The sequence below is a fragment of the Pan paniscus genome, chromosome 1 (assembly GCF_029289425.2).
Source record: "Pan paniscus chromosome 1, NHGRI_mPanPan1-v2.0_pri, whole genome shotgun sequence".
Classification (NCBI taxonomy): domain Eukaryota; kingdom Metazoa; phylum Chordata; class Mammalia; order Primates; family Hominidae; genus Pan; species Pan paniscus.
This window is the reverse complement of record NC_073249.2, coordinates 72436399-72858428: the sequence shown is the minus strand read 5'-3', so window position 1 is coordinate 72858428 and position 422030 is coordinate 72436399. Positions and strand designations below refer to the sequence as shown.

The following is a 422030-nucleotide window of genomic DNA, read 5'->3' as shown; positions in this document are numbered from 1 at the left end:
ATAGGATGCCACGTTCTCTGATAGAGAACAAGCCTGTACCCTCTGCATCATTTGTAGTGTTTAGAATATAGCAGCTGTGCAACAAATACATTTCACCGGCTACTTATTTGGAGAAGGTTGTAGAGAGAAGATGGGACTCACTACTATTATTTAATGATAAGTTTATAATTTGCTATGAAATATTTGATTCTTTTTTTTCCAGTTAGAATGATGACTATAAGGCCCATTATGTCTGGAATCTGAAGTGTAACCTTTAAAACCTTAACAAGTTCCCTGATGAGTCTAACCAGTTCACTCAGATTACTGAAAGACACAACATCCACATACCCAATGCTTACTAATAGCTTTGTTTTATTATTCAGTTAATTATTTCATCTTTTATAATCATACAATAATTCTCTTTTAAACAACACTGTTATACCTGAAGATGGTCATATTATATTCTTTCTTCCTTCTACAGTAGTAAAGTGTTTTTCTTCATACTCAGTTTTTTTAATAGAACATTTGAATATCAAGAAGTGTAGTTAACTAAAAAATAATGAACGGACCAAACTCCATGGAAAACGATTGCACACTCAATTAAAAGTCTAATGCTATTACAGTGGTTCATGTACATTCAAGAGGAAACTCCAGAGGTCTTGGGGACATGGGAGCTGGGAGAGTGTTGGTGGGATATAAGTACCTCCCTTAAGACCTGTTTGGCAGCTTGAAAACTCGAGATTGAATACCGGTCCAGTACCATCACCCTTTCTAGCCAGGATGGGTTCCTTCAGGTAAGCATTGGGAAAAGTCAGCAGGTTGAGATCAATAGTGTCTTCCAAGGGGAAAAAATCCTCCAGTCAATTGTACAACCATCCTAAGATTTTCCCCTGCCCTGTTCATATCAGCCTTTTTAACTTGAATGTATGTAGGAGCCAGTCATAGGAGTTGTGTGCATTGTGTGTGCACACGTGTGTGTGTGCGCACATACATACACACATTCAGTGGGGAGAACTCAACGGGAAACAGGAGGAAGAAAGTCTTGGGGAAAGAGGTGGCCAAAAAAGGAGGGTCACAGAAAGAAGAAGTAAAAGACAAAGATAAAGAGGTAGAGGAACTTGGGAGATTGAGGGAAAGATAGGAGAGAGGAAGATAGTGTGCCTAAAATTAAAACAGAAGGAGAGGGTACAGAGGAGTGACTCTGATACCTGCTTCACCCTCTCCCTGGCCTGTCAACTCCCACATCATCCACTTCTGGGCAGGAAGGCATCGGCAGCCTCACCCTCCTTTCACTCAAGCTTAAAACACCGTGTTCTGCACAGATATGAATAGAAGGATGGCAAAACAGTAGCAGCAAAGAGATGCTCTGGGCCCTGTCTGATTGGCCTGTCACATCTTCTCTGGCAATGGTGAAATATTTGCCCCTTGAGGCACTTTAACTGAGGCTCCAGCATTTGCCACAGGTGGGACAGCCAATTTTTCTGCTGATCTTTGCTTTGAAAGTAGGGGAATCTCTGAGGCAGGTGCATTAGAGAGTTTGAAATAAATCCTTCAGTGTTTGGAAAGAAGGAGAGAGGAAAGTGAAACCACCCTGTGCTTTATCTCAGCCTCATCACAGGCTTCCTTCCCAGTCATGAGGGTGGGGAGGAGGGCCATGTGCAGTGAAACTAGGGGTCCCAAGGGTGCTCTAGCTCCAAAGGCTAAGGGCGCACTTTCACCCCTCCTCCTTCCACTGCACAGAGGACATGTCCATGCCACAGATGCTTGGGAAAAGTAAAGCTCTCTGGGCAGGTTCCCTGTGGGGCTGAGAGCTTGGATACTTGTGTGCCAGATGATACTGAAAACAGAACTGGGTATCCCAGAGTAGCTAAGATCCTGTGCCCTGGAAACCAACAGCCTGAAATCACACTGAAACTCAGTGTGAGTTACAGTGCACAAGGGATTTGGGGCAAGTTGTATAACCTCTCTTTGCCTCATTTTCCTCAACACTAAAATGGAGACAAGAATAGCACTTTCCTCAGGAGTTGCTGTGAGAATTCAATGATACCTAAAGTGCTTACATCAGCGCCTGGCATACAGCAAGCACTCAATAAATGTTATCTGTCACTACTACTATTTAGAAAAAAAACAAATATAGCTCAATGACTAGCCTTATAGGTCTTGCATCTGTTTCCTGACCTTTCTCATATGTTTCCAAATGAGGAGCCCTGGTCAAAGGCATGGTGGCTGAAGGTGTGTGTTCAGACCACTGAGTTGTGTGGGACAGCTAAGGCCATTGCTAGTCAACAGGGCCTTGCCAGGCTCTTTCTGAAAGGCTGGGCTTCCTGTTGACTGGGCCACCATTCGTGACCATGCCAATGCTTGGGCGGTGGGATGGAAACAGCACTCTAGATGTTAACTGCAATCAGTGGTGCTTCCCTACACAGAATCCCAGTGACTGGATGGGCAGTGACCATGGTGGAATCCTGCTTATGGTCATCAGAGAAACGATTTGCAAAACTAGCAACACAAGCAAATTTAGCAAGGTGGGGATGAACAGAAGTTTTTTGTGATCAATAATAGCTTTAGTTCACTGTAACACTGATATGAAATTGTTGACCCCTCCTGGACCCAATCAGACATCGGCCAAGCCTTACCTGTCCAAGGTAAGAGGTGTGGGGGTTAAAGATAATCCAGGCACATGGATATATATTGGTAGGCTGGAGAAGTCTATCCAAAGGAAGCATGGTTTTTTTAAAAAACAATAAACTCCAAGTCTTTTCTTGTATGTGGACTGCTAACTAGCCTCCCAGGTAGACTTTTCTGAAGTTGCAGTTGACAGATGGCATCTTGTTCCCTCTCAAAGATCATGTTGTTCAGAGGAAGGGACAGAGATCTGACAGAGGGAGATTTAATCCCAGTCCTGGCTTAAAATAAGGAAGGATCTCAAAATCCAAGTGGCCCACTGGGGCCTATAATGAAAGCTGGTTTCACCTTTCGGGTATGGAAATAGTGATAGCAAGGCCTAGGAAGAAAACCAGGAGGCACAGACAAGGGCCACCTTCCCCAATTTTCTAATTGTCTCTCTCTGTGAGCAGGGCCAAGGCTCCCAGAGTGAGATGCTTCCTGAGGAATGCTTGAGGGTGGGGCCTGCGGCAGGCCTAACAACTTTCTGGCCTCACCTCTGCTCCCAGTTGCAATGGATTTAGGAACTGAGTGAGCACAGGGTGCCTACTTAATAGACTTTTCATGGGGAGCACGGCAGAGCTCTTGAGCATTTTGGTAAACTTCTCGGGGAAAAAAATGAATGGAACAAATTAATGGCAAAGCAAACCCCAAAGTAATCCTCTAAAGAAATATGGCACTGCATGAAGCCACTGGCTGGCAGATTTCCCAATCATGCAGATGGAGAACATCATACTGAAGAAGTTCTGCAGGGAGCAAGGATCACTTTCTCCCTGGTTTCGATGTTGCTGTGGAGGTTTTCATGTTCCATTAAAAAATATTAAAAATCCACAGACCAACCCAGATGGATCCCTCCTCTTTCCTACTTCATTCTGGCAGCAGCTCCCTGGCCTTATGGTGCTAGATCTCTTTGCTGTCCCCATAGTCGTTGTAGGGGATACTCAGGGTCTGCTCCTCACACGTCTTCCTGAGGTCCCGGCTGAGCTCCGCCCAGTCAAGTCCGTAGGGTTTGATCTCGCTGTAGCGGCACCCCAGGTACTTGAGTGAGCTGCGCCGCAAGCTTATCTTGGGTTCCTGAAGGAGTCCATTGCACCAACTGCTGAGGTCCCCAAGCTGGGAAAGGATGAGACCAGCTTTCCTATGGATCAAGCACAGAGGATACTTAAGTTAGAAAGAAGAGAGGGTCTGGATGAGCACAGCTACTGTTAGTGTGAGACTCTAAACTTCAAGAGGGAAGAGTGTGGTGTGTTTTGCTCCCTATTTTATCTTTGGCACTTGGAACAGTGAGTCCTCCAAAAATATCTGTCAAGCAAATGAATGAATAAATGAATGAATGAATGAATTGGATAAATGTTCAAAGTGAGCAAGCACCAAAAAGAAACAGACAAAATGCATAATATTTTAGTGGAAATGCATGCCTTTTAAAAATCATAGAGTTGGCAGGTTTGAAAGACAAATCAAATCAAGTTTCTTTAAAGCTAGTCATTTATCATCACTAAATGACAAATAATATGATTGACTGGATATTTCCCTTTCCAATGCCGCTTCTGAACTGGTAGAAGCAGCCGTTATGTTGAACTGAAAAGGATATTAGATGTGACCAATTATGCCTGAGTGGAAGTAGCCATAGTGTAATAAAGGCAAGGACAATAATGCCCTCAGTTCATGTTGACACAGGATTAGCCTTTGGGAATATGCAGACTGTCAGTTGCACACATCACTTAATTAACCTCCAGGTGAGCTCATGCTCCATTTCTCCACCTCCCTCAGAAAGTCAGGAGGCCATTATCATTGTCACTTAGCCCCAGTCAAAGGAGAGGGAAAACAGAGAAGGTGATGAAGGTCACCTGAGCCATTGCAGATTCCTGAGAGAGAAGGGAGAGAGGAGAGCAAGCTGCCCCAAGTTGTACACACTGGAAAGGAGTGAACCCCCTGGGCCAGAGTGTGAGAGCCTCTGGCATCTAGCTTGGGGGAAAGGACTGGCAACACCATGTCACTGGTGCAGACCAGTGGCACTCACTTCTGGTGTCATAGATAAAGAAAGCGTAGAGCCAGTTCTTAGACCTACTGGATTTGACTCTGAATATAGGAAGAGTAAAAGATCAGGATCCCCTCACTCAGTTGTGTTTTTCTTATTCTTTAAAAATGCAAGTAACCAGAGACCCATGAAGGAAGACACTCTCATTTGAACAAGGTCTTGTGACTTGGAAAACTCAATGAAGACTACTGACTTGGAAACCTCAATAAACACTATTCTTTGCAGCATTTATTGACTGCTAGTCTAACTCATGGGCAGAACCACTCTTTTCTAGTTCCATCAACAATTTGTATTAGTCCGTTTTCATGCTGCTGAGAAAGACATACCTGAGACTGGGCAATTTACAAAAGAAAGGTTTAATTGGATTTACAGTTCCACATGGCTGGGGAAGCCTCACAATCATGGTGGAAGATGAAAGGTACATCTCACATGGCAGCAGACAACAGAAGAGAGCTTTTGCAAGGAGACTCCCATTTTTAAAACCATCAGATCTCATGAGACTTATTCACTATCACAAGGATAGCATTGAAAAGACCTGCCCCCATGATTCAATTACCTCCCCCGAGGTCCCTCCCACAACATGTGAGAATTCAAGATGAGATTTGGGTGGGGACACAGCCAAACCATATCACAATTCCTTCCAGAAACTGAAATTGTATTCACCTTATTCAGAGGGAGGTTTCAAAGAACAATAGCCACATTCCTTTCATTTCTCTTCTACTGTTCTGGCAGAGAGCATCACCAAGGGATGACCTCCCTGCATTTCTAAAGGGTGAGCTGGGAGAAGGGCAGAGATTGCCACTGGAGGAAGGATTTGAGCTTCAGCAGCAAAGTCAAGGGCTAAGAGTAAAGTGAGGTCATGGGAGGGATAGTCATATTTTCTCCAACTTCAATGGTGGGTCAGAAGAAATCAAACAAACACTCTGCCTGCTGACTAAATCATCTTGGGCAGATGATCTGTACTTTCCCTAAGAGCCTCTGCAGTTTGGCCAAGCAGGTTTTCCAAAAGTTGTCATCAACAAGAACTCTGGTGTCCCTTCCTCTCAGTCTGTCCTACTGTATGCCATTAGTTGTTGACAAGTTCATGGGAGGTGAAGAAAGAGGGAGTGGCAGAAGAGGGAGGGACAACATCAGCATCATCTTCAAGAAATGAACAAAGAACTCACATCATCCTTCCAAAAGAATGAATTAAATTAGTCCACACAGCCTTTGTTGCTGCTTTCAGTGCTCACTTTAAATAATAATAATAATAATAATTAATTTGGGATTGCCAAATTAATTTTGGAGCCTGTGGCTTCCTTTCTAATTAGTGGTGCAACCAATGTTTTTCTCAAACTATTTTCAACCCTCAGCTCAATCTGGAGGCCTCATCAAGTTTTAATGAAATTGGGTTGTGGTGAACTGAGGGAATCCTCTGTTTGCTCAGAGGAAGTAAGTAGCCATAGACCCTTTTCTACTCATCTTCACAATTAACCCCAAAGTGGGTTGATGCATTTCAAAACAGAGGATTTTTCCTTTCCTGTGGTTCTCTCTGAGATCCATGACACTAAACAGCCAAATTTTATTTCCTGCAGACTAATGAAACTACACAATGTTTTCTAATATATAGCCATGAAAGACTAGTATTACACATGAAGGAACCTCCTGGGAGGAGAGTGTGCAGTCAGCGGTGGCCTTACTTTACAACAAGATCTACATTTCTTCCCCTGCTCACTTTCTTCATTAACCAATTTTCCTTCTGACTCTTGAGTCACAAAAGAGAAATTTTAAAAGCACTCCAAATGCCCTTAGAAATCAAGATGATATATGCAATGTTAGTGCCTTTCAAATTGTGACATTTATGTTCCCTGAAAAAGAACGGTATATATACACTCAATAAATGTCAGAAGAGAGAAGGGAAGGGAGAAGAAGAGGGGAGAGGGGAGCAGAGAGGAAAGGAGGGGGTGGAGAGGGAGGTAGAAGGGAGTGGAGAGGAGAGGACAGTTAGAGAATGGAGTTGATATTAGGGATGAGTAAGAATAAGATAAAGATAGAGTATGAAGTGAAGACAATATTTCTTAACATGTATCTACTTTCTAACTCTGGGTTTGTCTCTTATCAAAACTGAGACAAAACAAATTAAAAATCCCTTACATTTTTCTCTCTGGTCTGTAGTGGTGGCTCTCTTTGTCCAAGAACTATCACCCTTTATAAACAGGAAATTATTTATGGATTGTAGAAAAACCCTGCCAGATCTTACACATAAAATCATTTTATTTCAGGAGATAAACCTAATTTTCCTCTTTCCTTCAAAAGTAAGAAAATAGAATGTCCTCAATGATGGTCTTCTGGGAAAGTTTATAACTGCAAGTCACAGCAGGCCAAATGAGGATGATTCTCTCTCCAGTTTGGTCAGAGGTCAGATGGATGGGATGACTTTTGTGTGGTACTTTCATTCTGCCCTGTTGGCTGGAGTGAAAGAATTCTTTAAGGGACAGAGGATTCTATAGTGTTGATTTTCTTCATTTCCTTCCTTCCTTCCTTCCTTCCTTCCTTCCTTGCTTGCTTCCTTCTTTCCTTCCTTCCTTTTAAATTTTTTCCTTCCTTCTTCATTTTCTTTCTCATTCATTCTTTTTTCTATTCTCACAGCTCTTCCTCTATTTTTATTTTTTCTTCATGAGCACCTAAATAATTTGGGGACATATAGGTACCAACATTCCATATGAAAATCCTTTTTATCATATCTATCCAAAAGTTTCAGTCTTTCCAGGGAAGTCTGTTTTCTCAAAGCAGCAATATACAGTTATGATTAACAGAACAAAAGAAAAGTGATACATCTGCAGATTCTTCTCATTTCTTACTTTCCAAGCACTCTAATCTGTCTGTGCAACCTAAAAGCAGTGGGTGTGGGTATTAGGCAGTCATGGCCCCTGGGGCCAAGAGAAGTTAGCACACACTATGCGACCCTAGCTCCGGCCAAGATTGATGTCAAGATGGGTCTTTGGCTACTCTCATGTTGCATTTCAAGAGATGTGGAATTTAATTCAAAACAAGTATTTACAATGGATGTAACATATGAAAAACCTAAATGCAAAAAAAATTTTTAGATATCCTCTTTAATAAAATTCCAAATTTCCTTTCACAAGACCATGCTTTTGACTCTTTGAGTTTTAGGGTTTGGAATGCAATGTCAACACGATAAAAAAGGAGGGCAAAATAGGTCAAGAGCAAAATTTTTTTTCAGAGTTCAGGAAAAGCATTCATGGCTGGACTGCTTAAATAGAGCTTATCCAAAACTAATCTGCATGGACTGAACTGTCTTAAATCAGAGGACTGACTTCTCTGATTGCCTAAGCTCATCCAGGAAATCTCTACAACTTCAGGGATGCAGTATTACAGCACAAGAGGTACAAAATTTCAGGAAGTCTTTAAAAGGGTTGACTTAGTTTATTGATTACCTGGGACCTAACTCATCCTCACATCGCCAGGTGAATTCCCCAAAACTCTCATAGTGCTGGTTATAGTGGTAGAGGACCCGGTGTAAGGTGGGGGAACCCAGATCCAGGAGGGTGTTGTAGGCAGTCTGCTGCTCCTTCCCACTAGTGTAGCCATTGAAGAGATTGTAGATCTTGTCTGCTATTTCTGAGGAAGGAGGAAAAGGAAAATAAGTTCATATTTACATATATATAATAATGTATATATACACACACATTATATATGATCTATATCATATAGACATATCACATATAAACATATGTAGATCATTTATAATGTATATATAATATGCATATATATCATATAGTATATACATACACATATATGTGTGTATGTCAATGTGTATGTATATATATATATGCATGTTTACTTATGTGTGTGTGAGTATGCTGTTACTGAAAGAGCATTGAACCCAAGGCCTGAAGAAAGTGATTTGAGTAATTCACTTTGTGTCTGCCCCACCAGGCTTAAGTTTTCTATTCTATAAAATAAAAGGCTTTGACTAGACTCTCTCTAAGGTCTGTTTCAGTTACAATATTCTTTCTTTTACTCAGGTTTTCTAAAAAGACCTAGCTTGAGGAAAAAGCTCATATATTAACACTTTTTTGGAAAGTGCAATCCCAGAGAAGCAGGAGCGAAGATAAAGGGAAATGAAGCAAGAAAGAAGAGAAAGTAAATATAAGGGAGAGCATGAAGGAGCTGGCCATGCCTTCCTGATGAGCTGACTGCTACATTTTGCAGGAGAGGATGTATGAACCGCTGGATCTCCACTGGGTCATTCAGGGGTAGAAGGAAAGAATTTATCTCCAGCTTCCATCCATGATTGGGCTGAGTGTGTTCCCATGGGGCATTAACAACCCTGCACTTCTAGGTGGCATGTGCTTGAATACCAGGGTTCCTGCCAAAGTAGCAGGGCAGCCCTGGCAGTGGGTGGTGCACATTCGGCTCAGGGATGAAGTGAGGCACTGTCAGGCAGTGCTTGCGAGTGATGTGAAGAGTCTGGAGTGGCCTCAAGACTGTGGGAAAGCAGAACCCTTGTTAGGACCACCTAGACCAGGTGCAAAGGCAGATCTGTGGAGACCCAGAAATGGAATCTAGTGTAAATGAGTAATCTTTCCATTTAATTTATGTCTCTGATATTTCTTCCTCAAAGGCATAAATTACTAAGTCTGAAGTTGGTGATGTGGCAAAGTGGAAATGATTTTGTATAGACTTGGCATTTTTTTCTTACAGAGCTCAAAGTAGTTCATCATTAAATATTTTCTCTTTTAATTTGTCCAAAAGGAGATGTATTTACATTTTTCTCTCTAAACAGCTTGGAAACTAAGATCTGGAGAGCAACGTTTTGTCTTGGATGCAGTGTTAATTCTGGGCATGAAGAAATGAAGTCCACAGGTTCCTAAGCCACAACTTGGCCAATGTGACCATCTGTTAGCTCGCAGCCATGGTAGCTTGATTCCTGGTCAAACTTCCAAGTGACTTCAGCACTGCTGGTCATGACAAAGTCATCCCTGTAGCAGTTTCCAGAGTTGGAATGAATAAAGTTTCTACCTCTATCCTGCCCAGACACTGCAATTATTTCTTTACTTTTTTGTCTTACCTGTTGCCTATGAGGACAGGAGCCAGATTGTATGCCCTTACTATCCTGAGTGGCTAGCACAAGGCCAGACAATCTAGTAGATCCAAAAATGTTACCTGAATGAATAGAACTTAAACCTTTGGAAACAATTTAAATTTACTTTGGGGAAGAGTTTCTCACTGATATCTCTTGATACCAGGTGACACCAATCCTGTAGCAACCAAACTTGCAGCCAGCATATTTAGCTGCATTGCAAATAACTTTAGCATAGAAGTCCACTTAGATTTTCAGGTTGTTAAAATTCTCATATTGTTAAAAATGGAATTAAGAAATAAAGAAGATAGTGATTTAGAAAATAAATATCTATGGTATCTCCAGTTGTTTATCAAAGGCCTATGATTGCCAAGAACTTTGCACATGTGATTCCCAATCCTTACACTACCACTGAAAGATGAATACGAATGTGCCTGTTTTATAAATGAGAAGATTTGGGAAAAGGCCAAGTTACCTACCTGCCCAAGGTCACACTGCCAGGGTGAGATGGAGTCAAAACTGAAAACTATGACTATCTGCCGTTGCTATTGTGTACTGATGTGTGGGAATAGATGACGTATAATCAATTTAAGGTACAGGAGGCAGAGTCATGGGATGGAAAAACTGGGATGACTCTCTCTAGTCATGAGCATTGCACTGATTGGGCCCCAGATGCCAAGAAAGAGGGAATCCTAGTAGCTGTGCAGGGGGTCTGTCATTTCTGAAGTTGAGATAAGAAGAGGCCAAGGGACTCTTCCAAGAGCTGTGTTGTATTCCATGGGAAGCAAGGAGTGCTTGCTGAGAGAAGAATGACCAGGGGGAGGAAAAATGCTGGTGATAAGACCAGAGCTGAGATAGGCAGATCTGGACTTCCTCTCCCACCCCTGCACTGGTGCCAATCTGTGCCTACTTCTTGTGATAAGAAAGAACAGTCCACACGCCAGGCCCTGGTTGTGGTAGTCTTTGCGGAGGAGCAGTGATGGCTGAGGAGGTGCCTATCATTCTCATAACATAGTAGTCATATCCAGCTAGGGAAGACTAAGGGCTCCCAGCTTTTGCAGCACGTGGGATGAGACCAGTTTCCACCACCAATCTCCTAAAACCACGATATTCTAGCTCTTGGGTGTGCTTAAGAGCCCACATCAGTAAGTCAGACGCTGTCTTCAGAAAGATCTATGCTCCAGGCTACTAGAGCATGAATATTTCTGGCTCCTCCTATTTCCACAGAAAGAATTGAGAGAATTTATTTTGTTAGTCTTCATAGCATCTCAAGAATTCACTAACTTAAACAATGGAAAATAGTATAGGTATTTTTAGTTATAATTTTACTCAATTGCAGGTTCACAGAAACCTTGAGTTATTCAAGACAGATACCTGTCTTCTCTCTCTTTAACATTCATGATGTTCAGAAATAGATAAGACGCAGGTGAAAATATGGCAAAGAGCCTGTCTACACAGCCTCATCATAAAAAACATGATTAGAAAAGAACTGAGATCTCTCAGGCAGCAGGGTAAATTGGCTGAGACTGAGGCTGTCAGACCCAGACACCATGGCATCAAATGGAGTTGGGCCACACCAGCTGTGTGGCCTGGGACAAGTTACTTAACCTCTCTGGGTGTTAGTTTCCATGTCTGTTCAATGATGGTTAATAATACATACCCTCCAAGATTCTTGTGAGAATAAAAGCTATATTAAATGTCAAACCTTTTTTTTTTTTAAAAAAAAAAAGCACAATGTTTGGACATAGTAAGCTTGTATTTATTGATTTATCAACTAAAATTGTTTTCGAGTGCTTACTATGTGCCTGACAGTTTTCTATGTACGTGCACTAAGTTGGACAAAAATCCTCACCCTTATGGCACTTACAGTCTGGTGGTAGGAGACAGTCAGGTCAGGTAAGCAATAAACATAGTAAATAAGTAAAATATAGTGTGTTCAAAAGTGGGGAAAAATAAAACAAGATGAAGTTCCTCCTTTCACAGCCTCTATATTTCTGTGAAATCTATTCTCCAATAATGAAAAGGAGAACCGAAAGGATTTGCCAATGGGTTGGATGTAGAGCATGAGAGCAGGCAGGGGCCACTTCACAGTCCATCATGTCAGCCCCTTGCTCACAGTCCTCCAGGGCTTCCCATTCCAATCCCAGGCAGAGTACAGTGCCCTATTTTGATGACCAGGCCCTGTGGAATCTTCCCCACACTCTTGGAGCTCCTCTCCTGCTCTTCTCCCTCCCACTGTTCCTCCTTCCTCTTCTTCAAACATGAGCCAAGAATCTCTGTACCGCTGCTCCCTGATCTGGAAAGATCTTCCCCTAGATTTCTGCACGACTTTCTCCCTCACCTTCTTCCCAAGCCACTCCAGTTAAAATTCTACCCTCTGCACCTCCTATCCCACAGCCCTCCTTATGTATCTCCATAACACGTATCGCCATCTGAAATATTATACACATTACTGTTTTGCTGTTGTTGGTCATCCTTACTAAGATATAAGCTCCATGAGACAGGAGGTTTGGCTCCTACTGCCTAGAACAGGTATTTAGTAAGGGCTTAATGTGTATTGAATGACATAATGAATTCATGAAATAGGATTATAAAATTCTTGAAAACAGATTTTGATTCTAATTGCTTTTGTGTGTAGCATCTAATAGCAGGGTTCGATAAATGGCTGTGGAAGGAGCAAATAAAGGGATGGATAAACATTTATGTCTGCATCAGGAAGACAGAACAGGCATCAGGGAGGGGTGGATGAGAACTAGCCTTCCCTGGATGAAGCTTCATGAAGAACTCTCGGAAGGCCATGGCCTGACCTAGAGTCTAGCCAAGAGGGTTGATCTCATTACTCACATGAGCTTGAACCTACTGGGGGAAGGCTGGTTTCAGCAAAACATCGGTAGAAACTTATTTCCACAGTGGCTTTAGTGTCATGATGCAGGAAAATTCCTCAGAGAAAGTATCTAGTTTAGGATAAATCTTCACATAAGGGATGAAGTCTGGCTTTTAGGTAGATAATGAGGAGCTGAAGTCATGCTCCAGGTCACTTAAAAGGTAATTCCCATTTGTTATTGGATTTAAACTCAGACCTGAGTGCTGCGAGATCATATTTATGATCACCATCTGGGTGTGAGGAAGACAAAGCATATGGTATTTTGGTAGAACTGCTAGAACTGTATTAATTAGCAAGGATACCCTCAATTAGTCTAAGTCATTAATTCTGGATTTACCTGCACAGGACACCTTCCTGGCTGAAGGATAACAGGCCCTGGGAGTGTTATTTCACTGTCTCAACACTAAATTGGCTCTTCTGCTCCCAGCTCGTCTGCTGGGATTTCAGAAACTCCCTTTATTAAGAAGCACAAGCAGGCAGAGCACATCTTGATGTACTCTGGAGGGCTTGGGTTGACCCGAAGGAGCCCCGCATGGAAAACTGTGTAGTTGTCTGCTCCCAGCAAACTTCCCTATATGGGCCACTCTTTATTCTAGAATTACTTTCTACCTATCCATCCCTGTAGGTAGCATCATGCTGCATCCCCTCCACCTGCTAATCACCTCCCTGATGTCCCACCACCCGCTGCCTACTCCCTGATTTCCCACTACTCACTGCAGGCTGTACTACCTGCAAGGACACCAGCAAATGCTCCAACACAGGAATAGCGGAGGCACCTTCTCGCTACCTGCCTCTCTCTGGCTTAGAGGAAGAAATCAGCAGACAATGAAATAAGGGTGTCATGGGTCCTCTGCAGACAGTCTCTCATCTGGGAGTTTTCAATGCCAGTTTTCCTCATCAGGGAATTGCAGAGACCTTGGAAAGTCATTCAGTCTATACCCTATAAGCCAGCAGCACTCACTCCAGAGGGTCTAAAAAGGGAGAGTTTCGGTATGTAACTTAAACAGTCTTTTAAAATGTGAGCCTTTTCTTCTTCACCAGTATTTAAAGACAAGGGGAAGGGCTTCAGTCTTTGACATAATAATTCTCTAACCATTTTTTGGTAACATGGACAAAATGGGAATTGGGTAAAATAACAAGTGTGAGTGCTGGTTCTGCCAGATGCTTTGTGATCTTTATCACTTTACTTACTCCACTCTGAATCTCAATTGCTGCATCTATAACATGGGGGTATTGTGCCATTCCTTCAGTAAATACTTATTGACTTCCTAGTAGACAGCAAGCTCTATGGTTGGTTACTGATAATAATGGCAGCTAACTTTTACTGTATATTATTATATGCCAGGCACTGGGTGTTTTTTTTCTATTTTAAATTAATTAAGTCATTCAATTTTCACTAGAACTTCATTAGCTAGGGTACTATCTCCCTCATCCCCAGTTTACCGATAAGTAAACTGAGGCACGGGGTGAAGTAACCTGTTGAAGATCAAGCAGTTAGATGCGAGGCAGGCATTTGAATTTGGGATGTTGATTCCAGGTTCTCTGCAATGAGTTGGTCAACCATGCTGCCTCCCAGGTGTTAGTGACCTAACAGTGGACAAAAACAGACTGGGATCCTGCTCTCATGGAGCTCACTGTCTAGTGAGGTAGACAGGCATTGAACATATCATTATAATAATAAATATGATGAATGTTCTGAAGAATAAAACATGGTACTGTGAGGATACCTTATTATGGCTCCTGGCCCTTTCTGCCCTGAGGAAGGAACACTTGATCTGAGATTTGCAGAATAAGAGGTGTTCATCAGTTGACAGGGTAAGAGAATTCTAGGTAATGGGACCAATGTGTGCAAAGGCCTCATGGTAGAATGAAAACGGTTTTGGAAGAACTGAGGAAGGCAGTGAGGCTGGAATGCAGAAATTGGCTAAGGGAGGGGGCTGAAGTGCTGGGGAAGTGGGCTGGGGCCACTCCATTTAGGTCCTAATTTACCTGTTTAATATTTTTGTCACAAGAGGAATGGCAATACATGAAAGAGTTTTAAGAAGGGCCCTGATACGATCAGGTGTCTGTGTTGGAAATAACCCTACCTTTAACATGCTCTGCAGATTAAAGATGAAAATCTTTTCAGATGTTGCATAGTGCTACAATATTAGTGGTTTTAATTAATGGGAATCTAGGTCACTCTTTCCCCTGTGATTTTGCGTCATCACAGTGTCACCCCTTGGACATTCTGGGATTATGTCCCTCCTGTCAATCTAATACACCTGGAGTCAGGAGCCATATATAAGGTGTTTTAAGGGATGTCAGCAAATCAGACTGGACACAATATTTCTCTTACTGAAACTTGCACAACCTAAAACTTTCAGCATCAATGTCTTTGTTAATATGCAAATACTATCCGTTCAATACTACCACATTAGTGGTTGATAAGATTACTTAAATTAGTGCTGGAGCCCTGTAGAAGTGGTGACCAGGATGATTAAAATTCTGGTTATAAATAAGGTGTAAAAACCTTAGAACAGGGGATGATGTCAAGACCAGCCCGGTATTGTCATGAGGAAAACGTAAGCTTTGTGCAATGGATGTTGACTGAAGTCAAGTTTTTCTTAATTAACAGGGGCTGATCCTGCAGGGGAGTTTGTACTGAAGACAGTCAGTTATTTATCAAAGAACTGGCCCACAACTTCAAAATATACAATTAAAAATTTTGATGCATTTTTGCCAGGGATGGGAGGATTTAGCAATTAACTGCAAATCTGCAGCCTTGCTGTATATGTTAATTCAAAATAATCTTTCAGATGTACAAAAACCTATAAACAGAGTGAGTGACCCTATCAGTATCCTGAGGGCAGAGATCACAGGTACTTCACTACATACGTCAGCACCTGGCATACAATCGTGTATGCTAGGGGGCTTCATCAGTGTCTCCTATGGGCTCCCTGACTTAATGACTGTGTGGAGTAATGCAATACGATGAGGACTTTTGCCAGCGGCTGAGTATTATTTCTGGAAAGGCAATACTCCTGTACTGGGCCTTGAATTCTCCTTCCCTGCTGAACTCCAGGTTGTTCTATTCAACTCTCTTGGTCCTTCTGTCCTCATAGCAAGGGGGGGGTACCTGGGGCATCCCTTCAGAAACCCTGCTAACTTCAATGCCTCTTACCTTGAGCTTTGACATCATCCACCACGGGACATGGGGTCTTCACGATCACGTCACTTGGCCTGGAGCGCCGTCCTGTGTTGTCCACTCCCCACAGCGTGAACCTGGCAGGGAGTGGGAGGGCATGGTTAGCAGAAACAGTGTGGCTGGAGGCTAGATCTCTGTGGCCCTAGCTCATGGCCCAGCTCTGCCTGAATGGGTGGCTATGGACCAAGATACTCTCGTCATCCTGGGTCACGTTTACTGCCACCATCCCAGGCAGAAAGATGAAGCCTAGAGCCTCTCACTGCTTCCTAGTGGGTCTTGGGTTGTAATTTGCTGTCTTGGGTATATTTTTTGGCAGAAAGCATCATGGCATCAGGCACCGGTTCTCAAAGTGGGGCCCCCAGACCAGCAGGACCAGCATTACCTGGGAACCTGGGAGCAGCAGACCCTAGCCCAGACCCACTGAATTAGAAACTCTAGGGATGGGAACCAGACCTCTGTGCTTTCCCGGGTGTTCCAGGTGACTCTGGTGCCTGTTAAACTTTGACAACCACTCAGGGGAACAGTTTATATCTTTGGAAACAGACAGTCAGAACTTGGATCTGAAGCCACATAGTTATAGTGAATGCCTGTGAAATGGAGATGATAATAAGACTACTTGTAAGCCACTGTGAGAACGAAATGAGACAGCAATGTACAGAAATACCTGAAAGATAATATGGTTCATGACATTGCATATATCACACTAGTTCTCTTCAGTTCCTTCCCATGTGCAGTCAACACCTCTATGCAAAGGACCAGGGACAGCTTCCCTCTTTAAAGTGAGAAGCAAAACAGGCCTAGTGGAGAGTCTCTTGGCTTGCCTGTGGCTAGACTCTTCATTCCCCACATACAGCTCACTCTGTTCCTCTGAGATACTGCCCACTGTGGACCAGGAATCCAGAGTGGAAACATCGCAGTCTCCATGACAATGTGAAGACATGATTCTAAGGAGCCCCTTCCTAGAAGAAAATGAAAACCTGGCTATTAAAGGCTGAAAGTAAAATTTCCCCTTGGGTGATGGAGCTAGATGGAGAGGAAGAAGAGGAATTCTAGGTTCTGCCACTGAAAAGGGAATCTGAACACAACCATGGCAATCAGCTCTGGTGTCTGTGCCAAGGGCCTCTAATAACCAACCCAGTCGGTCTAAAGAAAATCATTAATGTCGCCTTTCTTGTCACTTTACTTTCTGCTGTGTCACCACAGGAGGCTGCATTTATTGGCAATTATTTTGTTTTCTTTTGGCACAGTTACAGGGAGGGAGAGAGGTGAAAAGGAGAGAGAGGCCCCAAGACACAGTGGTCCAGTTAAATGTCAGCTGGGCATGGAACAGACGTGCTGGTGAAGTAGAAAAGATATAGATAATTGCCTAATGATTCTGGCAAGAAATATGCATTTCTCTCAACAGAGAAAAGACAATCATGGCCCACCACTCCCTCCCCACAAAGACATCCACAGAATGGTCAGTGTGAGAGCCTGTGTGCCCCAATACTCCATTTGCCTCCCCTCTACCTTCTCCAAATTATCATGCTGAATTACGGGGGCCTCACACAGGCAGCCCCCATACCACCTGAACACTGGTCTGCTGGGACTCAGAATGTGACGATCTGCCTAGATTCAGGACACAGCAGGTTGGGCCACACCTGCTGGCCTCCTGCAGGACTCCTGCCCCTCCTTGCTGTCAGACCAGGACCAAGTGTGCAGCCCTTCACTCCTGTCTGCAACACGGTGGCTCAATCCACTTCACTGGCCTCTGCCTCATCCCCTGTTTCTGAGTTCTTATAAATGGTCTTACCTTGTACTCAACCCCAGCCTGACCCTGATTCCAAACTCAAGGTCTTCTCACCCTTGTCTCCTTGCCATTCCTCTCCTCTAAGCTCAAAGGGAAGCCCCTACAGCTTCTCGGTGGCAATGCTAGGCTGCCTGGACCCCTAGCAGTGGCAGTCATGAAATTTTCCATCATTTGGCCCCACATGCCACATGCTGATATTTCATCAGCTTCTGGTACTGTTTCTAGAATTGTGAATGTGGCCACCAAACCCAGCAGCTGGTGTATCTGACCAGCCCTGTGTAGAACTAGCTCTGTTCCTGGTTCAATCCCACAATCCAGTCTCAGATCAGCACTAACTCCCTCCTCTGCCCACCTGCTCTAGACCATCTTGACCTCCCCTTTCAAGAAGGCGCCCAAAGGTACCACTCTGCAGATTTCAGACTTGTACCTAGTAGTCTGGGACTCCCACAAGGTGAAGTTCCCCCTCATACCCGTGTTTCCTCCATAAAGTAGCAAGTGAGAAAGCCCCAGGATTAACAGTGTCATACAAACCTCGGTAGCACTGCCCTCTAGGGGCCCGAGTGAGCCCCCTTCTCCCACAGAAATCCTGACACCAGGGCCCTTGTGCGTAGGAAGTCCGTCGTCTGCCCAGAGGTGGAGTGGCTTTATCCTTGTTGCAGACTGTGCCCTAAGCCCAGTTCTGGCTATCAGTTCTCATCAGTGTCAGGAGACAGGAAGTCCTGTTCTCTCCCAGGCTGATGCTCTCAGGCCAGCATGGTCACGGGGCTGGGGCATGGGCCTGACCCGGTCCTCTGGTCCTCGCAGTTCACTCTCCCTCTTCCTACAGGGCCTGCACCCCTGACTGTGTGTCTGAGTCCCTAAGTCTAGGCCCCTGCTCTGGTTTCCATTGCTGAGGTCCTGCCTGCCTAGTGCCCCATCCCCTGTCATTCTGGCCCTGCTCTGCCTGTTCCTGCCTGACTTCCAGAGCCCTGGGCATGACCTTGGAACTCAGGTCAGGGCTGCAGTCTGGCTATGTGCAGCTCTGGGCCACATGATGCTGCCTGCAATATGTTAAAATGTCACCTGCCCTAGACCGTCTATGGCTGCATTCCAGCCACCTTTTGTAGCCCACCATTCCTTAACCCTGGACCCTTAATTTCTAAGTGTCCTTAGACTATAATGAGAAACATCCTACTTTGTTGTCAGATGGACCCCTTCTCTCTCAGTCAATCCCCACCTCTCCATGCCCCACCCCCAAGCTTGCCCAAGCTCTGCCCTGCGGCCTGTCTTGCTGTAAGTTCCAGCTAAACTGTGTTGGATGCTGACCTAGGATGAAAATACCTGTCCTCACATTAATTCTCACATTACCCCAATGGGGCAATCAGTGCAAAATTTAAGTTCTCCAGCTCTTTCCACTTTTAGTAGTGTATTTTATTTTTAACATGAAGCAGGTATTAGAAAAGGAGATGCTTCACTTAACCTTCTGAGGAGAGTCCAGGCTTGACCTAAGCGCCATTCCTCAGTAGTCCCAAATCCCTCAGTTTTGGAGGGCCCACTGAAAGAGCAGTCAGTTTATTTCATCATCATGGCTGGGGGAGCACTTTACACATTTCATGTGGAAATGCCATGTGCGGTAATTTCAGAAAGGCCTCGGCTTACCATTAGTGTTATCGTTTCTACCACTGAACACTCAGCACCCTCAGAGGGTTAGATGGGATTACTGGGCAGAAGAGATAAGCCCTGCTCCCAGTCGGAAGGCTCATGTGTTAGCATATTTACTGCTTTGTCCAAAACTCCTGCTTCTTCCACTGCTGCCTGGCTGGGATTGTTCAGCCCACAGCTAGAGACTTGGTGATGACCCCGACGGAGGCCCGTGTGAGTGTGCACCGACACAGAACAGCTCTGCTTCCAAAGGTGGGTCTTAAAGGCCTGAAACTTGATGTGAGTGGAGGACTCGTAAGCCCCCTGCTAAGGACTGGCTGTCTTGTCTGCTACTTTCCCACTTTCCTTCTCCAGGCATGGTGGTTTCTGCCCATCCCTCCGATCTGCCTCCCTTTTTTCTGAATTATCTGTCTGCTGTCACACGTCTAGAAAGAGAGCAGCTCTCCTGTGAGCATGCATTGTGATGATGGGGCAGTAGGTTGAAAGGCCCGTGAGTCACCTCCCTACCCTGGCCTCAGTTTCTTCATCTGTAAAATGAAGAATGCTGGACCAGACATACTTTAAGGTCTCTTTCAAGTAGGAGTTCTTCACTGTTTTGGGGCCATGGATCCTTCTCAGAATAATGTTTTAAAAAGCATTAAATAAAATATATAAAGTGACAAAGGAAGCCAGCTAAGCAGAAATGCTGTTCCACCTCTGTGGATCCCAGGTGCAGAGCCAGCTCTCTGCTTTAATATGAGGTAATGAGGTCATGCTCTGAGATTCTCACAGTAACCTAGAGCAGCAGGGAGTTAAGATGCAAGGCTTGCATACCCGAAGCAACTAGCTGTGTGATTCTGGGGCGGTTACTCCGTTTTCTTGCACCTGTTTCCTCAGTTAAAAAATGGAAACAATACCCCTAATCTCACAGAGTCAGAGGGGATTCTCAGAGTCAGCACTCCATTAATGAAGGCCGCCCTCCTCCCAGTTTATAGAAAGAAAACTTAGTTGGAGAAAGTTTCAGTGTCTTGCTTACAGCCATTTAGTGGTTAGGAACAAAAAACCAGGCTTGCAGCCCATGTATTCTCAACTCTTAATCTAGGGCTCTGTCCCTATCCCAAGGGCTGAAGCGCAGCTCTCCTGGATCCTTCCGGGAGAGGAATGTCACTCCTGGCCTCCCACACGGCCCTCTTCTTGTGATCTGCAGCGCCACCTGGTGGAGATTTGCTGTTTCTTCCTTAGCCCCCTGCATTGGCTCCAACTTCTCAATAATCAGCATTCACAGTTCGCATTTTATAAGATGTAGGAGGTACATAATGGGAGATCAGCAAAGACAGCTGGAGTGAGAGACGGTATTGGCCTCGGTCTCTGATCAGAAACGCAGCCAATCAGGCCAACATGAGGAGGGTCGCAGTGTGGGTAATGGCTGCACTCCTAATACCACTTCTTGTACATTGGAACTTTGGAATTCCTAAGTAACAGTGTGATTTAGTCACAACTGAAGGACTACTGAGCCTTTACTATAAATGATAATTCAAGTTTCACTGAGTTTGAGATGCCTTACAGCAGGTTAGGTGGTCTGCACTCCCAAATCCTTGTTCCTTTCACCCGCTCCCCTCCAATAAAGGGCCACAACTGCCCCCCATCAAAAGAGCCAACGAGAATCATGGCATTGGTGGAATCACCCAAAAAGTGGACCAACATGGTCTTAGTATTCTCATCTGTGTCTATATATACTGTCGAAATCCTCTAGAATGTCACTTGTGTTTATGTACTTTACTTTCATCATGCATGGCCCATAGCAACATCCCTTTTTCCTATATTGAAGACATTCAGCCTGAGCACTGAAGTTCATCTTGCAATCAATGCCACTCAAATTTCTAGTGCTTTTCATCTCTGAACTCTTTAACTGTGGAAATAGAAATGATTTATTCTGGAAACCTTGACTCTATTCTCGTGATCTCCTCTGCAAACTGTTAAATGTTTTTCATACTGATGGGGTCACGAAGTCCTACAACGACATCACTATGAATTCTGCCTTAGCACCCAAATTTTTCCATCATGATTTAGATTCTATCATTATCGCTCCTTTTCTGGCATCTTTTACATCTCTGCGTCACAAACATTTTACAATTGTTTCCAGAGCACAGGGAGAAATGGGGAAGAGTTCACAGAAAGAATAGGGTCATTCCAAGGGCCATGATATAGTTCGCTGCATTTCTTTGAAGAAAAGTGCTGCCCATTTCTAACATTTCTAAATTACTTCAATGCCATTGGAGCTAGCTAGTTTTCTAAAGCAGAGTTCTTGGTATTCTATGCCTTTCCTCAAAAATGACTCCTTGGACTTATAGCATTCTATACTTCCAGTCTCACTTTCTTCCTTTCCCTTTTACTCACCGTCTGCCTCTGCCCTACTAGACTACTTGCTGCTCACCTTCATGCTTCTTCACCTTTGCCTTTGCAGCTTCCTGAGCCTAGTATTCCTTTTCCAACATGACTGTTGGTTGAAATTCTACACAACACAGTTTAGATGACATCCACTCTAGTTAGAATTAATCACTTCTTTCTTCTCTTTTACAATTTTTTTTCATTTTTTGCTTTTCTATCTACATTTATTTAATTCTGCCTTAAGTTAAAGTTAGTTTTTTATATCTTTCCCCTCTATGTTGCAAACTCCTCAAGGGACAGGACCATATTATCTTTCTAGATCCCCCCATTCCAGTGCCTAAGTACTCGAGAAGATTCTCTATAATGCCACCTGGGATAAGACTTCAGAGACTCAACATGTTTTGCTGAGTCTCTAAAGGAACTCAAGTAGCAAGAAGAAACCGGTAAGAAGCCTTGGGACTGTCAGGGTAAGAAGTCACTAGGTAGGTGTGTGTTACTCACATGTAAATGGTGTCAGGTTCCAGGCATCGTATGATCAGAGAGATGGTGGTGAGCTGCTTGTCCGGCACCTGAGATGGCATTGCACAAGGAGACTTTGCTCCAGAGATGATGTCGTCCACAAAGCTCAGCACTGTTTCTGCCCAGAGGAGAAGGAATGGAAAAAGCATGAGAAACAATGATGGCCAAGCAATGAGGAGATGGAGTCAACTCAATGAGAACTTAACATGACAATGATTTGGTCCTCAATGCCTAGAGTAGAGAAGGAGACTTAGAAGGAATGGCCTTTTCTATTTCATATTTAACCACTCAGAGCTGTCTAGAGTTAGTTCAGACACAACTAGGGCAAGAGATACACATCACACCTGAGAGCTTCTTTTTTTTTTTTTTTTTTTTTTTTGAGACAGAGTCTAGCTCTGTCGCCCAGGCTAGAGTGCAGTGGCGCGATCTTGTCTCACTGCAACCTCCGCCTCCCGGGTTCAAGCAATTCCCCTGCCTCAGCCTCTCAAGTAGCTGAGATTACAGGCACATGCCGGGGTTTCACCATGTTGGTCAGGATGGTCTCGAAATCCTGACCTCGTGATCCGCCCACCTCGGCCTCCCAAAGTGCTGGGAATACAGGCGTGAGGCACAACGCCCGGCCTGGGCACTCCTTTATAAAATGTTCTTGGCATGGACAGAGATAGCATTCTGGTCAGTGGTCCCTGCCATACCTCAGCAATACCTGTGCACATCAGGCAAAGGGCCTTGGAAGAAGCGGTAGGCAGCTCTCTATGCCTGAAGCAGCAGCTGCGTATGTGTCTCTAACCCTCAGTGGCAGGCTCACCAGTAGCTGTTTATTTTGAATTAGATTGTTGGTGCCATCACCCTGCTGGTGACCACATCCCATGCATAAGTTTTTGGGATTATGAATGTTGACCTTTCACTGTGTGCAGGTAGTGAAATATTAACGCAAGGAACATTTTTCATGGGGTGTTTCCATTCCGTTAAGGCTTCCCTCTTACTAGTTGGACCTGAGAAAAGCAGTTTGCTTCAGGAAAAGACATGGGCCAAACACATCTGTTTGCACATGCTTTTGCCTGGAGGGGGGTTATTAGCAAAGGAATCTTTTTTCTGTAATCATGGCAGTGGTTAGCAGAGAATTGTTTCCTAATTGTGGGCTAGGATAACTAGTGTATTGTATTGTTGTTTCTTTGTGAGTGTGCCTAGAGGCAATGAAATGGACACCTCTTTTATAAACAAAAACAAAATCAAAACAAGGCTTTGTCAGATGCTCACCAGGCAAAAACTCTTAAATGGACAAGATGGCTGCTGCTTGGAAGAACAGCTGCTTCTTAGAGAAGAAGAACAGCTTCTTCTTCTCCCTGCTCCTCCTGCATTGCCCTGGGATACTGGGGACCTGGAGCAAAGCCATGAGGCAGGGCATTTTTCTTTGTTTTAGTTTTATCACCTTGGATCAAGACAAGCCCATGAAGTAGAAGGTGCTCACCTGTCTCCACTTTGGAGTGGTCCATCCTGTCAGTGACTTTCTCTTGACGGAGGAGGTAATCTACAATCTGCACCCCGATTGGTGGCTCTGAGTGTTCCCACTCCAGGACCACAAGAGTGCTGCTGGGCTCGTGAACCGTGGAGAGTCTCAGCCTGTGTGCAGACAGGAAGGAACATGGAACAGGGATACAACTGTGACTCACTTTGGGCACTGACTACCTCAATTGTGATACTGTAAGCTTTTCTTTCCCAACCAACTACAAAAATGATCTCTTTGAGGGCCTGTCTCTTTCAAAAGATAGTAATGTTTTTGAGGACTCTTGAGATCTATGTTTTATGTATTAAATGCCTGTTACATATTATAAACTCAGCCAATAAGTGTAAATAAATAAATCAGTAGGTGAGTCAAAGATTAATGAATGTCTGCATATTACATGGGTCAGAGGATAGGGCTTTTGGAGTAGTACTATTTTATATGGCTGGAAAATATCATAATTTCTAGATTTTCTCTTGAAAAATATCAAGAGAGTGTGTGTATACTGCTCATATGAAGACTTATTGAAGGTGATGTCCAGAATCTCAAATTAATAAGGCCACAGTGGGTTTGGCTTCCATAACCTTATCAGGATCTGCCCTGCTGATGGGGGAAACCCCAGCTTCCCTTCTTGCTATGGGAACTAACCTATCCTTTTCTCCAGGCTATCTGCTAGCTGGACCTTGGAACAGGTTCAGTTTGGAAGTAATATTCATAGGGGGCTTTACTGGACAAGAGAAAGTTGGCCACATGTCAAGTTCTCCTTGGAGTGATGTCCTCTGCCTGCTTGCCCAGATTCTGATTTCAGTTTCTTTCTTTGCTCTTGGGTTTATATGGATATCCTGGTTCCTGATTCCAGCCTTTCCTTGCTTTTCTCACTTCATACTCTCCTTATTCTTTACAAGTTGTCCACATTTACCACTGTCTTGCCTTGCCAGCTCATACCTCTCTGTACCTCGCAGAAACTTAATAATCCTTGTTGGCATTCACTGGTATGGATCTCTTAATTGTCCACGTGGTTTCAATTCACAGCCGCCTTCTGATTTCTTGTATGTGCCTCAGGTTTCCCCTCTTTCTTCCAATTCTGTGTTTCTTTCAAGACGACTGGATTCTGGGAATGTTCCCCATTCCTGCTCACTCCAGCCTCCCTCCCTTACAAGTATCCCTGCCATTTATCTCATCCTTGGTTCCCAGATATCATGATCACTCATATTCCTGGCCCTCCTTTTCTCTGCTTGGCTCACAGGTGCCTGTTGGTCGTCTCAAGGATCACTGTGCAAGGTACTAAGAATGAATGACACCAAACCATCTGCAATCTTCAATTTCAATTCAACAGATATTTGTGAAGCATCCATTTGCTACTGGGGATGCAGTGGTGCACAAGCCCATCCCAGTCCCTTCTTTAAAGGAGCTTAGTGAGCAATAGAAGCATATAATTATACATGTGATTATAATAATATGTGATAAGAGTTTCAAAAATAAATTATAGTAGACTGTGGGCACAAAAGTAAGGAATTCAACTAGTGGGAAAATAATACAAAACACATGCTCTTCTGTTAGTGAAGGAGTGCATAGTTTGCATATGACATTGAAGATGGAATAGACCCAAAACTGTGCAGATATTGACAAATTCATTAATTAGAGTCATATGCAGAGTGCTGTTTTGAAAAAAAAAGCATTAGGAACACAAATTCTGTGAAAATATGGACTAAACCCGGCCTCTTCTGAGAAATAGAAGTGTATATGATTTACACAGACTTGTGTAAAACTAAAGTATATTTTCATTTCCCACTGAAACTAAGGTTTGCTACTGAAGGAGGTGATCAGTTGTCAAGAAAAGGAAAGTCCTTAATGGACATTTACTGTTTATGAAAATTTAGCCCAATTTAATCTCTTGCAATAAGATTTAGTAAACACAGGTTTAAAAACAAAATAAGCCCTAGGACATTATGGCTGGATCTTGTGTCCACCTGATAACATGTGGTAGCTTCAGTATTGTTTCAGAGGTAGCTCTCTTACCTGGTGAATTAGTCTAACAGCAGCAGTTCTCCTAGTGGCTCCCTTTATACTAAATGAAATAACTTTTATAATAATGAGCTTGATTCTCTTTTAACTCAAGAAGTCCAATCATGACTATGAAGAACAGGAAGCCAAAGGCTAGTGTATCTACAGCCAAAGGCTGTAGGTATCTAAAACCACCTACAGAGAGAAGACAGACTGTGGACAAGAGAAGAAATTGGCTTGTAATGACCCTCTAGTGCTGCATTCTCCTCTTTCCTCTGATTTCTTCTTGCTCTGTCCTGGCCCTTTAGTGCCTACCCGCACCTGCATGAAACAGGCCAGAGGGCAGCCTCTCAACTGCTGCTTTCCTAAGCGGTCTGTTGCTCCTGCCTACTCAGCCTTTCACTTTTGCAGGCCCTAATCTTTACTTCAGGATTTCTTTGCCTTACCAGCCCCTGGGGTCACTCTCTTCCAGCTTGTCATGCCAGCACTCTTTATTAGATACAATATTCCTGTGACTTCAGTCCCATGGCAGATGCCATATTAGAGGCTACAAGGGATTCTTGTCTCAGGTCCTGGCCCTCAGCTTGGCCAGTTCTGTTTCGTCTTCCATTGAGGGGAAGGAAATTGGGCTTGTCCATTCTCAGACACCTTTGTAGCACTTCATCCTCTTCACCCCTCAAATGCAGACTCTCCTATTGTTCATCCCCAGCCCGCTGCTCTTCCCACTTGATTATTGTTCTGGAGCACTCTTTCTAATAGCTGTGGTTTCATCTCCCATTTCTCTGGGGTTGACTGAAATCTCATCTCTAGTATTTACTTTTTTGCAGAGCTCCATCTTTCTTTTCTGCACACTGAACATCCCCACACACTCAACTACCCCATGACAGCTCCAAGGCAAGCCCAAATGAAACTGGCTTCCTCCTCAAACCTGCCTATCCTTTGATTCTTCTTTGCTCACTGGTGGCCTATTCATCTTCCCAGCCACCAGGGTCAGAAGTCTTAAGTTCACTTTCCACTTCTCCTTTCTCCTCACCACTACTTCAATCAGTCACCAAGCCCTGTTGGTTCTGCTCCAGATCATCTCTCAATTTTATCCTCTCTGTACTATAATGGCCAAGAACATGCCTCTTAACCAATTCTACTTCCTGCTCTACCACTTTGGAAAAATCATTCAATCCATTTGAATGCATTTTTTTTTTTTTTGTCTATTAAATGAGCAGTATCTAACTGCTCCATACAATGCCTGTCACCCAGTAAGTGTTCAATGAGTGGTTACGTTGTTGGTCTAGTTAAGCTCTCAGTGTAGATCTCTAACTTCTTCCATTACAATGGCACTTTTCTCCCCATTGTCTTCTAGTTATGCTGTCCTACTTTCTCCACCTTCAAGGAGAAGTTCAAGCGCCACCTCCTCCACAGAGCCTTCACCATGGCGTCAGTTCAGACTTGACCATTCCCTCTTCACACTTTCTTTAAATGCCTCTTGTTAACACTTGTCACACCCTTTCTCTACTAAAACCATCTGTGCTGCCTCCCTTGGTAGATTGAAAGCTCTCTAAAGGCAGGTATTGTGTCATATTTTTCTTTGTTTCCCAGTACCCAGCCTATTTCTTTGCAAATAGTAGACACTCATTATCTGTTTCCAGAGTAATGCTGAAAGAGAGAAAGAGAACCATACACAGGCTGTGGGAGAGGCGCACAGGTGGGGAGTCCATCAGCTCCAAAAGCAGTGGAGTCACATCGACACCAGTCCTCGATGACATCTCCAGTCCCTGAGCACCAGAGAGAGCTCATGGTGGCCTCCTGCAAGAGCTGCATGAGAGAACAGGGAAAAGATTGAGTGTTGAGAAGCCAGGGCTAGGCCATCAGAATCAAGAGGCAGAGTGTCAAGGATCTGCATGGCCCTAAATTACTTCCAGCAGCAGGTTGTGTCACCACTTTATCATTGTCTCAAATTCTGATTCCAGGAGATTGTTTCTGGGAAGCCTCAGCCTCTTAGAACCTCTAGGGTGTCCGTCTCCCTTTACTGTAACAGTTCCTCCTTGTGGTAACGGGCTGCCACTTTGGCAGCAAGTCATATTCCGCCCTCCATCTGTCTCATATACCACTCCATCATTCCACAACTTAGGCTCTAGAAAAAAGATTACTCCTCTACCACACATCTTCTGGGTGGCTACTCTTCCCTCTGCCCAGAGGCATTTGCCTTTTCCCAAATGCTTCTCTGTGCATCCTTATCTACCTGCCCCAGTATTCCCTTTGCATTCCTTCAGCATGCTTTCTAACCTGCTTGCAATATTTTTGCAATGCTGCCTTGGATTGTGATTTGGCATTAGGCATTTCTTTCTTAGTAAATCATGAACAGGAGAAGCAATGTGGCACACACGCTAAGAGCTGGGCTCTGGAGCTGTCAGCCCTGAGTGAGAACTCCCGCTTTGCCAATCACTGCCATGTGACCTTGGGCAAGTTACATAAGCTCAGTTTCCTCAATAATAAAATGGGATAAAAATAGCACTTTCCTAATAGGCTTGCTGTGATAATTAAATCTAATAATATATGCCAAATGAAATAATGTATGCATAGTACCTGGAACACATTAGTCACGAATAAATGCCAGCAATTATTATTGTCTTTGAATAACAGGGTTGAGTCTTAGATAGAAATTTGTAACCATCACAGAACCTAGCAGAATTCTTTACATGCAGAGGGTTCATAGAGATATTTACTATTAAGTAAAAGGACAGAAGAATAAAATTAGACCAGTGAAGTAACAGAACCCGTAATAGGGCCAGTCCCTGGTGGCGACGTGGATCCTGATGGAGTACTGACCCTTCAGTGGGGCGCTGCTGCCTCAGCCCCATCCCAAGGGGAGGGAGAGGGTGGGACTGGCTGCAGGGAGCATGGCTGGTCCAAGCTAGCCAAGTCAGGACTTTCTCTCTGGGTGAGCTCAACATCTGCAGCTTTGGCTGTTTCTTATGATTCTCTTCTCTTTGTTTCATTCTCACCACATTCACACCTAATCAGTAAATTAGAAAAGTGAAACCTGGCTATCCTTGAAAAATTTAGACCAAAGAATTCAAAAGAAAAAAGAAAAAAGAAAAGAAAAAGAGACAAACGGAAAACAGGAGATAACTCTCCAAAAATCAGAATGTCTAAACCTAAAGCCAGCAGCCTATGTTCCATTCTTTCAGAACTTTACATTGGCCACCTTAGGTTAGAATAGTTAGACTAAGGGTCCATCCTGCCCCCTCCCCAGATTGGAAGCCTCTAGGAAACAGAAACCAATGAATGATTATAACTATCATTTGTGCAGAGATTTATAATTTACAAGGCCCTTTTTGATGCTAACACTTTGATGAATGGTTATCATGATTTACAGTGGAGAAGACTGAGAGTCAAAGAGATGAGGTGACTTGCCCAGGGTCATAGGCTGGTGAAAAGGGCAGTGCCAGAACCTGAGTTCAACATGACTCACTGGACAACTCAGGCTCCCAGCATGAAGCCTGGTGCATAAGTGCCCACTTTATGCTTTGCCTGACTGATCCAAACTCAAAATTAAAAGGTGCATTGCTTAAAACTAGGAAAACAGACGTCCTTTGAGATAGGTAGAATAAAGGCAACATTGTGACTACTGCCTTGCAGAGCCTTCAATCAACAATTATTTGCTAAGCACCTGCAAGGGGCCATTTTCTACGTGGAGCATTAAGGATACGAGGATGCACAAGACACCTGTGGCCCCTGTCTGCATAAATCTTAAAATCAGATGACAAACAAACAAGCAAAGTTACAATAACCAAATCACCACACCTGTGGTTAGAACCTCAAAGGAAAAGGTTGAGCTGCCATGAATGCGTATGGTGGCAAGAGAGACAAGGAAGGGTAGATAAGCTCACAGAAGGGTACGCAGAGGCCTCTATGAGGATGCAACTTTTTATCTGAGCTCTGAGGGCTGGATCAAAAGTTATTTACTCATGAAAGTTGAAGTAGTGTTCCAGGTTGAAAAAACAATGTCAACAAGACCAGCCTGGATGGAACTTGACTTCTAAAATCAATGGAAAAAAAGGTGGGTCTGTCTGTAAAAGACAGCCTGAGGGAGAAAAGACATTCTCAGCAAGTGGGAGGGAGACAGGGCTGAAACACAGAAGCCTTGTGGGTTATGGTGAGGCAGGGGGCCACATTTCAAGAGCACTGGTAAGTAATTGCAGTATTTAAAACAGTGGAGCAACATGATCAGATTTTCAATCCAAAAGAGAAAGGACAAATACCTGTGATGACAAATAAGCTAAATGTCATTTTGCAAAAAGCTGTCACTTTCCATCTTCAATTCACACCACTCCATAAGAGTTCCTACTCTGGGCAGGGTATGGTGGCTCATGCCTGTAATCCCAGCACTTTGAGCGGCCGAGGCAGGAGGATCACCTGAGTTCAGAAGTTCGAGACCAGCCCGGCCAATGTGGCAAAACCTCGTCTCTACTAAAACTACAAAAAGTAAGCTGGCCATGGTGGCGGGCGCCTGTAATCCCAGCTACTCAGGAGGCTGAGGCAGGAGAATCTCCTGACCCTGGTAGGCAGAGGTTGCAGTGAGCTGAGATCATACCACTGTACTCCGGCCTGGGCAACAGAGCAAGACCTGTCTCAAAAAAACAAAAATTAAAATTAAAAAAAAAAAGAGTTCCTACTCTCTGAATCCTGGGCTGCAGGTAACTGCAAACTGTTGGATGAGGATAGAAGAGAGGAATTAAGAAGGAGCCCATTTGGAAAGAAAAAGAAAGGGAAATTACATTTGTCTGAGTATCTACAATGTACCCAGCATTGCATAGGGAATCCACATTTGTTATCAGATTTAATTCTTATTCCAGGAAAGAAATAAAATTTTCCAATTTTTGTTATTGTTGTCTCTAAGGAGAGTGGTTGAGCTTCAAGCTAAATTCATCTATCCATTCATTTATCTATTTATGCATCGATTCATTCATTTATTTAGCAGAAAACGAACTATGCATCAGCCACTTGCTAGGCACTGGGATTCTGGAGAAGAAAAACATCCTCATAGTCTAGAGGGGAGGAAACAACTATGTCAACAGCTGCGATAATAGGTGATGCATGCTATAAAAGATGTAGATACAAGCCGGGCACGGTGGCTCATGCCTGTAATCCCAACACTTTGGGAGGTCGAGGCTGGCGGATCACCTGAGGTCGGGAGTTCGAGACCAGCCTGACCAACATGGAGAAACCCCATCTCTACCAAAAATACAAAATTAGCTGAGCATGGTGGCACATGCCTGTAATCCCAGCTACTCGGGAGGCTGAGGCAGGAGAATTGCTTGAACCCGGGAAGAGGAGGTTGCAGTGAGCCAAGAACATGCCATTGCACTCCAGCCTGGGCAACAAGAGCAAAACTCCGTCTCAAAAAAGAAACCCAGAAAAACAAAAACAAACAACAACAATAAAAAAAACAAAAAGATGTAGATACACACACAATGGGAATTACATGAAGGGATACGTGGGTTGGCCTAGGAGTGTAAGGAAGGGCTCTTGGCAGCTGGTGATGTTTGAGCTGAAACTGAAGTAACAGCAGGACTTTTCCAGTGGTAGAAATGTGGGCAAGAACATTCTTGGGACAGAGAGTTTGAAGTCTCAAGGGCCATAAGCATGAGAAAAAATGTGTTTGAGGGGGTAGAAAGAGTTAAATTTTGGAGTGCAGAGTATAAGATATAGAGTGGTAACAACCTAAGTAAGTGAAGACAAAATTGGATCATGAGCTGCCTTATAATGATGTTCTGAGGACATTAGATTGTATTCAATAGATTCTGTGGAGCCATTAAATTACTTTGATGCCAAATTATCTGAAGTTCATATTAGATATATAATTCTGGGTGGTCTGTTAGGGAGACCAGTGAGAATATTACTTTAATGGGATAGTAGCCTGATATCACAAAGGATGCCGGAAATAGGTTGCGATGGGGGTATCATAAAAAGAGAATGAATTCTAGAGGTATTTGTGGCTCTTGGTGATAAAATGGATGTTGGGAATGATGAGGAAATTCTAGGAAGTGGCCCTAGTCTCCAGTTCAGGCAACTTAGTGGAATATAGTGCCATTCACTGGCATGGCCACACAACAGGTATGAGTTTGTGCTGGAAGATGATGAGTTCAAATGTGTTGGGTTTGAGATATCTGGTTCATTATACGGTTTGACCTACTTGTTTGTTTCCTTATGATATTCACAGATTAGACTGAAATATAGCATCAGAGATTATTTAGTCCGACAGGAGGACAATGAGACCAACAAAGGTCAGAAAATGGACCCAGTGATATGCCAGAGGTAGAAATAAAAACACACATTGAATTATATTCTAATGTTATGATTTGGCACTCCTCTACTTCTTAGCTTCTTCACTCGTCATCTCCATTCTTTAGGAAAGGGCAAAATTAGAAAGAAAAACAGAACAGCGGATGGCAAAGACAAAGTATGTCTAAGGAAGAAACATGTGACAGTGACTGAACTCCAGCTAGGGCCACTTGTCTATGTGTTTAGAAATTAAAGAGTTCAAAAGATGGCCAGATGGAAAGCATTTCTCAACCCATCTCTTAAAACTGGTGCAGGGAGAAAGGGAAGGGGCTGGGGTTGGGCCAAGTACGGGATCCAGAAAGGGAGTTGCCAAGGACAAACTTCCTTCAGCTTCCTCATTTTGCTTGCAATCATACAAAGAAAGCACGATGTACTCTCTCATCTCCAAGCATGCTTTCTCCATTCTGGAGCTCTGCACGCCCTGTTGCAAGGATGGTTTTGCATGAACTCTCTGATCCCACTGCTCCCAGGCAAGTGGCCCGGGAGCTCTTAGGGTATCAGCAGCAGCAGCCTTGAGACAAAGAGGGGCAGGTAAGGGAAGAAGAAGAGGGCTGGGCATTGGCTTAAAGACACTGCAGCTCTGGGTCTCTATGGTGACCCAAGCCCTCTGCCTTTCCTTTAACCTTTCAGACCCATCCTTCCGAAGGTCTCTTTTCTCCCACTCCTCTTCCCGTAGCCACCTTTATCAGATTGAAGACAAATGTGTAGGCCACGAGAACAATTTATCTTTTTGCTCCTATGAAAAACCTTATTTTCAAACACTCGGTGAAATATCTGTGGCTGAGGCAGGTAGGCGAGAGAAACACACACACCTACAAAATCCCTCCTGTTGGTCTGGGCATTACCTATGAAACAAACACCAGGTGTTCCTTAAGGAGAAAACAGAAAGCAATTATCACCCCACCTGGATGGGCACACCTCTCAGGCAGGTAAGCAGCTCACTGCTGCGACTCCTGCTGCCTTGTCCCCAAGGCTGCCTTTGCCATAGTTCCAGAAGTCCCACACCCGGCGTCTCCTTGTTTTTACTTTTGTTGTTGTTGCTGTTGCTACTGCTTTGTGTTTGGACTCATTCTAATCTCTATGTCCTTGAGGACGTTGGAGAGCTAGGAAAGGGGCTGAGCTATGGCTTCTGACACAGTTCTCCAGCCCTTCTTTTTGGTTCCATCCATTTTCTCCTGGCATCTTTGGAAAGGGAGAGGCAGAGGCAAAGGAGGAGTGGTTGGGAAATGTCATGGCCCAGTAGCATAATAGAAAGGCAAAAAGATCTGCCTGGATGTGGCGTTTTGTTCTTAGAGCCAGAGTGATAGGCAGGAAACCAACCCCTTCCAGGCCGAGGCTGCCAGATCCTTCCCTTTGCAACCTGTGCCTGATATACTCCTTCTAGTCCAGCTGCAGCTAGGCCAGGCTAAGGGATCAGCGAGGGAAGCTGGCCCACCTCCCAAGCCAACCAAGTGAGGCAGAACTGAGCATCCTCCCCACAACTGTCCCCAAGGCACGAGGGTTCTCTGAACAATGATTTTGATGATGGCAAATGTTGTGCCTCCCTACTTGCTTTCTTCCAGCCCTACACAGGTGCTCAGTTGTGACTCCTGAATCATATTATCGTGGGTGTCGTAGATGCAATGATTTGAATTAATATGCAAGCATGCAAATTTAAGCAAATTAGGTGCCCAGATTAGCTAAACAAAAAGCCTCACTATCCATATTCTAGCACGGCCCTCAACCACACCCTGTCACTTCCTCACACCATTTGGAAAGCCTTCTGTTGTGGTTGACGCCTCCCAGAGCCAAGAGTCCCAGGCCTCTTACCCTCTGGGTCTGGTTGTTGGTCACTAGTTCATAGATGGGGGCTGCTTTGGTCACCTCCAGCAGAACCGGCTCAGCAGGGGTGTCAGGGCTGGATGTCACATGACACAGGGGGCAGGACGAGGGGCATCGTCCCTTGCTCTGGCACTCCATGCGGACTCCAGCCGCCATGCGCTTGGTGCCGGAGTCTGACAAGCTGGCGATGTATTCTGGGAATGTCAGCACTTTGGGGTCTCTTTCCCGCTCCTCAGACTCATCTGATGGGGAGTTGCCTGCAGACACAAAATGGAAAGAAACAGTGAAGGAGTCAAAAAAGTAAGGACTATCATGACCTCGTGGCCCCTGAGTGCTGGGGTCCAATCTTTGGGATCAGAAACAGCCACTGAAGGGGTAAGAATGTGATTCTGCCATCCCACTTAATTTGGGGCACCCAACCTCCCAGTGACATACAGAGTTGGAAATGGCCCTTTTCAGTGAGAATCTAGGTTGTTCCTTTTCTGAGAATCATCAGCTCCACTGAATCTCTAGAGGGATCGGGCTCCATGCTGATGACCCTCAGCAAGAATACAAACCATAACAGTGATTGTTCTATGACTCAATTTCTTCATCTATGAAGTAAAGATACGAATAGTACCTATGTCTAGCATTGGGTAATGAATGAATGGCAATTCCTTTTATAAAGCACATAACACAATGGCTAGCACATGGCAAACCATCATCATAATAGTTTTAATTATAAATATAGCTAAGATTTAGGAAGCCTGTACTATAAAAGTGAGATCCGTTCAAGGTCTACTTTAACCTTTATGATAACTCTCTGCATGGAGTTCTATCATTATACTCAGTTTATAGATGAGGAAAATGAGGCCAAGAGCTTCAAGGTCCCACAGCTAGCAGATTGTGAGAGCTGGGATTTGAATCCACTTTTGTCTGATTCTTAAGTCTTTTAGGTCAGAGAGGAAGAAGAATAGAACTCTGCTTCATTATTAATCAATGTATTGAAGATGGGAAGGGAATTTTGACTTTTTCAAAAAGATTTGCACTCCAAAACTTGAGAGATGGGTCCACATCAATTTTGTTTGTTGAGTAAAGGATAGTTAAAGAATCTTTTGGTCTACTTTTGGTGACAAACATAGGAATTGCCTACCAGAGAATAATGGTTTGTTCTTTATACAAGAAAGCACTGCTTGGCATTTCTCTTCCCAGTCCTCATGATTCTCCATTTAACTTATCAATTCTAAAGGAAGATTGAAGTAGTGTTTGCTGACAAAAAAGCACTGGGTTTCTGAGATTCATCACTCCTTTTTGCACAGTTGTAGTCCTGAACGTGAAACAGCTTCAGAGAGACCACTAAGCTTTTGGACATCCTGGATATATACAGGACATTCATTCTGGCCCTCTCAGACTCATGAAGAATGCAATGGACAATGGGCTGGACCTTTGGAGCCACTGGTGGGAAGGATTTTTAAAGTGGTTCCCGAAGGTGATTGTAGATATGACTCATCGACTTTATAAAAGAGTTCTCTCTTATGGGGTCCAGGGAGCTCTTTGTGATTCCCTTCTTGTTTGCTATGTAATATGAGCCCATTTAGAAACATCCCGAGGCATTTCAGCATTGTTGTTTCCCAGAGGAAACAATGAGGAAGTTTTACCTAGCACGTTAAGGCAAAGGACTCTATGACTATAAATATGGCATATAATTCATCGCATACTTGCATTTTGTTTAATAATTGACCCAGAGCCGAGCTCAAACCCTTCCTAGATTATAAGAGAACTGTATAACTACTCAAACCAAAAATAAGAATGATGGCTTCAAATAGAACTAGCCCTCAAATCACTTCACCCATGGCTAAATTTTCACTGACAGGGAGGCTTACGCAACCCAGTCAACTGTGTGGCTACGGGTATTTGCAAAGTGGCCACAAGCTGACCCAAGACTCCATCCTCCGGCCCCTCGCCAGGCCCCCAATCTTTTTCAATATACTGTACGGATTGGGCGGAGCGAGTGCGGGTGGGGTGAGGTCTTTGATCCTTGGTGTGATTTCTGGGCAAACAGCCCTTCATTAATGCCTCATGGCATTTCTAAATGGGCTCATATTACATAGCAATCAAGAACAGAATAGCAGAGAGCTCTCTGCACCCCATAAGAGAGAACTCTTTTTATGAAGTCGATGAGTTGTAGCTCATAATCACCTTCTGGAACCACTTTGCAAATCCTTACAACCAGTGCCTCCAAAGATCCAGCCTATCAAGCATCACATTCTGATGAGTCTGAGAGGAACAGAATGAGTGTTCTGTGTGTGTCCATCATTCCCCAAAGCCCAGTGGTCTCTCTGAAGCTGTTTCATGCAATGTATGGAAAAGGGCTCAAGCATTTCAGAAACCCAGTGCTTTTTTGTCAGCAAACTCTACTTCATTAAGAAAGTAAGTAAAGGGCGGACGTGGTGGCTCACTCTTGTAATCCCAGCACTTTGGGAGGCCAAGGCAGGTGGATCACGAAGTCAAGAGTTCGAGACCAGCCTGGCCAACATGGTGAAACCCCGTCTCTACTAAAAGTACAAAAATTAGCTCGGCATGGTGGCGCACGCCTGTAATCCCAGCTACTCGGGAGGCTGAGGCAAGAGAATCGCTTGAACTCGGCAGGTGGAGGTTTCAGTGAGCCGAGATCACGCCACTGCATTCCAGCCTGGGCTACAGAGCAAGACTCCGTCTCAAAAAAAAAAAAAAAAAAAAAAAGGCAGTAAGTAAAATCCCGGCCCCCCCCCGCCAAAAAAAATCAGTAAAGATACAGTTTCTTTTCAAAAAAGATTATTGAAATTTCGCCATGCAAGTCTTGCCAGAGGGCTTGAGGGTCTCCTGGTTGGCTCTTACCCACCTTCTAATCATACGCATTTCCTTACTGACCCGCAGCGCTCCTTGTTGAGAATTTGTTCGAGTCTGGGAAAAGAATTTCCACGAAATGACCGCTAGATGGTGATATAAGTCTAAAATGACTTTCGTGAGCGGGAGGAAAAAAATGGATAAATCTCACTTTGGCACTGTAGAAAATAAACTATGTAAAAGTAACACACGGCTACTTTAAAAAAAATGTTGTGGAGGTACAATTTTTCTTTAACCGGAGAATAAAAAATTAGAGACTAAAACAATTCCGTAGCATTTACCCGAAAGAGAAAAATATAGAGGGGCATAGATGATGACAGGATAATTAAAGGAAAATTAAATTCCGAAGGGAAAATAACCCCTATCCCCAATATCCTTAACATGGAGTAAACACTACTTCAAAGGGGAAGTAATATGCCACCAGTGCCTTTTCTCGCACCTTAAATCCCCAAATACCCAGGCATGCTCCCCACGCCCCCTCCCCTCATTACTAAGCGTGTACCGTGCTCATGACAAATGCGGCCACTAGAGGGCGCTGCGACCACAAACACTCCGGAGCTGAGGGTCCCAGGGCCTTCCTGCCCTCCAGCTGGCCATCACTGGGTCCTGTCATAGCTGTAAACATCTGAGGGGTTGCTCGCCTTGCTACTGTTTTCTGGCGATCCCAATTAAAATCAAGATGCAGCGAATCCCCCTCAAAGCCCTTCAGTTCTAGATACCTAGCAAGATTAGGGAGTAGAGAGGAATGGGAAATATGTAGAAATCCGTGGAGGGAACCCACCAAACTCTTGTTTTAATTCAGAATCATATTTTCTGTCTCCGGAAAACCTTCAGGTCCATATAAAAAGAGCCCCGCCGGAGGCCAAGACCCACTGCCTTCTGGTCCCCTCGCCATGCAGGATGGGGCTGTCTGGAGAGGAGCTGGATTTGCACAGGAGTGATGAGCAGCGAGCTCCCAAAAGCTATCTATTCAGTTTCCAGCAAAGAATAGAGATGTGTGTGTGAGGGAGATTTTTCAAAGAAGAAATGCATTTCCTATGTTCAGTTAAAGATACAATTGGGAAGTACTCTTTAAAATGATGGAGTCCAATGGTGAAAGCCCAGATAAATCTCCCTTAGCCCAAAGAGAGCACCTATAACCATCATGTCTGTGGTAAGTGAGAGTCGTTCAGGTCCTAAAAGTTTCAGGAGAGGCTGATCTTTGACCGTTGCTTTTAACTCCTCCTGCGTGGGAGTGAACAGTGGGGGAGGTTTGTGCGTGGAGTGTTGCAGAAGAAGACCCCGCCTTACTTCCTTGTGAATCAATGGCTCACCCCCTCCACTGCCCACACCTATTACAGTTCTTTGGGGCATCTTTCCTCTTCTACCCTCTAGAGTCTGAGTAGAACTGCTCTAGAGGTTGGAGACACTATGCTGTCTTTTAGCAAAATAAATATTCTAGTCCAATAAATACACTGTCTCTCTGGACGGAAGAAATAAGCTACAATTAAGGTCTCAAAATCTTATAATTGACAAAGGTGCCTTTTGATAAAGAATACCCAGGCGTGGCTCCCTCCCACCTCTGTTTGCAGAATTCACTCCACTGTTGTCAGGGAAGGTTCCGGAGTCCAGTCAGGACACTTCAGTTTCTTACAAATAGAAGAACATCCAACCTGGAATGTAGTTAACAATCCTAAAACTGCAAAGCATTTTGCAAATACAGCTTGCTATAAATAAATGCCATTTGCTTTAGGCTAAATCTGTATCCTACAGCATACAGTGGATGAGTTTCCCCAATAGAATATTGTGGTATGAGAATATCGCGTCCTTAAAGCTCAATATGTCATTGTGGATGTGCACATGGCCTTAGGCATGTACATAGTGGCCCACCTAGATTCAGGAGCACATGAGGGTGACAAAAGTGACCGGCCCATTCTCATGCAGGGTCTGCTCTTCTGGTGGTAACTGACAGGCCATGAGGTGAATTAGTTGTTAGGAAGTAAATTGGTACAATTCCTATAGGATTCTGAGGCTGCTTAAGAATCTCTCTCCTGAGTTGCTGCCCAAGGCAATGAGATGCTAATGACATCACAGCTAGAATGACAGAAGCAGTTCATTAGGCAGCAAAGAAATCAAATGCAAGCTAATCAAATCCCAGCTTTTGGAGACAGCTTAGGATCTACAGGAAAGAAGGCTTGATGTGGGGCAAATGAAGCACAGCCACCCTGAAGCCCACCAAAACCCTGCATTCCAGGATCTACCCCAACCCCCACCCCAGTCTACTGCTCAAGCCAGATGTCCTCGAGTCATCAAAATTCACACAGAAGTCTATCCACCCAGTCTCTAATCAGTCTCTTGGGATGTTCAATCATGTCTTTGGACAGAGAGATCACTATGGACTTAAAATGAACTGCTAGACCTGCCATGATGACATACTCTCTGAGCTCAAATAAAACACAATGCAATGGATTAATAATTAGGGAAAAGAAGATAGGACATAAACTGACCATCTTTTTCTCCACTTCTACATGAAATAATAAGTGCCTTGGGGTCAGGAACTATGTCTTTTTTATCTTTGAAACGTCTTTGCCTAGTTTAGTTCTACATATCTATCTCCATATATCCATGAACATATTGGAGTGAATATATTAAGTCATGATCTTAGGTTCACATTTTTACAAAAAGTCAAACACAAAGAAGAAAACCAAACCATTTGTAAACAGTTCTCTAGTCCTTTACTAACACATCAAACAGTAAAGAAGAAAGGAGAAAGCATTATTCTGATGACAGCCAAGTCTATATACCTGGCCAGGATCTCTCCCACAAGTAACAAAACCTCAATATGCTTGCTTGGACATCTACTTATATGTCCTACAGGCACCTCAAACTCAACATCTCCCAAACTGTGGTCGTCATTTCCTCCGTACTCTCCTCAGCAGCTATTCCTCGTCGTGCAGGTCCTAGCTCAGCAAAACGCACTGCTAACTTCCTAGTTGCTCAAGTCAGAAATTACAGCTTCCTTGCTGGTGTGTTTCTCTCTCTCTCTCTCTCTCTCTCCCCACCCCATCGACTAATCTTATGAAATTTACATTCATTTTAGCCCCACACCATCCACTTCTCTTGCTCCATGCCCACGGCCACTCAAGGGCTATGTAAAGTGTGTGGCCTGAGGCAGACTGCCTGGGTTTGATCTCTGACCTTACCAGTTGCTAACTGTGTAATTTGGGGTGAATTTCTTAATCTTCCTGTGTTTGAACTTTCTCATACATAAACTGGAGATAATAACTGAACTGATTTAGTAAAAGTGTAGGAAAGGCTAACTAATATAATTCGCAAAGACAGTTTAGAACCGAGCCTGGGATATATTGAGTGCTTTCTAAATTTACTTATTCTCTCAATGCCTGTTCACTTACCTGCCCTGCTCACCACCAACACCATCGGATGGCAGGTGCCTTGAAGGACAAAATTATGCCTTGTTCTCCACTATAATATCCCACATGCCTAATATGTAATACACACTAATGTATTTAACAATTCATTAAACAAATATTCATTAAATGACTACAAGTGTTTGTTGACTTAATAAATCATGTCTAAAGACTTGCATACAAAATGACTACACTATATATTCTGCAGGTACAAACTAGATAGGATGGGTTTAAATTCATCTGGGGCATTGCTGTTCTGGGTTCTTTTGAGATGCTCTGGGTTCTTTTAAGAAGAGGGGCATCAATCCAGAGTGGGTTCTACTACTTTTGGGTGCAAATAGGAATTCTTCAAAGATAACCTAGTTGCAGAGATTTGGGGAAAGACTGCAAAAAGTTCATTTTGCAAATTTTGTAAAACATACAAACACATCTCAAAGATCATTAATTCCCTTGGGATGTGAGCACTTAAGCTTAAGAAAGGGAGCAGCCAGGTCTTGTGCTGAAGGGCAGACAGTGTGGTTCAATATGGTGAGAAAATCTGGGAAACTTGTAGCCAATAATGTCACAAAGTGGCAAAAGGGTATATCTGGTGTCCTGGATCAGTGAAACCACGGGTACCAAAGAGCAGCTGGGGTGAAACGTAAACTTCTCCCTGTGGGAGCAGTTGGATGTAGCTCTGGGAGGAACAGTACTTGCAGTCATACTGGGATTTGGCATATATGCTCTCCATCACCAGCAAAAAAGGCAGTGGCTGTGGTAGCAAGAGAGTGCCAATCTGAACCCAAGGATGGTCATGTGATGGAGCACGAAACCCTGCATCTTCTGCAGTTTTGCTATGCTGCCCAGTCTCAGTCTGCACACAAGGAGCCCTTCCCAGTCTCCAGCCTCACATTCAGCTACTCATCAACTCAGAGTAAACACACCTTTCTTTGGGATTAAATAATGGAAAAACTAGTGGTTCACAACTGTCCAACACATCCAGAAATAGTCCCGAATCCAAAGGGTTTATGTTCTTGTCCCTTCTCACAAATGAATTTGCACAAGTTGAAAACAAATCTTTTGTCAGAATGTACCAGTACTTTTTGTTCCAAAATTAAGGTTACTATATGCTTCAGACCCTGTTCTTTGGTAATTGTTCAAGAAGTTTCTGGAACTAGCAAGAAGTCTTTGTCATAATCATGCCCTGCAGCCGGTCCCTCAAGAGCAGTATCTATAGGTACTGTAAGGTCCACTGAGATAATTAGCAGCCATCAGATACCCACAGGGCACCTCCGCAAAATGTCATTAACTGGGATGTTCGAGAAAAGATGTCTTTCGGAAAAATGAATTTTTTGTTTAATTGATACTTACCCAGAAAATGCTTACGTTCCCTCCAATCCCTGTTGACATTTTTCTTTTCTAAAAATGCAGTTTTCCAATTTCCTGCCTGCCTCATGAAGCGTTGCCTACCAAACAGCATTAAACCTTTCCCCAGGGAGCCTCCAGGTGATGGTTTTATTCATCAATTATGACTATGCGGATTTGGAAGCTGTAGGAAAAATGGTATCTATACCCCGAACAGCTTTTTAAAAATTGATCGATAACATACGGTGGTATTTTCTGAAGATTTTCCCTTCTTAATAGGCATGTTGTCAAACAAATAACGGTCTGGTTGAGGTTCCCGGCTAATTAGGTTTATGTTAAACAGGTTTTGGTGTAGATGCCGTGGTTTGCCTTTGCCAAAAGGTGTTAGTCAGCATTGGCATGGAAACAGTGAATTTAATAACGAATTGACTAAACAGCCTCCCGTATGCTTCTTTCTGCTCAGTAATGGTCAGTTCCATTTGGAATGAGAGGTTGGGTCAAAGAAATGATGGGATAGTAGAATCTTCTAAGAGATTAATAAAACACAAAAACAGCCTTTGAAACTTAGCTGTGACCCCAATTGCATCCCTTTATGAATCACAAACTTAGTGTAAAAAATAAAGAACAAATTGCTCAGCGAGGCAGACACCTCTGTAAGGATTCCTGAGATCCAGCTCTACACAGCCCATGCATCTTAAGAGGAACAAGAATTAAATCCAAGAACTGCTGGGAAGCCCTAAAGCTTTCACTCCTCAAAGGAAGTCTTCTAATCAGCCAGACTGTTAGTTCCCAGTGGGCAAGAAGCTGCCTTATGCTTGAGTTGCCACGGCTCTCACCCAGTGCTTTACACTTGGAAGCATTCAAGAAATACATCAGGATGGAGAGAAGCACAGGGGATTTAGCCTAAAATTCCTCAAATGACAACCCAAAGCCTCATGACGACTCACCATAGGCAAGGCTGGGAATGTAAGGCACCTCCGTGGGATTTTCCTAAAGCATCTGCTAAGCGCATATACGTAGGGGAGTATGGGAGACCAAGCTGACACCATAGCTGCCTCCACCTTTGCACACCCTATAAAGTGTTTCCTTCTCTCTCTCTCTCTCTCCCCCTTTCTTCCCATATATTTTTTGAGAGCTACTCTGCTCCCATCATTCCTTGCAGAACTAATTCTACTGGTACTTTGTGCCTGAGTCCAGAGGAGCCCGGACCTCGCTGTGCCAGTGCTTGGCTTTATGGCCTCTGTCCCACTCACTCCCAGGGCGAAGTGAGGACGTACCCCTCTGCATGTCCTTAGAGCCTAGCACTCGGTACTCTGCAGGAGCTCCCTCTGTCTCAGCTGAATTGTAGTAAATTTGTGTGTGCATTATCTTATACCTACATTTTGAAACCTTTCGTATGGCAATTTTAAGTGTACTTGATTCCGTTTTTTCATTTGCCTCCTACACTCCTCCTTTTTGATTCACCAGATGCCTTTCTTGTGACTCAGAGCTAATCACCAAGGCTCTTGTTCTTATCAAATCCCTTCCTCTTAGTTTCCTAGGGCTGCTATAACAAACCATCAGCAATTGAGGCGCTTAAAACAACAGCATGCATTCCCTTCCAGTTCTGGAGTCTTCAAGTTCAAAATCAAGGTGTGGTCAGGGCCATGCCCCCTTTGAAAACTCTAGGGAAATATCCTTCTTTGTGTCTTCCCAGCTTCTGGTGGCTCCCAGCTGTCCTTGGCACTCCTTGGCTTATAGCTGCCTCACACTAATCTTGGCCTCAGTTATCACGCGGCTTTCATTTCTGTGTGTCTGTGTCCAAATCTCCCCCTCATTTCTCTTATAAAGACACTAGTCATTGAAGGTAGTCTAGGATCACCTCATCTTAATGTAATTACATTTGCAAAAACAGGTCACATTCTGAGGTTCCGGGCAGGCATGAATTTGGAAGGACACTGTTCCAGCCACGACAGTGTCCATAGCCTTTAACATTGTGGCACTGGCGGGGGAGCCCTTCCCTGACCCACAGCCTGTGAGGATTCACTTATCGGCCATGTAGGGGCTTGCAGTCCATCCCCTCAGCTTCCTCCCAGGGCTTAAGGGCAGTGGGAAGTGAAAAGAAGTTCCCGGCTCCATCGGCGTCCTGCTGCCGAGCAGCAGCTGTGTGCAGCTTCTTGTCAAAGTCAAAATAAACCTGACATAGAGATTCGGAGTCACAGCTCCGGGATGTGGAGATCTGTGCTGGATTATCCCTGCTGTGTCGCCACAGACAGAGCAGCATGGGGAGAGGGAGTGCGGGGAGAGGACGACACTGAGAGAGAGGCGAAAATGAGGAACACCTGCGGGATTTGCTATTTCCAAATCTCCATTAGCAGAAAGACAACGTGAATGAGTGGGCATGCTCAGCACGCTGCCAGGAAAGAGGCTCCCGTGCACTTGTCTGGAGATTAAGGCTTCCTCCGCACCCCCAGCCTTGTGCCTGCTTGGGAGGCTGAGCTGAGAAGCCAAGTTTGCATCCCCAGACCACTCAGGAGCAAATGCTTCCCATCTTTCCTGGTCCTCCCAAAGAAGGAGCCTGGAAAGCTCTCAGGAATAGCCCAGGACACGGCAACTGTGGCAGAGCAAGACCGAGGCAGACAGCGTGCTGAGGAAGGGACGTCCAGCATCAGCCTGGACCTCGGCGGACGTTGAAGGCCCCACTGAGCTACAGAGTGGAATTAGTGCTGCTTTTCTCTATCTACCCTGCGGCATTTATTTCTCCAATAGGGAGTGCACATGAGTCCCTTGAGTTTGGGCAGAACCATCAGCCCAGCAATGCTCTCTTTATGACTCCATTTACCCCTCAGAGCACCCCTGCGTGCTTATCTGTTCTCCACCTCTCCTTCCCTATAAGATCCAGCTCCTGCCTCAACATCTCTCTTTTCTTCCTACCTTCAAATCTGGACAAGAAGAGCACAGGGCAGGGAACCTGGATAGTTCTACAAAGGGTAAAACTGACAAACTGCCATTACTTGCCCCAGCTCCACAGTACAAACACTCAGCTGAATGTTACAATATGACCTGTGTCTGTGTGAGGGTGCCTGATATGAGTCTATGCAGGCGGGTGTCTCTCACAGCTTAGGCAGCACCATAGCGGAAAATTCAATGCCTTGCTGAGACGCTGCAAAGGCTGGCTCATAAATATCTTTAACTACCAAATGGTCTAGAAATTTTTAATAAAAACATTATTCAATAATAATACTACTCCAACCGGCAAGGGAATGTTGTAAGAGTCTCCATTTTCCTCTGGACACTCATCTGGCTTCTTTTTTTAAAATGGATTTGGATGTTAAATCCTCTTGCTGCCCTGACCAATTTATTCTGCAAATTAACTATATTTGACAGAACTTAAAGTCCGTTACCATTTAGCTTTGCCTCACTGAAATTTATGCTGCTTCCCTGCCTGCTGGAGCCACAGGCCCAAATAGACATGGCTCTTGGTGGCGATTTGGGATTCTGCACGGTTCTCTCACCGCTTAGTCCTCATCTCTTGAGTTTTAAAATGTGCTGAGTGGATCAGGCTCTTTTCACCTCTCGATGACCTGTGCCCTCTGTTTTAAAATACTGTGTTCGCTACAGCTGCCTCTCCCAGCCTTAATGAAGCTTTCATTACGAGATGTGGTTTCACCCAGAGCTGCAACCCAAACTGGTTGGTGAGGGAGATTCATGTGGCTCTGACTGGGTTGCAGTACCATTCGCAAATGGTACAGACAGCTGGACATGGGAGAAAACAAAGGGGACAAAAGCAAGAGACCAGTGATGTGAGGGCCATGGCCGCTAGGCCGAGGGATGGATCTCAGATTGAATTAAAAGAGCCTCGTGACTAAGGTGACACAGAGAAATGGTGCTGTGGCAAGCCATATACCAGTAGTTGGTTTACCTCTGGGTGCCTCAAGCTGAGAGTGACTCTGGCAGTGAGGATTGTGGGGCATCTGGAGCCAGTGCCATATGAACAATGGCTGAAGGAACTGGGGGAGTTTAGAATGGATACAAGGAGACTTGGAGACAGACTTAGCAGCTGTCTGTTTAAATATTTGAAGGGTTGTCACATGGAGACAGGACCACATGAATTCTGTGTATTTTCAGAGAGCAGAATTAGGATCCAAAGAGAGAAACGATGAGAAGAGTTTACTGAGCCACAGGTTTTCACTGAGTGCCAACATGTGTCAGAAACAGTGCTCAGTGCTCCATAAGGAAAGTACTCTGATAAATAAGAAATAATGCTCATTTTCCAGTTTGCAAGGGGTGGGGCAGACAGAAGAGTAGACAATGATATGAAAAGAGGTGTTATTAGTGGCATGGGACAGGGGATTTTGCTTACACAGGAGGAAGTATTAAAATCTACTTTGGGATGGGCCTCGTGGTTCATGCCTGTAATCCTAGCACTTTAGGAGGCTGAGGTGGGCAGATTGTTTGAGGTCAGGAGTTCAAGACCAGCCTGGCCGACAAGGTAAAACCCCGTCTCTACAAAATATATGAAAATTAGCCAGGCGTGGTGGTGCGTGCCTATAATCCCAGCTATTCGGGAGGCTGAGGCAGGAGAGTCACTTGAACCTGAGAGGCGGAGATTGCAGTTGTGCCACTACGCTCCAGCCTGGGTGACAGAGTGAGACTCTCTCTCAAAAAAAAAAAAAAAAAGAAAAAAATATTCTACTTTGGTGGGGGAGGTAGGCTAAAGGAAGATGTGTGATTTCTTTCAGGATAATTTTTGTGATAGTTTATAGCTGGTATAAATTAGGAGAGATGCCTTAGAGATGGTGAGCCCTTGACTAGCACAAGTATTCATGCAGAAGCATTCATATAGAAACCAGTCAATCACTTGCCAGGGATGCCAGAGCAGAGGGAACATTCCAGAGAATGAGTTCTATTTTCCTTTTAACAGCCAAATGTTAAAGTTCTATTATTGTATGACCTGATCTGCTCAGTATTTCCCTAAATCCATGGAGCTGGAGAATCTGCATTTTATCAGGCACTCCAAGTGATTCTGACTTAGGCCATCTTCAGATAACGTGTTGAGATCCACCACCCTGGACAAAGGTAATTTATTAAATATGGTCAGAACGCTTTTTATAAATCTTATAAATAACCCCAATATGTAAGAGAGATAAAGGGGGGAATATACTCCTTAGGCATTTAATATCATTACTGTTTGGTAAAAAGAAACAACTCCATTGTTGATGCAGCTATTCCAGCATCTACTCAAATCCCCAGGGTACAAGTGGCCTGAGCTGAAAACTACTGACGTTCATCTGAACTGTCCTAGAAGTAACCAAAAGTACTACTTCACAAGCACTTTGCTTCTTGAATTTTGCTAGACAAAAAGCACTGTTCAGTCAGTCCTGCTTTAGGGGGAAACAATGCAAGTCAGAAAACTTTTATATACTTGACCAAAGAATAGATCTACATAATCATGCAAGTTCACCTCCTTGTCAAGAAGGGACTTCCTGCAGAAGTTAGAGAAGAAGGCAACACCCCTGTAGACAGCCCCATTCAATGGGATGAACCCCGACAACACAGAACACAGGGAGGGGCAGACAGAGAAGCCAGATCTAATGCTCTCCTCCAGACAATGGCTGGAAAGGCATGTATGAGTTAAGAGATTACAGTATCAACTCCTCCCATTCCAATGCCAGGAAGAAAATTTTATCATTATGTCCAAAAGAAGGTGCTGTGGTTTTAGGTCACCTTCCTGCACTTTTAACAACAGTAGATATTAAAACAATTACAAACTTAAAACAGCATAACTGCATGGTCCCTTTACAGGCCCCTACTGAGGAAGGTGGAAGCTGTTATGATCATAGCAGGGCCCACTTGGCAGTTACGATCACCAGTAAAGATGGCTATCTTGTTACTTTGCCCTCTAAAGCTTCTGCCACCAGGACTTCCTTTAATATCTAACTCTCTTATGCAACACACACACACACACACACAGAGTTAGCTTTTTAATTAAAGAAATTACTGGATGAAGGTTGACTAAGGAGCAACAGCAGCAGCCATAGCAGCAAACAGACAGACAGCCAGACATACAGACCTGGCCCTGCTCAGCCAATGTGCCAGCAGAGGCTCACACACCCACTGTCATATGAGGACATGGTCTATAAGAAGACCAAGTCTCTGAGACCCCTGAGTCTGGACAGCAGGTGAAATCAGGAAAGCAGACCCACATCTGGCCCTAGAAAGAAAGGAGAAGGCAGGAGAGAGATGCAGCAGCCCCGTCATGTCTGAGTAAGCAGCCAAGGCAGAGGCTATAGCATATCATATCCCAGGCCAACCCCTCAGCTGGCAAAGATGTCTTCACCTGGAATTCCTTATCTCATGGCACAAGGCACAAGTCAGCCTTGGGTTCACATTCAAAGCTCTGAGACATCATAAGATGCTTAATCTCTTTGGCCTTCAGTTGCCATATCTGTAGAATGGGTTAATAACAGAACTCATCTCACAGTGTTATTCTGAAGGTTAAATGGGATAATACATGCCAAGCCCTTAGCATGGCTTCTGGTATGTAAGCTCTTGATGGTAGGAGCCATTCTTCACCATTTTATCCTTATCATCTAGTACAGTCTTGGCAACCAGAAGGTATAAACGTGTGATGAATAAAAAAAAATAGCAATGCTCAGAAAGAAAACAACAATCTCTATACACTAGACACTGAACAAGAACATTTAGTAGTAAATAAAGGCTAAATTTGTAGGCTTCACGTCTGCAAGAATGGAGCCCACCAAGGTGGCTGTGAGGCCAGTTCCTGCATAATAAAGGGGCCAGAAGTCTCTTACAGGGGTGGCAAACCAAAGCCAAGCCCAGAGGGTGAAAGTAGGATTAGGAAAGTCTCCACCACTTGCCCCCCAAAATGTGGCTGAAGAAGCCTTCACCCAGTCCAGGTCTCTGACAGCATCGAGTTGGGTGCCTGTGCTGGCAGGAGGGAGCAGACTATGGGCCCAGATGAACTCTGCTTCAGGCCTGGAGCCACACAGTCCCCGACAGCCTCACAGGCTGAGAAAGAGGGAAGGAAAAGATGATGTTAAATGCATAACTAGTTGGTGACAATGGGCTTCCATGTAAAGTTTTGATGCATGAGATCTATCAGAAGATGTGGCTATTTTGCATAATGGTGGCATCTCAGACATTCTCATTGTTGCAGGCATGCTTGTTTAGAATGACATGATGCCTGTGGTTCCAAAGGGACCCTCAAGGCTGGCAACCATTCCCTCTAGGAGTTGGGTGATCCCTTAATTCATATTAAGGGGAAAATGGGTAAAAAAGGTGCTGCTGATCATCCTGAGCTTTAGCTCCTTCAAATACAAATGCAACACTAGCAGAACAGAATTAAATTTTGGTCCCCCAAGCCAACCTTTTTTGTTACAAAAGATTTCTCCCTGAAATGTAACACTAGTTGGATGGTGCTCGCATGGAGTGAATAGTATATAAATGACAGCCTCTGAAGACCTCCATCCTAAATCTTGAATAACTATTCATGATACTTAGCTGTTAGTACTAACAGAGTGCCAAGATTTCTAGATTCTTTTTAATTTTCACAGCGAAGAGAAAAAGCCTATCCCTCCTTGGTATCGGTAAGACCCTGGGCGTATCTTTTCACTATCTAAGTCTGGAATCACAAACCCACAGAAAAATACAGAAAATAAGCCACTCAGCTACATTATGTCATGAACTCTATTTCCAAGGCTTGTAGCAATATAGGATTTTGTATTTAATTTTTCATTCCTACAGTAACAAGCCTACTAAAGCCTAGTCTAGAGTCAAACAAACCACACAATGGAACGCCTGCCTCTGCATGTATGTTTGTGCATGCAACCATCCCCCAACAAAACACCCCCAATTCCAGGAAATTAAATGACGCCGTGAAAACTGAGAGAACAAAACCCTTCTAAATGGTTGATAAGAAAATTCACTGCTATATTTCCAAATTTCTGAGTTGCATCTAACATTTTATTTTCAGAAGCAGTAAGAAGCGAATGTTATCAAGAAGCAACCAATGCTGGAATTTTGCACGTATCCTGGTAAGCACCTATCTCAAGCTTGTTACTATTATTTCTGTTTTTGAGTGCACATCTTTTTAGGCCTTTCTTGTGCTTCCGTCCTCAGTCTCCCAGGGCTTTGTTTCCATCAAAAAGTTTGTTGACAGCAGTGAAAAGTCAGAAGACCCTAACAAACCCCACTCAATTGGGTAGAGCAAATACAAAGTTATTGAATGTCCACTCACAAGATACGATGCTGGTCTTCCAAATATGCCAATATGAATTATGTGTAATCTCTACATTCAATGGATGTAATATCTTGTTGAAGAGATAAGACAGACACTCAGAATATAAGCACAGTCACACATTGCTTAATGACAGGGACACATTCTGATAAATGCATCATTAAGTGAGTTCATCATCAATGCGTACATCACAGAGTGTCTTCACACAAACCTAGATGGTATAGCCTGCCACACACCTAGGTATATGGTGTAGCACAGGGGTCCCCAACCCCCAGGCCATGACTGGTACCAGTCCATGGACTGTTAGGAACTGAGCTGCACAGCAGGAAGTGAGCGGTGGGTGAGGGAGCATGAACACCTGAGCTCCACCTCCTGTCACATCAGCGGTGGCATTAGATTCTCATAGAAATGCAAACTCTATTGTGAACTGCACATGCAAGGGATCTAGTTGTGTGCTTCTTATGGGAATCTAATGATAAATGTAATGCTCTTGAATCATCCCCAAACCATCCCCTCTGACCTGTCCATGGAAAAATTGTCTTCTATAAAACCCGTCCCTGGTGCCAAAAAGGTGGGGGATCACTGGTGTAGCATATTGTTCCTAGGCTATAAACCTGTACAACATGTTACTGTACTGAATCCTGTAGGCAATTGTAACACACGTATTTGTATGTCTAAACATAGAAAAGGTACTGTAATAACATGGTATAAAAAGATAAAAAATGGTCCACCTGTAAAGGGCACTTACCATGATTGGAGCTTCCAGGACTGGAAGCTGCCCTGGGTGAGTCAGTGGGTGAGTGGTGAGTGAATGTGAAGGCCTAGGGCATTACAGTACACTCCTGCAGACTTTAGAAACACTGGACACTTAGGCTACACTAAATTTACTTTTGTTTTTCTTTCTGCAACAATAAATTAACTTTAGCTTACTATAAGTTTTTTACTTCATAAACTTTTTAATATTTTAAATGTGTTCACTCTTTTGTAATAACACTGAGCTTAAAACACAAATTGCACAGCCATATGAAAATATTTTTTCTTTATACACTATTGTATATGCTTTTCTCTATTTTTTAAATTTTTATTTTTTTATTTTTTTTACTTTGTAAACTTTTTTGTTAAAAACGAAGACACAAACACATACATTAGCATTGTTTTCCACCTCCATATCTTGTCCCACTGGCAGGTCTCTAGGGGCAGTAAGATGCTTGGAGCTGTCATCTCCTGAAATAACAATGCCATCTTCTGAACTACCTCCTGGAAGACCTGCCTGAGGCTGTCTTACAGTTAACCTTTAAAAAATGAGTACACTCTAAAATAATGATAAAAAGCATAGTATCAGAAATATGTAAACCAGTAACTGCCATTTATTATCAGGTATTACATACTGTACATAATTGTGTGTGCTAGACTTTTATACAACTGGCAGCGCAGTAGTTTTATTTATACCAACATTACCACAGACATGAGAGTGACGCATGATGCTGTAACATTACAATGGCTACGTCACTCAGTGGCAGGAATTTTTCAGCTACATTACGATCTTATGGGACCACTGTCATATATGTGGGTTTGCATTGACCAAAATGTTGTTATGTGACAAATGATGGTGCTCTTTAATAAAATATCAAATAAGGACCAGATTATATCAGGAGACGTATGCAAGGGAAGAATCATTGAGAAGGAAGCTTTTGGGATAGGCTCAAGGATACAGGCATCTTTAATAACAAGAGCTACCATCTATGGTGGAAGTCAGCAAACTTTTTCTGTAAAGAATCAGATAGGAAATATTTTTGGCCATGCAGTCTCTGTTGCAACTACTCAACTGTGCCTTTGTAGTGCAAACACAGCTATGGGTATTATATAAACAAATGCACATGGCTCTGCTTCAATAAAACATTATTTATGGATGGTAAAATTTATTTATGATGTTCATGGCACATAATATTGTTTTTCTTTCTTAGTTTTATTTTTCAATCATTTAAAAAGGTAGAACCCATTCTTAGCTTGAGGGCCATATAAAAACAGGTAGCAGACCAGATTTGCCTGCAGGTCATAATTTGCTGACCCCTGACTGTTCATTAAAAATAAATGCTTTAGTATACCCATTCTCATTGAATTCTTAGACCTGCTCTTTGAGGCAGGTATACTCATTTCCATTTTCTAGATATCCAAGATGAAGTTTAGAGAACTTAGGTCATACAGATTTCAAAGGCCTTTCTTTTAACCACTAAGCTATACTACCTCCCATAATGGTAAGGAACACAGGGGGATGGTGGAATGAGTAGGTTTTCTTTAGCCAAAGGAATTTAAAAATCTAAAAGTAGTTTTAACAAAGAATATGAGGCTTGCTATCATGGCTTTCTCATAGCAAGCTCATTTCAGATCTCTGCGATTACTACATTCTCTGTTTTCACAAGTCAAGCACAGGAAAGATATAATGTTAATAAACTCTACTTTTCAGAATATAATATTCCCCCATATTTGAAGAAAAAAGAACAGCCTTCTAGCATTTGTTCCAACTTCTCTCCACCATCCATGATCCCACGGAAGGTCGTGCCCACCCCTGCAGGTAACAGGTATGCTTGCAGATCTTGCTCTCCCCTGCTGGAAGATCAAATTCTATCAAAGTTGCCCATTTCTCTCTTTCCTTCTCCCACTGATTTAAGCAACAATTCTCTCTTACTTGGCTTCTTTGCTTTCTTCTTGTTTAAAGGTAATTTTATGTGTCAGAGAGAATGGAAGGAAGACAGGGGTTGCCATGTTCTCTCCATTACCTATTAAGATTACAGGAGGTGGTGATTTCAGTTCTTCTTTGGTCATCTTCTTTCTCTAAACACAGCTAAAATGTCCTTTATACTGTCTGTGGGTTTTTTCACAAATGTAGGATCACATTGGGTTGTTGGCTTTCTGATGCTATTGATAGGTTCATCAGTCAGTGCATGTCCATGAATGCATGTGCCCAGCATTGGGCTAGGTACTGTGGGAGCTGTAAAGGTAGGATTTACAATCTATGTGGGATACAAGACTAACAAACATGTGATAATAGTAATAATAACAGCTGCTCACTATTAAAACATTTTCTATGCCCTGGCACTCTGCTAAACACTTTGCATGTATTCTGTCAAATAAAAAACAAACTTGGATTTAGAAGAATTTTATTCTAAGCGATTATTGCTGGGGCAGGGTAGGGAAGCCATTGAATTTGGAAGAATGCTCTGATAAAGTCTGCAAGCATCTCTAGAGTTGAATGAAAAGTTTTTAACTTTTATAGACAGAAGTGAACAAGGCTACAAAGAATCTGGTGTGGAGAAGCATCATGATTGGATAGTAGATAAGAGAATGTTTTACCCTGAAACCAGCCTACATTCAGAAGTCACTATACACAGCTCAGGCTAAGGGTGAGCCGAAGCTCAAGGGCTTGGGGGGAAGAAGAAAAGTTTAACCAACATTTGGTTCACAAGCATTTTGTTGTGATTGATTAGAAGAGACAAACAATTTAGCTAATGACTTATAAGGCAAACAATGGGAATTTGAAGAGTGTATCTGGCTATATTTTAGGTAAACATGGGGGGCATCATGAGTCTTATCTAAGTCTCATGGGGAAGGGTGAAATTCAACATTGTCAGTTCTCTATATGAACCTCAGTGGTAGGTGCTAAAATAGTTCCTATTTCAGAGATGACAAAACCGGGCAACAGAGAGGTTTATTACTTTGTCCAAGGTCACAGAATTATCAGTAGAAAAGTTGGAGCTTATATTCAGATCTGTCTGACTCCAGGGTAGTCAATCAGTCCTAAATTCTATGGTAAAGACTATAAGTGTCACAGGACTTTGGAGGAGAGAGGACATGAGTGAGGCCCAGGGGAGTCGCCAAAGGCCTCATGGAGGAATACGTTCTGAAGAATGGGCAGGTTTCGCTGACTAGGTAGTTAGAAACAGTGTAAATTATTCAGGGCAGAGACAATAAGGTCAAAGAAACAGAGGTGAAGGAGGCCACAGAGGTCATTACAAAGCTTAACTCTGTGTTATGGAGGTTTTAACTGGATAAAGAATAAGCATTAATTTACATAAATAGGCTAGGGTCATACCGCATGGGGTCCTGAAGAACCAGTCCAGGAATTTTGAGCCTGAAGCAAGTTAGGAAGCAAGCAGTGCCTTGCCTTGGTCAGAAGCTACACAGGAATGGCACTAAACCGAGTTAAACTGAGTCAGGCAGTGAAATGACTTACAACAAATGAAAATTTGAATGAATCATAGACCGGAGGGAAAAATAGCCAAAAGGCTGTAACAACAATGCGACCTTGGAGGTCTGGGAGTCAGACTGGGGTAGCAACCGTGTACAGAGAATGAGGGACAATCCAGGGGGTATTTTAGAAGAAATGAAAGGATTTGGTGCCAGATATGGATAGAGGAGGTTAAAGAGAAAACTTTCCTCTTATTAGAAGATGCATAATAATAAAAACTCAGAATCTTTCTAAGTAGGTTTGTAGAACTTTTGTCTTTTAGGGTCCTTTAGTATCATTACTCAAAATCACAAATAGACAAAAAAATTTTCATGCTCTGATGTAATGGGAAAATCTAAGTTAAAATTAGCAGGTTTCCTGTCAACCGTTGAAAACCATTAAAATTCTAATATTTATTACAAGTATCCAAGGAAAAAATATAGCATACAGTGTTGGTCAAAAATAATTTGAACATAAAAATCACTTCTTGCAGATCATTTCATTGAATTAGCGTGCTACCGAGCCCACTTTGGGAAATACCCTAATAGTTACATTACTGAGGACCTACCATGGGCCAGGTGTTCTACCCGCCTTATGACTCTTAGTCCTTACAATATTCTCATTAACTTGTTTTGCAGATGAAGAAACTAAGGCTTGGAGGCTTTAAGTCATCTGTTTGATGATCAGGCAAGCACTGAGTATCTAACTTCCAAACCCTCCTCCCCTCCTTGCATCAAGCCTCCTTCCACATTACAGATGTACAAGATCTTCAAAAGCAGACTTTCCCAGCAACCTCCAGAACACTTGATTATTGGATTTTTCACAGTGGTTTTCAACAGTTTCTGAAATCCTTTCCTGGATGCAGGATATCATGCATCCTGGGCCTGCTGACACCAGCTTCCAATCTATTGGCATTCACCTGCTGTCGTACACAGCTTCCGGTGGTATCATTCGGATTTTAGATTACTCCTCTCCCTTTGTTCCCCAGAACCCAACATCTATAAACATGAAAACACAGGCAGGAAAGGGTACAATGAGCAATCTCCAGCTTCTTAATGCAGGCGGTGTGATGCGGGGAGGAGAGGGAGGGCACGATAAGGTCCCGATGTCTCACATGTCCCTGGAATTGACATGCACCAGGCTAGTGCTTGCAGTCACTACCATCATAGACCGTTTAGTGTTAAATTTAGAATTAAAACCAATTAAAAGATAACAAGAAAACATATGCTTGGAATGGCAAGAATCAAACATGACTGCTAGCTACTGCAGGGAGGTATTAGAATGTTTTACAAACCCGAAACTTCCCTTGCCCATTCTCAGTCTTTCACCCATGTCCCTGGTTTATCTCCACCCAAATGGCTTTCAATGGAAAAATCACTGGGATCTTTACTACAGTGAATCTGAAAACTGGAGTTAGAAAAGACTCACCATTGACCCTTTCTCTTGTGCTAGGCCAGATGACTGAGTCCATCTGGATTCAAGGTTGTGTTCGAATAATGGCTGGGGCTAGGATTGAGGTGCTTCTCCTTGGGGTCATGGTCAAACACAGGTTATTTGTGAGATAAGGATGCAGATGAGTATGTAGGTTCCCCATTCCTCCCTTATATCTCAGGAAGGTAGGTGTGCCTGCAGCTTCAGAGTTGGGGGTAGACACCCCAGAAAGGTGAGTGCTGCCTTTGGCATCCCCAGACATGTCAGCATCCAGAAACAAATTGTACTGTCAAAAAAGGCAGTAATTCTGCTGCTCAGTAATCCAAGTCAGCCAGTTTAATGTCTGGGTGAAAGATCTCTACATTCTTACTTTGCCATCATTGAGGGGGGGTCCCCGCAGAGCCCACAGGTTTTCCATGTATGTCTCCCTAGGAGATTTCCATGAGTGTGCACTGCTATGGCTCAACACACCCTCACCCTCCACATCCAAAGAGTCACCTATTGGCAGTATTTCCTAAATTAACGTCATATCAACTTTCCACTAGACATTTCTTCCCTCTTCATCCAGACCCTCAGCAGCTCCCACCTGGTTTACTCCAAAATTTTCCTGACTGGTACACTTCCCTCTCATTTTCACATCTCCCAAGCATCCTCCACGCTGTCATTACATGTATGTTTCTAAAGCACAATCAGAAGATGTCTTTTCCTGCTGAAATCCTTTAGTAGCTCTCAAGGGACTTGAAGGTAAAATCAGGCAAGAGGGCATGGCAGGCTGGCCCTTTGAACCTGCGCCTCCCCACCCCGCCCACAACCAGCCTCTCTCCAGCCTCACTTCCCCTACTTACCCCACATTAGCCAGGTGGACAGCACTTTCTCACAACCCAGGGTTGTGCTTTTTTCCTTTTTAGAACTCCTTTTTCCCAGAGTCAGCCTGAGGTTCCCTCACCCTCCTTCATTCAGTGCGGTAGCACTCCTGCTAGGAAGGTTCTCTTCAGTCCTGCCCCATCCAGATCTGGAGCCTCCTCTTTGGTGCTTCCTTTCCTCAGGTCTCTGGTAGCCCCTGTCATACCTCATTGTAATTTCTGGTTTCCTAGACTCTTCCCAGAGACCTAATGAACAACTTGAGGGCAGGCATAGTTCTTATTCATCAATGTATTCCTAATGCTTTCCATAGGGCCTGGCACTCAATCACACGTAGCTGTAGGTATGTGTGGAATGGAACGCTTCCCAGGGTGGGGTGGCACGGTGAGAACTGGGCAAAGTAAGGATTTTCTTTCATTTGCTATCATGTTAATATTGACTAGTAATAATAAAACTGTTCTGTGGATGACCACGCTTCATCTGGCACCCCCGTGGGAAGACGTGCTTATCCTGGGGAAGCAGTGTGGGCAGATCCAGAAGCCAAAGAGATGCCCGGGCAGTGGGACAAGCCTCTGGAGTTCTCCTGGTTTTTAGCAGAAGGGAAAACAAATGCATTGCTTTGGGAGGGAAGGATGATGAATTATGAAGCCTTGGGTTCCAGTTTCAGTTCTGCCCTGTGGAGTAAGGGGTGCTGGGCTACCAGCAGATGACAGAGAGGGCCGCAGTGCAAGGACACAGGGTCTGTGGACAGATGTCCTGTGTGCAGACTGGTCCTACTGCCAGCATCCTCACATCTGGGACAGCACACTCACCTTGGAGACACCTCAAGGGACAAAGCTCTGTTCTGCAAGGTGCCCTTCAGGACTGGGCACAACTCACCACGTGCCTTCACCAAACACAGTCATAAATTGTAACCTACCTTCTCACTTCACAGGGTGGCGAGAAAAACCGTATATGTCAAAAATACTAATAATTTTAAACTCCTGCATATCTATTTCCATCATCATTATTTCTCAGAGCTTTTGCAGTTATAATACTTTATTATTCTCTAAGTGAACTTGGCAATAATTAGTAGGCTTGACCTACTAATCTCACTCTGCCTCTCAGCCACACAACACACAGCTACTCACTCCTTTTGTCACTGCAGCCCTCCTGTGATCCTCCTAACTCCTGACTGTTTCTTCGTAGTCTTCTTTGCGGCACCCCCTACCCCAACCTTTCCTCTGTCTTACTTCTTACAGTGGGAACAACTCAGGGCTAGGTCCTGAGCCTACTTCTCTTCTCTGTCTTCCTCCTTAGGTAAGCTCATCTATCCCCAGGGATTTAGGTACTAGTTGAATTCACCAGAACTCACAGATTTGCATCTCCAGCTCTGACTTCTCCTCTGAGCTCCAGACTTGCAAATCCAATGGCCTCCTTGACTTTTCCCCTTAGATATCTCTATGGCAGCTCAAAATTGACAGGCCTACATGAAGCTCTTTACTGCTCACCCCCCCGCAACATGTTCCATCTCATTGGCTCTGAAATTATTATAGTAACTGGCACTTCTACATCATCAACTACTCAAGCAAATATCTAGGAACTCTTTGGTTCCTCTTCCTCTGCTCTTCCCTCCCCAAGCCCCACTCTATTGCCAAGTTTATCTATCCCCTAAACAAACCTAGATCTGTTCTTTCTTCTCTGTGTCCTTTCCTTTCCATTGCCCAGATTACTGCTTTAGGTCAATAAATGGTGTCCCTGTGTCCACTCTGGCTTCCCCTGAAGCCATTTTCCATCCAGTGCAGGAGGGATTCAAAGAACAAAAATCTAAGTGGTGCATTCCTCTTGGTGGCTTCCTACCCAGTAGCCTAGCTGGGGTCTGTGTAGCCCTGCATGGCCAATCTCAGCCTTCCCAGCCTCCAGCCAGGCCCCTGTTCCCTCACTTGTCCTGCCCCAACCCCACCAGCCTTCTCCACCACAGGTTTCTACACTGGCCATTTCCTCTTCCTGAGACACCTGTCCTCTGGCTCACCATCCACATCTTGGCATAAGTGCTACTCAGCCAAGTTTTACTGACCACCCTCTTTAAAGGGGGCCACTGCCCCTGTTACCCATCCTAGCATCCTATTCATTACCCTCATAGCCCATCCAACACTCATAATATTTTGTGGATTCTTTATTTTCTTTTTAATATTCTGTCTCCTTCACACCCACTATAACAAAGCAGGGATTATGGCTCTCATGCGGTGTTGTTTGCCCCAAACCTGCACACATTAGATACTCAGTACATGTTCACTAAATGACTAATAAATAAGTATAAGCATTTTAAGAAAGAATAACTTATTGAATTACAAAAGAGATTTTCTTCAGTTTCATTCTGCCTTTATGTTTAACTGTAGATCATCAATGATCTCTACCAGCCCAAAGAATGCAGGACACGTGCTCAATACAGATCCCAACATATTAATTACCCCCGAAGAAAGAGTGGTGTGGGAATTTTGAAGGAATCACACTTCTTTTTTCTACTCTACCGTGTAAAAGAATTCAAAGACCAGTAAAGGTTGGGAGCTGGAATTTCCTGATTCTCCTCATCCACCTTACCATGGTCAGTGTTGAATATGAACCCACTGTGAGTAGAATCTATCACAATACCCAGAAGGAGTTGTAAACAAGTAGAGACAGAGTCCCTGCTCTCTAAGGGAAGAGGCAAAACAGACCAAATAAAAATACAAAAAGCTGAAAATGCCCCCCAAACATATCAATATATATAGAACCAATTACCACAGTAATCGACGAGGTTTATAATAAACTGACAGGAGGGACCAGGGCAGCCTGCATGGGCAATGGAGGCACATATAAAGAGTGACTTTATAAGCCGCCTCTGCGGAATAAACCTGACTGAAGAAAAACCCCAAGGACAGAGAAGAATGTCAGGGGAGTGCCAGCTGTGGTTTTACCCTATTATGCTGGTTTCCCCTGGTACTGGCTCTCACATTTCACCTACAAAGCACATATTTTAACTGGCAGATTTATCGAGAAATTGAGCTGGAGAAATGCTTCTTTCTACTTTTCTTTTTCTTTCTTTCTTTTTAATAGGCAAAAGCAAAAACACTTTAAGGCTCGCTTGAACCTGCTTAGTTTTTGCAATTGCTCTAAACTGAGGGCTTTTGTAGTATTTAATTCTAAATGAGTGGAATGGTGCTCTCCCTTGCCAGACTTAAACACGCTGATGGGCTTTGTATGGTTATGACTTAGTGGAACCATCTCCTGCTTTCTAATTATGGTGGGCTTTAGGAGGAGATAAGGGTGACTGCTTTCTCAGCCCCAGGGTATGAACTCTGTTTAGACAGGTACTGTCCTTGCTCCAGCCTCAGTGGGCAGCCAATGGACCTCTAGCAATCTATGAACAACCCTTCACAAAACTGCAAGGGAGTGGTCCGGGCATCCCATATGACCCGGGGATGGCCTAATCTAGCTGGACAAATCCTGTCCCCAGAAATGCTTTATGTTGCAAGTTCTTTCATTCAAAGTTCCCCATACCTCCCCACTTGTTTCCCCTTACAGTGCCTTTCGGGGTCCCTCTGAGGGCAGCTGCCTTTGGTATAGGCACTTTGGTACTTGAAAACCAAATCTTGCCCCGGAAAAACTTCCCAAGAAATGGGATGAACTATGAAAGTGGGGAGTGTGTTCTGAGTCTTACAACAGTTTTTCCTGCTTCTCCCATGGGTTCCGCTGAGGGCTCAGCCACACTGTCCTATGGACACTGGCTTGCAAGCTGTCAGCTTTGCCCTCAACATCTAAAATTCCACAGTGGGTTGCAAGTCTTCTTTTATTAACCACTGCATTCCTAGTACCTAACACTGTGCCTGATCTATATATAATAAGCACTCAATACACCTTTTTGAATGAATGCATATACATCATTATTGCAAAGGAATTCATAGATTTCCCTCAAGGTGCTGCTAATTGAGGCCTACGTACCAGTGACTCTGCAGACAGCAATATGTCAACAATAAAGACAAAGTTCATCTGGAAATTTCCAAGAGAGAGAAGTTAATCAGATTGGAAAACTGTCTACTTATCAGTAACAGAGACTGAAATGACGTATTTTGGGACCTTTGACTAGTGTAGCGTTAATCACCTTCATTTCGTAGAGTAGATGGCCATTAGGGCCACATTTGAAAATGATGTCACTGCCCTCATTTTCAAAAAATGAGTTACTTACCTGATTCATTTCTTGCTGATTTCCTTAACATTAGATTTTTCTTATATATTTGTATTTTTCCTTTAACTTATATCTTCTATTAATTGAACCAACTTTCAAAGAGTTCCATGAGATTCAGGGAAACCTTGTCTCTGACAACAGAGGAATGTAAACTAGAAATGGAAAGAAAATGGCTAGTGGCCAAATGAACAAGAGCTTAGTTGAAAGGGGTTCCATTATTTGTTGGTTTAGGTCAAAGTATTTTCGTGCCTTTTGTTTCAGTTTAAACACAGGTTGCATGTTATACCTAATACATACTCCCTCACCTTCTGCAAAGAAAACTTTCCTACTCACTCTGTAAAAGAAAGGAAAATACAAAAAAGGTAGTAAAAGAAAGACTATTGTTGACTCCTACAACATTAACTGGTAGCTGGAAACTTACAATAACAATCACTAATTGGAGGTACACAAATGCATCTAACCCAGGTCCTAATAATTAATTCTGGTCTCACCTTGTGTTTAATCACTTGGTTTTTATGTCCAGCCTGTTCTTTTAATGCCAAATTCCCAGACATCACATTATCTATCTCCCAACCCCAACCTCACCTCACACATACAAAACAGCAAACATGGAGATATGAAAGGAGGGATGAGAAGCTGGAACAAGACTGCCTTCAGCATGATAAAAGGGTGAACTGGTGCCAGGAGGTTGGAGGGGAGGGTGTTTGGGGAGACACTCTCTTAAACAATATGCTATCATTTCTAGGAAAGGGAAGAAGAAGAGAAAAAATATGACATTCACTCATTTATTCAAAAAATATTAACTGACTGCTTGCTAGATGCTGTACATGGTAAAATGCATTGCAGAAGATGGGGTAGGAGTAGGAAGAGAATTCAGAGATTTGTGAACATGGCCCCGACCTTTCAACAATTGTTGACCCCCTTATGCCTCGGAGAATATAAAAATGTTTCTCTAAAGCAGGATTGTTCATGAAAATCAGGACAATAAACAAGCCTAACAAAAACACAAAACTACTAATGTTATCTCTCAGCCCCCATTTGCACTTCTGTTGAAACTGGGTTGTTAATGGAGCCGGAGTCCCCCTTGTGAGGAACCAGAGTTATCTGCACCTGCATTTGTATGCAGCCCGTGGAACCAGCCGTGCAGGCTTTGAATCGTAGGTCACAGGGAAGCTGACACAGCTGGGCACTTTTATTTTTCCCACCTCTGGAGGATGTGCCTGACAGCTCCTTTGCACTTAAAAGGGAGTAACCCCCAGGCTGCTTATCAAAAAGCTTCCCCAGGGAGGCTGAGATGGGAGGATCCTGAGGCCAGGAGTTTGAGGCCAGCCTGGGATTCTTTTCCACAGACAGCACATTCTTACAGTGTCCACTCCAGCCCCCACTGCCAAAAAAAAAAAAAAAAAATTCTCACATGGGTGGGAGAAGTGGTATTTGTTTCCTGATCTTTTCCAATAAAACTGGCTACGACAAGGTCTGAACATGGTTGGCAAAGGAGGTGATCCTGATCCTAATTTTTGGAATGGAGGTTTGACCCTGCTGTTCCACTAACCACAAGTTAGTAGACGATTTGTGACTTCTGAAATATACATCAGTGTTGTACAAACAGTGAATTTTACCCAGGGCAAGTTTTACTAACATCCTTTTTAAATTTTTATCATTGCTGTTTTGTTCAAAAATAGGGAGATGAGCTTCAAATTTCATTCAAATAATGCTAATAATAATAGTAATGTAGTAATAATAATATGAGTCCCAATGCACTGAACACTTAAAAAATACTAGATATTGCGCTTTATGTATAAACCTTGTATCCAATCCTGGTACAACCTTTTAATATAAGTATTGCTAGCCCCATTTTACAGACATGGAAACTGAGGTTCACAGCCATTAAGTAAATTTCTCAAGAACCACATCTAATAAAAATTTTGATGCAATTCTGTCTAATACTAAACCCTTGCTACAAACAACTACAGTCAACTACTTCCATTGCAATATCAACCGAGTTAACCTATTTAACCTTGAGTCAGGCATTATTAAGTGGTTGCATTCCCTTATCAGAAGTAGAAATCATTTGCTGAGTTTATAGAGTCACAGAACATTAGAACTAGAAGAAACTCTAAGTATAATCTAAGTTCATTATTATACAGATAAGAAAATTATTTTGAAGAGGGTTAATAATTTACCCTAGGTCAGCTGACTGGCTACTGGCTCAACTGAAACAAAGAACCCAGTTCTCCCAGATCCCAATCCAGTATTCTTTCCCTCAACATGTTGCCTTAGAGTAGAATGGGCAATACAGCAGGCCCCCATCATCATCAGTTTTGTTTTCTGCCACTTCAGCTAATTATAGTCAACTCCAGTCCAGAAATAAGTACAATAAGACATTTTGAGAGAGAGAAACCACATTCATCTAACTTTTATTACAGTATAATTATCCTGTTTTATTATCAGTTACTGTTGTTAATCTCCTACCGATTTATAAATTAAACTTTGTCATAGGTATGTAGGTACAGAAAAAAAAAACCTAGTATATGTAGGGTTCAGTACTATTCAAGGTTCCAGGCATCCACTGGGGTCTTGGAAAAGATTCCCTGCAAATAAAGATGACTACTGTATAGACATTTTATTGCTTAGGACATGAAGTACTCACCCCAAAAGATGTGAAAACTCCAATGATGTCAAGTTCAGATTCTCACATCTGATGTAGAATCTTCCCTTCCCTTATCCTTTATCTTGTGATTTTTTTTTCCTCAACACATTTCCTGCAGAGATAATTAGTGGTGGACTGGAGCCTATAACTTAATCAAGATAAAATGCCTGGTAAATATATGTCTTATACTATTTAGCCTCTAGCCATATGCTTACTTCTCCTGGGTCTGAATTTCCATGGCCAGCCCAGTTGCACATTGAGCTACATGTTGGATAAAAGAAAATGCGCTAAACAAATTGGCCCCATTTTAGCTTGGCCATAAATAGAATTTCTTCTCTACATACCCCATCCAGGGATCTAGGCTTCTCTTTTTTCCACAGTCATGTTGGTTATCATTCTGATATTTAGCAATTATCTCCTATAGGTCCTACATTATTCTAGGAGCTATGGGAATTCAGAAAACAATTGTCAGGGTTTTGTGTTTGCTATTTCATCTGCCTGGATTGTTCTGTTTCCCATCTTTGCATGACCAGCTCCTTATCTTTCAAGTCTCAGCTCAAAATCACCGTCACTGAGGCCTTCTCTGTGCTGGCCATCTAGATTTACTTCAATCCTTCAGCCAACCTCTGGTACATCAACTGGCTTCAGTTTCCTCAAAGCATCTATCAGTATCAGAAATTATTGCCTTCATTTTTTTGTTACTTGACATTTTCTCTCTCTTCTCACTAGGATATGAGCTCCAGAAAAGCAGGAAAATTTTTTGCATCATTCATTATCATATCCCCAGAGCCTAGTCCAATGACTAGATATAGAAGGTGTTAAATAAATGAACAGCCCATCCCAGGAAGCAATCAATCGAGTTCTGAAGACAAAGTTTACATATCTGGAGTAGTTGGGAATAGTCCAGAATATGATAAAATTAACTACTAAATTGTATGGTAGAGACAATATGTTACTATTGTCAGGCTCATAATTATATGAAAGGAGCTTTCATCAGCACTAGAATTTTCCCATCAACCAAAATACTATCCAGGTTAGGACGCAAAACTCTTCAAAAACTTTCTAGAGGGAAAAATGAGGGCCTCATCTGAATACTGTTTTAAGCAACCTAGACAGAGCTTTCCTGAGATAGTAAGATTAGGAAAATGTTGCCTAGAGTAGTACAAAGCTATTAAATAAAAAAGTCAGCTTATTGCCTTTAATACTGATTCTTGGTATGGTTCCAATTCCTTTCAGTGCCTGAGGGCTTTAGATAGTTCAATTCTTCAATTCTGCACACAAACTATTTTCTGCACATAAGCCTAGTGATCAATGGCCTAATCAAAGAAAAGCCTTGGTCCAAAGTGAAAACCACTCAGGATAGGCCTCCTGCCTGACACTCCTCTGTGGAGTTGACATCAGGACATAACCCCGGAGATCACCGTGCCATGGCTCCAGCGTCGAAGTTTCTGTATTAGACAGGATGTGAAAAGACAGTAAGAGAACACACAGCCTGCAGGTCTTCAAGATAAATATATAGACTTGTTATACAAAATGTGGTCTTGGAACTAACAGCTTTGGCATCATCTGGGAGCTTGTTAGAAACGCAGAATTTCAGGCCCCACCCAGACTTACTGAATTAGAATCTCCATTTTAACAAGATCTTAGGTGATACATATGCGTATTACATTTTAAGAAGCACTGTTGGATAAGAGACAAAAACTGTTCCAACAACTGTGTCGTCATTATGGATCATGGCCAAAATAAATCCCACAACACTCAAAAATACAAAAAACTAAGAGTTAATGGCAGTGGATCACCATGAAATCTACCCAGGGTTGATTTCTGGTCCGTGGTGGGTTTACCTTAGACCAGTTTCCTGGCTTCAATTGTTTCTTATTCTACGTCATTTTGTCCACGAACTTTTCTACTTTGATCTGTTCTTGTGCAATTGGCAGGCTAAAAGGCAAGAAGTGATTTCTAGTTCATCTCAGTAGGTAAAGGCATTCTTTTTTTTTTTTTTTTTTTGAGGAGTCTCGCTCTGTCACCCAGGCTGGAGTGCAGTGGCACAATCTCGGCTCACTGTAAGCTCTGCCTCCCGGGTTCATGCCATTCTCTTGCCTCAGCCTCCCGAGTAGCTGGGACTACAGGTGCCCGGCACCACGCCCAGCTAATTTTTTTGTATTTTTTAGTAGAGACGGGGTTTCACCGTGTTAGCCAGGATGGTCTCGATCTTCTGACCTCCTGATCTGTCCACCTTGGCCTCCCAGAGTGCTGGGATTACAGGCGTGAGCCACCGCGCCCGGCCAAGGCATTCTTTTTAATCCTGACCCTATTACTTACTATTTCTGTGACCACAGGCAAATCATTTAAGCTCTCATTATTATTATTTTGTTATCTATAAAATGGGGAGGGTAAGACTTAAATGATATGTATGTTTGAAGATTAAATGAAAAAGGCGATATAACATGCTTAGCAAAGTGCCTGCTCAAAAAAAAAAAAAAAAGGTAGCTATTTGGTAATATTATTCTTAGTAACTTTCTCCCTCAACCTACATATCTAGTTTACTCTGGACTCATTGCATCAGAGCCTAGGGACCCGGAGACTCAAATTAAATCCTCACACATATGTTTAGGAAAGCTTTAGAGTGTCTTAGGGAGGCTCTGTCTATGACACCAGTGGGCTTCTCTGTGGCAGCACCTTCATCAGGCCTGTCTGCCTGTGAATGTTGTGGAACAGCTGCCTTCTCTAAATCCCCTCTCTGCTCACTACAGGGCTTTGCATGTAACAGGCCCTCAGCAAACATTTGTTGAATGAATGAATGAATTAATCATTTAGAGAAAATAACTGTATGCCATAATTGCTTTTCTACTTGAGTGCTAACTTTGTTGTTGTAAATGCATATAGAAAGATCCTTTGGAGCTAGTTTGCAACCTTGGGGTTGTAAAACATAAAGCCTTATAGAAATTTGTTATGACTCTTCATTGGATTTCTATAAATTTGTGTCATTTTTATGCCATATGTTACAATGAAGCAAGTTAGCCTAAGAACTACATCAGCCTGAAATACACAAGGACAGGTCTAGGCTGACCGCATTCACAGAGCAGGATTAGAAGGCTGATTGCTGATTCAGCTGTTGTTTTTGGTTCAGCCAAAGCAGAGGTCTGTTTACTATCCTGGGAGAGGAACCAATTTAGTCTTCCTGGGCTTTATCCACATAAAAACGTGGAAGACATGACATCTTGTGTGCTGGAAATACAATGCCATGTAGGTGGTGTACTCCTTTCTTTGACTCTGATTTACCGCTGCTTAGAGCCTGAGCGTCACCTTAGAGGATGAACTCTCAGCTTGTGCCTCAGAGGGACAGCAAGTCATTCTTCTCAGCTTTCCCGACGGGAAGGAAGCAACTGGCCAGGAAAAAAAGGTGGATTATGTAGAAAAAAAATGTGGATTACGAACGAGAATGTGCAGTGGAAAGGAAGAGCTTGCTTATTACAATTTGTCCACCCAGATAACCCCGCTGATATGCACCAAAAGCAATAGCAAGAAAAGGCGTTGGCAAAGGTCAGATCTAAAGCAACAATGAAAGTGATATTGGAAAAGGAAGGGAAGAAAGACCCAAGGAAATCCACTCCTGAATGAAGTATAAAGAAAAACAATGTACTGTGCTTAGTGCATCAGGTGAGGGTTACAATTAAACCCCTGAAAGTTCTAATTTAAAATCGGTTTCCTTTTTTCTTGGTTATTTCTCTGGGATATATAGATCTATATCTTTTTACTGGCTTCTTATGAAGTAAGAAAATATAAAGGATCCATTCCTTTAACAAAATGTGGATGTTAATTACATGCCAGGCACTGTGTCAGGGATGAAGACTCAAAGATTAACAAGACGTGGTCATATCACTTTGTAATTCCTCCCAGACTTTGGTCCAAAGCTCAGCTTTCTGCAGATAAAAAGTATGTTTTCCTTTGTTGTCAGTTACCTCAGTGATACAGTTAACTCAGGATAACATAAACTTTTCAGAATATTCTTTTCATTCTTTTAAAAGAGTTTTATTATAACAGTGGCAGATGCTTGTGGGAAAAGCAATTTGGAAGTTTTCAGTCCAAAAACTAAAAGTCCCTCATCCATATCTCTAATCTTGGAGCAAACAGATAATTTATTTTGAGATTACATGTACATGTTTCTCTATAAATATGCATGTTTGTATGTATGTGTATATTATATATACACACAAACTCATATACATATATAATATATATTACATATAAATATCTATATTTTGAGAGAAAGGATAAAATAATTAAATATATATGTATTCATAATTTTACAGAAAGACTAGACCCTAGAATATCTATTCTTCTAAAGCTTGCTTTGTTCACTTCCATTGGCTAGGAATAGACTATCTCTGGATGGATAGACAATAAACTGGTAGCAGTGGTTGCCCAATTGCCTCTAGGGAGTGGAACTGGATTACTGGGAAATAAGAGTGGGAAGAAGATTTACTTTTCATTTTATTCTGTTTTCTGCATTTTGATTACTTTAAATAAACTTTTGAAATTAAAAAAAGAAGAGAAATATGGTAAATACTGTCAAGTCTATTATTATGGAAGACAGTTATGCAGGAAAATGACAATCCAGGGAAATGTGGAGAGTGCTGCCAAAGGATCCATATAAAGAGCTGTGAGAGCATAAAATAGGCAGCAGAGAACCCTGTCTGAGTGTCAGGGGAGGCTTGGTGGGAGTGATGTTGGAGCTAGCTCTTGCAGAGTAGGAAGGAGGAGATGGTAGAATGGAGGGCAATTTAGATAGATTGAGAATCACATGCCCCAAGGCTTGGAAGTGTGAAAAATCTTGATGCCCTCTTTCAAACTAGGGAAGTCTTAGTCCTGGACCCATGCTGGGGCCTGACACTTGGCAGGGTATTATTTAATTATTTAAGGTCTAGCAATTTATAGACCTTTAGGAGGCAATGCAAAAATGCAAGCAAGAAACATAAATCATAGCCAGGAAGACTAATGTGTTGATCGTCAGGGCCTGGAAAGAGAGATAGATGCCTCCAGGAATTAGGCAACAGAACAGACACAAAGGGACAAGAGAGTTTCAAGTGGAGGACAAGAGAAGCATTCAAGAGAGAAAATTTCTGAGTAAGACAGAGTAGTGGTGGAGACTTTAGAGAGCAAATCTCTGACCTTGGACTGAAACAGGAAGGAAGTCTCTAGGGACCTAAACTGTGCAAAAGCAAATGAAAAGGTTTTGGATTGACAGAAGATAACCTTATGTCATCAGAGTGGAGGGTACTCGGGGTAGGTAGCAGTCAGTGATGCAGTGGCTGGAGAGGTGAGACGGGGTGGTAGGCTGAAAAATGGTTCCCATAGTCCTAATCTCTAGAACCTGTGAATGGCAAAGGAGAGCTTGCAAATGTGATTGAATTAAAGTTCTTGAAATGGGGAGATTATCTTGAATTATCTGGGTGGACCCAATGCAATCAAAAGGGTGTTTATAAAAGGGATGCAGGAGGAGTCAAAGTCATAGAGAAGGCTATGTGGCTCAGAGACTGGAGTGATGCACTCTAAAGATGGAGGAAGAGGCTGCTTGCTAAGGAATGCAGGTGGCCTCTAGAAGCTGGAAAGGACAAGGCAAGGGATTCTTCCCTAGAGCTTAAAGAAGGAACCAGCCCTGGTGATGCCTTGACTTTAGTCCAGCGAAACTGAGTTTGGACTTCTGGCCCCCAGAACTCTAAGAAACATAAATATGTGCTTTTTTAAGCCACCAAGTGTGTGGTAATTTGTTACAGCAGCCACAGAAAACTAATACAGGGAGTGCAGTCAGCTGTTCGTGCTGAGAAGGCAGAAAGGAGTTACTGAAGGATTTAAAGCCGAGGAGTGATATCATTAGATAGCATTTAAAAATGATAACAGACCGGGCACGGTGGCTCACGCCAGTAATCCCAGCACTTTGGGAGGCCGAGGCAGGCGGATCATGAGGTCAGGAGATCAAGACCATCCTGGCTAACACTGTGAAACCCCATCTCTACTAAAAATACAAAAAATTAGCCAGGCGTGGTGGCAGGTGCCTGTAGTCCCAGCTACTCGGGAGGCTGAGGCAGGAGAATGGCGTGAACCCAGGAGGCGGAGCTTGCAGTGAGCCAAGATCGCACCACTGCACTCCAGCCTGGGCAACAGAGCAAGACTCTGTCTCAAAAAAACAAAAGGATAACAGATGGTGAGTTGTAGAATGGAGTGGAGCGGCAGGAAACGGAAGAGGAAGAGATACACACGAGGGAGCGATTGCAATAGTTTTTGAAAACCTTGAAGAAATGGAGAAGAGGAGACCCTGTTGAAGACATACTTAGGTGGTGAAAAGGACTTTGTAATGGTTGAATGTGGAGAGTAAAGAGGAGGATCAAGAAGGAATCCTCACTCCACACTGTGACCCATCAATGGAGTTCACAAATCTACCACAGTGTAGTACTTACGGGGAAGAGAAAAGAAAGCATCCATCATTGAGGTGCCTGGAGAATTTCCTGGTAGAAATGCTAAACACTCAAGAGCAAAGGAGGTTTCAAGCCTCAGAAAAAAGGAGAGAATTAGGAGCAACAGCAGAGGTAGCCGCAAAAGGACAGCGCCCAGCAGTAGGAGGGAGAGACTCACTAAGGACAAAACCCCATGAAATGACCAAGATGTACATGGTTTCTTTAGAGGAGTATGGGCAAAAAAGAATGAGAAATAAAGGCTAAAGATTTATGAAAAGAATCTGGACAGAATTACATCTGGGGCATCAAAAGAAGAGAGGATTTTCAAGAAAGCTGCCCTGGTCAAGATGGACACAGTCTTCTGCTGAGATACATAGGATGGTCACAGGATTGACATCAGGGAATCTCTAATTAAGAAGCTGTAGGGTAGGCTTCCTTCTCCAGCGCTGTTTTTGTAGAGCAAAACAGCTGAAAGTGATAATTTGAAGAGTGAACTGGAGGTGAGGAAGTAGAGAAAAGAGGTATAAACTACCCTTGTAAGAATGAGGTGCTAATACATTGAAAAGGTACAGCGGTAAAGAGGGGCGTGTGTTTATAAAAGGATTATTTTTTAGGAAGATACAAGTTTGGAGAAGAGAGAGTTCAGTGACTGAAGAGGTTGTGAAGATTAAAATGGAGGAGGGTAATGAAGGAGCGAGGTCTAGAGGAAGCAGGGAGGGATGGGCACCGGCACGCAGGTGGAGAAGTTAGTCTGGAAACGAAGAACCTCACGACCTTTTCTGAGGCATGTGGGCAAAGAACGATGGGAGAAGATATGAATAAGGTTAGACATGGGGACAGGGGAGGTTGAAAATTTCATTTCTGAAATGTTTTACTTGCTCTGTAAAAACAAATTAAGAAAGAAGCTGGGCACGGTGGCTCACGCCTGTAATCCCAGCACTTTGGGAGGCTGAGGTGGGCAGATCACCTGAGGTCGGGAGTTCGAGACCAGTCTGATCAACACGGAGAAACCCCATCTCTACTTAAATACAAAAATTGGCCAGGCATAGTGTTGCATGCCTGTAATCCCAGCTACTCTGGAGGCTGAGGCAGGAGAATCTCTTGAACCTAGGAGGCGGAGGTTGCAGTGAGCCGAGATCATGCCATTGCACTACAGCCTGGGTAACAAGAGCGAAACTCTGTCTTTGAAAAAATAAATAAATAAATAAATAAATAAATAAAAAGGCTTCATCAGACTTACCTTGAGCAAGATGATCCTCAATGTTGGTATGGCAAACCACATAGTGTTAGCATGATAAATAAGTGCCTGTTAAATGGGAGGCTGCCTTCTGAAGATCTGGCCCAAAACACTCATCTCTGAATTTTCCTCAGTCAGGCATAACTAAAGCAAGTTACGTATCTGCAATAAAACCCCCATGGAAGTCACCACCTCAGGGGGGCTTTTACACCATTACTACCACCATCACCACTGTCCGTGACAACAAAGCAACAGCAACAGCAAACACCTTGAGTGCTTACCATGTGCTTGGCTCTGTGGCTCTTGGAATTTAAAGTTGAATAAGGCAAAGAACCTACTCATGAGAATTCTATGACTTTGTAGAGAGAAGGGGAGACTTTTACCAAATACCTAACCTGAGAATACATCCTATGTAAAGGAAGATTCATAAGGATTCCTAAACTGTCGGGGCTGGAGAACTAAAGAGGGCATTACAGATGAGGTCCAGATAAGTGATTGACTAAAGCAATATCACCTGGATGACTCTAGACTTCCATCCTTAAGTCCTGTGCTTTTTCCATTTCATTTCACACTGGTAAACTTCCTTTCCTATTCAATCCATACGTAATTTTAGGTATCTAGTCATAGGTACAGAAATAAGAAACAGAGAAACTCATTTTACTAGAAGGGTTTTCAAGTCAGAGTAGGCAATAACATATAATCAAAGGACTCAAATCCAAAAATAGTGTCCCTTGCATGTCACAGAAGGTATAGCCCTTGCAGCACACTTGTCACTCCCAGGGTAAAGTTCCGTTCTGTATCAGCCCTCTCAGAGAGCAGGACAGAAGAATATCTCCCTTTGTCTTACGCACATAGCATTCTTTATCAGTGACATTCCCTTTTGCTGCATTTTGGAATGAAAGGAAATTGATACCTAAGGAGGAGAAATATATTTAAAGAACCAGACTAAAGAAGAGAACACATAAACCCTATAACTTAGAGGTAAGTTTTAGGAATTAACGTGGTAAATAGAGATTGACGTAGACCTACTAAAATATTTGAATGCCTTTTAAGATTAGTAACAAGCAAGGAGCTTAATATAAACCATATTTCAGAGAACCAAAGTCAACACTTAGACTGTGGCAAAACTAGCCCCTGATTGGCAAGAAAGGCTTGCAATCAAGATGAGTAGGGCATAATGCCAAGACCGTGGACAGAATTCCCTCTTGGATTCAGTATTTAACCTTAAGGACACTGCATTGCTTGGGAGAGAGGCAAGGCCTAGAACTAGGAGCTCTTGGTAGGGTCAGACTTTTATCTCCCAGAAATCTGAGACCCTGGCAATCCTTGAACCACTGGCAAACAGAAATAGAAGAGGATTCAGCCCTCTGGTTCAGTCCTCAGGCTCTGGCATGAAAACATAAGAAAGCTTTGCCAGCTGGAACTGGTAGTATCTACATTTGCTTATATTACATTGCTCTCTTGGCAAATTGGAATCAGAACAATGTTAAGATCCTAAAGTTTGAAGAGATAGCAGAAGCCTGTGGTTTTGTTTCTGAGTTCACAGGAATCAAGGCTTGAGGGGAATGAAGGACTGCAGCCACTGTAGCCCAGACACAGATCTCTTGTTTCTTCTGGGAGAAAGTGCCCAGCCAGAGGAGAGGCCATCATAGCTCTGCTACCTCTTCAGCAAGGCAAAACAGGAATTTGTGTGGAGCTCAGAGAACCAACAGCACCTCAGTCACAGAGACATACTTGCCCCTGTGGCAGTCCTGCTGACAACAGAGGTCCCTTGTCTCAGAGGAGACCTTCCTTGGTCATTGAGTCTTAAGATGACCCATTTCTTGAGTTTTTATTGTGCTCATTCATCACTTGCCCTTTAGCAAGTCCCATATCCACAACTTGGCCTCATCCGAATGCCATGTGGATAAACTCAAGAGAAATTCCATGAATGGCAATTCTAAAGCAGTCTTGGTTGATCAGATACAAATATACTGGCCACTATGCCTGCTATACCAGAGGGTGAATCAAGAAGGTATAAAAAATTCCAATTTCTTATACTTACTTGAACTGAATACTAACTTGCTGTCAAGACAGTAGACAAAGATTTATTTGTGAGGCTGTTATTCAGAGCTATATAAACACTTGGCCAATAGAGATTCCCTCATAACACAAATCAGTCGGAAAAATGAGCCTATGCAGAGGGCAGGATGAAGCAAGAAGGGGTTTACTATGTATGTAGCTGCTATAAAGGGATTCCAGGCAGAGTTGGGTGTGACTCCTGGAGACTGAACCACGCTCACTGCTGCTTCTCTCCTACTTTATACAAGCAGTCTGATACTTTGTCCTCCCTAGGGTAGCAAAATGGATGGTGGCTGGCAAGAACCTTTAGAGGACTCTGTCTGTGATAACTAACATAGTAAGCTTACAGTGTTGACCCCATTCTGCATCTAAAATTCCCTAAACATTTTGATTTTGAGATCTGGTTTTTGCAACCAAACCTTGGAAATGTTACAGATGGGCACAGAGCATTGGGGGAAAATCTGATTGAGTCGTTACTACAGACTCCTTAAAATGGGTCTTATAGATTGTATGCAGGTAGCCAGTACTGGCATGAGGTATGGAATTTGCCAACAAGCATGCCACTCACCTTTACTGATGTCTTCATACTCCAGCCAGAGTCGCCGCTGGACCTGCTTGTTTGGGTACCAGATAGAACAGGACTCCTCAAAGCCGTAGATAGCTTCCTGGATGTAATGGTTGCCGAACTGGTCCAACAGCGCCACAAAATCTGCACGAGATGTAGCCCCATCCAGCGAGTGGAGAGCATTGCTGAGGGCTATGGAGAGGCATCACCCAAGGGTAAGAATGAGGGCTCAGATTTTGGGTATACGGATTCCCAGGCAATTCAGTCCCAAACATGGAAGTGCCTGTGTGGCTCAAAGTGATGTGGGAGAGCTAGCTAGAAGTGTCTGGTGAATGTTTCCATTTAGCTAAATGAGACATTTCAGTTCCTAAGTGAGTATCTTTTAAGCCAGTTGGTTGTATTAACTTTGTGCCAAGTTAAGCAAAACATTGCCAAACCTCTACTCCTGCCCCCTTTAAATCAATGTTTTTTTTTTTAAATCACAGGTCATGACATTAAATCAATTTAGTGAGTTCAAATAATAGCATTTGAAAAAAGCAGAAACAATTAGCATAGTCTAAAATAGAAACACAAATACCAGCCGAGAACATTTCACATCGTGAAGATAAGTATCGCTTCATGAAACTTCTGTTGTGTGCATGTGGGAGTATGTGTACGCACAAGGTCACGATACAAAATGTATTCTAACTGTGGGTAGTGATCAAAAAAGGCAATTGCAAAATACTGCCTTCAGACGTAGACATGGGCAATAAGAAGACAATGACAGAAGAAAGGAGAGAAAAGTCACTAATACACTCCTATTTTATTGCAGAAATTCTAAAATAAAAGGACTGGGAAATGACAAATGGAAGGGAAAACTTGTTGGCCTCCTCTCCCCCAACCCTGCAGGCAAATCTTCTTGGATTTGCTGTCTCTCTTTAAGAGAATTACTGTATATCTGTCTGAAAGATGGCCTATGGTAAATTTTCCAAATCCAATACCTTTTGGATCTAGCTAGCTTTTCACGGTCTCCTTTTTTATGTACCTGTCTCCTATCAAGGCAAACTAAAGTCTAGCTCAGCTTGAGACCTCAAGTGCTGAGATCCACATCACAGCGACACCATTGTGTGACTTTGGACGGCATGTGGCAACAGCGATATTTGATTGTTAACTCCTGATATGCACAGCATCTGTGCTGGGTGCACATTGACTATGTAAATGGAGTAAAGTCTCTAATATCGTATTTTCCTAGAATGAAAAGTAGCTTAGTTCTTTCTAAATGTGCTGCACCAGAAGAGTTTCTGTCAGTGAGGTCCCCATCCCAATCACGTCTTGCCAAGAACTCTTTTGTGTTAAAAAAGAAAAAGTTCTGGGTCCCCTGTGTCCTATGAAAATGTGCTATATCCTTAATGCATTAAGGATATAGCACAAAACTTAATGCACAAAACTTTACCCTTTGTGAGTTTCTGCCTCACTTAACTTCATAACTTTTCTATTTGTCCTCTACCATTTATCTTCCTCCCATTGGCCCTAAGGCTCTACCTCCCTATTGCTGACTCTGAAACCCTAAGTAAGTTTAGAACTCACTGCTGCTTAACTTACTAGCTATAAAGAGAGGGCTAATATCTATTTCTCTCTCTCTCTTTCTCTCAATCTCTCAGTCTCTTTATTTCACTCACTTGCTGTTTAGGAGCGTTAAGCTGCTTTCTGGTTTTCCTTCCCCCCTCTTTCTTGCTCTCTTTTTTTAGTTCATTGTATGGAGTCTCTAAATTATGCTCTTTGCATTTGGAATGCTTAATTCTGTCAATTGTAAAAAGTCTGCTTTTATGTATCCTCTCCACATACTGGATGAGCCCAGGAAAAATGATACCTTCAATGGCTCCAGTCTTGCCCTTTCCCTCTCTTCTGTAGTCCAAGATAACACGTGCAATGTAATCTCTACTTAGAAAAGAATTCGATTCTAGCCATCTGCTCTTCTGGATAAATCTGAGTAAATAGCTCACACACCTCATGCAATAGCTACATTTTAGGCTGCATCTTCAACAGTGGGACCAAAGGCTTCTCCCCTTGGAAAGGACTTCTAAGTTCCAGGGAAGGTGGGCAGGATAGCCCGCAGCAGTGCTCACCCTGAGAGATGGCCACTTGGTTGAGTTTGATGTGGTACATCACAGACCGGACCTTCCAGTGCTGCAGCACAGGGTACCCAGACACTTCACTGAAGTTCACCATCCCTAAGGACAGAAGAGATGTAAGCTGAGTTCTGAGACTGATTCATAAGTTCCAAATCAAAAAGCATGACCCACCTCTATGAGGCGAAGTGTTGTAATTGTGAGAAAATGATTAAATGTTCTTTGATGAAGAGAATTTCTGGAACCATAGTAACAACAGTTATCATTTATTGAACCCTTACTCCATGCCAGGCATTTTGCTAAGCACTTTGCATACATATATTAAGCCATTTGATCCTCATGGGACAGTTGTTATTATTTGAATTTTATAAATGAGAAAATCGAGGCTCTAAGGCTGGCTATGTTACTGTAGTAAGTAGTTTCAGAATGATAGTCACTTTCACACGCAATAACTTCTTGTTCTCAAAACCTGACTACACTCTCTCTGGCTACCTGGCAAATAGATTTTTGGTGCCCAGTCATTTTGTCTGTAAAGCAAGAGGCTTAACTGAGATGACCTCTTGCTTCCTTTTCAATTCGGATTTCTACCAGCTGTATGGTTTTGGGCCATGCAACTCATTTGTTCGCATTTTGATATCTGAAAAGTGGGGATAATGGTATTCATCCTATCTAATTTACAGGCAGGTTGTGAGAACAAATAAAATTGGGGGCGTAAAAGTACTTCAAAAAAAGATAAGGTCCCTAAGACACCAGGTAAGCCAGGATGGGGCTCCAGACGAGTCTGAGGCCAGGCGGCAGTTCTTACTCATTCTGCTATAATATCCCCATAGCAAATTTATATTAAACTCTAGGCTTACTGTAATACACCTGATTTTTACTCTCTTTAATGGTTGCAGTAATTGACTCAGCTCACATACCTGATAACATTGATTTTTCTGTCTCATTTAACTGATTTGTGTTCAGTATTTAAGTTTTAATTACTCTCAGGCGGATAATGCTTATTTCTTCTTTACCAGAAGGAACAGTATCAGGGTGACTAAATCATTAAGGGGCAGGAACAGCCAAATATTGAGTGCCATCTCTGTGCCAGACATTGTGATAGTCGTGTGCTGTCTCCTTCTTACTAATGGAAAAACTGAGGCTCTGAGAAGTTAAGTTAGTTGTCCAAGGTCACTCTCAATAAACACAACCTTACAGCCTCTTAGTGATGTTATTAATGGGCTATTCTTCCTTGAGTACCTTGAAGAAAGAGCGTCACCCTGTTTGAATTCTAGCCATTACTATAAATATAAATGCTACCGAAACAAAATAATTAGGCCATAGGAAAAAAAATTGCCTTGCTAAGTTTAGAAAACCAATTTTAGCTTTATTTCTATGCTTAATCTTTGCTATATGTGTAAGTTATAGGAATATATACACACACTTGCATATGTGTGTACATATTTATATATATACAAATATAAGGGCAATATATAGTAAATTTATATATATTATGCATAGAATGTGTGGTGTGTGCACATGTCTACAAATATAATGGCAATAATACATATGTAGTGAATTATCCTGCCATTTCGACCCATGTTTCTTTCAGGCTAAATCAACTAATTTAATGCTTAAACTGGATGAAGAGTAGGTAGGATTAATTAGCTGCTTGTCAACCCTGATCAAATTAGGTGAGTAATTGCCAAATTTTCATTTCTGTGTGAATCATATGGGAATAATTTTTGGTAAGGCAAAAAGAAAAAGGGTCAGGAAAGGTGCTTAGTGAATCAATTGCTTAAATTTTATCTTGGGCGATCAAAGGTAAGCTACCTGAAACTAAGAGAAGGTTTTTAGTATTCTTTTCTTTCAAATATTCTTTCAGGGCATTAATCTTTGTGACTACCAACAGTCATACTATTACATACTTTGGCTTTTAACTTCTACGTTAACTTCAAAAGCATACAAATGGAATTCTAACTTTACAAGTTTAAGACTTCAGTCACATGCTTTAAAGGTATATTTTATTAGAGCATAAGATGTGCAACTATTTAATAACAAGTATTGTCTAGTTAGATCAGCTCAACAGCTTTGCTTTTAGTTTGAAAAGTTTATTTATAAAAAAAAAACAAGCCCACTAAATAAAAATTTTTCAAATTATTAGGCAAAGCCACCTTTAATTGAATGATTTCCTAGGGGAAAAAGAAACAGGAAAGGAATCACAAAGCCTGAGCTCTAAGGCTGGCTGTGTTGCTGCAGTAGGCAGTTTCAAAATGACAGTCACTTTCATACCCATAACTTCTTGTTCTCGCAACCTAACTATCCTCTCTGGCTACCTGGCTCAGGGATCTTTCAGTTCCCAGTTGTTTCATCTGTAAGGTGAGAGTTTTAGGTGAGATGATCTCTTGCTTTCTTTTCAGTTTGGATTCCTACCAGTCATATGACTTTAGGGAGGCCACTCATTTACTTGTGTTTTCATATATGAAAAGTGTAAATAATAGTATTCATCCTATCTGCCTTATAGGCAGGTTGTGAGAACAAAATAAAATTATGGGCATAAAAGTTCTTTGAGAAAGCTGGGCGTGGTGGCTCATGCCTATAATCCCAGTACTTTGGGAGGCCGAGGCAGGCAGATCACTTGAGGTCAGGAGTTTGGGACCAGCCTGGCCAACATGGTGAAACCCCATCTCTACTTAAAAAAAAACAAAAAACAAAAAACAGCTGGGTGTGGTAGTGTGTGCCTGTAGTGCCAGCTACTAGGGAGGCTGAGGCAGAAAAATTGCTTGAACCCAGGGGGCGGAGGTTGCAGTGGGCTGAGCTCACGCCATTGCACTCCAGCATGGGTGACAGAGCAGGACACCATCTCAAAAAAAAAAAAAAAAAGTTCTTTGAGAAAAGAGAAAGTATCATAGTATCATACACATACATGGCCTCCACAATGTTATCATCATCACCCTCCTTACCTCTCTCTCATCATACCTAACTGCGTAAACTTGGCATTTCTTAATTGGTGCTTTTGTTATAACTTCCTCGGCTTTTAAGTCCAGAACAACAGAGGGAAGATAAAATAAAGAAACAAGCACAGATGTTGGGTGGGGAAGAGGGGAGGGATAACAGTGTTCCATATCCATCCAGAATGGGCCAAACAACTGAACTCCATTACTTAGCTGATCAACATTTCTCCTGGATGCATTTATGCCACACCATAGTCAGGGAACACTTACATAACTGTTAATGCTTAGAAGTGTTTTTCCATGCCTACGTACAGATAATAATTCCATTAGTTAAAAAGAAAGGGGTATTTTAAAAGATACATATTTTCTAGGTGAGCCATATGACATACTTTCTCAAGGTGCCCTTGACAGGCAGTCAGGTTCAATTTTTTAAAAAATTTTTATTATTTTGGGACACATTTCTGCTGAATGACTTTTTTCAAGCAGTATCTCTGACTATGTTTTTTCAAGAAAAAACATTAATTTTTCCTACCTATGCTTGAAAAAAGAATGACTGAACAGACTTTACGGGCAATATTCAAAGCAAGAAAAAGAAAGAATGAGGAAGAAGGAAGAAAGGAAGGAAGGAAGGACAGAAGAAAGGAAGGAAGGAAAGAAGGAAGGAAGGGAGGGAGGGAGGGAGGGAGGGACGGAGGAAGGGAAGGAAGGAAGGAGGGAAGGATGGAGGGAGGACACTAGCTTTTTCTTGTTATTTTATCTGAAATGTCAGGGATATATGTATATTGCCCCAAAGTTCTAAAGCCAAGAGTCCATCCCCTTTGGATGAACTTTAAAAAATTCTGAAGAGCCCAGAGGTCTAAACCTTCACACAGATTTAATGACTGTGTCACCCAACAGGCCTATGAATGCAGCCAGCAGCCTCCTCTACCTCCTCTGGACTTCCTTCTCTTTCTCAGCTGAAAGACTGAATATACAAATGGACAATGGCCAGATTATACATAAAAATAGAACTCTGACTCACAATCCGCAGCAACCAGCTCAGAAAACCAACCCATTATCTAGAGTAACCAGCCTAGGAAGCCAGTCTACTATCTGTAAGTCAGACTTATAGGAAGTCAGACCACTATCCATAACAAACAGCCCAAGAAGCCAAAAAATAACCACTATAACAGTTGACACCAAACAACCCGGACTTGATTAATAGCTGACAACTTCCCTATTTTTTTCCCAGTTCCACTTAAGTCCAACCAGAGAAAGTACAATATGCACCCCTAACTAATCACATAGGATGCTCACTTCTAGTTAAGCCACCTACAACTTTCTCAACCGACAGCCTCCAATATGGGCATACTTGAGGCCTTTCCTTTTTTCTCTCTAAAGCTTTTCCACTCCTCTGCCTGCCTTTGAGTCTCTGCCAAAAGACAAGTGATGACGGCTATAGCAAACCTCCAAATAAATAGCCTTTGCCTGTTCTTATTTGCTTGGTCTTTGTTTATTTCTATACAACATATAACACCAAAAAGTCCTGTTATTTTGATGAAGAGGGAAGCCAGCAGCAAGATAAGACATGTAGTTCAGTATTTTCCAGTGTGTTCTTCAAACTGATAATTCTGCAAGATAGAAATAGGTGTTATGTGTGAAAATGATTCTCTAGTTAAATAGACTCGGGAATTGCTGGCTTAAAGTGAAAAGGATTTCTTTACTGCAGGGCTTCTAGGAAACTTCTCTAATGTCGAGGTGTTGCCTATTGCTGAGAGGAGGAGACTCTTTCCAAACATCTTTGAAGGCAGAACCTGTTTATGAATGGAGCTCTGACTTTTCATAAGAAAAACAACAAATAAAAACAAATGCTTGGAAATGATGATATAGAAGATTCTTAAGATCACTTTAGCTCTAAAATCCTCTAAGCTAAATTTATGGGAATTATGACCTATAATAGTAGATACAGTGAAATGATATAAGATTCCCTATGTAAGTCTAGGAAAGATATAATTAAAATGTTCCCAGAACTAGAGTTAACATGGGGAAGATTTGGCCAAGTATCTCTTTAATAGATTCCTCCAGTTATTCTCAGCTTTAGAACAAACCCAATCCCTGCTTACATCAAAGGAAATATGTGACCTTGGCTTAACTGGTACCACTTCTTAACAAAAATAGGTTAAAAACAAAGGCAAGGTAGAAAAGTAGCCAGGTCAAGATTCCCATAGTTTTAGCTTAGAGGCTTTTAGAGCTAAAGTCATCTGAAGCTTAAATTTGACTGCCTCGGGATCATCAAAATAAAAGTGTCCCATCTGGGCATCCTTCTATTCCTTTTGCCTCCAATGGGCCAAATTAGGAGGTCCAATGGCATGTGCAGGAAGTACTTTCTATCGTGAATGAGGACCAGGTTTGGATCTTTCCTTGTTCCCACAGAAGGGGAGTCAACCACATGTTTTTCTGATGTTTCTCAGCTTTATCCAACCTCTCCTCCCCAAAAGCTTCAGGTAACATCCAGGACTTTTCTGGCTATCTCATAACTGAAGTAAAATCTCTTCTCTCCACCATAAGTTATATTATGAGAGAGGTGTCCTGCAGATCTTTAAACAGAGCCACGTATCTTATTACCGGTGTGGTACCTACGCTATTTGTATGTGCCACCTCGTACGTCTTCAAGGCATTTTACACACACATGTGGAATGTGTCTGCCCAAACGGTGTGGCAACAAGGAAACTAGATTCCCTAATGCCAGAGATGCAGGCTTTAGGGATATGTCCGGAAGCTGCAAGTTAATTTCTTCAGGTGTGTGTATGTGTGCATGTGCGCGTGTGCATGTAATATTTCATAGGGCAACTGATTTTGAAGAGATTTATTGCTGGTCCAGAATATATTTAATTGTTTTTTCTCTTGCTCTTTCTTTTCTGTAAGGTAGATATTACTTCATAGTTTTCATACTATTTTCCTTTTTCTTTTAAATATTTATTTATTCAACACACATAGATCTCACTATGGGTCAGGAACTGTTCTAAAAACTTTACAAATATGAATTTATTTATTCCTCATATCAATCCTATGAGGAAGATAGTATTAGAATGCCCATTTTTACAGGTACAAGAAATTGAGGCACAGAGAAGTTAAGTAATGTGTCTAGATCACACAGCCAGTGAGGAGCTAAGCCCTGCTGCCAGGCTCCAGAGCTGAGGCTGTTAATCACTATGCTATATTATATCAGACAGACCTACATCTCTTCCCATTCAGGTCTAAACTCACATTTTTAACATAACTTGATGTCTGGAAGAGACCTACCGTTAGCTGAACTCATTCTTTAGAAAAGGAGGAAAAAAGGAGAGGAAGGTGTGAAAGGAAAATATCTTGGGCCCCCCAAATCACTAAGCGAAAGGGAAAAGTCAAGCTGGGAACTGCTTAAGGCAAACCTGCCTCCCATTCTATTCAAAGTCACCCCACTGCTCACTGAGATAATTGCATATCTGATTGCCTCCTTTGAAAAGGCTAATCAGAAACTCAAAAGAATGCAACCATTTGTTTCTCACCTATCTGTGACCTGGAAGCCCCCTCACCTCTTAGAGTCTTCCTGCCTTTGCTTCCAGTTGTCCCACCTTTCCAGACCAAATCAATGTACTTCGTGTATATGTATATATATTGATTGATGTCTCATGTCTCCTTAAAATGCATAAAACCAAGCTGTGCCCTTACCACCTTGGGCACATTGTTGTCAGGACTTCCTGAGGCTGTGTCACAGGTGCACGTCCTCAACCTTGGCAAAATAAACTTTCTAAATTAACTGAGACCTGTCTCAGACTTTCTGGGTCTACAAAGGTATTGAATAAGGAAGACAGAATGAATAGGGAGAAGTGTAACAGAGAAACGTACAAAGCAATCAGTGGAATTGAGCTCATGTCTAGTCTTCTAGCAAGTGTTGCCAAATCTCAGTCAGCCGCCTCTCATTAGTCCATGGGACACCTTGAAGTCTCTTCCTTGGTCCGGGAGGTGCCAGCTGGGGGTCTTCAGAGACACAGGCAAGCATACCCAGAGATTCCTGCCTCTTCTAATTAATCTGTGTGTTTGTTCCACAATGAGTCTGAAGGAAGAATACTGCTGGGCTCAAAACAATACTGAGGGGCAGGCATTATTATCCCCATCTTATGATGGGGGACCATGAGGCCACGTGAGACTCTATTGTCTAATGGCACACAGCTAGAAAGTAGCAGAGATGCAAACCCAGGGTCATGTGACAACAAAACTGTCATTTTCTATTTCCTCATGATGCTCGGTAAATACTTGCCAGGAAACCCAACAGTAACAATGATGGGTATTTAGGTGAGAGTAGCAATCTAGCTTCTCTCTCTGCCTCTGTGACCTGGTCACTTCCTCTAATCCCCCAAGAACTCTAAGCAACCATTATCTTATTTGTTTTCAATGCATCTCTGTGAAACTAACAAGAAAATACACTATTAGGACCACTTTGCAGGAGATTCTATGATAATATCAACAATTTTATTGAAAAATAATCCTACTAGCATTCAGTTTTATGGCTGAGCTTTTATTGTGTATGAAGGAAATCACTGGCTTAGAAACCAAAATAAGTGAGGTCAAATCTTAATTTTATGAAACTGCAGGGAGCTGCCTGTTTGTGCCAGTTGAATAAGGTTGAGAAGGCCCACTCACCAGTCAGGAAGTCAGGGTCAGGGGTGGGCTCCGAGGTCTCCTCTAGGCATTGATTCTCCAGGGGCACAGTGGCCACCACAAGACCATCTGGCAGTTGCTGGTCTAAACCACGAGCAAAGTTGTTTTGCCTAGAAAGAGGGTAGACCTTCATTTCTGAGTGTTCAGGTGAACCTGACTCCTTACTGAGCATTTTTTTTTTTTGAGACAGAGTTTCACTCTTGTTGCCCAGGCTGGAGTACAATGGCAGGATCTCAGCTCACTGCAACCTCTGCCTCCTGGGTTCAAGCAATTCTCCTGCCTCAGCCTCCCGAGTGCTGGGATTACAGGCATGTGCCACCACGCCCGGCAAATTTCAACCCACAATGTAAAATTATTATTTTTGTTGGGACATTGTCTCACTCTGTCACCCAGGTTGGAGTGCAGTGGCACAATCATAGCTCACTACAGCCTTGACCTCCTGGGCTCAGGTGATCCTCCCACCTCAGCCTCCCAGGTAACTGAAACTACAGGCATGTGCCACCAGACCTGGCTAATTTTTTGTATTTTTTGTAGAGATGGGGTTTCACCATGTTGCCAAGACTGGTCTCAAACTCCTGAGCTCAAGCGAACCACCCACCACCTTGGCCTCCCAAAGTGCTGAGATTATAGGCGTGAGCCACAGTAAATGGCCTCCCAATGTAAAATTCTTTCTGAACCAAGAAGTTCCCCTCACCCTGAACCGCATTGTAAATACATGTCGGAGTAAGACGTAATGGGTATGATTGGTGGGGTGAGGGCTGCGGAAATGGGAAATAAACCAGCTGAAAAGATCTACCAAAAGGGTAAAGAATATGCTTCCCTCTTTCCCAATTCAGTCCCTACTTCCTGACCTCCTCTCGACAAGATCTAGGCAGAGTCAGTCTCATTTCTAGACTACAGTGAAGACTTCAGCCACCACTAGATTAGTGATGACACCTCACTTCTTGCCTTTGGCAAACCAATTCCCAGGCTAAAAGGGGAAATGTTAGTAATGTCTCCTGTCTACAACAGAAAAAGCAGCTGATTCCAAAAACTGTCTTGAAAATTGACTATCAGTTTGCTCATGAGGGTCTAGGCCCAGGTTGCTGTCAACTGCTGGTCCATATCATAATACTGACATCCTCCTCCTCCTCCTCCTCTTCCTCCTCATCATCTCCCAGAAAATATTTTCCCATGGGTTCTAAGAAGATGTATTTAAATAGTCCAAGGCAGAACAGGGACAGGCATTGAATGGAGAACCACCTAGAAATATTCTAAATCAATGGTTTGAAACATTTTATTCTCAGGATTCATTTACACTCTTAAAAATAATTGAAAGCCCCAAGTAGCTTTATTATATTTATATAAAAAGGCCCAATTATGTCTATCAATATGTACAATATTAGAAATTAAAATAGAAATTTTAAAAATTTAATTCACATAAAAACAATGAATTCATTCAATATTAACATATTTTATAAAACATGAGAGAAGTAATATTTTATATTTTTTGCAAATTTAAAAAATATCTAACAATTGAAGATAGCTGGATTCTCATATCTGAATTCAATTTACGGTAATATCTTGTTTGGGAAGAAAATTCAGCTTTTCTGTAGTTGGAAAAGGCAGGACCTTGGATATGCCCTGAGAGGGTTCCTGGGACCCTTAGGTATCCTTGGATGACACTGTGAAGACTGCTGTTCTAGACTGACTCACACACTGATTCTTCCATTCATAGGGAAATGGAGCTTGAGCATTTTCGTGTGGGCTTCCATGCAAAATCTTCCAGTCCCTGCCTGGGCAAAGTAAAATCTCATTTAACACTCTACTGTTAAACCAAACTAAGCATGGTTCTTGGATTCTGGAAGAAGGAATGTAGACTTGGAGAAGACCAAGGGTAAGAATGTAGTCTATCCCTTTAGACATATCATATTTACCCTGCTCCAAGATATAAAGCTTTATGCTAGTGCAAACTCTTTAGAGAAAGTCCACCAACAGCCTTGAACAATCAGTTCTATGTATATGAGGTTTACCTGAATGTTCCTTTCAGCACCTGTCCGGCAGCCACTTCCTTGGAATGGTTGTTGTAACCAAAGAACATCTCCCCAAAGAGGGTCTGGTTCATGGGAAGCTCCCTGCTTTCCCCACAGTCACTTCCCTCTGGACAGGTCTCCGTGATGAGTTGGCAAGAGCGTCCATCCACACCAAGCTTGTAGTCCTCGATGCACCTAGCACAGAGGAGAGCTCAATATAAGAAGTTATTCCATCAATGACCCATGCAGGCAAGTCAACCCCGTATATTGGGAGGAAATGCCTTTGACAGCATGTTGGATCACCAAAGATTAGATTTCCAAGTTATATTCCAATTTGATTTTCACTCATTGTTTTTTTAAGCCTGTAAACTGAGGCTCCTTTCATCATGTGATCAGACTAAATCTCTCACCTTTGCTGTGCAGAGAAGTGCTGTCAGAACTTTAGAGTAGCCTCTCCTCTAATAACTGTACAGTTACCCAAATAGGTCAGGGTAAGAATCACTGAAGATAAGCTTGCAAATGAGTTAGCACATTTAAATCCAAGATATTCTAGAGCTTTTCTTAAGAACCATCTACATGGTCAGACCCTGCATTTGTTTGAAGGGTAATAAGGCAGCAAAAGGAATGACACCGTGCTAAAGAAATTAATAACTTTATAATCTGGTCCTATGATAAGTCAACTAAGAAATTAGAAAGATTTATCATCTCCTGGCACTGTTCTGTTTGAATGTATCCAAACACAATATCAACCCATAAAAACTCCTCCTCCATTAGGAGTAGCCTTCCTGAACTAAATAGACCCTAGGGCACACAGTGTGAATGCCATGTGCACCATTAACCAACAACTGCTTCCTTGGCATCCTCCTCATTAGGATGGAAAAGCAATATCAATGTTAGTAAATATGGGTCAGCAACTCATAAGTCATTAATTGGACCTTATTTGTAGTTATAGTGAGAAGAATTTACATTTTTTAGCTAAAGTAAGAACTTTTTTCATAAGGCTGTCATTAAAAAAGAATATTGATTTAATCTGGGTCTCTCATTGGACATAAACCAAATTTAGAATTTAAAGATGCTCATGATATTAAAGCACATCATTTTATTCCTATCCACAGTCATTGTTATAATAAGATAAAGAACTCTGTCTTATGTAGAAGAACAAGGAATAATATAGCGAGAAGCAATATTGTAACAGCAGTGACTTTGTCCTTTACAGGGAAACCTTGGGCCAGCTGATTAACCTCTCTGAGCTTCAGTTTCCAAAACTGTAGAAAGGGGAAAAAAGTAGCTGCTTCACTGGGTTGTTGAGAAGATCGAGAGACTGCATGTAATGAGCTGATGCAGTGCCTAACACATAGCTAGTGTTCATTAAATATTATTATTTGTAGAAGTAGAGGTGCAAATGAGGCCCATGTTCATACACCTTTAACTGCTTTTTCCATTTACCATTTATATATTTGTGTGAACAGGTGTGATTAGAGCTCTTTAATTATAAATGTATGTGATTTGGTCTTTATATAAGAATCTCAAATCAAGGACTTCTTCGGCAGGCTATATATAGTACCTTGGATAGTGCTAAACACACATGTGTCTGATTCTTACTGAAACAGGGAAGAAATCCAGTCCAGGTCCTACTACATTAGTCCAGGAAATAGATGTGACTCAAGATTCCCAGAGGATTCCATGGCACCAGCTTAGGTCTGGGACAAGATAGTGAAGTGGTTCCTTCCTTGAGCAATAGCACAGTGTTTCTAAGAAGAATTCTGAAGCTGGCTGGTTCCCTCTCAGTCCACCTTGAACATCTGGACAGCTTCCCCTTTCACACTGCCTCATCTTCCTCATTCTCCTGACCATGTGTCCCACTGTAAACTCCTTTGAGGGGAAAGATCAGGTCGGGTATCCTGTTCTTTTTCCAACACCTGACACCCAAGGTTCTCTGTGCAAAGTAGGTGCTCAAATATATGTTTATTAAATAAATACATTTATATAACTTTGGCTGAATTGACCTCTATTAATTGAAATGGGTCAACCCTAATGATAACGTTACAGAGAATATTAAGATATAGAGCAAGCTTCCATTTGTGGTATGAGAGTTTACAAGAAACTGAATGTGAAAATGGCTCAATTACAAAGAAATAAAACGAAACACAATAAAATAACATTACATGATTATTCAGCAGGCACTGGCTTTGGGCAACAATCCAGCCTAGTTTTATGACTATAAACATTGATTATCATTGCAAGCCTATCAGACTGTGAGATCCTTGAGGGCAAGAACTATATGTTATTTATCTTTGCAGCTCAGTGGTCGGCACAGTTTGTGGCATAAAGTAAGTTCTGTCCTTAGCAGGTCGGAAGAGAGAGGGGAGGGGAGGGAGAGGGGGGAGAATGGAGAGTGGGGGAAGGATAGACAAGCTAACTATGGCTGTAGAAGAATAGCTGAATCTTTGTTTACTTTATAAATATAGCATAAAATGTCTTTAAATATAATTCCAGTCAGCAGTATAAATTTAAATTTCCAGAGAACCACAGAACTTTTGAAAAATCAGGGAGGGCCTGAATCTAGTCCTAATCTTCTCACTCACCATCTTCCCAGCTTTGAGGGAGTCACTTAACCTCACTGTGCATTAGTTTTTCCATCTGTAAAATGGGTTTGCATTGCTTGCCCTGCTCCCTCACAGAGTGATCCCGAGAAGAGATGAACTGAGGTGGGTGGGAGAGCCTGCCTGCAAGAAAGGGCTCTTCACACGGAGGAATCACTGTGCCTCAGGAGGAGTGGCTGCACACAGTGCTGGGACTTTGGGGGCAGAATTTAGAAAAGTTTCCATTTATCCAAAGACCACCCCCCTTTGTTGAGAATTGACTAGTTTTGCACACTCTTTCCCGAGTTTTAAACAATAAAAACCTTTTGTCACAAAACACTTAATTAACATAGCCTTTCAAAACACAACTTGGAAAATGCTGGTTTAATTGGAGAATGATTTAAGTAAACCATGTAGTTAACTTCCCCTTGCAGGTAAATTCCCCAGACTCAGTTTCCCCATCTATAGGGGCTGGACTAGACTTAGGTCCCACCCAACTTTAAAATGTTCCCCCTCGACTTTAAAAATGTTCCCCCCCAAGTCCTAGAGTCTCTTTCCTCAGAGACTAAGGGATGGCCTAGGGTGACCTATTCACTCACATTTCCTGGATTTAGCATTGAAAGTCCTGCGTCCTGGGACAGATGGACGCCAGGTGGCCTCGCTGGCAGCTCAACTCACCCACAGAACATGAGGATGTTATACAAGGTGGAGTCGTCCGGGAAGGGCGCCATCTGCTGGAGGCACAGCTGCTCACAGCCGCCGTTGAAGCCGTCGGAACAGTCCACCCCGATGTGGCGGTCATAGCAGCCAGAGCTGTCCTTCATGGGACTGAGTCCAGATGGGCACTGGCACAATCAGAAAGCATCCACATACGTGCGTGAATCGGGGAACTGAGTTCTCTGGGAACTGAGTGTAACCACTGACACCAATTCGTAGCACTCAGCCTTGAAACTATTAACATTCGCAAGTAATCCATGAATTTCCTACCACAGCAGACTTCTTTTAAAAACAAGTGACCTTTTTTGACGTCTTGCTTCTTCTCTCTAGACACTGATCACACACATTTGCATTAAAGACACTTCCTCCAAAAAGGCTGGAAGAGAGCACTGTAGCAAGACACAGCCGAGGTGTAGTGGCCTCCCAAATGGGCCTCTGGCTGGCAGGAGAGTGGAAGTGATGGGCCAGAATGAAAATGCATTTGCAAAGATTCCACTGGGCTACGGGAAGGAAGTGCTGCTCTTTGGCCTTGGTGGTACTATGAGTTTTTTAAGTGTCTAAAGCCCTTTGTCAACAATGGTACCAAACAGCAGTGTTGGGGGGAATGGACTGAGCCAGGGCTTCCAGCCTGAAGGAGGAAGTGAACATTCCCTGTAAGCTTAGAGGGGGGTTGCTCTCATAGTGGGAGTAGCTGTGTCATCACCTCCCTGTGTCAGGGATGCTCTTTGGAAGACACCTAAGACACAAGGGTACCTACTATATGGTCACCCACAGGTGCTGCACTTGGATTTGGCTGGATGCTTTTAATGCAAAATATTTAGCTTTTCAGCACTACCTTGTCCTCAGTAATATACTCCCCAAGAATTATAGCAAAGAGAATATCTAAGAAGGGATGTCTTTTCCCAGGAGAAGACAAAAGGACTTGGTGAGCAATTACGGCACTTACCCATCACCTATTATATGCCAGGCCGTGGTCTAAGGTGCTCACTAACTCATGTGATCCTCACAACACCCCCAGGAGGTAAGCAGTATGATCATCCCCATTTTGCATATGAGGCAACTGAGGCACAGAGAGTTGCACTTTCTTAAAGTCACACAGCTGCTCCTGGCAGAACCATGCTTGAACCCTTTGTAGGTTGGCTGTGGAGTCCGTAACTTAGCTGCTTCATCATTAGCACACACCACACTTAACCGTTTACACAGTAGTCACCGTTTACTGAACACTTATGAGGAGCTTGGCACTATGCTTAAGTACTTTAGGTATTTTATCTCACAATACCCTATATTATCCCTATTTAGAGGTAAGGACACCATTAACATTGCCAGTTAATTCACAAACTCTTCTCACTGCACTGGGCTCTGTTTCAAAGTCAATGACTTTTTTTCCCCATCCTGCACCTTCTCCTTGTGCAACAGATTCTGTACATTTGCATTAGAGCCAATCCTTTCTAATAGGCTGGAAGCAGGTAAATAACTTGCACAAGGTCAAGCAGCAGGAGTCGGGCAGAACTGGGGGTCTGTCCAGATCTGACTCCAATGCTGGGGCTTTTAATGACTATGCTGTATACATACCGCCAACAAGTTAACACACTCCTCCAAAACCAACACCAAACTAAAGCAAAACTTTCTAAACTCAATGAAACACAGTGTTAAACATCTCCCCTCCCTCCCTACTGCCTGGTTTGCACTTTCTCTTTGCTGCCAAGCACCTTGTCTTAGTAGCCCATAGCTGCTGCAGGTGTGCCTCTGAAAACTCACCTCTCCTTCCTCCTCTTTCTTAGTTGAAGATCATCACCAGGCAGGATATGCACTGTTTGCTAACACTAATTCTGTAACTTCCCAAACAAATGGCCCCCTGTGGGCCTGCCAGACTCCCAGCCTGGTCCATCTCCCTTTCTCCCCATGAAGGCAGCTTGAGTGCTGGAAGGTGACAGCATTTAAAGAAGTTTCCAAGGGCTGCCTCGTGCTGTGCAAACCCAGCTGTTCCAGATGATGGTAAACAAGCAAATGAGGCAGCTGAGGATTGCCCCCCATGTTTTGCTAGCCTCCCACTAATCATATTCCTTGGCCACACAGCTGTTAGGCCAGATGTGCCACCAGAAGGGAGCTGGCTTCAGCACTGTGCGGCTGCCCAGGCATGGATGCAGAATAGAAACCTGGAAGACATGGAAGTTTGATTGGAATTGAATGGGCTGCACTGGTTGCCATGAGTTTGGTTTATTTTTCCCTCCTTCTAGACAGCTTGCTAGACGCCATTAAGCAGATAAAGTCAGTCCTTCTTTTATTCCCACCTCATATGGTTTCAGCCCTTGTACCACCTAGCTACCTCAGTCACTAGCCAGTAGTTTCCATCTTTCCAACCACCCGCTTTTTTCAGAGTTCTCCTTCAAGCATGATTTTTGACAAAGACTTTGTTGAATGAAACATGAGCAGGCTTTGTTTCAGAATTCCAAAACCACATCTTGCCTGGCTTTAACGTCTAGATGACCACTGCTATCCCAAATTGGACCAGCTGAAATTCATACTCTCTTAGGAAACTTGCAGAAAAGACAGTTAGCTGTCTTGTCCAGGTTTTTTATTTTTTTACTTATCAATAAAGCCAAAAATAGTATTAACAGCTAACAGAAATTAAGCAATTCTTTGTGTAGAATGGTCTACATATGTTATCTTCAACCCAATAACACAGGTACATTTCATCTTCTACAATTTAAAGATGAGGAAAATTAGACTCAGAAAGATGAGGTAACTTGTCTAGGGTCCCAGTGGTGGAAAATGGCATGATCAGACTTCGGGCCTAGATTGTCTGTCCTGAAAGCGTGTGTGTTTTCCATCTACTCTGCCATGCTGCTTCTCTAGTATGATAAAATCTGGATTCATGAGAATCCCTAAAGAAACAAAGTCAATGTGTCAACAAAGCAAAGCAATCCTGTAGATTTGGTGATTGCTTTAAGGAATTCCCAGAGTGTGCTCTGGGGTCAATTACGGATTTGTAGATTCAGCCTAGTATTTTCTTTCTTTCTTTTTTTTTCTCTCTCTCTTTTCAAACACACACACACACACACACACACACACACACACACACGCACATGCATGCATACACACACATGAAGTACCAAAATACTGAGTGTAAATATTTTAGGACAAAACATTATAAAGTGTCCAGAGTGACGACCTTGATGGCGAGTCAAGATCCTCAATCACTGAAAAAGATGCAATTATCCCTACTGCACTGGAACTTCCTTAGGTTGCAGTTCAGTGTAAAACATGTTAGAAAGATTTCCAGAAAAAAAAAAGGCTAAAACCCAAAATAATTTTCTTCTTAACCTTTGGGAACCCGAACACACATTCTTTAAGGAGTTTCCTAAGGTATAAATTTGTTTTGTTTTTTGCCTGAATCTTCTTTCTGCTGTTGCATCCACACTCTGGATTCCCTCAAAATCTATAGCTAAGTACAAAGAAACCAGAGTCTCCAAACCATGCCCTTCATCCTAGAAGTGTTTGTTGCCAGAGTCCTGTTCTCAGAAAGAAATCCTGCCTCCAGGAGAAGCATGCATTTTCTGTTTGCAAGGGCTGGATATTCTTTTCTCCTGGCTCTGGACAATGCCTCCACTTATTCCTTGAAAGAGAACTGTTTGATCAGGAGAGACCCCCAAGGTCATATATTAACCCTTCTTTGCATAGGTTATATTTAGCATTCCTAGGGACTTTATAAACTACAGGCTTAAGAAGAAAACTCCATTTATTATGGCAACAGCCCTCCCCTAACAAAAAGGTTGAGCAAATGAGCTCATATTTCAGTGACCCCTAAAATACACAAGGTTAATCATCTTTCGTGAGATGCTCATGGCTTCTTGACTTATTAGTGGTATAAGGCATAATTCGCTAATGAGATTAAAATGATTTTTCCCATTCAACTCCTTTTCTTTGTCATCTTTCCCCTCTTTTCCTACCAGTGATTTTTAGTTGATTAATTACTTAGGAGGCTGGTCAAATCTCACGAAGACTCACTAAGATGCATACTTCCGTTCCAGATTATGAAGTGGGTGCTCTGTTGGGAAATGAGTATGAGAGATAAATACATGAACATATTCAGGGCCTCTGGGAGAAAAGTGATAGATTCTTGCAGCTGATCCTGCCTCACCTTATCTTAGATGATTCATAAGACATGCAACTATAATTCCTATTAGAAATGGGTTCTCTTTTACTAAATGGCAACCTCACTTCTTTTACAAATAATGATTCCCAAACTTTTTGATGGGCTCTGACATGCAGGCTCAAGCCATGCAGGACTTCTCCCAAGGGGAAAAGTTTGATGGAGTTAAATTTATATTTCAGCAGTGATAGCTTCCTCCCTCCATTTCTCTGGAAGCCTCTGAGGCACACTCTTCTGCTTACTGTCCTACAGAGAGAGAGATGGTAATCTGTGATGGTCTCCGCACATCTGTGCTCCAGTAGAGGTGAAATGACACATTTCATGGGAAACCATTGTAGATAGCATGTGGAGGGAAGGGCGGCAGGGTCATTGGGTAATTCAAAGCTCATTAGAGCATAATGCTCTGGCAAGGAAGGTCGTGTGTTCAATACATGAGAAAGTGGGCACCCGATTTCTTCCCTTCCATGGCACAGGCTGCTCACCTGTGTACATTCTTACGTCTTACAGAGCTAAGGCATTTTTTGGCCACTTTCATAATGAGTGTGAAGTTAAAGAAGGAGCATTAGAGCATGGGTTTTCCTCCTTTTCATTGCATTGGAAATCATTTTCAAAGATTCAAACAAAATTTTATATGAAACCTCAATAGATAGACTTGATAAGGGTGAAGATATCCTGGCTAAAGCTCAGAGCAGGGTGGCTGAAGTCCTGTCAGCCAAGCCTGCTCCAATCCCCGCTGCCATCTCCCATGGCTGCTCCCTCCAATGATGTCCCTGGCATAATCCTAGAAACCTGTGAAGATATCACCTCACATGGCAAAAGCGACTTTGCAGATGTGATTAAATTAAGGATCTTGAAATGGAGACATTATCCTGGATTATCTAGGTGGGCTCAATGTAATCACAAGAGTCCTTGAAAGCAGAAAGAGGAGGCAGAATTGGAGAGAGAGGGGGATGTGCTACAGAAAAATGGTCAGAAAAATGCACTGTTGCTGGCTTTAAATATGGGGAACAGTCATGTGCCAAGAAATCTAGGTGGACTCTAGAATCTGCAAAAGGCAAGGGAATGGATTCCCCCTAGAGCCTCCAGAAAGAATTTCAGTCCTGGTGGCATTTTGATTTTAGCCCAGTGGGACCCATGTTGAATTCTCATCTATAGAGTTGTAAGTCAATAAATATGTGTAACTTACAGCCACTACATGTGTGGTAGTTTGTTACAGAGGCACTAAGATTATAAGTACTCTTGAAAGACCCTATAGGGCTCACTCAATAGACCAGAGAACTGCTGCTCTTGTACATCACCAGTAAGGAACACAGCTCTTACCTTGCACACTAAGAACAATGAGTAAGAGCTGGTCATCAGCAGTGGGTAGCTGACCATGATGCTTGGAACCCTCATGAAATTTCAGCAATCCGTGGCTACTGGAGGGCAGTCTGGCTTGGAATGGTGTGACTGTGGTTTGTACAGGTCTGTGCCTTTCACGGATATTTGTTTCCCGTCCTCAGAGACTATATGAACAATAGGGCAATTAACTGTGTAGCAATTAACCCTGTGGGAGTCCATGCATAACTGAGAAACATGTCCTGCTTCCTAGAAAGAATGAAGGTTGAGCAGCCTATGCGGACCAAACAAGAATCCCACCTGTCAGGTTTGAATTCAGCCAGGAAAATATAAGGGTATATGCTCTGCCTCTGCCCACATCTCTTCTCCTTCCTTGGGTTCCTTAAGAGTCAGCGTGTTCTGAGTTTCTTATCTCTCTCCTTTCATAAAAATAGGCCTTTCTTGGGAAGCCTTTCAGTTCAGCACCCAGAGGACTAAAGGTAAACTTTACGTGGAGAGGAGGAAGGTGGGCCAATGCTCTGCAAACTGCAGGTGGTTCAGCTGATACATTTGTCCCTGGTCCACTTCCAGATGACAAGGGACCACTCTGCTGATATATCAGAGCTTTAGGACAGCATCGATGCTCACTGGAGATGGGTCAGGCTCAAGGTCAAGTTTCTGACCTTCTCAGTGGAGTCACAAGTGTCATGATGGGAATCAGCTCTCACCCATCCATCCTCCTGCCTCAGGAAGCCTATGCTTCACCAGCCAATGAGAAAAAGGAAATCGAGTGTGTCTGCCAATCCGCCTGCCCCTCCTTCTCCAGAAGCCACGTGGTCCAGTGGCTTCAAAGTGTTATGCTAATACCAAGTACTGGTATAACTGGGTGACTTTCTGCAGTGGCTCCAATTCTAAAATGCAGCAGCCTTATTGCAAATGCATATTCATCAGAACTATTCCTGCTAGCTCTGTCTCACAGATCAGTGTTAAAAGTACAAAAATCCATCAGCATAGCTACGTGCCAAGTAAAAGGGGCTAGGATCACCAACAGCAGGCATCTGACAGGCAGACCCTGAGGGGCTCAGGAAGGGACACAGAAGTGGCAAAGGAGGGAGAGCCTAACCCTCTGTTTGTCTGCTAATGCATGTGCATGCTCAAACCCATACTGCAGTGGCTACAGAGACTAGGGAAGGAGGTGCACATATGAACACACAGTGTTTCAGCACTTAGAATGACGCCAGACAGTAATAAGAAATGAAAGGCTCAAATCTGGATGAAGAAATATAAGCTGAATAGCTTTTTTTTAAAAGTGTCTCAGCTGGGAGCTCCATTAGATAGTGAAATTGTCTCCTGAGGATCCCAGCTGGGAGCACATTGCTTAAGACATGTGAGAATGGACCAGCCAAAGGGAGGGTGGCACTGTGGGACATCAACTTCCCCCTTGGCTGCCTTTGGGAGACCTGACCTAAAGAGCACTGTTCTTTGCATTTTCCTGACAGTCCTTCCTGTTCTTCTTTCCCCTCCTTATCATGGACCCACAGGTTCTCCTCCTACCTGCCCCTCAGTGCTCTCTCTCTCTCCCTTTCTTTTTCTTCATTTTCTCTTCCTTCTCAGATGAATCAGCCTCCTGTCAACTGCTGCCTCATAGGTAAAAGTCTGGGGAGGCCTTAGGGCTGGCAGCACTCCACCCTGTACCAGGCACATATCCGTCTTTGATTGAGAGCAGCTCCCTGAACAGAACAGGTGCTCAGTGATGGGGAAGAGGGGAGAGGAAAGATGGCATCAGCGCAGCATCCTCACAGCTTGTCCCTGCTCTGGGTCCTCTCACAAAGCACAGCTGTCAGACTGGAAAGAGAGATGGGGCACCATATCCTCCCCAGAGCTGGAAGCTCCTGCTCCAACCGCCAATCCAGTAGAGCTACCAGTGAATCATCTCTTCCTCTCCTCTGCTGTCAATCTGAATGGCTTTCCTCCCTGCCTCCTCTGACCCATTCCCTCTCCTCTCTTGAGGACTACATCATTCTGCCTTCGAAGAAGGGAGGGATGGAAACAGACAATAGTGCTATGGGTATAAGAATGGCCCACACAAAGGAGCCAGCAGCTAAAGGCTTCATCTGCTCCTGCCTCCATTTCCCTGCATGGCACAGTTCAGTCTTCACATCCATGATGTGGGAGATAGCTCAGTCTACTGTAGCCCAAATTGTCTTACTAGTTAATAGTATCACATTTTTTTTAAGAGACAGGGTCTCACTCTGTTGCCCAGGTTGAAGTGCAGTGGCAAGATCATAGCTCATTGCAGCCTTGAACTCCTGGGCTCAAGGAATCCTTCTGCCTCAGCCTCCAGAGTAGGTAAGACTATCAGCATACACTGCCATGCCCAGCAAATTTATTCCATTTTTTTTTGTAGAGAAGAGGGTCTCACTATGTTGCCCAGGCTGGTCTCAAACTCCTGGATGCAAGTGACTCTCTCATCTCGGCCTCCCAAAGTACTGGGATTACAGGTGTGAGTCAGCCACCATAAACAGAGTCCATAGGGCGGATAACGAAGTACTTTAGGAGCCCAGCTTTGAAGAAGCAGGTGCTCATTGCTGTGGTCACAGAGGGGACAAAGTTTTTTTTTTAATTTTTATTTTTTCACTACCATTCCTGGCATAACTTACTTCTTTCATCACTCTAGCTTTAGGTAGGTTTCTCCTAAAATTTTCTATTACATTTAGAATCAATGTCGTACAATTAAGCAATTATTTAGTTCTTATCAACTAATTTTTTCTTGAATAGTTATAGTGCACATAGTAGGTACTCCATAACAACTTCTCGACTAACTGATTCATGATTACCTTCTCATCCTTATCAAGAGAAAATCCCTAATTTACACTAAATGGTGTTTACAACTGGGGATCACAGCACATTTTTCCCTATGTATCTGTATTGTGTCTTCCCCCGTGCCTTTCCTCCCCATCCTCAAACAGAAACTACTAGCTTGCAGGGCAGACCTACCACGCAACCAGTGGAGTCCAGCTTGCGATCTGAAATACAGCGGAAATTCTTACTGCAGCCCCCGTTATCTTTGCTGCAGTCGCGCACCGGCCCAAAGGAATCTAAGAGAACCTCCAGGCTGTCGAAGGAGGATGAAGTCATCAGCTCCTCTCTGTGGGGAGAAAGAGTGGGAAGCAGGGAGGAGTCAAGGAGATTCCAGATGCAACAAGTGGCATTACATTCCATGCTCCTATCTAGTCAACTGAATTGGATCTCACTCTCTCTTATAAAAATTGAAGATCAACTATACTCCAAGCCTTGAACTAACAAATGATGGGCATTCTCCGTATCTAGGAAATGAGCCAAGGCTATAACGCCTGGTCAAAGAAAGAGGACTAAACTCGGGCAAGGAAATTAACATTTTATTGCTTGTCAGTCCTTAGCGTATGTGAGAAGTGCTTACAAACTCTAATTTTATGTCTTCTTCCAGTGAATGAGCCTTGGGATGTGCAATATTGACCCAGATAAAAAGCAGATCCTGGCACAACATAGGGGGAATTTGCAGGCTGCCTGCCAATTTTTCCTTTTAGCTTGTTGTGACTCCTTCCCCAGCACCTAAAACCTACAGGTAGCTTCTCATTCTGCTTCCCAAGCCAATTGCAGGCCTCAGTCCTGAAGCCAGACTCACCTGACCTCCACAGCATCCTCCATCACGGTCATGTCCGTCTTGCACTTTGCTGATGGATTGATGGCCAGTTCGGCTGGTGGAATCACAAAGCTCTTGCTGAGGGGCAACCACATGCCCTCCCCAAGAGTGTAGGTGAATCTGCAGGGACACCCATTGCCAGGTGGTCATGACTGGGGGCATAACCACTCACCACTGGGGGATCTAGCATTCCATTACCAGTGCTTTCTTCTCACCCTTTGTAGTCCTTTTCAGAAAGACTGCCTTTTTATGGGTGCAATGACTAAGTTCTAAGGAGGCAGAGAGGCCAACCCTTGCTCACATGGCCAGGCAGCTGGAGAACTGATTATGGTGCCTACTCAGTAGTTGTTAGAAGTAGTTTTTATCAAGTCATAAAAAGCAAGTTCCAGCTTTCTTCAGATTTGAAGCTGGGCTTCCCCTGTCTTGAGTCAGATATAATTGGAAGCATTTTAATTGAATAGAGATGCCAACCTCCCACCGTCCCCATCCCATGGCTGCACACCCACAGTGGTGGCAATGGCATCTCTCTGTGACTGGAGGAACCCTAACAAAGAAAAGAAAGAAAGAAAGCACCCCTTTACAGCTTCTGTGTGATGGGAACAGAAATGACTGAAGCCAAGAGCCTCCAGGGAGGAGAGAAGAGCAGATGAACAAATGAACAAAACAGGCCCAGATTTATTCTCTGCACTCCTACCCACACCATTGGCTAAAGGTGCTAACCCTTGGGATACAGGGAAGATTTTTTTTATTCTTACAACAAGGGCTAAAAGGAATAAAAGAATCAATCGGCATTTCAAGGGAGAGCTTAAGAAAACCATGAGAGATTATTTGTTTATTTATTCATTCATTTCATTTCAAAGGCATTCAAATGCTCTGTGTTCATAGTCAAAAATAGTCTGTGGGATGAAAGCCAGTGTGGATGGGATATGAGGAGGCTGTGGCAGTCTGGCATCCCCTCCCCACTTAATGTGCAGGGAGGAACAATGGAAGGATGCTTACAATTAAACAGAACCAAGCGCTGGCTCCATTAGCATGCTGCTCGTACAGCACCATTTCAGAATCCTGCTCCTTTCTCTTCCCATACACAACCCTCTCCCCTCCCCAGGTTGCCTGAAATTCTAGGAAACCAGATTGATGACTTCAGATCTTTTATTTAAAAAAAAAAAAATGTAGCCCTCTCCAGTAAGCTGGCCACAGAGCAGACCCATTGACTAGGACTCATGAGTTAGAGAACAGCCAAGCCACATGATTTCTGCCTACACCCTGAAAGAGAGTCCTGGGCCCTAGAGCAGCTGGAGGGGTGTGGGACATGTGCCAGCTTAACGCAGGGGATTTCCAGGGGCCAGGCAGAGCCACTGGTAGGAGGGAAGTGGCCAGGATATGGGGGATTTTCTCCCATTTCCACCCTGACTCTTGGGCACCTACTTCTCTGACCAGTTGGTGAACCTCTGCATTAAGCAGCATTGAAATGTCAGAGATGCTTCTGACTCTGAAAGTCACTCAATTCTCCCCACTCACAGGAGTATCAAGCAGTAGGTCTGTGCAGGGAGGTGCCTGCACCAGGGGAGGAAAGCTTGTTACTTAGGGGACAATAGAAGATCATCACTTCATTCTTCTGTGAAGCAGTTAGCAAAATTGGAAGCATGACAGCCCCTTCACTCACACACACATACACACACACACTCACAAACACAAACACAAACACACAGTCACACACTTCATCTGGTAAGATTAAGGAGCCCATTCAGGGCTGATTGCCTCAAGGTACCTGGAATCCGGGACTTAAGGATAATGTAGGTTGAAGAAAACAACCTCCAAGAATTTGTATAATTTCACTTTGCATTTCATAATGGACATCCTTGAGTTAGAAACATCATTGTAACAGGCAGGCTGGAGTGGGGGCACCTCTGCTATTATACCATTTTAGAGAGAATGTCTACAAGTAGTTTGAATGGTACCAAGGAGGAGGCAGCTTATTGAACATAGAAATAAAATTTTGTTTTCTATTTTGATTTCAAAATTACAATATTTGCATTGATGCAGAGCAACAAATCTGTGACCTGTGGTTTATAATTTATGTAACTGATTTTAGGAAGCCGTTGGCAGTTCTGATACATTTCTGATGGTTAATTTTTCTTTTGAAAGAGGAGGCTCCATGCCCATCCATCTCACAGTTTTCTCTTCCTCTTCTGAATACATTAATATTTCTAAGAGAAAAGCAAATCACATCTTCCACCAACTTAAACTGTTTATGGCACCCTGTACCTACAGAATAAAGTCCCAGCCTCCAAAGAGGTCATCCCTGATAGCTGATAGCTTCTTCAGCTTCTTTTTTCACCAAACCCTGGGTCACCCTCTGCCCTTACAATGAGACCTGACCATAGTTCCTAAAGTTGTCCCGATTTTCTCACCTCTTTGCTTTTGCTCCTAATAGTCCTTCTTTCTGGATTTTCTTCCCTCTCTTCTTTGCCTGACTTCTAATCATTTGCAGACTCAGGTAAGATCCTACCCCTTCCAGAAAGGTCCCCAGGGCCTTCACCCTCTACCCTCAGGCTGAACAAGGGGCTGAGCCTGTGCACCTGACTCAGAGCCCCTTGTTGCTCCTGAAATGATGAGTTGTGCCTGTCTCTTCATGTATCCATCACCACTCAGAAGAATGTGCTCTCTTGGATGGCAGAGGACAGTTCTTGTCATTTTTGTATCCCCACTGCCTCACACAATTTCTGCCCCAAAGACGTCACTCAATAAATATTTATTGACCGATAAATAACGATATTTCATTAGGTTCTTTAGTTTGCACAAGTTTCTGGGGAACATAATCTCAATGTTCAAATTTAAAGGTGGAAGCAAAGGTGAAGATTATCCTCATGTAGAGCAGGCTATAGGTTAAACTCTGGGTTTAAACGGATTTAAAGGTTAAGGTGGAAATGAATTTGATATTGTGAGAAACCTCCTATGTGCAGAGCAGCTCCTGAGACACTGCACTGGACCATGTTAATAAGAAAAGCAGCCTCTGGTAAGATCAAGGTGAAACCCTGTAGGGGAAGCAAAGTCAGGTGTTGGGTGAGACTAACCTTTGCAGAGAACTGCAAAGGGGCAGGTGCTCTGTAGCGTGGCCTCATTTATCCTTACAACAGTCCTCTGAAGCTGGTCATCTGGCCCCATTTTACTGATGTATCAACTAATTTTTAAGGCTAGTAACCTCTCCAAAGTCACCCTCTGTAAATGGGAAAATTGGGATTGGTCTGATTCTCAGGTATGGATCCCAGCAGCTTTCTAGTTCATGCTGGCTCAGGCCTATGGAATTCTAAAGTTTTCTTTCATCTGCAAAATCTACTGAGTAACTCCAAAAACCAAATATAGAACAAACTGTCAGAGAAAAGCTGTGTCCTAAAATCTCATCTGTCCCTCATTCATGCAGATTTGGCAGGAACAACTTCAAAAAGCTACCCAAGAGAAGCTGGGTGAGCATCTAGAATGCTTTCCCAACTCAGGCCTTCTCTGGAGACAGCTGGTGCTGACCAGTGCAGTTGATGGCTCAGCTGTGCACTGAGTCCTGCACACAGCCCTGTGTTCAACTAGAGCTAGAAATTCCTGTCCAGAGGCAAACACTCACCAGAGAGTGCTCTCACAGAACAAGGCTGTGGTCTCACCATGGCTTGCCATTAAATGGAATGTGAGGAAACGGATCAATTGCTCTTGACCTGGCATCTCCACGCTTCCTCAGAGCAGGCTATTCCAGGACAAGGAATTGTTCCAAAGGATGCAGGCACTCACTTTGAGGGAAGGTCTCTGTGGGATCAATTTGGTCTGTACCAATCCCTACCCCCATAGTCTAGTGGAAAGGAGTGATCCTAGCCACAGTGGAAAGGACTTCTTGGACACTGGAATGGGTTTGGTGGGAAGATTCAGTCAGTAGGTTCAGGGTCCTCTTAGATCCTTTGAGTCTAGCTTGGGCCCTTCCCAAGTTATTTGGGATTGCAGATTATCAAGGTTAGGTTGAACATCAAGGTCTTTTCTTACTCTGGGTTCAAGTTTTTAGGAAATGCCTGAAATGATTATCTACATATATCTATTGAAGGCGCTGTGTTCAAAATTGTATGTTGGATGTTAAATATTTAAAGTGATATAAGACACCACTCCTTCCCTCAAGAAGAACATCATTTCATTGGGGAAAAATAGGCAGTTGAAAAATAAATATTAAACAAAATAATTGACAAATACATATTAAAATCAGTATATTATAGGCATTTGCAGGGGTAAAGTCATTGCGGATTGGTACAGTGGATTGGAGACATTTTAGAGCAACATTCTTCAACCTGGCTTCAGGTTAGAATCACCATGGTGCTTTTAAAAAACACTCATGCCCTCGCCACACCTTCCAGAACTTATGAATTAATTAGTTTGCTCTGGGTATGATCATCGGTCATTTTTAAAGCACACTGGGGACTCTCATAGACAGCCAGGGTTGGAGACTGCTTTTTGGATGAGACTGTAAATGCTTGAAGTCAGAGACTATCTTGGTCATATTTGTTTGGTTATATCTGTAGCATCTGAAACAGTACCTTGAAATAGTAGGTGTTCAATAGATGCTGAGTTTGGTGGAGACTTGATTTGGACCATAAAAACTGGTAGCATTTATATTACGAGAAAAATGTGCATTCTTGCTAGAGGAAAGGGTATGAGCAAATGAGCAGAGTGGGAGATATTCAATTTATTGCAGATATTGGATCACTTAGAAAACAGATTCAACTAAGAACAAAAGGTTCTCTAGAAGAAGAGTGGCTCATTTAGAGGAAATTGTATGTTGGCATTCAATAGTAAAAAGATTTAAATGGCGGAATTTAAACTCTATTTCAGAGTCTAGAGAGATATTCAGGAGCTTGGAATTCAACAGGACACTAAATCATGAGTGAGCATAGTAGCAAATAAGTAGCCAATTACAGTCATTGACCAGGTCATAGAATTTTTTAGAGTGGTCGTTGGTAGGTGGTTTACTCAGATGCCAGAGTGGTTTCTATTAAAGTTCCTGGTACCTAAAATAAACAGATTGTGACCCATTGCTTTCATTTGAGAGGCTAGTTATTTCCATGTTAGGGATAAAAATTCTTAATCACTTATTGATTAACCCACTGGCTCCTGAGATATCTGACCTCATGGGTCAAACCACACAATTGGCCCCCACTATAGTGCTTGGATAAAACATCTGGTTGGCAGCCAGCAACTTTGAAAACAACATAAATGGTGCTTGTGGGGATAGAAACAGTTTTTGTGCAGGTTTTGCTTGAATAGCAATTTTATTAAGGCCCTTGTTTTTCAAACTGTTAGTTTCTGACTTTTAGGGAATGGGGAACTTATCCATGTCAATCAGCCAGATTCCACTAGGCTCCTCATCTGCCTTATCTTTATCACGTTTTGAAGTCCTGGAAGACCAGCAATAGGAAAAAGAGAAAAAGTCAGCCGAATGATAAATCCTTGTTGGAAAGTTTAATGCCCATGTCACAGTCCAAGGAATGGAGCTGACATCTCTTGCAGCACAAATCCTCAAAAGCGGCCTGTAGCCAATGCCATTAGCTTCCCTGGGACAGACACTCAGGAGAGAAAAGGACAAGGGAAAGTCCTTTGAGGAAGTGGTTCTGTGAATCTGCACTCTAGCTAGGAGCATGCCTAATAGAACACTGCTATGGCTAAGCTGAGTCCACCCCGAGCTACAGGAGGAGCAGTAGAAGCTTTGCAAAAGAGTGAGCTCTAGGAGGCAAATGCAGGAGCAAAAATTAACACCTAAGCCAGGAATGGCTGACAGGGATGGTCTAGGAAGGGGCTTGGAAAGGTGGCAGTGAAGAAGTGAGACTCAGCAAACTGTATGGATACAAGTCTTCCATTTGTCCTACGCTGCTCACCATTTGTCCAGAAAAGGCATGCAGTAGCTGAATTCATCAGCCGCTCAGGACTACTCACTTCCTCTACTAGAGGACTTACTCAAGGAGGGACATGTATTCATGCCCATACTGTCAAGCCAAGCACTTAGAAGGAACTCAGCAAATGTATGTTAAGTGAATGACAGACTGACAAAATGAATGGATGGTAAGATCTTATTTTGGAAATAAACTGTTTCAGCTAAGGCCTAATATGAATTAAACTTTATGATAATTGAATCCTTCCTGGCTGGCACTCAAATTATTCCTCTGCTGTGGGCCTTTCTAATACGTGCTATTCCCAGGTATGTAGGTAGAAATTTGGGAGGGAGTAGAAGCATCCAATTTGATCAGCAAAGTAGTAGGTAAAAGCAAATAATAATGAGGTAGAGTTTAGAAAAGGGGAAGGCAGGGGCGGGAGAGATTCATTTTGAACAACTTAAGACTCTATGAGGAAGGTGCAAATTAGATGCAAAATGGAGAGGCAGAAACTGACATTAATTGCCTACTCTGTGCCAGTTTCTGTGCCAGGGACTTTCCCTGCATTATCTCATATATCCCTCACAATAACCCAGCCAGGCATGTAATATAGCCCCATTTAACAAATGCAGAGTCTGGTGGCTTCAAGAGGTTGAGTAAATTAGTGAGGTTCCCAGAGCTGGCAAAGAAGGAAGCCAGGGCCCAAACAGAATCTGTCTGACCTCCAAGTCCTCCATATTGTCCCTGGGCATGACTGGGGGCAAACACTTTTGTTAGCAGGTGGCCGTGACAACTCAAGGTGTTTCCCATTTTATACTTTACCACTAGGAAAGTAAGTTCGGGGGAAGCGGAACACAGGGTTTGCAGACATACATAAGCAAGTCCCTAGGCAATCACTTACCTAAATATTTTATCAGAGGGCTGCTCTCCCAAAACCAGGTCAAAGCCTCGCTGAAATATTGTGTAAGGCCATGGCCTAAAAGAAGAAACATCATTCAATTAAATTCAACTCAACAAATACTCACTGAACACCCACTTCGTATCAGGCACAGTGCTAGGTGGCAGACACCCAGCCATCCAGGGCATAGCCTCTGCCCTCAAGAAGCTCACTAATATGAGCTCACACATGACCTTGAATCCTGGGACCTGACGAAGAACACGATAAATGTAAAAATCACTGAACTACTAGGAAAATGGAATTTAATAGCCATGACAATTGGAACTACATATAGAGTAAAACTATATGAAGATAGATGTCACATATTCGTAATTCATGGTCCTTTAGATGTAGATTCACAGAAACCTAGCTTGGGCTCCCTTAAGAAGAGCAGTGTGATTTCTTGGGAATCAGACAGTTCTGGATTCAAACCTCATTCTCACATTGAACCAACTGTCTGACCATGGACCGATAATTTGCTTGCCAGTCCTAATTTCCTATAGGGTCAATAAATGATAGCTACCTAACAGACCATTGTGAAGATTAAGCAGACCTCTTAGGCCAAACACTACAGCTCATACAGGATATTAAACATGTTTTCTTTTCTTATTCAAAATGACAAGAGGATTCTGGGTCTTTGATAGGTTTCAGACATCTTCAAACGTTTTAATGTCACTCACTCAAACAGAAACAATTGAAATCGTGTTTGCAAATATTTCTTAACTGTAATTCCTTCTAGTGAACATCTAGGTATTGTCACATGTATTAGAAAGTAACAAGACTATTTCTTTTAAATAGTCTATATCTTTTCACTAACCCAGATCTCTAAGCCCATTATTTAATTATTAAAGCAAGACTTAGCAAAGACCAGATCTTGTGAGTACTGAGCTATTGCACACACTAGGTGGATTTAGCCCTTACACTTGTGCAACTTACAGTCTCATAATGAACCCAATTATTGACAATTTTACTGTAGACATTCCTTTTGTTTTCAAGGACTACAAAAAGTCAGGAGAATAAATTACAATTATTATTTGGGACTAATTCTAATACTAGGAGTTAATCTAGTGGTTTTCAATGCAGAGGGTATCACCCCATAGAGGGCATTTTGATAAATGTATGGCAGTTGTTCTTCAATGACACAATGACTGAAGGTCATTATTGCCCTTTAGAAGGTGGGGCTAGGATGGCTAAAATAGTGCATTGCTCAGGACAGTTCTGCAGAACAAAAATTTCCCCATGTCCTACAAGCTTTTGAATGTCATGCAAGACATTTATTTAAGTTTTGAAAACCTGCTTCTAATGGTTTGAGCATAGATGCTAATTCCATTGACATATAAGCACAAAGTACAGTTTCAATACACAGTGAATTTTCTAGGTCCATAACTACTTTATAATTTGAGGGGAGGTTACACATTGTATAATCACTTTGAATCACCAATACAGCACATGTGTATCAGTCTGTATTGCTCTCACGCATATCATAATACAGTATTGCATATTATATTATATATTATATTATGGTGAATCTGTACTAGGTACAAATGTCTATAAAATTTATTATTTATTTTATTGTAATGGAGCATTAAAATATTTATTGTAATTAGCATAGGAAGATATAATTATTAAATATTAACAGTTATATCATTATAAATTTTTCTTATTTCTCCCTTAATTAATATTGAGACACTATATTTGTTAAAATTTTGTATATACAGGTTTTATTATGTATAAATTTTATTTATACATAATAAAAGGGGTTAAAAATATTTGTTACAAAATACTGATAGTGTTGGAAATCACCAACTTAACCCAACAAGCTAACAAATTAATTACCCAGAGTCTTTATTTGTTGCTAGGGAAAGCCATTGGAACTATATAAGGAAGTGGCTAGGATGAATGTGTTCATTATTTAAGCTTACTATTCATAAATGCATTATTCCTGGGATTTAATTTGGAAATACCTAGAGGCAAGAATTGGCTCCATAAAGTATCCAAACAATGTACTGTGAATAACTCTTGCATCAAATAAAAGGCCCCTCCCCAGGTGTTTTTTATGTTTGTTCATCATTGTAGGTGAACCCACAGAGTAGGGTTTGAATCTGATTCTTTTTTGCTGAACAGAAAAAGGTGGTTTATGCACAGCTAAAAATATCTGTTAATTCAAGAAAAAGTCTAGAAATCACGAGAAAAAAATATTCCCTATAATCCCAGACACCTAGAAAGGGCAATAAAAAAAGAGGGACGTGCAATTTTATTTATCTCTATTTTGGGTAGGATCATATTTTATTTACTGTCAGTTTAACATTTTAAATAACATACATTTTGCCTTCCAGCCATTTCTAGCACTCAAAACTGATACAATGTGTAATTATAGTTAATTGTTGGCATAGTTTCTAGGTTGTTTGAAAATATATTTTCAGGAGCCAAATGACTGGCATTAAATACTGTGTGAACAATTAGCTATGCAGAATGACACAAATAAATCTGTATTCAAGCCAAAGCCAAAGTTAAGGAAGCAATGAGCTTGGACATATTTATTAAGCACACATCCACTGTTGCTAAGTAGTTTAGGTCAAGGAGACCTCCTGCTCTTGAGGGGCCTGAAAATTAAGAATATCAACTCAAATTGGAAGGATGTAGAGGAGTGCAGCGTAGACCCCACCCTGATCACATTTAGAGGCAGGAGTGCAGTGTAGACCCCACCCTGATCACATTTAGAGGCAGGAGTGTGGTGTAGACCCCATCCTGATCACATTTAGAGGCAGGAGTGTAGTGTAGACCCCATCCTGATCACATTTAAAGGCAGCAGGGCACAGTGGTTTCAGGACATGGATTCTGGAGTTAGCCTGCCTATTTCAAATGCCAGCTTAGCCACCAATCACTGTGTGACTTTGGGCAAGTTCCTTCATCATTCTGTAACCCCATATCCTCATCTGTAAAATGAGGCTGGTGGTAACAACTGTATTTATTTGACAAAGTTGTTATGAGGAGGAACTAGCTAATGTAATTAAAGTGCCTAGAACAGTGCGTGGCATTTAGTGAGTGCCACACATAGAATCATTTGTTAAATAAGTTAAATTGATCAATTACATGCATTAAATATAAATACTATAAGGAGTAGTTCCCAAATTTCAATAGTGGAAGATGTGTCTTGCCCTAAGGTGCAAATGTAATGCCAACGCCAGGCTTTAACTCAGATTATAGATGTCTTCACATAGGCTGGAGAGGAGGCAACGTGAGTATGGAAAGGCCAAAGCCCCGACACCCCACCTCCCACCTCCCACCTCCCACTTCCCACCCAGTGGTCACTTCACTGGGCAACTCACTCTACAGCATTGACATTAAACACAAAGAGCAGGGAAGAGCATATTGTGAAATGGCAAGAGAAGTCAGCGAGTAGCAAATTGCACCAGCAAAGGAATAAAGGGGAATTTACTTAATTTCTTCCCTCTAGTCCGGAATGATCTGTCAGAGAGATGAGAAATCTTACTTGATTTATTTAGCAAATATTTGTGGAGGCCTATTGTGTGTGAACTGTGATATTAGGCAACAGGAATTGGGATAAAGAGATTCTTGCCCTCAAAGGAATCTAAGGTCTTCGTGAAGAAACACATATAGACCCAGACAAACCACTGAGAATGTTAAAAGGGAAGAGGAAGGGCTTTTTAGGAAATAAGCTAAGTGGTAATGGCTGGTGATAGAGTTGCCATCCTGGGTGCAGGGAAGGCTGGTGTTGGCAGTGCATGGAATGACAGTGGAGGGTCTGGCAGGGGAGCTTGGTGCACACAAGTAGAAAGCCACAGATGGCCATACAGGAAAAGGCGGGGCAAAGTAATGAAGAGCTGGACGTAAAAGCACTCATAACGCTTTGAAACGGACTTACTTGAGACCCACTGAAAGAGGAAAGGCCTCTGTATTTGGGCTTTTTGAGTGCAAGTGAAAGTAAGAAACCTCCCCCGCCAAAAAAAGCCTATCATGAAGTCTTGTACCCAGGTTTAAATGGAAGTTGCCTCTGAGATGCCTGTAAGCAGGGTCTAAAGGCCCTTCTATGTGTCTCTCGCCTCCCTTTGCTCTGTTTCTCAGACTATGGACTTCATTCCAAACAGCTAAGACACATGGTGGAGATGGCCCCTAGCCATATGGGCCACAGAGGAAACACTTTGTCTCCTCATTAGGAAAAAAAATAATCTGTGGGAGAACTGCCTGACATATTCTGAGTCAGATGAGCAACCTGGACCAATCTCTCGGCCGGGTAAGCAGAGGCTTCTAAAGAGACAGCAACTCCTATCTGGTTTTCTGGGCTGGAGCTAGAAAGGAGAGTGAGTGGCAAGCCTCAGCTTCTGTCTGCTTGTAATGGTAAGAGTGTTGCCTCAATTAGAAGTGAGCAGCATTATTGAGCAGACTGTGCCAATATTCATTTTGTGGAAAGGGCACTAGGCCATCGAGGAGCCCATGGATGGTGTCAGGTCAGATGTGGGGCAGGAAGTTGAACCCTGCCATCGGAAGGAACTTTCAGTCTCTCGTATCCACTTTGATATGTGGCCTCCAATATTCTCTCAATGCAGGGCAAACCACTCACATCTTTTTAGTCAGAATAGAGCATTTTTGTTTGTTTGTTTGTTTGTTTAGATCTTCATTCTAACAAATAAAGACCCTGAAGATTGTCATCCCATGTGGGCAGCTACAGGTGGCTTCCATTCAGGCACATCACAGGGAGCACCGCAGACCCATGCCCATGCAGGAACATAGCCTGTGCCACAGAGGAGCCCATTGTAACGGATGCACAGCAGCCAGCAGGCACACATGGAAATGCGTATGCTGAGAACTAGTGGTAATCTTTTATTTGCCTTTTCTTTCTTCCTCCTGTCTCACACAATACCCACAGTCTATTCAGAGTCTTCTCTAAGCACTGGCAATTTTCAAGCTTTTGGTTTCTCTCCCAATTCTCTCTCCTCCCCTTTAGGACATATCCACTTTTGCAGGGATTTTTCCCTTAGTCTAGGTGATGTGTTGGGCCAGAGGTTGGCTGTGGCCTTGATTTGACTTGATGCTTGTCCTTCATGCTGATAGCTTGGGCATTTCTTTCACTCTGTAACCTAGTGAGTGAGTAAAGACCCTGCGTGACCAGCCTGACTGGATGCTCCCTTCATATGGGCTACCTCAGTGCAGCAAGGGTCCTTTAAATTCACTTTTTGATTAAGTGCTAGTCCCAGCTTTCCACCTAACTCTGGCACTTGGAAACAGAGCTCAGAAGCTGTTGGCCAGCATGTCTGGTGATAGGCTTCCTTGTATAAGACTTGCCATCCAGGGAAAGGGAGAAGAAATAGAGATAGGTAGGTAGGTAGGTAGGTAGATAGATAGATAGATAGATAGATAGATAGATAGATAGATAGACAGACAGATAGATAAAAGAAAGCAAGAAAGAAGGAAAGTAGGGGGATAAGCAGAGTGAGAGAGAATATATGTATGTATATATGTATCTGTGTATATATGAATGTGGGTATGGGGGGCGTGTGTGTGTGTGTGTGTATTCTCTTTGATACAGTCCAGCATAGAAGGGATATTTCATTCAGAAGCAGTGATGAGGAGGGCATTTCATTAAGGGCTTTGAGAAACTATGAGCTTTTTCCGGACTTACATATTATTCTACCTGTCATAAAAGGAACATTTTACAAATGGAAATATTTGTCCACAGTTAAATGAAAGCACATCCTTTCAAGCCTGCTTCTGGCCCACATTCAGCTGAGTTTCTGGTAGAAGCATGGTTTCCAAAGTTTCTGACCAGCTACTCACAGCACTTTGGGGTCCCAGTATGGGATATTATATTTATATGTAATGTGAGAACATTTAAACAAATATTCCTTTTCTAAACTAGGTAAATAAATTGCAAGAAGGGTGTAGTGAAACAGAGAGAATAGAAGCTCATTATAAAAGTGCTTCTGGAGAAAGGCAGTTTGCAATATATACAGGAGAAGGGTGAAGAGAAAAATGGCAAAAATGAATTTTTCTGCTATGCAATTGGCTGAACCATCACATGCCTCAATTTATCCTAATGATAAGATGGGGAGATTATTACATGTCACTATCTTCACAATCATTACTAGTTCTGGGAAAAATAAGTACTTGGAATGACCAATCCCTAGATTATCTGGTAAACCTGTGGCTTTATCAGAAGTTAGTAAGAATAATGATGAATAATGATGCCTAAAGTTTACAAAGGATGCTATAGGGCCTTGAGGCCTTTGCAGATGTTGTTTCTCTACCTGGAATACCACCCCCGACATATCCCCTGTCCCTCAACTGCTATTTACTTGGAAAACTTATACTATTCTTAAAGTCTAACTTAAAAATGACTTCCTAAAATAGGCCTTCCCTGGCACTCCTAGACTAGGTTATATTTCCTTGTTATATTCTCTCATGGCACCCTGCACTTTCCTTTATATATAGTGACTATTTTCTGCTCACCAGATATAAAGGACCTTGACATCATGACTACTATACCCACAGTGCGCACAGTAGTATCATTACATAGCAGGTGCTCAAGAAAGAGCTCCACTGTACTGCAAATGAGGTTGAGGGTTAGACAGAGCTGAATTTAAGCCCTGGATGAGGCAATCATTGAATTATATGACCTCAGATAAGTCCTTTGATTTCCCTAACCTCAGTACAATCATGAGTTGCTCAATGATGAGGATACATTCTGAGAAATGCATCATTAAGTGATTTTGTCATTGTGTAATTATAGCGCATTTACACAAACCTAGATAGTATAGCTTACTAGACACCTAGGCTATATAGTATAACCTATTGCTCCTAGGCTATGAACTTGTACAATATGTTACTATACTGAATACTATAGGTAATTATAATACAATGGTAAATATTTATCATCTAAACATAGAAAAGATACAGTAAAAATATAGTTTTACAATTTCATGGGAACACTGTTGTACATGTGGTCCATTGTTGACTAAAATGTCATTATGTGGTACATGACTGTACTTTCATCTGTAAAATGCAGATAAAATGGTGCCTCGAGTTATTACATGTTGATCAGCCAGCAGTATTCAGAGCCCACATGAGGTTAGCGGTCAGGGATATTAAATGAGACCGATCAGTGTGGTGGCCAGCTGCAGTCATTTGTGCAAACACAGATATGGAGCCACAGGGTTGTTGAGTTTAACCAGTGTTGAAGTGTTTCAATGAATAAAATAAAATGGTGATAGAAGAGTGCCTACAGTTGCTAAATGAACTACTACTTTTTTTTAATTTTTAATTTTTTTAGAGACAGGATCTCACTCTGTCACCCATGCCAAAATGCACTGGTGCAATTATAGTTCACTGTAGCCTCTAATTCCTAGACTCAAGCAATCCTCCTGCCTGTGCTCTCCAAAGTGCTGGGATTACAGCTGTGAGCCACCATGCTTGGCCTCAAACTCATATTATTTTTTACCATATAAATCTCATGCAAAGAAAAATTAAATATTGATATGACTGTACTATTTAATGTCTATTAGTAGAAAACAAACTTATTTATAATTTTTTTATACAGAAAAATAACACACTTGTCAGTAATTAGAAGAGTAGTTCGTGTAAGTGCAGGAGTCAGACTGAGTAGGTTTAAAACCTGGCTCTATCACTATCTCTGTGACCTTGGACAAGTTCATTAATTCATGCCATGAGAGTGCCCTATCCACTTCCCTCCTTGCTACAGTCATACCTATACTGCTCTGCCCCCATCTTCCCTCCTCATTTCAGATCCTGGATCACTGTCCTCTCCCAACACTTCTCCATAATTTTTGGTGACTTAAATATTCACTAAGATCAAGTCACTCAGCTCTTTAACCTTTCTCCTCTAATGATCCTATCTCTACCCTCCTTTTCCCATGGTCATGTCCTAGGTAACCAATATCTGCAACCCCTCCCTGGTCTCAATTTCAAGAATCCCAATATCTAAGCATCATCTCCTACTTTCCCAACTTATTGTTTCTAATGCCACAACAATTTTCTACCTCCTGGATGCTTAGAATTTATTCATTCTACCACTGTTTTCCTGACCTTCACCCACCTCATGTATGTTCTTCCTTCTTTTTTCACATTAAATTATGTCATCCATTATTGTAATCATTCCCTTTCATGTAACCTCAGCTCCCACGCTCCTCCATCACTTCATCATACTTGTCTGAAACACTCCAACACTGGTTAAACTCAATGACCCTGTGGCTCCATTTCTGCGTTTGCACAGATGAATGCAATTGGCCACCACACTGATTAGTTTCATTTAAAATCCCTGACCGCTAACCTCAAGTGGGCTCTTGAATACTGCCCAGTGATCAAACTACATTTTCCTCGTTCATTCACTCTCCCTTTCTCCAGATCACCTTTTCATACCTTCTTTCTCTCAAACCTCTGACACCTCCTCCCCCATCTTCTCCCTCAGCACATGATGTGCTTCCTCAATAACTGAGAAAACAGAGGTAATCAAGATGCAAAGCCTTCACCACCACATCCACCTGCCTGCCTGTCCATGCCTATTACTCAGGCCTCCTTCCAGTAATTAGGCATGAACAGTTTCCACTCCTGACTGGAGTGCTGCCATCCCAGCCCACTCCTGGCATTTCATAGGCAATGGGATATAAGAAGGGCCCTCCATGGAAGTTACCAGTGCAAACTCCCCTTTGCTCCTATGTCCTCAGGCAAATAAGAGCACCACAGATCCTCAACTTCTTCACATGTAAAATGGGAATCCTGAAGTACAGTATACGCCACAAAAACATGATATTGTTGAACACTGTGTATAAATAAATTTCAAATTCTTGATAATCTTTGGTTATTAATTTTTAATCATTATTTTGGGTAACTTTCATTCTATATTTTATGTATATGTGCACACAGGTGCTTTATATAAATTATATCATTTAAAGATAGAGCAATAAAAAACTGACATGATCCCTTCCTTCTGTGGCTCGATTTTCTCAACTATAAATTAGGGATAATAATATTATCTACCTCATCAACTGCATAGGGTTGAATACTTTTTTAATATGTGCAAATAACTTTCAATAACCTTGGGATGCAGTCAATTTTTAATAAATATTAACTGTTATTATACACACATTAATAGGAATTTTGATTCTAAATGTTGAAAAGAATTTTTTTTTTTTTTGAGATGGAGTCTCGCTCTGTTGCCCAGGCTGGACTGCAGTGTCACGATCTCGACTCACTACAACCTCCACCTCCCGGGTTCAAGCAATTCTCCTGCCTCAGCCTCCCAAGTAGCTGGGATTACAGGTGCCCGCCACCAGGCCCGGCTAATTTTTGTACTTTTTAGTAGAGACAGGGTTTCACCATATTGGCCAGGTTGGTCTCGAACTCCTGACCTTGTGATCCACCTGCCTTGGCCTCCCAAAGTGCTGGGATTACAGGTGTGAGCCACCGCACCCAGCCTGAAAAGAAATTTTATAGATATATCAAATGATTTTGAAACTGGTAATAGTGAACAAAATGTTGTACCTTTTCTTCTAGATTTGGAAACTCAAGGGTACAATCTTGCCCCAAAACATGGCGATAAAGACAAATACACATATACACACATGTAAACATAAATGTAGTGTTCACACTTGAACTTTTTGTCATCACACTCGGCCTTTTAGCCAACAAAGAGCAAGTCAGAGAATAAGAAAGTGAGGGGCACTGTCATGGGCCCCAGTTATTCAGGAGGCATTCATACCTTGACTCCCAGCACCTGACTTAGAGGGAGAAGGGCTAGCTGCTCCTTTGATTTAAGGGTCATCATAGAAGGCAGAGGCAGAGTTCATCTGTCCCCACATGGGGGAAGCTTAGCCCAGAGAACTGTAGTTTCCCTGTATATTTTGGGATCAAGAATTGTATAAGGCAAAGGGAAGAAATCTTGAGTGGGTCAGAAAAAGCTGGTAATAGCAGCTGCCATTTATTGTGCATTTCCACAAGCCAGGCAGGTACTCTGCTTGGTGCTATCCATGTGTCATTTCACAGCTACCTACAGAACTCTACAGCTGTGTTATTATCCCCAGGTGGCAAAGGTGAACAAGGGTTCAGCAAGGTCACATTAGTTGCCCAAGGTCACACTGCTAGTAAGGGGCAGAGGGGAGGATTGTCAAGGAGCACTATCCTGGGATTTCTCCCACACCTTGCTCTGCTCTTTTCCCCATCATGGGCATAAAGCTGTTGGAGAGAATATACAAAGGCAGCATTGAGTCTACATACAGGGCTGTTGGTTGGGCATCAGCTTAGCTTGTCCATCACTGGCCTCCGGGTATAAAGTAGTGGGTGGAGCAGAAGTTATCTGTAGTGCATAGAAATAATTACCTGTCCCCTTGCCTGTGTTTTCATGGGGCAATATTAGCATACACAGTGTTGTATTAGAGTCACTTACCTGTCTTCCTTTATAAATATTCTCTCATTAAAATAGCTGCTGAGTCTCATTTACCATGGCATCTCTCATAAGCAGAATTGTTCTCAAACTTTGGTATATCAGATTCACCCAACATATGGGTAAACTGGTCCTCAAATTTTGATGGCTCTCATTTCACCAATCTAGGGTTGGGTCAAAGATCAGTATTTTTAAAATATTAGGTGGATGATTCTAAAGCACACAGTAGGTTGGGAATTGCTGACCTAACATGTATACATTCACACCTTAGCTAGATGAGTTTGGCATTCTGTATAATATAATTGCCATAGAAACAGAAATTGCAATCCAGCCTAAGAATTCACTGGAACCCATTTTTTAAATTTCTGGATAATGAGAGGTGAAGCAAATTGAGTTCCTTCCCGTCCCCTTTATTGATGAATTAAGATATCCCAAATCTCATTACAATTATATGAGATGCATATTCATTTTTGAAAAACTGTCAATCATTTCTATTTCTGAGGATCAACAGTTCCATGAAAACAGTACTATGCAGCATTGAGATTTTCCTACATTCAGAAATGCATCTACAGGTACAGATGCCCCCACCTATGCACACATACACACATGTGGTCGTGCACATGTGACACACACTGACAAACACACGTCACAGCTGCAGAATTTTCTTTGTGGGTAGGGAGTCACATGGCTGGTGAGACTCACGACTGCTCTCTTCCTCCTCTCTCACCCTGCTAGCAGCTGCTGCAGACACTGAAAGCAGTCAGGCAGAAAGAGCATGCTGACAGCAGGGTCCTTCGCTGACCAACACTGACCCTGCAGTCTCCCACACAAATCACCCCAAGACAGTCTCACCATGGCTCGGGTTTTGTGGGTTAGCTCTGAAGTCAGATAGATCTCCATTCAAGTCCAAGTTCTGGATTCAAGTCTCTTGCTAACTTCGTGCAACTGATACAGCTAAAGATATTTGACCTTTCCAAGCTTCAGTTTCCTTTTTCTGTAAAATGGTGATAATAGTAACTACTGTCTTCCTTCCTCCACTTCTCTCTGGTTCTACAGCCAAGGTCTCAAGTTCAGTGGTCCTGAAAGCTTGTTCAGCTCGCTTACTCCCGTCCATGGGCACAGTCTGCCATGTGTCCCCGGACACCCATCTTTGCTCACAAATGAACAGGACAAGAGCTTGGCAATGGATCTGTGCAAATCCATCCCTGTACAAGAAAAACAGTTTAACACATATTCACGACTGAATGTTACATCCCTGTACTAAGTACGGTGCAAACCTGGGGCCTCCTCCTCCACCACAGACGCTCACATTAAATTCCAGTGACAAGGTAGGAGAATGAACAGTACTAGCACAAGATACAGTGAATAATAAGGGACAGGATGTACAATAGAAAACATAGCTTCCTACATTTCTGTGATTTTATGCCAGGAAAAATTGACAAAATAAGGAAACCAGGGAAGAATAAAATATCCATCAAGGAACTATATTTAGTATAGAGCTTTTATCCTTTTCCCAAAGTCTTTTTCTATCTACTAATCTGTTTAAATTCAACATATATTTAGCAAGTTTCACTATTAATTCAATCACTCATTCATTTCTTCATTTATCTGTTTACTTAAAAAATATTATCCAGTTGCCATATAAAAAACATTTGGCTAAATACAGTCAAGGGACACAGAAATGATTAATACACATTTTCTGCTATGAAGAATGTCATTAACGCACTGATTCATTCCTCAAGTGTTTATCACACACCTCTGATGAGACAGGTGCTACGGAGAGCACTGGGCTACACAGATAAAAGGCCGGGTCCTTGTCCTGGATCAGGAGCCGATGAAACAAGGATGGCAAGTAAAGAAACTATGGCATTTATTTTGTCAATTTTGATGATTGAACAAGTAAAAGCTATTACTTTTTATGCATTTATACTAGTCAGTGAGCCAAGTACTTTTTTTCACTTAATTCTCATAAGACCCTCTGAGGCACAGCTGTTATATTAGTCTTATTTAACAGGTGGGGAAAGTGAGGCCTAGAGAAATTAAATAACATAAGCCAAAGTCTCATAGCTAACAAGCAGCAGAGCCAGGGCTCAAGCCCAGAGCTCTCAGACACCAGAGCCCTGGCAAAGACGTCTGTGAGTTATCAGCACCCGCTTCTGCAGGAGAACTAAGGAGAGTCACTGGGCTGCACTGGCTGAAGGCTAATGACTTGGGGTGACATCCTCATTTCCAGGCAGGGTGGAAGAGATTGCAAGTGAAATGGGAGTGAGTGGGTTCAGAGGAAGAAGAAATCACATCCTGTTCAAGGGTCATGGAAAAGGCTCAGTCAGGAAGAGCTATTTTAGATAAGCTTTAAGCTTCGAAGGATGCACTGAGTCTAGGCATTGAAGGTGCAGAAGGAAGGGAGGTTTGCTGCAGAAATAATAGTATGACCAAAGGCATGGAGGTGGGTGGATGTGATGGAACATTACAAACAGCAAAGGTACCAGTTCATCTGAAATGTGGGATACACAGAGATGGAAAAAATAAATTAAAGCCATAACATGATGGTACCTGAAAGCAAATCTATATTTGGGTAGCGAATGGGGAGCCACTGATGGGTTTTGAACACAGGAAGATAGCACCAAGATTTTGCTTCTGTGAAAGCAGGATAAATGGGAAAGAGAAATCCAGAGGGAGAGGAACCAGTAGAGAAGCCTTTTGCAATCAAGGTAAAATGAGTACTTAGGATCTGAATTCAGTGGGAAGATGTGGATTTGGAAGAGAAGGGCAATTCTTAGGCAGAATTTCTTGGAAGATATTTTAAGCAGTGGTTGAGGAAGAGGAAATAGTGTAAGATGGCCTCAGAGTTTTGAGCTAGAAGGACTAGGAGAATGATTTTGCCATGAATAGAAACAAGTAGTTCCAGAGGATGATTTTATGTGTGTGGGGGTAAGGGGAGGGTCTAGTGGGGCAAGAAATGATAAGGTTGAACTGAAAAGGCTGAGTGTTACCTGTGAACGTCTGGCAAGGTGTGCGGCAGGTAGCTAGCTAAGCAGAGCTGACATTTAGAAGAGAGGCAAGTACAAAGATAAAGACTGGGAGTCAACATAAAGGACACAGAAACAGAAGACAGTAAAAACAAGTCCAATGACTGATCACTTAATATTCCTATTGTATAGATAAACTCACTGAGGCTCAGAGAGGCTGAATTGCCAAAAATCATACCTAAGAGAAATGAGGAAATATTCACTCATTTGTTCAGAAAATATGCATTCAGCAGCTGGCATGGCCAAGCTCTGTACTCTGGGGATACAGAGGTGAACAGAAGCAAAACTGATGGGGGTCTGTTAAAGGGAGTTTCGTGAATATATAACCACATGTTGAGGAAAGTGCTCTGAAGAAGGGAAACAGTCCTGGAGCATGTATGGTGAAGGGGAGCCTCTCTGAGAAAGTGAGGGTTAAGCCCTGGGCTATAGGGGGATCATGCCACTTCCATGCTTTAAATCCTCACCCTGGTCATCAAGACTCCTGCATGCTCTAGCCCTTGCCTACCACACCAACCTTGCCCATTGCCTCTCTCTCCCTGTTATGATGATGTAGCAATGGTGGCTATCATCTATGATGATAAGAGCAATGGTGGCTGACAGTCCCTAGAAGGGGCCTGGCTTTCTCCCATTCCAGGGCCATCCAGGGTGCCCTAGGCCTGGAAAGCTCTTTCCCTCCCTTCTGACCTGGTTGGTCCTTTCTCATCTTTCAGTGTCAACTTAAACACACTGCCTCAGAGAGGCCCCGGTTCCCCCATGTCAGGTTAGTCCACTCCTCCCTGTCTTTTTACCCCCTTGTATTTTTCACAATCTGTAAGTACTTGTGATGTATTTATTTAGTTGTTTGTTTCAGTGACTCCCTTGCCAGAGCGTTAGTCCCTCGAGGGCAGGGACCCTGTAAGCCTTCCTGTCACTGTATTAGCAGCATGTGGCAGAGTTCAAAACACAGCAAAGCCCTCAGGAAAACAAAACAAAACAAAACAAAACAACAAAGCCAAACTGTTTAATGAATGATTCTGGTGATTATAAGTTAGCAGAAGTGTGTGATATTAGAAAAATTTCCATGAATGTGCTGTTTGTATGTGTGTGTATGAGAGTTTGTGTGTGTAAGGAAGATGAAAAGAGGAAGAGGAAGAGAGGGAGAGATTGCCAAATTGAGTCTAAACTTTCAAGGTGATAATTATAACATCAGCATCAACAATCTTTAAGAAATTAACTGGTGATAAAATTAAAGACAGTAAGTATATGTGTTTTTCTTAGGAAGTACAGGCAGTGAAAATAACTGAGAAAAACCACGTGGAGAGTTAAAGGGTCAAGGGATCACTTGACATTTGAATAAGGGATAGAGGGTGTGTAGATATGATCATAAAAGCAAGAAGTGGCTGACTGGGGGGCAAAGATTGGAGAAATTGAGGAGTTGAAACAACAATTTAGGGTGGAGAATTTAGCTGTGACATGAGAACACATCCACTTCAAAGAAAGGAGTGAGAGGGGGTGAACAAGAGGAGAGGTGACAGGGAGTAAGATGACAGGAAGGTGAGGGAGCCAGGTTCCCATTTCACTAAGTTAGATCTGAGGTTTGAGGCTGACAGGGAGGGTCTGGGAAAGAGCTGAGGCCTGAGGACAGTGGACAGGTTTTTGGCACATGACGAGAAATGAGTAAGAAGAGTTCGATGCTGCTGGAGTCCATGGCTGGTTTTACAGAATGCCTACCCACAGCCCGTTTCTATGAGACTCTCCCAAACTCTAGGAAGCTCCAGAGCAGCAGAGACACACACAGAAAACCAATGCAAGGCTGAGGTTGGGCCAGGCAGGGTGGCAGAAAATAAAAGGGACAGGGATTTCGGGGTGAGATCTAGGTTGAGTGGGGAGGAAATGAAGCCAGAAATGTGCCAATGGACTTGATGACACTGGGAAATAAGATCAAAGAGAGGAGTTTTGGGCGGGATGGAATGGGGCAAGGAGAAGCTGAGAGACTAGGGAACTTCAGGTTCAAATGCTAAAAGGTGGGATGCTTTTAGGAACATGACAGCCTTGGTAACTACCTAAAATAAAGAAGAATTTGAAGATATTGAAAAACTGAGAAATCTGTTAAAAGGGTAATTAACATGTATGCTTCTCCTTTCATTCAATCAGCAAACAATTACTGAGGGTTTATTATGCACCAGATACCACAGTAAGCACCAAGGAAATAGGCTGGGAATGCTGGCTCATATCTGTAATCTCAGCACTTTGGGAGGCTGTGGTGGGTGGATCACCTCAGCTCAGGAGTTTGAGACCAGCCTGGCCAACATGGTGAAACCCCATTTCTACTAAAAATACAAAAATTAGCTGGGCGTGGTACCAGGTGCCTGTAATCCCAGCTACTAGGGAGGCTGAGGCAGGAGAATCACTTGAACTCAGGAGGCAGAGACTGCAGTGAGCCAAGATTGCACCACTCAACTCCAGCCTGGGTGACAGAAGGAGACTCTGTCTCAAAAAAAAAAAAAAAAAAAAAAAAAAAAAAAAAAAAAAGGAAGCACAAAGAAAATGAAGTCAAATAAGATATGGTAACTCTCCTTCAGGACCTACAGCTTAAGGAAAGAAACAAGCAGATGATTATTACAGCTGGCGACATGAGTTGAATTTTGTCCCCCCCAAAAGATATGTTGAAATTCTAACCCCTAGTACTTCTAAATGTTACCTTATTTGGAAATAGGGTCTTTGAAGGTGTAATTAGTTAAGATGAGGTCAGCCTGGAGTAGGGGGTGCCAAAATCCAATATGACTGGTGTCCTTTTAAGAGGATGGCCACGTGAGACACAGACACACACAGGGAGAATGCCACAAGAAGACGGAGGCGGAGACTGAAGTGATGCATCTCCAAGCCAAGGAATGCCTGTAGCAATCAGAGCTGGAGAGCTCCAAGTGATATTGAGGGAGTAGAGCAATCATGATGTGGTGATTGATTGGATGTGACGATGAAGGAGAGAGAGGAGTCTGGCATGATTCTCATAGTTCGGCTTGAATACCAGGTGGTGGTGGCTCTATTCAGTTCACTGTGCTAGGGAAGGGAGGAAAACATTTGAACTAAGAGTTTCACTTGTTTTAATGAGGCAGCATAGTTAATGTATGTATCAAATTTGAAGTGAAGATAACATTTCTATATGAGAAAGGTTATCAAGTTTTGGATTGTTATGCTGGGTAGGAATTAGCTTCATGAGAGGCAACGAGGTGAAGATTGGTGCCTGTTACATTGTGCCAAATAAAAAAAGGCTTGAGAAGTCAACAGGAGGTAACTAACTGGAAGGGGAGGTCAGCAGGAAGACAGAAGAGTCTTAAGCATGCAGAATTCAGTCAGTAAAGGGGCTTTTACAACTAAATGTGCCCAAAGCTTCCAGCTGCAGAATAAGCAGGAGGCTGTGTCTCTGCAAATTTCCTTCTCCAGGGGACTGGCCAACCTGAAGAAAAGTCCTGTGAGTTATAGGGTTTGTTATTAATTGATTCCTGTGGGAAAGAAATAGGGGGAAGACAGAGAATCAGATTCCAAAGCCATGGCCTTAGCAACTGCATTTATCCTGGGAAGTAATGAGGGCTATGCAAACCGAGGGGCCGGTAACTCAGGATGAAGGGAATGCCTTTATGGTCCAATTCAGGGATGGCTTATTGGACGCCTTTGCTAGAGCAGCCATTCGCAAACCTCGGCGTGCATCACCTGGAGGGCTTATTAAAATGTGAATTTCTGGGCCCCACCTCAAGAATGTCTGATTCAGCAGGTCTGGGGTGGGCTGGAGAATTTGCATTTATGACAGGTTCTCAGGTATACAACCTACCACCCTGAACGTGCTCTATCTCACCTGATCTAACAAGTTCTCCGGTGATGACATGCTGCTGGACTGTGAATCAGACCTTAAGAACAGCCATACTATCACTGGGCACCAGAATCACCTGGAGAACTTCTGACCTTCAGAAATTTCTGATTTAGTATGTCTGATATGGGGCATGGCCATGGGTATGTTTTAATATACCCAAAGAGATTCTAATGTGCAGCATAGAGAGAGAACAATTGCTTTACTTTGTGCCTGCCCCTGTGATAGACAACCCAGGAACACAGAGTGAAAAGACCTAGCATGAGCCTTCAGGAGTTCATGGTCTAGCAGGGACAATTATATGTCTGCACATGTTTATGTAAGGTAAGGAAGGTAAGGAATAGAGGGATGGAAAAGGGCAGTGTGAAACTAAGAGGAGGCAGGGAAATCCACAGATGATGATTGAGGGGGGATTTGCAAAAGGACACTGGAAGACAGAAAAGGTCTGATGTTTCCAGGTATGCACATGAGTAGGAGAGCAGCTATGATGTTAGGGTGGGTGAAATTCAATGATCAAAGAGGGAGGGTCCAGTCCAGGAAGGGGAGAGCTGAAGAATGTGTGAGAACATGGTTTGTTTGGATAATGTAAGTGGTTCAATGTGGCAGATGCACCAGGGTCGTGGAAGGCAGAGGCCTGGGATGCGGCTGGACAGGTTGGCAGGTTGATCTGGGCCATCTAGGGAGTCATGACAAGCCCCTGGAGATCTCTCCACACTGTCTCCAGCACTCCCACTGGACTCCCTTCCCTGCCTCGCAGCCACAGCCTCCCCCTGAAAATTATCACAAGTTTCTCAATTTTCTTGTTATTTTCCACGTAAAAGACAGATAGGAAAAAGCAATTCAGCACCTTGGTCTTGTTAGACTCGCAGTAGATTTCAATCCTCTTTACTTATTTATGGACCTATTTTCCCCAAATGCTTCTTTTCCCTGGTATATTTGTAAACACCATTTTTATTCCACTTAATCCTTTTGGCAGCATTAACTCATTCTGCACTCACTTCCCTTATCTTTCCTAGGGAAAATATTCACAGACATAGTTAAAATTCACAGGGTTGTTTTCTGTTCTCTTCCCAAACTTGTTCTGATTTGGGGTGTGAGGATGTTTCCTTGCGTGGGCCATTTTTTGCTGAAGGCAACTCACTCATCAGCTCAAAATGTTTTCTGCTTTTTGCATCTCAGTGCCCCTGTACTGTGCATACCAGCCTCTTTCTCTCTCTCAAGCCTAGAATGTATTCGCGCTGACCTTGGACTTGGGCACAGTGGTCGGGCAGCCTCAGGCCTCTGCACTAACAAAAGATTTCTGATTCCCATGGCTGATCCTCATGCATCTCCCACCAGCCTCAATCCACTCATACAAATGACAGATGCTGGGCCTGCCACTGTTTAATTGTGCTGCTGTAGAATGATCCAGCCAGAGCCTAATCCATTCTGTCAAGCCGACTGCAAGAGGAGACTTCAGGAAGTCCAGTGATTGTAACAGCCCAGCCAGAGGCAGGGAAGAGAAAGAGACAGCAGCAGAGGCTGTCCTCCATACCTCATCGATACCGTGAATGCTTTGCAATTTCTTGGGCCTCTTAGCATTCTGCAAGATGGGGCCTTTATTCTCTCTCCACACCGCTGGTGCAGCAGCCAGCAACAAAACGCTGAGGTTCAGTAATTGTTCAGTACAGACAGCAAGAAGAATGGAGTGCTGGAAAGTGCCATTCTGCAGTGCATGGCTTTTGATTTCCTCTTTCTCCAATTTAAGTGATGGGGGATGGTAAGCATTATTCTGGGGAAAAGGAAGTGGAAGGACTTTACCTCTGTTAGAACCATCTAAAAACAAAAATCAGTGCCTTGTAGGGTAGTGAGGTTGCCATCGCACTGAAAGCTCACAGGCTGGACCCTTTTGCTTGTGGAAATGCTGTTGAGATGATTACAGCCTCCAGGGAAAGACTAGACTGGAGGAGATTATAAAATCAAAGGACTTAGCAGCTACAACCCTCACTGCAAACCTACTGCCATGTGTCCACCGAACAGTCATGAGCCTCAGTCCCCACATTTCTTCTTCTAGGGAAGACCATTCTATTTTGAAATGGTGATAAGCAATCAATGTTTTTCTGATTTGAGCTAAAATCTGCTTCTCTCTAACTTATACTTCTTATTTTCCGGTCTGCCTTTCTGGGACAAAACAGGGCAAGCATAACTTCCTTGCTACAGTTATTAGCATGTCCTCCCTTCATTTCTTGTCCATAATAAACATCCCCTGGTGCTTTACTCATTCCTGCCAAATGACTGAGCCATCTCTGCTCACACTTGCCTGAATGTTCTCCAGTTGTCACTGAACTGCCTGGACTTAAACCTTGAACTCTGAGTGATCAGAACAACATGCCATAGAGCAACTATGAGCTACTACCTGTACCCACAAACCTCTCCCTCCCCACAGGACTCAAGCCCAGCTTCTAAGCAGTGGTGGGAAAGCAACTTTGTGCCTTCATGTCCCATAAGTTCTCTTCTTCTTCAAATGCAGGGACTTTTACCCTCCGAATACCAGTCTGCCTTGTGGGGAGAAGTCACCTGTTCCATGTGCACTGAAGGCCCTCTGTCACTTTCATCTGCCAGGGGTAAAACAAAGCATAGATAACATGAAAAGTCTTTTCCTGTGGCAAGGAATTATCAGTGAGGAAGACCCAGAGTTTCTTCTCCATTGACCTGTGCAGGACTCAGTCTCCACCCTCACCTCTGTGGTCTTTGAGTCCTCCCCCAGCACTGCCCCACTGCCCATGCATTGACACTCTCCTCTCCTCTCTCCCCCGCTTGTCTCCCCTCTTCCCAGTCCTCAAGGTTTTTGGAGCTTCTTCTGTTCTTTGTCCCTGCTCTTGGCTGTCACTGCACCCCTCACACTCTTTGCAACTTAAAAAAAATGGGGCCAATCAAACAAAGACTCCAGGCTAAATCAAGTGGATCAGAGTGCCTGAATGGCAGGGTTCTGCTTTCATTATTCCCCTTTGCTGTTTGCTGCTACCTGGTGGCTCCCTGGTACCAGCTCAAAGCCAAGGAAGCGGGTCTGTGGGTGCAGATCCCTCGCTGCACCTCATTCCTCTGCCCAAAGCTCCAGTCCCAGATGCTAAAAGCCCCTCTACCTGGACAGGCATTGACCACTCCATCCTGTCCTTCTGAGGTATAGGTATTGAACCCTGTTCTCTATTAAGTAGGATTTTTATTTTATTTTCAAACTGTCATCTTTAGTCCTAGCTATTTTATTGGTTCTCTCTCTCTCTCTCTCTCTCTACACACACACACACACACACACACACACACACAGCCTTTTCCTCCCATCTAGGGTATTTTCTGAGGTGGCCAGCGCCAGCATTCAGGCTGAAACCCTGATACACTCAGGTGGCCGGTGAGCAGGGTGAACTGGATGACAGGCTTCCAGAGGGCGCAGCTGAGAACTACCTCCTGCGCCCGCCTCTGAAGCTGCTTCTCCAGCCTGCTCTTTTGTCCCTAGAAGCATTGTCTCCCTTTATGGACACCTTCCAGCTTACTTCATTTTTTCAGACTCATCTTCAGCCCATTTCTCTTCACAACATTTGCACTCTTTGTGGACAGAAAAACCAGGAAGATGACAGAGCTATTGCTAGGTCTAAATAAGAAATAACCGCAGAAAAGGGGTTCTGATCACTCCAGAGGTGGGAATAAGAAATCACTACTTTAAAAATGTTGTAGAGAGGTAATAATTATTAACATCAAGAGAAAAGCAACCATCTTGAGCATCCAAAATACAGGTGCATTATGCCTGATTGACGTACATTTCTGCAAGGAGGTACATGTGGCTAAGGAGTATGAGGGTAGTTGGATGTAACACCTTACAGGTACAAAGGGATATGAAAAGATTATGTGGGTGTTTGTGTTTAAAGGGAAGTAAAAGTGATTTGGAAGTGGGGGGAAGGAGATAACTCAAAATGTCTATTTTTTACTACTCTCATATTCATTAAGCCACCAAGACACAGCAGTTCCTTTTTCTTGTCTCTCAGTATAGTCTCACGGTTAAGCATGTGAATTCAGGAGCCAGATGATCTGAGTTCAAAGCCTGAATTTGACACTTATGAGCTGAGAAATCTTAAGTAAATCTTCTCTCTGTGTCTCATTTCCTCCCATGTAGAACAACGATAATAATGCCATTCACCTTATTGGATACTAATAAGAAAATAATAGTCACCTTATAGAATTCTTAAAAAGATGAAGAGAATTAATACGTGTTAAGTGCTTATAGTGGCAGGCACATGTTAAGTACTATATAAGTACCTGTTGTTATTATTCTCATCATCATTACCTGTTGCAACTGTCCCCTAAATGATCTAATCTCACTATAATCAAATGCAGTGGTTTACAATGGGGGCAAGCGTGGATTTTGACCCCCCTCTTAACTAGGCAATATCTGGAGACACTTCTGGTTGTTACAACTGGAGGGTGGGGTGCTACATGTACACAGTTGAGGGAGTCAGGGACACTGCCAAACACCTATAATGCACAGGACAGCCTCTCACAACAAGCAATTACCAACCCCAAATGTCCATAGTGCTGAGGTTGAGAAACCCTGATCTAATGCAGGAATCATGATACTTTTTTGGTAAGTGGCCAGACAATAAATATTTTTGGCATTGCAAGCCAAACAGTCTCTGTTGCAACTACGTAACTCTGCTGCTGTAGCACAAAAGCAGCCATGGCCAATATATATATGAACAGGTATCACTGTGTTCCAATAGAACTTTATTTACAAAAACAGGTGACAGGTCATATTTGACCTGAGGGCAGTAGTTAGCAGAACCCTGATCTAATGCCTCCTGTGCTTTCCTATAATACCGTATTCATCATCCCCTCTCCTGCTTAAAATATACTCTATAGCTTCCCATTTCCTACTAGGTAAAATCCAAGCTTCTCATTTGAAGTTCAAAGCCTTCTGGCCACTGCCTATATTTCTACCCTCACCCTCTCTGCCTCTCCTGTCAGGATCCATTGCCCTGTCATGCCCACTATTCCCTGAATAAGCTATGTGCATTTCTTCTTCTCCCCTTGTACTCTGCTCATGGTAACTTTCCTATCAGGCATATCTTCCAATTAATTCCCAGGCTCTTTCTTTCTTTTCTTCCCTTCCATCTTTCATTTCAACAGATGTGCCTAATGGTACTGAGAGCAGTTAGGAAGATGTTATCAAATTTTAAAGGCAATGGATTGTCCTAGAGTTAGAATAGCTTTGGGAATAGCAAGAAGCAGCTAGGTTTGAGAGACACATCTGAGGTGAACAAAGAGGATTTGGCAACTAACAGGATATGTGTGAACTCTGGACAGAGGATAGGGTAATTTGGGGGCAATTATGGAGAATAACCCCAAAGTTTCTCATCTGGAAAATGGAGTGGCTATTGATGCTATTTATACAGGTCAAGAATGATGGGAGTTAGAGCAGGCATCAGGGTGGGAACAGGTCTCATGTTCAATTTTGAACAAGTTAATTTGAGATACTTGAAGGAAATTCATGAACAAATATCCAAGAGGTAGTTGAAAATGGAGCCCTGAAACCAAGAAAAGAGATTAGGACTGGAGATAAAAATTTGGCAACATAATCATAGAGATCTGGGAGATGGGGAGGTCACCCAGGGGAAATGTGTTGTCTACTAAAGAAGGGAACAAAGGACCCTGCCAAAACTCCAGGAAGAGGTAGAAATTGCAGAGGATGCTATTGGGGAAAAAAAAAAAAAAAAAAAAAAACCTTTCCTTTTAGATCCCCAAATGTTTGAACTTTGTCCAGGACAGTTTTATTATGAGAAAAGCTGAAGGCCAAGGTCTCACTTTGGGTTATTTGCAAATTAATAGACATGAGGAAAAAATGAACTCTTATCCCTAGTTATAGTAACAAAGCAATTTCCAAATGAGTTTCTGACTCCTTCAAAAGAACTTGGCTCTGGGTCTAAACCTACATTCTATCCAAACATAAATGTGTTTGAGAGTCTCCAACTGATGTTAATTCTACCCTTGAATATGAAGCTCGGAGGCAGCATTTATTCCTTGAAAGAAACTAAGAAATACAAACCCATTTGCCTTTCTCCACTCTTCAAAGGGATTTTGGTTTAAAGATCTTGGAAACTTTTCAGAGCTGCGTTTAATAATTTTATGTGTATTCATATGCCTGGCATCTGGTACCAGGTCATGGCTATAAGTACAGGGGAAAGAGAAATAACTCACTAATGAAGGAAACCAAGATTCAGCATTAAGATGCATAGCCTAGATATAATTTAATGTTTCTACATATATACACCTCCTGTCTATTCAGATGAGGCTAAAATGATTGATTGTAAGTATAAGGAATATTGGGCTGCAATTGTCACCCATTTGTTAAAATTGAAAGGCTTTAAACAATGGAATTAGTATCAAGTCTAAATTTATGAACTGTTGACAATTATCCAGGTTGATACTTCACAAATGGAGAGGTCTTAAGTAATTAATAGGCTGAAACCCAGGAGTAAAAAGGGGCATTTCCCAACTTTGACTTAGCCCTAGATCTCTATAAAATTGGATTCGGGGAAGTAAAGTAGATTTGCCACTGTGTTACTCACATGTGATTATAAGTGTGATGGGGAAAGAATTCTGACAGGATGATTCATTTTGGTGTTTGGGATTTGTGTTAACTTGTGACTGACTCCAGGTTTAGGCATTCAATTTATTCTTATTTAGCAACTTTTTATCCAGCTGTCAAAGGCATTAGATCTAATCACTGCCATTTTCTTTAGAGAACAGTAACCTCTGCAAGGAGATATTTTTTCTTCTTTTCAGTGATAGGAAAAGAGCCAATTAAGCTTCGTCCTGCAGAGGTACAATGGCCTAACAAACAAAACATAAACCTGGCAACTCCATTAAACTTTTGCATTCGTATCCCTAGAAAAACAAAATAGGGAAAAATGATGTCAGCCACTTCAGGTCCCAGAGGTTCACTTTCTTTTTTTAAATGAAGAGTATGTGGGGCCCCCTTTATTTCTTCTCCCTTCCTATAGAGCTTTATTTCTTTAGTTATTCTCCCTTCCTACAGAGCTCAGAGAGAAGACGAAGAAGAGAAGAGAAAATAAAAGAAAAGAAGGGGTCCGGCAGGGCCATGACATTTTGCTGATAATGGACGAATAATGGCTCATTCCAGGAAGACAGAGAAAATGGGCTAAATTAGAAAACATTTCATAATGTTGAGCTTCAGTATCAAGTTGAGCCAAACTCAATCCAGCACAGCAATTTCCCACCTCCCAACTGTTTCTGCTTGTGCTCAAAGCTCCAATTATCCAGCCTGAATGCTTCTTGTAAGACTACTACTCTTGTCCGCCCTCCCCCTGCCCCCATCTTGAGCTCTTTCTGGCTCCAAAAGGGAGTTCTGACTCTCAGTGGATTTGGGTTCCCTCCCCTCCTTCAGCTTTCTTGGACTGCCTGTCTTTTCTCCAGTGTCCTTTATTAAAAATGCTAATACTACCATTTTCGGCCTGGATTTCCAACAAATGCAGTAAAAAGGAGCATTGCTGAGGATGGGAGGGAACATGAGAGCTTGAGATGATCTGAACCAAGGAGCGGCTTTTTATCTGGCTGTCCCTCAACTGATGTTCACAGCCCAGAAAGCAGTGAAAGCACAGCAGGGGTGGGGGGGTGGGTGGGGAGAAGAGGCTGGATTTTTTTTTCCTTTTAAAATTAAAACCCCTAAAAAGAGAAAATGCTGTCCTTGTAACTTTGGCAGGGACTTTTAGCTTTTGTTCTCTTTGTCAGAGTGGCAAAATTCATCTTCTATTTTGGAAGAAGAAGGAAGAAGTGCAATGGCCTGGAAACCTGGAATATACCAGGTCCTAGAGAAAGACAAGGAGGAAGATGAGAATGGGGGAGAATAAGTAGAGAAAAAAAGAAATCAAGAACGAGTGTGAGGCAGTGGGGGCAAAAGGAAGTAAGAGGGGAAAAAAGGAAGGAAGAGGCTGGCTGGATATAAATGAGCAGGAAGTGAAAATAATGGAAAGGGTAAGTAACACAGTAGAAGATGAAAGAGAAAATATGGCTGTTAAAGGACTCTAAAAATCACAAATAGGAGAACCTAGGTAATCCCCCCAGAGATTGGCGTAGTCTCCCCCCAGATATTTCCCAGGGTGCTTTCTCCAATCCAACTTTACATAAATCAGGCAAGGCAAAGCCTTCCACTGTCCCCATCCTTCTCACGCCCATCTAATAAATATCAACATCACATTATCAGCCTAAACGTTTCTTTCTTCTTCTTATCCCACTTCCTGGTTATATTCTCTAAACAACCTCTCTTCCCTGGTCTATGACTTTTTATCATTTAGATATTAAAGGTGATGGCCACATCTCATTTAAGTATGTTTAATCCAAATTATACATTGCATGTTTGTTCTTTTCATCTCTCCCTGTAAGCCAATCCCTTTGCCCTCATAATTAGCCTCGCTGCTCTTCCCCAAAGTCCCTCATTTCTCTGTACTTCAGCTAATAAAACATCTTCAACATTTAACCATAAAAATTATAGAGTCGGCCGGGTGCAGTGGCTCATGCCTGTAATCCCAGCACTTTGGGAGGCTGAGGCAGGCAGATCACCTGAGGTAGGAAGTTCAAGTTCAAGACCAGCCTGGCCAACATGGAGAAACCCCGTCTCTACTAAAAATACAAAAGTAGCCTGGCATGGTGGCACATGACTGTAATCCCAGCTACTCAGGAGGCTGAGGCGGGAGAATCGCTTGAACCTGGGAGGCGAAGGTTGCAGTGAGCCGAGATCATGCCATTGCACTCCAGCCTGGGCAACAAGCGCTAAACTCTGTCTCAAAAAAAAAAAAAAACAAAAACAAAAACAAAAAACCAACAACAAAACAAAAAGAAACGCTATAGAGCCATAATGAGTGGCTGTCCAAAGCTGGAAAGAAAGAGAATTAAAACGGAGATGAAGTGATGTAGAACCAGGAGCCAGGCGACCTGATCCCTCGATAATTCGAACACTAACTAGCTGTGTGACTGGGCTAGATTGTGAGCTGGGCTCGATTACTGCTGAAGCCTGCTTTGGCTCTGACAGTCTAAGATCTAATCTTCATAACCCTGCAGAAGGGCAACATTTTAGAAGAATAGGTTTCAGAGACTGACTGTCTTGGGTTCAAATCTTGGCTCCACCACTTAGAAGCCATTTAACCATGTAGTCATTTATTTGACCCTCTGGTCCTTGGTATCCTCAGAGGTAAACTTCAGAAAATGATGTCAATCTTATTGAGGACATTAGACAAAGAGAGGTTCTCAAACTTCTTGGATCATAGTATTCAAAGTGACTCACTAATTTTCACAGCTCCCCTAGGCCAAAATAAGTATCTACTAGTTTTATGTATTAAATAGTTATGTCTGAACAATGTAATAAGTCTTTACATCTGAAAATGTATTAGTAGATAATAGAAAAAATATAATAAGTACAAATTCAAAGTCGTTAGTATGGTATCTGACTGATATTGCCATTTCTGTTGACAATTCAAAATATCTCACAGTGCCCCTGTAAGATTGCTGCCGTCCCCCAAGTCCCTCAATGCATAGTTGGGAACCATGGAAATAAAGTGTAAGTAAAGTTCTTGGTAAGCAAAAAGCAGGGACCCAACAAATGGCAGCTATTTCTGCTACCAATAGGAACATTTCCCTGGCATCCAACACAGGACCTAAATAAATAAATTGAAGTTATTTATCTGGATTCATTTACTTCTCCACAGTGTTAATTCAAGTCTGGAGGAGATGAACGAATATTGAAGTGACCTTCTGGGTTGGATACTGCCCTTAAGAAAAAAAAAATTTGCCTTGAACGTTGTAAAAAAAAAAAATGAGTTGAGAGACAATGAGAATTCTGCTTCTAAACTCATTAAGGACCCCCAATTGGGCCCTTGTGTCCACTGACGTGAAGAAGCAAGCTAGATGAGGATTAGAAAGCATTCTCAAGTCTAAACTGAAATAGCAAAAGAAGCTCTTGTCTCCCTTCCTTTCTTTCCAAAACGACTTGGCATCTCTTCTAAGATGATTTTTATTGCAAAATCTCTCATTAGCTATTACTTGGTGGAGAATACAGGAGTACACAGAGACTCAAAAGGGCAAGAAAAATTCATTACTCTTCCCTCTCAGAAAGTGACTCCAGTGGACCCATCAATCATCTAGCACTATTTGGTCATTGATTCTATCACTGATTTAGTGTTTATTGAACAGTGCTGTGGGTTGAATTGTCACCCCTGAAACTCCACCCAAATTCCTATGTTGAAGACCCAAGTCCCTATGTGACTCTATAGGAGCTAGGGCCTTTAAAAATGTCATTATGGAAAATCAGGTTATAAGAGCAGAGCTCTAATCCAATAGGATTGGCTTCATTACGAGAAGAGGAATAGACAACGCCAGAGCTCCCTCTCTGCCATGTAGGAACCTGGCAAGAAGGCTGCCATCTGCAAACCAGGAAGAGAACCCTCAAAAGAACCCAGCAGTGCTAGTGCCCTGATCTCGACTTCCTGCTTCCAAAGCTGTGAGAACATAATGTCTGTTGTTTAAGCCACTCAGTCTATGGTATTTTGTTATGGGCAGGCTGAGCTGACTAGTACAAACAGCTACTGTATGACTTAGAGAGTAAGGTATCACAAACACAAAGCCAGAGAAGGTATAGTCCATGTCCTTAAGGAGTTTAGTCAAGTGGGAAAACAGACAGAACACCAATAGTTATACTGTCTTGAATTTTCTTATTTGGCTATATGTGGGTGCTATGGAACTCCAGGGAGAATCTTTTAAATTGTGACAGCAAAAACAAGGAGCAGAACAGAAGCAAGTGTTCTGGGAAGGCTTTCTGGAATAGGAGTTAGAGTCAAATGGGAGCAGGAAGACATTTATCCTTAATCCCTCAACTCCCTTACCTCTACAAATCTAGTATCTCTCCCAAGAACATCCTCCTTTCAGAAAAACACCTGCTATAAAGTCTAGCTGCATTCATCTCGCTAATAGACACTTGAGTCGCCTAATCAATGTCAGTGGAGACTCTATTAGCTTGTCATTTTGCCATTGAGATACTCATTGCCCCATATGCATTAGTACTCTGGTAATCTATGCGGTAATTTCAGGACTATTCTATTTTCTTCTACTATGTATATCTAAATCTCTCTTTAGGATGCTCCCTCCTCATTCATTTATTCATCCCAACTCATTCATTCATTCACTCATTCATTCAGTAGACATTCACAGTCAGCTTTCAACTTTCTTATATTTGACTCTCTTGTAGCCTACACTTTCTGCACTTTATACATTGATCTATGTCAAATGTGAATTTTTCATTATAGTTCCGATGGAGATTCCTCACTTCCTCAATTGAGGTTGATCCATATCAGTGACTCATTTGGATGTGAGAACTGTGTGTGTACGTGTGTGTGTGTGTGTGTGTGTATGTGTGTGTGAATGTGGTGAATAGCCTCCGCTTCGTTCATTCTGACATTATGGAAGTACTTGAAAGTTTTCACCCCACCCCCCCGCCACCCACCAATGAGAACTAAGAGACTGGAAAGAAAATAGCAGGTAAATTCCTCTCCCTTCCTGCCTAACCTTCACTTTCTATGGACTGTTTAGTGGTAAAAGTTGCTATAAGGCCTGTTTATAGTACATCCTGTGGATCTCAAATAGTCTTCTTGTAAAGCTATGGTCAGCTTCCTAATGCAACACCCTGCATTTACTTTTCCTCTTTCCTGTCTCAATTATCTTTTCCCCTCACTCTTGCTGACTTGGAATTATACTTTTTTTTTTGAGCTGTTTCCCAGACTGGAGTGCAGTAGCATGATCTCAGCTCACTGCAACCTCGCCAGGCTCAAGAGATTCTCCTGCCTCAGCCTCCCAAGTAGTTGGAACTACAGGCTTGTGCCACCACACTGGCTAATTTTAGCATTTTTAGTAGAGATGGGGTTTCATCATGTTGGCCAGGCTGGTCTCGAACTCCTGATCTTAAGTGATTCGCCTGCCTTGGCCTCCCAAAGTGCTGGGATTACAGGTGTGAGCCACCCTGCCCTGTCAAGGATTTTGCCTTCTTATAAATCATTAGCCATAACCTTTGTTTCTAGAGTACTTCAGCTAAAACGGCGTTTGTGCTTCAATTTCTTCACCTATAAAGTGGAGATGGATAATGATAGTTCATATTCATAAGGTTGTAGTGAAGATTAAATGGGTTAATACTAGATGCTTTGAACAGTGTGTAGCATGTAATAAGCCCTAAATGATTGTTGGCTATTATTACTCATCTTTTTTTTCCAGGTACCTAACACAATCCCTGAGACACAGAAAGTCATCAATAAATGTTTATTAAATGAATAAATGATGGATGTATTCTACTACAGTAGTAGGTGGAACACAGATGATTTACCTCAGTAAAGAACACCATGCCAAATGTTAAATATAAAAATCTGATTTCTCTTTTGTGGGTTGAGAGACCTAAGCACTGGGGAATGCACTGAGAAAGTCAAGCAGAGATTTGATAGAACTTGCACACATAACCTTATATGCAACCATTCACTGATTCATTCAATGAACATTTATTCAGTGCTTAATAATGAATGTGACAGGAAATAACATAGGGTTACAAAGATAAATAAGACACAGCCCTGAACTTGCAGCTTGGGATAGTATGGGCAGGGGCAGACCAGTGAACAGATGATTATAGTTATCAGATCATTATAATCACAGTTTGAATACAATGGCAGAGATATGCAAGGATGTCACAGGATCACAGAAGAGGGCCACTTTATTAAGACTCGATAGCATCAGATGGGTATCTCAGATGAGACTATCTGCATGCAGATTTTAACAGTAAGTAGAAAGTAATCAGATAAGCCTGGGATGGCAGAGGGAGCAGAGTAGGAAAAGCCATTCTAGGCACAGCACACTCCTGAGCAAATGCACTGAAATGTAGGATAGCACGGCACACACAAGGGCTCTGCAAGAGATTCAATGTCATTGCAACATAAAATTTCAGGCAGGGAGGGATTGGAGATGGGGCAGAGAGGGTTGGCAGGAACCAGGTCAGGAAGCACTTGTAGTTCATCTTAGGAAACTCCAAATTTATTTTCTGTAGGGCCATATGGGTCATTGGTGGATTAGGGGCAGAGGGTAAAATGGACATAAATTTTAGATAGATCTTTTGGTGGCTAGAGAGGAAGGACTTGGGGATAAATCAGGGGGCAGGAAGCCAGATGAGAAGGCCATCATGGTGGTAGAAGTGAGAGATAAAATGCCAGCCCGAGAGCAGTGGTGATGGCAGGTGAGTCTGTGTACATGTGTAAGGGCAAATGTTGCAGTGATGAAGAGGAGATGCTCCATGCTGGACCCTGGCAAGGGCCCCTGAGATCTGGATTCAATGCTGTCCCCCAACTTAAGAATTCCATAATAGAACTCCACCAACTGGCCTTCCAAAAATAGAACAGGTTAGGTTAGTCTGGTCCTTGGACTTCAGTGCTGGCATCAAAAACCTAGGTTCATGCAGAAATTTAAAATCTGGGTCTAAGTAATGGCTTTGTTAAAAATTATTTCATTCACAATAGCCACAGAGCTTCAAAGGGACCAAGAAACTGAAAGTCAGGACAAAAGGAGGCTCCCCAGTTCCCAAGGTAAATGGCAAGTAAGAGACAGAGTCATATATCCTCTCTCTCTCTCTCTCTCTCTCTCTCACACACACACACACACACACACACAGAGAGAGAGAGAGACAGAGACAGAGAAAGAGAAAGAGATTTCTAACTTTATAGCAGATTCCTCACAGTAATTATCAAGTATATTCCCAGTATCCAGAACTTCCCAGGCAGTTTCTTTCCCTTCCCAACCCCCATCCCATGGTGCCTTAGATTACCAACTGTAACCTCACTATGCCCTACATTCTGTACTGCTGGCCCTAGGAAGTTTAATTGCTAAATTGGTTGAAGACTGAAAGAATGGGGAGAGGTTTTGTGATAGCATCACCAGCCCTCTCTCTGGGCTTCAGTTCAAAGGAATTGCAGTTCAGGGCCAGAGGAGAGAACAGCAGACTTAATACACGTGTAGGCTCGCCTCTTCCTCCCTCTGCAATCCTCTGGTGCACAAGGGCACAGCAGGGGTTGCTGGGAAACAGAGTCTTTGATGATGTGCTCTCCCTGCTGTGAAGACTAATGACTTCAAAGAGGGCATCCTGCTACGCTAGGGGCTCCCATGGAAAATCTGACTGCAGTGTAATTAGGCAAGAGGCTGGAGTTCAGGTTAGTGTGTCCAACACCACCCTCCCCTGCCCCATGGAAAATGCAATTTGAGGAAGGGAGACACAAAGCTTTAGAAGAGCAGAAGTGTGTATTTGATGCAGGCAGAGAAAATGAGAAAAGTTAAAACCAAACCAATTCAAACAAAAAACAGCCTACCCAGGGACTGTTGGCCAGTGGTCAGCTGAAAGGTTTTAAATAATGCATGCAGGACTTCCCTCCTGAAAACCAATTCCCTGACAGGGGTTACAATGCATGATGCTGAATTTCTTGATTCTTACAGAAATAATCATCTGATCGCATTGCCATCTGGTATTACCAAGCACCCTCCACAAGCCAGGCACTCTCACTTTCCATAATTCTTTCGTTTACTCCTCACTGCAATCCAATGAAGCAGGTACTATTGTGATCCCTAGTTCACAGGGGAGGATGTTAAGGCACAGAGAACTTATGTAATTTGTTCCCAGCAAAGTGAGTAGTTAGTAAGAGGTACAGCCAGGATTTGGACCCAGGTGGTCTTCTTATAGAGTTTTAACCCTTGTGTTCTGCTGGCTTGGTTCCCTTCAGATTCAAGTTTCGCATCTCAAAAATGGATAAGACCCTAGAGGACTATTGTGAGGATCAAATAGGGTGTCTGACACAGAGGATATCCTCAGAGGAGGTGATGGGTTGTGAGGATATCCTGTGAGGATATCCTCAGAGAAGGACACATCACATCACAGAGGAGGTGATGTGATGTGTCCCTGTGAGTCCATTTCTCATGACACTAGAAATCTCACCAGTAGCAATTATTCTATTTTTATTGAGCACCTACTATATGTACTTGAGAATGAGACTCAAAAATAAGCCCTTGCTCCAAAGTTATGGTCTAGCACAGGTCAAGACAAGGGATAGAAATAAGACAAGGCACACTGGGGCGATTGCCACAATAGATAGTCACAGGCCTGAGGCATCCCAAAGGAGGAAGAGAGGGCTTCCAATTGGGGAGTTGGAAAAGGCTTTATGATGGAGCAGGTATTTGGGCTGGGTCTTGGAGAATGAACAGAATTAACCAGGTAGGGTATTAAAGGGAAGGAACTGGAGAGAAATAAATGACCTGAGCAAAAGTGGGGAGGGGGTAAAGTAAAAGGCAAGTGTGATCAAGAACAAGCAGTTCAATCGGGCTTTGAAACAAATGCTGGGTCTGTCTTGCTAGGAGTCTTGAGTGCCAGAAGGAGTCTATCCTAATAGCTCACATGGTTGCCATACTTGTCTTCATACATCATGCTGAGAGCCAGGATTTGGAGCCAGACTATTAGGGTCACTCTATCTCCTTCTATTCCTACTGTGACTCTCAAGCCAGTTATTGCACCCCTCTGTACCACAGCTTCCTCATCTGTAAAATGTGAGGATCAAATAATATGAATACTCATAAAGCATTTACAAATAATGCTTGTCACATGGAAAGCACTCAATAAATATTACCTAGTATTATGTAAATGAGGCAACAAATTTAAAGCACCCAGAAGAGTGTCTGACTCATAAAAGAAGCTTATGGTATATTCATCTCCCTCCTGCTCTTATACAGACCATGAGGCACCCCAAATATTTTTCCAAATGGACTTCACTGATGCCTGAACCAGTTCATTCCTCTGGGGTAAGCTCTACTTATCTTCGGGCTTCTTTCCAAGGGCAAAATCTCCTGGGACCTGGGTGGGGAGGTGGGGGTGGGGAGCTCATTAAGTCACTGACAGTGGAGAGAAGATCATTACACAACCTCTCAAAGAAGAAAAATCAGAACACCAGGTGGAGGGCAATCCTCTAGTGGGAACTTCACCCACCCGACCGCTGTGCACACAGTGAGCTCAGCTGTCTGACTCACATTACCCCGCATTTCAAAGGAGGATGTGAGAGGGAGAGCAACACATAAAATGGAGGCCTCTTGTCACCCACAAAACTGCTTATCCATAGAGTGTACTGCCTTCTGTGCCAGGCAGCACCATGAGGGTTTTAGTGCATGGACTCCAGTCAGAATGCCTAGGCTTGAATCCCAAATGATGCCACTTTCTCTGGGTGTAACCTTTGGGCAAGGTACCAAACTTCCTTGTGCCTTAGTTTCCTACCTATAAAGAGGGATAGCCTCACATAGTTGTGGTTAGATTAAAATATGTAGAACTCTTAGAAGTGTGCTAGGCACAGAGTAAACTGACAGTAAATTATTACCTATTATTATTATCTTCACCTTCACTTATCAAATAAAAAACCATTGAGGGTCCTGCCATCAGAACTCCTTTTAAAGCAAGACTCTAAATGACATAAAACTACATGGCTTAGAGAAAGACAAGGACTAAGAGACACATGGAGACTGTGGAGGCAAAATCTCAACAGCTTTGCACTCTCCAGAGAAAGAGGATGGATCAATTCTTTAAAACAATAAAGAATCCAAAGATGTCTAGGAGCTACAATCGATTCACTAACAAGACAAAATCCCAAGCTAGGGCCATGGCCATTTATGGAGACTTCTCCAGGTTGGCACTGACGTCATCTTTGATTTTTAGAAAAGCATGCACTAACTGGTTTAGAAAATGTATTAAATGCCCCTTCTGGTCCAGACAGGATGAAATCTTTGAAATGGACTAGATGGAAATATGTTCAATGATCATCAGTATATTTGATGAATTCATGTGGAATTGAACAAGCATAGCCAAGAAGTTTTTTTTTTTCTTTTTATTTATTTATTTATTTTTTTTAATTATACTTTAAGTTTTAGGGTACATGTGCACACTGTGCAGGCCAGTCACATATGTATACATGTGCCATGCTGGTGCGCTGCACCCACCAACTCGTCATCTAGCATTAGGTATATCTCCCAATGCTATCCCTCCCCCCTCCCCCCTCCCCACCACAGTCCCCAGAGTATGATATTCCCCTTCCTGTGTCCATGTGATCCCACTGTTCAATTCCCACCTATGAGTGAGAACATGCGGTGTTTGGTTTTTTGTTCTTGCGATAGTTTACTGAGAATGATGGTTTCCAATTTCATCCATGTCCCTACAAAGGATATGAACTCATCATTTTTTATGGCTGCATAGTATTCCCAAGAAGTTTTGAGTAAGGGGTTAAGTTCAACCTTCAGGAAGATCTCTAAGTGAAGCAGGGCTTGATCTTGCTTTCTTTAACAATTTTGTCAGTGACTTTGAGGTGACTGAAGGTGATATGGTTTGGCTGTGTCCCCACCCAAATGTCATCTTGTAATTCCCAAAATACACACGTCAGTATGGGGAGGGACCCGGTGGGAGGTAATTGAATCATGGGGGCAGTTTCCCCATATTGTTCTCGGGATAGTGAGTGGGTTCTCACAAGATTTGATGGTTTTATGTGTCTGGCATTTCCCCTGCTGGCACTTATTCTCTCTCCTGCCACTGTAAAGAGGTGCCATCCACCATGTTTGTAAGATTCCTGAGGCCTCCCCAGCCATGTGGAACTGTGAGTCAATTAAACCTCTTTTTTGTATAAATTACCCATGCTCAGGTATTTCTTTACAGCAGCAAGAGAATGGAGTAATACGAATGTATGTTAATTAAACTGGCAAATTACGTAAAGAAGAAGGGATAGCTAATACATGGGATCACAAAGTCAAGATTCAAAGGATTTCAATGGGATAAAGCTAAAATTTAATATGATTTTATATAAGACCTATACCTAGGTTAAGAAGACAATTGACTTCAGTCTTGAATACACTTTGCCTTTTTGACAACAGTTCCTGCAGGAAAGATCTTTAATTGACCACAAACTTACTATAAGCAAACGTCATGACTTTTCTTAAAGATCCTAGCACAAGCTTAGCTTAGAATTCACTAATAGAAAATACAGGGGAAGAAACAGGCATGCCATATTTTACATAGTGATTTGAACAGTCCTGGGCAACATAGTCTAAAAGGCATAATGACAAACTAGGGACATGCAAAAGACAGCTAGTAGGATCTTTAAGAGACTCATAAAACTTATGATCTAAAGAATAGTTGAAGGAACAAGCTCTATTTAGAAGAGAAGAGCCAGCAGAGACATCATCCTATACACAATTATCTGAGACATTAACATGTAGCCAGCCTGTATATAGTGGTCCTATTTGCTCACAGACATCTATCCCACACTTTACAGTAGATGAGTATATTTTTCTAATGCACACAAAGGTACTATATATGGCAGCAGTCCTGAGCGTAGAAGTAGGAAATCAGCATATTCTTTATTGCTCCAAAGGACGGAGCTGACCAAACAAATGGAAGTTAAAGGAAAACATATTTTTGCTCAGCCTAAAGAACTGTCTAAGAATCTGCATTACAATGATGGAATGAGTTGCCTCTTCAAATAATGTAGCCCACATTACCAAGAGTGTTCAAACAGTGGTTGGGCAGCCATCTGATGAAATGGCTGTAGGAGGGATTTCTACGATGGGTGGCAGATTGGATATTATGACCTTGAGGTGGGCTTCCACCTCTATGTGTCTAGAATTGTCAGCGATTCAGCTGGTATTCCTACTCTTACTTCCTGAAATTAGGGAGGTGATTCACCACTCCATGAGATAATTTAAAGATCCAATTAGGTTCCGAAAACAGAGGTCTGTGGATGTTCTGCCCAAACCACCCCCAGACTTGGTAATACTTGAAAGGTGGTAGCTACTATTATTCTTAGGTATTGCTTATGAAAGACCATGGGAAGACAAACACATTTCTTATTTAGCAAGTACTTCTGGAACATCCACTATGTTCCAGACAGTGTATTAAGGTATGACAGTGCAATTTTACATAAGAGACATTGTTTCTGCCTTCATGGAATTTACATTCTAGAAGTAGGTTACTCTAAACTCAAATGCCAAATTGACATTAAGGTTGACATCATTTGGTGAAAGTTCAAAGAACACAAATGAGGCTGTGACCAATGCAAAGCATCATCAATGTGAACAGGCCATCACTTATTGAGTACCTACATACTTCATGTAATATTATTGAGCACAACTCATCTCATTTAGGTTTTTAAAATAATCTTTATAACAAGTCTATGAAGTAGATACTATTATTCTCATTTTTAAGAAATAAGGCTCATAAAGGTTATGAGGCTAGCCAAAAACACAGGGCTTTTAAGAAGATGAAATGAGATTTGAATCCAAGTCCATCTGATTCCAAGGTTGTGTTCTTCCCATTACGTTCTGCTGCCTCTCTTAAAGATACAAATGTGAGCAGGTGAACGTTAACCCTCTTAGAAGTGAGGTGTATGCAATCTCTTGAATAAGATGAAATAGGTGGTTACTCCCACACCTGCAGGGCAGAGTGTAGGGGGTGCTATAATAATACCAGGCATGCAAAGTACAATGGCTCACTGGCATTGATGTTAATTCAACTCCTCATAGGTTTTTCCTAGTGTAGAATATGTTTCCACTTGTGACCATCCAACAATGGTGAGCACTTGTTCCTTTCAAAGTCAGCCTTCTTTTGTGGTTATACACAAGGGAGTCTCTGTTCTATGTCAGAATGGAAGACCACGCTTAGAACTGTGGTCTGGACAGCCCCATGAGAGAATTTCACCTATAGTGCTAATTGAGTTAATGCAGTCTTAGGGCCTTGAACAACTATTTACAGACTCACAGAAGTCTAGGGACCCTCTGACATCCAAGAGTCTTAAATCTAAAGGCCAACCCCAATTGGCAACTCTGGTGTTGCCTATATTTCTTCAAAATAACAATGCTAGTCTCAGTGTGGAAAACCACACAGAAAGGTTAATAAACTTGTTGAGAAGGGCCATAAAGGAAGGAAAAAGTCACCCCAATTGTTGAAGTTCATTGTGGTTTAATGAAAAAAGCCTAAATGTTGACATCAGACCGTTCTGTTCACTAACTGTGATTCTGGTCAATGTACTACCGACCCTTAAATAATAAAATGTGCCTTACACACACACACACACACACACACACACGAACAAATCAAGAGACAGAACAATACAATGTTATTTTGTTAACAAAAGTATTATATCTAAACAAATAAAACCAGAAGTATGAGTACTCTCTAGGGGATGGTACTTTGGGTGGCTTGGATTTTTTTCTTTTTGCTGTTTTGTTTTTTTCTAGATTTTTTATCACATGCATTCCTTTTGTTAAAAAAATAGATAAAGTAGAAAACAAGATATGCAGTGGCAAAATGTTTGCTCTTAATTTTTGAAATTACATAACGTTTAAAACTTAGGAAAAATGATTATAGTATGAGTGTTTGAACAAGAATCCATTGTACTGGCATAGGAAGAATAAACCTTAATATTATTTTTATTAGCATTGTTTTTGCAGAAATTGTAGGTGAAATAAATATAATTAATTACTCACCTTTTTTAAAATATCCAGTTTGACCTCTATTCACACAAACTAGAAAATCTAGAGGAAATAGATTCCCGAAGACATACAACTCCTTTAGCTTGAATCAAGAAGGAATAGAAACCCTGAACAGACCAATAATAAGCAGTGAGATTAATCGGTAATAAAAAAAGACCAAAACAAACAAACAAACAAAAAAAGCCCAGGGGCAGATACAAACATATTTACAGCCAAATTCTACCAAATATGCAAAGTAGAATTGGTACCAATTCTACTGAAACTATTCCAAAAGACTGAGAAGGCGAGAATCCTCTCTAACTCATTCTATGAAGCCAGTATTACCTTGATGCCAAAGCCAGGAAGGGACATAACACACACACACAAAAACTGCAGACCGATATCCTTACTGAAAATAGACGCAAAAACTCCAACAAAATACTAGCAAACCAAATCCAACAACACATTAAAAAAAAAAATCACCATAGTCGAATGAGTTGCATCCTAGAGATGCAGAAATTGTTCAACATATGCAAGTCAATAAATGTGATTCATCCCATAAACCGCATTTAAAAACAAAAGCCATATGAGCATCTCAATAGATGCAGAAAAAGTTTGATAAAATTCAGCAACTCTTTATGATAAAAACTCTGAAGAAAATAGGCATAGAAGAAACATAGCTCAAAATAATAAAAGCCATATATGAAAACCCACAGCCAGGCCAGGTGCAGTGGCTCACGCCTATAATCCCAGCACCTTGGGAGGCCAAGACAGGAGGATTACCTGAAGTTGGAAGTTCGAGACCAGCCTGACCAACATGGTGAAACCCTGTCTCTACTAAAAATACAAAAAATTAGCTGGGTGTGGTGGCAGATACCTGTACTCCCAGCTACTCGGGAGGCTGAGGCAGGAGAATCGCTTGAACTTGCGAGGCGGAGGTTGCAGTGAGCCGAGATTGCCCCACTGCACTCCAGCCTGGGCAACAAGAGCAAGACTCTGTCTAAAAAAAAAAAAAGAAAGAAAGAAAAGAAAGGAAAACCCACAACCAACATCATACTGAAAAGGGAAAAGTTGAAAGCATTATGCCTAAGAACTGGAACAAGACAAGTATTCCCACTTTCCCCACTTCCATTCAACATAGTATTAGAAGTCCTATCCAGAGCAATCTGGCAAGACAAAGAAAAAAAGGGCATCCAAATTAATTGGAAAAAAAGAAGTCAAACTCTCTCTGTTTGCTGATGATATTATCTTATATCTAGAAAACCCTAAAACTTCCTCCAAGAGTCCTAGATTTGATACACGAATTCAGTAAAGTCTAGGTTACACAATGTATACAAATTATTGGCACTGCTATAAACCAACAATGACCCAGCTGAGAATAAAATCAAGAACTCAATCTCTTTTACAATAGCGACAAAAAAAAAATACCTAGGAAAATACTTAACCAAGGAGGTGAAAGATCTCTACAGGGAGAACTCTGCAAAACACTGCTAAAAGAAATCATACAAGACACAAGCAAATGGGAACACCTGCCATGCTCATCAATTGGAAGAACCAATATCATGAAAATGACCATACTGCCCAAAGCAACCTACAGATTCAATGAAATTCTGTCAAAATATCAAGATCTTTTTTCACAGAATTAGAAAAAACAATTCTAAAATTCATATGGAACAACAACAACAAAAGCCCGAATAGCCAAAGCAATCCTAAGTAAAAATAACAAATCTTGATGCATCATATTACCTGATCTCAAATTATACAAGACTATCATAACCGAAATAGCATGGTACTGGTATAAAAGTAGATATACAGGCCAAAGGAACAGAATACAGAACCCAGAAATAAAGCCAAATACTTACAACCATATGATCTTTGACAAAACACACAAAAACAAAAACCAAGGAAAGGACACCCTATTCAATAAATGGTGCTGAGAAAGCTGGATAGCCACATGCAGAGGAATTAAACGGGATCCCTATCTCTCACCACACATAAAAATTAACTTAAGATAGATTAAAGGCTTAAATCTAAGATCTGAAACCATAAAAATTCTAGCAGAAAACCTAGGGAAAACCATCTGGACATTGGCCTAGGCAAATAATTTATGACTAAGACCCCAAAAGTAAATGCAAAAAAACCAAAAACAAATCAATGGTACTTAACTAAACTAAAAAGCTTCTGCACAGCAAAAGAAACAACCATCTTATTTCATAATCAAGAGTAAACAGACAACCTAGAGAATGGGAGAAAATATTTGCAAAACATGCATCTGCAAAGGACTAATATCCAAAATCTACAAGGAATTCATATAGATCAGCAAGAAAAGAAATCCCATTAAAAAATAGGCAAAGGACATGAATTGACATATTAAAAAAAATACAAATGGCCAAAGAAACATGTAAAAATGCTCAACATTATGAATCATCGGGGAAATGTAAATTAAAAAATGAGATACCATTTTACCCCAACAAGAATGGCCATTATCAAAAAGTCAAAAAACAACAGATGTTGGCATGGATGTGGTGAAAAAGGAATGCTTATACACTGCTAGTGGGAATGTAAATTGTAACAACCTCTATGGAAAGCAGCATGGAAATTTATCAAAGAATTAAAAGTAGACCTAACATTTGATCCAGCAATCCCACTATTGGGTATCTATCCAAAGGAAAACTAGTCACTATATCAAAAAGACACCTGCATGTATATGTTTATCATAGCACAATTCACAATTGCAAAGATATGGAATTAATCTAAGTGCTCATCAACTGATGAGTGAATAAAGAAAATGTTTTTAATATATATAATACATATTCATATATACAATGTGTGTACACATATATATATAAAATGTGTGTGTGTGTATAGTAGTGTTCCATGGTGTGTATGTGTATGTGTGTGAGTGCTGGGATTACAGGCGCCCGCCACCATGGCACCCGCCACCACGCCCAGCTAATTTTCTGTATTTTTAGTAGAGATGGGGTTTCACCATGTTGACCAGGCTAGTCCCAAACTCCTGACGTCAGGTGTTCCACTTGCCTTGACCTCCCAAAGCGCTGGGATTACAAGCGTGAGCCACCGTGCCCTGCCTAATGACAGCAATTAATTAGCATTATGTGAGGGATTACTCCAAGTGTTCAGTGACATTTAAGTTGTAATGCATTAAATATGGTGTTGAATGTGCAGGATGCTAGATGGTGTTCCTACAACCTCTTATTATACACAGACTTACAGAGATGTTTATATTAAAGGAGTTTCACCTGAATGCTAGGCCCTGGGCTGCTGTCTTCTTTCCTCTAAAAATAGCTTAAAATTGAAGGTTTTAACTTTGGCATTAAGAATAACACCCTCAAGGAAAAAGTTTTGAGAAAAATAATGTATCACAAACATACTTTTAATGCTTCTTTCTTTATACGTTACCCTATTTTGTGATTATGAGAGAGAACAAAAATATATACAGAATTGAGGTGGGGGGTAGTAAAAAGCAAGCATTTGATGTATAGAAACAGAAATTGGGAAGAAACATGCCAAAATATTAATGGCAGTTTTCTCTACACTCATGGGATAATGAATGTATTTTTTTCTATTGATTAAAAAAAAAGATAAATAGCCAAAATCTCCAAAGCCAGGAAAAATAACAGCACTCTGAAACCTAGTATTTTTAGACTGAAACCCAAAATGAAAGTCTAGGGAGCATTCCTAGTGGAATGCCCATGCATGCAGTAGAATATACAAATGCAGGACACTATCTGGAAAGCATAGGCAAGACATAAAACATTCATTTCTATAAAATTGAAACAATTTATCTTCCATTCTTGAGCAGATGAGAGGGTAAATTGAGGTTGATTTTTTTTCACCCTGGTGGACATGTTGGAGGAAATATGAGTGTTCCCGCCTCTGGCACTGTTTAAAATAAGTCTCTTGGTGCCGTGACTGGACTAGTCAGAGACAACAGCTGACAGAGCCTCCCCCCTCCTCTGGGGGTAGACAGCACTGTAGGTGGACTCTCGTCACCACAGGGAGGAGGTGGGATGAAGATGTATCCCTCAGTCTTGGGAAAGCGGGATGCAGAGAAGCAGGCTGTCAACCATAGATTGTCCATCTCCCATCTACAGCTGATCCCTGACTTTCAGAGTATTATATGCTCTTCACATTGCTCTCTCTTTTAAATCTTTATTTAACCAACTGACTTGTCTCCAACACCCAGCAGTTACTATGAAGCTTGACTACCAGCTATGTGACCTTGGGCAAGTTACTTCACCTCTCTGGCTCTCCCTTTCCCAATTAATAAAAGGTGCCAGGTGCGGTGGTTCACGCTTGTAATCTCAGCCACTTTGGGAGGCTGAGGCGGGTGGATCACCTGAGGTCGGGAGTTTAAGACCAGCCTGACCAACATGGAGAAACCCTGTCTCTACTAAAAATACAAAATGAGCCGGGCGTGATGGCACATGCCTTAATCTCAGCTACTCAGGAGGCTGAGGCAGGAGAATCCCTTGAACCTGGGAGGTGAAGGTTGCGTGAGCCAAGATAGCACCATTGCACTCCAGCCTGGGCAACAAGAGTGAAATGCCGTCTCAAAAAAAAAAAATTAATAAAATGCAAGGATCTTTAAAGCTGCACTCAGCCACTCGTCTACAAGCTCATTCTTATTTTCATTGGAAAAAGTTAGTTAACTGATAAAAGGATGCCTTCTCGAGGCGTCTGGAGACTCCATGTCTTGCTTAAGAAGTGTTCTTAAGTCTGGCTGTGCTTCAGAAACATCTGTGGGAGCTTGTCAAATGTACAGATTCTGGGCCCTCTCCCAGACTTGTGAAATTTAAATCTCTGGGGTTAGACGTCTGAAATCAGAAGATACTTAGGTAGCTGCTCTATGAACCGGCATGCACGAGTCACTCATTAGGGCACATTTTGTTCTTTTATCATCCTGAGTAACCAAGGTTACAATTGCCTCTAAGAGGGGAGCAAAGGGCATCATTCAAAATGACCACAGTTCAGCACTAGTTCTTCAAAGGCCTTTGTGTAAATTAGAAAAAAGTACCCATCTGGACAGATGTGCCCTTTCTCTCAGAGTTGGCTTGTCTTAGCAAGCATGGGTTGGGTTTTAGCCTTCCATTGCTGGAGAGATGTCCTCTTAGCCTGATGTCCTCTACAAAGAACAGTGTATCACTGTATTCAGCTGACTGACCACAAGGGTTTTATGAAAAATCGGTCAAGTTATATGTTTTCGCTTGAGAAAATCCCTGAGAAGGAGGTGCAGAGTTTCCCAAGCCAACTGGAGGGGACGATTCTGTTAAGTCTGTCTGTGGAGGAAATCCTGGTAGATGGAGATTTACTTTCAAGCACTCAGTTCCTGCCTGCTCACCCAAGGAAGGGTTTTTTTGTTTTTTTCCTTTTAAGGGACAATGTTTCTGCTAGAATCAGGTTTCAGCAGGGCACCTCTAGAGAGAAGAAACAGAACTTTAGGTTTAATTCCAAGAGCCCCTTTGGTCTGTTGGACACAGAAAAACGTAAGAGAAAAGGTAGTGGCATTTTCATTGACTCCTAGGGGAAGAGGAGAAGATAAAAGTAAGAGAGAGAGAAAGAGAGGAAGAGAGAGAGAGAGGAGAGGAAGGGGGGGTGGAGAGGAAGACAGAGAGGAAGAGGGAGAGGGAGAGGAAGAGAGAGAGGGAGAGGAAGAGCAAGAGAGGGAGGAAGAGAGAGAAAGAAGGAGGAGGAAGAGAAGAAGAAGGAGGAGGAGGAAGAGGAGAAGGAGGATGAATAAAATAAACTGCTGAATGAATATGCTGGAAACCCTTGTTAGCAATAAGTGATAATGATGAGAGAGAAAGAGAGAGAGAGGAAGAAGAATTAAAAGAGAGCTAATGGGAAGATAATCCCATTTGTGGATGGCAAAGCAATGACAGAAGCTGGGCACAGACAATGAAGTCTGGGCTGGAGGGCAGGAAACGAGGGCACCCAGAGATAAAGAAACAGCCACAGTCTGGCCAGCAAATCTTGTTTGAGGGGTCGGATGAAGGTGAACGGGACAGCAGTGACATGGAAACCAGCAAAGGGATGGGAGAAGTAACAGCCAGATGATGAGCTAGAAATAGGCAAAGAGTCAGAAATTTCCTATGTCACAGCAGACTGTCTGACCCCACCTGAGTCACCTCAGAGAAGACTTTGGGCTGGTCAAAGAAACAAGACATGGCCTAAGACCTGGGCTTGGAATCACAGCTACAGCTCAACATGCCAGTCACTGCCCTAAGATGGTCTAAGCATTTACACTTTGATGACAGCTGAGAGGAGGTTCTTGCTCAGTTTTAGGTGGACAGGAGAAGTCGGGATTGATTTTGGATCTTTTTGAATAATTAGTGAAGGCTGGTCTCACCTCATCCTAGAACTCAGAGGCAAAGGTATCCTCTCCACCAGATGTGGTCTTTGTCCTTTTAGTGGTCTCTAAGGAACTGTTAAGAATGACATCCTTCAGGCAGGACAAAATAAAAACACCTCCTGTCAATGACATGTTTTGAGCAAGACAGAGTTGCTGAGGCCAGTCATGATGAACACAGTCCTCATTCTTGGCTTCAAGTGGGAACTGGCTCCTATGGTTTGGGACATTTGCTCCTTATAAAGATATAGATTCCCTAAGCAGTCACTCCTGAGCGGGTGAGAAGTAGGAAGAAGTTGCAGAAATAGAAGGGAAGACAGTACGCACCTGGGACAATGAGAATGACATATTAAGGCAGCATGGGCCATGTATGAGTAAGTGAATGTGTGTGTGCCTGTGTGCACCTACTTGGCATGTCATGGTAAGTGCATTGCCTCCAGAGCAGGCAGTGTAAGGAAGAAGTACTCTGATGGGCAGGACCATTCCTGACAACAGCTTCTAACACCTTGGAGAAACACCTGTTCATTTTCCACAGCAGGTCACTTCCCATCTCATGAATGATCGCTCTATCTCCATCCTTCAGCATTGAAATCTAGTGATATTTTATATCTCTCTAGTGGGGAATCTCCTTGGTGTTGCCCTCTGTATCTGAGATGCCAGAATAAGAAATCAGGCTATTATTTACTGGGAATCCTCACATGCATGAATTTAACCTAATTGTAATCTTCTGAAAATTGTATCTAGAGGCCCTTGGGTGTACTTTTAATTTAACAAAAAAACATGATTATAGTCTTTTGTAATCATTTCCAAAGTAGCTACATAAATCTGTTTTTCCTCCTCTAATATTTTCATGTAAATCAATCTCTCTTGCCTCCTCCACCCTTGTTTATTGTTTTCAATTCTCTTCTGTGAAAATTTCCAATTTGTCCTTGTTGTCCTAGCAAACAAATATCAAACACAGACTTTAATAGTCCCCGGCTGTGTCTATGCAGCCACAGGGATAGCAGGCCAAGGAGTTATTCAGTGAATTCATACAGGGGAGACAGAAGACAAGGTAAGCCACTGTGCAGGGGTAAGACCTGTCCACCCTGGGTCCTGTGCCTGGCAGCAGGGTCACAGGGGATGTTGTGGCAGGGAATGATTGATTTTGTTGCCAACCTCAAAGACCAAGGCTGTAACCTCAAACATTCCATGTTCTTTTAATAACCCATTAGAAATCTGTCATCTGTGACTTTGTTTAAATCTTTCTGAAGCTATTTTTACTCTTAGTGAATAGGACCTTCTTGTGCACTGAATTCAATGATCTTGTAATTTGCCATCTGGACCCTGTCACCTGGCTGAGCTGAAGTGACTAGCTTCACCACTAAGACCAACACACAAATGTTTCAACCTGCCTCATTTCTGCCTGAGCAATTGTGGCAGAACTGGAGTCACCAGGAAATGATTGCAACCTCCTCGATTCACATGCTTTCTGCATATGGTCTCCAATTCTCTGCCATTCTTGGCTGTTTGGTCTTGACTTTTATCTATAGGACAATTTTAGGAATATGTTTTACAGAGATAATCCAGATAAATAAAAGTCTAGCTAACCCCAAGAGGTTTCGTGTTTGTTTCTTTGCTTTTTAGGATCATTTAAATTTAATATGAAAGGTCCCAAAAAAGTAAAGTGTAGTGAGAGTACACCTGGAACGTCTCCCTCCCTCCTGCTAGCGGGTCTAGTATGGGGGCTTTAATGTCCACAGCCTCAGTAAACAAGACCTCTTTGCTATCTAGTCTTTTGCCACCTTACCAGCCTCTTATCCTCTCTCTGGAAAGTGAATTCTTATGCTACATTGAGCTTTTTATTTACCATTCCTGAAAAAACCATGTTTCTCATGTCTCCGTACCTTTCTGCATGCTAGTTCCCTTTGCTTAGAATGACCTTTGTTATCTGGCAAGTAGAACAGTTCACAATCCAAATTCTCCATGAAACCCTATTCCATATTTTTGACCTCACATAAGTCACCCCTTAAATTTCAATGCCACAGACTTTCGCTCACATCTTTATTTTAATAAGTATTAGATTTCATTGCAATTACTTGTTACTCTTTCAACTGTCTACGTAGACTGTTAGTTCTTCCAGAGCAGGAACCACATCTTCTTCTATAAATAACAACCTAGCATACCCTGGACCACAATAGGTAATGGGGTGAATATCTGTTGAAAATACAAATGAGTGGGAGAATAAATGATGGAGTGGTGAGAGAATTACTATAAACAAACTGGCTTCCTGTCATGCACATACACACACACACACACACACACACACACACACGTACATACCATACAATCACACATATACCACATGTGCACACATAATGCACAGGCACCACTCACACACACCACACACACATGCACGCACACACACACATACACCACACACATGCATACACACATGCACACACATGCGTGCACACACACAAACACACACACATGCACATTCAGGACCAGGAAACTAGAAGGAGGCAGAGGCTGGGTAAAGTTGCAGGTGCCACTCCTCCACCTCAAAAAAAAAATCAATTTGTAACTTCTTATATCAGTGTCCTTGATCAATTTTCTTCCTTGTCTGAAAGTCATAAAGGCTTATTGCTACTTTTCTCCTGGTACATTGACCTTGATATTTCACTAAAGAATTTGTTTTAACTATTTGGCCTAGGATTTGGTTGTTCTACTTCAAAGGAATGTTCAGCTATTTTAATGTATGCAATACAAGAATATTAAGTGAAAACCATGCACACATGGGCTGCTTACCTCCACTTCAGGAGAATTAAATAAAATATTCAGGAAAATCAGACATACCATTGATTTTTCCATAATACTCCAATATGTATCATTAGTTGGCAATCTGTCAGACAGTTTTCAATTCGAGTGACAGTCTTCATGTTCAAACAAATTTCGATTAATTTTGTGAGAATCATTTAAAGAAACATGGCATCGGATCCCTGATTTAAATCAAGATGTATGGCTTCTTATACTTTTCACTTACCTTGTCATTTTATGAGGAAAAATACAGTCATTTGTCTGGCGCTTTTTAAATACTGAGTACATATAAACTCACACTGCTTATCACTCCTGGTTCCATTATCCTCAAGGTAGTCACTTTTTTCCTCCTCCTAACAGTTGCTCCATTATTTTATTAGTGTCCAAAATGAGACCTCATAGACAGTGATGATCATAGAATAATGGAAATTAAAGATGGAAATGACAGATTAGGTCTTCTTGTCTATTTCCTGGGGCTAATGTTTCTGTCAGTCTATAACTCACTGCTTTAGCCTGTCTTGTTTTAAATGACACTTATGCTGGGACCTCAAACATTTCCCCTGAGACTCTTGTCTACAACCTAAGACTGTCTCTACATACAGCCAGAGGGAATGATGAAGGCTTATGCAATTATCAAGTGAAGTCAGGCCCATCCTCACATGATCTGTCTACAAGGCTAGAGATGTGGAGGCTTGAGTGATTAACCACCAAATCCAGTCACTACAGCGAGCCAGCCTGGATCACTCAGGGCAGAAGTGAAATATTTTGTCATTGTTTTCTCCAGCAGCAAGTCAGCAGCTAAGAGACAGAGATTGGTTATCCATCACTTTTTACACTATTTTAATCAGTAAGAACCACAGTCCACTGCAATTCTTAGCCATCCGATTAGCTAAAGTTTTGGATCCCCAGAAACTATGCAAACATTTCAGAGGCAAAGATGGTAAGGGGACTCCATAGAATGTAAATAGCCAGTGGTATTACTCATTCATATCCCACTGCACATCTATCAGCCAAACCTTCTGCCCTTCTCCCCAATCTTTCAATAACAGGCTGCCTCATATGTAGCTGCCCTTCTACAAACACCTTCCTCTAAAATTTGTGGGCTCTCTCTGTGATATGATCTCAAATTCTGCCAAAACTGAGCAATCCTTCATTTTCACGAACAGAAAAATTTCATGGCGTTTTGACTTCCCCAAGTTTTCTGACCTGTGACTCAGATTTCCTTTCCCCAACTGCATTTTCTCTTGTCCTTATCCCTCAACTTCAACCTGTTCCAGAACATTTGCCCTCTCCTAACATCTATGGGCATCTATCATGCCTTGACTTAGTCATCAGCTGGCTAAGTTCTCAGAGTTGAGTTCTTCTATCCTTTTATCATAAATCACTCCCTTGGGCTCTTCAATCATTTTTATTGCTCTTCTCCAAACGCTCACCCATTTGTCACCATATTTATTGCTTTGAGAGTCCAGAACTACATTCAGTATTCTAGGTTAGGTCTCATCAGAATCACACGGAAGGGGCAGATCATTGACCTCAGGGATGTGAGTCCTCCATGGCGATGTCTGAAATGACATTGGTTTCTTTTTTCCACCTGTCAAGCTGCAAACACATATCTAATTTGCAATCCAAGCAACCATTCTGAGATGGCTTTTGCCTTGATTTCTTTCTAGTTTTTCCTGTTCCATTGATTGCTATTATTAGTTCGCATTTATTGATCCCCTTCTCCTCCCACCCTCCTTCAGGACCCAGCCAATGCAGAAAGTAAACTCTCAACATCTAAAGGAAACTAAAAAGTTGCTTTTAAAAAGTAATAGAGGGCAGGGCACAGTGGCTCATGCCAGTAATCCCAGCACTTTGGGAGGCTGAGGTGGGAGGATGGCTTGAGGCCAGGAGTTGGATGTTACTGTGAGCTATGATCATGCCACTACACTCCAGCCTGGGCAACAAAGCAAGACAATATCTCAATTAAAAAAAAAAAAAGGCAATAGAAAGTGAATAGTGGGATGCTTGCATAATGTGAATTTACTTAATGCCACTGAATTGTATACTTAAAAATGGTTAAATGACACATTGTATGTTATATATTTTTTATCCCAATAAAACATTCCAAAATGTAAAAAATAAAAACAAAAAAGGAATACATGAGATAACTACTTTGTCCCACTCGTGTGTGTCTAGGGGAAAACAAAAGTCTCATTGGGAAATGGTAATTGGGGATCAAGCAAAAATACTCTCTTATTCAATACAGAGTACTTCCTGAGTCTCTGTATGTCACCCCTGCTGACAGTCCTGGTGAAAACAAATTTCCACTCATGTCAGTCTTGCAAAGCTTATCAGGCTCTGGGAGAGCTACATTGGAGTCTCTGTGGCTTCATGTGTCTCCAACAAAATCATCAGCTAAATTCTGCCTGTGGAATCCTCATGGCTGGTGGTGGTGTGAAAAGGAAGAGAGGGACAGCTTGATTTTCAGATCCCAGCTGGAAGCTGCAGGGCTGCGAGTCAGAGGCTCGTAAATGGAGAAAAAGATGATATGGACGTCACTGGAATGGTATAAATATGGAAAGGCATAGTGACATTTTTACCCATTTGCTGTTCAGAATATAGCCACCCTTTAGCTCTATTCCTCTCCATGCAGTTGCTCCACGTCATGTCTGTGTAAGGAGCAGTGATATGTGGGAACCAGCTAAGTCGTCATGCCCTCACTTACCCCTGGTTTGTCCCCCATTCGTTCCGAATGCAAAGGTGCTTATGTACTGGATCCTTCATGTAGCCTTCATAGCAGAGGCATTCCCCTTAGAAGCAGGGTAAGGAGGAAGAAAGAGAAACATGAAGGAATTGATTAACATGTCTGTGTTTGTAAAAATTAACATGAAATAGTCAGGGTAAACTCTTACTCTGATATTAGCATGAATGAGACAGTAAGTTCCATTATGTCATATACTCCCCTCTCCACCACTCACATAAATGAATACTCCAACCAATCTCTCCATTCTCCAGTGTGTGATACTTTTCATAGAAGAGGAATCTAGTATTTAGAAAGCATCTATTATATATGCTCTGTAAGCACAAAGACCAACAATTCTTTGAGGAAAAGGACTTTTTCATCTTTATTTTCTCAATGCCCAGTATACTACAAGGCACATAGTAGATGAATAATAATGTTTAAAGACTGCATAAGTGAATTATTTCACCAAATATTTCTAGGAATCTTGGAAAGTAGGTATTATTGGCTATGTTATGCTAATGGGAAAAACAGCCTTGAGAAAATTGAAGGCTTGTAGACAGCTTGTAAGTGACAGTTAATGTTTGAGCCTATGTCTGTCTGACTCCAGACCTTTTTCTCCCACCATGCCAGGCTGCTAGCTCATAGAACAACTACTATATGCACAGGAGGCCTCTTACATCTATTATGGTTTTAAAGGAACTCTGGGTTTTAGCTTTTAAGTAAAAATGATTAATTATCTGGGAGTGGGTCACCAGAAGAATCATCTACAATTCCACATTTGTTTAGGATATCACTACGTTTCATTATAATTTGTTATTCCATTAGTATACCAAGGGACCCATGAATCTTCTGGAATTTCATGCAAAACTGTATATGTGCGTATATGCATTTTTTTTGAGGCAGGGTCCCATAACATTCATCTGATTTACAAGTAAATCCAAGATCCCCAAAAGATTAAGAATCATTGCTCTATTTACTACTGATTTTGAAGAAAATTGTTGCTGCTTCATTATGTTAATAATTCTTTATGCAATGAGATGTAGCCGAAACTACTGAGGCCAGTTACACTACAACACTAGTTCCTACTATTTAAATGTCTGCTTAATTTATACCTTGTGAAAGAACAAAGTGTGACTTTCCAAAATTTGTAAATAACAAAGGTGCCATGTCCTAGTGAAATGATGGGCATACCATTTCTTTATCCCAGAAAGAAACACTTTAAGATGATATAAATAGAATAATAGCTTTGAGTGCTATTTTCTCTTTCTGAAGATAAAATCCAGTAAAAACGAAGTGAAGGGGCCTCACAGTTAAGGGGGAAGGTATTGGATAGGGCCTGAGCAAGAGCTTTTTTTAGCATCTTAGCTTAGCCATTCATTTCAAGATTGACCTACAAGCAGCTGTCCATCAGAGACTCACTACCAGATCACACCATTTTTGTCCCCCACAGCAGTTCAGCTCAATGTTCTGAGAAGTAGAGTGAAAACCTCTTCATTTGTAAAAAAAAAAAAAAAAAAAAAAAAACCCACAGGGAGTATTTGATCAGGACATTGTCTCCTGCATGGTGAATTCTGGCTTCTACATGGGCTGGATCCACAGTAGGTTCAAGTTTATTGGCTTCAGTGGTACTGAGCTATATCTAGAAATGGTCAGGGAGCTCTGAGCCAAAAATAGAAAAACACAGCTTTAAATTAGATGGTTGATGATAAGGTTTGTGGATGAAGGCTGTTTATTTGATAAAAGGAAAGATAAAGAAGGCAACTACTGGGGAGGGCAAAAGAAGAGAGTACCAGGAGCCTGGCTTCATTGAGAAGGCTTCACACCTTCTCAATTCCAAAGAAAGCACGGATGCTAGACTATAAGATACATAGGGCAGAAACAAGGAACGAGGTTAGTCTTCCCCCATATGAGTAGGTCTTTGACAAATACTGTGCAGTAGAAAATAAATTAATTAAAGGATTTGCCCTATATTTACAGATATTTACACCTCACCCCCAAGATGCAGATATGTAAGCCAATTAATAGGTCAAGGTCTCGAATATACTTTTCCTTTCGGGAAAGACACTCTCCTGGTTGTCCTTCTGTGGACAATTAGCCATGGGCATATTTAGAAGCAGGAAGTAACCTTAGGAGTTTGTCAAAGCCATCACTCTGACTCTTAGAATAGTCTCGGCTAGATGCCTTGCCTAGAATTAGGGATTGACAAAAATGGGAGTTCTCTTCCACATTTGATATCTAGTTACCACAAAACATGTAAAAATAAATGCAGTAACAGCTCAGAGTTCAAGCCGAGCCTTATTTTCCTAATGACAGCAATACCTACCATTTGTATAGCACATTTACCTTCTCAAATTGCCTTCGTAGTCATTATCTCCTTATGAGACTTCCGTCACTCATTACAATGAGGGGACATACTGCCGACAACCAATAAAGCTTTCCTCCACATAATGGCAGACGCAGCCCAAAGTCCAAGAAACAGAGAAATTTTCAAACACATCACGCTAGATTTTGGGGATCTCCAAAATTTGCCTCTCACAGGATCCTCATTTCTGGAACCCACCAAGCATTCCTCGTCTGTATTCCTCCACAAAACCAGTTTGGCCATCTCCAACGAAAGGATTTCAGACTTGATGGGGGGAGTTGCTATGGCAACCAACTGCTAAATCTTGACTTTAAGAGGGGTTTCGTGAAAGCACAGGCTCCGACTGTTAGCTGTGAATTTTAAAGACCCCACAAGGGTGTTGGATGCCCTCCTAAGCTAGAAGTGTTACAGCCTCTGCATCTGCTGTGACAGATGGTGGGAACGCATGAGGCGCCGACTCCATGGTGGTGTACATAGGACTCCAACGGAGAGACGTGTCATGGTAAGGAGGAGAGCCCAGCCAGATAGAGTATGCCCTGCAGGAGCACTCAGGCAACCACACTGTGAAAAAGAAAAGGCCCTGAAAGGTAGTTGGTGCAGGGTCTGGAGACAGCTGCACTTGATCTGTGCTTGGTACCCTGACAGTAGACGCCTCGAGGTACCTTGGATGATGGATAGTGCTTTTGGTCACTTCCCATTCTACAGCTGAAGGACTGAGGCATAAATCTCATTCAAAGATTAAAGAAAAACCTTGAAGCTAGGGGTCCTCAGACATGGCTGGGCTCACCATAAGTTCTCCATGAGGAAAATGCAGATCAAGGCCAAATGCCCTCAACCGCTTCTACGCTTCAGGAAGGGGTTGGCTTTTATGAAATAAAATTGGGTGTGCTCCTTCTAAAAAGGGAAATCTTTGTAAGATATCTGACTTGGGTATTATCTAATTGTTTGATCTCCCTTCCCAGCAGAGACATCAGAAAGGAGGCAAGTCCAGGGTCAAATAGCCCCAAGCAACTCTGGGAAGGGAGTCAGAGGGAAGTGTGCCAAAAGAACATCCTAAAGGAAGGTGCTTTAATGGAGTCACAGAATGGAGTGTAGCATGTGTTAGCAATCCAGGTATCAGGAACAAAATCGGGACTGAGCTACCCTGCCAAATTAGGTAAAAATCCAAACCACCCAACCAACCAACAAACAAAAACAGGGAAGGTTAGAGAGAGAGACAGCGGTTCAGAGCAAGCAAAGAAGAGGGCAGCTGGTTTGAGTCTGGGAAGCGGGTCGAATGCCCCTCAACAGGTTTACACATTTCCATATAGTTGGGTCTGGCCTATGGAAAGACCTGGGACAGAAGAGATTTCAGTGAACGTCTTGGATAAAGATTAAAACTTAATTTAGCTGGGAAGCCTATGCTCCTTGCAGAACCATAAAAGCTACATATCTTGAAAAGGGCAATGAGGGGTCTGTGGCCAGGATTGATGGAGGCTGTGAAATAAAGCAGGTGTGTGAAGCCTCCACAGCTGTCCATATGGCAGAACGAAGGCCAGGGAGAGAGGAAAGAGAAAGGTCACTGAAACCAGGTAGTCTGTGTCTCCATCAAAAACACAAAACCAAAACAATCAAACAAACATACAACCATAACAAAAATCCCTTGCAAAGTGCAGGGAAAGTCAACCTCTGGCTGGATCCAGGGAGCATTAAGCCACGCAGCCCTAGTGTTTTGCTGTTAGCCCCACTTAACCAGAGGCATATCTGGGGTTACAAACCTGGGGACATATGGGAGAGAATGTCAGGGTGCAGTTGGCAAAGGGGGCTAACAGCAAAGCATCAGGGGGCTGGGGCTCTGCTGCAGCCACATAGAAGTGAAACAATTCTAAGCCTTCTGTCTTAGTTCCTTTCCTGCAGCTTGAGCAGTGGGGACAGGTTTGAATAATGGTCAGGAGTGTGAGTTCTGAGTCAGGCAGCCTGAGTTTGAAGTCCAGCTAGGTCATTAACTAGGTAAGTGATCTTGGGCAGATAAGTCAACAACTCTGTAAAATGGGAATAAGAGTACCATCTACTTCATAGTGTTACAGTGAAGCTCCAATTATGTAATCTAAGTAAAGCACAATGCTTGACACACAGTGAGCTCTCAAATATCACCTATCCTTATTTTTACCGAAAACCATTTTTTTCCTAGGTATTTCCCACTGGTCTCCCCTGACCTGGAAGGGCACACAGTAGGCTTTCTGAAATTGTCAATGCAATGAACCTAATTTACATGCATGCTGAATTACCAGACAGCCAAATGATAAAAACATAAATTGTTATAGAATGAGAACTGTTAGAAGAGGTCACAGTGCTCAGCAGAAGATTGGGAATGGCAGGCATACCTTGGGGTACCAGCCTACCATTTCTCAAGTGCATCCAAGTTCAAATTGGAAAGCCTTTGGGCACTTGATGATCTTAAGAATAGTTGCTAGTGCTGAGTATATCCCATGCATTGGGCTGAGTGCTCTAGGTATATTACATCCCTCCCAGGTAGCATGTTGCTAGAATAGAAATACAGAGGGAGGCTGGAATGAAAAACAGATCAGCAAGTATTCTCCAGCTCCAGTTCTTCCATAGATTTCCTGATACATCTTTGAAAAGTCTATAAATTGCACAAGGAGGATATAAAGAGGGAGCAAAACAATGCTTTTTCTTTCTATTTTTGTATTTTCTTTTTATTCTACTTATTTATTTATTTGAGACAGGGTCTCATTCTGTCACTGTGGCTGGAGTGCAATGGTGCAATCTCGGCTCACTGCAGCCTCGACCTCCCAGACTCAGGCAATCCTTTTGCCTCAGCCTCCTGAGTAGCTAGAACTACAGGTGTTGCACCACCACGCCTGTTTAATTTTTTGTATTTTTATTAGAGATGGGGTTTATGCCATGTTGTCCAGGCTGATCTTGAATTCCTGGGCTCAAGCAATCTGCCTCCCTTAGCCTCCCAAAGTGCTGGGATTATAGGTGTGAGCTGCCACGCCTGGCCTATCTTTTCTCTCCTTCCTTAGTGTATAAGTTTTCTATTCCTACAGTAAAAGCATACCACAAAGAAAGTGGTTTAAAACAACATACATTTATTATCTTACCAGAAGTTTAACATGAGTTTCACTGGGCTAAAATCAAGGCATCTATAGAGCTATGTTGCCTTCTGGAGGCACCCGGGAGAATCTATTTTCTGTGTTCTTGCCTTTTCCAGCTTCTAGAGGCTGCTGACATTCCTTGGCTCATGCCTCCTTCCTCCATATTCAAAGTCTGTAATGGCTGCTTGAGTCCTCCTCACATCACCTCACTCTGACCTCCTTTTCTGCCTCCCTATTTCACTTCTAAGAACGCTTGTGATTACATTTTGACCACTCAGATAATCTTCCCCCCAAATCTCCCTGTTTTAAAGCCAGTTGTTTAGCAACCTCCATTCCATATGCATCACTAATTCTCCTTTGCCATGTAACATGACACATTCACAGGTCCTGGAGATGAGAATGTGGACATTTTTGGGAGTGCATTATTGTGTCTCTCACACCTGGTGTTCTGAAGCATGGTGCAGGTGACAGGTAAACAGAGACTCACTTGGGGATGCTCTTAGGAAGGATGCCTGAGGAGAGCTCTGGCACCAGGAGGCTGCTCCTTTGCAGTGACTGAGCATCTGTGTTTGTGTGTTTGTGTGTGTGTGTGTGTGTGTGTGTAAAAGTACACAAGTGCACTGCACAGCTCCATGCATCCATATGGGCAGACCCCTCAGTATGGCTGGGAAAGCACATGTCCCAACACTATGACATTTCCAAGTAAGCTAGCTAGAGGATTTCAAAAATAACGTCGACTTGACTTGAAGCCAATTCCCACACTCAGCTCTTTGGAGAAAGGCTCTGGGATGGAGTGTGGGAGGCGATAAAGTTTCTTACTGATGAGCATGTGGGATGACCACATCACCAATGCTTTCCAATTCCAGCATTCATGAAAATGAGAGTCTTTGCAGTATTGTTTCTCAGCTGCTATCCAAAATGAAGATGCTGCACCTTAGTTTTGTCTTGGGATTTGGGAGATTATTTTTAGTCTTCCTCTGTGTCTTTCCAATTGGAAATTCATTCATTGTCACAGACATTGAGAAGCTATTAGCAGGGGAGGGGCTTCCCAAAGTCATTTTCAGCAGGGATTAGAAATGAGACATCTGGAAGGGACTGAAGAGTTGATGGGAGAGCTTTGCTGTAGACAAGCAGCTTCCTGGCACATGGAACAGTAATGCTTAGTAATGGTTGTTTTTTAAATAGTTTTGAATGACAACTATGTTGGATCTGACATGTCTGGGGAAATTAAGCAACCCTTTATAATCCCACCTTTGCAGATTTCATGATAAATAAAGCACAGACTCTGCTTTAGGTAGCTGTGGGACTTTGGGCAAATCGTGTAACTTCTTAAGGAATTCAAATGTGAATGTAAAGCATAGAGGCAGTTTATCATTGAGACCCCTCCAAGCCTAAAGCACCAATCCCTTCTTTTCACATGTAACTGAAGGTGTGCTTCCTTTTCTTTAAAATCCAAGTAGGAGCATCCAAAGCTCCCCCCGGGGATCAAGCTTCTCTCAGAAGTGAGTTTAACAACTGAGATTGTCCCAAATCCTTCCAATCCAAGCCAGCTGGAGAACTAGGGTACCAGAGACTAGCTCAGTTGCATGGAGAGCCCCCACCTCTGAGATTAGCTCTTTTTAATTTCTCCCAAGCATACTAGCTTTTGGGCATGGTACACAGCCCATCTGTTTGGTTTGGTGTTTGCCTGACAGCGTGGGAGGAGCAGCAAGTAAGCACAGTCTTAGACTTCAGATGTTTAAAATGTTGTACTTTCTCCTCCATATGGGGTCCTAGAATCTCTGTGATGGGCCCACATAAAACAACTTTAACACCTAAGATGGTGAATTTTAGATGTTTCAGTTACCTGCTACTCTCCCAGAGGGATCTAGTCATAGATTATAACAGAAGTAAGGGCTAGATATCTTAGACTCATCCTCTATTAAGATCTCTCTACCTCAGCACCTGAAGAAGATGCGAGTGTGGTGGGCTGGGGTAGAGGGGGTTGGCGGGGGGTGGCTGCACATGCTGTACAAAAAGCTTCAGGGGTTGGGCCCCAACTCCAGCAACGTTTAGCTTGGGAATCTTAGATATCACTTTAACACTTTCCTTTGCTCTAAGGGATCATACTACTTTGGGAAGGATCTATTTGTGGTACTCAATTTACCAAAAACAAGCCATCATAGAGACTACTGTAGGTGAATGTCTTCTTCAGTGAAAGTGCAAAGCAAACTGAAATAAGAGATCCATGCTCCTGGCTTTGTTGGAACCCAAGGAGCAATGGGAGAGCTCTAATTCATGCCACACTAGAATTTGAACCCTCCCTCAGGGAAACCCCAGCTCCATTTGATAGTATAACAGACTTGAAGACGTTCCTACTCTTTGACCCAGTACTCTCTCACTAAGATTTATCTGAAGAAAATAACTTCAAATGTGTCCAGCATTTATGTGTAAAGATGTTCATTTTAATAGTATTTATAAAAATTAAAAATTTAAAGCATCCTAAATGTCAAATAATAGGGGACTGTTTAAATGAGCTATGATATAGACATACAATGGAATACCAAGTGGCCATTAAAATTATGTGTTTGAGGATTATTTAATGATTCTGGAAAAGTTATGATGGAATGTTAAGTGAAAAAAGCAGGAGAACTCTACTAGACTTAGTATGCTTCTAGGAAGCCCTTAAAAATCATGCATAGTAAAGAGACTGGAAGGGAGGACATTAAAATTTTAAAAGTGACTTATCCAGGAGATAGAAATATTGATGATTATCATTTTCTTCTATAAACTTTTCTAATTTTTAAAAAGTTTTCTACAATAAACATGCATTAATTTTATCATCATAAAATGTCTAGCCCCAGTATTTAAATATCCCCTGACTATGGGATAAATGGGTTATGGAAGTCATCCTAAAACTGAGTTTTCTGGCTTGGGACTACAGTTAGTATCCTTCCGAGTCTTCTGCCAGAAAATGACCACAGTTTTAGCCAATAAGCTCTGCGGCCCAACCACATGCAGGCAGTCCGCATGGTCTAGGCTCGAGATGGCAGTGGGACGGGGAGTTGGGAGGCATGGTCTGAATTTCAAGGGAGTGATTGCAAGAGGCATGATCTCTCTGACAGTTACCCGCTGCCCGGTGCTCCTGCCTACCAGTTTCGGGGTCGCATTGGTGTTCACAGGGGTCCAGGAGCCGCCGGGCACAGAGGTCCATGGCCCAGGGTCCGCTGGAGTTCTGCTGAGAGAAGAGAACCACTTGGGCAGGGTTCAGCCAGTCACTGGCATCCAGCTGGCTCCCCTCCAGCAAGATGAAGCGGCTCCCTGCAGGGTGAGAGAAAGGAAGCATGCCTATATGTGCAACACAGCACACGTCCACAAGCCACCAAAGACAAGGAAATCCCAACCTGAGAATTAGTACCAATCAGAGATCCTAACTCTCACCATTCCTAGCACATCATTAGCCCCAGAGCAAGGGATCAGCAGACAGAGGCTGGGCCATCACTTGGACCTCTGTGAGGCCAGACATTGAACTCTCCAGCCATGGAGTGCCCTGCTGCCTTGCTCCATTCCGTCTTTCCAGGGAGTTCCTAAGGAACACAGGGACAGAGGAGCCCTGTGATGGCCATGGCATGGCTCCATCAGACCCAGCCACAGGCACTGGCACTCCTCCAAAGAACAGGGGCTGCTGCCTGTCTTCACGTGCTATGAGAATTGCAGGCCCTCTAACACTGCGTGAACAGTCCCCACCTGTTTCCAGCCTTACAGCAACTCAGAGAACAGACATTAACAAGTCAATTAGGTGCTCTGGGCTTAAATGATTCAGGGACTCTCAGAACCTATATTACTCCCTCATTATATTGGGGTCCCCCTGGATGAAAGTAAATTATTACTTCTGAGTTCTAGGCTTACAGCAAGTTACTGCAATTAGGAATTTCTCACCCAGGCATACAAAACCAAAGCATGGCTAATTCTTAAACACCTCTACTACTCCACTTAGCTTTTTCCTTTTCAAAGGCTAAGGGAGTCTTGGTGCCTTCCTTCCTCTAGCCAGTGGGCTGTGCATTTCTCTCAAAGACAGAGACGTATTAAAAACAAACAAAAATGGGAGATGGCATAGAGAAGAAGAGGTGATCACTTTAGTTTATTTTTTAACCTGCGTTCTAAGTTCATCTATGGGCAATACAATTGTATCCTCATCCTTACTTATTTCAGTTTGGTTTTCCCCCGGTAGAGTAATAGGTAACAGTGACTCCTGTCTTCTCTAGCCTTTGCCCAACCAGAAAACTTTCCTTTTTGGGGGGCAAGGTCGCATCCTCAGAAGAACAGGCTCACCATCAGCAATCAGGTGCTCAGGGACATGCAGGGTGATCTTGACAACGAGAGGGCAGTTGACGTGAGAGGAGCACACGAGGCCAATCACACAGCTGGTGATGCTGATCAGGGTCAAGGTGGTCTTATTCACAGGACTTCGGGGAGAACCCACTGAAAGCGAGACAAAAGCAAGATACATGGTGGTAAAAAGCTTGGCATTGAGAGTCCAACTTGGCTTTTTGCCACTCATCCTGGCAAACGGGGGAGACAGTTGGCAAAACTAGCCCATGGAGGGAACTGTCTCTGGCTGCATGACCTCAGTGACCTTCTTCCTCACAGACACCATGCCATCAGTTGGAGTCAGAGGGGACTTGGCCAACTGGTGGCCCTCCAGGTCAATAATAGTCTGTTGGCCATTTTCACTCTTCCTGGGCCAAGTTCACAGGAGAAATCATAGAGGGGGCATTCTCTTCCCTAGTCACCTTACTAAGCTCCAGGCTTTTGCCAAGGGTGGGCGGGATGCTTTAATCCCACACTGTACCTCCCATCGCTCTTCACAGAGGGCATTCTGCACAGAGCAACTTCACCCCCATTGTGCACACTGCTGCTCCAGGAGGAACTTCCTGAGCTGGAAGAGCTTGTGCTTACTCTATGGGCAAGAGTCCTACCAAGTGACTCTTACTCTGTGGGACCTGGAATGAGGAAAATGAGGAATGTCTGCTCTGTATGAGCAGACAACATTGTCACACCAGGATGCTCTCCACAGTCCTGGAATCATTGGAGGAAATAATCATTGCTGAGGATTAAGAAACACTCCTGGGGAGGTGGAAATAGGGATAGGGAGGGAAGAGTGTTTTGTTTCTTTATTTTTTTTGTACCATTGTTATTTTTTTTTAATTTTTTGTTTCTTGGCTTTTTTTTTTTTTCCTGTTGGGGAGAAGACGAAATGCCATTAAGCAGGGGAGCCTTATGCTTATGGAAGCAGAACAGATGTGGGAAAGTAAGAAAGCAAGACGACAGAATGTGTGGGTCTTTTGGAATTTTCTTCTGCTCTGTGTTAATACTTATTATTGATAGCAATAAAAGGTTTCCATTAAGGCAGACACTGTGCTGAGTTTTTTACGTACCTTATTTTATTTTTAATATTTGCTTTCTTACAATAAGCCTATGAGTCTGTATGGGAACCACCCACTTTACAGATGAGGAAAATAGATCTGTAAGAGTTGACGCTCCTTGTGGCAGTTAACACTTATGAAGTGATGATTGTGTGTCAGGCTCCAGTGCTCAGGGTTTGATGTGGCTCGCATCATTGACTAGTGTCCCCAGTCTTATGAGGCAGCTCCCCTGGAGGAATAGAGGGTTAGAGAGGCTGGAGAGCATGCCTAGTCCCAGGAAACTACTAAGGTGTGGAGCCAGATAAAAATGCAGATCCAGGTGAGGTTTCAGGACACAGGAACAATGCACTACTCAGTCTTTGGGCCCAGTGGTGCCTTTGGAACTGATGTCCTCAGGAACACAGGGATGAGTTTTTGGTTTATGGATATACTTGTCCTTTAGGGGAGCAGTTTCCTCTGGGTGCATGTGTTGGCAGTAGCTGGAAAGGAGAGACTTGAGGGCAGAAGGTAGTCTCTGGGTCCTCTGTCCTTGATAGATGGAAATATTCTGTGCATGTTACTATCCTTTCATAATACAGTCTATTTTCCTACGCTTACAGGTTTCCAGCCCAGCCCAGGCCTCAGATGCAGATCCACCTTCTCTCAAAACCTCACTACCTCCTCTCGCCACCTTCTCTCAAACCCTGCTCCTCCAACTACTTCCATTGCCCAGCCAATGGCACTGCCACACATTTGGTTGCTCAAATTTAAAAACTCCATTATATCCAACTCTTTTCTCTTGCTTACAAGCCACACCCCCACCCTGCCCTCACCAATGCCATTAAATCTTTGTCTCTTTAGGGTATGTTCCCAGCAGTGGGATTGCTGGGTCATATGGCAGCTGTATTTTTAGTCTTCTGAGGGACTTCCAGACTGTTCTTCATAGTGGTTGTACCAATTTACATTCCCACCAGCAGTGTACAAGGGTTCCCTTTTCTCCACATCCTCACCAGTGTTTGTGATTGCCTGTCTTTGGGTAAAAGCCATTTTAACTGGGGTTAGATGATATCTCATTGTAGTTTTGATCTGCGTTTCTCTCATTTTGTGTCCAAAACTTATCTGGCCTCCATTCTTTCCATCCCTCCCTACCCATATCATCTTATATCTAAACCGAAGCAGAAGCCATCCACCTGTTCCCCTGCCTCAAGCTCACCCTGCTGTCACCTGTCCTGCGTGTTGTCCCTGGGAGGATCCTTCATGGAGCAGAGCAGACCAGGACATTGCTCTTTTGTCAGGTCCAAGGCCCTTGGAATCAAGCTCATACACTTTCTGGCTTCTGCTGATCTTCTAACATTATTTCCTAAGAAAACCACAAACCTGCACCCTAAGCTCTATTCTAGTAAACATTTTACTGCTCCCTGACAAGACCATCATAGTTTATGTCTCAGTGACTTCGCACAGATTATTTCCTCCTCCACAGAAGGCCATTTTGTCACCTTGTCAGCCTGGTATACACCTACTCTTCAAGTCTCAGCTCAAACAACATCTCCCTGTAAACACTTCCCTGAAACCTCCAAGAACAGATTCTCACTGATTCCTTGGTGTTCTAGCCCTTGGTGCTATAAGGTGTGATAAGAGCTGTTATAGCTCTTATCACATAGAATCATCACTGTTTACAGGCAATTGCCACTGCTCTCAGGTGATTTCAATGACTTGCTACGGATATTCCTGTCTCTATGGTCTTTCTGCATCATCGACCCATAATCCAGCATCTCTACCTGGTTTCAGAACCTCCAATGGTTCCTTACACCCCACTGAGGCAAGCAGAAACTCAGTCACATGGCATGTGCATGCTCCTTTGTTAGCCATTTTCCAGCCTCATCCTTACCATCTCGTGTGCGTATATATTTATAACTTGATGACAGCTGCCATATTGAACGACTTTTACTTCCTTTAAAACACCATGTTCTTTTGTCCCTTCAAGGCTTTTTATGTGCCATTTTCCTTTACTGAAATGCCCTTATCCTAGACTTCTTCTCCTCTTTTGAGAAACCCAGTACAGTGTGTGTGTGTGTGTGTGTGTATGTGTATGTGTATATATACATATATATAAAACCTAGTTCTAATTACTTTCTCCTTTTTCGCCTCCCATTGCTTTCAGGTAGGATTAACTGTCCTCTCTTCTGAGTACTCTCTTCACTTTATTTATATTATTAAATTAAGCCTTATCACTGGGCCATATTTTCATGTTTCTACCACCTATCACAAACCTGACCCACAGCAGGTGGGTTATAAAATGTTTTTGCTGCTCTGATGGATATATCCAATCCAATTCAACAAACACTTACAAGCATCTGTTACAGGAAAAATCCTTCACTAGGCACTTTGGAAAAATAAATTAGGCATTCCCCACCCCTAAGAAGCTTACAGTCTGGTTAATAGCGTAAAAAGTTGATGCATTAGGAGACCTTGGTATTTAAAAGGAACAGTTTCATGCTGTTGAGAAACTAATTCATTACCATGGATTTTTCTGAAACAAGACTTTAGTAAAGCAGGACACACCCTGCTTTGATTAGGCCTGGATTAGCTGGGCCTAGGTTGGGTATCCACTGTCTAAAATTTGTAATAAGTATCAAGGGAGATTGGGAGACCCTAATCCACATTCTCGCCTCACAGAACCTGGCCATTCAATATTAGAATACCCAGAGCCACAATGATCTCTTGAGAAAAATGACGGAAAAACTTTTATTATGCTGATAGTAGTTAAGCCTATAGAAACTGGAATTTATAATCAAAAGGGCTTCTTCAAATCTCTGGGAAGAACACCTGTTATGAAGGGAATTCAAGTGGAGGTATGAGAGAATAAAAATGTATATGTCTTTCAGGAGACACTGGTTGACTATTGGTTGAGGAAATTGTTATGGAATGTATTACAAGGAGATGCCACTCAAATGTCCTCTACTGTATCTTACAGGGACGCTGCCTAAAATTCTTTAAGATGGGGCACTGTATAAATATGGGGCTGCATGATGGAGAGTTCTAACAGCAACAATAGGGATTTCATAGTGCTTTAGCAATCTCCAAAAAGGCACATTTTAATATAATTTAATCCTGATAAAGCTCTATGTTCTATGCACAAGGTATTGTTAACTCATTTGACATGTGAGTAAACTGAAGGTCAGAGAACTTGTTGTTCTTATCCAGTACCACACAGCAAATAACTGGTAAAGCTGACTAGCGCTTGTGCTCCGAACTCCCCTGGTGTGGCGGTGATACCAGTGAAGTCAGAGGCAGTGGGAGCTGTGGCCGCAATAGCCACAGTTGAAGCCACTGATCATGACAGTGAAGTGGCACACAGTGGCTGCGTGGAAGGACAGCTCTGTCCACGTGGAGGAGAATGGATTAGCCACCTTAACCCTGCCAGGGGAAAGGAAGGAACTGGGAGGCTCAGGGTCCTGTGATTCTACCAGGCAGGGGCTTAAAGGTCAAAGACAATTACACAGATTTTCAGGCCATAGATCATTCCTCAACTACACTGCCCCCAATCCTTGCCTAGCTCAAACCCAAGGCCAATGTGGTAGAGGAAGCAGGGGTACATATAGTATCCATCTTTTCACATACAACACACTTTATTAACTTTGTTTGTCTGAACAGCAAAATATGACTCCTGAGTCTTCCAGAAGAAATTGAGAGTCATCTGACCAAGAAATAGCCTTTCAAACAATTTGAAAACTTGTTTGAGAGTGCCATTATCTGGGAGAGATGATTCTCTGAAATTTTCCACTCTAGGCTCTTCTTTCTTCCTTAGGAGGAAACACCAGTTGTGGTCCAAAAATTCTTCTTGCAGAAACTGGTTTTGTTCCATAGAGCCCACAACCCAACCCAACACCTCTTCGCCTTCCCCCGCCTCCCTCACCCCCAGATCCTTTACCACCTTCTGCCACCTCTATCATTCCTACCTCTACTACGCCTCCTGCTCCTTGAAGGATCTGTGTAAAAGGTCAGCTGGGGGTCGTTTTCTGCCTCTGTGCCAGAATCCCCTTCAGGGTTCAAGAAGGCGGAACCAGCTGTAATGAAAGCAGCATGGTCAAGAAAGCATTTTCAGTTCTGGTTTCATGACACCAAACCTTTGGGCAAGTTCAACGGGAAAATCAACAAAAATGAAAGTAAGCTGACTGACAATCTGGGAGAAATAGCCAAGGGGGTTGGGGCTTCCTCATACGCGGATATGTTGGAGAAGTAGACCATTAGGACAGCAATCACTGGAGCTCTACCCTGCCCCACCCACTTCCCTCTGACTAGGGCCATTTCTGGCACCTATCTGCCAGAGAGGACCTCCAGGGAAAGTGGGTGGAATAGGAAGAAAGGGAAATTTCCCTCATTACAGGTTATGATTCTGTTAATATGAGACTATATAAGAGGTATAGGAAATTACATCTTTGTGTTTTTTCTGGCTCTAGAATTATATATATTTAATACAAAAAAGACAGAATAGAATAAAGGAAATACACAAAACTATGTAAAGGGAACAATTCTAATGCCCTCTAAATCCTTTAAATCAGAGATAAACTCTGCTAACATTTCATGTGTATACTCTCTGGCTTTTACTGACACAGAAACAGGTAAAGGTTTTTTAATCTCTCTTTAAAAATGACATTATGCTGTATCTTCTATTTTATAACTTCATTTTTTTCCCATTTAATAGATGGATGGGCAACTTTCCATATTAACAAATATAGATCTATATTATTTCAAATGGCTGCATGGTAAGTGCTGGACAGCAGACAGATGTGCTAGGTAGTTAACCAATTCCCTGTTGATGGACATTTAAGCTATTTCCAATTTTTCGCTTGTTTAAACAATGATGTGATGAACGGCCTTTTACACACTTCTTTGCACACTTGTCCAATTATTTCCTAAGAATAGACTTTTGTTGGTGAAATTACTTGGTCAAAAGGTTTGCACATTTACATTTTTTTGGTAAGTAGCATTTAACTGGCCTCCAGAAAGGCTGTGCCAGGGCATACCCTCTCCAGCCACGCATGAGAGAATGGGTAGAAGATATTAATGGCCCTGCCTCTACCAATATGAAGGAATCCACCCGCAAGCCCTAACGTCAGACATGCATACCTCTTGCTTTGTTGTTGATCCGCTTTCTCTGGCTGCTGGAGGTGTGAGAGAGAAGGGTGGCTTGCTGGTGGTTGGAGTCCACAGGGCTAGTGGCTATAATATTATCTTTATACTTGTTCATCAGTGACAGCTTGGCATTGTCACTTCCTGTATAAGGAAAAGACGAGGCAAAAACTTTAAGAGAAAAGACCAAAAGAAAGGGAGAAGAAGGAAATCTGCATAAACCAAGAAGATAAGGTCTCACAGAATTGAAATAAGACACCAGCAAACTGAGAGACTGGCTGCAAGAAACTGAAATACTCCTTTTTTATTTCTGAGGGACTGCAAAGTTATGGGAGAAGCAGTGAAGTCAGGGAACTACAACTGAAAATCCAATTCAACTATTATTATATTATGTATTATAATATTCTGTATTGATAAGGTCAGCACTTGTAACCCTTTGGCTAAATACAGACTGCAGATTTCTTTATTTTTGGTCAGCACAGAGTTTTAAAAGAATTTGAATTTGTGTGCATTCAGGCAGAACATGCCCCTTCTCTTTCATCACAGTCTGCGCCATTCCCTATTGTCTGACCTCTTCTCTGCTTCAAATATCTGTGTTATCTGTTGGCCTCCTAAAGGCATTTGTGTTGATAATAACCCCTGAGTACCATATGTCTACTTTGTGGGCTTAGCACTACACCAGGTGTTATGGTCAATATGAAGAGACGTTGATGATATGTCCCCCATATTCTCAAGGAATTTTCAGGCTTTAAATCTCATTAGAAATTGGCTCTTCATGTAGAATGTCTTGTAGAGAACAAGCAGAATAAAAACCTCTATGTGATTCCACTTTTTCAAGTCCCACTGAAAGTCCATATACAGTAAGCAACATTCAGCATCAAACATGTCTCCCTCAAAGATAATTGGGCAGTTCTTTGGAGGATCACTGTCAAGGGTTTATCTATGGAGATTTGCGGATTCATAGAAGTTTTAAAGAGAAATAGGCGGACTACTGTAAAGGAAGAGTGTAGTCTTTCTCTGCAGTTTTTGACCCTGATCTTGTTCATCTGGATTAGTTCTTCCAGTCAGTGTCTCCATAGATACACAATGCATCTGGGGTCTGATACCATGATTGCAATCCTTCATTTTCTTTGAAGAAGCGCATCCCTTGTAGAGAGTACAGAGGCATGAGCAAGATAAACATAACGAAAACACCCCAGGCCCCATTCTCAGGAGTCATAGGAAAAAGCAGATACCACTGTCCCCTCCGCTTCAATGGAGAATTAAATTGCCTAAGCAAGTATAAAATATACAAGAAGTCATATACACATGTTCATTTTTCTTGCTATCTCATTTCCCAGAGGGTTGCTCATTACATACTAAAATGGCTCTAACTCACTCCTCTGTTGAACGTTAAAGTATGTTGCTTCCAGTGCCTGGTGGAAGTGAAAGAAGATCCAATTTACACGGTTCTTCTGGTTTTCTAGATTAGAAAACAGCTCCCATCATCTCAGGAAACAGGTTATTCTTGCCTATGTAGGGAAGGGCACTGCCACATCACACTATGTAGGACAACCAGCTGTTGTCACACAGCTGTTCCTACCCACTCCCCAGCTCCTTGAGATGAAGGACCAAACAGCCCCTTGCCTTTCTCCCATCCCCACCTGGTGTGAGGTCCATCCCCGACTTTTCATTGCAGCCCTGCAGGGAGTCGAGGGTGCGCGTGACCTGGCTGGCAAAGTCCTCCCCTCCGTTCATGCACTCCCTCTGCAGATGGTGGCGCAGATCAGTGATGTCATACTCATAGCCGTCCAGGATGGGTGTCTCCCGGATGCTCAGGGTGCCACTGGAGTTGTGGCCCTGCACGCGGGCATTGCGCAGGCTCTCCCGTCCGTGCCCGCCGATCAGCACAGAAGGAATGTAGTGAATCTCATTGGCTGCCTCAGCACTGGCACTCTTCTGGGGCTGGGGGACCCGGCGGCGTTTGCACCAGCGCCGGCGAGTATACAGGATCATCACCAGGCACAAGATGGACAGCAGCAGAGCGATCATGCCACCCTAGGAAGAGAGGACCACAGATGGATGTGGGAAGATGGGTAGGCTCTTCCCACAAAGAGTCACTGCTCCTTCTGCTACCACCATTCATCACTTATTTATGCATTCATTCATTCAGCTGTATTAAGCATTTACAGCAAGCATCATTCAGCAGCAAAGGGAAATTCTACTGTGACTGGTATTTAGGGTGAGAGAAAAATGGAGCTGGGATGACCAGTGCATCATTTCAAGTGATCCAGTTGCTTCGGGCTTAGCAAACAATTTGAAGAAAGAAGTCTTTGTGAGTTTGTGTGTGTGTGTGTGTGTGTGTGTGTGTGTGTGCGTGATTTCAGCTGCAAAAACAGGGGAGAGCTTTTATTTATTAAGTTAAATCTGCCACACATAACGCTGGTTTCAGGACTTTATTTTTTTTAGCAATATGGGGTGACATCTGGTTTCTTCCTGTCTCACATCTAAAGATCAATCATAGATTCTAACAGTGGTTCCACCAATTATCAGTGGGTCCTATAAATTCTAAACCTCAGATACCTCATCTGTATAATGGAGAAGACATCACTTAACCACCCAGGGTGGTTGTAAGAATTAGGTTAGCTAACTATGTAAAGTGCCTAGCATAATATGTCTCACACAGTCAAAGCTGCTCTCAGCATAACCTTAAATGTCTCAATCTGAATAACTGGCCCAGCAGGAAAAACCATGGACAAATCTGAATAGAAATTTACATCCATCAGGAATTTACCACCAAGTGTGGGGAGGAAACTCATCATTTGAACATGACTTTTGGGTCACAGCTTTCCCTTAACCACACAGTCCTGAGTGATGTTCCGTCTTCTTACTAAAGCTCAGGGGAAGGGATTGAAACCCAAGTCCTGGAGTCAGGCTGGTGGAGGAGTTACCTTCTGGTGCTCAAAGGCCAACACCTCCAAGGTCATTCCTTACAAATCAGGACGCCACTCTGTCGACTGCCAGAGGTGAGGATGCAGGACTCAGTGAGACTGAACACATGGCCTTGACATCACCGGGGCAGCATTTAGAGGGACAGCCTTTAAGCTTGGTGCTGCATGGCACTTGGTGGGCATAAATCTTCCCGTGCACAATCTCTATTCACTCCCTTTATTTTGGTCAATATCTTTCCAAACCTATTTCATTAGGCCAGCATGTGCCAAATGGTTCTTCTCACAACCTTAGGCTTCAATCATACCTCCCTATCAAATAAGCTAGAGATAAAAATCCCCTACGAATTCCCAGAGGGCCGATCCACATAAGGCTAGGTCAAGAGTATGCCTCCAAATACGTTAAAGGGGGCTTTTCTAGTCTCATAATAATTATACCTTGGATTTATAAAATTTCTTTCCCTGAAAATCTTCCTATTTATCCTCCCCCTCTCACCATCACTGTGAGCAAAGGAACACACACACACACACACACACACACACACACTGCCACTTTCAAGCAGGCAGCACAGAGGAGCAGAGACACGAGGCAACAGAGTCAGCTGCCAAGTGACAGGCTATATCATGTGGCTTGTTGGGGACAGATGTATGCTGACCTCCTGGTTTTCAATTATTTCTTTTTTTGCAGAACCCTTTCTCCTGGTGCAAGCTCTTATGCAAGTATAGAGAAATAATAAACATGCTCAGGTTCCACTGTGGGTATGAGTCCAAAGCCAAGTATTCCAGGTCCTTGCTAACTGCCACCTCCACTCCCATCCATCCTGGCAGCCCTGCAGACACACACACAGAGCTCCTGGGACCCCCCAGAACACTGCCTAGAAGACACAGTGCCTCCACAGTGCATGACTAAGCCCTGTACCACTCATTGACGGCGAGTATTTGTGTCCAACCCAACATTTTTTTTAGCAGAACCTGTATCTCAGAGTCAGTGCTATCTTTTCCTTCACCCCAAATTGAAACTGCAACAATAGGTAATTAAGCCACACAGAAGGAATAACTTCCCAACTGAGAGAAGTTGTCAGACATTGAATTAAGCTAGTGAAAACGAGAGGTAATTTTATTCCCTAAGGAGCTGTAAGAGTAGCGTAAGCATCAATCTCTAAGGAATGGCTTAAACACTATGTTTTTTGCTCACATAGGGTTTTATAGGAGCTCCTTCCACTGTTCCTCTCTAATTCTCCTTTCAGATGATCACAACAGGGTTATGATGAGGTCTGGGGCATAGACTCATTCCCTATATTATGCAGTAATAAAACAAGATTAGCTGTCCATTATCATGCTTTTACCATGTACCAGATACTTGTTCAAAAGGTTCCTCGCTTTTAACTCAATTCCCCATTTTACATTTGAAAAAGATGAGGCACAGAGGTTAAATAACTTGCCCAATGTCACACAGCAAATGAGGAGTGGGACTGGAACGAGACCACAACTCTTATTTCACAGCCTATATTCTTAAGCGCTAGCCTGCAGTCACCCAGAATGAGCATTGCTCACTGGAGAGACATCTACACCCTGGCATCTATCTTGCACATCATAAGAGGACAGAATAGGAGAGTATGGATGAATACATCCAGACCCATTGTCAGTTCTGGAAGAAAAAAAGAGTAACTATTCAAATACTCAAATTTCAAATATTCAAAATGCACATCTAGCTGACAGTGGGTCAAAGGAGGAGATATCATAAACAAAGGACCTTTAGTAAGCACCTACTAAGCATCCAAATCCAAGATTAGTTGGTAGTAAAAAGACAATACTCACATTTCAAGTTATCTGTGTTTAAACAGGACTATTTGTGTCACTACATGCCTCAGAGATACCATTAGGCCTTCAACTGAGCTGAATTTAGATGAGAAATGTGTACTTTCTTTCAACTTAGGGACCCATTGCATATCTATCTCTAGGTTCAGCCCCTTCCTTTTCTGATGAAAAAACCAAGGCTCAGAGAAACTACAGAACTAGACAGTGCAGAACTGGCTCTAGTCCCAGATCTTCCTTCACTGCTCTTCTCACAGGCCATTTTGGTAAGTTCATCCAAAATTCTCTTAACCATGTGTGGAGCCTAGACACTCAATTAAGAATATTTTATGTTCATTTTTCTTAAAAACATAACTTATAGGGAGCTAGAACAGAAGCTTTTGTTTTGCTAAGCCAGTATATTTAGCTTCTCTAATTTTGCTTTAGTAAAAAACGCTTCCTCTGCTTAGAGTCAGTGACTCTCGATGACCTCAGCTTTCTTTTTTTTTTTTTTTTTTTTTTTTTTTTTGAGACGGAGTTTTGCTCTTGTTGCCCAGGCTGGAGTGGAGTGCAATGGCGCGATCTCGGCTCACTGCAACCTCCACCTCCCAGGTTCAAGCAATTCTCCTGCCTCAGCCTCCTGAGTAGCTGGGATTACAGGCATGCACCACCACGCCCGGCTAATTTTGTATTTTTAGTAGAGACGGGGTTTCTCCACGTTGAGGCTGGTCTCAAACTCCTGACCTCAGGTGATCCACCCGCCTCAGCCTCCCAAAGTGCTGGGATTACAGGTGTGAGCCACCGTGCCCGGCCGACCTCAGCTTTCTAATAATCAGTTACCAGGAATAAGCTTCAGCCAATAGGTAAAACTCAGCACAAGCATTTGAAAAAGGATTCTCAGGTACTCAAGTTGTGGTATGGGTTCTGTGCTTCTGTAACTCAAATTGGTGACAGATGTCAAAATACTTTGCAATGGCTTACTAATTGTGGACTATTACATAAATAATAATATACTGTAATGTGATGTGACATTAATATGTGACATTATTTAATAATATTTTGTAATAATTATTTGTAAAATCACTACACATAAATTTCTCTGAAATGCTCTACCTGCTTGAGTAGGTAGCAAGTAGGAAGAAAATATAGGCCCACCACTATACTAGGAAAAGGCAGGGGTCTAGCCACTTTGGTAACTGTCCTTCTACAGTGAGGACTTGGCTCACATTCAGTTACTGTTACATTTTTCAATAAACCATAGGTCTTGGATAATTTCTTTCTTTTTTTTCTTTTTTTCTTTTTTTGAGACAGGGTCTCACTCTGTCACCCAGGCTGGAGTGCAGAGGTGTGATCTTGGCCCACTGCAACCTCCATCTCCCATGTTCAAGTGATTCTCTCATCTCAACCTCCCAAGTAGCTGGGATTACAGGCATGCACCACCACGCCTGGCTAATATTTGTATTTTTAGTAGAGACAGGGTTTGACCATGTCGGGGAGGCTGGTCTCTAACTCCTGGCTTCAAATAATCCACTTGCCTTGGCCTCCCAAAGTGGTGGGATTACAGGTATGAGGAACTGAGCCCAGCCAATTTCATTTTTTTAACCTTACTACTTTTGTAGAGAATTTTAAGCAGTTTCAGTAAATATCATGGATACTGTAGGATTTTCCTTTCAAAGAGTCTAGCGAAATGAAAAGGGGGCAGATGGAATGGAAAGAAACCCTAGGCCAAAGACTATGGCTGGAAGCATCCTGATAGCCAAGTCAAAAAGAGAAAGGCAAGATGCACATATCTCACACAGCTTATTGGGAGCAACAATTGTCCTCTGGATTCTCAGCTCCAAAAAGACCTCTACTTAACATCCGCTCATGAGCACACTGAGAAACAGAATGGGCAGTTATCACACACACAAGGCTTTACAGAGAGCATACAGAAGTTCTTCACATGCACATGTCTTGCTTTGAGTTTCTGTTTTACCCTAGCTGTGTTCAGAAAGTATTCTTCATTTATTTGTGTTAGCTCCAATTTTTATAGCCATTGGAAAAACAAAGACAAAACATTACAGTATATCTGGATTCAGGCAACAAGTAACAAGTTGTAAACTCTGAACATTAAAAAAGAAACACTGACTGTAAGCACTGGCTGCAAAACATGGAATTGCTTTGCTCATTATTCATCTTTGCATGAATTTTCTGATTATTCTATTGATTTTTTTCTCAAAACTGTTAACATTTGGTAACTAGAAGTGTGTTTGGGGTATATGAGAAACCCACATCTATTAACGAGTTCCTTGCAAAAAAATGTGGCATTTTAAAACACATTTTTCTTTTTAAAAATCAATAAATCATTTCTACTGGCTGTAATAGATACCACATAAATGAAGTCAGCTTTTATTTTATTATGAAATTGACATTTTCAGCACTTACTTAAGAGAATAGTATGAGATTTGTCAGATAATTTGTAGATTTTAGAATTTTTATGTAACAATGTGTTACATAACATTGTTGGTAATTGCCGAAGGATGGAAAATTCTAAGCAGATCTCTCCTTTATGCTTATCCCAGTCCTCTGGACCAACCACAAGACTGTCTCATTATCTGACCTGTATATTCATCCTGGGTCCTGGGTCATACCTCCCTCCTTCAGCTAACTCCTACTCATCCTTCAAAGTCAGTTCGGTGACACGCCTTCAGCTAACCCTTCTCTGGTCTCACTGCACTTTCCATAGAACCCTCCACATAACTCTAACCACAAGTACATTTACCTTTGATTTTCTTGTCTATCTCATTTGCTAGACTATAGGGGGCAGGGGCCATGGGGCAGAGGCCATGTCTAATCTATCTCTTTTATAGCTCCAGGTTAAAACACAGCACCTGGCATAAAGCAGATGGTCAATAATTGTGGGACAGAGGAAGGAAGGGAGAGGAGAAAGAAGAAATAAAGAGGGAGGAAGGAAAGAAGGAAGGGAAGGAGGGAAGCAAAGAGGGAGGAAGAGAAGGAAGAAAAAAGAAAGGAAGAAAAGGAAGAAGCATCATCAACTTTCAATATATTTCAATATGGTCATCTTCTCTGTGCCTACAAGCTAATCTTGTATAAGTCAGCTGCTTGGGTGAATCATTTATTCAATTTATTACTAAATCATTCAATAAACACTTACTGATACCTACTTTAGCAAGGCATTTTTTTTCAGTGGTCACTGTTATGAAGATAATGCGGTGAATAACACACGTATGGTTCCTGATCTCATGGAGTTTATATTTTAGTTAAAGAAATTAATCTACACAATTTGGTTTTTAAAGATAAACACAGGCATAAAAGGAAGACAAAAACAGATCACAGGTGCTGGCCCGTCATTACTTCTCTTCTTCAAACCAAAGAAACTGTGGTAGATGAAGATATCTTGGGCTAGAGGTAATACTCTAGTAACACCCCCATGGACCAGTGGAATCCTTCTCAAATCAGTGCCACATAATCAATAAATCTTAGAATAAAAGAATCTGGATCTATTAAATGTCACCAAGTTTAGAGAGTCACCTGGGCTTTCTGAACCTTTGGCAGAGAAATGGAAAAGCTGAGATTATGCTTCCAGCTACCATCTGTCAAGAGACTACAGCCAATCAATCAGCTCACATTTCAAAGCTTACTTTTACCTTAGGAGTAAGAAGAAGAGGGAATCTGAGACAGAATTAATTATTCCTCAAGGCAACTGGACATACTGAATTCAAATTATATTCCTTGAGGAATTAAATAGTGGTTACAAAATAGGAATCACATGCAAGAGTTTGGTAGCTCATGTCTCCTGTTTTGTCTAAATACCAATGACCCAAGGTCAGGGGTAAACACCCTCTCTCTGATACAGCAACAGTCACTCATATGTTTTTCCGGATATCACTCATATCTTTTATAAGAGGCAGAACAAGAACAGAAAAACTGTGCAAACCGACATGGAAACTCTGGGCATATCCTAATCTAGAACTAAAATGTTCCAGGGATAAGGAATGGATAAAGCAGTTGGATAACTTCTCAAGGTCCCTTCTGATCCTGTGATACTACGGAGCCTACTGGAAAACTAGACTTAAATTACTAGCAACACGAAGAACCCCAGTAAAATAACAGGGCTAAACAGCTGTGTAATTGTATGCAAATTGCAGAGCCCCTTTGAATCTAACCCAAGCCTTCATTGATAAAATTCAGTGATTCTAAGAAATGCATGACTCTTCCAATCTGAAAATTTTCTGATTGTAACACTGATCCCTGTCAAACAGGAAATGGCTCTACATTGGTAAACTAAGGGTAGATAAAATGTGCATTCTTCCTGCCCAGCAAAGTCACAAACCACAGACCAAGGAGATGATGGAGCTGACCCACTAGAAGCAGGTCATCAACCCCAGTTAGCCAATGATCTCCTCACAAGCAGATCCCCTCTTCCCCAATTGCATACAAAGGCCTCTGAAATAAGTGGATGTCATGAAAATTGTGTTAACACATTATTGACCACGAAGATCCCTTTCCTGCCAGAAGGAGTCGCCCAAACTGGAAGAGAAAATGCCCTTGCTTCTCTGGCAGGTTCTCTTTTCTGTGGTGGTTGGTGAATAGAAATCCATTATCCCCTGCCCATCTCCTTCGCAGATGAAAGGCAAGTGAAAACACTTTAAGCATATTAAGTAGCAAGTTTGATTTATAAATTATTAGGAGATTACCTCCCCTTGGGGGTTTTCTGAAGTCTTTAATCGTGTGGAAAGGCTTTCCAGTTGCCACGGGCCACCATGTTAATTAAGAGGCCTCAATATGTCTTCTGGGGCTCCTGGTGTGAATTGCATGCCCCACTGGCAGGGCCCAGCCCGCGCTGCCTGGTTAACCTCTCACTGGGGCAGTTACTACTGCTGATTGCTGCCTCAAGATGCTTCAGCATCCCCTTCCCCCATGCCCCTAGGACCAAGTATCCAAGGCTTAGGAAAGAAATAGGATATTCCCCCAACTCTGTCTCAATAAAATGCCATTGGTGGGTAAATATAGGGACTAGGCAACCTTCCACAAACAAGAGGCAAAGGCTAAGACCAAGAGCCTTCCAAGGTTAAGTAGGTTGGTATTTGAGTCCTTCCAACCTAAAGAGGCTATGTTCTTCTCAGGAGGAAATTCAACTCTCTAGCTTTTTAATTACTTTTTAATTTAATTGTGTTTTATTTTGCTTTTCCTAGCTCTAAAAGTTTTAAGACCATTAGGTTTGATCGTCTTTCTTCTTTAATCTGGAAAGTTTGTCTTCAATTCCTGTATGAGACTTTAGGAGTTTCGTCTAATGAGAGCCTGAAGCCCTACAGGGACAGTGGTTGGAGGCTAGTGTGCTGGAGTCAGCCTGGGCTATTTCAAGTTGTACTCTTTCAGATTCTGTTTATAGAACTGCTTTTTTCCGTTCTTGAGATTTTTTTCTTGCCTCAGACCCTTGACTCTGTCATCCCAAAGAAAAGCAAAGGAGTGCATTTGTCTGTGAGCTGCTTAGAGCTCTCTCATCATTAGTAGCTACAGTTACCTGTTGTTTGCCTTAACGAGAATGTTAAGGCCAAGCAGGGCTAGGTGAAGCAGGATGACAGAGAAGCAGCTCATCAAGAGCTGGGTTTTCAGCCCATAGATCCCTAATTCCAAAGACGGACCTAGACCTCTGCAGTGTAGGAGACCAGTAAGGAATCAGGCTACCTGGGGAGAGCTGAGGTCCTTCATCCCTCTGGATGTAGACGTAATAATTTTCTGAGAGATGACATCATGGATGGCACCCCAATTAGCATCATGTGTTAAGAGGCTGGCCCCACATATAACCCATGTGTATGGATATCAGTGTGCATGCACATGCACAAATGTGTGTATTATGCACAACAGATAGGCTGGAAGATAAAAGGGTCCACAAGGAAGCAGAAGCACTCCAGGTCTCTGTCTCAGCAACTCATGGGCAGAGCTGCATGAGACAGGCTCCCTCCATGGGCTGTGGGCACCAGCCCTTCAAAACTTCACAAGCCAAGCATGAAGCCAATAAATAAATATCGCCAGCTGGATAATGCTCAATGCCTATTCTGGGCCACGTTCCTTTCCTCCTTTCTTCTTTGCTTTTATGCAGTAGGTGATCTTGATGAAATAAAATAATAACAATAATCTACTCCATTAGGATCAAACATTAAGGGAATTATTGAACAAGTAACGGAAGAGGCAGCGGGCGCAGTATATGCTAATGACCATTACACTTTACCCTGTTTTTCTCTGATCATAAAGGAGTTGTTTAATCCCTCTTTCTCCCATTTCCTCAAAGTCAGGCAGCCCAGCTTAACGGGGGAAAAGAGGTTCTCAGAGAGCTGATAGCTCCATAGGTAGCAACTGGGGCTGAGTACATGAAAATCAACAGCATTAAAAACTAGTCACTGCAGGAAGACCTTATGCAGGGCATGTGTAGGAATTCCAGTGACTTAAGATGTAAACAGCCTATAACATAGTTAGTTGGGAATAGGAGGGGAAAGAGGGTCAAGATGTCAAGATTTCTCTGAATTTGGCACATATTCATCAGTATCACTATCTGAACCAGGGAAGACCCTGAAGATCCATTTCCTCTCCAGCTAACACTGAGATGGATCCTTAAAGGCTGCACTATTCAGAGATGCCTGAGAGTCGGCGTGGAGGTAGAAGGCCTTTCACATGGAGTGTGGCCTTGATCATATTCTTGTCCCACATATAGAGGTACAACTTGATTTTCATGATTGCCGTGAGATCTGGTGTGACAGGATCCAGTCAAGTATTCAAGGATCCTGCCCCGTTCTCTTTTACAGTGGGATTTCCAGCAGCACAGTCCCTAGCCTGGGAGAGGTAAAGATCACATAGCTGATGGTTAGTTTTGTGATGATCTCAAAGTCCACAAACCGCTATGAAAGAATTAAGCATTTCTCAGCTTCCTACAGTTAATCCCATTACATGTGCTTAACTCTTCCTCCAAACTCCTGCCTCATTCTGTTAGTCTATTCACACACTGCCTTATTCCTAGAATACTGGTACAATAAAGAAGTAATACTAATGATAACTACTGTTTATTGTGTTTACCACATGCCAGACATAGCACCTAATGAATTATACTCATTATTTTATTTAGTCCTACCAATAAGTATAAGTAGTAAAAATTACAATTTCCATTTTTAGAAAGTAACTTATCCAAGTTTACATAGTAGTATGAGGCCAAACTAATACTCAACCACTGACATTAATGATGTTGTTTTATGACCGTGTCACATAGAAAGAAGCCCACCACTGTGGTCTGGGCTCTAATCACTCAACTTCCCATTTTCTTTCAATTAAACCCCAGATTTCCTTGCTTCTACAACTAACTCTCAAGGTTATGCAAGTAAGGATCCCTAAATGTCTACACTTAGTACTGTCTACACTGCCTGTCCCAGATGCCTGCAATCTTCTCCAGTTAAGCTTGATCATTGGATTGGCCAAATACAACATTTAAAAAAATAATTTAACCAATATGGCCAAGGAGGGTCACACTTGTCAGGTTGTCATTTTGACACAGGCAGCAAAAATTCTGTGGAGATATCTGCAGCCTTGGGTAGATGTAAAGTGAAATCAACTGTCCTCAGAGTCTGAGAGTACAGACACTCAACCATTTTCTTGAGAACAGTCTGGCACTAATGCACACAGACTCTGGTCTGTTTGTTCTCTGTAAGCCCTGTTCTGGGATGGGAGACCTAAGAAGAACAATAAACATTTTCCACAATATAACAACACACATATAAACAGACTGGGGAGAAATGTCAGACTTAACTTTCAGGGAAACTAGGAATTTCATTATAGTCAGGTCACACAAAAAACACTGTGCTAGCTGACAGATTTGGAGAAGACAGGAGAAAGCCCACGGGCCATGTTTTGCATTAGAACCCAAAAGATGACAACGGCCATTCCCAGTGCAAGTCATTTAATGCTAGTCGAAAACAGAGGTTAACAAAACTTGTATACATTGCTTTGTGCTCATAAGCTTCCTCCAACTGGTAACTGATTTGACCCACTACAGAAAATTCTAATCACAGGCCCCAAATTCTAATCGAAACCCTGGGAGAACAATGGGTATCCATGGTCTTATCCCTTGTACCATTCCAGCTGTGACTCAATCTTGGCATCCAAGTAAGATGCACATTAGAGCTCAAGAATTGTAGCAAAGGGAACAGAAGAGGAAATTAAGGGCTGAGAGGAGATGCTGACGTACGAACACGATTAGAGCATCATATGCCAATATTCCTTCCAAGCCCTTCATTCCTTGCCAGCAAGCTTTGTCTGGCACCATACAGGGGAAGGAGGAGAAACCCTGGCAGTCAAAAAAGTCTTCTTTGGGGCCCCACACCGAGTGCTGTGGCTCTTATTTCTCCCTCTTTAAAAAATTATTAAATTGAATTTTTTTCTCTGGAACTAATCAAGCACAAAATCTGAAGAAGAGGCCTGGTTTGTGAAGGCAATCACTGAATGAGGTACTGATATTCTCATTAGGACGGGCTTCGTTAAGCCACCAGCTCCAACACCAGCAGCATATTGTCTTTAGCTAATTACATTTTTTGCTGGCAAAGCTACTGTACAAGTCTTCAAATCCTCCCCATCATTAATTTTAAGAAATGAAAAAAAAAAAATACACACACATACACACACACACCCAACTGCCCTGTCCTACCTCCTCTCTCCCTGGCATCCCACCCACCCATAGCCCCAGGCTGTCAGCTTTGTTTTTCTGTTTTTTCAGGCTTCCTCTCTTGTACTGGCATTTGTTGTTGTTGTTTGTTTTGTTTTTTTGAGGTGAGGATGGGGGTTGTGATTGAGTGGGGTGCAGGTAAAGGGTCTGTTACTTAGGCCTGATTTCTTCACTAGCTGACCATGGCCCCCTCTGTTCCCAGCAGAACAGCCAAATGCTGGTTACTCCCGCCAGGACCTCGGGCGCAGGCCTGGCGCTCACCAGCCAAAGATGGGCTGTAGCAAAGGGAAGTTGGAAATTGAGCCGCAGCTCTTCCCCACCTGCCAGGGAAAGTGACAAAAGGCTCAACTCTGCTATTGTTTGTCAGGTTTTGATTTGCTGATGAGTGGCTCGATCATGCAGGGAATCCATAGGTCAGCCAGAGACATTCGAGTGATACAAAGGCAGTCAGGGGTTCTTGCTTCCAAGGCAACTGACAAGGCCGACATCATCCGCTGGGCCAGTTGCCTAATTCTGTACCTGTTTTCCTGAACCCATGGGGTCATTCCCAGCCAATCTGCAACATCCTTATAAATTAATTCAAATCATAGTGTTCACAGAGTTTCTTCTTTCTACATTTTAATAGTTGTGATTTATTTTTTCTATTCTTAACATTCAGTTCTGTTGTAAGGGAGAGAGGGACAGAAAGAGAGAAAAACAGGGGAGGGAGAGGAAAAGGGAGAAAGAGCAGGCATGGGGTAATAGGTCTTTTTTTTTCTGCCTATCCCTGAACCTTTGCTCTCTCATTTCCCTGAAATGTCCTTCTTTATATCTCCCCTACCTATGCCCTTTCTGTGCTTTCAAGTCCCAGCACACATCTATCTCCTTCCTGAAACCGACTTTGATTACTCTGATCCACAGACATATCATTCTATTCCAATTCCTAATGCATATGTGGACATTTCTCAATTAATCCTTAATCCCTAATTCTGTTGCTCCCCATATCATGGCTCTGACTGGACTTGCAGGCAGAGACCACATTCTAAATTCCTTCCACAGCCCCAGCCTTAGCAGAATGTCCAGCACGGGGCTGACACTCAGTGAATGCTACATGGCTTGATTAACTCCAGGGAGGCACATTCAGCTGGCTTGCTGAGGTTGACAAAACACAAACAGCATTACGTTCACACTATTGGTCAGTTCAGACTGAAGACCTCCATCTGAAAATCCCTCTTCCTTCTTTTCTGCTGGCTCCTAGATAGCTCTGAGGGGCACTCCCTTGGTCATGGAGTCCTCCCAGGAGAAAGTGAACTACAGTCAGGTGGTGGTTTCATTTCCCATGAGGATGCTCAAATGCAAGGTGCATGACACATCACCCAGAGGATACGGCTCTGTTTTTAGAGTGTGTGAGGACTTCTCTTCACCCAACCTCACTCTAGCTCCTACCTTTTGGTGTCTTTAGCCAGCATTTGTGAGACAGCTGAAGGCTCACTTACAGTGACAGATTTTTTTTCTAGTAAAATAAACTAACCTGAACGTTAATCTAACTGTTCCTGCTCCACCCCTTAGAGGTCTGCAGGAATAGAGTATCATCACCAGAGAAGTCAAAACTTGTAATCACATTAAAAATGTCTATTTAGAATCTAATTATATCTACATACATGTAGCTGTACTACATGCTTTACAAAGTGAATGGGGTAAAAATAAAAGTACCTTCTCTTAGAAACGAAAGTGCTAATTTTGCGTTTATATTTCTGTTTCTGCAGAGTGACTGCAGGTAGGATGGAGAAGTTCTTCTTAACTTCATTCTATAATTGGGGAAATTAAATTTGGCTTAACAGGAGAACCAAACACTGTCAGGACCGACACTTTTCCATAGTTTTTTCTGCCACCACACCATAAGAGATACAGGCTACAAACCGGGTAGACCCCATTGGCACACTGAAGGCTCAGTGTTCCCCTGGCACCAGCTGTAACTCCAATTTTTTCTCTCTCTCAGTCAGCAAAGTATAACACAATGTAAGTTGAGTGAGAATGACCTTATTATAGGTCATTTATAACTTTGACTCCACTCTAATGGAGAAAAGAAAACCAGTCACAATTTTCAGCACTTTACTTATTATTAGTATCAAATGCACTTGGCACATCTTACAAATGATGCAGACAGACCAGCCATCGTGACACTGTAGTAGAAGTGTGAAAGCAGCCACTGAGGACAGGAAAATGAGGAGCTGTTGGCTTTGCCCAGAAGGCTGAGTCAGGGGCTTCCTGGACATTCGGGCTCTGGGAGGGGCCCTCTTCATTACAGAACACCATGTGGTCCCATCCCACCCTTTATACCATGCCTCGTGACACTCAAAACTAAAGTTCCCACTCTGAAAACCTTTTATAGTAATTTTGCTCAGTATCAACTTAAAAAATTATATGTATACATGCACACACATGCAGAGGGAGAGTGAGATGGCCTCATGATCTAGCCACTTCTGGTGTGTGTGACAGCCTTCCCCTAAGGTTCCTGTTCCATGAATATGTGAAGGGAGGAAGAGATGTGAGGGTTCAGTGGAGAAAAGGGAGCCACAGGACCAGAGACAAGGCCTGAAGAGAACATTTTGCTGAAGATCTTACAGGACAGAGGGGAAAGTGCGCTGACTGATCACCTGCTCCCCATCCCAACAGTGCCACGACCAGCCATTCAGCCATTTAACCTCTTTGAGCCTCAGCTCTCCATATTATCAGACTTGCTCAGCCTTCCTTGCAAGGTTGTCTGTCCGTTCCCAAAGTCCCTTTCAGCCTTTTAGCAAAAGGCCAGGCCCTTGGCTAGGATCCGGAGAAGCATAATCCCTCCCAGCAAGGAGCTTACACTCAGGGGAGATAGGCTTATGCACAGGTAAGGATGATGCAGAAATATGCACCAGGAATTGCACGAAACTTCTTCACCCAGTCCAGAGAGAAAAGGGGGTCAGAAACACTTTCCTAGAGGGAGTCATGGGGCGAAACTGAATTTTAAAAAGAGTAGAAAGAGGTGGCCTCACTCAGAGGAGAGGAAAGACATTTTCAGCCAAAAGGCCAGCATGAGTGAAATCACAGAAGTATTAAATAGCAAGGGAGGTCCACAAAATATGACAGGGAGGTCCAGAAAATATGACTGATGGTCAGGGTAGCTCACAGAGGGGAAGGCAAGGAGTGGAGGAGATGAGGGTCAGGCATGAAAGGTTTAACACCCTGGAAGTTAGCCTTCTGAATGGAGGAACCTACTCAAGGTTTTCCACTAGGGAGAGGACATAGTTCAAGCTGCATTTTATTAGATTCAGCCTGATGGTGGTTGAAGGGAATTTTTTTAAGGGAAACAAGTCAGAAGACAAGAGTGAAGAGGACGGAAACCACCGTATCAGTCCAGTGAGAGGTGAGGAGGGTCTGCACTCATAGTGGTAGTAGAGAGGGAAAGAAGAGAGGGATTCTAGAGATGTTTACAAAATAAAATGAGCAGAGCATGGTGAAAAGGAAGGCACAAGAAGAGGATCCCATGGCCATGCTGGGCATAAGGACAGTGAGTCTGCAGGTACAGAAAGTGGAAACATGGGTAATAAGAATGAATGGGAAGACTGAAATCCATCTGTCCCTAAATAATGAAAATGCGCTACTTGTTTAGAAGATCTTCAAGTGAAGTAATTTTCCTTTGTTCCTTCTCTTCAACCCTAGTGACCTGGAATGATCAGCTAGGTAAGGCAGCATCTAACACAGATGCCGATGAAAATTTCTGGATGCAAAATACAGGCCTTTGAATGCACTTACAGTATCATACAGGAATACCTACATGGCCCACTTCCCACTCTTAACTTTTTTCATTAGATGAAATCAGGTGAAAACGAACTTCAGAATCAAGCCTGATCAAAGAGGCAAAGGAACTCTCAAAGGGCGGCCGCCAGAGGGGCTCAGGATGTAGAAGAGGAAAGCAAGAAAGAGGAAAAGGCGCTGAATCTCCAGTACCTCAGACGAGCCTCTCACTCCTAATGGCAACATGGGACTGACTTGTCCTTATCTTCCCCTGATGCAGGGACTCTCCTGAGAACCAGTGAGGCCGGCCCAAAAGGGGAGTCTGGGAGATGCCCTGCAGGTCCCAGCATTGTTAGTCAGCAAGGCAGAGTCCACCATCCTACCAGAAAGTTCCCTTCTAAAGTAAATACTTTTTCCCCCTTAAGGCATAACTGTTATCCTGGGAATGGGGCAACTGAAACAATCACTTCCATAAGAAAGAATTATATTATATAAAGGCTGGCTGGGCTGGACCTGCCAAGAATCACTCAGCCTCCTGCTTTACCTGAGTCATTTTAGGGAGGAGGATAAATGTCTCCTTCCGGGAGTATTCAAAGGCCTCCAGAGGCAATTCTGGGAGATTTCCCCTTCCCAAATCCCCCAAAGCTGGAGGCTGAAGGCTCTTCCCATGGCTTGCTCCCTAATGTGGGGGAGTCACTCCATCCTAAATCAAACCCAGGAGGCTCCTAGAGTACTTCATGCTAGCAGAGGCTAACAGTATGTCTAGAGAGACTCGCTGGAGACACAGAGGAGCAGAGCCAGCTGAAGGCAATGGCTCTGAACCAGCAATTCACAGACCAAAGGCACCTGCAGAGAGCCCCCACTGGGCCATGTGAAGGGTTCAAAGTCACCAGGCTCCCTCCAACAGAGCAGCCAAAGATTCACAAGGGGATGTGATAGCTCCCTCCCAGGATGGAACTTCTTCCTTTCAACTCAACCTGTATACAAGCCTGCCAAGCCCAGCATACTGCCCATAGACCATCACCTCATACTCGTAAATGGAAAAAAGAAAAGCAGAGTTGCTGCAGGGAATGGAAGAAAGTTTTTTCATGCATTTCTTTCTGTGTCAACCAGGGATTGCTAGTATCCCATATGTCCTTCACTTTCACATTCCTAGAATGTGGGAGCTGAAGGCAACTTACAAGTTCAGCTAGCCCAGGACCCCCAAGGCACAGGACATAGCCCACCTATGTGCTCCTGGTATGGGTGTGCCAATTGCTGTTAAAGGGGTGGGACATGTTTATGTTATCATTTATTTGTATAAAATACTATTTGCCTAATCTGTATTGAAATAATCAACTATAACATCAAACCCCTGATTTTATTGACATATTTCTCTCAGATAAGTTTAAATTGAAAAAGCAAGTCAATTTAAATAAAAATATTCAGATAATACTAACAGAGGTTGCATAAAAATATGCCAATAAAACATGAATGCCAAAGTTTTGAGAACACTTATCTCATTCCAGCCTCTCCTATGTAGATGAGCAAACTGAGGCTCAGGAAGGTCAAGGAGCTTGCCTGAAGTTTCACATGTTTTTGAGAGAAAAAGGTCCACAATCAAAGCTTCCTGACTTCAAATCCAGTAGTCTTATCCCAACATTAGGCTGCTTGCCTCATCAGCAAGCTTTCGTCACAAGTGAGAAGAAGAAGATATAATGCAGTCTGTGTGAGGATAGCTGGGCCCACGTCACTCTGCTTTGAAAGCTACAAGCAGAACCCTGGCAGGGACCTGTTGGTGTTGCCTTATCCGAACCCAAGGTGAAGTCCAAGGAGGGTGGTCCTGCCGTGGAAAGACTGGGGGCCTCAGAGGCCGAGGCTGTTCACTCTGAGCCACGGAGCATTGAGGAAAGAGGGGCTGGGGATGGACACAGCCAGCTGAAAGCCCAGGGATAATGACTGGGATGTATACATTCCATGACACTTAGGAAATAAAAAGAGAATGAAAGATGGATGCTTTAACATCATAGTTGGGACACAGAGCTCTTCTAAGTTGGTTCTGTGTGATAGTTTACCTCACGTAAGAATGTATCTGAAACCCACAAATGCCAAATCATGAAATGTTCACTCTTACAAATCCCAAGGGCCTATATATCTAAGTCCCGAATCCTTCCCACTTCTTCCTCAGACAAGATACAGACATGGAGGAAATGAAGGTTGAATCCTTTCATAAGCATCTGATGATTGATATCCCATATGGATCTCTCATATAGCCCTGTCTTCTTTATGGTATTAGGGTAGCAGAACTCACTTCTCAGGCCACCTTAAGCAGTTATACAAATCCCAAATGTCAGAATTGGGAGCCAAAGCCCAGCAGGCCCCAGATACGATTCTGTGAAGCACCCACTACTGTCAGCCATAGTACAACATATTAATAAACTGACATCTGATTCATCCCAAGTTAGAAGGCTACTTGACTCATCCTTTGCTATTCAGGGACATCAGCAGCAGTGATAGAGGTATCATCAGGAGAGAAATCATAAATAGCAAGGCAGCAGCAAGAGGCACCTGACTTTCCTAGATTTATTATAGAGAGAGACCCCTTGCAATCTTGGGGAAGGCTACTGACATCTGCCTCTCACATAGGTAAGCCATTTAACAAACTTTAGCAGATACTTAAATGTGTCACAGCTAATTTTATAAGGCAAGGCTAAAAATGCTTTGTTCACCCTAAACTTTATCAGCAAGACCAAGAGCTACCACAAACTCTTAAAGATACGTAACAGTCCTCACACAAACCAACTTTATTATGACATCAATGTCTGGAAGCATAATGCTGCTTCTATTCTTACATATTTATATGAAGCATTTTGCTACAAGGGGGTATTTTAGCATATCCAGGCATGTCACACATTTCTACTGTGTACTCAAAGTTGAAACCAAGCAGGAGCCATCAGACTCACAGGGAAAAAAAAACAGCATATTTGCTAATAAGTATCCTGTTGATACTTTTCTTGTCAAGTCAAAGCATAGTTTTGTTTTCATTAACATCTGTCTTTGCTAAACTCATCAGTGTCTCTCAAGAGAAGCTAATGTGCTTGCATTTCACCTGAATTTGTGAATACCACATGTCTTGAATTTCTAGCAAGAACAATTTTTGTCAGTGCCTTAAGTGACAATTATAATCAATCTGTGGGGGTCTGGCTAAAACTAGCAAATTATTGTCTTTCACACTGCAAATAGAACCCTAAAGCTTCCACTCAGTTGTTAGGTTGTAGTCTTTATGTGGGTTCTGCAGACAAAATGAGGAGAATGTACTAGATTGAGGTCAGCAAACCTATGGCCTCCAGGCCAAATGTGGCCCACTGCCTGTTTTTGTAAATAAAGTTTATTGAAACACAGCCAAGTGCATTCAGTTATATACTGTGCATGGTTACTTGGGCACTACATTGGCAAGAGAAGAATAGTTGAAAAAGAGCTTGGATGGCCTATAAAGCTAAAAATGTTTAACATCTGGTCCTTTATAGACTCCTGGCCTAGATAATTCCTGCCATTGTCCATATTAGGGTTTTCTCCATGGACACATGGCTGGCTACATTTACTATACCTAAATCTAATTTGTCTCCAGCCAAGGCCCATGGGTATGAGTTTGTGATCAGATTTAAAGGTGACCTCGGGTCTGTGAGACAGACCCCAAACTTTAGAGATGGGCAGGGGGTGGGGGAAAGATAGTGTGATCTGGAGAAAAGGTAATGGCATCAGGACTCAGAATCTCTGAGTTCTTACATCAGTGCTGGCCATGAGCATCACCCACCACTCTAAGTCTTCTTTTTCCCATTGTGAATGAGAGTAATAACAATCTTGTATGTGTGGATACCTGGGCAGTGATGGAATTCCCTAAATGACATCACGTGGTTTGATTAAAAAATAAATTAATAAATGAAGTTCTTCCAGAGAAGTTGGAGCTGAAATTATCACCCTAAATCATAAGATACCTGGTAGGTATCAGATGTCAATTATGAGATCAGACCTCAATTATCATCCTAAATCATAAGATACCTGGTGGGAAACCCTGAAAACAATGAAACAGAAGTGACATAACAATTCCCTGAATGGACATGACTGCATCCCAGCTTTGTAATGGCCCTATTCTATTGTCCTGATATCCCTAATTGCCTCGGTCTTTTCCCTAAGCACAATCCTCTAGGACTCCTCTGAGAGGTTGCCATGATCACAGATGCTTTTCTGACTCCCTAAGCTGGTGGCCCCTGGGTCACACATTGTATGCAAGATTGTTACAGGAAGCTTGCATGGTCCCCCAAGAGTTTACTGAGCTAATATTTAATGGGTACTTCCCTATAGGCCAGGCACTACGGGAAGCGGTTTATAAGAATCATCTCATTTAATAATTAAAACAGCCCTATAAAGTAGGATTTATTATTCCCATTTTATGGATAGGGAAAGTGAGTTTACAGTGATTAAGCAATTTGTCCAAGGTCAATAAAAAGATCGAGTAAATGGCAGAACTAAGATTTAAATTGGTCTCTCTGAGAGCAAAGCCCTTGCTGTAAACTGCCTCACTAAAATTCAATACCATAAAACTATAGTCTTGGTTGGTTCTCAATGACCAGCATCTTCTCAGAGCCAATCTCAGGCTTCTTTGCAATATTTGGTCTTCTTGCCAGATCCAGCTCTTCCTTTACCTTTTGAAGCAGCTCATAGACCTCACCATGACAGCATCTTGTACAATTCTCTATGTTCCTTCCTAATCTTCAAATAAAGGGTTTCTACTGTGCTAGCTAAAAGAAATAAAATTATTCCATAACCTGGAAAATTGGAGAAACTGTCCAACCCTAATACCACCAAGTAGCAGAATTGTGTAGCAGAGTCAAGTTTGGAGTCAGATACACTTGCCTTAAATCCTGGCTTCCCTTCTTACAGCCTATGTGACTTTGGGCCTATAATTTACTTTCTCTCAGTCTCAGTGTTCACATCTGAAAGATGGAAGAAATGATAGCTATTTCACAAGGTTGCTATGGAAATTGATTGATAGTATGTATGCAAATGATCCCATACAGTGCTGGAGACACAATGAGGGCTTAGTGAGCAATAGCTTTATTACTATGAATATTACCAGTTTCTAATATTGATTGAAACCTCATGGAAATTATGACTCCTGCTTTCAAAAGGATCTTCAGGGATTTCTGAAACTGAGTAGTTGAAAGTAAATTGCTAGCTTCTATATCAAGTGAACTAGATTGCTGAACAGAATATTACATCAACTTGTTAAAAGACATCAGCATCCTTTTGAAAATTTGGCCTCTTAGCTATTTTTCTTGCTGTCTGCAGAGATGAGGGTAGCATAAGGCCTCTGTGAACCTCAGGAAAGAGAAAAACAGATTTGCAAAGAAGATGTAAAGACTGAAAAGGAGTGGAAAAGATGATGGAAACTCTACTTGTCTCTCAGTTCTGCCAAGGGCCCTCTTCAAATAGTAAGCATTAATAATGTGATTAAATGCTCCCTGAAAGCAGAACTTTGTCTTATTCATTTCCTATCTACTTAGTAGCTAAAAAAATCTGAAGCCTGAAAACAGTGTTAAATAATCAATATCTAAATGAAGGAATGAGTCACTGATTTTAAAAAATCAATATGTCAATAATGCTTTGAAAATACTTTTCTAGTTTCTAAAAATTTCCCGCAAAAATGCAAAAGTTTGTATATGAAGAAGCTAAGTTCATTGTTACATGACTTTCACAATTTTAGAGTTAGAATTCCCCAACTACCCTTTTCCCTTCCCTGCCAATAAACCCACCACCAGCTGTGAGGTGGTGTGACTGAAGCCAAGGTTAGCAGGTGGGATTAGCCAAGCTGAACAGAGTCTGAGCTTCTGGGGTTAGCTGCCTGGTGTAGCCACGGAAAGAAAATTTGTGTTCCATCATGGTTGTTGGTCCTAGTGCTTGTAGCGTTATTAGTGTCAAAGTAAAAATGGAGTAAAGTGTCAGATGAATCTCAGCAGTCAAAAGTCAACAAAACATCAAAAGTTGGTGAAATGACACATACTAAATATATATTGTGTGCTCACTATGGGTCAGGAGAGGAGTGCTTCTCAAAGTATAGTATCTGGACTCTGTGGACTGCCTTGATTCAATTCATAGTCCTGCAAAGTAATAGTTGTTTACTTTTAGATAAATCACATAGCCTGTTATGCTCTCAGTCCCCTTGTCTGCAAAATGAGTAATAACAAACCCTACTTTATGGTGTGGTAAGAATAAAAAATAAGTTAAAATATATTGAAAGCACTTGAAACAATGTCTAGCACATAGTAAGTGCAAAACACGATTTTGATGATGATGATGACAATGATGATGGTGTCTATGTTATATTTTGATTCTCCTAACATCTCCTAACATCTCTATAAGTTAGGTCTTAGTCTGCTTGTTGTACTGAAAACAAGAAATCATGAAATCAGTTTTTCAGCCTCTGCTAAAGGAAACGGCTCTGACCTGTGTGTGGAGCAGGAGTGTACCACATAAGCCCACCTCCCCACTAAAACCACCAGGGGAAGGCTAGGATCACATTCACCTGTGGGATAACCTGATATGAAAGCTTTGAACAAACAGGGGCTATGGTAACAAATTAGATACATCTGCTTCTTTCACTAAGGAGTTAGAATAAGGGAGGAAGGCAGGACATTTAACAGCAGTGGGAACAAAGCTGGAAACACTGTGAAGCTGTGAAAAGTCAGGTCAGGTCATGAGTGAGGTGACTTGATGAGTAAATGGAGTGTCAAACACATAAAAGCTTTGCAATTGAGAAAGATTTATAGAATAGACTAGACAAAGAAGCTAATTCATAGCAAGAGGAGCAATAGAAACAGGTGTGAAAGAGCCAAACCACAAGCTATGGAGGCTGAGGGCTGATAAAATCACTCAGATCCTCAACAACTTCCCAGTTCCAGCCTTCGTGAAAATCTGCCCTTTGAATATACTTTTTAAAATCAGGAGAGTGTTGTCTCTTTTATCTCTATATAAATTTCTGCAGTACAACTCTATTACAGAGAAGGCCTCAGTGGATCTTAATTCTCTAAAACTAAAAAGCCTGACCAGTGCATTCATTTTATAGGTGAGATAATGAAGCTTCCAAAAAGCGCAGCAAATTACCTAAAGTGGTAAAGCCAGCATATGAAGTCCACTCTTCCAACTGTAAATCCAGCATGTCTTTCTGCTACATCTCAGCTCTCACTTTACTAGAATATGAAAGGGCACCAAACAAGAACAGAATAGATGAGCAACCCAAATGGTGAATGAATTCATGTATACCTATGACCGACGCATCTTGACAAGAGATGCAGGGCATTCCATGGTGCCAGGTGAGGGAGGTTTGTAAGCCAAACCTTAGTTGGCACTTGACATGGTCCCCAAATGGACCCTGGTATCTCCAGGCTTTTGCACATCAGCGTTTCAGAAAGAAACAAAGAGCAAAGAGGTTTTGTTTCAAGAGATCTTACTGATTATCTTAGGACTGCCCACAGCTTTCCTAATGGAAGGTAAAATACACAGTGATGGCCCTGGCACGTGGGCAGTATGACCAGTAAGTCGGTTCAGCCCCATGAAGGATGGCTTGAATTGCAAGAAAAGTCTTCTTTGAACTGAATCAAGACTTGTCTTTTTGTACTTTCCGACTTATTACTCTATCTCTGTCCTTTCTGGTAACATACAATATGCCTAAATGTCTCCATTTGTTGCTTAAAGATGAGAAGGACTGGTCCTGATAAATTAGAGCATCCTAAGTTGAATGAAAAAAATACTACAAATTGACCATAAAGATGCAAAAGTGACCTTGATTAATGAATTTGTTAATGAGTTTTTGTAACAGATCTGCTGAAGGCAAAAGGCGCTGACAAAAAAGACATCTAGCCCTCTCTCCTGTGCCCACAGACACTTAATAAGAACCTAATAGTGTTGATGACGCACAGTGACTGCCACACTTGGAACTGCTCCTCTCTACATTGGAAGCGGCTGTGCTCTAGGTATGAAATGAGGCACGGCTTCAAGCAAACTCACATGCAATGCTCAGGCAACTGGACTGAACTTGAATGTAACAGTAAGGGCAAGGATGAGGCTTTGGTAGAAAGTTGTTATGCAGCACTGGAAACATGATCCTGGAGGCTCCCATAGGTGTCTTCTGTGGGTTCTGTACTGACTCAGCCCCAAATACTACTTTTCCACACTGGAACTTTCCCACAGTGCCCATTTTATTTGCTGGACTCTGGGACTGTATAATGGCACCTGCCTCTTTTGTCTCCAAATCTTGTTCCCAACATTGTTTCTCCCAGGAGTGAACTCTGTACCTTGGGTTCACCTGGAGATCCCAGAAACAGGGAGCCTGGGGGCAGGCTAAGGCCTCTGATGGCAGCCAGCAGTAGAAGGCCATGGGGGCCTCCAGATACTGGCCAAGGAGCCACAAACAGCTGGGGCTACTAAGATTTTTTTCCCCACAACAGTGACTAAGAAGGCTGAACCACAAAAGATATTCTCTACCAGTGGGAGTTATCAATACAGAAAAATTTCATATATATATATATATATATATATATATATATATATATATATATACACATACATACGTATCTCCAAAGAATTTTAGAAAGGCTACTTGCTGTGAAAAATGTACTTAACCAACCCATATGCATATAGGAAATCTATTAACACTGCCATCTTTAATTAAAGAGATGAAATATATAGACAATACATTTAAATTCTACTGTGCACCATTAAACTCGTTTGCGTACTTTAAGAAGAAAAATGTACACTGTATGGTAAATTAGCACAAGTACAATAAGAAAATTTAAATCCACACAGAGTCTGAATATCTGACATGAAGTCATATTGAAACCTGGTCTTCTATGGAGTAAACCATTTGCCTTTTAACTGACGAACTGCTTGACTTTTGGTTTAAACTCACACTCAGTTTTCATTTGCTGATTCTGCTTTCATTTGTTCAAGAGTTTGCAAAACAGTATCTTTGTGTACTTCCATAGTTCTGAATGTCAACTATCTTGCAAAATTTGAAATAAATCTCTTCAGCCAAGTTTGAATCATGCAAGGAGGTTAAAATACATCATTTGACCCTCAAAGCAATAATGTAAGATTTCAGAAGGGAAATCCAATTATTCTATGCAAGGAAGAAATGGTACCTCTTTGGAAAAAATAATTCAAAAATTTTAGGATGTGATTGAAAAATAAGAAAAGCAAAAGGTTTTTCAAAGTTTTAAATTGCCGAGCTCCCAGCTGGGGAATTGGCTTTCTGCAAGCCCACAATTTTGCTGATGGTCGATTTATACTGGGCATGGTATAAAAGAGAACTTGCAAATTCTCATTCATACAATGCCATAAGGGACCAAAAAGGTTTCTTTTACTTCTCATTCTCTCATTTCTTATATTTTGTGTTAAAACAAAACATAATATATGCAAAATATAGAAATACACAGTGGCTCTGCATTGAGGAAATATGGATAAAAAAGTATACATACAAAATGAGAGAAATGTAAACTTTAAGGTTTTCATAAAACCATTAATTCCCTCTTGCACATATTGGAAATAGTTAGGATTATTAGTTAAGCTTTTAATTATACATTTTCTTAACAGAAGAGGTTGGATATATTCATGTTTCGATAATCGCTTTATCTTTTCTCTTTTTCCAATTATGCTATTTTGATCTAATTTGAAAACTGTATCAATATTGATCGTTAGAGTTAATGAAAAATAGTCTTGCTATTGTTATTTCATAACTAAAGGGGTTTTGGTAATAAGATTTAATTTAAGTGCATTTCACTGCTCAATATTGTTACAAATCAAAGAATTTTGCTATCTTCTGGCTTTTATAATGCTGTCATCCAGATGCCTCAAATAGCTGCCTACCTTTCCTCCAAAGGGTATGGTATAAAGTGTGTCAAATAAAGTCTACCACCACTTGAGTCTCTTAGGAGGAAGCCATCAGAGATTCTAGGAACAACATCTTCAAACAGGATACCCTCAGGCTTTATTTCTAAGCTGAGGGCAGATACACAACTTCAGACTTTGAAATTGTTTCTAGAATAGAATCCTAAGGATGAGAAAGGCAGTGTGTGGGGTGTGTGTATGGAATGGGAATTGAGGACAATGAGACGGCTAGGTGGGCTGCAGTAGGCTCCACTAACCAAACCATCTTTGACAGGGAAAGGAGCGGGTAGGGAGGAAATATTTATATCTCCACTTCATCCTGAGATTCCTGTTCTGTGGAAGTCAAAGGCCTTCCTGATTTTTTTATGGAGATGTTGGCCTGTCCACATACAAGAGGCCAACCCAAAGACAACACAAGTCTTTTGCACCCTTACGTTTGCCTATGCCCTTTTGTCCTCTGTCTCTTTAGCCTGGTTAAAAATAAAAGAGAATAAATTAAAATTAAGCTGAAGGAATAATCTCTTCCATTTGATTTGAAAAATAAAATGTCATAGTGGTCTGCCATTGGTGACAAGTAGCATATGAAAGAGAGGTCTCAGAGATAAGTTTAAAGTTGACTCTTGTTCTTTCTCCATTTCAGTGTCCACTGTCCACTAATTCTTGCTCAGGGGATCTAATTTGAAAAAACACTATAATGTAGGGTTTTTCATATGGGTTGTTCTATTTTAAGGGCACAGCCTATTTCCTAAAGTCTTTGGCATTTTTGATCAGCATATATATTTTTTAAATTTTTTATTTCCATTGATTTTTGGGGAACAGATGGTGTTTGGTTACATGAGTAAGTTCTTTAGTGGTGATTTGTAAGATTTTGGTGCTCCCATCCCCCCAGCAGTATACCCACCCCCACAAACATAAACAAACAAACACACACACACACATACACACACACTTCTCTAGAAAACTTACTGAGCACCTAATTCCAGGGATAGATGGTAGGGTGCTTCCTACACTGAAGATACAATGTGGCAACAAGTACAAGCTTCAGGCTGTTTATCTTTCTGCAGATTCTCGCACTATGCCCCCAGCCCTCCCTAGACTCCCCTTCTGACATATTGTTTGTCTCAACTTCTTCTGTTTAGGGTCCTTCTTTAAAATATAATCACAATATTTATTTTTGGAAATCTCTATACACCTTTCTTTACCTTAAACATTTCATCAGTGTGACAAAGACTGGTTCTTTGAAATGGTCTCAGGCCAAAACAAAACAAAACCACTCATGACCACCATTGCATCCCACACTGATGGCAGGATGTGGATGGCTGACGAGAAATCCACCATTGTGCCCTTCTTTTTAGTCAGACCATATTATAAATTTGAAGACAATCTGGCCTCTAAATTCATCACTCCAGTCAATGTCAGGGCCAATTCAGCTGACCTGCCTGAATCCTACCACTCTCTGGACACTACAAGCTACAATAAAGAAGACAACCTTCTCAGAGAGGAAAAACACTGTTCTTTAATAAGAAGATGCAAGTACTGGAACTCCCATGCTATAAACCTTGATTAATTTGTAAATGTAAGTATTAGCAACCTCATTTACTTGCCTGACATCTGAACTTATGTGGATATTAAGGCTTAACATTTGCAATTCAGGAACTCTTTTCTCCACCATATAATTTAAACAAAGTGCCTCGTGTACATGCAGGTAACCTATCAAGCCAGTTTACTTACGGGGACATGGGTTGAGGAAGAAATAGAAGGCTTACATTTTGAGATTTTATCAGAGATTTTATAGAGAGATTTTCCATCTTTGGATAATAGGCATTCTTCTACGTCTAAAATGCACTCAGTTTCCCTCAGTCTGATACACAAAACTAAATAGCATGTAGTGATGGTACTAGAGCAACAGATGAAATAAGGTTTGAACTAAGACTCAAGCTGCTTCTGAGTTGAGTTTCCTAACAGTGAAATAATCTACACCCTCCCATATACATGGCTTATAAATAATCAGTCAAGTCTCAACCTGCTATTAGGCTACCCTAAGAGCAGACAATGTATTTGTTTACCAGTACAATATCAATACATAAAATACCAAGTGTGACAGGTTTTATTCATCTCTTCACTGGGAAATTCATTCACTTATTCCACAAATATTAATTAAGTATCAACTATGTGAATGCATTGTTCTAGGCACTGGGGGCACATCAGTAAAAAAAACAACACTAAACAAAAACCCTGGCCTGCCATCATAGCACTTACTTTCCAGTGAGATTCTAGAATACAAGTTCCTACAATGTTAGAAAGAACCTTCCAACTTTTTTTGAGGCTTCAAATTTCTAAGAAGGAGAAGGAATGTTAATAGTAAAAGATCTGAGTTGAGCTAAAGAGAGGTGCAAGTGTCTACCCACATGCCCTCTATTGTAAGAGGAGAGAAAGCCAGTTTACTGGCTTCCTCCTGGCTGGGAGAAGAGAAAAGAGAACTTGGTAGTGGCAAGCAGCTTGGAGAGTCAGTCATTTAACAAACATTTGTGGAGCAACAACTTTAAGATTCTCCAATACACTAATTGGATAATTCCCATCTATGACAATCTATTAGCCTCATCTAATTTTGTTGATGTTTGAGAGAGAGGCTCACTCTGTCACCCAGGCGGAAGTGCAGAGGTGCAATCTCGGCTCACTGCAACCTTCACCTCCTGTGTTCAAGCAATTCTCAGGTCTCAGCCTCCCAAGTAGCTGGGACTACAGGTGTGCCCAGCTAATTTTTGTATTTTTAGTAGAGATGGGGTTTCACCATGTTGGCTAGGCTGGTCTTGAACTCCTGGCCTCAAGTGATCCGTCCATCTTGGTTTCCCAAAGTGCTGGGATTACAAGTGTGAGTCACTGTGCCTGGCTGCCCTGATCTAATATTATCTCTGGTTTGTTAAAGTTCCTTCATATCTGAGCATGTTCCTAGAGAAAACAGTTGGGGAATGGTACTGTTAGAAATAGTTGCAATTATTACTTACATCACAGGTGGATGCATTTCCCACAAATGGGAAATTTACTTATTAACATGATCAATGATCATTACAGAGTTAGGTCTGATAGAGTGATATCTATAATACCAAGACCCTTAATGTCAAGGTAACATAAGCTATGGCCTGAGAGGCTAAGGCTGTTCTGCTCTTACCATGACTGAGATGTGGAGGATCCTCAGCTCCTCTTCTGCCGACTCATGTTGGGGTTCTTCAGTGGGGTCTTGTCCAGGAAGGCTTGGGGCACCATCTTGGTGATGAATGTGAAATAGCAAAGTGCCATTCTCCAGCCACTGCTGCCTCCAGCGCACCAAAGGGATATCCTCTGTGTTCCCTGAGATCTCTAGAAGATGAACACCAAAGGCACAGGTGAGAATCAGGATGGGACCAAGTTTTTCATCTTCTTCCTCGCCACTTGTACCAATTAGCCAGTTTCGTCTGAAGCCAACAGAAGTTTCCAACAATGTATAGTTAGGTCAGATTTTACTGCTACTCCAAACCACAAGGAAGAGAAGAGACCCTGAGAAGAAGACAATTATCTCTGGTAGGTCTTTCCACCATAAATCTAGTGAACCAGGCTCTCACCCATTGAAAAAAATATCAAGGTGAAAATTCAAGTTCTTCCCCTTATTTCTATGATCTTTTACACAGCTCAGTTTGAATACCTGATACCTCCCGAGGTAAATACAAGGTTGTTTGCCTCTTGTAAATTTGAAAGTATGAGTTCCCCAGCAATTATTCCTAGACATACCAGTAAATTTACCAAGGAGAGAGTTGGTAATTACTGTGCAGACAACTGGCATTTATGGAATAGTCCTGGGAGGTTACTGCAGAGCAACTGGGGCTGGTAGGTTATTTCTAAAACCACAATCACTTGCTGCATAGTCCACTGGAGATGTTTGCTAACTTGCTATGACAGGTAAAGTAATGTTATAATTCCCTTTAATTTTTTTTCTTCAGTTTTGCAGAGCAGAGTTGGTATACATGAAGAAGACAGTGAAGAATCAGGCCCTTATCACAGACACACTCACTTGATTCTCAGGGATGGAGACTGAGGCACGAGACCAGCATCAATGACTTAATAGCAAAATACCAAAACTGACTATGCCCCTAGCACTGTAGTTGGTGCTAAGGTAGTACTGCAAAATACGCCGTGTGTATGTTCCTCTCTTTTGCATTCTCAAGCAATATTATATCAAAGCTCTGAGATATAACACAGTAGAAAAACCTGATTAACTGAGTCTCTCCCAAATTTCTAGGGAACTAGTATTCTGCTGAACATGTGTTTAGTAAACCATTGCTTTACAAAATTTTTCTTTTTTTTTTTTCTTTTTTTTAAGCAAGAGTCTTTCTCTGTCATCTAGGCTAGAGAGCACTGGTGCAATCATGGCTTATTGTGGCCTCAACCTCCTGGGCTCAAGCAATCCTCTCACCCTAGCCTCCCAAGTAGCAGGGACCACAGACACACCACACCATGCTCAGCTAATTTGTTTTTTTATTTTTTGTAGAGACAGGATCTCCATATGTTGCCCAGGCTGGTCTTGAACTCCTGGTCTTAAACAATCCTCCCACCCTGGCCTCCCAAAATGTTGGGATTAGAGACTTGAGCCATATGGCTTGGCCATTTTTTTTTTTTTAAGGCAAGGCTTCTTCTCCAAAAATTTATTAACTTTGGCCAAAAAATAACAATAATTTCACAGACATAAAAGAGATTTAATAAGACACACTTAGAATGTATTCTCTCATCAAGTACCACAACCATAAAAAGGAAAACAATTTTAAGTATTTATGGAGCTTACAAATATATTTCAGTATTTGTGGGAGGGCACAACTGATGTTATTTATTTATCTATTGGTTTGTTTATTCAACAGGCATGAATCGGCCATGTATTATGCACAGGCACTGTCCCAGGCACTCAGATACTAATCTAAACGAGATCCTCAAGAAATTCTACAAAGCAGCCCACCACGAGTGAATGTGACAAGTGTGACACCGGTGGCAAAGTTTTGTGGGAACACAGAAGAAGAAAAGAGTAATCTTGTCTGGGTAGAGGGTAGAAGAGGGGAGGAAAGTAGCCTCTGAGGATGATGATACTGGTAATGGGTTTGATGGGCAAGTGGACTTCCTTTCAATAGGTAGAGAAGTAGGGGAAGTATGTTCAGGCTTTGATAGGGGAATAAGGATGAGGAAAAGGAAGAATATCAGCTGGTCCGCTAAGGGTAGGGCGATTAGAAGGTTTTATATGAGCCACAGGTCATTAGCCTGTCTCAAAAGACACTGATATGATTCCCTGTCTTGTCCTACCATCCCACAGATGAGGGAGAAGGTACAATTAAGAGTGTGGGTCAGGGCTAAAAGAGAAAGGGATCAGAGCCCCCTTCCATCCTTGGCCCCTCCCTAACCACCTAGAGGACTCAGTCATCCCATTGGGTTGCTAAGCTGTCCATGAACTCAGACAAAGCATCCAGGAAGCTGTAGTGGGCAGAGGGTGTGAGGACGGACAATCCCCTGAACCCCAGTCCTGGCTTTCTATAAGCATGGCCTCATTTATTAAGCGAGGCTGTGACACAGACTTCTCCAGGAAAAGAGTCCCTCTTTCTACTAAGGAGGCTTGCAGATTTCCATGTGGGGAGAAACCTGTGGGCATGTCTGTGGGGGTGCATGCTTGGAGCAGCAGTTACCCGCAGCTCTTCAGAGGAGGCCTGACAATCACAAACTCCATTCCCCACTTGGGCGCTTATCCTTCCAACCACTACTCATGCCTTCAAATCAAAGCCCCAAAAGCTCCTCCCAAGAAACACACTCTCCTCCCGTGAGTGCCTGTCCTGTTATTGCAGCGGAAACCAAACTCTGTCTCCTAACCCTGGACATAAAAATCACAAGCTGTCATGGCTCCTAACAGAGCACCTGATGACGGAATTAAATCACCCACAGCAGGGCACCTCCAGCCTCCTGCCTGCACCCATTCCACCCGAGGGCAGGATTTATCTCATACACATCTGAGTGCCACTCAGCCCTTCCTGTAACTATTCCGAAGGATCTAGCACCTCATACCTCTAAAGCACTTGGCAAACCAGATTTTTATTTCCCAGGAGATCCTCATCAAGTAGGTCAGGCTTATTACCTCTGTTTCCATTGTGGAAGCAAGACAAGGTTCCGAGACCAAGGTCACCCCAGTCTGACACAGAACAAAGGCTGAGGTGGATGAACAATTTGTCCCCTCCACCCACAACACACACACCAGACAACATAATCTCAGAGCATGCACAGACAGACAGCACACTTGAGTAGCTAAATCCATGTAGTCATTTAGGAGCTTTTATGCTGCAGTCTTTTAAGTTTTTATACTAGGTCTTCGTATCCCATGATTTCTTTGAAAATTGAGATATAATTCACATACCATAAAATTCACCCTTTTCAAGTATATAATTTGGTGGTTTTTAATATATTCACAAAGTTGTGCAGCCACAATCTAATCCCAGAACATTCCATCAGCTCAAGAAGTTCCATACCTATTAGCAGTCCAAGGCTCTTCATGAGGAAGAAGGTCTTTTGCTCCAGGGTCCTAGGCATGGTAGCACCAATGGAAGAACAGGTACAGTGAAGGTTTGACAAAGTACTCCCATGGGGAGGTGGGCTGAGAGCACAGCCTCTGGCCTCGGCTTCCAGGCCAACCCTCAGAACCTCTCTGTGGGTTATCCATGCCCATCTCTACAGACAGTGAGTTCATGATTCTGCCTGGACTAGACTCACCATAGAAGGCAAAGGATGGAAGGAAGAGGGCACCATGCCTACCAAGGGTGCCCATCATTTTTCAGTTTCAAGATAATTACCTAATGATAGCTTCTTCCTTGGCTTTTTTCTTTTTCCTGGCAGATCTGACATAGAAGTGCTACAATGCTAAACCAGGAATTTACTTATGTATGCTACATCTGGCCTGGGCCAACCAATGAAAAACCACACAGGGCAGAGTAAGTGTCTTGTGAGTTTCCTAACTGATAGGACTGAGATCAGAGCTTGGAACATCAATGTAATCATGCTGGTCTGGATCCCAGCAGAATATCTCAAGAAGAGGAAATGCTCAGAAATTGCTTTACCAATGCAAGCCTGCCATGAGGCACGCAAAAGCAAATTTGGGAGGTGATAGTTACACCTGCCCAAGGCCAGCTGAGGGTGTAGAGGAGGCTCAGATAGAACCTTTTTCACAGGGTACTGAATAAGCAAAGTCTCAACGAGGTCCTACTCAGTCATCTCAAGACACCACAGGTGGCAAGAGCACCAATGCCATCATCACGCTGTGGGACTGAGACATCAAGAAAGGGAAGGTATCCTGATTTCTGGTGTGTCCATTCTTCTCCTCCACAAACCTCACATCCCTCAGCACCCCCTAAATGTCTGGAACTTCCCAGAATCTACGGAAACCAGGGTGCTAGTTATTCCTGTATACAATACATATTTTTGGAGCACACTATATTTGCCACATTCAGCAAATTGTGTTACATGGTCCCTATTCTCAAAGAGGTTTCAATCTAATAGAGACTTAAGACATGATCATGAAGAAGTACTCTAAGCAGTAATAGCAGTGCTGAATGCAGAGCGGAGCTTGGCAGGGCATAAATGGATGGGAAGGAACCAAATGGGAGAAAATGTTGGAGAGGCATTCCAGAGGAAGAGAACAATGTGTACAAAGGAACAGAAGGATAACACATGTTTGCAGAACCACAGGAGGTCTGGTTAAGCTGCAGGGGGGATGAGGTGGAGAAGAATAGCCCAGGACAGCAGCGAAAAATGCAGATTGGTGACAACTGTGAACGTGGTGAGTGCCCACTTAAGGAGTTCAGAACTAATGGAAAGTCACCTATGGTTTTATAAAGCAGAGGAATGAACTAGGCCACAATTTAGAATGATTACAAAGACCCCGAAAGAGAATGGCAGGAAACCAGACTCAATAAGATCTCACTATAACTCTAATCCTACAGTCTGCAATGACTAAAATAGTGAGTTGAGGTGGAGGAGGCCTAGATATGGTACAAGTAACCTTGAATGAGTTGCCTTGATTTGAGTTTTCTCATCTGAACAAGGAGGATCTGTGTCGATGAACTTGAAAATTTTGTTGTAACTTTGACATTCTATGATTCTAAGTCCACAAGGGTGTGCCTCATATAACCACCTATAAAGAAAAGTTTAATATCTCAAACTATGTCAAACCTTCTCCCAGTCTAACCCAAACTCCACTTCTCCTTTCCCTCTGCACATAGGGTGGACAGGCTTGGGAGGATTTGATCAGAGCCTTCCAGAGCCAGGCCATGTTCCCACTGGACCTCAGGCTGGTGAGAAAGGCTCTCATTCATGCTGGTACAGATGCATGGTTTCTAAGAAAGATAATTTAGAGCTTCTGCATGCGATACAGAATTGGAATAATGAGATCTTGGGCAGGGAAAGTCACAGCAGAGAATAATCAGGGATAGGGAAAGGCAGTGGGAAGAAGAGTGAGATGAAATCACTTTTAGATTAGCTTTAGTCATTGTTCTAATGTTAGCTTGTGGATTGTGAGCTTGTAGCACTTTTTGTGGGGTTAGATTAGGACACTGGAAACTTTGCTTCAAAAATTCCTCTGCCAGGGATTACAACTTCCCTATACCGATCCAAGTGCCCTGTTCCTTCTTTGGGCATTCCTTCATGCTGGCAGTCCCTGAACTGAGCTGCTAAGAAAACACATCATGTCAGGATCAGGATTTCTCCCAAAATACAACCTCATTGAGGACCAGCTCCATGATGCCCTCTTTCAAAGAATTTGACAGTTTGAATTCAAATATGCATTTTAACCTGGAAAATTGTCAAAGAACTTTAATTCACTGGATGGCTTAGAGTGGCTTAGAGCAGTCTTGGTATTCTGGGACCCTTTCTCACTCCTAGCAAGGCTGAGTGCAAGCTGAATCCAGCTGAGTACTAATGAGGCTGCTGTGATTGCTGAGGTCAAGGCAGGAGGAAGCATTAACTAGTCAATTTTTAGCCTCATGTTGAGGGCACCTGATGAACTAACCATGCAGTCTTTCAAGGTTGAGGTTGACACTCCCTAATGGCTATGACTGACTGTTAAAAGACTTTGCTTAAATTAGGAGTTTCAAAGTTGCTGTTAGTCTAAGAACGCTTATCCAAACCAAATCTAGTATGGTTTCTGAGGGGGGGTTCACAGAGCAGAGTTAGGAAAGAACTGGATCAGTTGGAGGACAAATAAGATGCACTCCTATGAGGGGATAGGATAGCAGGACAAATAAGATGCACTCCTATGAGAGCCTTATAACCTCTATGAAAGAAATACAATGGAAAGGAAAAGATGCATCTCTAAAAATAGAATCTAGCTACACCTCCACCCTCTGCTATCTCAGCAGCCATTATGAGCTTCCCTATGTGATAAAGATTGAGCTCTGGACTTTAGTAGTGATAAACCTACTGTCAAACACTAAGAATAACAAATGGGTCTTGTCTATCAGATACTTACTATCATTAAGGTAACCAAAGATAGGCCTATGATAGAAATACGCCCCTCTTCTGTTCTTTTTTTCCTTCTAATTTCAGAGTTTGAAAGATATTGATGGTAGTTCTAGTTTCCCACACGGTTTCATAATGGTCTTCTCACTGAAACTATTAACAGTGGTATTAACTTTCAACACCTTTGTAAGAAAACAACCTGCTTAAGTCAGGGGTTAATAACAGTAGGGGATCACTAATTATCCTGCAAATCTTCACCCTAGTATCAAGCGTGACCCAAGTCTTAATGTCTGTGGAAAGGGATCCTCTAAAGACCCCAACTTGTTTCATAAACATAATGACAGGAGCACATTAATGTCCTGGCCATCTGTGAAGGAAGATGAGGGACAGATGAAAAACAGACAAAGGAGAAAGATGCAGAGAGGAGGAACAAAGTCAGGAAAAGTGAGGAAATGAGACTAACCCGGGAAACAATGGCCCTTGGACTGAGCTGGCTGAGCCTCCATGCCTCTCGCCATAGGGACCATCTAGTACGGAGTTCTGAAGTGCTAAAATCCCACATCCCAGATGAGAGCCACAGAAAACAGGACACACTGCTCGGCTTGAAGTCAGCCAGCACAGATGTCAGAAACATTGATGGTTTGTCTGAAGTTTGTGCCTATATTGGCCTGGCTAAGTGAACAGCAATATGGAAAACAGCATAGCCAGGAAACTCTTTTGCGAAGATGTTCAGAGAACAATTGGGAAAGGAGTTCTCATTGTGATTCCTGTAGTTAACTCATTGCCGTAGAGCTGCTTCCTCTCATCTCATTCTCATTCCTCTTTCTCCAAACAGGCTTGAGCAATGGCCACAGAACTATGTGGAACAAAAGCTTTAGAGCAAAATAGCTTAAAATTTCAAAAAGCTCTCATCCAACAGAAGCACAGGAGGTTCATTTTTCAAGGAACCAAAATCTTCTTGACTTGCTGGGATTTGGAATAGAAATATCCACTTGTGACTAGGAGAAGGATAATTGAATTTCTATTTCCCTGCTTGGTGACATTACCCTTAAAGGCAAAAACAACAGAGCCTCAAAGCATGAGTGATTCAGTGATGAGAAACAATGGCAGATTAGAGAAAGCACTGGACAGGAAGCCTGGAGAATGGGAGTGTTGTAAGCTCCCTGGAGCTCACTTTCTCATCTTCAAACCATGGGACTAGATTTCTCTAGGAATTGTCCAGCTCTAACCATGTTATTCAATGACACAAAACCAAATATGACACTTGGCTCTAGTTAGGCCCCAAGTCAGATGCAGGCTGTTTTTTCTGTATGGCACCTGGATAAAGGTCTTTGCAGAAATTTTTAGAATCAGATGTTTTCTCTTGGAGTTTGGATTTTTCTTTTTTTCCTTCCTTCTTTCTTTTTTTTTTTTTTTTTTTTGAGATAGGATCTCACTCCAGTGCCCCGCTGGAGTGCAGTGGCACAATCTCAGCTCACTTCAGCCTCTACCTATGGGGCTCAGATGATTTTCCTACCTCAGCTTCCCAAGCAGCTGGGACTACAGGTAGGTACATGCCACCATGCCCTGCTAATATTTGTATTATTATGAGACGAGGTTTCACCATGTTGCCCAGGCTGGTCACAATATCCTGGCTCAAGCAATCTGCCCACCTCAGCCTCTCAAAGTGCTAGAATGTTTCAGCTCAATCCAGCCTATCAATTTATAAGGTAAGGAGTGGCTGTATTGAAACTCATGAGAGTGACCTATTGAAACTCCAATCAACAGTCCCCAGTAAGAAAAAAAATCACCCACATATAGATGCTTCCAAATAATTTTCAATGAATTATTAACCTTTGATCAGTTTTGTTTCTGTGGATAAGAGTAGCCTGATCTCTCTCTCAGTGGCTCCCCGCTTTGTAGAGCTAGACTCTAAAAATCTGCAATGTTAACTTCTTTTGAAGCTGCCCATCCACCCGCTTCTCCTTTGCCAAAAGGCTAGGATGGACTAAAACGAACCAACTGAAGAAGCAGGAGTGATGAGAGAAAGGAAATAAGCACCCTGGAGAGTCCATAGTTTGTTGTCTCTGGGGGCAGTTGGGGGTGGGAGCTGTGGGAAGCAGAGGGTGGCTTTTTAAATCAGTCTTGATGGAAAGCAGTGAAGCTTTCTATGGATGCTGCTGGAAGTAGGTCACTCTACGCTACTCTGTACTGACATGAATAGCAATCGAGCAACTACATGAACATTCTATTTACCTAGCCATGGAGATGAAAACATTCCTGTGGGGGAAAAATGCAGCCAAAAGGTTCTGACACAACCAGACAGATGAGGAGGCATTCGAATGACTTGTGATTTCATCCAAACTGATTTGCTTGTTCCTACCACAGTGTTTCTCTGGATCTTTTCAAACCTCTGCAAAGAGTTTATCCACATGATACTCATTAAAGTCTCATTTGAAAGGATAAAGAAAAAAAAAAAAGCCCAAAGCTTTTTGAAAAAGGCAGGGTTATCTGAGCTGCAAATGTACTGGTAAAAGGATTTTTTACTTATATCTATTTCTATTCTCCACTGCCACCCGACTGACCTTTGTAAATTGAGATAACAGCAGGCATTTAACGGAATCTGACATCAAGTAAGGTATGTAATAATATTTAAACTCCATAATGTTAAAATATGTATTTACAGATCATTTCATACATTGTAATGACAATAAGTCATTTTGAAGCCTGAAGTTTCACGACTGGAATTCTGATTTGAGCTTTGCAAGTCCTTGAGGTCCACTCTGCTGCAGCAATGTGTTGGGAGCAACATGGATGCCGGAATTTTGGAAAAAGTCAAAAGACTGGTCACAGGGTGATTATAAGAAAACTGTATACTAGACCCAGTGAGAGATCTGTTCATTCCAAATCCTCTGTCTTATACTCCTGGTCTTTCATTAACAAAGAGATTAGTATTTGCTATAATTTTCTGATCCTAAACAATTTCAGTAAGGTCCTCTCTATGGCTCTTGCCTTATAAAATGAACGGAAAAAAGAATTGAAAATGACTAAATATCACCTGTAAATGAGTTACAAAAGAATAGCCTGTTGCCTGTCCTAAACTGTTTTCATTCATCTCCATTTCTAATTAGTTCTCATCCACTTGTATTTCTGTTCTTATCATCTAAGATTCAACTCAACAAGTAATAATATATCTATTATGCACTGGCTCTGCTAAGAAGCCCTTTCAGTATTCATGAACTAACTTAATACTCAATGACCCTTTCGTGTGAGTATTTATATCTGTATTTTAGAGATGAGGAACTTGAGTTCCAGAAGAGTCAACCTACTTGACCAAGTTCACCCCGTGAGTAAATATTAGAATGGTAGGGGTGGGAGTGGCAATTGAGTGGAGAATCTTAGGTCTCCTGGTTTTAAGGCCACTGTTGTTTTTCACTATCTCAACGTTCATTCCCTCACTTTGCAAATCTCAGTCTTGGGATAATACAAACAAAGAGCTTAGCAGTACCTGGAGTTTAACAAACACTAGTATCATCATCAATATCATTAATACTGTTTGTTGTCATTATTACTATCACTCACATAAATCCTAAAATTGAGCAACAATCTTTGAGAGAATTAAGCAAATTATACCTTTAAATAGCTTCAGCTGCTTAAAAGTCTTGATAAGTCCAGGAATCAGCTCAGCTCCAGTTGAGAAGCCCAGGGCAAGTCGTATTTGTACATTTCTGTAAGTACTCATTAGCAAATTGAACAATCTTTAGATGTCTCTGATAAAACTCCACGTACACTATTTATGCTTTAAGACTTGGCTATGGGGGCTTTCACAGAGGGATGCCATGCCATCCAGGCCCATTCAAGGCTGGCATGCAAGGCCAGCCCCAGGGAGCTTGTTGTCAGGCACTTAGCAAGGCACTCATGAATTCAAATGGGCAGTTCCTTCCAGGACATCGGGGTGGTGATTGTGGTCAGGGAAGAGGGAAGGAGCAAATGGATGCAATATTAAAATAATAGTTATGCTTTTATCAGTAGTAAACTGAGTCCTTCTCTGTAGACTAGTCTGTGTGAGCACCTGTCATCATAAATGCCAAGAAGTACTGCACTCAAGTAGAACCTTCCATTCTCATCCTCACTCTAGGGAACAGGCTTTCCACCCCATTCCCACAGAGGCCTAAGCTTACCTTGCTGACCCTGAGCACTGCCTTCTTGCACATACAAACAGCCAGGGAGCCCAAGCTGGAGGGCCAGTCATTTCTCTTGGCTCTTCTTTATAAGCCATTTTCTCCTACAGAAAAGTGGGCATAAGTGACCTGTAAAGCTTCTTCTCACTCTAAAGCTTTCTGGTATTTTTTGTCTCTCTGTGATTTGCAATTGCCATAATGGGGGCTGGACCTCAAGTTCCTTCAGAGTAAGGCTGAGACATGATAGTAATCTTAGGTATCTCTGTGGCATCATTCAGCCTGAGAAAGTGGAGTGTAGAGGGAATTCCACAAAGACTCAAGCACGTGAAGAATACCTTATTATCATCCCTGTGTTACAACTTGCAAAGGCCTTTCTTCTAAGGTCCTCTCTTCATTCATCATTTCTGTGTGGTAGGCTTTACAGAATTAGAAACCAGAAGGCCAATGAGGGTAAGTGACAATTTCAAGGGTTAGAGCTAATGAGATGGAGATAACAGCCTTCTGACTTCTGGCACAGTGCTCTTGCTACAGACTGTGCTGTCTACCAAACCGATGTTTACTTACACTGAGAAATCATGAGCCACTATGCTTGTACTTCAGCTTAATGAATTAGGTATACAGAAGATATACATCAATAGTAAACACTGTCAGGAGTTTGAAGAGTTTGGGCTTATAGATCCAAGACTGAAATTGAGTTATTAACCTGTTCACACTAGTGTACAAATCATATGGCAATCTGATGTGATTTCATTGTGGCAGACTCTCCTGAAGAATCACATCTGCATAGTATTTGGTTTGTTACTGGTCTAAAGACTCTCCACACTGCCTTGGGCCCATTTCTGTAGGCTAATTTGTGTAAGGTACTCATCACTGAAGGGGTTAAGATGACCTCTAAATGACCTGACAGGCATAGCTCCACGGAAACGTTGATTTAGCCATCTAATCCCTGCTGGGAGAATGATTTAAAAGAAATACAAGGTCACTTGATCGCTAAGGTATCTTGTTGCTCAGCTGGGAATAACATACATTAACAGAACAGTTTCTTTATTATTGCCCCTTCTATATTTTCTATCTTAATTCTAAAGCCCTCCCTCCTCTACAAGCCCTCCAAACAAAATACACTTTAAGGGGCTGGTAATAAGAAACAGGAGCCATGCATTCTACATGAATAACGTCTTTCAGAAAATAGATGAAGTCTATGCACCATGTGGCACCCATCAGTGGTGCCACTCCTCACACCTACGTGTGCTGGTCACTGTAGTGCTGCTTGTGTCTGAATGTTTGTGTTCATATTCTCATACTTCACGGTAGCACTGGCCCATTAGTTTGAGATTTTAACTAAAACAATGTTAGTTGCGTTTTGCAAAATGAAAAAAAAAAGTGCTGGGTTTTCTTCCTCTGATGTGTAAGAGCACGTCCCAAAGGAATATGGCTGTAGTTTCACATATAAGCTAGATTGTAAACAAAAGTGACAGTAACTGGAATGAATGGATGATTCACCTTAAATCAGGACACAAAGACAGAAATTAGGGACAGGTATACAGCATTGGTAGCTTCTCCATCTACTCCTCATTCTGGAGCCAAAAAGGCACAGAGCTGGAAGGTAATTCTGTGCCAGGGGACATTCATCCTCCCAGACATCAACCTTAAAGCTGAGGTCAGTCTTAGCTACTTGGCAACTGACTCTGTCTCTTTCATTCATAAACTGTTTAGTATTTTTTTGTTTTGTTTACTATAACTGTGTTTTGCGATTGTACTACACTTTGGGAAGCAAGTTTCATATAAATCATACCTTCAGGGTTAAGCAGTACTTCCTTTCATTTGCCCTAAACTCATCTTCCTTGGGTTTGAAAAACTTTGAGTCCTAGCAGTTGAATATTTGGTGAACAAGTTCACATATACTTTAACGTGATAAACCTGGATCACATTCCTCTCTTAGTCTGCCTTGTATCAGGAGACTCATTCATATTTCTTTCATCCTTATTTGGCTATTGCATCTAGTATGTGCCAGGCGTTTTATTCTACCTTCATAGAACCACACCTACTTCCTACTGATTATTACACTTACTTTTCTGTGCATGTTCGCTGGGTTCATTAAATACATTTCCTAGAGCAGAGTAATGTGGCACTGCAGAAACAGGGAGGGTTCTAATATCAGGAAACCGAAGTCTGAGGCAAGGCTCTTGCACATACTACCTCTGAAAACTTTATGCCTCAGTTTCCCTATCTTTCAAAAAATGGAGATAACACAAACATCTATCAAAGGGCTGTTAAAGTGAAAATGCACATGGAAATGCTTAGAAATATGAGTTACCATTATTAGTAATATTAATATTATCATTAAAGATTAGTGACAAGAATAACCTTTTTTAATTCCTGGTTAAAAAAAAAGTCAATACAGCTCTACATAAGGGTAGAATACTATTGTGTTCCTCACATCCTTCGTAAAGCCACTTGTTCCCCTTTTTTAGCCACGACTTCATGTAGGGTCAGTGTTTTCAGAGAATGATTTTTAATGAACTCTAAGTTATTTCCTGAATCATTAATGATATGACAAAGATCCTTTTATTTCATAACTATAGCTGGAGTCTTTACCTGTGAGGGCATTACCTTGAAGTTGGTCACAGGAAAATCATCTCTCCTTTCTGCCCTCTAACACTGATCTTCTTACAGTCTGTCTCCATTAACTTGACTTTTTAGTATAAGGTTCAGTATCATCTATATCATTTATAAAGATTGTTAATCATATTGCTTTCATAATAACTGAGTCTCCATGCCCAACAAATATAGTAACTTACCATTTTTTCAAAAAATAGATCTTAAAGGGAGGATCTATCAAAAGCTTTTTAAAAATCTAAGTCGATCTCCTTGATCAGTATGTATGGCACACCCCTACAGGACACTCATTCAGGCTTGGTTTCTCTGTACAGATTCCCACTGTTACCATGTCCCCCTTCATAACTGTAATCCCTTACACTCATGCTAGGTTCCATTTACAAATCTCATCTGTTGTCATCAACTTTAATGGTCTGACTCATTGAGGGGACAGAGTCCTTGCAGACAAGGATCTTTTGCTGGATAAGGTTGAATTAGATACTTTGATATCACCTTTCCTAACTTCTCTGCAATTCTTCATGATGCACGTATGTGTTTTATGCAGCACCAGGAATTTAACTATTTTTATCTGGTTGCCTGATTTGTGGTATTCTCAGTATTCATTATTACTTATTTTAGTACTTCAATTTCAAGAGGTAACATGCTTGTTGAAATATCACAAATTCTTCAATAAAAACTGAAAATAATTATTTCATCATTATTTTTCTCACTTTTTGCCTCTGCAGTAATAAAATAATTTGGTAGTTTCTAACTGGCACCATTTTCTCATATCTTGTGGGATCTCTTATTGGTAACCCTGGTGGTTACAAATTAATTTCTATTTCACACCCATTGCTTTATATACAGTTAATTAATAATCTATTAAATTCTTCCAATTTCTTGCTTTTTTTTATTTTGAGATGGAGTCTTGCTGTGTCACCCAGGCTGGAGTGCAATGGCGTGATCTTGGCTCACTGCAACCTCCGCCTCCCAGGTTCAAGCTATTCTCCTGCCTCACCCTCCTGAGTAGCTGGGATTACAGGCATGTGCCACCACGTCTGGCTAATTTTTGTATTTTTAGTAGAGATGGGGTTTCACCATGTTAGTCAGGCTGGTCTCAAACTCCTGACCTCGTGATCCACCCACCTCGGTCTCCCAAAGTGCTGGGATTACAGGCATGAGCCACTGCACCCAGCCATTTCTTGCTTTTTTAAAAGAAAAACTTGACTTTTAAAAGGTTTCATTCATCAAAAAAAAAAAAAAAAAATACTAAGTAGCTTTGCTTTCTTTGCTGGAGGTTTCCTTAGTCATTTAAAGGAAGAATGATATCCCACTTTGTGCTGTCTTTGGTTTTTTATAACAAGCTGAACCTGAATTTGGAGGGAGAAAGCTTCAGGCAAGAAGATTGCTTTTCTTTTTCTGAGCAACATTTTTTCTTTCTTTCTTTCTTTTCTTTTCTTTTTTTTTTTTTTTTTTTTTTGAGACAAGGTCTCGCTCTGTTGCCCAGGCTGGAGTGCAGTGGTGCATTCATAGCTCATTGCAGCCTTCAACTTCTGGGCTCAAGCAATCCATCCATCTCAGCCTCCCGAGTAGCTGGGATTACAGATGTGCACTGGTGAGCCTAGTTCTCATTTCTTTGTAGATACAGCGTCTTGCTATGTTGCCCAGACTGGTCTCAAACTCCTGGCCTCAAGTGATCCTCCTGCCTCATCCTCCCAAAGCACCGTGATTACAGGCATGAGCTCCCATCTATGAACAAACCTTTTGATCTCATGTGAGAGATCCTCAAACTGCAATAGAAATCCCTCATACTGGTAGAACATGGTGGCTCACGCCTGTAATCCCAGCACTTTGGGAGGCTGAGGCGGGTGGATCATGAGGTCGGAAGATCGAGACCATCCTGGCTAACATGGTGAAACCCCATCTCTACTAAAAATACAAAAAATTAGCTGGGTGTGGTGGCATGAGCCTGTAGTCCCAGCTACTCCAGAGGCTGAGGCAGGAGAATCACTTGAACCTGGGAGGTGGAGGTTGCAGTGAGCCGAGATTGTGCCACTGCACTCCAGCCTGGATGACAGACCGAGACTATGTCTCAAAAAAAAAAAAAAGAAAAAGAAAGAAAAAGAAAAAGAAAAGAAAGAAAGAAAAAGAAATCCCTCACACCATGCACCATCCTCACAGAAGCAAGCCAGAAAACCTACCCTGCCTTGTCTGTGATGGGAAACAAATGAAGGGGGAAGTGCATCCTTGGTCATAATGAAGGGCCAGTCATTTGAGGAAGGATGGGAAAAGAAAAGACGTTTCTCTGCTAGAGTTGCTTTTCTTTCTTTTCTTTTCTTTTTTTTTTTTATGAGATGGAGTCTCGCTTCATCACCCAGGCTGGAGTGCAGTGGCAAGATCTTGGCTCACTGCAACCTACGCCTCCCGGGTTCAAGTGATTCTCATGCTTCAGTCTCCCTAGTAGCTGGGACTACAGGCCTGAGCCACCATGCCTAGCTAATTTTTATATTTTTAGTAGAGACGAGTGTTTCACCATGTTGACCAGGCTGGTCTTGAACTTCTGACCTCAAGTGATCTGCCTGTCTCGGCCTCCCAAAGTGCTGGGATTACAGGCGTGAGCCACCACACCTGGCCTTAGAGTTTCTGAGACTGCGTTATAGATGATAAAGCTAAGATGAAGGGACTTTGAGAAGTAGCTCACTCTGCTTCTTTAATTATCCTGTCTAGAAAGAAAGTCTGTCATCAGGGCCGGAGACTGGCTCTGCTGCAGATTGATTGGAGTTAGAGACTTTTTCGCCCAATCTCAATTGCTTCAGTTTTCCTGGAATTGAGGCAGGCCATAAACCTATCAGTGACTCAAGGAAATGGAAGCAATGAAGTCTGCAGGTGTGCGTATTTGTCATATTAATGATGGATCTGTGTTAATATAAGTCACAGAAGCCTTCTGCATGCCGTGTTCACGTCTGCTGGGGGTGAAACCACCTCGAGGAGGTGCTGCAACTCCATCATGCAGATATCAGGGACTTTCCCCCTCGATCTCAGCGTGACTCCCCTCCTTCCCAGTACTGGCTTGGGATGCTCTCCCACTGCTGCTCCAATTGCAGTCACATTTTTCAGGGATGCCTAATTTGACTCTGGTGACCAGCACGCTAGTTAGTTAAAGATACCTAGTCAGGTATAGAAGGAGTATAATTTGCCGGCATAATTTTGGAGTCAGACAAACCTGGCTTGTCTATCAGCCTTTCTACTTCATACTAGCTTGTCTTGAACGGGTTATTTAAGCCCAATAAGGATTATAACATTTACTTTATAAAGTTGTTGTGAGGAAGAAATAAAGTAATAAATGTAAAGCTCTAAATTCAGTGTCTCCTGGTTATGGTCACTTTAACGATTTCTCCTTTTCTGACCTTGAAAACATTTTAGCTCTTAGAAAATTAATTTCCAGTCATTCCTCATAAGCTGCCAGACAACTTCAGGGTGAGGAACAGTATTAGCAAGGTTCATGAGAAGACAGTAGGCCAGTGCCTCAGATGTGTCAATCTTGGTGACTGTCAACTGCCCTCTCTGGGGTAAGCTGCCTCCTCCTTTAAAAGCCAGCCAGCCTTTCCTGAGGCCCTTCATTTCACATGCCCCCCTAGAGGTGGGCACCTCACCCAAGGGCAGCCGTCTGTGGGATGGGCAGTGATCCACAACGTGGTTTGACACAAAAAGATGAGTCATCAGATTCTCACTCGTAGGAATGTGAAATTGGGAATATGGAACAAATCAGGCATAAATAAGTGGAAGCAGAGCTCAGAGAGATGCACAGGGAAAGCACAGATGGGGAGTCTGGGCCATAAGAGCCACTTCAAGCTGGAGAGACAAGGAAATAGGAAAAAGGTGAGTAAGCAAAAGCTCTGCTGTAGAGAAAAGACATGTGGCGTAGAAAGAGAAACACCAGGTACGATGGTAGGGAAAGGAGAGGAAGATGTATGACAGGAGATGGGCACATTACTGCAATGCAGCCCAGGAATCTCCCAAAGCCCTACCCCAGAGCCCCAGCTGTCCTGGATCCAGGTCCACCTGCCTTGAGGGTTGGCTGACACACAGCTCCTGTGCCTTCATCCCTGTGGGGTCACTGCCCCTCACTGACCTGTCCTCACAAACATTTCCCACCATTGAGCAACTTGGGCGAGTCACTGTGCCCTGTAAGCAACAGTGCTCACCCACTGAGACGTGAACACCCTTTGGGATATCTGGAATGCTCAGAGAATTCTGAACTTGGGCACCTCACTAGATGGCCTAGATCATGGAATCCCACAGAGGGCTCTTCTGATCCTCTGTCACATATTATAGGGAAGTCTTTCCCTCAAAAAACAACAAGTAAATATATGCCACCCAACGGAAAGAAGTTATAAAAAATGCTTATTTAGACAATGAGAGAGTAAACTAGTTCCCAGATTTCTTCATTATTGTAAAGTCTAGGTACAGCCCTTTTTTCAGTCTGCAAAATGGGAATCATGATAGCACCAACAACGTCAAACCACAATATGGAGTATCTGTAAGGTCATAAAAACACACCAGCAGATAATGATGCTGGAAAGGACATACATTCTTTTTTATTATCAAAGAAAATATTTTCTTTTGCCCACCCACATAACTTAACAGTCAGCAATAATGAGGAAGGAAACAAAAAATGCACTGTACATGACAGCCAAAATCAGAATTTGATAAAATATCCTACATCTAAAGGGATATTGTCATGTAAAAAAAAATCAATTTGAGTAGAAAAAAGTCTGGTTTGTTTATTAGTTTTGCTCCTAATGCCACCAAATGGACCTCAATCTGAAATGGCTTTTGAAATCAAATTTGCTGTTCTCCAATTCTGCAACTTACTCTATATGCTAATTTGTCTGCACCTGCAGGGACAAAGAAACTGGCAGCATTGAGCATGAGATCCAGGAAGAAAAAGCAACACAAAGATTCAGGAAATGAAACCAGGACTAAATCATATTAGGTGTATAAAGGTTGGACTTTTATAAAACAAGGAAAGAGTGGATCAAATGTCTGAGAGAGTGTTCTGACTATAGAAAATGCTAGAGCCTTGGTGAGGAAGCTGATGTCTTCCCAGGTCCCAGAAGAAAGAATGGCAGTGTGGGGTTTGGGGAATCAGAAAGGCCAAGTGCTGGGACCAAGCGGGGTCTCTTTCAGCCTGTGCATCCCTTAATTATGAGAGTTATTACAAAATGTCTTAAAAGTTTCCTGCTCAAGAACTTAGCCTCTATGAGTTGAGGTTAATTCTTCCTTCCAACTTAAAAAATATATTTATTTAAGGCTCTCGTTTGAAAGAAGAAGTACCACAATTTCAAGGAACAGACTGCCATCCTTTTCCCATTGTTCTCTGTTATGTGGGCCCTCAACTCTCCTTTCTCCTGCTTCTTTCTGCCATGCCATTGGGTGTGGTCAAAGAGTATCTGGAGCCCAAATCTAGTATCCCAAACAATATAAAACCTGAGAACACAAGTACTACAAAGACACTTGAAAATACTGTCCTCACTTTACAGATGCCCAATTCCTTCATAACATGAACTCCATGCCCCCACTGAAAAGATAACAAAAGCTCAGAGAGTTAAGTATTTTGCACAAGGTTATACAGAACGTTCGCTCATAAACAATCCAGAGAAAGAATCCCACACCAGGCCTCGTTCTGTTATTGCCTCTCAAAATTCAGAAAAAAAATTTTAAATGTAATTCCTTGTATTTCTATGTTGCTTCCACTTTGAGTATTTTCTCTATCACTCTGTCCAGTATATTTAATTTTAGACTTTTTACATTTCTATATTATAAAGCACTGTTAAAATTCAAGTTCTGTCAACAGCTGGTAGCTGTTGAGATACAATGAATGCTGTGAATGTTATGTGTTTAATGTTTAAGCAACAATGTCAATTTTCACCTTGGATTTATTAAACTAGGGGAAAAAATCAATTAGGAACGTAAGATGTTCAACAGCCACCCACCTACTGTCCTTCCTCTTCCCTTCCTAAGTGTCTCTTCATTCCTCCATTTTTTTTTTCCTATATCACCAGGCCAAAAAAAAACCGGTATCACACTCTCAACTAAGACTTTGTTTAAAACAAAATAAAATGAGCATCAGGCTTTTGTCCACTGTTTGATTTTCATTAGAGCAGCTGCGTTATGTCCTTTAGACCAATACTAGTTTCTTGTAGAAGTAAGAGTACTGTTATGGTTAGTATTAAATAATTGCATAAAATGCATTTCTATAGCAAATGACACAAACTTATTTGTGAAGTAACTCTTTTCTGTTAACTGATAAGGAAAGTCTGTGTTTTCCGTATTCATGAATATGAAGAATTGGAAAATATGAGGTTAATTGACTTTCTCAAAATCACGCCATGAAACAGGATTAGAGTTAGAGTTCATAGCTCCTGCCTCTTCAGTCCAATTTGTTATTGGAGTCACAGAGGAATGTCTTTTAGTGAAACTTCTTGAGATTTTATGTCCCTAATTCTGTTCTGTTTCCCTAGGGAGGAAGTGTAGTGAAGGGGAAAGAGAATGGGCTTTAGAATCAGACAGACGTGGTTAGACTCCCAACTCTGACATTTGCTAGTCAGATGATCCCAGGCAAGTTACATAACCTCGAAGCCTCTGGGTCTTCATTTGTTAGGGTAGATAACAGCACATACTTCAGAGGGGTGCATGAGGCTTAAATGAGACCACATATGAAGCATGCTGAAGGCACTCAATACATGTGTGCACCCTTCTCTCTGTATTATTTTTCTCGGACAATTAAAATATAATTGACTCACGAGAGAGATAACAAGCTCTAGAAATTGGGGACCCATTTTCTCTTATTTTCAATTTGCTTGTGAGTGCTAACATTTCAACCTGAAAACAAGGTAACTTTTATAGAGAAAATGCATTGGTGGTACCACTCTAAAAGCCAAGGCCTTCTCATTGGTCAACACAGAGTAGAAAAAACATAACCTGGAGGAAGAAAGGTCAAGGAGCTCTTGCTTGACTTGATCACTGGTGGGCTGTGTGAACTTTCTTTTATTTGGTTATTCATTCATTCCTTTAAAAAGTATTTTACTTTTTATGAATTGTATTTCATGCCAAATACTAAAGATTACAAATATGAATGAGCTTGCCCATAAGAAATTTATATATCAACATGGGCAGGGGAAAAATTAGTAATGCAATAAAGGGTCAGTTGCCAAGAATACACAGGATGGAGTCAGGGTATAAAACAAGAGGGTGTAAAACACTCTTATAAAACAAGAGCGGCCCATCTTCTTAAGAAGAAAGCATCAGGAGCGCTGAAAAGAAGAGGCAATATATGCATGAAGTTTAAAGATAAGTGAGCTATATCAACTAGCAGGGTGTGGGTGGCAAGGGGAAGACACCCTGGCCACATCTTGGCTAAGTTACCGAGTCATGCAGTGATGGCAGGGTGCCTTCTGAAGACACCAAGATGGCTCTTGGTAGGTTGTACAAAGACGCGGAGCTCTCCAGAGGCCAGGTTAGAGAGGATATCATGTTCCCCGTTTAAGAGTTTGAACTTTACTCTACAGATGAAGGGGATTGAAAGACATGGCTGAATTTATGCTTTTAGAAAGATGGCTGAATAATGTAGAGTCAAGCTAAGAGTGGTTTAAGGGCTTGCTCTTGGAAAGAAGAACGGAAAACGCAGAGGAGAAGTGAAAGGGGAGGAATTAGCAGAGTAAGTCACTGCTTGGATGTTGGGGTTAGGGGAAGGGAAGACATGTGGACAACCACAGAAGGCTAGGTCAATCAAGGTTTATGCTAGAGAGGAAACACAGCCTGGAGGAGCAAGATTGGCTGAGGGAGCAGAGGTCTGGATATGCTGAGTTTGACATCCACTTTGGATTGTCAGATAGGAAAATTTAAATGGACCTTTCAGACATTTAAATGGACATGTCAGAAGTGCATAGGAAAATTCTTGTCTAAAGGCATGCACAAGTGATGGTAAGTGGAAGCCATGGTCATGGGGATGGACGAATCTACCTATGAGTGTGCAGTATGTAAAGATGAGGACCCCAGGATGATAGCAGGGACAACACTATCTGTTAAGGGAAAGGCTTCTCTGGACCTGAGTTTCCTCCTCTATTAAATGAGAGGGATGGGCTCCATGCTTTCTTAGGCTCCTTTCACCTCTAAAATGTCTCATTCCATGCTCTTTTATTTGGCTCCAGTTTTCACTCCCATGGCTCTCTTTTCTTTCTTCCACCTTTGTTATTTTTGGAAAAAGCTGTTTGAAGCTTAAGCTCTTCTGAAGTAGCCCCTTGATCTTTCTGTCATAAGGACACTCACACAAAGGGTACAGCATGGAGACTTTGCAGAAGAAGAAAAGCAAGTGAGAATCAGGGCAGGTCTCAGCGCCAGGATGTGGCCCTTCGCATGCCTTCAAAGAAGCCACAATAGCATGGATTTCCCTCCCACTCCTCAGTTGTTCAGGGGAGATGTTTTTGATACAAACCAGAAGAATAACACTGGCCCCTTGCATTAAATACTCCTGGCTTCCCTGTAATACTCTCCTTCCCTATGCTGGAGGGAGCTCTGCCGCCATAGATTATGCCTAAGGTATTGGTAGCTCATTACTTGCTAGTAGATTTAAAAATTACTAGGATCATAAAATTTTCATGGGCTATATCTCCATTTATCATTTTACCCACTCATTTTCTTATCAATGCACAATATTTCCTATTTTTCTACATCCTGTCTGCATAAGGCACATGTGGATGTTCTCTGTAGAAAATACACCCAAATTCCTATTAAACCCAAGATAAAAGAGACAAAATTCAATTTATTTTTTGTATACTGTCAGTTTCTCATTAGCCTTGACTTCTTAAGCCCTCAGGTTATGGATCAGTGCTTATTTTCATGGCTGCATTACTAGATTTTATTACATTTGTACCGAGAGGCAAGATAGTCTCATTTTATATCTGGAGAAATAGGTTTAGTGACCTGGTGACAGCAACTGGCCATGGATCAGTATATTTTCCTCATTATGTGAGTCTAGGGCCATATGTTTTTGGTTGTCTGGGCATAGTATAAAACCCACTGCTCGTCACGCACAAATTCAACACTAGTGATCTATCGCCCTCTTTCTGGAACCACCCAACATCAGGAGATGATGGCCCTCAGGATTACAATTCTGGAAGGGAATTTGCTGTTCTGAAAGCAACGTTCTTTTCTCTGTGCCAAATCAGGTCATGCGCCATTGAGAAAAAAAAAATGCTTCATCTCATCTTTAAAAATAAAAATGTTGATTTTAGGCTTTGGAAGTTGAGAATTCCAAGTATGAAGTCAGAAATTAAAGAAATTGCAGCAACTGGGGCTTTCCCTCTATAAAGCTGTGACTAAGCATTAGGTTTCTAACCCCTGGAATAAAATACTTTTCCTCTTATAAAGGACCTTTACACAACAGGCAAGCAATAGAAAAATCTTTTCATCCTCTTTTGTAAGGATAATGGAATTCAACAAAGTACCCAAAATCTTGAATTGTCAACACACTCTCATAAGTGGACAACTACTCTCAGTGGTAACCACCTGGGGTCAGGAGATCAAAATTATAGATTAAATATAGAACCGCCAAGGAAGTCCTAACACCACCTGGCCCAAACTCCTGCAGAAAGCACTTCTGCCTTTCAGAGAGAGTCAGAGGTCTCTAGGGATAGACGTTCTACATCCTCCTCCAAATCCTTTTCTGCAGCATATTTATCCTAACTAACTAAGATATTTTTCTTCTTTTGTCAGAGTAAATTCTCCCTTGCTGTCATTTAAGCCTGTTCCTTCTGGCATTGTCTTCTGTGGAGTTGGAAAATAACAAGTTTGGAGGCTTCTTATAATATCTGCAAATACATGACTACCTCCCTTTGCAGTGCCATCCGCCTCTGACTCCAAGGCACAGTGCTGCTCCAGCTCCCTACTAAGTAGGAGTTAAATTCTCAGAGCCACACTTCCAAAACTCCATCATGGAGTGAGTGCTTGCAGGTACCACAGTTTGGACTTGGGAGGAAAGAAAGGCAAATGGCCACACTGAACAAGGGCAAGAGACCCATCTAGTTATGCTTTACCATGACCCCAGCCCCTACGTGTCTCCCACCAAAGGCAGAAGGCTGCTATGTGAGCTCTAGGGGTTTATGTACCTTCCCAATCACAGAGGTGCCAATGAGTGTGTCCCCCCACAAAGAGAAAATCTCCAGAGTGGGTATATTCTGAGCCTAATTCTTGCCTTCATAACTCAAACCTATTATCCCAATCCAGATCTATCTATAAAAAAGGTGAACTCTGTTAACTTCCTTGTTTTTGACTTCAAGATTTTTTCATTTCTTCACTTTTCCTTTCATACTCTTTCCATCTTAGAGGGAAATCTATTTATTTCCATGGTTAACCCCTCTACCCGTGCCCTTGACCCCCTCCCTCACTTGCTACCTCCCGTGATTTTGCTCTATTTTTGTGTCTCTTTCAACTTCAATCTCTCTTTCCACTGTTTCTCACGGCTTGGTCTAAAATAATGATAAAAGTAATTCCCACCCCATCTCCTTACAAAATACTTTTGACCTTAATTTTAGCTTTTCTTACTGCCTTCTTTTTTTTCATCAATTGTCCAACCCTTAAAACGTAAGCTTGTGAATTTGTTTTTTCTCTTAATTTTCCCATTCACTTCTTAACCGACTGACATCTGTTTCTGCCTCAAACAATGTAGGGTGTGAAAAGGGCATTGGCGTAAGATACTGTGAACTTCTAACTGGACCAAGAGCCTCCTGAAGACATGGGTTGGGCACAACAAGTGAATGTTAAGGAATGGAGAAATGAACCCAGGAAAGGAATGGATAGCAGAAGGAAAGCATAAGAAATGAGACTTACTAAATGGCTGGTACTAGTCCATACCAGACACTATGTTAGGTGTTATAAATACTTGTCTCACTTGATTACAGATGACATCTGTTCCGAATTCAGCTCTGCTCCTAATCATCTAAATATCATTTAGCTTTTCTGGACCCTAGTTTCTTACCTATAAAACAAAGTAATTGGACTAAAGGATTTCTAGTGCTTCCTGACAACTAAAGAGATGAAGGAAAAGTATCTGGTTGTATATGTTGGAGTAGACCTTAGAAAAAAAATAGCCCCATGGTTTCTAGAGCATTTTTATTTTAAACCTGACAAGGATCCTTATATTTTGTCTTCCTGTTTACCCAACATTTATTGGGTAAGGATTCATGTTTTTATCTCTTTTTATTCAAAGACATATATAACTGGATCCCCTATGGTCCAGTGACAAGATCATCTCTTTGAAGCTAGGTAGCACGAGTTTAAACCCCACTTTGCCACTTACTGGCCATATGACCCTGGGCAGTTTCCTTGATGATCTGAGTGAACCTCAGATCTCTCACTTGGCAAAATGCAGCCCAGGTGGTAATATGCACCTGCACAACCCCTGCCTGCCAGGGTTGTTGTCAGTTGGCCAGAATAATGCATCAATGGCCTTGTTCACACAATTGTTGGCACAGAGGAGGCATGCGTACATGTGTGGTTCCCTGGTTTTCTCCTTTTCTCTTTCTTCATGAGCATGGGCATTGTCTTCGCCAGGTTCGTACTTTCTTGGAGGCTCCTAGGTAGGCTAGTGCCTTCGTGGGAACTACAGACCTACACCAACCTCCTCATTATAGGATGACATAACAGAGTTTAGACACATGTCCAAGTCCATTGGGTTAGTGGCAAGGTCAAAATTAGAAATTTAGTTGTTGAACTCTTCATGGGGTTCTCATTCAAGCTCTCCACAATGCTCCTGGAAAGGGGTCTGCAGAGCCCATTTTATGTTCCCTGTGGGCCCTCAGAAAGGAAAAAGTGCTTCAAACTCAATAATTATGATCCGATCCAGGATTTCTCTGCGCTATTGGAATTGCTGGATGTCCTGGTCTTTTATAATAGCAGAGAAGCCCTCTCTCTCCCCACCCCACCACCCACCCCCACCTGCTGCCTTTCCCTAGTGAGCTTCTTTCCTCTTTCTTGTCTCTCTAGTGGCACCTTCTCTGTAGTGTCATGAATCCATTTAAAAAAACTCCTTTTTTCACCTTTTAACTTTCGTCTCATTGTCAACTAGTGTTAGACATAAACTCAAGTTTCTGAAAAAGAAAAAAATAGCAATAATCCCAAACTAAACAAATAAACCAAACAACATCAACAATTAAAGTTTAAACATATATTTATTGTGGAAAATAATTAGCCTAAAAATGTTCCTCTTTCGGTTAAACTAGCAGATGCTAGAATCCATTTAGATGCTCAGCAGAAGGGATGGATAAATGATGTTATGCACATATGATGGAATACTACGTAATACTAAATGCCAAAAACCATCACATGTTTCAAAGAACATTTAATGACATGACAAATCACTCACAAAATAGAGTCAAATGATTTTTTAAAAAACTTTTTTAAAATGTGCAAAATATGAGCTCAGTTTTTTAAAAAGAAATTATATATGCATAGAAAATTGGCAGAATAATGTTTATAGTTTGTTTCTAGAAAATAGATTAGTGGGTGATTTAAAAATTCTTCTCTATATTTTTCTGTTTTTTTTCTAATTGTTCCATGTTCAATAAATAGTTTGTAATGAAGAGGAAATAATAGTTTTAATTTTGAGAATATACATTGTTAAGTATCTTTTATGATAACTAATATGCATACTTTGGGTGTTTTGTTTGTCAAACTCAGAAAGTTATTTGCATGGATACAGACTATCATAGCTACAGAGAACTAGAAAACAGCATCTATTCTCAAACTTTTTTTTTAGAATTTTTTCTAAAGAAACCTTACAGAGATGCTTACTATATCAACAAAGATAAAGAGCTGTTCTCCTCCTGGCAGGGATAATGGGTACTGAGTCCTAACATGCCCCTTCCTCCTGGCAGCTGAAGCATGTTAGTGAAATCCTTTGGATTCTGAAGAACATAATTTGCAAAGATCCTGATCTGGTACAACACCTCCATGACACAGATGGTGAAGGGTCAGGCACCAAGAAGCACCGTGACTTGTGTAAAGAAAGCAGGTTTCCTGGCCATGCCTAAACAGAAAACCCTAGTTTTCAAACCCCTAAGTTGGTTGCATTAGAAACTTGCCTGAATGTGGAAATCGTCTTTCAGTGACATTCTGGAGATCCAAAACCAGTAACAGTACCTGTGATGCTGACCGTGAATAGCCATCCTCAGCAGAGCGCTCAGCAAGCCATATGCTGAATTCTGCCCGTTCAGCAAGAGCCTGAACATTATTTATTATTCAGAGGTGACCATGGCCTCCTTTACAACCTTCATACTTTGTGAATCTCCTCTAATCCCCACCTCCACCCTCAGGCTGCCTAGGTTTACAAGAAATACTAGTAAATCCTTTCCCCTGGTTGCAATGAATCAGTGTCCCCGTAGTCTGCTAGTCCGCAACCGTGTTTCACGCAGAGCCAACTTTTGGATGGAAGCATAAAACCCCAAATCTTGCTGAAGCTATTCAGAGAGCCCAAGGTGCTTGTGGGAGTTGGGGAGTGTTAATCCCCACTTGTGAGGCCGGCTCCTACTCTGGTAATTACATTTTGCCTTGAAAAAGCGTCCCTGCTGCTGCTGTTAGATGCAGTCTTCATTTTCACCTCACTGAGTGAAGTTTGGAGTTAAGGTCTCTCTGAGGGTGGCTTGCTGACACCGGAGGCTGCTTCATTCAGGGGATGGCTGCATTTCAGCACCAGCTCAGTTGAGCTCTAGGTCCTGGGATTTACTGAGCTGTTTGCAAAGAGCTTTGGATTAATGAAGTTGTGTACCTGTAAGGTATTATCATCACCTAATCTTTTTCTACCTTCAACTCCGGTGATAGTGATGGGGAACCAACTTCATGTGTCTCAGAGTTTCCATTTAGTGTAGGCCTGAAGGCTTAGATTTTGGAAATATATCTGAATGCCTCAGATGTGACAGAATTGGACTGGAAATCCATTTAAGCACCTAAAGAGAATGGAAGATTTCCCACCTTACACGTGGGGATGCTTGCGTGCCTGTCGCCTCGGCTACCTTGGTGAAGCCAGACCAAAGCTCCGTTGCCAGAGTTGAATAATATTCACTCCTAAGGTGCCCAGCCAAGCTCTCTTGGTGCTCTGCATTCTACAAAAGGGGAAATCGAGGCAGTTTACTTAAGCTGGGAAATCAGGCCAATAATCCAAAGACATACAGGGGTTGAAATAGCCCTGACATTCACCATGTGCCCGACTGGATACTTCCCTGAATGTGGCTAGCGTCATCCTCAGTAACAACAAAGAAAGCAAAATGTTCACAAGGGAAAAACACACTTTTTTGTGAGTTATCAACAACCAAGAGATGCTACTTAAACGTTTTTGAAAAATCCTACCCTCTTTTGATAGAATACTGCTTTAAAAATTATATTAAATATATTTAAAAACATGGCATGCTCATTCTAAGAAGGCACACAGCCCAGAGGATTTTGAAGCAAAATTTCTGCCCCTCTGCCTTCCAGTCTTACTCCCAGAATAAACTAATATTCAAGCTTGAAACATATCTTTACATTGCTTTCTCCAATTCATATAAATATATGCAAACACATATGGAGTTTTCTTTGCTCTCTTCTTTCCTCCCTTCCTTTTCTTTCTTCCTTCTTTCCTCAATAAAACAGGGTATTAAAAATACCAAAATACTTTCCTTAAGGTTAATAACAGTAATATTCATCTGATATGAACTACTTCACCTGGCTCGGGGGCAGGGAAAGTCATATCCCTACTCGTGTTTCTCCTCTCTCTCTTCCCAGCACACTCCTCCCCTTTATGAGCAGGACAATGGCAGACAAAGGCGGTGAGCAAGCAAGAGAGGATGCTGATTTTTCTTGGCTATATAACTAGCTACAGCCAGTTATTTGCCTCAAAAGCAGAGGAGGTGACCCAGAAGCTGATGCCCTAATCTCATCAATGTGCAGGCATGGAGCAGGCTGAGCTCTGTGATGTATCAGATGCCAAGAGTCTTTCTGCTCAGCAAGGAGCTCACGATAGAGGGTAGTCCCTGCAAGCTCCTTGAGAGTGTCTGGATTATTTTTGAAAGAGGCCAGATTTGAACCTTCTAATAACAAAAGCTCCTGTGAGGGGAAAGTAAAGCCATTGTTATTATTTGGTTAATGTATTAATCTCTGACTCATAGCTATAACTTGAGGGGGAGGGAGAGAAATAGAAAAAGAGAGAGAGAGACGCACTGGGACATCATACCCTGAAAATGTTTGCGACAAATAAGATCAACATTTGCTTCTCAACTCTCAGTCCAGTTCACCAAAAACTAGAAACCTTATGCCAGCCAGGGTACACATGTTTGCACACTCATGCCATCCTTTCTCTCACACACCCACTGCTCACACCCTGACAAATGCATGAAGGGCTGTTTTGTCTTTGTCCCCATTCTAAGGCCTCCTCCCGCACTGCCCCAGCCCCTAGCCTGCCCACCACCTGCACGTCACCCTCCCTTAAGTACTGTCAGGCATGCTGGGCCCTCTGGGTTCTTTCTCAACCCTATAAACTCCATCAAAATGGACTCTTAGCAAAGGGCTTGGCAATAGAGACACGAAAATAGAAATGAGAAGTCACTGACATTGGTCACCTTTTCTAGAGGTATGATCAGTCAGAGGTCTAGCAGTTTTTACTTCAATTAATAAAATAGGGCATCCTCTTCGGTTCCAACATCAAAACCATCAGTTGTCAATATGTTAATCTGGCCTTACTCACATGAACCTACATGTACACACATGTAAAACACACACACAACACACACACACACACCCCTCAATCAGTGCCACCGTCATCAATACCATACAAAACAATATAAATCAAAGACGCTAGCAAGTTAGAAAGGTACGATTTATATACAATTATATTGATAATCTTTGTAATTCAATTTTTACGAGAGCCAACCACTACAATATGATAATATCCTGGAATGAGGGATCTCACAGACCAGCAATCAGTTACCCACACACAGTACCCTGTTTATCTAGTATAGAGATTCACTGTATTTATTACTGTCTGTCTTCCCTAATTTGAAAGATCCTTAACATTAATTGAGCATATGCAACATGCTAGACATAGCTATAGCTTTACAAACATTATATCATTTAATCCTTAAAATAACTCCTTGGTATTGATATTCTTATTATCCCTTTTATACTGTGAGCTTCCTAAAGAACAAGATCCATGAGAGAGCCTTATGTTTCCAGTCTCTGGTAGAGTGTCTAATGGATAAATAAACCATCAGAATTGCTTGGCAGATAATTAGCATCATAATGAAAGCTGAAAACTAGAAAAGATTGCAAAGATCATATAGACCCAATACCCATTTGATAATAAATTCCACCTAAATGGTCATTAACCTTGTGCTAACATAGCTCAGCTGACTCTCCACATTTGGATGAAGGCCACACATCTACAGAGAGCTCAGTTGAAATGCTCTCTACATTGAGTCAAAATACCTCTTCTCTGAGGCTTCAATGTGTAAATTCCTTGTTCTACTCATTTTTCCTTTCCCATGTCTATAAGAAAACCTTCAAATATTTGAAGTCAACTCCCAAGGCTCCCACATTTTTTTCTCATCAAATAAAACTAGTTCATTCCGTTGTTCCTTGTCTTTCAACATGCTTTGGGATTCCTTTACCATTCTGTCTACATGCCCTTGTTTTCTAGATGGGTGGGGGGCTAGGGGGGCTAAACACAAATATTTATAAGAAGCTGAAGGGTAACATGCATATGTGAGTCTGGTCCTGCTTGATAACAAAGAAGTGAAGAGGCTGGTGAAAGGGGAAGTCCTGCCCCACCAAAATGCTTTCAAATGAAAAAAAATAAACTTCTGAAAGCCAAATATGTATTTGGATTAGGTGCACGTACTGAATTAGATGCTTCCTGAAACACAGCAACCAGAACTGACCTCAAAAGTCTAGGTGTCATCTGACCAACTCTCAAAAAAGTGATGTTAATTCCTCATTGGAGTAACTATACTCTATTAAATATTGCAAACATTACATTAACCTTTTAGTACGTGACATTCTGTTGACTCACATCAGGCTTCCTGTGAACTAAAGCCTGGAATTATTTTTATAGGGCTGTTATTAGTGGTTTTTCTTGAATGCAGTTTTAGGATTCTATGTTTATTTTTACTAAATTTTACCTTGTCAGATTCAGCCCATCTTTCCAATCTGTCAAGATTCTTCTGAGTGCTGACTGTCATCTTTGCTATCCAATGCAAATACTCCCTTTGCTAGCTTCACGTAACTTATAATTATGATAAACATGTCTTTTTTAATTGAGACATAATTTGCATACCATAAAATTTACTCTTTTAAGATGCACAATTCAGTGATTTTTAAAATATTCACAAAGTTGTGCAACTATCACTATTCTCTAACTCTAGAACAGTTCTATCTCCCCAAAATGAAACACTCCCATTAGCAGTTCCCATCCCCCAGCCCTCCATCCTCTAGCAACCACTAATCCACTTTCTGCCTCTATGTATTTGCCTATTATGACATCTCTTATAAATGGAGTTCTATAATATGTTTCTGATTTCTTTCACTTAGCACAGTGTTTTTATGATTCATACATGTTGTAGCACGTATCGGCACTTCACTTTTATGGCCAAATAATAATACATTGTGTTGATATAACACACTTGTGGATTGTCTCTTTTTTTAATATTATGAATAATGCTATTATAAAATTTTATGTATACTTTTTTTGTGTGAACAGATATTTTCAATTTTCTTGGTTATGTACCTAAAATAAAATGACTGGGTCATATGGTAATTCTATGTTTAACTTTTTGAAGAAATGCCAAATTGTTTTCTGCATCAGCTGAACCACTTTACATTCCCACCAGCAATGTACAAGGTTTTCAATTTCTCCACATCCTCCACCACATTTATTATTGTTCCCATTTTTGACTGCACTCACCCTAGAGGCTGTGAAGTTGGAATCTCATTGTGGTTTTGTTTTGCATTTTCTAATGACTACGGATGTTGAGCATCTTTTCATCTGCTTGTTGGTCATTTGTGTATCTTCCTTAGAGAAATGTCTGTTCAAATCTTTGACCAATGCTTAACTAGAATACTTGTCTTTTTATTGTTGAGTTGTAGGAGTTCTTTATACATACTGACTACAAAACCTTTATCAGATACATGATTTACAAATATTTTCTCCCATACTGTGGGTTGTATTTTTACTTTCCTGATGGTGAATTTTGAAGCACAAAAGTTACAAACTTTGACGAAGTCAAATTTACCTAGTTTTCTTTTGTCGCTTTTGCTTTTGGTGTCATATTTAAGATCCATTGCTTAATCCAAGATCACAGAAATTTATACCTATATTGTCTTCTAATAGTTTCATATTTTTGGCACTTACATTTAGGTGTTTGATCCATTTGGGGTTCATTTTGGTATATGGCATGGGGTAAAGGTCCAACTTCATTGTTTCCATGTGATAGGCAGTTTTTCAGTTGTCCCAGCACCTTTTTTGACAAAATTATGATTTGCCTCATTGAATTGTCTTGGCACTCTTGCCAAAAATGAATTGTCTGTAAATATAAGGGTTTACATCTAGGCTGTAAAGTGATATCTCATTGGGTTTTTTATTTTAGACTTTCAATACTAACCCATTTCTATATATCTGTGCTTATGCTAGTACCACACTGTTTTTATCGCTGTAGCTTTGTAGGATAAACATGTCCTTGACTGTTAAAGAAGTTAGTTATAGAAATGCTGAACAAGACGGAACTGAACAGAGAGCTCTGTGCCATGACACTAGAATATAAGCTCCATGAAGTCAGGGGCTTCATTTCCTTTGGTCACTGTGCATGACCAGTACCTAGAAAAAAGTCTGGTATATGGTAAAGCTCTGAATATATATTTGTTGGCTGACTGAATGAATGATTGAATGAAAAATATACTAGCATCCCTTTCACATTTCAACCACATAATCTACTTAGTTGGACTAGCATTCTGCCTTCTCCTTTCATCACATCTAGAAAGCTAGTGCAGAAGGCCTTGCCAAATGCCTTGCTGAAGTCCAAAAGACATTTGTTTTCAGCCTCAGTGCCAGGACACTGTACGTGATATCCATAACGTTAGAGTCATCAAAAGAATTTGCCCATTTCTGGCACAGGCAGGATTTCACCTGGTAATTTAAGAAGGAAATAGTCTATTACCCATTCCTCTATAACCATTATTTTACCAACCTAAAAAAAATTGCAAAATTCTAGGGCACCCATACTTACTTCATTTGATAGGTCAAAAGGAACAAAAGGGCCACTATCTAGAGACTTAATACTCTGAGGTGTCACTTTTGCCCTTTGTGTAAAAAGGGTAAGCCTGGAAAGCAACAATACAAAATCAGGAAAAAAGATCCTGCACACACCCTCAAGACTGGCTCTGCCAGGGCTTTTCCTGCTTCTGAACAGGGCCTGGGTGAGTTGAAAAATGACACAGCGTGCAGATTTCATCAAAAAACAAAAGAAATATCAACAAAGAAAAGGGTAGATTTCAATCATTTCCCATTGATTAATGATTCAGAGTTTGTTTTTAAAAATTCAGTTGTTCTCTTAATTGCATGTGGAAGAAGACTTTTCAGTTATGTGTGTATACATGGGCCTGTTAGGTCACTGCATTTAATTGAGGGTTTGTGTTTTGGGGCTTATGTTTTGGGTTCAGATCTACATACAAATACTGATACTGATGTTGGCTCCCAAGAGCTCCTGGCTTATAGAAATGCCCTGCCTAAAATTTCAGGAACTTCCAGGCAACTCCTGCAACTCAGACAATGACTTCAGCCTCATGTATTAGTGCTGCTTTTATGTTAACAAATGATCACCATTGTCATTTCAGATTGCTACACAATTACCACAGATTATCTCATTTAATATTTTCAAATGAGATAGATATTATCCTCCACTGTACAGATGATAACATCAAGGCTCACAGACACTAAGAAAATTATGAATTCATAATTAGAGGAGCCAGGACTCAAACTCAGATCTGTCTAACACTGAAGTGCATGCTCTTCATCACTGTGCTATCCTGACTCTTAAAAAGAAATAATGCCTCATGAATATGCACAGGGCAGTTTTAAGTGAAGGGAGGCTGCCTATGCACATGATTGTTTTCTATGTATAATCCAATTGCTCATCTTCCTCCAGCCCCCTGCTTTGGGCTTAGGATTAGTGTTCTAAGAAAAGAGGCTCCAAAGAGCTGCCTTACCCCTTTCACCACGTGGAGACACAGTGAGAAGCCACCATCTTTGAACCGACTTACCCAACACCAAATGTGCTAGTGGCTTAATCTTGGACTTCCCAGCCTCTAGAACTGTGAGAAGCAAATTTCTGTTGTTTATAAGCCACCCATTGTATGGCATTTTGTTATAGCAGCCCGAACAGACTAAGACAGAAAATTGGTACTGAGAAGTGGGGGTGCTGTTGTAACAAATACCTAAAAAAGTGAAAGTGGTTTTCGAATTGGGTAATGAGTAAGAGGCTGGAAAAGCTTTGAGGTGCATGCTAGAAAAAGCCTAGGTTGCTGTGAAAAGACTGTTAAGGGCAATTCTGATCAGGGCTCAGAAGAGGTGAGTGGTACAGAAAGCCTTCATCTTCTTAGAGAATACCTAAGTGATTGTGAAGAGAATACTGGTATAAATATGGATGATAAAGGCCATTCTGATGAGGTCTCAAATAGAAATGAGAAACATGTTATTGGAAACTGGAAGAAAGGCAATCCTTGTCATAAAGCAACGAAGAACTTGGCTTAATTGTGTTCGTGTCCCAGTATTTTGTAGAAGGTAGAATTTGTGAGTGATGAAATTGGATATTTAGCCAAAGCTATTTCTAAGGAAAGTATTGAAGGTGTGGCTTAGCCTCTCTTGAGTGCTAAGAGTAAAATATAAGAAGGGAGAACTGACTTAAAAATGGAATTGTTAACCAAAAGGAAAGCAGAATTTAAAAATTTAAAAGATTCTTAGCCTATCCATGTTGGAAGAAATGAGAAAGCCTTTGTAGGAGAGAACAAGAGTGTAGCTAAGCAACCTTTTCATAAGGAGATTAGTATGGATCTGCCATCTCAATAAAAGTCTGCTACTATTTGTTGAGATAATGGAAAAATGACCCCAAAGGCATTTTAAAGATCATTGGGTATGCCCCTCACAATAGCAGCCCAGAGTGCAAGGGCCTGGAGGGAAGAACAATTTCAAGGCTCCATTCCCCACCCTGTAGTGCAGTATCCTCAGCTGCCCTATGTGTGGCTGCAGTAGGCTCAGGGCCCTGTGGTAACCCTTCTGGAAGGTACCAGTGGTAAACCTTGGCAAAATCAGTGTGGGGCCATCTCCACTATATGAAGTGCATGAGCTGTGGAGGCATGGCTACCTCTACCTAGATTTGAAAGATGGAGACCTGGAGCCTTAGCATCACAAACCAGGCAGAGGTCCACTGTGGTGATGGAGGCACCTCAAAGACTCCCCTTCAAAGAGTCCCCACTAAGACAAGGCCTAGTGGAGCTATGGGGCAGGGCCACTCTTGCAACTCCAGACCAGTAGAGACACTAGATTGCAATTCCAGTCTGGAACAGCCCCAGGCAAGTGACTCCAACCCAGGAGAGCTGCCTCATCAGCTGTACCCAGCAAAGCCATGGGGGAATGGCTGCCAGGAGTCTTAGAGAACCAACCCTAGCCCCAGTGTTTTCTGAAGGTGGAACATCAAGTCAGAAAAGACTATTCTGGAGACTTAATGTTTAGACTTAAAGATTTATGTTGTTTCCCCTATAAGGTTTTGGCTTGCTCAGGACTTGTCACTCCATTCTTCTTCCCTATTTATTTCTTTTGGAATGAAAATGTCTATCCTATACTTATCCCACCATTTGTATTTTGGAAACACATAACTTGTTTGATTTCACAGGTTCACAGCTGTAGAGCAATTTGCCTCAGGTTAAATAATACCTTGAGTCTCACCTATATCTGATTTACATAGTATTTAGATGAGATTTGGACTTTAAAGTAGATGCTGGAATGAGTTAATACTTTGGGGGCTATTGGGATGAAATGAATGCATTTTTCATGCAAGAAGGACATTTAGGGGCCTAGGGGTAGAATGCTATGATCTGAATATTTGTGTCTCCCAAACATCATATGTTGAAACCCAATCATTAATGTGATGGTATTAGGAGTTGGGATCTTTGGAAGATGATTAGGTCATGAGGGTGGAGAACTCAAGAATGGATTAATGTTTGATATACTTTGGCTGTGTCTCTACTCAAATCTCATCTTGAGTTGTAGCTCCCATAATCCCCATGTGTTATGAGAGGGATCCAGTGGGAGGCAATTTTATCATAGAGGTGGGTTTTTCCCCTGCTGTTGTTCTCTTGATAGTGAAAAAGTCTCACGAGATATGTGGTTTTGTAAAGGGCAGTTCCCCTGCCACATGCCCTCTTGCCTGCTGCCATGTAAGACGTGCCTTTACTCCTCCTCCTTCACCTTCTACCATCATGGTGGGGCCTCCCCAGCCTTGTGAAACTGTAAGTCCATTAGACCTCTTTTTCCTTATAAATTACCCAGCCTTGGGTATTTCTTCATAGTAGTATGAAAATGGACAAATACAATGCCCTTATAAAAGAGGCCCCAGTGAGCTGCTTTGCCTTTTCTGTCATGTGAAGACACAGCATGAAGGCACCATCTCTGAACTAAGAAATGGCCATCACTAGACACTGAATCTGCTGGCACCTTGATCTTGGACTTCTCAGTCTCCACAGCCGTGAGAAATGAATTTCTGCTTTTTTTTTTTTAATAAGCTACCCAGTATATGGTATTTTGTTATAGCAGCCTAAATAAACTAAGATAAAAACCCAGTTTAGAGCAACCCATACAGAGGTCTTAAGTGGTTTCCTCATTTCTTCCCCAGGCTCAACAACACTTTCATCATTTTTACTTATCACTATCATTTATTGAATACTCACCACTGCTAGGAAGAAGATGCTGTGAAATTTTCAGGGAAAGATCCCATTATTATTTTTTTCTCCAACTGCCAAATGCCTTCACTTTATTTCATATGATAATTTTTCAATATAGGTTCAACCTAATGATTCCAGCTCCCATGAACACTGAGGTTAGAACCTGGGTCTCGGGTTAGAACCCGATTTAAACTCCAGTCCCACCATCTATTGACTATATGTCTCTATACAATTCATTTAATAAAGTTAAGTATCAATTTCCTCATCTGAAAGTGGCTATAATAATAGTACTATGATATCATGATAAAATAAAAACTATAGAAGTATATCTTTGGTCTTTATCTGTGTTCCTGGCATAAAGCTCCTAAACCCTTGGAATTTCCTTAATGATAAGGGTAAGAGGAGGAACATCTTTTGCTATTCATAATAAGGTCCCTTCAACCATCCCTGAGTTTATGCTAATGAGATAAATGGGGTAGGGGAGTTAGTTGCCAGAGTAACCAAATTGGTGATTGAAATCTTGGAACCTTCAGCCCCACCCCAGACCTTCAGTGAGAAAAAAAGGGCTGGAGATTGCACTAATCATCAGTGGTCAATAATTTAATCGATTACGCCTATATAATGGAACCTCCGTAAAACCCCTAAATGACAGGGTTTAGAGAGCTTCCATGTTGGCAAACACATTCAGGTGCTGAGAAGATAGCACGTCTAGTGAGGTCATGAAAGCACCTCGCATCTTCCCCCACCCCATACCCTTCCGTATCTATCTCTTGACTATTTCTGAGTTGTACCCACAATAATAAACTGGTAAATGTAAGTAAAGGATTTCCCTGAGTTCTATAAGCTGTTTTAGCAAATTATCAAACTTGAAGGAGAGGGTTGTGGGAAATCTTCCCACCCTCAAATTTACAGGCATTTGGTCAGAAGTATGAGTAGCCTGGACTTGCCATTGGCGTCTGAAGGGGGAGCAGTATTACGGGAATCTGTGGGGTCTCATGCTAACTCCAGGTAGTTAGTGTCAGAACTGAATTGAATCACTGGACACCTAGTTGGTGTCCAGAGAGTTGGCCAATTGGTTGTTGGCGTGAAAAACCCCACACATTTGGTGTCAGGAGTGTTGTGAGTAGGAACGGATCATCATAGCAGCGGGAGTACCTATATCAAAGGACTGTCATAAAGATGAGATAAAATAATACAGTGCCTGACACTTAGCAAAGCTGACATGTTAACTATTTTTATTTTTTATTATTTTCTTTTCTGAACCCTCCAGATCAGTCACCTTGCTTTGCCTAATAGCCCCTTTCCATACAGTGACAAAGTGACTTCTCATTAATTAGCATTGGATGTGTGGTGGTCAACACAACAAATATTGGGTGCAAAGAAGGAAGCAAGGAGAAACACTAAGCATATGGAAGAAAAAACGAAGGGGAAACAGAAAGATGAGGTAGAAAGCAGAAGGACAAAGTAAACAATGATTTGAGAAAAAAGATATCGGTTATGATCTTCTGTGATAAACTAATCCCCATTCCTTCTCTCCATCTGCCTCAGGATAAGGAAATTAATATCATCTTGTAGATCATGAGAAAAATAAAGGTGAGAAAGCTCCTTGGTGACTTGTCGCTAACTGACCATCGACTGATCCCAAATCTCTTCAATAACCCCATCTGTGATTTAGGTTCTAAGAGGTCAGGAAGGAACACAGATCATCTTCTATTAATGTGAAATGAGCCTGTAAGTGCACTGCAGGCAGCAAATCAAAACCACTCTCAGCAGCTACTCCAATTCATGAGGCTCTGTCTCTTAAAGGACCAGCTGCCCTTTCATAAAGACCATTTTTTTCTATGAATAATACATATACTACTAGGGAAGAATATACATTCCCATTAAGCAACATCAATTCTCAACACACTGGATATAATCTCTTATACTGCTATAATTAAAAATTAAGGACAAAGTATTATGTTGAAGAAACTCCAAAGCTGATTTTTATGTACTCTCTTTTTTCCTCCAAAAGCATCATTCTTACCAGCTTTTTAATATAATTATATTCCAGAGAAAACAGGCTGGCAAAAACAAATAAATCAATACATAATCTTTTTTAAAGTCCTCGCTTATATTTTATGATCTGTACAGGCGGTTAAAAAATCAGGTCTGAAATTTTCTATAATGAACATATCCTAGCTCCTTTTTTTTTAATTTTAGAAAGGGAAAGCACATAAAATATCAGATCAGTTGTGATTTTGGACATAAGAGATAACCACAGGCATTCATTGACTGTGAGGGCTTCTGTTAACCTATTTCTTATCATAAGTGCCTGCATTATAGCTGGTGCTTGATGAATTTTTCTGAATGAATAAATATTAATATTAAAAATTAAAAACTAAGAAGATATTTGAGGTCTGGAAAATTCAGTACTTTGCCAATATAGTTGCCTAGCAGATATTCCCCTCCTGTGCTCCACTTTCTTTGCTAAAAAGAGAGAGCAAGCCCACAGAAACTGCCATTGAGAAGCTGGAGGATTCTTTCTATTGGTCTTAATCTACTTAGTAGGAGCATTCTCATCTTGTTTATCTAAGAAGGCCCATGAAAAAGCTCAATGACATCAGAGAAGTGTGAGTATCTATCTTTCTAAGCTATGGAGAAAAATCATATATTTTATTAAAAGGAAAATTTGATTATATGCATTTTCATTGATGTATCCAAACTGCTAAAAATTCAAAGCAAAAGATTTTTAAAGCTGGATGGGCTCTTACACGTCAGGGAACCCAACCCCTCCTTTCAAAATTGTGAATGCTGAGGTGTTAAGAGTTAAGTGATTGTCCCAAGGATACAAAGCTAGTAAATGGCAGATAGGACTTATTCCTAGGCACCTAATTCCAATTCTAACACATGTTCCATTACACCACACTCTACTATAAACCCCTTAGTGCTTTATGGGCAGATAATAAAAAATTAGTTAATACAGATGATGACGATAATGAAATTTCACTGTACTGAAAACAGAAATGTGGTGAGTTATAATAGTTGGTATTTGGTGATGCTTATGTTAAGCTGGAATGTCTATTATTTTCCATCTCTCTCTGCATTTAAAAAAAGCCTATGTCCTTTGCCTTAAAAAAAAGCCTTAGGCAACTAAATATCATTCATTAAAACATTTAAGACAAGTGACAGCTCCTAGTCATACATTTCCAGAACAGAACAAGCAGGTTAAAGATAGCTTAGAAACTGCATACACATAGAATTCTTCCACTGATATCCCAGTCCCCTGAAGCCAATTTTTTAAAGTGGGTTTTTACTGTACCATAAAAATGAACAAGCTGAGGATTTGACATCGAGAGAAAGGTTGGTGCCTCCATGGAAAATATTTTGCCTTCAGGAGTTTAGGATGAGACAAAATTACCACTGGGTAAGGGTAACTAACTATTGTGATGGAACTCAGATATTGAAATTCCACTTGTGAGTGGCACAAAAATTACAGCGCAGGGAAGATGATTCCATTTCTAAGTATAAGTTGATTACTGATGCAAACTTGGTTTCAGGATCCTTTCACAATATTACCACTAACATAACCGTTCCTTTAAAAATGTGAAGACCGGCTGGGCATGGTGGCTCATGCCTGTAATCTCAGCACTTTGGGAGGCCGAAGTGAGCGGATCACCTGAGGTCAGGAGTTGTAGACCAGCCTGGCCAACATGGTGAAACTCCGTCTCTAATAAAAATACAAAAATTAGCCGGGTATAGTGGCGGATGCCTGTAATCCCCTCTACTGGGGAGGCTGAGGCAGCAGAATCACTTGAACCTGAGAGACAGAGTTTGCAGTAGCTGAGATTGCACCATTGCACTCCAGCCTGGGTGACAAGAGTGAAACTCTCTCAAAAAAATAAAAAAAATTTAAAAAAGTGAAAACCTAGCTTTGGAGAACTGTTTGGCAGCAACTGTAAAACCTAAGTACTTGTACTCACAATAAGCCAAAATTCCACTCATTATTATACATCTAACTAAAATGCATTTATCTATAAGTCAAAAGACATGCATAAGAATGTTCATAGCCGTCCTGTTCAAAATAGACCCAAATTGGAAACTACAAAAATGACCATCAACAGTAGAATGGATAAATACAGTGTGATATATTCACACAATGAAATGCTATTTTTCAGTGACAATGAACAACCTACAGCTACTCTCAATAACATGAACAAAATTTCATGAAGTCCATAATGTTGAGTAAAAGAAACCATGCCCACAAAAAGTTTGCTTTGTAAGGTAGCTTTACATAAAATTTAAAAATAGTCAAATTAACCTATGGTGTTCAAGTTAGTGGTTTTCCTGGGGGTGAGGTGGCAACTGGAAGGGGCACAGGGAGGACAGGGGTGGCTGGTGCTGTTTTCTTTCTTGAAAAGGATTCTGGGTACATAGGCTTGCTATCTTTGTTAAAATCCATTGACCTATATGCTTGTGATATGCTTTACATGAATGCATGTATATGTCATTTAAAAAAATTGGAAGCCCTAAAAACTATTCTCTAAAAACATGATAGGGAGAGAGTGACAAATTAGTAGATGTCCTATCAATAAGGCCAAGAATGATTGCACCCATAGGCAGCCTTTCCTTCCCTGCCCTTGTCTTCCCTCATCATTGATTATGAAACTGGTTACAAGCCTGCAAATGAGAATCCCAAATGTATAAATGTCACATTCTCATGCAGGAGCCAAGGCACTCACTTCTTTGTGCCCCAAGGCAAGATTGGGTCTCAGTTTTCATACACTAAAAATGGATCTATTAGGATAATGAGTGAGTTCACATCTGTCATTTTCAAATTGATTGCTGGCAGTCTGCAGTATCTGAAATGGGTCCCACTAATTACAAAGAGAAATCAGACACATTCAGGAACATACATCATTTTGGGACATGGACTAATTAGGCATTTATCCTTTGTGCTCCATCTATAAGCTCTATTGAGAGTACACAGAGGTCTATCCTCAAGGTTAAATAAGGGGAGGGAGGAAGGGGAATACACTTTGTTAAGTATTATAAGTCAATACAGGGTTAAACATTTATATAACCTTCACAAAATCTTTTCAAGGTAGGTACTAGTGGTCTCTTTATACAGAGAAGGAAGCAAACTCTGAGAGAGGATAAAACCTATGCAGGTTATACTGCTAGTAAGGAAAGAAGAATTCAAATTCAGGACCATTTGACCCATCAGATTCTTTCCATTCCATCACACACCTTCCTACTGAGGTCAATGACCCTTTGCAGAAATGTCTGCATTCCCCATCAAGGTTACTTTAAACTTCACTCCAATTCTAGCCTAATATCTGGGAATATTCCAAATGCAGGGAAAAAAAAACACAACCACCATCTTTCCTAATAAAATAAAACAAAATAAAATTAAAAAGGCTTAAACAGCTGGGATAATGAGGGTGTAAAATTATAATGGACATAATTGGGTCAGACTACTTTCTTAATTCAGACTAATACTCTTTTATAAATGATGGTATCCAATGGGTAGTCTATGAGAGACCTTCCAAAAATCAGGTCTCAAAAGGTTAGGTATCCACCTTCAATGTGTCTAATTTCTTTTAGACCCAAGAATAAATTATTCTTAACATTATAGAACTGGCCAACATCCAAAGAGGAAAATGCCAGTGGTGCCAACCCAAAAGACTTCAGAGAAACCACAAACCAGATATATTGCTTTGAGTTATCAGAACTCAGACTGGGAACAGGCTATTCTCTGACCATAATGGCTGCTACTAGAACCTGAAATAAGCATTTGATCTTTTATGCCTCAGTTTTCCCATACTGCAAAAGGATGATAGCAACACCTACCTGCAACTGTGTGTGTTAGAAAAACTAGCTAATGTCTATAGAAAGTTTCAATGGTAAGAAGCACTAAGGAAGTGCTAAGTACCATGTGAGCATTAGTGCAGAAAGCACTGAGTGATGCAAATTGGTGTTGGTCTTATACAGACCTCACATGTTCACAGCTCCCAGCAGAGAAGGTTGGAAAACAACTTCCTGACTCATAATGAGATGCTAAGGCAAATAGATGATGTGAAGTTATATTTGGGGACTGAATAGATCTAGAAGCCAGAAAAAAACCTTACAGTGAAATTTGCCAGGCTAGAGGAGATCTACAGTCAGCCTTGCCCTTGCATACAAAATCACAGGATGAACATTTGTCCTCTGAACTCTCTCAGGCAGGATTAGCAGGATAGGGCACTGGGCAAATTGACTGAAGCCACACTGGGGAGGCTGGTAAGGGGAGAGCACCCATGGAGACTCTTTGACCTAAAACTGGATTTTACATGGGAACAGGGGAGAGGATACACTGAGCTACAGAGAAGGAACAGCAGATACTCAATCATAATCATGCAAATATAGCAAAACAATAGATAAATGAAACTTAATAGCTGGCACACGACTGGGTGACTCTCTTCTCTAAGGCTTCCATCTGGTGTCAAGTTGAAGTGAATAATAACAACCTCCTAGACCCTGAGTTAGGTTGTTTTACATGTTTATCATACAGTCCTCGAACCAGCCCCTGAAAAGTGGGTATTATCATTTTTAAAGAAATGAGGGTTAAAGTGACAAAGTAACTTGCCTAAGACAGTAACAGGCAATCACTAAAATATAGGTCTGGCTGACACAAGAGCCCCTACTGATTAAACTGGGTCCTTTTGTCTCTTTCACAGTTATTTACAGTGTATACTAGCTCTGAGCAGATCCCTAGGCCAACTCAGTAAGAAATCCAAACCATGGTGCTGCTTGGGAGTTAAAGGGTATGGCCTGGCGTGCAGTAACTCATCCAACAAGCACTTGTGGGGCCTGCTATTGGCTAGGCTTGTGCTAGACATGACTGATGCAGAAAAACAGTACCCTCACCCTGGCCTCTGCAATGCCCACCAACATCCTAACAAGCAGAGCATGGCAGCCATCCTGGGCAAGTTCTCCCCAGCACAGACTTCAGTCACAGCTGGCAAGACATGGAAGCAACCACAGAGGTTACAGCCCCCTTGAAAGCTTTCAAGGACCACTCAGCAAACAGAGCATACTCTTTAGTCTGCATTTTGACAATTCTTTATTAGTCTCCTGAAGATTATGGCTAAGAAACTGCTGCACATTCCTTTACTTTTAATTATCATCCTATGATTGGGTTTGGCTTTTTAAAAAACCAAACTAGTAAAATTACTGCAAAAAGAAAAAAAAGTCCCTTAATAATTTATTCATAATGTTATTAAAACAAAGTCATGTTTTATTGGACCACATGTGTTTGTGCTGTGACGCAGGAGTCAATAAGGAGGAGATTGAGTAGTGTATAATATCCATTAATATTCCCCACATACGTTCACCAAACAGTGTCTCAGCATCAATAAATAATTTCAATAATTAAAAAGTGTGATTTTCGCAGTTTAACTATTTCCTGCTCAAAGACTGCCACAGATGCTTAGACCCAAGCTTTTCCTTCCCAGCAAAAGCAATTGCACTATGTGCAGAGAATAGTAGAGTGAAATGAATGCTAGTCCAAAAAAGGGACTTGTCTCAGCTCCGACACCAGCTGCCAGTGACCTTGGGGTCTAGACCGTTCCTCCTTCTTCTATCAGTAAGAGGAAAATATTTAGATGAGATGATACCCAGGTCTTCCCACACTTTACAACTGTGAAATCACAGTCCTCTGGGCCTTACTGTTATCCCTTCTTGATCACCAGTACCTTTCATGAAGTATTATTTTGAAATGAGTTCCTCTTTTCACAGACGGGCATTCCTCTATGACTACTTAGCCTGGCTCACAGAGTTAATAGACAGCGTGGAGACTCACTGCCTAGGGAGTCAAGTGTTGGTTCTCTCTCCGATTTGCCATTTGCCCTTGAACAGTGAGTCGCTTAGGAATTCTAGGCCCATCATTTCCTCACTGATGGGGGATTATATGACAACACTCAGCTACCATGAAAAGAGTGAGAGAAGATTAAATAATACGCTTGTACGGGATTTAGCCAATACCTTATGTCACACTGGATACTTGGTAGTAATTACCTTTTGAGTCTCACAGAACTCACCTGAAATACCTTCCAGATTCAACGGTAAATGATTCCTTAAAAGGCTTTAGTTTCTTTTCACTCTCCATGGAGAACTTTGCCCAAAAGTGAAAACCTTGGTATGACAATGAAATCATGGATTTCCCTCACCTTAACGTCTTCTTTCTCTTCTTAGAAACACTAAAGAATCATGGCCCACTGTACTCTACATTCTAAAATTATTTTTCCCATATTCCTCTCCAGATAGATGCTTATGAAGCTGAGAGCACAATTTGGAAATGTCCTGTGGCGATTTCAACACTATTAAGACCCCTCTTTCCCACCATAACTAACATGGTCATCCCACTGTAAATTACATTTTCACTAGGCTGGAAGAGACAATATGGCTTCATGGAAAAAAAAAACACCTCACATTTATGCAGAAAATAGAACTTGGTTAAATGATACTAATTATTGCTGCACTGATTGAGAAATTGGTATATTCTCGCTTTGTTCTTAGTGATTTCCACTTATGAACACCTTTATTCTTCAAGACAACCCTAGGAGGTTGCTTCTATTTTCATGTCCATTTCACTGTAAAAAAGAACACACAGCACTAGCTGGGTGCGGTGGCATGTGCCTGTAGCCTCAGCTACTGAGGAGGCACAGGGTGGGAGAATCACTTGAGCCCTGGAGTTCAAGGCTGCAGTGAGCTATTATTGCACCACTGCATTTCAGCCTGGGAGACAGAGCGAGACCCCATCTCTTAAAAACAAAAACAAAAACAAAAATATGCAGTAGAGAGAGGTTATGGGCTTCTTAAGGCCATGTTTCCAGGAACTGGTGCATACCAGATTTGAGTCAGCCAATCTCATTTAGAGGCAGCACTCTTCATCATTATGCTATTCTTCCCAGAAGGTGTGATGATTTGAAAGAGTATGTGTAGAGAAATGGCCACATCGCAAGCACTCTGTAAATAGTATTTTTATTATTTAGGTTAAAATAGCTACTTTCTTAAATGTTGTTGCTTTTCCCAGTTGATGATGACACAAATGTATCCTTTATATTCCTCTCCTCTTCCTTCCCATATTTTTAACTCCACTGGCCTCATCGCTGTCTCAGCCTATGAATGCAATGTCCCAGGGGCATCCATAATCATCCCAGATATTCTATTTTGTAACTTTTCCTAAGTCCTGGCTTTCAGAGTTCTGCTGCAGCTTACAGTCTGATATAAAGTTCAGGAATAAGTCATTCCCCACCTCTGCTATACTATTTCTACTCTTTGTAGAGGCTTAAGCCTCTGCTAAACTGGTCATTTATTTTGTAAGTGCTGCCTATAAATTTTGCTGAAAGTCCATTAAACAATAGGGCCAAAGATATGTTAACATACGCAAAACTTTGAGTCTATGATACCTCACCCTGCCAAAAGGAGGTTTACTCTAAGATTATAGATTTCTCATTTCCTGCAATTCACAGATCCAATCAACAAAGCATCATCAGCTTATTTGGCTCAGGTAAACCTCAAGCTGAATGGCGTTCAAATGATAGCAACAGTGAGGCAGATAGGACTTATAAGACACCATTCTCAGATAATCATAGTAATTTGCTGTCCTAATTCCCTCCCAAGTCCGGGAAAAAGAGCAGCAGGAAATCATATACAGAAGGCAGAAATGTTGAGGCTTGGAGAAGCACATGGTACACCTGAATCCTGGGAGCCAGTGGCAAAGCCAAGAAGTAATGAAATAGCAGATGGCAGGCCATGCAGCAGTGGGGTGGACCATCCCACTGCCTCACCTAGCTAATTTGGGGCAGCTGGCAGTTTATCTAAAGACCATTTTTAAGTGGTTCAGGGCCTTGCTCTTGAAATTAGGTCCATGGACCAGCTGCATGGGCGTCACATGGGAGCATGTTAGAAATGAAGAATCTCCCCAGACCTGCTGAACCAGAATCAGTTTTAGGAACTCATCATTCCTGAGTGCAGTATTGAGAGGTGCTGGTAGAGGGTTCATAGCTCAGGTTAAGACTGGCAGGTTCAATCTAGCTATACAATTATACAATACACTCCATTCTTAAAACTTGAGCAAATAAACAAGTAATATAATAACATAAAACCCAAATTAGAAAAGAAAAAAAACTGTGCTCAGGATAAATGTGGTGGCACCAAAGTGGACATGGCAAGAGATCTATGCATAAACCTAGGAAGGATAGTCCATTTGCTACTCCAGGATTGCCACCCACTTTTTTTCTCCTTGCTCTGTGCTGAGGGAGGATGACTGGTATGGAATTCTGCATGGGTCTTTTGCCATTTGGCTTCTGACTGGGTTCCCAGGAGAGCAGAGGGATGAAGAATAGTGAGATTCCCTGTGGGCTGGCCTTGAGCTGGCTGTGTCTCTCAAGGAGAGTTACAGCTCTCCCCCAAACAGCCCTCACCAGCTCTGGGTTCTAGTAACTGCCTCCTTCTTCACCACTTAGGCCTAAGTCTGGCCAGAGCACCTTGCTGTTATCAGCCTCTGTATACTGCACTATTCCTTCCTGAACTTCTGTAATGATCCCTCAATAAACTCAATATATTCAATTGGAGTATATCATCTGTTTTCTTCTGGGACCTTGATGGATGAATGTAGATGAAACTGTTCACTCAAAGGAAAAAGGGAGAATGGAAAGCAATAACCTATTGTTGGGAGGATACTTTTTTTTTAAGGGATGTTACAAAAGGGAAGAAGTTGCAATCAATTTAACCAACAGTTGATGCTCCACAATGCTATGAAAAATATATTCTGAACATGTATAAAAATATGCTCACCCTTCATCTGTGAAGAAATCCTAATTATCAGCCAGTCGTGGTGATTCACACCTGTAATCTAAGCACTTTGGGAAGCTGAGGTGGGCAGATCACAAGGTCAGGAGATCGAGACCATCCTGGCCAACATGGTGAAACCCCATCTCTACTAAAAATACAAAAAATTAGCTGGGCATGGTGGTGCACGCCTGTAGTCCCAGCTACTCCAGAGGCTGAGGCAGGAGAATCGCTTGGACCCGGGAGGTGGAGGTTGCAGTGAGCTGAGATTGCACCACTATACTCTAGCCTGGTGACAGAGCAAGACTCCATCTCAAAAAAAAAAAAAAAAAAAAGAAATTCTAATTCTCTGAAGGGGATGTGTGTATTTGACTACTCTAGGTACCTCATATAAGTGAAATCATACAGTACTTCTCCTTTGTGGCTGGTTTTTTCCACTTAGCATGTCTTCAAGATTTCTCCATAGTGTAACATGTGTCAGAAATTCCTCTTTGAGGCTGAATAATATTCCATTGTGTGTGTATACCCACTCCCTGCCCCAACACACATATCTTATTTTCTTTATCCATTCATCTGACAATGGGCAGGTGGGTTGCTTCCACCTTTTGGTTATTGTGGATAATTGGTGACATCATTTATTGAAATAAGAGAAACTGAAAGAAGAAGTTTAAAAGGCAAAGGGAGAAATGAAGAATCCAGCTTGGGGCATGTTAACTTTTAGTGACTGTGAGATAGATAAATATTCATATTCAGGACACAAATATACACATATAAGGCTCTCAAGCTCAGAAAAACATCTGGACTGAAGTTATATAGTTGTAGGCATTTAGGTGGCAATGGAAACCAAAAGAATGGATGAGATCATCTAGGAAGAAAAGGCAGAGAGCCTTGGGATGCATCCTGAAGAACTCTGATTTTGTAGCTAGGTAGAGAAGGATAAGCTGGAAAAGCACGCAAAAAAAAAAAAAGAAAAAAAAGAAAAAGAAAAAGAAAGAAAGAAAATAATCAACAGAGTGCAGAGTTATCTGAGTCCGAAGAACACTTAGAATAGATAAAGGGATAGAGAGATTTTCATATATACAAGGATGTCAGTCCTCATCAGTTTGGTAAAACTAAGACTGAGAATATATATAATTAAAATGTATAAATTATGAATACTGGATTTTTTGTTCATACGGTATACCAAAATTAAAAGAATCTGCTTGAAGCTTTGCAGGAAATATGTAGTAAACCTAAGAAACCCATTTGTTCAAAGAATAGAAGACTATAAATACCTACTAAGAAAGTGTCTATAAAATCATTGATGTTACATTTGTGATAAATTGTTAGAAGATGTTTGAGATGCACCTGATGAAACTTCAAAAGTGTTTTAAGGGAGAGAAATCACACTTACACACACACACACACACACACACACAGAGAGAGAGAGAGAGAGAGAGAGAGAGAGACTCACACACAATATCTCAAGAGACAGACATTCCATTGCCGTATTGGATATAGGGATGTTCTAGGATGGCATTTTAAAACTGTGGCCCTTAGCAGTATATTATCTATAAAATTAAGTGTTAAACAAGAAACACAAGACTTAGGTTAGACTTCAGAATGAGCTCTTTGTGACTGGAAATTGTTAAAAACTGAAATGCTGATTGGAATCAAGAGACCATGGAATATCCTCCTTTCACATTGTTTAAAAGCAAAAATGGGTTCTCATCTGTCTGGAACTGTCTAAGTATGAGCATGCCTCAAGATAAAGAAGACAGACTTGAAGATCTCTCATGGGTCCTTCCTTTCATAATAGAGAATCACAATTCTCTCCACTGTTTTACTGCTTTGGGTGGAAGAGCTTTCATCTTTCCAATTTCCAATCTTCTAAAATAGATAGTTCAGCCAAGTTTCTCAGACTCACTAATTTTTCTATTCCTTGAAAAGTTCAGCTGAAGGCATCTTTCATCTTTAATTATACTTCTGAATATTTTCCTCTTATGCTACTTAATATCATTCACTCCTTATTTGTCCCCCTTTCTCCATCCTTTCCCTACCTTATTTATCTACCAATAAAACACATTAATATTTGATTCTTTCTCACGGAAGTGTGATATTTTGAGAGCTCAAAGTTGGTGGGTAAACATGAACTATACGTGATGTGTGAAAAAATATTAATTGGGATTTTACTAGGTCAGAATTTTATTGCTTTTGGCCAAAGGCCATCATAAGACATAAAGAGGAAAGATTACATGCAAAAAGACCTTTAAAATAAGTTATAAAGATCAAACGAGGACTAAGTTAGAATGAGTTCCTAAGTGTAAAAATAAGTAGCATTTCAAAGTTAATTTATTGAAACGAGTCATAAGACCAATACATCATTGTACCATTTTGGCTGGAGTGTCTAACATAACATTAGCTCTGAATCTGAAGCGGCCAGTGAGTAAGAGTATCAAAAATAATGCCTGTGTCCCTGACACACAAACCTGTCTTTTCCAGCGATGCTCTAGAATAAAGATTAGATTATCCCTAGAAATGGTTAGAATTATTTCTAGATACAAAGGGGGAGGAAATAAACATGCATGGAGTACCTACTATGTGCAAGGTACATGTGCCGTTTCAGCTGAATGTAACTTTTCACTCAATCTTCATTCACAATGACCCAGGAGATAGGGATTTATCAGCTGCATTTTCTAGATAAGGTATAATCCCAAAGAGATTAGACAATGCCTCCAGGTCACACATCAGTAAATGGCAGAGCCACAGTCTGGACTCAAGATTGTTTAAGCCCATACCCTGCGCGGTTACACCAAGGTCCACTGTAGAAAAAAGAAATGTGAAAAGTCCTCCAATTTCAGGTTACCTCTAATATAGGATCAATGGACCAGGAAATAAGCCAGTATCTTACCTTTAATTATGAAGTGGGCTTGATTTAGAAAAAGATTGCTGTGAAAGCCTGGCTGAGTTTAACAGAGGTGAAATCAAACAAGCAAAGTGAAATTCTATGTAACCCTCCTACAACTCTTCAAAACACTGGTTTCTGTAAAAGCTAGCCTCTTGGGGACAGTGGCAGGATATTTAATTCAAAAGTCCTTTAACAAGAAGACCTGGTAGTTGGGACACTAACCTTTGTTAAGCCCCTCTTCTTTGCCAAGCACTTGATATCTATTAGCTCACTGAATTCTCACAACCATCCTGGTGTTTCGATTTTATAATGGAGAAACTGAGTCTAAGAGAAGTTAGAATTTTTTTTTACATCATTAAGTAATGGAGCTAATTCTAGGACTCATTCCAAAGACTGTTTTTTTTTCCATAATGCTGCCAATTGAGAGAGACAATACCGATGTCACCTAAAGCAGTGCTTCTCAGTCTTTAATGTGCATGTGAATCACTTGGGATCTTGTTAAAATGAATGTCTGATTCACCAGGTCTGGGGTGGACCCTTAGATTCTGCATTTCTAACAAGCTCCCAGGTGATGCTGATGCTGTTGTTCGAAGACCACTCTTAAGAGTAGAAATCACTTATTTACTTACAAACCAAGCCCTTCCAGGGTATGTCTAAATACACACTCTTCTGCCAGGTGGCTTCCATGGAAGCTTAGTGCTTTCTGTTTGATTATTGCTCTAAATGATGAGATGATAATCTCTGATAGAGCTGATAAGATATAGAGTTGAAACACACAAAAGACTGGTACGAGAGTTTAAGTGCACAATCTATGTATCACCTCAATCTCTCACCTTAGTTTTGCAAACACCTAGACAACTGCTGGGCATGGGAAGGACTCTACAGCAGGAGAAAGCAGCCCCCTTTTGTATGGTGGGCTTTTGGTATGTCTCCTCTGATCTTAAGAGTCTGTAGCAGTCCTCACAATGACCGTGAATCCACCTAACAGGCCCACATCCACAGGGGTCGGCAACACTGGGCCTGGGGAGAAGGATGGCAGCTTAGAGGTGTTTGGTGCAAAGTTGCTCTGTAGCCTTTCTCCAAGTTCCCGGGTTCTGCTTTCCATTTCACACTCCTTTTCCCCCAGCTCCCTCTCAAGCTCCAAGGAAGGTTTCAAAGAGCATCCTTATCAGAGCTGAATGGCAAGTGACCCTTCTCTATATGTGCAATCTGGGTTCCAGGCTGGCTGCCATAGAATGTTTTGCTTTTTCAGTGGAAACCAACTTCATAGCAAATTGCTCTGGTTACTGTTGGGGTCACTTAGGTGTTTGCATAGTCTGTGGTAATTGCTTTATTTCAGCAGGAAAAAAAAATACTTATTACCATGTTTTTGCTGCTGACAGTGGCTTTTGTGTAAAGAGTCCTTCACATCAAAGGAAGAGGGAATATGTTGAAGGCACACAAGCCAGCTATTTCCAGGACCTCTCGCTCCTGTCCGCCATGCCTTCTCTGAGCACCTCGTGGAGGCTCTGCCTGCCACGAGGAGGAGTTCCTAAAGGATTCTGCGTATTCCACCCGTGTTGAGCGGGGTGGGTGCCACATGGGCAACGATCAGACCAGGGACATTGACTCAAAGGCAGACGTGGGTAATGAGGTCTGATGGGAGAAATGGCATCAAATAAAGCTTTCTGTGGTTCATCAATATTTCCACAAGGAGTAGATTTTGCTCCCTCCCAAACAGGCATCTCTTTTCTCTTCATCTCACATCCCTAATGCCTTTGGGCTTGAGATTTTAGCCTAGGAAGGAAGGTAGGGGAGAAAAGCATGCAGCGCAGACATCCCCCATTTCTAATAAGATGGCTGAGTTACCTTTTATCTGTACCTTTCACACAGCTTAGACAGTCCCTGGTAGCCCAGAATCCTTCTCTGTTTCCCTTTTTTCGAGTCAGTCTGTTATGTCCAGTGCTCTTCTCATTAATTTTTTCCCCACATCATCTCCCGCTCCTCCCTCTGCAATGACCTCTCTCTCCTGTGACTGGTTGTGAAGGTTCTCTTTCATATTCACTGTAAGGCAATCTTTGTAGAGCTAACTTTAACTAGCCAGACCAATTCTTTCCCAACGCTGAACAAAGCATTCCATGAAAAGAAACATAAGCATGCACAGAGCCGACCTGCATGAGGTCAGCAGCCCTCCTGACTCTCCAGCCTTCTCTGCACACACTCGGCATCTTCCCAGCAATCCCCTGAAAACTGCCTCTCTTTATCACATGGAGTTCAGGCTCAGGGAGGCACGGGGGCAGTCAATTCACCACAGGAAACAATAACTCATAACCACCGCACTTGCTCCAAACCAGGGACAGACACCTAAGGTTGTTTCCAGCTTCCATACAGCAGGAAAGAGCCCACTGTCCCCCCCACCCCCAGAACAGCTGGTGGCTTCTCATGGGAAGCATATCCAGGTTGAGCAGCCCTTCCTTACCTGAACTGCTTGGAACCAGAAATGTTTCAAATTGTGTATTTTTGGATTAGGGATGTTCAATCTGTATGAGAATATGAGCTGTGGAGAAGGTGTCCTCAATACTGTCATCCCCTTGACCTTGGATTTGTTATCCTCCTTGCCTTCTTCCACTACCACCTTGTTTCCTTTAGATGTGTCAGTGCCTGAGCTGGGCTCATTTTTGTCTTTACTTGTTCTGTCTTCCCCCTGCCAGTGCACCTAATTGGCACACCCTCCTTTTTGCTCTCACCTACAGTGGACTTACCAAAATATTGCCCCAGTTCCAGAAGCTGGGCTGTGCCCAGATTGCCAGTTTTGGGGCCCTCCGAACCTTGCTGCAGTCTCCCAAGTCTCACCACAGGATTCGTCAATAGTCAGTTACATGCCCTGCACAAACAGCTTATGGAGAGAAGCTCTACCTAATCTTGATAGTTAATTAGTGGGTGTGGAGAGGGTGAGGAGTCTCCCACAGAAACCTAAGAGAAAGAGTTCAATTTTAAAAGACATATGTCTCTACATAGCAGGGAGTAAACTTGATTTACTAGCAATAGTAAAACTGGCTCATAATAAGTGTAGTAGTTAGATAAACTCATAGGGGACTGAGCTTCAAAGGATGAAAGAAATGATGACTGGGAGAAGTCAAGACACTGCTACCTGTCTGACTTAAATATCATTCAAGGCAAACATGTTGCCTGGCAGAGCTCAAAGGGAGTACAGCATATTGACTAGATGCACAGGCTTTGGAGTCAGCCGCCTGGGTTGCTTCCTCACTTTGAAATTACTAACTGGGTGGGCATCAGTAAGCTACTTAAGTTTATTAAGCCTCCATTTCCTTATGCATCAAAGGAGGATAATAAAAATACCCATTATAAGGTTGATGAACTGATTAAAAGAGAATAATATATGTAATGTGCCTAGTTATCATAGTGCCTAACGTAATAATTTCTTAATAGATTTGTTTTAAAACCATTTGTTTTTCCTATTAGAGCAGAATCCTAAGCCACATGGGCAATGGATTTCACATGACATGAATGGTGCACATATATATATATAAATAATTTTTAATTAAATTGTTACAATTTTAAGATAATTATAGATTTATATGCAGTTATAAAAAGTAATGTAGAATTATACCATGTATCCTTTACCCCATTTTTCCCAATGGAAACATGGCAAAACAACAGCACAATATTACAACCAGGTGATAGACACTGATACAGTCCACCCACCTTATCCAGAATTCCTCAGTTTTTCTTACACTTATTTGTTTCTGTGTATGTGGTGCTGTGTGTGTGTGTGTGTTTAGTGCTATGCAATTTTATCACATGTGTAGGCTTGTATATACACCATCACAGTTAAGATACACAACAGTTCCATTGCCACAAACATATACCTTTTTAAAATCAATGTTTTAAATGTCCTAATTTCGGTGGCCACAGTCAAAACTCTACTTTTGCCTTTCCTCTGGTTCCTGTTGCATTTCATCAATGATGACCATGAACTTTTCCTGACCCAGCTCTTCATCCTCCAGTGCATATGGTTCAAAAGCAAGACAGCATGAGACCATTAGGAGAAGCACTGTTAGCCAGAAGAGGAAGAGCGCAGAGAGCAGAAGCAGGAGGAAGAGGAGGAGAAATGAGAGGTAGAAGGAAGAGGAAGGGAAAAGAAGGGGGTGGGGGACCAAGAAAAGAAGAAGGGGCAACAGTCACGACAGCCCTACTCTGTTCAACAGACCAGGAGGAGCACCACCACCCATTTCACCCACAAGGATACATATCTGATAAACAGTTGTGATTTGCTCTAGTCCATAGTCTAAATGGAGCCTGTTCTGATTCAATACTGAGGTGTGGTTGTAATCACAGGGCCCAGGGGTTATAAAATTAGCCCCCTCCAAACTCAGACCCTATTCAGAGTGAAAATTAAATGAAAAGATGGATATGAGAAGATACATGTGCAATTATACTTTTGTGATATTTAAGTTGTGGTTTTAAATAATTTTATAATCATGAATGTCTGGTGCGATGGCTCACACCTATAATCCCAGCACTTTGGGAGGCCAAGGCAGGTGGATCACCTGAGGTCAGGAGTTCAACATGGTGAACCCCTACCTCTACTAAAAATACAAAAATTAGCCAGGTGTGGTGGCGCACACCTATAATCATAGCTACTCGGGGGACTGAGGCATGAGAATTGCTTGAACCCAGGAGGCGGAGGTTGCAGTGAGCGAAGATCATGCCACTGCACTCCAGCCTGGGCAACAGAGAGAGACTGTGTCAAAATAAATAAATAAATAAATAAATAAATAAATAAATAAATAAAGGTCATGAAAATAATGTATGCTCATTGTTTAAAACTTGGCAAGTATATAAAAATATAAAGAAGAAAATAATAATCTCTCATAAACCCATTCCCATAGATAACTACTGCTAATATTTCTGGGGAATAATATTCCTTCAGGTCTTTCTCTATGCCAATGTATCTACACATGCAACATTTAATTTTATAAAAATTGTATCATACTCCACAGAGATTTGTAATCTGGATTTTCCATTGAACACTTTATTGGATTTCCTCCATGTTTTAGAATATGGTTAATATCTTTACATGATGAATCTTCATGAAAATCTGGAGGGTGAGGTAAAAGGTCCAAAACCTTCTAATGTATCTCAGCATCTAGGATTCCTAACATTGTCATGAAACCCAAATTCTAGAAAAACCAAGTTCTCATCCCATCTGGCCTGATTTTCTCTTGCTTGGGACTCCATAGCCAACACCAAGGCAAATGGTGAGACAGGCACAGACTGCTATATTACCACCCCTTTGACCTCACAGCATTTACAGAAAGAAGCTCTGTTTCTATGGCCAGAAACTGAGACTGCCAAAGAGATAATTATTAGCAAGACTGAATATTATCTTTATGGGCTGTATTTTACACTATTATATTAAAATTGTGCACAGATGTATTATTTTATGTGTAGATGACAACACGTTTCATAATACCTCTTTTCTCAGAATCGAAATACTTTTTCTATACCATGGACAACAAATAGTTTATCACTAAATCTTTAGGTAACAGTTTCCTTCCCATTAGCTCGTAAACATACACCCATTCATAAAAAATAAAATGTCTTTCATTAACTCTGATTTCCCCTGAAGGTACCCCCTCCCTCTCTTTTCCTTCATTGCCAAACTTCTTAAAGAAGCATTCTACATTTGTGCTCTATTTTCACATCCAACATGTGCAATTTCCTGTAATGCCTTCTGCCTCCACCATTCTACTGAAATAATACTAGTGCCTTTTGACTACCTAACCCAGTGGGCTCTCACCTGCCTTCACCTCAACTATACTGTTACTGCTGGTCACATCCTCAGCCAGAACACTCTGTCCCTTTGACTCATTTGACGCTTGCTCTCCTAATTTTAATCCTGACTTTTCTACCATTTTTCAAGCTTTTGTATTTCCCACCCATTAAATGCAAGCTTTCCCCAGATTCTGTCTTCTACCTTTGTGAACCTTGCTTTCCACTCCTCCCCAGGGGACCCGGGCTTCCACTCCCTTACACTGCAATTATTACCTCTATCCTAATGACTCCCACCTTCATAACTCTAGTTCCATGTCTCACACTGAGCTCTACCTGCCAATTTTCTCTTAAAGTAGGTGTCTACGTGCATTTTTCAAGGCACCTAAGATTCAGCCAGTCTAGAAGCAAAGCCATTATCTCTCTCTCCTCCGCCCCTCCCCACCCCCACCGAGTGGCACCTCCTCTTTGGAGTTCTGCATCTTGTTAATGACAGTCTAGCCAGTTGTTTATTTCTAGATACACAAGGAACATTCACTCAGTGACCAAGTCCTCCAGCTTTCATCAGTCCTCCCATTTATAGTTCTGTTCCATTCTCAGAGTCACTCCCGGCTTCACTCCCACAGGTATTCTTTACAGCTACTGGAATCATTTGCTAGAATCTCCTGCATGAAACCCTTCCGGTTCCCTAACTCTCACATTATCTCCAGAAATAAGTTCCCAAAGCCCTGGTAGAATCCCACCCAACAGATATTTACCGAGAATCTACTGCGTGCCAGGCACTGGGTTGAGCTCTTGGGGTATATAAGTTAACGAAGCAGACAAAAAGCCTGACCTAGCGGAACTTAAGTTCTGCTGAGGGTAAACAGTGAACGATAAACATAATTGCAGCAGCTCCTTCTTCAAGCATCATCAGTGATTGCTCACTTCCCACCCACCCCCTAACAAAGTTCAAATTGGTTAGCATGGCATTCAATATGTCCCAAAATTAAATGCCCAATTTCCAGGTTTCCCACACCATACTACTCCCTGGACCACTCGCCATTTCCCAGATACAACCTGCAATATCCCAACTCCCAGACTTTGCCTGGGCTGTTTCTTCAGGCTGTACTGCCCTTCACCTCTATACCTACTAAAATATCAATCACCCTTTGAAATTCTATGTAAATGTTACTTCCTCTATAAAACTTTTCTGTCCTGCAAGCCCTGGATGCCCATCAAAATGAATCATTTCTTCTTTGCCTGTTTATGACATGTTTATTTATCCTATCAATCATTTTACACTTACAAAATGTGTTATGTAAAAGGCATAGTGCTAGATTATATGTATATATATTTGTATGTATAGCAATTGCTTCATTCTGCTTTGTATCATATTTATTTATACATCTGTACCCTCCCTTCCACAAACACAGTAAATTGCAAGATTCTTGGAAATAGGACTTGTTCTTTTTCATATTTATATTCCCACCACAGTACCTTCAACATAGTTGTTGGATGAATGAATAAAAGAGTAAATATATATTAGTAATAATATTGGCTGTGATAATGACAATCTGATTATTTAGTGAATCTAGGTAATAACAATGGTCTTTGAATAAAAGTGTACAATCACTTGAGACAATTTTCTTCTTTAAAAATGACAGGTGTTATTTTTCAATTATCACCAATTAATATGCACAGAGTGTTCATGGGATGACTGGCATTGATCCTAGGGGGGCTGTGGAACATGACTGAGGTGGGCCTTACTCTCCCGTGCTCTAAAAGAAGTAATTTATCTTCATATTCTTGGTGTCAGTATGCAAATTAGTATATCCCTAGAAGCATAAAGAAAGCAGTTAGCAAAAGTAAAGGCCACTAAGGTAGTTCTGAACAGGTAGGCCCCTCTTCAAATAAGCCATTACACAGCCAGCCAAACTAATGGTGGGATTTCTTAGGGAAAAAGTATTCTAATCCCCAAACAAAAGTCTTTCCAAACGTTTAATTTCAGGCTGTCTTTAAAAATCAGGCCTGTCCACCCTCTCAGGCCCCATGGCATTTGGTTTGCCAATATTACATGTGTATATAATGTTAGAAATGCAGGTATATAGGTAAATGCCCCAGGAAGGCTTGGGAAATGCTGTTGGTCCACTACATCAACCAAAAGTGGTAATGCTGTAGCCACCACCTTCTAGTTGGGGGGCTGTGGCTGCAAAGAGGGCAGACTTACTGGGTGGGAGGCCTTGGGAACACGTCAAGAAACAAAAATCATAATTTGGTTTCTTTTCTGCTTAATGATGTTATTCCCGCAGGAATTCCCTTCTTCTTACATTTTCCACCTGGAAAACTCCTACTCACTCCTTTTTGTGAGTTCTTGAATGTCATCTTCACTGGGAAGCCTTCCCAATTCCCTGCCAAATTAAGCTGCACCCACCTCTGTGCTCGTGAAACACCCAGCACCTAAATCCACTCATCTCATGGCATGGTAACTTTTTGTTTCTTTGGCTGTGTGTATTCCCCCACACCTTATCACAGACAGTGCCCTCATCAATGTCAAGGACTGTGCCTCATTCATCCCTGTATCTTCATTACCTATACAGTGCTGGTGCCTAGTAGGTGCTAAATAAATGTGCAGAATTCACAGTTTTTTAATGTCAAGGAAGAAAAACAGCATTTGCTACTGAATTCACAGATTGTTACATACCTCCATGTGTATATACTTAATGTTAATAATCCAGGAAACAAAACTTCCCCTATAATATTCTCTGGTTCGGTAGCACTAGCTCCGGAGTGGGCTGTCACAGCCCTGCAGGCTGCAAGTGGGTTGCCATGGTAACAAGGTTCTGGATGGAGGCTCTGGCTAAAGAGCCCTTCTCAACTCAAAAGAAGCTGCAGAAATGCAAAGCGTATTTTGGTTTCCCTTCCTTCCCTCCTTCTTTCCTCTCAAACCTCTCATCCTTCAAGCAAATTGAGGGCCAAAATGAACTAAATTCTGGGAGAGATTTTTCCTAGGACTCCGTATACTCCTGGAGTGGCCTTGACCACTACGGACTAGTGTGAATGTGTTTAATGTCTCTGTACTTCATTTTCCTCTCCTCCTTCTGCCTTTTGTTGCTTTTGTTATTACTTCTCTTTCCTCTTTGCCTCATTCCCATATGCCCACAGAACTGCCCCAAGGATGTCCCTTAACATCCCCCTCTTCCAGATGGCTATCAACCGGCAGAGGCTGCCCCCTCAGTCCTGAAATAGCAGAGGAAGAAATGGGGCAGACTGGGGGAGAAGCTTCCCACATAGAAGCCAGGTGCCTTGTTGCATGGTCCACTAGAGTGTCAGGCTCAGGAACTTGATAAAGAATCCAGGAAACAGCTTCCTCCTCAATCTTAGCAGTAATGTTTCACTCATGTTTATTTGTTCCACTCTACACAAAATGAAACCACAATGTGGCATCAGAGCCAGAAAATGGAGGAGCAGTGGAGCTCCTATAGCTGGTCTCAAGCTCAGAAGGCCCCTAGAAATATGTTTGTTTGATTGTTTGATATTTAATCAAAGTATTCAAACGCTGAGCTGCAACAATCACACTCACCTTAAAACATCCTCAACTACCCCAGTGCGTTTGAATCGTTGGGAAGTTTTATGTAAAAACACTACAGAAATCAAGCCTTGAGCCTGATGGGCACTGTGAGCCCCACTGATTACAAGGACACCTGCTTGCCCTCTGGTCACAGAAAGGCTTTCTCCTCACCTCACGCATCCCAAAGGGGTTTTCTTCATCTAGATTCACACAAAGCTAAAAATCCAAGGCAAAACCCTGACAGAAACTTACTTCCACAATCAAATTGAAAAGCCCTTCCTAAGGCTAGTTCCCAGGAGTTATTTAATTCTCCCAGCTTCTGGGTTTCTTTTCCCTTCTCTTAAACAAGCCGATTCTTTTGATGCAATATTCATGACTCCCAGACACAAGGAGGGCCCTCCATTGCAAAAAGACAGCACTTTCTTCTATAATGAGTTTTTGCCCTTCCTATCTCACTCAAACAGGCTGTCTCCCGGTTTTTCTGCCTACATTGGTATTCACCTTGGCTTTCCTCTGAGCTGCTGGGATTCTGAGGGAGATATCTAGGCACTGAGTCCAGGCACCAGAAAGGGGGCATTCACCTGACTGGACGATGTGCTGAAGCTGCACTGGATCCCTAGCAGCAGCCTAACTCTCTCTTCTGAACTGGACTTAGAGATCTAATACGGATATTGCCTCTGATCATCCTATTGCTTGTATGTTAGATTATTGTGAGCTGAGGTTTGGAAATGGAAGATGCTTACAAGCATGGAGTATTTTCATCCTAGGGAAATCAGATCTGTGAATTAAAAGCACCATAGGCAAGCTTTTGTTTGCATTTTGTCTGTTGTTGCTATTGCTGCTGGTGATATATATATACATGCACTATGTAAAGTCCATGTGAGTTCTAGAAGAAGGAACAAAAGGTTTTGGGTTTCAATAGACTAAGAGATATGACACCAAATATCATCATAATCCTACACAGGATGAAGGGGAGTGCCGAGTGCTTTATAAGATGGACACTGGGTAAAAGATGGAAAGATCTATGCCCCTAAAAAAGCTCTGTGACCTTGAACAAGTGATACACAAATGATCCATTTTCTGTTTGCTCAGCAGCAAAATGGAAGGAGGGGCCCTGGGGAACTGTAAGGCAGGAAAAGGGCATTTCATGGGAGAAATGTGGCCCTTGACATCAGACAGACCTAGGTTTTCAGTATCAGTTCTGCTCCTTGAGGGCTATATGATGGTGGGCAAGTTACTGTCCTCTTTCTATAGATGAGAATCCTATAGGTTTCTCAACTATAGGATGTTTAAAATGTCTAATAATACTTACTTCTACTCTTTCTGGAGCTTGGGGTAAAATAAGGTATAGAGCATTTTACTACCATTAGCACACAAAAAGTGATTTGTAAAAGTTAGCATTTCCTCCACCTCCTTCTTCCCTTCCTCCAACTTCTTTAAGGCTCTGTGAGCTCTCACATTTCACAATTCCATGATTTGCTGACCTGAGGGCCCCTAAAGTTAGTTAAAAGACCCACCTATGGAGTATATTCCCCAGGTCCCTGCCAAGAGTCTAGGTTTTGTGATGAGGACCTAGATGTGATCAGGGAGGTGGGTAACATGTGTCCAGAGTGAGGCTGAGGAAGTACTAATGGAAGAACTGAAATGGTGGCCCTGCTGGCAGTGCAGAACAGCTCAGGGATGTTGTCAACAGGATTGAAGCAGATGCAAGAAAACGAGAGGCCCTCTTGACCCACTTAGCACAAAACTGGCAGTTTCATTTCTTGGCTCGAGCAGAAGGAATAAATGCTGAGAGAAGGAAGTGCTGCCACTACCCTGGAGCACTTTGGGGTTATTGGGTTAAAAAAGAGATCGATGGGGACCCTACTGTTACCTGCCAAATCCCATTCTCCTCATGCCAAAGTGGTTTTAAAATGAGTTGCAACAAGGAAGTAGCGAGGGTAAACTTTGTGTTGCAGAGGGACTGAGAGAAAGCCCAATGAGTTAATGTGGAAGGCGGGAGACTCAGAGCAGGAAAAGACATGGGTCAGAAGTGACAGGAGCCATGTCTTGCCTGTTCTTCAAGAGGCAGAGCACGATGCCACCCAAAACAAAACCCAGAGAGTAGAACTGTCTTTACTTCCTGTCAACCTGATGAGTTGTAATATCTGAGGACACTGGAGCTGAGCAGTGATGGCTCAAACGTACTTGATTGCTGCTGGAATGTGGCAGTAGAGAAGAGCCTCAACTTCCAAGGTCAAGGATGCTAGAGGGAAGATTTTTTAGAAGCCAAATGGGGACCCTCCCTTTTCTCTCTTCCCTATCCTGCTGCCCCTCACAACTCCAGGATACTACACTCAGCTCAGACTCCTGCTCACAAGACTAGGGCGACAGTCCCATCCTGGCAACCTGGCTGCTCTTGTCACCACCCGCGGTTTTTGCATCTGGCCACTCCACACTGCTTCTCACTTCACAGTGGTCAGCGCTCTGTCCAGACATTACCTAACTCATCAGACACACTGCCTTCCTGCAAGAGAGGTGACAGGAATTATCCTCCTTATTTCAAAGAACTGGAGGCAGAAACACCCAGGATCTAAAAGGTCTTCTCAGTGACTTGCAATAAATTATGGAAAGGCTGACAGAGAAGAGCCCTTGAGATAGTAAGCTAGGATCAGAACAACAAAGTGCATTGCCCCTTTTGGAGGCCTCTACCTTCTTCTCTCTAGGGATTATTATAACTGAAGCGCTTCCTGAGGCATCAGCCCCTAGCTCCAAGGCCAAGGCTCCTCTCAACACTCCAGGGAGTGTGCAGTGCAGCTGGTTCTGCCTCGTTTATTTTAATACCACACATAAGCCATATGCAGCGGCACTTGACCACAGGGTCAGGTGCTAGTCAGGGGTGCATAAACACATTCTTCTGCAAGGCTTCAGCAAGAGAGTCAGGGGAACCAGTGCATGCTGAGTAGAATGGATTCATTATTAGTGGTCCCACGCAAACCCTCTCAGTACAGGTGATGGCTTCATTCCAACAATCAATCAATGGGAAATATGGAAGGTCAACACAAATTTGCACAAAAAATGTTAAGGCATTCATTAAGAAACAAAAGGAAAAACTCATCAAGTAACAGTAATTACCAAACTTTTTGCCCACACTAATGACAATTAATACCCAACAACTGCCTAGCACATTTTGTGGTTTACTGAGTTCTCAAAAATATAATACCTTAGAGCATCTGTTCCTCAGCAAAATGCCATGAAGGAGGCACAGTAGGTACTATTTTTCCCTTGTTACAGATGAGGCAGGCAACAGAGTCTACCAAATATATAATAACCCTGACTCAACACCCCAAAGATGGTGACCACAGATCATGGAAGGTGGAACCTCACATTCCTATCTGGCTACCCTAACCTCAACCCAGTGGGCTACTGGGTGGCCCCTGGGCTACTTCTTTATGCTAGGAGTTCAGGGTTCTCGATAGCAGACTTTCTCTACAGACAGCAGTTACTTACTGCAAACTGCCTCTTTCCCACCCTGGTTCTATGAGCTGATTACATTTTGGCCAGTGGTGCAGCAAGAAATTGGCATAGCCAAACCTTTGGGAGGCCTCAGGATCGATTTGTGAGCTAACCCCAGGCAGGAAGCCGAATTCAGTGGCCGATTAGCAAAGAAAGGAGAAGTAAAAGAACTAAGCCCCAGAATGGCAATTCTATTTCCATCTTGCCCAGGAGGAGGACTGGTCCATTGTGTAAAAGGTTTGATTTAAGGGCATTTAATTCTGTTCTCTCTGATGGAGCCGTTTTTGAGGAAGACTTTCAGCCACACTTTTGATTATCACAGGGCTTAGGAGCTGCTTCCCATGGAGGGCTTGACTCTTGCTTCCAGGTATACCACATTTCTCTTTCTAAGAAGTACAGGGTGCTAGCTCAGCATCTTTTCCCCACTAGGATGAGTACATCAGCTTCAAGCAGCTAGCCAGCATTTGAAATCCCAGTTAGGATCTTCAGCCTGGCAGTGGAGCATCTACTCTACTCATTTACCCAAGCATTTCTTATATTTTCATCTCATTTCATCCTCACAAGCAGCATCTGGAAGATAATGAAACTGAGGCTGATAGAGTTTAGTAGCGCATTTGAGGCCAAATTATTCCAGTCATTCTCACTCCAAGTCTTTCCTCAGGCCTCTACTGCAGATGAATCCTCTCCCACAAAATTCTCACCAGGAGGGATGAGATAAAGAAGGCCTATATGAGAGATTTAGTAAGGGCGTGAGTGTGAGCTTCATGGCGCTTTGGCTAAACACTGTATCATCTTAGATTTTAGCTTGGGAGGAACTTAGCCATGATGGATTTCTATGTCTGATGTATATCGCCTGAAGCATTTTGCTAACAGCTACCACAGAAGCCACTGCCCAGAGGAACAAAGAAAAAACACAGGGACAGAAAATTCTCTTCTTAAAAATCAGGTAGGAGATTAAGTTCTCTTTATTATCAATTAGTAGGTCTTTAGGATTCACCAGCATGTTTTGATAGAGGAGGAGGAGTGGGAGTAAGTTAGCACCACTAAAAGGGGCAATAACTTTTATTACTCTCAGTGAAAATTAAGGACTGCTTTCATTATCCAAATGCAAAGAGAAAGCATTTTCACATGGGGCTATAGAGAGCTGCCTACTATCTCAAGTCTGCTTGTGTGGTAGTCCGTGCACTCCTCTCACATGCCAACCCATCACTTGGCAAGTGTTCAGCCAGCATCAACTAAGTGCCTAGCATTGTGCCAGATGCTGGCAGAAGATGGCAGTGCTGTGAGATCTCACTTCTGATCTTAACAGGGCTTAAAATATAGTTAGAGTAATATGATCTATGTATAAACAAAGTGATTAGCAACCAATTCAAGACAGCATAAAACTGAGTATTTATGAGAAAGACAATAAATGCCAAATGATTTAAAGCAGTGAAAGGCCACAAGGAATGAAGTAGTTAGAGATTTTACGAAGAAATGGGAATTTGCCTGAGTCTTTTGGTGCATGGATTGGATAAACAGAGAGAGAAGGCAATCCAAGTATAGAGATTAATTTAGGCAAAAAGCTAGAGTTCAGAATGAGTATAATGAAATTAATGTATATTATATTTGTGTTTCAAATGACTATGCAAAGATTAAGTGGATTGATTGCCCATTTAATCCCTCACTGGTTTGTAGAGGAGAATTAAATGCTAATAGATGAAGTATTGACAAAGGCCAAGTAGTCTTTAAAGTGAACACCATTCCTTTATAAGAATGTAGGTTGCTTACCTAGACGTAGAGGCAAAAATTCTGATGCATCCTTCACAACCCCTCACACCTCCCTTGTGGGGAAAAGTCCCTGAAATTACTATGGATATTAATGATAAAAATAGGTATATAAAACACTGTATTGGCTCAGACCAATGATCCATTCAGACCAGGATTCAGTCATTGAAAATGACACCAAGTATATTACATGAAGGACATTACTGTCTTTTGTGACCTCAATCTCAAAAAGTTAGCGCTAGTACCCTAAACACCCTTAATTTCCTCATAGTTGCCGATTATGGCTCCATAAAATATGAACTTACCTCGATTATTCTTCAACCAATTTGTATTTTCTGACAACCTCTCTTCAAAGGATAATATATTCTATGTGTTTACTACCCACTATATTAAGTAATAATAATACTCTCTTTCATTTCTCCCAAATTAACTCTCCTTCAAGCTTCAAAGGATGCCCTTTATTTCTAATATTCCAAGATGTTATGAACAAATCTATATCCATTTAATTAGGACTTCTCTTGGCCCCCACCTATCTAAACTGAAGAGTGTTTAATCTGTCCTTACATTAAAAATGTCTTCCACCTATTTGGTTATTCTTGCTTGCTTCCTCAGGTGCTTTCTTGGCTTATTCCTTGCTGTCAGTGCTTTTATTTTATCATCACCATCATCATCATTATCCTATCAGATACATCTTAGGACCATCATCTGATTGCCTTGGGCTTCCCACCTCTGAGACCCTCAGCTGCTTGCTCCATTTTAGCTGCCCTTAGTAACTGATGAAGTTGACCTGAGCCAGCATGGCTTTGCTGCTTAGGAATAGCTACTTGACTGAGAGTGACAGATCCTCCTTCCCTTGGCTAGAGACATACACCAGGCTAACAAGCTGTACCCCTTGTGTCTTAGCATCTCTTGCAACTTCCAGATCAGATGAAATGCGATACTCTAGGGTCTGAGATCTGGCTTGCTGAGTGGCCACTGCAGGAGCCAGGTGATGCAACCCAGAAGCACAGGAGAGTTAATAAAGGACGAATGGAAAACAGGAAAAAGGAAGGGGCCAAGTGGATAAACAGTTGCTCCTTCCTCTTTTCCATGGACTGCCCCAAAGAGTGGGATACCTCTGTCCAAAGATTACCCATTTGGCAAAGCAAATGTGCATACTAAGTGACTTGCTAAGTCTTCTTGCTGCCATCCTGAAGCAAAGGCCATTATGATAACGTATCATCATGCATCACTTCTCATTATTTCCTTGCTCACTGCTCATTCTCTTCATTTTTGTGGTCCTTGCCTTGCTATTAAAAGCAACATAATTTAGTGCATGCCTCAAGCCCTGTTTTCTAGGGAACCTGGGCCAAGGTAATGATCAAGAATACTCCAAAGGTTCATTGATGATCCAGTGCTTTCTGGGCTCTGTGGTAGATTCTGGTGATACCAGAAGGAAAAATACAATGTTACTGAGCAGTCAAGATGTATATGGAAAAAGATAAATAACATTTTGAAGCTAACATATCCTCCCATGCCAAGTAGACAGCATAAACAATAAGCATAAAAGGCTTTTAGAGGGTGAGCAATCATTGGAACGGTCAGACAAATCTTATGCAGGTAGGTCACACTCACATGGGCTGCAAAAAATGAAGTTTTATTTTTTAAAAAAAAAAGAAATTATTCTTCAATTCTCTCATTTAAGCTTCTCTGATAGTTCTGAAATTTATTTCCATTGGCTTACATTCCTGTATGTGGAAGACTTTAGTGTCGATCGCACACTAAAGAAATTTCATTATGACCTCTCTCTTCTATAAAAATATTAAAATGTTGAATTAAAAATTTGAAGTAGTGGTTTCTAGAAGACCCCACGGTTAATGCTTTTTATTCCGAGAAGCACTCATTTATTCTCTTCTTTGGCATCTACACCAGTTTTTCACCCATGTCACAATACTTTCCACTATTCCACCCATGCCCATGCCTTCTCCATAACTGAGCAGCTACCATACACCTCACCCACCACGTCCATTGGGGTCTGAAGCCCAAGGCTCTAACCACCATGCTATCTTTCCACTCTGGCTATGCTTTGTGCCCATTCAGTGGTACTTTCTTGGTTAGTGCTTCACCTCTGTCCTTCAATGGAAGGTGACCTGAGGGCCCAGAGGTCCCCTCTGAAGATCCCTGGGTATTGCCGATACTTGTGCAGGGCAGCCAGTGACTCAGGGTTCTCATTCAGGAGCCATCTGACATATTTGGCCCACAGTGTTACAATTTTACTTTCAAACTCTTTCTAAACTGTTGGATGGATGGCATCACATTTTGATGATTTATTTAAACAGTTTGTCAGGTCAACAGCGTCCTGTACGCATATGATTCAAAACGTAAATGTTTGCTGTAGATGTAATTTTTCATGTCAACTTATGCAGCAACAGAAAATGACCTTTATTCCAGAGAGATACAATTTCTTTACAAATAATAACTTACAATGCCCTAGTGAAGCAATCATCAGGTTCTAATAAAATAAAATAGTAATAATAATAATATAAATGTAAGTTTCCATTAACTAGCAGAAGTGGTTTGGGGGGCTTCATCTTTTCTTAATTACAACCCTGCAAAGGAATTTAAGGGTTATTCACATAATTTTCTGTCTTTAGATGAATTAGGGAAAACAAGATATTTTTGAAAAGGAGTCATAACTTAGAAGCACTGTATAAAAAAAGAAAACAAAAGAGTATCCATTTCTTTTTCTCACAAGCCTTTCTGAAGATTATTTTTTAGCTCCATAGGCTATCCTCACCCCAAATTTTCTTATTATGCATCAGACAGCCTCTATGCCTAGTATTAGACTTTTTATGGTGAGTTCAAAGACCCAAATTGCATTTAATGTTTGCTTAATTGAATCAAAATTCTAAAAGTCAAAACATTATTAGAGTTAAAATTGTTACCCTCAAATTCTCCATATATTTCTTTCAAAAGTCAAATGAGTTACTTTTGAACAAGCTCACAATTTTAAAAATATTCTTACCCTTCATTTGGAGAACTAACAGTACTACTGCTATTTTTGAAATTGGTGCATGTCTGTTCATGTGTATGCACCAAATATGAGATCTCTAAGTGACTCCCAAATCAAAATCTAGAAGAAACATCTGTGAGAAAATCACTCTTCCCTTTTTTCTGTGATTTCAAAAGTGTGTTTATGGTCTTTGGGTATTAGACAAGAATCTAAAAGACTAATCTCCTATGGGGCAACTGAGGGAAAGAGTTGTTTAATTTTATAGAATGCATTGAAAAGAATTTGGAGAAGTCGGTAGAATTAGCAACCCGACCCAGCAAAGCCTGGCTCAGCCACTGGCCTGAGGAGATAGCAATCACTTATCTCCACTCTGTATATGACATGAGCATTGAAATTTCTTATCATCCATGACATAGGAATATGATAAACAGTCAAAAAAGAAGTATGAATGTAAGAACAAAGAGGGAAGTAGCCTGTGGTTGTCAAAGGTGCCAACGAGCTCCAAGAAAGGATGGTGTTACCATCAGGATTATTTTAAGACCAGGTCAGTATTCTAAACCAGACCAATAGATGAAGATGATAAACCAGACTGATAGATGAAAGAAACCAGACCACATTTCACCATATAGTGGAATTCATCTTATTGGGAAAACAACAGACGAATACACTCCAAGCAGCGTAAAAATTTCCCAGTAGGCATATGTAAGGGATAAGAGTGTCAGTTCCTGGGCTATATAATCACTGCGTTCATAGAACAAGTTGGCATGAATTCCAGGTGAGAAACTGGGGACCACTCATGAATGGAAGAGATCATTATAGTTTCAAAATCAAACTACAAATAAGTGTAAGGACAGAGGAAAGGCTTGGGGAGGTGAAATGTGAAGAAATAGGCAGCTTGTAGGTCGCAAGGAACCCACCAAGCAAGGAAGCAGGAGGCTGGGAGGGATCAATGCCACCGCCAGATCTAGAAGCACTGTCAACTCAAATCTTCTTCAGCCTGAGAGGCTGAATATCTTTGTTTAGCTTCTACCTGAGAAAGAGAGTTGAACAGAAAGAAAGGAATGGGGAAAATAATAACCACTTAAAAAAAGAGAAAAATGCACTTAACATTCTTGAGACCCAGTGACGTGCTAAAAGTCATGCTATATTCTCTTCCTTGCATTCCATCTTCTAATGTTAACAAGAACCCTTCGCTGGAAGTGGTGGCTCACGCCTGTAATCCCAGCACTTTGGGAGGCCGAGGTGGGCAGATCATGAGGTCAGAAGATCGAGACCATCCTGGCTAACACGGTGAAACCCCGTCTCTGCTTAAAATACAAAAACTAGCTGGACATGGTGGCACGCACCTGTAGTCCCAGCTACTCAGAAGGCTGAGGCAGGAGAATCACTTGAACCCAGGAGGTGGAGGTTGTGGTGAGCCAAGATCTTGACACTGCACTCCAGCCTGGGCAACAGCGAGACTCCATCTCAAAAAAATAAAAAAGAAAAAAGAATTTAAAAAAGAACCCTTCAATGTGAGTATTATTACCTGCATTTCACAGATTAGAAAGCTGAGGCTCAGAAAAGTTAACTAACTTGCCCCAAGTCACAGAGCTTATGAGTGAACAATCCCTTTCATGGCTAAACCTTACTTTGTAAACTCATCTACCTTTGCAAATATAATTGACATTTTCTTTTACTATTATTTCTTCCTGTTTAAATTCCTTTTACAAAACAGCCACCTTGTCTCAGTCAACAAAGAAGGCCAGAGATAAAACTAGGCTTTGGCAGTGCATGGCAGGGTGGTCCGTGTGACCCTGGTTATGAGGTTAGGATATCCTCCCAGAGTAGTGAGCAAGTGTACCCTCCCGCCGCAGACCTATCGTACATCAACAGGAGGCTTGAAATGAACAACAACAAAGTAAAACAGTCTAGGATGATGACTCTATGGTATGAGAGGTGGCATGGCACCTACCTAATGTTGATACTCTTAAAATTGCTCCTGGAGTGCTTCTTTTCTAATGATTTAGGTCCAGAAAAATACCGTGCTTCACCTCCCCCACTTAAAAGTGTCACATTGCAGGTCACTGGATGGTGCGCTGTCATTTTCATTGAATCCCTGAGCTGTAATCTGGTTTTCTGCACCCACCAGAGTTAGCCTGGGTAAGGGCCACACCCTTCAAGTAATGCTCTAAACCCCCAAGTTGCAGTTCATCAGGGACTCCAGCTTGTTAAGGCCCATCACACACTGTCAAGGGTAATTAAATCAGGAATTAGTATCACCTAGAGACTTTGGCATGAGCCTGGTCCACGTTAAAGTGTCTGACACTAAGTGGTGGAGGCAGACAAGGTTACCATTAGCTCCTGGCATGCAGCATTCTCTCTGAGGTTTGCAGAGGCTGGTTGTTAGGTCCCTTGAGAAGGAGAAAGCTTTATATTTCAGTTTTCCTAAAATGTTATTTTTTCTATCCTTAGACCAAGTTTGCACTTATTGGATTTTTTAATTAAAGGACATGACAAATTTCACTCTTCAAATCCTATTAAAAAGCACCTTCCCCTCAAGTCACCAGAAGCTGCTCTTGTCTATCCTCCCAGATGGATGGAGCTGCCCAAGTGGTCCTTACTGCTGTATTTACTCCCTGTCTGCCTGGGCTACAGTGAATGTGCCTCTCATCCACTTCTGGTGGAAATATAAATTAATACAACCCTTCTGGAAAGCCATTTGGTAATATGTTCCAAGAACTTTAAAATGCTCATACCCTTTTGACACAGTGTGTAATTGTACTTCTGGGAATCTATCCTAAGAAAATAATCAGAAATACAAAAAGAACTCTGTTATACCATAGATGTTCACTGCAGCATTAGGTATAATTGCAAAAAAAAAAGTGAAATTTCAGTATTATCCAATAGAATACTTAACATCCATATGCTAGAATATCATTGTTTATTTTATTCAACAACTATATATTGAGAGATTATGTTGTGTCACAAACTGATAGGAACTGAGAATTTAACAGTAAACCCATCTGCTGCCTTCCCAGAATTCATAAAATTACATTTTTTTTTTAGATTTTTATATGATGGAAATTTGTGTACATTAAATTTTTAAATGAAAAACCAAGATTTTTAAAATACACAGACAATAGGTAAAAATTAGGCTTTAAAAGAGGAAAACATACCTACGTGTCAGAAGGGTTCTGTCAGTCTGTTTAGTGTTGTATAACAGAATACCTGAGAGCAGGTAGTTTATAAAGAAAAGAGACGTATTTGGCTCATGGTTCTGGTGGATGGAAAGTTCAGGACCGGACATCTGCATCTTGTGAGAGCCTCAGGCTGCTTTGTCTCACAGCAGAAACCAGCAGAAGGGGAGCTATCGGTGAGAGAGGAAGCCAGGATGATGATGGGGAAGCACGAGGCTCTTTTTAACAATCAGCTTCTGTGGGAACTAATAAGGTGAGAACTCACTCACCCTGGAGGAAATGTATAAGGGATCTGTCCCCAAGACCCAAACACCTCCTACCAGGTCCCACCTCCCAACATTGCCACATTCAGGATCAAATTTCAGCATGAGGTTTGGAAGGGACAAACATCCAAACCATAGCAGGTTCCCTCTGGTTGGTAAGGTTATTGGTGATTTTCCCCTTCTTTATTCTTTCCTATCATTTCTAAAACCAATACTGTGAACATATATTACCTTTATAATTGAAGGAGGTGAGGAAAGTATTGCATTTCTAAAAACATGTGAACAAAGACAAATAACAATCTAATCAATTCCTTTCTCCTGAGTAGGACACAAGATTCTTATCTTGGCTAAGAAGATTCACGTCTGCCTTTTAGGTTACCAGTTACTATCTTCAATTTGGACTTCGTCACCAGTAGAGATGAGTAGGTACCAAATGAAGTCATCATAGAGGAATGATGGCAGTCTGCTTTTCTCATCCTGTGGCTTCATTCAGGTAACTTTGTGATTCTGCAGCTGAATTTTTGCATGCCCTTTCCTGACCCCAATATCTCCTAAGCCCACTCATCAGGAGGAAGGTGCAGATATACCAGCAGCAGGGTCTCCTTTCTGCATTAGATAATCATGTCAATGGAACATCCCAAGTCTGGAAGCTGTAATCTATAATCTAGAATCCCTCCAAGTTTTGAATACCATCTGGGTAATGGCTAGGATCTACCTGGGACTGAACTCCAAAGGCCCTGACAGAAAAAACAGAGCTAATAAAATTCCACTCTGCAAGCCACCTCATATCCTGCCTTGGTATACCTTCTAGCACTTGCTTAGCAAACTGCCTGTGTTTAGCAGGTCTAAACTGCTATGATGCCAGTAAAGCTGTTCACTGAAGACCTGAAATCACACACATTTGCTTATGCATTTCCCAAGTAAAATGATGTGTTAAGGGATACTCATACTCAGAGTGAGAAGGGGGTAAAAACATGAGGGAGATGTTCCAATATTGGTGGTTTCCCTCTCCTTGTGACCCAGCATGGGTCAGATTCTCCAGGAAAAGAATTATTTTTGGTTAGTTCATAAATCACAATGATTCATACACTATAATTTTAAAGATAGCCTTTAAAGTAGCTCTAATATTTCGACATAATATCTGTGCCTGTCCAGCTGAATCCTGCTTTTATCACATGTATCACCTTAGTTATCTAACTAAGATATCTGTAAAGATGCCTCTAAGCATTGACCTAAATAATAATTAGAACTGGAAGAACTATTAGGCAATAATTGTGTGCAAGGCACTTTGCCATTTATAAACTTCTCAGAGGTCAAAAGAAAATCGAGGATCAGAGTAGTTGAGTAACTGGATAGCAGTCACTCACAGACTGAATTCAAAACAGGGTCTGTCTAGATGCAAAGCCCAAGCTCTTCTTCTCTTTCCACAACATCCTGTCACCTTAAAAATATTAGGTTTTTTTAAAGAGACTGAAAGAATTCTCCTCTGTATCAAAAACACATGGCTCAAAGTCCGTGTGCCATGTAAGCATGAATGCCCCATAATCCCAAACTCATCAAGCCTTTCTCTTTTCTTTAGGTGGTGATAGATCAAGATGGTAAAAGCATCATGATGGGGCAGGAACAGGGTTATAGCTTGTCATTAATAATACTTGCACACTGATATCATCAGAGCAAAGGTCATTATTTTACCTATAGTCCTGCTAATGTAAAGACCTTCTATTATGCATCTAGCAATAATTTGCAGGTAAGCATCTCCACTCATCCAAAAGGGTGGGAATAAACAAGTTCACAGTTTAGCCCTGTAAAGGTCTAGTTTATTTTTATTTTTGAAGTGGGGAAAATGAAACTCAAGAAGATAACTAATTTTCTATAGATTGTATGCTTATGCTCTAGATCGCATGCTATATGAGGGAAGGAACAGGTCACATTTGCCTAAGCACATACATTAATTCATTCAGACATTTATTTATTCCAGTAACTTATCTTGAATATTTACTATGTATCAGATACTAAGGGAACAAAATTATCTGGAACTAGAACTGTGTTATGCCTACAGTAGTCACCCAGGGAATGTGTGTTGAAAGCATTTATCGATTGCAGATAACAGCAGCAGAAATGAGGGCACAGATCTCTGGATCCACAAATCCCAATCCATTGTGCTAACATCTACAAAATTCATCATTCCATGTACATAGCTAGCCCCCATGCTTCCAAGGAGCACTGAGATCCACAGATTAGTAATGGATTGCAAATACAGGAATGTCATTGCATCAACACTAAATGAGTTACATTTTCATTTCACTGAGTGCCTTTTTGCTTCTGAAATGCAGGCTCCTGAAAGCAGTAGTACCTAACTGACCTCTCCACCATTCATTATCTACTCCTGCTCCATCGCACGGGTCTAATCAGCTCTTACAGTTCTGATCTTGTTAGAGAACACTGATCTTCCACCCCTGGAGTCCTGCCTAATGGACTACTGGGAGCAATCTCACTGGAGTGGAGAATCACAAGGTGTCTGGATTTTTATTCTTGATGTTGGTCTGTTCCCCACCAACCCACTGGAATGGACTTAGGCAAAGACCACATCGCTATGCTTCAGTCTTACTATTATTCAGCGGGGAATGAAAGGGGCTATCCTCCTTAATGCTTTAAAGAGATACAAAGGAGATTCATTGTCTGATGTCTGCAAAAATCCTCAAAGAAAAACTCCTGTGAAAAACAATGCATCTTTATTGCTTAAAATATCGATTTTTCCTCCAAGTTTTAAAAATGGCTTCACTGTGTGCTTCTACAGAATGCAAAGAGGAAGTGGTAAAAATGTATACAGGAGGGAGAGGAAACTTCAGCAATAATGATCATCCTGTGAGAAGAGGTATAATCATTATTTTCAGATAAGTTTTGAGAAATGCCTTGGGAATTCCCAGAGGGATGTCCAAAGCTACCCATTTTGGTTAGTTATAACAATGACCTGAAAAAGAACAGGATGCCAGGAAAGACATTATAGCAGATGAATAATGAAGAGGTTCAAGTGAATGAAGGCACAGGTCTCCTCTCTCTCCTTCCTTCTCCTGTCCTCAATGACCTTCAATGCAATATTAATAGAAATGCCATCCCTAGGATTCTAAGAGAAGTTTTTCTACATGCAGAGGGGCAGGTGGATGTGCTTACTGCCACGGGACGTTGCTTTTGCTTTGTTGCCTCATTTCTCAGCAGCAAGAAATGTCAATTCCCATTAAGCTCTGTGCATTTCATCACATCAGTAGTGGCCCTGAACCAGCTCGATGGGTGCTAGGATTCATTTGTGACCAAGGTTAGATCCTAGTTAATTCATATGGTGAGTATACTTGATACTAGATCCTAGTACACTCACCATATGAAGACAGTACCTGCTAATCCAGCCAATACCCCACCAACAGTCCCCAGCAATCTTCTGCCCACCCAGCCCTGCTTCCTGCATTCTCCAGATTCACTCCCTTGAGGCAGCAGGAAAAGAGCCACAAGCAACGTGACCATGGGCATCCAAATGACAGAGGCATGGAGGAAACGACAGCCCCAGCTACAGCAGAATTCACAGGGACTACAGCCCCCTCATTTTTAAAAACAGAAAGCCAAGGCCCAGCAACAGGAAGTGGCTTGCCAAAAATTGTGCAGCAAAGTGAAAAGCTGGGGGGTACAGGAAGAGGGGAAAGAAGGGCAAGGGGACAGGGCTGGGCTTGGATGTCTGTTCACCATGCTCTGTCCATGACTGCTCTAGGGTCTCCAGGCCTCAGTTTCATCATTTGTGATACACAGGCTTGGACTAAATGACCTTTAAAACACTTTCCAGCTTAAATATTTAAAAACTTTGCCACTCAAAATGTTCTCATGACCCAGTAGCATGGAGCTTGTTAGAAATGTGGCTTCTTGGTCCCCACCCCAAAAGTACTAAAGAGACTCTGCATTTGAACAATATCCTCAGGTGATTCATATGCACACTAAAATTTTACAAGCATTGTTCTAGAATATTTTATCACAGGTTTAAAGAGAAGCACCAGCTCTAACTTGAGAATTATAAAATGAAGCAAAACAAATGTCAAACTAGATGACCTCTCTTCCTGAAGAAAGTAGTACCACTGCTCATTAAGAGAGCTTGACACTGTGCTAAAATTTGCCACCAAATGAAATCCCATCCTACTGAATAATTTGCTCTTTGTTTTCACTCACAGTAGGCACCCCTATGCCTCACAAGTCACTGTGACAGACTTTGTGGCTACTCTCCTGTGGAGTGTCCTCTTGTGAACATATCCCAGCTGGATTGCCTTAGGGTCTTCAGTCTTACTGCATTTGACTAAATATCCCAATAGAATAGTCTTTACATGTTTCAAAGTATCACATGAAATATCGTAACTGTGTTTTTTGTTTTTTTATTTTTCTTCCTTTTTTTTTTTTTTTTTTTTTTGAGACAGGGTCTCTCTCTGTCACCTAGACTGGTGTGCAGTGGTGCCATCTCAGCTCACCGCAACTTCCACCTCCCAGGCTCAAGTGATTCTCCTGTCTCAGTCTTCTGAGTAGCTGGGAGTACAGGTGCACCCCACAACCGCCCAGTTAATTTTTGTATTTTTAGTAGAGACAGGGTTTCACCATGTTGGCCATGCTGGTCTTGAACTCCTGACCTCAGGTGATCCCCCTGCCTCGGCTTCCCAAAGTGCTGGGATTACAGGCGTCAGCCACTGTGCCTGGCTGTGGTTTTAGTCAGACCTTTCTATCCATCTTCCTGGCTGTGCTCTTATAAGATGGCACATGGCTAAATTCTATCACTGAGCCGTGGTAGCTCTGTTCACCTACCCAGGGGCTAGTTAGTCAAACAATAATAAGCAATGTCTTTTCTTTCCTGTTGTGCAGCCCTGTGCTGCATTCTATTCACGTGGAAATAGACATATTATACTTGGTTTCTGCTTTAAAGAAATTAAAAATAATTCTCCCAGGGTTTCCCAACCTCAGCATTATTGACATTTTGAACCTGATAATCCTTTGTTGTGTGGGCTGCCCTACACATTGTAGGATGTTTGGCCGAATCTTTGGCCTCTACCCACTGGATGCCTGTAGCACCAAATGTCTCCAGCCATTGCAAATGGGAGGGGGTGGTAAAATCATCCCTGGCAGAGAACTGTTGGGTTAGAAAACACTGGTATAAACAAGCAGGAAAGTATAAAGAAGAAGTTTATGGGGATGTGGTTCTAAATAGTCACAACACAAATACTGAACAATTATATAATGAAATAAACAGAGAGGTATTAATAACACATGCAAGGAAAGGGCTGGTGAAGACAGGAGAAAGGATCAAGACAGACACATGACTCAAAAAGGAAAACATAAGTGGAACAGGCCATGTCTAATTCCAGCCAACATCTCTTCTTGAAGAGAATAGGTCCTCATCACAGGCTTTTCTCAGCCATAGACATTATTAACTAAGATGGAAATAATGCAAGAGACAAAGAAAAGAGTTCAAGGATATCAGACAAGAAGGGTTATTACAATAGGAAAATATTACTTTGAAGTATTAATTCCCAGAGGCAGGTCTGCTGAACATAGATTCATAAAATCTGCAGCTAGAATGAGCATTAGATTCACCTACTCCAATGCTGTAATTATACACATAATCCAGAGAGGTAAACACACTTGTTCAAGGTCACAGTTACCTAGAGGTGGAGCTAATTCACAAACTGTCAAGGTCTGTGAAGGCTCAGCCTTGGCGTTAACTCTTTTTGGATGCCCAGCACCCAAGCTAGGCCTGGAAAATACTGAGGGCCAATGATAGCTGTCCAGCCAAACTGAACCTGGGTCTCCTGCCTCTTAGCCTAAAACTCTACCATGCCACTCTGCCTGTTGTGATTTATGGTGATTTTTATAATATGGAAAGTCCATTAATAAAATGCTAACTAAAATAGCATCCAGTGTATTGGAAAACATAAAACATGCATTTATGGGTCTTAGAATAGAAAATGATGAGAATAGGGTTCAGAATGAGGTTAAAATATCAGCACTTAAAGGAGGGAGAAGGTGCCATCCAGGGTACCAAGGGCAGGAAATACAGCCCTCTAGAGGCTGGAAGAGGATTATAATAGGGTACTGACTTTTCCACCCACCCCCTTGCCAATAACCAAAACAAGCTCCAGACCTGGTGCTCAGATCAACTCTCCCTAGGGGAAAAGGGAACCCAACCATCAGGGAGAAAGAAAGATGCCACTTTTGAGCCAACATATCCTATCGCCTTAAAAGGCTAAATTTGGTTTCTATTCAAGGTCAACCTTACAGCCAGCAGATTGGGACTGTAGAATTTTCCTGCCCCAGAAAATCTCTCTGCTTGCTGATGCTAGAGATCTCTTATCACGGGACCATAGACATAAAAGGCCTAAAATATAACTGCTGGTTGGGATAACACACTAGCTGCAACTCATTCACATTCAACTACAATCAGTTAATCAAAGAGCATTAATTATATCAGATACTTCCGTTTTTGTGGTAGGGTGGAGGGGAAGCCATTGAGGAATCTCTGGTTGCCGAGGAGTGGAAGGAAAAGGGAAAGCACAGAAAGGAGAGGCTGCTGACCCAGATATATTTAGAACACTTGGTCATTTTGCTGAGCCAACATGGCTCCACCTTCCACTGGACTGGGACAAATAGCTGTGTCCTGAGGTGGTTTTGTCATGTTAATGTACCCAGACAGCTCTGCTTCACAAGATTTAGAAGAGGTTTTGTGAGTTTGTTTGCACCAAGCTGAGCTTCCTTAGAAAGCTTTCATTAATCAGGATATCACTGAACAGAAAAGGAAAGAGTGCTTGGGTGCTACCTGAGTGAAGGCACAGGACAGGGTGCAGCCTGGGTGGATCTTATTGGTGCCGAAAACTGTGCCAGCTTCCCTAAAATATGATTTCCTGCTTTCTTGTGAGAAAAGTACTATCTCTCCCATACAGATGAGACAACCAATGTTCAGGAGCTTTGAATAAAACTTGGCTGTGGTCATTTAAAATAAGTGGTGGATTCTCTGACACCAAAGCCCATGCTCTTTCCACTCCGCCATGCAGAAAATTGAGGAAGGAAAAGAGAGTCCATTGAAAAACCTTTCCGGGTGTGAGTTAACAACACAGCTCAGGATTTAGTGAATCTCAACAGATGAGAACTCATGCATTTATCCTGTAACTATTCATTGAGACTTTCAGATGAGCATAGCATTGGGGATCTAAGGAAGACAAGGGTGCTAAAAAAAAGATACACACAAGATGGTACCTCTTATACATGAGCTTACCTCTATCTGGGAGGAAAAATAAATGTAAAGTGAGCAATTAAGTAATATGAAATAATGTAAGTTAGATAACAAAAACTGTGGGACTTTTGATATAAGGGATATCTATGTGAGATAGGGCAAATGTGAAAAGTACTTATTAAAGAGAGGGACTCATTCTGGTCTTTGCAGAAAATCTACTATTTCAAGGGGCAACGAAGGAGAAAAGAGCATTTCATAAGGAAAGACATGCTGTAAACCAAATTACGGCCAATGCATATAAGTCCTGAACAGAAGCATATAATTTAAATCAAGGAAGGCACCTTGGATGCAGTGATGAAGGCAGCCTTGTTAGAGCACAGTCATTGTGGAAATGCTTGAGAACTTTGAAAATCAGGCAATCTATTAGAAATAAGGGCAAAACCTAGTGGATTTTTAGTATTTATCTGATAGTAAGTATTATTCTAATTTTAAAGTGGAAGACTCAAAGTGTTCATAACTCCAGTGACTTTGTCTACAGAGAGCATCAAGAGGGTAAGACAAGGTGAGGAAAACCTTCACTAATCTTTCTTGCTTTTCTTCCAGGGGCCCCACAGAGAAAACATTCCCAACCAGATGGGTCATAGATCTCTGGCTTGTCCCATCTAGATATCCAAGGGACTTTCACTGCTTTCTTTATTAGGGTATTTTTATCATCTACAAAATCAATCACTGTAAGAAAGTTTTTCTGTATATAGCTGATAGATGTTTGCATTTGGCATAAAAAGAAGAAAATCTATTTGCAAATAGGCCAAAGCTCACTAATCACCAAATGAGAGACAGCATCCCCCAAACACCACCATTTTGAACTCAAAAATGTCCAGTTGGCCCCAATCTGAGAAAATCTTAAAAAATAAACATATGGCTTCAGAGCCATATTCAAGCATGTAACTGAATGAATGAATGAATTCTATCATCAAAGCGATGCTACAGGAAGTCAAATGCAGTGAATGTATTTTTGAGAAGAGGAAGTTATAATAGCCGAAAATAGCTCTGCCAAGAAGCCACCATGGTTGAAAAGACATTATAATCTTTTAACTATCTTTCTTTTTATGGGTATGTACAGGACCTCATAGTCCTGGATTATATGAGCATTATTTATCCCATCAAAGCATCCTCCTAATTTAGCCCTGAGCCTCCTGTAACAGAATGGACCCCTGATAAGTGTTTTATGGATGGATAAGTGAATAAAATAATCTTCTAAGTATAATGTGACCCAATTTACCACTTTATGGGAAACAAGGCTAACTTCCTTTATCCCACATGTATCAGCTCACAGATAAAGAAAATTTTGAAAAAAAGCCTGGGTACATTCTGTTATCCACATTATAAGTGCTTATCCTTGACCTATAAGTAGATTCATTGGGTGTCCATGTGTGTATAGCTAACTGTAATTTGCAACCATTCCTTACTATCTATTCTCTATAAGGGTTCTCTCATCTAAGCCAGGATTATTCTCCCCATTGGACACAGTAAAAACAAGGTATAGAGAGATAAGGTACCAGAGTGCATGTTAAGGTGAGAAGTGCTATTAGAGCTGAGACTTCTGAGACCTCATAGTCCTCTAGTTAAGAGCAGAGGCTTTGGGGTCAGGTAGACTGAAGGACGTATTTTTTTCTCTCACTTTCTTAGCTGTGTTATCTTGGGGAAACTATTTACCTTATGAAGTCTTAGTTTCTACATTAATAAAACAGCACTTACTGGCTGGGCTCAGTGGCTCACGCCTGTAATCCCAGGACTTTGGGAGGCCAAGGCGGGCAGATCACAAGGTCCAGATATCGAGACCATCCTGGCCCACATGGTAAAACCCCATCTCTACTAAAAATACAAAAAATTAGCCGGACGTGGTGGCAGGCACCCGTAATCCCAGCTACTCGGGAGGCTGAGGCAGGAGAATCGCTTGAACCTGGAAGGCGGAGGTTGCAGTGAAATGAGGTCGTGCCATTGCACTCCAGCCTGGGCAAAAAGAGCAAAACTCCATCTCAAAAACAAACAAACAAACAAAAAAAAAACAAAGAGCACTTACTTCCTAGGATTGTTGTAGTACCTGAGCTAATAGAGGAAAAGTACTTAGCTCAGGACCTGGCGTGCAATGAGTGATGGGGGCTTGGGGAACTTCTCTTCTCCAGGATTCATGCTTCCATATATAATAAGTCTCCAGTAAGGTAGCATGGCTGGTCTCTCTACCCTTGTACACATTGTTAAAAGAAGAGAAACAGATCTGATTGATGAATATGGGGGAAAAAAACTATCTGGCAGCACTCAGCCCTTTTCATTCCTCTCTGTATTTTTGGTATCTTCATGCCTAAATAAAGTGTTTTCTGCTCTGCTGTCTAAACTCTGTGGGGACTTGTAGGGCCAGCTCTATTTCCATGGAAACCTGATATTTGGAGACATAAGTTTAGTTTAAAAGAATGTTAAGCAAGCATCTTGACCATACCTAAGCCACATCTTCCAGCATAGTTTGATCAGTAATAAAAGGGATATTTTCATTTCCAACTGCCTGGCTCTTATCTCTGTCTCTTAGCTGGTCCTGAAGCTAGGTGGAGAAAAGAGGTGACATTCATTGGGTCTACTCAACTCCAACAATAAGTATTTTGGAAACGTCACCTTGGAGCAAAACCAAAGCATAGTTATGTGCTATACTTTCTTACTTGACTGGATGAAATAGCCCAACAGTTTTGTTAGTATTGGTGTCAGTGGTTAGCAAGACATTACAGTCCACATGAAGTATAGTAGCTCCCATCTGCCAAGTTAGAATGAATAAATGGCCCAATTTACTGGATGCCCTTCACGCATCCAGGGGGTGGTATCAGTCTCTAGCCGTATTAGAAAAACTACAGGGAACTACATGTATCACTATACCATGAATCCCAGCTCTAATGATTATGTAGACATGCTCTGAAGATGGCTCCCTCTGGTCATATTTTTCTGAACTTATTGTTATTTGAGGCAATAAAAATAATAATTACACATTGTCAGCAAATTTACAAATTCTAGGCAAGGTGGTCAGCATGTGGCTCAGTGGTCAAATTGCTGTTGTTGTTTTTTTTAATTATGCCTGTAGTACCAGCAGTTGTTACATGATATGCAAACTCAGGAAATAAAATCTAAAAATAAAGTGTTAATAAACAAAATCCAACGTAGAAATAGAGGATTACGTTAACCACAGTTCATGTGCTTGACATTCAGAAATCAGAATACTTATCCTACTATTCCAGAGCACCCCAGGACTTGGAAAAAGTACTTCAGAATCCCAGACAATGTGGAGTAGTTTGGAAAGCCAGGCAAATATAAACAAGAAAAATACAGAAGACTGTCAAGTAGTAGCTTCCAATCAAATGGTTCTTTATACATCACTGCTTCTCTTCACATTCAAAATGTTACATAAAAAAAATGAGGGAAAGGAAGAGGATCTTAAAAATCAGTAGACTGAGTCTACTTTCACTAAGAAAGATTCTGCTTTAAAAAAACTTCCAAAAGCATATCCTGTACCGAAAAACGCTTTGCTCTATCTGGAAGTCATTATTTAATCCAGCAAGTTCCTGATTTCTATAAGGACAACGAAACTGTGGTGACCTGAATTCCACCTTCATTCACTAACAATGAGAACATGCATGGGAAGTCAGGATTCTTTGAGCCAGAGGAAAGGAGCAAGGAGGAAAAAAAAAAAAGGGGGGGAGCTGAGTTTCAAGAGCCACAAATTATTTTAAGTGCCTTTGAGTCCTGAGGGAGGAGGAAACACTGAACTTCATAAGGCAGATGTGGTCAGCAAATTGATTCCAGATTAAGCAGGAGTCCTTCTAGCTATCTGCACAGCCCTCATGGCCATCTCAACCCCTAAAGAGCTACCTTGCTCCGGAGTTCTTAGCAATCATCTCTGCACAGAACCTGGGAGGACATAAAACTGCCAGGCGACAGCGTGATTTACATGGTGACTTCAAGATGAAAGCAGTTTTTGCATTTATGTTGGAGAAAACCCATTAACTGGATAATTTACATTTCCCTCTCAAATCTCCCTCTAGTACGAACATTTCCAAGTTGTTGTCAATGCCCAGTCTTTGGAAGAACATTAACTTCCATCATCACTACCATAATCATCAATCTACATTGTAATGTGAGAATTATAGGGAAGTCAGATTTGCTATGGCCACGCGCAGGGACTTTATTCTGGGCTGAACCATCGTGGATGGAGAATGCAAATCACTGAGAAGTTGCACCCTGAAGTTGTAAAGACCATCTTGGGAAGCCATTGTCCTAGGAGCCTCTACCAAGGTAGTAAGGGAAAGGAGGTAAGTTCTTAAAATTCCTAAATCACACATTTATGTTGACAGAGATTCCGAAATGTCATTCAAATAATATCTTCATAACTTAATTTTGCCATGTCAATATGCCACTTGAAATGAAAGTCACTTTTATGTTTTTTAACTAAAATTTACTTTAAATAAACTTTTGCTTAATCTGAACTTTAGAGACAAAACGAATGAAATCATAGGTTTCATATGCCTATATTTTTCTAATACATATATTTTCTAATATATGTTTAAATATTATAGTTTTAAAACGATACCTCAAGTATCGACTAAAAATATTCTCATACTGATGCTAATTTCTTAGTTTTCATCATCGTACTACAATTGGCAAAATGACAATTAGGAGAAGCTAAGTGAAAGGTATGTGGGAATTACTTGCATTATTTATGCAACTTTTACATAAGCCTAATATTATTTAAAAATAATAAATTACCATTTATTGGGCAACACTGACAGTGAACAAGTTACCAGAGGTAAACAAATGTCTTTTCTTTGCCTTTAGGGTTAGCTAGAACTTTATCAAATCCATGTGGAAATAATGGCTATTACATGTTTTCACATGCTCTAATTTGTGCGGATGTCATAAGAGATTCTGGAACATGATTTTTTTTTTTTTCTGCCAGGTTACTGGACTAAATAGGAATAGTCCCTAAGGCTACTACCAAAACAGGTCCGGAGATGAGATGGAAGTGGAACTCAATGATTTTTTTTTTTTTTTTTTTCTGAGACGAAGTCTTGCTCTATCGCCCAGGCTGGAGTGCAGTGGCGCGATCTCGGCTCACTGCAAACTCCGCCTCCCGGGTTCACGCCATTCTCCTGCCTCAGCCTCCCGAGTAGCTGGGACTACAGGCACCAGCCACCGCGCCCGGCTAGTTTTTTGTATTTTTAGTAGAGAAGGGGTTTCACCGTGTTAGCCAGGATGGTCTCGATCTCCTGACCTCGTGATCCTCCCGCCTCGGCCTCCCAAAGTGCTGGGATTACAGACGTGAGCCACCGCGCCCAGCTGTGGAACTCAATGATTTTAAGTTATCTCTGAGCTTGTTTAACATACTAGATAACAGCCCCAGTGGTTTAGAGGTAATCTGGTCTAATTTAGAGGAACCACAGCTTTAAAATTTTGGAGAAGGCGATTAGTGATTTCTTACTACACAAAAGGAATCTACACAGTGTGCAATGAGATTGCAGCCCCCTCCCACACAGATGCTTTAGACTAGAAAATGATTTCCCAATAGATATGCCCTAGCATCCCAGTCTGCTGCAAATAGATTCAATGTGCAGCGATATTCACTCCCTGCCTTCGGGTTAACTGGTGGGATCTGGCGTAAGCCACAGTCCCTAAAACCCATCACCTCCAACCGTAAGAAAACACATGATTTACTCCAGGGAGATAGAGAAAAATCATCATTTTTAGGGATGTCTTGTCATGAAAAAGTTTGGGAAGCATTGACCTAGCAGTTTTCAGGGTGCCTTAAATCTTTAAGTCTCTGAGTTTCTTAGTGTCCGACCCCAGGATTGCCTAGCCCAGCAAAATCTCTAAGATTTTGAGAAACTCAGATAACTCTCAGATTCCTTTAACCTGCAACCTCAGAAAAATCAACTTTCAGCTCCGTTCCTCTGGAGGTAAATGAAGGTAAAAACATCTTGGATTTAGGTGTGCTGTCTTAAAGTAGCTCATACTTTTCCAAGTGGCTCTGTAACAACAGCTATCTCCTACCCTTTAATACCAAGGCCCCTGGGAAACATGCCAAAGTTGCTTTAAATGTCAGAGTGTCTCAATTGGTCTCCCCTGTGACCTTTAAGTAACCGTAACAATGTGCCTTCCAGGCTCACTGTATGTCCAAAACCCTCAAGATAGTGGCAAAGGAAAGGACCTCTGAAAATCTCTTTAAGTTCCATAATTCTGAAATTCTCAACCAAGCACTCTTCCTTTCTGACCTATAGAAATTTCCCATATGGCCGAAGGGAATGGAAGCTGAAGGCAGCAAATCTAATTAGAAGAGGTTATTGTGTGTGTATAAAGCTCTGTTCTCCATAGGACCCACAGGACTCTCATAACAGTTCAGGAACAAAAACAGACCTGGGGGCAGAAAGAGGAGACCAGGAACTCTTATTCATTCATTCAGTCAGTCTGTCAGTCAGTCAGTCTGTCTGTTCATTTATTAAACACTGAATATCAGGTATCCAACAGCACTAAGTTCACAGGCAGACAAACTAGTATGTTATTCTGTGGGAATGTTGTAATAGAGATGTAAACCAAGTGCTGCTACATTCACATGCAAGACAATTAATTCTCCCTGGAATATCAGGGTCAGTTCCCAGCTGAAGTACCATGGGAGTTAGATCAGCAGTTCCCAAAAATCTTGGCCTCTGCAATCCTTTACACTCCTAAAAATTATTGAGAATCACAAAGAGCATTTGCTTATGTGGGGTATATCTACCAATGTTTACCATATTTGAAGCCAGAACTAAGACATTTTTAAAATATTTACTAATCCATTTCATTACAGTAATAAGAAACCCACTGCACGTTAACATAAGCCATATATTTTATAAAAAAAAAACCTATATTTTCCAAAACGAAAAATAGTGAGAACAATAACAGTGTCCAACTTTTTTTGCAAATATTTTAAATACTGGCTTAATAGAAGACAGACAGATACTCATCTCCACTTCTTTAGCAAATACACTACACCATGTTATTTTGGATGAAATCGATGAAGAAAGTCCTGTTTCACACAGATATAAAGTTAGAAAAGGAAGGAATATTTTAATAGCCACTTCAGATAATTATAGATATTCTTTAATACAACGCCAAAACTCAAGCATTAACTTCTTAAAGGTGACTGGCAATGTGGAAACAGAAGTCATACACTGAATATTTTGTACACTCTTTATTAAAATCATTGTCCATGTTGAGACTTAAACTTTTTTTATACATGCACAGTTTTGAAACATGCATTGGTCACTTAGAAAATATTAGTTCATGGAGTTACACAGATCTTCCAAATGCTGGTACATTTCATTACACAATTTCAAAAACCCTTACCCATTAATAGCATTACTGATTTCATCAGAAAAGTCTTCAAGTATTGGAAAGCTGTCAAGCTCACTACGGCATGTACAAGTTTCCATAATATGTTAATTTTTCTCTTGAAAGCTTGAATTTTATCACTGGCAACACACACTGTCAGTTGTTTTCCGAGATCACTTAGTTCACTTTCAAAAAAATTTCAGCCAAATACTCAAGTCTGAATAATTATAGTTAGCTTGTCAGTTGTTCTTTCAAGTAAAAATTGTGTTACAAGACAAAAGTCGATAGTTCAGCCTGCAACTCAAACAATCTCGCTTTAGCTTGCAGCAAAACTGCTTTCTGTGTGTACCCCCCATTTTTTCACTTGGAATATTAAGGGGACATGTACTCAAGGGTCAATTTACAATAAAGCAATTGTTACTGCTTTATTTGGGTTATTCTTAAATGAAACTGGATTTTTTAAAAAAAAACAGTGAGAGTGGTGAAAAGTACAATGACTGCTAGTATAGTTTGGTGTTGTTTTATTAATTCCTGCTAAGACACCAACAGTTTTTCCCACTACTGTTTTGCACCATGATTGTAAATACCAATTCAGTGAAAAAGACAACTGATTTCTTAATATTATGATGAAAATAGTTTTCACTTCAAAGACACCCTGGAAAGGGTCTCATGAGTCCCTGGGAAGATCTGTGGAACACTTAGAGTGCTGCTGAGCTACACCAAGGCTTCCCAGGAGTTAGTCTGTTAAAGTTCAATGGTACCAAGCTCAGCATACATTCACTAAGTAGGTACTCCATGCCAAACAGCACTGTGCCAGAATCTGTGGGCACAGATAACTAAGAAACTGTCTGCCTTTAAGGAGCTTACAGTTGCAGGGGTAGGCAAATAGAGAAGAAAATTATTTTAGAATTAGAATATTACCAAGGAATGTGAGTGCATGGAGTGCTATGAGAATACAGGAGTACAAACAGCCTTCAAAAGATTCCTAGAAGGAGATTGTACCTAAGACGTATAAGGCAGAATGAAAAGAATTAGAGGGAAAAATAAAAGAGCCAATAATAGCCCATTATTCCTGAAGTATGAAGTGGAGGAGAGTTATTGAAGTAACTTTGAGGCTGTCACTTCACCTTACTGCTTGCATGGGTAACTTCAGCTCCAGGAATGGACTCTGATTAGCCCAAGCTGACCAGTTATTACATTCTTCTTAACACAGAGATTGGTCCAAGGAAGAGTAGGCCTAAGTCAACTCATGCCAAAAAGTAGCAACGAGTAGCTTGCAGGAGTCTGCTAGGAGAAAGATGCCTCCTTCCTTTTAGGAGAGCTCTCTCAGAAGCAATCCTGACTCTTCCTCTGAACATTTTCCATATGGAAGGGATGCCTGAACTGTTGCAGCTATCTTACTACCAGCCTGAGGATGAAGCTCACACCCAGAGGTCAAAGTCATGAAAATTGCAGAGACCCACAGTTGGAGCCCAAATAAAGGCAAGCTGGACCACACCTTCATTGACCTGAGCCTATGCATCTTCTTTATCATTTACATCACTTTTTGTTGAATTTTGTCTTACAATCGAAAATTTTCAGGCCGGGTGTGGTGGCTCACGCCTGTAATCCCAGCACTTTGGGAGGCCGAGGCAGGCGGATCACAAGGTCAGGAGATCAAGACCATCCTGGCTAACACGGTGAAACCCGGTCTCTACTAAAAATACAAAAAATTAGCCGGGCGTAGTGGCGGGCACCTGTAGTCCCAGCTACTCAGGAGGCTGAGGCAGGAGAATGGCGTGAACCCGGGAGGTGGAGGTTGCAGTGAGTCGAGATCGCGCCACTGACCTCCAGCCTAGGTGAAAGAGCAAGACTCCGTCTCAAAAAAAAAAAAAAAAATAGAAAATTTTCAAACTAATATGAGGTTAATTTGAGATAGTGCTAGAGAGGTAGGAATCAGTCATAGAGTCTTTTTATGCCTTGCTAAGAATTCTGGGTATTCTTGGGCAGGTTCTAAGAGTCAAAATATCACAAGCTGGGAAATAACTAGGCCTTTGAAGGCACCACCAACTGATTTGGCAAGGACTCTCTTTTTTCTTCTTTTTTTTTTTAATGCACTGGCTTTTCTTTTTTTCAGTTTTACAAGTTATTTTCCTTCCTATAAAGAGATTGTGCATTACCCAAGAAAAGAAGAGACCAATTTCAAGGAAGATCAACAGTGACAAATGCAACTGAAGGCCACTGAGATGATGATAGAAGTTTCCTGGATTTAACATTAGAGGATCAATGGTGACCTCAGTGCACAGAACTGTGACTGCTATTATGAATGGGGAGACTGATAGGATGCTTGGTGAGAGGGTACACAAGTAAGTAGAAGTTTCTTTAACTTTTTAAGACAAAGGAGAGCTGAGTATGCTTATAGGCTTAAGGAAAAGATCTAGGAAAAAGAGGAAGAGAAAAGTAAATATCTAGAAGAGAGGAAGGAGATATATATACATATAGTAAATATATATATAGCAAATATATATAGTAAATATATATAGTAAACATATATATAGTAAATATATATAGTAAATATATATAGTGTGTATATATAGTAAATATATATAGTGTGTATATATAGTAAATATATAGTGTGTATATATAGTAAATATATAGTGTGTATATATAGTAAATATATATAGTGTATATATAGTAAATATATAGTGTATATATAGTAAAAATATATAGTGTATATATAGTAAATATATATAGTGTATATATATAGTAAATATATATAGTGTATATATATAGTAAATATATATAGTGTATATATAGTAAATATATATAGTATATATAGCAAATATATATAGTATATATAGTAAATATATATAGTATATATAGTAAATATATATAGTATATATAGTAAATATATATAGTGTATATATATAGTAAATATATATACAGTATATATATATATAGTAAATATATATATGTATATATAAAGTTCCTAGAAGAGATCAAACTCCTGGTTCTGTAAAGACAGGATTATGTCTGTTTTATTTCTCATTGTCTTCCAAAAGCCTAGTATCATGACTGCTACTTAGAAGCTGCTCAAAATACATTGGAAATTGGAGGCAAGAAAGTAAGAATGATTCCAAAGTGGGTCTACAAGTTTGTGTGTTGGAGATGTATGAAATTGGAGATAATATGCCTGATAGCCTCAACTACAAGGCAACATCTTATGCTAAGTGTAAAGACAGGAAATTCAGTTGGGAGCTTAACTACCTTATTAATGGTTTGAAACAGTCACTTGGGGAAGTGAGAGGAAGGGATGACCAAAGTCAATAAAAAGTAATAAGCAATTTTCAGGACCAAATGTAGACTAGAACCCAGATAACTATGGTACCTTGAATGTACACAAACAGGAGAATCTACACACAAATCTCAGCATTCAGTCTGGGGGTAAAGGTAAAGCATGTAAATTTGGGAAATTGATCTACCTCTGGACATTTGACTGGTAGATGCTGTATAATGATAAGAAGCAGCACTGAAATTGAGGATTCTTATAAAAAGGTAGTTCAGGTAAAGGAAAAGATGTCAGAGCATTCTAATAGACATGGAGAAAATAAAAGTGGCATTGAAACTGTGAATTTCCAAGGACCAATTATCAGGCAGAGTGAAAGAGTATGAGAAAGCTGGAAAGAAGAATTTGTGGTTCGAGTAGGGCCAGTTTCAGCGTTGAAGAATTTTTAGGGATGAGAAGGGTGTGACCCTAGTTATGGGTAAGTAAAATGGAGTTATGAAGGCGGAGTTGCAGGAGTCAAGGAATTATAAAGTAGAAAGCTGAATGTGTTGGGTACTTCAGGGGTTGGCAAAATACAACCTATGGGCCAATTGCTTATTTTTGTAAATAAAATTCTAATGGAACACAGCTATATACATTAACTTACATATTGTCTACAGTGGCTTTCCTCCCAGTATAAGATATATTGAGTAGTTACAACAGAGACCATATGGTCTAAAAGGTCTAAAATATTTAATATCTTGCCCTATAAGAAAACATGTTTTGATCCAGGCCTATATAGTTAATAATGCGTTCTTGTGTAAAGGCAGGAGTTGTCATAGCAGAAAATACAGAGGGGCAGTACTAAGCACATTGGTGAGTGGCCTGGAAGATGGTAAATACAGGTAGTTAGGAGAGGCAGAAGATTATCAAGCCAAAGATGTATATTTTCAAACAGGAGGTGTTTCCTGGAAGGAGAGTGAAATTGTATGGGCCTAGAAGAATGATTTTTAATTTTTTTCGAATCCTTATGGTAGGGACTGCTATTTTTCAAAAACAAAACAAAAAAAAATCTATTCTCTCTTTCTTTCTAGAATTTAAGTTGAGCACATGACCACCCAGATAAGACTGCTTTTCCCAGTATCCTTTGCTGGGATTTCAGGCATGTAACAAAGTTCTTACCTATGGCATTGGAGTAGAAGGGATGTGTGCAACTTTTGCCTTACTTTCTTAAAAAAAAAAAAAAGAGAGAGAGAAAGAAAATTGTTACCCTGAATGACTGCCCTTCCCCTTCCTGTGAGTGTAAACACACATACTGGTGACTCTGCAGAAGAGGACAAGGGCCTGGGGAATGGCAGAGCAACAAGGTGGAAGAATCTGGGGTTTCTGAATAACTTCATGGAGTAGGGTCTTTCCAAGCTGAATCACTCATCACAGAATTGTTGCCTGAGAGAGAATAAGCTTTTCTTCTTTAAGTCACTTCCTAAGAACTCTTTATTCCAGAAAAGAAAAAGTTCATCTCTATGCCACTTACAAGACCTTTTTAAAAATATGATTTAAGTTGTGGACCCTCTTTTCAAGAAATCGCCCTTATGCATAAATTTTATACTCAATTAACTCTGTAGCCCATATGTGGCCATGAAGCTAAGAACATGTGGTGTAGAAGCAGCAGTGGAGAGAAAAAGGAAATAGCCACTCCTCCCATGTGTTTGTACAGAAGGAACTTTTCAATAAAGCAGCCATCCTTTGCCATTGTGCTTTTTTAGGTTATGTCCTTGACTGGTGGTAGACTGAAAGAGCCAGTCAGAGAAATCAGGAAGGACAGGAGAGGGCATATGGGAAAGATAATAAGGTCAAGGTACAGGATGAGACTATGTTGGGAGACATGAGTAAGAAAAAATATCAGTTCTCAGAATTCATATTTGGGGAAAGGTAGATATCCCAGGGAGAGTAGGACAATCCAAAGCCATCAGTCAGGACCACAGAAAGTGCACAGATTTGCATTGCATAACTCCAAAAGATGCTACATGTACACAGGTTCCATAGTGTGGCAGATTCACCATCAGAATTTTCTTGTATTTAGAACTTAAAACCCACCTAGAAACTGATAACAGTAAAATGATTTCACCAGGTACTGCTGTGGTTTACATGTATAGCATCACGTTCCCTCAACCAAAGGTAGTCAATTAACACACAACATTAATAGCCTTCACATATAGAAAGTATAATCCTCTGGAAAATAAATAAATAAAAAAGGAAACATTCCTTTTACAAAAGCACAAAAAGATAAAATACCTAGAAGTAAATCTAACAAGAAATGTGCAAGAACTTTATGAGAAAAAAAAAAAACTTTAACATTCTGCTAAAGGGCAGTCAAGATTTGAACAAATGCAAATGTACAAATCTCTTAAGTTGAAAAATTCAACATCTTAAATATTTAATTATTTCTTAATTAATTTAAAAATTTAACAAGGTTTATGACTAAAAATACCACTAGCTTTTGTTATTCTTCTTCTTGTTACATTTTTAGAACCAGATAAGCCAGTTAAAGTTTATACGGAAAAACGGAATGGATAGGAGAACTCTAGAAAAGAATAGCAGCAAAGGGTGACTAGCCCTATGAGATATGAAAACACATTACAGAATTTTAATAATTAACACAATATGGTATAGGCACATGAATATGTAGACATAGTAATAGAACAGAATAAAAGCTCAGAAATAGACCCAAATGTATTATGGAATTTATTATATGATAAAGGTGACATCTCAAATCAGAGGGGAGATTATGAGCTATTTAATAACTGGTAATCAACCATCTGAGTAACCATGTGGACAGCTGCTACAGTTTGGATGTTTGTCCTCCCACACCACTTATTAAAATTTGATCCCCAATGTTGGAGGTGAGGCCTAATGGAAGGTGCCTGGGTTGTAGGGGTGGATGCCTCATGAATAGATTAATGCCTTCCTTGGAGGTAAGTGAGTTCTTGATCTATTAGTTCCCTCTAAGAGCTGGTTGTTAAGAAAAAAAAAATCTTGGCACCTCTGCTTCTTTCTCTTGTGATGATATCTTACCAGGTAATCTCTGCACACTCTGGCTTTCCTTTGTCTTCCACCATGAGTGGAAGCAGCCTAAAACCCTCACCAGATGCAGATACCCAATCTTGAACTTTCCAACCAACAGAACTGTGAGCCAAATAAGCCTTTTTTTTCTTTATAAATGACCCAGCCTCAGGTACTCCATTATAGCGACACAAAATGGATGAAGACGCCAGCTAAAGTTGGTGCGTCATATAGCATACTTGGATAAAGCCATATATCAAACTACATACCACAATAAATTCAAAATATACCAAGTATTTAAATGCAAAAAATAAAGCTATTAGAATATTCAGGGAAAAAATGATGAATGCTTCTATAACTTTAAAGTGAAGAAGACCTTTCCAATGAAGACATAAGGTACAGAAGTCAAAAAGAAATAATTAATATCTTCACTTACATAAAATCCAAAGACTTCTGGAAAACCAACCAAACAAAAAACAAGCAAACAAAAACATAGGCAAAGTCAAGAAACATACAATAACCTGGGAAAAATGATATTTGCAACCCATTTTACAGTCAAAGAGATAACCTCCCTCGTATCTAAAATGCTCCTAAAAATATGAAAGGAATAACAATTAGATGTCACTTTACACTCAGTGGATTGACAAATATTAGAACACTGTACAATGCCAAGTGTCGGTGGGAGTATGAGGATTTAGGAACCCTCAAATATTAATACTACTGATGAGAGTACAAACTGATCCAGCCATTCTGAGCACAGTTTGGCAGTATTTAGCCAAATTAAATATGCATAATCTTTATAAACCAGCAATTCTGCTCCTGCTATGTATCCCAGAGAAATTTTCACAAAAGTCCTTGAGGAAATATGTACTAAAATGATAACTGGAGTATTATTTGTAGTGACGGAAAGCGGGAGGCATCCTGGATGTCCATCACTGAAAGGACTGGCAAAATGTAATAGGTGACCATCATGGAATGTTCTGCAACAGTCAGAATCAATGGATAAGATTTGTGTTGTCCAATAAACCCTTCTGCAATAGTGGGCATGTTTTATGTATTCACTGTTCAACGTGGTAGTCACTAGCCACATGAAGTTATTTAAAATTAAACTCATTAAAATGTAAACATAAAAATTCAGTTCCTCAGTTGTACTAACTATATTTCAAGTGTTCAAGAGTTACATTTGGCCAGAAAGTACCATACTGGATAAGGCAGAACTCGAATATTACCGTTATTACAGAAATCCCTATTGGACAGTGCTGGGCTATATTTATACTAAGTAGTATGAGTAGATCTTAAAAATATAGTGCTGAGTGAAAAGAGTAAGTATCAGAATAACAATATGACACCACCATTTCCTTGAATTTAAAATACATTAACACAGAACAACTATTGACTTATTGCAAGAACACATACCAAAACAAAATAATAAGCATTAGGGAGATTAGAGTATTTTCCTATGGGGAACAGTGAGTGAAAACTGAGAGTAGGTATAAAGGAAAAGAAGCAAATAGGCAAATCAATAAACGACTGGAAGGAGTAAGGGCTTTCAGAGACCTATAATAAAATATGCTGTGAATTGAGGAATATAATTAAGTCAAATCTCTGCATGAGATTACAAAAAAAGAAAGCACACAAAAATCTGCATACTAATGTTCATAGTATTTTTATTCATAATTGCCAAAAACTGGAAACAACCAAGATGTTTTTCAATAGGTAAATAGACAAACTATGGTACTTCATGCAATGGAATATTATTCAGCAATAAAAATAACTGAGCTATCAAGCCATGAAAAGAAAAGATGTCAATAAATCTTAAATGCATGATATTAAGGAAAAGAGGCAAGTCTAAAAGGGCTACATACTTTATTACAACTATATGGCATTCTGGAAAAGGCAAAACTACAATGATGGTAAAAGAGCAGTGGTTGCCAGAGTTTGGAAGTAAGGCATGGAGGATTAAATAGATGAAGGGTAGGAGATTTTGTAGGGTGATCAAACTGTTCTGTATGATTCTATAACTGTGGATATATTACACCATACATGTGTGAACATTCATTAACTTTAGGGAACAAACGGCCAACTTTATATGTGCAAATTAAAAGAAAAGAAATCATTTAGGAGATTGAGTGATCCCAGGATGAATGCAGAATATGACAAAATACTAACTATATCATAAATGTATGAACAACCTCACTGGAAGGGGTTGGGGGGAAAGTGTTGGCCTAAGCAACTTTAGAGTAATCTGCAAGACTAAAGACAAAAGAAATTGTACAGAAAAACTGCCCTACAACTAATAAAGTTGTTCCCCATGGTGGTATGGGCAAACAATTCCAATACTGTAATAAATTCACAGTGAAACTGAAAAATTAAATACATGGATGGTAGATGGTGGGAGTCAGGTTACTCATTGTTGGAGTAGGATAAGCAAGGGGAGGAAGCAAGATGATTCACGAATTAGATGAGAGCTAATGTTAATTAGGTAATGATAATTAGATAATGGATTAAAGCTGGAGACATCAGTATGAACTCATGATTAGCTTAATATAGACACATATGGTTACATATAGAAATATTTACAGATAGATATATACATATGTTAGTAAAGACATATATTTCCTTGCTCTGTCAGCTGAGAGAGCCTAGAAGCAACAACACTCCTGTAACAACAAGCACACTTAGTTCCCGGATCTTGGTTTCTAACATCATCCTCCAATTAAAAGAATGATGGGGGCCAGGCATGGTGGCTCATGCTTATAATCCTAGCACTTTGGGAGGCTGAGGCGGGCAGATCACAAAGTCAGGAGTTTGAGACCAGCCTGGCCAATATGGTGAAACTCCGTCTCTACTAAAAATACAAAAATTAGCTGGGTGTGGTGGCGGGCACCTGTAATCCCAGCTACTCAGGAAGCTGAGGCAGGAGAATTGCTTAAACCCGGGAGGCAGAGGTTGCAGTGAGCCGAGATTGCACCACTGCACTCCAGCCTGGGCAACACGGTGAGACTCCGTCTCAAAAAAAAAAAAAAAAAAAAAAAAACCAACAACACCATATGCTGCTTGGAGAAATAGCTGATTCTAGAATAGGGGCAGGTAATATGCAAGATGACCCTGGAGAAGGTTGTAGTGACAGGAAGTAAAAAGGTGCTCACAAAACAAAAACTCACATTGACTGGGGTATATCAAAGTCTCACAGGAGCCAACTAAAAGAGCTCCCATTAGCCAATGCTGAGACAAACAATTTGAGCAATAAAATCAATAAAGTAGTACTGAATTAAAACGCAAAGTATAAAATAAATATTCATGAGTCCATAGGACATAAATAAATAAGTAAACAAATAAATGGAAGAAAAGAAAAAATTCTCTTATATAGCATAATTCAAAATAATTTATGTAGATACTCAGCCTTCAAGAAGGTGGACCATAGCTCCCCATTCCTTTGGAATAGTCTGTGCACAGTGACTTCCTTCAAAGGAATGGAGAGAGGGTAAAAAGGTAACTTTACAGTGGAGAAACCTGCCAAATACAACCTCAACAAAGTGACTGAGGTCAGCATCAACAGTGAGAAGTCAAGTTGATAGAATGTACCCTTGATATGATCTGATGAAAATGACACTTTATAGCTTCCTTCTCCAAACCTTAGCTCCAGTCTAATCATGAGAAAAACATCAGACAAATACCGATTGAGGAACATTCTACAAAATACCTGACTAGTATTCTTCAAACTGTCAAGGTCATCAAAACCAAAACAAGTCTGAGAAAGTGTCACAACCAAGAGAAGCATAAGAAGATGTGATGACTAAGTGTACTGTGGTACCCTGGGTGAGATCCTGGAACAGAAAAACAATGTTAGATAAAAACTAAGAAAATCTGAATACAGTGTAGACTTTTGTTAAAAATCATGGATCAACCTTGGTTCTTCAATTGTAACAAATGTATCACATTAATATAAGATGTTAATAGTGAGAGAAACTGGGTATGGGGCACATGGAAACTCTCTGTACTATCTTCCCAATTTTTCCATAAAGCTAAAACTGTTCTTTTTGTTGTTGTTGTTATTGTTGTTTGTTTTGTTTTGTTTTGTTTTATAAGGTCTTACTCTGTTACCCAGGCCAGGATGCAGTGGTAGGATCTCCGCTCACTGCAACTCCGCCTCCTGGGCTCCAGCCGTCTTCCCACCTCAGCCTCCCAAGTAACTGGGACTACAGGCACACGCCACCATATCTAGCTAACTCTTGTATTTTTTGTAGAGGTGGGGTTTTGTCATGTTGCCCAGGCCTGTCTCAAACTCCCGAGCTCAAGCCATTCACCCACCTGGCTTCCTGAAGTGCTGGGATTACAGGTGTGAGCCACCACACCTGGCCTAAAACTGTTCTTTAAAAATTAATTTGTTTGTTTTTTTTTTAAAAAAAGGAAAACAAATATCAGGTACTGCTAGAAGCTTTGAGGCCCTCTTTTTCACCCTCTCCCTTCACACAATCTTCCCTTTCCACAAGAGGTAACACTCGTATTTTATTTTGTTTTTGTTTTCTTGCTTTTCATAAAAATTTTGCATTTGTATGTATTCTTAAACAATATGTTATTTTGAATTTATATAAATAAAATTGTACTATTTTTTTCAGCTATTTTCTTATTTTCACCTAACATTACATTTGTGAGATTTACCCACATTGATATATGTAGCTACAACTCATTTATTCTCCTGGCTAGATAATATGTCACTGATGAAGGTGCCACCTTGTATATTTCTAGTCTCCTGATAATGATTGCTTCCAGGTTTTGCTATTCCCAACAAATATTCTCATGTATACATGTAAAAATTCCTGTGTAATGAAAAGCTAGAAGTGGAACTGCAAAAGCATCAGGCATATACATTTTCACTTGTACTATATAATACCAAATCGTTTCACAAAAGTTGTCATGTCAGTTTAGATTACCGTCAACAATTTGATTGTTCCTTGGAAATCTAGAGATCTATACAAATACTTTGGGTTTTTTATTAAAATTTTAAAATGTACATGATTAAAAACAAAATATCAACTATTTCATATTTTTAGTAGGAATAAAATGGTGGTAGATGACCATGTAACAAAAGCTATTGAAATAATTTTTTTAAAGTAATTAATTTTTAAAAATAATAAAATGATGATAGGTGTCAATTTGTATAGTACATTCGAAATTTCCATAGACCTTAACTTGTCCTGGGAGATTAACTTGCTCATAACAGAGCTCTTTTTGCCATCTGTGTGCATATACATGAACTGGTTTAACAGTGAAGAAATGAAGACTTCGTATGTCCCTGCTGAAAAGTTGCCAGGTTTGTTCTCATAAACTGGCCCTGATGTGAGAAACTACTAGCCTTTTAAGTTTAATTACATTTCTAAAAAAAGAAAGAAAAAAGTACGTGTGTGTGTGTGTGTGTGTGTGTGTGTATGATATATATGTGTATATATAGTGTGTCTATAAGACAAGACCTCAATCTTGCTTCCTAAGATGAATAAAGAAACTAAAATTGGCTGGGCGTGGTGGCTCACGCCTGTAATCCCAGCACTTTGGGAGGCCGAGGTGGGTGGATCATTTGAGGTCAGAAGTTCGAGTCCAGCCTGGCCAACATGGTGAAACCCTGCCTTTAATTAAAAAAAATAAAAATAAATAAATAGCCGGGCATGGTGGCGGGTGACTGTAGTCCCAGCTACTCAGGAGGATGAGGCAGGAGAATTCCTTGAATCTGAGAGGTGGAGGTTGCAGTGACCCGAGATTGAGCCACTGCACTCCAGCCTGGGCAACAAAGCGAGGCTCCATCTCAAAAAAAAAAAGAAATTAAAATTTTATTTTTTCTTCAAAAACTCTAATTACTTGAATTCAAATCATATCAACATATCTAAAAAAGCAGTTAAAATGTTGTAAAATTCATCATTCATATTCAAAATTCCTTTGTTGTAAAAATCTAAATTTCTGTAGAGAAACAGTAAATAATAACCCTCTCAATACTATAAATGAGCACATTCTGATAGCATGAGTTATATAAGTGCTGAAGAACCTACCTTAGGATTGCTAGCATTCATCTACTATGTCTTGGATAGGGCTGCCAATCTATACAAATGCATTTACTGTTAACCTAGGCAGCTCACTGTAGTGGAGAGAAAAAAGAAGGAAAAGAAACATATTTTAAAGTTTCCCCTCAAATGGGAAGATGGAGAGATGTGTGAAAAGAATTGGGGATACCTGGGTATTTTAACTGTTTCCTATCAGGCCAAAGCTCACCCATAAGTAACATTATGTCCAATATTACCTTTGAAGCCAATTGAAAAGCTCAGTAACTGCTATTTAAACAGCTCCACTGAGCTCTCAAAATAAGTTCTAAGCACAAGACCACCCAATACAAAGATCACTGGCTTTGGACAAGTAGCTAAAACCACATTACCTTCTGGATAGCTCCATTTAACAGAGCCTTCTCTCTGGGACTCTCAGTTTGCATTTCTGTAGGACCCTCCTCAGAAGAGCACTGAACAGATTACCTTCATCCCCAGTGCAGCCTACCTATCTTGTTTACCATGACTGTGAGTCCCATACATGTCACCACAGGAACATGGAAACATGGCTACCTGAACCTGAAAACTATAAATAAGTAAGAATTCCCAAACTCTTCTTAGCAAAGTATATGTACTTAGCTAACTATTTTTTGATAAAGTTATTAAGGCTGGTGTGAGAAATCACTCAATGGGCAAGGATATTCAAGAAGTAGTTGCATAAAGATCACAAAAGACTCCTATATACAAACTAGGTGAGTGTGCTTTCCCTATTTTAACCATTTTCAGGGCTCCTTTTGTTCAACCATGAAAAAGAAACGATTTTGAAAACTTTTAAGGCATGTAAAATAGTAGCTCAGAGAAAGGCTTAAACATCCTATTGACCTGAGTTCGAATGACGGATCCATCAACTGTTCACTAAGTGACCCTGAGTAAGTTATTTAACTCCCCCATTCTTCTGTTTTCTCCACTGCTGGAATAAGTAGAAAGCCAGAAGTTGACAGCAAATCTGTCTTCAAAGCCTGTTCTTTTAACCGCCACACTTGCCTGCTCCAGACACTTTAAACAGCACCTTGCATGTGGGAATTTACTACATCTCTGCAGGCTGATTGATTTATCTTCAGGAATACCTTCTTCAATCAAAAGCCATGACAGCTAAAGCAAAATGCCAAGGCACAAGAGAAACACCTTTCTTCACTAAGTTGTACATATGCAAAAGCTCAATAGTTGGGTGAAATAGAAGGGTTTCTCCTTCAAATAGTAATGAGGCTGATATAAAAATATATTCTATTTACAGCACAGAAAACCTGGAAGCCACATTTCAGGTTAACTCCTTATCTCCAAATCAAATATGCTCCAAAGCAGGAATGTCTACTATTTTGAAAGCTGAAATATGAAATTTTAGTTCAGATATGAAATATTAGTTGACTAATTTGGCAAATCTCTTAAATCTCCTGAGAGGATGCTAAGGCTCATGTGCCTAAATATTTTAAATTAGAAATGACAGTTATTTTGCAACACTTTTGAGGCTTTCACCACACATCTGAAAGCAGGGGTTTAGGTTTAGATTACATGGCTTAGAGTTGCCAGGTAAGTACTATGAAGAAGTATATTAGGCACAGAACCATCAGTATCTGTGAGAAGTATAGCAATCTAGACCTAACTAAAAACATTCATATTCAAAGCATTTTAAAAACCATATGTAGTCAAACAAAACATACCTAAAAGTCATACTGGGCCCTTGAATCACAATTTGCAAACCCCATCTCAAAGAAAAGGAGATATTGACTCCTGTTCTCTACTTGGAATTATACCACAAGCAAAACTGCCAAGGCTGATGGCTGAGATAACCTCTGGGATCCAGACTTCAATGCTTTCTATGTCAAGTCAGCCCTTTCTGCCTAGTTTTGAAGTGGAGAGCCACGTGCCACTCTACAGAGCCAGGCCCAGTCCCCACTACTGTCATGTCACAAGGCTCTGTCCGGGCAGGCCGATCCCCACACTATGCCATATGCATGCCATTTCCATATTCACTCCCACCACCAAATGCCTTTGCTCATCTTTTCTCCATGACCTTAAATGTCTTCACCTTTCCTAGTCCAAGCCAAGCCTAATCTACCTTTAATTTTGCACGTTTGTGAGTGTTTTCTGTTTTAATCCATGCAAAGAGCACAGAAATGGGATAGAGGCTTCATAGAGAGATGACTTGCGCATGGTTTAGAAGGAAGAATGGATACCACCTAATAGAGAAAGGGCAAAGAGCCTTCCAGGCAGAGTAGCTACATGCGCAAAGTCCTGAAACAGTCCAGAAGGCCATGGCAGGCTTGGAGGGATAAAGGGCTGGAGAAGTTGGCTGCAATCAGAATGAGAAGACCCTAGTTAGCCTCAGTGAAGTGACAGGACTTGATCCTAGAGGCAAAAGGAAGCCAAAGCTTGTTTTTCTTGTTGTTTGTAATTTTTTTTTTTCACTCAAAGGAGTGACAGGATCTGATTTTAGCCTAAGCTTCTGGTCCATGATTACCATGGAATCTGCTCTTGTCATGCAAGCAAATCCTTCCACAGCATCCCTATACCCCTTAACAGTCATACCACACAATTAGGTAGGTACAGCTCTTACAGGTATCTTTGTGTTTCCAGTGACTAGAGACCACTTGAGGGCAAGAGACTTTTATTTAACTTCTGTTTCCTAGTAATGCCTCTGAGTGCTGAGCAGGTACAACTCAATAAATTTCCAGAATTGACTGATTCAGATTCCTCCAGGAGATGGATTAAGTAAACAAGGTTCCAAAGATATGAGTAGGGAAATCTCAAAACCAAAGTCACTACAGCCCTCACCATTGGCCAAGAGCTGCATGATCAAGACCACAAAAGTTAAATTCAAAACTACCTTTGAGTCTATCCTCCATAAATTTGGGCTCCTCTTCCTTTCTGCCCAGATCTGTTTAACCACCCACCCAAACTGAAATTCATTCCTTCTTCCTTTGAGCATACTGAGCCAGAAAGAATAAGTACCAGCCCTTCTCTGGTTCTGAGCATACCCCACTGACTGGGAGGGTGGGAGATAATCGATGCATTTAAATAGTGCATCTGGCCCTGAAGTGAGAGAGTGTGTCTGTGTGCCTGTGTGTAAATGCCAAGTTGCACCAGGTTACCATAGCAACCCCAACAGGACACTGCAGTGGGCAGCTTTGCACAGAGGTGCAGAAAACCCGTTCTTATAACATCTGGGCTTTCACTGTGCACATTGGTTCCTAGTAGGCACATCACAGCATTAGGCCCTGGTTTTGGGATTCTGCAAAAAAGAAATGAAATGTTGAATACCTGCTAGCCCTCCCTTTTTTTAAGCATCATGCGTGTAACTCTTCATGCACAGTAAACACTACAAGCAGAGTGCAAAACAGCCTCTTTAGAAACACATAATTCCCTCTACTCACTTTTATATACTATGATGAACAGATTGTACTTTGCATATCAGCATGACTTCAACGTGAACTTTCCATCCTCTAAATAACCCAGTAATTGTACATTTTGATGAGCGGCATATCCACAATGCTCCCATTTCCAGCTAGTCCCCAGTTTTTGTTATGTTATTGGTATTTTTGAAAGCAAAAATAAATAATCCTATCAAGAGTATAGGTTGGGTTTAATGGGTTCAACTGAGCTGCACTCCGGGAACTATAAAGCAACTTTTCAAAGGGCCAGGCAATTTTTGAAATTGCTTTTCCCTAGGGGTTGGGGAGTAGGGGTTTATTCACTCACTTCCTAGTGTTTTCAGTGTGAAGACATCTCCTATGAAGGAAGAGCAAGAGGGATGTGTTAGAATTCCACATGTGGCTCTAGCCTACATGTGGCCATCAGGAAACCATGTTTCTGCAAATGGAACTGTAGTTGGTAGGGTATCAAGTAAATGGAACAGCCTCCTAGACATTTTCTTTTTTTCTCTTCTTGGATCTAGAGACTGAAGTGTGGTTTTCTTTGAATTTCTCCTGGGCAAAATAAGAATAATTGGCAACATCACTAAAGAAATGGATTGCATGGTAGGCATGCACAGCAAGGTGAGAGCTCCATCTGCACATGGAGAAGTGAGGGGAATTTGGCAAAGTAACATGAACTTGTGGTGCTTTGCAAGATACTAGAGCAGGACCACAAAACCTTTGCAGCTTAGTAGTGGAAAACAGGGATGATTTGAAGTAATATATGGGTTCCAGAACCTGAAGTGACAGGAGTTCCACTACCTGAAGGTGACCTGAGAAAATTACAGTGGGAGTACCAAAAAGAGAGAGATGTAAACAAACAAAGGAAGGAAGAGCCCCTTGCCTAGAAAGGTCATTCTGTGTGCAGGAATGCCTATGCCTATCTAAGGTGGCCCTGGGAACAAAGAAGAGACCAATACTAACAGACAACAGTTGTATAATATCTTTAACCAACTGTGATGTGACATGGATGTGTGGACGTGGTTGAATTAGGGGGTTGTGACATCTAAGCATGGAGGTAGGACTTCCCAGAATGAACAGCTGGGGGATAAGAAACTTGAGTGTTTGTAAGGGAGGGTGTCAGTAGCCTGGTGACAGATAAAGGGCTCTCCATGAATGAAGACTAGAATCTGGCTTGCACATAGCTGGCAAGGTGATGACAGGATACCGGTTTCTAAAGCCCCCAGGAAGTGCTGTGGGTGGGTGTGGGTATCCAGAGTGAGTGAAGCAAAGAGCTGAGCATGTGGCTAGGGAGTGGGGAGAAGGGATTATGGGAGTTGAACTGGTAGCAGACAAAAAGTGCTGTGTGGATGTGCTCCTGAATCAAAGCTGGGAGGTCAAGGCTGGGAGAGGTTTCAGAGAGACTCATGCAACCTGTTTCTTTGAGGCAGGGCAGCTGAGAGGAGGCTCAGCATCCAGGTGGGATTTGGGGAGAAGTCAGGTGCACAGAGGCGCTAGTATGCAAGTAGGTGTGGAGAATGGTCCGGGAGTGGGGCGGATCCGGGAGGTAGGAGTGGGGGAGGGGAGGTCGTCGGCGAGTGGGTGTGTAGAGCGAGCTGGAGTGGGGGGTGGGGGCGCCGGTCCAGTGCCTCCGGCCGCCTCGACCTCCCCCGGGACTCACCCAGCACGAAGTAGGGCAGCTCCGTGTTCTCCAGGTCGTCCACCACGACCATTTCTCCCGGGAAGTCGTTGCGCACCGAGAAGAGGAGCTTGGGTTCCGAGGCCGAGGGGCTGTGCATGATGCTCAGGTCGTTCTCGCGCAGGAAGGGCAGTGCCGACACCGTGATGCTTTTGAGCTTGCACTCCAGCTCCTTGGATGGATCCACGTCGCCGGCGGCCGTGGCCAGCACCGCCGCCGGCCCCCAGCAGCAGGCGAGCAGGGCGCAGAGCCCGGCTAAAGCCATCTTGAGCCCCGGCCGCCTTCCTCCTAGCGCTGCGATGGTGGGGGAGGAAGCGAGCGGGGAGGGAGCGAGGGAGCGAGGGAGCTAGCGCGGGAGGCGGGGGAGGTTAGGGAGGGGATGGAGAGCCGGGAGAGCCCTGGACCCCGGAATGAGATGCCGCTTGCAGAGTCCTGGGTTTAAGCTCTGATGTCTGGAGAGCCCCGGATTCTTTGTTTCCCGGAGCTGCTTATCTGGAGAAGGGAAAGCGGGGGAGGGGGGAGAGGAGAAAAAGGGAAGGAAGGACGTCGAAAGGAAAGAGGAAGGGAGCTGAGGATTCTAGGGAATCAGGTCAGCCCCCAGCTGGCTGCCGGTGCTCCTGCCTCTCTCCTCCGTTGCATCCTCCAACACGAGCAAGGCTCTTGGCTATGAACTACCTGCACGGCATTTTTAATACATTGATCTTTGCAATGTAAAATCTTCCGTCTCGCATTATCATCCAGAAGGCTTGAGAGAGGCACACACAGACATACACCTTAAAGGGCGCTTCTGCAAAGCTGGGCGGTGAGGGGAGATGAAAATTCCCCCAGTGGTTTTGTGGATGTATTATAGCTTGTCCGAGTCTTGCTTTCCCCCCCGTCCCCCACTAGTTGGATTTGTACATAGGATAAACGGGAGCTGGGAATGCACATGTGCATATTTTTACTTAGCACTAACTTTGCAAAATATTTAAAGAAAATATTTGTTATACTGGTTTAGATGGATGGACAGATATGCACAACAGAGTAAGGTGCACAGTTAAGCAGGAGATCAAAACTTTTACTTGCAACTTCTCTTTGCTTCATTTCATTTCTATCACAAATTTTATCTGTAGTAACCAATAAAAAGATGATTTGGGGAATATTATAGCTGATAGAAAAAAAGTAGAGTTAGCTCAAATAAATCTTGAAACTTTAATTTTAGACAATCTAGTAAATAGGACAAAGCTGGAAAGAAATTGTGAGAAAAACCAAAGTTCCTAAGCATTCTTAACAGATGGAAAAGTAATAAAAGAATATCCTTGGGTATGAGCTAAGTCAATCCCAATCCAGTCAAGAGTACAACAGGGCAGATATTCAGCACCCTGCATAAGTATTCTGAAGAATAACACCACCACCACCACCACCAAAACCCATGTAAGATCTGTTCCCAGTAGTGCTCAACAATGTTGCCTTTTAAAAATGATGACAATATGCAATAAACAGTGGTAGAAAAGTGACATTGTGTATTCTGAAATCTGACATTTAACTGAACTTTCTCTCACATGATAACCAATAACTTATTTCAAAAGTGTGTCCCTCCACTGTTATTGGGTCAATGCTAACTTCAATACTAGGTGCTATGAAGACTGTGTTATTTGTAGTTCTCACTCTAGAAATTTAATGCACTACTGTTCTAAAAGAGGACCCCCTACTTAAGAAACAATTACATTTTCATTCTACCTGGTGTCAGTTTATTGGCATATGTGAAAATATGTTCTTTAAAAGACAAAAAAGCTTTTGCCATATATTTTACAAAGTTTAACTAATTGAATAGAGAAAATAAGCCATATTTAAGGTAATGTTTAAGTAGTGAAAGATCATTTACCACATATGCAAAGAAAAGAAGAACAAAGACACTTTATTAGTTGAGTTTTTATACGTAACTTGTCTGGGAATTAACCCCAAGTTATCTTACCATGCAGCATTGCAAACTACTGTAAACTACTGTAAAAAAGATGTACCAGCTAACGACTTTTGAAAACTCATCCTCATCGTCATTGCTCCCCTAAGAGATACTGAGTGAGACAAAAACCCCATATCTCTTTCATTCTGTTATCCCTAGCATAAACAAAAATTTGTATTAAACTTACTTATGCAAGGTTATTTGCCATTGAATAATTATAGTGGATGCCAGGAACACACCCTTGATACTAGAATGTGAGAAATGGCATGTAAGTACCTGATCATGTATTCATCCAATCTCTCACTTAACAGATAAGGAAATTGAGACCCATTAAAGAGTGATCTATCTTCTATGGAGCTAAGACCATGAACAATATTTCTTTGCCCACTGCTCTTTCCACTATATGGTTATGGTACACTAGGGTGCACCCATGGATAATCACTGGGCTTTATGGACCACAGTAATTAATTCAGCAAATGTTTGTGTACCTACTGTATCATAGGCATTAGGCTAAGCACAGCCAGAAAAATACTCCTCCTGCTTTTGAGTAGCATATAATCTACTGCCACTTTGAAATCTTTCTTTCTAATTTTCTGAAGATTCTTGAGTCATGTTAGAAAGCCCAAGTGAACCATTTAGGGTTGATTTTCCAATAAGTCAATATCTAGTCTTCTTAAAATGTATATTGAGTTGGGCATAGTTGGTAGTTGGTATCTCAAGTCTTTCTAGACCTCTCTAAACAAGAACCAAACAAAAGAAACAGTAGAATTTTTTAAAAGAGAATATATTATTCCAGAGTACTTGATTCCTGTAAAAATGGAAATAATGTCACATGGCCCTTTCTTAGGGAATTAAATACCTAGAGATGTGGGTAAAGGTTGAAGTACATGGAAACCAGGCCATCTCTAATGCATGATGTTTTACATTTAGAGGAGATGGGGGAAAATGTTATGCATCTCAATCATCACCTTTGTGTAGAGGCATAATGATATAGTGAAATAATAGAATTGGAACTTCATAATATTCTTATTTGGAGATAAGCTTGGACCATTCTTGTCTTTGGTTCCCTATCAACAAAAGGGGCCAATCATCTCCGCTCACCCCTGCTGGTCACAGAAAATGTTTCTGACTTTCATCACCAAAGAGTAATGTTACTTGCTCTTGAATTTTATAAATATAGAATCTTAGAGTATATGCTTCTTTGTGTCTTAATATTTTCACTCATCATTATGTCTGTGAGATTTATCCATGTAGTTCAATATTTTATTGCTGTGTACTAGTCCATTACATGACTACATGGCATTTATTCATTGTCAGAAAATTTCTGTTCTTTAAAACACTGTAAAACAGCAAGCGCTGTTATCTCCAACCTTCACTTTTCTCCTAAGGCACACCTTCCTGTGTTTAAGCACCAATGGCCTCTTTCCTTGACTGTTAAAATAGATTTTGATTCCTTTTCCTCCTAGCAACGCATTCTGTACACAACTACCAGGTTGATCTTCATGAAATCTAACTTTCATTATGTCATTCTAGTTTTTCTTTTTCTACATGATAAAGCTGAAAACCCATGGTTTAGAAATTTAAAAACTATTCTAATCTCACACTGTTTTTTAGATAGATTGCTTACTGCACTATATCTCTATCCTCCCACCACACATGTGCACACACACACACACATCTCTCAATCAAATTAAAATCTATTTCCTATTTTCACTCCTCCCATAACATTCTGTCCACCTGAAGTGCAACAATTCTTCAGATTGTCCCATCTCTCCAAGCTAATCTGCAGCTGCACCTATGCAGTGAGAACTTCCATGACTTCCCTTCTTCTAGCTCCATTCCCTGGGCATTTATTTACATCTCCCCCAACATCTACACATCTACACATATACATACACATACACTCAGGAAAGCAAGAGCTATTTCCTAATACAACGTCTTAAATTCAATATTCTTATTTGCAAAACAGGAATAATACATAGTTTTGGGGGTGGTTGTGAGGAGGAAATGAGATTATGTATGTAAACAATGTGACACATTTTAGGCATTTAGTTGGCACTCAGTAGTGATAGCCTTTGCCACTATCACCTTATTCAATTATTTTGGCAAGATAATAGGCTTCAGAGTCATCTCCATGAGATTTTCTCCAGTGTAGTAGTCAAAGCAAATTAAGTAATGTATAGTCCTTGGTGTTTTCCCAGAGGAAATGATTGCATACATCCACCAAAAGACAAGCACAAAAACATTTATAACAAGTTTACTTATAATAGCCAAAAAACCCCAGAAACATCCCAAATATCTATCAAGAACAGAATGAATAAATGCCATGTAGTCATGTAATAGAATGGTGCACCGCAATAAAACATACAACTACATGGATAAATCTCAGAGACAAAATGATGAGTGAAAGGATCAAGACACAAAAGAGTGTATACTCTAATCCTATATTTACAAAGCTCAAGAGCAAGTAACATTAATCTTTGGTGATGGAAGTCAGAATAAAATTATCTCTGGGGAGTGGAGGGTTTTGACTGAGAACGTTCACGAACATGCTTCCTGCAGTGCTGGAAATAAAGTGAGTAACGGTTACGTTGATGCATATATAGGCAAGAATTTATCAAACTACACACTTGTGGCAATTCTTAATGTATATTCTGCCTCTTTAAAAGTTTTTACACGGCTTCAGACTTTATAGGAGAAGAAAGCACAAGCAAGTTTTCTTTTTCAAGTTGTCTTCTTATCTGCCATCACCTCTTTCCTCTCTCTTTTACAGATTTTGGAAATTTTAACTTTCTTTGCATTGAAATTAGCAATCCTTTGTTCAACCTCTCCCTCTATTTACCCACTCCCTTATGCTATTTTAACATTTCAGTATGTTGTCACTTGGGACAAGTTCAGTGGGTCTCTGTCTCTAGAAATCACAAAAGTAAATAACTCAGCAGTTGGGTAGCAATAGATTTAGGCTTTCAGTGGTTCTCTTGGTTATTTTATTCTAGAAAGAGAGCGCAGGACCCTGTGGGACCACCATTCTCTGACATGTTTTGTAGCTTAGGCAAACAGATACTTGCAGTACGCAGAAGGAAGTTCAAAGTTGTATAAGATACAGAGAAGAAAATATAGGTGAAAGTGATAGATGTGTGAGTTTGAGGGGATGAATGAAGAAAATTTCTAATTTTTCTTTATTCATTCAGAACTTACGACTACTTGATGCAATTTAGCTAATCTCCATGTGTACTTCTTACACATTCATTAAATCTCTACATACTTTTTTTTGTAGTTCTTTACAAAATAATCTCTGATGTTGCTCTCCATTTAAGGAAACTAAATTGAAAGACTCCTCTCGCTTTCTGACTATATATTTATCTTCTTCATACTTCCCCCACCACATGACTTAGCATGGATCTCCCAAGTTCCTTCCCCAGCTCCAGCCCCCAGCTCTTCCCTTGAATTGGATTTTTCTTCAACTATTACTCTCTTTCCTATGCTCCTGCCAAAATCTAGTTTAGTATGCTAGTTAGCAGGACATGTTTCAGTTTTGTACCCTCATTAGAACATCAAAAATATATACTTCACACTTCAATGTAAAGTTAATATTTTCTTCCCTTCTCCTTTCCTCCCTTTTCCCTCCACCTCCCTCCCTTTTTTCCTCCCTCCCTCTCTTTCAATTCACAGGCCCAGCAACAGCACCTGCTTCACAGAAACAAGGCTGGTCCTGTTCTGATTTCTCTAGTCTTCCTTTAAAAACTAAACGGAGATGCACAGTCCCTCTTCCTGACACACACAGAAGTGAAAGGAGACACACAGAGGGAAAACACCACAGGCAAAACAATTCCCTTTTTTGGAAGGACATTTTTGAAACTTAATCTCTCCCCAGAAACCTGAAGTTCTCCTCTTTGCCTTTGTCCTTACAGTCCTGGTGTGGGGGCAGAATGTTTCCTGATTTAGCTGTCCTGGCCTCTAAATCTGTTTCACTCTCTAGCCATCTTACTGGGTTCTTGCTCTCTTTTGCCTCTCTCTCCTCTTGGATCTCTGGTGTGTGTGTGTGTGTGTGTGTGTGTGTGTGTGTGTGTGTGTGTGTGTGTACTATTTCTCACTTGGGGGCTCATTTCTACTTAAGTAATCCAAGAGGCTAAAAAATGCACAAAACAACCAAATGAAACCTCAAATTAGATGGAAAATGGCTCAGATGGGTCCCAATCTCTGGGAGTTCTAGTTAAGCAAGCAAACAAAATGGGCTGGGACAAATGATTATTGTAACTCAGGAAGATTAGAAGAAAATGTAATTAGCTCCCCAGCTACTTCTTGTTCCCCAGCCTTCTTAAGAGTGTCCAACGCCCCACCCGTGAATGTACCCAAGGCTTCCTTATACACACCAAAAAGTCCCCACTGCAACGCTGGGAGGGTTAACAGAGCTGGTACCCCAGCCTGCCAGCTCACCAAAGGAGAGAGCGGTGAGACTCAGAGCCCGCCCCCTGCCAAGCCGCCCAGCCAATGGGCACCTGTGGGGAGTGTGGCGCTGCGTCCCATTGGCTGCCAACCTACATGCCTAAGAAAGAAAGAGAGAGGCAGGCAGGGCAGCATTGTTATCTTAAGACACTCATCTGGTGTCTGAGTCTGCAGGTGACACTGCTTAGGTACGGAGCGCGGAGTCGGAGCGGGGACGCGCCGGGCTGCAGCTCTGGGATGCAATCCGCCTGCCTCGCAAGCTGCTCGCCGCTGCGCTGGCAGCGCTTACGCTGAGCTCGGAGGATCCCATTAGGACTTGCCCGGGGATGTGCACCTGCCGTGCGCTCCGAGGTCAGTGGCAGGTCTGCAGGCAGCCGAGGGAGCGGTGAAGCCGGAAGACCTGTCTCTGCCCATGTGCAAGGCAGTGATTTCGGGTGAGAGAGCGGGTGGGTGAGTCTCTTTAGAGTTGGAAAGAAGGCAAAATCTTGGGTTTCTCCTCGGCGGAGGGACAGGGGACTCCCCCAGTTGGGTCTTGCACTTCCCTTACCTCTCCCACCCCGCGTGCGCCCCGGCCCAGTGCCGAAGCCCCATTTCAAAGATGCTCTGGGAGACCGGGATCCTGGCTGCTCAGCGGGAAGGCAGCAGGCAAGTGGTCTAACGTTGGCGGCGGTGGCGGTGGCGGCGGCGGCGGCACCGACAGTAAAGCGGGGAGCAAGAGAATTTGAAAAGAGACATCCGCTCCCTCTCACACGCTGAGGGGGAGGCATTCGCGTTTCCCCAAATGAGAAAGAACCACAAGAAATCATGAAGTAAAAACTTTGGAAAGCTGCCACTGGAGATGTTGCACAAAAACCTGGAATCTTTTAGGAGTCTCCTCCCAGTCGTTGAAGGTTTGGGGAGCAGCTGATACAGCAAGGAGGGCTCTTGCAAGGATTCAAGGTAACAGTGCAGGGTTTCGGTGATTTTTCTCCCCTTTTCATTGTCCTTTTTGGTGTGTCCGTTGGTAAAGGGACCATTTTGCTCTCATACAACCCTCTTGCCCTGGTGCCTGGCAGTGGCAGGCAGAGGGAATGATGCCACCTCTCCTAGTTTCTGTCTTGTGGAGCTGAGCAATGGACTTTGGGGTTGAGCTAGAGATTGCTCTGGTATTGCCTCCTGGTGTTGCATGGCTGTCAGAGGGTTTGGGCTCCCTGCCTGACCTATGTTGCTTTTGCCTGGTTTAAGTCCTCAAAGTTAGTGCAACTCCTATTAGCTTCAGAAAATTCAATAGGGCTGCATAATTGCAGAAGATGACGAGGACTTTTGCCTGCCCAGCTGACGCTGGGAGGTTCATTATGTTTGGGAAGGACCCCAAAGAGCTGAGGTTACAATGCACGATATCTACATTATCGTGCTCATAGAGCCCTATGGCATGTTTCCCATGCACATGCAGTCAGGAAAATAAAATTCCAAACAGTGAACCCTGTAGGTTGCAAATAGTCTCCCCAGGGTGGTGGCAGAAGCCCCATTGATTGACTTGAGCCTGGCAGAGCACTGGAGACACTAGGGAAGAACATTGCTGTGCTGAAAGGTGGGATGTGCTGGTATCATCTAGCAGATCTCTGTCTCTGTTTTTGTGATCATCTGGGTACACTGTCGAATGCTGCCTGTGGTGTGTGTATGTATGTGTGCTTGTGCTCACAGCTGTATGCAGGAAACAGGCTGCCCACAGAAGAACCAAGCATGTCCAGCACCCTGTCCAAATCACGGATGCCTGGAGTGTTCCTGCCTAGTAGGAACACGAACTTGTGAGCTGTTGTTCCAGCCCAGAGGACTCTTCTCCTCACCAAGCAGTCCCTCTGCATGGTACATATTTATCCAGGGTATATAGACCTAAGCCAAATGTTAACCAATGTTCAAGCTAATGCACTGTAATGTGATTGAACAGACCCCTCTGTAAAGAATTGTGTGTGTGCTCTTTGCAGCCCTAGGAGCAGGGTGCTATGAGCAGAAACAAATGTTTTGTTAAAAGGATAACAATTATAAAAGGTCAAGCTTATAGTTGGGTAATCTAGGCCTTATTCAGCAGGGACATTGTTATGTCAGCATAGACCAATCAGAGGGATAAAAGGTATATTATAAGTCAAGTATTTCTGCTTCTGTCCTTCTCCAGACATGTGCATGTTGAAGTGACTCTCTCTGACCATGCTCGCTAAAATACATGCAATGCCAGTATTAACCAAGCAACTAAAGTATACCAAATCCCCTGGGGGGCAGTCTGATGACATCAGGCAACAGCAAAGTGATGCTGGAGTTTGTGTGCTTTCCCTCCTGACTCACACAGTTGTGTGTATGTTATTTGTTTAAGGCATGACCCTCTGGAGTCCCCCTTCACCCAGAATAAGTTGCTTTGCAGCACTGAGGGCATGACCAAGACATGCTGCCACAATGATCCTGTCTTATCAATATCAGAGCTGCTGCCTACTCTAGGAAAAGATGCATGCCTTGCTTCTTTGAGGAGGATATGATTTGAAAAGGCACAGAGCATGTATATTGTGAAATATTTGAGATAAAGGAAGCAAATGTCACACCATAGTCTCCCCTTCTGGAGGTCAGCTGGCGCCAAAGTGTTTGACAGCTGGGCTGCAGCCATGGAGAAGACAGGAGCATTCTTGACTCTTACTTCCCCTCTTCACCAAAAATGGAGCTGGCTTTGTCTCCCAGAATGGAGTGATGTGTGCTGCAGTGTGGGCACAAGAAAGGAGGTGAGGAGAAAAGGGCTGGGGAAGGAGGAAGGTTCCTGCTCTGTCAGCATGGGGCTGGTCTCAAAGATGGGGAGCATCTTCCCTTTTTGGCCCTCAAAATTATCTTCTAGGTGCTCTTTTCTGGCCTCCTGACAGGTTGTTTACTGAACAAGGCCAAAGGGCAAAGAACAACCCTGTGTCATCACCTTCTCCTGATCCCCTTTCCCAAGACACAGGCTAGCCACTGGAGAGCATCACAGAAAAATGATACACTCCCTTGAGGCACTGCTCTGAAATCCTTCCCCAACTCACAAACAAGAGGTAATCTGGAGGGACTTGAGACATCTGCGTGGGCACTTTCTGCTGACTGGGATGCTTAGTTGAGGTTTCCTGGTTAGTGTTTTGTTTTCCCCACTGCGCAGTGTATTTTTGGCGATTCAACTCTTTCTCTTAAATAATAAGACCTTGTATACATTTTATAATGGCATCCTCTTCCAAAGGGCTGACAGCACTTTCCAGAGCTCATCTAATTAATCCTCACACGGCTTATTGTCTCATTTATCTTTGATTACCCTAAGAAGTAAAGCTAAAATGATTTTAGCCCCCTTCTTGGAAAAGGGAGGGCAGAGAACCTCAGAAAGAGGAACTGCTTTATGCAGGGTCACACAGCACTTAAGGGACACTGTGGAATTGGATCTGGGTCTCACTGCTCCTGAACCAACCCCAGACTCCATGGGCTTCTTCTAAGGAATGGTTTGATTTTAGTAATTATAATCTGATTTAGTTGTTCTGTGCTTCGTAAGGATGGAGATGTTACAATGACACAAGGTTTCTCCTCCGGGACTAACTTAAAAGCAGTGAAGAATAAAAGTCTCATAGGCCTTTGCCCTTGCCTTCAGTGATCTTGCAGTCTAGTTAGGAAACTAGGCTCCCATCTGACAAAAGGGAAATGATGATGTAGGTTCTAAACAGCAATTCAATACCAGAGAATTTACAAGGCTGACCTAGTTCATCTGCGATTGATTCGTACAGATAATGAGAACTATCAGTATTCAAAGGAAGGAGAATTTGAGTTGAGCCATGAGGGATGCGGTGGGATTTGTTTGGATAGAAAGAATGAGGGAAAGGGTTCTAGCTGACAGAAATAATAACTACAGCACTGTTGGGAAGGTTGGAAACTTCGAGGCTTGCTTGATTCCTTGGGGTTTACCCTGGGCTACCTTTCTTTTCTGCATTCTGGAAATACCATACACCTAGTTAAATTATTTTAAACATATATTGGTCTACAGGAAGTTGCCCTAGAACCTAGGCAGGGGGCTCTGTAATGCTGGGCATCTCATTAGACATTGAAAATTATCTGGCCTTCCACCCATCCTCAAATCTAATCTATATATTGTGGGAAAAGTATTGCTGAACCTCAGAGAGCTTATCAACATCATATCAAAAAATCTGAATGAGGATATTTGGGGTAAGCAAGCAAATTTTAAGAGAACACACACACACACACACACACACACACACAACTTCTCATATTTTACAGTCAGAATCTCCTAAGAGAGAGCCTTGATTTTCCTTCATATCCTATTTCTCCACCCAAATGTTCCTCCTGGGGTTTTCTTAGAGCTGGCAAAATGCCAAAGCCCTTAGGCATTTAGCAGCAAGCAGGAGATTTTCAATCTTAAGATTCTTGAGCATGCCCATGTACATAACCTCTTGTCTCCCCTTCTCTCTCCCTTTTAATAAAACATACACTGTAGCAGCCACTAAGGAGGAGACCATGGAAAAGTGGGGTGTGGGGGGCAGGATGCAGTGTTGCCTGAAGCTGTACCACAGGGCACTGTGCTTGCTCAGCTGGGCAGGAAAGGGGAGAGGCAGCCTGCCAGCCTGGGCAATGCCAAGGAAGGGCCCACCAGGAGAGAGCTGTGACCAGCCAGCTACACACATTTGCTCCCACAGTGGGCATCTCTCCCAGAGGAAAGGTCAAGGAAAAGCGCGGGGGCCTGTGAGAGGACTGGTAACACAACCACCCTAGTCACTGGTCTTCACGTGGTTTGGGATGTTTTTCATGCTGCAAGTCACCGGTGGCTTGGGTGGCCCCATTCCAACATGGAGGAAGTTCCCATTGAACATGAAAGTGGAATGGCTTACCTAAAGTCACTCCATAATTGCTTCCAGGTCAAAAGTAAAACCCTCAAGAACCCAGTCTGTTTGTTTGCTTAGCCCTAGGAGTTTATTCGGGGAACAGGTCTCAAAGGACATTACTTTCCCTTGAAAATCCTTCCCTGGACCTTGCTGTCACCCTTGTTTCCTGTCTTAAATGACTGTGCAGCTGGACTGTGAGCATGACTCCTTTTCTCTTTACTATTCAGAAGCATCCACTGCTATGTTTGGGGGCTGAGGTAGAGATCCGGGCCCAAGGGCATGTGGTTAAGGGTTGTGAATTAAAGTCTCTTCTATCTAGAAAGGAAGAGACAGACAGCTGAGTTATGCTTCAAACTGGGGACTACGGTGAACCAATCTCGTCTGACCAATTAGGATGCAGGTCAGCCCCTCTTTAAATTGTCACTCTGCCATAGACAGAGAAGTAAAGTTGAGTAGCATCAACACAGCATGGAATCATCAACAGCCAGTCCCATTATTCCTCTTATTGAGGCTCACATGAAATGCAAACTTTTCTGGAATTCTGGATTGGGCAAAGGGAGAAGACAATTTGATACCTCACAGGACTAAGCTCTAGGCAGTTGCCAATATGATAGCATATTGGCATCATATGGGTCTTGAGCACTTGAAATATATGCTGTAAATGTAAAATATGCATTGGGTTTTGAAGACTTGGTTTGAAAAGAAAAGCAATGTAAAATATCTCATTAATATTTTTAATCTTCATTACATGTTAAAAAGATAATATTCTGAATATATTGAGTTAAATCAAATATATTAAGATTAGTTTCACCCATTTCTTTTTTATTTTTTAATGTGGCTACTAGAAAAGTTAAAATTATGTAAGTGGCTCGCATTATTATTATTATTATTATTATTATTATTATTATTGGATAGTGTTAACAAAGGCCCTGCAAAGTAGTGACAGGTTAATGGGGAAAAGGTGCAGAGGCATGAAATAGGAGGAGTTGGCGACATAAAAAGAGAAAGAACATGGAGGGAGGGGTCAGGAGCAGCCCAGAGTGAGCCTTAAGGCATGTATTTCTAAAATTTCAATTCAAGAAGGGCACAAATAGCATACACCAACCTATATTTATTTGAAGAGGGACCTTGTTAACTGTAATTAAGCCCACCCAAAGCCTTTGGGAAGCATTGCAGCTCTCAGCTCACATACAAAGAGTGAGCCAGTGGGTGGCTTGGTAATTTTATCCTAATATTTTCGAGTTTTTGAATGACAGTAGAAATAACCGAGTAACTAATCTTTAGGGTCTTACTCCAAAGGGTGAGGACACAATAGTGGGATCAGCTGGGTATGTTTGTCTTTCAAATTCCCTCCTTTCTTTTTATCTCTACCACGTTATGATCATTCCTTGTGAGAGCTTTCTGTTTTCTTATCAATATGTTGATAGTGTGGTGGGGAGAAAGAAAGGCATGGCCATGTATTAAAGATTATTTTGTGAAATAATTAGCTGGGCGTGGTGGTGCAAGTCTGTAATTCCAGCTGCTTGGGAGACTGAGGCAGGAGAATCGCTTGAACTCAGGAGGTGGAGGTTGCAGTGAGCCAAGATTGCGCCACTGCACTCCAGCCTGGGCAACAGAGCGAGACTCTTTATAAAAACAAACAAACAAACAAAAACAACAACAACAACAAAATTTGTGGACCTACCAAGAAGAAGAATGGGGAGAAGACACAATAATTGAATTTTTAAAAATTACAGATTTGAATATTATAACTCATTCATTGTCATTATTGTCATTCACTGCAATAAGTTTGGCCACAACTTGAACTCATATTTGCTTATCATTCTATAGTTCACAAAAGGTTTTCACAAGATTTCTCTCACTTGATTCTCACAACCTTGTGGGATGGTTATTAACTCCATTCAAGGTTTTTCATAACCTGCCCCAAATTACCTTTATTACTGTATTTTCTAATCCTTCTCTTTCTATTTACTTCATTCAATCTTGCTTAATCAAACTACTCTACTTACTGTTCGTACATGTTAACCACGTAAAAGGGGGATTATTATCTCTTGTATTTTCAGTTTTATCATCTATAGAAGTAAAAAATAGTAATGCTAGATCTCTCAAAGGGTTATTCTAAATGTTAAATAAGATAAAATAGGTAAGGTGCCAAACATAGTTTCAGGCACATTGTAGATGCTCAACAAATGTTAACACTCTTTCTTACTAAAGGTCTTCACTTTGACATCACCAAGATTAAAATCCAAAACTAAAATCAGTGTGCACCAATTCACATCCCAAGCTATTCCTTTCCCCAAATTCCTGCTTTGGTTAAAGGTACCAAAATCCACCCGACTTCCAAAGGAATAATGAAGAAATGTAAATTGTCCTGGGCTCTACTTTCTCTCACACTGCCCCTACATGCAATAAATCCTCCAGGCTTGACAGGGTCTACCTCCTAATGATTTCTCAAAGCCATCCTCTCCTCCTCACCCCTCCTGCCACTGTCTGATGCCAGGCTCTCACCCTTCTCTCCAGCATCTTCCCAGGACTTGATCTCTGTATCTCTTCCCTTGAAGGCTAGCCAGTCCAGTCTCTTCCCTGCAGCCAGGATGATCTTTCAAAATAGTAAATTTGACCATGCTTTTCCTCTTACTGTAATTCTCCAGTGACTCCCCACTATTGTCAGAATAACAAGTTGCTTAGCATAACAAACAGGAGCTCCTTCATGAGCTGGTCCAATAACCTCTCTGTGCACCTCTCCTATATCCCGCTTCTCACAGCAGCCACTTCAAACACCAGGCAGCTCCCTCAGCACTCTGGAGCCTTAGAGGTCTTGAGTTATTTTCATGCAGAATCTTCCCCTGTCCTATTCTCTGCTTCTTGAAGGGTTACTGAGCTTCAAGACTCTGTAAATAGTATCCCTCTATGAAGTCTTCTCTGAAACTCTGGGACAGAATTAATTGCCTCCCCCTCTAGACTCCTACACACCTTGTTCAAATTCTGTTTTTGCTCTGTACTCACCACACCATTCTGACTTGTTGATATGGCCATCTCCTGCACCAAGCAGCAGGGCTGGGATCGAGGCTCGAAGACATACTTCTCTGAAAATATTTATTGAGTATATTATTAAGAGTGTGTAGTGCTGGGTCATATTCCTAGGCACTGAGGATTCAGCAAACAGCAACACAGATAAAAGGTCTGCCCTCAAGTTGCTTCCATTCTAGACAGAAGGTATGATTATAATCATGATAATCATGGTTATTATGGACATTGCCTATAATAGCTAACACCTTAATAGTACTTAAGTGTCAGGCAGACACTGTACTGAAGTTTTACACAAATAAACTCATTTGATCCTATAAGGTAAGTAGGTTTGTTATTTTATAGACGATGAGTTGAAAGCCCAGAGAGGTTAAGTAACTTGCCCAAGGCCACACAGCTAGTAACTAGGGGAGCTGGCATTCTAATCAAGTTTAGACCCCGAGTCCACATTCTTTATTACTATGGTATCCAGAAAAATAACAATATAAACAAATGAATAATTTCAAGTGCTGATAATGAAGAAGATAAAATAGAGTATTGTCAGACAGAGTGATTGAGGCATTGGTCAGGGAAAGTCTCTTAGAGAAAGTAACATTCAAATTGAGGTGTAATTTGTCAATTGAGAAAAGTAGAAATTCTAGAGTTGGATCTGGGAATCTAAAGAGGAGAAAAATTGTTTCTTCTATGTAACCAAGACACTAGCTGCTGTGATGTTCACTTGTCACTGCTGGAGGTACCACACTCAAGCCTGGGTGGCCTTGGGGTACAGCAAATAGCCCAAATGTTCCCAAACCTATCCCCTATCAATCTATTTGTCCCTCCTGTTCTTTTGGGTTAAGACATATCTCAGAAGGTGTCCAGTATGCTGCATCCTACAAGGGTAGGAAGCATGGCACACACGCACTCTTTCTCTCACACACACACTCTTTCTCTCACACACACACACCTGTTTTGCTGAACCACTTTATTTCACTTCTCTCCTGTGAACAACGTGTCACTCAGAACCTTAGCAAAGTGACAGACAGAGGCATAGCAAAAGGGCTGGGGACAACCCAGAGGCATGAGTAAAAGGGGAAAAGAAAATTATTTTTTAACAAGATGAGAAGTGAATTGGACTGGAGGGAGAAATGGGAATTTGATCAAGGAGGGGTATGCAGAGGGGGTTGATTCTGAGATGCTGGCAGTGTTCTGTTTCTTGACCCGAGGGCAGGTTTGCTCTACAATTTTATGTATATACACACACATCTATACACACATATGTACGTATGTATTCACACACACGCACACCCCGTATATACACATGCATGCATCTATACCTTCTGAATGAATATCTCTTATAATAAAAGGTTAAAGAAATGATTTGGCGAGCAGATGAAATGGGTGGGACAAGTTCATACATATTTAATATACTCCCAATGCCTATTTTATGATAAAAATTGTACTAGGTTCATTTTTACTTATATTATCTCATTTAATTTTTATTACAACCTTATGAAGTAAGTGTCTTCCAGTTTTGCATATGGAAACTGAGGAAGGCAAAGCATAGAGGAGCAACCAACATTCAGACTCTGGGCTCTTGCCCCTGCACCATGCCCTCTGCCTTCCACCCTGGGTGGCTCTGAGGGTCAATGGGGTGGGTGACTTTTGGGTGAGACAAACCTGGGCATCAATCTGGTCATAGTCACTTACCCACTGTGTGACCTCAGCTATGTGTGGCTTATTGCCTCAGTATCCCCACCTAGTAAAATGGATATTACACCTTATGTTGCACAAAAATTGTAAAGATTAAAGACAATGGTTGACAAATAGCAGAGTTGAGCATCCTTAAGCCTGGAGGAAAAGGTTTCCCTGAATTATACAAGGACATATTCACAGTGGTTTTCATCTCTCAAAAAAGCAGTGGAAGACTTTCATCAATAAACCCTTACCTAAAACCCCAATATATAAAGCAGATAAAAGGGGAGCTCTCTCGTTGGAGCAGGCCTAGGGGGTCTGGAGCTCCGCCACCTGTTTCTTCTCTTTCCTCACCCACAGGTGTTCCCTAGGGCAACTCCTTGGAACCTAAAGGTATTCAAAACACATTGAAGACCACTGCAGAAGTTCTTTAAAAAGCAAAACTTGTGATTCATTTAAAATCACAGGTGATATATTAAAATTGATTTTAAAATATAAGACTTTCACTCACCCAGACACATCTGCGAAGTTCTGTGAGACTAGGACCAATCACTGTTGTTCTCCCTTGTTCTCAGTAATTGAAAATGCAAGGAGTTCAATGTCTATGAATGAGCGCCTGCTGTGTGCCAGGCACTATACTAGATGCTGAGAGTATGCACTGTAAGATCTCTTTCAAGTCTAACAACTCTCTATGAAGTAGATACTATTATTCTCGTTTTGAAGATGAAAAAACAAAATGGGTACAGAGAGGTTAAGTCAATTACCCAAGATCTCACATCTAGTGAGTAGTGGAGTTGGGATTCAAACAAGTGTTGCAGGATGAATTAGAAAGCCAGAATTTTGCCATCAACTCCTGCAGCCTCTTCAACAGTGGACTGGGAGGAACAAGTGCCTTGCTCAAAGTTTCGTGCTTTTTCCCAATACTCCTCAGTTGTGATTTTTTTTTCTTCTGTTTTCATTAGGGTACCCAGGTCTCCCAGAACGAAGGCAGCGGTCCTCCCTCGCGGGGAGCCCCAGCTCAGGGAGGGCAGAACATCAAGCCCAGCGGCAGCGGGTAGCTGGTGACTGGGGCCTGCCTGTCCCTCACTCGGGTTCATGCCCCATCCCCACCACGAGGCTGCCGGGCTGAGAGCGCGGAGACTCCTGCTGGGCTGTAGTCTGGCAGGCCGGGGGACTGGGTTTACTGGAAGAGTGTGAGGTGGGGATGCAGAGGGAGGTCCTTGAAATCCCCTTGAGACATAGAAATAACTAAGCACTCAGTGAGGACTGTGGGGGCAGCTAATGTCTGCCTACCCCTCACTCGGTGTTCAGCCATTTATCATCAATACGTCGTTAGGCAGGAGCAGGGGCAGGTGGCTGACGGGTGTGCCGGCGGCTGGCGGGGTCTTGGGAGGCGCCCTGCACACGCCTCTTCTTTCTGAAATCTCCGACCTTCCGGATTTGAGCCGCGAGGGACCGCGGAGCAAGGGCAGCCTCCTCCGGAAGCCTCGGGTCACTAGAGACCCCTAGAGGCGAAAAGCTGTGTTACAAGCCCCCGGCCGCAGAGGCGCAGGCGGGATTCTTGCCCCGGAGGTTGCCGAGGAGTGGCCGGTACCTTTCCTAAAACCCTTATCTGTAAGTACACTCCGGCAAGCTCGAAAGGGACAGCAGGGGAGCCATGTGTGCGTGCGCGTGTGCGGAGAAGGAATGGGGAGGGACAGTTGCATTTGCAGAAGCAATCCTGTCTGGAACTAAGCTGATTAGTCCTGGTGCCGTCCCTCCCTCCCTGCCCCACCCCTCCCATCCTCCCTTAGCTCCCTCACTCAGCCTCACTCAGCCCCTGCAGCAATCCAGAGACTGCCCTCTTTGGCAACTCCCCACCACCTCCATCAAGATAATATCCTTCCCTCAGGGCCCTTCACACCTCTCAGTAACCTGATCAACTAATTTGTGTTAAGGTATTAATGACTAATAATGATTTAATGTGCTGCCCTCCCAATTAACACTAGAACATTTCAAAAGAGAAATTCACAGATTTTAACCCAAGTGAGACATGGTGCTTTTCCTTGTTGAGAGGAATTGTAGGCCCTTCAAAACGAACCATACAGACAGCTGCTGATTCTTTACATACGCTGCATCACTCCTGAGCTTAGCAATGTTTGGAGGCTTTATGCAAAGGCTCAAGGAGAATTTCCCAAAGAGGGCTGCTCTGAGCTACAACCCTTAAAGAACGCACCAGTACAGGCTTAATGAAGAAAAGAAACCTGGTGCCGCAATATCATGTCTTTAGAAGTTTCGATGGTTTTTTTTTTTTGCTCTCGTATGTGACGACATGGTCATTGAGAGAAGAGGCTCAGGCATGGTGAACTTGGGTTCAAGTCTTTGGCAGGCTCTGCTACGTACCATGTATTTGATCTTGCCAAGTTACTTTACTACATTAGCCTCAGGATGCACATCTGTGAAATGGATGTGGTACAACTCACAGGGTTAGAGTATGAAATGAAATAATGCAGAATTAGTACTCATCAAATCTGATATGTAGAATGCTCCATAAATGACAGTTCTTTTTCTTAAACTTAGGGGTTTTGTTGTTGTTGTTGTTTTTCTTTTTTTTTTTCTTTTTTTCTTTTTTTTTTGCCCTGTCTCAAACTCTCAGTGCAGGGCAGCATGCAAATGCTGTATTTATTTATTATTTAAAAGCAGGATGAAGCAATCCAGCCTCCTCCTAGGCATGGTTGGTTTGGTAATGAACTAGATTTCTTTCCAGGTGATGGCAGTGTGTGAGCTTTTTTTTTTTTCTTTTTTTCTTTTTCTTTTTCTGCTTCGTTTCTTTAGATGTATCTCACAAATGCAGTGAGCAAAATGGATTTGGCAGTGACTTAAAAAGACTTCATGTATTTTGGAAAGAAAAAAGCCACAACAAAAACTGGTTTGTTTTTGTGATATATGGTTCATGTGATATGACAAAAATCCATTTTTATGCTTAGGAAAATTGGCTAATTTTAAAACAGTTGACACATGCCATATGCATATAGAGTAATGATGGATTTTGCTCAGGCAAACAACAGAAGAACACAGGGCCAGCAATATCTTTGTTAGGGCTTTAGTTGCTTAAATTCTTATTTGATGGGCAGATCTGCCCCACGTAGGAGAGGAGAGTGACAGGAAAAATGGACTCATCATGGCCTCAGGTAATGGAGTCAGATATTTGATCATAAAGATACTAAGCTTAGGACACAGACACTGTGTTTTCATTAAATCAGTGAGAAGAGACTTGGGAATGTACCAATGTAGCAAGCTTATATTCAAGAAAGTAAACAGTTTATGAAGATATTTTCTGGATAAAAGGTGTGGATGGTGCAAAGGATACTGACTTGGTGAACCATCATATTAAACTTACCCTGGTCATTCTTCCTGTTGGAGACATGAATGATTTTTGAACTTCAAATACTGTTTATAATGTGCTTTGGGTTCCTCTGGTTTACAGTTCTGCATAAATCACACTGAAAAGGGAATCCCACATGTTTTCCATTACGGCTAGATAGGGAAAAGAGACTGCATATGAAAGTAAGATGCTACAAAGATGGGACATTCAATGAGAAATAATTATGAAAACTTTTTTAAAGAAAGAGATAAGTGCTCTATTATCTTGATTTCCTTCCACTTTCAGTTCCCCATACACATCGACCAGATACCCAGCTCCTTATAGGCCGATGGTATGCAATCTACTTGACTCAAAAAAGCATGTGGCTTTTATTTTACTTTATTTCTTTCAAGGCAAGATTTAATTAGTGACTGCAGAGAAAAAAAGCTGAACAGCTTAGAGGAGGTTTATGGTTAGGTTTGTAGTACTCAGCAATTTGACATTCTAATCCTGTCATTTCTCACCTTAAACTGAACAGAGTCAGCAGGGTTTTTTCCCCATAATTCATCCAGTTATTAGGTCTCCCCTCCCCTTACTTTTCACCCTCATCCTTTGTTTCATCTAATTTTTTTGTGTATGCAGTCCTCTACTACATGGTTCTCCCTAACCCCACCCCAACTCTCAGGATAGCAACAAACAAACAAATAAAACTGATATCTTGGTGGCTCATTCATGACTGAGCCATCTAGAAGATAAATTCTTTCTCTCCCTACTTTAATTCCTAGAATGTGCCATCTATGTCTCATGTGAACTTGACTTCTAAGATGACTGCAGCCAAGGTCCTACAATGATGCGAAGAGGCCAAGTAGTATGTCTACTTCCCTTTTTAATTATAAACTATAAACATTTTGAAGGTAGAGCCTGAGTCTTTTTTTTTTAATCATTTTTTTCCCCAGATCCCTGGCTCAATACTGAGCACAGGGAAGACTTTTATGTTTATACAGTTAAAAATAAAATAACAAAAACCCCAATACCTCATCATCTACCCCACCACACCCATTTCCATTAAAATATGGGTTACTAGAAAGTTAACAAGAATCTTTCCTACTAAGAATATTTAGCGTTCAGGATTTCAAATGTATATGTTACAAAATTAGGGATGTGTTTCCTTTAGGGCAGTGGTTCTCAAAATGCAATGTGCACCTGGGGAGCTTATTAAAATGCAGAATCCCCAGCCCCTCCTCCAGAGAATCTGATTCTGTAGGTCTTGCATGAGATTCAGAAAACTGAATTTTAACAAGCAGATGATATACAGACCGCATTTTGAGAAATACCATTTTAAGGCAATCCAAATGAAATGTTACCCATACTCGGTTTGGTAGAATATTAACGTCGCCTAAGTGGTTAATGGTTGTCATGTTGGAAAAAAAAAAAAGTTCTGCGATTAGAAAAGTTGGAGAACGTGCCCTCCTTTCCACCCATCCCCTCATAGGCACTCGGAGGTTCACAATGCACTTATCACATTAGACGGGTCTGGAAAGGTCTACAATAAAGAAACATGTTTTATCTTTGTTTAGCCAAGTATTTCCAATATATCTTGACCTTGAAACTTTTTTTGATCTTATTACCAAACACCTATTAAATATGTGTTTAAATGAATTTTCTATGGAAAGTACTGCCGTAAGGGAGAAGGAACCACCTACAGGAGGAGGGTGATATTGCAGCCCAGCCATATTATCCCCATTAAATTTCCAAAGGAGAGAATGAACAAAGTGCATGCGGAGTTAGGGGAAAATCACTAACCATGCGGGATATCTTACAGCCTGGAGAAGTATTTATAAACAAACGTAATCATTCTTTATTGAGCATTTAATATTTATCAGGCACTAGTCTATGTTTTTAATATGTATTAACTCATTTAATTCTCAGAACAATCCTATGAGTCAGACACTTGTATTATTCCCATTTTACTGAAGAGGAAACTGAGACACTGAAAGGCTCATAATTCCCTAGAGATTACAAAGGTAGGAAGTGACACAGTGGAATTTGAACCCAAGCAGTGTGCCTTGAGAGCCTACCCTGTTCACAGCTCTATCAGACAGCCTCTCCTCTAGTAGCAGTGTTCTGGAAATTACTGCCAGTGAGGAATGAGCTCCCATCAGACATAACCTGTTCAGGAGCTATGCTGTCTCAATGCCGCAGGATACTCCTTTATACATGAGGGCCTGTGATCATTGCCCTTTATTCATCAGATAATTTATTATAATGACTGCCTGAACCTCTGAAAGATTTTGCTGTACTTAAACACAAAATATGCTTAGCAAAACAACCTGACAAGGATGATTCATGGATAGCAATTAAGTGCAGAATCCTGTGCCTACCAAATCCCAAATTGGGTTGAAGATCTGGCCATCCCGCTGACAACTTGATATGGAATACAGTAGGCTGGCCCTTGTCAGTCCACCCCACTCTCAACCCTCTCATTGCTCCTGGGCATGGGAGGTATCCCTGAAGGGGCAAGCTCTATGGATGACACAATTCCAATTCCAATTTTGGCCTCTGGCAAGTTGCTTCACTTGTATGTCCCTGAGTTTCCTAATCATAATACAAAAAAGAAAAAAAGGAGGATAGACTAATGATAACTGTTAGGTTAGTGCAAAAGTAATTGCAATTTTTTGTTATTGAAAGTAACAGCAAAAACTGCAATTACTTTTGCACCAACCTAAAACGTTGTAAGCCATATATATACATATGGTTTATTCCAATGTTTGCCACAGGAGCAGTGTTTGGTCTCTTGTGCTCTTAGGTCCTGAGGGTGAGATCGCTCCTTGTCTGTGTCTTCAAAGATACTTATGTAGAGGTAATGGAGGTCAAAGTTAGGACCCTGGGAAGTGAGAGGGAATTGAGGAAGAAAACTCTTGGCTTCCAGATCCTGGATCTCTTCTAAAATGCATGTGGGATTTGGGTCACTGGGCCTTATAATACAACCAGGATTCCTGGTTACTTTAATTTTCTCCTTTGTAAAAATATGAATAATGCTAGTTGTAGGCGTATCCCACTGGGAACTTTGCATCTTCTTCATTAACAAATGCTTAAGAAGTATCACATCACACTAAGCGGGCATTTCTCAAAGAGCCAACACATTCCAGGCATCACTTTAGACACTCCACAAATGTGAACTAAACAATACGCCCCTTTTAATGGCAATTTAGTCAAGTTTGTTCTTGGCCTGAGGTTACACAAGTGGGAGAGGCAAAGTCCAAACCTAAGTCAGATCTGTCTGACCCAAACTGCCAATTTTTCCTCTCAACCAGTTAGAAAAGGTATGAGGAGGGGAAGTGACAGGAGGAACAACTGAGGTCTGGCTCTCCAGTGATGGATTTTTAGAAAGAACCATTTCAAAACCTATCAAGATCTTTGGAAAATCAGCCTTCCCAGTGCTTTTTCCCCTTCTACCCCAAATTTTGTGGCTTCTCTAACTCAACTGTTTCCTGCCCTAGTGTGTTGTGCCCCGCTAACCCTCACCCTGCCACACCTAACAGAAAATGCTTATGGCACATCCAGGCTGGCTGTCTTATCATCAGTCACCAGTTCCAGAAGCCCAGATTGAACTATCTGGTCTTGGTCCTTGGTCTTCATCCTTGGCTACTTTATGAACTTGTTGCTCTAGACCCAGACCTTTTGGCAATGATGAAGAAGAGCACAAGTTTTTTTCTTCCCAAACTAAGCACATTCACTTGCCAAAATGGGTCCTTCTTATGCCACTTTCCTTTGGATCAGACCTCACACATCCTGTGCACAGGGTCAGGCATGGAGTGAGGACGGAGCCTTGCAGCTTCTGGGGCTTCATATGAAGCCTGGAGGATCAGCTTGCAAGGAGGAGGAGAAGGTGGAGTTTAGCCAAAGCAGGCCTCATGAAGGCCTCTCAACCACTCATGTATGTCGGTATGTCGACTTCCACTCTTGTTCTGCTCTTAAACAGTGAATGTTCTATTCCACTTATTTAATTATATATCAAGTAGTTAGGACTATGAGCTCTCAAACCAGGTAGGCCATGGATTTATCATTTGTTGTTTGAAGCTAAGTGATAGGTATAGAGGAGTTAACCATATGATTTTTTTCTATTTTTGTATATGTTTGGAAATGTTCTGTAATTTAAAAGATTAAAAAATAATCCATGGATTCTGGAGTGAGAGAGTCTTGATCTAAAATTCCAGCACACCTGTTCTCTTGCTGTGTTACCTAGGGCCAAAGATTTAAATTTTCTGAGCCTCTATTTTCTTATCAATAGAGATAATATCTATCTCAAAGTATTATTGTGAAAATTAAATGAAATAGTGAAACAAGCTATGCACAGTGACTGGCTCATAATTGCTTGATAAATAACAACTATCATTCTTGCTGTTATTATTGTTATCTTTCTAGTTAGCATCATTTTGTGACTTCTTTACAGCAGGTACTGTAACTTACTCAGCTTCATATTTATTCCATCTAGTTCAATTTCAAGCTCATATAACAAAAATAACAAATATTTATTGAGCTCTTTCGAGGTGCCAGGCATTTTCTAGGAGCTAGGGAAGTAGCAGTAATAAAGCAGACAAAAAAATAGAACCCCTGCCCTTGTGAAGCCTATGTTTTGGTTGTGGAAGACAAGCAATAAACAACAACAACAAAAAAACATAATTAATGAGTTGTATTTGTTGTTAGAAGGTAATAAGTTCAATGGAAAAAAATATAGCAAAGAAAATTGGAGCCCTGGAGAAGGGTTGAAGGATTAAATGGGATGGTCAGGGTAGACCTCAAGGAAGAGGTGACATTTAAGCAAAGACTAGAAGAAGAAGTTGGGAGGATGAGCCATGTGGATAACTGGAGAATTTCCATGGAGTGGAAAATTAATACTTTTTTTCTAGTAACTGCCCCGTGACACTCTTTGATATCTATTTAACTCTTATATTACTTCAGCTTCTGAGGTACACGTGTTTTTTCCCACAGTAGGCTTCTTGAGAGCTGAGAACATGTATTACACTTGACATTTCTGTTCATTCACAGAGCTCCCTACTCAGTATTATGCGTAGGTTAAGAATTCAGTATTTGTTTATAGAAAATAAACCCACACCTATCTTTCCTGAGAGGTTTTTTTTAAAGAAGCAGAAACTGCAGTGTATGTTTACAGTAAAACTCACCCTATTCACCCATACCTTTGTAAAACACTCATATTTTCTAAGTTTCATTAGCTTGATATTTTCAAGTTAACTCAGGACAAGGTACACACTAATAGTAGAGAAATCGGTAGCTCAAGAGGATTCTTGGAGAGGTAAAGAAGGCCAGGCTACAGGAAGATGAGGGAGAGACACACGTAATGTCTTTAATGCAGTCATAACTATGATAAAACATTTTAAAGATCTTAATGCAATTAGGACTTATGATTATACATTGTATGACCTTAATTGAAAGCAATAGTTCAAGTTAGACTTGATTCTCAAAACTCCAAAGACCAAAAACTGTAAGTAAGGAAGCTGAAAAAAAAAGGTACTTTGGATTTTCTTATGATGCAGTCTATAAGATTTTCTGCCATTGAGTCACTTGATAGGTGAGACTTGTTTGTCAACAAGGTCCATTTGGTAACTGAGACCTTCAGTGACCAAACCTCCCAGAATAGGGTTCAGGACAGTCCTGCCTCTGGCCAAGCCCCTGTCCACAGTGAATGTTGTAGAGAGGTGACAGAATGATTCATTTGGTCGCTGCCACTCTCTTCCAGAAAAGGACCATAGCCAACGATGGCAAATTACCTCTGAGGTGGTCATTTACCCTTAGACTTGTTACAGATCCAAACAATCAGAGTACTAATCTGTTCTTCTTAACACAGACTTACCCTGTCTGGAGCTAAGACATGTTTTGATCTTTTACCTCCAGCAACTGTGTCAATATAAATACTTCTCAACTTAGAAACTAGGTAACATTGATAACTACTTTAAACAGAGGCCTCCACATTGAGATGTTTTGTCCTCATAGAGCCTGATGGAGTAAGACATTGTGCAGCTGCCACTCTCCAGAGAGACTGTCACTAAAGCAGGTTGTCTATCTCCTGTCTCCTAAGGCAACCTTATGAATAAACCATCTTAACGTTAAGTCATGTGCATAAATAATTTAAAATTGGCTTGCAAGCAAAAAGGAAAGGGGTGTATGTGGGACACTGATCACATCATCAGTGTGCTCTCAGCCAAGACTGAGGAGGGTCCATGGAGCTTGGTAACAGGTGGTGAATCTATAAGTTTCAACTGAACAGAAATTCCCTTACATCTCATTGTCCTCCTTTCTGGAACTCAGTTAACAATGGACAGGGCCTGATAAAATTCAAGCTTCCTCAGAATACCCTCATCTTTTCTTTTCTGCTAGGCTGACTCCAGACTAGAATGATAGGCAAGTTGCCTTCAGAAGTAAATATGAGTCCCTAACTCATACGGGGCAACCCTCCATAAGTCTCTCCAGACTTTCAGCTGAAAGGCTGCAAAAACTCTATGGAGAGGAACTTGCTCCTCTTGTTTCTGAACCTGTCTCGCTCCTCACTCACTTTTCCTCACTAGGCTGGAGTTATGTGACATTTAAAACATGTCCTTTCAAGACTATTTACCCATCTGTCCCCTAGAGCAGTCCCTATCCCTCAATCTTTCTCTCTTCCACATATATTTCAAGTTTAGCTCTTTCTGCTTATGTCGCACTTCTCTGCAATCTCTTTCTCTTGTTCTTTGTCAGCCAGCAAAAATCTCCTTCTTCCCTTCTCCAAAACAGCCCACATACCATCTGTTGAGGTTGGCAGTCTCCCGTTCTCTCCTCTCCTTGTTCCCCTGGTGGGAGTAAGTAAAGGGGGAGTTAGATCCCTCTTTGGAGCAGCTATAGGCAAACTGGACCCTGCTGATAGTTCTTCACTAATGGACCTTAGTTTCACAGGACAGGAAGTGAGCATTGGGTCCCAGTCTGTCTGCTTTGATTCAGGCAAAGTGATACACAGTTGGGTATGGTTAAGACAACAGACTCCAGGGTCAGACTGCCTGGTTTCAGTTCTGGGCTTCATTAGTTGTGTGATCGTGGGTGAGTCATATTAACAGATCTAAGCCTCTTCATTTAGAAAATGCAGATGATCTTTGTGTATCTTCCTCATAGGGTTATGGTGAGGACTAATAATACAATTTAGGGTTTAGCACAGTTGCCTGGTCTATAAATGTGAGTCCTTATTATTACATCATCCTTAACCAATAGCATAAAGCCCAATATTTCCCTCAATAGTCAAGAGAAATACCCCAACACATTCATATTGCAAAGGGCCCTGGCTGTGTCATCAACTCTCCAGAGAGCATTGTCCTTCCAGGAAGTATGATGTCTTTATTAGCTTCTCAACTGCAGAGCACTAGTTTACAAATCCAGGATCTCAATGCTAAAAAGCCCTCTCGAAACTTGTGTTCTAACTGAATAAGTGGTGATTTGCACATAGAGCATTTCTGAGGCTAAATTTCAAAGGACAGCTAAGTCTTGGTTTGGGAGTGCTTTCTAATGGCAAGCTCTGTAATCCAGTGCTCTTCCTCTGGGAAATCCATCGCTTAAGACATCTCAAGCTAAACTGAATAAAACTCTGGAGAATATGAGGATGAGGATGAGAACAAACTGTAGTAGCCCTTGGGGAAAGAGGACTTAATGGCCTGGCAGTCCCTCCCTCCCTCCTCTTTCTTTTTTCTTTCACTCTTTCGCTCTTTTTTTGTTTTGAGATGGAGTCTCGCTCTGTCACCCAGGCTGGAGTGCAATGGCAAGATCTCAGCTCACTGCAACCTCTGCTTCCTGGGATCAAGCGATTCTCCTGCCTCAGCCTCCTGAGTAGCTAGGATTACAGGTGTGTGCCACCACACCTGGCTAATTTTTTGTATCTTTAGTAGAGATGGGATTTCATCTTGTTGGCCAGGCTGGTCTCAAACTCCTGACCTTGTGATCCACTTGCCTCGGCCTCACAAAGTGCTGGGATTACAGGCGTGAGCCACCACGCCCAGCTCTGGCAGTCCCTTTCTAAATCTGGTTCATTTGATTCATGTATCTTTCACCTCGAATGTGTGCAGAAGGGACCCAGACTGAAAACACCAATAATGTGCAGTTCTCCAACAACAAATTTTTAAGCTAGAAATTTACAATGAATCACCTTTACAAAGAGAAGATCTATTTTCTTTGTTATATAAAACATGTATTTCTTCTTGTGTTTTCTTTAATACATATCTTGATTTAACCTCAAATTAAAAATAAAAGAATACAATGAAAGACCATATTTCTTTCAAATAGGTTTAAAGGTGGCATCAATCAGTTGGAATAATGAAAATAATGGGAAACATCTTTAAGTGTGGGATTCATGTTCACAGTGGAGCGATTATTCCAATAATTGCTCTGCTATGAGCAGACATAATAGGGGTCTCCTGTAAACCTAATTTCCTCTTGTTACTTTTCATCTTTGGTGGGAATCTTCATCAATCTCCTAAAGTTAAGAGTGTTCTGATTTGAATCTCCTTTAAATGGAAAGGGTTGACTTTTTGTGGTAGAGACAAGAGACCCGGGTTTTTTAGTTGATGGCCCACTGCATATCTCATCATGTCTCTCAGTGTACCAGGTCATGCACACTTCTGCTGTAGGTGAATGGGTCTGGTAATTATCAAAGGATTAGTCTAAGAAGGAAATTATTTACAGAAATATAGGTGTGAGATTAGGGAAACCCACTGTGAAAGCTGTTTGGTTTCCAACTCTGTCTAACTTATTTTTTTCCCCTTACTACTGCCTGGATCTGTGCATACATGTTGGTTTGTGGGAGGAAATGAGCCCATCCTAGCTCTAGTCTTATTAAGAACATCACTCATCTCCCTGGTATAGATGAGTTTCAACTTTTATTACTACCAATGACCAATGGCTAGACCTTAAGCTTAATTTTGGATTATTTATAGTGTGAGTGAGAAAATGAAGAAATGTAACTCTCAGAACATTTAAAACTTATTTTACCCAACCCTTTCTACAAATATCTAATTATGAGTAATGAACAAAGGCAAAATAGATCAGGTTTTATCCTGCTCTGCCAATATGCAGAAATGAATACGCAGTCAGGTAGTTGAAAACAACGTAGAGAAGCCAATATCTCAAATAACTAAAACACAGACTAGATTTAGGAGCTATCTAAGATTGAATAACACAAGAATAACTAAGATTTGACTGAAGTAGGAGCCAGCCTGCAAAGACCGTATGGTGAATCCATTACATTGAATATAACAACCTCACAATAGCAAACCACTACCCATGAGGGGTAGAGGAACTTCAGACGAGGAAACCCACCTGGGTTGTGAAGCGTAAACTGCTTATGGATCCAGTTTTGTGTCTACAGGCAGTGTGGTAAAAACTGGGGCAGGTTCTTTCTTCTCCCTTTCTATCTGTTTTAATGATGAGGATCTCATTAAAAACTATTTATTTCACCTACCCTACAGTCAGAAGCCACGAGCATGTGATGGGTGAAGGGAAGAATCAAAATTTCCCAATAGCACTGTCATGTTTCCAAACAGTTTTGATCAGCAATAATAAATGCCTGCATTTGAGCAATTGCAAGCTATTTCTCAGGCTGTGAGGGGGAGGGATTAGAGAGACAATTAGACAAAAATCATCTGTGTTATCTTATTGAAAGCAAATGTCTGCCTTATGTTAATGGCATTTATAGGATCTAAAGAGGTAATACTAATGGAATTATAGGGGATGTGGCCAGGAATGCCCAACAGGCACCTGTGGTAATTCAATTAGAAGAACTTTCAGGAACCATATAATTGAACGAAATTTTAGTTTCCCCCTTGTTGAGTGATTTGACAAAATTTGTACCTGTCTCTCTTAGCATGGAGAAGGAAATAAAAGAATGCCCTTTCTTGAATTTGAGCCATGCCACTAAAGCATTCCTCAGGTAGAATTTAACAGAGAAAACCCTGCCTTGTCCAGCACATGCCCTTACTGCAGGCTGAGGTCTTTACAGCAGACACTGTTGGGGCATTTATAGACTCGTATGGTTCTGTGCTTATTTTTCCCATCACATGGTGAAACTGTGTTTAAAAAGGCTATTGGTGTTAGGAGGAGACCCAGCTATGATCTGTTTCAATCTTCTCATTTTATTCAAGAGGAAACAAAAGTTCAGGGGAATAACTCATTTAGGAGACTGACTTGCTCAAGGTCACTGAAATAGTTATCAAGAAAATTGACAAGTAGAATTGGAACCCAGTTCCCATTCTTTCTAATCCATGGCCCTGAACTTTTACATAGTATTGTTGCAATGGAAATGTTGGTATTAGTCCTAAACAGACACTGACATACAAAGATGCTAATATATCTATGAGATGTTTGGCTGTATTTATTATTGTTTGTATCATGTAGAAATGAAACAGTGAAATTCTTCTCCCGTAATTATTCTCCATATAGGAGAGACTATGGGAGGCTTTCTGTTTTCTGTTTTTCTCACTAACATTTTTAAAGCAACTTGTAGGAAAACAAATTTTCTATTCCTCCCAACACCTTAAAAATCTTTTTACATGACAGAATCTTAGTCCTGGTTCCTTCTATGAATAGGATATTTCACTTTGCCATTGTTTGTTATCCACCATCCAAGGAGGATAGATAATGGAGTTCTTTCTGCCAAGCAAATGTTTCTGAGAACCTGGGTCCAGACGAGGACACTGCGCTCTATCTTGGACTCTGCCTGAAAAGGACATCCATGTTTTAAATGGACAGAATCACAAAGATGAGAAATGTTCATTTGCCTGGTATCAGGAATGGGAATGAGATGCATTCTTAATTTGCAGGCAAAACCTTGTGTCTAACCATTTAGTGTATCAAATCTCCTTCTATCCCCTTTTGATTTTAATAAGCCTTCATTTTTTCCCTCTCCTGAACAGCTTCCCATGACTAAGAAGATTTAACTCTCTTTCCGTACATTTATGGGTGTCTCATACACATTTGCATATGGATAGAAAATGTAGGACTCTTAAGTGGCGAGGCTGTGTGTGTGTATGTGTGTGTGTGTGTGCACATGGGTGTGAAGCATACTCATCAGGGCCTGCACGGCCCAGTAGTCTCTGGTCCCCTTAAGACGCTCTGTACTTTCTCCAGTGGTATTCTACTAGTTGGAACATTTTTGGATTTTCTTGTTAAGACATCACCTTCCGGGCCTCATAACAAAATAACTTCTACCCATTCATTAATTTTCTCATTGTTTCACCAAATACCTCTCGATCATCTATTGTATGGCCAGGAAGATGGCAGAACCTGTGGGTATAAAATTTTAAAAAATGATATGCTCACCACTCTTAGAAAGCTCACAGCCCAGAGTTTTTTCTAAACAAAGCCCACTTTTCTTCACTGTCCTGTTTCTTATTCATTGTATTTGGTTCTAAATGACATTTTATCTAAATATAAATTATTCTCTCAAAGGACAAATATTTGCCACCATTAATTATATTTACAGGAATGTGCTTCAAGTTTTGGAGGCACTTCCAAAAATATTATTGGGCCATTGCCATATCCCTGTAATAAAACAGTGTACCTAAGGGACTTTTGTGATAAGCAAACTTCTTCTTTTTGATGTTTCAGTTCTAGCATATTTTGCAAAGACTGTTACTATTTTATAGCCTAATCTTATGGTCACATACTCAGGAGCAGCCCAAGGCAGACACGCTAAGGACAAAGCACGAGTCCAGCGCCCTGCCTTTCCTTTCAGCATTTTTCTCCCTCTTCTGTGACCGCTCTCAACCTCAAATCACCAAGTCCTCCTATGCCATTTCTTACTTCAACTGAGTTTGAATCTTCAACTGCCACTCACTGATTTTGCGGCTTTAGGCAAGTTATTTAACTCCTCTGGCTCAAGCAAAGTCAAACCAACACCAACGCTGGCAAGTCGCGGGGGAATCAATCCCTGAAAAGCAGCTGACAGACAGCCAAGCCAATCTTGGGATGTCAAGGGGCAAAGCAGACATCATTGAGCAGCCGGAGAACAAAACACACCAAAAGCCAAGTGGAGAAAAACGTGTGGGGCCCAAGTCATGGATGAATGGCAAAAATGCCCTGTAGGTAGCATTGTTGATAACAGATAGGCCAAGAGCAAAAAAACCTGGCAGATGGCATTTTGCTGATTTGTTGCTTCTTTTAAAAGGGTTTGGTGTACTCCCCTCTCTGGGCTGTTGCCTCAAAGCATTTGTAAAGAATAATGATACCTTCCTCCCTGGGTTATTTTAAGATTTTGATGACACACTGAATATGAAAGTGCTTTGAAAACTGTAAAGTGCTCTACAAATGCTAATTTCTCTATTTACCCCTTTTCAAAACTGCTCAAAGCTGGCAATTTATAGTAGGATAAGAGAAACAAATTCATGGTCAGGACAATGACTGATAATGTTGAATGAAATGTGCATTTTAATGGATTGCATTTTCCTAACTCAGTTGGTTCAACCCAGATATACCTTAGAATCACCTAATGAACCTTGGATGCTTACCAGTGCTCAGGCCCTAGTTCCAGAGATTCTGCACTGACTCGTTTAAGGAGGGATCCAGCTATCCATGTGGCTTAAAAGGTGATTCTAGGTGCGGTGGCTCACGCCTGTAATCCCAGCACTTTGGGAGGCCAAAGTGGGTGGATCACCTGAGGTCGGGAGTTTGAGACCAGCCTGGCCAACATGGTGAAACCCCATCTCTACTACAAATACAAAAATTTGCTGAATGTAATTACAGCATGCCTGTAATCCCAGCTACTTGGGAGGCTGAGGCAGGAGAATCACTTGAACCCGAGAGGCAGAGGTTGCAGTGAGCTGAGATTGCGCCACTGCACTCCAGCCTGGGCAACAAGAATGAAACTCCATCTCAAAAAAAAAAAAAGAAAAAGAAATGCAAATTCTTAGTTCCCACCTCAGACCTATTGACTCAGAAGCTCTTTGAGTGTGCTGTAGTTACCTGTTTTAATATGCCCTTTGGTTGATTCTGATGTACACAGATGCTTGAGAATCTTTGCAGTAGGGAAACTGAATCAGAGGTTAAGTAACTTGCTCAAAGTCATTTAGAGACTAAATAGCAGAAGGATTCAAACCCAGGCAATCTGGCTCAGAGAACTCACTCTTAACGTCTGTGCTGAAAAGAAGAAAAAAATCCTTCCATCCTGCTATGAACTGAATTGCTCCCCCACCCCAGTCCCCCCAGTTCATATGTTGGATCCCCACATCTCAAACGTGACTATGTCTAGAGATAGAGTCTTTAGGAGGTAATTAAGGTTGAATGAGGTGAGAAGGTTGGGCCCCGTATTAGTCCATTCTCACATTGACATAAAGAAATACCTGAGACTGGGTAATTTATAAAGAAAAGAAGTTTAAAAAAAAATTGGCTCACAGTTTTGCAGGCTGGATAGGAAGCACAGCGGCTTCTGCTTCTGGGGAGGCCTTAGGAAGCTTCCAATCATGGAAGGCAAAGGGGGAGCAAGGTGTCTCACATGGCAGGAGCAGGAGCCAGAGAGAGCAAAGTAGGAGGTGCTACACACTTTTAAACAACCAAATCTTGCAAGAACTCACTCACTATCATGAGAACAGCACCAAAGGGAGCTAAACCATTGATGAAGGAGCCGCCTGTATGATCCAATCACCTCCCAACCAGGCCCCACCTCCAAGATTGGGGATTACAGTTAAACATGAAATATGGGTGGGGCACAGACCCAAATCATATCAGATCCTAATCTGATACGGTGTGACTTTATAAAAAAAGAGAGAGAGAAGCCATGTGAGGACATAGTGAGATGGTGGCTGTCTGCAAGCCAGGAAGGGAGACTTTGCCAGGAAACAAACTGTGGTAGGCCTTGATCTTGAACTTTCCAGCCTCTACAACTGTGAGAAAATAAATTTCAGTTGTTTAAACCACCCAGACTTTGGTATTGTGTTATGGCACCCAAGCCGACCAAGATGCATACCCACCAAAAAGGAAGAAAGATCATATGCAAAAGGGCCAGAGAAAGGAGAGACCATGGAATTTACCTGAAGCCTTGAATGAATTGGATGGGGAATAAGGTGTGTTGGATGAAGAGCAGGTGATCGGGTATGAGGATGTGACAAGAATGAAAGTTAGAGAGAGTGAAGGTAGGTCCTAAAGGCCTTGAAATCAAGAGAAAGGTGTTTCCACTTTTAAAAATATGAGTGATGAGGAGCAACTCAAGGATTTTAAGCAGATCAAATTTGCATTTTAGAACAATAACTATTAGAGAGAAAAAGATGGATATGAATATGGCGATTTGCTGAGGGGGGAGTGCGACAGTGGTAAATTGATAAGCTAGGAAGCTGTTGCATGATCCCAGGTTCAAAGCAAAGAAAATGTGAACTAAGGTCATAAAAGTTTGAGTCTAAAATATGAATATAAGATGCATTGGGATTAAAAAGCCTATGGAAAATGTATGTAGAAATGTTCACATATATATTACATCTAAACAGACAAAGGTATAGATTTGTATGAGTATGGATGGAGAAAGTTGCATGTCTTTAGACATGTATTAAGCTGTTAACATTTCTTCTTCAAAGAAGCAGAACTGGAGAGGAAAGGAAGAAATAATTACTGTTCCCTTATGCCCTTGTATTGTTTCACTTATTGCAATGAGCATGTGGTGCCTATTTAATTTTTCAGCAAATTCAATGATGATTGTATATGCACACACACACCCAGTTCTGGAGGTCAGATGTGAGACCTTGGCTTGAGATGTAAAATTGGGAGGCAGTGCTGTATGGGTACTAATGAATCATGTGGGAGTTCAGAACCCTTAGGAAGTCCTCCAAATATGGCAGGCTGGGGTCCACCTTTTTTAAAAAATGGGCAAAGGAAAACAGATGAGCATAGAAGAACTAGCCAGAGAAGGGATGTCAGAAAAGAGTCCATTATCCTGAGGAAGCTGTTTCTTCATCCCTCATTGTATTCCCAGTTCTTGACATATAATAAATGCTCACTCAGTCATTCCACAGTTGTTGGATGCAAGAATGCATTTCAGGAAGAGCAGTGACTCCAATGTTACATGCTGCTAGAAAAGTCAGGTTAGCTCTGCAAACACCTTTTGAATTTGGCAATTAGGAGGTTTCTGAGAGTCAAAAGAAAGAAGAGCCACTTTTACTTTTTACACCTGTCTCAGTCATTTCTCATATCTGATGTCTCCCTTCCTAACCCTGAAAAGAAATTATACTCACAGATACATGAACACACACACCATACACATAAGCTTCATGTAGACACTGCATTCTATTTTTGTTCCTGAGGTAATATTTTAGGTAAGGAAAAAAAGCCACCCTTCAAGATTTTCATTCATTGCAAGATGGGAGTAGGAGTCAGGGGAAGCATATGTAAAGATCTTTGACCTATTTTAAGATATTTCACCTTATTGCCCCCAAATGGTTGCAGTCTTAAACCTTTAAACTTGGCAGCATGATAATTGTCTTAGAGAGAGGAATTGTAGGCCAAATTTGAGGAAAATCAATGACCTATTTTCAGTAGGGTGGTGGTTTTGGTTTCCAACTTTGGCCGCATACACTAGAGCACTTTTGTTTGACTTTTTAAGGACAACTTTGCCCCACATGAGTCCAGCAGAGAGGATGATTATCTGATGATATTTGGTCATCAGTTCCTTCTGAGGCCCAAGTCACAGAGATGAAAGGAGAATGGAGAGGCCACCAACCCTTCCCCAAATGTCCCAGGCAGACTGGAATTGAGAACTATTTTAAGGATTCATTCCCATATTTAGTAACTCACAGCATCTGATCTAGATTTCCTTTGTATTCAAGAGGAGTCCGTCAGGCTACAGCTGAAGTCCTTTCTTTTCCTTTCTTTAGTGAAGATTCAGAAAAGGCAGACAGCATTTTCAGGGTGAAAAGAACTTCTCAGCATTCTAATTTTAAAATTTTATTTAGGTTGAGAAACTTGAGATTCAAGCACGTCCCAAGATTGTTTTGTTGATGTACAAAAGCAGGACAGGAAAAAAGTAGAAGAAGACTTTTTAAAAAATGCACTCAGTTATAGAATATAGCCAAACTCCTTTCTTTTCCTTATTCTTCTCAAGCAATGCATCTGCAGATATTCATGGCTCTATGTGCAAAATATGTAGAGAATCTGACCACTTTGCACCATCTTCACAGCTACTGTCCTAGTCTAAGCCACCATCATCATTTACTTGGTCCATTATTCTGACCTCTGAACTGGTCTCTACTTTTACCCATGGTATCCTAGAATGTATTCTCAGGCCAGGTGCCAGGTGTGGGACACACCTGTAATCCCAGCACTTTGGGAGTCTGAGGCAGGGGGATCATCTGCGGTCAGGAGTTCGAGACCAGCCTGGGCAACATGCTGAAACCCCATCTCTATTAAAAAATACAAAATTAGCCACATGTGGTGGTACATGCCTGTGATCCCAGCTACTTGGGATGCTGAGGCAGGAGAATCGCTTGAACCCAGGAGGCAGAGGTTGCAGTAAGCTGAGATTGCTCCCTTGCTCTCCAGCCTGGGCAACAGGAGCGGAAACTCTGTCTCAAAAAAAAAAAAAAAAAAAAAGAATGCATTAATGCATTATCAACATAGCGGCCAGAGCAACATAGCAGCCACAGTGAACCTTCTGCAGCACAATGTCACACTCAGATGAAAATCTCAAGTCCTTACAGTCTTGCGAAATCTGCTCATCGCTGCCCATCTGACCCCATTCCTCCTGCTCTCCCACTCACTGCTTCATCACCACTCCAGCCTCCTGGCCATTCCTCTAACAAGTAAAGCAGGCTCCTCCTACCTGTACTCATTCCTCCCTCGGCTTGTCATACTTTTTTCTTCCAAATGCCCTGTTTGGTTTCTATCTCATTTGCTTCCAGTCTTTGCTCTAATACACCTATTTCTTGAGTACTCTATATAAAGCAGCACACCCCGTCTCTCCTTGTCCTGCTTTCTTCTTCTTCCTGGCATTTATGATCACTTAATACTTTGTGTATGTATTTATTTGTATGTTTACTGTGTATACACACCTACCCACCAGAATGTAAGCATCATAAGATTAAATAATTGATTACTGCTTAACATGTAGCAGTTACTCAATATTTTTTGAAATAAATATGAGATAAAAATAATATTTATAGTGCTTCATTATTTATAAAACAGGTATTGTAAGTGAAGTAATTCAGGAATGGAAAACCAAATACCATATGTTCTCACTTATAAGTGAGAGCTAAGCTATAAGGATGCAAAAGAATGATACAATGGACTTTGGGGACTCAGGGGCAAGGGTGGGAGTTGGTGAGGGATGAAAGACTACACATTGGGTACAGTGTATGCTGCTCAAGTGATGGGTGCACCAAAATCTCAGAAATCACCAATGAAGAACTTATCCATATACCCAAACACCACCTGTTTCCCCCAAAACTATTGAAATAAAAAAAGAAAAAATAAACAAAACAGGTATTGAATAGAACTGGACATCTAAGAGTTTCAGAGGTCTAAACTGATGATGGCACAGCTATGCCTTTAGTTTAATTTCTTCTAACATGTTTCTCTTTTAATTGGCTTGGACAGGACGCTTCAGGCAATTTTGGCTTCATCTATTGTGTCATAAAGGACTATTTCTTTAATAAGAGAGAAGGTACACTATTTCTTCAGTTTTCTCTTGAGGCCCGAAAATGAGTCCTTGCCTGTCATTGGAAGTCAAAGATTTTGCCTTGTACTTTTTGTCAGCCTTCATAGTAACAAACACTTTGCTTAGATATAGTTAGTTAACACTGAAAATTTTTTGCTTGAAGAATTAAAATTTGTTGGATATTTAGCTGGCTGAAGTTTGCCTGTCTCAAAGCCTATGTCATGAATGGAGCTCCCTGTGGTTGAATCTGGACTGAGGATCTGGATTCATACATCTTGATCTCATCAAGACCCACTGGGTATCAGGATGATGCTGGCCTCTTAAAATGAGTTAGGGAGGATTCCCTCTTTTTCTATTGATTGGAATAGTTTCAGAAAGAATGGTACTAGCTCCTCCTTGTACCTCTGGTAGAATTCGGCTGTGAATCCATCTGGTCCTGGACTTTTTTTGGTTGGTAAGCTATTAATTATTGCCTCAATTTCAGAGCCTGTTATTGGTCTATTCAGAGATTCAACTTCTTCCTGGTTTAGTCTTGGGAGAGTGTATGTGTCGAGGAATTTATCCATTTCTTCTAGATTTTCTAGTTTATTTGCGTAGAGGTGCTTATAGTATTCTCTGATGGTAGTTTGTATTTCTGTGGGATCGGTGGTGATATCCCCTTTGTCATTTTTTTATTGCATCTATTTGATTCTTCTCTCTTTTCTTCTTTATTAGTCTTGCTAGCGGTCTATCAATTTTGTTGATCTTTTCAAAAAGCCAGCTCCTGGATTCATTGATTTTTTGAAGCGTTTTTTGTGTCTCTATTTCCTTCAGTTCTGCTCTGATCATAGTTATTTCTTGCCTTCTGCTAGCTTTTGAATGTGTTTGTTCTTGCTTCTCTAGTTCTTTTAATTGTGATGTTACGGTGTCAATTTTAGATCTTTCCTGCTTTCTCTTGTGGGCATTTAGTGCTATAAATTTCCCTCTACACACTGCTTTGAATGCATCCCAGAGATTCTGGTATGTTGTGTCTTTGTCCTCATTGGTTTCAAAGAACATCTTTATTTCTGCCTTCATTTCATTATGTACCCAATAGTCATTTAGGAGCAGGTTGTTCAGTTTCCATGTAGTTGAGTGTTTTTGAGTGAGTTTCTTAATCCTGAGTTCTAGTTTGATTGCACTGTGGTCTGAGAGACAGTTTGTTATAATTTCTGTTCTTTTACATTTGCTGAAGAGTGTTTTACTTCCAACTATGTGGTCAATTTTGGAATAGGTGTGGTGTGGTGCTGAAAAGAATGTATATTCTGTTGATTTGGGGTGGAGACATTTATGCGGCCAAAAAACACATGAAAAAATGCTCATCATCACTGGTCATCAGAGAAATGCAAATCGAAACCACAGTGAGATACCATCTCACACCAGTTAGAATGGCGATCATTAAAAAGTCAGGAAACAACAGGTGCTGGAGAGGATGTGGAGAAATAGCAACACTTGTACACTGTTGGTGGGACTGTAAACTAGTTCAACCATTGTGGAAGTCGGTGTGGCAATTCCTCAGGGATCTAGAACTAGAAATACCATTTGACCCAGCCATCCCATTACTGGGTATATACCCAAAGGATTATAAATCATGCTGCTATAAAGACACATGCACACGTATGTTTATTGTGGCACTATTCACAATAGCAAAGACTTGGAACCAACCTAAATGTCCAACAATGATAGACTGGATTAAGAAAATGTGGCACATGTACACCATGGAATACTATGCAGCCATAAAAAATGATGAGTTCATGTCCTTTGTAGGGACGTGGATGAAGCTGTAAACCATCATTCTCAGCAAACTATCGCAAGGACAAAAAACCAAACACCGCATGGTCTCACTCATAGGTGGGAATTGAACAATGAGAACACATGGACACAGGAAGGGGAACATCACACACCAGGGACTGTTGTGGGGTGGGGTTAGTGGGGAGGGACAGCATTAGGAGATATACCTAATGCTAAATGATGAGTTAATGGGTGCAGCACACCAACATGGCACATGTATACATATATAACAAAGCTGCATGTTGTGCACATGTATCCTAAAACTTAAAGTATAATAATGATAAAAAAATAAAAAAAGAAAACATTTAGGACAAACAAAAAGTAATCATAAAGAAAACAATATGAAATAAAGGAATGAAAATAAAAATTTGAAAAAAAAGACCCACTGAGATAAGGCAAGATTCATGCTGTCATCTGAATGCACTGGTATGAAGTGGGGACCAATAAACCATAACCAATTCACTTTTTATTGATTTAAGGAACATTTTTGAGTGCCGCTTATGTGTTATTTAATATAAAAGATGCTAGGGATAAAACGGACCAAAAGAAATAATATGCAGCCTTTTTGGAACTTACTGACTAGCAGGGGAAACAGACTTTGACCAAACAATGATCCAAACAAATATGTACAATCATAATTGAAACGTGCTATGAGTAAAAGAGAGGTGATGTTTCAAGAGGCTATAATCAGGAATTTGACCCTGACAGAGAGATTCAAGGAAGGCGTCCTTAAAGCCCTGATGCTGGAACTCAGAATTGTGGGCTAAGAGATAAGTGGACAGACCCCGCATAGGAGTGCCAATATCAGGAGCAAGTGCCCTGTAGTTGAAGGCACCAGATCCCTGGCTTTTTAAACCAGAACCTTTGGGGATACAGACATTGGTGTGTTTTATGGCTTTCCAGATAATTCCAAGATGCATCCTGCATTATAAGAACCACAAGAAAAGATGTATTATTTTGCCCTTCACTGTGATAGAAACCACTCGAGATTATGAAGCTTGTTGGGTATATTGAATTTGAGGCCGTTTTGAGACACCTAGTTGAAGTAGTCAGTTAGGTAGAACACAAATCATGTGAGTTCAGGAGAGGGCCTAGGGTGGAGGTATGAATCTCATATGCTCTGTGGCTAACTGCCTTGTGAAGCCATGGATGGAGGTGAGGTCACCAGGGGGTAAAGTATACAGCAAGAGAGAGAAAAGGCCTAGAGCTGAGCTTTGAGAAACTCCAATCGAATGACTTGATGTAGAAGGATGAGTTTATAAGGAGTGGCCACAGAACAAGCAGAAAAAAAAGAGAGTGGGGCCAAGAAAGCTAAGAAAATATGTTTAAGAAAGAGGCAATGATCAATGGTGTCAAATGGGCTTATGCAAGTGGGCTGGTAACACCAATGCCCGGCTCTCTCTCTAATAAAGAAGGTTAAAAATTTCTGATTACTTTTAACTGAACCCCTGAACTACCATCTGAAACTCTTTCTCTTTTCTTGTCTCATTACAAAGGTAATGAATGTAAAATATAGGAAATTTAGGAAAAACAGATTAGCCAAAATGAAGCAAATTTTAACTACCCATAAACCTACCAACCAGTGATAATTACAAATGATGTTTTTGTGTGTGTATATAGAGTCTTTTTCTAAGCAGATATACATTATGTTTAATGGAATAAAAACTTGCATTCTATTTTATAACCTGAATTTTTCACTTAATACATCCTAAATAATTTTTCATATCACTAAGTATTCTTGTATGGCATACTTTTAAATGATTGTATTATACTGTATCATATGTATATGTCATAACTTGCTCAAGCAATCTATTATTTGATATTTAGGTTACTTTGGATTTTCCACTATTGTAAATATCATATTATATAATATAAAATGTGTTTAGGAACGTGTGGGGGAAGTGTCAACAAATAGCACTTCTTTCTTCACCTATACTTTTTTTTGTTTGTGTTTTTTTGAGATGGAGTTTCACTCTTGTCTTCCAGGCTGGAGTGCAGTGGCATGATCTCGGCTCACAATCTCCACCTCCTGGGTTCAAGCAATTCTACTGCCTCAGCCTCCTAAGGAGTTGGGATTACAGGCACCCACCACTATGTCTGGCTAAATTTTGTATTTTTAGTAGAGACAGAGTTTCACCACATTGGCCAGGCTGGTCTCGAACTCCTGACCTCTGACCTCAAGTGATCTCTTTCAGTGTCCCAAAGTGCTGGGATTACAGGCGTGAGCCACTGTGCCTGGCCTCCATTTTTCTTCAACAGAATTTCAGTTGAGGAATAAGACACAAGTAAAGATCAGCTTCATTCCTGAGAAGAATGAGTACAGATCCTAGGATAACCTTGATCTGGAACCAAATCAGGCCAGACAACACAAGCCTTCCCTTTGCTACTTCCCTAAATCTGTGGATTTAGCAGGCTGACCACACAGGCAGGGCCTGCTATGCTAAGTTTATTGGGTAACAGAAAATAGGCAGAATGCCCATCCACTGCAGGCTGTCTAGCTGGAAAAGAGAAAGAAGTCTAGAACTAACAGGTCAGTGTGAGCTCTGTGCTTCTCTCAAACTCACAATACAAATAGTTCTTGGTGAGAAGAGAGACCAGGAGTATATTTCATGGTGAAGTCTTCTCCTATGTGACAGCTAGGCTTCAAGATGGCCTTCAATACTCGTTAGTTCCTGGTATTCGCACCCTTGCATAGGCCCCTCCCATAGCATATCAGTGCTGGTCTATGTGACCAAAAGATACAGCAGAAATGATGATGTGTGATTTTCAAGGCTAGGTCATGAAAGTCATAACAGCTTCTGCATTGCTATCTCTTGGCTCACTCTCTCTGGGGAGGCCAGATTCTGTGAGACGTGAGATGTTGTGAGAATACTTAAGCTGCCCTGTGGAGCGGGCCACATGAAGAGAAATGGAGACCTCCTACCGACAGCCAGCATCAACCCACCAGCCTTGACAATGAACCACCCTAGACCTGAATCCTCTTTCCCCAGTCAAACCTTCAGATGACTGAAGCCTTGGCAGGCATTATGGCTACAACCTCATAAGAGACCCAGAGTTAGAGCCACCCAAATTTCTGACCCACAGAGATTATGTGAGATAGTAAATATTTATTATCATTTACAATCACTAAATTTTGTTATAAGGTAAGAAAATAATTTGTTACACATTTGTTACATAGTAATAGATTGTTAGTATATTCTTTAGAAACAAAAGGCCAGGTAAATGGTGCTTTCCCTCTCCCAACTAACATCCTTGTAGCTGAATCTTTGTGTACATCTTCAAAATAATTGTCCAGAGGTAGACTTGCTAGGTGAAAGGAGATGCAGAACTCTGATGTTTTATAGTTAAATCTTACGTGTATTATTTTAGATATCACAGCATTGGCCTTAAAGCACGTGGTCATGTCACCACTACTCTTGCCCCACTCGCACACATGCCTGAAGAACTGTGTGGAGACAGTGGGACAAGAAGAGGGATAAGGACAGTCAGTGATAGGAGTCCCCAGATGTTAGTAGGAAGCATGAAAGGCACTAGGACATGTGCTGACTTATGGATACTCAACGTGGCTACGTTGGCAAATGAGGCTTCAGAGAGTGACAGAAGTATTTTGTGGGTGAGATGGAAACACACTGATAGATGGAAAGTCAGTCCATCTATCTAAGACATCCACATCTAAGACATATGTGGATAGAAGAGATTAGGGGCAAGAGTGAAAGAAACATACAGCCCCAGAGCAATAGATAATACATATGGTGTTAGAGTTAGAGGAAAACATAACAACCACAGGAGAGGGAGATTTCAGCTAATGATTCCACACATAGCAAGCTGCTTCTGTTTATGGGCAGGAAGCTATAAAGCTGCAACAGTAGCACATCGTGCCTTTCAAAGGCCTATTTTTAGAATGCTCCTGATAATGCCTCAGGAGTTGCTAGATCTGAATTAAAAACTCCAGGTCTCTACCTCCCCTCCTTTTCTAAGTAAAGGGTTATTGATTTACTAATGGCCTTTGTATCCTGCTGCAAATAAATCCTATAGAAGAAGAAAGATGTTACCTAGAGCCTGAGTGGCTAACAGCTTGGAAAAACCAAGCTCACAGGTAGACAGATAGAAGGCAGACTTTGAGAAAACTTTGAACCTGAGGCAAAGGGAGGAATCATGCAGGGTGGGAAGGAGGCATTTAAGGGGGAAGAGTAGGGTTGCTGAAAACAAGTGTTGTCATAGGATGCAGCCATGTAAGGGCGGGCATGTGGAAGTCCTGTGTGGATAACAGAGTCCTGCAGGCATTTGTTGGAACCAGAGATTTGTCAGAGGAGTGGGGTGCAACCAAGGGTCTCTGGGCTGAGTGGCAAATACATGCCTCGAATCTGGTCCCAGCTGTACCATTAGTCGCATATGTAAGTCTAAACCTCAGAATCTGGATTCTGCATCTTTCTCTATGAAACAAAGGGCCTTTGTGATGAGTCTACAATTCCAGATGTCAGTTGCCGACATGGTGGCCGTTTTCCTGGAATATTTCTCTGGCTACATTGGTTACAGTTTCTCTCTGGTTGCTTCCCTTTCCCTGCTCCCTCAAAAAAGGCTGGTTCCTGGGGCTGAGAGTTAGAATAGGCCCTGGAGGTGGAAGGAGGTGAAGTGAAGAAAGTGAACCAAGAAGCTAAATCTAGACAGGAGGCAGGAAAAGCAAAATAAAGACAGAAAGACAGAAACCAGGAAAGAGAAAAGTCAGGCCAGAGTGGCCAGCAGTGCCAAACGCCGCAGACAAGTTAGGGTAACGGGGGAGAAGTGGATTGAGGGGAGTAGAACCTGGTGGTTACAACCTGCACTCTGGACCCAGACAACCCACTCTGGCCATGAAGTGCTGCTTTAGAATTTAATCTCTTTAGCTCCTAATTTCCTCATCCATAAAAAGAATCTAACAGTAGAACACAAAGCTTTTTATTGTCCTGTGGATCAAATGAGACAATGTATGAAAAGCAGTAAGAGCAATGTCTGACACCCAGTCATCGCTCAGTAAGTATTAGCCACAGGTACTAAGATGCTTCCCAGGCTTGGAGACTGGAAAGTTGCCGCAGATTTTGCAGAAGTCAAGCTTAAAGATGTTTGTGGAAAGACAGGCAGGCACTGTATGTAAGTAGGTTAAAGAACAGTGTTGAGAGGCAAATTTGGGAAGGATAGTTTTGTGTTTGAAACAAATATCCAACAAATGAGAATAAGTAGATAAGTACTGTCTTTTAAAAAAGTGTACTTAACCATTTCCCCACTCTCCTTATCCCCTGGTGTGGTGACGGCTGTAACCCACTAACTGCTGGTAACTGCCCTTCAGAGAAATGCATCCCAGGTGCTGAATCTGTAGAGAGTGTGCATTATTCTCTGGCCCCTTCTCCACTACATTCTACATTTGCATCATAGCCACAGATTTTTTTTTCTTTGTCTTCTTCTTTTTTCAGCTGTTGTCCTTTAACTGTTATTTCCTTAATGAACAGGTAAGATTTGATTTTTAACACGGTTATCACAGTAAGTGCTGAAAAGGAAGGTGTCTAGGAGTGACACTGACGTGTTTGGGTCCCAGCCTCAATAAGAATCCTTTGAAGGCACAAATAACACAATTGGAGTGTATCAAAAAGCATCACATATTTGAACCCTGGCAAGCCACCTCAGGGTACTCTACTCCAGGGGTGTGTTGATGGTACCCAGAAATGTACGTGATCAGGCAAATGTACTTTTCTTCTTTTGTTTGCCTCTTGGGTCGTCTCTTGCCTTTATTCCCTGCACCTTTACAACTGTGCTGCATCACCAAGAGTGAGGCTTGTCATTCTGGAGTTTAAGAGGTAAAACACAGAAGTGGCAGGGCCCTGTGTGTGACCACATGGGTTGTGTTCCGCTCAACAACACAGGGTGCCATTCACTTAGGCTACAGTGTGAATGGTGCCTCTTGGTGTTGTACAAGGACAATCTGCATCACAGTATGTGGTGGCCCTGTAGGGGAAGCAAGGGGTTCTAAGTTAGGATATTTAAAAAAAAAAAAAGAAAAAGAAAAAAAGAACTGAAAGCATCTTTAATTGAAACTTCAGGGATCGACAAGCACAGAAAGCATATGGGTAATTTCTCCCTAGGCCCTCCACACCAGCTGAGATGTCAGGAGGGCAGCTGCAGCCTTTGGGCAGCTCATTAGGGCAGAGAGTGAGGATGGATGGAGTGAGACAGAAAGCCTCTTCCTGCTGAATCACCAGCACCAGTTCCAAGATCTGCCTGGGCCATCCTCACAGGCTGCTTGGCCAAGGACTGACTAAGCACAAGGCTGTAGAACTGGCAGAGAGTCAAGAATGGTGGGGCCGGGCAATAGCTAAAGGAGTGACATTTGTGAATGAGTGTGATGAATTGTTTCTGTTTGTTTAGACTAAACCCCAGCTCCGCCTCACGCAAGTGGAGCAACCAAGTGTGAGACACTGAGATCCTGGAAATGAAAGAATTGTCTGACCAGCTGTTCAAATTGGTGGCTGAAGCTCTCCAGTAAGAACAGCTAACACTCAGGTCTCACTCAGAGTCTTATAGATAACAAAAAAAAAGAAAAAAAATGGAGATAAAAGAGTATTCATAATACCTTGTTCTAATTTTTTAGTTAGAAAAAGAGCTTTTATGATTATAAAAATAATTCATCGCTTTACAGAAAATTTGGAAATACATAAAATCCTAACAAAGAAGGTAAAGAGCATCCATAATTTCAGCACTTGGCAACAATTATTAATATAAATTCATTTGCAATACTTTTCTTTCTTGAGAGCATAGCATTTTGCTGACATTTTCTAATTCATTCTGTGGTGTAGATGTGTGAGGGTTGTTGGAATAGAACAGTGCGTCCTTTTATTATCATTACAGGAGAGAAGTCAAAATAGCAAATTCACTGACTTCTCCAAAGTCAGAGAAATTTGTGATGGCAATATCTTCTGTCCTCTGCTTCTGGTCTCTAAAAATAAAAACAGCCTAACAAGTTAATATTTATCTAGTGCTTTTCAGTCATATAATCTTTCCCTTGTGGTGCCATTCTGCTGTGTGCTTTCTATATTTACTCACCTAAGTTCCAGAGCAGAGACAGCCATGGTTCAAGAGAGTTTAACCAAGCAGTTGGAGGTGGAAAATCAGGAGCCAGGCCTTCTGATTCCTTCACTTGTCTAGAACCATGCTTCACTCAAAATCTTTCTGCTTGAGGCAACAAAATGAAAAGAGTACACTGCTCTTCATAAAGTTACAGTACATATTTGTATATAGGAATGGAGCGAGCAATGTACATGCACAACAATAAATACATAGAAATATATAGGAATGGATGAAATATAGACCTGTCCAGCCCTGTGTTCATTATGATAGCCACCAGCCACATGTGGCCATTGAGCATTTAATATATAGCTTGTGCAACTAATTAACTAAATTTTAAGTTTTTATTTTTTTAAGTTAAAAACATACTCAGTTCAGATGTTAGAAAATGTTTAAGTATTCTTGGAGTAACTCATATAGGTGAATCTATTTTTTAACTATAAATTATTTGACATCTAAATAGAGAATCAAAACTTTCCGATGAAAAATTATTATCTAAACTGAGATGTGCAGTAAATGTGAAATACATACCAGATCTCAGACTCAGTGTGAAAAAAAAAAACTCAGTCATAATTTTCTTATACTGATTACATGTTCAGATGACAATATTTTGGATTAGGTTAAATAAAATATTATTAAAATTAGGTGCATTTATTTCTTTTTATATTTTTAATATAGCTATTAGTAAATTTAATATATATATTATGTATATATATATTATGTACATGTATATATATGGTTTGCATTATATTTCTATTGCACCACCCTGGATACAACCAGATAACAAGTCTCCAGTTATGTCCATAAAGCTTTAAATTATGAGGATCTGTCTTACAACGTCTAAGATATTCCTCATGTGTTTCAATAAAAGAGCATATATTTTAAAATTGTAGATTGGTAAATAGCATAGATGTCAAAATTAGAACCAAGATGTCAATGTTGGCCCCATCAACTGTGTAAATATATATAACTTTATTTTTTTCATTTTTTTCCTGTGTGCTTCGTAATAATTTCAGCTCTACAGGGAAGTTATGCAAGACTATAAATAACTCTCATGGGCCCTTCACCCAGTGACCCTTTCAAGGTTTACAGCTGACCCAGTAACAGCCTGTATGACAAAAGATCTAGTTCAGGATTGTACATTGCACGTACTTGTCATGCCTCTTCAGTGTCCTTCAATCTGGAACAATTTGTTCCTCCGTCCTACTTTGACCTTCATGACCTTAATATTTTTGAAGATTGCAGGCTTGTTATTTTGTAGGATGTTCCTTAATTTAGATTTGTCTGTGATTTCCTCGTGCTGTCCAGCCCTGTGTTGTTCATTATGATTCAAGTTATGGCTTTTGGGCAGGACTATCACAGAAGTGATTCTATGATCTCACTGGATCCTATCAGCTGGCACATGATTTTTATTTGGGTTATTACTGGTGGTATTAACTGACCACTTGAGTAAGATGGTAGCTGTCATGTTTGTCCACAGTAAAGTTATTTTTTTTCTCTGTATAAGTGTTTTGAAGAAATACTTTAAAACTGTGAAATATCTCATTCTACATCAACTTTTATCCCATCGTTTGGCAGTGATTTATGTTTCTTACCTCAATGGATTATCACTGTGAGGATTGCTAAATAATAATTCTCTAATTCCATAATTTTTGTGCATGTATTAGTTGACATTATATTATAAATAAAAGGTTTCTTTTCTTTCTCTGTTTGAGTATATCAATCAATCTACCTACCTACCTATGTGCCATCTGTCTACATATCTCTATAGACACAGATAGATAGATAGATAGATAGATAGATAGATAGATAGATAGATGATAGATAAAATGTGGCCTCATAGATTAGTATTTTACTCACTGAAATGTAATCTATTTGCCATTGTCCTGGAGTTCATGAGGGGAGCCCTTTCAAGGTGGCTCTGTGTCCTTTTGACATACACCCATTATTTTTAGGGTATTTAAAACATTTAGGCCAGGCGTGGTGGCTCACGCCTGTAATCCCAGCACTTTGGGAGGCTGAGATGGGCGGATCACGAGGTCAGGAGATCGAGACCATCCCAGCTAACACAGTGAAACCCCATCTCTACTGAAAATACAAAAAATTAGCCAGCCATGGTGGCGGGCACCTGTAGTCCCAGCTACTTGGGAGGCTGAGGTAGGAGAATGGTGTGAACCCAGGAGGCGGAGCTTGCAGTGAGCTGAGATTGTGCCACTGCACTCCAGCCTGGGCGACAGAGCAAGACTCTGTCTCAAAAAAAAAAAAAAAATTTATTGGTGTGCTGGAGTTGGTTTCACACTAGCTTAGAAGAGCCCATTGTAAAATTTTCAGGATATTTGTGAGCTAATCCTATCAAGTCAGTAGCTTGGAACCTAGTATGGTGAAGGTATTTACATCACAGAAGTCTGCACATGTTACAATCAGAGCTTTTTCCCCCAGCTCTGGGTGTTAAAAATTCACCAGCACACTACTGTTTGTCACAAAAAAAAAAGTTCCAGGCTCATATTATGCTTTAATTGCCACAGTTCTATAATCATCCATTTCTCCAAGGAGCACTAATTCCTTTTAGTGGAGAATAGCACTTTGGAACCAAGATCTTGAAGCTAGGTGAGCGCCACTGGGCACTACTGGGTATAATACCTACCTTGGTGGAAATAAAGTGCTTAGCATAGTTCCCAAAAGAAAATATGCGCTTAATAAATAGATATTTTCTATTGGTTTTATTGTTGTTATTGTTATGAAGGTCCTATTAAGCATGAACCCAGAGGCCTAAAAGGAAAAGATGTGGAGATGTGTAATCTTTGATCATTGGTTCCATGATGTGTGTTGGCAAACTAGACAAACATGATAAACTTCTCTAAAGAGTTGGTCTTACATTTTTCAGAGACATTTTATGAGTCTTGATTCATTAAAATTTGTTGGCATAAATCAGCGTTTCTCGATCTTAGCACTACTGACATTTGGGGTCACGGAATTATTTATGGTGGAGAGTTGTCCTGTGCATTATAGGCTATTGAGAAACACGCCTGGCCTTACCTCACTAGTTGGAGCACCCAGCCCTCATTTATTGCAACCAGAAGCGTCTCTAGATATTGCTAAAGGTCTCCTGGGGGCAAAATCACCCCTTCTCGTTCCCTAATTGAGAACCACAGGAATAAATGGTTGGCTCTGTCTTAAGTAAATTTTCTATTATTCACCATGTTCAAGAAATAAAATAATTTGATTTTTAAAATACTGAATAATAAAGTTACTTTATACTATTTTCTAAAGAATTGACTGAAAACCACTGATGCAATTCAAAATTAGGCTGAAAATAATTTAATCTGTTTTGATTCAGAAGTGACTGATTTGAACCTCTATTATCACTGAGTCGTGGACGTGTGCAAGTCCTGGTCAGCATGGTCTTCTTGATGTGACTTTGGTTAATAGGGCTTGCTGCAGGAGCATTATAACAAGGATTTTCACACAGCTTTCTTTCAAAAAAACTAAATCATTACATTTCAGCCTTTTCTCCCATCTTCCCTTTCTTCTATTTTATGTCCTAGCTAAATGGAATGTTCTTTGTCTAATAAACATTAATTGGATGAATGAGTAGATATTTTTTTAACTTTCTTAAAAGGAAAGAAATGGGAAAATTATTACCACATTTTACAAAAGGTTTCATTTGTCAAGAATAGTTTAGGAAGTCAGCAGCAGTCTGAGCCAAAATTAAGTCAGGTTTCTTTAGAATTACTCAAGTTCTTCTATGGGGGGGCTCTTAATTTTGCACAAGGACCTTCAAACAGTGTCCAAATTGCTGCAGTCTAAGTCTACAGTCCCACTTTCTAATGGAGAAAAAACTTGATGTTAAAGAATTAAAGGCCGGGTGCGGTAGCTCATGCCTGTAATCCCAGCACTTTGGGAGGCCGAGGTGGGTGGATCATCTGAGGTTAGGAGTTCGAGACCAGCCTGTCTGACATGGTGAAACCCCCATCTCTGCTAAAAATACAAAAATTAGCCGGGCCTGGTGGCCGGAGCCTGTAATCCCAGCTACTCGGGAGGCCAAGGCAGGAGAATCACTTGAACCTGGGAGGCGGAGGTTGCAGTGAGCCGAGATCGCACCACTGCACTCCAGCCTGAGCATAAGAGTGAAATTCCATCTTGGAAAAAAAAATTAGAGAGGAATACAACAAACAAATAAATAAAATTGGAAACAACATAGCAATTGCAATAAATTCCAAGTGATGAACACAAGTAAAACCTTAACCCTTAGGACAACATTGAAGTTTTCTTGAATGCCAAGTACCCTTCATTTGGCACCACCACCAGGAGTGGGGATTTCTGTGATTTAGGCAGTATGATGGGAGCTTTGCATCAGTGACCAGGATTACATGGCAACAAACTTTGGTTGAAGGCTAAATGAGAATCATCAGCAAACTCTTTCATGGGGCTGATTTTAGTATATGAATACCAACTTTTCATTATTTTTTAGGATTTTAAAAATTACTTATTGACAAAATATAGCTGTATATATTTATGGGGCAAAAAGTGATGCTATGATTTTTGAATACAAGGTGGAATGATTAAATCAAGCTAATTAACCTATCCATCACCTCAAATATTTGACATTTTTGTGATCAGAATACTTGAGATTTACTCTCTTAGTAATATTGAAATGTATAGTACTCAATTATTAGCTATATTTAGCACACTGTGCAACAGATCTTTAAAAAAAATCAAACTTATTTCTTCTATCTGAGGCTTTGTACACTTGGACTATCATCTCCCCAGTCTCCCCAGTCTTCAGCCTCTGGTAACTTCCGTTCTACACTCTGCTTTTATGAGTTCAATTGTTTTAGATTCCACAGTTAGTTAAGAATATGCAGTATTTGTCTTTCTGTATTTGGTCTATGTCACTTAGCATATTGTTCTTCAATTCCATTTGTGTTGTCACAAATGAGAGAATCTCTTCCCTTTTTAAGGCTCAATCATATTCCATTGTTTTTTCTATATCTATGAAAAATGACATTGGGATTCTGATAGAAATTTTACTGAATTCATATGTTGCTTTGAGTAGTATGGACATTTTCACAACATTTATTCTTTTAATTCATGAACATGGGCTATCTCTTATTTATCTGAGTTCACTTCATTGATTAAATTTACTCCTAATTTTTTTATAGCCATTGTAAATGAGATTATTCTCTTGATTCCTTTTTTAGAAATTCTGTTGTTAGTGTAGAGATACATTACTGATTTTTGCCTGTTGATTTGTATCCTGAAACTTCACTGAATTTGTTCATCAATTCTAACATTTTCTTGTAGATTATTTTGGGTTTTCTATATAGATAATCATATCATTAGCAAACAGTGACAATTTCACTTTTTCTTTTTTTAAAATTTATATGCCTTTTACATATTTCTCTTCCCTTATTGGTGTAATAAGGAATTCCAAAACCATGATGAATAGACCTGGCAAGAGTGGGCATCCTTGACTTGTTCCAGAATTTAGAGGGAAGAGTTTCAATTTTGCTTTATATATTTAGTGGCTCCACTGTGGGGTCATATGAATTTACAACTGTTATATCCTCTTAATGAATTGATTATATAATGTCCTTTTTTGTCTCCTTTTACAGTTTTTTACTTAAAGTTTATTTTGTCTAAGTATCACTGCCCCTTCTGTCCAATTACAAAGAATATCTTTTTTTTTATTCTTTCATTTTTAGTATGTGTGTGTCCTTAAGGAGAAGTGAATCTCTTATGTACAGCATATACTTGGACCTTGGATTTTTATCTATAAATTCACTCTATGTCTTTTGATTGGAGAATTTAATTCATTTATTTCCAAGGTAATTAATTATTAATAGGTAAAAACTTACTATTGCCATTTTGTTAATTGTTTTCTGGTTGTTTTGTGGATATTTTCTTTCTTCCTCTATTTCTGTCTTTGTAGTTTGATGGTTTTCTGTAGGGTATGTATTTTGTTTTCTTTTGTTTTGTGCATCTCCTATAGATTTTTGATGTTTGGTTGCCATGAGGCTCACATAGAACATGTTACACTTACAATAGTTTATTTGAGGCTAACAGTTTAGCTTTGATTGCATACAATAACTCTCCAGTTTTCCCCCATTCCAGTATTTTATGTTTTTGATGTCTGAATTGTATCGTTTTTTAAATATGTTTTACTTGACAATTTATTTCAGCAGCTGTTGTTATTAACAATTTCATCCTTTAATGCTTGTACTAGGGATAAAATTACTTTGCATACTGCTATCACAGTCCTAGGCTATTCCACATTTTGCTACATATAACTTATACTATTAGGTTTTGTACTTTCATAAATTTTATGTTAATAATTAGCATCTTTTAGTTTCAGTTAAAAGAACTCTCTTTTGCAATTCCTGCAAGGCAGGCCTAGTGATGATAAACTTATTTAACTTTTGTTTGTCTGGGAAAGTTTTTATTTCTCCCTCATTTCTGAAAGACAGATTTTCTGAGTGAAGTATTCTTGGTTGGTAGTTTGTTTGTTTTTTTTTCACTTCACTACTTTGAATATATCATCCAATTCTCTCCTGGCCTGCGGTGTTTCTGCTGAGAAGTTTGCTGATAGTTTTACTGGGACTCCTTTGTATGTGATGTATTTCTTATCTCTTGCTGCTCTCAGAATTTGTTCTTTGTATTTATTTTTTGATAATTTGATTATTACATGTCTTGGTGAATTCTTTTTTGGTTAGAGTTTTATTGCTGACCTCCACATTTTGTATACCTAGGTGTTGGCTTCTTTTCTTGATTAGAGACGTTTTCATCCATTATTTCTTTAAATATGTTTTATGGCCTTTTCCTTTCTTTCTTTATTTCCTCCTGGAATGCCTATGATGCATAGGTTAGGTTTCTTGTTTGATGATGTCCCATTATTCCCATAGATGTTCTTCATTCTTTATTATTATTATTATTATTTACTCCTCTGATTGGGTAATTTCAAATTTTTTGTCTTCATGTTTACTGATTTCTCAGCTTGATAAAGTCAGCTGTTGAAGCTTTCTATTGCATTTTTCAGTTCAGTCACTGTAATCTTCATTTAAAAAATTTCCATTTAAAAAAAAAGTTTCTATTTCTTTGTCAAACTTCTCTTGTTTGTGTATTATCTTTGAGATTTTATTTAATGTTTAATCTGTATCTTCTTGAAGTTTACTAAACATTTTTAAGAGGATTATTCTGAATTTTTTTTTCTGTCCTTTTATCGATATCTTTGTCCTAAGAGTCTATTGTTAGAGCTTTGTCACTTTCTTTCGGAGGTGTTATGAGTCTTTATAATCCTTGTATCCTTGTATTGGTGTTTATGCATTTGTGGAGACAGACAACTTTTCTGGCTTTTACAAGTTTGTTTTTTTGGCAGGGATAGAATTCACTAGTTAATCTACCCCTATGATTCTGGATGGGTCATTCTGGATGGGTAATGATCCTGGGAAGGCAGGCTTGCTTTTAAGTTCTCTAGATGGCTGGGCTACTGCTTTTACCTGGAATTTGTGTGGGGCAGCTGACTAGGCTTTGCTGTTTGGCAAGATCACTGGCTGAGCTCTACTACTAGGCTGAGCTGCCATATGGATGCTGCAATCACATCTTGTCTGGCAGGGCCACAGGGTGTAATTCCCTGGCCAGGTACTGCTATTTGAGTTCAGGAGTTGACCAAGGTTGCAGAAGAGGCCCCAAAGTTAAGTAGGTTGGGATGAATGGACTAACTGCTATGGTCAGTAGAAATGCATGACTGAGATTTGCCTTCCTCCATGGATGAGGTGTGGGGATGGGCTTTGAGGCCAAGAGAAGAACTGATTAAACTCCCAGGTGTGGCAGAACTAGTGCCTGCTTTTTGTCAGTATTTGCTACAGTGATCAGCAGTCTCCTTGGGCAGAGTCTAGGGGTAAGCTTTAAGGCTACAGGGAGTGTAGATTAAGCTCCTGACTGTAGCAGATCTAGTGCCTGCTTGTTGTGGAAATTTGCTGCAGGGGGTCTTCTCTTACCTAGGCAGGACCCTAGGATAGGGTCTGAGGCTGGCCATCTAGAGACTCAAGCCATGTAACCCTTCCCACCTCTTCTGGGAGTGACCAGCTCAGCTCTGTGGGTTAGCTACACACCCACAGATACCTCTGACTGAGCACGACTAGTGGCAGGTGCACTGAGCTTTTACCAAAATCTGTGATGTCTAAATTTGCATAATTTTTTAATATGTTTCACTTGACAATTTATTTTACTGTTCTCTGTGGGCTCCACCTCCTGACTTTGTTTTTACCTGACCACAGATAGTCTAGTCATGTGGTTTTCTCCTCCATTCCCCATTTCCAATGAGGTGAGAATGGGGTGAGTTGCCTGGGAAGCACCTCAAAATGCTGGGAAAGTTAGATATTTGCTTTCCCGCTGTAGAAACCATGGGCCCTAGGGAATTTCCTCTGTGTGGCACTGTGCTGACTTAGGGGAGAGAGGAAGGGCAACGTGGTCAAAGCAAAACCATTTCTCTTACCCCTTCCATGTGGAGTTTGATTCAGTTCCATGGAATACACAGGTGACTCAGGCTTATTCCCACATTTTCACCAAGGTGTTTTTGACTGGATAGTTGATGTTTCTGTGGGAGGAGTGAAGCCTGGGACCTCTTCTTCCACCATCTTGCTGATGTCACTTCAACTTGCCATTATCTATTCTATTCTTGCCACTGTCTAATCTATTATTAAATAGATTGCTAATATATAAGCTTTGGTTGTCTGTAAAAATCAATCTAAAGGAAGGAGAGTTATTTGGCTTAATAACTGAAGAGAGAGCTTGCAGTGATAGAACAGCTTGCTCCCCATCAGTAGTCCCTTGCAAACTACCAGTGAGCCTTGGACCATACTTTTAGAAATGATGCTTTGTGGTCAGCAATTCCAAAAGGTTAACTATGATATTCCAGTCTACTTGTGGAACTCCCAAGCTAGCTCCTGCCACCACACATCATTTCCTCAATGCAGCAGCTTTATTGATTGCACCCTGTTGTCTCCTTACTCCTGCTATCCCCCTAGCTTTCCACTAATACCAGTCAAAAGCCTATGGGGGCCTAAAGAGAGAGCCCTTTATCAAACAAACAAAGCACTTAGTGGTGGGTGTCTTGGACTATGCTACAAAAAGGTACAATGATTCTTTCTCTGTGTACTTATTGACATTCATTGAGTGGCATATAGTTTATTTTAGCTAGAGTTTGTGATGTAGCATCTATATTTAATTCCACAAGCTGTCAGGCAACTCATATATTTACAAACACAATCCCGGAAACAATGTGTTTGCTGGTCACAGCTGCATCTGTAACATCTCAGGAGCTCTGTGCTGTTTAGCACAGCTCAGGGCATTATCATTTTACATTCTGGTTTGTGCCAAGGTCCAAATAGGGCAGAGCTTGGGCTAAAAGTTCAGATTCAATGACAGGCCTGGCAGAAAGCCAAGAGCAAGAGTAACATTGAGGGCTGCAGGTCATAATGGAGAGTTGCTTATCAGCCCCACCTCAGTTTTTCAGCCTACATAGTTATGAGCAATTTCTCTGTGATTGGCTTGGGTTTATTTTGGCTTCCCGGGCCTTAAACCACCCTATGTATATACAGAGACTCAGCTGGGAAGTGAGCTGGGGCTTAAGCAACAGAAGCCAGTCTGCTGGGAGGAGGCAGGGACAGAGAAGGGTCTCTGTCTGGAGTACGAAAGCAGCTGTCAACAAGGGATTGAAGTAGATGACTAAGCCAGCTTCAGTAGCTAGATCCAGGGAGATGGGCAGGCCATGCCCAGGGGCAGGGCCAAATGGTTTGATTCAGGCAATCTTGGTAACAGGAGGTCCAATGGCTAGAATATATAAAGAGGAACTCTAAGAGAGGGTGCAGTCCAGAAGCAGGTAAAAGGGCAGGAAATTCCTGGGGGCCTATCTATCTACAGCAGGAAATGGGGGAGTGGAGAGCAGGAGGCACAGAAGCCAAAAAGGGTGTGGTGTAATTTGGATATTTGTTCCCACCCAAATCTCATGTTGAAATCCCCATTGTAGGTAGGGTGTGGTGGGAGGTATTTGGATCATAGGGGCAGATCCCTCATGAATGGCTTGGGTCATTCCTTTCGTGATAAGTGAGCTCTCACTCTGAGTTCACACCTATCTGTGGTTTCAAAGTGTGCAGTACCTCCCCCACCTCTCTCTCTCTCTCTTGCTCCTGCTTTTGCCATGTGATGTGCCTGTACCCCCTTCACCTTCTGCCATGATTGTAAGTTTTCTGAGGCCTCTCTAGAAGTAGAGCAGATGGGAGCACCACACTTCCTCTAAAGTCTCTGGAACCATGAGCCAATTAAACCCTTTTCTTTAATCAATTACCCAGTCTTGGGTGTTTCTTTGTAGCAATGCAATAACGGCCTAATGCAGGGTACAAGCCTCTTACACCTTAGATGGACATGCAGAGACTGGGCAGAAAGGAAGGGGATGAGGAATCTGGGCACAGGCTCAGTTGGGTTTGGGGATATGAGGGAAGAGCACTGTAACTCAAGGGCACGCAAGAAACCAGGAATTGTGGATTGGCCCATGGTGGAGGAGTACACCTAACCTATGGTTTTTGAGACAGCACAGGTGAAATACCACTGCGTTCTTATGAGGCCATGCTGACAGGCCATCTAAACAGGAGCCACACAGCTTCCAAAAAAGCAGCATGCTTATCTAAGCTGGAAAAGTGATTGTAGGTGAATCCTGCTTGTGTACTTTAAGATTTTAGACTTTTCTTCAATCTTGCAATTTTTAAAATGAAAATGACCCAGAGGAATCTAGGATAACCTCATGTGAATACAGCTATCTTATTCAAGTCTGTAGCTGTTAGATTTATAGGTCATGTAAATAGTATTAAGGACTCCCCTTGGGAGAACATTATTGGCTTCTCTGTTCCTGAGTTTTCTTCTCTGTACAATGGGCATAATAACAGCATCAACCTTACAGGGGTTTGTGCATAGTAAATAATGCATGGAAAGTGTTTAGATTGATGTTTGGTACACAGTAACTAATATGTAAACATAATTAGAGGTGATTATAATGGCAACTCTGGGACTCATGGGTTTTGAATTTTGAAAATTTTACCATTGACACACATAAAACAGAGACAGACAAGCTCTAGGCTTAGTGTTAAGAGACCCAAGTTCAAGTCCTCACTTTTCCCCAAACCAGTGGTGGGTCTTTAAATAACGTATTGCACTTCTGTGACTGAAAGTTTTCTCACTTATGATACAATGTGACATGAATTTTATCACTGGATCCCATCAGAATGTTGCATCAAAATCTCCTGGGAGGTTTTTAAAAAATATTCCAAATTATAAAAATATACCCCAGCCCCATATCTCAGTTATTTCCCTCTTTCCTCCCTTCCCTATTTCCATTCCACTCCCCACCTTCCCCACATACACAAACTACCACATATGCTCCAGGCTGCTGAGAACCACTGGACCAGGTAATCTCCAGGATCCCATCCCTTCTCCCCAGTTCCAGGACATGATCAGGTGGAAATTAACCAGGGAACAGAGGCTGTAGGAAGCCAAAGCAACCGCATAATCAATGCACAGAGCTTTGAAAGGCTTCTTGGAGAAAATGAGGCTAAAAGATGTGAGAGACCATAGTAGACTCACAGAGAGGAAAGGCAGGAGTGAGTACAATGGCAGGGCTCATAGCCAGACAACTGGGGAATCAAGTGACCACAGGATGAAGGTGAAAGGGCCCTGGGTTGAACCCATCACTACAGTCATCAGCTGCAGAGGACTAGGGATGGGGGACTGGTGAGGTTATTCAGAGTGACCTGGAGAAACCTCTAAAAGGCTAAAATGAGGACACGTCTTTTAACAGAAATCTTACCTTTTCAAGCTTCAGTTTTCTCACCTGTAAACAACAACAAAACAAACAAACAAAAACTAAGATTGGATGAGTCTATGAACTGTTTTTGGACTCTTTTTAGTGCTAATAACCCCTGTTGGAGCAATGGAAAAAATAATGGTGAACACACAGCACTCACCATGGGCCAGACACCTTTTTTTCTTTTTCTTTTCTTTTCGAGATGGCGTCTCACTCTATTGCCCAGGCTGGAGTGCAATGGCACGATCTGGGCTCACTGCAACCTCCACCTCTCAGGCTCAAGTGATCCTCCTGCCTCAGCCTCCCGAGTGGCTGGGATTACAGGCGCCTGCCATCATGCCCAGCTAATTTTTATATTTTTAGAAGAGACAGGGTTTCACCAGGTTGGCCAGGCTGGTCTCAAACTCCTGGCCTCAGGTGATCCACCCACCTCAACCTCCCAAGGTGCTGGGATTACAGGCGTGAGCCACTGTGGCCGGTCAGGCCAGACACCTTTTAAAGGCTTTACAAATATTAACTCTTTTAATCCTCACAATCCTATGGAGTAGCACTATTATTGTTATCTAAAAAAAAAAGAAAAAGAAAAAGAAAAAAACAAACAAAAAAACAGATGAGGAACCTGAGGCAAAAGTGTTGGAACTAACCAAGGAAGGTAGGCAGCCAGGTTCTGCAGTCTGTTCTCAAAACCACTCCACTTTGGAACAGCCGATCAGGGGAGCTCAGTGACTGGAAGTGGAAGGCAGATTGGTTCTCAGGGCCGCAAGGAGTGGCTGGGGTTTCTTAATGATGGAGGAGGATGGAAATGGTTTTGAGGAAGGTTGATCTGCAAGGAGATGAAGTTTTAAAGGCTTTGGGATGAGCGACTTTTTATTTAGAAGTACTATTTGATCAGCAGTGCCATCTTTCTATTTGCTAGCGATCCCCCTGACTGGAAGGGAGGCTCCGGAGTAGAAGGGTCTCCCTGGTCTGCACATTCGGCCCCTGGCTTTATCACTCAGGGCTCTGGGCAAGCCTGTCAGTTAGTTTGTCTCACCAAGGAAAGCACCAAGGACACCCGGCAGGCGAGTATGAAGCCTCAGCAACTGACAGATGAATCTGCCCTTGTTAAGTGAAGGGCTGGTTATCACACAGAGAGACCTATAAATTTGGGGCCTCAGAGGAGGGAGCCTACTAGGTCTAATGTCACTAAAGCTGTACATGTGTGTGAGTGCTGTGTGCTTTTGTGTCTGTGTACCCTTTAAGCTCATTACAGGATCCTAAGTCCTGTGTTTTGTTCCTGCCCTATGAAAGCAAAGGCTGGGTCCGTCTTGTTCATGAGATTTATTCCCATCCCTTGGGACAGTCCTTGTGCATAGACATTACTTAATAACTGATTGACTGTTTGATGAACAGAGGCAAGTGAGGTTAAGGAGAGCTGAGTTATAGGTCTCAGAGTCAGAATATGCGAGTTTCACTTCTGTTTTATTGTGGAGTGATCTCCAGAGAGTCTCTTTGGCTCTCTCGGCCTCCTCTGTTAAAGTTCTTAAATTAATGTAAGAATATTTAGTAAACAGTAATTATGATTAGCTCTTACCATTGCATAAATAATTATGAATATTATTAACCTGATTCTATACAGTGAGGATATCTATACCCTCACTGATTTTAAGTCATTCCTGACCAGCAGTGGGGAAATGCATCACCTATTGCTTGCCAGTTCCATGCCAGTCCTGAGGGTGACACTGAAGGTCGAATCCTGGAGCCTGGGGAGGGCAGTGACAAAATGTGTCACCCCTGCTTGGGTTCAAATGGGAGAATTATGGGACCTGATGAGGCTTTACAAAATGAAACCAGGAGCACATCGTCAAGGCAAAAGCACCATGGTTAGTCTCTGTTGAAGTTGACAGCTTATTGCAACAAGAGGGAAGAATAAAAGCCACAGATCTGAGCTGATAGCACCCCCACATCCACCCTTGCTCTTAAGAATGTCCTGTCATCTCTCCTATCTACACTCCCTTTCTTGTAAAAACAGGAGGTTTTGCATCAAGATATTGCGGATGACAAGAACAAATAACAATTTCTGTGATTTTTTTTTAACAACTGACACCCTCAGATTTATTCAAGAAAACATCTCCTCAACGGAGTTGGCCAATTAACCACTTATATGGCTTGAAAACGTATTTAATGTCACTGCCTAATCACTTTATGAAATGTCACTGCTCCAGCAGGCAGAAATTCCTGCTTTATACCCTGCTTCTTTTATGTTTCAGTCCCTTTCTGAAAAACAGAGCTTCCTTCCAAAGAAGACTAAAATCATAATGCCTCTCCCCTTACATATGTGCCCCTTATATTTGCATAGAATTATGGAATTTCAGCAGCAGGTGGGATCACCTGACCTCATAAATCATTTAACCGATGATACAGTGAAGGTCCCAGAGGGAAGTGACTTGCCTGAGGGAGCCAATTTGTAAGTGGCAAAGGCTCCTTTTTTTTTTTTTTTAAATAGCTGTAAGTCATATAACTGATGCTGTGAGGTATAAATACTATGGGATCTAGGATAGGTAGACCTCAATCTACCACTGAAATCTGTGACCTCGTGCAATTTAATTATCCATTTCTGGCCTCTGCATTCTCATCTGTTAAAAAGAGTGATTTTATTGTTTGTGCTTCATAAGCAGTAACTACCTCACAAATATGAAATGACTTATATTGGTATTTATTAATGATAATTAACAGTAACAATCTTGTTACCTACAATATTACTCTCATACCTATTTTACCTTTTCTCCAGGCCTATAACCATAGCTTAGCCATATCCTTAACTCCCCAAGATATAACCCCTCCTTGGCAATAATTTTCAATGAAGAAATATCTATCTCAATTGCCAAGATCTGGTACACCAGCAGCTAATGCCTCAAATCCTGAGTGTGTCGTCTTTTGACATGCCTAGCATAAATGGATATTAAAAACAACAGGAGGATGCAAAAAAATTCCCAAGAAGTCCTCAGCTGGGTAATAATCTGAGAGTGGTAGAGACACGATTCCTATAAGCTCTACCATTTGAAGACTGCACTGCTTACTTCCCATGTGACTTTATCTATATATGATTTTTTCCATTGACAAAGCTGTTACCCATTTACTCCATGGCTTAAAGAACAGATTTGAGCTGATGCAGTTAACAAAGGAAAACCCATGACTTGGTTTACCTTTACGTTTTGTGCAAAGCTAATTTATTATTTCTTTAGATGTAAAACCGTCTTAAGTGTGGTCTAAGTAAGTGAAATGATTTGGCTTTCACTAGTAAATTTATAATTCTTTTCATAAAGGAACTCACTTAGCCATTACTTTAATATCCTAGCATATAACATGGAGGCTTACTAATGCAGTCAGCTTCAGGACAAGAAGGAAAAACTGAAGCACGATGGGGAAGGTACTAACTATTTTATTTTGCTGCTTATTAGCAGTTCCACCAGAAGTTGTGAGGATTTAGACAGTTAAAATTTGCTTGACAGGTTGCTGCAGCAAAATTTCTAGTGATATTATTTGTGGAGCATAAACAGGAAATGGCCAAAAGCTGTTCCCCTTAAAAAGCCTGATTGTAACACAACTGTCAATGCAGCAACTATTTTGTCCTTTTTTAAAAGGTAAAGGAACATGTTCTAGGGATTTTTTTAAAAGAAAGTTTTGAAACCTGTTTAAAACTTCTCTTTCTTAAAAAGAGATTTCTTAGTCAAAATGTCTTCAGATACTGAGAAAAATCAGTGAAGCGGAAACCATATGATTCCAAGGCCAGGCTTTTGAGAGGAGCAGTCAGCACTGAATTCAGGCATTCTTGCTGTGCTCAGCAGACTTGGCCCAGCAATCAGAACTGTTTGATTCTAAAGCTGATACTCCTATAACCAGGCAGGTTCTAGCACATTGTGAGTTCTGAAAAAGCATAATTACAAACAAAGAATAACAAGAAGCACCCGTTGACTTAATATAGCTTTCTTCTCTCAAAGAGCACACAGGTTTTTCACATGTGTGCTCTCACCTGTCCTTAGAAACCTTCTCCTGCTAGGTGAGGGGGTGACTACACCACCATATTGCAACACAGGAGATCAGTGCACCAAGGGGTGAAGCAGCTGGGCCAAGGACACATGTTTTCAGTAGCTCACAATGACCCCACAATGAAATGCATGGAATTGATTCATCAAATATTTTTGAAAACCACTTATGGTCTCTGACCTTAAGGGGTCCATAAACTAGGCAGGCAGGGTGTGATGTGACTCAGCTGAGTTAGGGAAGATTATCAGTCCCATTCTGCTCAAGAAATTGCCACACTGGCTTCTTCTCATGCAGAGAATAACAGCTGGTCTTCAGGGAGCATGAAGAACCCCAACTAGGCCAGGCCTTTTGCAGAATGGGAGAGCCTACAGTTATCTTTTATGTGTCTGCATTATTTTTCTATTGCTGTGCAACAAATTACCGTAAACTTAATGGCATAAAACAATACAAAAGCATTATCTCAGTCTCTGTGGGTCAGGAGCATGGGTACAGGTTAACTGGGTCCTCTGCTCAGGGTGTCACCAGACTGAAATCCAGGGGCTAGACAAGGAAGCAGTCCTTATCCAAGGCTCTGGATCCTCTTTCAGTGTCACATGGTTACTGGCAGAATTTGTTTTCTTAAGGTCATATGACTGAGGTTCCCATTTTCTTGCTAGCTGTTGGCTAGCAATTGCTCTCAGATTCCAGAGCCCATCTATAATTCATAGCCATGTGGCCCCCATAAGCAGTTCACCATATGGCTGTTTGCTACTCCCCAGGCCAGCAGAAGCTTGATGCTTCACTTTCTTCTAAAGGCTCACCTGAGTAGGTCAGTTCCACCCCGGGTATTGCTCAAGGTTATTCAGAAACCTTTGTCCTCACTGCCACCACCATGATCTAAAATATTATCTGCCATCTGGACTTTCAGTGCACTCTGCAGTCATCGAATCGTAACTCAAATTCAACTGATTAGCAACCAGATCATGGGAGTGACATCCCATCATACTCACAGGTCCTGCCCATACTCAAGGGGAGGGGATCATATAGGGCATGCACAGAAGGGTGTGGGGATCTTGGTCATTTGGGAATTCTGTGTTCCAGTGTCTTCCCACCCGCATCCACGCATTTCCACCTTGCTGTGTTGGCTGCCTTGGCCTCCAGTATCAGGTAGCTGCAGTCTTCGAAATGAACATTTCCCCATCCCTTTTGTCATTATGCCTTTAAACAAAATAGAACAATATTTTATAAAAGGAATTAATTGCTAATGTTAGAATTTCAGGTAATGTAATGAGCACTTGCTTTTGTATTGTCAATGCTTAGCAGAGTGTCTGGCACTTAGGAGCCCTCAATTTATGTTTCTTCAATAAATGAATATGTGAATGATTACATGAGAAATATTTTGGGCATCCTCATCAGATTGCATCCATATAAAAAATGCCTACACCCTCTATGTACAAAGCCGATTCCTCTTTTTAGTTTCAAAAGTGTTTTTTTTTTTCATGGTAATGCATGCTTATTATAGAACATTTGAGGATTTTCCTTCTTTCTATGATTTTATTTTTTATACTTAACTTTTTATTCCAACTGGAACTAATTTTCCAATATTAGGTATAAAATATTCCATCCTCCATGCAATTAGTCTCTGATGCTTTTTTTCATATACTAAGTTCTAATATATAAAAAGGTTTATTTCTGAGCTATCTATTCTATTGCATTGATCTGCTGTCCAATTTGTGTGCCAGTATCATCTGTTTTAATTATTGGAATTTTATCATGTTTGAAGATCTGGTAGGGCAGGAGCTGCCTCGTTATTCTTTCTTCTTTCAGCCCCCACCTCTAGTTCATTAAGCGAGGGTCTGTCTTACCGCCTGCTCTAGTTCCTTAGGCTGTACTACATTCTTTATCAAGGTCTGGACATGGAGCCAGAACTAGGCTCGTATTCCACTTCTGCAGTCTCTTAGCTCAACTATTCTGGGTCTCAATAAAATATAAACATACTAATAATGGCTATTTAACAAACTTTCTGTGAGCACTATGGTAACTTCTAAGAGCTGTCCAGCACATGGGAGGTGGTCAATATCCACCAGCTGGAGTGAAGGAATGACGCTGAACGTCCAGCCACTCAAGCTGTGTCCTCCATCCTTCTAAGGAGGGGTTGCAACTCTTCTGAAAGCATCCTGTATGAATGGTGAGGCACGGATCTCCCAGACTCAGGCCAACCTTTAGGCTGGGAGAGTTCCAGAATTAATGTTTGTTTCCAGCCTCTGTGCAGCCCCTTTGGGATTCACACTGATCCGATGGAAGTCAGGTGGTTTTCTGAACTGGAGCCAGCCCAGAGTGCCCTGGGGGACTCTGGCAGGGGGCGTAAATCAAGTACTGAAGTCCACATCGTCTGCCCTTACCAGAGTCTGGAACTGCCAGGGAATTAACACTCCTTGCCTCATCCCCAGGGAGCCTGTCTCTGGGCTTTGGCAGTCAGAGAATGTTCTCAAGCCATGAAATACAGGTGCTGGAGGTTGGAGGTCATTCTGGCACACACCGAATTGGTGCTGACAAGGGGAGATGGGCAGATTCTGACAGCATGTGCTAGGAATTAAAGATTGAGGAAATGATCACAATTCCAAGAAGCCCCACAGTACTGAACGGTCCCGTGCATTTGCCCAGAGATTTAACAAGGTGACTCGCTGTTCTCAGACCAAAGAGTAGGCACTGGAAATCAGAGACCTGTGATGAGTCACAAAGCAGCCAGGAATTTTGAAGGCCAGAATCTTACTACTTTCTTGGCATCTTCCGTCTAACTCAGAGAGGGCAGGGCAGGCACTCATTCATTCCTTCAAGAACGGTGTGTGAAGGTCTGCTCTCAGGAGCTGGTATAGAAAGATACAGCAGTTATTGCTCAGCCCTGCCCCTCGTGGTGCTCTCAAGCTGCATGGTGAGGTGAGAGGATTATGGATATCCTTGAGAGCATGATCCACTCTGATGACGCTATATGCAATATCTGAGTACCCCATTCCAACTCCATCCCACATGACCTTCAATAAAAGAGTAGATCAGATGTTCAAGGCTGGAAGAGGTCTTAGAAATTAACTCTTCAAGGCTGTCTATACATTAAACCCAGAGAAGGAAGTGATTGCCCACAGTCACTCAGCTTCACAGCAGCAACGGAAGGAACTTCAGTACTTTTCTACCTCACAATTCTCCACCAGAAAAATGGGTTGCTTCTCACCTTACATCAAACTTCGAGAGGCAGCCCACAGTCTGAGGCAACTGCAGAAACAGATTGAGCATTTTTGGAAGAGGAAGACAGAAATGGATGGTGTCGAGTGGGTCAAGGTAGGATGCATGGACACAACATAACATAAGGGTTAAGAGTCAGATCCCCTGAGTTCAAACTCTGGTTTTACCACTTAATAGCTGTGTGAACTTCAGCAACTTTCTTAAGTTTCTCTCTAAGCCTCATCTTCTTATCTGTGAAATGATGGCAATAGTGTTTCCTCACAGGTTGGTTTTAAGGATTAAATGAAATGATGTACCTCAAGCACTTAGCTAAATGCCGAGAACGAAGTTACGTTACTAGCATAAAGGATTTCCGGAATGGGCCCAACCCAATTATGTGTGATGCTCACAGGCCCATAGGGTAACAGGGTGCTCAAATGACAATGCCTTTTGTACTTTTCTAGCTCTGAGCCCTGGAGGAGCAGCACAGAGCGGGAGAGCGTGGCGAGAGAATGAAGAAACCAACCGCCCGGGAGAAGCATGAGGTGGCAGTGTGGCACTCGGTTTAGAGGGCTTCGGCCGGCGGTGGCCCCATGGACAGCCCTGCTGGCACTGGGCCTGCCTGGCTGGGTGTTGGCTGTCTCAGCCACGGCGGCTGCTGTGGTCCCCGAGCAGCATGCCTCCGTAGCTGGCCAGCATCCCCTGGACTGGCTGCTCACAGACCGGGGCCCCTTCCACCGCGCTCAGGAGTATGCTGACTTCATGGAGCGGTACCGCCAGGGTTTCACCACCAGGTACAGGATTTATAGGTAAGTGGGGGCCTCCACTGAGACAGGGGCTTCCCTAAGAACCCAACCTGCACAGGCCCTGCTGGTGTGCTGGCCCAAACCCCTAAGCAGGCTGGAATGCCCTCAAACTGAGCTAGAGGTGAAAGCTGGAGGAACACCAGGCAGGGAAAATAAGCCTACCATGTCAGTTTTTTAAAAAAGAAAGAAGAAAACACACACAAGCTGGAAAACCTGCTGATGCCTCCTGGGGAACTTAGCAAAAGGGTTTCTATTTATAGGTTGTGCTGCTTATAAATTGAGGACAAATCAGGCAGCATGGAGTCAGCGTGTGGCCCAGGCTGCCGTAGGAGGTCAGAGTCAAATGCTAGGGCCAGGTTTTAACTAATGGGTTAGTTAATTTCATGAGTTGTAATTACTTAAACATACAAACAAAGGAAGGGCAGCTCCAGCTCCTTCCTTAGAGGTCTGGGGAGCCCTGCAGGGTCAGGAACAAACCTGTCCTTACCCTTGTCAACACCCCAGGCTCCGCAGGCCTTGTGGGAAAAGGGGGTTAGGCCCTTTAGGCCCATCCCCAGAAGCATCAGAGCTGAAAGTCAGACTCCTGAGACCTGCCTAATCCATCATCAAGTGGAATAAGCCAGGCACATATTCCTGGCTGCTGGACCTGCACTTCAAAAATAGAGTGCTCCTCCACGTGCTCACCTCCAGGGCTCCCACAGTGCACCAGTGAACTCAAAATTCTCTTTGATCCCTCTGTCCACTTGCCCCCTTGCCATTTTTCCCCTTACCTGTATCTTTAGATAACCCTGGGAGCCTTGCTGATTTTGTTTCTTTGTTCAAAGATACTTATTTTCTAATTAAAATTAGTTTTTCATGCAAAAAGAAAAAACATGAAAAAGCACAAAAGGAAACAGAAACACAAAACCATCCATTCTTTTGGCAACTAAAGGTTCCTGTTGTTAACATACTGGCATATGCATTTCTAGTCATATGAACACACTAATGTTTTTGGACCTCTTGCTAGATTTATCAACTTGCATGCCTTATATAAAGTAACTCCAACCCTATGTTGGAAGAACAGTTATTCTCTCCATTTTAAAGATGGGGAAATTGAGGCCCAAAGAAGTTAAGCAACTTGCTGAAGGGCACAAAGCTAGTGAATAGTGGAGCCAGGATTAGCTCGCAAGTAGGCAGATTGCAGAGTCTGGGTTCTGAAAATATATTTAGAGACATTTTCTTTTTTCTGGGAGTTCTTTTTTAACATCTGCAGTAATGAGGCAACCAGTTTAGATTAGTAAGGGGTCACAGAAGTATGGTTTTAAGAGTATTCAGTACAGTGTCAGAAGATTCCCAAATGGTAAAATAGTGGCCATTTATAGAGGCCATTCACCTGCTTCAAAATTCCCACACTTGGGTGCAGACAAAGGAGCAAGGTCAGAGATATTTGAGGGGCTGGTACTTTGTGGACCCAGAGATTCATAGAAACAAAATCCTACTCTTAGGAATCACCTACCCAGCTCTCCTTTCAGGCCATTTTTCTCCCACTGTGCTTAGATGCAGTCTGGTCCTGGAAGAGACTGCAGTTCACACTCCCTGCTTTGGTGACTCTGGCCCTTGTCATCTTCCAAGGGCCACAGCAGAAATTCACATAGCATCACTGAAGCAGAGAGCACCAACTCAGGCTGGGAGGGGCTGAGTTTACACCTGCTCAGGTAAAAGCAGATGAGTAGAAGAGGAAGAGAGTAGAGGGTTAACTCAGCTGTCAGTAAACACCTAAGAATCTCGAAGATGCCTCCCTACACTTTCTAGATGGCAAATTCAGGGTGACCTTCCCTTTATTAAAGAATTTTTTTCAATCTTCCAAAAAAATCAGAAAATCCACTTTAGAATGTGCTTAAGCAGAGAATCCCTCCAGTCCAGTAAAATAAGATTTAATTTACCTTAGACTTTTTAGTTTATCCCGAATCTCACAGAAGCACTGTTATAACCAAAAATAATTTTTAAAAAGTGTATTGGAATTGAAGTCAGGCTGGGAGTCCTAACACCACTCTCCACTTCAAGGAGCTGTAGAAACTAGAGGGAACAAACTCTCAGCTTCCTTATCCCCTCAGGAGAGTTTTCTTCCGGACAGCCTGGTAGCCACTTAGCGCCTGGGCGGCAGCTCCGAGTTGGCCCACGGGGAGTGTCTGTAATCATTTCTGCACCATCAACTGTTCTATCAGTTGGTAATGGTTTTCTGATCATTTAATGTGACAAGCTCTTACACTGTGCCATTCTGTTTCTCTGGGGTCAGTTATTGCACATGAACCTGTACTTGAGGAAACAGTAACCAGTCATTCTGACAGGAGTGTAGTATTCTGATTTGTGACCTTTTGGTGGGGCAGAGAGAGGATAGTCACACACTGCTGCTTCAGGAGCATTCCTCGAGTTTTGCCTTTAGTGATGAAGCAAAATGGTGGCTCATGGGCACTTGTAGGGCTCTACATTATCCCAGTGGGAATTCATTTTTGTCCCTTCCCACTTTGTTTCTAGTGGCAATTTCCTCTGGCAAATTTAGGACCTTGCTGGATTGACTAAAGCAGGTCAAAGAAAACTGGTAAAACATACATCGACAGTCATCCTCAAATTTCTCTCCCATAATCCAGAAGAGTAGAAAGAGGAAAAAAAAAAAAAAAACAACAGAGAATATCAGAAATGCTTTGAAGGGGAAATACTGGGTCTCAAACAGAATTAAGGTTTTGTTTCACCCTTTAAGGAAGCTTTTGGGGAATGGAAATCAGATAGTAGCCACATGTGTCTTCCATTTATAAGCGGATGCACTGTGGTAGAGAATAATAAAACTATGATTCAAGGGGGTCAGTATATTTGGTGCAGAATCACTTGAAGATTTCATAGGAAAGAGACCCTCCTTCTCTTCTACCTGTTGAACAGATCAAAACAATTGTACAGCAAGTTTCTAACATTAAACTACAAATTATACCTATTCTTATTAGGATGTTGGAGTATGCTCTAACTTTGAGATGACTAGTCATTCTAGAATAGCTGCAGCCTCTCTAATCACGGACCTCCAGAGATTGTTGCTCTCTTCATTACAAGTTTGTATTCATACAGACATAGGTGCTTAAGAGTGAAGGTCCTGGAGCCAGGTGACCTGGGTTCTAATCCTGGAGCTGCAACTTTCTACCTGTATAATATCGGGCAAATTACATAGTTTTCTTGTTCCTCAATTTTCCTATTTGTAAAGTGGGGACAGTAATAGTGCCTATCTAATGGATTAAGGTGAAAATTAAAGGAAGTATTTGATGTAGGCACTTAGGATAGTGCTTAATAAATACTGCCGATTTTTATTAGGTTGTTCTCTAAAAATTAGCCTATGCAGGAAGGATAATGAGATAAGAATCATAGGTGTTTTTTGCTTTAATGTCTGCTGAGGGCCTAGCATTCGACAGCCTATATTAGAAGGGGGAACACTGTTCTCTTGCTTTCCTTTTTAAAGCATGTTAACCTTTACCCTTCAATTCAGCTCTTTGCTGGGAGGGGAACTCAACTGAAGAATAATTGGATCTTCTCTGGGGCACACTCTTACTGGCCTTGTGGGCTACCAGAGGGAGCAAGATGGTTTCCAGCATATGTTAAAGTTGCCATAGGTCAAGCCCTTGTGTCTAAAGTTAAGGATGGCTCACTGAGCAGGCCTTTCTTAGGCATGTCCTCCAGTGGCCGGTGACTGCAGGCTCCTTTGTCCCAGGGATGAAAAGCATAGTCTTAGGATACACCATGAAGAGAACAGAGACAATATGCACTCTGGTTAAGCCCTCCTAGATAACAGGATGGGCTTGGGCATTTCACCCAATTTTTGACAATCTTGTAAATTGAACATTGACCAACCTCTCAGCATGTCTTTGAGCCTTGTCAAAACAAGATCTGATCTATTAGCCTCCTTCTCAGATCCATCTCTTAATAGGCTCATGGTAAGAGCTAGAAGAACAGAGGTCCTGTCTCCAGTTCCATGTGTGACTTCTGGGCTCCCCATACCTTGCTCCATTCCATAGCCCCCACTGCAATAAATGCTTAGAGACCAACTTTTCACAGCAGCCTTACGATGGGCTACTAGGGTCTAAGGCATGTGAAATGCACTTGTTCAAGGTCAGAGAGGTAGCCAGTCACAGCCAGAAATAGCACTCAGGGCTCCTGACTTGAAGTCTCCTGCTCATTACTCTAGACCACGCCACCTCCCTTTGACTGGTAAGTGCATCTTCATCATAACACGCACCTACTCAGGCACCTAAATTGAGCTGATGCAAATGTAAATATGGTTTCTCGAAACAATCTAGTGGTAATGTTCCATTCTCTCTTTGCTACAAATCAAAGTAATGAGCAGTCTGTTTTTTTTTATTTCTTTTTTGTATTAAGATTTTAATAGAGAGATAATCATGGGATTGGACAAAATCCAAGCCACTATGATGAAACACTTAAAACTCGGAAAGAATACATTAACATTGAGAGAGAAAGTTGGAAATCAAATAGAACGATGAGTGGTTGGGAGGAAAGCAATGCTGAATGGAATTCCAAAATATTGACCTTAGTCATTATCACATCTATTTCTAGCTACCTCTTTTTGGAAAGGGATGGTCTGGGGATACATTAGAAGCCACATGTTAGAAGTCAAAACAAAATAGAATTAAATACATATCTTTATTGACTAAAAGGGATATCATAGTCTTATCATATTGTGGGATATGTATGCAGATTTGTAGAATGAAACTGAACACTAAGAAGCTGTAGGGCTACCAGGGATAGAATCAGGTGATTGGTGAATGAGGCAGTAAACAAGGCACCAGAGCAACAACCCTAAGAAAGAATATCTGGAATTCATCAGGATAAAATATAAGACTTGGCAATAGCTTAGACGTGAAGGAAGTGCTCACCCAATTTTTGGCAACCTTGTAAATTTTGCTGACCAACCTCACAGCATGCTCAAAGTGCAGTCTTTGGACCACCAGCATTAGCATCACCTGAGAGCTTATTAAAAATCCAGAACGTCAGGCCTCTCCCCAGACCTAAGGAATGAAAATCTGCATTTTAACAGGATCCCCAGGTGAACAAGATGGCATCAGAGCTTGAGGAGTACTGCACTTGTCTATACTAAGTATTTGGAGATGGAGACGGGAGCAAAAATGAAGAGGGTGGAGAAGCACAGAACGTGTACTGGAAAGACAGCATCCCCCATGAGGCATTTGCAGCAGTGAGACTATTTACAGGAGGCATTGCAAATAAAATAAAATAGGAATCCAGAGCGGGTAAATCTAGGAGTTATTAGTGCCAAGACATATGAACTCATAAGAGTAGGTACCGCAGCTGGGAGAAAAGTTGAACAGCAGAAAAGGCTGGAGGGCCTAGAAGCAGCCTGTGGGTGCCTCCCGGGAGATGGGGAAGTGAGGAGGCAGATAGCAGCTGTGGAAGCAATCACAGGAGGAGCACCAGAGCTGATTTATCATCTGGACCACGTCTCTCTGACTAACAAATACTGATTTGGATAAACAGCGAACCCTGGGAGAGGCACCATCTCCAATTAAGAGATCACAGTCCATATAAATAAACGGCAACCAAAGACAACTTCAGTCTACCTGGGTAAATCCCAGTGATTTCCGAGGTGTGCATTACAGCCACTGAGGTAGAGAAAGGCTACATTATCACGTGGCTTCAGGGCTCCAGAAGGGAAGTTGTAGTGCTCAGGTGGATGGGAAAAAGGAAGGAGGTTAGCTCTTCCACATAAACCACCAGGCCCAAAGTAAAATGGTTGATCTCTGAACTTTTCACTGGGTTTGCGTTTTGACCATGAGGGAGTTTCTTGACGTGGAAGGAGATGAAGGAAGGGTATACAAACTGGTATTGTGATTTAAATTAGAGCAAAATTAGAGGCAATATGGCAACAATGAGCTTGCAGTTCTGGTTACAGGCACTATTTCTCAGTCCACAGGGGTGAGAAGGTAGGAGAGGGACAGAACAAAATGTTTAGAGGTTGCTTTAGCGAAGAGTCCAGTACTGCCTAAACACACAGGTCCTGTAACATAAATACCTAACCTAAATAGCAGATGCAGCACAAGGCATCTTAGGCCTTCCGCCCAAGGAATTTTAACCCAGAAGTATCTGGACGACGAGCCCAGCATGTCCTTATCTTTGGGCAGAATTCTATTTCCACTTCTGGCATAGAAACAACATACCACATCAGTGCAGCAGACCTATATGGAACCCTCTTATGTGCATACAAATAACTGAATAAAAAATCATTCTGCTGTCTTGGAGCAAGGAGAAATTTTACATAAACAAACAACTATAATTCTAGAACATATATAGAGACATAGTCATTCATTCAACACCCATTTTTGAGGGCCAGCTTGGTGCTTATTATTGCACTAGATTCTGATAATAGACTATAAACAAGGTTGACAGGGTTCTTGATCTGATGGCACTTACAGATAAGTAAGCAAGTGCTAGATTGCTCTGCACAGAAAGGTCAAGGAAAGCTGGAATAAAAGGTAACACATAGGCAAAAACCGATGGATGACTGGAGACTCCAGGTGGAGGCTTGTGGAATGGTGGTGTAGATACAGGAGCAGTGTAACCAAAGTCATGGGAGCACTAGATGTGGTTTAGGAACTGAGCAGCCAGTCCCATGTCAAGAAGTGCATGGTGATGCCTCTCCTTTCCCTGTTCTTCCCCACTGGTTATTTATGCCATATTTTGTCTCTCTGAAATGCCAAAAGTGTCTCTTAGACACTGATTTCTTCCAAGGTGCAATTAAAAAAAAAAAAAACTCTCACCTGAAGAGGCATGTCATTTTCTAGCATTAGGGGTAAGTAAAATGAAGTAAAAATCACTGCATGTGTAGAGAAATTAGGACCAAAAGCAACTTCTTACATTTCTGCTTTGGAAAAATGAAGCGTGAATTCTCAACTGGTGAGGAAATGGTACATAGTACTTTAAGGTCCTGTTAGACTACTTGTTCAAATAAAAATTGACATCATTTATGCTCGAGCAATTGGATTCAGGGTAAGGTTACCACACCATACTTTTGCACACTTGATCCTCTCTCAAGTATTTATGGAGCATCTCCTTCGTGCAATGCATTATTCTAGGCACTATAGCAGAATACGAAAGACAGACAAAACAGGATACTACTGATTTCTGGGAGATTAGCAGTCCAGTTTGAGTGACAGCATACACATCAGAAAACACATTGGGATGCATCACCTCAAATGCTAGAAAGAAGACATTTAATACATTCTCAGTGATTGATGGACAGATTTGGTCTATGGATGCTGTGTCAGAATGAATTCTTAGGATGCCAGTCCCAAGCATCCCCAGGACACAATGGCTCTTGCCACACATTTTCCCATGTCTTTGGGGGCTATACCCAGGTTAGCCACCCTGGCTTGAGATAAGATTGCAAAGTTGATTTGTGAAGAGAAAATGTGAAAATAAAAATTTGGAAGAAATGAAGGGAGCATTCAGGATGGCCAAGGGGGGAAGGGAAGATCAGTTTTGTTTTCAGATGAGATTTGGTAAGAGATCTTGAGTCAATCAGGCAAAGGAAAAGAGGATTAAATTTTGCTTCTAGAAATAATTAATTTTATTCATGAATGAATTGCTTCTTAGAGACGTGTGTGTGTGTAGAAAGGAGTGAGGTAGACTTCATCCGGAAACTGTCACGACACAGGTGCAGGCCGACAGGGACGCTGTCGAGTCATATGGTCTTTTTTTCTCTCTCTCTTTAAGAGAATAGCTTTTTCTAGGTCAAGGATTCTCAATATTTTTTTCTTTATTCAGCTTCTGCCACATTTCTCTCACTCCAGAGCTTCCCACATATCCCACAAGAAAAGCATTTCAGTATATGGAGCTTAGAACAGTGAGTGGCACAGGGTGGGGTGTTTCTTCATTCAGCCCATGTTTATCCAGGATTTGTATGTGTTGGCCACTCTACAAGGGCTGGGGACACACCCTGAAGGAGACAGAGCCCAGGCCTCAGAGAGTTCTGCTTTCTAGGAAGACCCACGTATGCAAAGGATTAGAAGTGGGCGAGGCCTGTGGTATAGTAAAAAGTCTGGGTGAGAGGAGCTTGGCTCCCATGCCAGTTACCATCTTCCCCTCTGGGAGTAGAAACAGCTGAGTCTGCTCACAAGGAACTGAAGATAAGTTGGGCTGCAGATGACAGCTTGGACCTGAGTCAGAGCTGGCAATGCCAGTCCTACAATCCTGCCTTTGCCCCAAACTAAAGTCAGCTGGGTTTGTCCATCAGATTGGTTTGCCTAATCCTAAGTGAAGCAACTAGAGAAGCCATCACTGGATTGTGGGGATGGGACAAGCCAGAAACCTCAGAGGGACAGCTCTGCCAAGTGAGCTGACTGTGAGGAGGGGGAGATGATCAGAAGCGTTTCCCATTGCAGGGCTTGAATGTCCAAGAGACAAGAGCCTTTTGTGAGCTGGGGTCTCAATCCATGAACTCTACACAGTATTGAGAAATATGGATGAAAACAGCAGGCTCTCGCCAATCTCCCCAATTCTCCCATGGGAAGAAAAGAGTAAAGTGATAAAGAAAATAGATGGTCTGAAAAAATAAAAAATAGTTGGTCAAAATTTCTATTTAACTTAGGGAAAGAAAGCATTCTTTCTGTACTATGAGATATTAATGACATTAATGAATACTAGTAGCTAACATATATTAAATGCTCATCATATGCACATTTTACTAAGTACTTTATTAACATTAATTAAAATTATCCTAGTAAGAACCCCACAAGGGTCTGCTATTTGTACACTTATATAACAGATGAGGACACTGAGTTTTAGAGGGTGTCACATAACTGATAAGAGGAAGAACCAGCACTCAACCAATAAGACAGGGAACCTGTCCATTAATGATAATTATTTAATGAAATAAATCACTGAGACTGGGCTACTTAATGCTCTGAGAGAAACAGTGTCTCGGGTTGTCACTGGGGCTCCTTGTCCTTCTTTCTTTAGGCAGCCTGGTAGGTCTTTGAGATGCAGAAGACAGGCCTCAGAAGGCTGGAGGCTGACCCATTTCCCTCAAAGACCCTGTCATTCGTTCTCTCTTTCCACAAGAGTTTTCCATCTGTGCTTAGGCTCCGGGGAACCCTGAGTGGGAGGAAGCCACAGATGGATCTTCCTGAAACAATGCACCCACAGCAAATTCTGTATGTGTTGGTTGTGCACTGCTGGTGTGTTTCTACAAGGGTGCGATGTAAATCGAATTTCTGTAAATCGAATCCTCTCCTGGAGGAACACTTACTGCCATTGCCAAGATGCAGTATCTTACTTCTTGCCTGGCCATGGCTTATAAAAATTCAGTATTAAGTAAATCCCTACCACCTGACTTTAGAATTAGGTAGGTACTGATTTGTAAACACACATGTCCACTTGGAAATGTCTTATATTTCAGGGAGTATTTTCATAAAGGCAGAAGAAACCTTTGGTGTTGCATGCAATCTCTGCTTATTGGTCTACTTTGTAAATTTGAATTTTCTTACAGTGATGAGATTGGTGTATGCTCTGTTACAGTCCCACTTGCCTTCACATTCACAGCACACTATGCACTCAGGTGAAGCAGTGAGAGAGACATAGAGGCTGAGGCCCCTGAGTATATTTTAAGATTTCTAGGTATAGCTGTGCACAGATTAGGGCTGTTACATGTTTTGGGGAAGATGCAGGAATCTGGCAGGAGTTCCCAGCCGTGTCTTCTCCACTGTACCTGTTTAATGCTCTATGATCCTGCCACCCTGCCAAGCTCTCCTCTGAGCCCAGAAGTGTGCCTCTTTCCTCCTCCTCTGCAAAGAGCAAACGAGCTCTGGATGTGACAGTGAATCAGAGTGAGTAAGAAGTCTTACTGGCTGGGCAGGAGGCCTGATGGGAGAAAAATGAGGTAGCCAGAACCACTGCTCACCAAGTTCTTTGTTATGAGCCCCAGTGCCCTAGAGAATTCTCATTTTCTCTGTCTCCCAGGAAAGCCTCTGCCTCACTTGGGGACACACTGGTGACGAAGGAGGGATAGGAAGAAAGTCTCTTTGGGGAGTGAGTTCTCCTGGATCCACAGAGGCATGTAAACACCTAATGATCCCTTGACATGAGTTACGTAGTTGGTTTATTAGTAACAGCGGTAAACTTCAGCATCATAAGCCAGCCTCTTGCTTGGCTGGTTCTGTGTATGTTCTAAATTGTGAGTCTGATAAAGAGGGCATTACCCTTATTTGATCATTACATGCTGCATACATGGATTGGAATATTACACTGTACCCTATAAATGTATAATTATTATATGTTGATTAAAGAATAATTTTAAAACTTAAAATTCAATGAACCATCCCTAAATTAAAAAGAACAACACTAAAAAAGAGGAGTCGAGAGAAAAAGAGGCTGTGAGAGTCCCTGAATGTTGGCCTGGTTCATTGAGAAACTCAGGAACAAGTGGGACTCCGTAAAAGAAATGTGACTGGAGGATGAGAATACATTATTTTGTCTTCTGCAACCACTAGGATAGATGTGTGCATGTTGGTGCCTACATATCACGGTCAGGCTAGAAGACGAAATCTGAAAACCACAGGGCTTATTAGCCTGGGACAAGAGGCCAAAGCTACACAGTGTTTGGGTGTGGAAGGAAGCTTGACAATGTGGGACGGCCAATCAGGGCTAAGTGATGCCAGAATCTGTGAGTTAGAAGGAAACTTAACATCACTTATTTCCTAGCCAGTGAAGACAACCAGTCTGCAGACAGTCAAGAAGGTGGTCAGTGGGTCCTAGCTTGAACAGTTCCAGCCATGAGGTGCTCACTGGAGCCAATATTTTTTTTTTTTTGAGATGGAGTCTCGCTCTGTCACCCAGGCTGGGGTACAGTGGCGTGATCTCAGCTCACTGTAAACTCCACCTCCCGGGTTCATGCCATTCTCCTGCCTCAGCCTCCCAAGTAGCTGGGACTACAGGCACCCACCACCATGCCCGGCTAATTTTTTGTATTTTTAGTAGAGACCAGGTTTCACCGTGTTAGCCAGGATGGTCTCAATCTCGTGACCTCATGATCCGCCTGCCTCGGCCTCCCAAAATGCTGGGATTACAGGCGTGAGCCATTGTGCCCGGACCACTGAAGCCAATTTTTATTCAGCAGCCTAAAACATTATGAAGATCTTTTGGAAATCGAATCATAGTCTTTCTTCCCATAACCTTCCCTTATTGGTCCTGATTTTGCTTTCTTTTATTTCTCTAGAATAAGTCTAACTGTCTCTTCCTCACAACAGGGCTCTAGATTTTGAAAACAGTTATTACTCCCCCCAATTCCTAGACTCGTTAGCGCTTTGTAACTTCCTTCCAGAGTTTCTTTCCTCCTCCTTCCCCTCCTCTCGCATTCTCTTTCACAAGCTGTCCTTGTTTGTTTTTCCCCAACTCTCCCTTTTCCATCTTTCTTCATGAAGAAAATACATGAAATTTATTTTGACATAAGGTTTTCTTCCTAAACCAATTCTGACTCCTAGGGAGCTTGCTTGCTTGCTCACATTTCAAAGTACTCAAGAATTTTGTCATGGATCAATATCAGTTTTTCATTTTAGAGTTTCTTAGGTCAGGCATTTCCCTCTCCCCAGACTTCTTTGACTTCTTGCTTTCTGTGCCATTGTCGAAGACTAGCAACAGTGGTGCCAGGTCACAGGCACACCTCAGGACACAGGGTGACTCTTCTGGAGCTGAAATCTCAGTGCTTCGAGGAACGTTGGAAATGTGCTGGAGTTGTGTCTAGAGAATACAGGTTTCTCATCCAAGTTCAAAGGATTACATCCAGCTGTTACTCAGTTTGATTTTATATACCTAGATTTAGTTTGTGTGGTAAAATCATAGCCAGAGTTGAACTCATGAGGTCCTAATACACTTGTATCTGCTACACTCTTTGCCACCTGTATGAACAGCCGGTATGAACAGCCCCTGGCTACTGTCACTCCTGCCTCTTCTCCATTGTCTCCCCATCTGAGTTTTGTGGATTCTATCGCAGAACTGTCTTTCAAATCCAGCCTCTTTTCTTTTCCTCTGGCTTCATTGTCTACCATTCGTACTTTCCTCACTTCTCTAATGCAACCTGCCTAAGTCCTTGTTGGTCCATCTGTCCCCCAAAAATAAAACCCAAACCCATTTTCTTAGCATAAAACTCACTTCCAAATCCATTCATTCACTATTTCAACAAATAGTCAATGAATACTGACCCTCTGCCATTGATTGTGCCCCACCATTTCTTCCTGTTTTTCTTTTGTTCCAGTCCCGGTGAACACCTCCAGATTTGCCCACAGAAGGCCCCCTTGATGTCCTGTGTCTTTCCATAACCCATTCCCTCTACCCCAAAAGCTCTTTATCTCCTCTGAGCTCCTTCTCACCTTTCAAACTCATCTAAATTATCATCGCCATATGAAGTCTTCTTTGACTCCTACAAGAGTTAGTTACTCCTACCTATGATTCCCCATCAGTTTATTCATATTTTTACCATACGAACTTATTTTTGTGCACTTGTTTATTTCTCTTTGCTCTTCACTAGGCTCTGAGCTCCTTCAGGCAAAGAACATGTCGTATTTCACCTTTATATCTCCTGACCCCAGCACCATGTCTGCCACACATAAGGGCATAATAAGAGGATGAAACCATTCAGTAGGAGTAGGATGTTCTGGGATGAAATTAGATGAAGGCGTAAACAAGTGGTTGAGACTCAAGGCTCTAGAATCAGACTGATTGGGTTAAATTGCAGTTTAAATTGCAGAATCAGACTGACTGGGTTAAACTGCAGTTCTGCTGCTTTTAGTTGTGTAAATTGTTTTGCATCTCTGAGCCTCATTTTTTCTAATTAGTAATATTGGTGGAATAATAGTACTTTCTTTATAGGATTATTTGGTGATAACTGAAAAAAAAGATTTGGTTTATTTCTAGCTAAATGCTTATTCATTTTGTGAGGGGTCGCCCATTAGTAAATAAGAAAAAAAACAGAATGAGAAATCTAGAGAAGAGTACAGGGAGAAAATAAAGAGAGATTAATTGAGAAAGAAGAAAGAATAGGTAGTCTTACTCTACCAGACTCGTTTTATGCATAGAACGCTGTACATTAATCAGATTGATCACTTATAGTCTACATACTGCTCTCCTTAACTGTAGCTTGAGTTAATCTAGCCACTGATTTTATAGTTGTAGATAGTTCAAAATAAATCATTAACAGTGACAGGTATTCTCCCTGTAGAGCACGACTCACACACCAAGATCCCACAGCATAAAAGACAAGGCCTCAAGACCAACACCATCTCCCCCTAGACCCAACAAGCAAGAAGAAGGGAGACCACATACAGGATTGTTGCTGAGCTGAGAAGAAATGGGAGCATGGCTACTTGACCACAGGGACAATAAAAACAGTAATTGAACCCTTATCCAGCTAGGCAATACAGTTAAGAGATCAAGAGCCAAGATTGTTTCATCAGGCTAGAATATTGGATAGATACAATCAAGACAGTATTAGTCAAAATAGGGTAACTGCTGAAACAAACAGTCCTCAAATCTGAGTGACTTAATGAAAGTTTATGTTTTTGCTCATGTCACACTCCAATACAATTTATGAGAGACATAAAAGGAGATTGCTTCATGAAATCATTCAGGACCAAGACTCCTACCTCATCACTGCCATTCCTTAGGGCCTCAGAGTCCTGGATCCTGGTAGACAAGGGAAGAGAAAGAGCATGAAGGATTTCATGAGAGGTTTGAAGGACTAGACCTGGACTCATATTCCACTGTAGAATTCAGTCACATGGCTATGTTTAAATGCAGAGGAAGCTGTGGGGGTGGGGGTGGGAAATTGTCCATCTGTGAGCCCAGGAGGAAAATGGAAACATCTTTGGAAACAACTTTCCAGCCTCTGCCACAAGGAGTGGAATGCAAAAAGAGGGCGAAATGTAAAGCCCTAAACTGAAGTTAAAAATGTCAATGTCACAAATATCAGAGACCTGACTTGGCTGTGATACTTGTGAAAAAAATTTCTGGGGCTGGAAAGAAATATGGGATACTGGCTGATGATATGATTATGGTTAGCAAAGAATATTTTTGTCTTTAAAAAATGAATGTAATATTGAAGTACATTAATAAAGAAAATATATATAGCAGCAACAGCATACACTGCCTTCACCTCTTATCTTTGTGTCCTTGTGTGTGTCCTAAATTATCTGAGCCTCAACAAGCTTAGCTATAAAATAGGACTAAAGCTTGTGGTGTGTGTCATTTAACTATTGCTACAATGATGCATACAAAACAGCAAAATTCAGTAGTTTAAAAATAATTTCTTCCTTAGCTGGGCGTGTTGGTATGTGCCTGTCATCCCAGCTACTCGGGAGGCTAAGGCAGGAGAATTGCTTAAACCTGGGAGACAGAGACTGCAGTGAGCCGAGATCATGCCACTACACTACACTACAGCCTGGGTGACAAAGTGAGACTCCATCTCAAAAAAATAAAATAAGAACGAAATTTATTCTTACTCATTCATGTGCAGGTTCGCCGGGTTAGCTTTGCTTCACGCTGCTGGTCTGCAAGGAGGCCATTAGGTGTTTCTTCTAGTGGTGTTTATTCTGGGGCCCAGGCTAAAAGAGCAGCACCTGCAGTACCTGGAGGAAGCAGTTCTCATAGTAAGGGCAGAAATGCAAGATGGAGAGTAGAAATATGCAGTATCTTTTGAGGTCTTGGCCCCAAATCAGCACACAGTCCCTTCTGCCCTCATTCCTTTGTCCAAAGCAAAGTCACAAAGCCAAACCCAATATCACTGAGGGAAGGAAATAAGCTCCCCCCTCACAAGTGAGTGATATTGCAAAGTAACATGTCAAAGGGCACTCTAATACTGGCGAGAATGATGATTCAATCAACCACACTGACATCTGTAGGATTATAGTAACAATTTAAAAATATATAAAGTATCTACTTCCATTCCTAGAAACAGAGGGTCTCACTAATAACTGAAACTATGATAATGGTCACAGTGATGGTGATAATGATGTATTCAGATCTTGTATCCTAACGTACTCTCAGTGGCTCAGAATATATCTACCAGATTGTGTTCAATTTTGGTTTCCATCTTTAAAAAGAAAGAACGTTGACAAGCTAGATTGCAAGCAGAAAAGGTGGAGCATGTAGGCCTAGGAATCTGGAAACTGTGTTGAAGGAACTAAAACTATTTAGTCCAAAGAAGAATGGCCTATATAAAAGTTAAATGCACCAAAATACCAGAGGAGCTATTTCTTTGCAAAAGGAATAAACTTGTAGAATAATGGAAGGAATTACCAGTCTGTGGGAATTCTCTGGGAGTCAAGTAAATAAAGGAAGCTCATGAAGACATCTGATGGGAGAAGCATTGCATGGGCCACTTGCTGAGCAAAGACAAGCACAATGGGAGGCAGATAGTGGTGAACAGAGCCATGCTCTCCACAGTTGAGCAGATGAGATGCTGGGGAGCAGTTTGGGATGTCAGGAAAGATCTGACAGTTTGTGCCTGGGAAGACACAGGTCTCAGCTCCCTCTTCAAATCCTTCTGGTCACACAGATTCACTGGACCCTCATTCCAGTGGGTCTGTTGTCTTTCATGTTAATTCTATAAACACACCACTCTCAGTGCCCTCCCTAAGTCCCCAAGCCCCACCAGGGCAGTGTGAGAATAGCCAAACAGTGATCTCCTCCTCCTTTAAGCTTGACTCTCCCCTCCCCCATTTCTCCCAATCAGCCTTAATTAAACTGTTTGAAAGCTGCAGCTTGATTTTAATTAGAGCAAAATTGGGAAGATTAGAATGAAATTGGCCAATCATTGTTTACAGGCCGTTGTTTGAGAACACAGCAGGCTGCTAAATTACCTCCATGCCAGGCTTCTTGAATTCTCCCAGACAGTGAAAAGATGGAGAGCACCAGGACATCAGGGAAGAGATGGCCTCATTTCTGCTCTTATGTCTCTAAGAGTTGCAAGGGCTGAGATATTACTTAACCAAACAACTCCTGGACTGAAGCCTTCCTGCCTGGGGATCTCTCCCAGCCACAGTGGTAAACAAGGCAAAAGAATTACCTGGGAAATATGACAAAGGTGGACAGTACTCCCTGAGCTTGAACACAGGTCACAGACAAAGGCAGAAAATCATTGGTAGTATGGTCTAGGTTCTAGTCAAACTCTACCACTAGTCAATTGAGACTTGGGGCAAACCATTTCTCTCAGTTTCTCTGTCTCCTCATGTGTTAACATGTAAAAGCTTAATGGTTGATTAATGATATTTTCTCTCCCTTTCCCCCAAGGTCCCTGTATAGATAAAATAAGCGTGTGTAAAAATTGTGTGCAAAAAACAGTTTGGATATCAAGACAACTGTTCGGAGAATAATAGCCTAGTCCCTTTCAGCACTGTAGTCCTTTTGAGCAATAAAAGTTGGAGGGGGTGCCCCCAAAAGAGAGACTACTGGAAATAGATCAGGAGGGCCAAAGAATAGAGAAGGTCAATGTCCCTACCATGATAGCTGACTGCTTCTGTCATTGTTTGCAAAGTGGGTTCCATTGCTGCTTTAAGACTTCCCCCCAATCTCTCAGGAAAGCACTACACCAATATATGGGATTATGATTTTTATTATCGTTTCTTTTTATAGCTCATATTAATCATGTCTTATTCATTATAGCAGTAAAGTCTCTAATAGCCAAGTACATTACAGTAATCTGTTGTTGAGATAGAAATCTCCTGGTCATGTGATATGTCTGGAAATACTGCCTCTGTATTGGAGCCAAAGTATGATATATCCTTAAGCCCCTAAAATGTCCAGCTTGATAGAGAATGTGAAACTATCATAGCTGAGTCACTGGGTAAAAAACTGGCATCACTCAGTGTACATGTTGGCTTTGGCTATTCTTGTTCATGTGAGTTTTTCAAGATGAAAAATGTGAGTCCTATGAAAAAGACAAAATGGTGATGTCATCGCTCGGTGGACTGAGTTCTGTGATGGGAGCAGTAGCCCTGGATGTGAGGTATATTGGTAGAAAGATGAAGAAAGAGAAGACTTCCTGTGTCTGAAATTCTTTAGGAAAATCAGCAGTGTGAAACTCAGTGGTACTTATTGATTTTCCTCTGTCCAGTTGGCAAGTCTCAAGCTAATTGTGGAAAGGCAAATCTCCAAGACAAAGGCTCTGAGAACAAAGACAGTTGAACTTACCCAGAACTGGTTGGTATGTGAGAAAATTTCCCATGGGTCATTGGTTGGCAGTTTAAGTAGACAAAGTAAAGTCCCAGGAAAAATGACAAGAAAACTATGTCCTTGGCTTAAGGCCAGTCTATCTCTTTTGCTCCAGACTTCTTAAATATTTTATTCAATAACATGTCCTCTGTTTATCTTCATTTTTCAGGGAAAACCAGTTTGGTTCAAACTGGAGAATAATAGCCCAGTCTCTTTCAGCACTGCAGTCCTTTTGAGCACTAAAAGTTGGAGGGGGTGCCCCCCAAAAGATAGATCATTGGAAATAGATCAGGAGGGCCAAAGAATAGAGGTCAATGTCCTTACCCTGACAGCCCACTCCTTCTGTCATTGCTTGCAAAATGGGTTCCGTGGCTGCCTTAAGACTTCCCCACAGTATCTCAATGCTGAGAAACGCAGAATAGTGAGCAGGCGGTGATTGGTTGGCTCTGCTGGAAGCAGCATTGATTTCCTCCTCAGTAAACCCAGCCTGGAGTCTAATGCAGGAGGAACAAATGTCTCCTAGTATGCAGGGGCACACTGACACCAGGATAGGTTGGTGCCAAGCCTGCAGGGGTGCCACGGTGGAGGGGGGCGGATAGAGCTGCATGCTTAGGATACAGGGATGTGACTTTCCAAATGACAGCCCTATCTGTGGACTTGGAAATGGGCCGGAACATGCTTCCCCCGCAGAGGTAGAAAGATGAAAGATCTATTAAAAAACTGGAAACAGAATAATCCGGCTGTTCGTGTGAAGTTATAGCACAACCACCCACATTGTAGGCTACAGTATTCATTACAGGTTGAGTATCACTTATCCAAAAAATGTTGGGGACCAGAAATATTTTGAATTTTTTTTCAGATTTTAGAATATTTGCATTATACTGGATCAGCATCTCTAATCTCAAAATATGAAATTCTAAATGCTCCAGTGAGTGTTCCCTTTGAGAATCATGTTGATGCTCAAAAAGTTTTGGATTTTGGAACATTTTAGATTTCAGATTTACAGATCAGGGACACTCGACCTGTACTTCTAGATTTCAGCTTCACTGAGGTACAGTTTGTGTGTGTGTGCGTGCGTGTGTGTGTGCGTGTGTGTGTGTGTGTGTATTGTATTTTTTAATACTCTCCCCCTTAAGGCTGCATAGGGAGGGAGGCTTCATAGGTAGTGACTCTTCACAGGGGCCAGGTCAATGTTCTCAGTTTATGAGTCTGGAAACTGGTGCTTCTGTGTGCAGCTGCTGGAAACAGCACCTGGGCTGGAAGACCCCAGCTGTGCTCTTTCTGAGTCTTTCATCTTCAGGCACGAGACCCTGCAGGGGGATTCTTGCTGGGAGATTTCTTGTTGACCTTGTGTAACATAGTGCTGCAGGTGGCTGCTGACATAAGAATCAGTAGCTTGAGTCGGAGGCAGCACTTTTTATTTACATCTTTTGAATTAGGAACATTTGTAGCCATTTAGTATTCTCATCGGAGACCCTTTTGCTTCAAACCCAGAGCTGGCCCAGTCTCAAAACCCTGCTGAAGCTCCTGTGCCTGAGATCTGGCATGGCTATGGTTCAACTCTCCTATTGCAGGGCCCCTTTGGATTTTGGGGAAATCCCTAAACTCATGTACAACCAGAAGCATCATTTTTTGGCAATCTGGACCACTAGTGTTATGCAATTTGGAATAAAGATAACTACAATTACTTCAGCACTGATTATTTAGATATCATTATATCTAAAATATTCTGAGTGTCGGTATGCTTGGCTGATTTAACACATTGGATTATACCTTCCAGGCTGGGTTATCCCTTTCCTGGACATTGTTTTGGTTTTTATTAATGATTTTATGTGTATGTTCACCCTTTCCTGGAAATACATATTGTTCACTCTAGGCTAACCTAAAGCATGCTAGAGGAAGATGGAAAATGGACTGAATTTTTGTTAATTATAGCAGTTTACTGAAGTACCCTTTATATGTGCAATGTGAATGCATTTTACAGGCAAAGTCCACAGGGAAGGGCTCTCTTTACCCTTTGGCTCAACCTGTCAGCCCTGAATGCAGTGGCCACTCCTATTCTAAAGACACTTTACATAGGGACTATAGGGCTGTTAGAAATGTTTGCTTTCTCAGACTGTTTACTGTGTAACAAACACAGTGGGAGAAGATTTTAGGAGAAATGGCTAAATTGAAATGGAGATTTACTTGATATCTTAATTGAAACAAAGATGATGGCTTAATTGAAGCAGTGTGTGTTAATATAATTGATATATAGAAAACATCCTTTTCTTAGTTTAAAAAAAAGAGCCTTGATTATTCTATTACTGGGGGGAAAAACTGCTAAATGAAAAATCAGAAATGAACATTTCTTCTTTGAATAGCTCAGGCTGCCTTCCAGTATTGCCTCTAAGGTTTGCAGATGCTGGAAAGAACCAGGTTAATAAGTTCTGTAAGCACATTTTTACCACTTTCTGGCTCAAACACCACTCATAGATGTTTCTCCATTATTTTGGTTCCATGAAGGGCCCCAGAGGGCAAGGAAGAAACTTATTGGGGTAGAAGAGAAAACCACTGGGAGCCCTTAGAGTCTGAACCTTTCTGTGGCTTAGTACTTATGCCTAATGTTTCTTTTTTGAGACAGGAGTCTTGCTATGTTGCCCAGGCTGGACTCGAACTCCTGTGGCTGAGGCCTTATGCCTCATAATTTTTGAGACAGGGGTCTTGCTATGTTGCCCGGGCTGGACTCAAACTCCTGGGCTCAAATGATCCTCCCACCTCAGCCTTCTGAGTAACTGGGACTACAGGCACTAGCCACCATGCCCACTTGAGTCTAATTCTGAGTTGATAGCCCACTGTAATTTGTGATGAAAATAGATTTGGGCTTTTTTGTTTGTTTTTTGTTCTTTGGCAAATGTAGCCACTTGTGTGCATTCTCTGTTTGTTTGTTTGAGATGGAGTCTTGCCCTGTTGCCCAGGCTGGAGTGCAGTGGCACAATCTCGGCTCACTCCAACCTCCACCTCCCAGGTTCAAATGATTCTCCTGCCTCAGCCTTCTGAGTAGCTGGGATTACAGGCACCTGCCACTGCGCCCGGCTAATTTTTGTATTTTTAGTAGAGAACAGGTTTCACCATCTTGGCCAGGGTGGTCTCGAACTCCTGACCTCGTGATCCACCCGCCTTGGCCTCCCAAAGTGCTGGGATTACGGGCATGAACCACGGCGCCCGGCTGCCACTTGTATGCATTCTTATGGATTCTTTCTCCAGTGAAATTCTCCAAATATAGTCCCTATCCTTATAATCCCTATATGGCACTATTGAAACTCTCTCCCCACATGCTCACACTTCTACTCCATAGCACAGTTGTTCCTTAGAGTTTCACAGGTGGAGGTAGTATAGCCTAGTGGCAAAGGCTGTGTGTACTGGAGTCAGACGGTCTGTGTTTAAATCCTGACCTTGCCACCTACTAGCTTTTAACTACTGGGCAAATTAACTTATTTGTACCTCAATTTCATCATCTATAAAATGAAGATAATTATATTTTCCCCCTTATATGGTGTTTTGAATATAATATTAACTAATCCTTGTAAGATGCTTGGAATGCCTATCACATACTAAAAATTCATTAAATGTTAGCCATTATTTTTTATTATTTGCTCATAAAAAGCTTCCTTAGTATCATTCCTTTTTCTAGGTCATTCATTATTCTGTGTTATGATTTCTTTAGCAGCCACAGGAGCTGGACTTAGGCCTTTATCTGTGATTCCTCCCATGTACTCTCTGTATGGACTTGGCTTTTTGAGGCATCTCAATTTCTTCTCCTGCAAATGGGCAGGTTAAAACTGGCTTAATCCAGGAACATTTTGCTGTGGTGTAAATGTTATGCTATGTTTTGAATATACAATTAATCCATGTTTTGTGTAGAAAATGTAAAAAGTGGAATGTTCTGGGTAATAAAAATACTTGTGTTAAAGGATACTAAACACCACAAAAAAATTAGAATGCAATGAAATACACTTAACATTTAACCTTATCTACTTGAAGGAAAACAGTGCTATAGAAACAGCAGTATGATATTGGCCTGGGTTTTAAGCACAACTCTGTCATTTACTAACTGTGTGACTTCATCCACACTACTTTCTTAATCTCTCTGGGTCCAAGTTGTGACTATTGTCACCGCCATCATAGTTGCTGTTAATAGCATAGAAGGAGGGCCAGGACACTAGCTTTTTGTTCTGGTTCTATTATCAACTGGCTTTATTGCTTTAGGTAAACCACTTACCCTTTCTGTTTTATGAGAAACATAAGGAAACTAGAGGATACTAGTTCCCATCCAGACCCAGTGTCTGACTGGGCCAGACAATGGACTACCAATTTTTATTTATTATATTTAATTAAAGTGGGGCCCACCTCTATGCTAAGTTGGCCTTTCCTTTCCGTGAGGGGCTTCGACCATTATAAGAAACTATGGAAATTGTAATAATGTCTTTTTCCCCTAGCAATGTAGAAAAATAATGGGTTAGAAATTATTAGTTAATGAAGTCTAGACATGCCCTATCCCAAAGCAAGGGGGCTGGGTTTGATGACCCTAAGGTGTTTTGTTTGTTTATTTGTTTTTAGTAATCTGATTTTATGATTCATCAATGTAATTATCAACTAACCAGTGAGAGGATTCTAGTTTCCATCCAGCCAATTAGAGATGAGATTAGGCAACTCTTCTTTACCCTGCAGTGGGGTTTGGGATAGAAAATACTTTTGACAAATACTCTGTACTTTAATTAAAGTTTAGCATTTGCTGCACAAAGGAAATAACTGACAATATATTATTATGAACTTACCTGCTTAGATAAATAAAGCTACACAGCGGGAATTTTGAAGACTTTGTTGGAACCATGAGTTATTAATCACCCGCTTTTCTTTGTTTCCCTAGTAACGTTTGACACATGCTCCTCTCTCAGTCTCTACAGTTAGATGGTGGGATTTATGCCTCAAATGTGGCATGGATTTTTACTTATTCATGTATTTATAATTTTAATTTTAAAAATTTTGTTTATAATTGACATATCCGGCACAACAGTGTATTGGTGTGATGTTTCAATACATGCATACACCGAATAATGATCAAATCAGGGTAGTTAGCATATACATCACCTCAAACATCTATCATTTCTTTGTGGTGATAACTTTCAGGATGCTTTTTTCTAGTTACTTAAAATCTACAGTACATTATTATTAGCCACAGTTACCCTACTATGTAATAGAGCACATAACTTATTCTTCCTAACTATAACTTTGTATCTGTCAACCAAGCTCTCCCCATCTCCCTTTCCCACTACCCTTCCTAGCCTCTGGTAACCACTGTTCTACTCTCTAATTCCACGAGATCAACTTTTTTAGACCTACATATGAGTGAGGTTATGTGGTATTTGTCTTTCTATGCCTGGCTTATTTCACTTAACATTACGTCCTCCAGGTTCATCCATGTTGCTGCAGATGATAGGATTTCATTCTTTTCACAGCTGAGTAGTATTTCATTGTGTATATCATCAGTTTATGGACATTTAGGTGGATTCCATATTTTGGTTGTTTTGAATGGTGCTGCAATCAACATGAGGGTGCAGATATCTCTTTGATATACTAATTTCAGTTCCTTTGAATATGTACCTAGTAGTGAGATTGCTAGATCATATGGTAGTTCTATTTTTAGTTTTCTGAGGAATTTTCATGCTGTTTTCATAATGACTGCACTAATTTACACTCCCACCAACAGTGTATTAGAGTTCCCCTTTCTCTGCATCCTGACCAGCATTTGTTATTTTCTGTCTTTTTGATAACAGCCATTCTAACTAGGGTGAGGTGACATTTCACTGTGCATTTGATTTGTATTTCCCTGATGATTAGCGATGTTGAGCATTTTATCATATACCTGCTGGCCATTTTTATGTATTCTTTTGAAAAATGTCTATTCAAGTCTTTTGACCATTAAAAAAAATGTTCTTTTGCTATTAAGTTATTTGAGTTCTTTACATATTCTGGATATTAACCCCTTATTGGACTCATAATTTGCAAATATTTTCTTCAGTTCTGTAGGTTGTCTCCTCGCTCTGTTGTTTCCTTTGCTATGCAGGAGCTTTTCAGTTTGATGTAATCCCATTTGTTTATTTTTGCTTTTGTTGCCTGTGCTTTTGAGTTCTTATCCAAAAAAACTTGCCCACATCAATGTCATAAAGCTTTTCCCCTAAACTTTATTCTATTAGTTTTATAGTTTTGAGTCTTACGTTTAAGTCTTTCATTCATTTTGAGCTGATTTTTGTACATGGTGAAAGATAGTTTTATTCTTCTGCATGTGGATATTATGTTTTTTCAGCACCATTTATTAAAGATATTCTCCTTTCCCCAATGTGTGTTCCTGGCACCTTTGTCAAAAATCCGTTTATTTATTTTTAATTATTTTATTTTTATGCAACTCTATCATTTGCATTTCATGGACATTTGGGGAAGGTTAGACCAAGGTTTGGCACTGTTATGATGAGCAGATTTGGGATGGGTGAAGAGGGTGTAAACACTTTACATTTTGTTGCTTCCTAAGGCAGTGGAGCTGGTTCTTACCAGTATAATTTGGGGGACAATGGAAAACTCATTTTTTATTAATGGATATGATTCTTTAAATTTCATCCCAAGACAAAGATTTATAAACCTGTCCCCTTTAAAATGCAAGCATTCCAGTGAGGAGCAAAGCATGAAAATTAAAATCTTCAACAGGATTAGAAAGGAACAACTTTGCAATCTTCTAGAATAAGGCTTCTCAAAATATGGATCCGCTTAGTCTATTTCAGAGTGTTCATGTTGACATTTGCACTGAAGGTACAAAATAAAACTGCTGGTACTTTAATTTGAATAAAAGCAGTCATACCACATAACACTAAGAGTCATGTATTCTTCATCATTACACACTTGCACCTAAACGCATAAGCACACATGCACGCACACATACACACACACACACACACACACTATCTTCACTTAAGAATGTCCTTAAAGCAGTAACATTTATTACTTTTATTAAATCCTGACCCTTGGGTACATGTGTTTTTAATATTCTGTAAGATGAAATGGGAAGTGCACATAAAGCAAATCTGAGGCTACTTAAGTACTATAATTATCTCAAGGAAAAATACTTTTGTGGTTGAGTTGCAAGCTGAACTAGCCACTTTTTTCATGGAACTCCATTTTTTCTTGAAAGCACAAGCAACAAATTGTGATTATTCAGACTTGAGTGTCTAGCAGGCGTTTCTCAAAAAAAAAAATGAATTAAGCCAGACTCTGCAAGGAAAACAACTGACAGTATTTGTTGCCAATAATAAAATTTAAGCTTTTAAATGAAAATTCAAATTTTAGAAAACTTGCATTCATCCTCATGAACTTGACATTTTCCTAATATTTAAAGACGTTGAAGAGATTGGTCATGATACTAAATAGTGAGATGTTTTAATATTGTATAATGAAAAGTGTCAAAATGTGGAAGATCTGCATAACTTGGTGACCTGATATTTTCCAGATGACCAACACATGATGTTACAACATTATGCAGGATAAAAAGATCCATTCAAATTACAATATAGAACACTGGATTTAATGTAACAAAGCATGAAAAGTTCACTGACATGATTTCAGATTCCATATTGTAACTAACCTTTAAGAAACTACCATCTGTTTAGTTTAGTGTAGTACCAAAGATGAAAATCCACAATTATGAAAACAGATTGAATGTAGAAGCAAATATGAGAGTGCAGCTCTTTTCTGCTAAGCCTGATATTAAAGAGATTTGCAAACATGCAAAGCCATGCCACTCTCCTTGCTAAATTTGTTTTGTTTCAGAACATACAGTTGTCATGAAAATGTTATGTTATATGTAATGGGTTTATTAATGTTATCTCTAAATGAAATAACAAATGTTGATTTTCTCGGTTTTGATTTCTAAAATGGTAAATCTCAATAGCTCTAAGCCACATGTACAAATATGGGGATTCAATAATTTTTAACAGTATGAAGGGGATCAGAGATCAAAATATGAGGGCAGTGGTTCTAGAGCAAGCTTCCTGACTTCACAGGTGAGTAACTGAGGCCACGAGAGGGGATGTGACTCATTCACGGTAAGACAACTGTGATTAGATCACATCTTTGCAAACCACTGTTCCAATGTTTGTTTTTTCTACTACTCGACACTGTAAACCATGACTTCATGTGAATAAGCGAATCAACTACTGTCTGATGAGAAAGTTGGCTGGGAGAGGCTCCAATGTAGATCAGTGGAGACAGAGCTTTCTTACAGCATGTGAATGACAGGCCAGGTGAGAGGCCAAGGGGCCTCTTCCAGGCTCTGGGCACCTCCAGCTGAGGGGATGTGGGCTGAGAGGAGATGAGTGGCTGCAAGTGGAGGAAGAACACTACCTACTTCAGATTTTATGCCTCTTGCTCTGAAACGAGGTCAGCTTTTCCTTATCCCTTGGCTTTTCCCCCAGGGAGTTTGCCCGTTGGAAGGTGAACAACTTGGCTCTGGAAAGGAAGGACTTCTTCAGTTTGCCATTGCCTCTTGCCCCAGAGTTTATCCGGAACATTCGCCTCCTTGGAAGGAGACCCAATCTGCAACAGGTTACAGAAAATCTGATTAAAAAGTACGGCACTCATTTCTTACTTTCTGCCACCCTTGGAGGTAAGCAACATCACAATCCCAAGCTAATTGGTTGCCAGACCATTGGAAATAACGTTAAGACTCGTGTAGCGTAGCTCCAACAGTCTTATCTTCTTCCGGGCCTTTTATTGCCTGAGAAGTCTTTCTGGTGCATTTGAAAACAGTGCAGTCTCTTGACATCTCAATTTACCCCAGAACATCTCTATTTAATTATTCCCTGAGGAGGGGAAGTTGGGTATGGCGGTTGGAGGTGGACAGGCTCCTAACAAGCACTTGCCAGCAGGGGGCACTCCCAGTTTTCGCTCTGCTGAGTCACCCAACCCCTGAGGCTTCGCCACTTTCTAATGTTTGCTGTGGCTACAATGGTCAGACCCACAGGCAAAAAAGTCGAAGTCCCTGGAGTCCCTGACCCCTCTTCCTCTCTATAAAGATTGGAAACTGTCCAAACCAACGCCAGTGGTTCTGGGCTGATGAATCATCCTCTTGTGGGGCGGAGAGTGGGGGTAGGGTGGAGCAATGTGGGCTAGGACCCAGGGCAGGATCAAAATCTCTGAAGATGCAGAGCTCCCTCTGCCCCGGGAAGAAGGAAGCAGGATTTATTATAACATTTAGCTCACTGTCCAATCGACTAAAACAAGCTCTCCCAGGGCTCGGGCCAGCTGTCGGCACGCGGCAGGTGTTGAGTGTTTGATGGGGAGGAGGGAGATGCAGCTTCAAGGCTTTTGCCCTTCCTGAGGGAGCAGAAAAAGCCACGAAGACTCCTCGTAAACAACTTGAGAGAGAGAATTGTGTCTCCCCTATGAAGATGGATTGCTTGAGACAGAGTTCAATAGATGATGTTAAACAGATAAGCTGAGGGCAGGGGGACTGAGCTTTGGAAGAGGGCCTTTCAGGGAGCGAGGCCGCTGGCCTGTGGCTCCCTCTGATGAGCTTCTTCTAAAGATGATAAGGGCTGGGGGAAGAGCTTGGCAGCAGGGGCTGCACTCTCTCTCAGCTGTGTCTATCTTGGCCAAGGGTTTTATGTTCCTATTGGTAGGGGATTCGAGAGCAGAGAGCGTCACCAATACACTCGTGTTGTTCACCATAGGAGAAGAGTCCCTGACCATTTTTGTGGACAAGCGGAAACTGGGAAGAAAGACAGAGACAACAGGAGGTGCCTCTATAATCGGGGGCAGTGGGAACAGCACAGCTGTGTCCCTGGAGACCCTGCACCAGCTGGCCGCCTCCTACTTCATCGACAGAGAGAGCACGCTGCGACGGCTGCACCATATCCAGATAGCCACGGGGGCCATCAAGGTAATGACCTGAGAGGTACAGGGAAGGGGATGCGGGAAGCATTGAGGAACCAGGGGGAGGCCAGAGCCTCAACCATCTCTAGGTCAGCTGGGCCGACTGATGGAAGAGGAAAAGAAGCTTTCTGATGAAGACACAGCCAGCCTTCAGACACGATGGGGTCATTCATTCCACTGCAGACACTCACAGAGCACCCACTCTGAGGCAGGCTACAGCAGAGGCACGTCTGTGAATGGCAGTCAAGGTCCCCATGCTCACAGAGGTTGCACTCTGGTGGAGGATGGAAAAACAACAAAGTTATTTCTAATGATAAATAAAGACAAGACAGAGTCATAGGTGTACATTTCCTGGGGCGTGGGGAGGGAGCAGCTCATACGATTATTATTAGATTGATCATGGAGGGCACTTTGGGGTTTAGACTTTGAGCTCTGAATGATAAGAAACCAGCTGTGTGGAGAAGTGAGCGGAAAGTGTTCAGGCAGACAGAACAAAGTACTAAGTACTTGTTCCAAGTAAGTACTAAGGCCTTTTAGCAGGAACCAGCCTGGTGCCTTGTTGGGGCACAGAGAAGACTGCTGAGATGATGGGGAGGTGAATAACAAAGAGAAGACGAGGTTTGGCTGGAGCCAGGTTATGTGCCATGAGAAGGAATTTTAATATAAGTCAAAGTGCAGTGAAAAACCACTGGAAAGATTTAACAGGGGAGTAACATGATCTCATGAGTGTTTTTAAGAGATCAATAGTTATTGTGACTTTAATAACTATAACCTTCATCATATCTTCTCTACTTACACCTAAGAGGTTTCTAGTAAAGTTCATGTTGTTTTAGGGAAAACCAGTGAAAATACTGTACTTGAGAATACAGTTTTTTAAAAATTCTAAGCAAAATGTTAAGGTATTGAAAATACTTCAAAGTTGTCTTATATCCTGCTTTTATCCCATGTGAAATTCACAAGCAAATTTTGTTTATTTATTAATTCATTCAATAAATATTTACTGAGCACCTATTATTTGTCAGGCACTGTTTGGGGTCCTGAGAATACAAGAATGAACAAAAGCTGTAAAGTTCCTGCCCTGATAAAGCTTGAATTCTAATAGCAGAGAGATCATTCATAAATATACAGGCAATAGCTCATTTTGTTATGGTTTGCTTCATTGCATTTTGCAGATACTGTGGTTTTGTTTTTGTTTTTGTTTTTGTTTTTACAAATTGAAAGTTTATGGCAACGCTGTGTCAAACAAGTTTCCTGGCACTATTTTTGGCACTATTTTTCCAACAGCATGTGCTTACTTCGTATCTCTGATAATTCTCACAGTATTTTAAACTTTTTCATTGTTATTTTATCTGTTATGGTGATCTGTGATATGTGACCTTTAATGTCACTTTTATAATTGTTTTGGAGTGTCACAAATTGCACCCATATGTGATAACAAACTTCGTCAATAAATGATGTGTGCTCTGACTGGTCCACCAACTGGCTGTTCCCCTATCTCTCTCACTTTTCTCAGGCCTCCCTATTCCCTGAGACACAACAATATTGAAATTAGGCCAATTATTAACCTTAATGGCTTCTAAGTTTTCAAGTGAAAGAGTCAGACATCTCTCACTTGAAATCAAAAGCTAGAAATGATTAAGCATAGTGAGGAAGGCATGTCAAAAGCTGAGAAAGGCCAAAACCTAGGCCACTTGCAACAAACAGTTAGCCAAGTTGCAAATGCAAAGAAAAAGTCCTTGAAAGACATTAAAAGTGCTACTCCGGTGAATACAAGAATGATAAAAAAGCCAAACAGCCTTCTTGCTGATATGAAGGAAGTTTGAGTGGTCTGGATAGAAGATCAAACCAGCCACAACATTCCCTGAAGCCAAAGCCTAATCCAGAGTAAGGCCCTAACTCTGGTTAATTCTATGCAGACTGAGAGGGGTCAAAAAGCTACAGAAAAATGTTTGAAGCTAGCGTAGGTTGGTTCATGAGATTGGAGGAAAGAACCCATCTCCATGATATACAAGCACAAGATGAGTCAGTAACTGCTGATTTAGAAGCTGCAGCAGGTTATCCAGATCTAGCTAAGATCATTGATGAGGGTGGCTACACTAAACAACAGATTTTCAGTGTAGATGACACTGCCTTCTACTGGAAGAAGATGACATTGAGGACTTTCATAGCTAAGGAGGGTAAGTCAATGCCTGGCTTCAAAGCTTCAAAGGACAAGCTGACTTTCTTCTTACAGGCTAATATAGCTGGTCACTTTAAATTGAAGCCAAGACGCATTTAGCATTCTGAAAATCCTAGGGCCCTTAAGAATTACGCTGAATCTCCTCTGCCAGTGTTCTATAAATGGAACAATCCAGTCTCGATGACAGCATATTTGTTTACAGCATGGTTTATGAACTATCTTAAGCCCATTGTTGAGACCTACTACTCAGAAAAAAAATTCTTTCAAAATATCACTTCTGATTTACAATATACTTGCTCACCCAAGAGCTCTGATGGAGATGTACAAGGAGATTAATATTGTTTTTATGCCCGCAAACACAACATCCATTCTGTAGCCCATGAATCAAGGAGTAATTTTGACTTCCAAGTCTTATTTAAAAATGTTTTTGTAAGGTAAAGGCTGCCATAGATAGTGATTCCTCTGACAAATCTGGGCAAAGTAAATTGAAAATCATTTAGAAATAACACTATTCTAGATGCCATTATGAACATTTGTAATTCATAGGGGGATGTCAAAATATCATTAATAGGAGCTTTGGAGAAGTTGATTCCAACCCTCATGGATGTCTTTGAAGATGTCTTTCCTCAGTGGAGGAAGTAATTATATATGTAGTGGAAATAGGAAGAGAACTGAAATAAAACGTAGAGCCTGAAGATGTGACTGAATTGCTGCAGTCTTATGATAAAATGTGAATAAATGACGAGTTGCTTCTTATGAATGAGCAAAGAAAGTGGTTTCTTGAGAGGGAATCTACTCCTGGTGATGATACTATGAATGTTGTTGAAATGACAACAAAGAGTTTAGAATATTTCATAAACTTAGTTGATAAAGCAGTGGCAGGGATTCAGAGGATTGACTCCAATTTTGAAAGAAGTTCTATTGTTGGTAAAATGCTATCAAATAGCGTCACATACTACAGAGAAATCTCTCATGAAAGGAAGAGTCCATTGATGCAGCAAACTTCATTGTTGTCTTAGTTTAAGAAATTGCCACAGCCACCCCAACCTTCAGCAACCACCACCCTGATCAGTCAGCAGCCATCAACATCAAGGCAGGACACTCCACCAGCAAAAAGATTCCAACAACTGGCTGATGGCTCAGATGATCATTAGCATTTTCTAGCAATAACATTTAATTAAGGTATGTACATTGTTTGTTCAGACATAATGCTATTGAACACTTAATAGACTACAGTATAGTGTAAACATAACTTTCATATGGCACTGGGAAACCAAAAAATGTGCGTGACTTGCTTTATTGTGATATTTGCTGTATTACAGTGGTCTAAAGCTGAACCCATAATATCTCTGAGGTACACCTGTATAATGCCAGGTGGGATGAATGGTATGAAGAAATGAAGCCAAGTAAGAGGATAAAGGGTGATGGGGATGTGGAGTTTAGGGAAGACCTGTCCAAGGAATGCCACTTAAGCAGAGACCTGAATGAAGTGAGGGAGTAAGCCCCAAACATCACAGACAAAGGACAGAACAGGTACAAGTGCCCTAAAGGGGCAGGGCAGTGTACTTTGTATGATCCAGGACCACCAAGAAAGGCAGTGAGGCTGGCATGCAGTCAGGAGAGAAATGAAGTGAAAGATGAGTTTATAGAGGTTGCAGGGGCCATATCATGAAGGCCTTACTGATTAGGAAGTAGAAAGAAAGGGGGATCCTGGAGACCAGTTCAGTGGCTATTGCAGTGGTAAAGGTAAGACATAATTGTGGCTTAGACAAAGCTGGTGTCACAGAGGTGGTGAGAAGTTGGCATATTCAGAATATATTTTGATGATAGAGCCTATGCAATCAGACAATGGATTGGAAGAAAGGAATAAAGATTTACTGCAAGATTTATGGCCTGAGCAATCAAATGAACAGTGATTCCATTTACTGAAAAGGACAACACTGGGAGGAGGTACAGATCTGAAAGAAATAAATCAAGAATTTGGTTTTAGACATGTTGAATGTGACATTCCTATCAGACATCTTAGTAGAGAAATCTAACAGTCAGTTGGACACAAACACCAGGATTTCAAGAGAAAGGCCATGATTGAAGGTGGAAATTTGGTGTGCAAATATATACTCATGTGTAGTGGGTATTTACAACTATGGGAGAAAATGAAATGAGATCACTCAAGGAGTGAGTGCAACTAGGAAAGTGGCCCTAGGGCTGAGTTGTGAAGCACTCTAATATTCAGAAACGGGGAAGAAGAGAGGATCCAACCAAGAAGACTGAGACAGAACAGAGAATATGAAGAGAACCAAAGCGGGCTCACAAAGCCACGTGAAGAATGTTTTTCACAAAAGGAGGAACTGGCAACTGTGGCTGTTGAGCAGTCACTAAGGTGAAGATTGAGACTCGACCTTCAATTTGGTGACATGGAGGTCACTGGTAACCTGGAGAAGAGTGGTTCAGTACATGAAGAGTACAAAAGGCCAAGTGAAGAAAACTCGAGGAAGGAAGCAAAGTGAGGAATCAGATATGAGTAGAAATAATCCTTTTGCTATGAAGGCAAATGGAAAAACGAGTGATAACTGGGGAGCAATGTGGGGTCATGGGAGGGTGTGTTTTTGTTTTTAAGATGGGAGCTGTTCCAGCATATTGATATACTGATTAAAATAACTCCATAGGCCAGGTACTGTGGCTCATGCCTGTAATCCTAGCACTTTTAGAGGCCAAGGCGGGTGGATCACAAGGTCAAGAGATCAAGACCATCCTTGCCAACATGGTGAAACCCCATCTCTACTAAAAATACAAAAATTAGCTGGGCAAGGTGGTGCACCCCTGTAGTCCCAGCTACTTGGGAGGCTGAGGCAGGAGAATCGCTTGAACCCGGGAGACGGAGGTTGCAGTGAGCCGAGATTGCGCCACTGCACTCCAGCCTGGTGGCAGAGCAAGACTCTGTCTGGAAAAAAAAAAAAAAAAACTCCATAGAGAGGGAGAAAGTGATGACGTAGGAGAGACAGAAGATAATCATAGGAGCAAAGAGGTTGTTCTTACCCAGGAGCTTGAGTGCTTCATCCTTCCTAACAGGCGGCAATGCAGAGGGCACAAAGACAAATGCAGCAGGATGTTAGTTGCATGGTGAGATATTGCTGTTGTTTTCTTCTGATTGGCTTCTTCTTCTTGATTTCCTAGGTTAAACAGAAGGAAAGTCTTTGGCTAACAGGAAGAAAAGGGAATAGTTGGGAAAATAATCTATGAAATGGTCTTTTGAGAATAAGAGCTAAGAGTGTTGGTTGGCTAGATAAACACAGTAGATTTCTGGGTAGCACTGAGAGCCCTCTTCGGTGGCCATAATTATAACATGAGACCAGTCAGCATAGTTGTAAGTTTAATCAGCTACATTTAGCAGTTCATGTATAGGTAGGCATGGAATAGACAAAGAGTTGGATTTAACAAAGATGTGTGTATATACGTGGCGAAAGATAAAAGAGGGACGAGAGTTGAGAGTATACACAAAGGAATGATTACAGTAATGGACCATGGAATATAATTCAGTCAAGGAATGAAAAGAGGCCTTTGAGGATGCTAGGAAGTGAAAAGTTGGTCAGGTATAAAGGTTAAAAGTCTAGGTAGGTTTGACAATTCATTAGGGAAAGAGACTAGAGCAAGTATGAGTGGGCGATGCCTAATATTGAGATTATAGAAGGAATACTATGCCCTGGAACCTAATTTTATTAGTAACTGCATTCCCTCTGTAATCACTTGATGGCAATGAATGAGGGGAAGTAACAAGAAACATAAACTGCAATGAGGACAGGTAGTGGGTGCTAAGAGTCCAGTGGTTCTGGCTTCAAAGGAGCCAGAGATCATTAGAGAGGACGAAAGAACAGTGTTCAGGATATCACAAGGGAGCGCCTTCCTTAATTCCATGCCCAGGAGCATGAGGGGTGGGAAATGAGATAGCCACTGCTAGAGAAGGCTGCAGGGGAAACCATGTCCTCAGGGTCAGCTATATCGAGGTTAGAACTGAAAGGCAAAGTGCACTCTTGAGAAGTAGTTGAGATTATATGGGATTTTGCTAAGAACTGATCATGAGATCCACAGAGCACAGTGGAAGTTAACTGAAGAGAAGAGGTGAGATTAGGGGACTTACAGAGTCTGGAGTGAGAGTAGAAGAGATAAGGATGACTTTCTATTAACAGGGAGGTAGGGTATATTTGAGAGACTAGTATCTTAAACAGTTTAAAATGATTTAAAAACTCACTGATGTGATTTTTTTACTCTTAACTCTCTTCCCTCTTTTATCTTTCATCATGTATACACACACGTCCTGGTTAAATCCAACTCTCCATCTATTCCATGCCTTCCTGTACGTGAACTGCTAAATGCAGCTGATAAAACTTAAAACTATGCTGAGTGATCTTATGTTATAATTATGGCCATGAGTCTCAAGCTGGCTCTCAGTGCCACCTAGAAATCACTGTGGCATGGAGTAGGTTTTACCAAGAAGACCGAACTCTGTGAAAGCCTCTCTCCCCATTTAGTCCTGTAGGGGACTGTGTCAAAGTTGGAGAAAAATGGATCATATCAGAAAATGAAAGGTAGGCATTGGGTCTACAACTTAAAGATCCCATTTATGTTCCTTCCTATTCCTTGACCTGACCAACTTTACACTTTCCTCACTCTTTAATGGCCTCATTTTCTTAAATTCCTTGATTCATCACTATAATCTCAATAAACTAGGTATTGATTTAACGCATCTCACAATAATAACAGCTATTTATGACAAACCCACAGCCAATATCATACTGAATGGGCAAAAGCTGGAAGCCATCCCTTTGAAAATCGGCACAAGACAAGGATGCCCTCTCTCACCACTCCTATTTAACTAGTATTGGAAGTTCTGGCCAGGGCAATCAGGCAAGGGAAAGAAATAAAGCATATTCAAATAGGAAGAGCGGAAGCCAAATTATCTCTGTTTGCAGATGACATGATTGTATATTTAGAAAACCCCATCGTCTCAGCCCAAAATCTCCTTAAGCTGATAAGCACCTTCAGCAAAGTCTCAGGATACAAAATCAATGTGCAAAAATCACAAGCATTCCTATACACCAATAATAGACAAACAGCCAAATCATGAGTGAACTCCCATTCACAATTTCTACAAAGAGAATAAAATACCTAGGAATACAACTTACAAGGGATGTGAAGGACCTCTTCAAGGAGAATTACAAACCACTGCTCAAGGAAATCAGAGAGGACACAAACAAATGGAAAAACATTCCATGCTCATGGATAGGAAGAATCAATATCATGAAAATGGTCATACTGCCCAAAGTAATTTATAGATTCAATGCTATCTCCAACAAGCTACCATTGACTTTCTTCACAGAGTTAGAAAAAACTACTTTAAATTTCATATGGAAACAAAATAGAGCCTGCATAGCCAAGACAATCCTAAGTAAAAAGCACAAAGCTGGAGGCATCATGCTACCTGACTTCAAACTATACTACAAGGCTACAGTAACCAAAATAGCATGGTACTGGTACCAAAACAGATATATAGACCAATGGAACAGAACAGAGGCCTTAGAAATAATGCCACACATCTACAACCATCTGATATTTGACAAACCTGACAAAAACAAGAAATGGGGAAAGGATTCCCCTATTTAATAAATGGTGCTGGGAAAACTGGCTAGCCTTATGCAGAAAACTGAAACTGGACCCCTTCCTTACACCTTAAACAAAAATTAACTCAAGATGGATTAAAGACTTAAACATTAAGACTTAAAACCATAAGAACCATAGAAGAAAACCTAGGCAATATAATCATTCTCTTGCATATGTCTTCAAAATGCCCTTTGTCCCTTCTTCATGCCCACTGCCATTTCCTTAATCTAGGACTTCATCAACTTTTACCTGATTTTCTTGCATTATCCTGTTAAGTAGTTTTCTTATCTTTATTCTCAGCTCTTCTCCCTGATTCAACCTCTAGGTTGCTACCATGAGTGCAAATCATCATATCATATTGTATCATATTGCTCCCTGCCTAAAATGCTTCAGTGGCTCCAAACTGTACATGGGACAGAGCCCAAACTATTGTTCCCCATCCTGGGTGGCAGTGTGATGCAATGGAAAGAACATAGGCTGCAACCCAAGAGTCTGAATTCTGCCATTGCTCATGGTGGGGCTTTGAACAAGTTGCCAAACTTCTCAGAACCTCAGTTTACTCATCCTAAAATTGTTGTACAATTAAAATAGTTTCTATCTTGAAGTTTTCCATGAGGTTTAATAATAAAGTGTAGGCCAGCTGCGGTGGCTCACACCTGTAATCCTAGCACTTTGGGAGGCCAAGGTGAGCGGATCACAAGGTCAGGAGATCGAGACCATCCTGGCTAATATGGTGAAACCCTATCTTTACTAAAAATACAAAAAATTAGCTGGGCGTGGTGGCAGGCGCCTGTAGTCCCAGCTACTTGGGAGGCTGAGGCAGGAGAATGGCATGAGCCCAGGAGCCGGAGCTTGCAGTGAGTGGAGATTGTGCCACTGCATTCCAGCCTGGGTGACAGAGTGAGACTCCATCTCAAAAAAAAAAAAAAAAAGTATTAACCATAGCACTGCTGGAGTGTGAAAAAGATTAATTCCTGTTCTTAACTAAACGGTGTGACTATTGAAAATCTGTCTCTGCTGTCTTTCTAGTTTCATTTTTAACAAGTCCTTTGGTACTTTTCTCAGCCCCCTTACTCCCTGCTCTACTCTTCACCTTCCATTCATATTGTATAACCCAATCATACCTAAATATCAGGCTTTACTCAAATATGTCATGTTCTCATATCTCACTTTCCTGGCACTTGCTGTTTGCTTTACTTGTAATGCTTGTCTGTTCACCTGAATGGCTCCCCCTCACCCTTTGCTCAGCTTAAAAAGGTAACTTTTGGCTGGGCGCGGTGGCTCACGCCTGTAATCCCAGCAGTTTGGGAGGCCGAGGAGGGCGGATCACAAGGTCAGGAGATCAAGACCATCCTGGCTAACATGGTGAAACCCGGTCTCTACTAAAAATACAAAAAAAATTAGCCAGGCGTGGTGGCGGGCGCCTGTAGTCCCAGCTACTCGGGAGGGTGAGGAAGGAGAATGGCATGAACTGGTGAGGCGGACCTTGCGGTGAGCCAAGATCATGCCACTGCACTCCAGCCTGGGGGACAGTGGGAGACTCACTCTAAAAAAAAAAAAAAAAAAAAGTAACTCTTTTGTGAAGCCTTTCCTAACTCCCAAGGTAGTCAAATGCCCCTTTAGGGTTTCAAACATATGCCTCTTTTATAAGGCATATCATTTGAACTGTAAAACTGAACGTATGTCAGCTAACATGATGACTTCCACATGAGACTATGAGGTCCTTGTGGAAGAGGCTGGGTCTTGTTCAACTATGATTTCCCAATAAAAGTACAGAGCTTCCCATACTGTGGGCAGTGGGTAAAGGTTTGTTGAATTAATGAATGAGTCCCTGGACATGGCATTTTCCACATAGATTAGGCTCTTCTGCTCAGTGTGTATGCAAGTACATATAAGCATGCTTAGTTGAAAGAAACAGAAATCTACTCAAGGTAGCTTGAATATAAGAATAGTTTATTAAGAGAACTCTGGTGAAAAATATCACAGCTCTCCAAAGACTAGGCACTAAATCTAACCTAGGCACACGGAACTTGGAAAAGTATGGTCATACTCCCAGGTTATTCTTTTTTGTTTTTTGTTGAAATACGTGTCACTACTTTTTCATCTCCATCTGTGTCATCTTCTTGCTTCCCTAGTTGGAGATCCTTTATCTATTTATTCTATACTTTTCTGTACCTCAATGACTTCAACTTACATGTAACTTTGGCTTGCTGTGGAGTTGACTCTGGCTGAATATTCTCTTTCTATTTTATCTCTTGGTCAATGCCACCATGGCAGAGATCACTACTTTGTTCATTGCCATGTCCTCGGTTCCTGATATATTTTAGGTGCTTTATAATTCTTTATTATTTGAATTTTATGAGTATCTACAATCACCTTGTAAATTTTTTCTTTCAGTATCATAGTTTTCAATTCTCTTGAGAAAGAATCTGGTTCAAAGTCTACCCTTAGTTTAATACAAAGAGTTGGGCTTGCATAGTCATAACTATGGCTTTCTGGACCTGCCTCTTAAGCAGTCTGTGGGTGGTGGAGTTAAAGGTGGTTAGATAGCCCAAACTACATTTTTTATAGTGCCTATTAATGCACTTTCCAGAATTAGAGCCACTGCCCATCTCCTCAAAAGAGGTCACCATCCTTGGAAACCACTTTTTGAAGATTCTCTAAGAACACATTGAAAGTGAGATGAATATTCAGCTTCCACTGGGCTGACTGATCTGGGATTTTTTTCTGTCTGGGAGTACAATGGCTTCTCCCCCTAGGAAGAAAACCATGAAAAAACAAGGATGATTTTGTTTTCCCCCACCTTCTTCTCTTCAAGTTTTCACATTTACATAACTTAGCAAGGTCTAGAGACCTGATGTGGCCTGTTCAAGGACCCGTTGCTAGACTAAGGAGCAAAGTTGTGTGTTGGCATCCCACCCCACAGTTCTGCTCACTTTATGGGATTGACATGCCCATTTTGTCCTGGCAGTAAAGTTGTCTGCCAGGGAACATTACTTTGCTCTCACACATTTAGTACTTACAGATCCATATAGCAAAGGCCAATAGCCTGGATATACACAGCAGCACGTCCTTGCTAGCTAATACTCTTTTGTTGGTGCTACGACACCTGCCACCTACCTTCCTCTACTCAGCAGCTGGCTTCCAGCACATTCATTACTCTTGAGAGAGGTGGATGGAGTTGGGATGGGGTATTCTGCTTACCTACTCTGCCTTGGTGGAGGAAAAGTTCCCCAGCATATCTGCCTGTTTCTTGTTCCCCTAAGCAGATGTACACTTACTACCCTTACTTAGCAACTTCTTTGCACTAACATGGACATATGCACCTTTTTGTTTATTTAATGTATTCCTTAAGACCTCACTGAACATCCCCCTCTGTTGGAAGGTTTACCCAAATTGGCACACACCTCTATTGCAGAATTTGTCACTTTACATTGAGGATGTTTACATGCCTATCACCTTCCTGACACATACACTCACCAAGACACTAGGTCTTAGAGCAGCAGAGACTCTGTGGCAGGTACACAGCTCCAGGTCCCTTTAGAGTATTGTCTGGCATGTGGCAAGATGTTTCATAAAATACTTGAGAGGTGAAGGCAGACTTACATGGTTTAGTGGGAAACAAACTTACTCAACTAAGAAGACGGGATTGGTTTTGGCCTTGATGCTGTCTATTTCTATGACCTTGAGAAGTCATTGAACTCTATTTCTGTCATCCACGATGCATATTACCAACTATCTGACTCACCTGCACACAGGGCTTACATTCAGCTGATGTGGTTACATCAGTTTTTAAAATATTGAAACACTTCTATACAGCCAGTGAATAGTCTTCACTCCAACCCCCATGTACTACCCTAACCACATATACTCCTCCCCTGCAGCCCCCGGATTTCCTTTTGATGGTAACCAAAGGGAGAGTATACCTGAAGAGGCCTCTAGAGCCCTGCCCTGGCACTAGGGCTGCCATCCCTTCTGATGAGTTAATGTGCTTCTGTTCTACCTGCTGATAAATACTGTGAATATCACTCTTGGCTCTGCCATAGGGTTGGGGTATCACCAAATGATACAGAGCACAGCAAGCACTTTGCACACTGTGAAGGGTTGTATACATAGACATCCTGTCCATAATTCCCCAGAAGGGATTAGAGCCACAAAGAAGGGAAGGAGCTTGTTTCTAAATTACAGCTCACCCTCTATTTAGTTGAAGGCTGAGGAAGGACTTGGTGGGGAGGGCTTGACATGCTCACAAGCTGACTGAAGGGAGTTCACACAAAAGTTCAGGTGGACCCCAGGATGGAAAAAGAGTTTCTCACAAAACCTCCTTAAAAGTGACTTGTCCGAATTCCTCACTGCAGCAGCCTGGGATTCAATTTGCAGCTTTTTTAAGCAAGTACACCATCAGCTCTGTTCTCCCATCCCTCTGATTGCTCACAATTAGAAGCCCATTTCACTCTGCTCTTAGTTTGCAGGTGTCCCCTTAGGTAGGACAAGAGCAGCCTGAAAGTGGACGGTGGAGGGTGGGGAGAGCAGACTGGCTGGAATGAGGGTTTGCATGATCTGGTATTTATGGAAAATTGGAAGTGCTAATGAACCTGAGATCCATCAGGGCTTTCTCAAGGCAGGATGGTCTCTGTCAACAGACCAATTAGCACACAATTATTAGCCCTTTCTGAAAGCTTATCTGAGGCATTCTTTGAACAGTGTGTGCCTGAGTGAAATGCACTCTCCATTACCTGTATAGGCTCTCTTTATAATCTGCCAAAGCTGTCTGCCTCTTCTACAGAGAAAAGTGCAGGATCCTCTTGAACAACCCTCCAGAGATGCTGAGGTTTTCCTCACTTTGGGGCAAGGGGTGGGGGGGGCGGTTCTCAAGCTATTCTGCTTACTCAAGTCAGTACTCAGGCAATAACTGCAATGGGACCCTCTCCAGCTCCCTCTATTCTTTTCACCTCCTTTACTTCTGAAGGGAGAAGACAGTGTCTCAGAGCAGAATAGCAATGAAAAGCACTATGACTCTGGAAACTAGTGAAACTTGAGTGGGCCTTTCTCACTCTGTGGGTTTTTCACTCTAACAGGAAATGAGCATGAGGATCATGGTCTTTGTCTCCTAATTCCCATCCTTGTGCCACAATTAAAGTGAAGTTACTCACACCCTTTTAATGACTTACCTAATTGATTGTCCTCTTGTGGGACTGACCTTTAGAACAGCAGAGTAAAGGTCAGAAAATTGCATCAAAGATAGCCCAGCATGATGAACAAGATGATGGTGGGGGGCGGGAAGCAGATGCATTGGTGGCAGGCAGGGATGGGGGAGGGAGAAGTGGGGGAAAAGGAAAGCTCCTATTGTGGCTGTTCTCTAGCCTGTCCTCCTCTTTGGGTCACATCTTATTTCCACTTAAGGCTTGTTAGCTTCCTTCTTTCCTGGACCTGGTTGGTGAGTGACCAAGTCAGGAGTAAGTGGATGGAAAAGCCAGTGAAAAACCCAATGACGACGGAGTGGCCAGCTTACCTGTAGGCAGGGACAGGCAAGCCTCCAAATACCATACCCCTGTGTCCCACCTCTGTCCTTCAGCCCACCCTACCCTAGAGGGGCAAACTTCCCCAGAGTAGCTGGGACAGTTATTGGCCATGGCTCTTCATATGGGGAATTAGACACTATATAGAAAGTGAAGACTTCACCTTGAAATGAGGCTGCCTCTGCTTCCCCAGTCCAGTCTGACCAGTAGCCAATCACCCACTCACCCAATAAAGAAACATGATTCAGCACCTGTGTCCACATGTGGAGGGAGGCAGGCTCATGTGTAACAGCCAGAACACTGGGGTTGTTTAAGTACATTTCCACTTGTCTCTAAGCTCCTTACTGGCCATGACTATGTCTTATTCATCTGCGAGTTCCAAATGCTCCTTGAATATTTGTTAAATGAGCAAATGAGTAAATAAAAGAATGAATGAGTGAATCAAATAAATCTTATCCTTGCAGGTGACTGTATGACCTGGAATAAGTCATTTAACTTATCTGAGCCTTGGTTTCCTAATCTGCATTGTAAGGATAATCAAATTGATCTGAAGTCAGTACAATTTGTTTTGCTCAATGTTAACATTCTGAGGAGAGAACACATCACTAAAATATGCTGGGTGGACTGGTCTGTTTAGAATACTTGTGTTTGACAGTGATGGCATGTAAAGGGTTTAGACTCTATTTTCTGCAGTCCTTTGACCTGCCTGCTCAGGAGACAAAAAGGTATTGAACTGGAGTCTGAGGACTCTAAAGTTAGAATCCTGTTTCTGCTACTCAACAGCACTGTGGTCTCAAGGACTGTAACTCTGAACCTTACTTTCCTCCTTGGAGAGTGATAGTAATGAGATTTGTCCCAGAGAGTTCTTGGGAAAGTTGAGTGGGATGCTCTTGGAGGAAGAATTTGGAAAACTGTAGAGAATCTGTCCCTGCCCCTGGCGTGGCCTCGGTCTAGTTCTCCCTGCTGCCTCTCATGCTCTGTGTCTATTGCTACCCCTTGGTATTTGTGTGGAGTTACCTTTCTTTATTCAATTTCCCCTCCCTTCCCTGCCACCCCTACTCATTCTTGAAAATGAATTCATGGCTTACTTCCTTCATAAAGCCTTCGTGGACTACTTCAAGCTACAGGAATCCTTCCTGCCTCTCTCCCGACTGTTTTTGCTCAGCATCACACAATCTCTCACTTTATCACTCTGCTCCATGTGTATTTTTTAAACCTAGGTCTACTAAAGTCCTTTGAAGAATGTCCCTTACACTTTCATATTCACCATGGTAACAAGGCAGGGTGCTAGACACATGCACTATGCACTTCCAAGCTCTGTGCTGCAGAGATCACACTGTCCCTCCTCCTTTTCCTTGTAGTACATTTCCTCTCTTCCCACCTGTCCACTCCCTACTTCTCCTTAGGAACCAACACAGATGGTGCCTCCTTTGCTACTTCCTCTCTTGTTTCCCTTTGTTTAGAGCTGTGCTTCCTTAGAGCTCATCATGATGTGGGCTTCTACCGTGACTTGGATGTCCATCAGTCAGCTGTGTATGCACCTACCTGCCCCACAGGGTGTGATCTCCTGGAGAATGCAGTACACAATGTGTACATTGTTGCACACACCTCCCTACCCTGAAAAGCCTAGAATGTATTATACATGCATTCTCTTGTTTATTGAGTACCTACTGTGTGCCAGAAACTGTGTTAATTGCTGTCGACAACATGGTGAGCAAAATAAATATGAGCTTCCCTCTTTGGAGCCTATAGAGTGTAGGATTCAGACATGGATCACATACTTGCAGAAAGGGATGCAAAACTGCAACTCCTGTGCCTGCTGCAAAGCAGGGGGGCCTGAAGCCAGAAGAGGACGTCAGAGGTATCAGAGTGGGCTTCACGATGAACTTCAGGAAAGGTGCACTATAAATATTTGAAGAATTGTATGGAATTAAACAGTGGCTGCTCAATAAATACTTGTTGATTGATTGTTGGCAAAGTCTTCAGAGATCCTGAGAAGAAGGGGCCTCAGGTCCCCATCATTCTTATTACATAATTATTTCAGTGCATTTAAAGCTTCCCATTTTTCATCTTATACTTTAAACATCAGGGAAAACTAATGGGCCAACTTTATAACATTTTTAAATGACTCTATGGTGTTTTGGAATATTACATGGCTATAAGAGTTTATGTATATTTAATATACTTATTAAAATATGCAGTAAGCCCATAGCTGATTTTCTCTAAGGATGTCTCAGTGCCGAGGTGGGACTTAAATGTTTAATACTAATACTAATACTCGTAACTCATATTTCTCTAGTGCTTTTCATCTTTAGGATCCGTAAAGTCTGTGAGTACCACATCAAGTGGATGCAGCTGGGCTTTCCAGCAGGCTGACAGGGACCACATATGGCCTCTTGCCTTCCTCTGGAGGGAGAAGGGGTGACTAGAGCTTAAGGTTTCACTCCTTCTCCAGCATTCTCCGCCTTTCCAGACACAAATTCCCTTTAGCTCTCTCTGAAAGGCTCTCACTTATATATAACTGCTGCTGCCAGCTATATGTAACAGATACTCACTGCCTCAGGTCAAGGAAGAAAGTGACTTTATACCTCTGGAGTACGAAAAGGAACGTATCACTTCTACAGCTGGTCGAGGACAGGACGTGGAACCTGAGATGGAGCAGCTGGAGAAGGGAAGTATAAAGGGAGTCTCCACTTGTTATCTAAACCCACTCCCTACTCCTTCCTTCTCTAGGTCACCGAGACCAGGACCGGTCCTCTGGGCTGCAGCAACTATGACAATCTGGACTCAGTCAGTTCTGTCTTGGTACAGAGTCCAGAGAACAAAGTACAGTTACTTGGTAAGCAGCACTATGATGGTTTTCATACCTTTCACACCTGATTAAAAAAAAAAATTCCTAGATCAAATAGCGGGAAAAAATTCTGCCTGTTCCATTTGATCAAACCTTTCTTAAGACAAGAACTACCACAAGTTTTGGAACCTGTATTTAACAACTTTCCATCATGTTTTAAGAAACTTTCTGGTATGGTTTGTCCTATACCCCAGACCTATTGCTTATATCACATGACACCTCAATCATCCCACTTCACATTCCATCTCAAGTCCTCTGTCACAATCCTATAAGAAACAGCATACCCATCCTTATAAGAAGCCTTTACCTAGTTCAACGATCTTCATTTCCCAGAAAACCCTCTGCTTTCTCCTAAAGACACATTGAGGAATAGCTGGCCTTTACAGAGTGGTTAGAAGACTACCATCTCCAGCTCAACTAAGATCTGTATAAAGTGGGGGACCACTACTTACTGGAACCACAGTTTGAAGGTGGCCCCTGCTTTCTGTTATTTGTCTGTAATCTTGCACATGGGCAATTCAAAGTCAGGAGATGAGTTTGAGAAGAATAAGACTTTTGATCTGAGACAGAACAAGCAAAACTGTGAAAGATAAAGGAAAGAAAACCACACTAACCCTGGAGGCTGAGGGCTAAGGGGAGACATGCATCTCTTGCTGTCTGTTCCCCGCAGGCATCCTGGGGGCAGGGCTATGCAAACTGATTCAGTGGGAAAACTTTATTTTTCTCAAGGCCTAACTGAATTGTATTCTGTTTAAGATATTATTGTCTCAGCATTACAAAATCAATAACCCTCACTCAGGATCTACGATTACAAATTCCAGGCAACCTGAGTCAAATGCGACCCAGCAATGCTTTAGGAATTAAGAAATATATAAGAAAGAGGACTAAAAACTCGTTTATTTAGAGCTACCTAAGGCAATTAGCATTCCTCTTCACTGATGTCCCTGGATGGGCTGGGTTTGTGTCTGGAAAGTAGCAGTGAGTGAAGTTCAAAATGTCTAGTTGTTCATTTGGAATAGTTTATGCTATTTAATTTTATAGCCCAACACTCATGCAGACATTTGTCGGGGCACTGATTTTATAGCATGGGAAGTGTTCTGGTGAGGAGGAGGGAAGTGATGGGGGAGGTGAAATGAAAGGACTTGGAGAGGGTGAGTGTTGAAAGCAAGCATGTGGATTGGGTGTGTGAGGGGAACCACTCAAATGCCACAGTAGGCACAGTGCCAAGGAAGGAAAATTTAGGGGCAGTACAGAATTGGAGGTAGACCTCAAGAAAGAACAACAAACACCCACTGCTGCTAGCAATTTTAAGTTATATTTTGAGGTCTGCTGAGACTGGGATACATACTTTGAGTTCTCTGGTTTCCTGCCAAGGACAAGGTCAAGGGCCTAAAAATAAAGAGCTGGCAGACGTTTGAGGAAAGAGGAGCTCACCATATCCAGAAGTTCTCATATTCCTCACTTTCCTGGCACAAGGTCTCACAGTGTCGCTACTGGGGAGCCTCCTGCAGATCTGACCTCGAACGTGGCCCAGACTGCATCCAAAGGCATGCCTACCCTTTGTTCATCCTTTGGTAAGCTTCCAGCAGCCGCCTTGTGAGTGGCTTGAAGCCAACTAGGAGTATGTTCTGCTGTAGGTAAACTGGTAGTTACTGCAGTTGGGTGAGAAAACTGAAGCTCAGAGCAATTTAGTGCATTCTATCCAAGATCAGAAGTTAATTGGAAGAGAGCTGAGAGCCATTCATATCTATCCAGGCATGACTGATCTCAGGGCATTGACCACCATCCCACCTTCAAATCTTCTTCAGAGTTAAATCCTATTGAAATAGGACAGCCAGTCCCAGTTATATAGTATTAGCTGATGAGACAAGGGCAGGATCTGACACTAAGCAGATTCTATGAATGCTGTGATTTGGGCAGGTCACTGTGGTCTTAGGGCTTGGATTTCCTTACCTATAAAAACCTCAATATGAGCACAAATGTTATTTGCAATCATATATAAAAAGTACTCAACATAGTACCTGGGCACTGTATCCCCACAATATCTGTTCCTATCTCTTAACCAGGACAGCTTCCTTGGTCATCAGAGCTAGGGTGGGGAGGCCCAGAAGGGTCAGAATTCAATAATGTCCTAGGATGCCTACTGCTAATCTCAGTTAAGCTATAAACAGGATGGCTACAGGAGGCAGGGCAAAAAGCCCATCAAACCTTGTTTTCTCACCCAAGAAGGCTGTAAGCTCTTCTTTTATCTGAAACATCTTCCTGTTTCCATCCCAGAAATGCTGATGTGTAGCCAATAAGCCTGTTCTTATGATATGCACGCTCTCAATTTGGCTGATCTGAGGGGTTTAGCTAAGCCTTGGGCTTTGATTTTCCCATCTGCATTTTCAGATCCTCCCCCATCTGTCACTGGGGCAGCAGTAGCCTTCTCCCCCAACCAGCTCAGCAGGATTAGGCACTGTGGTGCCCATGCTTGGGCCCAGGATGCACAAGTCAGCAGAACTCCAGCTGGGATTCCTGCAGGCTTGGGCATGGGAAACTGAGTCCTCACTGGTTCTTCCCAGAGATTCCTTGACACATCCTTTCCCCAGGCCTTCAGGTGCTGCTGCCTGAGTATCTGCGTGAGCGCTTTGTAGCTGCAGCACTCAGCTACATCACGTGCAGCTCTGAGGGTGAGCTCGTCTGCAAGGAGAATGACTGCTGGTGCAAGTGCAGCCCCACCTTCCCTGAATGCAACTGCCCTGATGCTGACATCCAGGCCATGGAGGACAGCCTGCTGCAGATCCAGGACTCCTGGGCCACTCACAACCGGCAGTTTGAAGAGTCAGGTGAGCAGCCAGCTGACCCAGAATTCCTCCCTGTCAATGAGAGGTGGCTGTGAGGTACAGAGCAAGAACATGGGGAGAACAAAACTTGAGAGTTGAGGATCCTCATGGGGATCCTGACATGACCACTTAATTGTGTCTGTGACCTCAAGCAGGTTATATCACCACCCTGAGGCTCAAGTGGTTTCATTTTTTTCTAGGACATTGGTATTATGTCCATTTACATAGGTGTGTTTTAAGGACTTAATAAACAAAGATAAACATAATTAAGGGCATAGACCTTGTTTGTCTTGTTTGCTACTGCTTCCACAGTGCCTAGAGCAATGCTTGCACATAAGGTTCGCTATAAATATCTGTTGAATCAATGAAGTGCATAGAATGGTTCTAGATGACATTCAATACAATTCAGTTGTTGTTTGTTGCTGTTAAAGCTAATATCAGTTACCTTGAGACCTAGATTCAAGAGAACTGGTTTTGCATCCTTGCCTGGTTTGACAAACTTTATGACCTTGGATTAGCCGTGCAGCTTCTCAAGGTCTCAAGTTTCCTCATCTGAAAAAGAGGGAGAGTGATAATAGTGAATGGAAGGCTCACATGAGATCATGTAGATGCTCAATGTATAAAGAACTCTGCATGGTATATTTGCACATTTCGACACTAAATGAATGATATTTATGTGGATATAGTTCAAAAACATGATGTTGAATAAAACAAAGCAAGACAAAAAGGTTACATTATATATATTTATATAATGTCTTCATATAATACTATAATTTATTAAATATAATACATATGTAATACTATTTATATAATGTTTACAAACAGGATACCCAATACATGGTATTTTAATGGATAACTACATTTGTTGAAAAATAAAAAATATGTGATAATAGAAAAGAAAACATCAAGAGAGTGGTTACATCTGGATAGAGAGAAAGGGAAGTGTAGGGCCCTCACATGCAGTATATTTGGTTTGCTTTATTTCTTAAAGAAAAAAAAATCTGAAGCCAATATGGCAAAATGGCAAAAACTAATGGCAGACACATGGGATTAGTCTTTTTGCTCTGCATGCTCTTCCATACACTCAAATGTTTTAACTATGCACATACTAGATGTTAGTGCCATTACTAGGCATGATTCTCCAATCTTCTGAGGAGATGAGGAACCAGGTACATGAGAAATCAAAATGAGCTGAGGCCCCAGGGATTGCCATTTTAAGTCCTGGACAAGGCATTCGGTAGTGAAGGAGAATATGACATTCCAGTCTCCAGCCTCATGCTTTGGGCTATGGTGGTGGGTTATGGTCCATAACATGACTTTGGGCCTTTACTACTATGAGTTACTGCTGATGAATAAATCAGGGCTCTCTAGACCTCTACCAGGAGACCTGGTAGCTGCAGGTCCCAAGGAAAAGCAGAGCAATGCACAGAAACCTGAGCATGAGTTCAGAAGTCATGGTGTGCCCAGGAAGCTCTAAGGAGAACCTAGACTCAGCAGAAGCTTTGAAGCAGAAGGCAGGTTGCTTCTAAATTTGCTGTAGGGCAGAATGGATATCTGTCCAAGAGCTGAAGCTGAAAAGAGAAGAAGAGTATCTTAGAGAGTCAGAGAGGAGGACATGGGTGGGAGAGGCTGGTCTCAGGGACTGGAGGATTTATAGAAAGATTTCTGAGCTGGGTGCTGCATCTTCTCTGTGCCCACATGTGCCAGTCTGGGTGCACACTCACCTTCATGAGGGCCCCACATGTTCCATATGGGTTTTGTGGTGTTATTGAAGAGGATTGGCCTTGAGATAGTGTTGTGGATGTCTTAGAAGGAAGTATAAAGGGGGAAAGAGATGCATCCAAGGTCATTAGCAATAGCAGGAACTCTGGCCCCTCTGAGGGTGGCAGAGATCTGTTTTGAAATTCAGAGGCATAGGAGCAGAAAAGATGAGAAAGTTCCCGAGGCCATATTTTACAACATGTTAATTATTTCTCAATAAAGTTGTTGATTTTTTTAAAAATGCACCTGGGAGAATGGGTGTGCAGCCTCCTTCCTCATGCAGTAACTTTGAAGGGCCCTGGATCTGGGCAGCGTCCACTTGCCCCTACCAGAGTTCTGCATAGCTACCCGTCAGCTCAGGTCCTGTGTTCTTGTCCACAGAAGAGTTCCAGGCCCTGCTGAAAAGGCTGCCCGATGACCGGTTCCTGAACTCCACAGCTATCTCCCAGTTCTGGGCCATGGACACCAGCCTTCAGCACCGCTACCAGCAGCTGGGAGCTGGCTTGAAAGTGCTGTTCAAAAAGACCCATCGGATCGTCCGCCGGCTCTTCAACCTCTGCAAGCGCTGCCATCGCCAGCCTCGCTTCCGCCTGCCCAAGGAGAGGTGAGCACCCCCTGGATGCTACAGCCAGAGCTCAGCACCTCCCCTGACAGCTGCTGAGGCCAAGGAGAACCCTCTGTCCAATGTAGGGGATCAGGGAGTGGTGACTCACACATAGCCTTCCAGTTATCTTGACCTACTCACGTGTGTCATTCTCAGCTGTGAGTTGCGTCTGAAGTGAGAGAGAGAAAAAAAGATGGGCTGATTTTACTATTATCTAAATTATAGTTGATTCAAATGTTATTCTAGTAATACTCTAATTCTCATTTACTGATTTCCATTTTAATAAGTCTTAGAAAAAAAGGGATGGAGTTAAATTTCATCCAGCAATTGCATCTGATGAAAAACACACACACTGGCTTGTGTCAAACAAATGATTCTGCTCTGGGTCACAGGAGGAAAAAAAGTGGAGACCTGCACCCTCAGGGATACAGTGGGGCTGTATCATTACAAGTATCCACTTGTTCATCCACTGATTCATTTATTTATATGACAAGTTTTTGAATCCATATTCCATGCCTTACTATTAAGCTGCAGGGGTATTCATGAATTGGAAAGATTTAACAAACAGAAACATAAAAACTAGAAAATTATAACTATGTGGCAACCACTTAAATTTATGGTGGTAGAACATAAATCAAACGGATAGTCTCCTAGAGGTAAAATCAGAAATGAAAGCTTCCTTGGAGAAGAAAGTCTTGGCCACATTTTGTGGGAAGAGAGGGAAATGATCTGGTACACGTGAGGTAGGACAGTCTTCCAGGCAAAGGAGCTGCCTTCACGGCCAGCAACCCAGTGGTACGGCTCTATCAGAGGCACAGGTAAGAAGAGAAGCATACGAAGAAGTGGTTTTGAGAGGAGTTCATTTGTTCTTCTTTCAACAAATAATGATTAAAGGCTTACCATGCACAGAAACAATTCTCATTTCTGAGAAGCTGTTGGTCTCAAGACAGTGTTCCTTCTTTCATGGTATTTACTAACAGTGAAGCTGTTTATAAACAAGTAAACAATAAATAAATAATTTCAGATACTGATAATTGTCATGGATTGAATAAAACAGGGTTACGTGATGGAGAATGAGTGCGGTGGTTCTTTTGGCAGGGACATCAGGAAAGACTTCTTTGAAGAGGTAACATAAGAGCTAAAATCAAAATTTTAAGAGAATCAGCCATATAAAATTTCTGTTCTTGGTGGAGGAGTGAGAGGAGCAGAGAGAATAGAAAGGACAGAAACCTTGAAGAGGGAATGGAAGTTGGCAAGAAGTTAGAAGATTTGAAGAACCATCTTATTTAGAAGGCTGAAAACAGATTTGACACAAAAGAGGCTGGAGATCCTCTGTAGGTTTTTGAATAAGGGAATGAAGTAGGACTTGGGAGAGATGAGCCTAGTTGCTCTCAGTACAAATTTGGTGTCCAGTATTTCTGGTGCTGACCCATCAGACACAGAGCTCTAGGCTTTGCTCAATCAGTCCAAAGTAGCAAAGTAGAGTTTCTGCCACTCAGAGATCTTGGGGATTTTATTTTCCTCATTGCCTTCCATGCCTAGTGGTCAATGTCTTGCTGCCCTTAAGGAGGGTGTCAGTGTGTGACTTCTTTTGACTCTTCATTTTATCTCTGCTCCCCAAGGTCCTTGTCCTACTGGTGGAACCGAATCCAGTCCCTCCTCTACTGTGGGGAAAGCACCTTTCCTGGCACTTTCCTGGAACAGAGCCACAGCTGCACCTGCCCCTATGACCAATCTTCCTGCCAGGGCCCCATCCCATGTGCCTTGGGCGAAGGGCCCGCGTGTGCCCACTGTGCTCCAGACAATAGCACACGCTGTGGGAGCTGCAACCCGGGCTATGTGCTGGCCCAGGGGCTGTGCCGGCCAGAGGTGGCCGAGTCCCTGGAAAACTTTCTTGGGCTGGAGACAGACTTGCAGGACCTGGAGCTAAAGTACCTGCTGCAGAAGCAGGATAGCCGCATTGAGGTACACTCCATCTTCATCAGCAATGACATGCGGCTGGGCAGCTGGTTTGACCCTTCCTGGAGGAAGCGCATGCTGCTCACCCTGAAAAGCAACAAGTACAAGCCTGGGCTGGTGCACGTGATGTTGGCCTTGTCTTTGCAGATCTGTCTCACCAAGAACAGCACCCTGGAGCCTGTCATGGCCATCTACGTCAACCCTTTTGGGGGCAGCCACTCTGAGAGCTGGTTCATGCCTGTGAATGAGGGCAGCTTTCCTGACTGGGAAAGGACTAACGTGGATGCAGCTGCCCAGTGCCAAAACTGGACTATCACCTTGGGGAATAGGTGGAAGACTTTCTTTGAGACAGTTCATGTTTACCTACGGAGCCGAATCAAGTCCCTGGATGACAGCTCCAATGAGACAATCTACTATGAGCCCCTGGAGATGACTGATCCCTCTAAGAATTTGGGTTACATGAAAATTAACACCTTGCAGGTCTTTGGCTACAGCCTGCCCTTTGACCCAGATGCTATCCGGGACTTAATTCTCCAGTTGGACTACCCATATACTCAAGGTTCCCAGGACTCTGCACTCTTGCAGCTCATTGAGCTCAGGGACCGGGTGAACCAGCTTTCTCCACCTGGCAAAGTCCGACTTGACCTTTTCTCCTGCTTGCTCCGGCATCGGCTTAAGCTGGCCAACAATGAGGTGGGCAGGATCCAGTCCTCCCTGAGGGCTTTCAATTCTAAGCTGCCAAACCCTGTGGAATATGAGACCGGCAAACTCTGTAGCTAATGGGTGGCCCACTTCAGCACTGGGCAAGGAGGGGATCCACGAATCTGGGGTACAAAGATAATCTAAGCCCTCACCTTAGTGCCAACAGGGTGCGCTCCCACGAGACTTTCAGCATCCAGTAGATGGGACCTCGAGGCTCGAGCTGAAGCAGGCGAGAGAGAAACAGCTACTGCGTGCGTGCGCGCACACATACACACACACACACACACACACACACTGGCACAGGGAGGCTACAACTAAGCAGCCTCAGATCTGTAAAGTTGATTGGTGCTTTGTAAAATGAATGCAATTGAAAGAAAGGAGCCAAGGAAGAGATTAAGAAAAAGAACCAGCCGAACCATGAAACAAACAAAAATCCTAAAAGTGATTCTTGTCATTCAAGAAAGCAAGAGGGGACAACAATGGGAGGGGTCGGAGCTCTTCCTTCCCCTCTGTGGAGTCACTTTTGTATTCTTTTTAACCAGATTTCTTAAAATGTTGTTGTTTTGTGAATCCTGACATTGGTTCTTACTTTTGTATGCTGCCTCCTCTGTGCCCTCCCAGACGCTGACTGGGAAACACAAGAAGTACAACCAACAGGAACCAGCGCCAAGGGCAGGCAGCGGCCTCCTTGCTCCCCTCCCTTACTCCTCCCTCTCTGCTGCCTCCTCCCCTCACCAAGTTTCAGGGCCCTGAATTGTTCCCAGTTCCCCTTGTGGTCCCTTCAGAGCTCCTTTCCAACAGCATCTCTCTGTCGAAGAAAGAAGCTCTGTCAAGTTAGAGAGAGACAATGTGTAGGAAATGTTCTTTTTTAAAAAAAATAACAAAAACAAAACAAAATTATTTATTTTGTGATTGTTTTCCTTGTCAATCTGCTCCAACCACCTGAACATCTAAGTAAACATTTACCTGGTTTAATATATTTTTGGAAAAGGCCTTTTTTAGGGGGAAAAATGAGAGAAAAAAGAAAAAAAAAGAGAGTGTAGTCCCCTGGGTTACCTGGATTTTTCTTTTTAATTGCTATTTGCATGACACAAGAGTGTCCATGAAGCGGGGATAGTACTGTGTGGGAAGCTGGTTGATTGACAGATACACAAGTTACACAAGTGAATGAGTGCCTGTGTTGACTGGGCTGTGAGGGGTGTATGAGAGAGAGAGGTTAAATGAGAAGCGAGGTAGTACTATCCCAGAGAGTTATCTCACTACACTCCCATCACCTTTTTTTTCTCCCTGGGTGTGAGGGCTAACATGGGTCCTAAAACCAGGATTTCCCACATGGGGAGAGTAATTAAAAAGGTCTTGCTCGTAAGAGGAACTGCAGTCTTTGCACTGGGCAAAGTCCTGCTAAAGGGGCTCCTCTTTGTCGACACCGCTGCAGACACTAGGAGAATTTCCCATACGCTGCATCTTATGGTCTGGGATCACCCTTTGAGAAAATTGGGAAAGACGGAAATGTAGCATCGGCTCCCTCCATTCTGTCTGATTACCACATTCCCAACCCAAATAGCAGCTTTGATGTATACAACACAGAACAATGCATCCTTTTCTCCTAGTGCCTCCCTCCAGGTGGTATGAGAATCACTTCATAGCATCTGTTTTGGAGAATCACTTCTTTGTCTATGCTTCACATTCCAACCACAA

General features: G+C 41.7%; 2 protein-coding genes across 3 annotated transcripts; one reads left to right on the top strand and one right to left on the bottom strand.

Moving 5' to 3' along the window:
- Positions 1-331: 331 nt before the first annotated feature.
- Positions 332-304111, bottom strand: ASTN1 (astrotactin 1). Its single transcript, XM_003824689.5, has 23 exons — positions 303315-304111; positions 200409-200596; positions 171781-172174; positions 170135-170281; positions 168964-169071; positions 163932-164081; positions 162753-162920; positions 154143-154227; positions 104346-104420; positions 97533-97670; positions 96866-97016; positions 88360-88526; positions 85100-85294; positions 83070-83197; positions 75472-75576; positions 73370-73558; positions 33811-34079; positions 27335-27468; positions 23623-23774; positions 22137-22272; positions 15815-15915; positions 8119-8302; positions 332-3781 (listed from the first exon to the last, which is right to left on the bottom strand). The coding sequence occupies exons 1-23, from the start codon at positions 303595-303597 to the stop codon at positions 3544-3546; spliced, it is 3885 nt and encodes a 1294-aa protein (XP_003824737.3). The 5' UTR covers positions 303598-304111; the 3' UTR covers positions 332-3543.
- A 6407-nt stretch (positions 304112-310518) lies between these two features.
- BRINP2 (BMP/retinoic acid inducible neural specific 2) lies at positions 310519-421311 on the top strand. 2 transcript variants are annotated; one of them, XM_008978356.5, is made up of 9 exons: positions 310519-310659; positions 312316-312464; positions 368732-369076; positions 394819-395009; positions 396076-396284; positions 412364-412469; positions 415073-415309; positions 417449-417671; positions 419294-421311. In XM_008978356.5, the coding sequence occupies exons 3-9, from the start codon at positions 368808-368810 to the stop codon at positions 420408-420410; spliced, it is 2352 nt and encodes a 783-aa protein (XP_008976604.1). In that variant the 5' UTR covers positions 310519-310659; positions 312316-312464; positions 368732-368807; the 3' UTR covers positions 420411-421311. The 2 variants fall into 2 exon arrangements, with proteins under 2 accessions (XP_008976604.1, XP_003824738.1); XM_003824690.6 differs by lacking the exon at positions 312316-312464 and having other exon boundaries at positions 310521-310659.
- Positions 421312-422030: the final 719 nt, after the last annotated feature.

Excerpts from the sequence above, each read along its gene's own strand:
- ASTN1 (XM_003824689.5), bottom strand. The coding sequence starts at position 303,597 with ATGGCTTTAGCCGGGCTCTGCGCCCTGCTCGCCTGCTGCTGGGGGCCG. Across the intron at positions 170,282-171,780 it reads GGGGATGGACCTCACACCAG|GAAGTGACAATGCCAAGCTG; the intron begins GTGGGGATGGGA and ends TTCCTTATACAG. Across the intron at positions 97,017-97,532 it reads GAGGATGCTGTGGAGGTCAG|AGAGGAGCTGATGACTTCAT; the intron begins GTGAGTCTGGCT and ends TTCTCCCCACAG.
- BRINP2 (XM_008978356.5), top strand. The coding sequence starts at position 368,808 with ATGAGGTGGCAGTGTGGCACTCGGTTTAGAGGGCTTCGGCCGGCGGTG. Across the intron at positions 369,077-394,818 it reads ACCAGGTACAGGATTTATAG|GGAGTTTGCCCGTTGGAAGG; the intron begins GTAAGTGGGGGC and ends CTTTTCCCCCAG. Across the intron at positions 415,310-417,448 it reads CCGGCAGTTTGAAGAGTCAG|AAGAGTTCCAGGCCCTGCTG; the intron begins GTGAGCAGCCAG and ends TCTTGTCCACAG.